Genomic DNA, 574,328 nt, shown 5'->3' on the forward strand with positions numbered 1-574,328 from the left:
GCGTGGTGGACCAATGCATATGAAAGACGGGGACAAGGGTGGCCGTGCCATATTGAGGACGGTGCTTACTTTGTCCGGTTATTAGGATTCTTCACCTTCTTCGAGTTAGTGACTTGCTGTGGCGCACTTTGAGGCAGCACACAGATGTGGGAGGGGAAGCAGTCCTGGGGTAGGATACGAGGCTCAGACCCAAGTGCTGGAAAACAAGCGCGAGCCTTCACACATTAGAGAAGAGCTGAATGGTGCCCACGCTTCAGCGGGCAAAGACCAATCCAGATGGAGAAAATCGCACCCACTAAGGACAGCAGGGTGTGCTGCAAAACAGGTGGACCACAGCTGACTTAGAATGGTAAATTAGGAATAATCACATAAGTGCACACACGTGAATGTACAAGGCTGTGATCCTGGTGTGGCTGAAAATAAGGGAGCATTGGAAGCACAAGTGTCCACAAGCAGAGGACTGGATACATATATATTCTATAACCCCTAAAAGGTATGATGCTCATAGCTGTTTATTGACTTTGAAAGCTGTCCACGACCTAGTGGCAAAGAAAGCACATTCAGGGGCTGGCGCTGTGGCATAGTGGGCTAAGCCTCCGCCGATGGCACTGGCATCCTATATGGGCGCTGATGCTCCACTTCCAATCCAGCTCTCTACTATGGCCTCGGAGAGCAGTAGAAGACGGCCCAAGTGCTTGGGCCCCTGCACCTGCATGGGAGAGAGGGAAGAAGCTCCTGGCTCCCGGCTTCAGATCAGCCCAGCTCCGGCTGTTGCAGCCATTTGGGGAGTGAACTGGCAGATAGAAGACTTCTCTCTCTCTCTGCCTCTGCCTCTCTGTAACTCTGCCTTTCAAATAAGTAAATCTTTATAAAAAAAAAAAACGTAGGCACATTCAAAATGTATATATGGATTAAAACACACAACATAAATGTCCATGAGTCAATACTGATATAAGTAAAGGATTAAGTGAGTAAATGAGGATGGGTGAACAGACAATTTTTTAAAGGATATATTTTTTTTGTTTGGACAGCAGAGTGACAGAGAGCAAGAGAGGGGTTTTCCATCTGCTGGTTCACTCCCCAAATTGCAGCAACGGTGGGAGCTGTGCCAGGCCAAAGCCAGGAGCCAGCTTTTTCTGGGTCTTCCACATGGGTGCAGAGGCCCAAGCACTTGGGCCATCCTTTGCTGCTTTCCCAACCACATTAGTGGAGAGCTGGATTGGAAGTAGAGTAGCTGGGACTTGAACCAGCACACATATGGGATGCTGGCATTGCAGGCAGTGACTTAACCCATTGGTCCACAATGCTGGCCCCAGCAATAATTTTGTAGACACTCTACCCTCACTCAGGTAAGATACAACATGTCACTTCTCAAGTCTGAGGCATGTGTGCTGACTTCCTCCCAAAGAGCGGGGGGGGGGGGGGTCGGATAACTCCGGAGTGCAAGAAGTTACAAACTCCCCACCAGCCTGCTGATCAGGCTGTGTGTCCCTGGCATGATGTGATCAAAACGGCATTTTATCCCTGTGGTCTTTTCCCATAACCTACAATCCCAACTAACCATCAGAACATTAGACGGTTCTAACTGAGGGACTAAGAACTCTGAGAAACTGTCAACAGGCGCCTCAGGAGACATGACAACTGCAATGCCGTATTCTGGGTGGGATGACAGTAATAATAATAATAATACTGTATTGATGTTCGTTCACTAACAGTAATAAATGTGGTATATTAACCTAAGAAGTTAACATTGAGAGAAACCAGAAGAAGGAATACGGGTCCTATTTTTGTAATTTTTCTAAAAATTGAAAACTTCTAAAAAATAATTTTTATTTTTATTTTTTAAAGATTTATGTATTTTTATTTGAAAGTCAGAGTTACACAGAGATAGATGGAGAGGCAAAGAGAGAAAGGTCTTCCATCCACTCGTTCACTCTCCAACTGGCCGCAACAGCCAGGGCTGTGCTGATCCAAAGCCAGGAGCCAGGAGCTTCCTCCAGGTCTCTGACATGGATGCAGGGGCCCAAGGACTTGTGCCATCTTCTACTGCTTTCCTTGGCCATAGCAGAGAGCTGGATTGAAAGTGGAGCAGCCGGGACTCGAACAGGTGCCCATATGGGATGCTGGCACTGCAGGCGGTGGTTTTTCCAGCTATACCACAGCACCAGCCCCAATGTTTATTTTTAAAAAGAGTATGAATATCATGATCCCATTCTTGTAAAAATGTTTATGTATATAACTATGTGTTAAACATTATATAATTTATTTTTAAAACTTCACTTTATGGGGCCTGCACTGTGGCATAGTGGGTAAAGCTGCTGCCTGCAGTGCTGGCATCCCATATGGGCACTGGTTTGAGTCCCAGCTGCTCCACTTCCCATCCAGCTCTCTGCTATGGCCTGGGAGAGCAGTAGAAGATGGTCCAAGTCCTTGGGTTCCTGAACCCACATGGGATGCCCAGAAGAAGCTCCCGGCTCCTGGCTTCGAATCAGTGCAGCTCCAGCCACTGCAGCCATTTCGGGACTGAACCAGTGCATAGAAGACCTCTCTCTGTCTCTTTCTCTCTCTCTCTCTCTCTCTCTCTCTCTCTGCCTCTGCCTCTGCCTCTCTGTAACTCTGCCTTTCAAATAAACAAATAAATCTTTAAAAAACCTTCATTTTATATATAGTTATATATTTGTACATTGAGATTATGAAAAATTATTTTTAAATATACAGCTCATTCTCAAATGTCTTTCCTGTTTCCATGCCAACATTATTTTTTTCCCAAGACTTATTTATTTATTTATTTGAAAGGTAGAATGAGAGAGTGAGAGAGATCTTCCATCCATTGGTTCACTCTCCAAATATCTACAACAGTCAAGGCTGGGCTAGGCTGAAGCCAAGAACTCCATCTGGGTCTCACACATGGGGTGCAGGGGCCCAAGCACTTGGGCCATCTTCTGCTGCTTTCCCAGGCACATTAGCAGGGAGCAGGGTGGGAAGTGGAGCAGCTGGGACTCCAACTGGTGCTCACATGGGATGCTAGCGCTGCAGGCAGCAGCTTTACCTGCTGTACAACAATGACAGCTCCAATGTCAATGTTATTTCTAAACATTATGCAATGCACCCTATTTCCAGATTAAAGTTTGACACTTCTCGAAGGCACTGATTTAGCAGCAGCTCTGACTTAAGGGATTAACAGGTTAATGTCCACCAGGCAGTTAGCACAGTCCCTGGTATGCTGCAAGCTCTTGGGGAATGTGGGCATTTTGTATCATTATTATCACTACTGATGACATCCATGTTTCTTTCCTATTGACTCCACAACCTCAAACACCATCCTTTTACTGGCCTCAAAATAATTTCCATTCTTATAAATACAGCCTTTACTTAATCACAAAATCTCAGGTCAGGATATTAAACTATAAAACACTTAAATATAGGAATTTAAACATCTTTATCCTCAATTATTATATTATTTGTTCCTCAAGATAATTTTTTAAAATTTTCCAACAGTCATTCTTTCCCCAACTCACAAAAGGCACGTATCAAAGTCTGCGTACACAAAGAGGGTATACACAAGTTTAACCAACGGTGAACGTTATGGCACAGCGGGTTAAGGGATGCTTACAATGCCAGCCTCCCCTAGCAGAGTGCCAATTCCAGTCCTGGCTGCTCTGCTTCTGACACAGCTCCCTGCTAATGTGCTTGGGAGGCAGCAGAGGATGGCCCAAGTGCCTGGAGCTCTGCTACCCACATGGGAGACCCAGATGGCGTTCCAGGCTCCTGGCTTCAGCCTGGCCCAGCTCTGACCGTTGGGCCATTTGGGGAGTGAATCAGCAGACAGAAGCTCTCTCTTGCATGCTCGCTGTCTGTCAGTTCAGTCCCCCAACAAGCCGCAATGGCCAGGGCTGAGCCAGGCTAAAGCCAGGAGCCTGGAATTCCCACGTGGCTACAGAGGCCCAACTCAGCCACCTTCCACTGCTTTCCCAGGCACATTAGCAGAGAGCTGTATCAGAAGTGCAGCAGCCGGAACCCAAATTAGTGCCCATGTGGGATGCCAGAGTCACAGACAGTGGCTTAACTTGCTGAGCCAGAATACCTGCCACCTAACGTTTTACTGATACAACCTGAAGTTTCCAGGCAGTTTACTCTAGGGACTGGCTTTGCTTTCATCTCCACTGCTTTCCTTCACTATTCTCAAACTTCCATTTTTACTGGAAGAAAAGATGTCATAATGTGAATTAAAAGAATAGAATAAAAGCATTTTTGAAAACTATAAAATGACTTGAACATTAAAGTATCAATGGGGAAGGCATTTGGCCTACAGTTAGATGCCTGTATCCCACATCAGAGTACCCCGGTTCCCTTCCCAGTTCCAGCTCCTGCTAATGTGGACCCCAGCAAGCAACAGAGTCAGTTCAACTAGTGGATTCCTGCCACCCGGGTGGGATACCTGAGTTTTACTCCCAGCTCTCATCTTTAGCTTGGCCCAACCCAGTTCTTATGGGCATTTGAAAAGTGAATCAGCCAATGGGACTGAGCTCACACTCTCTTCTTCCATCTCTCCCTCTCTTTCCCTCCCTCCTTCCCTCTCAAATGTAAAGTTAATAAATAAATAGGGCCAGCACTGTGGCATAGCGGGTAAAGCCGCCACCTGCAGTGCCAGCAACCCATATGAGTGCCAGTTTGAGTCCCAGCTGCTCGTCTTCCAATCCAGCTCTCTGCTACAGCCTGGGAAAGCAGTGGAAGATGGCCCAAGTCCTTGGGCCCCTGAACCCACATGGAAGACCTGGAAGAAGCTCCTGGCTCCCGACTTTGAATCAGCCCAGTTCCAGCCATTGCGGCCATTTGGGGAGTGAACCAGTGAATGGAAGATCTCTCTCTCTTTCTCTCCCTCTCCCTCTCCCTCTCTGCCTTCCCTCTCTGTAACTCTGACTTTCAAGTAGATAAATAAATCAAAACAAAACCCGAAGGTACTAATTTAGGTTTCTATGCTCCATAAAAAACACTCATTCTGGACCCTCAGATTATATTTGGCTTCCACTTGGGGTGCCTGCATTCCATCCTGCAGGGCCTGGGTTCAAGTCCCAGTTCTAGTCCTGATTCCAGCTTCCTATTAATGTGTATCTTGGAAGGGAGAAGGTGATAGCTCAAGTAATTGAGGCCATGCCACCTAGTGGGAGACTTGAATTAAATTCTCAGCTTCTGCTTCCGCCTGGCCTAGCCCCAGTCATTATGGGGAGTGAATCAACAGATGAGAGCTGTCTCTCATCTCCTCTTTCTCTCTCTCTCTCTCTCTCTCTCTCTCTCTATATATATATATATATATATGCCTTTGGGGATCAAACCAACTGATGAGAGCTCTCTATATCTCTACATGTATCTCTGTATCTTGGCCTTTCAAATAAATAAACAAATTTTTAAAAACATAGTGCCTCAAGGGCTGGCACTGTGGCTTAGCAGGTAGAGCTGCTGCCTGCAGCACCAGCACCCCTTATGGGCACCGATTCGAGTCCCAGCTGCTCCACTTCTGATCCAGCTCCCTGCTAATGCGCCTGGCAAAGCAGTGGAAGATGGCCTAAGTGCTTAGGCCCTTGCCACCCACATGGGAGACCCAGATGAAGCTTCTGGCTCCTGGCTTCACATTGGCTCAGCTTCAACTGTTGGCAGCCATTTGGGGAGTGAACCAGCGGATGGAAGATGTCTCTCCCTCTCTTTCTCTCTGCAACTCTGACTTTTCTTCTGTGTAACTCTGACTTTCAGATAAAAATAAATAAATCTTTTAAAACACATACACACGCACAGAGATTCTTCAACATTGGCTTGCACAAATGATAAATGAAAAATTTGGTGCAAATTATCTGTACTCTAGAAATGAAACTTTCAGAGGCTAGGGCTGTGGTATAGCAGGTAAACCCACCACCTCTAGCATCCAAAATGGGCACTGGTTGCTGTCCTAGCTGTGCCACTTCTGATCCAGCTACCTGCTGATGGCCTGGGAAAGCAGTGGAAGATGGCCCAAGTCCTTGTGTCCCTGCACCTGCATGGGAGACCCGGAGGAAACTCCTGGCTCCTGGCATCATATCGGTGCAGCTCTGGCCATTGCAGCCAGTTGGGGAATGGACCAGCAGATGGAAGATCTCTCTCTCTCTCTCTCTTTCTCTCTCTTTCTCTCTCTTTCTCTCTCTTTCTCCCTCTCTCTCTGCCTGTCTTTCTCTCTGTGTGTAACTCTGACTTTCAGATAAGTAGATGAGTCTTTTTAAAAAATGAAGAATGAATCTGTTTGTTATACATTACCTAGTCTTGGGTATTTCTGTTATTGCAGCACAAAATGGAATAGGACATCTCCTTCCCCCTTTTCTGAATGATGAACTCCTACTCATTCTTCAAGGCTGTACTCTAAAATGGAACTCATTTCTCTGAGCCATTACTAATTCTTCCTCTAGGCTACTGTATTTTATTTACAGCAGCTTCCACTGTCAGTAGAGTGGTGTTCAGTCTCCTTAACCAGAATAAGAATTTCCAGATAGGTCAGATAGCATCTTAGAGATCTTAGAAACCACAGGATCAAGTACAGTGTAGCTGTTTAACACTTGTTGAGTCAAAGTCAATGGAATTAAAAAATAATTTAAAGAACCACACAGTATGAAATTGAGAACATCCTGTATTTTCATATGGAAAATTTTCAATATTTTTAAAGCAGCATGTGTTTCTTTTCTAGTTATCAAAGTAATTGTACTCATCTATTTTCTGTTACTGTAACAAACCTGAGGCTAGCTACTTTAAAGAAAAGAGGTTTATCTAGCTCACAGTTCTGGAGGTTCCAGGGCAAGGCAGCAACACTGGCTTGCACTGGCGGATGGCCACACAGTGGTGGGAGCACGTGTGAGAGAGAGTGTATGATGAGACAAGAAGCCACAGCCTAACTCAGGTAAGACACAGGCCTTTTTTTTTTTTTAATTTATTTGACAGGTAGAGTTATAGACAGTGAGAGAGAGAGAGACAGAGAAAGGTTTTCCTTCCGTTGGTTCATTCCCCAAATGGCCGCTATGGCTGGTGCTGCGCCGATCCGAAGCCAGGAGCCAGGTACTTCCTCCTGGTCTCCCATGCGGGTGCAGGGCCCAAGGACCTGGGCCATCCTCCACTGCCTTGCTGGGCCACAGCAGAGAGAGCTGGACTGTAAGAGGAGCAACTGGGACAGAATCTGGCGCCCCAACGGGGACTAGAACCCAGAGCCCATATGGGATGCCAGAGCCGCAGGTGGAGGAGTAATCAAGTGAACCATGGCGCCGGCCCCCAGACACAGGCTTTTATAATGGCTCACTCTCATGAGAAATAACTCAGGGGCCCCAAGAGAATGACCTCCCGCTTGTACCCACCAACTTGCAGGTCCCACCACCTCTTAGCATGGCCACACTGGGGACCAACTGCCAATTACATGAACCTTTGGGGGATGCACTTAAACTATATCCAGACCATGGCAATAAGACATCCTCACAACAGAAAATAACACAGACCTGGCATTGTGGCCACAACCTGCAGTGCCAGCATTCCCAGTTGGTGCCAATTCAAGTCCTGGCTGCTCTACTTCCGATCCAGCTCCCTGCCAATGTGCCTGGGAAAGTGGAAGAAAATGGCCCAAGTGCTTGGGCCCCTGCACCTACATGGGAGACCTGGAGGAATCTCCTGGTTCCTGGCTGCGGTCTGGCCCAGCCCTAGCCATTTCGGCTGTTTGGAGAGTGAACCAGTCAATGGAGGATAGCTCTCTCTGTCTCGCCCTCTCTCTCTGTAACTCTGCCTTTCAAATAAATAAAATGAATCTTTAAATACCCCCCCACACACACATACACACACACACACACACACAATAAAGGAGAAAATGCTTTTGTAGAGCCACTCAAATAACTCCTCATAACTTTTGTTGTTAACATATTCATGACAGCTACAGCATCAGTTTCATAAATACCTTTGTAGTATATTTCCTCTATAAAATATGCTATACTATCACCCAAAAATGTAAGTAACTTTTTTTGAAGATTTATTTTATGTATTTGAAAGGCAGAGTTAGAGAGTGGGAGAGACAGAGAGATTTTTCCATCTGCTGGTTCACTCAGATGGCCACAATGGCCCTGGGCAGGGCCAGGCTGAAGCCAGGACGACTATATCCTTGTCTCCCAAATGGATGGCAGGGGCCCAAGTGCTTGTATCACTTTCTGTTGTGGTCTCAAATGCGTTATCTGGCAGCTGGATCAGAAGTGGAACAGCTGTGACTTGAACCTAGTGCCCACAGGGGATGCCAGCATCAAAGGCAGTGGCTTAAACCCCTCTGCCACCATGCTGGCCTTGAAGTGACTGTTTTGCTTTCTCAGCTAAAATTGCTGCATCCAAGATGATACGTGAAATACAAAGGAGCCTGATAAGAATGCCTGGGCAACAGCTGGAGCCACTAACCAGGGGCTCTGCTGCAGGCCATCTCCAAATGTCCCTGTAACTCACATCTGTACCTAGGCCAGCTTGCCTGCTAATTACAACTTATGAATCTCCAGGGTGACTCACAAAGCCAGGGACCTACTGTGTTTCCTTCCAGTCTTTTTCCCTTGTACCTCTTAAAACAAAATCAGAAACAGTGTTTCAGGGACTTGTGTCCAGCCCACCAGAATTCCCGTGCTGCAGGAATGCCACTGTCAATGACTGTATTTGTCAATGACTCACCAAGCCAGGGACCTACTGTGTTTCCTTCCAGTCTTTTTCTCCTGTACCTTTTAAAACAAAAATCAGAAACAGTGTTTCAGGGACTTGTGTCCAGCCCACCAGAATTCCCGAGCTGTAGGAGTGCCACTATCAATGACTGTATTTGGAAGGCAGGGCCTTCAATGGGGCAATAAAGTGAATGAGGTCGTTAGGGTGAGCCCTATGAGCCTGTGCACATAAGAGGAGAGTGAAATATACGAAAAGAGATAAGAGAAAGGCCACACGAGGACACAGGAGGTAGGAGGCCGCCTCTCAGCCAAGGAGGAGGACCTCAGGAGAGACCAGGCTTGCTTTTAACACCTTGCTATTGGACTTCCAGCCTCCAGGGCTGTCAAGAAAACGGATTTCTGTTATTTGAGTCACTCAGACAGGCATTTTGTTATAACAGCCCTACGAAACTGAGGCACACAGCTAAGCACAGCCTCATACCCTGCGTTTGTAAAACTTATCAACATTTCCCATGTAACTAAATATGCTCCAACATGTGATGCTGATAGCTATAAAGCATTTCACTATAGGGATGGGCCACAGTTTACTTGATCATGTCTCTGTCACTGCACATACACCTGGAAGTCATTTCAGATTTGTTGTTAATAATACTGCAATAGGGGCTGGTGCCATGGCTCATTTGGTTAATCCTCCGCCTGCGGCGCAGGCGTCCCATATGGGTACCAGGTTCTAGTCCCGGTTGCTCCTCTTCCAGTCCAGCTCTCTGCTGTGGCCCAGGAAGGCAGTGGAGGATGACCCAAGTGCTTGGGCCCCTGCACCCGCATGGGAGACCAAGAAGAAGCACCTGGCTCCTGGCTTCGGATAAGCGCAGCGCCTGCTGTAGCGGCCATTTGGGAGGTGAACCAACAGAAGGAAGACCTTTCTCTCTGTCTCTCTCTCTCTCACTGTCTACAACTCTACTTGTTAAATAAATAAATAAATAAATAAAATACTGCAATAAACATGCTATGCACAGATCTCTTTCTGTAACTGGTAATTTCTTAGAATAGACTTCTAGATGTGGGATTATTGGGGAAAACCGTTTGACTACTTCTAGGGCCTAATGCATTGTTAGATTATAAAGTGACTATCGATTTATGGCTCTCACCAGTGCAGTATAAGAATGCCCATATTCATGCAATCCAGTGAGGACTGAATAACACAATTATTTCAAAATATTTGTCAATTTAAGATTAAGATGAAATTTCATTGTTTGTTTGTTTTGCAAATCTTTAGTTCTCAATGAGAAAGGTCATATTTATTGTCTCTCTATGTTCTTTTTTGTAAATTGCCTTTTGTTGGACATTCTCCACACTTTGCAGCAGGAAACTGAACTTTTCAGTGATATTTATTGTGATTTCTCCATGTAGGTCCCATGCATTTCGTGTTAGAATTATCCTCCGGCATTTTGTTTTCTTGTTGCTCTTCTTCTAACCAATGCTGTTGTTGTTAATGCTTTTATGAATGCATTTTTTCCAAGAGAAAGTCTAACTGGTTACTGCTAATGCTGGTAATAAGTTCTAATATTATTTCTGATCTTACCACTGTAGTGCATTATATTTTTGAAAAACATTAAATATATTGCTTTACTTCAAAACTTATAGTATATTGCTTCAATTATGATTAAATAAATCTTTTTTTAAAAGACTCAGTTATTTATTTGAAAGGCGGAGTGACATAGCAAGAAGGAGAGACACAGAGATTTTCCATCCATTGGCTCACTCCTTAAGTGGCCACAACAGCCAGGGCTGAGCCAGGCCAAACTCAGGAGCCAGGAGCTCCATCCTGGTTTCCTACATGGGTGGCAGGGGCCCAGGTACTTTAGCCATCTTCTGCTGCCTTCCCATGCACATTAGCAAGAAGCTGCATCAGAAGTAGAGCAGCTGGGATGCAGATTGGCCCTCTGATACTGGCAGCTACCACTGTATCACTTTGATCTGACTTGGAGAGTAAAGACTGCTCTGCTAGATTAAGACATCAATATAAACCTGAAAACAAAACTTTAGCCATTTTACAGTTTGCATTAGATCCAAATTCCACATCTTAAATGGATACATTTTAACTGTATGTACATATTTACCCATTTTACATTTCTAATGGAAAGTAACTTCAACATTTCTTTTCTTTTTTTTAAAAAAAGTTATTTATTTACTTCAGAGGCAGAGTTTTAGAGACAGAGGGAGAGATACAGATAAAGATCTTCCATTCACTGGTTCACTCCCCAAATGGCTGCAAGGGCTGGAGTTGGGCTGATCCACAGCCAAGGAGCCAGGAGCTTCTTCCAGGTCTCCCATGCAAGCAACAGTTCGAGTCCTGGCTGCTCCACTTCCGATCCAGCTCTCTGCTATGGCCTAGGAAAGTAGTAGAAGATGGCCCAAGTCCTTGGGCCCCTGCACCTGTGTGGGAGACCTGGAAGAAACTCCTGGCTCCTGGCTTTGGATCATCGCAGTTCCGGCCATTGCAGCCAATTGAGGAGTGAACCAGTGGATGGAAGACATCTCTCTCTCTCTCTCTCTCTCTCTCTCTCTGCCTCTCCTTCTCTCTGAGTGTAACTCTTTTTTTTAGAAAACTTTTATTTAATAAATATAAATTTCGAAAGTACAACTTTTGGATTATAGTGGTTTTTCCCCCCATAACCACCCTCCGAACCACAAACCATCCCACCTTCTACCCCTCTCCCATCCCATTCTTCATTAAGATTCATTTTTAGTTATCTTTATATACAGAAGATCAACTTAGTGTATACTAAGTAAAGATTTCAACAGTTTGCACCCACACAGACACACAAAGTATAAAGTACTGTGTGAAGACTAGTTTTATCATTAATTCTCATAGTACAACACATTAAGAACAGAGATCCTACATGGGGAGTAAGTGCACAGTGACTCCTGTTGTTGATTTAACAATTGACACTCTTGTTTATGGTGTCAGTAATCACCCTAGGCTCTTGTCATGAGCTGTCAAGGCTATGGAAGGCTCTTGAGTTCTCTGTGTAACTCTTTCAAATAAATAAATAAGTCTTAAAATAATAATAATAATAAAGAGACTGTCTTTAAAAGCAAAATGTTTTGTATCCCTTTTTATGTTTTGTGTTTGTTATTAAGATTTTCATTTATTTATTTAAGAGGCAGAGTTACAGACAGAGAGAAGGAGAGACAGAAAGGTCTTCCATCCGCTACTCCCCAAATGGCCACAAGGGCCAGAGCTGAGCTGATCCAAAGCCAGGAACCAGGAGCTTCTTCCAGGTCTCCCAAGCTCTTAGGCCATCCTCCACTGCCTTCCCAGGCCATAGCAGAGAGCTCAATTGGAAGAGGAGTAGCCAGGACACAAACTGCTACCCATATGGGATGCCGGCACTGCAGGCAGAGGCTTAACTTACTACTCTGCGATGCCGGCCCTGGGTTTTTATTATTTTTTTAATTTTGTCTTTTTATTTTAAAATATTTCAAATAATACAGAAAATTACAAAAAAGAGCTCAATAAACTCATGTAGATATAACAGTTTTTTTTTTTTTTTTTTTTTTTTTTTTTTTACAGGCAGAGTGAACAGTGAGAGAGAGAGAGAGACAGAGAGAAAGGTCTTCCTTCCTTTGCCGTTGGTTCACCCTCCAATGGCCGCCATGGCCAGCGAGCTGCAGCCGGTGCACCGCGCTGATCCAATGGCAGGAGCCAGGTACATATCCTGGTCTCCCATGGGGTGCAGGGCCCAAGCACTTGGGCCACCCTCCACTGCACTCCTGGGCCATAGCAGAGAGCTGGCCTGGAAGAGGGGCAACCGGGACAGAATCCGGCGCCCCGACAGGGACTAGAACCTGGTGTGCCAGCGCCGCAGGTGGAGGATTAGCCTATTGAGCCATGGCGCCGGCCAGATATAACAGTTTTTAACATTTTGACATTCCCTTCCTATGTGAACACCATATATATATATATATATATATGCACACACACATGCTATTTTTTTGAGAGCAGCCTGGGTATATTAATATGGCATCATGTGAAATTCATCATAAAGATCATTAAAAGAGGAGAAAGGGCATATAATCTAAGGTGTGGTTCAGAGAAGACCACATTTATAAATCTCCATGTGCCAAATAATAGGGCATCCACTTTAATTTTTACTGTGTACGTGTGCACACATACACTTCCATGTATGAGAGAAAACACACATGGCATTCATTTGTCTTTCTGCGTTTGGCTTATTCCACGCATCTGATGTTGGATTCTCCATCACACTCTGGGGCCCTGACCTGTGGGGTTCCTGCAGCGCCCTGGATACTACCCGGCTAGAGGCTGGGCTCCACCTCTCCTGGGGGTGTGACGTGTGCCTACAGTCTGGTTTCCAGCTCTTTGTGTTCCAGAACCCAATTATCTCTCCTTTCCAGGGCCATTTGGCCTCTAGGGAGTGATTTAGTCCATACAAATTCACAATAAAACTAATTGAGAACCTGCAATGGAGTTTTTAAATGTAATTTCATGTCTCGTCAGACCAAGTTCAAAATTATTATGGGTTGCACACTGCCTTATTTTCCCAGGGGGAAAAAGCTGTGTGACAAAACCTATTACTATCAAATGGTTCTTAGAGAATCCTAAACCAGGTTAAGAGGATTGAATGGTTTTATGAGCAAATGTCTCCAGGCTATGGTGCCCTGTTTCCCCTGTGCTACTACAGAAGACAGACACAGGCTGTAGCGGCCACAGCACTTGAGCTTAGAAAACCAGCTCCTCTCACCTCCCATCCGTGTGAGCACGGCCCAGTCACTCACTTTCAAGAGCCCATCTGCAGGTCAGGGCTGGGGAACAAAGCAAACCCCCAGGGCCTAGCCTCAGAGTATCCGCACCAAACTCCATCATGGCCCTTTGACCATCTCATGTCAGTGGTCCTACAGTTTATCTTGGGATATTTCAACACCATTCATGAGGTCTGAGGAAGCCCCTTTTTTTCACCTTTAGTTTTTATTTGTTTGAATTCTTTCATTTTATTTTATTTTCATTTTATTTGAAATGCAGATAAAGAGAGAGAGAGAATCTTCCATCTGCTGCTGCTTTCCTCTGAAATGCCCACAACAGCCAGAGCCAGGCCAGGCTGAAGCCAGGAGCCAGGAAATCAATCCAGGTCCCCTGTGTGGGTGGCAGAATCCCAGTCACTTGAGCCAACACCTCTTCCCTCCCAGGGGCCTGCCCCAGCAGGAAGCAGGGTTTAGGAGCAGAGCATCTTAACTGCTAGGACAACCACCCACCCCAGAAGACCCAGTCTTTGGTCAGGATTGCCTCTGAAAAGATTCTGAAATGACCACTGTGGCTTACTACATAATCGTCTTATCTGCATAATGTAGCATGGTCCATCCCATCTCAAATGTTAGGAGTGTGCGCTGTCGGCAGCCCAGGGCTCTCCACACACTGTCCATCTGCACCAAATGGACCAAAGCACAGCCACTCAACCAAGACCTGTCGAGTGCAGTGCCTCACTTTCAGCACCAGCCCTCCCTGCCAGCGACTGCCCAAGTGGACTGTGGGATAGAATCACATCTACTGTTAGGAGGACTAACACATCTTTGATCATTTGCATTTGGTGACAACAATCCCTTTCCATGTGGAATAACGCAATTTCAGGGGATCCTGGAGGAAGGAGATTTGAAGTCAGGTCCTGACTCGATCCCCACGCAAGGTGCTGACCTGGGCTGAGGAAGTGAAGGAGGACAGCGACCCTCAGCCCTCTGTGCCCCGTGCCTGGCTGCAGAGGTGCTGACGTCACTGGTGTTGCTGGATGCATCAACAGTTATAAGCAGTGCTGGAAACTTCTTACTCACAGAGTCCTACAACACCACCCCTACAGAAAGGAGTGCAGCGTCGTGTCCAGCCTCCTGCTTCATGCAAGAATCTCTTCTAAAGTGTCTGGAGCACGTGGGAAGCTGTGTGAGGGTCTCTAAGAGTCCAGGAGGAGCCGAGGGGTTGGCAGTGCTGAACATGGCCCCCAGGTCCCCCACAGCTCCTCCTCAGCTCACTCTCTGAGGGGCTCTGCCCATCACAAGCTCATCGCAAACAAAGACCACCAGCTTGGGGAGAGAGTGTACAGTAGTGTCATGGAAACATGTTTTCCCAAGTCACAGAGGAGGTGAATCCTTAAGGGAGCCTACTGCAGGCACACGGAAGCCCGACACACCAGGTGCAAGGAACCTTGGGAAACACACAGTCCTGTGTTTTTATTTTTTTTTTAATTTTTATTTATTTTTTTTTGACAGGCAGAGTGGATAGTGAGAGAGAGAGACAGAGAGAAAGGTCTTCCTTTTGCCATTGGTTCACCCTCCAATGGCCGCCACGGCTGGCGCGCTGTGGCCGGCACACCGCGCTGATCCGATGGCAGGAGCCAGGTGCTTCTCCTGGTCTCCCATGGGGTGCAGGGCCCAAGCACTTGGGCCATCCTCCACTGCACTCCCTGGCCACAGCAGAGAGCTGGCCTGGAAGAGGGGCAACCGGGACAGAATCCGGCGCCCCAACCGGGACTAGAACCCGGTGTGCCAGCGCCGCTAGGTGGAGGATTAGCCTATTGAGCCACGGTGCCGGCCACAGTCCTGTGTTTTTAAAAACAGAGTCCTGTTGTCACTGTGACTTATAGTTAGCAACTCACTTGATGTCATAATCCAGTACACACACACACACACACACACAACTTGGAACAACAGTCTAACAAACAACTTTTACATGACCAAATACAAGGCTGTACATTTTGATCCATTGGGGTGTTTCATTAAACAAAGAAACTCCTGTTGGTAAAAATTCTGCTGATAGATTTGAGTTTGAAAAGCATGGATCCAGGCCACAGATGAAGAAGGTGAGACCAGGAATGATGAAACAACTGTCATGTGACTACTCCCTGAACACACACACACACACACACACACACACAGGGCCTAGGCCCCGGGCTCCCTGACCCTCACCATGGCCTTCCTACAGCACCTCCTGTAGCTTCTCCTACCTCCATGTGTACAGAGCAATGTTTCTAATCTCTCTTTTAGGGCAAGATAGCAAACCTTCATCTGGGAGGCCGCTACATGGGCCTCCCATCCTATCACCTGGCAACCTCCTCATCACTTCATCTGTACAGTTTGGGGGCCCTGCGGGCTTCTCCCCCAAGGGCTCCACATGTTAGTCACCCCAGAAAACAGCACCCTATGGGGGATATATAAACGTCCTTTCTCCTTGTGTTTGTGAGGTTTTCTTCTCACAAGGAGTTAGCCAATCCCTGAGAGGGATCACCTGCAGCTTGGCCTTGGATGAAGAGTAAGAATGGCCCTTCTCTACAGGGAGGAGCAGAATTCGGGGAGATCCTGCAAGGAACTGGCCTCTGGGCAGAGCCCATCTGGTTCGAGTCCCGGCTGTTCCACTTCCAATCCAGCTCCCCCGCTAATGTGCCTAGGAAAGCAGAGGAAGATGGCCCAAGTGTTTGGGTCCCTGCCACCCATGTGGGAGACCTAGGTGGATTTCCTGGCTCCTGGCTTCAGCCTGGCCCAGCCCTGTCCATTGTGGCCATCTGAGAAGTGAACCAGCAGACAAAAGATCTCTCTCTCTCTCTCTCTCTCCTTCCATGTCTCTGTCTCTCCTTCTCTATAACTCTTGCCATTTATTTATTTATTTTTAAGATTAATTTATTTGAAAGTCAGTTACAGAGAGAGAGAAACAGAGACATATGTTCCCTCCACTGGTTCACTCCTCTAGATGGCTACAATGACCAGGGGGCTGAGCCAGGCTGAAGTCAGGAGCCAGGAGCTTCCTCTGGGTCTCCTACAAGGGAAACAAGGGCCCAAGTACTTCGGCCATCTTCTGCTGCTTTTCCTAGGCCATTAGTAGGGAGCTGGATCTGAAATGGAGTAGCCGGAACTGGAACTGGCAACCATTTGGTAGGCACACCAATATGCTCACAGAACAAGTAAGTGTGATGTATGTAATGGAAAAGCAAGAAGAGGCCTATAGCAAATCAACCTGGTCTCTGGATTTCAGACTCAGTGTTAGAACCAGGAGACCAGGAAGTACAATAAGGAGACAGAACGGGCTAGACTCAAGTACATGGATATACACAGATACCAGGGTACTTCAAAAGATAAGGTTAAGAAACAGATGTTTGGCCAAGAGGTTAAGACATTGCTTGGGACACAAGCATCCCACATCCAAGGACACATGCTGTATTTCCAGCTCCACTCCTGACTCTCACTTCCTGATCATGGGAACCTCGGGAGGCAGCAGGTGTGGACTCAAGTACCTGGGTCTCCGTCACCCACGTGGGACACCTGGATTCAGTTCCCAGGCTTGGCCCAGTGCTGGCTGGTGTGGGCATTTGGGGGAGTGAATCAGCAAAAAGAAGCCTGTTCTCTTTCTCTGCCATTCAAATAAATAAATGATAAGTAAAATTTTTTAAAATATGGGTGCAACAATTTTTTAAATCCTTGTAGTTTTTTCATAATACACATTCTTGTGAACTTTTGAAGACCACATGATTTCAAGGTTTTTTGCACCAAAATACATTTACCTTTTAATTTCATTTTCTCACATGAACTTTGTGAAGAAGCCTCATATATGTAGATATACACATACACACACACATACACACACACACACAGCCCCAAGTCAGAATAAAGAGCAGTAGTAAATGTCCTTTCCCTGATCGATACCAAATGGACTTCTTCCATCCTTAGCCAGGCATATTTATATAACAAGTGACAATGGTTTGTCAGTAAAGAACTAAGGGTTTTCACAGAAATAAGCCCCAAATTGGCCTACAGTCACTCCAAAACAGAGCAAAACTTGATGACATTATTAGAGTACAACATCTAGAATTCTACTGCCCAAGGTGATAGCCACTGGCCACACATCGCTATTTAAAGTCTTTGGCTCATGGGTTAAAATGCCACTTGGGATGCCCACCGTCCCACAGCAGAGGCCTGGGTCTGAGTCCCATCTCCTCCACTTCCCATCCAGCTTCCTGCTAATGCACACCATGAGAGGCAGCAGGTGACGGCTCAGGTACTTGGGTCCCTGCCACCCAGGTGGGAGACTTTAACTGGGGTCTGGGCTCCTCATTTTGGTCTGGCCCAGCCTTGTCTATAGTAGGCATTTAAGGAATAAATTACCAGATGGAGATCTGTCTCTGTCTCTCTGCCTTTCAAATTAAAAAACAAGTAAAAAACTAAAGATAAAATAATGCAAGCTAACAGACATCATCTGAAGTATTGTTCAAAAGACCAGAACAGTTAGTCTTGAGAAGAAGAAAACTCAGTAGGGATGTGTATCACTTTTAAATATTGAAAGACTATCCTGTGGCTAAGGAATGAGAATTGCTATGTGTGACTTAAGGGTCAGAGTTAGAAGGAAAAATGTTTCTGTCTCAGCAAAGGAAGAATTCTTTCTCTATCGGGGCTGTTCAAAGGCAGAACAGGCTGCATCATAAAGAAACCAGCTCTCCATCCTGGGAGAGTCAGCTTAGTTCTTGGGTAAAATAGTGACTTCTGTACTCAATGGGTTAAGTAGAGAGCTTGAACATTAATAGTCAGAAAGCAATCCAATAAATGCTTATGAGGACTGAGCACAGGAAATAAGGAACTCAAGTTCTCTGACCTTGAGCAATCCCATACAAATAGAAGCAACATACAGAACACGCTTTGATTTTGAAATTTGTAAAATAAGTATCAGCTGCCACCTCCTCTCCTTTCTGGGTGTTGCTTTTTCTAGTATAGGAATATGAAAAAGAAGTTTTGATCTTATATTCTATTTTTCCCATTACAAATAGGATAATCTCACTTTTTAATTTTAGAAAGTATGTGTATGGCTTTTCCTCATAGGAATCTGGTTTTGAGCATTTTTTTCTGAATTTTCAGTACTGATCATTTGTGTATCATATCAGGACATACATTGAAATGCTCCAGTGAAAAATGGGTGCTTGCCACTTGTGATCAACGATTCCTCGAAGTCATCGTTCTGTTGGAAAACTTAAAGGTGTTAATCACGGTCTGTGATAGTAGCATGACTGTGCTACCTGATGGCTCTGAGTAATCAAGCATAAATCACTTGTGAGATCTTAAGATTAAATTTTGACTTCTGACTCATTCTAGCACTGAAAGAAGACTGTTAAACCCTTTTGCGCTGTGGTTTCTGGCCACGTTTCAGCCTGGGATTTCTTTCCAGTCTTGGCACAAATTAAGAATGGGCTTTGATAGCCAGACTTTGAAACCTTTCTATTTATTTTATAAGTGTGTGTGTGTGTGTGTTTGTAAAAACTGTTGTCACCATTTATGATTTAAAAACTTGAGGGAGTCAACTTGGCACCATGATTTTTAAGTCTCTTGAAACTAGTGAGTCTCAAAACTAACAAGCTAATTAACTTCCAAATTGGATATTAAATCGTCGTTGTAGGTTCCCAAAGGTCAACAGCGGAGAGACAGAAGCTAACGTAAGCACCAGCGTAAGGTTATAATTTAACTAGCGGTTTCATTGGAGATGACCACATGCCTACACAGAAAAGGAAATGGTTGTGCAACTGTTTCATCTGTTTTCTTCTTTGGGATTTGAAGAGATTTACAATGTGAGAAGAGTCATGAATTATTCAAACTCCAGCTACTTTCTTCAACTTTAGGATGGAGCCCACTGCGCGAATTTTATATATAAATAACACCATATATCAAAGGATAGCTGATATATGGTTATGATCTTTTACTCAGCAACAGCTAGGTTAAGTCACCCAAGGTCACATGGTTACGAGAAGAGCAAGGCCTAGAACGTGAAGTCCTCGACTCTGGAATAATCAAGGAGATTTGTTTACGCATATGCATGGATTTCAAAATTCTTTGCACCCAAATCTTCCTGTTTTCTAATTCCATTTTCCCGTGAGTGCTTTGACTTCCCTCACAGTGGTTTACTGAATCACACAGAGCCCTCCTGTAGTTTTCAGTCCCAACAGCCTCCAGTTCTCATGTTACAGTTTGATGTCGTGGTGCCAATGCCTTCCTACTCCCTATTCATTCAACAGCCATTTTTGAGCACCTGTTCCATGCCAGTCATCAAGTGTTGGAAGAATAACTAACACATTGTAGCACTGAGCCATTTACAAGTCTCTTTCACAAACATCTTATCATTTGCCCACATCATAAGCTATTCAAAGTAAAGATGAGCCAGCGCTGTGACGTAGTGGGTAAAGCTGCCACCTGCAGTGCCGGCATCCCATATGGGCGCCAGTTCAAGTCCCGGCTGCTCCACTTCCGATCTAGCACTCAGCTATGGCCTGGGAAAGCAGTAGAAGATGGCCCAAGTCCTTGGGCCCCTGCACCAGTGTGAGAGACCCGGAAGAAGCTCCTGGCTCTTGGTTTCAGATTGGTGCAGTTCCAGCTGCTGAGGCCAATCAGGGAGTGAACCAGCAGATAAAAGACTCCTCTCTCTCTCTGCCTCTGCCTCTCCTTCTCTCTCTAACTCCAACTTTCAAGTAAATAAATTTTTTTAAAAAAAGGTTTATTTATTTATTTAAAAAAAAAAAAACAAAGTCAAAGTCAAGAATGCAGGGGCTGGAGCTGTGGCTCTGCAGGTTAAGCTGGCAACCCATGTGGATGCTGGTTCGAGTCCCGGCTGCTCCACTTCCGACACAGCTAATGTGCCTAGGAAAGTAGTGGGAGAGGACCCAAGTGCTTGGGTCTCTGCACCCAGGTGGGAGACCCGGGAGAATCTCCTGGCTCCTGGTTTTGGCCTGGGCCCAGCCCTGGCTGCTGCAGCCACTTGGGGAAGTGAACCAGTGGATGGAAGTTTCTCTCTCTCTCTTTCTCTCTCTCCTCCTCCTCCTCCTCCTCTCTCTGTAACTCTGCCTTTCAGATAAAAAAAATAAATAAATATTTTGGAAAAAAAAGTCAAAAATGGAGATTGATTCATGCTTGCATCATCTAGGATTTAGTCTGGTGCCTGCCCAATACATGTTTGTGGAATGGATGAAAACATGAGACTGAGTGGCTACATAGAGCCTCAGAGCCCTGGTCTCTGCTGTCTTCAGTTGTCATAGGATTGTCAAACACGTGCTTTTCTCCTGAACTCTTTATCACCTTGGAAGAGCTCTGATGTTCCCATTCCTTTCCTTCTTCCCTAAAGAGCAATACCTCCTAAGAACACCCAGGGGCAACACCCTCATTCCTCAGAAGTCCCCAGACCTGCAGCCCCTGTTCCTCTCCCGGGACTGCTTTGGCCGCCAATGTCCTCTGGGTGAGGGACACAGAAGGTCAGCCCTGCTGTGGCCCATTTCTTTAATCAACCAACTCACAAGGAAGAGTTTGGCAGCTTGACCGTTATACCAACGTGATCGCTCCTACTGCAACTGCCTCAAAGGAGAGCTACGTGCCTGGGCTTTCTTGGTGAGATGAGGAGCCAGGAAAGCAACAAGCCAGGAAACCTAGAACATAACAGTGGAAACCATAAGCTAATCTGATGAGCATTTAGCTCCCAGGGCGAGATCAACACCCAGGAAATGGGTGGTGTCCAGAGGGTGGCAAAACCATTTTAAGCAATTCTCGGGCAGGCAGCCTCACAAACATGCCTGCTTGTTTCCCCTTTTCTCTTTGCTTTGAAAGGATAATCTGTACCTTTCAGAGCCACCTCCAAGTTTTAAAAGCTTTCAGAGCACCTTGCAAACAGCTGAGAAACAGCTGGAGTGAGGACAGCTAAGACTCCAAAGAAACAAGGCCCTCCTTTCCCGCCCACAGTGGCCAGGGTCCACTCCTTAACGAGTATTCACCGAGCATCTACTGGCCAGGCACTCTGGGCAACATGGTGGTAGGCACCAGGGACCACTGGGTGGTGAGAGAGGCAGGTAGTGTGTGAGCTGAGCCCTGAAGGATAGAGCAGCACGTGCAGAGATCCTGGGGTGAACGATGCAGCTGCTGCCTCAGCCCAGAGACCAGAGGCTGTGGGCACAGAAGACGGGATGAGAATGGAGGCCGGAACCAAGGCTGAGGTTTATGATTATTTTTTAAAGTTTTGTGTATTTGAGATGGAGAGACAAGTAGAGGAGGAGGAGGAAAAGGAGGGGTAAGAGAGAGAGAGAGAGAGAGAGAGAGAGAGAGAGGCCTGCGCTGTGGTATAGTGGATAAAGCTGCTGCCTGCAGTGCCAGCATCCCATATGGGCACCGGTTCAAGTCCCGGCTGCTCTGCTTCCTATCCAGCTCTCTGCTATGGCCTGGGAAAGCAGTAGAAGATGGCCCAAGTGCTTGGACCCCTGCACCTGCGTGGGAGACCCAGAAGAAGCTCCTGCTCCTGGCTTCAGATTGGCGCAGCTCCAGCCATTGCAGCCATCTGGGGAGTGAACCAGCAGATGGAAGAGCTCTCTCTCTCTCTCTTTCTCTCTGCCTGGGCCTCTCTGTAACTCTGCCTTTCAAATAAATAAATAAATCTTTAGAGAGAGAGATAAAGGAGTGATAGGAAAAAAAAAAAAACCATTCCCATTTGCTGGCAGGGGCTGGGCCACACTGAAGCTGAGACCAGGAACTCAACCCAGGTCTCCCATGTGTGTGATAGTAATGCAATTTCCTGAGCCATCACCATTACATCCCAGCATCTATATTGGCAGGAAGCTGGAGTCAGGAGCTGGACTTGAACCTAGGCACCCTTAACCAGTGGCTTAGCCACTAGGCCAAATACTCATCCCCTGGATTTTTTTCTGAGTCACAGGAAAAGGTCAAATGGTCTCCTAAGTGACACTGAAGTTTTACTGGCCACTCCCTTTTGCCTCTTTTTTTTTTTTTTTTTTTTTTTTTTTTGACAGGCAGAGTTAGACAGTGAGAGAGAGAGAGACAGAGAGAAAGGTCTTCCCTCCGTTGGTTCACCCCTTAAATGGCCGCTACAGCCAGCGCACTGCGCCAATCCGAAGCCAGGAGCCAGGTGCCTCCTCCGGGTCTCCCATGCAGGTGTAGAGCCCAAGCACTTGGGCCATCTTCCACTGTCTTTCCAGGCCACAGCAGAGAGCTGGACTGGAAGAGGGACAACTGGACAGAATCCGGCGCCTCAACCAGGACTAGAACCCAGAGTGCCGGCGCCACGGGCAGAGGATTAGCCTAGTGAGCCGTGGCGCCGACCTGCCTCATTTATTTGCCAACTTAGTGGATGAGGTAAACCAATACTGTCATCCCTCAATGTCTGAGGGGGCTTGGTTCCAGGACCACCCGTAGATAACAAAATCTGAGGATGCTCAAGTCCCTTACATAAGATGGTATAGTATTTGCCTATAATCTATGCACATCTCCTTCTTCAAAACTGTGGGCTAAACAAGCCCCCAATTTGCCTTAATGAATTCACCAGCATCAGGTATTCTGATATACCAAAAGAAAATGGACTAGTACAGGCAGACAAAGAACGGTCCTGCAAAGCCACAAAGAAAGGGGAACTCCAGATTCAAATGCCTTCTCCCACATCTGCAAGCCACAGTGAGGGAGGTCAGAAGAATACTGGCACTAGTAGGAGAGTCCTCTCCCCTTAATTTCTTTTTTTTTTTAAGATTTATTTATTTTACTTGAAAGTCAGAGTTACACAGAGAGAATAGAGGCAGAGAGACAGAGAGAGGAGTCTTCCATCCGCTGGTTCACTCCCCAGTTGGCCACAACGGCCAGAGCTGGGCTGATCCGAAGCCAGGAGCTCCTTCTGGGTCTCCCACATGGGTGCAGGGGCCCAAGGACTTGGGCCATCTTCTCCACTGCTTTCCCAGGCCACAGTAGAGAGCTGGATCAGAAGTGGAGCAGCCGGTCTTGAACCAGCACCCAAATGGGATGCCGACGCTTCAGGCCATAGCGCCAGCTCCTCCCCTTCCCTTTCATGGCTGAATTATCCCAGCTGTTGCTCTGATCAGGGAGAGGGGGGAGAGCCGGGAAAATGGGGTCATTCATTTGTTCTATGAAGATGCTCTCTTAGCCCTTGGGGTTCACTTCATTCGTCCACCTGCGTGGAGGAAAAACAGACATCTCACCTGGTCCAGGAGAGCAGGTGTGGCCCAGAGAACCAGCTCAGACTATGGCACAAATATTTATAGAACATCTACCATGTGTAAGGTCAGAGCCCTCTCCTGGGGCTGGTGCTGTGGCACAGCAGGTTAACGTCCTGCCCTGAAGCGCCGGTATCCATATGGGAGCCAGTTCAAGACCCGGCTGCTCCACTTCCAATCCAGCTCTCTGTTATGGCCTGGGAAAGCAATGGAAGATGGTCCAAGTCCTTGGGCCCCAGCACCCATGTGGGAGACCCACAAGAAGCTCCTGGCTCCTGGCTTTGGATTAGCACAGCTTCAGCCATTGTGGCCAATTGGGGAGTGAAGCAGCAGATAGAAGACCTCTCTCTGCCTCCCCTCTCTCTGTGTAACTCTGCCTTTCAAATAAATAAATAAATGTCAAAAAAAAAAAAATAAATAAAAAAGCCCTCTCTTCCACCTGCTACAAATCTGGCGCAGAAGAAAGGACGATGCCCAAACTAGACAGGTGCCTTGAGAGGACACACAGGGCATTGGGATTTAGGGGAGGGAGGAGTGAGTGCGTCCCACTGCGGGATCTGGATCTGGGGAGCTCCGGGAAGCCTGAGCTGGTGAGGGCAGGGACATGAAGGGAGGTGCCCCAGGGCCTTGCCCACCCCTGGAGGCTGAGGGGCTAGGCAGAGGTGGTTGAAGGCGCGAGCCCCGGGTGCTGTGACGGCCGGGCTGGCGGGGGTCACCCTCACAGAGGAGCAGCTCGGCCTGTGAGGTGGGTCAGGAGACCAGGTGAGCTGTGAATACAGGTGGAGAGGAAGGGGGGCAGCTTGCTCGGGTCCTTGAAGCTTCGTAGGTGCTCGGTTGTCTCCGCACACTGGGGCATCAGTGCCCCGGAGACTATGGTGAGGGGCTGGGCCAGGGCTTGGGAGAGCCGTGAGCCTTTGCCAGCTCCACATGGAGGACCTCTGATGGGCTGACCACCACCTCTGTAGACAGATTGTGCCGTGGACCAGGCCCTGGAAGGAGCGTGGTTTCCTTTGGCTAACCGCAGAAGCCAAGGGGTCTGGCGTGGAGTCAGCACCTGGAAGCGGGCGAAGGGGCGGAGCTTCAGGTCTCCGCCCAGTGGCCAGCGGCCAGCGCGGGGTCCCAGGCCAGACCTGGGTGGCCTGACGTGGTTGGGAAGCAGGAGGTGGAAGAGCCCAGGGACCGGAAGCAGCGGAGGGAACGAGTGAGAAGCAAGACTGTTACTGCTGGGAGATTTTGGGGACTACTTCAGCTTCGGGTTGAAGAGTGTCCCCAAAAGCTCAACCCCACGCAAGATCTCAGACCTCCCACAAGACCCATTTGGGAAAATGGTCTTTCTAGACATAATTATTTAAGCCGAGGTCACACCGCATTAGAGTGGGCCCGAAATCCAGTTACTGGGGGGCTTAAAGGAAAACGGAGAGGAGGAAGGCGTTCTGAGGCAGCAACACAAGCCTCCCCTTGGGAGGCCTGCATCTCATATGGGAGTGTCTGGGGTCCAGCCCCGCCTCTGCCTCTGATCGGCTTCCTGCTAATGCACCTAGCAGTGGATGCTGCGTGGGTCTCTGCCACCCACGTGGGAGATCTGGAGGGAGTTGTAGGCTCCAGGTTTCAGCCTCGCCCAACCTTGGTTGTTGCAGGCATTTGGGGAGTGAACCAGAGAGTGGAAGAGCTCTGTCCCTCTGCCTTTTGAGTAAAGTGAAAATAAATAATTTTTAAAAAAGAAAAGGATCAGACATTCACACACACTCCGAGAATATTGTGTAGATACAGTCAGAGACTGGAGTACTTATCTATGAACCAAGGAGCACCAAGGAAGCTCGCTCCCAGAAGCCAGGAGAGGCACGGGGGTCCCACCCCAGGGCCACCTTGATTCTGGACTGGAAGCCTCCAGAATGCTGGGATGGAGGACAGTCATGTTCTCCCTCCCACTTTTGAGCTCCTTCAGGCAGGAAAGATGAATGTCTTGGAAGAAGCTATGGAGAGCCTGGACTCCCTGTGACCTGGGCTCTACTGGGGCTGGTGGGCAGGGGACATGTGCCAAAGAGCAAAGGTCACTTGAAGGTCCCTCCCTGCCTCCCCTCAGCCCCACTACTGGGAGGCCACATCCCTCCTGATGGCTTTTGTGCCTGGCAAGGCCATTCTCCCCAGAACAAATCTTGAGAGAAGATTCGGGAGTCTGGCTGTCTCCCCAGGGAAGGCGTGAGGAGGGAGCTGGTGGGGAGGAAATGGAGGTGCTGGGGTGAAGCGTTCAGAAGTTCAGGAGTGTAGGAGAGGAGCTTGGTCTTGGCCATGCTAGAGGGGGGTGTGTTCTTTGGATGGCTGTGTGGGTTTGACTGCTAAAGGTCTGTCTTGGGCTCAAAAATAAAGGAGTCAGCATTGTGGTGCAGGGAGTTACACTGGTGTCCCTTGTCAGAGCACTAGTTTGAGTCGCGGCTGCTCTGCTTCGATCCAGCTCGTGACTAAGCACCTGGGAAGGTGTGCAAGATGGCCCAAGTGCTTGGGCCCCTGTCATCATGTGGGAGGAGACCTGGATGAAGTCCCAGGCTCCTGGCTTCAGCCTGGCTCAGCCCCAGCTATTGTGGTCATTTGGGGAGGGAAGCAAAGGATAGATCTCTTTCTTCATGTCTGTCTCTCTCTCGGTACTCTGCCTTTTAAATAAATAAAATAAATCCTGAAAAAAAGTTTTTTCTCTCCCACCCCCTTATTTTAAATCAAACCACGTCTCTACATCTTATTTCTGGCTATCACCACCTTCCACCTGAGTCTGCTGCAAACCATGAAACAGAGTGGGAAGAGAGCTCAAAGGCAGGAACACATTCTGCTGACCAGAGGTGTGTGTGCATGTGTGTGTGTGTGTACAGTAGTGACGTGAATAGAAATATGTGTGCGTGTGTGTGTGTGTACAGTAGTGATGTGAATAGAAATATGTGTGCGTGTGTGTGTGTGTGTGTGTGTGTGTGGCATGATGGGAGTGCTTAGCACCTGGGCCTCTCATCCCAACAATACCCTTTGGGGGGCCGGTGCTGTGGCATAGTGGGTAAAGTTACCGCCTGCAGTGCTGTCATCCCATATGGGCACCGGTTGGAGTCCTGGCTGCTCCACTTCAGATCCAGTTCCCTGCTATGGCCTGGGAAAGCAGTAGAAGATGGCCCAAGTGCATGGATCCCTGCACCAGCGTGGGAGACCTGGAGGAAGCTTCTGGCTCCTGGCTTCGGATCAGTTCAGCTCCAGCAGCTATTTGGGGAGTGAGCCACTGAATGGAAATCTCTCTCTCTCTCTCTCTCTCTCTCTCTGCCTCTGCCTCTCTATAACTCTTTCAAATAAAATAAATAAATTTTAAAAAATAACTTTTGGGGGGCCAGCGCTGTGGCACAGTAGGTTAATCCTTTGCCTGCGGCACCAGCATCCTATAAGGGCGCCAGTTCTAGCCCCGGCTGCTCCTCTTCCAATCCAGCTCTCTGCTGTGGCCTGGGAAAGCAGTGGAAGATTGGGCCCCTGCATCCACATGGGTGACTAGGAGAAGGCGCCTGGCTCCTGGCTTTGGATTGGCGCAGCTCTGACCATTGCGACCATTGGGGAGTGAACCAATGGATGGAAGACCTTTCTCTGTCTCTCCCTCTCTGTCTGTAACTCTACCTCTCAAATAAATAAATAAATAAATCTTTTTAAAAAAATACCCTTTGGTCCACTTGTTGACTTCCCCAATCTCCCGTGCCTCAGCCTGCAAGGAGATCATCCTCGTAGGTGGCAGTAATCACTGTTGCCTTCAGGAAGTCCTGGGCGGGGTCACCTCTGGTCAGGAGGGGCTGAGCGTCCAGGGAAGCCGGTGAACTGCAGCCAGGGGCACCTCCTCTCCTGGCTCTGGGTCCCAGCCACAGCTGGCCCTGCTTCTTGTCCCTGCTGCAGGAGCACCCACCTCCTGGAGGTGTGCTGTCTGCCATTATTCCTGTTGTCTCTGAGTGTGACCCCTTGGCCCGCATTCCCACCCAGAACCGCGGAGCTGATTAACAGATAATACCTTGTTCTCCTGGAACCCTAAGGATCAAAGCCAGAGGATCAGGGCAGGCAACTCACTTCCAGGAGCCTAAAAGGCACATTCCTTCCAACACAAGTTTGACATCCCCCCCACTGCGTTCAGATGAGTCTTAGCTGTAATAGAATCTCTCGCTCCAGTGGCAGCCTAATGCAAGAGAGAATTCATGGCCTTGTATGAAGCCTTTACAAGAAAGACAGCTGAACTGGATGAAAATGCAAAGCAGGATCACATCAAAGGCTTAGGTGCCTTACGGTGCAGCCCAGCCTCCACCCAGCCTGGGTCTGCAGGGAGGGAGCCGAGGAGGAGCGGCTGCACAGGCAGGACCAGGGGAACTGGTGGAAGGGAAATTCTCTTTGCTGAAAGCTCCACTCGTCCTCAACACTGCTGTTTGCCCAGCAACAAGACAACCCCGGGGGACAGCACAGCGCAGGAAGACCACAGAAGAAATGCAAACTGGTATTCATTCAGTGCATTCAGTATCCGTTGTATGCTAGGCACTGTATAAGGAAGGTTTTAGGATGGAAAGGAGAAAACATGGGGTCAGTGTTGTGGCGTCATGGGTAAAGCTGCTGCCTGCAATGCCAGCATCCCATATGTGTGCTGGTTCCAGTCCCACCTGCTCCACTTTAAAAAAAAAAAAAAAAGATTTATTCATTTATTTGAAAGTCAGTGTTACACAGAGAGAATGAGAGGCAGCAAGAGAGAGAGAGAGAGGTCTTCCATCCAATGGCTCACTCCCCAGTTGGCTGCAATGGCCAGAGCTGCGCCAATCTGAAACCAAGAGCCAGGAGCTTCTTCCTGGTCTCCCACGTGGGTGCAGGGGCCCAAGGACTTGCACCATCTTCTACTGCTTTCCCAGCCATAGCAGAGAGCTGGATCAGAAGTGGAGCAGCTGGGACTTGAACCGCGCCCATATGGGATGCCGGCACTGCAGGCGGAGGCTTTACCTGCTATGCCACAGCGCCAGCCCTGCTACTCCACTTCTGATCCAGCTCCCTGCTAATATACCGGGTAAAGCAGCAGAGGGTACCCAAAATACTTGGGCCCCTGCACCCAAGTGGGAGACCTGAAAGAAGCTCCTGGCTCATCTCTGGGCATTTGGGGAGTAAACCAACGGATGGAAGATCTCTCTCTCTCTCTCTCTCTCTCTCTCTTCTTGGCTCTCCCTCTCTCTAACTCTGCACTTCAAATAAATAAATAAATCTTTAAAAAAAAATAAGAAGATACAACCCCTGCCCTTGTATAGTGGGATTAAAGCTTGCACAAAACACAGAGGCCAGAGGTGCAGACAACACTTGTGGGAAGTCAGGAAGGCTTCAGGGAGGCGGTGATAAATCAGACCACCCTGGAAAGAGGAATAGGAGATCACTAGCTATAAACAGCATGGAGGAAAATACAGAGCTGTAAAGAACATATTTTGTTCAGGGGCCATTAAGAAGCTAGCCTGGTGTCACTTGGGTGGTGGTGGAGAGGCGGCTGGGCGGAGATTGTGACAACAGTTTTCGAGCACACGAGAGATTTGGACAGCAGGAGTTGTTAAGTGGGAGAGCTGCCACATCAGATTTTTACTGGTAAGTGACAGACTGGACTGAGGGCTGAGAGACTGGGGGGTTAAGGGCGGCAGGCAGGGCGTGTGGAGAGAACAGAGGGAAAGGGCCGACGTGTGGGTGGGCGGGTGGCACTGCTGCTAACAGACACGAGCGGTACACAGTGGGCAGCAGGGTTGGCGTGGGAAGCGTGGGTTCACTTCAGACCTGTTTGTGTGCCTGGGTGCTCTCCAGGAGACACAGGCTGGCAGAAGCTGGGGACATTTAGCAGAGGTGGGGACGCACCTGCAGGTGGAGAATCTAAACAGACACCACAGGGCAGGCGTGGTGGAGCAGTGGACTAAGCTGCTGATTGGGACACCAGCAGCCAATATTGGAGCACAAGTTCAAGTCTCAGCTCCTTCACTAGCTGGATCAGGAAGGCAACAACTGATGGCCCAAGTACTTGGGGTGTTCTTGCCACCTGCATAGGAGAGCCAGATGGAGTTCCTGGCTCCTGGATTTGACCTGGCCTAATCCTAATCCTGGCTGTTGCAGGCATTTAGTCAGGAAAGCAGAAGATAGAAGACTTTGCTCGCTCGCTCTCTCTCTCTCTCTCTCACTTCCAAGTAAATAAATGTTTTTAAAAATCGACACTAGCAGATGGTATAGGAGTCAAGTGTGTGATTATGAGCTTCCAACTAGGAAGAAGCCAGAAGAGCAGGTGTTCACAGGGGTGGGCAGGTGATCCCGGAGGAGAGGAAGGGCTGTGAGGAGTAGCTATATCCAGCTAGGAACTGCGGGCCCTGCCGTGTTAGACAGACACCCATGGTGCAGGGGAAGAAGATCCTTCCTTTAAAAAAATCGCTTGCACCAACATAAGCTTATCTTTCACTTGCATTTTCCACAAACTTCTTTCAGTCCATGTGCACATGCAATTATGCATTTACAAGCAAACATTCTTCCCTCTTCTCCGCCTCCTGGCAGCAGGCTACACATCCCATCTGCGCCTCGTTTTCTTCACTTGGAGCCTGTTCCTGGTTGCTAAATTAAAGCTGCTTTGCTCTTTTTATTGAAAAAGCAACTTCCATGGCGGGTAACAAATGGTGCCTGTTTCAGCCGGGGCAGCTAAAGCGACAGGAAGCCAGAGGCCGGCCGGCCAGCCTGCCTGCCTGCCTGCCTGCCAGGGGTGCCCATGCGAGCCAGGAATGTGAACCGGGAGATTTCCATCTCCCACTCCTGGGGGCGGCATACGCAGAAGCCCAGGAGGCAGGAATGTCCCTTGTTAATAAATGGCGGTAGTGCGGCCAGAGAAAACAACACTGGAATACTGAACTTTGCTCCAGAAACTAGGTTGTTCTCTGCCTCTTGTTCACTGGCTTCTGTGAGTCCACGGCTTCTCAGAACTTCCCAAGGTGCCCACGACCCTGGCCCGGGCCTCCCGCCTCTGCAATGGCGGTGACACTGCAATGCGAGTCAAGGATGATGAGACAAGGTGGAGAGGCCACCCGGCCCGGGATCCTCTCCCTGGCCTCTCCTGCCATGGACCCGCGCCTGGTTTTCTTGACATTTCCTAGTTGGAGAAACAGCCTCTGCCCTGGTTCAATCTTGCTGGCATTTTTTTTTTTTTTTTGCTCTGTAAATTTCTATTTATTTTATTCATTTGAAAAGCAGATGGATGGTCAAAGACAGAGACAGAGAGAGACCTTCCATCCGTTGGTTCATTCCTCAAGTGTCCCAAGAACTGGAGCTGGGTCAGGCCGAAGTCAGAAGCCAGGAACTGCACCTGGGTCTCCCATGTGGCTAGCAGGAGGCAATCGCTTAAGCCATCATCCGCTGCCACCCAGGGAGCACATTAGCAGGGCGCTGGAGTGGAGAGTGGAGCCTGGACTCAAGCCTAGGCACTTGGATCCGGGCTGTGAGTGCCCCAAGCGGTGGCTTAACCACTGCGCCAAATGCTGGCCCCAAGAATCTTTTTGTAAACAGAACAGAAAATACTAACGCATGTGGCACATGTTTTGATCATTGTTTTATGAACCTTTTACAAAATCCCATATCAAGCTGCATGTGTTATTTATCACTAGGGATGGTAGACGCCGAGTTTGAAAACAACGGCGACCACAGGAAGCGATGATCACTGTGAATGTGCAGGGGGAAAGGCCCCCAGAAGTACAGGACCCAGCACAGAACAGGTGCTCCAAAAATACAGGCTGAGGGCGCGTGCCCCACAGGGCTCTAGGAGACGGTCTGTGAAAGCAAGGGAGACTCAGCGGCCCTGGAGAAGGGAGGGGAAGTTCTTGGTATCCTTGTGTGACTGGTCAGGCGATGTATCCAGCATCTGTCCACTTTGCTCCAAGCACCCTGCCAGAACTCTAACCCCGGGGTCCTTAGCATCTCTGGTCTGGACCACCGCAGAGGCCCCCACACTGCTGTTACCTCTCCTGCACCAGTCAGGCATGTGCTGGACTGTAAGAGGAACCCCTTCTGCAGTGGTGGAAACCACAGGAGATCTACTTTCCTCAGGTAAACATGAGTGTGGAGTGTGTATCCACTAGAGTGGATACAGCAACTCTGTCTTCCTGTTCTATAGCCTTGGCATGAAACAGTCATCTTCACGGTTACAATATGGATGCTGCACCTCCAGCCATCATATCCTTTTCCCAGGTAACAAAAAGGAGAAAGGGTACAGGGCAAAGGCACATATCACTTCATCCATAAAAATGGACTTGAGGGGCCAGCATTATGGCATAGCAAGTTAAGCTGCAGCCTGGGCACCAGCATCCCTTATGGGTGCCAGTTTGTGTCCCAGCTGTTCCACTTTTGGTCTAACTACCTGCTGGTGGACCTGGGAAAGCAGGAGAGGATGGCCCAAGTACCCGAGGCCCTGCATCCACATGGGAGACCCGAGAGGCTCCCAGCTCCTGGGTTCAGTTTGGTGCAGCCTTAACTGTTGTGGCCATTTGGGGAGTGAACTAGCAAGTGGAAGATTTCTCCCTCTCCTCCCTCTCCCTCTCCTTCTCCTTCTCCCTGTAAGCCTTTCAAATAAAAATAAATACATAATTTCTAAAAAATATTTTACAAAATAAAATTTCTCCTCTTTAAAAAAAACAGACTTGAAGTCCACTCAGTCAATTCTGAATTAGACCTCAGCCACTTGTCCTATCACTTGGCCAACCCCCATACCAAAGAAACCCAGTCAACATGCATTTTTGGATAAGCATATTGATGCCTTGACAAAAATCACAGTTTTGTTACTAAAGAAATCAGATCCATGGGGCTGGCATTGTGGGGAACAGGCAAAGTCACCTCCTGTACGAGTGCTATTTCAAGTCCCGGCTGCTCCACTTCCAATCTAGCTCTCTGCTGATGCACCTGGGAAGGCAGCAGAAGATGACATGAGTATTTGGGCCCCTGCCATCCATGTGGGAGACCCAGATGAAGTTCCAGGCTCCTGGCTTTGGCCTGGTCCAGCCTCAGCCACTGCAGCCCTTTAGGGAATGAATCAGCAGATGGAAGATCTCTCTCTCTCTCTCTGTAACTCTGCCTTTAAAATAAATAAATTAATAAATCTTTTGTAAGAAATGTTATCTAGAGTGTCTGCCACATCACTTGCAGTGTGGCTCCTGAGATGGACGTGGTGGTGCAGAGGGTTCAGTCCTCACTTGAGACGCCTGCATCCCATATCAGAGCGCAAGGTTTAAGTCCTGGCTACTCTGCTTCTGATCCAGCTTCTTGCTAATGTGCCTGGGAGGCAACAGATGATGGCCCAAGTATTTGAGTTCCTGCCACCCACATAGAAGACCTGGATGGAGTGCTGGCCCCTGCCTTTAGTCTGGCCCAGCCCTGGATGCTGCAGGCATTTGGGGAGTGAACTAGTATATGGAAGATCTGTGTGTGTGTATGTGTGTGTGTGTCTGTCTGTCCTGTGTCTCTTTGAAACTCTTTCAAATAAATAAATGAATGCATCTCTCAAAACAAAAATCACAACAAAACCCCCCAAAACATAGCTCCTGCTAAAACCCTCCAGTGGTTTCCACCCCTCTTTTGTTAAAAAAAAAAAAAAAAAAAAAAAAAAAAGATTTATTTAGGCCGGCGCCACAGCTCAATAGGCTAATCCTCCACCTGCGGCGTCGGCACCCCAGGTTCCAGTCCCGGTAGAGGCGCCAGATTCTGTCCCGGTTGCCCCTCTTCCAGGCCAGCTCTCTGCTGTGGTCCGGGAGTGCAGTGGAGGATGGCCCAAGTGCTTGGGCCCTGCACCCGCATGGGACACCAGGAGAAGCACCTGGCTCCTGGCTTCAGATCAGCGCTGTGCGCCAGCCGCAGTGGCCATTAAGGGGTGAACCAACAGAAAAAGAAGACCTTTCTCTCTGTCTCTCTCTCTCACTGTCTAACTCTGCCTGTCAAAAAAATAAAATAAATAAAAAAAGATTTATTTATTTATTTGAAAGTCAGAGTTACACACAGAGAGAAGGAGAAGCAAAGAGGCAGAGAGAGAGGTCTTCCATCCACTGGTTCCCTCTCCGATTGGTCTCAATGGCTGGAGCTGTGCTGATCCAAACCCAGGAGCCAGGAGCTACTTCCGGGTCTCTCACACGGGTGCAGGGGCCCAAGAACTTGGGCTATCTTCCACTGCTTTCCCAGGCCATAGCAAGGAGCTGGATCGGAAGTGGAGCAGCTGGGACTTGAACTGGCGCCTATACGGGATGCCGGCACTTTACCCACCACGGTGGCTTTACCCACTACAGCATAGCAACGGCCCCTCCACCCCTCTTAAGAGTAAATGTGAGGACCGGTGCTGTGGTGCAGCAGGTAAAGCCATGGCCTGTATGCCAGCATCCCATGTGGCCACTTAGTTCAAGTCCCAGATGCTCCACTTCCAATCCAGCTCCCTGCTGATATGCCTGGGAAAGCAGTGGAAGATGGCCCAAGTCCTTGGACCCGGCACCCTTGTGGAAGGTGTGGAAGAAGCTCCTGGCTTCGACCTGGCCTAGCCCCAGCCATTGCAGCCATTTGGGTGGATGTTGTGATACAGAGGGTTAAGCCATCATTCAAGATGCCTGCATCCCGTATCAAAGTACAAGGTTCGTGAACCAACGGAAGGAAGACCTTTCTCTCTGTCTCTCTCTCTCTAACTCTGCCTGTAAAAAAAAAAAAAAAATACAATGTTCACCATAGTGCATCCTCTTTTTTTTAAGCTTTATTTTATTTATTTGAAAGGCAGAGTTACAGAGAGAGAGAGAGAGAGAGATCTTCTTCTATCACTCTTCAAATGGCCACAATGGCTGGGGTTGGGCCAGGCCGAAGTCAGGAGCCAGAAGCTTCTTTTGGGTCTCCCATGTGGGTGCAGGGGCCCAAGCACTTGGGTCATCCTCCACTGCCAACCCAGGTGCATTAGCAGGGAGCTGGATCAGAAGTGGAGCAGCCAGGACTAGAACCCATATGGGTGCCCATATGGGATGCTGGCTTCACAGGTAGTGGTTTAACCTGCTATGCCACAGCGCCAGCCCTGCATCCTCTTCTAACTCCAGTCCAGACTCCACTCAGTTCAAACAATGAAGATATCCAAATGCACTCCAGCCCTGTGTATTCCCCATGTAATAATTCAACAACAAAAAAATAAAATGCATGGGGCTGGCATTGTGGCAATTGCCTGCAATGCTGCTATCTTAAATGAGTGCTGATTCAAGTCCAAGTTGCTCCATTTCCAATCCAGTTCCTGCTAATGTGTCTGAGAAAGCAGCAGAAGATGGCCCAAGGGCTTGTGCACCTGCACCTATGTGGGAGACCTGGATGGAGTTCCTGGCTCCTGGCTTTGGTCTGGCTCAGACCTGACCATTGCAGCCATCTGGAGATGGAGGATCTCTGATCCTCTGTCTCTCCCTCTCTCTGTCACTTGCTCTTCAAATAAATAAAAAATAAACTTTTTTTAAAAAGTAAAATACATAAAGCAAGTTATTTAGCAAATGGCACGGCAGGCTTCTGGCACTTGTAGCCTCAGATAATCACGGTGAACTTTAGAATCCCTGTGTCCCTATGGCCCCTTCTGAGAGGTCTGCTCTAGCTACTGCCCCGGCCCTTCCAGGTGGGGCTGCCACGCCACCTGCTCACATCCGAGGCAGAACCTGGTACCTCAGAGACTGAGGGATGAGGAAGTCCAAAGTGTACTCATCAAGACGACAGGCTTGAACTTGGAGAAGACTGTTAAGGCAGCTACACAAGAACTGAAGCCGCCAACCTGTAAGTTAATGCAGAGGCACAGCTGGAAGAGGCTACAGGACAGGCAGCTAAAGTACAACTGAAAATGCCACCGGCTCTAGAAGAACGAGTGCCAATAAATGATGTGTCAGCTGAAGAAGAGATTCTGGAAGGAACAGAAACAGCCAAATACGCGTTTACTGACACATCATATAGCACACCACCCCGGGAATGCTTTACTGTTGTTAGAGAACCAAGCGGCGAAGGCTCTTGGGAAAAACGGGACCAGATGATACGAGTTTATTTCCCAGGAGAAGGCTGTAGAGTTCTGCCTGCAGTAATTTTCAGGGAAGAAAACTTTACGACCCTGCAGAGCCAGGACCGGCATGCTGAGGTCTTCGGATTCCCAGATTCCACTGAGCATATAGAGGTTCATCAGCAGACCTAAGAAGATACAGATCAACGTGCAAAGAATGGTCTTTCATCCTAGCAAGCCACTCTGGTGGAACGGCTTGGTATTCCGTAAATAAGAAAAGGGTCGATGGCTTGCTGACAGAGCAGATTTAATCAACGATGCCGCCAGCTTGGTCCAGCTGCATCACAGGTTTCACCCTGATGGCCAGGCAGCCCAAGAGGCCAAAGGGCAGGCGGCCGAGAGAGGAAACTGAATCAAGGTCTTTGCAAAAACAGAAGTAGGCTGGCACTGTGGCTCACTAGGCTAATCCTCTGCCTTGCGGCGCTGGCACACCAGGTTCTAGTCCCGGTCGGGACGCCGGATTCTGTCCCGGTTGCCCCTCTTCCAGGCTAGCTCTCTGCTGTGGCCCGGGAGTGCAGTGGAGGATGGCCCAAGTGCTTGGGCCCTGCACCCACATGGGAGACCAGGATAAGCACCTGGCTCCTGCCTTTGGATCAGTGCAGTGCGCCGGCCGCGGCAGCCATTGGAGGGTGAACCAACGGCAAATGAAGACCTTTCTGTCTCTCTCTCTCTCTCTCACTGTCCACTCTGCCTGTTTAAAAAAAAAAAAAAAAAAAAAAAAAAAAAACAGAAGCACAGAAGGAGGCAGTTACAGAATTAACTGCAAGCTTACCGAGAAGCAGTCATTAGCCATCCCGCAGCTTCCTGAAAGTAATTTTAAAATACATTCCATTTTACTCAATACTACCTTTCTCTTTGTTAATATTGGATTGAGCGTTTAAAAATGCCAAGATTAAATAAGGTATATTTCTAGTTTTCTAAAGAAAGAGGGACCGCCGCTGTGGTGTAGCAGGTAAGGTCGCTGCCTGCAATGCCGGCATCCCATATGGGCACTGGTTTGAGTCCGGGCTGCTCCACTTCCAATCCAGCTCTCTGCTGTGGCCTGGGAAAGCAGTGAAAGAAGGCCCAAGTCCTTGGGCCCCTGCACCCGCATGGGAGACCTGGAAGAAGCACCTGGCTCCTGGCTTCAGATCAGCGCAGCTCTGGCCATTGTGGCCAATTGGAGAATGAACCAGCAGACGGCAGACCTCTCTCTCTCTTTCTCTCTCTCTGCCTCTCCTTCCCTCTGCGTGTAACTCTGCTTTTCAAATAAAGTAAATAAATCTTAAAAAAAAATATAAAGAGAGAGAGGGAGGGAGGAAGGAGGGGAGGAGAAAGGAGGGAAGGAGAGAAGAAAGAAAAGACAAGACAGACAATTATGTGGAGGGGAAGGTTAGTCCAACCAACATGTATCACAAAGGCGGACGGCTCAGCAAAGCACGGCCATATGGAAGTAGAATTTGCTCCAAGTTCTCAACATCGAGGCAGGAGCAGAGGAGTCCACCAGGCGCTCCGCATCCAGTGTGGACCCGGAGATTCAGGGCAGAGATCGTCCTGCCCCTGCTGGCCCTGGGCATCTCCTCTAAGAAGCCACGTCCGCAGGGTTGTGGGAACAGCGCCACATTATGTCAAAACAGCTAAGTGTGTGAAAAGGCAGACAGGCCACTCGAAACTAACGGTGTAACAAGAATATTAATGCTGTAATAAAATCTCCTTTAGAAGTCATCTGTGGCCTCTGTTCCCAAGGTTTCTGAGCCTCTCTCAGCATCTTTTGGGAGAGCACAAATATTATGTCTGTATGCTTCTGATGAATCGATAAAATGTAGACCTAAGTCAGGGCTTCTGCCTCTGAATGAAATCTAAATATTTATTTACATATTAAAGTGTAACTTACTATTTTTTTTAAGTTTTATTTATTTCCAATTTTTTTGGATCTTCCACATGCTGGTTTGTTCCTCAAATGGAAGAAACAGCCAGAACTGGGCCGAGTCAAAGCCAGAAACCAGGAACTCCAGGTCTCCCAACTGAATGCAGGGACCCAAGTGCTTGAGCCACCATCTGCTGCCTGCCTGTGAGCACCAGGAGGAAGCTGGATTGCAACAGGGCTGCCAGGACTAGAACCAGGCAGTCTGACATCCAATGTGGTGAATCGGCCGCTGCACCAAACGCCTGCCCCAGCATGGCTTATTTTAAAAGACCAGCACAGGGCCAGCATTGTGGCCTAACAGGTAAAGCTGCCACCTGGGATGCCAGCATCCCATATGGCTGCTTCACTTCCAGTCCAGCTCCCTGCTAATGCACCTGGGAAAAGCAGAGGAAGATGACCCAAGTGCTTGGGCCCCTGCCACCTATGTGGGAGATCCAGATGAAGCCCCAGGCTCCTGCCTTCAGCCTGGCCCAGGTGGAGCCATTGCAGTCATTTGGGGAGTCAACCAGTAGATGGAAGCGCTCTCTCTCTCTCTCTCTCCATCTCTCACTGTAACTGTGCTTTCAAGTAAATAAGTAAATATTTAAAAAACAGGAATTTAAAAAAAATCATGTTCCTCAAAGGTTTTTGGAAAGGGTGTCATCTAATGTCTGGAAGATGCCAACTATGTTGGGGCTCTCTGTACTGTATTTTTTTGGCATTATGAATAGATATGCTCCTAATGCAAACATTTGCTATGTATTTGTAAAATCAGAATTTAGAAGCTCAGGATTGCTCATCATTCTTAAAATAGTAAATAGCTGGCAAAATTAAAAATACGCAGGGCATTCGAGCCGCGGTGGAAACGCCTTAACCTCTGCTGACCGAATGGCGCTGGTGCAGGAAGCACCGCGTGGCCAGCGGTGAAGGTCCTTTTCCCCTTCAGCTTCCCCCCACCCCACCTCCCCTCCCCACTGCTACTCAGCAGATCCCCAAATGTCAGCCAGATAAGGCTGCTGCAGGCGCCCTTCCTGGCCTGGCTATCCCCCTCTACCCCCCTCTTTTCCCTCTTTGCAAACTCCCATATTTCCACCAGGTGGCCTTTCCTAATTACCACACTGGGTGTTTGGGAAAAAGAAAAAAAAAAAAAAAAATAGGTACCTGAGGAATTAGCTCACACTGATGGTAATTTTCCACGACATTACCATCCTGAGCACTTCATTTCCAAAAAGGTCAGCAGGAGGCAGCAGCGTTTTTTTGTTTGTTTGTTTGTTTGACAGGCAGAGTTAGACAGTGAGAGAGAGGCAGAGAGAAAGGTCTTCCTTCCGTTGGATCACCCCCCAGATGGTCGCTACGGCTGGCACGCTGTACCAATCTGAAGCCAGGAGCCAGGTGCTTCTCCTGGTCTCCCATGGGGTGCAGGGCCCAAGCACTTGGGCCATGCTCCACTGCCCTCCCGGGCCACAGCAGAGAGCTGGATTGGAAGAGGAGCAACTGGGACAGAACCGGCACCCCAGCCGGGACTAGAACCCGGGATGCCGGCGCAACAGGCGGAGGATTAGCCTAGTGAGCCGTGGCACTGGCCAGCAGCAGCGTTTTAAAGGAACCCTTGCTTAGTGAATGGATTCGGAAGACGACTTCTGTCTCATATGCACTAATCTCTGCCAAAAAAAATACAGCCAAAAGAACAAAGAGAAAAAGCAGAAGCAAGTAGAAGGAAGAAAACTATAAGGGTTGGAGCAGAGATTAACAACAGAAGAGAATAGAAAAACAATAGATAGGGCATAGCAGGTAAAGCTGCAGCCTGCAGTGCCCACATCCCATATGGGTGCTGGTTCGAGTCCCAGCTGCTCCACTTCTGATCCAGCTCTCTGCTATGGCTGGGAAAGCAGTGGAAGATGGCCCAAGTCCTTGGGCCCCTGCACCAGTGTGGAAGACCCGGAAGAAGCTCCTGGCTCCTGGCTTCACATTGGCCCAGCTCTGGCCATTGAGGCCATTTGGGGAATGAAACAGCGGATGGAAGACCTTTTTTTCTGTCTCTCCCTCTCTGTCTATAACTCCGCCTCTCAAATTGTAGAGGAAATACGTGGAAAACCCAGAAGAAGCTCCAAGTTCCAGGCTTCAGACTGGCCCAGCTCTGGTTGTTCCGGCCATTTGGGAAGTGAACCAATGGATGAAGACCTCTTTCTCTTTCATTCCCCACCTCCTTTTTCTTTGCCTCTGCCTCTCTGTAACTCTGCCTTTCAAATAAATAAATAAATCTTAAAAAAAAAAAAAAAGATAAAATCAATGAACTCAAAAGTTGATTCTTGGGGTAGGTATTTGACCTTGTAGTTAAGACACCCATAGCCCACGTTCGAGTGCCTGGGTTCAGTACCCAGCTCTGACTCCTGCTAATGCACAGCCTGGGAGGCAACAGCAATGGCAGCAGGGAGTGCTTGAGTTCCTGCCACCCAGGTGGGCGACTAGGCCTGCGTTCAGCCTCGTCCAAGGGGTGTTGCAGGCATCTGGGGAGGGACTCAGCAGTGGCCAGCTCCCTCTCTCTGCTCTGAGCTTCTTGTCTCTCTGCCTCTCAGAGCTATTTTTGAAAGTTGATTCTTTAAAAATAACAACAAAATTGACAGAACTTTAGCGAAACTGACCAAGTAAAAAAACAGAGAACAGTTGATTACTAAAATCAGGAACAAAAGAAAAGTCATTTCTACTGACCTTACAGAAGCAAACAGAATTGCAATAGAGTACTATGAACAACTGAGAACCAACAAATTAGATAACTTCAATGTAATGGACACATTCCTGGAAAGACACAAACTATCAAATCTGACTCAGGAAAAAGAAAAATAGAAAGGAAACAAAAAAAAAAAAAAGGAAAATCTGAGTATATAACAAGTAAAAAGACTGAATTAACAGTTAAAACAAAACTACCCATAAAGAAAAGTCCAGGCTTCGAGACCGGAGCTGTGGCACAGTGGGTTACCACCCTCACCTGAAGCGCCAGCATCCCATATGGGCACAGGTTCTAGTCCCAGCTGCTCCTCTTCCGATCCTACTCTCTGCTATGGCCTGGGAAAGCAGTAGAAGATGGCTCAGGTCCTTGGGCCCCTGCACCCACGTGGGAGACCCGGAGGAAGCTCCTGGCTCCTGGCTTCAGATCGGCGCAGCTCCGGCCATTGCAGCCATCTGGGGAGTGAACCAGCAGATGGAAGACCTCTCTCTCTGTCTCTACCTCTCTCTGTAACTCTGTCTTTCAAATAAATAAAAATAAATCTTTAAAAAAAAAAAAGGTCAGGCTTCACTGGCGAATTCTACCAAGCATTTAAACAAGAAAGAATACCATGATGGTTATTATTTTATCATGATATTAATCAAAAAATCAACAGAATTATCATAAAATCTAGAAATTCCACTTCCGGATATATATCCAATTAAACTGAGAGTGTGCTCTCAAAGATCTACTTCATGTCCACGGCTGCCTAATGCCCAACAGCCAAAAGGTGACAGCACCTTCCGTTAGTCTGCTCAGTGCCACTATAACAGAACACCCGAGACCGGGTGGTTTATGAAGCACAGAGGTATTATTTCTCACAGCTATGCAGGCTGAAGAGCCCAAGATCGAGGGGACAGAATCTGATGAGGGCCTTCTCGCTGTGTCTACCCATGGTGGAAGGCAAAAAGGCAAGAGAATGAACTTGTGATAAGGAACCCACTCCTGCAGTAACATTACTTCATTGGCAAGGACGGAGCCCTCGTGACCTGATCACCGCTCAGACGTCCCACTTCTCAACACTGGGGATTCGGTTTCCAATGCACGGTCTGTGGAGCACACGCTAACACTACAGCACGACCCAAGCATCCATCAAAGGGTGAGCGGATAAAGGAAAAGTGACGACCACATAGGGTGGAGTGTCACTCAGCCTCAGGAAGGGAGGAAGTGCTGTTGCAGGCTCTAACATGCATGATCTTTGAGGCCACTACGCTAATGTGAAATAAAGTCACAGAAAGACAAATACTGCATGATTCACTTGCATGAGGTCATTAGAGCAGTCAAAATCATAAAAACAAAAAACAGAGCAGTGGTTTCCAGGGGCTGGGGGCGGGGGATTCGGGGAGTTGCTTCATGGACGTGGAGTTTCTGTTTTGCAAGATGAACTATTTTGGAGATTGGTTGCAAAACAATGTGAATATACTTACAAGTGAATTGTGTATATATGTATGTATGTATATGTATAAAAGATTTATTTATTTGACAAGCAAAGTGAAAAAGAGGGTTGGGGCGGAAAGAACGGGAGAGAGAGACCTTCTGTCTGCCAGCTCGCTTCCCAAATGTCTGCAACAGCCAGGTCTGGGCCAGGCCCAAGCCAGGAGCCTGGAATTCCTCCTGAAAAGGTGACAGGGACACAACTACTTGAGCCATTCTCAACTGCCTTCCCATGGAGCTGGCATTGTGGCATGGTGGGTAAAGCCGCAACCTGCGACACTGGCATCCCATATGGGCACCAGTTCAAGCCCCAGCTGCTCCACTTCTGATCCAGCTCCCTGGTAGTGTACCTGGGAAAGCAGTGGAAGATGTCTCAAGTGCTTGGGTCCCTGCACCCACACAGGGAGACCCAGATGAAGGTCCTGGCTCCTGATTTCAGACCAGCCTAGCATCTCTGGCCATTTCATGAGCCAGCACATGGTAGAGTTCTCTCTCCCTCTCTGCTTCTCCTTCTTTCTCTCTGTAAACTCTGCCTTTCAAATAAATAAATCTTAAAAAGAAATGCCTTCTTATTCACATTAGTAGGAAGTTAGATTGGAAGCAGAGTAGCCAGGACTCAAATCAGCACTCCAATGTGGGGTGGCAGGCTTCCCAAGTTAAGTATAACTTGCTGTGCCACAGTGCTTGCCCTTGAACTGAATATTTAAAATAGTTAAGAAGGAAAGGGCATTTGGTATAATGGTTAAGATGTTGCTTGGGACACTTACATGCCATATCAGAATGCATGAGTTTGAGTCCCAGATCCACTCTTTTTTTTTTTAAAGATTTATTTTATTTATTTGAAAGACAGTGATAGGGAGAAGTAGAGACAGAGAGAGAGAGAGAGAGTGGTCTTCCATCCACTGGTTCACTCCCCAAATGGTTGTAGCGACTGGGGCTGAGCCAATCTGAAGCCAGGTACCAGGAGCTTCGTCCAGGTCTCCCATGTGGGAGCAGGGGCCCAAGGACTTGGGCCATCCTCTAGTGCTTTCCCAGGCACAAAAGCAGAGGGCTGGATCGGAAGTGGAGCAGCGGGGGAGTCAAACTGGCGCCCATATAATGCCAGTGCTGCAGGTCGGGGCTTTAATCCACTGCACCACAGCACTGGCCCCCAGATCCACTCTTAATTCCAGCTTCCTACTAATGTACACCCTGGGAGATAGCAGAGGGTTCAAGTTATTGAATCCCTAACAGCCACATAGGAGACCCAGGCAGGGTTCACTCTCAGATATTGACGGCAGTGAGAGAGTGAACCAGCAAATGAGAGATCTCTCTCCTTTTCCAAAAAAATAAAAATTTTAAAAATAGTTAAGATAGAAATGTTTAAGCGTTATGTGTATTTAACCACAATTAAAAATAAAAAAGAAGAGCGCCGCGGCTCACTAGACTAATCCTCTGCCTTGCGGTGCCAGCACACCGGGTTCTAGTCCCGGTCAGGGCACCGGATTCTGTCCCAATTGCCCCCCTTCCAGGCCAGCTCTCTGCTGTGGCCAGGGAGTGCAGTGGAGGATGGCCCAAGTGCTTGGGCCCTGCACCCACAAGGGAGACCAGGAAAAGCACCTGGCTCCTGGCTCCTGGCTCCTGCCATCGGATCAGCGCGGTGCGCCGGCCGCAGCGCACCAGCCGTGGCGGCCATTGGAGGGTGAACCAACGGCAAAGGAAGATCTTTCTCTCTGTCTCTCTCTCTCACTGTCCACTCTGCCTGTCAAAAAATAAATAAATAAATAAATATAAAAAAATAAAAAAGAAGAGAATGAAACATTTCTCAATTCATTCTAGGAGGATACCAAAACCAAAGAGATCACAAGACAACTGCAGATTAATACCTTTCATACATAAGATGCACAAATCCTCAACAGAGTGTGAGCAAATAGAAATTTAGCAATATGTAAAAACAATTACACACCATGACCAAGTGGAATTCAATTGATAAAATATAGACATTAATAAAATGACAGGCAAAGCCACAGAATCATCTCATTAGATACAGAAAAAGCATTTGACAAAGTTCAACATCTTTTCATGATTTAAAAAAAAAAGAAAAGAAAAAGAAAAACACTCAAAAAACTCGTAGTAAAAAGTAATTTCCTGGGCCAGAGTTGTACATAACAGGTTAAGCCGCTGCCTGCAGTGCTGGCCTCCCATAGGGCCGCCAGTTTGTGTCCCAGCTCCTCACTTTTGATCCAGCTCCCTGCTTAGTGCCTGGGAGAGCAGTGGAAGATGGCCCAGTCCTTGGGTCCCTACACCCATGTGGGAGACCTGGAAGAATCTCCTGGCTCCTGGCTTCAGCCTGGCCCATCCCCAGCTATTGTGGCCATTTGGTGAGTGAATCAGCAGATAGAAGATATCTCTCTCTCTCTTTCTTTCTGTAACTCTTTCAAATAAATAAATATTTATTTGGAGGAGGAGTTAATTTTCTCAACCTAATAGGCAGCATCTACAAAAACCTCAAAGTTGACATCACATTTAATGGGGAAAGACTGGATGATTTCCCCCTAAGATGAGGAACAAGACAGGATATTTGTCTTCCTCATTTCTGGTCAACATTGAGAAGGATGTTCTAGCCTGGGTAATTAAGCAAGAATTAGAAATAATTAGACTCCCAGGTTGGAAAGGAAGAAGTAAAACCACCCTGTCAGTCGATGGTATGATCTTGCATTTAGGAAAATGCTAAGGAATTCACTAAAAAACCCGTTAGAACTAATAAACATGTTCGGGAAGATTGGAGATTACATGATCAGTATATACCATAAACTGGTTTCTTTACAGGAGTGATGAGCAAACCAAAAAGGAAATGAAGCGAGCAACCGCGCCGTGGGAGTGCAGGTGCAGCCCAAGGCTCCCGTGGCTCTCTACACCTGGACGCCCGAAGATGGAAAGAAAGCAGAAGCAAGCTGACGCTGGGCAAGCAGGAGGCGATCGGAGGCTGGGGAGAAGGGGGTGCCCGGATGAGTGTGGGTCGGAGAGCCAAACTGGCCATCTCCCCGGACCGTGCCCAGTGCCACCGGCTTTGGCGGAGCTTCTAAGACCGGAGCGTCTGGGACGACCCCGTCCCCTCCCTCAGCTCAGGTTCTTGGGTCTGCCGCGGAGGCGCGTGGCGCTCCCACCGCGCGCGCACGGGTCCCTCGGTGCGTTTCCTGCGGCTGCACTCCGCCCTCACACAAACTGACTGAAGGCGCCCTGCCACTCGGCTTTGCTTCTCACGGCCCCACTTCCTCTTCCCCTCCTCCCCGCGCGCTCACCCGAACCACACGCTATAGACCCCAAGGGGCTTGCTTTGGGGCTAAAATGCCGTTTCAAGTCTTGGGCCTAGGTTTCCAGGGAAGATGTGGCAGGGAATTAACAGCACAAGCCCTGGATTCCTGCGGCAGAAATCTGTGTGTTATTTTTCTTTTGTGAGATGTGCACCTCTTGTGTATCGAGCCCTGCTGAGGGCTGAGTGAGTGTCCGGCGGTGGTGAACAGCCCTGCCCAGCTGAGGGGTCGCGAGAGCCTTTGCCGCCACAGCCCCAGCCCAGCCTGCCCCAAGCCCTCTGCCTCTGACAGCAGATCACCTGTCCCTGCGCTGCTGGCCACTGCAGGTGCCGGTCCCTGGGCCAGCAGGGACCACTGCCGCCTCCTTCTTCGCGACCTGGCCTGCTCCTCCCCCACCCGCCCCCCCGCCATCCTGATTTTCCTAGTGGATTTTCAGGACTTTGACAACCTCCTAACTACCCAGACCCCGCTACTTGCGAAATTTTAAGAAACTACCGGAAAGTTTAAATTGAAGGTGCTATCTGTGGCCCTCACGACACTTCCTTGTGCGTGCTCTTGACAAAGCGATGCTGCTCATCGCGGCTTCAGCCTGCAGCGGCGTTTGATGCTTGTCTGTCTCCACTGATCTCAGCCTTTCCCGCGCTCCTGGGTGGTGATTTGGTGAGACAAACTGTTGCTGCCTCCACCACCACCACTCTGGCACCACATATGAGTTTCGAGTTTTATTACTGCAATAAAGTGCTTTATGCTGGTTTTTCTCAAAAAAAAAAAAAAAGACAACTCCATTTACAATTGCATCAGAAAGAATAAATACTTAGGAATAACTAACAAAGGAAGGGTAAGACATGTACATAGAAAACTACAAAATATCAAAGAAATTAAAAGGAGACCTGAAGAAATGGAAAGACATCCTATGTTCATGGATCAGGAAGCATGGTTAAAATGGAAATATTCCTCAAATTGATCTATAGATTCAACACAATCCTAATTAAAATCCCAGCTGACTTTGCAGAAATTGGCAGACTAATCCTAAAATTCACATAGAAATTTAAGAAACCCAGAATAGTCAAAAGAGATTTTTTAAAAAATATTTATTTATTTATTTATTTATAGACAGACACATAGAGCTCTCATCTACTGGTTTACTCACCAAATGCCTGCAGTGGCCCTGAGCCAGGGTCAAAGCCAGGAGGCAGGAATTCAATCCAGTCTGCCACACGGTGGCAGGAGTCCAATTACTTAAGGTATCACCTTTACATCCCAGTATTTTCCAATTTCAAAAATCACTACAAAGATACAGTAATCAAGACAATGTGGTGCTGGCAGAGGGACAAGACATAGATCACTGGGGTAGAATTCAGAGTCCACAAATAAGTGCTCAAATGTATTGTCTGTTGATTTGTTTTTAATTTTTAAAAAGTACTTAATTTATTTGACAGGGAGAAAGGAAGAGAGGGAGAGAAACAGATATACAAATAGCGATCTCTCATCTGCTGGTTCACTCCTCAAATGCCCACAATGCTTGGGGCTAGTCTGAGGCCAAAGCTGGGGACTGGGAATTTTTTTTTTTTTTTTTTTTTTTTTTACAGGCAGAGTGGACAGTGAGAGAGAGACAGAGAGAAAGGTCTTCCTTTGCTGTTGGTTCACCCTCCAATGGCCGCCGCGGCCGGCGCGCTGCGGCCGGCACACTGCGCTGATCCGATGGCAGGAGCCAGGTACTTATCCTGGTCGCCCATGGGGTGCAGGGCCCAAGGACTTGGGCCATCCTCCACTGCACTCCCTGGCCACAGCAGAGAGCTGGCCTGGAAGGGGGGCAACCTGGACAGAATCTGGCGCCCCGACCGGGAATAAAACCCAGTGTGCCGGCACCGCAAGGCGGAGGATTAGCCTAGTGAGCCATGGCGCCGGCAGGGACTGGGAATTTAGTCAGTGTCTCGTACAAGGGTGACAGGCACCCAATTACTTGAGCCATCACCACTGACTCCCAGGGTCTGCAATAGCAGGAAGCTGGAGTCAGGAACTGGGGCCAGGAATCAAATCCGGGTACTCAGATGTGAGATGTGAGTGTCTTAACTGCTAGGCTAAACCCTGTCTCCCATCAGCTGATTTTTGACAAAGTCCAAGGGCTTTTGAGGGGAAAAGAACAGCCTTCTCAAAAAGGGCTGCTGAGAAACTGGATATTAATTATGCAAAAATACGTAAATAACCTTCTAACTCAAAATTGATCACAGACTTGAATATGGGGCAGTATTTGGCCCAGCAATTCAAACTGCCAGTTAGGACACCAGCACCTCATGTAAGAGTACCTTGGTTTGACTCCCAGCTCTAGCTCCTGACCCACGCTCCCTGCCAAGGCAGACTTAGCAGTCACTAGGTGATGGTTCAAGTAGTTGGGTGCCTGCTCTCCACAGGAGACCTGGGTTGAATTTCCTGCTCCTGGCATTGGCTTGGCCCAGCCCTGTCTGTTGTGGGCATGTGTGGAGTGAACCAGTGAATGGGAGTTTGCTGTCTCTTTGCCTCTCAAATAATAAATAAATAAATACTGATCTTAAAAAAAATAAAGACTCAAATATAAGACCTAGGGGCCAGTGCTGTGCCATAGTGGGTAAAGCCACTGCCTGCAGTGCCAGCATCCCATATGGGCGCTGGTTCTAGTCCCTGCTGCTCCACTTCCGATCCAGCTCTCTACTATGGTCTGAAAAAGCAGTAGAAGATGGTCCAAGTCCTTGGGCCCCTGCACCTGCGTGGGAAGACCCAGAGGAAACTCCTGGCTCTTGGCTTCAGATGGGCGCAGCTCTGGCTGTTGCGGCCAATTGGGGAGTGAACCAGTGGATGGGAACACCTTTCTCTCTCTGCTTCTCATTCTCTCTCTGTGTAACTCTGACTTTCAAACAAATAAGTAAATCTTTAAAAAATATATAAGACCTAATCACTTTAAAAAATTTAAAGAGTAACCTAGGACTGAGCAATAGCTTCTTAGATATGACACCAAAGCACAAGCAAGAAAACAAACAAAAAAAAATGCATCAACTGAACTTCATCAAAGGACATCATCAAGAAAGTGAAAGGACAACCCAAATAATGGAAGAAAATATTTGCAAGCCAAATATCTGATAAGGGATTTATACCTGGAATAGATAAAGAATTCTTAAACTCAATAATGAGAATACAAATAACCCCATTTGAGAAATAATCAAAGGACCTGAATAGACATTTCTCCAGGCACAGGTAATTTAACTCTAAGGTTCGACTCAACTGAAACCTTTTTCCATCTAACTTTCATTCACTAGTCACAAGTATGACTTTGAAGTTTAATAGAATGGGAGCAGGTATTTGGCACAGCAGTAAGACTGTGCTTGGCAGCCTGGCATCCCCTATCAAAGTCCCTAGATTTGAGATTTGAGTTCTGGCTCCACTTCTGGTTCTGCGAATGTGGACCCTGGCAGGCAGCAGATGGTGGCTCAAGTATTCGGATCCCTGCCACCCATGTCAAGTTCCTGACTTTGGCCTCTGCTGTTGCAGGCATTAGGGGAATGGAAAGGGGGATGGAAGATATATCTGCCTGTCTTCTCCCCCCACCCCCAGTTCTGCCTTTCAAGTCATTTTTTAATTTGAAAAAGAAAAAAAAGAAATCTCTTGGAATAAGCATAATTTCTTTTCCACTTGATTGTCCTGATATCTGCAGAGAATTCCTTTTTTTTTTTTTTTTTTTTTTTTTTTGGACAGGCAGAGTTAGAGAGAGAGAGAGACAGAGAGAAAGGTCTTCCTTCCGTTGGTTCACCCCCCAGGTGGTCACTACGGTACGGATCTGAAGCCAGGAGGCAGGTGCTTATCCTGGTCTCCCATGGGGTGCAGGGCCCAAGCACCTGGGCCATCCTCCACTGCACTCCCTGGCCACAGCAGAGAGCTGGCCTGGAAGAGGGGCAACTGGGACAGAATCCGGCGCCCCAACCGGGACTAGAACCCGGGGTGCCGGCGCTGCAAGCGGAGGATTAGCCTAGTGAGCCGCGGCGCCGGCCGACAGTTACTTAAGAAGTTGTGAAGCTGACTTCCTTTCTCCGTGACCCGGCACAGCACCTCCCAGTTCCCAGGATGTGCTCCTCCAGATCTTCACACGGCCTCATGTGCGGCCTCTACAGAGGGGTCCCCCTTGCTACTCAGTCACTCTCCAGCTAGCCATCTCATTGGCTAGCACCTTCTCTATTTATTCTATCTGTTTACATGCTTAACCACCCCTCTCCCTCCTCCAGAATCCGAGTCCCTGGGGACTGGGAACCTGTCTCTCTTGTTTGTTCAGCTCCTAGTGGAACTGAGCAGTCAATGTGACCCAGATATTCTACTCCTAGGCACTACCCGAAAGAAAGGAAAATACTTCCTAACAAAAAGACATGCAGCACCCATGTACATAGCATCTTCTCTTTACATAATGGCAACAAACTGGAAACAATCAAAGTGTCCATAAACAGATGAATGGATAAATAAAATGCGATCCATCCATATGATAGAACACTACCAGCAAAATGAACTCCTGGCTGACACTGTGGCTCACTAGAAAACAGGTCAGTGGTCACTCAGGGTTTGGGGGGGGGGGGAGCTGCAGTGATAAAGAATCATTTGCATCTTTATGGATTTATTTATTTACTTATTTATTTGAGAGGCACAGTGACAGAGAGAGAGACAGAAGGAGAGATAGAGAGAGAGGTCTTCCATCTGCTGGTTCCCTCGCCAAATGGTCAGAGCTGGGTAGGAAGTGGAGTAGCCAGAACACAAACCAACCTAGAAGGTCCATTTGCATTCTTTTTCCCATATGGGAAATGTCAGAAATGAAGTATTCAATAAGACAATTAAAAAATACAGTGGAAAGCCTAAACAACAGACTTGGTGAGGCAGAAGAAAGCATATCCAATCTAGAAGATAGGCCTTTTAAAAAGTCTCAATCAGCCAAGAAAGACCAAAGACAGAGTTCGGGATCTATGGGATACCATCAAACAACCAAATATATGAGTCTTGGGAGTTCCTGAAGATATGGGGAAAAGAGGATGGCTTAGAAAATCTATGCAGTGCAGGGCTGGCACTGTAGCATAGCAGGTAGAGCTGCTGGCGGCAGTGCCAGCATCCCATATGGGCGCCAGTTCGGGCATTGGCTGCTCCACTTCTGATCCAGCTTTCTGCTATGGCCTGGAAGGGCAGTGGAGGATGGCTCAGGTCCTTGGACCCCTACACCCAGGTGGGGGACCCGGAAGAAGTTCCTGGCTCCTGGCTTCGGATTGGGCATAGCTCCAGCCATTGTGGCCAACTTGAGGGTGAACCAGGAGATGGAAGACCTCTCTCTCTCTCTCTCTCTCTCTCTGCCTGTCCTTCTCTCTCTGTGTAACTCTGACTTTCAAGTAAATAAATAAATCTTTTTAAAAAAAAAAGAAAGCAATAGAACTGGTAAGATAATTTGGTAGAGATGCAGGATAAAAAATCAACACACAAAAATCAACAGCATTCTCATACAACGACAACAATGTGGCTGAGAAACAACTTATATTTTAAAAAAAGAAAGAAAGAAAATCTATCCAGTGAAATAATAGCTGAAAATTCCTCCAGTGTGGAGAAAGATATGGACATTCAAATAGAAGAAGCACATAGAACACCAAGTAGGCATGAACAGGAAGTCCTCACCATGACATATTACAGTCAAACTTCCAAACTACAACATAAAAAAATACTAATTTTACAAGAGAAATGCCACATCACTTTATTAGAAAGTACTTTTACTTATTTTTTTAAAGTCAGAGTTGCAGAGAAAGAGGGAGAGACAGAGAGAAAGATTTTTTTTTCTTTTTTTTTTTTGACAGGCAGAGTGGACAGTGAGAGAGAGAGACACAGAGAGAAAGGTCTTCCTTTGCCGTTGGTTCACCCTCCAATGGCCGCCGCGGCTGGCGCGATGCGGCCGACGCACCACGCTGATCCGATGGCAGGAGCCAGGTATTTATCCTGGCCTCCCATGGGGTGCAGGGCCCAAGGACTTGGGCCATCCTCCACTGCACTCTCTGGCCACAGCAGAGAGCTGGCCTGGAAGAGGGGCAACCAGGACAGAATCCGGTGCCCAGACCGGGACTAGAACCTGCTGTGCCGGCGCCACAAGGCGGAGGATTAGCCTATTGAGCCACGGCGCCGGCCCGAGAAAGATCTTTCATCCACTGGTTCACTCCCCAAATGGTTGCAACGGCCAGGGCTGGGCCAGGTTGAAACCAGGAGCCAGGAGCTTCTTCTGCATCTCCCATGTGGGTGCAGTGTCCCAAGGACTTGGGCCATCTTTCGCAGCTTTCCCAGGTGCTTTAGCAGGGAGCTGGATCAGAAGTGGAGCAGCCAGGACACGAAATGCCACCCATATGGGATTCTGACACTGCAGGTAGCAGCTTTACCCACTGCACCACAATGCTGGAGCCTATGACCATCTTTAAAGGAAATTCCATCAGAGTGACAGAAGATTTCTCAATAGAAACCCTGCAGGCCAGGGAAGAATACAGAGATAGTCCAAGTCCTAAAAGAAAAACTGCCAACCCAGAATATTTTACCCAATGAAGCTCTCCATAAATGAAGGTGAAATAAAGAACTTAGCTGTGGCTCAGTAGGTTAATCCTCCGCCTGCGGCGCCAGCATTCGTTATAAGCACCGGTTCTAGTCTGGGCTGCTCCACTTCCCATCCAACTCTCTGCTATGGCCTGGGAAAGCAGTAGAAGATGGCCCAAGTCCTTGGGCCCCTGCACCCACGTGGGAGACCGGAAGAAGTTCCTGGCTTCGGATCAGCACAGCTCCAGCTGTTGCAGCCAATTGGAGAGTGAACCAATGGATGGAAGACCTCTCTCTCTCTCTCTTTCTCTCTCCCTCTCTCTCTCTGCCTCTCCTCTCTCTGTGTAACTGACTTTCAAATAAATAAATAAATCTTTAAAAAAAAAAAAAAAGACATCTCTCTCTCTAGCACTCTAGCTCTCCCTCTCTCTCTCTCTGTAACTCTGCCTTTCAAATAAATAAATAAATCTTTAAAAAAAAAAAAAAACTCCCAAGACAAACAAAAATTGAAAGAATCTGTTGTCATCTGGCCAGCCTTACAAATGATACTTAGGAATGTACTACACACAGAAACAAAGACAATCAGCACCATGAAAGAATGTGAAGGCAGAAAATCTCCTCACGAAAGAACAAAGCACTGTTTTAGACCCTATGAGCTTAATCTGCTTGTTAGATTCTTTTTTTTTTTTTTTTTTTTTTTTTTTTTGACAGGCAGAGTGGACAGTGAGAGAGAGAGACAGAGAGAAAGGTCTTCCTTTTACTGTTGGTTCACCCTCCAATGGCCGCCACAGCCGGCACGCTGCGGCCGGCGCACCGCGCTGATCCGATGGCAGGAGCCAGGAGCCAGGTACTTCTCCTGGTCTCCCATGGGGTGCAGGGCCCAAGCACCTGGGCCATCCTCCACTGCACTCCCTGGCCACAGCAGAGAGCTGGCCTGGAAGAGGGACAACCGGGACAGAATCCGGCGCCCCGACCGGGACTAGAACCCGGTGTGCTGGCGCCGCTAGGCGGAGGATTAGCCTAGTGAGCCACGGCGCCGGCCTAGATTCATTTTCTCCAGACTCGAAACAGTGAAATGCTAGATGGCCATGCACATGAAACCTCGGATGGAAGCAGTTTCTACAAGCTGGCACTGCGTCCCCCTGGAGAGGCCACCTCCTGCTGGAACCCTGTCTCGACTGCTGTTCCCTACTCCATCCCTACTCAGCTTGTAGGAACCAGAGCAGTCATCATCCTTTACCCCCTAGCAGAAGTTAGGGTCCATTCTTCTGGGGGAGGGAATGTGAGGAGTCAGACGGATCAAAAGGCAGTCAGATTGGTCCCAGTGGAAATCAAGGGTGCAAAATGCTTTCTTCACCCAAAAGTTACCTTTAGCAAGTCAAAAGCACCTGCCCCACTCCTTGGGAGCTTCCAATCTTATCATGATAGCAAGGGAATGGTGACTCCACCCTTCCGAGCTCCCAGTTTACTGCAATACAAATTAGGTCGGCGCCTTTCTCTCTGTGTCTCTCTCTCTCACTGTCCACTCTGCCTATCAAAAATTAAAAAAAAAAAAAAAAAAAATGAAAAAAAAGAGCCGGCGCCGTGGCTCACTAGGCTAATCCTCCACCTTGCGGCGCCGGCACACCGGGTTCTAGTCCCGGTTGGGGCGCCGGATTCTGTCCCGGTTGCCCCTCTTCCAGGCCAGCTCTCTGCTATGGCCAGGGAGTGCAGTGGAGGATGGCCCAGGTGCTTGGGCCCTGCACCCCATGGGAGACCAGGAAAAGCACCTGGATCCTGGCTCCTGCCATCGGATCAGCGCGGTGCGCTGGCTGCAGCGGCGGCCATTGGAGGGTGAACCAACGGCAAAGGAAGACCTTTCTCTCTGTGTCTCTCTCTCTCACTGTCCACTCTGCCTATCAAAAATTAAAAAAAAAAAAAAAAAGAAACAAATTAGGTCGGCGTTGGTGCTGTGGCGTAGCAGGTAAAGCTGCTTGCTGCCTGTGGTGCCAGTTTGAGTCTATTGCGGCCATCTAGGGAGTGAACCAGTGGATGGACGATCTCTTTCTCTGTCTCTCCCTCTCTATAACATTTCCAATTAAATAAATAAATAAATCTTTTTTTTTTTTTTTTTTTTTTTTGGATAGGCAGAGTGGATAGTGAGAGAGACAGAGAGAAAGGTCTTCCTTTTTGCCGTTGGTTCACCCTCCAATGGCCGCCACGGCCGGCGCACTGCGGCCGGCGCACTGCGCTGATCCGAAGGCAGGAGCCAGGTGCTTCTCCTGGTCTCCCATGGGGTGCAGGGCCCAAACACCTGGGCCATCCTCCACTGCACTCCCTGGCCACAGCAGAGAGCTGGCCTGGAAGAGGGACAACCGGGACAGAATCCGGCGCCCCGACCGGGACTAGAACCCGGTGTGCCGGCGCCGCTAGGCGGAGGATTAGCCTAGTGAGCCGCGGCGCCGGCGAGCACCCAGTTTTATAAAACAAATGTTAAAAGGTCTAAAGGGAGACGTAAAACCCAATACGATAATTACTGGTGACTTCAGCACCTCACTTTCATCAACAGTTAGATCAACCAGAAAAAAAAAAAAAAAAACATCAACAAAGAAACAACAGAACTAACCTACACTACAGACCCAATGGACCTAGTAGGTATCTACAGAACAGTCCATCCCACAGCTGAAGAATACACATTCTTTCCATCAGTGTATGGAACATCCTCTAGAATAGATCATACACTAGGACATGAAACAAGTCTCTACAAATTCAAAAAAACTGAAATCATACCATGTATCTTTTCTGACCACAATGGAATGAATCTGGAAATTAGCAACAAAAGGAACTCTAGAAAATATACAAACACATGAATACTGAACATGCTCCTGAATGAACAGTGGGTCATAGAAGAAATAAAAAATAAAATCAAAACATTATTTGAAGTGAAGGAAAATGAAACATAGCATATCAAAACTTATAGGATACACCAAAAGCAGTGTTAGGAGGAAAATTCATAGCAATAAGTGCCTATATCAAAAAATTGGAAATGTACCAAAAAAAGATCCAATAATGCATTTCAAGGACCTGGAGAAACAAGAACAAACCAAACCCCAAACCAGTAGGAGGAAAGAAATCATAAATAGAGAAAAAATAAACAAAATAGAAATTAAAATCTATACAACAGATCATTAAAATGAAGAGCTGGTTTTATGAAAAAATAAAATTGAAAAACCACTGGTCCACAAAGACAGAAAAATAGACCAACAACCAAGACTGAGATTAAACCAACAATAAACAGCCAGGCTGGCGCTGTGGTGCAGTAGGTTAATCCTCCACCTGCGGGACTGGCATCCCATACGAGCGCCAGTTAGAATCCTGGCTGCCCCTCTTCCGATCCAGTTCTTTTATGGCCTGGGAAAGCAGTGGAAGATGGCCCAAGTTCTTGGGCCCCTAAACACCACATGAGAGAGAGACCCGGAAGAAACTCCTGGCTTTGGATTGGCACAGCTCCAGCCATTGTGGCCATTTGGGGAGTGAACCAGCAGATGGAAGACCTCTCACTCTCTCTACCTCTCCTTCTCTCTCTGTGTACTCTGCCTTTCAAATAAATAAATAAATATTTTTCTTCAAAAAAAAAAAAAAAAAAAAAAAACAAGGTGAAATACAAATGGCCAACAGACACACGAAAAAAATGCTCAGGATCACTAGCCATCAGGGAAATGCAAATAAAAACTATAATGAGGTTATCACCTCACTCCAATTAGAATGTCTGTCACCCAAAAATCAAAAAATAACAAATGCTGCCAAGGTTACGGAGAAAAAGGTACCCTAATACACTGTTGATATTGACACAAACTTGTACAACCATTTTGGAAAACAGTATGAACCTCAAAAAACTATTAGTTGATCTACCATATGACCCAGCTATCCCACTCCTGGGAATGAAATCAGTGTATGAAAGAGACCCGCAGTCCCATATTTACAGAAATGGAATCAACCTAGATGACTGGATAAAGAAAATGTGGGATATATACATATGATGGAATATTAGCCATAAAAGAGAATGAAATGCTGTTTTTTGCAACAAAATGGATGCGGCTGGAGATCATTATGCTAAGTGAAATAAGCCAGACCCAGAAAGACAAACATCATGTTTTCTCTGATTTGTGGAAGTTAATACAGAGTATGAAAATTGTGTTGATGTCATATAATTTGGTAGTTATAAATATTGCTCCACTGACTCATACCATGTAAATGACACTATACCCTTCCTTACCATGGTTAAAAAAAAAAAAAAAAAAAAAAAAAAAGTAATAAAGAAACAGAGAGAGTAGAACAGCAAGGACTCATGGGGTACTAGTAATGTTTTGCTCTTAATATGATGTTGGTTATGAGTGTGCTGACAGGACAGAAACTACTTTATTTGAACACTATTTACATTTCTTGATACATACACTGTATTTCAATAAATTTTTTAAAGTGGAAAAGAAGACATGAGTTCTAGGTCCAGCTTTCTCTTGGCTGCATAACTTCAGACAAGTCACTTGATATCTGAGCCTGTTTCTTCAACTGGAAATCATACATAGTATCACCTGCCCAATACAAAACAGTATTTTACTATCAAATGAAATAATCGTGTGAACATGGTTCCCCAAATGTTGTGCCAAGATATTCACACTATTTGTAATAATGCCAAAAGGAAATGACATTAATACCCAACAGAATGAGTAAAATAAAACATATTTGTATAAAAATTATATGGTCATCAAACTCATGTTTTCAAAAACATAACTAATGACACAGGAAAATGATTGTAACAATGATTTTAAAGAGAGGCCAAAGCCAGGAGCCAGGAGCTTCATCCAGATCTCCCATGTGTGTGGCAGGGCCCCATGCACTTGGGCCATCCTCTGCCGATTTTCCCAGGCACATTAGCAGGGAGTTGGATCAGAAGTGGAGCAGCTCGGAAATGAACCAGCACCCAATTGGAACTCCAGCGTCAAAGGTGGCAGATTTACCTGCTACACAAAGCTGGCCCAAATATTGCAATTTCTTAATCTCAGTAATGACAAAACAAGTGTGTTCATCTGGTAAAAATTCATGCTTCGCTCATATGAGTACTTTCTTGTACATGGGTTTTAGCTCAAGAAAAATATACTTTATTTATTTTATTTATTTGACAGATAGAGTTAGAGAGAGAGAGAGAGAGAGAGAGAGAGAGAAAGGTCTTCCTTCCGTTGGTTCACTCCCCAAAATGGCCGCCACGGCCGGAGCTGCGCTGATCCGAAGCCAGGAGCCAGATGCTTCTTCCTGGTCTCCCATGCGGGTGCAGGAACCCAAGCACTTGGGCCATCCTCCACTGCCTTCCCGGGCCACAGCAGAGAGCTGGACTGGAAGAGGAGCAACTGGGACTAGAACCTGGCGCCCATATGGAATGCTGGCACCGCGGGTGGAGGATTAACCAAGTGAGCCACGGCGCCGGCCCCAGAAAAACGTACTTTAATAAAAGCACAATTCTAGGGCCGGTGCTGTGGTGTAGCAGGTTAAGCTGCACCCGTGACACCACCATCCTATACTAGAGTACTGGTTCAATACCTGGCTGCTCCACTTCTACTCTAATTGCCCGCTAATGTGCCTGTGGAAGAGATGATGTCCCAAGTCCTTGGGCCTCTGCCATTCACAGGGGAGACCCAGATGGAGCTCCTGGGTCCTGGCTTCAGCCTGAACCAGCCCCATTGGCTGTGCCCATTTGGGGAGTGAACCAGCAGATGGAAGACCTCTGTCTCTGTCATTCCCTCTCTCTCTGTATTTCTGCCTTTAAAATAAATATTTTTTTAAAAAAAGCAGAATTCCAAATAATATACTAAGGTCATATTTTATTAAAAAAAATTTTTTTTTTGACAGAGTGGACAGTGAGAGAGAGACAGAGAGAAAGGTCTTCCTTTGCCGTTGGTTCACCCTCCAATGGCCGCCACGGCCGGCGCGCTGCGGCCAGCGCACCACGCTGATCCGATGGCAGGAGGCAGGTACTTATCCTGGTCTCCCATAGGGTGCAGGGCCCAAGCACTTGGGCCATCCTCTACTGCACTCCCTGGCCACAGCAGAGAGCTGGCCTGGAAGAGGGGCAACCAGGCCAGAATCCGGCGCCCCAACTGGGACTAGAACCTGGTGTGCCAGCGCCGCAAGGCGGAGGATTAGCCTAGTGAGCCGCGGCGCCGGCCCAAAAATTTATATTTTCAAAGAGGTAAGAAATACATCTTTGAGAGGTAAAATCATAGTTGACTTTTAATTACAACTTTCTCTTTAATAATAAGAAAAATGGTTTTTTATATTCAGGAAAAAAATCCTTAAAGAAAATGCATTCTAAATGATAAGCAATGCCATATAATTCTATCACAGTGCCTAAAACACTATTGCCCTATCACCCAGGCAAGCACAGTCCTCCTTTTAAAAGAGGAAATGCTCTCAGTTGACAACTCTTAGCTCCCAGGGAACCCATGGTGGCTCCTCCAACTCTGAGAACTCCTAACACATGTTAAATAACATGGCCAGGGTCAAAACTAGAAGGTATCCACTTGTCACCAGTCCCCTGCCTCATTCTAGTTCCCACGCTTCTTTCAGGATTAAGTGATTGCGCCTCTCCAGGAACGAGACTTGGAGTCTCATTCCATCGGCCATGTGCTTTCCATCCCACGTCTCACCTGCCTTGAGGTTAAGGTCAGTACTTTCTGCCGGGAAGCTAAGAACAGAAATAAGAATTGTATTGCACCTGCTTTATCAGATCCCCTTCTGAAACCCTTCACCACACTACTAACTGCTACCATAAAAACAAAGCTTCACTTACTGCATTTCTGGAAAAGACTTTTTTTAAAAACACTTCTCCTGGGGATCCATGCCAATGACTGGTGCTGCCCATGACCTGGGGTCTCTGTCCTTTAAAGCTTCAGCTGGGCTCTCAGAGAGCATCAGGAGTAGGGGTTCCTTTAAGTGCCCAGTCACCCAGATCCCAACACCACGGTGCCCGCTGGCTGTGACCCCCACATCCTCCTCTGTGTTGTGAATCTGCAGCCGCCAGAAGTCAGTTTTTAGGAAGTTCCTGTGCTACTAGGCCTTTACTAATTGATTTTCCAAGCTTCTGGCTAATCTTTCGCCTAAATAGAGGGAGATGATGAGGATAAAATTCAAGACATATTTGTGGCATACAGTGGCTTTGAACAAGCCCCATGGATGGAAACGGAAATTTGCATGCTCTCTTCCCAGGGTCAGACACTCCAGGCACTCTGCAAGGCAGAGCCAGAGGTGGTGCTGGAGGTTGTGTCTCCTAAAGCAGTCTCAACCAAGTCACCACGGCACCTGCTTTGTCAGGTAAGTGACTCAGAGAAGCAGCTCAGGGACTGGGAAAATAAACTGCTCAGGCTGATGAACAGGCATCTTCAAAGTCTGTCTCAAACACAGCAGTTAGAGGTTGTGCTTTGCCTTCCAGAACCCTGAGCTCCTCTGTGGAGTCTGATGGACAGAGAGAGTTGGCCGAGCCCACGCCTCAGCCCCAGCCCCAGCCTCAGCCTGGCTCTAACACTGGCTACAGGTGCCTTCCTCAACTCAGAAGCTTGTGTCTGCACCCTCAGAAACCCGGTTTTGAGCTTGGGGAATCAACCCCAGTCCACAGAAGCGCCTAATGGTCTGGGGCTTTGATCTTTGCTGGGCAGAAGCCTCAACTGCTGAATTCCAGATGCTTCACCATTCCCGCCTGTATTAGCTTTGCACAGAATTCCTAGGGGAAGCCACCTTCATACAGAAAAGGTTTATTTTGCCTCTCAGTCCTGGAGGTTCACAACCCAAGACTGGGTGCCCCACCAGCCGGGCATGTGGTGAGGCCATTCTTGCTGGCAGCGTCCCTAGGTGTCACAGTGCATGACTTGGCAAGGGAGCCGATTTACGTCCCTCCTTGTAAAGCCCCCATGATTCGATCACCTGAACAACCCAACCCAATCACTTCACAAAAGTCCCCCTTGCACCCTCGAAATGAGAGCAGTTTCCACTCTCAGTGCCATCCAGATTGTGGAGGCCACGCGTTTAACACATGGACCTCTGGGGGGCACCCAAACTAACATCCAGCCCTGTTCAGTAGCGGGGCCAAAACCAGACAGTGCTCCCTGTGCTTGGAAGCTACTTTTTGATTCCTGGGGAATGGGGGTGAGGGCAAGACTGGCTGGAGACAGATGGGTAGAAATGGTTTAAAGGAAGCAGAACAAGAACAGAATTAAAATGCATTTACATCATATTTTAAGACTTTTCCCAAAGGGTTCTGAAATTGAAAAGGTATGTAAAATAGCACCAATTCAACCAAAACATGTTCAAAATCTTTCACGTGGCCTAAGCAGCATCCTCTACATGCTATAGGAAATACATCGTTGTGACATCGTTGGTATTTTTAAACTGGAATGATTCAAGCTGTTGCTATGAGGAAAACAATTAACACTGGAGAGCAAATTGACTTTCTTCTCCCAGTTAATACACACCTCAAGCTAGCATGCTCATTTTATCTTTTCTTAGTCACTTACTTCAATGAATGTGAAATTCTATTCAATACACTTTCATAAATGGGTAATTTGGTTATGTTTAAAAAAAAAAAAAAAAGCTGTTCTAGAGATTTATTTATTTATTTCAAAGTCAGAGTTACAGAGAGACAGAGAGCAAGAGATCTTCTATCCGCTGGCTGACTCCCCACATGGCTGCAATGGCCAGGGTTGGGCCAGGCCGAAGCCAGGGGCTTCATTTGGGTCTCCCGCCTTGGTCATCTGCTGCTGCTTTCCCCGGTACATCAGCAGGGAGCTGGATCAGAAGTAGAGCAAAGACCTGAACCAGCACCGGCTTAACCCACTACCCGAAAATGACAGCCCTAACACATTTGCTTTGATGCAGTTATGGGATGCATTAAGAACATAATAAAGACACTTTATTTTTTTTCACTCTGAACTTTGATAGGCAAATTTTCTAAAAACTTTTTAACAATAACAAAACTTCCTTTGTTGGCCCAACTTCAGCAGTGATTTTAGTGGTTTTTACCTTCTTTGTTTTGTTTCACTCTTTCATGGCCCACCTTCTAAGGGGACCTGAAGTAGCTAAACACGGAAAGGGGAAAGCAGAAGTCATCGGATTCTGACAGGATCAAAGCCTACATGGGTACATTTTGCTCCATCCCTTCTTTTCTTGAATGGAGTATTAACATCCATACTATGGGTTATGTTCAATGCCAAGAAAACAAACATCAGTATTTCAGCTTTTAAAAAGGGAAAATTTTATGAAATCATAAAGAGCTTGGTACTAACACTGCAGAAAACATGAGAGTTAGGTATACAAAGTTAACCATGGATTGGCTATCCAAAGTTAAGCAGAACTTCAAGACAGGCAAGTCACCGCCTCCACTGGAACTAACACACAGTCTCCAATTTATATATGGTGTGTCCCAAGTTCAAGGTCAGGAAGAAATTAGAATGTACCTTCCATAGTAGGTCACACAAACAGTGGAGCAAGGGTTCCAAGATGTTTCAACAATTTTGAGAAAAAGACTTTTCAACAAAAAAAGTCTGCTAGATTTCAATAATACTATATAAGTCTTCGCTGAGCAAAGAGGACCCACTTCAACTTACCAGACACTAACACACAGGAAACAGATGGATGTGGTAGCAAATTTCAAACAGAAAGGTTACTTACTAAAACAAACACAAACCCACCCATAAGACAATACCCCCCACACAGAGAAGATGGCCATCTTCAGTTAACATTGGCTCACAACAGCAGCGAGTGCTGGCAGAGGTCTTCCTGACAGAGCAAGCGAGGCAGGGAGGGGGTCCCATAAGCACCCAGTGAGTAGGGCCCATTACTTCGCCTCATGAATCAGGATCTGCATGGGCATTAGCTGGACCAGTCAGGGGCCAGGCACTGGGGGAGGACGGTGCATCCACTGTTTCTGACTCCCTTTTCCTTCAGGAAAACAATTATTTTACTCATTTCCGCTCATTCAGACATTAGATGCGAATATCTGGTTCAGACACAAGACTTTGTGGCTTTTGGCTAAATGCATAATCAAGCACCAAGTATAAATGAGTGATGTCAGCTCCCACAATTTTTTTAAAGATTTATTTGGAAGAGTTATGGGGAAAGGGGTGACAGGGAGAGAGAAAGAGAGAGAGAGAGATCTTCCATCCACTGGTTCACCTTCAGATGGCCACAATGGCTGAGGCTGGACCAGGTAGAAGCCAGGAGCTTCTTCTGGGTCTCCCATATGGGTGCAGGGGCCCAAGCACTTAGGCCATCTTCTGCTGCTTTCCCAGGTGCATTTGCAGGGAGCTGGATGGAAAGTAGAGCAGCTGGGACTTGAACCAGCACCCATGTAGGATGGTGGCATTGCAGGCAGTGGCTTAAACCACTATGCCAGCACTGACCCCAGCTCCCTCATTTGTGGAACAGGCAGAGGGAAGGAATGGGTTCCCACGAGAAGGGAAATGCAAAGTCAAACTGAGACTCTAGCGTTTGCTTGCTGTCAGCCCCACCTGTACATGAATGTATGCACACACAAGCACTGGGGAGCTCTCTGACATGGAATTAAAAACAAAAACGCTCCTATATTGTGAAACAAATTACAGTTTATGTATGTTTGTGTTTTTACAACAGAACTGGCTTGTACTTGTAGAAACAAGTGTATCTGCCAGAGAATCAAGGAACTTAAATTCTCCATTCTGGGGAAGCAAGTATGCAAAACCAGCAAGATTCTTCCTGTTTTCCTCAGCACAGGGCTGGGCTTCAAGAACCTGTGAAATAAGCAGGCAGGCTCTGGCTGACTTCTACTCTGCCTGTGAGCACCTTCACATCACCTGCAGCTGTCCAGGAATAACCAGCTCCCTGAAGCACCCTGTGACCTAAAACTCATTTGTTCCTTTTACCTCCTTTCTAAGAGGGACTCCACCTAATGGCAGAATCAACTGAAATAATCAACAGTAAGGGAAGGTGCCAACATCACGTAGTGGACAACCCTCTCAGACATTTATATTTTAAGACACAAAGCTTAAAATCTCAAATCAATCTCTTAACTGGTAGGATTTCAGGCAGAATAATAGAAAAGTAAAAAATAAAAATCAGGTCATAGAAATATATTGGGAAATGGGGCTAGGTTTTTATCTTAAATGTTTATACAGCTCCTTTGGGTTCTTTCTGCTTTCCAAGGCTATCTCTGTTTTTCTAAAATGTCCCATCCAGAACTTTTTTAAAAACTCCAATGGTTGTGAAGATCCCTCCTCTCTCCCTCTTTCAATGAAGAGAGAAGAGTTTTAAGAAAGCAGATGTCATATCATAGAGAGAAAACAGCATATCAGGTGTAACATCAGAGGGAGGAGGCTCAAACTTAACACCAGTACATTACTGTCCACAATAATATAGAGTAAGTTATTATGTTATAAAAATATACAATAAAATCTTATAAGAAACTCTGAACTGACTGAAGCTTGACAATTCTCTTAAGTAAACAGACTAAAATAAAACCATAGCTGTTGGCTAAATTCCATCAATTTTTTTTAATTCTCTTTGATTTTTCCTCCTGGTTTTCTATTATCCTTTCTGCAGGTCGCTTCTTCAACCCCTTCATCTTCCTGGTTTGTAGTTTGCTTAGGTCTTGCTTCTGCATATGAATCCTTCCGTAAGTTGTACCAAAAGTATCATGGGAGATATTTTTCTTCTTCTTTGGCTATGAAACAAGAATACACATACTTGTATATGTGCATGTGTATATACATTTAACGGCCTTCTACTACCATGAACTAGTACGAATCTAGTCTATAACAACAATTCCCATTAGTAAGCACCCCTCAATGTCAAATAATGTTATGAAGGTGCTTCAAAAAGTTCAACGAAAATGGAATTTTGCCTTGCCAAGAACCTTCTGAACTACCCTCATACAGGCCCATGTACCTTCTTCTCAAGCATAAGTGTGCATACAAATCACTTGAGGATTTTGTTAAAACGTAAATTCTAAGTGAGCAGGTTCGGGGTAGATAAGCTCTAGGGAAACTGCCAGGCACACTGAGAAGAGACTAGAGACCACACTTCTTCCACTGTCATACGTGGAGAGAATTTCCTGCGTTTGCCTTAAGAAATTGCGACAATCATTTCAATCTCTACTGGCATTCTAGACAAACTATTTCCACTTGTTTTTAAAAACCACTTAAAAATCAAAACATACTTTACGCACATATTATACACCCTGTGCTCTAAGCCCTAAGCTGCACAACTGCCCAAAAAGTTTTTATTTTTTTCTGAAAATGGCAGTCCTGGCTACCAGAAAGCTCTCAGCCAAACTTGATGCCTGGTTTCTGCACTTCTTCTTGTCTGGTTTATTTGGTTTTTTCTTTTTTTCTTCATTCTGAGAGTCAAGTTTTATGTATTTTACTGATCTCTTTATGTATATCCTTCAATATAACACACAATTCTTTTTTCAGAAAAAAGAGCAAAATATACAAATAAATATGGCTGCAATCTGCGGCTCAGGTACCTTGAGAGCTTTGGGCATTTTCATGGATAATTTATAAAGGTCATCGGATGCTAAGTGCGTCCTCCTCAGAACCAGATCCAATGAGGGTCCCATCTCTTCTAATTCAATCCGAGGCGTTCTGCAACCAGATTTCTTCAAGAGCAACCTTTATGAAATAAGGGGAAAAGAAATGCTACTTTGACTCAAGAAAATCTTCTTCCCAAATATTTTTTATTCCAGGGAACTTCAGTTCAAGAAAATGACATAAAAATGCTTAGAAAGTTAAGCTTCTTTCTAGTCCTGGCTGTTCCACTTCTGATCCAGCTTCCTGCTCATGCGCCTGGAGAAAGCAGCAGAGGATGGCCCAAGTGCTTGGGACCCTGTACCCACAAGGGAAACCCAGAGGAAGCTCCTGGCTTTGGCCTGGCCCAGTCCTGGCCATTGTGACCATCTGGGGAGTGAATCAGATGGGAGACCTCTCTCTGTCTCTCCCTCTCTAACTCTCCTAATTAAATAAATAATTTTTAAAAAAAAAAACCAGAAATAAAATTATAAAATATTGTTGAGAAGCTTCAAGTGAAAGAGAAAATTCGTTTAAGAAATAGGATCTTTTGATGTGATTTTGTCACTTCACTTATAAAATTTGCATATACATAAAAATAATTTAATGGATGAGTGTGTGGCGCAGCAAGATAAGCTGCTGCCTGCAACACCCACATCCCATACTGGAGCACTGGTTCATGTCTGCTTCTGATCCAACTTCCTGCTGACGCACCTGGAAAGGCAGCAGAAGATGGCTCAAGTGTGTGGTCCCCTGCCACCCATGTGAGAGACCTGGGTAGAATTCCTGGCACCTGGCTTCAGCCTGTCCTAGCCTAAGTTATTATGGCCATTTGGCAAGTGAACTAGAAGACAAATGATATCTATCATCTGTCACCAAATGAATGAAGAAACCTGGTCCTTGAAACAGTATGCTTCCATGATGAACAATGACCTTAGACTACTGAATCCTTTCAGAATGAACCTACAGAATCCATTAAACAAGTTCATTCAGAAAGAACCTTTCCCTACAGCACAGATAATTTCCTGATTCCCTGAAAACTGAAGTGAATTTTTTAAAGATTTATTTTTATTTATTTATTTGAAACAGAGTTACACAGAGAGGTAGAGATAGAGAGAGAAAAATCTTCCACCCACTGGTTTACTCCTCAAATGGACTAACGGCCAGAACTGAGCAGATCTGAAGCCAGGAGCCAGAGGCTTTTTCCAGGTCTCTCACATGGGTGCAGGGGCCCAATGACTTGGGGGGCCATCTTCCACTGCTTTCCCAGGCGCATTAGCAGGGAGCTGAATTGGAAGCAGAGCAGCCAGGACTCAAACTGGTGCCCAAATGGGGCTGCAGGCCAGGGCTTTAACCTGCTGTACTTCAGCACCGGTTCCTGAAGTGAATCTAAAACTCCTAACCAAACTACAACCTTCCAGTATGTGGAGTGTGCAGATGGAAAGACATGCACTTTCTTTTGTGAAGGATGTCATGAGAACATGTCAAAGAACTGAAGATGACACTGTTTTAGCAGCCAGGTTTCCACAGGGAGAAAAAGGGCTGACTCAATGACAATGTTTATAGATTAGCCATTTCACACAAACGCTGCAGAGTGAGAAGCAACAGGTAATACGAGAAAAGACAAACAGAAGAGGGAAGCAAATGCAGGAAAAGAGAGAGTGAGCAGCAAGCACCAGGAAGCAAAACTGAGTACACAAACGCTTAGTAATAGCTCTCTGGGCCCCACACGTCTCACATGCTGACATGCAACCAAGATGGTTCACTATGGGAAGCCCATTTGCCGGTTACAGGGAGAGCTAAGCCAACAGATACTCTACTGGACATTTACTTATGCTTAACTGGACAAGGCAAAGCAAACAGGCTAGGATCTAGAAAGAGCATAAGTGTCAAACAAAAAAAAAGCTATCCTAACATTACACTATAAAACAGGGGGCAGCTGTTGTGGCACAGTGGAAAGAGCTGCTGTTTGCGATGCCCTCATCTCACACTGGAGGACCTGGGCTTTCTTTCCAGTTTCCTGCTAATGGAAACGCTGGGAAGCAACAGCTGACGGCTCAAGTACCCGAGTCCCTGCCACCCATGTAGGAGAACTGCATGGAATTCCTAGCTCCTGCATCTAGCCTGACACAGCCCAAGCTGTTGCAGGCATTTGGGGATAAATCAGTGAATGAAAGATCTTTCTATATGATGAAGCTGGCTGGTATGATGGCATCTTTCCTAAGAGCCAATTCATAGCATAAGGGGGCAGAAACCACTGGACTCTGCTCTATCACTCCTGCATTCATATGCACATTTTTAGTACTTCCAAATAAATAATAGGCAAAATATTGAACCAATAAAGGTCATCCATCTATCAGGGAAAGCTGTGCTCAGGGCACTGTGAAATGAACCAGGAAGTCACATACAAAACTTCAAATTTTCAACCAAAATATTTTCTGCTACTTAGTTTTTATTTTTTTTCCTTTTTACTGGAAATAGAGAGGGAGGGAGGGAGGGAGGCAGGTAGAGAGAGAGACAGAGATATCTTCCATTTGTTGGATCATTCCCAAAATGTCTCCAACAAGTTACAGTTGGGCAAACTGAATCCAGAAGCCTACAACTAGTCTGGGTCTCCCATAGATGGAGACGGATGGTAGGGACCCAAGTCCTTGGGTCACCATCTGCTGCCTCCCAGGGTGCACGTTAGCAGGTAACTGGACAGGAAACAAAGCAGCCAGAACTCGAACCAGGCACTGTAATGTGGGATGCAGGTGTCCCAAGAAAGAGGCAACCTAACCACTACCCAAATGCCCACCCAAAGTGCTAATTTTCAGCTAAATGAAAAACAATCCCCAACAGCTAATGGCATGTCTTTGTTGCCAAAATTTCTCTAATGTCTCTTTTTATTTATAAAAAATGTCTTCCTAACAAAGTAGTTTTCTGAGTGGTACCTATAATTAAGATCATTTCCAAACAACTAAGCATAACCACACATGTTGCAATTTCGCTGGGGAATTCAGTTACAGCGCCGCACCCTGTACTGATCGCATCCTCACTTCACTGAGCATGTTTACTGGCAGACGAAATGGACACAAGAAGGCCCCGCTCGCTGGCTCGCCTGTTTCCAGCTCTCTGCAGGAGCTCTTTGCTGACAGTCCATCATCCTCCCCCTTTGTTAAACTTTGACCAGTGAAGTCTAAAAGCCCAGGTATCATCATTTCTCTTACAGGTCTAAAATTACTTAGCAGAAAACAAATAAACACTGACTTATCAATGTTTAATCATATAATGGAGTCCTTATTTCTCCCCACATCCCTTCCTTCATATATTACCTACACACCAAGAGGCTCAGCATCTGAATACAGGAGTTTCCTTTTATAAACTTAATACTACATTCTTTAAAAAAAAAAATCTATTTATTTATTTATTTGAAAGAGTTAAAGAGGTTATAGAGAGAGAGATCTTCCACCTGCTGGTTCACTCCCCATATGACCACAACGTCCGGAACTGGACCAGGACTCCCACATGGGTGGCAGGAGCCCAAGCACTTGGGCAATCTTCCACTGCCCTCCCAGGCCATCAGCAGGGAGCTGGATCGGAAGTGGAGCAGCCAGGACACGAATCATCCCATATGAGATACTGACATCACAGGCAGCAATTTTATTACAACACCAGCCCTAATACTACATTCTTCACACTACTGAGTTTTTCTTTAATGATAAATGAAAGTTATCAATTCTTAGCCCTTTAAAAACAACCTGCTCCTTTTCCAATCCAGCTCTCTGCTATGGCCTGCAAAAGCAGTAGAAGATGGTACAAGTGTTTTGGCCCCTACACCTACATGGGAGACCAAGAAGAAGCTCCTGGCTCTTGGCTTCAGATCAGCACAGCTCCAGCCATTGTGGCCATTTTGGGTGTGAACCAGTGGATGGGAGACCTCTTTCTGTGTCTCTCCTTCTCTCTGCAACTTTATCTCTCAAATAAATAAATAAAATCTTAAAAAAACAAACAAAACAAAACAAACAATCTGTTTACAGGTGGGTGTTACAGCACAGCTGGGTTAAGGTTAAGCTGCTCTTGAAACACCAGCATCCCAGACTGGAGTGCTGATTCAGATCCCAGCTGATCCACTTCTGATCTGCTCCCTGCTACAGTGCCTGGAAGCAGTGGGCTCCTGCCACCCACATGGGAGACTTGGATGGACTTCCAGCCTTCTAGCATTGGCCTGGACTGGACCCAGCTGTTGCAGCCACCTGAGGAGTAAACCAGCAGAGGAATGATCTCCTTCTCTCTTTTTGTCTCTTCTCTCACTCTGTCATTCTGCTTTTCAAATAATAACCTATTTTTCTCATAGAGCAAATGTATTTATAGAGAATTTATAAATGATTTTCACAATCTTACTAAGCAAAATGAAGATACTAAACTAAATACTGAGTTGTAAGAAAGTAACCAAAACCAAAAATACCTCCTCCACCCTTACCTGTCAGACGTACACTGAGTTTTCCTCCTAGAAACAGATATTTCCTTTCCAGGTTTCCGTGTCTCCAGAAAAACATCTACTGTCTCAAATGTTTTTCCCATGCCCAATAACTGATCTCAGATCCTAACTTGCTGTCTTCCCCTACATCAGATCTAAGTCAAATCAACACAGGGGGCCAGCGCTGTGGCGTAGAGGGTAAAGCTGCTACCTGCAGTGCCAGCATCCTATAAGGCACTAGTTCGTGTCCTTCACTTCCAATCAAGCTCCCTGCTAATCCGCCTGGGAAAGCAATGGAAGATGGCTCAAGTCTTTGGACCCCTGCACTCACATTGGGAAATCCGGAAGAAGCTCCCGGCCTCAGATCAGATCAGCCCAGCTACAGCTACAGCGGCCATCTAGGGAGGGAACTGGAGGATGGAAGATTCTCTCTCTCTCTCTCTCTCTCTCTCTCACTCTCATTCTCTGCTTCTGTCTTTCAAACAGATAAATAAATCTTAAAAAAAAAGAAAAAAAATAAACACTCAGTTCCACAAGGCTGTATGGGATAAAATGTCAAAGACACAGAACAGACAAACCCCACTTCCTATCCTCTGGGAGGTGGAGGGGTGGGGAGGGGGTGTGCTCACATTGGTAGATTGCTCACTGGCAATTTCCATACATTTTAAAATATTCTTCATCAATTTCTTGGGGGAAGAATGACCTTATAACACTTGTTCAGAAATGCCCTGATTCTTCTCCCTCCATACACCTGTCTGACCCTCTATGTTTTCAGCAGGTAAACTCCTTTACCAGAATGGTGGGTTTGCTTTTTCAGGTATGCTAACATTTCCTGTTTTGCCTATTTCTCTCCATAACACCTAACCAACGCCATGGCAGAGGCGTAGGTGGCAGGTTACTAAAGATTTTCTGTTTCATATTAATGGCCCTAACCAGTGAAGAAAACTCTCCAAGGAAAACAAGCAGTCACTCACATATGAGGAATTAATTATTACAGGATGCACAGGAAGAGGTTACCAGCACTATGATTTATTCCCCCCAAAGGGCATGTCAAAGGTCCCATTAATTTATAATTTCACATTCAGAGCTCCTTTCATCCAAGAAGCCCGGAACTACTTTATAAGCTTATTAATCTTCACAAATAACGTGTGTGAATATTAACTACCACCCTCTGCACAGCACTCGAGGGCTAATTTGCAGAGAGAGGGCAAGGACGCCTTGGTGCAGCCATGAGATGCCTGAGGAGCCAAGGTAAGTGAAACTCACTTTTCTGGCACATTCCCACCTACACCTGCGCCCCTCTGCCTTCGTAAAGGCGCTGCCTCGACCTTGGCAGGACATCAGGCATCTAAATGGTACTCCACTCGGCAGAGGAGGAAACGCAGGCCCTGAGAAGGGACCTGCCCGTGTCATGTGGGTGAGTGCGGCCTGCAGGCAGTCACTGGGCTCAGAGCAATGCTCATCCTGGGATAATACTCCCTCCCATCTTGCAGGGGGGCACAGCGCCAGGGGGCTAAGCTGACCCCTCCCAGCAGCAGCTCCCTCCACATCATACTGCTCATTTTCTACTTTGAATCCACAGCTATCAGGCATTATTGGGCACATACAGAATGTCTGTTGATCTAAATTTCTTGCCAGGGTCTCTGATTCAAAAACATCTTTTCCCATTATGAAAGACACCCAGCCATCCTAAGGGTGATTTCAGGGATCACATTCATCAGCAGAAAAATGTAGTCACTGCTGGGTTACTCTGAACTCTGACCCAACTGTTCTCTGTAGTTGTGTTTGATTTCCCCTGCATGTCGTTCGTTACACTAAATACAAATTCCAATAAATACATCTGCAACTCTTCATCATGAAAGAGGTTTTTTGTTTTTTTTTTTTTTAAGATTTTATTTACTTATTTGACAGGTAGAGTTACAGACAGAGAGAGACAGAGAGAAAGGTCTTCCTCCTACTGGTTCACTCCCCAAATGGCTGCAATGGCCAATCCGAAGCCAGGAGCCAGGTGCTTCTTCCTGGTCTCCCATGCAGGTGCAGGGGCCCAAGGACTTGGGCCATTCTCTACTGCTATCCCAGGCCATAGCAGAGAGCGGGATCAGAAGAGGAGCAGCCAGGACTAGAACCAGCACCCATACAGCTTGCCAGCGCTGCAGGCAGAGGATTAACCCAGTGCGCCATGGCGCTGGCCCCCTTGAAAGAGTTTACATTATTGTTATTATTCATTTCTTACTTTCCTTTGTATCCCCAGGGTCTCCAATGTTTTAAAAAAGAATTTTTTGTTATTGATTTTTCATCTTTTTTTTCTCCTTCTCTAAATAGCAGTCATATACTTAAGATTTTAACATATTCTTAAAAAATCAGGGGTGGGCGTTCGGCTGGAAGTTAAAGATTCAAATCTTGGCTCCCTTTTCCTTTTCTTTCTTTCTTTTTTTTTTTTTTTTTAAGATTTATTTATTTGAAAGAGTTACACAGAGAGAGAAGGAGAGGCAGAAAGAGAAAGAGAGAGAGAGGTCTTCCATTCGCTGGTTCACTCCCCAGATGGCTGCAATGGCTGGAGCTGCACCTATCCGAAACCAGGAGCCAGGAGCTTCTTCAGGGTCTCCCACATGGGTGCAGGGGCCCAAGGACTTGGGCCATCTTCTACTGCTTTCCCAGGCTACAGCAGAAAGCTGGATCGTGGAAGAGGAGCAGCCCAGGCTGGAGTCCCAGTGCCCATATGGGTTGCCAGGGTTTTAACCCTCTGCGCCCCTTGGCTCCCTTTCTGATTCAACTTCTTGATAATGCGTATACTAGAGGCACCAGATGACCCCTCAAGTGCTTGGGTCCTTCCACCCAGTAGGAGACCTAATTCGAGTTCCAGGCTTCTGGCTTCAGCCTGGCCCAGCCCTGGCTGTTGCAGATATTTGGGAAGTGAGCCAGCAGATGGAAGGATCGCTGTCTCTGTATCTCTGTTCTTAAATAAATTAAAAATCAATTGTTTTAAGGAGCTGGTGTTGTGGCACAGTGGATTAAGTTGCCGTCTGTAATGCCAGCATCCCGTATAGGTGCCATATCAAGTCCCAGTTGTTCTACTTCCAATTCAGCTCCCTGTCAATGCACCAGAGAAAGCAACAGAGTGGTCCAAGTACTTCAGCCTCTGCTACCCATGCAGGTGACCCAAATGAAGCTCCAGGCTCCTGGCTTTGCCCTAGTCATTGCAGTCAATGGGGAATGAACCAGTTGGTCAAAGATCTCTCTCTTTTTTGCTGCCTCTCCCTCTCTCTGTAACTTTCAAACACATAAATAAATTAAAAAAAAAAATTTGAAATAGGGGCTGGCATCATGCTGTAGGAGATTAAACCACTGCCTGTGATGCCAGCATCCCATATGGGTACCAGTTTGAGTCCCAGCTACTCCAGTTCCAATGCAGCTCCCTGCTAATGGCCTAGGAAAGCAGTGAAGATGGCCTAAGGCTTAGGCCCCTGCATCCACGTGAGAAACCTGGAAGAAACTCTGGGCTCCTGGCTTTAGCCTCGCCAAGCCTCAGCGGTTGCAGCCATCTGGGGAGTGAACCAGCAGATGGGAGACCTGTATCTCCCTCTTTGTAACTCTCTTTCAAATAAATAAAAAATAAATATTAAAAAAGGCTTTAAAGGAGCCAGTACTGTGGTGTTGCGGGTTTAAACCTGGCCTGAAGTGCCAGCCTCCCACAAGTGGCTGCTCCACTTCCAATCCAGCTCTCTGCTATGGCCTGGAAAAGGAATAGAAGATGGCCCAAGTCATTGGGGCCCTGCACCTTCGTGGGAGACCCAGAAGAAGCTCCTGATTCAGATTGGCGCAACTCCAGCCAGTGTGGCCAATTGGAGAGTGAACTAGCAGATAGAAACTGTGTGTGTGTGTGTGTGTGTGTGTGTTTTGTGTCTGTGTGTATGTTAACTCTATCAAGTAAATAAATAAATCTTAAAAAAAGGCTTTAAAATATAATGAAGTCATTAATTACATCTTATAATATATTTTGTCTTTTTATTTTTAATGAGAGAAAAATAGAAGTGGGCAGAGGCAGCTACTTGGAATACCTACATCCTAAGTTTGGGCTCCAGCTGATCCACTTCTGATCCAGCTTCCTGCTAACACACAGAAGGCTCATATAGTTGAGTTCACTTGAGCACCTGCCACTCTTTTTTTTTTAAAAAAAGATTTATTTTATTTATTTGAAAGACAGAGTTAGAGAGAGAGGTAGAGCCAGAGAGAAAGACAGACAGACAGAGGTCTTCCATCTGCTGAGTCACTCCCCAGATGACTGCAACAGTCAGAGCTGCGCTGATCTGAAGCCAGGAGCCAGGAGTCTCTTCTGTGTCTCCCACATGGGTGCAGGGACCCAAGGACTTGGGCCATCTTCCACTGCTTTCCCAGGCCATAGCAGAGAGCTGGATTGGAAGTGGAGCAGCCAGGAATCAAATCAGTGCCCATATGGGATACCGGCACTGCAGGCTGGAGCTTTAACCCACTGTGCCATAGCGCCCGGGCCCCCACCCCCGCCACTCCTGTAATAGACTCAGATGAAGTTCCTGGCTCCTGGCTTCAGCCCATCCAAGTAAATCAAAGATCTCTCTCTCTCTGTTGCTCTGTCATTCAAATCATTAACAAAGAGAGAAATCTTAAAACAACACAGAAGTGGTGGTACTAATCATCTGATGAAAAGAACTAAGTATTCTTTACTCAGTACACTTGGGACCAAGATGGAAATCATCAACCAACCAAAGAGGTGAACAATTAGTTTCATTTGGACATTCATTAGACATAAGCTGGCCAGCCACATATCTCATTGTGAAGAAACAAAATTAAAAGCCACATAAGAAACGCTGGGCATGACAGGTTGTGCAAACAGCACTACTGCACGGAAGACAATGTCAACACTGCATGGCCATATCACAGCTCAAACCTGACGTCAAAGCCTGAACTCAATGGACAAACAAAGTCAGCGTGTGGGAGTCAAGGTATTTTCTAGAAAGCACGGCTCTATCAGCCAGTGCCAACACTATTTTAAAAATGAAAAAAAAAAAAAAAAAACAAAACTCAAAAGACACAGCTATAGCATGTCATTAAGCTCCTTTATAAGCACAGAATCTACTTGTCAGGATTTATATTTATTTTGTGGAAGGGTAGGGGCAGAAGGCCTAGGTTATAAAGACAGTAAAATGGTAAAATGAAATCAAGCCAATGATTCTTTTTACATTTAGAGTCCATATTTTAAATGCAGGGCTTTCAGATTTGTGTTGGCCAGCCCAACTTGTGGCCTGCTACACTAAACCCAGTCAAGAGCAGTAAGATGATACGAGTTAAGTATTCCTTATCCAAAATGTGTAGGACCAGAAGTGTTTCAGGTTGCAGTTTTCCGATTTTAGAATATTTGCCTGGATTTTACTGGGTGAACACTGCTGTAAACCTGAAACAAAATGTTTTGAAATACTCCAAAAACCAAAATTTTTTGAATGTCACTTCAGCACATAAAAAGGTATGTGGGTTGGAGCATCTAGGATTATGGATGTTTGGGTTAGAGATGTTCAGCTTGTACTGTACCAACCAGGGAGGCTCCTTATTGAGTGAGCGCAGAGGGAGCAGTGGGAGATGCTCTGGGCCCTGGGAAAGTAGGCTTCAGTGGCAGAGGCTAGCACGCAAGTGACACACTGAAGGTGGGCAGAGCTGCTGTCCCTGCTGTTCTGCCAACTCTCCAAACTTCTGGCCAGACACTAGTTCTAAGTCTGAGCTCTATAAAACAGTCACACCACAATGCCAACCTTGAGGATGAAGGCGGCACGCAAGGAAAAGCACTTACTTATAGCTTCGAAAGTAAATCTTCCCGTTCAGTGCAGTGAAGTGCAGAACGTACTCCAATCCAGCCAGGCGAATATTTGGTACTGTGGGGCCTCTGAAGAAATCTAAAAGCATGTAACATATTAAAAAAGAAAAACAAAAAATAACCAACACAGCTTCTAGAAAGGTAAGACACAGTACAAAAAATGATCCCTTGGGGCTGCCGCCGTGGCTCACTTGGTTAATCCTCCGCCTGCAGTGCCGGCATCCCATATGGGCGCCAGGTTCTAGTCCCGGTTGCTCCTCTTCCAGTCCAACTCTCTGCTGTGGCCTGGGAGGGCAGTGGAGGATGGCCCGAGTGCTTGGGCCCTGCACCTGCATGGGAGACCAGGAGGAAGCACCTGGCTCCTGGCTTCGGATCAGCACAGCGCACCAGCCGTAGCGGCCATTTGGGGAGTGAACCAACGTAAGGAAGATCTTTTTCTCTCTTTCTCTCTCACTGTCTATAACTCTGTCAAATTAAAAAAAAAAAAAATCCCTGAAGAATGTTTGTTTCAACCATTTACTCTTGTCAATTTATTTATTTATTTAAGTTTTTAAGATTTATTTTATTTGAAAGGAAGAGACAGATAGACACACGGATGGAGGGAAAGAGAGAATCTTTTATCCATTGATTCATTCTCCAAATACCCACAACAGCCAGGGTTAGGCAGGCCAAAACCAGGAGCCAGGAACTCCATCTGGTTCTTCTAATATGGGTGGCAGGAACTCAATACTTGAGCCACTGTCTGCTGGCTTCCAGGCATATGAGCAGGAAGCTGGAATAAAAGCATGGAGCAGCCAAGACTGAAAACCAGGCACTCTGATTTGGGATGTGGGGGTTCTGAGCAATGGCTCAATCCACCGTACAACAACGCCCACCCTATGACTTCCTATTTGTTTAGCTCACTGTCATGTTTGTATCTTTGAAGTTCTCCCACTAAGCCAATGTTCAGCATAGGAGTATTATATTTACAATACATACTAACATTTTAAAAATTTAATCAAAGCATAACATTAAAAAAACTTTTTTTGAGGCAGAGAGAGAGAAACAGTATGCACTCATCCACTACTTCTCTTTCCAAATGTCTGCATCCAGGAGCTGGGATCTCAATCTAGGCCTCCCGCTTTGGTGGCAGTAAACCAATCACTCGAGCCATCACTACTGCCTCCCAGAGTCCATGTTAGCAAGGAGCTGGAGGCAGGGACTGGAGCTGGAGGCAGGGACCAGAGCTGGGAATCAAACACAGGTACTCTGATATGGGAAGATGTGGGCATCTTAACTGCTAGGCTAAACAACTAACCCAAGGCATAAAATCTTAACCTTCAAGATAGGTACGTGAATATGGCACAATTCTATAAACTCTAAACAGGAAGTCTCATTTAGCCTTTTTTAATCCCTTTTCCTGTCAGCCCAGATGATGGGAATTATTTCCATGTTTGCAAGAATGCAGAGCTTTTCTGTGTGCCCCTCCTCTCTCCTGGTTACCTAAAAGAACCCCACAGTGATGCTATATAAAACAGGCACAAGTATGCATACATACTCCCCATCTCTACCCCCCACAGCAAAAATCCTCAGGGACGTTTTAGAAAACATGGCTGTGCTTTTTTCAAGATATTTTGATCTAAATGTCATCATTAATCAATAGCCTTTCCAAAATTTTGTCCAAACCTGACTCTCCTTCAGTGGCCCACTCACGCTGTGGCAGCGTCACTGAAGTCAGAATGCAGAACACATGCATTCCAGGGAGCTCTGACACAGCCTTCCTAATGAGCAATTCCAGGCATCGGTACTGCCCCATATGCTTTAAAGAGGAAATAAAGGGAGAAAATTTTAAGAACAAAATAAACATATGGAAAACTATTCTTTATCAGTTCAAAATGTCTAAGATTGTGAATATAAAAGAGCTTGGAATGCGTATCCAATAGTACTATATAGCTATCCTCTTCTTCCAACACTGTACCTTAACCACCAAACTAAAATTCCACTCACGTTTGCAACGCATCAGATCCCAAGCACACATATTGAGAAGGCCTGGGAGGTAGGAGTGGAGACTACCCAACCTCACGGGCATAAATGGCAGCACTTAGCAACCCCAAAGCAAACATCAAGTAGCACGGTACCTTCTGGTTAGAAAGGAACACAGCATTGCTTACACATGAATACCACTGGCAAGAATCCATTCCCTTAACAGATGATGCACCAGGGCACCTATTATGTACAAAGTACTGTTCTGGGTGTGATGATGATAAAAAGGTACAACACGCAGCCTCTTTCTACTGAGGGCCCTGTATTCTAGACAGATACAAATGCGAGCAACTATAATTTAAGGCAGCACTTTAAAGGAAGAACAAAATAAAGTGTTCTGGAAATTCTCAGTAGATACAGATCAGTTTTAGTTGGGGAAGATTTCATAGAAATGGCATTTGTGGGGCCAGTGCTGTGGAGTAGCAGGTTAAGCATCCACCTGCAGCACCAGTATCTCATATGGGCTCCGGTTTGAGTCCCGGCTGTTCCACTTCCAATCCAGCTCCCTGCTGATGGCCTGGGAAAGCAGTAAGAAGATGGCCCAAGTGTCTGGGCTCCGCACCCACGTAGAAGACCCAGACAAAGCTCCTGGCTCCAGATTGGCCCAGCTCCAGCCTTTGCAGCCATTTGGAGAGTAAACCAGTGGATGGAGGACCTTTCTCTTTAACTCTGTCTCTCAAGTAAAGGAATGAACAAGGAAGGAAGGAAAGAAGGAGGGAGGGAGAAAATAAATGGTATTTTAGGCCAAGGCAGACAAGAATTAAATAAGACTTTGCAGAAATAGGGAATGGGATAGAAAAACAGATGTGAACATTGGGAAAGGTGTCAAGTTCTACTGTGTTCACACTTTCATGAAGTCACAAAGGAATATTCAAGAAAGACTTTCCAGCAGGCACTGAGGTTTAGATCCAGAGTGCTGCTAAAAGATGTCTGGATTAGGAGTCATCACAGATGGTTAAAACAGTGGCTGAGAAGGTAGGCTATGCAAAGAAAGACTGGCAAAATAAGAGTACCAAATGTAAAGCAAAACACTGGAAACAAACCAACTGTCCATTAGTAGCAACCTGGTTGATAAACTAGGAACACTTATACAATTAAGGACATTATGGGGATGGCACTGAGGCATAGTGGGTAAAAGCTGCCACCTACAGTGGTGGCATCCCCAATGGGCGCTGGTTTGAGTCCCACTTCCAATCCAACTCTCTGCTATGGCCTGAAAAAGCAGTAGAGGATGGTCCAAGTCCTTGGGCCCCTGCACCCACGTGGGAGACCCAGAAGAAGCTCCTGGCTCCTGGGTTCGGATAGGTCCAGCTCTAGCCATTGCCGCCATTTGGGGAGTGAACCAGCAGATGGAAGACCTCCGGCTGTCTCTGTCTCTGTTTATTTGAAAGTCAGAGTTACACAGAGAGAGAAGGAGAAGCAGAGAAAGAGAGAGAGGTCTTCCATCTGCTGGTTCACTCCCCAGTTGGCCGCAATGGCTGGAGCTGCGCCAATCTGAAGCCAGGAACCAAGAGCTTCTTCCAGGTCTTCCCTTGCAGGTGCAGGGGCCCAATGACTTGGGCCATCTTCTACTGGTTTCCCAGGCCATAGCAGAGACTGGATCGGAAGTGGAGCAGCCCAGACATGAACCGGCATCCATATGGGATGCCGGCACTGCAGGCAGCGGCTTTACTGTGGCTATGCCACAGTGCTGGTCCCGGACATTTTATCTTTAAAAATAGACAATATCTCCAAACAGGACTAGCAAGTGATCTAAAGGACTTATTTGCTTGGGGGTGGGGGAGGGTGCACAAAAAAGTATGTATATGTATCCATCCAGATTCTGGTTGGCAAAACTCTTTCACAGTATAAAAATATTGGTGAGGATGTGGCAAACAGAAATCCTAGTGTATTGCCATTGAGACTAGAGCTGGCCACAGCATTCTGGAAAGAAAACTGGTTGTACCTGGGGGAGTATCTCCACGGACCCAGCTAACTCTATTTCAGAAAACCCAGAGGAATTCCTAATGTCCAAATGTGAAGAGCTGCAGAAGATTTGTGGTGTGAGGAACTACAAGGTATTCAGGTGTCCACACATGGGACTGGCTCAGAAAAGAGACAGTGGATACAGGCTATGAATCAAAGATTTGAATCACATGCATTATATCAAAACACTCATTGAAGGCTGGCGCCGCGGCTCACTAGGCTAATCCTCCGCCTTGCGGCGCCGACACACCAGGTTCTAGTCCCAGTTGGGGCACCGGATTCTGTCCCGGTTGCCCCTCTTCCAGGCCAGCTCTCTGCTGTGGCCAGGGAGTGCAGTGGAGGATGGCCCAAGTGCTTGGGCCCTGCACCCCATGGGAGACCAGGATAAGTACCTGGCTCCTGCCATCGGATCAGCACGGTGCGCTGGCCGCAGCGCGCCAGCCGCGGCAGCCATTGGAGGGTGAACCAACGGCAAAAGGAAGACCTTTCTCTCTCTCTCTCACTGTCCACTCTGCCTGTCAAAAAAAAAAAAAAAAAAAAACACACACAACAACAACAACAAAACACTCATTGCAAGAAGCAATTAAAGCTACGGCACCACAATAACCTGCAGAAATGCAAGACGAACACAAAACTCTCAGATTATGTGGGTGTTTCAGCTGGATGGTTAAGATGCTGGTACCCCTGCTATAGCATCTGGGTGAGGTTCCTGACTCAGGCTTGACTCCCGCTTCCTGGGAAGCAGTAGTGGTGGCTCAAGTAATCAGGTTCCCGTTCCTACATGGGAGATCAGGACTGCACTCTTGGCTCTGGCCTCAGTCCAGCCACAGGCACTGCAGGCATTTAGGGAATGAACCATCAGATGGGAGCTGTCTGTCTCTGCTTTTCAAACAACTTTTTTTTTTTTTTTTTTTTTTTTTTTTAAGAAAAAGAAGAGTGAATCAAGGATAAGTCTGAGGTTTTTGAGGTGGGCTGAGGGGAGGATGATTATCATTGAGAACAAGAAAATCAACCCCTGATAAATTTCTCTTTCCCTACTGACCTTCGGTATTTCATTTGAACACACAAGATAAACCAAGCATCAGCTGTCTTACTTCACATGAGGGGGCTTTTAAAAGGCTGTGGAACAGTGGAATTAGAAGACGACATGTATATGCTATGAACTTTCTAAAGCCCACTCATGTTTATCCTGAAAACTCAACTTCCTCCGGTGCTCTATCGTCTCACTCCATTCCTGTTCCACCTCTCTGCTTCTGTCTGCAAACTCCTGTTTGGTTTTCATTCCCTTCCCTTCCTCCCAGCATTGTGTGACCATGCCTGCCACCTAGTGGTAGCATGGAGTGAAGAGCGTGGGCCTTATAAAAACCATTTAGAGAAGACAAACAAAAGCACTCTCTATTATGACAAATTACAAATACTTCCCTCACTGATGATAATTATACAGAGAGCTAAGGGAGAAATGGCAGGAAATCTGGGCCAAACCAGTAATATGAACTTTGGCTAAAAATCTGACTGAAAAAATACCCTTGATACTTTGTGGTACGTAATACCGAAAGAAAACAATCGTCACTGCCTCTCACGGATGAATTTTAGTTCATGGAAAACATCTGTGAGGGAATAAGTTCACCACAGGCAACATGAACAAGACACAGAAGAGCTCAGACTTCGACTTTCAATTCTGCCTCATCCAAAAAGCTGTCATTTAACCTCTCGAAGCCCTGTCTGCTACTTATAAAATGTTCCCAAACTGAAGCACTTTTGTAAAGATTAAACAGCTAATAGTGGAAATCAGTTTAAAATTTTAAAAGTAGAGGGAAGTGGTGTCGCTCAGTGGGTTAACCTGCCCCTTGGGACGCCCACATCCTAGCACACAGTGCTTGCCTTGTGTCCCACCTCCACTTCTGATGTAGCTTCTTGCTAGTGCACACCCTGGTAGGCGGCAGTGTTGGCTCAACTAGTTAGGCCCCTGCCACCCTTGTGAAAGACCTGGATTGAGCCCCCAGCTTAAGCCTTGCCAAATCCTGGCTATGGAGGGTGTGAGGAGAGTGAGCCTGGGGATGGCAGCTCTATCTGCCTTGCAAATAAATAAAGATAAATAAACTTTAAAAACAAAAAACCTGCAGAAGTTATTAAGAGTTGTCTGGAACAGAAACTTGAAAGAACGGTGGAAACTGGACAAATACGAATGACACTAGAAGAGACAATAGCAATATTCCTGGCCTGGAGTTGAAGGATGCCCAGGTCAGAGCCATAGATCTTGCTGGCACGAAGCTGAAAAGCCCTTCACTCGGCTCAGCTTCCAAAGTAGGGTCAGTAACATTGCAGGCAGAAGATGCCACCTGCCTTTACCTGGCCGGCTCTCCTCCCAGGCCAGCGAGGTAATGGAAGTCAACAGGGTGCCTTCCCCAAGGAGGTTCATACCCCATGTGAAGAGATGGACAGGTCTGGGCCTCACAACTGACAAGGCCTTAAAGCTCACCAGATCATTATTAGGCCTCTTCTATCAGGTTCTATGCCTCTCAATTGGAAAACTTACTTGTGTTTAGATAGCAGCTCTCTTAGTTTCTCCAATAATGACTCCGTCCTTTGTTCTAGACCTTATCTAGACCACTTGGGGCCTCATTCCTTTGTAATCATAGCCCCCACTCTAACATCAATGGCTCTACTACCAATCTGTGTGTATTGATGGCCCTCTCTCCCACTTAATGCTGTATGATTGTTCAGAATTTCTCTATAGATAAACCCCTCTACCCACAAAAGATGAGTGGCCTTTCTCCCAGTCTTGGTTGGGATCAACTTTAAACCATGTCCATCAAAAAGTCTTCACAAGGATCCAGATACCCCGCCCCCCTCCCATTTCTTCTCCTCTATGAAATCCTCTCATTACTTGGTTAATGCCTCTCTTGGGATCATTGGTTGCTATTCTCACCCTTTTAGACTACTGTGTCTGTTTAAGTGTTTACAGGGATTGATAATGGAATAAACCAACTACTGTTACAAAGATATACTTGGCTCCCCATCCAGGAGACAGCGGCTTGAGTCATCACCCCATGCCAGCAGAGAGTACTTCGTCACCCCATGTCAGCAAGAAGTAGCTCTAAACATAGATCATCATCCCTCTAGCTCTCCTGGACTTTTGGGGCTTGCTTTATAAAAAAAAAAGCGGGGAATGTTAGTAAAATGTCACAATCTTATCTATGGCACAATCTACACCCTGGCTATCATCCTAGGCTCTAGCTCCCACCACCACTGCTGGAAGCCAGGTGGCCACATGGCCCAACCACCAGTGTCAGCTCTACCCCCATCCTATTGGGATTCGCTGCTCCTACTTCCCTGCCCGAGCCCCAGCAAAGGTTTAACAAGACCTGCTCCTGAACATGTGGCTCTCAATCTCTTTCTCTCTTGATCTCTCTAACGCTCTTCTTCTCTCTTTTCCTTCTTCGCCCCTTCCCTCTGATCTGTCAGGTTTCCCCACCAATAAACCCTTTCCCTTGGGAAAAAAAAAAAAAGGAACATTCATAGCATATTTTCATTAAGTAACCTTTTGATGGAAAAGGGAGCAACACTGAAGTTATACTGTGAATCTCCTCGTACATCAAACTAAGAAAAATTAACAGAGGATTCTGCATTGGAAGTGGATGATATATAGCAATCTTGAAATTTTAACTTGAGTTTTCTAAATTTAAAGTTTTTTAAGAATATTATTTACTGGGGTCAGCATTGTGGCATAGTAGGTTAAACCTCAGCCTGTGATGCCAGCATCCCACATGGGCATCGGTTCGAGACTCAGCTGCTCCACTTCCGATCCTGCTCTCTGCTATGGCCTGGGAAAGCAGTAGAGGATGGCCCAAGTCCTTGGGTCCCTGTACCCACGTGGGATACCCCGAAGAAGCTCCTGGTTCCTGACTTTGGATCGACGGCAGCTCTGGCCATTGCAGCCAACTGGAGAGTGAACCATCGAATGGAAGACCTCTCTCTCTCTCTCTCTCTTTCTCTCTCTCTCTGCCTCTTCTCTCTCTGTGTAACTCTGACTTTCAAATAAATAAATAAATCTTAAAAAAAAAAAAAAAATCAAAAAGGAAAAGGAGAAAGCAAAATTGTACACTTAGAATGAAGTGACAAAAGGGCTACCAATGACAGTCTTAGATTCCCTGAGATGCCTTGAATATAATAAACATTAAAATACTTACCAATAAGAAGACTTTTTAGTCTTCTATAGTCTTCTGTTGCATCAAAATCATCACCAGCAAATATCAACATGGGTTTCGTGCCCTCAGGACATTTACTATTCTATAAAATAAAAAAAATCACTTAATTATCAAAGTCTAAACTGTTTTATATGCTGCCTTTAAAGCAATCCGGGGACAAGTATCTGGTGCAGAGGTTAAAGTATTTCTTGGGATGCCTGCATCCCATATCAAAATGCCTGGAATGGAGTCCTGGCTCCACGCCCAATTCCAGCTTCCTGGGAGGCAGCAGGTGATGGCTCAAGTACTTGGGTCCCTACCACCTATGAGGGAGACCTTGTTTGAGTTTCCAGCTGTTCTGAATTTGGCTTGGCCCAACCCTGGTTTCTGTAGGCATTCAGGAAGTAAACCAACAGATGGGAGATCTGTCTCTCTGCTTTTCAAATAATAATAATAATAATAAAAATACGATAGAGATCATGGCATAGCAGGTTAAACAGCCATTTAGGATGTCAGCATCCAATGTCAGATTGTAGAACAGAGTCCCAGCTTCTCTGCTTCTGATCCAGTTTCCTGCTAACGTACACTTTAAGAAGCAGCAAGTGAGGCTCAAGTACTTTGGTACCTGGTACCCATGTGGAAGTAACAAATGGAGTTCCTGGTTCCTAGCTTCAGGTTGGCCCAGCCTAGGATGTTCTGAGTATTTGGGGAGTGAATCAATAGATGGAAAATCTCTCTGCCTCTCCCTCCCAATCACACTGCCTTTCAAATAAATAAATAAATCCTAAAAAAAAAAGTTAAAAAGCACATTTTATTAACTTTCTTAAAACTATGTCTGCAAATACTGACTTCAGATTTTAAAAGAGATGGGATTTGGGGCTGGCGCTGCAGCTCAGTGGGTTAAAGTCCCAGCCTGCATCACAGGCATCCCATGTGGATGCTGGTTCGAGTCCCAGCTACTCCTCTTCTGATCCAACTCTCTGCTATGGCGTGGGAAAGCAGTAGAAGATGGCAAAAGTGCTTAGGTCCCTGCACCCACGTGGGAGACCTGGAAGAAGCTCCTGGTTCCTGGCTCAGCTCTGGCTGTTGAGGAGTGAACCAGCGGAATGGAAGATCTCTCTTTCTCTCTCTGCCTCTCCTCCTCTCTCTGTATAACTCTGACTTTCAAATAAATAAAATAATTTAAAAAAAAAAGATGGGATTTTTTAACCATATAGATTGATTATATTGAAAAATAATAATCTGTTCTATTCACCTTCATTACTGTAGGATGTCTGCATCCTTATGGCAGTGCCTAGGTTCAAGTTCCAGATCCACTCCCAATTCCAGCTCCCTGCTAACACACACTCTGGTGGACAGCAGGTGATGGCTACCCACCCACATAGGAGTGGGTCCCTCTCACCCGTATAGGAGACCGGGAGTGAATTCCTGGCTCCTGGCCCAGTCCAGGCTATTGTGGGCAACTGGGAAAGGAATCAGCGGACCGACATCTATGTCACCATCTCTCTTGGCCTCTCAAATAAAAATAAATAAAAAAGCTACACTTGCAAAAAGCCACAAAACAAACCCAAACATACAAATGAAAACAACTGAAAATAGCCTGCCTCCCAGTACTAAAACAAATTAATTTGCAGGAAAAAATTTGATTTATAGCACTGTGCCTTTACTGTCATATCACATCAAGCTTTTTTTTTTTTTTTTTTTTCTGAGAGGTAGAAAGAGAAAGATTGCTGATTTATTCCCTAAGAGTATTTGTAAATGACAGCTAACTAAACTATCAACTAGTCATTTACATGGGAAGCAACATAACTGTATACAAGCTATAGAAATACGGGCAAATCCTTAGCTGGCAGGAGTGAAACTTTTTATAAATGTATTCTGGGGGCCGGCGCTGTGGTTCAGTGGGTTAAATTCCCAACTGCAGTGCCAGCATCCCAAATGGGCAGCAGTTTGAGTCCCGGCTGCTCTACTTCCAATCCAGCTCCCTGCTAATGTGCCTGGGAAAGCAGTGGAAGACGACCCAAGTTTTTTCAGTTCCTGCACCCACATGGGAGATCTGGAGGAAGCTCCTGGTAGTATGGACATTTCAATATTAATCTTCCAATCCACGAACATGGAAAATTTTTCCATTTTTTTGTGTCTTAATTTCTTTAATATTTTATAATTTTCATAATAGAGATTTTTTTACTTCCTTGGTTAGGTTTGTTACAAAGTATTAAATTTTTTTTGTAGCTATTGTGAATGAGATTGATCTTAGAAGTTCTTTCTCAGCCATGGCATTGTTTGTGTATACAAAGACTACTGATTTTTGTGTGTTAATTTCATATCCTGTCATTTTACCAAACTCTTTAATGAGTTTCAACAGTCTCTTAGTGGAGTCCTTTGGATCCCATATATATATATATGGGATATATATATATATATATATATAATCATCATCTCATCTGCAAATAGGGATAATCTGACTTCCTCCTTTCTCATTTGTATCCCTTTGATTTCTTTTTCTTGCCTAATGGCTCTGGTTAAAACTTCCAGGACTATATTGAATAGCAATGGTAACAGTGGGCATCCTTGTCTGGTTCTGGATCTTAATGGGGATGCTTCCAACTTTTCCCCATTCAATAAGATGCTGGCTGTGGGTTTGTCATAAATTGCCTTGATTGTGTTGAGAAATGTTCCTTTGATGCCCAATTTGCTTAAGGCTTTCATCATGAAAGGATGTTGATTTTATCAAATGCTTTTCTGCATCTACTAGAATAATCATAAGGTTTTTATTCTTCAGTTTGCTAATGTGATGTATCATATTTATTGATTTACAAATGGTGCACCATCCCTGTGTAGCAAGGATAAATCCCACTTAGTCCCAGTGAATGATCTTTCTGATGTGTTGTTGGATTAAATTAGCCAGTATTTATTAAGGAGTTTTGCATCTATGTTCATCAGGGATATTGGTCCTTAGTTCTCTTTCTCAATTGTATCTTTTTCAAGTTTAGGAATTAAGGTGATGCTGACTTCACAGGAGGATTCCCTCCCTTTCAATTGTATTTCACCACCTTGGAAGTGGAAGAGAAGGGGCAGAGGGCTTGAGGGTGTACCTACAGCCAGTGCTCAGGCCCACCCAGCTGGAGGCTAAACTAGCAACAGTGGCAAAGATGAAATGGAGATCTGTATACAACACCAGAGGAAAACAGTAATATGATGGTGTCCATCATAAGCACCACAGTTTAAGCTTTCTAGTATGTTCTCATCACTGATAAGCATATTCACCTATGTTACCTCATCTGATGTTGTTATATATTTTATGCTTCACTACAAAAGGTCATGGAAGTCATCAGCTAATCAGGTCACAAATGTCACCTAAAAGGCCAAGCCAGGCCTCCTCCCCAAGTATTCTGCTTCTACATCCAATCCTGCGGCACTGTTCTGCCCTATACCTGGGGAAGATGGGCTGAATGACTAAATGGGATATGGTAAAGGCCTTTTTCAAACCTATAGGATAAGAATATTTAAGAATTCTAATAAACCTGGAGGTATCTCCCATTTTTAGAAGATAGCTGGGGAAAGGACTGATAATATATTTGCTACAATTTATTTTTAACTATACCATGAGCCTGAAAAACCCATAAATGGGGCCAAACACCTAGAATGGCAGATGAAAGGCCCACATCCCATATCAGAGTGTGTGTTCAAGTCCTGGCTCCACACTCAGTTTCAGCCTCCTGCTGATGCCTAACCCAGGTAGGCAACAGGTGATGACACAAGTCACCAGCTTAGGTCCTTGCCACCCACATGAAAGACCTGGACTGAATTCTTGGCTCCTGGGCATTTGAGGGGTGAACCAGCTGATGGGAATTCTAAAAATAAAATAAAATAATTTCTAAAAGCCCATAAACTGACAATAGTTACACATTTTCCATTCTAACAGTTTCCTTTCTCTCAAATCCCTTGAGTCCTAATCTTGGTTATACTAACTACGTGTGACTCTAGGTCACCAATGAAACCTCTCTGAGCCTCAATCTCCAAATCTAAGCTGCAGGACAAATTACTTCAGCCTCACCCAGCATGGCTATGAGTCCAAGTCAAATATATTTGCTGGGACAGACGGAGCCAGAAGCAGAGTTCTGAGGGAGCAGTTGTTTAATTTGTAACCAAAAGCTGAATTAGGACACTCTTCCTGCTATTTTTACTACTACTTACTACTTTCTATTCCATAATCCCTTTCAAACAAGGCAGATACAAGCCCCAAGGAGAGCTGAGCTACCCAATCATTTGCTAATGGCCAAAATATTGTCAGACCATCTTGGATTGAAAATAGGGCTCAAACTGAAAATTCTGGTATTTGTGAGATTCCTTAAAATAGATGCTGTGATAATGCAGATGGAGGGGATAGCACTTTCAGCCCTGGGGCTAGATAAGATTTAGGAAGCCGTCTGAAGTCCACCTGCCAAAAGACTCACATGTATTATATGCTACATATAAACTCCTCTTTCAGAGTTACAGTAAAGGGCCAGGTATCTGGTGCAGCAGTTAAACGCCACTTGGGATGCCTGCATTCCATACTGGAGCGCCTGGTTCAAGTCCCACTCTGCTGTCCATTTCAGCCTCCTGCTAACACGCAACCTAGGAGGCAGCGGATGATGGCTCAGGATGCTGGGTCCCTGCCACCCTGAGGGAGGCCCAGATTCAGTTCCCAGTGCTTGCTTTCAGCCTGCACCAGCTCCGGCTATTACAGGCATTTGGGGAATGAGCCTGTGGATCTTCCTGGCTCATTCACTCTCTGTCTCTCTGCTTTTCAAATAAATGAAAATTTTCTAAAAAGATAAAGGTTAAAATAAAGTTGTATTTTTATCTTAGAGCATGCCAGAATAAAAAAACAAAGTCCTTTATACACAAAATACTATTAGTATTCTTTATTGCAAGAAGTCACCAATGGCCAAAAGCAACACTGCAAAGTGTTTTTTGTTTTTTATCATCAGTATCTTACCTTAATATCTTTTAGAGAGACAAACTTCTCAATTCCTAATTCAATCATATCCAGCACGTGGTAGTCATACATACGACCTAGAAGAAAAATACATTTTAAGCATGTTTTTTCCCAGTTGCCTACATGAACCTACTTACCTGCACATTCACAATGACCTAATAACTTTGCTCTTTGCTTTCTTGCTATACAAGATAGCAGTTTAGATAGAGTTTTCAACTCTATCTAAAATGCTGTTAGGACAGCAGTCACAGAAGTGATTTTAGCGATCATTCAGTATGACTCCTTATTTTATAGAATAACTGAAAGGCACGGCTGTTAGGGCTTGCCTGTGCCAGATCCAATCTCAACAGACACAGAAAAGGATTTTTTTTTTTTTTTAAGGTCTTCCTTCCATTGGTTCACCCCACAAATAGCCGCTATGGCCAGAGCTACGCCGATCCAAAGCCAGGAGCCAGGTGCTTCCTCTTGGTCTCCCACACGGGTGCAGGCGCCCAAGCACCTGGCCATCCTCCACTGCCTTCCTGGGCCACAGCAGAGAGCTGGACTAGAAGAGGAACCACCAGGACTAGAACTCGGTGCCCATATGGGATGCCAGCACCGCAGGCGGAGGATCAACCAAGTGAGCCCCCGGCAAGGATTCTTTTACGAGTTTATTTATTCAACAGATATTGACTAAGGAAGGATTAATTCATGTTGGGGAGAGGTTATTTTATTTTCCCTTAACTCTACACACACACACAGACACACACATATGCAAGAGTACTTTAGAATCAAGGGAAATATGAGACTAAAGTATTTATTTTGGTCCCCCAAAAATCAAATCCATACAGTTTTTTCAGAATATGCATCTCCTACGTACTTTCTGAAGACCTCTTGTATGTGTCAGACATGTACATACACCCACATGTACTAACGCATGTCTATCGCCTATCAGAAAACTATCTAGGGGCTGGCGTCGGGCACAGTGGGTTAAACTGCAAGCTGCACTACTGGCAGCCCATATGAACACCCGTTTGGTTTCTGCCTGCTCCACTTCCAATGCAGCTCCTTGCTCATGTGCCTGGAGAGCAGCTGACGATGTCCCAAGTCCTTGGGCCCCTGCCACCAACAGGGAATTCCCAGATGGAATTCCAGGCTCCTGGCTTCAGCCTGGTCCAGCCCTGGCCATTGTAGTCATTTGGGGAGTGAACCAGATGACAGAAGATCTCCATCTCCATCTCGCCCTTCTTGTTCTGTAACTCTGCTTTTCAAATAAATAAATAGTTTATATTTTATATCTTTTTAAATATTTATTTACTTACACTTACTTGAAAGGCAAAATTACAGAGTGGTAGAGGCTGAGTGAGGTCTTCCATCCACTGATTCACTCCCCAAATGGCCATAATGGTTGGAGCTGAGCTGATCTAAAGCCAGGAACCAGAAGCTTCCTCCGGGTCTCCCATGCAGGGAGACCCAAGCACCTGGGCCATCTCCACTGCTTTCCCAGGTACATCAGCAGAGAGCTAAATAGAAGTGGAGCAGCTGGGACTCGAACTGGCACACACAAGGGATGCCAGCACTGCAGGTGGCGGCTTTACCTACTACGCAACAGCACCAGCCCCATAAATAAATCTTTTGGAGCAGCTGGGACTCGAACTGGCACACACAAGGGATGCCAGCACTGCAGGCGGCGGCTTTACCTACTACGCAACAGCACCAGCCCCATAAATAAATCTTTAAAAAGAAAAAAAATATACATATAGGGGGCAACTGTATGGCACAGCAGGTTATACTACTACTTGTGAGACTGGAATCCATGTGTGTTGGTTCAAGTCTCATCTGTTCTGCTTCTGATCCAAGTTGCTGCTAATGCACCTGGGAAGGCAGAAGATGGCATAAGCACTTGGGACCCTGCCACCCACATGAGAGACTCAGATGGTGTTCTAAGCTCCTGGCTTTGGCCTGGGTCAGCCCTTGCCATTAAAACTATCTGAGGAGTGAGACAGAAGATGTAAGATCTTTCTCTGTCTCTGTCCCTCCTTCTCTGTCATTCTTACAAATAAATCTTTAAAAATTCAGGCTGGTGTTGTGGCATAGCTGGTAAAGCCACTACTTGTAATGCCAGCATCTCATATGGGCACTGGTTTGTGTTCTGGATGCTCCACTTACAATCCAGTTCCCTGCTAATGTAGTGGGACTTGGGAAAGAAGTGGAAGATAGCCCAAGTGTTTGGGTCCCTGCCACCCAAGTGGAGAGATCAAGATGAAGCTCCTGGCTTCTGGCCCAGTGCTGGCTGGGGAGTGAACCAGCAAATGGAAGATCTCTCTCTCTCTCCTTCTCTCTGTAATTCTTTTTTTTTTTTTTTTTTTTTTAAGATTAATTCATTTATTTGAAAGGCAGAGTTGCAGAGGCAGAGGCAGAGAGAGATGTCTTTCACCCCCTGGTTCACTCCCTAAATGGCTACATCAGCTGGAGTTGGGCCAATTTGAAGCTAAGAGCAAATTGGATTGGAAATGGAGCAGCCAAAACTCGAACTGGCACCCATGAGATGCTGGCACTTCATCTGGCTGCTTTACCTGCTATGTCACAGCACCTGCCCCTGTAACTTTGACTTTCTAAATAAGCAAATAATTTTTTTTTTTTTTTTTTTTTTTTTTTTTTTTTTTTTTTGGACAGGTAGAGATATAGACAGTGAGAGAGAAAGAGAGAAAGGTCTTCCTTCTGCTGGTTCACTCCCCAAATGGCCGCTAAGGCCGGTGCTGTGCCGATCCGAAGCCAGGAGCCAGGCGCTTCTTCCTGGTCTCCCATGCAGGTGCAGGGGCCCAAGCACCTGGGCCATCCTCCACTGCCTTCCCGGGCCACAGCAGAGAGCTGAACTGGAAGAGGAGCAACCGGGATTAGAACCCGGCACCTATATGGGATGCCGGCGCCGCAGGTGGAGGATTAACCAAGTGAGCCACGGCACCGGCCCCTAAGCAAATAAACCTTTAAAAATAAATATACAATAAAATAAAACGGGGCCAGTGTTGTGGTACAGGAGGTTAACCAATTCTTGCAATGCTGGCACCCCATTTAGGAGTGTCAGTTTGTGTCTAAGCTACTCTGCTTCCCATCCAGCTCCCTGCTAATGTGCCTGGGAAAGCAGCAGAGCATAGCTCAAGTATCTGGGATCCTGTCAGTCAAGTGGGAAATCTGGACGGAGTTCCAGGCTCCTGGAATCCATCTGGACCAACCCAGCCATTTCAGCCATTTGGGGAATGAACCATCATGAAAGCTGGCGTCTTTCTCTCTGCCTATGAATTAAATCTGAAAAAAACATATCTATGACTTGAAGTAAGGTAATTTGCCCCCAATCTCAGTGGACACACGACATGTGGGAACTTAGTGAGACTCAGCATAAGCTGCACGTACAACTGAGTAAATGGGTGGAGGTGAGAGCACCAAGAGGCCACACTCTACTTAAACCACAACTTGCTTCCAACAGAGACACAAGGCAGACAACCAAGGAAAGGAACTCTTTCAAATTCCTTCTTACTGGCGCTCTTTCCTTGAATTGGTGAATTATATGTATATGCCTCACTCTTCACCTGGAGACAGGTAGATTAATAAGTAACTTTATTCAAGGCCAGAAGGTAAAATAAAGAAAGCAAAAATCCATGGGGCCAGCGCTGCGTTGTAGTGGGTAAAGCCGCCACCTGAAGTGCTAGCATCCCATATGGGCACTGGTTTGAGTCCTGGCTGCTCCACTTCCGATCCAGCTCTCTGCTGTGGCCTGGGAAAGCAGTAGAAGATGGCCCAAGTCCTTGGGCCCCTGCACCCGCGTGGGAGACCCGGAAAAAGCTCGTTGTGGCCATCTGGGGAGAGAACCAGTGGATAGAAGACCTCTCTCTCTCTCTCTCTCTCTACCTATCTCTCTGTAACTCTTTCAAATAAATAAATAAAAATAAAGAAAGAAAGAAATGACACTTACCCAGAACTAGATTATTAGGTCGCTTCTTATTATGAGAACCAAACATGAATAAAGAACAATCTGACTTCTTTGAAAAGAATTCCTATAAAATCAATGAAATCCCATTTAGTCAATGCATAAATATAGGAATCTTAAGAATCTTGCCTCTAAACCTGAAAAAATATATCAGGTTTGTTTATCAGTAGTTTACGAAGACTTAATATAACTAAATAGAAATACAGAGAGGAAAATTACTAGCCTCAATGGCACAGCTTAGCATACATTTAAAGTATACATGGATACATAGGGGCAGGCATTTGATACAACAGTTAATATACTGCTTGGGCTGCTTGTATCACATATCCGAGTGCCTGGGTTTGAGTCCCAGCTACTCCACTTCCAATTCCAGCTTCTTGCTAATGCATACCTTGGAGGCAGCAGGTGATGGCTCAAGTACCTGGGTTCCTGCCACTCACTTGGGAGACCTTAACTGAGATCAAAGTTCCGAGCTTCAGTTTGGGCCAGTCCTGGCTACTGTAGACACTTGAATAATCAATCAGTCAGTCTCTGCCTTTCAGTCACAGAAATGATATTAGAAATGAGAGTAAATTGGCCTGCGCCGCGGCTCAATAAGCTAATCTTCTGCCTGTGGCGCCGGCACACCGGGCTCTAGTCCCGGTCGGGGTGCCGGATTCTGTCCCGGTTGCCCCTCTTCCAGGCCAGCTCTCTGCTATGGCCCGGGAGTGCAGTGGAGGAAGGCCCAAGTGCTTGGGCCCTGCACCCGCATGGCAGACCAGGAGAAGCACCTGGCTCCTGGCTTCGGATCAGTGCAGTGCACCAGCCGCAGCACACGAGCCGCAGTGGCCACTGGGGGTTGAACCAACAGAAAAAAGGAAGACCTTTCTCTCTGTCTCTCTCTCTCACTGTTCACTCTGCCTGTCAAAAAAAAGAAAAAAGAAAAAAAAAAAAAAAGAAGAAAAGAAAAGAAATGAGAGTAAATTAAAAAGGAAAGGAAGTAAAGAAATTATAAAAAATTAAAAATCAAGAACACATAAATATATATAACGGGCCTACATGAATTTATCAATATGATATTTTCAGATATCTGTATCACATTCAGGAGTTTGTAACACTTACAGCTACTTTTCACGGCTACCTGCATCCAAACAGGAGTCCTGACCTAGCACTTCCACACCACCCCAGCTGTGAGTAGACCCACAGCAGGTCGGTTGACTGGCAGGTCTGTGATACTCCAGCTCCCATTCAACTCTCAGAAGTACTGACTTCAATTACAGATTGAAGAGGAGCATATGTGTAAGTTTAGGGTTCCAATTCTAGACAGTTCCTTTTATGCTACACTCTCTACATCCCATACTTTCATTCGATTTATTGAGATCAATTTTAGTGCCATGTGTTCTAGTACAAAAACCAGCTGGAAAGCTTCAATTAATGACAAAAAACTTAAAAAAGAGATGGAACAGCTAGAAACCTCAGCTTTTCTCCCTGGGTACAAGACATTCAGAAGGGCAGGCCCCTGGACTTTGGCTACCATTCACCCCCGTGTCCAAGCAGAAGAACTCCCAGCTAAGGCGATAAGGTCAGAGTCCAGAATTCCATTTGCTGTGGCCTCTGGACAAATTAGCCTTCCTGAGAATTAATTTTATCATCAGGGACAAAAACCTACAAGGACTACATGAATGTCATATGTGACTGTACCTTATATATGTCAGGTACAAACTAAGTGTTCAAAAATATTTACTATCTACATCAATGGAAATGTTTTCTTAAAATTTTTTAACATTCTCATGCTATGATTAGCACCCCAAAGCTTCCATAAAACGTCCTTCAGTTTTTCTCCACAAAGTCTGCTTATTTGTTAAAATCCTAGAGCAGAGTAGTCAAAAATTATCTGTAAAATGCCAGACAGAGGCCGGCGCCACAGCTCAATAGGTTAATCCTCCACCTAGCGGTGCCGGCACACCGGGTTCTAGTCCCATTCAGGGCGCCAGATTCTGTCCCGGTTGCCCCTCTTCCAGGCCAGCTCTCTGCTATGGCCCGGGAAGGCAGTGGAGGATGGCCCAAGTGCTTGGGCCCTGCACCCCATGGGCGGCCAGGAGAAGCACCTGGCTCCTGCCATCGGAGCAGCGCGGTGCACCAGCCGCAGCGCGCTGGCCACGGCGGCCATTGGAGGGTGAACCAACGACAAAGGAAGACCTTTCTCTCTGTCTCTCTCTCTCACTGTCCACTCTGCCTGTAAGTAAGTAAGTAAGTAAGTAAGTAAGCAAGCAAGCAAGCAAGAACGAACGAACGAACGAACGAACGAACGAACGATTTTGATTTCATGGGCCTCATACAAACAGGGTTTTCGTCCAAAGACAGTTTGCTTCTACCAACTCCTGTTCTAATACACCAAAGCACATTTTCAAGACTGTGGTTAAAGAAATGTGTGATGAGGAAGATCAGAAGGAAGTGAATCACGTTTACAACACAACCACTCTACCCATGGCCACTGTGAGCTCTGGAGGTCTGAGACTTATTATTGTCAATGAAATATACTCTGTATTTCTGCATCTGGAAGGTAGAAGTTCAGAGAGGGCATGTCATGTTAACACTGGACTGGAATAGTAGTACTGCAGGAAGAGAGTGCTGCAGATTTCACAACGCAATACTGCTACAAAGTGGTACTTCACCACAGCATTATGATGGCATGAAACAAAATAAGCCCTTGATTAAGTGGTATATGGAGGAGAGAGAAGTCTGGGATATTTATATTTTCATGACTCTACAGCAAATGACTATGAAAAACCATGACATTAAAATGAAAGTGTTTTTTTAAAAAAATGAATAAAATTTATTTTTCTAATATTTGTCAATATAATTTTCTTTTTTAAAAAATGTTTATTTATTTTTATTTATCTGAAAGGCAGAGAGACAAAAGAAACAAAGAGCTTCTTCCATCTGCTGGTTTATGCCCCAAATGGCCAACAATAGCATGGGCCAGGCCAGGCTGAAGCCAGGTGGCAGAAACTCCATTCGGGTCTCCCCTGGGCAGTGGATGATGATCCAAGTACTTGGGCCAGTGCCATCCAAGCAGAACATGATGGAGTTCCTGGCTCCTGGCCCTGGCCTTGTTCAAAGCCAGCTGTTGCAGTCATTTGATCAGTAGATGGAACAGTGCCTTCCCTGTCTCTCCCTCTTCCCCTCTGTCATTCTGTCTTTCAAGTAAATAAACAGGGGCCAGCTCTGTGGCGCAGTAGGTTAATTCTCCGCCTGCAGCGCCGGCATCCCATATGGGCGCTGGTTCTAGTCCTGGCTACTCCTCTTTCAAACCAGCTCTCTGCTGTGGCCTGGGAAAGCAGTAGCCAAGTCCTTGGGCCCCTTCACCAGTGTGGGAGACCGGGAGGAAGCACCTGGCTCCTGGCTTCGGATCGGCGCAGCTCCGGCTGTTGTGGCCATCTGGGGAGTGAACCAATGGAAGGAAGACCTTTCTGTCTCCTTCTCACTGTCTGTAACTTTACCTCTCAAATAAATAAAAAATAAATAAATAAATCCTTAATGAAAAAGAAAACACAACAAATCAAGGCATACTGCCAGGTATTATGTAACCATAAAAGGAAAAATAAAATTTCTATAATAATCTTCCTTTTGATAATTCATTAATTATGCAGCACTTAAAATGGAACTCAGTTTTTAAAAATTCAATAAATATGATTGCAGGCATTAAATAATACACTTACTAACCATAGTGAAATGAGCTATGGTATATTTTTGAAAGTATAAAGGTTTTATTTTTCCTATATTTCACATCAAAATTCTTTCATACAGGATGATTATTTCTAATGCAAAAAATCTCAAATTAGGAGTACAATAGGAATTAGTCTAAATAATCACTTTCATGTGCCTTTTTTTTTTTTTTTTTTTTTGACAGGCAGAGTGGACAGTGAGAGAGACAGCGAGAAAGGTCTTCCTTTTTGCCATTGGTTCACCCTCCAATGGCTGCCATGGCAAGCGCGCTGCAGCCGGCGCACCGCACTGATCCGAAGCCAGGAGCCAGGTGCTTCCTCCTGGTCTCCTATGCGGGTGCAGGGCTCAAGCACTTGGGCCATCCTCCACTGCCTTCCCGGGCCATAGCAGAGAGCTGGCCTGGAAGAGGGGCAACTGGGACAGAATCCAGCACCCCGACCGGGACTAGAACCCAGTGTGCAGGAGCCGCAGGCAGAGGATTAGCCTATTGAGCCACAGCGCTGGCCCATGCGCCCTTAAATCAGATTCTTATACTTACCAGTGATGTCTGATCTTCAAATGGTCTTGTAATATTTTTCCTAAGAATATTAAAAAAGTGACAATTTAAAAAATCTTAATAAGTAAACATAATTAATGTATTAAATAAAAGATAATTTTATATTCAGATTAATACATTTAAAAACTGGAAGAATATTCATTCATTCAAATACTTATTTAGTGCCCATTATATGCCAGACACACTTACAGAAGCTAGAGATATTATGTTAAATAAGATACTTGCTTTCCTGGAGCTTATATTTTAGTGGAAAAATAAATAATTCCAAAAAGTAATAACTGGGGTGGGCATTTAACCTAGCATTAAAAGAAGCCTGTTAAGACTTCCAGACCCTGGACAGGCAGGGCCTCCACTAAGCCCCTAATACGCAGGAAGCAGCTACAGAAGAGATGACTCTACATCCATCAACATCCCTTAGGATTAAGGGAATGGAGTCTCTGAGGGAAGAATGTTGTAAGTAAGCATACAGAATAAAATTGATCAGGTTTGTGAACTGGATTACCCTGCCTTCAGCACGCCCCTGTGTGACCTCATGCCCCTACCTGGCCACACCTGTGCCCCCACCAGCCAATCAGGTTAATTAACCACTCCCCTTTGGAAGTGAATTAAAAGCCTGGGACAGGATGTGCCCAGCCCTTTTTTCCTCTTTGGCTTCTTGCCATTGTGGACTGGCACAGCCCCTGCACCTCCAGGGTGTGTGGCCTTTGGGCCACCTGCCCCATGCTTCCTGGCCTAGATGCTCCTCCATGTTGCTGGCTCCTGGTACTCGGTATAAATCAGATTTACCTCTCTCCTATAGATAGAGCCCTCACTTTCTTATGCATTTTTCCTCACTGAATAAAAGCTTAAAAATGAAAAAAATAAAAAATAAAAGAAAGGAAGCATGTTAAGACACATGCTGTGGGACAGGAATTGTGGTGCAACAGATTAAGCCACGGCTTGGGATGCCCACATTCCACATTATAACACTAGTTCAAGTCCTGGCTACTCAGCTTCCAACCCAGCTCCCTGTTAATGAGCCTTGGAAGCAACAGATGATGATGATGACTCAAGTACTTGAGTTCCTGCCATCCACCTGAAGATCCAGAGGGAGTTCCTGGTCCTGACTTCAACCTGGCTCAGCCCAGCTATTGTAGGCATTTGGGGAGTCAATCAGTGGATGGAAGATCTCTCTGTGTGTGTATGCATGTTTGTCTTCAGTCTGCCTTTCAAACAAATACATCTTTAAGGAAAAATAAGATGTTTGCTGTCCCTCATCAGAGCACCTGGGTTTGGTTCCCAGCTCTGGCTCCTAACTCCACTTTCATGCTGATGTGGACTCTGGGAGGCAGCAGGTAATGGTAGTGGAGCAAGTAATTAGTAATTACATGGGAATCCTGGATTGGGTTCCCAGCTCCTGAATCTGGCCTGGTCCAGCCAAAGGTCCTGCAGGCATCTGGGAAGTGAACCAGTGAATGGGGGTTCACTCTTTCTCTCTGAAATACTTGTTGTTATTGTTGTTAAAAAAAAAAAGAAGCAAAGTAGGGGCTGGCATTGTAGCACAGCAAGTTAAGATGCTGCTGGCGACATTAGCATCCCATATGGGCTTCAGTTTGAGTCCCAGCTGCTCCACTTCTGGTCCGCCTCCCTGCTAATGACCTGGGAAGGCAGCAGAAGATGGTCCAAGTATCTGGGCTCCTGCACCTACATGGGAAACTCGGATAGAGTTCCAAACTCCTGGCATCAACCTGGCCCAGGGCTGGCTGTGTGCATCTGGGGAGTGAACCAGTTTTTCACCCTTTTTTTGGGGGGTGGGGGGCGGAGGGGTGAGGGTAAGTGGAAACCAGTCCCGATCAACTAACTTACTCTAATTGTGGCTGACAGTTCTGGAGAAGTTGGAAAGAGTTGGATTTTTTTTTTGTCCCCTCTCCCCTCAACGGGGCAGACAAGTGCCACTAGGTACTTTATAAACACATGATTTGGGGGTTCAAGCAAGAACTCAGAGATAGTCAAGGCAGAGACAGAAGCCGAGAGCGAAAGGAATATGTCTCTCCTCTCTATGTAACTTTGCCTTTCAAAGAAATAATGTCTAAAAATAAATTTAAATAGTAATAGTTGTAATAAAAATATGGTAGTAAGTCAGTGTGCAGAGTGATAAATTACTATTTGAACTGAGACTTGATTATTCAGTTAGCCATTAAAAATTATGAGGTTAAGATTATTCTAAGAAGAGGAAAAAGAATTCAAAGGTTCTAAACAGATAGGCAGCAGTGTCACTGGAGTTCAGGGAGCAAAGGGTATGGTGGGGGTTATGACTTCAGATACAGACCAAGCGCAGACTCTCTAGGGTCTAAGGGATATAGATTAGATATTAGAAGAGTAACAGGAACATTGGTCAAATGTAGGCAGGAGAGTCATAGGATCAAACATAAGCTCTCCTTTTAAAGGATCACTTTGTCTGCTAAATGAAAATGGACTACAGCAAGACAGAACAATTTAAACAATAAAATAAATAATACCACTGAATTATAACTCAGAAAAACACAATAAATATGAGTTCAAACTCATGTAAGTAATTAAACAGATGGAGATGGGACAGATTTTCCTTCAGAATTGCAGTTTCTATAAAAAGAAGGAATAAGGGAAACAGAAGACCACCCTAAGAGCACCACAATAACAATTGTTGGAGACAAGGACTACCAACAGATGCTAAAATTAATGAGCGAGGGGCTGGCGCTGTGGCATAGCGGGTAAAGCCGCAGCCTGTGACACTAGCATCCCATATGGGCACTGGTTTGAGTCCCGGCTGCTCCACATCATATTCAGTTCCCTACTAATGGTCTGGTAAAAGCAGCAGGAGATGGCAAAGTGCTTGAGTCACTGCCACCTACATGGGAGACCCAGATGAAGCTCCTGGCTCTGGCCTGGCCCAACCCCAGCTGTGAAAGCCATCTGGGGAGTGAGCCAGTAAACTGAAGATTGATCTCTCGCTCTCCCTCTCCTTGTAATTCTTTCAAATTAATAAATAAATCTTCTTTAAAAATTGAATTAAATTAATGAGCAAAGGTTTGAGGAAAAAGGATGTAGTTGGCCCTCCACCTTTACAGGTTCCACATTAGCAGATTCAACTAACCACAGATTAAAAAATGTATTTTAGGGGGGACATTTGGCGCACCAGTTAAAACACTGCTTGAGACAACTATATCCCAACTGGGAGTGCCTGAGTTTGAGCCCCAGCTCTGCTTCCAATTCTAGCTTCCCGCTAATATGCAACTGGGGATACAACAGGTGACAGCTAAAGTCCTTGGGTCCCTGCCACTCATGTTGGGAGAACGAGACTTACTTCCAGGCTCCTGGCTTCAGTCTGGCCCAGCTCCAGCTACTGTGGGCATTGGATGAGTGAAAAAATAGGTGGAAGATCTCTGCCTTTCAAACAAGAATTTTTTTTAAAAACTTCAGGAGCAGGCATTGTGGTAGAGCAGGTTAGGCAGCTACTTGGGACGCCTGCTTCAAGTCCCAGCTCATCCATTTCTGATCTAGCTTCTTTCTAATACACCTAGGAGGCAACAGATGATGGCCCAACTACTTGGGTTCCTGCCACCATGTGGGAATCCCAGATGGAGTACCTGGCTCTTGGCTGCAGCCTGGCCGTAGTACTGATTGTTGTAGGTATGAACCACAGTACAATAGGGAGTGAACCAGTAGAGACAAGGTATCTCTGTTTCTGTTATCTCCCTCTTTGTATTACTCTGCCTTTCAAATCAATAAATTTTTTTAAGATTTTTATTATTACTTATTTGAAAGTCAGAGTTACACAGAGAGAGAAGACAGGCAGAGAGAGAGAGGTGTTCCATCTGACGGATCACTCTCCAATTGGCTGCAACGGCCGGAGCTGTGCCAATCCGAACCCAGGAGCCAGGAGCTTCCTCCAGGTGTCCCATGTGGGTGCAGGGGCCCAAGGACCCAGGCCATCTTCTACTGCTTTCCCAGGACACAGCAGAGAGCTGGATGGGAAGTAGAGTAGCCAGGTCTTGAACCGGCACCCATATGGGATGCCGGCACTTCAGGCCAGGGTGTTAACCCGTTGCGCCACAGCACCGGCCCCACAAATCAATAAAATTTTTTAAAATGTTTTCAGGGGGCCGGCACTCTGGCGCAGCGGGTTAACACCCTGGCCTGAAGTGCTGGCATCCCATATGAGAAAGAGGTTCAAGACCCGGCTGCTCCACTTTCTATCCAGCTCTCTCCTACAGCCTGGGAAAGCAGCAGAAGATGGCCCAAGTCCTTGGGCCCCTGCACCTGCATGGGAGCCTGGAAGAAGCTCCTGGCTCCTGGCTTTGGATCAGTGCAACTCTGGCTGTTGAGCCAATTGGGGAGTGAACCATTGGATGGAAGACCTCTCTCTCTCTCTCTCTGCCTCTCCTCTCTTTCTCCCTCTGCCTCTCCTCCCTCTGTGCAATCCTTTCAAATAAACAAATAAATCTTTTTAAAAAGTTTTCAGATTACTTATTTATTTGAAAATCAGAGTTACAGAGACACAGGGAGAAGAAGGGAGATCTTCCATCTGTTGGTTCACTCCCCACATGGCTGCAACAGTCAGGACTGGGCCAATGCCAAGTGCCAGGAGCTTCTTCTAGGCCTCCCACGTGGGTGGCAGGGACTCAACCACCTGGGCCATGTTTCGAAGCTTTCCCAGGCCGTTAGCAGGCAGCTGATTCAGAAGAAGAGCAGCTGGGACACAAACAGCAACTGTATGGGATGCTGGCACTGCAGGTGTTGGCTTTACCTGCTATGCCACAACACCAGCCCCATAAATAAAATCATAAAAAAAATTTTTTTAAATTCCATCTGACTTGAATTTGTAGACTTTTTTTTTTTTTTTTTTTTTCAAAAGACCATTTATGGGGCCGCCACCCGCAGTGCCCGCATGTAGTGCCGGTTCAGGTCCTGGCTGCTACTCTTCCAATCCAGCTCTCTGCTATGGCCTGGGATAGCAGTAGAAGATGGCCCAAGACCTTGGGTCCCTGCATCTGCCTGGGAGACCTGGAGGAAGCTCCTGGCTCCTGGCTTTGGATCAGCCTAGCTCTGGCTGTTGCAGTCATTTGGGGAGAGATAGCGAGTAGAAGACCTCTCTTTGCCTCTGCCTCTCTGTGACTCTCAAATAAATAGGTAAGTTAAAAAAAAAAAAAAGATCATTTATTTCTTTATTGGAAAGACTGAGCAACAAAGAAAAGGAGAGATCTTCCAACCACTGACTCACTCTCAAAATGTCTGCAACAGCTAGAGCTGGGCCAGGCTGAAGCCAGGAGTCCAGAACTCCATCTGGGTCTCCCATATGGGTGGCAGGGACCCACGTACTGGGCCACCATCCACTGCCTTCTCAGGTACCTTAGCTGGAAGCTGGATGGGAAGTGGAATAGACAGGACTTGAATCAGCACTCCAACAAGGGAGTGCTCCAATAAGCATCACAAAGGACAGATTAATCCACTGTGCCACAGTGCCTTCCCCGACATTTTTCTTGTCTTTATTCCCTAAATAATAAGCACAGCAATTATTTACAGATCATTTGCTTGTACTGGGTATTAAAAGTAATCTAGAAAGTATTAAAGCATGTTGGAAGGATGCAGACAAGTTACAGGCAATACTACACCATTTTATATATGTAACTTGAGCATCCTGATTTTGGGATCTGTAGGTGTCTTGAAAACAATCCCCCACAGATACCAACTGAGAGCCTACAAGTACCTCGTCCATATACTTACTAACTACAAAGGGGAAAACGGTTACTGTAGTGGAGAAATCCAGCCGACATTTTTTTTTAAGGTTAACACCATGAGTAGAAGACATACTGACATCCTAGGTAGTCTCCGGTAATATTTCCCAGGAGAAGCACAACAGTTTCGTGACATTCTTAGCAAAAATGCATAACTCAACCTATTCATGAGAAAACTTTAGACAAACCCAAACTGAGGAATAATTTACTGACAGATACAACATCAAAAGTATCAAGGTCGTGGAAGTCAGAGACAGAGCAACTGTTACAAACTGGGGAAATGGGGGAGACAGGGAAACCAAATGCAATGTGGGATCCTGGGACAGGAAAAGGGTGTCAGAAAACTAATGAAATCTAAATTTAGTTAAATCTAATTTAGTTAACATTATGGCACCAATGTTAACTTCTTAATTATGATCATTGCATTACAGTTATCCAAGATATAACAAGAGAAGATGATAAGCAAAGGATATATAGGAGCTCTACTTTTTGGAACTTTTCTGTACACACAAAATTTTTTCAGAATAAAAAATATCTAAGCATTCTGGAACATTCACAACAAATGAAAACAAAGCAGCTTTATGTAAGGAATTATTATAATGTCTTTCTATAACAAAATTTCTCTAAAATTCTAGACAAGTGGTTACTACTTTCATAATGGAACAAAATAATTTAGAATCAAGTAAAGGAAATCATGACTTACTTTTTATACAGTATACCATATGGTTTTTTCAGTGCGTACTGTAAAACACAAAATAACATATTTCAAAACAAAACATTCTGAAAAGCAGAGGTAAACATAAAGTATCCTAATAAATATTCCACGAGCTTACCCTGGTTCCTAAATTCTGATGTCTTCTGCTTAGCTCCCTTTTGATGAACTAAAATACCTTGTAATGTGAGTTAACATTTTAAGTTAAAGGTTTCTAAGCCCTTTCAACAGTCTGTCCAACTTAAATGATTCATTTCTTTAAATTCCACCTAGTCCATTCTCTCCAGGCAAACAACTGGACAGTAGAAAGAAAAGAGGGGTGGTGCTGTGGCATAATGGGTTAGGTCTCCGCCTGTGGCACTGGCATCCCATATGGGCACCAGTTTGAGTCCCGGCTGCTCCACTTCCGATCCAGCTCCCTGCTGATGTGCCTGGGAAAGCAGTGAAGGATGGCCCAAGTGCTTAGGCCCCTGCCACTCACGTGGGAAACCCAGAGGAAGCTCTTGGCTCTTAATCAGCCCAGTTCTAGCCACTGTGAGTGGAAGGTACCCAACCACCTGAACTTTCAATACTGGGCCCCCAGGGTCTCCATTAGCAGGAAGCTCAGATCAGGACTGGAGCTGGGTCTCTAACCTAGGTACTCCAATAGAGAATATGAGCATCCCAACCCATGTCCTAACCACTGGGTCAAACACCTACTCCTATTTTTCCATACTTTTTTCAGCCCATCCACTGATAATCAGTTATTAGTTATGTGGCCAATACTGCCCTACCACAGGGAATATCAAAGATCTATGGCAGGGGTCACAATTGTGGCACAGCAAGATAAGCTGCCGCCTGCAATGTCAGCATCCCATGTGAGTGCTGGTTCTAGGCCCAGCTGCTCCACTTCTGATCAAACTACCTGCTAATTCACCTGGGAAACCAGCAGAACTGACACGAGTGCCTGGGCCTCTGCCACCCAGAGGGGACACCCGGATGGAGTGTCCTGGCTTCCTCCTGGCCCAGCCCCAGCTGTTGCACCACTTTCTCTGTAACTCTGTCTTTCAAGTAAACAAAATGCATAAAATGGTATTCTGAGTGGCTGGTGTTGTGGCACAGCAGGTTAAGCTACCACTTGTGATGCCAGTAGCCCATACAAGCACCAGTTTGAGTCCCAGCTCTCTGCTAATGTGCCTGGGAAGGCACCAGAGGATGGCACTTGGGCCCTTGCTACCCACATGGGAGACCCAGATGGTGTTCCAGGCTCCATGCTTTGGCCTGGCCCAGCTCTGGCTGTTTTCTTTGTCTCTCCCTCTCTAACTCTGATTTCAAATAAATACATAAATCTTTAAAATAAATAAATAATTTTAAAAAAAGAAAGCTCTATCGCAATGTCTTGCATTGGAGAAAAGAGTAAATGAGGAAACAACAAATATGGTGCAATCTTTTTTAAAAAAGATTTTTATTTATCTATCTGACAAGTAGAGTTACAGACAGTGAGAGGGAGAGACAGAGGGAAAGGTCTTCCTTCCCTTGGTTCACTTCCCAGATGGCCACAACGGATGGAGGTGCACTGATCCCAAGACAGGAGCCAGGTGCATTTTCCCAGTCTCCCATGCGGGTGCAGGGGCCCAAGGACTTGGGCCATCTTCTACTGCTTTCCCAGGCCATAGCAGAGAGCTTGGTTGGAAGAGGGGCAGCCAGAACTAGAACCAGCACCCATATGGGATGCCGGCACCAAAGGTGGAGGATTAACCTACTGCGCCACGGAGCTGGCCCCATAGTACAATCTTAATTCATCAACTATCAGAGCTGTGAACAAAGGAAATTCACCAGGAAGTTTTACCTTTAAAACTGTCTTAGGGGGGCCGGTGCTGTAGCATATAGGCTAAGCCTCTGCCTGCGGTGCTGGCACCCCATATGGGTGCTGGTTCATGTCCTGGCTGCTTCTCTTCTGATCCAGCTCTCTACTAACAGCCTGGGAAAGTCGTGGAAGATGGCCCAGGTGCTTGGGTCCTGAACCCACATGGGAAAGCCAGAAGAAGCTACTGGTTCCTGGATTTGGATTGGCCCAGCTCCAGCCACTGAAGCCATTTGGGGAGTGAACCAGGGGATCGAAGACCTTTCTCTGTCTCTCCATCTTTCTGGCTATATATAACTCTGCCTCTCAAGTAAATAAATAAAATCTTTTTAAAAAAAAAAATCTGTCTTATGGGGCCGGCACTGTGGCATAGCTGGTAAAATCTCTACCTGCAGTGTCGGCATCCATATGAGCCCCAATTTGAGACCTGGACACTCCACTTCTGATCCAGCTCCCTGCTAGAGCACCTGGAAAAGCAGTGGAGGACACCTCAAGTGCTTGGGCCCATGCACCTGCATAAGGGACCTAGAAGAAGCTCCTGGCTTTGGATCGGCTCAGTTCCAACTGTTGTGGCCATTTGGGGAGTGAACCAGTGAGACAAGGAAGACCTCTCTGTCTCTACCTCTCTCTGTAACTCTGACTCTCAAGAGTTACTTATTAGCTGGCGCGGTGGCTCAATAGGCTAATCCTCTGCCTTGCAGCGCCAGCACCCCAGGTTCTAGTCCCGGTTGGGGCGCCGGATTCTGTCCCAGTTGCCCCTCTTCCAGGCCAGCTCTCTGCTATGGCCTGGGAGTGCAGTGGAGGATGGCCCAAGTCCTTGGGCCCTGCACCCACATGGCAGACCAGGAGAAGCACCTGGCTTCTGGCTTTGGATCAGCCCGATGCGCCAGCCGCAGCGCGCCGGCCGCAGCGGCCATTGGAGGGTGAACCAATGGCAAAGGAAAGCCTTTCTCTCTCTCTCTCTCACTGTCCACTCTGCTTGTTAAAAATAAAAAAAAATAAAAAATAAAAAAGATTTACTTATTTATTTCAAAGGCAGAGTTACAGAGAGAGATCCTCCATCCACTGGTTCACTCCCCAAAGGGCTACAATGGCTGGAGCTGGGCCAATTTGAAGCAAGGAGTCTCTTCCAGGTCTCCCATGCGGGTACAGGGGCCCAAGCACTTGGGCCATCTTCCATTGCCTTCCCAGGCCATAACAGAGAGCTGGATTGGAAGTGGAGCAGCCAGGTCTCAAACAGGTACCCATATGGGATGCCGGCACTGTAGGCAGCAGCTTCACCAGCCATGCCACAGTGCCGGTCCAGGAAGTCATCCTTTTCACTAACGCCAAGCTCTCCTACTTCCAACATCTGTTGTCTCTGACCAGCTCATCACTTTCATTGCCAACACCAAACTCCAGATGTGCTTTACCTGGCTGACTGCAACAGCTTCCATTTCTTACTTTGCTCTCAGTCGTCTCTAATCAAGGCAATTAAAAGAACTGCTCAGATGGCTCAACTCCAATCTTTCGGTCACTCCACAGTTTTTCTGTTACTGTGGGACTGCTGCCTCCTCCTTTAGCTTCAACAGGCCAGCTTCCCTTCGGCCAGTCCGGAGAGCTGTCCTCCACATGCTTACGCCCCTCACACCTGCCCTGGCACAAGCTCCTTCCTCAGTTTAAAAGCCCCTCTCATCCACTTCCACTTCTTGCTCCAACTCCTTCCAAATGAAGGTTAAGTGTGATGGCTGGGAGGCCCGCCTTGTGTGTGGGACCCCTGCAGTGCGCCTTTAACTGTCCGATTCTACCATATGCATGCCTCCAGCACAGCACTTAATTTACAACATGTCCAATTTTTTTTTTCCACATTAAAAACTGCCTTATTGGGGCCAGCACTGTGGCGCAGCAAGTTAAGCCACTGCCTATGACTATGGTATCCCATATTAGAGCATCAGTCCGAATACTGGCTGCTTCGCTTCTGATCCAGCTCCCTGCTAATACGCCTGATGAAGCAGTGGAAGATGGCCCAAGTACTTGAGTCCCTGTCACCCATAAGGAAGACACAGATGGAGCTCCTGGCTCCTAGCTTTGGCCTGGCCCAGTCCTGGCCGTTGCAGCCATTTGGGGAATGAACCAGCAGATGGAAGATCTCTGTCTCTCCATTCTCTCTCTCTCTTTCTCTGCCTCCCCCTTTTGGTAAGCAGCAGATTCTACAGTTCCTTGGCTCAGTTACTGCCCACCAACCATGACAATTCCACAACACCACAATCCTGCCCCTGTCTAACTAAGCTCACTAAAGAGAGGGACTGTGTCTTTTTTTTTTTTAATTTATTCATTTATTTGAAAGTCAGAGTTACACAGAGAGAGAAGGAGGAGAGAGAGAGAGAGAGAGAGAGAGAGAGAGAGAAGGAGGGAGGGAGGGAGGGAGGGGTCTACCATCCACTGGTTCACACTTCAATTGGCTGCAATGGCCAGAGTTGCACTGATCTGAAGTCAGGAGCTTCTTCTGGGTCTCCCATGGGGGGTGGGGTATTCTACTGCTTTCCCAGGCCATAGCAGAGAGCTGGATCAGAACTGGAGCAGCTGGGACTTGAACCAGCGCCCATATGGGATGCCAGCACTGCAGGCAGCGGCTTTTATACCAGAGCATTGGTCCCAGACTGTGTCTTACCTAATTTATAATTCCCAGCACCTAGTACAGTAACTGGTATTGTAGAACATATAAATTATACAATAACATGCGATTATTTCACTTTATATAAAATAGATATCTTCCTAAAATGTGGGTAAACCAAATTCCAGAACTGAAAACCAGTTTAAGTTTACTAAGGGAACCAGCTGCTTTAAGGCAAACCAGTAGTCAGGGCCTTGGGGAGGGCAAATAATCTCCAACTTCAGCTCTTCTCTAAGGCCAGTAGGTTCAGGAAGGAAACATGTACCAACATTCTCCTCCAGCAGCAATCTAATTTCCTGAAAGTTTCTAAGACAATTCAATACCACTTAAATGTAAGCATAGGGTGCACGTTCAGTCTAACAGTGAAGATACGGCTGAGATATCCGTTTCCCACACCAGAGTACCTGGGTCAACACCAAGCCCCAGCTCCTGACCCCAGCTCTCAGCTACTGCAGACCCGGGAAGACACGGCGATGGTTCAGGCACAGGGTTCCTGCCACCTACATGGGACACCAGGACTGAGTTTCCAGCCCCTGGCTTCAGCCTGATCACACAGGCATTTAAGAAGTAAGACAGGGCGCTAGCTCCACCTCTCTCTCTCACTCTGCCTCTCAAATAAACACAAAAATTAAAAAAGAATATAAGTAAACAATAAGTACACATACATACCACATCTCTAAGCACTTGTGTTACTGTTGCATTTGCGTTGCCCCCTTTAATCAGCATGGCATTTTTAATATTTTCATTCAGCTTCGGTTCTCTCTTCTCAAGGAATCTCTTGGCCCGTTTTGTTTTGGGCTTTCTGTTCAGAAAATAATGCACAACAGTTTAAACATTTTCTTCACACTGCAAAAGCATGGCTTGACTAATGTGCAAATTCTTAAAACTCAACAGACATTATCCTAATATATTGTCGGGTTAGGTTTCCAGCACTAAACAAAACTCACTTTTTAGGGAGCTAGTAATAAATACACGTATTTAATACTGCTAAATATGTGTTCCACAACCCACCCTCACAGCTCTACGATGGACTGTCATGAAAGCTCTTTTTACAGAATAAACTGAACTTTACAAGATTTACGTTAACACCCAAGTGCTCAAACTCTGGATACACCCGCAGCGTCGCCCAGATCTGTCAGGCTCCGAGGTCTGTGCTTTTAACCGCTCGGGAAGCCAGCGGATTTTTAAATGCTAGCACAAAAGCGGCCAACGCCTGAGTCCCAGCGCCCATCCCGCGGGTCCCCTGGTGGGCTTCCCTGCTACGTCTCCGACAGGTGGCACGGGAGAGGGTGATCTGCCGCCACCAGGAACGACTGGGAAGCGGCGTCGGGCAGGAGCGACAGCCAGGAAGAGAAGGAAGCAGAAGGGTACCACGCCCGTCACCAGAGCCCCTGTCCTCGACTTCCCCGGGACGAGGACTCAGCGCACGTACACTATCCGATCCAAAGGGTCCATTGCTACCGCGGCCAAGCCAAGAAAACACACGTGCACCTCGCGGTAACCGGAGACAGCCGCGAGCGTCGCTCCAGGCGGAACCGGAAACTGCGCGTGACGCCACTTCCTGGGACGACCCCCGCCGCGGAGCTGGCGCCCATTTTTGATAGGCTCACGGTCTGTTGCCTTGGTTACGGGTTTTCGCCTTGGCTCGTCCCCGGAAATTACGGGTGCTAAGCAACGCTTTTAGTAACGCAGCCTCTCGCCACTGACGTCCAGGACTGTATGTATTACCTCAAGTCGGGTATTCAGAAGCCAGGGATTATTCTTCTGGAATAGAAATGGGTGCTGGCGCCGCGGCTCATTAGGCTAATCCTCCGCCTAGCGGCGCCGGCACACCGGGTTCTAGTCCCGGTTGGGGCGCCGGATTCTGTCCCGGTTGCCCCTCTTCCAGGCCAGCTCTCTGCTGTGGCCCGGGAGTGCAGTGGAGGATGGCCCAAGTGCTTGGGCCCTGCACCCCATGGGAGACCAGGAGAAGCACCTGGCTCCTGCCATCGGATCAGCGCGGTGCGCCGGCCGCGGCGGCCATTGGAGGGTGAACCAATGGCAAAGGAAGACCTTTCTCTGTCTCTCACTGTCCACTCTGCCTGTCAAAAAGTAAAAAAAATAAAAATAATAATAATAAAAAAAAGAAATGGGTGCTGATGGGGTCGGTGCTGTGACATAGCGGGTAAAGCCGCCGCCTGCAGCGCCGGCATCCCAAACGGACTCTGGTTCCAGTCCCTGCTGCTCCACTTCCTGTCTGGCTCCCTGCTAATGCGCCAGGAAAAGCAGCGGAAAATGGCCCAAGTGCCTGGGCCCCAGCACCCCCACTGAGAGCCCTGGAAGAAACTCCTGACTCCCGGCTTCCAAACTCTTCCTTTCAAATAAATAAATATTAAAAGGAAAGAGAGACCAGCGCCGCGGCGCAGTGGGTTAACGCCCTGGCCTAAAGCGCCGGCATCCCGTATGGGCTCCGGTTCAAGACCCGGCTGCTCCTCTTCTGATCCAGCGCTCCGCTAAGGCCTGGGAAAGCAGTAGAAGATGGCCCAAGTCCTTGGGTAGCTGCACCCACGTGGGTGACCCGGAAGAAGCTCTTGGCTCCTGGCTTCTGTTTGGTGCAGCTCCAGTCGTTGCAGCGGTTGCGGTCAATTGGGGAGTGAATCATTGGATGGAAGACCTTGCTCTGTCTGCCTTTCCTCTCTGTGTAACTCTGACTTTAAAATAAATAAATAAATCTTAAAAAAAAAAAAAAAAGAAGCCAATAGAGGGATTTCTATACAAAAATAAACTTCTAAAAGAAAGAAAGAAATGGGTGCTGGAAAGGATGATAGCATGGTGGGTACTCGTAGTCATTAAAAGTATGACTGTAAAATGGGTGCTATTTACTAAACCATGAGATTAATAAGTCAGAGTTTATGACACTGCAGTTACCTAGCATATAAAACACATGCCGAAAATAATGTTCCTGATTGTGATTTTTTGCAATTTTTTACTGCCATATAATTCACATACCATAAAATTCATTTCCTTTACAGTTCAGTGTTTTTTGGTATATTCTCAAAAATGTGCCACCACCATCATCATCATCTAATTCCAGAAAAATTTGTCACCCACTGACAATCACTCCCAATTTTTCCTTCCTACCAAGCCTTAAAAACCACTGGTTTTTTTTTTAAAGATTTATTTATTTATTCAAAAGGAGGAGTGAGAGAGGGAGAGGGAGAGGGAGAAGGAGAGAGAGAGAGAGAGAGAGAGAGCGAGAGAGAGCGCTTCCATCTGCTGGCTCACTCCCCAGATGGCTGCAACAGCCAGAGCTAGGCCAGGCCTATCCGAAGCCAGGAGCCAGGAGCTTCCTCTGGGTCAACCATGCAGGTGCAAGAGCCCAAAGACTTGGGCCATCTTCTACTGCTTTCCCAGGCCACAGCAGAGCGCTGGATCGGAAGTGGAGCAGCTGGGACTCGAACCAGCGCCCATATGGGATGCTGGCACTGCAGACGGCAGCTTTACCTGCTATGCCACCATAAGGGCTCAATAAACCCTTTTATTTCAGGCATCTCTTGGTCTCTGCAATGTTGGCTTCACATCACCCTGAACACTTGTGTACACGTTTCTGTGTAATATGTTTGGAGCAGAGTGGCTAGATCAAAGGTAACCCTAAGTTTAACATTTTGAGGAACTGCTAAGCTGTTTTGCAGAGCACCTGCATGATTTCTCACTCCTATTGGCAGTGTATTAGAGTTTGGGATTAGTTTTCTGTTTCTGTTGTAACAAATTTACTGGCTTATAGTAACACATATCTGTTATTTTGTGGTTCTGGAACTCAGAAGTCTGAAATTAGCAGGTGTAAAATTTAATGGGTCTGGGGCCGGGGCTATGGCGCAGCAGGTTAACGCAGGTTAACGCATCCCATATGGGCATTGGTTCAAGACCTGGCTGCTCCACTTCCGATCCAGCTCTCTGCTATGGCCTGGGAAAGCAGTAGAAGATGGCCCAAGTCCTTGGGCCCCTGTACCCGTGTGGGAGACCTGGAAGAAGCTCCTGGCTCCTGGCTTCAGATCGGTGCAGCTCCAGCCGTTGCGGCCAGTTGGGGAGTGAACCATCAGATGGAAGAACTCTGTCTGTCTCTCTCTGTCTCTGTCTCTCTCTCTCTCTGCCTCTCCTGTCTCTGCCTCTCCTCTGTGTAACTCTGGCTTTCAAATAAATAAATAAATCTTTAATAGGTTTAAATTAAAATGTCAATAGGACATTCCTGGAAGCTCCAAGGAAGAATCTGTTTCTTGGCCTGCGCCGCGGCTCAACAGGCTAATCCTCCGCCTAGCGGCGCCGGCACACCGGGTTCTAGTCCCGGTCGGGGCGCCAGATTCTGTCCCGGTTGCCCCTCTTCCAGGCCAGCTCTCTGCTGTGGCCAGGGAGTGCAGTGGAGGATGGCCCAGGTCCTTGGGCCCTGCACCCCATGGGAGACCAGGAGAAGCACCTGGCTCCTGCCTTCGGATCAGCGTGGTGCGCCGGCCGGCCACAGCGGCCATTGGAGGGTGAACCAACGACAAAAGGAAGACCTTTCTGTCTCTCTCTCTCTCTCTCTCTTTCTCTCACTGTCCACTCTGCCTGTCAAAAAAAAAAAAAAAATCTGTTTCTTTTCTTTTTCAAGCTTCTGGAGACTGTACGTGTTCTTTGGAATTTTCGAAGGATACTGAACTTCTACTTACATTGTCACATTTTCTTTTTCTCTGATAGTCTGACACTCCTGACTCCCTCTTACAAGACCACTGTGGTTACGTGGGCCTCACCTGGATAGTCCAGAATGTTTTCTCCATCTTCATATCCTTAATTATACCTCAAGTTCTTTCTCTCTGGCCACAAGATAACAAACCCCTGGGATTAAGGCATGGATACCTTTGAGCTTGGGGGTAGAAACGGATATGATTTTATCTACTATAACTTTTCATTCCTCCCACTCCTGATTTTTTTTTCTAATTCCAGAAAAATTTATCACCCACTGACAATCACTCCCAATTTTTTTTTTTTTTTTTTTTTGGACAGGCAGAGTGGACAGTGAGAGAGAGACAGAGAGAAAGGTCTTCCTTTGCCATTGGTTCACCCTCCAATGGCCGCCATGGCCGGCGCACTGCAGCCAGCGCACCGCGCTGATCCGAAGCCAGGAGCCAGGTACTTATCCTGGTCTCCCATGGGGTGCAGGGCCCAAGCACTTGGGCCATCCTCCACTGCACTCCCTGGCCACAGCAGAGAGCTGGCCTGGAAGAGGGGCAACTGGGACAGAATCCGGCACCCCAACCGGGACTAGAACCCAGTGTGCCAGCGCCGCAAGGCAGAGGATTAGCCTAGTGAGTGGCGGCGCTGGCCAATCACACCCAATTTTTCCAATTTTTGACCAATACTTACTGTTGTCCATCTTTTTTATTAAGCCATCCTAGTGGGGATGAAGTGGTATTTCATTGTGGTTTTCACTATTTTCCCTGATGATAAATAATGATCTTTGCATATTCTGACTACCCACCTGTGCAGCTTCTCTCTCTAGCAGAAGAGGAGGAGGACAGGAACATGCCTGTTCAAATATTTTCCCCATATTTGGGGCAGGTGTTTGGTACAGTGGTTAAGACACCATTTGGGATGACCATATCTCATACTGGTGTGCCTGAGTTCAAGTTCAAGTCCTGGCTCCACTCTCCATTCCAACTTTCTGCTGACGTGCACTGTATTAGTCCACTTTTTGTTACTTTACCTAAAATGCGAGAGGAGTTTCTTGGGAAACAAAAACTTTGTTTCGTCCCACAGTTTGACTTTACAGGATTGGGCGGTCCTATAGTCCAGCATGTGGTGGATGCTGGTTATGGCAGGTGCACCAGCCATGATCACATCATGAACCAGGAAGAGAGCAAGCCTAGCTCAAACTTGAACTGAAATACTCAAACCTTTAACATGAACCACCCTCCTAGGTTCTGCCTCCAATGACCCAAAGACCTCCAATCAGCTCCACCTCTGAGATGCCATTGTTAGATCAGGTCTCCACCCTTACTCCATCAACAGTAAGACATCAGAGTTTAAACAGCCAAAAGAATTTTGGGGAAACAAATCCTGCTCAACTCATAAAAGGCACTCTAGGAGGTAGCAAATGATGACCCAACTATTTAGATCCCTGCCACCCATATGGGAGACCTCAGTAAGTTCCTGGCTCTGGCTTCAGCCTGGCCCAGCCCTACCTCTTAGGGACGTTTTAGGAGTGAACCAGTGGATAGAACACCTCTCTGTAACTCTGCCTTTCAAATGAATTGAAAAAACAAGATGAGTTTGGTGCTTTGGAAAATATGAAAGTGGCTATGAACTCTGTTCTCCTCCATCAGAAGTAACTGAAATTAATGAAGCCCTTGCAGAGAATCCAGGAGTCATCAACAAATCTTGTTATGAAGATCAAGATGACACTGAGTAACCCTTCAGAACTAGATGGACTAATGAGTGAAGAAGCCTAAGAAATATGTAAAACCTATTGGGAATGAAAGTAGAACCCCTACATGAACTTATGTGCAATAATTTAATCTAGCACAGTTGTCTTAAATTAGTGACAAACAGAAGACTTAAAATAGCAACTTTTAGCATTATTGATGGGAAAAACCACTTTCAACTCTGCTACTGGAAAAAATATATCACCTTTGTCATGATTGCAGATAAGCACAATACCAATCTTGTTCACAGGTCAGTCTAAAACTTTAGAAAGTTTGTTGATCTTTTTAAAGTACCAACTTTTGATTTATTTTCTCTATTGTTTTCCCATCTTCCATTTCATTCATTTCTAGTCTAATCTTTGTTATTTCCTTCCTCACGCTGCTCTGGGGAAAATCTGATTTCCGCTGTTACCATTTTAAATGGCTAGGGGGCATGGGAGCAGACAGCAAATAAGATGGCGCTTGGGACACCTCCCTCCCATACTGGAGTGCCTGGGTTCAAGTCCTGGCTCTGCTTCCAATTCCAGATTCCTGCCAACCTGCACCCTGGGAGGCAGCACATGTGTGTGGGTCCCTGCCATACACATGGCAAACCCCAGCCTCAGCTGTTGCAGGCATTTGGAGTGTACCAGCAAACGGAAGGTCTTACTGTTTTCCTCAAATTAATAAAAGGTCGGTTTTCAATCAAAAGTTACAGGACACACAAGCAAGAAAATGTCAGGATTTTGTGGAGGGTCTAGGGAAGCTGGGACAAATTCTAGATTGGTTACCATTTCTTAGGTGGGGTTACAAGCAGGGCTAACTTGGGTTTGTATATATTAAGGCAAGAGTGGCTTTGCAACTGGATATCTTCAGGAACTGATGGGTAAAGCGAGTAGGCTGAATATTCTTGGTCTCTGCCTGTTTCCTACCACACAACTCCTAAAGCCCTGGGAGTCTCTGAAGGATAAGTATCTTTGTATTCCAAGATAAGTGATGTCTGGAGGCTCCTGGATAACAGAATGGGCTGGTTGCCAGGGCCCCTGGTCTCCAGGCATGGGAGAGGGACCAGAGGCTGACCTAATCACCCTTGATCCAGGATCTAACTAGCCGTGCCTATTAATGAAGCCTCCATAAAAACCTCATAAGGTTTGGAAAGCTTCTGGGTTGGTGAACTTGTGGAGGTGCTGGGAGAGTGGCTTGGAGGCGTGGAGGTTCTGCACTCCTCTTCTATCTTGCTGTTCCCGAGTTGTATCCTTTTACAACAAACCGTAATCTGGTAAGCAAGCCTTCCTGAATTCTGTGAATGGTTCTAGCAAAGGATTGAACCTGAAGATGGTGTTATGGGACCGTGCAGTGTGTAGACAAGCCAGACAGCTATAGATACCTAAGGACCCACCACTTGGGACTGGCATATAAGGTGGTGGGGAGCAGTCATGTGGAACTGAGTCCTTTACTTACGGGATGTGACAGTAACCCCAGATAGGCAATGTCAGAAATGAGTAACAAGACACCCAACGTGTCCACCAGCAAAGTGAGCTGAATAAGTTTGAGAAAACCACACTTCTGAGAGCAACAGTGCAATAGTGGTGCTCGATTCAGCAGCATATATACTAAAATTAGAACAATACAGAGATTAACATGGCCCCTAAAAAAAAAAAAAAAAAAAAAAAAAAATAGTGCACTAGTAAAAGAAACAGTTTTTCTTTCAATGACAATTGATTTTTTTTAAAGATCTATGTATTTATTTATTTGAAAGGAGAGTTAGAGAGAGGCAGAGGCAGAGAGAGAGATTTCCATCCACTGGTTCACTCCCCAAAATGGCCACAATAGCTGGAGCTGGGCTGATCCAAAAGCTTCAAATAACTTCATACATATAAGATTAACCCTACACCAAGCAGAGTTCAACAGATAGTAAGGGAACAAAAAAGAAAAAAAAAAAAAAAACTGCTCAGAGGGTCACTTTTGACCATAAACATTACCGCCTACCATCATAGCTAATACTCCATTATTACCTTGTTTGGTTATTTCCAGACTTACTGAAAGGTCAACCCAAGGTCACCTTACCAAGGAGAAAGAGAAAAGGTTTTGTTAACCCTTTATTTGTAGCCGTCCAGGTCAGCATCACAATATCAGGACCAAAACTTCTATCTTCTTGCTCTGCCACTCATGGCTTCTATTTCCAAGGTTATTTTAAAACCCAAGAATTCTGAGCCAACGTTGTGGCTTAATGGGTTAAGCTTCTGCCTGCACATTGGCATTCATATGGGCACCAGTTCAAGCCCAGCTACTCCACTTTTTTTTTTTTATTAAAACAAGGGACGAAGCTGGCGCTATGGTGTAGTGGGCTAAGCTTCCACCTGTGGCACCAGCATCCCATATGGGCACTGGTTTGTGTCCTGACTGTTCCTCTTCTGATCCAGTTATCTACTTTGGCCTGGGAAAGCAGCGGAAGATGGCCCAAGTCCTTGGGCCCCTGCACCCACGTTGGGGACCCAGAAGAGGCTCCTGGCTCCTGGCTTTGGATCTGCCCTGCTCCAGTCTTTGCAGCCATCTAGGGAATGAACCAGCAGATGGAGGATGTTTCTGTCTCTCCTTCTCTCTGTCTGTAATTCTACCTCTCAAATAAATGAAATCTTAAAAATAAGGGGGGGACTCTTTTTTTAAGATTTTATTTATTTGTGTATTTGAGGTAGAGTTACAGAGACAGAGGAGAGACAGAGAGAAAGGGCTTCTATCTGCTGGTTCCCTCCCCAAATAGCTGCAATGGCTGGAACTGGACTGATATGAAGCCAGGAGCTTCCTCCAGTCTCCCACACGAGTGCAAGGACCCAAGCACTTGAGCCATCTTCTACTGCTTTCCCAGGCCATAAGCAGAGAGCTGGATCGGAAGAGGAGCAGCCAAGAGTGGAACCGGCGCCCATATGGATGCTGGCGCTACAGGCAGATACCTTGCCTACTATCCCACAGGGCACCCCTACTCCACTTCCTCCCCAGCTCCCTGCTAATGCTCCTGTGAAAGCAGTGAGAGATGGCCCAAGTCCTTGGGATCTTGCACCAGAGTGGAAACCAGGAATAAACTCCTGGCTCCTGCTTCGGACCAGCCCCACTCTAGCTGTTACAGCCATTTGGGGAGTGAACAAGTGGATGGAAGATATTCTCTCTCTCTCTCCCTCCCCCCCATCTCTGTTAACTCTGCCTTTCAAATAAATAAATAATTTAAAAATAAATAAATAAAACTAGAGCAGAACTAGTCACCATAAAATGAATATTACAGTTGAATTCTAATAATCTTTCTCAACTGGAAAAACAGTGAACTTACAGCTGGAATATCAGAAATTAAACCTTTATTCTTTTTTATTTGACAGAGTTAAGACAATGAGAGAGACAGAAAGAAAAGGTCTTCCTTCTGTTGGTTCACTCCCCAAATGGCTGCTATGGCCGGCGCTGTGCCAGTCCAAAGCCAGGAGCCAGGTGTTTCCTCCCTGTCTCCCATGCGGGTGCAGGGGCCCAAGCACTTGGGCCATCCTCCACTGCCCTCTGGGGCCATAGCAGAGAGCTGGATTGGAAGAGGAGCAACTGGGACTAGAACCAGGCGCCCATATGGGATGCTGGCGCTGCAGGCAGAGGATTAACCAAGTGAGCCACGGCACCAGCCCCTTAGTCTTAAATACTTCAAAATTTTCTCTTCCTAGATACTAAGTATGGTAGACTGAAAAATGGCCTCCCAAAGACTTCCATGCCCTAATCCTGCATACAATAAATCACACAGCAAAAGGGATTCTGCAAATGGAATTAAGGTAACAGGCCTTAAAAAAAAGGGAGTTTATCCAGGCTGGCCCAATGTAATCAAATGGAACTTCACTTACTTTTAATTTTAAAAGTCTTGCTGCCGCCTGCAGTGCCAGTTCCCACATGGGTGCTAGTTTGAATCCCAGGTGCTCCACTTCCAATCCAGCTCTCTGCTATGGCCTGGGAAAACAGTAGAAGATGGCCCAAGTCCTTGAGCCACTGCACATGCATGGGAGACGGAAGAAGCTCCTGGCTTCATTCAGATCAGCCCTGCTCTGGCCACTGCAGCCATTTGGGGAGTAAACCAACAAATGGAAGACCTCTCTCTCTGCCTCTCAAATAAATAAATATATATATTTATATATATTTAGGCAGTTAGACAGGAAGTGAGGCAGAGAATCTTCCATCCACTGGTTCACTTCCCAGATGGCTACAATGGCTGGGGTTGGGCCAGGCTGAAGCTAGGAACCCAGATTCTTCTGGGTCTCCCACATGGGTAGAGAGCATAAGCACTTCAAGCACTTGGGCCACCTTCTGCTGTTTTCCTAGGCATGTTAGCAGGAAGACTGATTAGAGGCAGAGCAGCCAAGTCTCAAATCAGCACCCATATGGGATGTCTCATACAGAGGCTTAACCTACTACGCCACAATGCAGGCCCCTCAATTGGAACTTTCAAAGTCAAAGTTGAGGGGCTGGCAATGTGGCATAGCAGGCTAAACCACCATATAACGATGCTGGAGTACCAGTTGGGAGTTCTCCACTCCAATCCAGGTCCCTACTGATGTGCCTGGGAAAGCAGAAGATGGCTCAAGTGCTTGGGGCCCTGCCACCCATGTGAGAGAAACCTGGATGGAGTTCCTGGCTCCTGGCTTTGGCCTTGCCCAGCCCTGATCATTGGAGTCACTTGGGGAGTGAAGCAGCAGATGGAAGATTCTCTGTCATTTTGCCTTTCAAATAAATAAAATAAACTTAAAAAAAAAAAAAAAGTGGAAGGCAGAGGGATAAGTTACTGAGTTAGGATGAAGTAAGAAGTAACAGGAGAGATTCAAAATGGGAGATGGACCTGATACCACCCACCCCTTCCCCATTTCTGGCTTTGAAAAGGAAGAGGCCATGAGCCATGGAATGCCGACAACCTCTAAAAGCTAAAAATGGTCCTGACCTGACAGACAACAAGGAAATGGGACCTCACTCCTTCAACTGCAAAGACTTGAATTCTGTCAACAACTCAAAGAGCAAGGAAACAGATTTGTCTCTAGAAAAGAATACAATCCTGTCAACACCTAGATTGGTAACCCAGGGCAGAGCAGTGTCAGACTTCCAAACTAAAAGACTATAGGCAATACGCCTGTGTTGTGTTAAGCCCCTGAGTTTGTGGTTATTTGTGACACCTGCAATAAAAATTTGTACTTACCTTAGTAAAAAGCACTCAAAGTACTCTTCAGAGATGGATCTCTAATGTCATTTAAATCATAGCTTAAAAAAATTTAATTTGGGGCTGGCACTGTGGCATAGCAAGTAAAGCTGCCACCTACAGTGCCGGCATCCCATATGGGGGCTGGTTCGAGTCCCACCTGCTCCACTTCTGATCCAGCTCTGCTATGGCCTGGGAAGGCAGTAGAGGATGGCCTAAGTCCTTGGGCCCCTGCACCCATGTGGGAGACCCAGAGGAAGCTCCTGGCTTCAGATCGGCGCAGCCCCGGCCATTGCAGCCACTGGGGAGTGAACCAGCGGATGGAAGACCTCTCTCTCTGCCTCTCCTTCTCTCTCTGTGTAACTCTGACTTGCAAATAAATAAACAAATATTTAAAAAAAAAATTTAATCCATGTCCAGTTCTGAATGATTCTGGTACATAAAGCCATGCTTTGGCAGGAAATATGTACACAGCCAACACAAACAATACAGTAGTGAACAAATGAAAGGTGCACAACCAATTATTTTACACTTAGAAAGTTCATGACTAGTTATAAGAAACAATTCATCTAGGGGTGGTTTCTAAGGCAGCGTCTTGAGTTCCCAAGGAAACTTGGGAACTTTCTTTCTCAGAAGAGGTATCAGCAGGAGGACCAGAATTCCCTATCTCCAAGTGCTGTGGTTTCTCCTGTTCATAACTCAGGTTTGAAGTGTCTTTCATTTGGATCTCTTGCTCTTCCAACTCCAGAGGTTTCTCTGGGGCTGGAGCTGCGACTTCCTCATCTTCGTTCTCATGCAGAAAGCTACAGATCATGTTGGGTCTATAGGAGAAATCATTATCCTTGATTTGCAGCCATTCCACTCCACCTAATTCAAGGGAGGGGATAAAGCAAGAAACATGAAAAAGGAATTTTGGTTAAGTATATTTTTCTTTAAATGTTCATCCTAGGTATACATGTCAAAATAAAACAATAAATAAAATAATAAGTCAAGCAGCATAGCGCCTGGAACTACTTATGAAACAAATCATATAATTTCCATCTTCCCTGGAAACTGTGGAATGCCTATCAGGTATGCACAAACAAAATCATTAAAATAATTAACTTCAATTACCATTTGCCACTCCATGCCCTCTCCCTGCCCTAGTTCAATTCTCAGCTCATCCTGAGACATCATCTGAGCTCTCACAATTAATTCATGTCTTAAAGGAAACTTTGTCACTTCCTTACAATTCTCCCCTTCCTATTCAATTTTCATAATAAAATGGAGCATTGCACTCTGTCACGTTCCAAGTCAGGACTCAGCTCATTTTCTAATAGTGAAAGAAGACAGCTCTCAAACAAACCCAAACAACAAGCACCTTGAAAAAATTTTTGTTCCTTCCCTTACTCAGTAAAAGTAAAAAGTAAAAAAAGATCTAATCTCCCAAGGAACTCCCACAATCAAGAATTGGTCCAACAGTGCTAGTCAAATTTTTTTTTTTTTTTTTTTTTTTTGCTAATTACCTTTTCAACCAAATATTTTCACTGGATCCTCACAAATTTTTATAGCCAGCTCAAGCTAGCTATTCTCATCTTCAAAATCCCATCAGATATCTCTAAAATAAATCAATGATCCTGTCACCTTATTCACTCCTCCATCTATTCCTATTCCCTGCCATAAACAACCCCTCCTTAGCTGCTTGTGGCAATTTCCTTACTGGTAATCCCAAGTCTTTTCATATATTATTCCTGTAAAATAGCCCTCTAATCAAAAAGTGACTGGTCAGTCACTGTGTTGTGGCACAGTGGGTTAATGCCCTGGCCTGAAGCGCTGGCATCCCATATGGGCTCAGGTTCTAGTTCCAGCTGCTCCTCTTTCAATCCAGCTCCCTGCTATGGCCTGGGAAAGCAGTAGAAGATGGCTCAAGCCCTTGGGCCCCTGCACCCATGTGGGAGATCCGGAAGAAGCTCCTGGCTACTAGTGGCTTTGGATAGGCGCAGCTCCTCCCATTGCGGCCATCTGGGGAAGCAGTTGGAGGACCTCTCTCTCTCTCTACTTCTCTCTGTAACTCTGTCTTTCAAATAAATAATATAAATCTTCAAAAAAAACCAGTGACTAGTCCTTTTCATGCAATTCACCTTCAACTACTGACTGTAATGTTCTGACTGCGACATCATTCTCCCAGTCAAGCTCAAAACCTTGAAACCATCCTTTACTCTGTCACTTAGCATAATAATTGGAACGTAATAGATTCATAAACAGAACGAACTGGGTGTTAAGTCACATTTATTCATGTGTGTTTTAATGTGACTTACTTTAGAATCCAAGTTCCTAGAAGCTAAGGGTCACAACTCCTATCTATTTTGCTCTGCTGCCAGTATAACGCCATTGTATCAGGAAAGCCAGCCTCCAAGACGGTCCCCAGCGATCTTCACCTGACCCATGCCCTGCGCAGTCCCTTCCCACACTGAAGAGAGGCTACTGCAGAAATGACCGAGTACAACTTCTAGGGCCAGTTCTCAGAAGACACTGGGGCTTCCACCTTGTTCTCATGGATTACTGGGTCTGAGAGAAGTCAGCTGCCACGTGGGGAGGACGTTCAAACAGTTCTGAATGGCAGGTCCACATGGCAGGGAACTGAGGCCACCTGCTGTCGGCCAGCGCAAACTCCCCAGCCATGTGCACAAGCTATCGCATAATCAGATCTTCCGGCAGCAGGCCAGCCTTCAGATGAGAGACCGCAAGCCAAAGCCAACTAGGTCAGCTACTCCCAGATACCGTGTAAAACAATGGCTTTTTGTTATTGTTTCAAGCCACATGTGAGGAATGTTCAGCTCACAAAATCATTTGGTCTGGCCATACAAGGCAACCAAAGGTGGAACTTGAAATTCAATAAATCTACACTGATTTTTAAGTTGATAATTGTGTATGCCCCATGAATGATATTATAAATATCCAAATGGCCCTTGGCAGAAAAAGGTTCCCACACTTATTTTTGACTTAGCAAATAAGACCCTTTTGGGATCCATATATCTTTTTTTTTTTTTTTTGACAGGCAGAGTGATAGTGAGAGAGAGAGACAGAGAGAAAGGTCTTCCTTTGCCGTTGGTTCACCCTCCAATGGCCGCTGCGGCCTGCGCACCGCACTGATCCAATGGCAGGAGCCAGGTGCTTCTCCTGGTCTCCCATGGGGTGCAGGGCCCAAGCACTTGGGCCATCCTCCACTGCACTCCCTGGCCACAGCAGAGAGCTGGCCTGGAAGAGGGGCAACCGGGACAGAATCTGGCGCCCCCACCGGGACTAGAACCCAGTGTGCCGGTGCCGCAAGGTGGAGGATTAGCCTATTGAGCCATGGCACCGGCCTGCCACACTTATTTTAAGCCATTAAGTTTAGAGGTAATTTGTTATGAACAACAGATAGCTACTACAATCTGAATAGTTGGTTGCTAACTTATTTGACTAAACAAAACACCCAAGTCCTCCCAAAGATCTATCAGATAATTAAACACCAGAAGATATTAGATAACTTCTTTTAATAAGAGCATCTAAATGATAGCCAAGCTTAGGGTATTTAACTGCCTTTCAAGTTCATTCTAGAAGCCAGTATCTCTTTCTTCCTACATTTTTACAGGGTGCCTAAAAGGGAATAGTGAATAGTTTTGTAACATGTATGATTAAGAACAAGGATTATAGTCATGTATTGCTCGTATAATCAATTTCGGTATGATCAGTGAACTTTTAAATGTTTATTCCTTGCTTAAAATATAATAAATCTAGTAAGCCACAAACACTCATCACTAGAATCTTATCTACTAGAACTTCAAAGATGTCACTGAGCAATGAACTCTTATTTATTTGAAAGACAGAGGGGGAGAGAGCAGACATACAGACAGACAAGAGGAAACTTCCCAGTGCTTGCAATGGCCAGGGCTGGGCTGAGGCCAGCCAGGAGCCAGGAGCTCCATCCAGGTCTCTCACGTGAGCAGTAAGAACCCAGTTACTGGGGCCATCACCAGTGCCTCCCAGGGTCTCTATTGGTGGGAAGCTGCAATCAGGAGCCAGTTAGGAACCGAATTCAAGCACTCCTCTATGAGATAGAGGCATCTAACCACTAGGCTAACTGCCCACGTTCTCTGAGCAATGAACTTTTAAGCCATCAAGAGATTACTGCCCAGCTCCACAAACACGTGACTGGTATAGGTGCAGCAAACATTGCTCTGAAAGTCTCCAGTCTATGATGACCAAGAGCTGGAGAAGACTGGACACTAATCAAGAATTAGGAATTAGCTTCCTGCTAATGTGCACCTTTGGGGGCAGCAAGTGATAGCTCAAGAGTACTTCGGTCCCTGCCACGCACATGGGAGACTGGGAATGAGATGCTGACTGCTGGCTTTGGCCTGGCACAGCCCCAGCTGTTGTTGGCATTTGGGAAGTGAACCAGCAGATGGGAGATCTCTGTCTGTGTGCCTGTGTGTCTTTCTCTCGAACTTTCTCTGTCTTTTAAATAAGTAAAATAAAGACAAAGTCAGGACTCACTACTGTGGTCCTAGCGTCTCCCCCACATAGAAGTCAGCTTCTTCCAACTGTGGGCACATTAGGAAGGCTGCAGCTGACAAGTTTCCAGAGGGTCCCCAGGGTTACAACTTGGGAGTTCACTACATCCACTCCACTTATAAGGAAGCTTGTATTAAAGAGAGAGGGATATGGAATGGGAAAGACTGCTGAATTCCCTAGGACAGGGAAATCATATTAGATTTCTTGGCAAACTCCTCAAAGTCTTTTCCAATACAAAGTGCATTTTTTACATGTCCACAGTGTCTGTGACTATATGAGAATTCAGTTGAATTTTAAATATGTTCTTGGGGAAGGAGGCATCCAGCCTAGTGGTTAGGACCCAGCATCCCCTATCAGAGTGCCTGGGTTTGCTTCCCACCAATGCAGATCCTGGGAGTCAGTGGTAATGACTCAGGTAATTGGGTTCCTGCCACCCACATGGGAGACCTGGATTGATACCAGCTCCCTGCTTCAGCTTCAGCCCTGCCCTGGCCACTATGGACATCTGGGTAGTGAACCAGCAGATAGGAGCTCTGTCTGTCTCTCAAATACAGCCCCAACTGTAATGTACTAACTATATCACATATGGTCATGACCACGAAGTACAGGCCTGTCTGGGCAGCCAAGCGTCACTGTCAAAGCCAATCCTGGATCACCCATCTTCAGAGAAGCAAGTGAACAAACCTATGTTTTCTTCCCCTTCCTTCTTTTCGGTCAGCAGAGTTCTTGTCATGCTGAGCTTCTTCATGGTGTGGCATTTGTATTTCAGCACTGTTCTGTTACTGCCATCTGCATCCACTAGAACACGCAGTGAACACAATTATTACACTGTGTTAGCCCATCAAGTAAAATGGTGACCGTAAGTCTCAACTGTTCTAAAATCAGGAATTATACTAAACTAATTCCGATCAAGACAGTGTCGTTAATTCCCACAGCACCTCATCCTCCCTGCTCCAAGCACAGGCAAGTGACAGATAAAATACATACCACTCCAAGGCCTGACTAAATTCAAAAACAACATCTCTAGAGGGCAAAATCACAAAGCTCAGCATGAGATGACAGCCAGGCTCCAGACCTGAAGTAGAAACTGCAGTTGGGGGGCCAGCAGCATTGTGGTGCAGCAGGTTACGCTTTGACCTGCAGTGCCAGCATCCCATATGGGTGCCAGTTCAAGTGCCAGCTGCTCCACTTCCAATCCAGCTTCCTGTTAATGCACCTGGGAAAGAGGATGGCCCAAGCCCTTGGGAACCAGCACCCATGGGGGAGACCAGGAAGATGCTCCTGGCTTCGGTCTAGCCCAGCTCCAGCTGTTGTGGCCATTTGGGGAGTGAACCAGTGGATGAAAGATCTCTCTCTCTCTTACTCTCTAACTCTGCCTTTCAAACAAATAAAAAAGAAATCTTAAAAAACACACACACACACACACACACAAAAGGAGGGGGGGTGCCCAATGCTGTGCCGTAGTGGGTAAAGCCACCACCTGCAGTGCTGGCATCCCATATGGGTGCCAACTCGAGTCTCAGCTGCTCTACTTCCAATCCAGCTCCCTGCTAATGGTCTGGGAAAGCAGTAGAAGACTGCCCAACTGCTTGGGCCCCAGAAGAAGCTCCTGGCTCCTGGCTTCAGATCAGCGCAGCTTGGCCATTGTGGCCATCTGGGCAGTGAACCAGCAGACGAAGACCTCTCTTCTCTCTCTCTGCCTCTCTTCTCTCTGTGTAACTCTGACTTTCAATAATTAAGTAAATCTTTAAAAAAAAAAAAAGCCAATGAGAATAAACTGTGGTAAGGGCTCAAAATGAAGTACTACTGAGGCCATAAACAAGAGTGTCAATTTGTTAAGTCAACAACAGGAGTCACTGTGCACTTACTCCTCATGTAGGATCTCTGTCCTTAGTGTGCTGTACATTGTGATTTAATGCTATAACTAGTACTCAAACAGTATTTTTCACTTTATGTTTCTGTGTGGGAGCAAACTGTTGAAATCTTTACTTAATGTATGCTAAACTGATCTTCTGTATATAAAGAGAATCGAAAATGAATCTTGATGTGAATGGAAGGGGAGAGGGAGTGGGAAAGGGGAGGGTTGTGGGTGGGAGGGACGTTATGGGGGGGAAGCCATTGTAATCCATAAGCTGTACTTTGAAAATTTATATTCATTAAATAAAAGTTAAAAAAAAATGAAGTACTAAAGAGCAGGGAGCAAAAATGAACTAGAGCTGTCTCTCTTTTTTTAATGTTTATTTGAAAGGCAGAGTGAAAGAGAGAGGAGGAGAGAAAAATCTTCCACCCACTGGTTCATTCCCAAATTAGCTATAACAGCCACGTCTGAAACAGGCCAGAGCCAGAAGCCTTAACTCCATCTGAGCCTCTGATAGGGGTGGCCAGGGCCATCATCTGCTGCTTTCCCAGGAACATTAGCAGGAAGCTGGATAAGCAGAGGAGTAGCGGGAGTAGCAGTGACACAAACTAGCATTCCCATATGGGATGACAGCGTCACAGCAAAGCCTTAACAGGCTCTGGCACAACTCTAGCCTCTACAGCTATATACCTCAGCATGTACACATCTCAGAACAGAAGTGAAAAAAGATACAGAATGATATCTATAGTATACTATAATTTATATAGTTTGGAAATAAATAAAACATGATTAATATCTGTGAATAGATACGTCCACTATGTAACATAAAATCCAGTACAGGAAAGATAAACACCAAATTCAGGAGAGTAATTACCTCTGAAGCCAGAGGGAAGGGAACACATTTGGAAGGGGTTATAGAGAGCTTCTGGAATTATTTTTAAACTATAATCTGAGTCAAGTTTGGCAAATGGTAGAATCTGTTACAGCCAGACAAAAGGTACATGAAAAGTCTAATTTTAATTATACAGGCTTATGTGTGAGAACCAGTTCATAGTCAACAGAGTTGGGCTAGCATAACAATCACATACCGTTTTCCACATTTTCTTCAAATATAACACAGGTCCCAAGAGTGTCTGCAGAAACAACGTGAAGGTAACTTGTTGAGAGCTACAGAGGTACCGTCTCGGAAAGGCATATTAAAAAAGGAATTCCATGTAACTGCCATCCTCCTAACCTTCATACTCCCCAGCAAAGACATAGCGGTCCACTTGCAGAATGGGCCTCTCTGAATCAATTCCCTGCAACAGAATAAAAGATCATTAAAAAAAAAATCATCAGGGAAAAACTTCCACCATGTAACCCTGCTACCAAGGATACACTTCCCAAAGGGCGGCACCTCAGGAGCATCTTGTTCTAGCAAGTTCAAAATCAACCACAACTGCTCCTCCAAGCAGCCGCTACACATTCAGCACCACTTGACTCCTACCCAAGCAGCAAAGTCTGTTTCAGTCAGCATCCTCTTCCAGCTTAGGGCAAGCTCAGAGGCCATTCCAGCAGCAGCAGCCTAATGGTTTTAAAGGAAAGGGATGAGGCCGGCACTGGGGCTCACTAGGCTAATCCTCCGCCTGCGGCACCAGTACTCCGGGTTCTAGTCCCGGTTGGGGCGCCGGATTCTATCCCAGTTGCTCCTCTTGCATTCTAGCTCTCTGCTGTGGCCCAGGAAGGCAGTGGAGGATGGTCCAAGGGCTTGGGCCCTGCACCCACATAGGAGACCAAGAGGGAGCTCCTGGCTCCTGGCTTCTGACTGGCGCAGCTTGCCGGCCGTAGTGGCCATTTGGGGGGTGAGCCAATGGAATGAAGACCTTTTCTCTGTCTCTCTGCCTGTCAAAAAAAAAAAAAAAAAAAAAAAAAGGAAAGGGATGAAGCAGATGGTAATTTACGAGGCTGACACTCCAGCCAACAGCAGGTGTGATGTCCATGAAATCTCTCACAGGCATCTTCTCCCCCTATCCACGGGTTAGCCTCTGTGTGCACCTGATCAGTGTTTCTTCCCTACTGCTCTTAAGTTTCAAAAAGCAATGCATTGGGGCCAGCGCTGTGGCGGAGCGGGTAACACTGCTGCCTGCAATGCTGGCATCCTATATGGGTGCCGGTTTGAGTCCCAGCTACTCCACTTCCAATCCAGCTCTCTGCTGTGGCCTGGGAAAGCAGTAGAGGATGCCCAAGTCCTTGGGCCCCTGCACCTGCACGGGCAACCCAGAAGAAACTCCTGGCTCCTGGCTTTGGATCGGTGCAGCTCTGGCTGTTGCAACCAATTGTGGAGCGAACCATCGGATGGAAGACCTCTCTCTCTCTCCCTCTCTGCATCTCCTTTTTGTATGTAACTCTTTCAAATAAATACATCTTAAAAAAAAAAAAAGGCAATGCATTTTTTCAACACATCATATTATTCCACATCAAAATGTTACCTGCTCCACACCTTAACCTGTCTCTGCAGCCACACTCTGGCACTCATGCAAACACACGGATCACTCCCCCGGAAATCGACTGCTACAGTCCCGCCTGTGCACCCTTTGGGACCCTAGTGGGTCCCCCCTTTGTAAGGTGCAAGCCACACATCGGTCTTTGGCCCTTCTGTCAATGTAAGAAAAGCCACACAACTGTCCAATTCCATTAGACTCACCAAAATCTTGCATTTATTTTCACACTTGGAGAGAAAGTCTGAATCCATAATTCCCGACAATTCCACCAGCACCAACTGCTCCTGGTGGAGGAAAGAGGGGCAAACATGCCAGCGTGGCGGGAGGAGGCAAGGAACCAAACAAGTCCCAAACTGTGAACCCGGGCCCCGTGTTCAGCCAGGACGCAAGCGACGGCGGCTACCGAAGGCGCCTTCCCCACATTCGAGCCCGCCTGGCGGAGGCGGCTCGCGCTCAGGGCAGGACGCCGGCGAGGCGCCGCGGGGCCTCCCTCGCGCCGGACGGGTCCCGGACTCCCTTCCCACACGCAGCCTGCGCCGCCATCCCCGCCCCTGGCGAGCGCCGGGGTTTCCCGGCCGCAGCGCTTACGGCCTCTTCTTCCTCGCCCGTGTCCTCCCGCCGCCGCCGCCCGGCCGCCGCCATGGTCGCGCTCCTCCTCGCGCCCGCGTCAGTCGTCCCGCCCGCCGGCGCCGCCATCTTGAGTCCGGGCAGCAGCTCCGCCGGCTCCTGCGGCTCCGCTCCTGCCAGGACGCGAGATGGCGTCGGCCGGGGGTCCCGGCCCAGGGCGCCACGCACGGGCGTGAGCTTGGGGCGGGGCTTCGCCGGGCTCCGCGGACGACCCTCAGGAGAGGGGCGCTGCCCCCCGCCCCGGGAGCCGCTGGGCTGCGGGCTCAGAGGATCCCTGGTGTGGGAGGAGAGGGACCCAGCGGCCTTGTGTTGACCCCAGCGTAGATTTCTTGGAAAGAAATTGTTTTCTTTTTTAAAGATTCAATCATCCACTCATATATAAGGCAGAGTTACTGAGAGAGGGAGAGATCTTCCATCCGCTGGTTCACTCCCCAGATGCCCAGCATTCCAGGAGGCTGAACTCCCTCCGGGTCCCCAACGTGGGTTCAGGGACCCGAGCGCTTGAGCGGACTTCCACTGCCTCCCCAGCCTATTAGCAAGGGGCTGGATTGGAACAGCTGGGACTAGAACTGGCACTGTTATGGGACACCGGCCTGGCCCCACCCCGCCTCTCTCTGGCCCCACATCCCCTCCGCCACAGAAATTCTTACAGGATTAAATGAAGTAATACACATAAAACAGAATTAGCCCAATATTTGACACATAGTAAGCAGTTAATGTCTCTCTATTGCTTCTCAGCCTTTTGGCTAAGATCAAGTGTAGTATCAGTTAATGTGTCTCTAATCCATTACTAGTAGTAATATAGAGAATTTTTTGTTTGGCAATAGTTTTAAAAGGTTAATAGAAAAAAAGGAAGTAAAAGATAAATTTATTTTGGTGCAAAGTTTTTTTTGAAATCCAGAGGAAGGATTTTTTTTTCTAATTTACTTGACAGAGTTATAGATAGTGAGAGAAAGGTCTTCCTTCCATTGGTTCACCCCCCAAATGGCCGCTATGGTTGGCGCTGTGCTGATCCAAAGCCAGGAGCCAGGTGCTTGAACCAGGTGCTTCTTCTGGGTCTCCCATGCGGGTGCAGGGCCCAAGCACCTGGGCCATCCTTCACTGCCCTCCTGGGCCACAGCAGAGAGCTGGACTGGAAGAGGAGCAACCGGGACTAGAACCCGGCACCCATATGGCATGCTGGCGCCGCAGGCGGAGGATTAAGCAAGTGAGCCACAGTGCCAGCCCCCAGAGGAAGGATTTTTAAAACAGTCCATGAGAAATGCATATGATGATAAAACTATGCATAGTTTACTCCCCCACAGCTGGGGCTGGGCCAGGCAGAAGCCAGGAGATCGGAACTCAATCCAGGTCTCCCATGTGGCTGTCAGGGACCCACACACTTTAGTCAACAACTGCTGCTTCCCAGGGTACACATCAGCATGAAGCATAATCAGAAGCAGAGCCAGACACCAGGTACTCTGATATGGGATGTAAGGGTCCCAAGTGATGTCTTTGTAATATTTATCATAAATTTGGAGGGCGGAGAAAGATTACATCCCCTGGTTCACTCACAAAATAGCCATAACGGCCAGGACTAGGTCAAGCTGAAGCCAGGAGCTTCATTCAGGTCTCCCACATGGGTGGCAGGAACCCAAACATTTGGGCCATCAACCACTGCCTTCCAAGGTAAGTTAGCAGGGAACTGGATAGGAAGCAGAGCGGTTGGGCTGGAACCAGCACTCTCTTATGGATTGCTGGCATCGCAAGTGATTTTGTTTTAAGATTTATTTATTTGAAAGGCTAAACTAGAGAGAGAGAGAGAGAAAGAGAGAGAAGAGAGATCTTCCATACACTGGTTTGCTCCTTAAATGGCAGCGATGAAGCCAAGAGCCTGAAACTCCATCTGGGTCTTCTATGTGGGTGGCAGGGGCCCAAGCACTTGAGACATCATCTGCTGCTTTCCCAGGCAAACTAGTAGGGAACTAGATCGGAAGTGGAGTAGCTGGGCCTTGAATCAATGCTCATATGGGACGGTGGTGGCTTTACCCATTGCACCACAATGTTGGCCCCTACAGTTGAAATATTTTTTAAAAAAAGATTTACTGGGGCTGATGCTGTGGCATAGTGGGTAAAGCCACCACCTGCAGTGCCGGCATCCCATATGGGTGCCGGTTTGAGTCCCAGCTGCTCCACTACTTATCCAGCTCTCTGCTGTGGCCTGGGAAAGCAGTGGAAGATGGCCAAAGTCCTTGGGTCCCTGCACCCGCATGGGAAGACCCAGAGGAAGCTCCTGGCTCCTGGCTTCAGATTGGCACAGCTCCGGCTGTCATGGACAATTGGGGAGTGAACCAGCAGATGGAAGACCTCTCTCTCTTTTTTTCTCTCTGCCTCTCCTTCTCTCTCTGTGTAACTCTGACTTTCAAATAAATAAATAAATATTTAAAAGAAAAAGATTTATCTATTTATTTGAAAGAGAGAAATCAATCTTTCATCTGCTGGTTCCCTCCCCAGATGGCCACAATGGCTGGGGCTGGCCCAGGCTGAAGCCAGGAGCCAGAAGCTTCATCAGGTATCCCACACATTGGTGGCAGAGACCCAAACACTTGGGCCATCCTCTACTGCTTTCCCAGGCCATTAGTAGGGAGCTGGATCGGAAGTGGAGCAGCCACAATGTGAACCGGCACCTATATGGGATGCTGGCACTGCAGGTGTTGGCTTTACCGACTATAACACAAGGCCAGCCTCCACAAGTGCCAACTTAACTCCAGCAGACAAGCACTTTTGGACAGATGTCCTCGTGGAAGAGTTTTCTGTAAGGATGCAGTTCTAGCTCAGTCGGGTGATAGTGAGGCAGGAAGCAGATAAGGGCTAATTGGGGAAGCTGAGGGGGGGAAAATTTCCAAAAATATTTCCTTAGAGGCTATTTGTATAAATAAGATAACAGCTAAACAAATCCCAAAAGCTTTCAAAGCCTAACTCCTTGTTTGATACATGACTTGTCAAGAACTTGCCTGTCTAAAAAGCCTTCCCTTGGAAGCTACATGTATAGACATGATAACAGCCAGATGGCCGGCACACCAGGTGACTTCAACACCACACCTGGGCCCCTCACCCAGGAACCAGCTCCCATAAAATCACAGCACCAGTTATCTGCGGGGCCTCGGGTCTCAGCCTCATCTCTGATCCATTGGTCCACTCCTACTCTATGAAAGACTCTGCTTGCTTTTCCTGTAATAAAACTTTTCTGTTACTGTCGGTGTGAGCCTCATTCAATTCACCATCTGAGATTTAAAAGAACCTGGTCCCGGCCGCGGTTCAATAGGCTAATCCTCCGCCTGTGGTGCCGGCACACCGGGTTCTAGTCCCGGTAGGGGTGCGGGTTCTGTCCCGGTTGCCCCTCTTCCAGGCCAGCCCTCTGCTGTGGCCAGGGAGTGCAGTGGAGGATGGCCCAAGTGCTTGGGCCCTGCACCCCATGGGAGACCAGGAGAAGCACCTGGCTCCTGCCTTCGGATCAGCGTGATGCACAGGCTGCAGCACGCCGGCTGCAGCAGCCATTGGAGGGTGAACCAACAGCAAAAGGAAGACCTTTCTCTCTGTCTCTCTGTCTCTCACTGTCCACTCTGCCTGTCAAAAAATTAAAAAAAAAAAAAAAAAAAAAAAAGAACCTGGTCCCTGACTTTCTATCTAGGACTCCAACAACAATAGCGTTTGTTCTCAGGGACTATGTGCACGAGAGCCTCTCCTTCATAACCTCCTGGTTTAATTTCTTCTTGTTGTTGTTTAACAACATTGATACCTGAAAATAAAAGCAATATCCAAAATGCAGTAAGTCAATGGCATCTCTGCCCCAAAAAGGAATGTGATACATATACATGCTACACATGGAGGAACTTGAGAACATTATGCCAGTGAAATACTTGAGTCATCCTCCACTGCTTGCCCAGGCCATTAGTTGGGACCTGGATCAGAAGTGGAACAGGGGCCAGCGCTGTGGTGCAGCAGGTTAAAGCCCTGGCCTGAAGCGCCGGCATTCCATACGGGCGCTGGTTTGAGTCCCAACTGCTCCTCTTCTGATCCAACTCTCTGCTGTGGCCTGGGAAAGCAGTAGAAGATGGCCCAAGTCCTTGGGCCCCTGCACCCATGTGGGAGACCAGAAGAAGCTCCTGACTCTTGCCTTCGGATTGGCTCAGCTCCGGCCATTGCGGCCATCTGGGGAGTGAACCAGTGGATGGAAGACCTCTCTCTCTGTCTCTACCTCTCTTTCAAATAAATAAAAATAAGTCTTAAAAAAAGAAGAAGAAGAAGAAGAAGAAGAAGAAGAAGAAGAAGAAGAAGAAGAAGAAGAAGAAGAAGAAGAAGAAGAAGTAGTGGTGGAATAGCCACAACATGAACTGGCACTCATATAGGATGTTGGTGCCACAGATAGTGTCTTTACCCTCTCCACCACAGTGCTATCCCCTAGAGCGGCTAGTTGTTGGTTTTTTTTTTTTTTAATATTTTATTTATTTATTTGAGAGGCAGAGTTACAGACAGTGAGAGGGAGGGACAGAGAGAAAGGTCCTTATCCACTGGTTCACTCCCCAAATAGCCGTAACAGCTGAAGCCAAGACCCAGGAGCTTCTTCCAGTCTCCCACGTGGGTGCAGGGGCCAAAGACCTCAGGCCATTTTCTACTGGTTTCCTAGGCCATAACAGAGAGCTGGATCAGAAGAGGAGCAGCCTGGACCAGAACTGGCACCCATACGGGATGCTGGTGCCACAGGCGGAGGATTAACCTATTGTGCCACAGCGCCGGCCCCAGTGGCTAGTTTTGAACAGAACAGGGAATAGAAAATTGCTTGGGCTGACCCAGGAAAAGGCTTAGATACCATGGTAGCTGCAAAGCAGGAGTATAATTTGCTTCTGCTCCAAAAAGAAAAGATGGTCTAAGGACCCATGTCTGAGAGGGGTAAGCGTTGGTAAAGGTCAAGGGTTGCAGCCTGCTTGCCTGAACCCACTTTAAGCCTCACAGCACCTTGGAAGATCATTATTAACAAGAATGATGTTTGAATTATTCAGTGACTGACTGGGAGCTCACAGCCACTCAGCCACAGTGGAATAGGGCTCTAGAACTGCTGAAGTTGAGAGGCCTGGAGTGAGTTTGATACAGTTGCATTTTACTGACTGATATGGAAGAATTTTAATAATTTAACAACAGAGACCAGTGTTGTGGCGCAGTAGGCTAAGCCTCTGCCTGCCGCACCAGCATCCCAGGTGGGCTCCAGTTTATGTCCTGGCTGCTCCACTTCTGATCCAGCTCTCTGCTATGGCCTGAGAAAGCAGTGAAAGATGGCCTAATTTCTTGGGACCATGCACTCACGTAGGAGACCTGGAAGAAGCTCCTGGCTCCTGGCTTCAGATGGGCCCAGCTCCAGCCTTTGCAACCATTTGAGAAGTGAACCAGTAGATGAAAGACCTTTCTCTCTGTCTCTCCCTCTCTCTGTAACTCTACCTCTCAAATAAATATTTTATAAAAATAATTTAACAGCAGGTATAGTTTTTACCAGTGCATAGAAGCGAAATATTGGCCTTCATTGTACTAATTTCCAGTTCTCACATTAGGAAACAGACCTGGGAGAGTAGGAAAGTTACTTTCTGGCTTATTAGGAAAGTAGGAAGACCTTACTGTCTTGTTGGAGATGTCAAGCCCGCATCAGGCTGGTGAGGGTCAGAGGAGTGAGATCAAGCATCCAACCCGAGAATTCAAGCAGAGACCAAAAACTGGGGAGTTCAGCCCTTCACAAGGCCAGGTCAGCCACATCATTCTAGGGCAAGACTTGCATGACTTTGGGGTCAGTAACCTCTGTTCTGTGAACTTTTGCTCCTTGCCAAGTTCTGCATCTGTTTTTGCTTTGTTCTTTCCTAGTGTGTGAATTGCAGCCACAAGCTTGGATATTTGAGTATAAGAAAAACCATGTTTCTTTATTCATTTTTATTTATTTAAAAGGCAGAACAGCAGAGAAAAAGAGACAGAGAGATGTTCCATCCCCTGGTTCATTCCCCAAATGCCTGCAACAAGCAAGGCTAACTAGGCTGAAGCCAGGAGCCAGGAATTCCATTTGAGTCTCTCATGTGAGTAGCAGGAACTCAAGTCCTTGAGCCATCATATGCTGCCTCCCAGGAGCATTAGCAGGAATCTGGATCAGAAAAGGAAAAGCCAGGATGCAAACCAGACATTTCTATAAGCCTTGCGGGCATCCCAGGCAGAGGCTTAACCCACTGCAAGGCAACATCCACCTCCTAAAGCATCTTTATTTCCATTAAATCAAATTAAACTTGACTCTGATTGATTAATGATGTGAGTGAAAAATAGCTCAAGAAAGTTTTTAAAGGCCTCAACTCTGAACTCTTCCATATCGGGCTGGTAGGACAATTTAATCTCTGGCAGTTTGCTCACTGTTAACTCCCAGATCACGCATGGCATTTGAAGAAGCTGCTCGTGTCTTCAGCCTACATGGGCAGTGCTGAGATGCATGTGGTTGAAGTCACACAGATCCCTGAAGAGCAAGGACTCAGTTTCAGTAGAGCTTGGGAATGCCTGCTCTGTTTGGGAACTCTGGGGTACACTACGTCCTGGTTCAGCCCCAAGGCACTGCTAGGAGAATGAGGACACACCAGTCAACCTTCTTTCCAAGCCCAGGAAATCTCCATTTTTTTCCCTACAGCTTTTGTTTCTCAATGTTTTTAAACTTACTTTCATTTTATATCATATTCATTTTTCAGATCTTCCATCCACTGACTTATTCCCCAAATGCCCATAACAGCCAGGGCTGGGCCAGGCTGAAGGCAAGAGTCCAGAATTCCATCTGGGTCTCCCATGTGAGTGGCAGCGACCCAAGTATGTCAGCCACTGCGGGCTGCCTCCCAGGATATGCATTAGCAGGGAGCTGGACTGGAAGTGAAGAAGCCGTGCACTCCGATACGGGATGCAAGTGTCCCAGATGGTGACTTAAGCCCCTGTACCAAATACTTGGTCCTCTCCTACAGTTTTTCTTTTAAAGATTTATTTAATTTATTTGAAAGACAGAGTTAGAGAGAGGCCTTCCATCTGCTGGTTCACTCCCCCAGATGGCCGCAATGGCTGGAGCTGAGCCGATCTGGAACCAGGAGCCAGGAGCTTCTTCCGGGTCTCCCACGTGGGTGCATCTTCCTTTCCCAGGCGCATTAGCATCTCCCACAGTTTTTAATAAAGGCGGGTCTCCTCTTTTCCCTCCAGACATCTAGCATCATTTCTTTAACAATAAACAAAGAAAAGCACGGTCTTCAAGTAGCTTCAACTTTTCTTTTTAAACTCCCAGTTATATAAATGGCCCAGCTGCCTGTTTGCGGAGGGCCATAGGTGAATTATTGTGCCACATCAGTAAGATCCTTGAAGAAATTCAAACCTTTGTATGCTGGTTTTAAGAGTCAAAGGCGGCCGGCACCGCAGCTCACTAGGCTAATCCTCCGCCTTGCGGCGCCGGCACACCGGGTTCTAGTCCCGGTTGGGGCGCCGGATTCTGTCCCGGTTGCCCCTCTTCCAGGCCAGCTCTCTGCTGTGGCCAGGGAGTGCAGTGGAGGATGGCCCAAGTGCTTGGGCCCTGCACCCCATGGGAGACCAGGAGAAGCACCTGGCTCCTGCCATCGGATCAGCGCGGTGCGCCGGCCGCAGCGCGCCGGCCGCGGCGGCCATTGGAGGGTGAACCAATGGCAAAGGAAGACCTTTCTCTGTGTGTCTCTCTCTCACTGTCCACTCTGCCTGACAAAAAAAAAAAAAAAAAAAAAAAAAGAAGTCAAAGGCATTTTTTTTAAAAGATTTTATTTATTTATTTGAGAGGTAGAGTTACAGACAGTGAGAGAGAGAGAGACAGAGAGAAAGGTCTTCCTTTCATTGGTCCACTCCCCAAATGGCTGCAACGGCCAGAGGTGGGCCGATCTGAAGCCAGGAGCCAGGTGTTTCCTCCTGGTCTCCCATGCAGGTGCATGGGCCATCTTCTACTGCTTTCCCAGGCGACAGCAGAGAGCGGGATTGGAAGAGGAGCAGACGGGACTAGATTCCAGTGCCCATATGAGATGCTGGCGCCACAGGCGGAGGGTTAACCTAGTGTGCCACGGCGCTGACCCCAGAGTCAAAGGCATTTGTTCACACACTAGGTCAGGATAATTTGGAAGTTCAAGGGCTGGAAACAGCCTGTGAAAGAAGGTCTGGTGAGCTTCAGCTATCCCTGTACCCTGGAGATCCTATGTGGCTCCTGGGGCTTTGCAGCATAGGCAGTGGTAGTGAGAGGACTAATGCACAGACACCTGGATGTGGCTGAAATCCTGTAAGGGAAGACAGCTCATTGCAATGTGTTCTGAGTAGTGAATTTCAACTGCTAAGCAGTTACGGTTGTGGGGTGGGCAGTTATGCTGCTTGTCAAATTAATTAATTAATTAATTAAGCTAGCAGTTATGCTGTTTGTCAAAGACGCCTATATCCCATATCAGAGTGCTTGGCTACATTCCTGACTCTGGCTCCTAACTCCAGCTTCCCACCATTGCAGACCCTGGAAGGCAGCAGTGATGGTTCAAGTCATTCACTGTGTTCCTGACACTTACATGGGAAACTTGGATTGAGTTCCTGGTTTCCTGGCTTTGACCTGGCCCAGTCTCTGCCATTGCATTTAGGGAGTGAAACAATAGATGGGAACTGTCTGTCTCTCTATCACTCAAATGCAAAAAGGAAGAAAAGTTATGAGTAACAACATGAGGGAGCATTTACAAGTCAGACTAAAAAGAGACGTGATGGTGCTGGCACTGTGACATAGAGGAGTAAACCACTGCCTGCACCACTGGTATCACATGTAAGCCATTGTTTTCAGTTCTGGCTGCTCTGCTTCACATGCAGTTCCCTGTAATGGACCTGGGAAAGCATCTGAAGATGGCCCAAGTGCTTAAGCCCCTGCTATCTACGTGGGAGACCTGGATGGAGACCTGAGCTCCTTGCTTTAGCCTGGCCCTGCCCTGGCTGTTGTGGTTATTTGGGGAGTGAATTCGTGGATGGAAGATCTTTCTCTCTCTTTAACTCTGCCTTTCAAATAAATTAATAAATATTTTTTGAAATATTTTATTTATTTATTTGAGAGATAGAGCTACAGAGAGAGAGAAGGAGAGACAGAGAGAGGTCTTCCATCCTCTGGTTCACTCCCCAGATGCCACAATGGCTGGAGCTGAGCTGATCCAAAGCCAGGAGCCAGGAGCTTCTTCAGTTTCTCATGCAGGTGCAGGGGCCCAAGCACTTGAACCATCTTCTACTGCTTTCCCAGACCATTAGCAGGGAGCTGGATTGGAAGAGGGAAAACCAGGACATAAACCCGCACCCATTGGGATGGTGGCGTAGCAGAGGCTTAGCCTACTATGCCACAGCACTGGCCCCAAATTAATAAATCTTTAAGAAAAAAAAAAAAAAAAAGTCATGAGGCCAGTGTTGTGGTACAGCAGGTTAAGCTGCTGCCTGCAATGCTGGCATCCCATATGAGCACCAGTTGGAGTCCTGGCTGCTCCACTTCTGATCCACTCCCTGCTAAAGTGCCTGGGAAAGCAGTGGAAGATGGTCCAAGTGCTTGGGCCCCCTCCACCCATATGAGAGACCCGATGGAGTTCCAGGCTTCTGGCTTTGGCCTGGCACAGAGCTCTGGCTGTTGCAGCCATTTGAGGAGTGAATCAGTAGGTAGAAGATCTCTGCCTCTCCTTTCTCTGTAGCTCTGCCTTTCAAATGAATAAATATTTTTAAAAACTATATTATTTATCATTTAAAAATTCATGCTAGAGGCAAATTACATAGTTTTCAGCAGATACATTTGGCATTATTAGAGAAAAATCTATATTTGTAATTTGGAAGGGAGGGTTAGTTTAATTTAATTGCAGTTAATAAGAGAAATCATGAAAAAATTCTCACATATAATTTCTGTAGAAATCTAAGTGGGGTGTTGGGCTCAATATTTAAACACCTGCCACTAGGAGGAGACAAATGAATTAAAAATGGTTTACTCTGCTCTTCTTTCTTTCCTAAATTAAGAAAAAGCTACATGAAAAACATATTTAATAACAGAATTCTAGTAAAAGAGCATTTGATATTAACATTTCTGATTTAAAAGATGAACACTTTATGCTTACATAATAGTTTATATTCCATTCAAAAACAGTGAAAACTTTTTTATCCCTATCTTACACTTTTTTTTTTTTTTTTTGACAGGCAGAGTGGACAGTGAGAGAGAGAGAGACAGAGAGAAAGGTCTTCCTTTTGCCGTTGGTTCACCCTCTAATGGCCACCGCGGCCGGCGCGCTGTGACCGGCGCACCGCGCTGATCCGATGGCAGGAGCCAGGAGCCAGGTGCTTTTCCTGGTCTTCCATGGGGTGCAGGGCCCAAGCACCTGGGCCATCCTCCACTGCACTCCCTGGCCACAGCAGAGAGCTGGCCTGGAAGAGGGGCAGCTGGGACAGAATCCGGCACCCCAACCGGGACTAGAACCCGGTGTGCCGGCGCCGCAAGGCGGAGGATTAGCCTAGTGAGCCGCGGCGCCGGCCCCCTATCTTACACTTTTTTAAAAAAATTATTTATTTGAAAGGCAGAGTTACAGAGAAAGAGAGGGAGAGGGAGAGACAGAGTCTTCCACCTGCTGGTTCACTCCCCAAATGGCCCCAGTGGCTAGGGCTAGGCCAGGCTGAAGCCAGGAACCAGGGGTTCTATCCAGGTCTCCCACACGGGCGGCAGGGACCAAGCACTTGGGTCTGCTGCTTTCCCAGGTGCATTAGCAGGGAGCTGGATAGGAAGTGGAGCTGCCAGGACTGGAACCGGCACCCATATGGGATCCTGGTGTGGCAGGAGGCAGCTGAATGCCCTGCACCACAATGCTCGTCCCTTACTCCTTTAGACCAGAAAACAAAAACTAGAGTCATGAGTCTCAAGTTACAGCTGCTTGAAGCAGCAGAAGGGCATTGTTTAAATGCAGGTTGTGGGGGCCAGCGCTGTGGTGCAACAGGTTAAAGCCCTGGCCTGAAGCGCTGGCCTCCCAGATGGCTTCTCCTCCTCCAATCCAGCTCTCTGCTATGGCCTGGGATAGGAGTAGAAGATGACCCAAGTCCTTGGGCCCCTGCACCAGTATGGGAGACCTGGAAGAAGCTCCTGGCTTTGGATCAGCCCAGTTCCAGCAGTTGCCGCCATCTGTGGAGTGAACCAGTAGATGGAGGACCTCTCTCTCTGTCTCTACCTCTCTCTGTAATTGTCTTTCAAATAAGTAAAATAAATCTTTAAAAAAAAATGCAGGTTGCCTGGGGGGCCAGCATTGCAGCAGAGCTGGTTAAGCTGACTGCACTAGCATCCCATGAGTCCTAGCTACTCTGCTTCTGATCCAGCTCCCAGTGAATGCGCTTGGAGAAGCAGTGGAAGATGGCCAGAGTGCTTGATCGCTTTCTTGCTCTATTTCTCCCTCTCTTTTGCTCAATCTCTCTCTGTGACTCTGCTTTTCAAATAAATAATTTTTTAAAAAATGCAGATTTTAAAAAATGCAGATCACTTAAGCCCCAAACCTAGAGTTTCTGGTACAGAAACTCTGGACAACATCCCCCACCCCCACCCCGTTTAAATCCATTTTATTTTTTGACAGCCGAAATGGCAATGGTTTTTCCTTCTAACAGCTGCTGCTGTTGCTCTGGTCTGAGGAACACACTTTGAGAACCACTGTGCTAGCCATTGAGAAACAGTTCATTTCAAATGCGTGAAATTCAGCACAAACAGATCATCTAAAACTTAGTGGAATTTTTATTGCCTGCCCCAAAAGCTTTTACAAGCTCCTCACCTGGGACATTCCAAACTGCTAAGACAATGCTTTGCAAATAAGTGGCTTCAGTCAACAAGCCCCAGTGGGCCTTTCCCAGGCCTACCTTATCAGGGTCCATGTGGCCTTCTGCATGTCCACATGCCCCCTCCCAACAAGTAGCTTAAAAAAGACAAGCACTGTGTGGACGCCAGTTCAGGTCCTGGCTGCTCCACTTCCGATCCAGCTCTCTGCTATGGCCTGGGAAAGCAATGGAAGATGGCCCAAGTCCTTGGGTCCCTGCACCCGTGTGGGGGACCCAGAAGAGGCTCTTGGTGCCTGGCTTTGTTTCGGCCATCTGGGGAGTGAACCAGAGGATGGAAGACCTCTCTCTCTCTCTCTCTCTTTCTCTTTCTCTCTGCCTCTGCCTTTCTGTAACTCTGCCTTTCCAATAAATAAATAAATCTTGAAGAAGGAAGGAGGGAAGGAAGGAAGGAAGGAAGGAAAGGAAGGAAGGAAGGAAGGAAGGAAGCAGGGAGGGAGGGAGGGAAGAAATACCAGTGTGAAGAAAACCAAATATTCAAATATTTAAATAATATTGACTATTTATGCAAGAGAAGTTTTGAGGCGTCCCACACATTAATGTGATAACCACAGGGAGCCGGAGAAAGTTCTGGAGAGACAACTAAGCATTTGTGGGCTAGCAGTGGGAAAGGCAATTTGGCAGCTGTGTGTGAGTGTGTGTGTGTGTGTGTGTGTGTGTGTGTGGTGGCTTAGAATAGGAAGCTTTTCTGGAGATTCTAAGATAGGGGGAACTGAAACCCCGGATGAAGGCAGTGACCGAGGAACTTAAAAAAGGAGAGGTCACAGACAGTCAGCTGAAGAAGTAGAACGACATGGGTGTCTGCCTAAAGGAGGAGTCCAGGAAGGGCAGAAGTGGGAGCCATGTCTCCAATTATGAGCCTGAGAGTCAGAGCAGAAGAATGGCCCTGGCAATGAGAGGTAGCTTGCCCTGGTCATGCTGCCTAAACAGATACAACGACAATTAACCAGGCTGGTTCTCTTGTTCTCTTTTCCATTTTCTCCTTAATGTTTGTTTATTTGAAAGGCAGACAGACACAAACACACAGATAAAGAGAGAGACAGGGCCACGCCCGGGTCTCACTAGGCTAATCCTCTGCCTGCGGCACCGGCACACCAGATTCTAGTCCTGGTCAGGGCGCCAGATTCTGTCCCGGTTGCTCCTCTTCCAGGCCAGCTCTCTGCTGTGGCCCGGGAAGGCAGTGGAGGATGGCCCAAGTGCTTGGGCCCTGCACCCGCATGCACCTGCCTCCTGGCTTCGGATCAGTGCAGCGCGCCGGCCACAATGCACCAGCCATGGCGGGCACTTGAGGGGGTGGACCAATGGAAGGAAGACCTTTCTCTCTGTCTCCTGTCTCTCTCTCTCTCTCACTGTCTAACTCTACCTGTCAAAAAAAAAAAAAATTAAAAAAAAAAAAAAGAGAGAGAGAGAGAGACAGAGAGAGAGATCTTCCATCTGCTGTTTTACTCCCCAAATGCCCACAACAGCCAGGGTTGGGCCATGCCAAAGTCAGGAGCCCAGATGCCATCTGGGTCTCCCACGTGGGTGGCAGGGACCCGAGTATTTTAGCCACTATCTGGTACCTCCCCAGGTGCACAGTAGCAGGAAGCTGGAATTGAGAGTGCAGCTAGGGCTCAAACCCAGACACTCAATGTCGGATTCAGGCATCCCAAGCAGCATCTTAACCACTGTGCCAAGTGCCCATGCCATGGCAGTGGTTCTCCGGTGTGATGGCCAGCCCGTGGCAGGTAGCATCACCTGGTTTGTTAAGAGTGCAAATCAAGGTTTTGTTAAAAATGTAGATTCTTAGGCCTTACCCCAAACGCTGGGAAGCGGCCCACCAGGTTGTGGTTTAAGCTCTCCAGGTGATATTGCTGTACATTCAAGTTTGAAACACAGTTAAGCCAGTTGGAATTTTTTTTCTCCTTACAACAATTTGAACTGGGATCACAAAGAGAACCAGCCTGTTACTTGTGGAGAGAGAAGCCCAAGTTGATTCTAGAGAGATTATGAGTAAGCTGGAATTCTGAGTAAGCAGAGCTGTGACTAACACACACCCTCACGGTCACGTCCTGCATTCCTGCTGCAGCCCCAGGGGTCGCTTGTTCCCAGCTTCGAGATGTGCACGGGATCTGCCCAGGTTCAGTTCATTTTCAAGCCCAGCTGTTCTGAGTTTCCTGTGCTATTCTTATCTCCACTGTTGTCCTGAGTATCCTTTATCCCGTGACTTGAGGCGGCCTGAGTGAGTTCCTGTTCCTAAAACATGGCGAGCTGCTGTAGCTCCAGAGCAGACTGGGCAGATGTTTGAATTCACACCAAAAAATGACTTTAAAAAATTGGAGGCACTTTAAAAATTCTCCTTACAAATAAAACTGGTTACCTTAATCAGTTTTTTAAAGATTTATTTATTTGAAAGGGAGAGTGACAGAGAGAGAGCAAGAGAGACAATGATCTTCTATTTGCTGGTTCACTTCGCTAATGGCCACAACAGCTCGGTGTGGGTCAGGCGGAAGCCAGGAACCTAGAATTCCATTTGAGTTCTCACCGGGGTAGCAGGGACCCAAGCACTTGGGCCATCTTCTGCTGCCTTCTCAGACACATTAGCAGAGAGCTGGACTGGGAGTAGAGCAGCCAGGATTTGAACTGGTGAACTGATGTGGGATGTGGGTATAGCAAGCGGCAATGTAGGCTGCTGAGCCAAATACGCACTCCATCTAGAGAATGACTTTCACATTCTTGTCAAGTACTTTCTTCAAAGTCCTCTGAGTTAAACCGGTTCTGCGTTAATTAATTAATCCATCCATTCATTCAATAACTTTAATGGACACACAGCATTATAGAAAAGAGCCCCCAAAAGTTAACCCACGGCACTTAGAATCAAGTTGAGAAAAAAATACACACACACAGACCAACCAAGACAATGCCGAATCCAAGGGATACTTCTATGATTTAAGACTTCATGCTGAAAGTCCTAGGAAAGCGAGGGAGGGCCTGGCAGTGCTCACGGAATGAGGACTTATTGAACCCCTGTTAGAGTAGAGTGAGTTGGGAGGAGTAACACACGGGGCTGAAGACCAAAGGCCAGCCTGGTGGGGCAAACGCCCTTAGCAAAAGCCCGGTGGCAGAAAGCAAGCAAGGCAGGATGTGGCTTTTCAACAGATCAGCTTGGCTGGAATGAAAGGGACAGCAGCGAATGAGAAGGAAGAGTGTGAGGGGTGATAAGGGGTGGTGAGCCCTGAGCCTCGGTGCATAACACACGAAACCGTTTACGACATCCTGCGGACAACAGTTTCCTTCTTAGAACTTGTACTTCTCTTTTGAAAAGAGGATTGATTTCTTTATTTGCAAGAGCAACAGAGAGACACAGTAAGAGATCTTCTATCCTCTGATTCACCCCCCAGCTGAATGGCTGCAACAGCCAGGGCTGGGCTGGCCCAAAGCCAGCTAAGAACTTTGGACAGGTTTCCCATGTGGGTGGCAGGGACTCCAGTACTTGGGTCATCCATCACCTGCTGTCTCCAAGGTGCATTAGCAGGAAGCTGGATGGGAAGCAGAAGCCGGAACTGCTCCCGTATGGGATGCTGGCATTGCAAACAGCAGCTTAATACGCTTTGAGACACAACAGTCAACCCCTTGGATGCTTTCTTAAGCCTGAGCACTGTTGCCCGAAGCTAGCACTAATAAATCATGAAAATAGTCACTAATAAATCATGAAGCAGTAAAGAGCACAGAGCCTGGGGGCCCGCTTCTCGGGCCCACCAGACTCCACCACTTCCTAAATGCATGCTCTAGGCATGCTGTTTTGCCTTCCTGGGCCTCAGTCTTCCCGTCTACAAAGTGGCTAGAACAGTATGCTTACCACATGAGGTAGCTGGGAGTCAATGTATTGAAGCCGTGGGAACAGAGCGTGACACCGTGGAAGCGTTATGAGCGTGTCAGCCATTATTAGAATTTCAAGTATCCTCTTTGCAACAACGTAGGAGCCTTCTGTAGAAAGCCTGCCTTCCTGTGGAGCATTCAAACAGTACAGTTAGGCAGGCTTTCCCTCTTTTCTCCTGCTCTGTATAGAAAGATACACTTCACCCCAGGATGTCGCCTTACTGCAGGGTCAAACTGCCCAGAGAAAGCGAAGACCGCGGGGAAGCCGCCGAGCCCGAGGATCAGGGCTCCATCTGTTGCAGCGTTTCCCCATCACTACAATCACATACAAAGAGCAGGGATTCAAATGAGTCTAACGCGTTTTCTCGCTTAGCAGAAAATGTTTGGGTAGCTACAAGGGATAACAAAACACAAGGCCTATTGTAGTAGCAACACTGCTCCGGCCAAGGCATGGGCTGTTCCGCGTCTCTATGGCGACGGTGTTGCCTCCTCGGCCTCTTCTTCCTACCCACTCCTGTCTCCGGGCGATGTGCTGTCTTACGAGAGACGGAAAACATGCCCAAGACCTAGCCAGAGGGTTTACAGCTCCGGATCCCGGGCTTCTTGGAGAGTGAGGTGAGCTTTGGCCACAAATCCCTACGAGACTGATCCTTGACAAGCAGATGTACTCTGAAAGTTTGAGAGACTTTTTCTACAATGGGCTCCTTGTGGGTGTGCGAATCCAGACTCTTAAAATTAAGCTTTCCTCTTAGCATCTCACTTCTGGAGCCTCACTTAAGATTAGAATTTCCCTATTTGAGAAAAGGAAAATAGAAGGTTTGTGCTGGGAGGAACTTCTAAGAAAATTTAATATAATTCCTTAATTGTATAGAGAGTTAGATTCAGAGAGGATGAAGGACTTATTCAAGGTCAAAGAGCTTGCATGTGGTTGGGCCAGGAATGCAACTTGAGGAATTTAGTTAATCTTGCTATTCACAAGAGACTAAAGTCACTACAATTTCTGTTTGAAGATCAAAAAGTTAAATTCCACTGGTATTTTGCATTTTTGATATTAATTATTTTTCTGACCATCCAGCTAGTGAATGAAAATATAAGATATTACTTCCTAGCATTTTATATTTAATGAGAATCTAGTGGAAACTTTGTTGTTAAACATAAGATAAGAATTAGGGGCCTGTACTGTGGCGTTTTGAGTAGGGCTACACATCCCATAGGGGACTGATTCGAGTCCCAGCTGCTCCACTTCCAATCCAGCTCCCTGCTAATGAGCCTGGGAAAGCACCAGAAGATGGCCCAAGTGCTTGGGCCCCTGTGCCTGTGTGGGAGACCCGGAGGAAGCTCCTGGCTCCTTGCTCCAGTATGGCCCAAGACCTGGTTGTTTGTGGCCATTTGGGGAGTGAACCAGCAAATGAAAGATCTCACTTTCTGTAACTGTGCCTTTCAAATAAATAAAATAAACCTTAGAAAAGAATTAAAGTGAAAACACATGCTTTTCCTAATGATTTTGGATCTAACAATTTTAATTGATGTTTTAGTGAATCTTGATTCATGTTTTTATTTTTTTTTGGTTTTGTTTTGTTTTTAATACATTAAAAAGCAACATAGTACAAATGTAGTGGCATTAAAAAGGATCCAAATTTTTAAAGGAATTTTTATAAACAATTCTGTAATAAAAGGGCAACTACATTTTGATACATAAAAGTTTTGTCAAACAAGATTTAAAAAATTTAAAATCAGCAAAGTGTTTAAATTCTTTCCAATGTTCAAGAAAGAAAAAAAAAAAAAGCAAACTGTACAATCTCCGTAACACAATGTGTCCTTATATGCACATCCTGGATACTCTGAAAATGTTAAAATTTTTAAAGTTTGGGGCCGGCGCCGTGGCTCAATAGGCTAATCCTCCACCTTGCGGCGCCGGCACACCGGGTTCTAGTCCCGGTTGGGGCGCCGGATTCTGTCCCGGTTGCCCCTCTTCCAGGCCAGCTCTCTGCTATGGCCAGGGAGTGCAGTGGAGGATGGCCCAGGTGCTTGAGCCCTGCACCCCATGGGAGACCAGGAAAAGCACCTGGATCCTGGCTCCTGCCATCGGATCAGCGCGGTGCGCCGGCTGCAGCGGCGGCCATTGGAGGGTGAACCAACGGCAAAAGGAAGACCTTTCTCTCTCTGTCTCTCTCTCTCACTGTCCACTCTGCCTGTCAAAAATAAAATAAAAAAAAATAAAAAAAAAAAAAAAAGAGGACATAGGTTTCCTTAAAAAAAAAAAAATTTTTAAAGTTTGAAATATGAGGCAGCACTTCAACTCTTCATGGATGCTTCCTCCAGTAAGTATACTTTCAAACACTTTACTATTTTATCTGACTATGCATTGACATGTTTTTCTTCCTGAAAAAATGGATCTATATTAACACTGTTACCTTTCAATGTAAAAATATATGAGATATTCAACTTCCTGAGTGACTTCAGCCATATATCAAACATGATTTATTGAATAAATTCCAAACTTCAGAATTGATTCATGTTTTTAAAAAGATTTATTTGGGGCTGTTGTCGTGGCATAGTGGGTTGAGCCTTCTCCTGCAACACTGGCAATCCCATATGGCCACAAGTTGGAGTCCTGGCTACTCCACTTTTGATCCGGCCCCCTGCTAATGTGCCTGGGAAGGCAGCAGGGGATGGTCCAAGTCCTTGGGCCCCTGCATCCATCTGGGGGATACGGAGGAAGATCCGTGTTCCTGGCTTTGGCCTGGCCCAGCTCCAAAAGTTGCAGCCATTTAGGGAGTGAACCAGCCGATGAAGATCTCCCTCTCTCTCTCTCTCTCTCTCTCTCTCTCTAACTCTGCCTTTCAAATAGATTAAAAAAAAAAAGAAGAAGAAGAAGAAGAAAAGAAAGAATCTTGGGGCCAGCACTATGGCGTAGTGGGTAAAGCTGCCGCCTGCAGTGCCGGCATCGCATATGGGTGCGCTGGTTCAAGTCCCGGCTGCTATAATTCCGATCCAGCTCTCTGCTATGGCCTGGGAAAACAGTAGAAGATGGCCCAAGTCCTTGGGCCCCTGTACCCGCATGGGAGACCTGGAGGAAGCTCCTGGTTACTGGCTTTAGATTAGCGCAGCTCTGGCTGTTGCAGCCATCTGGGGAGTGAACTGGTGGATGGATGATTTCTCTCTCTCTCTGCCTCTGCCTCTCTGTAACTCTGCCTTTCGAATAAATAAATAAATATTTTAAAAATCTTTATTAAAAATAATAAAAATGAAAAGATTTCTTTATTAAAAGGCAGAGTGATAGAGAAGGAGAGACAGAGAGGGAGAGATCTTCCATCTGTTAGTTCACTTGCCAAATGGCCGCAACATCTGGTGCTGGACCAGGCCAGCTAGGAGCCAGGAACACCATCTGGGTCTCCCATGTGGGTGGCAGGGACACAGCACCTGGGCCTTTCCAGGTGATCAGCAGGAAGCTGGATTGGAGGTGGAAGAGCTGGGATTCTAACTGAAAACTGATGAGCCACGGGAGTCCCAAGTGGTGGCTTAACCTGCTGCATCATGACACCAGCCCTTGTTATTTTTTTAAGTAATGTCTGCAGTGGCCTGCATTGTGGTGTAGTGGGTTAAATGCTACCTGCGAAGCTGGCATCCCATGTAGGTGTCGTGCCCAGAAGCTCCTGGCTGCTGGCTTCAACCTTGCCCAGCCACAGCCATTGTGGCCATCTACAATCTCTCTCTCTCTCTCTCTCTCTCCTCTCTCTCTCTCTCTCTCTGTCTCTCCCTCTGTGTAACTCTTTCAAATACATAAATAAATATTTTAAAATAATAAAATAATGATTATATATGTGCATGTATGTTTTTTAAAATAAGAAATAAATAAAAAGATTGACTTGGGACTGGTGGTGTGGTGTAGCAGGTAAAGCTGTGGCCTGCAGTGCTGGTATTCCAAATAGGTACTGGTTCAAGTCCCAGCTGCTCCACTTCCAGTCCAGCTCCCTGCTATGGCCTGAGAAAGCAACTGAAGATGGCCCAAGTCCTTGGGCCCCTGCATCTGCATAGGAGACCCGGAAGAAGTTCCTGACTCCTGGCTTCAGATTGGCCCAGCTCTGTCCATTGCAGCCATTTGGAGAGTGAACCAGCAGATAGAAGACTTCTGTCGGGCCAGCACCTCTGCTCACTAGGTAATTCTCCACCTGTGGCGCCGGCATCCTGGGTTCTAGTCCCGGTCGGGGCACTGGATTCTGTCCCAGTTGCCCCTCTTCCAGGCCAGCTCTCTTCTGTGGCCTGGGAAGGCAGTGGAAGATGGCCCAAGTGCTTGGGTCCTACGCCCGCATGGGAGACCAGGAGGAAGCACCTGGCTCCAGGCTTTGGATCGGCACAGCACGCTGGCCATAGCGGCCATTTGTGGGGTAAACCAGTGGAAGGAAGACCTTTCTCTCTGTCTCTCTCTCACTGTCTAACTCTGCCTGTCAAAAAAAAAAAAAAAAAAAAAAGAAGAAGAAGAAGACTTCTGTCTCTGCTCCTGCCTCTGCCTCTCTGTAACTCTGCCTTTCAAATAAATAAATATTAATAATAATTATGAATTCATTGTAGTGCATTAACAATAACTCAGTTGAAATAATTCTAATGTCCTATCACTATAAAAATTATATTTCACTTACAGAAACCTTAATTCCACCTATATATGCTTTAATATAATTTCAGATTTGAAATATAATTTAAAAATGTAAATTTAAAATTAAAAATATAATTTGAAACAGAAAAGTTGCAAGGATAGTACAAAGAATTCCCAGATTGTCTGCACATTATAACACTATATCTTGATAGCTTTACATGTTTATGTATGCACTTTTTTCCCTTGAGCCGTCTGAAAGTAGGTTGCAGACATGCCCTTCCAAGCTTAATTCTTACCTGGAAGAAATCTGCTGCACCCACCAACTGTGGAGTAATCGAGTATCGGTCTTTTCAGCAACACCCACTCAGACAGATAATCATCATTGTCGATAGCATCATTTTCAAATTGTAGCATCTTCTGACTTGAACAATGGTAGATAAAAATCTAGCTGTAAGAACAATGACTATGGTCTTTTTGCTCGTTGATCTTCACTGAAGAACATACCTACGCCCTAGCAGATGGAAGAATACGTGTCCATATTTTGCTCACTTGAGAGCTGCTAAGCTCAACAAAAATGTCTTCCCCTCTTTCTTTTCCCTCCTACATCACAGCGTTTTCTTTCATAGTAAGAAGAATGAAACTAAAATTGTGGGGTCGTCGGGGTGAAGACACTGCTTGGGATGCCAACATCCCTCCCCGAAGCGCCTGGCTGTGAGTCAGTTTTGCCGCCGACTCCAGCTTCCTGCTAGTGTGCACCCTGCGAGGCGGCAGGCGAGCCCTCTAGTACTTGGGTCCTTGCTGCCCATTTGTGATACTCAGACTGAGTCGCCAGCTTCCGGCTGTGGCCTGTCCTGGCCCTAAACAATGAATGGGAGATTTCTGTCTGTGTGTCCCTCTGTGTTCAGAACAAAAAACCAAAAACCATTGAAACTGCATTCGCTTGTAGATCAAAGGATGAATTCAGGGAACTCAAATGACCACTTCTGAATTCTCTTAAAAATTCAGTGTTGTCTTTTACAGCTTCGTTATTGTGTCACTCTGTTATTTCTTTTTTCCTTGAAGTTGTAGCGAAGCTGGAGGGTGCCAAATAGGTATTGAACTAAGTAGAAATTTCTCTTTCTTCCAAGGACTGCCCTGCATTGTCGTCCATTGTGTCAGTGTTCATCACCATTGATTCTGTTCAATCAGAGCTTGCAGAGCTAAGGATGGCCTTTGACCTGTCATGTTGGGTACGTTCTGTTCAGATCTCCCCGTGAATCCTGATTCTCCGGACTTCAGTAACCATAGGTTTTGGGAGATCATATTAAGGTGCAGTGGACAATTAGCACAGTTGTCCTTTTATAAAAAGCACCATGGCGGGCCGGCGCCGTGGCTCAATAGGCTAATCCTCCACCTTGCGGCGCCGGCACACCGGGTTCTAGTCCCGGTCGGGGCGCCGGATTCTGTCCCGGTTGCCCCTCTTCCAGGCCAGCTCTCTGCTATGGCCAGGGAGTGCAGTGGAGGATGGCCCAGGTGCTTGGGCCCTGCACCCCATGGGAGACCAGGAAAAGCACCTGGCTCCTGGCTCCTGCCATCGGATCAGCGCGGCGGCCATTGGAGGGTGAACCAACGGCAAAGGAAGACCTTTCTCTCTCTGTCTCTCTCTCTCACTGTCCACTCTGCCTGTCAAAAATAAAAAAAAAATAAAAATAAAAAAAAATAAAAAATAAAAATAAAAAAGCACCATGGCGCCGGTTCAAGTCCTGGATGCTCCACTTCTGATCCAGCTCTCTGCTATGGCCTGGGAAAGCAATAGAAGATGGCGCAAGACCTTGGGCCCCTGCACCCGCGTGGGAAACCCGAAAGAAGCTCCTGGCTTCGAATCAGCTCGGTTCTGGTCATTTGGGCCAACTGGGGAGTGAACCAGCGGATGGAAGACCTCTCTCTCTGGCTCTACCTCTTTCTGTAACTCTGTCTTTCAAATAAATAAAATAAATCTAAAAAAAAAGAAAAAAGAAAGGAAAAGGACCATGGGAGCTCTGAACAGCATAGGAAGGAGGTTCGATGATAATTCTTGACATTTACTCTGCCTGTGGGACACAGCACCCTGGAGGAGGAAGTGAGTTAGCGTCACTACACAGATCAGTATCATGTGATCAGGGCAGAAACTGCAGCTGTAAGCCAAGCTTGTTTCTATGAGCAATTTGATGGCAACAATTTCTTTTCTTTTCTTTTTTTTTTTTTTTTTTTGAAAGGCAGAGTGGACAGTGAGAGAGAGAGAGACAGAGAGACAGGTCTTCCTTTGCCGTTGGTTCACCCTCCAATGGCCGCCGCGGCAGGCGTACCACGCTGATCCGATAGCAGGAGCCAGGTACTTATCCTGGTCTCCCATGGGGTGCAGGGCCCAAGGACTTGGGCCATCCTCCACTGCACTCCCTGGCCACAGCAGAGAGCTGGTCTGGAAGAGGGGCAACCGGGACAGAATCCGGCGCCCCAACCGGGACTAGAACCCGGTGTGCCGGCGCCGCAAGGCGGAGGATTAGCCTAGTGAGCCACGGCGCCGGCCCAACAATTTCTTTTTTATAGATGTACTTATTTATTTGAGAGGCAGAGTTACAGAGAGTGGCTGCAATGACTGGAGCTGGGACAGACCAAAGCCAGGAGCCAGGAACCTCTTCCAGGTCTCCCACATTGGTGTAAGGGCCCAAGCACTTGGGCCATCTTCCACTGCTTTCCCAGGCCACAGCAGAGAGCTGGATAGGAAGAGAAGCAGCCGGGACACGAACTGGTGCCCATATAGCACAGTGCCAGCCCCGATGGTGACAGTTTAATAGCAACAGTTAGGCTCTTATTCCTGGTTCTAAGCACAAACCTTTGGAACACACCTATTTCTCATCTGAAAGAAGACAAATTTGTGAACACACCTAAACCTTAGCTACGAACTTCATCATTCTGTGCTCCCCAGTATGGAACTGGCTTCTCACTCAGACAACAGAACACAACCTACTGTTGTAGTAGTGTCTAATTGTGAGGTTCCTACCATTTTCTGGTGCCAATGTTGCTTTGGTTAATCTCTGAAGAAAAATATTTTACTATATGAACACAAGTAAAACCCACTTTATTGCGTTGAGAACTAATGGTGAAAAAGTCCGAGCTAACCTGTTGCCAGCTGTAGGAATGTAGCTTCATTAAATATTTATTGAGTACCTCTGGTGCATATTCTTTTCTGTATTCATGAATGTAGGAAGAAATCAAACAGTGGAGATGCAATCTGATGAGATGCATTATTTATGAGGCTGTGATTTGTCCATCAAGATGTTTCTTTTCACGCTTTGATTGAGGCAGGATGGCAACTACTTAAGGATGAGAACACTAAACAGTAAACAGATTACCAATATTAGGAAGACTTTAAGTCATTTTCATTGTATCTTCCTCTTGCTATGTTTCACCTTCTTCATCTTTTTTTTAAAGATTTTTTATTTATTTATTTGACAGGTAGCATTTCAGAGAGAGAGAAAGAGAGAGAGAGAGAGAGAGAGAGAGGTCTTCCATCTGCTAGTTCACCCCCCAAATGGCCGCTATGGCCAGCGCTGTGCCAATCCGAAGCCAGGAGCCAGGTGCTTCTTCCTGGTCTCCCATGCAGGTGCAGGGCCCAAGGACTTGGGCCATCCTCCACTGCCCTCCTGGGCCACAGCAGAGAGCTGGACTGGAAGAGGAGCAACCAGGACTAGAACCTGGCGCCCATATGGGATGCCGGCGCGGCAGGCGGAGGATTAACCAAGTGAGCCACAGCACCGGGCCCTCACCTTCTTCATTTTAAAAAATAACATCATGACTAATATGCAATAAATACAATAGGCATCATCTTAACTGGATTCTCTCATGTTCCATTTTTTAGTTTATATTTATTTTTTCAGGTATTACATACCTGTTTTCTTTTCTTTAAAATAGGCAGGGAGAGAGAGACAAAGATCTCCCAGTTCCCTGGTTTATCCCCAAGTGCCCCCAATAGCCAGGGATGGGCCAAAGTCAGCAACTCAGTTCTGGTCTCCCACATAGGTGGCAGGGGCCCACCCACTTGAGGGTGCCTCCCAGGGTGTGCATTAGCAGAAATCTTCAATTGGAAGTGGAGCAGGGACTTGAACCCAGGCACTCCAATGCAGGATGCTGGCTTCCCAAACACATCTCAGCCTCTATGCCAAATACCCACCCCTGTTTTCTTTGTTTTTAAAGGAGAGAAACTTACCTCAATGCTAGCATTCCCATACTAATTCATCATGTAATTGTCTTTTTGGAAGTCACTGTGTTAACTGGGAAGCACCAGTGGGCATCTCGGTTTCTCATTAGGCCCTGATACCCTTAGACACACTTCAGGAAAAGGAAAAAATATTCACGTGCATTGTGCTATGTTAACAGGATCCATTTGTCTTTCATGGAACTTGTGTTTCATGGAGTACTGCTCATGATCTGATAAGCAGTAAGAGAACAGAAGACTATGTCTTGCTCCTGTGTGTTTTGGTGTCAAGAAAGAAATAGAACATACTGTAGAGGCTTGACATATATTTAATGAGTTGGAGCAAAATCTACTCTGCAGACAAAAATTCAGCACAGAGCGGCAAAGAGGCATTGACTTGGGGGAGAAAACCCTCAGTTCTTCTAATGTTTCTCACATCACAGATACACACACACACACACGTGTGTGTGTGCCTGGGACCCTGCCACCACTGTGGAAGGCCTGGATGCAGTTCTTAAAAAAAATTTACACTCCTCACAGGGGTGTGGGCATGGACAGTAGGAAGTTTAAGACATCCTAAAAAGACTAAGTATAATAGAAAGCAGAAAGATCATGTCCCTCATTCATAGGAAAGAAAAAGCCTATGACCTCTGATAAGTTCGTCAACAGACCTCAGCCGCCTCATTTAAAAAATGAGAAACTTGGATTGTGTGCCACTAGGGTTGCGGCATCATGCTTTCTCAGGAACAAACATCTCGTGGCTAAGACAGGAGCTGGCAAAAACCAGCATGATTTGAAGGATGACAGAATAAAATGTGGTGGCATTCATTCAGTAAGGCAAGTCACAGGCACCCTTTTATCCACCTGATGTCATCCACAGTTACGACATTTTGCCAGAATTTTCCATTGAAGGGTTTTCTGTGTTCCTGACGGTGTGGCAGTTGGGAAAGTTTGTGCCAGTCTCGGTTGCAGCTGCTTCATTACGCAAGGTGTTGGTAGTCTCTCTGTCCTGTGATCCCTGGGAGAGCAGGTGTCACACCCTGTCACATCCATATCCCTTTCCAATGTGCGTCATGCTTTGCTGATAATGGGTATTCAGTAAGCGTCTTTGATGGTCTCTTTGTCTAGAAGTTCATCGCGAAAGCCAGTTTTTAAATGGCCTTTTCATCAAATCAAAAAAGATCCATATAGTGTCCTTCACCTAAAATATTTGGTTTTCTTTATCTCGTTACATGAATCACTGCCCACGATCTAATGATCAGTAAGAGAACACAAGGGCCGCCGTTGTGGCTCACTAGGCTAATCCTCCGCCTGCGGCGCCAGCACCCCGGGTTCTAGTCCCAGTTGGGGCACCGGTTCTGTTGTGGTTGCTCCTCTTCCAGCTCTCTGTTGTGGCCAGGGAGTGCAGTGGAAGATGGTCCAATACCTGGGCCCTGCACCTGCATGGGAGACCAGGAGAAGCACCTGGCTCCTGGCTTCGGATCAGCGCTGCACGCCGGCCGCAGCGGCCATTTAGGGGTGAACCAACGGAAGGAAGACCTTTCTCTCTCTCTCTCTCTCTCTCACTGTCTAACTCTGCCTGTAAAAAAAAAAAAAAAAAAAAAAAAGAGAGAGAGAGGACACAAGACCACATCTTACTCCTGTGTCTTTTGGTGTCAAGCAAGAAATAGAACATACTGTAGAGGGCTTGTTCTCTCCTTCCTGCAGAAGTTGGAGTGATATCGTCTAACTATAAGCCAAGATTAACATCTCGAGCTCTTCTCTCAAGCTTAGTGAAGCATGCTAAACTTAGACAAGACAGGCAACGTGGTAAAATTCGGAATTTATTTGGGGAAGTGAGAGAAATACACTGGAACGTGAGGGCTTTATTTAAGGGAGCAAGTGGTCAGAAAGATGAACCAGGAGTTCCATACCAGGCAGAGAGCAGACCAAGGGCCACGTGTGGGAGTCCACAAGCTAGATACGTGCTGGCAGAACCAGCTGCAAAATACGACAGTGAACAAGGGTGAACAGGGACAACCAGGGGACAGGCCAGGGGCCCTCCACGCCTTTTATTCACTTCCAAAAGGGTGTGGTTACCTAGTCTGATTGGCAGGTAGGCATATACAGATGAGATCAGGTTGGCGCGTGGTCTCCAGCTCAGGAATTTAATCAAACGACTCCTATCTGCATTAGGGGGGGCACAATCAGGTTCATCCTTCTCTACCAAGCACTGAGCAACAGCTACAGCCCTCAGTGCTGGCAGCCTCTTATCTATGGTGCCTTTCAAGTGGCTTAGCACACTAGGGAGGGTCTATATTGCTACTTTTGATTTCTAGTTCAGCACAGAGAGGAAGCACTGAATGCCTGCTTGAATCCTGTAAACATGGCGCCCTTTCCAGAAAGGTGCGGAATATTTATTTGATGATGACCACATCAAATTTATTTGATGATGACCTTACTGTTAAAGGTTCATATCAATTGCCTATCTCAACCACCAACATACTTTAACTGCATGTCCTCTGCAGTGAAAGTGCTGCGCCAGTGACAGCTTCCCTCCCAGGCTTCTGCAACCTACCTCAGGTCATAGCCAAGGAGTCTAGGGAAATTAGAATATTCTTCTGGTGGCAGGACTTTTGGAGCTGCACAGAAGATGCTCGTTGGGATCCCCTCTTGGGGACTCAAGCCAGGGTTCAAGTCCCTACTCTGCTGTTGACTCAGCTTCCTGCTGAAGCTCACCCTGGGAGGCAGCAGGTAATGGCTCAAGTCCTTCAGTCCTTCCACTCCAGGGGAGATCTAGATGGAGCTCCTGGCTCCTGGCTTTGACCTGGTCTAGCCCTGGCTGTTGTGGACACTTGGAGAGTGAACCAGTAGATGGAAGCTCTCTCTCTTGCTCACCCACCCTCCCTCCGTCTCTGTTCTCTCTCTCTCTCTCTCTCTTTTGACAGGCAGAGAGGACAGTGAGAGAGAGAGACAGAGGGAAAGGTCTTCCTTTTTCCATTGGTTCACCCCCCCCCCCAAGGCCGCTGCATCGGCATGCTGGCTGGCACACCGTGCTGATCCGAAGCCAGCAGCCAGGTGCTTCTTCTAGTTTCCCATGCCGGTACAGGGTCCAAGGACCTGGGCCATCCTCCACTGCCCTCCCGGGCCACAGCAGAAAGCTGGACTGGAAGAGGGGCAACCGGGACAGAATCCAGCACCCCGACCGGGACTAGAACCCGGTGTGCCGTCGCCGCAGGCGGAGGATTAGCCTATTGAGCCACAGAGCCTGCCTTCTCTGTTCTCTCATTGACTTTCAAATAAATAAATATATATTTTATAATTTTTTTCTGTGAGTTAACTGTGAACATAATGCACAAAAGGTTAACAAAAGAATAGAAAAACAGCTTTAAAAAATGATTTTAGGGGCTGGTGCTGTGACACAGCGGGTTAACATCTTGGGCCTGTGTGGGGAGCAACTCGGATTAGACTGTTACTGGAATTAAGACTTATTCTATGCATCTGCTCTCCCACAATATGGCACTGGGAGAGGAGGAAACAGCTTCTACACAGCTGCCTCCAGTTCAACCAATAAACTGTAGGACCTGCTCCTGATTGGAGGAGAGCAGCGTACTCGGCGTGTGGGTAGCAGAGTTGGGATTGGTGGAAGAGGACTATAAAGGAGGAGAGAGACAACATGCACCAGGAACAGCTATCTGAAGGAACACCTGTGCAGCCCCCGAGAGAGCCGGCCGGTGGTGTGCCGCTCCCCCGCGGAAGTGGGGAAAGTGGCAGGGGGAACCGCCCTTCCACGGAGGTGGAAGGGTCGGTAGCCAACCCGGGAAGAACCAGCAGCAAACCCGGGGAGGGCCGAGCAGACGAAAGAACAACACAGGGTTTAGTGTCGTTCCTCCATGAAGAGGGGGAGCGACATAATGGTGCCGTGACTCGGATAGGAAACCTAGGCAGGGTCCTGTGTCGTTCCTCCATGAAGAGGGGGAGCGACATAATGGTGCCGTGACTCGGATATGAAGCCTAGGCAGGGTTTAGTGTCGTTCCTCCGCGAAGAGGGGGAGCGACAGCCTGAAGTGCCAGCATCCCATATGGCACTGGTTCAAGACTCGGCTGCTCCATTTCCAATCCAGTTCTCTGCTGTGGCCTGGGAAAGCAGTAGAAGATGGCCCAAGTCCTTGGGCCCCTGCACCCACATGGGAGACCCGGAGGAAGCTCCTAGCTCCTGGCTTCAGATCGGCACAGCTCCGGCCATTGTGGCCAATTGGGGAGTGAACCAGTGGATGGAAGACCTCTCACTGTCTGCCTCTCCCTGTCTGTAACTCTGCCTTTCAAATAAATAAATAAATCTTTAAAAAAAAGACAAATAACATATATTTTCTCTGATTTGTGGTAACTAAGAATACAAAAAAGGTGTAATGTATATGAGCAACATTGGCATTTTGAGATTTGATTATTGTTTGCAGCCCTTGTTCATACTCTTGAGGAACAGTGGTTTTTCCACTCGCCATTTGTTGACTTCTGTGTTGCATCTGGTGAACCCGCAGTGGAGGGTTAAACTTGCAATTTAGAAAGTAAACTGAAGTATGTTGTGGTGCACTTTAAAAGAACAATCAGAAAGGAAGGAGGAGAGAGTGTGGGCAGGAGGGAGGGCAGGCTGGCAAGTATTGTAAATCTGTATCTATGAAGTTCATGAAAACTGTTCCCCTTAGACAAAGCAAAAGGACAAACGGTAAAAATGTGTGTGACACAGAAAAACATAATGCACCAAATGTAGAAAATTGGATCTCTAGACTCGGAGCCAGTACTGCACAAAGGAGACAGAGTCAGGAAGAGGAGAGAGGAAGGCAGCAGCAGAGGTTAGGAGGAGGTGGTGGTGGGGTGACAGGAAGTGCCTCCCCCCCCAGGTGAGGCGCAGAGTCACTCGAGTGAGGCTGGCTCCTCAGCAGGCTAAGAAACTGGGTAGGTAAGAAGAAGGAGAGAACTAATTGTTAAGGGACCTGAAGGCTCCAGGTAAACAATTTACAAGGAGCAAGGAGTGGCTAAAATCCTGCAAAGGTTGAGGATGAAGGACTTAGGTGTGTTGGAAGGGTGATGGAGGGAGATGAGACTTCTCTCTGACCGAGCAGAAGTCAAAAGGCACATGGTCCTTACACTCTGAGCGTGGCCCCCTAGGAGAGGATAAAGCTTAGCCAGATGTGGGTGATATGTTTGAAATGAAGATGAGGGCTGGCGCTGCGGCTCACTAGGCTAATCCTCCGCCTGCGGTGCCGGCACCCTGGTTCTAGTCCCGGTCGGGGTGCCAGATTCTATCCTGGTTGCTCTTCTTCCAGGCCAGCTCTCTGCTGTGGCCAGGGAGTGCAGTGGAGGATGGCCCAAGTGCTTGGGCCCTGCATCCATGGCGGCCATTTGGGGGGTGAACCAACGGAAAAGGAAGACCTTTCTCTCTGTCTCTCTCACTCACTGTCTAACTCTGCCTGTCAAAAAAAAAAAAAAGATATTTTTCTTGGAGTAACATATTATAGCACCCTTGTCTCAGGAATCTCTCTCATCTTCATTTCTTTCTTTTTTTCTTTTTTTGACAGGCAGAGTTAGTGAGAGAGAGAGACAGAGAGAAAGGTCTTCCTTCCATTGGTTCACCCCCAAAATGGCCACCACAGCTGGCACACAGCACTGATCCGAAGGCAGGAGCCAGGTGCTTCCTCCTGGTCTCCCATGCAGATGCAGGTCCCAAGCACTTGGGCCACAGCAGAGAGCTGGACTGGAGAGGAGCAACTGGGACAGAACCCAGGGTGCCAGCGCCGCAGGCAGAGGATTAACCAAGTGAGCCGCGGCGCCGGCCAAAAAATCTCTCTTGACCACCTACCTTGTGTCAGGAATAGGGTGAGGTGGAGAAACAGTGAACCAGACAGAGCACAATCGTGTTGTTAGAAAATAAGCGCTATCTGCACAGACAGCATCTGCATTGGAAACCAACTGTGAGCGCTGGCTGCGGAGACCAAGGTGGAAGCAGGACAGGGGCCGAAGAAGTCCCACTCAACTGTAACACATGCATGTGTTAACTTGAACGCTTTATACTTTGGGGGCTAGTGTTGTGGGACAACAGGTTAAGCCCCCACCTACAAAGCTGGCATCCCACATGAGCACTGGTCGATGCCCAGCTGCTGCACTTCCAATCCAGCTCCCTGCGAACAGCCTGCAGCCTGGGAAAAGCAGTGGAAGATGGCCCAGGGACTTGGGCCCCTACACTCATGTGGGAGACCTGAATGGAGTTCCTGGCTCCTGGCCCCCGGCCATTGTGGGCATCTGGGGAGTGAACAAGTAGATGAAAGAGTCTCTCTCGGCAGCTGCTGAGACCAAGATGGCCGGGAGGCTCGCCACCTTTCTCAGGAACGCCTGGGCCAAGGAGCCGGTGCTGGTCGTGTCTTTCACCATTGCCGGCCTCGCTATAGTTCTGCCCTCGCTCAGCCCCTACACCAAGTACTCCGCCATGATCAATCAGGTCACGCCCTACAACTACCCAGTGCCCCTCCGGGATGACGGGAACATGCCGGACGTGCCCAGTCACCCCCAGGACCCCCAGGGCCCCAGCCTGGAGTGGCTGAAGAAGCTGTGAGCCCCTGCATGGATGGGCAGAGGCCCCAATAAACGTGCGCGCACCAAAAAAAAAAAAAAAAAGAGTCTCCAAGTCCACTGCCCTCTTCTCTCTTTGTAATAAATAAATAAATAAATAAATAAATAAATAAATCTTTAAAAAATAGGTTCTAAGGTATACTCACACACAGGTATGCAAACACTTTTGCCTGTGTATGCTCTGGAAATTCATACTGTTAGGTAGGAAGTCAGAAATGAGCTTCTGTGTGTGTGACAAAGGCCTAAGGAGTTGACATCTAGGTCCAGCATCCGAATCTCAAAGTCATCCCAAAGTCATCCCGATGACCTTCCAGGTGCAGCGCAGCATCTGCACTTCAAACGCCCTGCCAGATCCTGATGACCTTCCAGGAGCTCCTGCCCCTTCTACCCGATAACCATCCTTCCTCTAAGGGAGGGCTACGCCAGCCAGGCTTCCCCTGTCTGGTAACTTCAGGGGGAAAACTCAGAAAGGAATTTTTCATATTTACATCCAACAAGTCCTTTGTTTGGGAGGAGAAGGCGAGGGAGAGGCAAGACCCATCCCCTTAAATGCCCCAGCCTAAATGTAAACTGTGCACTTTCTCAGGTCCTGTCTAGAGAGGTGCACATCCGGTCTTACAGATGTCCCTACCCTAATACACCTTGCTATGTTGCTTTCCCCTGCTCTCTGTCTCACACCTGAATTCTTTCTTGTGCGAAGACAAGAACCCTTTGCTTCTCCGGTGACAATACCAGCAACTAACAAAACCTCAGGGGCTTCAGGTATTGTGTAGGTGGGGAATAGAGGTAGGAGAAGGAGTGACTATTCACTCTCTACCATTTTTGGTACCATTTGCATTTTTGTGAACTCAATGATTGAAAAACCAAGGTACAAGTATTACTCAATAAAAAAAGTGAGTTTTTTAAATAGTAAGCAGAAACCTAGGAATGAATCATAGTTTCACGGAGACAGTGAATCCCACACGTTTTGAACATGTTTTCTCCAGGAGTGTGCTTTCCCTAAGTTGTAACTTTTCCCAAAATTAACATTCAAGGGGAAACAGGGTGTGTGCACAGGGCAGGGGAACCACAACAACTTTGGGATTTGCCAACAGCAGGGAATCAGAATATTTTGGCCTTTGGCTAATGTGGGAACACCTCCTCAGCTATCAAAATGCTGTAGATAAGGTTTCAGGACTGCCTGGGGCAGTTTCGCTCCAGACAATAGACACTGTGTGGAAACAGGTTCTGTGGGGACCAGCCTCTCCACCCAAGGCTGCAGGGATTTGGTGCTTTCTTGTCGAACTCACCTTGACAGCTTGTACTGTGTTCTCCGTCTACACGGACTCATGGACCCGCGCCATCCCAGACTAAATGCGGACGATGAAACCCAGCATTCTAGCCTGCATCAGGGATGGCTGAGTTGGTGAAAGCATTGACTAGCAAACTTGCTTCATTGGAGGGGGGAAGTGACACTCAGGAAATGAGACACGCTAACATGTTTACAACTTGGCACATTTTGGGGGGGTCTACAACTATTGCCACTTTGGAGGTAATGGACCCATTTCCCCCCACACCCTCACCCCTGTGTTATGATCCCTTCCTGCTGCCCCTCCAGGCTCCTCTTCTCTCTAAGCCATCACTGATCTTTGTGTCACCATAGATAGGTTTGCATTTTCTGTTTTGTATAAATGGAATCCTACTGTATGTATTTTTTTGGTCTGCTTCTTTCACTCAGCATAATTTAAGAATATTTCCTCCCATTTGATTTGAAAGCCTGAGAGACAGAGATCTTTCATCTGCTGGTTCATCCCCAAATACCTAGAGTAGCCAATCTGGGCCAAATCAAAGCCAGGAGCCCAGAACTCAGTCTGGGTCTCCCACATGTAGGGCAGGGACCCAAATACTTGCACCTGTATTTCACTGCTGCTTCTCAGGATGCGTTAGCGGGAAGCTGGATCAGAAGCAGGCCCTTGGGGGTGGCACTGTGGTGTGGTGGGAAAAGCCACTGCCTATGACACTGGCATCCCATACGGGTGCCAGTTTTCGTGTCCCGGCCACTCCACTTCTGATCTGGCTCCCTGTTACTATGACTGGGAAGGCAGTGGAAGATGGCCCAAGTGCTTGCACACCTGCCAGCCACGTGGGAGACCTGGATGAAGCTCCTGGCTGCAGCCTGGCCCAGAGCTGGCCGTTGCTACCCGGGGAGTAAACCAGTGGATGGAAGATCCCTCTCTCTGTCTCTTTCTTTCTCTGTGTAATTCTGACTTTAAAAATAGATAAATCTTTAAAAAATGTATTACATAAAAAAAGAAGCAGGCCCTTGAACCAGTACTCTGATGTGGATGCAGGTGTCCCAAGGAGTGACTTCAACGCCGCACCACATGCTCACCCTCATTCAGCATGAATATTTTGAGATTCACCTCTGTGGTGTATACTAAGATTTTGTTTCTTATTAAAAATTTTTATTTTCAGTTCCCATTCCATTGTAAAAAAAGTAATGCTGAGAGCTTTCCCATTTACTCAGGCCCCTTTAAAACTTTGCTGGAGGGTGGGCAGGGAAGCAGGAGCAGCAAATCCCATTAGGATGGGGGGTGGAGCTTGACACCGGTGGTTGGGCCATGTGGCCACCTGGCTTCCAGCAATGGTGGCGGGGGCTAGAGCCTAGGATGGTGTCAGGGTGTAGATCGCACCATAGAGAAGACTGCGCCATTTTCCTAATACAACGTCTTGCAAAACTATGTAATAGGTATAATAGCACATTCAGGATGTTGGCACTGACAGTCTATCGATCTTATACCCTTGAGTGCATTTAGCTCTGTACAGTTATATCACAGATTCGTGTATCTTTAAGATACCAAGTGGCTTTATCATCTCAAGGATTTCATGCTTCCCTCTTATAACCACACCCGTCTCTCCACCACATCCCTCTCCCAAGTCTATCCCTTGTTCTTGCTGAGTACTAATCCAGTGTACGTGGTAGGTTTGGAATAGCTCGGGGTTCTGGCCTTTTGTACCCCCAGAAAAGAGAGACGGAAAAAGGAAATGGAGACCGGCCTCAACAGAGACAGGTTGCTTTATTGAAGCAAAGAGGTTAGTGCCAGTCTCAGGAGAAGATGGCATGCAAAGCACAATTTGGGCTGTGGTTTTATCTGGTGATGGAGGGAGTTTGCTGCTGTTGCTGTGGGGGAGGGAGAAGACTTTGCAGCTGGCGGAAAGTGGGGAATAGGGGCCTCTTTGAAGCCTCTGGGAGCTTTTCCCCTTATCTGTTTCACAAGCTGCCCTGTGCAGCTCATCTGCTTTGCTAGTTGTTTTGCAAGGAGTCTTGGGGAGGTTGCGCCTGGTTCCGCACCATGGGTCTCCATCAGAAGGGAGGAAATGTGGGGGGAGGGGCAACCTGCTGTTTAGTACGTACATACCATGATGTTTATTAATTTACCTACCAAAGGATATTTGGGCTGCTCCCTGCTTCTGACTCTTAAAAAATGTCGCTATAAATATTCACGTGCAAGTCTTTGAACACATCTATTTCTCTTGGGTAAATACCGAGGAGTGAAATTGGTCAGTAATTCCTAGAGAATTGTTCGGTGTAGGCTCAGCAGCCCACTCCTTGCTTTCTTTGGCGCTTCCCAGTCTTTGTTGCGGGTAAGAGACGCTGTGGGATGGTCCCAGCTCTTCCTTGTCACCTCTCTCAGGCCTCCTCTCACACAGCAGCTGATGAGCTTTCTTACACAGCTCCTCCATCGCGTCCGGAGTCACGCTGTCCTTTATGTATTGAGGTAACTGTTCCTTGTAAGCATCTTCATCTTCCCTTAGGGAACGCGTACCATCTGCAGCGTTCTGCCCCGTGATGTGCTTCCACGCTCAACCCTTTGCTTTCAGAATCATAACCAGGGAAGCGTTTAGTGCTGTGAGGGGTAACACGAGCCTCCGTGCACATTCCCCTTCAGGGCTCCAGAAACCTCATGGCGGGAGTAGTCCTGGCAAGGCCTGCACCCAACTGCAGGTGAAGGCACCAGGTTGGCCTTGAATGCTGTGCACACTGTGCTCATCTCTGTTCACTTCCCTGTGGCCTTCATAGATTTTGTCCACGCCAAATCTACCGAGAAGCCCGTGAGCCAGCAGCAGGCCAGCGCCACATGCTGCAGAGTGATCTATCGGGCCAATCTTCCCACTGTATTTTGCTCATTCGTGTGCATAAGCCTTGCAGACTATCGTAGTCCCTCCAGGGCGGGCATAAGCAAGGGCAGATAGATTTTTAACTTTTTAAGAAACTGACAAGCATTCTCAAAGTGGCTATTCCCAGTAGTAGTGTATGAGGGTTCTCCCAGTCTCCACCTTTTTTTTTTTTTTAAAAAAAAAACTATGTTGTGAGAGAGGGGTCTTCAAAAAGTACCCAGAAAATATATGTTATGAAGAAAACTATGCATGGGTCTCAAAATATTTTTTTTGCATACACAAAACAAACTCATACTAATTTGCTACAACACTTCTGCACAGGATTTGAGAAGGCTTAGCAATCAGTTTGAACAAAGCTGCTATCAGAAGAACACAGGTTCTAAGATTGAAACAGGGACAAACTTTATACAATATTTATACCAAAGGTTGGGGGGGGGAAGAACGGTTAAATCATGGATGCCTTTTGAAAAATTCATGCAGACAATGCTTTACAGAGATCAGCAGTTTACAGCTGAGTGTTTGGTTTGCAGGAGGGACCTTGACTTCAAGGTTGAAGACAGAGCCTGCAGCGGCAGCCCATCCACATCAATTTGATGATTAACAGCAGAACCAACAGCCAACGCCACAGACATCTCAGCTGGTTGAGTTTACACACTGACTGGAAAGTGAAAGTGCAGCCAACTTTCTGCTCACCAGACGCCAAAACTGGTGCACCTCGAGCAGACAAGAGCAGAGCTTTCGCTGGGATTTTTCTTTTCTTTTTTTAATACGATTTATTTGGGATGCAGAATGAGAGACAGAGAGATGGAGAAAGAGATCTATCTGCTGATTCATTCACTCAGGCTGCTCCAGGCTGAAGGCAGCAGACAGAAATTGCATCTGTGTCTCATATGGGTGGTAGAAACCCAAGTATTTAAGACTGCTGCTCTCTGCTGTGGCCCGGAGTGCAGTGGAGGATGGCCCAAGTGCTTGGGCCCTGCACCCCATGGGAGACCAGAAGCACCTGGCTCCTGGCTTCGGATCAGCGCAGTGCACTGGCCACGGCGGCCATTGGAGGGTGAACCAACGGCAAAGGAAGACCTTTCTCTGTTTCTCTCTCTCTGTCTACTCTGTCAAAAAAAAAAAATAAAAAAAATTAAGACATCTGCTGCTGCTTTCCAGCACATCAGCAGGAAGCTTGATCTGAAGCAGAGTGGCTGGGACTGTAGCCAGGAAATCTATGAGATGCAGGTGTCTCAAGCAGTGGCTTACCCCACTGTGCTGTGACACCCCCACCTCCCAACTGGAGATTTTCACCAAGTGGGACAAGATGTCTCTTCAGAGAATTGTATCATGAGATGAAACAGCTTTACCAGTATGATCACGAAGGCCCGGCACAACCCAAGCAAAAGCCTACTAGTCAAGAGCAAAGGTCATGGCAATGGTGTTTTGGGGATGCTCACAGCATTTTGCTTGCTGACTTTCTGGAAGGCCCGAGAATGATCCACAAGCAGCAACAGACCAGTCCACATTACAAGAGTGTTCTGAGAAAGTCAGCCAAAGCTTTAGCGGAAAAATGCCCCGAAAGCTTCCCTAGACTATATTTCTCCAAAAAGACAATGCTGCTGCTCATTCCTCTCATCAAGCCAGGAGCAATTTTGAAGTTTTGATGGGAAATCACGGGAAGTATGTGGGAATCATTAGGAAGTCACGGAAGCTGGCCTTTACACTTGGGAACTATCAATAAACCAAACAGATGTAAATCCCTGTCCCCATAAAATATACATTCTCATAGAGGGAGCAAGACAATCCTAATAAACACCATACATCAGGTGGTCAGGTTAGATCTCATTGAGATTTTCAGCAAAGTCTGAGGTTGGTGAGGGAGCTATGCAGATATCTAAAGGAAAGACGATTCCAGAGGAATTTCAGCACACAGATCCTGAGACAGTCATATGAGGTGTGTTCTAGAAAGTTCTGGAGGACTGAGCAAGGGGGAAGTAGATGATCAGGGATGGGAGGAGACAGATCTCGTAGGGTCTAGTAGAACGTTGTATAGGAGAAATGGGGACGTACTGTCAGATTTTGAGCAAAAGGTTTTACAATATACCTTTTTCATTCCTTCTATGTCTTATCATTCAGTAAATATCTGTGGATTATTTCAAAGGAAACCCTATGTGAAAGTGCTACAACTCAAGAGAGTTACATACTAATAGTGACAACTATTGGTGGCCTGAGAGCAGCCAGAGGGAAGGCTCCGAGGCAGGCAAAACATGGGACCTTCAGACTACATGACAGTTAAAAACAACTAAGACACACTATTAAGATCATTCACAAAGTATACTGGAAAAAGGGGAAGTGGTAATTTGTTCGACACCAACTTTCACAGCTGTGATTCCTCACAAGTTGCCTGGGGATACTTCAAAATAGAGGTCTTTAGTCCCACCATTGTACTTGTTCTTTTGTTCACAGGTAACACGTCAGAGCCGTTTACATTATGATCACAGTCAGTAGCACATTGCAGTTTATGTAAAAGCAGTCACAATGTCAACATCTGATACTGTGGGAAGAAAACTCACCTTTCCTTGAGACAGCGTAGAACTCTTGGTTACTACATTAGCACTTCAAATCTAACTGATGAAAGATCAGACTGTAGGCCGGTGAGCCGTGGCTCACTTGGTTAATCCTCCACCTGCAGTGCCAGCATCCCATATGGGCCCCGGGTTCTAGTCCCCGTTGCTCCTCTTCCAGTCCAGCTCTCTGCTGTGGCCTGGGAGGGCAGTGGAGGATGGCCCAAGTGCTTGGGCCCCTGCACCCCATGGGAGACCAGGAGGAAGCACCTGGCTCCTGGCTTCGGATTGGCACAGCGCCGGCTGTAGCAGCCACTTGGGGGGTGAACCAACAGCTCCCTGCAAATGCACCTGAGAAAGCCGCATTAGATGGCCCAAAGTACCAGTACTTGGGCTTCTGCTACCTACATGGAGTTCCAGGCTCCTGGCCTTGACCTGCCCCAACTGTGGCCATTGAGGCCATCTGGAGAGTGAATTGGCAGATGGAAGCTCTCTCTCTGGCTGCTCTGCTTTTCGAATAAACCTTAAGAAATTTTTTTCTTGAACTTGTTTTAATTTTTTCTTTTTTGAAAGTGAGTGCACTTCTATCCACTGGTTCACTCCCTGAATGCCAGCAGCCAGGGCTGTCCCAAGCCAAAGCTGGGAGTCAGGAATTCAGTTCATGTCAGTTCAGGGACCCAAGTACTTGAGTCATCATAGGCTGCCTCTCAAAGTGTGCATTAGCAGAAAGCTGACTCAGAGGTGAGTAGCCAGGACTCAAATATGGAATGTGGGCATCCTAAGTGGTTAACTTTAACTGCTATGTCACATACCCGCCTCATGGGTATTTTAAGTGGGATGATTTTCCTCTCGAGGACGTGGGTGTTGCTTTACTTCACATCCATTTTGTAATGTCTAATAAATAAAAACTTCTAAAAATTATCCAGAACCATTCTGCCTTATTACGGTTTATCTTCTTCAGACAGACAGCGCTAACAATTTTCTTTGAACTTGGAGCTGCGTAAGGGGTTAACATCTGGCTTGGTAAGATATTCCATTTCCTGTTTTAATCAGGGTAGCATGACTTGCACAGAGGCAGAAAAACGACCTGGTCTCCCGCTCTCCCACTTCCCAGCTTCTACGTTTGTGCATGCAGCTCTAGCACAGTGCTGCTAGTGTGCTCTGTTGACTGGTGCCAGTCCCAGAATGTTAGCAGTTTGCAAAAATGATAAGCAGCACGCTTATATTTGCTCGTTCAGCATTTTCTCTGAATACATTTTAAAAATGTTATATTTTACATATTTTAATAATTCATTTTAATAGCAATTAACTTTTAAAGATTTTTTTTGAGACAGAGTGAGGTCTTCCATCTATTGGTTCACTTACCAGATGCCCTGCAATGGCTAAGGCTGGACCTGGCTGAGGTCAGGAGTCAGTAACTCCACCCAGGTCTCTGATGTAAGTGGCAGGAACCCAAGGACTTGGGCCATCATCACTGGCTCCTTCCAAGTCCATTCAGCAGGAAGCCGGGTCCTGTAGTCTGGACTTGAACCAGGCATTTCAGTATGTGACATGAGCATCCCAAGTGGTGGCTTACCCACTGTACCACAGCACCCATCCAAGCAATGACTTAAAGCAGTTTACAAAAGCACCAGTCTGACCGACTGACAGCATCCCATATGGACACCACTTCCAACCCCGGCTGCTCCACTCCTGACCAGCTAGCTCTCTGCTATGGCCTGGGAAAGCAGTGGAAGATGGCCCAAGTCCTTCGGCCCCTGCACCCATGTGGGAGCCCTGGAAGAAGCTCCTGGTTCCTGGCTTCCTATCAGCTCAGCTCTGGCCATTGCAGTCATTTGGGGAGTGAACCAGTGAATGGAAGACTTCTCTCTCTGTAACTTTCAAATAAATAAATCTTAAAAAAAACAAAAACAAACTTGAAAGGCAGTTAGAGAGGTATCTTCCATCCACTGATTCACTCCCCCAAAGGCCACAACAGCTAGGGCTGGGCCAGGCTGAAGCCAGGAGCTTCTAAGTCTCCCATGAGTGCAGGGGCCCAAGTACTTGGACCATCCTCTGCTACTCTCTCTCCCAGGTGCTGGATTGGAAGTAGAGCAGCAGGGATACTGGTGCTGCCGGTAGTATCTTATCCTGCTATTCCACAGTGCCACCCCCACCTTTTAAAAATTACTTGAAAGTAGAGCTACAGAAATCTTCCACTTCTGGTTCACTCTCTGAATGGCTTAAAAGTTAAGAGTTTGGTCCAGGTCAAAGCCAGGAGCCAGGAACTCCATTTGCATCTTCCATAGGGGTGGCAGGTACCTGAGTACTTGACCCATCTGCTGCTGCTTCCCAGGGGGCATTAGCAGGCAGCTGAATCGGAAGCAGGGTAGAAGACTTCCACTGTCACTACCCTACAGGATGCTGGTATGACAAGAGGCGGATTAACCTGCTGTGCCATACCTGAATGAGGAAAAGTAGAGGGAAGTAGTCAGGGAAGAAAACCTATGAAGGCAGGAAGAATGGAACACAAAAGATCAGACAGGACACAAAAAGCGGATGAGTACGCAGTCTGTAGGTGGGCAGCCTGGAATTGGTGACAATTCACTGTCCGTGAGAATAAAAGCAATCAAGTTCACCACCTATGTGCCCGGCATCGAAACACATGAATTCCTTTAACACTCTGACCCCCAAATTCACTACCTATTTCCTGCAAGTGAACCTTGTAAGCAGGTACTGCATACACGTGTAACATTCTTTAACAGAAATTATAGGAAATATTTTCTAATATAAGTGCATTCTGAGATAAGAACTTGTGCTTTCCTAAGATTATCTTCAAGTTTTACATATGAGACTGTAGATCTGAAATTTTACAAAACATGGAAAATGATCAGGGTATACCTATCTGCATGGAAAAACGATCGAGCTTTTAATTTGTTCTGATCTAACAGAAACATGGGGGTGTTTAGCCTAGTGGTTGTGACATACATGTTCTACTTCAGAGTCCCTGAGTTTTTTTTTTTTTTGACAGGCAGAGTGGACAGTGAGAGAGACAGAAAGGTCTTCCTTTTGCTGTTGGTTCACCCTCCAATGGCCGCCGCGCTGCGGCCGGCACACCGCGCTGATCCGATGGCAGGAGCCAGGAGCCAGGTGCTTTTCCTGGTCTCCCATGGGGTGCAGGGCCCAAGCACTTGGGCCATCCTCCACTGCACTCCCTGGCCACAGCAGAGAGCTGGCCTGGAAGAGGGGCAACCGGGACAGAATCCGGCGCCCCAACCGGGACTAGAACCTGGTGTGCCGGCGCCGCTAGGCGGAGGATTAGCCTAGTGAGCTGCGGCGCCGGCCTGAGTCCCTGAGTTCTAAATATGGCTCTGCTACTGACTCTAACTTCCCAGTAATGAAGACCCTGCGAGGGAGTGAAGAAGACTGGGTTCCTACCACCTCAGGGGGTGACCTGGATTGAATTCCTGGATTCCTAGGTGGGTCCAGTCCTGGCTGTCTGAGGCATTTGGGGAGTGAACCAGCAAACTGGAGCTCATCTGTCTCTCTGCCAATCAAAACATACTTAAAACAAGAAAAATGACTATTGGTCAATGGGCTCAGTTTGGACAACCCCCAATCCCACAGTCTAAAGACCTAATTGGTAACATAAAAGCTGGAATTTCTACCTTCAAACTTTTGATTTTTACTCCAATCTCACAAATGTACACCTTTATACTGTTTTTAAATCTCGAATGTACAGCATTTGTTCAAGCAGACTATTCAAAAAAACAGATCAACAGAAAACTTTCTAAATGTCACTACATAATTCATCAAGCAAATTTTTATTGAAGCTTAAATTGTGGTACAGAAATACATTTCAACTGATTTAAGTCCAACACCAATGAAGGGAAAAATTATGGCACCAAACTTTTCCTCCTCTGTCATACTAATTTTAGATTACTAGTCAATCTACACTTTTCATTTTTGTAGGCTTTGTTCCACACAAATTTGTGCAAATTTTCCACATTAGAATTATTAGGGAAATCATTAGAAGTCTATTAGGGGAAAAAAAAAAATCAGACCTCAAGCCAACAATTATCAAACTACTAGGATACTGTTCAAGAACAAAATCTACTTCCAGTATTGGTCCTCAAAACAGCAACTCAAAATAGTAGGTGCTGTGCTCATTACAAAATCAAGGTTTCACCTCCCAAGGAACCTTTCAATCAACCACACGCTTAACCTAAGTGAAAACAGTGTTCCAACCACTTGATTTCAAACCAAGATGATTTTATGTTTAGAAACACTTAAAAAAGGTGCTTCATTTATAAATATGGCAGGAACAAAACATCACTGTATCAATCCAGAAATTATTTTAACAAATGTTGTGAGGACAAGAAATAAAAATGTTACTCCATATTACTGTTCTGTCAGTTGCTTAGATCCCACAGTCATTGCAAATATAGCTAACAGATGCCAACTCTTAAAAGTCTGTACTTCTAGTCATTTCCTACTGACTATTTGGGAATTTTACATCATATTTTGTTCATTTGTATATTGTTTGGTCATATATCTAAACAACCTGCACAATTCTCATTCTGAGCAGTCATTCATCTCATCCAGTGAATGGCACGGTGAATGGAACACCATAGTTAGAGGCACATGTGAAGTCAGAACACTCACATCCATTACAAAGTCACACAAGACAGAAAAGACACCGACTCTGCTCTGAACCAAACTTTACACTATGGTAATAAAAATTAAGGTCAATAATCCAAGCTGACTTACTGAATCCAGTACAACCTCTGCTAATTCTCCCTGCTAATCAACTGACAAAAATCCCTTTATACTATGACTTAGGAAGATAGTCAAAGGCATGGCACTCAATAAAAGCCAATTTCATTTACTGTGGAGCACAGAATAGCTCAGGTTTTCCACACAGGTGAGCCAGGACACCCTAGTCTCTACAACTCTCTATGGGTCTTCCTTGCTAATTAAACTGGGTAAGTTTACTTTCACTATCTTCCAAAAGAGTTCATGCCAATTCAAATGGCTCATGTTCTTATAAGACAATTAAGCACAGGGACCACCCCCCTGCTTCCCCATGTGGGGTATTAGAGTCACTTATAAACCCACAGTGTGACAGTGTATTGCTTTATTTGGGGGGTTTGGGGCAGACACCATGGTGAGGGAAGAAATCAAAGTACAAATGCAAGGAGCAATAATGTTAAAATAGAAACACACAAAATGAGTAACTGCAATCATTTTTTAAGAGGAATCAACTCATGAAGAAAAACTTTAATTGCTGTTGCAAAAAACATCTGTATGAAGTAGAAATTGGTTTCCATAACATTAGTAGAGAATATGTTCTAGAAAGTGGAGGTAACTGGACATAAAATCCTGGCAGCAATAGAACAGTCCCAGATGGTTAGGCTGAGGCCAACACCTAATGAGGACGAAAGCCTTGTCTGTGGGGAATTTTGGACGATACCTGCAGAAATATTACACTGCGCATAAACCAAATTGAATTGTTTTCACAAGTGTTGTAAAGTTTCATATAGTAAAAGTTTTTTTCTACATGCACTTCAATTTCACAGCAAGAGTGGCATAGAATACCTAAACACAGAAGAGAGCATTCATGCAAGATATCTAACTCCTTGATATAATAATGCATACAATTCAAAATGATTCCACTATCATTACATCTAGGGCTCTGTGCAACTACAAAGTGGTGGTTACGGAAAGCATGGCCCCCAGTGTCAACATCTAGAAAGCGGCCACCACCTTCTATGTGTGTTCTCTTTTTGCGTTTTTTCTTCATGTTTCTTAATCAACTCTGCTGTTGTTGCTGCTTCTTAGCAAAACTGGTAAAAACAAAATTGTAATCGTTGAACATAGCACTCTGGCAATCAAGACGTTTAAAGCCTTCAATCTTCTGGGGCGAAGAAAGCACTGTGCGACATTTAGAACTCTGGGAACAAATTCAACAATTATTAGTACATCCAGTGAAAGTTATGCAATAAACACACCTCTCTCTTATTGAAATGCTGGCATGGGAGTTACTTCAGCTGCCATCTTACAGACTGCAGTGGGGCATCTTATGTTCCCCTACCAGGTCTGTCAACAGGACAAGAAGAGCTCACGAGAGGGCAAGATGGAAAACAAGGATGGGCAGAAGTCCCACAAAGCACACACAACTTCTCATCCACCAGTAGCAACCTCCCAAGGAGTACCTCTGGTGACCATCGGCGTGACTAGTTAAGTGCTCTGTTTTAGAACATGCCTTTATGACAGGCCTTACTAGCCTTACTCCTTCCCTTTAAGATTTTATTGTCAATTAAGATATCAAATTACCTGATTAACAAACAAGGTGGTCACAAATTTTCCTGGCTTGAAGACTTCCACAACTTTCCTGATCAGGTCATCATAGGAGGTCTGACTTAAGTTTGTTTCAAAGCTAACATAAGAAAATTCTGGTTCCGGAGTGATGTGAATAGTCCAATAAGTTCCCTTAGAGAAACAGCTTTGTGTTAATAATGCAAAGGATATATTAAAGTATTTAAATAGTTATTGAAGCAAGATATTATTACTTACATCCGATTTCATTCCATTCATTGAATACCCACAAGGATTGAATAGTGTGGCATCAATGACAGAACCTGGTATCAGGTCACGAATTCCACTCTCCTGGGGGAAAAAAAAAACCAAGATCAAATTAAACACAATTTTGAATTAATAAAAAAAAACAAAACAAAACAAAACTGAGTGCTCATGCAGAAGAATCTAGCAGTGATTTTTATAGGAAATGCTTACACGAGTGACATCCTTTGCAGTAACACCATCTTTCATGTAGAACTGGTCCATGACTGCTGGGTCAAGCTCACTCATCAGAATCTCCAGGGTTTGATCTGGCTGGCTGATTACCCGACTCTCTGGAAAATCCAGAGTATACAGGTACCTACACAATAAAAAAAAAGTTTCTAAAAATGCTAATTGGTGGTTTAAAGTAAATCCTACATGGAGTGCACAAAAACTCCACAGAATTTCAAACATACCAACAGTCAGAATTCATACGTCCCATACAATATGCTGCTCCATCTGTTGAGGAAAGAGAATGTAAAATAAATATAATATCCACTGAACAGGATGGCTTATTAGCAACCTTCTAACAGGCAACATGATAGTATCTATCATCAATCAGACACATCAGCAGTGAAGGGAAACTAAGCGGGTGAATCTGAGACAAGCAGGATCCCTCCTTGCACTAAGACATTGTCTGGCCATCACTGGGAGGCTGATATTTCAGCTAGTAGGTCTGTCTAAATGGAGATGATAAACAGCTTACCCTCCCTGCTAAACTCCTTTAGGAAATGGAGTCTGGTTACCCATTTATCTACTCTCCCAATTAAATACAAAGTTATTTATACAATACTTCCGATACTGTTTCAAGGTCTCAACACAAACACTTGGCAAGCATTTGTTCTGATAATCAACACTCTGATGTAGCTTAGTATGGTTTTGTGTCGGATCATGTAAGTCACTTTGTGCAAAGTTATTAAATTATGCTAGGATTTTGGTCTCATCCAAGAAGTAAGGGTGTTATATCAGTGATCATTTGTAAGCCAGTTCAAAAAATTCTGGGTCAGAGTTCAATAATCTGGAAGGGCTCATAGCTCTTCCTTTATATTGTCAAAGGATACAGGAGGATATAGGAGGTCACTCAAAAAAGTTCATGGAAGGGGCCAGTGTTTGAGCTAGTGCTTATGACACCAGTTCTCACATTGCATATCAGAGTCTGGGTGTGGTGCCTCCCCTACAATTCCTGACTCCAGCTTACCCCTACAATGGACCACGGGAGGTAGTGGTGATGCTTCAGGTTACTTGGGTTCCTGCCAGCCAATGTGTGGAAGACATGAACTGAGTCTCTGGGTCCAGCCTTTGGCCTCCACCCAGCCCCACTGGGGAGTAAACAAATGGACAGGAGATCTCTCATTCTGCTTCTTAAAATAAATAAAATGCAACTGAGTTCATTTTTGTGCAGAAATAATGTTTTTATACTCTGTAAATTCTGTTTTATCGTATAAAGTTTACTATTGTACTGATAAAACATCCAGGTAAGTTTAAAAAGCAAAATATTAGAGGGATAGGCATTGTGGCATAGCAGATAAAGCTGCTGCCTGTAATGCCCGCACCCCACATGGGTGCTGGTTCCAGTCCCAGCTGCAACATGTCCAATTCAACTCCCTCCCAACGGCCTGGGAAAAGCAGCCTTCAAAAGATGGCCCAAGTATTTGGGCCCCTGCCGCTCATGTGGGAAACCCAGAAGCAGCTCCTGGCTCCTGGGTTCAGCCTGGCCTAGTCCTGGGAGATGCAACCACCTGGACAGTAAACCAGCAGATTGAAGATTTCTCTCCCTCTGTGACTCTGACTTTCAAGTAAGTAAACACATCTTAAAATAAAATACATAGTGTGCTGTATTTGCATATATACGCATTCTCACACAGAGATATATGAAACATTAAATCCTTTAAGAAGGCAGATTTAAATTCATTTAAACTTACTTGGGAAAATCGCATTAAGAAACTCTATTTCTTCCTGGAAATTCCGGTGTGGGTACCCTTGGTGAGAAGGCTTCATGAAATTCTTACGAGAATAAAAGAAGCTCTTAAGAAGAAGAAGAAAGAAAGGTAACTTTAAGACACAGAATCCTGTACCATTTTTTTCTAAAGCAAAACTATTTTCTGCACATAGAAATTCAGCAAAATCAAAATTTTAGTATTTTCCCCAACGTTATAAAGTATACAATTAGCTTCCTGGACTGATTCTGCTGTAGTCTCAGTGTGTGCATTTATAGAATACTGCAATGATCTGTTTCTGAGATCAGTATACCCAGTCTATATAGATGATGGGTCAAAACTGTATAGACAAGGCCTATGTCATGGAGAAGTTAAAGCCACTGCTGCTGACACCCAAGCCACCATCCCATATCAGAGTGCTGGTTCGAGTCCTGGCTACTCTGCTTCTATCCAGTTCTCTGCTGATGTGCCTTTGGAAGGCAGGAAAGGATGGCCCCAAACTAGGTCATCTCAGTCATGAAATTTTCCTTCTTATCTTGCAGTTTCTCATACCAACAGTTATTGTTTGACTACTTTTTTCTCCCATTCGAATTTCATCCCAACAGGCTCAACAGTTTATAGTTCTCTTTCTCCTACAGTGTGGATCATCTCACCACATACTCTTATGCACTATAACTGCACAGTTAATACAGATTTATTTACGAGGCACATCACAGGCTAAGCATCTGTGTTTCTGCTTACTTACTTGAATTGAGTCAAACCCACTGTAGTCCCTAGCAAGCTTCAGCAGGGGAACCAGCGCTTTCAGCAAGAGGGTGGTACCACATGTCTTCAAAATGAAACGTCTCTTGGAGACAAACATGCTACTCTCACTGGGGATGAAAAAAGTCACATCATCACAATATTTCTGTACTACTCAGGATCCAACTGACCTATTATTAAGTTATAACTTTTGGCTAGTATTTTTAGCTAGTATCTCAAGAAAGCAAATAAGTAACATTATTCTTCTCTATTATCCAAAAGTTAGTTTAAGCTTCTGGAGCCTCACAGAAACAGGCCTCATTACACACGTTCTCTCTTACACTCTGGGTCAGAGTTCAATAATCTGGAAGGGCTCATAGCCCTTCCTCATCTTGCACCACTACTCAGCCTCACAAGTTATTTCTGTAACCATCTCATTATTTCTTCAACTAGATACTAAGCTCCATGAGGAGGGAATGTTTGCTTTTACTCACCACTATACCCCCAGGGCTTGGCACAGAGTAATCATTTTGATAAACATCTGTATGTGCCAAACAAAGGCTTAATAAGAAGTAGGAACTTTCTGCATCTTGTCTAATCCAATAGCCCTGAGGACCATCACTACATAACATAAGCATTCAAAGTATATATTGAATAACTTTGCACCTACATAAAAGATGGGAGGCTCTTTTATATGCCAATACAGAACCCATATTTTTTTAATATGGTGAAGCTAATTTTCACTTCGCCTGAAGTTCTGACACCAAGGTCCTCTGAGAAAAGGACCTGCATCTGGAGTGCTGGGGTAGCATGACATGGAGGTGTGGAGACAGTCAATCCTCCTTTGACAAGTTCTTGCTGCTGGTTATCACAACCAGCATGGAACACTATTAGGTAAGGTTCCAAAACTAATGGTTACAAACACTCAAGTCATTAACATTTATTTTATTTTATACCACACTGGCAAAAATGAGGTAAATATGATTCTAGAACTAAGACTGAGGGGGGACAACTCAATGTTTCACATGAAGTCACGAGTGAGTCGGGAGCTAGCTGGCTCGCACTTGCTCGCAGGACTTACCTGAGTACATAAGCTTCCTGCTTGTCAGTTTTTGTCACACTTATGATTGAACATTGCACATCCTTCAAAAGTATGTCCCACTCAGATCTATTATTTAATGAAAAAAAAAATACAATTAATAACAGTCCTTACCTACTCTCAAGTTTAAACTCTCATACAAGTTCCCCAAGACCACATTTTCTCTACTGCTCCAGCTTCTCTTAGGAAACCAACATTGATATGTACAGATAAGAGTCCATTTTGCCTTCCATGAAAACAGGAAATTTATACCATTTATTTATAACTTATTGAAACAAAAATAGACAAAAAACACGAATAAGCCATTTAGAGAGGAAATTCAAAAGCCCACAAACCAAGGGAAACTTTTTTAAAAAAGCATCATTTTACCAACTAAACTGACAGATTTAAAAGGCTGCCTGATGGAGTAATCTGTTACTAATACTGTTTAGATATCAAACTGGCAGGTGATCTGATCTATTTAACAGTCAGTCTAATACAGCGAGAGAGCAAAATGGAACTAGCCTTATTTTCATGGAAGCAAGTGCTTCTTGAAGATCTCTTTTTTCTTCCTCTCTATGTAACTCTGCCTTTCAAAAAAAAAAAATCTTAACAACAACAAAAGAATTCCTAGAGATATCTTCAGATTACCAGATTAAGGGCTACAAATCTTAAAGCCCTTGCATGCCAGTCTTCTCTACCCATGAAAAGGGCTCTATCATTTCTTAGCAGATGGAAAACCTCTTTGCCTCTCTGTAACTCTGCCTTTTAAACAAATAAATCTTAAACAAAAAAAAACAAGCACAAGCAGCCCTATTAGAATTTTGTGCCTGTTTCATCACTTTGCTAAAAGAAACTGTTACCAGCGACCAGCCATCTAAGTATGGACAACCATCTGAAAATCTTTAAAAGTTACTGAATTATGCTTGGTAATGATTACAGAACTGAGCTGTTCTATTTGACCGTAACTTTATTAAGCAATTTTCAAAACGTTTTCAAAAAAATTTTAAGGTTTATTTTTTGAATAAAAAGTTGTACTGTTTAGACCAAAAAAGCTACAATTAAGATAGTTCTGAGCATCACAAAAATTTTTAGAAAATCCCGTTAAAATAGCCGGCGCCGCGGCTCAATAGGCTAATCCTCCACCTAGTGGCGCTGGCACACCCGGTTCTAGTCCCGGTCGGGGCGCCGGATTCTATCCCAGTTGCCCATCTTCCAGGCCAGCTCTCTGCTATGGCCAGGGAGTGCAGTGGAGGATGGCCCAAGTGCTTGGGCCCTGCACCCCATGGGAGACCAGGAGAAGCACCTGGCTCCTGCCTTCGGATCAGCGCGGTGCGCCGGCTGTGGCGGCCATTGGAGTGCTGGCGCCGCAGGCGGAGGATTAGCCTAGTGAGCTGTGGCGCTGGCCGGGGTATATGAATTGATTAAGATAACCTGAAGGTCCTGGCAGGTGTGTGTATGAGAGATATTGTAGCACAGTGAGTTGGGCTGCTGCCTGGAACTTTGGCATTTCTACCCCTACTAAAGTGCCTAGGATTAACTTTCACCTCTGCTTGCAATTCAGCTTCTTGATTAATATGCCTAGGAGGCAGATGATGGCCCAGGTATTTGGGTTCCTGGTACCCACATGGTAGACCCAGAAAGAGGTGCTGGCTCCTGGCTTTGGCCTGGCCTGGCCCCAGCTGTTGTGAGCATCTGGGGAGTGAACCAGCAAAAAAAGGGGCCGGTGCTGTGGTGTAGTGGGTGGTGCCAGTTTTTCCTGCTACTCCACTTCTGATCCAGCTCTCTGCTGATGCATCTGGGAAATCAGCAGAAGATGGCCCAAGTGCTTGTGCCCCTGCACCCACATGGGAGACTAGGAAGAAGATTGGCCCACTTCCTGCCACTGAGGCCATAGGGGGAGTGAACCAGAAGATTTGTCTTTCCACTCGCTCTCTGTGTTAACTCTGCCTTTCAAATAAATTTTTTTAAAAATTTTATTTATTTGACAGAGTTATAGACAGTGAGTGAGAGAAAGACAGAGAAAGGTCTTCCTACCATTGGTTCACTCCCCAACTGGAAGCTAGGGCTGACACTGCGCCATTCCCCAAATGGCCGCTACAGTCGGTGCGCTGTGCTGATCCGAAGCCAGGAGCCAGGAGCTTCCTCCTGGTCTCCCATGTGGGTGCAGGGGACCAAGCACTTGGGCCATCCTCCACTGCCCTCCCGGGCCACAGCAGAGAGCTGGACTGGAAGAGGAACAACTGGGTCTAGAACCCTGAGCCTACATGTGATGCCGGTGCCATAGGCGGAGGATTAACCAAGTGAGTCACAGTGCCAGCCCCATCAAATAAATCTTAAAAAACAAAAAACAAAACAAAACAACAGAAACAAAAACCCAAAACCAAAAAACAACTCTGTACTCTCCACATTTTGAATAAATGCCTGGAGTATTTATTACAAATGTCACTATTTTTTCCTCTAAACTTTATTGCATAGCAACTATTTTAACATAGCACTTAGACTGAATGAGGTAATATAAGTAGGTGAATCTCCTGGTTCTGGCCTGGCCCAGCCCAGGGCCTTGGTGGCTACCTGGGAAGTAAATCAGCAGACGGAATACCTGTCTTTCCCTCTTCTCTTTCAAATAAATATATCTTTTTTTTTTTTTTTGACAGGCAGAGTGGACACAGAGAGAGAGAGAGACAGAGAGAAAGGTCTTCCTTTGCCATTGGTTCACCCACCCTCCAATGTCCCCGCGGCCGGCGTGCTGTGGCCAGCGCACCGCTCTGATCCGATGGCAGGAGCCAGGTACTTATCCTGGTCTCCCATGGGGTGCAGGGCCCAAGCACTTGGGCCATCCTCCACTTCACCCCCGGGCCACAGCAGAGAGCTGGCCTGGAAGAGGGGCAACCGGGACAGAATCCAGCGCCCAGACCGGGACTAGAACCTGGTGTGCCAGCGCCGCAAGGCAGAGGATTAGCCTAGTGAGCCACGGCGCCGGCCCAAATAAATAAATCTTTAAAAAAAGTTTCTCAATCAGCACTCCTGACAATTTGATCCAGATAGTTCCGTGTTGCAGGTGACTAACCTATGGGTTGCACAATGTATAATGTGTAGCAGCACACCCTGTCCTTCCATCCTCCCATGGAGGACAAGGAACTTTAAAAAAAAAAAAAAGATTTATTTTATTTGAAAGGCAGTTGCCAGCGCCGTGGCTCAATAGGCTAATCCTCTGCCTGCGGTGCCGGCACACCGGGTTCTAGTCCCGGTCGGGGCGCTGGATTCTGTCCCGGTTGCCCCTCTTCCAGGCCAGCTCTCTGCTGTGGCCAGGGAGTGCAGTGGAGGATGGCCCAAGTCCTTGGGCCCTGCACCCGCATGGGAGACCAGGGTAAGTACCTGGCTCCTGCCTTCGGATCAGCGCGGTGCGCCGGCCGGCAGCCATTGGAGGGTGAACCAATGGCAAAAGGAAAACCTTTCTCTCTGTCTCTCACTGTCCACTCCGCCTGCCAAATAAATAAATAAATAAATAAAATAAAAAAAGAAGAAAGGCAGTTACAGAGAAAGGGAAAGGCAGAGATCTTCCATCTGCTGGTTAACTTCCCCAAATGGCCACAATGGCTGGAACTGGGCCAGACTGAAGTCAGAAGCCAGTAGCTTCTTCTGGGTCTCCCACATGGGTGCAGGGGCCCAAGGATTTGGGACATTTTCCACTGCTTTCCCAGGCACATTAGCAGGAAGCTAGATTGGAAGTGGAGCAGCTGGGAATTGCACTGGTACCCATATGGGATGCCAGTGCTGCAGGTGCCAGCTAGACCAGCTGAGCCACTAAGCCAGAACTAGGATGAGGCATTTAAGATCAGAAAAAGTTATCTCAAGGCCAGCACCGTGGCTCAGTAGGCTAATCCTCCGCCTGCGGCGCTGGCACACCAGGTTCTAGTCCTGGTCAGGGTGCTGGATTCTGTCCCAGTTGCCCCTCTTCCAGGCCAGCTCTCTGCTGTGGCCAGGGAGTGCAGTGGAGGATGGCCCAAGTACTTGGGCCCTGCACCCGCATGGGAGACCAGGAGAAGCACCTGGCTTCGGATCAGCGGTGGCCATTGGAGGGTGAACCAATAGCAAAAAGAAGACCTTTCTCTCTCAGTGTCCACTCTGCCTGTCCAAAAAAAAAAAAAAAAAAAGTTATCTCAAGTCAATAACTACGTAAACCAACATTGCAATCCTATGCTATAAATACATCCCAAAGCCACATCTTAGTTCATCTTTAGTTAGTTAGATTTATTGAACTTTGTGTTTGAGGAGTTTCATAGTACAACGATCACCACAGAGCCCAACTTCATAGTTTACAACATAGACCAGGGATTCTCAGTCTCAGCTGGTGTGCTGTGTTTGGGACAAAGCACAGACAACTTCCGTCATCATTACTGTCCCTGATGTGACACCCTAACTTAATATTATGTAAATTTAACACTGAATTCATAGATACATAATTTACAAAGAACCTTGACCAACTGTCTAAAATTCTTTTGTCCTTCTCATCATTAATTTGGATAGAAAGCAGAGCACTGAAAAACTACAGAGTAATATTGTAAAGCAGGCAGTCTGTGTTGCAACTACTCAGCTCTGCCTTTACAAGGAGAAAATGCTCATACATATCATAAATGAGTGGATATGTCAGATTCCGATAAAGCTTATATTCGAGTTCTTGTAATGGACTAGGCTAGGCTGTGAGGATAGAAACAATGGTGAGTTTTTTCTTTCTAAATATTTATTTCATCTACTTGAAAAGCAGAGAGAGAGCGAGCATGCGCATGGTGCAACAGCAACTTTCAAATGCTCCCAATAGCTAGGGTTCTGCAAAGCTGAAGTCAGAAGCTTGGAATTCCAACCAAGTCTCTCTCTCTCTTTTTTTTTTTGACAGGCAGAGTGGACAGTGAGAGAGAGACAGAGAGAAAGGTCTTCCTTTGCTGTTGGTTCACCCTCCAATGGCCGCCGTGGCCGGTGCACCGTGCCTATCCAAAGGCAGAAGCCAGGTGCTTTTCCTGGTCTCCCATGGGGTGCAGGGCCCAAGCACCTGGGCCATCCTCCACTGCACTCCCTGGCCACAGCAGAGAGCTGGCCTGGAAGAGGGGCAACCGGGACAGAATCCAGCGCCCCGACTGGGACTAGAACCTGGTGTGCCGGCGCCGCAGGCAGAGGATTAGCCTAGTGAGCCGCAGCACCGGCCCCAACCAAGTCTCTTACGTGTGTGGCAGGAGCCCAAGCACTTGCACCATCATCCGCGACCTTCCAAGATGCGTCAGCAAGGAGCTGGATTAGAAGTGGAGTAGCTGAGATTTAACTAGCTGCACAAGGCTCATCCCTCCTAGAATTTGTTTTTCACTTGGTTGGTTCAATCCACAGATGGGGAACACAAGGTCATAGAGGGTCAATCAACTGTAATTTAAAACGTAAGTGAGGTCAAATAACAAGTGTGCCAAGACAACACAATGGGAAGGAAAGAGTCTCTTCAACAAACAGTGCTGGGACAAGTAATTGTCCACACAATAAAATGAACTGGGGCCTTTACATTACTTATATAAAAATTAATCCAAAATGGACCAGAAATCTAAACATAAGAGGGAAAACTACAGAACGCCTTGAATACATATGGTAAAAGCATCAGCAAAGCAGATTTGACGAATTTTTTTTGACTCAACACCAAAAGCACAGGCAACAAAAGTCAAAGACAAATGAGACTACAAACTTAAAACCTTCAATGTATCAAAGGAAACAATCAACAGAGTGAAAGACAACTTTACACAATTATAAAAAAACAGATGATTTTCCAAAAATATACAAATGGCCAACAACCTAGAGAAATGCACAGAAAACCACAAAATATCACCTCATCCACACTAGGGTGGTCACTATCAAAAGAACAGACAATAAAAACTGCTGGAGAGCTGGGGCCAGTGTTGTGTGTAATGGCTTAGCAGGAAAAGCCACCGCCTGCAGGGCCGGCACCCCCTATTGGTGACAGTTCAAGCCCTGGCTGCCCCACTTCCGATCCAGCTCTCTGCTATGGCCTAGGGAAGCAGTAAAAGATGGCCCAAGTCCTTGGGCTCCTGCACCCACGTGGGAGGCCAAGAGGAAGCTCCTGGTTCCTGGCTTCGGATTGGCGCAGCTCCAGCCATTCCGGCCACCTGGGGAGTGAACCAGCAGATAGAAGACCTCTCTCTTTCTCTGCCTCTCCTCTCTGTGTAACTCTGATTTTCAAACGAAAAATAAACAAATCTTTACACAGTATGGTGGTCCCTCAAAAATTTGAACATATTTCTACTGTATTTAACCAAAAGAATTGAAAACAGGGGGTGGGGGGAAGAGGAGTGCGTTTTAGCCTAGGGGTTAAGATGCTTTCATCCCTTTTTAGAGTTCTTGGTTCCCAGCTTCCTGCTGATGCAGACCCTGGGAGGCAGCAGTGACAGCTAAAGTAGTCCAGTACCTGCGGCCCACAAGGGAGACCGGATTGAGTTTCCAGACATTGCAGGCATTTGGAGAGTAAACAAGAGGATAGGAGCTCGCACTGTCTTTATCTGCCTCTCTATGGCTCTCAAATAAATTTAAAAAGAAAGCTGTGTCTACAAGAGATATTTGTACTCCCAGGTTCATAGCAGCTTAATTCACAATAGCTAAAAAGTGAAAGCAACCTGAATGTCCAAAAGTGGATGGATTATGCAACCTTAAAAAAGGAAATCCTGTCACATGCTACAAAGTAGATAAATGAACCAATTATTATGTTAATGTAAGTCAGTCACAAAAGGACAATTGTATTATTTCAATGACATAAAAAGTGTTTAGCAGTGGGCTCTGCATCCATAGGTCAACTTCTGCAGATTCTACCAACTGTGGATTGAAATTATCTGGAAAAGAAAACTGCCTTCTGAGTTGTACACACTGTCCCCTTGTTCAGTACAGTGTAACAACTATGTAGCACTTACAGTGTATTAGTTATTGTAAGTAATCTAGAGACATTTCAAATATGTGGACAGCATGTGCTTAGCAGTACAAGCAAACACTGCCATTTAAAAGGGACTTGAGCATCTGTGGAGGGTCACGGAACTAATCTCCCATGAATACTAAGGGATGACTGTATCCAGTTTTAGTTTTACAAGAAAAACAATACTAGCAATCTGCTACACAACAATGAATATAATTAGCACCATAAAATTGTACCCTTAAAATGGTTAAGATGGTAAGTTTTGTTTTGTTTTTTTAAAGTTGCAATGCTAAAAAACTGAAATGGTAGAAAACAATGCTGCTGGCAGATTTGGTAAAGTAGATTCATGGGTCCTGCCCTGAAATTGAATCGCGTTTTTTTAAAAATGCTTCTGGGGGCTGGTTTGAACCCTGGCTGTTCCACTTCCAATACAGCTCTCTGCTGAGGCCTGGGAAAGCAGTGGAAGATGGCCCAAGTCCTTCCATCCCTGAACCCATGAGGGAGACAGGGTAGAAACTCCTGGCTTCAGATTGGCCCATCTCTGGCAGTTGAGGCCATCTGGGGAGTGAACTAGCAGATGGAAGACCTCTCTCTCTCTCTGCCTCTCTAATAAAATAAATCTTTTTAAAAAAAGATGCAGGCTCCTGGATTCAGATCAGTGCAGCTCTGGCCGTTGCGGCCGATTGAGGAGTGAACCAGCGGATGGAAGACCCCCCCCCCCCCCGTAACTATGTGTAACTTTCAAATAAATAAGTAAATCTTAAAAAAAAAAAAAAAAGCTTCTAGGGGGAGGGGATAGTGTGGCACATCAATAAGCCACCACTTGCAATACAAACAATCCCTATTTGAGTGCCCAAGGTTCAGGTTCTGGCTCTGCTCCGGATCCTAGCCTCCTGCTAATGTGCACCCTGGGAGACAACAGATGATGGCAAGCACCTGGGTCCCTCTTACCCACCTGGGAGATTCAAATTGAGTTCCTGGATTTAGCCAGGCTCAGCCCCTCTTGCTGAGGGCATGTGGAAAGTGAACCAGCAAATAGAAGATCTCCCTCTGTTACTCTGCCTTTTAAATAAATACATCTTTTTAAAAAAGAAAATAAATTTTAAAGAGCTTCTAGGTGTCAAGATTACTTACTACTTCCTAAAGATGGCTGGTTTCAAAGTAATTTATTCAACCACATTAAGTTGCTTCCAACCATTAGTACTATCCTGTCTTTGGGTCAAAAGCATCCTTAAATGGGAGATTACCCTTGAGCAAGAAAACCTAAACTGACCAGAACCTGGACTCTGAGGATGCTTTCTTAGGACAGTTAATTCAGAGATCCCTACAATTAAGCACCCCTCCTTTGTTCAAAGAAACCAACCTGGAATGCAGTAACACTACTAAATATCAACATAGAACTTACATTGTTTCTCTATCTCAAATTGTTATTCCTAATTAATTTTTTCTTTTTGTGTTGGGGGGGGAGGGAGGGGTGTTGAGATGTGACAGGTAGGAAAATTAAGAGATAACAGACTCATTTATGCTTTTATTCATACTTATATAGGAAATATTAAATCCTGACTTGATAATTTTTATCTATAATCTTATTTTGATTTTTTTTAAAGATTTATATATTTATTTGAGAGGCAGAGTTAGAGAGTGGGAAAGACAGAGAGAGAAGGAGGAGATTAAGAGAGGGATGTCATAAATGCAGTTTTATTAAAAAAAAAAAAAAAGAGAGGGATGTCTTCCACCCACTGGCTCACTTCCAGGCCAAAGTCAGAAGCCAAGAGATTCTTCTAGGTCTCCCACATGGATGGCAGGGACTCAGGAACTTGGGCCATCTTCCACTGCTTTCTCAGGTGCATTAAGCAGGGAGTGGATCAGAAGTGGAGCAACCAGGACTCGAGAAAAAAAAAAAATCTTAAAACAAAAACCCAAAAAACTGCTGACCACTAAAGGGAAACTATTAATAAAATATGCTTCCTTTAAATTTTAGACTTACGATGATGGTACCATTAGAAAATGAAAAGGAAAGCCACATAGATTCTGTAATGTAATCTGACAAATTGCACAGAAATTCAACAAAAAAGGAGGCAAAACACCAAGTATCTCCTAAACCCAAATGGCCAATTAAGATAATAAAAAAGATGTCCAATTCTATTAGTCAGAAATGCACTCCTTAATGAATGGTCCCTCATCTCCCTTTGTAATCCACAACTTCCTTCACCCCAGCCTCAGGCAATCTCTGGCATATTTGTTTGCATTTTCTAAGAGTTTTATAGAATCGGGGCCAGCTTTGTGGCTTAGCAGGTAAAGCTGCCATCCGATAGGAGCACTGGTTCTGGCTTCTCCACTTCCGATCCAGCTCTCTGACATGGCCTGGGAAAGCAGTGGAAGATGGCCCAAGTCCTTCCATCCCTGAATCCATGAGGGAGACAAGGTAGAAGCTCCTGGCCCCTGGCTTCAGATTGGCCCATCTCCGGCAGTTGCGGCCATCTGGGGAGTGAACTAGCAGATGGAAGACCTCTCTCTCTCTCTCTGCCTCTGTCTAATAAATCTTAAAAAAAAAAAAAAAAAAAAAAAAAAAGTTTTATAGAAATCTCAAGTCTTTTTTTGGGGGGTGGTGGTGGCTTCTTTCACTCAGTATCACTACTTATTACTCAAGTTTTTGCATATCTTTTTTTTTTTTAGGGCTTTGAAGTATGCTATAGGATAAACACATTACAATCTGTTCATTCACTTGCCTGTTAATATTTGTTTCCAGCTTCTGGGCTTTTACAGACAAAGCTACTATGATCAATCACATCTTTGTATAAAGAACTATTTCCTCTTCTCTTGGGTAAATAAAAATGAATGGTCTGAATCCTGACAGATGTTTCACTTTTTAAGAAATTGCCAAACCATTTTCCGAAGTGGTTGTATCCTTTCACATCCCATCGGGAGTTTGTGAGTCCCAATTCCTTTACATTTGGTCAGGTTATTATTTTTCTTTTAAGATCTATTTATTTATTTATTTGAAAGGCAGAGTGAGAAGGAGAGAGTGAGAGAAAAGAACTCCCACCTGCTGGTTCATTCCCAAGGGCCTGGTTTAGGCCAGGTTGAAGTCAGGAGTCAGGAGTTTCATCCAGGTTTCCACGTGGATTCTGGGGTCTAAGGACTTGGGCCATCTTCCGCAGCTTTCCCAGGTGCATTAGCTAGATCAGATGCCAGCATTGCAGGTGGCTTAAACCGTTATGCCACAATGCCCGCACCTTTGGTTAGGTTTTTATATCAAAATTATACTAACTGCAAAATGAGCCTGGAAGAGTGGTCCTTCTATTTCTTGGAGGAGTATGGAGAGAAGATAGGAACAATGCAGCAGTCTTTTATTAATGTAACTGTTGACTATTTTAGGATTTCTATTTCTTCTTGAATTCATTTTTCCCACAATATCCTATTTTTAATGTCTCTAACATCCAGAGAAATGGTCTCTGTAGACAACTGAGGCTTCTCTCTTAATTCTATATCTTCATGTTTAATATGTCTAACACTTATTTACTTGTTTATTTTAATACGGTCTGTTAGTATCTTGTAACCACAACTTTTATTCACATTTTAACGGAATACTAAAAGTGGGATAACATGCAAGGACTTTTTGAATTTCAAATTTTTATTAAATAAAAAGAAAACTAGTAGGTTATTCTGTTCAAGGATCAATGTAGTCAAACAGTCTGATATTCTCTGGTGACCCTATTACCTCTCCTCAAATAAAGCAACTTATTGCATGCCAAACTGTCAGGGCAACTGTTAATGTACAGCCTTTGGGATGTAAATCTGAATTTAAGCTTTCTTCTACAGCCCCGGTTGCTTAAAAAAAGGGGGGGAGCAAAGGACTTGGTGCAATGCAACAACTGTCACAGGATGCCTGCAGCAGAGAGCAGGTTCACATCCCAGCTCCTCCTACTCATATCCAGCATCCTGTTAATGTGTACCCTGAGAGGCAGCAGGTGATGGTTAAGTACTTAGGTCCCTTGCCACACACATGGGATACTCAGATGGAGTTCCCCAGCTATTGTAGGTATTTAGGGAGTGAACCAGGGGGACAGAACTCTGCCTTCCAAATAAAATTAAAAATTATAAAAATGTTTTTAAAAAGGGAAAAAATTTTGCCCCTAAAGAATCAAAGGTAAAGATAACACCTAAGTATGTTTGTTAACCTGTTTAATCCTCATAACGACCATGAGGTAAGCACCAAAAACTGCCTCCATTTTAGAGTTCACAGGACTATAAAGTGTTTGAATTCGACCTTATTATTCCAGAAGCCGTGTACTTCAGCATGGATCTGAACCTCACCTCCTCAAAGACCTCCTTCAACCATCCCTTCTTGCGAGGCCACTCATTTTATATTATTTACCTAGCATATTTTTAAGGTTTTTACCCTGTAGTAAATAACCAGTGCATCTGTTCTTCACTAGTCACTACAAATGTTCCTCAGGAGATTTCCAATGGGCTTCTTAGTAAACCCAATATTGTAGAAAACCTTGCAATTACTTGGCTTAACTTGCTTTACCTACACAACATGTGTGATATGATGGTAGGCTGCCATCAGTGGCTTAATGAATGTTGAATGTTCACAAAATGTATGGCACTAAATCATGAACTCTACAAAGAACAGAATGTTCAGTACTTCGAGACTTTTTTTTTTGCCATCATTTTATGAACAACCATTAAGCAGGAAAACGATTTTAGCTGATGAATGTACAAAGTGAAAGTGGTTCTTAAACATTTTTAATAAGCAAGCTGTCTTTTAAAAAGCCTTTCTTCCCCTCCTTGACTCAGCAAACGTACCAGCCAAAAACTTAAATTCTGGCATTTTGGCCTTTATTAAAAGGGGGGGGGGTACTTACATACTTACAAAGTATTAAGACTTCAAACATGTAAGAAACCAGAGCAACACAATTTTAGTTATTTATTTTCTAAGGCTGTTCTTATTCAGCTCTTCCTTGCCAAGATTTTCTAGGTGATAATTCTAATCGCAATCGTTTTTTCCGAACGCCCATCACAAACACCAGCTTTTCCATCTGTGAAATGGAGGCAACAGTAAGCTCCCCCACGTTTATTTCGAGAAAAGCCACCACTTCCTACTATATACATGTTAAAGCATTCAGAAACGAGCCTGGCACACAGTGAGCGCTACATAAGCCACTGTAAGCGTCACACAAAGCTTGAGAATCAGACCTGTGACATTTAGCTACGACTGCTTCTTTCTACAACGAAATCGTGCAAGACAGCTACTAGAAGCTGGGCTTCCCAAGTGTGCCTTAAAGTCTCGGCAGCACGTGTCCGCCGGGATCTTCCTCCAGTTGCTTTTTGTCGGGGGACGGCTGCGAGCGCAGCCAACATTCCTAAAACGCCCATTGGCCCACACCCTGAGGCCAGGCTCTCGGCCGGGCTCCGGCGCTCATTGGTCGCCGCCTCTCAATGAAGCGGGCCACGCCGGTTCCTCCGCCACACCGCCACCCTCGCCCGCACTTGTGCGCCGAGGGGCCGGGGGAGCGGCGAGCGGCCTAGGAAGGCCCGGGGCTGCTCGTCGTGCGCCTGCCGCCGGGAACACCGCCCAGGCATCCTCAATGTCGCCTGAGCTCGCCTTTGCGCTGGGATTCCCAGGGCGAGACCCCGAAAACCGCTGAGGCCAGCTCGCGCGCGCATGGCTGCTCACAGTGGCAGTGGGGGCGCCGGTCTTTTGCCCCAGCTTAAGGCATTAAAGGTATTATGTCCCAGGTCAATCGGGCATGGATCCCGTAAACGCAGGCCAACCACCTCACCTCGGCCCGCGCCCCTAGCCCACCCAGCCCCGCTCCCCCGGATCCCGCCGACTCCCTAACAGGTTACACAACCCAAGGTCAAGAGGCTCGGAAGCAACCCTCGGCGGCTCCGCGGCCGGCCCCCGGGCCGCCCCAAAGGCTTTGGTGCAGAGCGCGTTAGGGCGGCGGTGGGGCCCAGCCACTGCGACACGACGGCTCCCGCCCAATCCCCGCCGCCCAAGCGACACATGCTGCCCGCCCGCTCGCGGGGACCGCGCGGGCTCGAGGCCTGCTCGCCAGTCCCCCCCGGCCCAGACCGGGAACGCCCCCGGCCAGCACGAGCCCCGCTCCAGCCCAGCTCCCTCCCTCCTCCATTCCCGAGGCGGGCACGCCCGAATTAGCGCCTGACTAAGCCCGCCGGGCCACACCTGCCCGGCGCGGACCGCGCGGGGTCCCCCACCCCCAAGCCCCTCGCCCGGGGGCCGCCGACTACCCTGGGAGGGCCCGGGAGGCGCCGGCTGCAAGACCACCCGAGCGGCGGCGCCACCCGCCGCCCCGCACGCCGGGCCGGGGACGTTACCTGAGCACGCGGCCGGCGCCTCCCCTCCCCCAGGCAGCGCCGGGCCCGGCAACGGCGGCGGCAGAAGCCGGCTCTGGCCCCGCGTGGACGCGGTCGCTCGCCCCGGAGCCTGGCGCCCTCCGCGGCCGCCCAGGCGACTCTCGCCCCACCTGAAGGCTGCGGGGACCCGGTGCCCGCCCGCGCCCGTCGCCTCCCCAGCGGCGAGAGCCCTCAGGCCCGGATCTGTGGGCGAGCCCCGGGCACCCACCTCGGGATAGTACGAAGATCCCCAGATCCTTGGTTTGCGTCGGGTTGCTGCCGGGAGAACCAAACCTCCAGCAGCTTCTCGGTCCCTTCGAAAAAATGTGCAGCTTCCATCACCGTGAGACTAGCGAACAACCAACAACCACAGAAAATCAACTAAATTAAATCTCTTCTCCCGCCGCTGCCGCCGCCGCTGCGGATTGTTCCAGCTGTGTTAGTAAAGTTCAGGTTCCTTTTTTTTTTTTTTTTTGCTATATTTTATATTAACTTTTTTTAAAAAAAGGATTAATAAAATTTTCCCGGCTTTTTTTTTTTTTATGAGCGAAAGTTGAACGTGAGTCTGTTGGAAAAAAGAGGCAGATACAGTTCAGTCTCTTGTAGTCCGCTGCTTCCCCGTTAGAGAGAGTTGAGCGAGCGCTAGCTAATGTCGCCGGCCATACTGTGTAAGCGAGGGCGCTGCGTGAGCGCCGACCTTATATACCTCATCTACCCCCCCGAAAGGCCCGGAAGTGACGCATGGTCCCGCCCCCCGAGGCTCATTAGCTGCCGCCGCCTGTCAATCGCTCTCCTGCCGAGCGGCGGCTGGTTGGCGGCGGGCGCCTGAGGAACGCTGCCCCGCAGATCTGGCTCTGGCTGTGGGCCGAGTGGGGGACCGCGCCGCGTTGTCCGGCTTGAGGACTGGGAACGTGGGGTCGAACGCAGAGATGGTGGGGCGAGGGGGAACGGAGTGAAGAAGGGCTGTGCGGCGCCGCGCAAAACTGGGTAGCAGAGAACGTAGGTGGGTCCTTCGGGGTGCTGGCGGGGTTCGGCACGGGCGGTGGCCAGCGCAGGGTCGGCATGGTGGCTCTCCTCGAGTGCAGTTCCCCGCCCCTGCTGAGGGACTTGGCCGGTTGCAAAAGTGTTTCCCCGAGGCGAACGCCGCCTAGGCAATCAAACAACCTCTGCCCGTAACGCACACCTTGTCAGGGGTCGAATTAGAAGGCGCAGTGGATTCCGCTCACGCCTTGGCCGATGTGCGGGCGAACGCAGACCTCGGCCCGTTTACACAATAGCCAGGAGCGGCGTCTCCCTGTTTGAAGAGGGAACAGCAACGTGGCGCCCAACCTTGGAGGGCTCCAGCTCTACCTACCTCCCGTCGTGGGAGCCTCGGAGTCGGCAGAGCGCAGCCGCCGCGGGGAAGCCCCGGCAGCGCCGTGCTCCCTCGGGGTCGACGGGTGGGAATCCAGCCTGCAACAACTCTTCCAAGAAATAGCGTCGGAAACTGTTTGGTGATATTTTCCTTGGAGTTTTGTGCCGCTGATGAGCTGATTGCCTTCAACTCGTGTTTAAGAGGGATTCACATGGAAATTCATGGAATGGGGGAAAATTCCATAGCTATCACTAGTGATAATTTAAAGAACCATCGATCGAATAGGTCACTGAATTTACTAATCGTATATCCTAAAATATAAAATAGTTGTCAAGTTGGAGTCAGTTTAACCGGAGGTGGCAAAATGGAGGTAACAAAGTTAACACTTGGAAATAGGGGAGGGGGAAATGCAGCCTGATCTAAAAATTACCATTGTTACAAGAAAAAAAGACTTTTTCTATGATCCTTAGACAAAAACATTCCTGAAAGTGAAATAAGATAATGTCAGCATGAAAAATCCCCTGAAAAAGATGTGGTTTGAGTTTGCAGCTTAGATACCCTGCAGGGTATACTTGTCTTAAAAGAGCATGCCTCCATGAAACCTGTTCAAAGAAGCTGCACTTGCCATGTTTTTTTAAAAGCATCCAACTCGAACTGGGGATTGGGACAAAAGATAATACATTATTTTATGATTTTAATAATTGAAAGAATGTGGTTGTTATACTTGGAATAAAGATAAAAGGCGTTTTTCCGTGTTTTACAAGCTTTTCAACTATTTGATGATTGCTTATTGAAAGGAAGACGGTGCCCACTAAACCACCTCAAACACTAATTGTGGTATAAACATAATTTGCCTTATAATTGCTTATAATTAGTTGCCTTTCAATTACTATTATGCCCCCCCCCATGCAATTTAAGTTAATATGAAAGTGCCGAGAATCTTGGCACGGTAAATCTCTGTTAACTTGGTATAGAATAATGTCTGTGAACCAGATGGGTCCTTTGTAAAATATATTAGTTTTTAAGCATCATTATTATCTTGAAGCTTGTACTAATAAGTAGGTCAGTTCATCTTTTCTTGAAGGTGTAACTGAGCTCAGTATATATAAAACATACTTATCATCCCTAAATGTTTCTCATCAATCAGCCCCCTTCATCACAGTGACAATTTTTTCTTGCCTTGCCAGTTTTTGAAAAGATGCTTCTTCTTCTTCTTCTTCTTCTTCTTTTTTTTTTTTTTTTTTTTTTTTGCAGAGTTAGAGAGAGAGAGACAGAAAGGTCTTCCTTCCATTGGTTCACCCCCCAAATGGCTGCTACGGCCAGTGCGCTGCACCAATCCGAAGCCAGGAGCTAGGTGCTTCCTCCTGGTCTCCCATATGGGTGCAGGGCCCAAGGACTTGGGCCATCCTCCACTGCCTTCCCAGGCCACAGCAGAGAGCTGGACTGGAAGAGGAGCGACTGGGGAAAAGATGCTTACTGAGCATAGCATTTGCACATAAAAGGTTGCTTTGTGGACTCCCCATCTCCTAGGCCTTCCTAGGGTGCCTCTTAGTACAGCTGTCGTCCCTGATTCTTTTTATTAATCATTGCTATTGGGATCTTACCCAAATTTCTAAAAGTCCTTACTTGACCCCACTTCTGCCTTCAGCTATCACCCATTTATCTGCTCCTCTTAACGGCAAAACTCGCTCAAACACATGTCTGTAGTAGTGGTCTCTACCTCCTCTACTTTTTTTTTTTCCCCAAATATTTTATTTATTTATTTGAGAGGTAGAGTTACAGAGAGAGGGAGAGACAGAGAGAAAGGTCTTCCATCCACTGGTTCATTCCCCAGATGGCTGCATCAGCTGGAGTTGAGCTGATTAGGAGCCAGGAGCTTCCAAATCTCCGTGGGTGCAGGGGTCCAAGTGCTTGGGCCATCTTCCATTGCTTTCCCAGGCCGTAGCTTAGAGCTGGATTGGAAGAGGTGCAGCTGGGACTTGAACCAGAGCCCATGTGGGATGCTGGCCCTCTCCTCCTCATTTTTTTTTTAAGACATATTTATTTGAAATACAGAAATAGGGGGAGAGATCTTTCATTCACAGGTTCACTCCCCAGATAGCTGCAACAAGAGCCAGCAGATTGATCTGGGTCTTCGTACTGGTGCAGAGACCTGGGGACTTGTACCAGCTTCCATTGCTTTTCCCAGGCACGTTAGCAAGGAACTGGATTGGAAGTGGAGCAGCTCAGCTGGGATGTGAACCAGTGCCCATATGGAATGCCGGCATCACAGGGATGCCTTTACCCAATATACCACAAAGCCAGCCCCACCTCATCTTTCCTTCAGATCCTCTGTATGAGTATTTATCCCTACCCTTGGGCTGAAATGGCACTTCTCGGCTAAAACCCGCAGTTCAGTGGATAGTCTCAGTTCTCATTTCAGTGAACAGCTTGTGATGCAGTTAATTACACCTTCCTTCTTGAGACAATGCTGCAGGCTCTTATGACAACTGTGTTTTAGTTTTCCTTCTACATCTGAGTTTTCTTCCAGGTGCTGCTGTTCCAGACCTTGGGGATACTTGCCTACATGACTATTTGAATGTCTTATAAGCACGTAGAAGGTAGCATGATTAAAATAGAGCTCTTGTCACAAGTCTTCACTCTTTCTATAAAAACAAAAACAAATGCAATGCAAACCCAGTTCTCCTCATCCCAGGCTCTCTTCTTCCATTCTTTCATCCTGGTGGGCCAATCTACCCAACAGTCATCTCATTAAATAGAAGTTGCACAAACCCCAAGTTATTTTTTTTTAATATTTATTTGTTATTTGAAAAGTAGAGTTACAGAGAGTGGGAGACAGAGATCTTCCATCCGCTGGTTTACTCCCCAAATGGCCACAATAGTCAGAGTTGGGCTGGTCCGAAGCCAGGAGCTGCTCCTGGGTCTCCCACGTGGTTGCAAGGTCCCAAGCACTTGGGCCACCCTCTGCTGCTTTCCCAAGCCTATCAACTGGGAGCTGGATTGGAATTGGAACATCTGGGACTCAAACAGGAGTCCATATAGGATGCCAGTGCTGCAGGTGGGCAGCTTAACTTGCTATGCTACAGCACCAGACCCCCAAAGTCATTCTTGAGTCTCCTCTTTCCCATGTCCGAGTCTCCTCTTTTCCATATCCAACTCACCTTTAGCCATGGTGATACTTCTGAAACACTTTAAGAGATTGTGCTCTCTTCTATCACCACCCTAGTTCAGAGCACTAAAATTAGTTCTGCTGTACCATTGTGGTAGCTTCCTAAGTAATCTCTTTGCCTTTGCTTTGCCACCTTACTTGATTGACCACAGAGCAGCCAGAGTGATGTTTCAAAAAGATAAGCCTAATTATGATACTTACTAAAACTTTCCAGTTGTTTCCCATCATACCTAAAGGTTCTTACCCTAGAGTCAGGTATTTAGTGGTTAACATGCTGCATAAGACCCCCGTGTTCCATAACAGGGCACCTGAGTTCAACGCTTGGCTGCAGCTCTTGACTCCAGCTTCTGCTACTGCAGACCCTGGGAGGCAGTGGTCGATGGCTCAGCTAATTTGGTTCCCTCAGCCACCTGCCTGGAAAACCTGATTGAGTTTGCTTTTCCTGGCTTGGGCTCTATGCAACCCCAGCTATTGGAAGCATTTGGGGAGTGAACTAGCAGATGGGAACCCACCTGGCTCTTTCACTTGCTGTCTCTCTGCCTCTCAAATAAATTTTGAAATTTCTTACCCAGCCTTCAAACTCCTATATGATCTGATCCTAGTTTAATTCTCTTCCATCTTCATCTCTACCATTCATTCCCTGTGTGACAGCCCTACCCGTCTTTCTCCCTTTAGATCATTTACCTGAACTGCCCCCCCCCTTTTTTTCCTCTTTTGGTGATGGTTTATGCCTCTTCTGAGACATTATGTATGGTAGATCAGATGCTAAACTAATATAATAAAGAGGTCCCCAAATACAGTAATTCAAAAAAGATCAAAGTTTGTCCCCCACATAACAGTCCAGAGTATGTACATGGTCCAGGATGAGTGAGAAGCTCTGCTCCATAAGATCATTCAGGAAGCAGGTTCCATCTAACTCATTCTATCATACCATGCAATCTTCATTATCATGATTTGAGCTGGCTCACATCTGTCCATAATCTAGCCTAGAAGAAGAAAAAGAAAAAATAGAGAAAAACCAATTTCCTTACAGAAAACAAGATCTGGAAACTATAATATCGCTTCTCCTCATGCTATGGCTTGAATGTGTTCCTCCAAAATTAAAACACTGCCAATGTGATATTAAGAAGCGTGGCTTTTAAGAGATGATTAGTTTATGAGGGCTCTCCTGAATGGGATTAGGTACTTGACTGGGGAAGTTGGTTTTCTCTTGCCCTTCTGCCTTCTGATATGTGATAAGAAAGCCCTGTAAAAGGTTTCTGGGAAGAAAAAAGGAAAGAAAGCAAGCTCTCACCAGATGTTAGTGCCTTGATCCTGGATAGACCTGTGAGAAATAGATTTCTGTCCTTTATAAACTACCTAACTTCAGCTATTCTGTTATAGCAGCACAAACTGGATGAAGACAATGCACTTAGTTACATGTTTATACCTAGTTGCAAGGGAGGCTGGGAAATGTTACTTGCTAGCTGGATAGTTAGGTGCTTAGCCAAAACTTGGAGGCTTCTATCACTAAAGGGCACAAGGGAGAGAATGGATGTGGGAGACACTTTTGGGTCTGCATTCTTTTCCTTACTTCATAATCTATGGTAGTCCACTAGTCACTCACTAGCATATCACTCTCTTGATTGTTTGCATACATCCTATTGCTTTCTTGTATTTACTTATTTATCAGTTTCTTTGCACCCTCAATTTGATCTTAGGCTACCTAAAAGCTTTGTGTTTGCTCAATGGCATAGAGCATCACTCAATAAAATATTTGGTATAAGGTTAGCATTCAGAATTAGTAGAATACATGAATAGTGAATTTTTAAAAAGTATTTATTTGAATCTACTTAATAGCAGAACAACAGAGAAGGAGAGATCTTCCATCTACTGATTCACTTCCCAAATGGCCAATAGTCAGAGCCGGGAAAAGCTAAAGCCAGGAGCTCCATCCAGGTCTCCCATGTGGATGGCAGGGGCCCAGGTATTTGAGATATCATCTGCTGCTTCCCAGGATACATTAGAAGGAAGTTGGATTGGAAGCAGAGTAGATGAGACTGGAACCAGGCACTCCAGTACGGAATGCAGGCATCCCAAGTCCCCTCACCCCCAGTAGAGGATGGCCCAAATACTCCCATGTGGGAGATCAGCGCAGCTCCGGCTGTTGCAGCCATTTGGGAAGTGAACCAGAGGACAGAAGACTTTCTCTCTCTCTCTCTCTCTCTCTCTCTCTCTCAGGCAGAGTGGACAGTGAGAGAGACAGAGAGAAAGGTCTTCCTTTGCTGTTGGTTCACCCTCCAATGGCTGCTGCGGCCGGCGCACCGCGCTGATCCGATGGCAGGAGCCAGGTGCTTCTCCTGGTCTCCCATGGGGTGCAGGGTCCAAGCACTTGGGCCATCCTCCACTGCACTCCCGGGCCACAGCAGAGAGCTGGCCTGGAAGAGGGGCAACCGGGACAGAATCCGGAACCCCGACCGGGACTAGAACCCCGTGTGCCGGCGCCACAGGCAGAGGATTAGCCTATTGAGCCACGGCGCTGGCCCCTCTGCCTCTCTTTAACTCTGCCTTTCAAATAAATAAATAAATCTTTTAAAAACATATTAAGATAAAATATGGTATCATTACTGTAAAATATAGAATGAATGGAAGAAAAATTGATGACACCAGACACACACTATAACATCAATGTTTTCCATTAAATTGTGCAAAAAAAAGTGCTGATATAATCTGTCCCCAAAACTGCTTGACGTATATGGTGTGATTAATGTGGATGCCAAAAGTGAAAATGCAGTTCTATTTGGAATACTCTTCTTAATGTTCCATATTGTATTTCCATTTATCAGACATTGATGAAATGTAAGTAACAGAAGAAATTGAAACTAATAAGAGTAAGAAGCTCAGGATATAACAATTTTAGTGATGGTGTTTCCTAGGATTAATGAAACATTTAACAGTAAATATAAGGTTAAAAAATTAAAAAAGAATGAACTTGATGGAAATGAGTGAGGCTGTTTATAATCAATGTAGTTGACCCTCTTCTTGGTAAAACATATGGACACGATTTTCTTTTTTTTTTTTTTTAAGATTTATTTCTTTATTTGAAAGTCAGAGTTACACAGGGAGAAGAGAGGCAGAGAGAGAGAGAGAGAGAGAGAGAGAGAGGTCTTCCATCTGCTGGTTCACTCCCCAGTTGACCATAACGGCCGGAGCTGCGCCGAACCAAAGCCAGGAACCAGGAGCTTCCTCTTGGCCTCCCACGTGGGTGCAGGAGCCCAAGGACTTGGGCCATCTTCTGCTGCTTTCCCAGGCCATAACAGAGAGCTGGATTGGAAGTGGAGAAGCCGGGTCTTGAACTGGCTCCCATATGGGATGCCAATGCTTCAGGCCAGGGTGTCAACCCACTGCGCCACAGCGCCGGCCCCACAATTTTCTTTTCTAAGATTTATTTATTTGAAAGACAGAGGCCAACAGAGAGAGAGGTTTTCTACCTGCTGGTTCATTCCCCAGATGGCTGCAATGGCCAGAGCTTTGCCGATCCAAAGCTAGGATCCAAAACAGTGGCCATACGGAATGCCGGCACTGCAGGCTTTGGCTTTACCTACTATGCCACAGCGCTGGCCCCAGGACAAAATTTTATTACTCATTTTACTCACTAATTAAATATTCACTTAACAAATAATTTGTAATGTGCTGTTTGAAAATGTTGATTTAGGTATACTTCATTGTTTCAGCTTTTAAAAATTAAGCAGATAGACTTGCAAAGTTTTTAACATCTTTTTTCTGTTTTTTTGTTTGTTTTTTACTATTTTTGAGCCTACTTTTGTATTTTCTTTTTTTTTAAGATTTATTTTATTTATTTGGAAGGTAGAGTTACAGAGAGGCAGAGAGAGAGTGGTTTTCCATTTACTGGTCTACTCCCCAAATCGCTGAGAGAGAGAGAGAGAGAGAGAGAAATATATATAGAGAGAGGTCTTCCATCCGCGGGTTTACTCCCAAAATCGCTGAATGGCCAGAGCTGGGCCAATCCAAAGCCAGGAGACAGGAGCTTCCTCCAGGTTTCCCACGTGGGTGCAGGGGCCCAAGTACTTGGACCATCATCTACTGCTTTCCCAGGAACATTAACAGGGAGCTGGATCTGAAGTAGAGCAGCCAGGACTCGAATGGGCACCCATATGGAATGCTGGCATTGCAGGCTGGAGCTTTAAACCGCTGCGCCACAGTGCTGACCCACAGAGCTGACCCCTGTATTTTCTTCTTATCATGATCTCAACTTGTATTTATTCTATTATCTAAAGGATTAAGAAGGTGATTGCTTTGGAAATGTATAAAATATGAATGAAAGTAAATATAAATACATTTACATTTTATAGTACGTTTCCATTATTTTATGTAAAAATTACAATTTAAAATTCATTTCAGGTATTTATCTCAAAAAGCTATTTTTCCTCTAAACTTTATAATTATCTATTAAATTAAAAATGCCATGTGAGCTATAATAAATCAGAACACTGTTTCAAAAAGGCTAAAATTTTTAACTTAAATTTTTGAAAATTTAATGAAAACTTATTAGATAGATTTAAAAAAATTAAATAATCTGCAATTCTAATATTCCATATCCATTTTGTTAATAAAATAAAGGATCACATTTCTCCTATAGATCTACAAGTACACAAATCTAATAAAATATAGATATTTAATATTGCAGAATGTTTCTTAAGCTTTTGAAATTTCACCCTAATTTGTATCTCTGGTGTGCTAAGAAAAGCGAGAAAATGGATTCTTGACATGAGGAAGAGGTAGTTCATTAGGTCAAAAGTAACTACATGCACAGAGAATTTAGCAAATTAATTATTTTGTCTTTTTTATTATCCACTTCAGCTATTCAAAATCCCACATTCCAAAGCAACCTCTTTCCCCTATTTCAACAGCACCATAAATTATAAGTTTTTATCACATTTGTGTTCCATTGCTTCTTTGCAATGGAGATTTCCAGAAGTGTTTCCTTGGATTGTAATTGGTGTGATTTCAAGGAGTGGATGTTTACATTTACAAGTCAAGCTATACTGGCAATGTGTACTGGATTCCAAGTGACAGAGGTGCCTGTGTGTTTTGTCAAGGATACATTTTGGGGTGTATTTGTTACATGCAGACTTAAGGGCAGGGTCCCTCTTGTTAGGGCTAAGGGTGGTGGTACTAGTTACAGAGTTTACAGAATTGTTTCTTTTTCGCTAAGTGTTGTATTGTATGCTTTTGTTAGTGTATTTGAAATAATTACCCTAGGGGGCCGGTGCTGTGGCACAACGGGATAAAGCCCTGGCCTGAAGTGCCGGCATTGCCATATGGGCACCAGTTCAAGTCCTGGGAGTCCCGGTTGCTCCTTTTCCGATCCAGCTCTCTGCTATGGCCTGGGATAGCAGTAGAAGATGGCCCAAGTCCTTGGGCCCCTGCGCCCATGTAGGAGACCCTGAAGAAGCCCCTGGCTCCTGGCTTCGGATCGGCGCAGCTCCGGCTGTTGCAGCCAACTTGGGGGTGAACCAGTGGATGGAGGACCTCTCTCTCTGTCTCTACCTCTCTGTAATTCTGTCTTTCAAATAAATAAAATAAGTCTCTTTTTTGACAGGCAGAGTGGACAGTGAGAGAGAGAGACAGAGAGAAAGGTCTTCCTTTGCCATTGGTTCACCCTCCAATGTCCCCACAGCTGGCGTGCTGTGGCCAGCGCACTGCGCTGATCCGATGGCAGGAGCCAGGTACTTATCCTGGTCTCCCATGGGGTGCAGGGCCCAAGCACTTGGGCCATCCTCCACTGCACTCCCTGGCCACAGCAGAGAGCTGGCCTGGAAGAGGGGCAACCGGGACAGAATCTGGCACCCTGACTGGGACTAGAACCCAGTGTGCCAGCGCCGCAAGGCGGAGGATTAGCCTAGTGAGCCGTGGCGCCAGCCAAAATAAGTCTTTTTTTAAAAAAGAAAGAATTAGCCTTGTGAAACAGGAATTCGTGAAACTTCCAAGAGGCATATGTTAGACTGACAAAAGTAGATTTGTGTATGTGTGTGTCTATACAGATACATACACATACAATTTTATTTATTTCTTTTTTTAAAGATTTATTTTATTTGAAAGTCAGTGTTACAAAGAAAGAGAAGGAAAGGCAGAGAGAGAAAGAGGTCTTCCATCCACTGGTTCACTCCCCCAGTTGGCCACAATGGCCAGAGCTGCGCCGATCTGAAGCCAGGAGCCAGGAGCTTCTTCTGGGTCTCCCACGTGGGTGCAGGGGCCCAAAGACTTGGGCCATCTTCCATTGCTTTCCTAGGTGCATTGGCATAAAGTTGGGTAGGAAGTGGAGCATCTGGGACTCGAACCAACGCCTGTATACTGTATACTGGCATTGCAGGTGGCGGCTTAAGCCACTGACCCATGACAGCAGCCCCCATGTAGTAAGTTTTAAGTCAAGTATTATGGTAAGTTCTTCAGAAATTTATAAATTTTTAGGAATTAATTTATAAATTATTAGGAATAATCAGGCCCATTCACTCCACCTCCCCAAAGCTTAGTGCCTAATTTCAGAAAGCAGAATCCGATTTATATCTCCCAGAACTGGGAAGTTTCTACTCCATGGAAACTGAATAACTCCAAGTGAAAGCACCTGTTTATATTTGATGCTCATTGCAAAGGAAGGAACCCAACTTGGTATTTCTTTGGTGAGGAGCACATATCTAGAAGCCAAGGTATACTGTCAGCTTTGTAATACTTCAAGCATTAGATAAGTGAAGAAAGCTTTCACCTTGAAAGACAAATTAGAGCTAGTAGGAAACAAAAGGAAACCAGAGGCAACAGAAATAATGCAAGTAGAAGCAAACTTCCAAGCTAAACAGACCAGAAACAGACACAGGGCTGACAGAAAACACTCTGTCAAAACAAAACAAATACAGAATAACCTAATGAAGAAACAACCTGAAACAAAAAAGTGGTTATATTTTTCACAAGGATTGGGGTATAGGGCATTAGGCCTTGAGGCTGAGATACCAATTAGGATGCCAGTGTCCCACAACACAGTGCCAGGGCTTAACTCTTGGCTCAGGCTCCTGATTCCAGCTTCCTGCTAATGTAGACCCTGGCACACAGCAGTGATGGCTCAACTAGTTGGGCCTCTGCCACTCATGTGGGAGACCTGGACTGTGTTCCTGCTTCCTGCCTTTGGCCCCTGCCCAGCCCCAGCCTCTTCTTTTTTTTTTTTTTTTTTTTTTTTTTTTTTTTAGCAGCATCTGAAGAGTAAATCAGTGAATGGAAGCTCTCTGTCTCTCTACCCATATCCCTGCCTGTCAAATAATTACATAAAAATGAAAAGAAAAAAATAGAAGTACATTTTGGTGCAAACTGTCTGAAATCCATGCATACAAGGGAGTCTCAAAGATTCACTGGGAGCAAGTGTTTGGCACACAGCAGTTAGGATGCTGCCCTCATCCCATACTGGGTGCAGTGTTTGGGTTTTTTGAGTCCTGCCTCTGCTTCTGATTCCAGCTCCTGTTAACGTGCATCCTGGGAAGCCACACAAATACTTGGGTCCCTGTCACCCATGTGAGAAACCTGGATTGGGTTCTGGGCTCCTGGCTTTGGCCAAGCCCAGCCCTGGCTGTTGTGGGAATTTGGGAAGTGAACCAGCAGATGGAAGTTCTGACTGTCTCTGTCTCTTTCTCTCTGCCTTTAAAATACATTTAAAAATTGTAAAAACTTCATGGGATATGTGTACTATGAGAAACACTATGCATGGATTTCAAAATTTTTTGTACCATAAATGTATATTTTAAATTTGTTTTATTTATTTTGAAGGGCGGAGACACAGGAAGGGTAAGAGGCAGAGAGAGAGAGAGAGAGAGAGAGAGAGAGGATCTCCTATCTACGGATTCATTCTCCAAATGTCCTCAGTAGCTGGGTAGGGCCATGTTGAAGCCAGGAACATGGACTCAGTCTGGGTCTCCTACATGAGTGGCAGGCACTCAACTAGCCAAGCCATCACTGCTGCCTCCCAGAGCGCTCATCAGCAAGGAAGCTAGAATTGAATGCTGAGCTAGGACTCTAACCCAGGCACTCTGACAGGAGGTGGAGCATCCCAAGAGGCAGCTTAATCTGCTGTGCCACAATGCACACTCCCACGCTGACCTTTCAGTCCTCATTTCCACAAACTTTCTCAAGTGCCCTCCTGCATAACAATTTTATAAGTATGTAATGTTTATGTGAAATGTTTGTGGAAGTAAATTGTTACAACTTATTAACAATTAGGACACGTGACCACTACAAATTTTAAAAATCAGAAATAAGATGTGATTGTTCTGGATTTTTTTCCATATATAGACTAGTATTATGATTAAGGCAATAAAACCGAGTGTTAAGTGTAATTAATTAGGTATTAGCTATATTAAGTATAATTAACAAAGTATTAAGAATTATTTAAGTTCTGTTCATGACTGTCTACTGTACTCTTCTTGCTTGAGCAATCAAACAACTGGACTAATTGGAACAATAAACTATTACTGTCACTATATTATTTCTCAAGGCCTGTACTGTGGTGTAGTGGGTAAAGCTGCCAACTGCAGCACTGGCATCCCATATAGGTGCTGATTCAAGTCCTGGCTGCTCCACTTCCGATCTCGCTCCCTGCTAATGGCTTGGGAAAGCAGCGGAAGATGGCCCAAATATTTGGGCTCCCGCACCACCATGGGAAACTTGGAAGAAACTCCTGGCTATTGGCTTTGGCCTGGCCCAGCCCTGGCCATTGTAGTCATTTGGGAGATAAACCAGCAGATGGAAGACCTCTCTCTCTGACTCTTTCTCTCTCTGTAATTCTTTCTTTCAGATAAAAGAATAAATTTTAAATATATATATTTATATTATTTCTCTTAGGGTATTCACATGTGGGGCTGAAGAAAAAAAGCTATTCTAAACTCTAACAACTGATTTTAATTTTTTAAATTTGTTACACAGATAGAGAGGAAGGACCAACGCTGTGGCGCAGCAGGTTAAAGCCATGGCCTGAAACACCAGCATCCCATGTGGGCATCAGTTTGAGTCCTGGCTGCTCCACTTTGGATCCAGCTCCCTGGTAATATGCCTGGGAAAGCAGTGGAGGATGACCTGCACCCACATGAGAGACACAGAGGAGGCTCCTGGCTCCTGGCTTAAGCCTGGCCTAGCTCAGTCGTTGTGGCCTTTTGGGGAGTGAACCAGCAAATGGAAGATCTCTGTCTTTCATTCTCTCTCTCTGTAACTCAGCTTTTCAAATAAATAAAAAAATTAAAAAATAAATAAATATTTAAAGGAGAAAAAAGATAACAAAGAAGGAGGGAAAGGGCACTCACATCTGTTGATTCAGTCTCCAAATGCCCACAATAATAACTGGGAATGGGACAGACTGACACCAGGAGGTAGGAACACATGTGGATGGCAGGAACTCAACCTCTTGAACTATCAACTGAAGATCATTTTAATTGGCCCTTCAAAACTTCCGCGTATTCTGGAAGCTAAAGAGGTATTGGGAACCCAGAACCCCTAACATTTTAATTTAAAAAAATATTTATTTTATTTGAAAGGCAGTTATAGAGAGAAGGAGTCAGAGAGCTCTTCCATTTGCTGGTTCACCCCTAAAATGGCCACAATGGCCAGAGGCGGGACAGAAAGGAGTCAGGAGCTTCTTCCCGGTCTCCCACATGGGTGCAGGGGCACAAGTACTTGGGGCATCCTTTGCTGGTTTCTCAGGCCATTAGCATGGAGCTGGATCAGAAGTGGAGCAGCTGGGAATGGAATCAGTCCCAAATGGGATGCCGGTGTCTCAGACAGCGGCTTAACCCGCTGTGCCACAGCGCGGGCTCCAGCACTTCAATTTGTAACAGACTGAGCTCTAGAGCTGGGGCTGTGGCGTAGTGGGTAAAGCTGCCACGTGAAGTGCTGGCATCCCATATGGGCACTAGTTCGAGTTCTGGCTGCTCCACTTCTGATCCAGCTCTCTGCTATGGACTGCGAAAGCAGCAGCAGATGGTCCAGGTCCTTGGGCCCCTGCACCCAAATAGGAGACCCACAAGAAGCTCCTGGCTTTGGGTTGGCCCAGCTCTGGACATTGTGGCCATTTGGGTAGTGAACCAGCAGATGAAAGACCTCTGTCTCTCTGCCTCTGCTTCTCTATAAGTCTGCTTTTCAAATAAATGAATTAAAAAAAAAAAGTACTGAGCTATGCCTGTCACACACAAAAATCCTGCTTTACTTTGAAACAGGGAGAATATAAACGGATAGGAGTTTATTCTTTGTCCAAAGCCTCAACCTCCAGCTTGACGAATGGAAACTGACAAAGTCCAAGTTAACCTATCTGGTGTCTGGGAATGTGAGAACCTAACCACTTTATTCCCACCTGCATTCCATTCCCGAAGAATCTGCCCCTGCCAGGACTGCTTGGAAAGGACAAGACCTTGTCTCCGTAGACACGGCTGAATGAATGGGGACAGAACACCCACTCTGATCAGACTGCTTTGCTCATTGATGCTTTGAACTCAGAGAATGGGGCTTGGGGTCAGTAACTCAGTGGAGGCCGCCAGAGCTGCCAGGTTAAGTACAGTCAGGAGCGGTAGTTGTCATTTGCTATGAAAGTGCTAGTAGGTGCCCTGAGAAATCCAGGCACCAGAGCTGTCACAGCCTGGAGGTGCCGAAGGAAACAGAAACCCTGTCACACTAGGCAAAGATGGAGACGGCAGTGGTCTGATAACTTTGTCTTTATACTTGCTACTGAGACCCCTGAGATTCTCTTCTGGACATTGGATCATCTCCTTTTCACTTGAGTTACTTTGGATAGCTTTCTTTTACTTGTAACCCAAGAAACCTTGACTCAACAGTTTTCAAAAGTTCATTTTTATTACCCTATCTTTTTTTTTTTTTTTTTTTTTTTTTTTGAGAGGCAGAGTGGACAGTGAGAGAGAGAGACGGAAAGAAAGGTCTTCCTTTTCTACTGGTTCACCCCCCAATAGCCGCTGCAGCTGGCACACCGCGCTGATCTGAAGGCAGGAGCCAGGTACTTCTCCTGGTCTCCCATGGGGTGCAGGGCCCAAGCACTTGGGCCATCCTCCACTGCACTTCCAGGCCACAGCAGAGAGCTGGCCTGGAAGAGGGGCAACCGGGACAGAATCCGGCGCCCCAACCGGGACTAGAACCCGGTGTGCCAGCGCCGCAGGCGGAGGATTAGCCTATCGAGCCGCGGTGCCGGCCTACCCTATCTTTTCAAACCTCTCTCTCACCATTTGGATCTTTCAGATCCGCAGTATTCTGTTGCAAATTCATTGGGAAATAGCAGGGAGAAGACATTTCCTTGCAATAACTTAGAAAAAAGATTACCTGAATCTTCTAGTTATGGGAATTCAGGGTTCTTCAAGCCTCAGCCTGCTCTTTAGCAGTTCTGGTAGCTGTTGGGAGAAACTGGGTGATCAGCCACCTGGTGAATAATCTATGTAATTTTTGCCACCTATTAAGTTATAGTTGTATCAAACTGTCCTTTGTGAGCAAACATTTTAAAAATTTAAATTTCGTATGGCTTCCGTATTGTTTCAGTACACTTTATAAAACAAAGCTGTTAACTTATAGTTTTAGGTTTCTAACCATAAAGGGTTTTTTTGTTTTTTATTTTTTTAAAGAATTTTTTTTATTTTATTTTTTTTATTTTATTTTATTTTTATTTTTATTTTTATTTTTATTTATTTATTTTTTTTTTTGACAGGCAGAGTGGACAGTGAGAGAGAGAGACAGAGAGAAAGGTCTTCCTTTGCAATTGGTTCACCCTCCAATGGCCGCCGCGGCCGGCGTGCCGTGGCTGGCACACCGCGCTGATCCGAAGGCAGGAGCCAGGTGCTTCTCCTGGTCTCCCATGCAGGTGCAGGGCCCAAGCACTTTTGGGCCATCCTCCACTGCATTCCCGGGCCACAGCAGAGAGCTGGCCTGGAAGAGGGGCAACCGGGACAGAATCCGGCACCCCGACCGGGACTAGAACCCAGTGTGCTGGCACCACTAGGTGGAGGATTAGCCTGTTGAGCCACGGTGCCGGCCATTTTTTTTAAAAGATTTAAAATATATAGGTACAGTGTTTTAAGCATTTATGGGGAACCGTTGTTGTGGTGTAAAGGGTTAAGCAACCGCTTGCTAATATCGGCATCCAGCCATCCAGCTGCTCCACTTAGTATCCAGCTCCCTGCTAATGGGCCTGGGAAAGCAGCGGAAGGTGGCCCAAGTGCTTGGGTCCCTGCCATTCCTGTGGGGAATGTCTGAGCGTTCCAAGCTCCTGGCTTCTGCCTGGCACAGCCCTGGCCATTATGGCCTTGTGGGGAATAAACCATCAGATGGAAGATTGATCTCTCTCTGTAACTGTACCTTTCAAATAAATAAATCTTTAAGAAAAAGACGACGGGGCTGGTGCTGTGGCATAGTAGGCTAAACCTCCACCTGCAGCACAGGCATCCCATTTGGACACTAGTTCATGTCCCGGATGCTCCTCTTCCGATCCAGCTCTCTGTTATGGCCTAGGAAAGCAGTGGAAGATGGCCCAAGTCCTTGGGCCCCTGCACCCATGTGGGAGACCAGGAAGAAGCCCCTGGCTCCTGGCTTTGGATCAGTTCAGCTCTGGCCATTGTGGCCATTTGGGGAGTGAACCAGCAGCTGGAAGACCTCTCTCTTTCTGCCTCTGCCTCTCTGTAACTCTGCCTTTCAAATAAAAGAAATCTTAAAAAAATACCCTAATCTTGTTTATTTTATTTCACTTTAAGATTTGTTTGAAAGGCAGAGTTACAGAGAGAGGGACAGAGAGAGCATGCTTCTGTCCATTGGTTCATTACCCAAACTGCTGCAATGGCCAGGTCTGCACCAAGCAGAAGCCAGGAGCCTGGAACTTCACCGGTCTCCCACATAGGTGGCAAAGGCCCAAGCACTTGGGCCATCTTCCATGGAGCATTAGGAGGGTTCTGGATTGGAAATGGAGCTTCTGGGACTCTTGGGACAATGGCCTTGCAGCTGGTGGTTTAATCCACTATGCCACAACACTGGCCACCTCTTGTTTTGTTTTGTTTTCTTTTAAGATTTATTTATTTGAAAGGCAGAGTGACAGTGACACACACACACACACACACACAGAGAGAGAGAGAACATGAGCATTTCCATTTGGTGGTTCACTCCTCTAACAGACTGGGTTGGGACAAGCTGAAGCCAGGAGCCAGGAATTTCATCCAGGTTTCCCATGGGGTCTCAGGAACCCAAGCACTTGGGCCATCACTGCTGTCTCCCAGGTGCACCAGCAGGAAGCCAGATGGGAAATGGAGAAGCCAGGACTCAAATCAGGGTCTCTGAAATGGTATGTAGGCATCCCAAGTAACATCTTAACTCCGTGCCACAAATCCTGCCCCACCTTCTCATTTTATAAAGTTTAGTATTACTTACTCAAAATCCACAACCAGAGTTTGTACCTTAGCAAAATATTGCTGTGTTTACCACATATTAGTACTACATAATATGAAAAGCACATCAGGACTTTTTGAGGGATCACACATAAAATGTATGAAACTGGGAATTTACACATTTCAATGTAACCCAACTAATGAATTTTATTCTATAGAATGTAAGAATTACACAATAAAGAAGAGATGAACATTTTTATCTGTGGTAAAGTAAGTATTTTTAAAAAAGATTTATTTATTTATCTGAAAGTCAGAGTTACAAAGAGAGAAGGAGAGGCAGAGAGAGAGAGAGACAGAGAGAGAGAGAGAATTTTAACATTTCGAGTAAACATTCTATCGCTGATTCACTCCCTCAATTGGCCACAATGGCCAGAGCTGTGCCTATCAGAAGCCAGGAGCCAGGAGCTTCTTCCGGGTCTTCCCACACAGGTACAGGGACCCGAGAACTTGTGCCATCTTCTACTGCTTTCCAAGGCCATAGCAAAGAGCTGGGTCGAAAGTAGAGCAGCCAAGACTTGAACTGGTGCCCATATGGGATGCCAGTACTGCAGGCGGCAGCTTTACCCACTATGTCACAGCACTGGCCCCAAAGAAGGTATTATTTTTATGGAGGCACATCATATAATTATGGTACCCTAGTATCTGGTCATATCAAAATATGTATACATTTAAAGTAGCTTCTTTTTTTTTTTTTTAGTTATATTTATTTATTTGAAAGGCAGAGTGACACAGAGAGAAGGGGTGAGGGGGAGAGAGAGAGAGACATATCTTTCATCCTGGTTCATTCCCAAATGGTTGCAACAGCTGGAGATGGATCAGGCTGATATCAGGAGCAAGAAACTATCTGGGCCTCCCACATGGGTGACAGGCTACTGGGCCATCATCCACTGCTTCCTCTGGTGCACTAGCAGGAAGCTGGGTCAGAAGCAGAGCAGCCGGACTTGAACTGGCCCTCTGATGTGGGCTGCTGGTGTTGCAAGCTTAACCGTCTGTGTCACAACATCAGCTGCAGAATTTCAACATTTCGAGTCAGGCATTTGGCACAGCAGTTGAGCCACTACTTGAGACACCTGCATCCCTTTTGGAATGTCTGGGTTCAATCCAGGCAACATTCTTGATTCCTGCTTCCTGCTAATGCTCACTCTGGGAGGCAGCAGGTGATGGATCAAGTACTTTCCATATGGGAGATCTGGATTGAGTTCCTGGCTCCTGGCTCTGCCCTGCCCCAGTCCTGGCTGTTGTGGCATTTGGAGAGTAAGTTGGTGGGTGAGAGATCTCTGCCTCTCCCTGTCTCTCTCTCTCTCTGCCTTTCAAATAAAGAAAATTTATAATAAGCTTTAAAAAGTAGAATATTTTGTGAGTTTAACTATGTATGAATATTTAATTTTTACCTGTTTTGAATGCTGAAGTCACCATATTGTGCCAGGCCAAAGCCAGGAGCTTCATCTGTCTCCTATGTCAGTGCAGGGGCCTGAGCACTTGGGCCATCCTCTGCTGCTTTCCCAGGTCATTAGCAGGGAGCTAGACTGGAAGTAGTGCACCTAGAACTTGAACTGGCACCCACACGGGATTCTGGCATTGAAGGCAGTGGCTTTACCCACTATGCTACAGTGCCAGTCCCTGTTTACAGTTTCACACCCAAAGTAAAATGTGAAAACTTTTCCATTCTCTTTGATATTTCTTCTACCTATTTCATATTTGACATGTCACTTAGCCTTAAAAGGAATATAAGCTTTTCCTAAGAAAAACAATTAAAAAAAGATTTATTTATTTGAAAGGCAGAGATGAGAGAGAGAGAGAGATATCATTCCCCAAATGGCCACAATGACCAGGGCTGGGCCAGATAGAAGGCAGGAGTCTGGAACTCCATCTGGATCTCCTGTGTTAGTGGTAGGGGCACAAGCCCTTGAATAATCTTCCAGTGCATTACCATGCCATTAGCAGAGAGCTAGATCAGAAGTAGTGCAGCTGGGACTTGAACCCGTGCTCATGTGGGCTGCTGGCACTGCAGGTGATGGCTTAACCCTGCACCACAGTGCCACCCCCAGAATATTCAAAGGAGGTAATCGCTTCAATTTATCTAATGACAAGTTGAATTATTTAGCAAATGGATATTTAAAGGTTAATTTAAAAAAGAAAGCAGGGGCTAGCATTGTGCACAGTGTGTTAAGCCACTGCCTGTGATGCCAGCATCCCATGTTGGAGCATCAGTCTCAGTCCTGGATATTCCACTTCCTACCCAGCTTCCTGCTGATGAGCCTGGGAGAGCAGAAGAGGATGGCCCAAGTACTTGGGCCCCTGCCACCTATATGGGAGATCTGGATAGAGTTTGAGGCTCCTGGCTTCAGCCTAGACCAGCTCCAGCTGTTGTGGCTGTTTCAGGAGCAAACCAGCCAATGGAAAATCTCTGTCTCTCTGCCTTTTAAATAAATAAAATAAATCTTAAAAAAAAAAAAAAGAAAGCCGATGCCGCGGCTCACTAGGCTGATCCTCCGCCTTGCGGCACCAGCACACTGGGTTCTAGTCCCGGTCGGGGCGCCGGATTCTGTCCCGGTTGCCCCTCTTCCAGTCCAGCTCTCTGCTGTGGCCAGGGAGTGCAGTGGAGGATGGCCCAAGTGCTTGGGCCCTGCACCCCATGGGAGACCAGGATAAGTACCTGGCTCCTGCCATAGGATCAGCGCGGTGCGCCGGCCACAGCGCACCAGCCGTGGCGGCCATTGGAGGGTGAACCAATGGCAAAAAGGAAGTCCTTTCTCTCTCTCTCTCACTGTCCACTCTGCCTGTCAAAAAAAAAAAAAAAAAAAAAAAAAAAAAAAAAGCAATTACATGAACAAGAAGTTGCAGTAACTTCAGCTTAGCGTGGTTCATCTAGGCTGGTATTGATGTACTTCATCCACTCAGATTTGCATTATACCCAAAGTTATAGAGAAAGAGGTGATTCTTTTCTCCTTTGAATTCATTTAATTTCCTTTTCATGCACCTTGCTGACCTACACGAAAGCTAGCTGTAACTCATTTAGATTCAGGTCTCCACTATGAAGTAGTGCATTGCTTAACTCTGCAGAGCTGTAACCCCAAGTGCGAGCTGGGGAGTGTCGGTGTTTCCTAAGAGCAAGGTCTTTAGCAATAAGGTGTGACATCACTGTGGCTGAAGGATACTATTCCAGTCAAACATGTTTCTGTTCTGCATCTCCCATTGTGTAGTAAGCTCTCTAACATACAAGTGCTAATCCTTAAATAAAGAAAAGAGCAAGAAAGAAAAACAAAATGCCCTGTACAAAACCAAAAGTCTTTTACAGCCTCTGAAAATTCCTGGACATCAAGTATCAGTCACTGGATTTTCCTTCAGCTGTGCCAAGTTCCTCAGCTTTGTAGTGAGCTTCCCAACAGGAGCTGGGCAAGCAGCACAAGGAAATGTCACTAAGTGACACAGGGTACAAGTGTGTGGGGGCGTCTACTGCATGGCACTTGACATTGAGCCCTGTCCTGATTCACAGTCATTGCAAGATGCAAAGAGCTGCAATATTATGTAGATAACACAAGTTTGTGCAGGAGACTATAACAAATTCAGAATGGCTAAAGCACAATTGCTAGTTCCTAAAGATAAAGAAGTTTTTAGAATGATATAGTTACTGGCCGGCGCCACGGCTCACTAGGCTAATCCTCCACCTGCGGCGCCGGCACACCGGGTTCTAGTCCCAGTCGGGGCGCCGGATTCTGTCCCGGTTGCCCCTCTTCCAGGCCAGCTCTCTGCTGTGGCCAGGGAGTGCAGTGGAGGGTGGCCCAAGTGCTTGGGCCCTGCACCCCATGGGAGACCAGGATAAGTACCTGGCTCCTGCCATCGGATCAGCGCGGTGCGCCGGCCGCGGTGGCCATTGGAGGGTGAACCAACGGCAAAGGAAGACCTTTCTCTCTGTCTCTCTCTCTCTCACTGTCCACTCTGCCTGTCAAAAAAAAAAAAAAAAAAAAAAAAAAAAAAAAAAAAAAAAAAAGAATGATATAGTTACTGATATTCCTCTGAATTTTTCTTGTCAGTCTCCTCTTCATTTCTAATATTCTTAAGTTAGATATGTTCTTCATTCATTCATTCATTTGTTAACTCTTTTTAAAAAAAAGTTTATTTTTTTAATTTGAAAGGCAGAGTTACAGAAAGGCAGAGGCAGAGAGAGAGAGAGAGAGAGAGAGAGAGAATGAGCGAGCTCTTCCATCTGCTGGTTCACTCCCAAGATGACCACAATGGCTGGGGCTGCACCAATCCAAAGCCAGGAGCCAGGAGCTTCTTCCAGGTCTCCCACATGGGTGCAGGGGTCCAAGGACTTGGGCCAACTTCTACTGCTTTCCCAGACTACAGCAGAGAGCTGGATCAGAAGTGGAGCAGCCGGAACTTGAACCGGCGCCCATATGGGATGCTGGCACTGCAGGTGGTGGCTTTACCTGCTATGTCACAGTGCTGGCCCCCATTCATTAACTCTTGATAATTAGTTCATTAGTTAGAAATTATTTGATCATTCATTCCACGAATATTCACTGAGTACCTATATGGCATTGTGTTAGGTTATAAATATTAAAATCAATAATTTTATATTGACATTGTGACATTTCCAGAAATTTGTTATAAAAAATGAAAAAGTAGGGGCTGGTGCTGTGATGTAGTAGGTAAAACTGCCGCCTGCAGTGCCAGCATCCCATAATGGGATGCTCCACTTCCTATCCTCCTCTCTGCTGTGGCCTGGAAAAGCAGTAGAAGATGGCCCAAATCCTTGGGCCCTTGCACCAGTGTGGGAGACATGGAAGAAGCTCCTGGCTCCTGGCTCCTGGCTTTGGACTGGTGCAGCTCCGGCCATTGTGGCCAATTGGGGAATGAACCAGTGGATGGAACACATCTCTTTCTCTCTTTCTCTCTCTCTCTCTCTCTCTCTCTCTCTCCTTCTCTCTCTCTCTGTAACTCTGATTTTCAAATAAATAAATAAATCTTAAAAAAACAAAAAGCAGCAGCAGCCTAGAACTCCATATGGGTTTCCCGTGTGGGTGGCAAGGGCCCAAGTATTGAATCATCATCCGCTGTCTCCAAGGAGCATTATCAGGAAGCTGGATAGGAAGCAGAGTAGTACTTCCACATGCAATGCTGGCATTTCAAGCAGCAGCTTAACTTGCTGTGCTCCAGCTGCTTGGTTTTATTTAAATAGTCCAATTTATATTCATTAGAAAAATGATTGTCTAAATTGAGCTGCACTTGTTATTTGTTTTTGCATATGCATCCACTCTTCTGCATTTAGGATAATCTTTCTTTTTCTCCTGGTAAATTGAATGTGTCTAAGATTTATGAACCATGCCAGCATTTATTGAGTGCTTAATTTATAAAAGTTGTAGTGATGTTTAATACTTTGAGTTTTTTTTTTTTTTTTTTCTTACTTAAGCTCATTATCTCCAGTCTACAGATAGTGAACTGAGGTTAAGTAGCCAGGCCAAGGTCATGCAGAACTACATCTGGGCAGTCTGTCTCCACAACCCTCTCTCATTAGTCACCATTCTGTGTGAAACTTCTTCTTTTTTTTTAAGATGTATTTATTTAAAAGGCAGAGTTACAGAGATAGAAGAAGAGACAGAAAGAGAAAAATCTTCCATTTGCTGGTTCACTCCCCAGATGGCTGCTATCGCCAGGGCTGGGCCAGGCTGAAGCCAGGAGCCAGGAGCTTCTTCCAGGTCTCCCATAGGGGTGCAGGGATCCAAGCACTTGGGCCATTTTCTGTTTTCCCTAGGCCATTAGCAGGTAGCTGGATTGGAATGGGAGCTGCTAGTACTCAAACTGGGATGCTGGCAATGTAGGTAGTGGCTATACCAGCTTTACCACAGCACTGGCCCCATAAATATACTTTATAAAACAAAACCAAAAATCCTGGAAAATATGGAAGCAGCTTTGGAATTAGGTAATATGAAGGAATTTCAAAATATCCATGGAAAATGGAATAAAGTTTATTTTGGTGCTTAAAGATAGACTTTTTTTTTTTTTTTTTTTTTTTTTTAAGATTCATTTGTTTGAAAGGCAAGGTGACAGACAAAGAGGGAGACATTGACAGAGACTGATCTTCCATCCACTGTTTCAATCCCTAAACAGCCAAAATGGCTGTTGCAGGGCCAGGATGAAGCCAGGAGCCAGGTACTTTATCTGGGTCTCCCACTTGGGTGCAGGGGCTCAAGAACTTGGACCATCCTCCACTGCCTTCCCAGGCGCACAAGCAGGGAGCTGGATGAAATGAAGCAGCTGGGACTTGAACTGCTTCATCACCATGCTGGCCCTAAGATAGAGACTTACTGATTGTATCCCCTGTCATGCTGTCAGCCAGAATAGCTTGGTTTTCTAATACCTGGTAAAAATTTCAACCTCAAGTGTGGGGAGCAGGGTCCGTCTCCCGCAACATGGCGGGGCACCCGGGAGACAAATAAGTACTGAGACTGTGAACTGAAACTAACTCTACGTGTCTGATCTCCCACCATATGGCGCTGAGAGGGAGTAAACAAATCTTACACAGCTGTTTCGTCAATTAGCTGATTCCTGATCCAATCTCTGATTGGAAGAAAGCGGCGTGCTCAGCACGCGGGCAGCGGAGCACCGATTGGTGGGAGAGGACTATAAAAGGGAGAGAGAGATAACATGCGGAGCCCCCTGAGAGAGCGGAGAGCTCGTTGGTGCTGCTCCTCCGTGAAAGCGGGGGAGCGGCAGCAAATCCGGGAAGGACCGGTGTCGTTCCTCTGCGAGTAGGGGAGCGACACTCAAGGATCATAATTTTTTCTGGAGGGGCAGATCCCTTTGGCATTTAATTCACTGACAAACCAAATGAGGCAAAGATAATTAATCAGGTTATTGCAAAGCACACACAAAGGCAGAATAAACAAAATATATGGAAAGTTTAGGAGAAAAATAAATGAAATTACTTGAACTTAGAGTACAAGTAGCAGACCAAACATTGTGCAGCCATGGAGAAAATGTTCTGAATGGTCCTGGAAGACACACACGTTCAAGGTGTCGCTGGACAATTCTGCATGCTGTCAAACTGTCAGCAGCAAAGGAAAGAACTTTTCACTCCAGCAAAGCCCCTGTTGGCTGATCCCCTTTTAAAAAAAAGATTTATTTATTTATTTGCAAGTCAGAGTTACACAGAGAGAGAAGAGAGAAGGGGGGGGGGGTCTTCCATCCGATGGTTCACTCCCCAGTTGGCCGCAATGGCTGGAGCTGCACCAATCCGAAGCCAGGAGCCAGGAGCTTCTTCCGGGTCTCCCACATGGGAGCAGGGGCCCAAGGATTTGGGCCATCTTCTACTGCTTTCCCAGGCCATAACAGAGAGCAGGATCGGAAATGGAGCAGCTGAGTCTCGAACGGATGCCCATGTGGGATGCTGGTGCTTCAGGCCAGGGCGTTAACCTGCTGCCCCACAGTGCCAGTGCCCCCCCCCCCCCACCATTTTTGAAAGGCAGAGAGAGAGAGAGAGACAAACACGAAGATAAAGAGGGAGAGAGAGGGAGAGAGAGATCTTCTATCTGCTGGGTCATACCCCAAATGACTACAATTGCCAGGGTTGGGCCAGGCTGAATCCAAGAGTCTGGAACTCCATCCAGGTCTCCCACATGGCTGGCAGGGGTCCAGGTACCTGAGCCATCTTCTGGTGCCTTCCCAGGCATGGTAGCAGAAAGCTGGATTCAAAGTGGAGCAGCCAGACTTGGACTGGCACTTATATAGGATGCCAGTGTCACAGGCAGCAGCTTAATGTGCTATGTTGCAACACTTTCCAACGTTTTCAGTTTTTTTTTTTTTTTTTTAGTAAATAAGCTGGTGAAGTTTAATGAAGAGAAGACCCCTCGCTGGTCAGACAGGTAGCTCAGCAAAGAACGAAGGGTGCAGTCGGCATTCAAACTGGAGTTTTTATGGCTATTGGCAGAAATCCTTTTAGACTAAATTCGTGCAGGGAAATGGAGTCACAGTAAGATGTATCTCAATGGGTGATTTTAAGGCACTAGCATTTATTGTCCCAGAAGGTGTATTATCTTAGCTCCCAGATATCTAATGTTGCAGAGAAAAGTCCTGGACTCAAATCATCTCATTTGCACATGGGCTCACAGTTGTGGGTGTGGCTATCAGACAGGGTGAAGTAACAAGCTCCCTTGCTATCAACAACAGTCGGCTCAGTTATAGCTTGTGTTAGAAGAAAAAGCACAAAATGGAGTCAGTGCTGTGAAAGCCGAGTCATATTACTCATAATTAAAATATCAATTGACTTGGATTCACAAGAATTATGACATAGTCAAGCACACATCACAACACCCTTGTGAGTAAGAGGCTGGAGTTTGGAGAAGCAGGTCAGGGAAAGCCTAGACTATACTGAAGGTGAGGGCTCAGAAGAAAAGATCTAAAGTGAAAGTCTGAAACTTCTTAGATATCACTTAAGCAGCTGTTACAGAAATACTGGGGCTGGTGCTGTGTGTAGCAGGTAAAGCTGCCACCTGCAGCGCCGGCATCCCATATGGGCACCGGTCTGAATCCCAGCTGTTCCATTTCTGATCCAGCTCTCTGCTATGGCCTGGGAAAGCAGTAGAAGATGGCCCAAATCCTTGGGCTCCTGCACCAATGTGAGAGACTGGGAAGAAGCTCCTGGCTTCGGATTGGCCCAGCTCTGGCCATTGTGGCCATCTAGGGAGTGAACCAGCAGATGGAAGAGTGCTCGCTCTCTCTCTCTGCCTCTCTGTAACTCTGCCTTTCAAATAAATAAATAATTTTAAAAAAGAATGTTACATAAATATGGTCAGTAAAGGCAATTCTAATGAAGTTTTAGATAGAAATGAGAAACCACAGAAATAACTAGAATAAAGGCCATCTTTGTTACAAGCAGGCAAGGACCTTGGCTGATTATGTCCTTGCCAGAAGGGTTTATGGAAACTATAGTTTAAGATTCAATGATCTAGGATATCTGGTGGAAGAACTTCTAAGCAAAACATTGGAGGAGCTGCATGGTTTCTTTTAACTGCACGTAGTAAAATGGGTGGGAATGGAATGATCATTTGGCTCAGTAGTTGAGACATCACTTGGGACATCCTGACCGGACTCCTTACTACTCTCCTTCCATTCCAGCGTCCTGTTAATATGCATTTGGGGAGGCATCAAGTAATGGCTCAAGTCATTAGGTCTCTGACACCCACATTGGAGACTTGGAATGAGTTCAGGCTCCTGGCTCCGACCTTGCCCAGCCCTGGTTGTTGCAGGCATTTGGGACATTGTTAGGAAAAGAGTTGTTAGGAAAAGAAGTGCTAACAGACATGAACCAGAGAAGGGAAGAGCTCCTTTTCTCTGTCTCTATCACACTGCTTTTCAAATAAACACATTTTTTAAAAAAAACTTAGAGGGGCCAGTGCTGTGGTGCACTGGGTTAACGCCCTGGCCTGAAGAGTCGGCATCCCGTATGAGCGCCGGTTTGAGACCTGGCTGCTCCACTTCCAATCCAGCTCGCTGCTATGGCCTGGGAAAGCAGCAGAAGATGGTCCAAGTCCTTGGGCCCCTGCACCGGCATGGAAGACCCAGAGGAAGCTCCTGGCTTTGGATCGGCGCAGCTCTGGCTATTGAGGCCAATTGGGGAGTGAACCAATGGAAGGAAGACCTTTCTCTCTGTCTCTGACTCTCCTCTCTCTGTGTAACTCTTTCAAATAAAAATAAATAAATCTTTAAACAAGACTTAGAGGAAAGATTATTATTATTAAACCTCAGTTCTCAGTGTTATGCTCCCTTTTGGGTTTTGGACATACTTGGAACCTATTACTTCTTTTTTCTTTTCTGTTTCTCCTTTTGGGAATGAGAATGTCCATCCTATGCCTGTCCCACCACTGGGATTTGGAAGTAGATAACTTGTTTAGCTTCAAGGGCTCACAGTTGGAGGGGACTCTGCTTTGGGATGAACAAACCTTCAATGTCACCTGTCTCTGACTGAGCTGAAACTCTGGACTTTGGAGTTGGTTCTTTGAATGTTTGGGATGCAGTGAATGTATTTTGCTTGTGAGAACTTTCAGGGCCTGGGGCATAATGCTATGGCATGAATGTGTCAGTTCAATTATCTACACATCTTATCCTAAAAGCAAAAACATGCCAATTTTTTTTTTAAATCAACAAACTATGCTTTTCTTCTCACACAATACATTGAAAGTAAATTAAACAGGATGTGTCTCTTGTGAAAAGGAAAACATGCCCTTTTCTGTGGAGGAAAGTTAGCTCTCTTATGGATCCCAACTCCCCTCTGCTGTGCCTCCCAGCAAAGGCAAGGAATCGGATTAATGAGTGTGGGGGTCAGGAGAGGGTTTGTGCACCCCACTCACTTCTCTGCTCCTGAGAACTGGCAGCCTCGAGGAGTGTCTGAGCTCTGCCTTCTGAGAGAAGGGCCTGTCCCTTCTAGGTTTTCCAGTCTATGACGAGACACACGGATATGCCTGCCTTCTTAAAAAAATTTGATGATTTATTTGAAAGGCAGAGATAGACGCAGAGAGAGTTTCCATCTAATGGTTCAATCCCCAAATGCCCACAACCGGCTCTGACCAGGACCAAAGTCAGGAGCCAGGAACTCAGTCTAGATATGCATGATGAGTGGCAGAAACACAATTACTTGACTCATCACTGCTGCCTCCCAAGGTCTGCATTAGCAGGAAGCTGGAGTTAGGAGCTGAGTATAGAACTAGGGGTCGACACTGTGGCATAGCAGGTAGCGCTGCCACCTGCAGTGCTGGCATCCCATATGGGCGCTGGTTTGAGTCCCGGCTGCTCCACTTCTGATCCAGCTCTCTCTGCTATGGCCTGGGAAAGCAGAGGAAGATGACCCAAGTCCTTGGGCCCCTGCACCCACGTGGGAGACCTGGAAGAAGCTTCAGGCTCCTGGCTTTGGATTGGCTCAGCTCCGGCACCTGTGGCCAATTGGAGAGTGAACCTCTCTCCCTCTTCCTCTCCCCCTCACAGCTTCTTCACATAAAGCCTGGTAGACACTCCAACTTTCATAATCCTATCAACTTTTCATTTTTATTTTCTAGTTCCAAGAACTCCTCCTTTCTACCCTAGACCTTTTGGTGCTCTGTTGTGCAAAAGGTTTTGTGTCCCAAGCATGGGGCAGTGGGTTGAGACAAGGGACCCTGGCCCTTTTGTGAATCTTTGTCTTGATTAATCATCCTTACTGTTGTCCTGGGCAATTTCAGATCAGATTTCTTGTAATTTCTGCCTTCTGATTTTTAAAAAAGATTTATTTATTATTATTATTTATTTGAAAGTCAGAGTTACACAGAGGAGAGGCAGAGAGAGAGAGAGAGAGAGAGAGAGAAAGTACTTCCATCTGATGGTTCACTCCCCATGTGGCCGCAACAGCCGGAGCTGCCAGGAGCTTCTTCCGGGTCTCCCATGTGGGCGCAGGGGCCCAAGGACTTGGGCCATCCTCTACTGCTTTCCCAGGCCATAGCAGAGAGCTGGATTGGAAGAGGGGCAGCCAGGACTAGAACCGGCGCCCATATGGGATGTGGGCGCTTCAGGCCAGGGCATTAACCCACTGCGCCACAGCTCCACTCCCCCCCCCCCCCTTTTTAAAGGCTTATTTATTTGGGAGGCAGAGTTACAGAGAGAGAAGTCTTCCATCCATTGGTTCACCCCTCAAATAGCGGCAATGGCAATGGCCAGAGGTGAGCTGGTCCAAAGCTGGAAGCCAAGAGCCAGTAGCCAGGAGCTTCTTCCTGGTCTCCCACGTGGGTGCAAGGGCCCAAGCACTTGTGCCATCTTTCACTGCTTTCCCAGGCCATAGCAGAGAGCTGGATGGGAAGAGGAGCATCTGGGACTAGAACTGGTGCCCATATGGGATGTTGGCCCACTATACCACAGTGCCGGCCCCCAAACAGTTGATTTTAAAGTAAAAAAGAGGGCATCCATTGATGACCCATCCTTTAGTTGAATGGCCTTAAGAGCAAAATGGAAGTTTCCCTGAGGAAGAAATTCCACCTATGGACAGGAGTTTCCAGTCTGGGGGCCTGCCCTTGGATTTCAGACTTGCCCAGTCAGTTCCCACAGTAGAGTAAGGTAGCAATGCCTCAATATTTATATTTTGCAAGAATATATATATATATGTATTTCACGTTTCATATATAAATGGATGTCCTTGGTTTACAATGGGGTTCCCTCCCAGTAAAGCCATCTTAAGTTGGAAGCACATTTAATATTGTCCACCTAACTGACTGAGCACTGTAGCTTGGCAACATCGTATTCTGTAGAGAGTCAGTTGTTTATCCTCATGGTTGTGTGGCTCACCGGATGCTGTGCCTCACTGCTGTTGCCCGGCATCAAGACAGAGTACCCTGCCCAGGAAAACTTTGGTTGGATACAAAGCTGCTACTGAGTACATATTGCTTTTGTACCACTATGAAAGAAAAAAAATCATACATCAAACCGTCATAAGTTAGGGACCATCTTACACTCACACCAGAGAGACAGTAAAGCTTACTGGTCTGTTTCCTTGGCAAGAACCCTGACTGATAAAGATGCCTTGGATTCAGAGCTAGCTGCATAATTTGCATTGCCAGTGCAAAATGAAAATGTGGGAACCTTGTTTAAAAAGCAAGAAAAGGAGTGGATAGTTGGCCTAGTAATTGAGATACCTGAATCCCAGACCTGGATTACCATCCTGGCTTCTGGCTTTGGACCAACCCAACCCTGACTGTTGAAGACTTTCGAAAAGTAAATTGGGGCTGGTGTTGTGGTGTAGTGTTGTAGTAGCTGCTGCCTGTGGTGCCGGAATCCCAAATGGGCGCTGTTTTGAGTCCTGGGTGCTCCATTTTCAATCCAGCTCTCTATTAAGTGCTTGGGCCCCTGCACTGCGTGGGAGACCAGGAAGAAGCTACTGGCTCCTGGCTTCAGATCAGCTCAGCTCCCTCCGTTGAGGCCTCTTGGGGAGTGAACCAGCAGATGGAAGACCTCTCTCTCTCTCTCTCTGTCTCTCTTCCTCTCCGTAAGTCTGCCTCTCAAACAATAAATAAATAAATAAATATTAAAAAAAAAAAAAGTAAATCAGCAGTGGCAGGTCTGTCTCTCTGTCTCTCTCTCTACCTCTCTAATAAACATTTTCTTTTAAAGACAGATACTTGAGCCATCACATACACATGAGCAGGAAGCTTGAATCAGTAGCCACAGCAGGGACTTGAAGCCAGGCACTCCAATATGGGATGTGGGATTCTCTGGTGGTAGGTTAACAGTTAGGCCAAATGACTGCCCCAACTTTTTCTTTTTTTCTTTTTTCTTTCTTTCTTTCTTTTTTTTTTTTTTTTGACAGGCAGAGTGGACAGTGAGAGAGAGAGACAGAGAGAAAGGTCTTCCTTTGCCGTTGGTTCACCCTCCAATGGCCGCCGCAGCCGGCGCGCTGCGGCCGGCGCACCACGCTGATCCGATGGCAGGAGCCAGGAGCCAGGTGCTTTTCCTGGTCTCCCATGGGGTGCAGGGCCCAAGCACCTGGGCCATCCTCCACTGCACTCCCTGGCCACAGCAGAGAGCTGGCCTGGAAGAGGGGCAACCGGGACAGAATCTGGCGCCCCGACCGGGACTAGAACCCGGTGTGCCGGCGCCGCTAGGCGGAGGATTAGCCTAGTAAGCCGCGGCGCCGGCCCCAACTTTTTCTTTTACAAATATTTTATTATTTATTAAACATAGCATGTGTAATAGTGATAAGTGAGGACAATATAAACTTACTCATTGCAAAAATATTTTTGGTAACATAATTTTTTTTTTTTTGACAGGCAGAGTGGATAGTGAGAGAGAGAGACAGAGAGAAAGGTCTTCCTTTGCCGTTGGTTCACCCTCCAATGGCTGCCGCGGCCGGCGCGCTGCGGCCCGCGCACCGCGCTGATCCGATGGCAGGAGCCAGGAGCCAGGTGCTTTTCCTGGTCTCCCATGGGGTGCAGGGCCCAAGCACCTGGGCCATCCTCCACTGCACTCCCGGGCCACAGCAGAGGGTTGGCCTGGAAGAGGGGCAACCGGGACAGAATCTGGCGCCCCGACCGGGACTAGAACCCGGTGTGCCGGCGCCGCTAGGCGGAGGATTAGCCTAGTGAGCCGCGGCGCCGGCCTTGGTAACATAATTTTATATACTACAACAAATAATACTTTATGTGATGTCTTGATTATCATAAGATTTTTCTGGCTTCCTTTTCTGCAAATTCATTCATTAGGTCATCAAAATTTATACTTTCAACAATTTTATTTTATTTATTTTTTTATAAAGTTTTTTTTTTTTTTTTTTTTTTGACAGGTAGAGTCATAGACAGTGAAAGAGAGAGACAGAGAGAAAGGTCTTCCTTCCATTGGTTCACTCTCCAAATGGCCGCTATGGGCGGAGCTATGCCGATCCGAAGTCAGGAGCCAAGTGCTTCCTCCTGGTCTCCCATGCGGGTGCAGGGGCCCAAGCACTTGGGCCATCCTCCACTGCCCTCCTGGGCCACAGCAGAGAGCTGGACTGGAAGAGGAGCAACTGGGACTAGAACCTAGCACTCATATGGGATGCCGGTGCTGCAGGCGAAGGATTAACCAAGTGAGCCACAGTGCTGGCCCAGTTTTATTTTCAATCACATTGAAAACAACTTCAATTCCTGGCAAATGCAACAGTACAAATAATTTTTGATGATTTTTAATTAGATTAAAGATATTTCTGCTGATGTGATTGTTCCTGGAACTAAGAAACATAAATTTCTGATGTTATTTTTGAAATATATATTTTAATTAATGGGATGATTTTTCTAAAAAGATTTAACTGTACATCAGTTTCATGTAAGTCTAAATTGTAAATGTAAATTTATACAATGGCATTTAACGTTTCCTGGAACATTTCTTGTCACTTGTTAAAGTCACTCAGGAAAACAAAAGTGGCCTCATTATTTGCATATAATTTAAGACATAATTTTACACATTCATTTCTGTATTCGATTAGAAAGAAATAATTATAGAATCTTTCTCAATAATTCACCTGAAATTTCATGTGAACATGGTATTCTTTTCTGTTAGATGCGACAATCTTTTAAATTCAATTTTGCTTTGTAACCCTGTGAAATATTTGCCTTCGGTTCTGTAGCAGTTTTCAGAACTGTAAACCTAAACCTAGTGTAGAATGTTTATGAACTCTCTGATATGCTTTCTGACAATTTCCATGCACATGCTTCTACTTTCTAGTGAGCTGGTGAGTGTTTATTGGCAGAGTGCTGGCAGTTCCTGTCCAGGTGCTCAAGCCAGAGACTTAGTATTTGCACAAATCCCGCTGGGATGAGTTCTGTGGATGGATGAGCAAAACTGTTTCCCTCCACAGATCCAGTGTCGCTCCAAAGCAGAGCCTCCACACCTTCTACTCGTGCTCCTCCCTTCACAAATACCAATCTGGACCCCAACCCTGGCCTGGGACTGGGTATATATGCTGGGATGCCAAGCCAATTGCTCAGCCCCCTGTGACCTGTGGTGCCCAAGAGACTGAACTAGTGACCACACGCAGGGCCTCCTTCTGATGTATCTCACACTTTGTTGTCCTATCAGACTTCACTTACAAAACATAAGTTCAACGATGAAATTATCACAAATTTCAAGCTGCAACAGCAGAGCGTTAAAACTAAGTCTGAGACCCTTCCGGGAGGGAGGCCTGCAGGCCCACGAAAGCAGACCTGGCTGGATTACTAGTACACAGCATGTTGATGCCATGCTATGGAAACAGCCTACCTCCCCAACTCCCTTTTGAGAATCTGTTTACCATATTAGGACAGAAGGTCAATGTCTGTGAATATTGCATCTTCTAGGAAGCAGCTGTCAAGGAGTTAGGTGTCCTGTGGATTTCTTGCAGACAGTGTCCTTGAAACACAAAGACAGGGGAGTAGGCGCTGACAGGGAAAGCCTTCGGAGGCTGTGATTCCCTACGAAATGAGGTAGTTTGAGTCTAGATGCTAAAAAACATTAAACTTATTTTGAAAAATAACTTAAAGAAAATCAAACTAAGATTGCTAATTTATTTTTATTTCAAAAGAACTTTGAGGGGGCCCATGTCAAGGCACAGTGAGTTAAGCTGCCACCTTTGAAGCAGGTGTCTCATCAGAGCCCCTGCTTCAGTCATAGTTGCTCCACTTCCGATCCAACTTCTTACTAATGTGCCTTGGAAAGCAGAGTATGATGGCCCACTGCCACTTATGTACTAGGCCCCTGCCACTTATGTGGGAGACCTGGATGGAGCTGCAGGCTCCTGGCTTCAACCTGGCCCAGTCCCAGCCATTGTGGCTATTTGAAAAGTGAACCAGAAAATGGAAGATCTCTCCCTCTGACTCTCTCTCTCTGCAACCCTGCCTTTCAAATAAATAAAATAAACCTTTCTCTCTCTTTTTTAAAAGAACTCTCAGACATAAACTGTCACATTTCATTTCAAAGTAAACTTATGAAACACAATGTCAAGGTTTCTCATAAAACTTTTAGAAACATTTTCAGTTTTGATAGCAAAACAAATGAATAACATGGATTCAAAAAGGCTTCTTTGTGTTTTGGAGAGCTATAGTCACAAGACAATGACAATAATAGACAATTCTTCTGCTATTCAAATGCCAAGTGAATGGAAAGGCTTAATAGGTGCAGTTCGTTTTAGTTACATCTATTTTAATAATCCATCAAGCTTTGCTCACTCTCTCCCTCCCTTTTCTCCTCCTTCCCACCTCCCTCCCTGTCTCCCTTACCGTGGTTAAAAATAGTGAATTCTCCAGCTCTCTGCTGTGGCCCAAGAGGGCAGTGGAGGATGGCCCAAGTGATTGGGCCCTGCACCCCCATGGGGGGCTGGGGGTGGGGTTGGGGGAGGCACCTGGCTCCTGGCTTCGGATTGGCGTAGCTCTGGCCGTTGTGGCCATTTGGGGAGTGAGCCACCGGAAGGAAGACCTTTCTCTCTGTCTCTTTCTCTCACTGTCTGTAACTCTACCTGTCAAATAAAAAAAAAAAAAAAAAAAAAAGTGAATTCTTACTAAGTGCCTGACACTCGCTGGTCTCCTTGGCAATTATGAATGTACATTATAGTTGATTTATATGTTTCCCTAGCAAAATTTTCTTACATTCCCATTAAGTACCAGGCAAAGTACTGGCTACCAGGAATTCAGTAGTGAATAATGTATGCTCCTCCCTATTCCTCAAAGCAATTGTGAACCAGTGGGAGACACACACACTGCCTCTTCAGCTCTTCCACCCAGAATGAGACAAGAAGAGCAAACCTGAGCCCAACCAGCAGCTTAAAGCTAGCTTCAGTTGGAGTCTGGAGCAAGAGAAACTGACCCACAGTGGGCCTGCAGACCAAAAAGCATGTGACTAAGTGCTGTTGCAAGCCTCTGAGTTTTCAGCATGATTTATTATGCACTGTATTGTATTAAAAGCCTGGCTAATGCATCTTCTGCATTTTCTTTGTTGACCTTTCCTTTTTGCATCTCACATCTATTTGTATTTCCTCTATATTTAAAAGTCTTATTTATTTGAAAGTCAGAAAGAAAGAGAGATCTGTCTCCAGATGCCTGCTACAGCCAGGGGTAGGCCAAGCTGAAGCCAAGAGCCAGGAACTCCATCTGGGTCTCCCTCATGGGTGGCAGGGACCCAAGGAGTTGGGATATCATCTACTGCCTTCTCAGGTGTGTTAGCATGAAGCTGGATCAGAAGTGGAGTAGCAAGGACTCGAACTGGCATGCCAATATGGGATGCAGCCACTGTGCCACAATGTCTGCCCACCTCCAATTTGTATTTTCTTTTAGTCTAATGTTTGCACTTTAGAATATTCTGAGAATCTTTGGGTGGTAAATTCTCTGAATTTATATTCAATTGGAAAATTATTTATCCCTTGTTCTTAAAACACAACTTGTGGGTAAATAAGTGTGGATTTGATCTTATTTTCTTTTCAGCAGAATGAAGGTAATATGCTTCTATCTTCTGACTTTATAAAACTCTTCATTTATTTGAGAGAGAGAAAGAGAGAGGGAGAGAGGGAGAGAGGGAGAGAGGGAGAGAGGGAGAGAGGGAGAGAGGGAGAGAGGGAGAGAGAGAGAGAAAGAGAGAGGGAAAGAGAGAGAGAGAATCTCCTATCTACTGGTTCACTCCTCAAATGCCAAAAATGGCCAGGGCTGGGCCAGGTTGAAGGTGGTAGTTGGGAACTGGGAACACAATTTCGGTCTCCCACAATTTAGGCTGTTTCCATAGGAACCCAGCCACTGAAGCCATCACCCACTGCCTCCATGGCATGTACCACCTGAAGCCAGAATAAGGAGAGGAGCTGCAACTCAAACATGGGCACTCAGATATAGGATATGGGTGTCCCAAACACTGTCTTGATCACTAGGCCAAAAACCTGCCCCTTCCAGAGGTTTTTATTGGGTACCTTTGCAAAGCTGACTGGTAATTTAAATAAATAAATAAAATAAAAATTATTTGAGAAGCAGAGAGTTTCAGAGGGAGGGACAAAGAAAGACAGATAGAAACAGAGAGTACCCACCTGCTGGTTCACTCCCCAGATGCCCACAAGCCGGGAACTGGGAACTCAACCTAGATCTCCACGTGGGCAGCAGGAATGTAATCTCTTGAGCCATTACTGATGCTTCCTCGGGTTTGCATTAGCAGGAAGCTACAGTAAGGAGCCGGAGCCAGGAATTGAACCTATGAACTCTGATATGGGATGCAGACATCTTAACTGATAGGCTAAACACCTACTCCTGACTGGTCATTTTTTAATAGGTTCTTATTCCTTCCTCAAATTTTACCTTTTATTTCTATAAAAACATCAAAGAGATTTCTATTCTATATCTAATAATTACAGTGTCTAACATTTTTGTGACACTGCTCTAACTCAAGGTACCTTATTTTCTTGTGTATTTTATGATTTCAACTATAAGTTCATGGTTCTTTGGTAGAGGTCTGGGTTAAAGGGTGCACTTCCAGAGGGGATTTTCATTTCCTTATACTCTCTAGGGGGCACTACCACACAGGACTGACTTAAAATAAATTTTCAACATTAGGTGTCTGGGACCACACAGACATTAAGAAATTTGAAGGGTCTTTTTTTTTTTTTTTAACCCTACCATAGTAAGTCCACTACAGTGGCATGGTACTCTTATATCAGAGACTAAAGACAGTTGATTACTCAAAGCAATAGCAGTGGTCAGACTTTCAGCATTCTTGCTGGTTTCCAACTCCCAGTTCACAAGGGCAATGCCCAAAGACAACCGTGTGAATGGAGTCTATGGTCACAGAAGGCTTCCATAGCCTTGGCAGCCCATGGCAAGAGCCTCGGGTGATTACTGACATCATAAATAAGAGTGTCAATTGTTAAAGGAACAACAGAAATCACTGTGCACTTACTCCCCATATAGGACCTCTGTCCCTAATGAGTTGTACTATGAGGATTGACTGCAAATTTTGTTCCCAAACTGTACTCTATGTTGTGTGCACACATGGGTGCAAAATGTTGGTTCTCTGTATATAGTCAAACTAAAAATGAACCATAATGAAGAAGGAGATGGGAGATGGAGAGGGAGGTGGGATGGGAGTTGGGGGGGGAGGGTGGGAATGGGGGGAAAGAACTACTGTATTCTGAAAGTTGTATCTATGAAAAATGCATTCATTAAACTTTAAAAAAATAAGACAATCATGTGATATCTCTGCACACAGTGGGCTTCATTATAAGAAAGGCATCCAAGCTTTAGGGGACATGGATTTTTTTTTTTTTTTTTTATAATGGACAGAGGTAGTCATTATCACTGTCTTCCAAGGTTGTAAGCAAACCTGCCCTCCTGTCTGGAGAGTGACACCACCTTTATCTTCCAAGAATGCTTGGTACACAAACCAGTGTGGCACAATGGGTTAAGGTACCACTTGCAACACTGGCATCTTATATCATAGTGTTGGTTTGATTCCCGATTGCTTTGCTTTGGACCCAGCTTCCTGCTAATACACCTGGGAAGGCAACAGAGATGGCCCAAGTGCTGGACCCCTGCCACCCATGTAGGAGACCTGGATGGAGTTTCTGGTTCTTAACTTTGGCCTGGCCCAGACCCAACTGTGGCAGCCACGTGGGAAGTGATAGAAGATTTCTCTATGTTTCTCCCTCTATTTAAGTCATTTTGCTTTTCAAAGAAGTAAATATTGAAAAAAAAGAAAAAAGTATGCATATTCTAGTATTTAACGAGACTGTTTTTTTGTTGTTGTTGTTGTTGGTTTTTTTTTTTTTTTTTTTGACAGGCAAAGTTAGACAGTGAGAGAGAGAGAGAGAGAGAGAGACAGAGAGAAAGGTCTTCCTTTTTCCGTTGGTAACCCCCCAAGTGGCTGCTACAGCCAGCGCTGCGCCTATCCTAAGCCAGGAGCCAGGTGCTTCTCCTGGTCTCCCATGTGGGTGCAGGGCCCAAGGACCTGGGCCATCCTCCACTGCACTCCCGGGCCACAGCAGAGAGCTGGCCTGGAAGAAGAGCAACCAGGACAAAATCCGGTGCCCCGACCGGGATTAGGACCCAGTGTGCCGGCGCCGCAGTCGGAGGATTAGCCTAGTGAGCCACGGCGCTGGCCATAACGATACTGTTAATCTGTAGTTGTCTATTAGTCTACATGCTATATATATTATCTCTATACTAATAGTCTATATACTAATGTGTAGTATTTCTTAAATAATTTCAGTTTATCTCACTGAATAAATATTTTACAAATATGTTCCAAATTAAGTGGCTTACAAAAATAAATAAAACAAAATAAAATTTAATATGATTCAATGGTGACAAATCAAAGAGAGCATGAGTGTTAAATTGTAAAATGATATATGGTTTTTTTTTAAAAAAGATTTATTTATTTATGTGAAAGTCTGAGTTACACAGAGAGAGGAGAGAATGAGAGAGGTCTTCCATCTGCTGGTTCACTCCCCAGTTGGCCATAATGGCTGCAGCTGTGCCCATCTGAAGCTAGGAGCCAGGAGCTTCTTCTGGGTCTTCCATGTGGGTGCAGGGGCCCAAAGGCTTGGGTCATCTACTGCTCTCCCAGGCCACAGCAGAGAGCTGGATCGGAAGTGGAGCAGCCGGGTCTCAAACTGGTGCCCATATGGGATGCCGGCACTGTGTCAAATGTCTGCCTGGTTCACACTCTGAGTTTGAGAGGGTAGTATTTTATTTTTTAAACCCCACAACATAAATTTACACATTTTCCTGTCAATATAAACTAGATCTACGACACTCTTTTAAATGAGTTCAATGTAGTGTACTGAAAGTTATATTATTCACTTAAAATATTTAAATTGTAATTAAATTTTTAAAATTTATTTTCATTGTATTTGAAGGGGGGAGGAGAGATTTTCCATCCACTGGCTCACTCCCTACAATGCCCATAATAGCCAGGGTTGGGCCAGGATGAAGTGAGAAGCCTGGAATTCCATCCAGGTCTCCCTCATGAGTGGCAGGAAACCAAGGACTTGAGCTGTCACCTGCTGTCTCCCAGGATGCACATTAGCAGGAAGCTGGATTGGAAGTGGAGCTGGGACTTTCAGATGGGATGCAGGCATCCCAAGTTTGGTCTTAACAGCTATGCCAAAAACCTGCCTAGTTTTTTAAATTATAAAAAGTCATGTCTATCCTTTTACATGTATTTTTTTTTCTTTTTAAAAATGTATTTGAGAAGGAGGGAGGGAGAACGAGTGAGCGAGTGAAAGTGAGCCCATCTGTGAATCTTTCCTCAAAATGTCCAAAATGACTGGGACTGAGTTGAGGCTGAATCCAGGAGCTGGGAACTCAACACAGGTTGGGGGGCATAAACCCAATTATATGAGTCATAACTGCTGCCTTTCTGTGTGCAGCACCACAGCTGGAGTCAGGATTGGAGCTGGGAATTGAACCCAGACACTGGGATGTGTGAGTGCAGACATCTTAACAGGCATCCTGATCACTAGGCAGAATGCCTACCCTTGATTACTTTCTTAATAGTTCTCAGAAGTGGAACTGGTAGTTCCAAGATGATATACTTAACAACTTTTAATTCGTATTGTCAGACTGCCTTCAAGAAAGATTATATTAATTTACTTTCCCACTGAAAATGTGTAACACTGTCCCAATTTTTTAATCTTTAGTGAAAACCAATGACCAATCATTTAAATATTTGCCAATCAGAGGAGTGAGCAATGATTTAGTTACTATTTTAGGTTGTGCTCCCAAAAGTAAGGGAGTGAGGGAAGCAGCACAGGTAGAGGTAGATAAGTCTAGCTGTGGTCTTGGTTGAAGGCTGGCTGGCAGAGCTACAGAGCAAGGGAGAGACAGAGAGAGACATCTTCCATCTGCTGGTTTACTCCCCAAATGGCTGCAACAGCCAGGGCTGGGCCAGACGAAAGCCAGGGCCACAGCAAAGCCAGGAGCCTGGAACTCCTTCCAGGTCTCCTATGCATGTGGTAGGGGCCCAAGTAGATGAGCTATCTTCACTGCTTTCCTAGTGCATTAGCAGGGAACTGGATGGGAAGTGGAGCAGCTGGGACTCCAACCAGCAATCATATGGGATGCCAGCATTGTACCCAGCATCTTAACCCTCCATGCCACAATGCCAGCCCCAAAAGCACACCCCCTCTTTATTTTTTTTTTAAGATTTATTTATTTATTTGAAAGTCAGAATTACAGAGAGCACACGGGAGACTGCACTAGGTTCCATCTGCTGGTTCACTTTCCAAATGGCCACAATGGCTGGGGCAGGGGCAGGCCAAAGTCAGGAGCCAGGAGCTTCTTTCTTCCAGGTCTCCCATGAGGGTGCAGGGTCCCAAGTACTTGAGCCATCCTCTGCTGCTTTCCCAGGCATAACAGCAGGGAGCTGGATTGGAAATTGAACAGATGGGACACGAACTGGTGCCCATATGGGATACCAGCGTTGCAGGCAGCGGCTTAACTAGGTATGCCACAACACTGGCCCCCCAGAAGCCCATGTTGAGGCAAGTATTTAGCCTAGTGGTTCGGATGCCAGCTAAGATGCCTGCGTCCCACATCAGAGTGTCTGTGTTCAATTTCTTTCTCTGATTCTTGACGTAAAGGTAAAACAGGATTCTTCTCTAGGGCCTTCTGAGGGAGCATGACTTTATGGACTCCTTGACTTTGGGCATCTATGCTCTGGAACTATCATTCAATAAATTTCTATTGTTTAAAACCAACAAGGACATGATACGATGTTACAGCAGCCCTAGGAAATGAATACAAGGGGGCACCAGCAGCTACTACAACAGTTCTCAAAATATGGTCCATGGACTCCTGAGTACTTGTAGCAACTTCCCTCATGGTCTATAGGATTATAGCTTATTTTTCATAGTAATATTGTTTGCCTTTTTAACTGCAGTGACATTTGCACTAAAGGTGCAAAAGCGATTCATGGGGTATAAAACTGCTGACATTGCAACAGGCACTGTAATAGTGCACCCAACTGTGTAAGTAACCATATTCTTCACTGCCACATACACAATAAAGTGCCAGTGTCACACAGAATGGCCTCGACGAAGCAAAAAAGTATTGACTTTATTAAATCATGACCCTGGAGTATATAGATCTTTAATATTTTGTGTGATAAAATGAGAAGTAAGCATAACCCATTTCTGCTGCATACAACGGTTGTTTCAAGGAAAAGCACTCTATGATACTTGGAATTGTGAGCTGAACTAGTCAGTTTTTCATAGGCAATCACTTTTAATTAAAAGACTGAAAAATCATGATTGTTCAGATTTGGGTATCTGATGTGTGACTTAAAGGTATTGACAATGATAATTGAGCTTTCAAAAAAAAATTTAGTATTCTGAAAAAAACCTTTTATCTGACATCATGCTTTTCATGTCTTCTCAATGCTTAAAGATTTTCCTGATGAGATCAGTGGTGATATTAAAATATATGGGGGAATTTTTTGATAATAGAATATGTCAGCATCTGGAAGAACTTCCTAACACAGTGAGGCAATATTTTCCAAATGACTCATGTATGATGCTACAAATTAATGTGTGAGAAAAAGATCCATTTAAATATGATAGGCCAATGAATTTTAAGGTTACAGAATATGAAAACTTCACTGCTATGATTTCAGATTCCACATTGTAACTAACTTTTAATAGAGTTACTACTCATTGAGTTTTGATGTATCATCATAAAATAATATGCACCAAAAGGCTATTAAAATACTCCTCCCTTTTCTAACCACCTAATTTTTTCATGACTTAACCAAACCCATATATTTCAATAGAAGGAATGAAAATATGCCAATAGAATGAATGCAAAAAGACACGGTGATCTACCTATATTATATTAATCCAGATATTATAGAAACTTACAAACATGTGAAACAATGACACTCTTTCACTAATTTTATTTCTGATCTGGAAGGCATAGTTATTTTCACATAGACATGCTAGCATATTTGTTATTGTTATTTTTGAATAATTAACAAGTACTTAAATTATTGACTGCTATTTTGAATACACTAAATATAACCCACATAAAAAAAGGTTTTTAGGGTCCTCAATTTTTAGGAGCAGAAAAGTGCAATATCTAAAGTTTGAGAACAGTTCATCTACTGTTAAGGTGCCCACATCTTGCATTGAAGTACCTGGATTCAAGTCCCAGCTCTGGCTCTTGACTCCAGTTTTCTGCTAATTCAGACCCTGAGAGGTAGCAATGATGGCTCAAGTAGTTGGGTCCTTGCTACCCACATGGGAGACCTGGACCGAGAAGCTCCCAGCTTCAATCTTGGCTTGGGGAGGGGAGCAATGAGGGATTTGAGGGGGTGAACCAGCAGATGGGAGTATGCTTTCAAATAAATACAAATAAAAACCCCTTAATTAATCAAATTAATCTTTATAAAAGTACAAAGGTATATAGACTAAGAACTACTTATTGATCCACAATGATAAAGTCAGTATGAGGATATTAAATTAAGCTATTCCTATTAAACTGTCATGTTGCCATTTTTTCTCCAGATTGACCTGACAGTGGCTCGCTCCCATTTTCAATTCCAGATTGTTTTTTTTTAATATTTATTTATTTATTTGAAAGGCAGAGTTAGAGAGAGGCAGAGGCAAATGGCCTCAATGGCTGGAGCTTTGCCAAACCGAAGCCAGGAGCCAGGAGCTTCTTCCGGGTCTCCCACATGGATGCAGGGGTCCAAGGCCTTGGGCCATCTTCTACTGCTTTCCCAGGCCATAGCAGAGAGCTGGATGGGAAGTGGAGCATCCGGGAGGCAGTGGCTTTAACTACTATGCCACAGCACCAACCCCTAATTGAAATTAGGCTACCCTGAGTTTTTCCCCTGTCCCCAGAATATAAAATAATTTCACTAGAAATATTTGCATTGTCAGAGCTAGTGGTATATTCCAATTCCACTGCCATATTCTCTTGGCTAGTGTAGATTATATTTGTCATCAAAAATTTTATTTGAAAAGCATAGCAACAGAGAAAGTGAGAACATACACACACATGCATGAGATTGTCCATCTGCTGGTTCACTCCCCAAATGCCAGCAAACAGCCAGGGTTGGCCAGGCCAAAGTCATGAGTCAGGAACTCTGAGTATCCCACTTGAGTGGCTGGGACCCAAACACTTAAGCCACCATCTGCTGACACCAGCGTGTATATTAGCAGCATGCTAGATGGCAAGCAGAGGCAGACTCAGAAACTCAGGCACTCACATATGGGATGCAGGGGTCTCAAGTGTCATCTTAATCTGCTGTGCCACAGTGCCCACCTCTGCAGATTCCCTTAATTCTCAAGTTATCAAGTGCCTTTGAAGTACTGTACCTTGATAGTCACTGGGTATTTATTGGTAAATAAAATAGACACATCCTTTGCCCTTGAATGGTTGATTTTTGGTTTTGGTCAAATAAAAGTGGACAGAACACATGTTTTCTGCTCCTCCTAAGACACAGTGGAAATAAAGATTCAGAAGTACAAAGAGGGATAAATTAACAGGGAAGAGATTTGGGAATGAGCTTTTAAAACATTTCTCTAAGACGGTGCTGACAGATGTAATAGAGGAGAAGCAGCTGCAGGTCTCATCTATGGAGCTGCGGACGTGCAGGAGTCCTGCTACAAGCTCCTGAGAAGTTCTGGGGCTGCAGAGTTGGCACACGAGGGAATGTGACTTCAGAACTGGGACAGTGTTTGAAGAAATGCAAAGGAAAACACTTGATCTTCCCTTTTCCACTCTGCTGCCCCTCTGGCAAAGTGCTGTCAAAACATCAGACATTGAGATCAAGATAAAGCCAGGAGGGCTGCTCTCTGGGACTGGAAATGCTAAGGCCCCTAATGTAAGTGTTCGCCCCTCAGAGGACTGAAACTAGAGAAAAATAAAAGAGAGCTGAGAAGAGGCATTGAGGATCAACCTAAGAGGTCCCCATCTGCCTAATCCGAATCCTCCAAAGAGTTACAAAATGGAGTGAAGAGATGATAGCAGAGAGGAGAACATACCAGAGAAAATAATAGAACAAAGCAGATTTAAAGTACCCATATACATATTCTTGTAATAGATTAAATCTCCAAGATTAGACAAACGATCCTAAACATTTCTATGGAACAAGCAGGACACTTAAAAAGGTATGAGACAGAGGCAGGAGTTTGGCACAGTGGTTAAAACCCTGCTTGGAGTGCCTGTATCCCCTACCATATTGCCTGAGTTAGGGTCCCTGGTCATTTCCAGCTTTCTGCTAATGCATACCGATGGAAGACAGCAGGTGATGTCGCAAGTAGTTGGGTCCCTGCTACCCATGTGGGAAATCTGGATTGAGTTTCAGGCTCCTGAGTTCAGCCTGGCTCAGCCCTGTCGCAGACATGTGAGGAGTGAACAGGAGGATGGAAGACCTCTGCTTGACTATCTCTGTCTTTCTGCCATTCAAAGAAATAAAAATACATAATTTAAAAAGTTAAAAAAGACATAAAACAGATTTATATCTGAATTGCTGTATTTATGAAATAGTGGAATAACACCTTCAGTGTTCTGAGGAAAACTCATTTTTAAGTTAGAATTATATTTCCAGCACCTACTCACCCCCCCAAAAAATTAAAATTAAACTCAAGTGTAAAAACTTGGAAAACAATCAGTTTAATCTTTGCTCCCTAAAGAGTTCAAAGCCTGACTGAGGAAAAACATACAAACACGATGGGCAGAAGATAAAGAAAGTACAAAGGGGTCTGCATGGGTGTTAATAGCACAGAAAGCTGAGGAGGCAAGAGACTTCCTGAGGAGGTGATTCTGAGCTGAGCCTTAAACAATAAGCAAACAATTAGGTAATCTCGGTAATAATTTTCCCTGACCTAGATTAGACTGTGGCAAGAGAAATTCTATCTCCATATTCAAAATCTGACTTCCACATAGCTCATAAACTGCTCATGACTAAGGGCTTGAGCATTAAAAAATAGCTCTAATTTTGCTTACCACGTCCATCGCGTACGGAGGGAACCTGACCTGCAAGATTTACAGCTCCATTCTTCTCATGACTAATCCACGGTTGAAACCATCACTTTTTTCTTTCATTACAAGTTCCCTACCTGTGCCAAGTGAACTCAACTTCTTCATGTTTAGACCAATCTTCTCAAATTCCTTGCTAGCATGTGATTATGCCTTATTAGTTACTTGCAGGGCTATCATTTAGTTACTTTGTTTTGTTTGCTTGTTTGTTTAAAGTACAGGGAAGGCTGCACTTCAGTGTCAGGGAACAGTTCTTGCTGTATTTGAGCTAAAAATTTTAGAATTGGGAATAAAATGTTTAGAATGTAAGGATGACTGGCAATATGGTATTTGTGGGCTTTTTTCTTGGTTTTCCTGAAAACATATTAAATTGAAAAGACAAATCTCCTATGTAGTCTTGCTACTAGTTCAAACTTTCTTTTTCGAATGATTAAAAAGAGTCTCACAGCTTTCTGAAATAAGCATCAGCCTGATAGTAGGACTGATCAACTTACTTTATTGTTGTTTCATTTTATCTGAAAGGCAGAGAGACAGAGACAGAGAGATCTTTCATTCACTGGCTCATTCCCCAAATGTCCACAACAGCCAGGGCTGGTCAGGCAGGAGCCAAGAACCCAGGATTCAGTCTGGGTCTCCCACATGGGGGACAGGGATCCAAGCACTTGAATCATGACTTGCCTCATACCAAGGTGCTCAGCAGCAGGAAGCTGGATTGGAAGCAGAGGAGCTGAGACTTGAACCAGGAACTCTGATATGGAACGTGGGTGTTCCAAGCAGCACCTTAAATGCTTAGCCAAATGCTAACCTTTCATTGCTGTCTTATAGCACACTATATTTATTATATATTTGAAAACCTTCTATGCTTTCCCATACATAATCTACTAAAACATGACAACAGGGGCTGGGGTCTATGGCTTAGTAGGCTAAGCCTTTGCCTGTGGTGCTGGCACCCCATATTGGTGCCACTTTGTGTCCTGGCTGCTCCTCTTCTGATCCAGCTCTCTGCCTATGGCCTGGGAAAACAGTGGAAGATGGCCCAAGTGCTTGAGCCCCTGCACCTACATGGGAGACCCGGAAGAAGCTCCTGTCTCCCACTCCTCAAATGAGTAAATTAAAAAAATCTTTTAAAAAATGACAATAAAAAGAATGAAAAGGTCTTATCTGTACATAAAGTACTAGGCTAATTTTTTTGAGAATTAGATTTTCCCAATACTAGGTTTTTTTGGTCATAAAATTAGAGTAATACCACTAAAAGAGGATGAGGGCATGTTTTTATTTTTTTTAACTTTTATTTAATAAATATAAATTCCCAAAGTACAGCTTTGGATTACAGTGGATTTTTCCTCCCCCATAACTTCCCTCCCACCTGCAACCCTCCCATCTCCTGTTCCCTCTCCCACCCCATTCACATGAAGATTCATTTTCAATTCTCTTTACATACAGAAAATCAATTTAGTATATATTAAGTAAAGATTTCAACAGTTTGCACCCATACAGAAACACAAAGTGTAAAGTACTGTTTGAGTACTAGTTATAGCATTAATTCACAATGAACAACACATTAAGGATAGAGATCCTACATGAGGAGTAAGTGCACAGTGACTCCTGTTGTTGATTTAACAATTGACACTCATTTATGGCATCAGTAATTTCTCTAGGCTCTTGTCATGAGTTGCCAAGGCTATGGAAGTCTTTTGAATTCGCCAACTCTGATCTTATTTAGACAAGGTCATAGTCAAAGTGGAAGTTCTCTCCTCCCTTCAGAGAAAGGTACCTCCTTCTTTAATGGCCCGTTCTTTCCACTGGGATCTCACTCACAGAGATTTTTCATTTAGGTCTTTTTTTTTTTCTTTCAGAGTGTCTTGGTTTTCCATGCCTGAAAATACTCTCATGGGCTTTTTAGCCAGATCAGAATGCCTTAAGGGCTGATTCTGAGGCCAGAGTGCTGTTTAGGACATCTGCCATCCTAGGAGTCTGCTGTGTATCCCGCTTCCCATGTTGGATTGTTCTCTCCTTTTTAATTCTATCAGTTAGTATTAGCAGACACTAGTCTTGTTTATGTGATCCCTATGACTCTTAATCCTATCATTATGATCAATTATGAACTGAAACTGATCACTTTGACTACTGAGATGGCATTGATACATGCCACCTTGATGGGATTGAATTGGAATTCCCTGGCATGTTTCTAACTCTACCATTTGGGGCAAGTCCTATTGAGCATGTCCCAAACTGTACACCTCCTCCCTCTCTTATTCCCACTCATATTTAACAGGGATCACTTTTCAGTTAAATTTAAACACCTAAGAGTAATTGTGTGTTAATTACAGAGTTCAACCAATAGTATTAAGTAGCACAAAAAAATACTAAAAGGGATAAAGTATTAAGTTGTTCATCAACAGTCAGGGCAAGGGCTCATCAAGTCACCATTTCTCATAGTGTCCATTTCACTTCAACAGCTTTCCTTTTAGGTGCTCAGTTGTCACCAATCAGGGAGAACATATGATATTTGTCCCTTTGGGACTGGCTTATTTCATTCAGCATGATGCTTTCCAGATTCCTCCATTTTGTTGCAAATGACCAGATTTCATTTTTTTTTTACTGCTGTATAGTATTCTATAGAGTACATGCCCCATAATTTCTTTATCCAGTCTACTGTTGATGGGCATTTAGGTTGATTCCAGGTCTTAGCTATTGTGAATTGAGCTGCAATAAACATTAACGTGCAGATAGCTCTTTTATTTACCAATTTAATTTCCTTTGGGTAAATTCCAAGGAGTGGGATGGCTGGGTTGCATGGTAGGGCTATACTCAGGTTTCTGAGGAATCTTTAAACTGACTTCCATAGTGGCTTTACCAGTTTGCATTTCCACCAACAGCGGGTTAATGTCCCTTTTTCCCCACATCCTTGCCAGCATCTGTTGTTGGTAGATTTCTGTATGTGAGCCATTCTAACCAGGGTGAGGTGAAACCTCATTGTGGTTTTGATTTGCATTTCCCTGATTGCTAGTGATCCTGAACATTGTTTCATGTGTCTGTTGGCCATTTGGATTTCCTTTTTTGAAAAATGTCTATTGATGGGGCCGGCGCTGTGGTGCAGCGGGTTAAAGCCCCAACTTGTAGCGCCGGCATTCCATATGGGCGCTGGTTCTAGCCCCGGCTGCTCCTCTTCCGATCCAGCTCTCTGCTATGTCCTGGGAAAGCAGTAGAAGATGGCCCAAGTCCTTGGGCCCCTGCACCCATGTGCTGGCTTCAGATCGGCACAGCTCTGGCCATTGCGGCCATCTGGGGAGTGAACCAGCAGATGGAAGACCTCTATCTGTCTCTACCTCTCTCTGTAACTCTGTCTTTCAAATGAATAAAATAAATCTTTAAAAAAAAAGAAAAAGAAAAAGAAAAATGTCTATTGAGGTCCTTGGCCCATCTCTTAAGTGTTTTTTTTTTTTTTTTTTTTTTTTTTTTTTTTTTTTTTTTTTTTTACAGGCAGAGTGGACAGTGAGAGAGAGAGAGAGACAGAGAGAAAGGTCTTCCTTTGCCATTGGCTCACCCTCCAATGGCCGCCACGGCTGGTGCGCTGTGGCTGGCGCACCGCGCTGATCCGAATGCAGGAGCCAGGTACTTATCCTGGTCTCCCATGGGGTGTAGGGCCCAAGGACTTGGGCCATCCTCCACTGCACTCCCTGGCCACAGCAGAGAGCTGGCCTGGAAGAGGGGCAACTGGGACAGAATCCAGCGCCCCAACCGGGACTAGAACCCGGTGTGCCGGCGCCGCAAAATGGAGGATTAGCCTAGTGAGCCGCAGCGCCAGCCCTGTTGTTTGTTTTGATGCTGTGGAGTTTCTTGATCTCTTTGTAGATTCTGGTTATTAATCCTTTTTGTATAGCATAGTTTGCAAATATTTTTTCCCATTCTGTTGGTTGTCTCTTCACTTTCCTGACTGTTTCTTTTGCAGTACAGAAACTTCTCAATTTGAATAATCCCAATTGTAAATTTTGGCTTTGACTTCCTGTGCCTCCTGGGTCTTTTCCAAGAAGTCTTTGCCTGTGCCTATATCTTGTAGGGTTTCTCCAATGTTCTCTAATAATTTGATGGTGTCGGGTCATAGATTTAGATCTTTAATCCATGTTGAGTGGATTTTTGTGTAAGGTGTAAGGTAGGGGTCTTGCTTCATGCTTCTGCATGTGGAAATCCAGCTTTCCCAGCACCATTTGTTGAGCAGACTGTCCTTGCTCCAGGAACTTTTTTTAGAGCCTTGATCAAATATAAGTTGGCTGTAGATGTTTGGATTGATTTCTGGTGTTTCTATTCTGTTCCATTGGTCTATCCATCTGTTTCTGTACCAGTACCATGCTGTTTTGATTATAACTGGAGGACATGTTTTAATAACATTCTTTAAAAAAAAAGATTTATTTGAAAGTCAGAGTTACACAGAGAGAGGAGAGGCAGAGAGAGAGAGAAGTCTTCCGTCCGATGGGTCACTCCCCAGATGGCCGCAATGGCCAGAGCCATGCTGATCCGAAGCCAAGAACCAGGAGCTTCTTCTGGGTCTCCCACGTGGGTGCAGGGGCCCAAGGACTTGGGCCATCTTCTACTGCTTTCCCGGGCCATAACAGAGAGCTGGATTGGAAGAGGGGCAGCTAGGCCGGGACCACGGCTCACTAGGCTAATCCTCTGCCTGTGGTGCTGGCACTCCCGGTTCTAGTCCGGGTCAGGGAGCCGGATTCTGTTCCGGTTGCTCCTCTTCCAGTCCAGCTCTCTGCTGTGGCCCGGGAGTGCAGTGGAGGATGGCCCAACTGCTTGGGCCCTGTACCCACATGGGAGACCAGGAGGAAGCACCGGCCATAGTGGCCATTTGCAAGGTGAACCAACGGCAAAGGAAGACCTTTCTTTCTTTCTTTCTCTCTCTCTCTCTCTCACTGTCTAACTCTGTCAAAAAAATAAAAATTAAAAAAAAGAGGGAAAAAAAAAGAGAAAAACAAAGGAAGAGGGGCAGCCAGGACTAGAACCAGTGCCCATATGGGATGCTGGGGCTTCAGGCCAGGGTGCATTCCTTTTTTTTTTTTTTTTAATTTATTATTATTTTTTTTTGACAGGCAGAGTGGACAGTGAGAGAGAGAGAGACAGAGAGAAAGGTCTTCCTTTGCCGTTGGCTCACCCTCCAATGGCCGCCGTGGCCAGCGTGCTGCGGCCAGTGCACTGCGCTGATCCGATGGCAGGAGCCAGGTGCTTCTCCTGGTCTCCCATGGGGTGCAGGGCCCAAGGACTTGGGCCATCCTCCACTGCCCTCCTGGGCCACAGCAGAGAGCTGGACTGGAAGAGGGGCAACCGGGACAGAATCCGGAGCCCCGACCGGGACTAGAACCCGGTGTGCCGGCGCCGCAAGGCGGAGGATTAGCCTACTGAGCCACAGCGCCGGCCCAGGGTGCATTCTTAAACTTAAATTCTCCTTTACAGAAAGAAAAAACGAACAAGAAAGTCAAGTTTAGGGGTTCTAAGGATTCCCTTCTACTCTCACTGACAGCAAAGCTTGGGCAGGGGCCAGTGCTGTGGTGTAGCAGGTAACGCCACCGCCTGCAGTGCCAAGCATCCCATATGGGCACTGGTTTGAGACCCGGCTGCTCCACTTCTGATCCAACTCTCTGTTATGGCCTGGTAAAGCACTGGAAGATGACCCAAGCCCTTGGGCCTTTGCACCTGCATGGGAGACCCGGAGGAGGCTCCTGGCTCCTGGCTCCGGATCAGCACAGCTCTGGCCGTTGTGGCCAACTTGGGAATGAACCAACAGATGGAAGACCTTTCTCTATCTTCCTTTCTTTCTCTCTCTGTGTAACTCTGATTTTCGAAGCAAAATAAATAAGTCTTTAAAAAGAAAAGAAAAAAAAAAAAAAGCTTGGGCATGATGCTGGGTTGTATGTCTGCTCAAAAGGTATATTTACCTTAAACCTGTGAAAGTGACCTGATTTGGAAACAGGATCTCTGCAGAAGTAGTCAAGTTAAAATGAGATCATATGGAATGAGGGTGGGCCCTAAATGCAATATGAACTGGTATGCTTGTGAGAAGAGGGAAATTTGGATGTGGACACAGAGGGAAGCCAGCTATGTGACAATAGGGGCAGAGATTGGAGCTGCTATAAAGGAGGGAATGTCAAGGATTGTAGGCAACCAACAGAAAAAGGGAAAATGCAAGGAGGGATTCTCCCCTAGGGCTTCTGGGACAGCATGGATTTCACATAACTTGACACCACAACTGTGGGATAATAAATTCTGATGGTTTAAGAGACTCAGTTTGTGAAAATTTGTCACAGTATTGGTCCACTTCTTTCTGTGCCTTACCAGCAGCAGGCAAGCAAACCTCCCTCATTTGCTCTTGTCTATGGTTCAAATGAGAGTTGGCTCCTGAATTCATGCAAATAATTCAACCCCAAAGTCACATTAATGGTACAAAGAGGGAGGAAATTTATTCCAGCTGTGGTGTTTAGGAGGTGGCCCTGTGGGAGCCCTCAGTTCCTTGAGGCAGCACCCTCAGAAGGTAATTTTATTAAGAGGGTTGATTATAAAACCTCAGTTAGGCCTGGCTACACTCTCCCTGCTCCCTGGCTTGCCAAAGGATCTTTCCTTCATACAAGCTTTGCCACTTCCATTGGCCACCCTCACCAGATGGCTGAACCAATGGGACACACCTGATCGTGGATTTGACTCTCCAAAACCAGGAGCCAACATAAACTTCTTTCCTTCCTAAGAAACTTGTTTCATCGGCTGGTGCTGCGGCTCTCACTAGGCTAATCCTCCACCTGCGGCGCCGGCACACTGGGTTCTAGTCCCGGTCGGGGCACTGGATTCTGTCCCAGTTGCCCCTCTTCCAGTCCAGCTCTCTGCTGTGGCCAGGGAGTGCAGTGGAGGATGGCCCAAGTGCTTGGGCCCTGCGCCCGCATGGGAGACCAGGAGAAGCACCTGGCTCCTGGCTTCGGATCATCGCGGTGCGCCGGCCGCAGTGCGCCAGCCATTGGAGGGTGAACCAACAGCAAAGGAAGACCTTTCTGTCTCTCTCTCTCACTGTCCACTCTGCCTGTCAAAAAAAAAAAAAAAAAAAAAAAGAGAGAGAGAGAGAGAGAGACTTGTTTCAGGTATTTAGTTACAGTGATAGAATAGGCTTACATACTTATGTAACAGAAAGAGGTATTATTCTTATTTTTTAAAAAAGATTTATTTTGGGTCCATTACTGTGGCATAGCAGTTAATGTCCCAGCCTGCAGCACTGGCATCCCATATGGGCACTGGTTTGATTCCTGGATGCTCCATTTCTAATCCAGCTCCCTGCTAATGTGCCTGGGAAAGCAGATGAAGATGGCTCAAGTCCTTGGGCCCCTGAACCCATGTGGAAGACTTGGAAGAAGCTCCTACCTCCGGATTGGCTCACTTCTGGCCACTGTGGCCATTTGGGGAGTGAACCAGTGGATTGAAGACCTCTCTTTCTTTCTGTCTCTACCTCTCTCAGTAACTCTGCCTTTCAAATAAATTAAATAAATCTTAAAAAAAGAAAACCTCTGCTTCTTGCAAATTGATCTTTTAAAAAATTTTAAATTTTTTAAAAAAGATTTAATTTGAAAGGCAGAGTTAGAGAGAGGAAGAGACAGAGAGATAAAGATCTTCCATCACTCCCCAATTGGCTGCAACCGCTAGGGCTGGGGCAGGCTGAAGCCAGGAGCTTCTCCTGTGTCTCCAAAATAGATGGCAGGGGCCCAAACACTCGGGTCATCTGCTGCTTTCCCAGACACATTAGCAAGAAGCTGAATCAAAAGTAGAGTAGCCAGGATTCAATCCAGCAACCACACAGGATGCTGGTGTCACAGGTGGTGGCTTTATCCACTATGCCACAACTCCAGCCCCAAGAAGTCTTATTCTTTTTTTTCCCCTCATATGCCCTTTATCCAGCCTCCCCAAAGTTAATATATTATATAATCACAGTACTATTAACAAAGCCTGGAAACAAACATAGATATAAAGCTATTAATTCACCAACAGACCTTATTAAAGATGCTCCAGTTGTCTCCATAATGTTTTTTTTTTTTTTTTTTTTTTGCTCTAGGGTCCAGTCCAGGATAGTGTTATATGCATGTAATTATCATTTCGTCGTCGTCTTCTTTTTTTTTTTTTTAAAGATTTATTCATTTATTTGAAAGTCAGAGTTACACAGAGAGAGGAGAGGCAGATAGAGAGAGGTCTTCCATCCACTGGTTTACTCCCCAATTGGCTGCAACGGCTGGAGCTGTGTTGATCCAAAGCCAGGAGCCAGGAGCCTCTTCCGGGTCTCCCACGTGGGTGCAGGGGCCCATGAGCCTGGGCCACCTTCCACTGCTTTCACAGGGCACAGTTGGATCGAAGTGGAGCAGCCGGAACTAGAACCGGTGCCCATGTGGGATGCTGGCGCTTCAGGCCACAGCATTAACCCCCTGTGCCACAGTGCTGGTCCCCTATTGTGTTTTCTTAGTTTCCCTCAATTTAGAAAAGTTCTGCAGTTCTTTTCTGTTATGAACATGATGACAAGTCTTATTTTAATCCCATTGCCCAGTATTCCTTCTTCTCAATGGCCCCTGATGTCAACTCTGTATTAAAGGACACCAGAATCTGTTTCTTCAATAGCCTTCAAGCTCAGACTCTCCTTATTAAAAGCATTTTTCTCAGACTTTTCCCCTCAAGCATTAAAATTTTTTATGTATTTTAGAGAGAGAGAGTGAGGTCCCATCTGCTAGTTAATTCTCCAAATGCCTTTGATGACTGGGACCAGCACTGGGACTCGGTTGGGCTGAAGCAGGGAACCAGGAACTCAATCCACATCTTCTATGTGAGTGTCAGGGACCCAAGGACTAGAGGGTCTGCATTAGCAGGAAGCTGGAGTCAGAACCAGAGCCAGGAATTTTATCCAGGCACTCTGACATGGGATGTAGGTGTCCTAACCGTTAGGCAAAATGCCTATTCCTACTCTTAGATTTTTAATCAATGTTTAGCAGCATGAACATGCCTCCCAGTGAGCAGGAAGTACTATTTTTTTTTTTTTAGGATTTATTTTATTTGAAATGCAGAGCCAGAGAGAGAGGGAAATACAGAGATAGAGATATATTTTTTTAAGATCTACTTATGTATTTGAAAGCCAGAGTTACCAAGAGGCAGAGGCGGAGGGCAGAGAGACAGAGACAGACAGAGAGACAGAGAGAGAGAGAGAGAGAAGAGAAGAGAATCTTCCATCCTCTGGTTCACTCCCCAAATGGCTGCAATGGCCAGAGCTGGACCAGGCTGAAGCCAGGAGCCAGGAGCTTCCTCCGGGTCTCCCATGTGGATGCAGGGGCCCAAGGATTTGGGCCATCTTCTGATGCTTTCCCAGGCACATAAGCAAGGAGCTGTATTGGAAGTGGAGCATCCAGGACTCGAACTGGTGCCCACATTTGATGCTGGCATGGTAGACAGCGGTGGAACCGTGAGTATCAAGTATTTACATGCAACTAATGTTCAGAACTCTGATTGGCTAGAGAGGTGTTGCTAGTAGAGCAGAAAGAACAAAGGCAAGTGAGACCTCATATCCTTCCTGAGACAATGAATATCTCCTTGGCAATGGCAACACTTCTCTGTAGTTCATAGATGCTGTGACTCTTGTAAATGCCAAGAAGGGAAAAATAATGACTGATAAACCAAATACGAAGGAAAACAAGCCAGAAGTAGTCATTTTAACATATATAATGTAAGATTTAAGACAAAGAGGATGGAGTATTTCAGAGGGATCATCACTTGATCTTGCTAAATGGAAAATCCACTACTGGGCATTGTAGCCTGAGAGACCTGGAGTTAAATCCTAACACTGACTAACTGCAACACTACATAAATCATGCTCCTGGAGGCCCGGTTTCGTCATTGGTAAAATAAAGATAGTACTCACCTTCTTCACAGGGTGCCCTATGAGGTTCACATTAGATAGCTTATGACCAGGATTCAGTGAATGTTAGCACTCATCCCCCCTCTGCTTCCTTTCTAAGACCAACACCATCACTCTTTATTCAAGCTTCTTGCTCTTACCTCTGCTCTATCTTCTTCATTTGATCAGGCTTCCCACTACATACGAAAAAACTTGTTATTTTAAATTTTACGAGTTCAAAATCTCCCAGCTGGTCAATTCTCTTTTCTTTTTTCAAAGATTCATTTTATTTATTTGAAAGTCAGAGTGCCAGAGAAAGAGAGAGAGTCTTCCATATGCTGGTTCATTCCCTAAATGGCCACAACAGCTGGGGCTGGGCCAGGAAGCAGTCCCACCTGCTGTGCCACATCACCAGCCCCTACATTTGAAATTTTCAAAGATGTTACCAAAATAAACATACAATGTATATATTGCCATAGATATTTTGTGAATAAACACTTTCACTGGGAATGTAGGAGAATCTGCTTCCCCATACATTTGGTAAAACAATGTCAAACTTTTAAATATTTTTACTAAGCTTTTATACTCTATATATACATTTTTGAGGGGTACAGACAGAGAGAAGGCTCTTATCTTTCTAGTTTACTACTCAAATGCCTGGAATGGTGGTCAGCGCTGTGGTGCAGCGGGTTAATGCCCTGGCCTGAAGCGCCGGCATCCCATATGGGCGCCAGTTCTAGTTCCAGCTGCTCCTCTTCTGATCCAGCTCTCTGCTGTGGCCTGGGAAAGCAGTGGAGAATGGCCCAAGTCCTTGGGTCCTTGCACCCACATGGTAGATCCAGAAGAAGCTCCTGGCTTCGGATTGGCACAGCTCCGGCTATTGTGGCCAACTGGAGAGTGAACCAGTGGGTGGAAGACCTCTCTCTCTGCCTCTACCTCTCTCTGTAACGCTGTCTTTTAAATAAATAAAATAATCTGTTAGGATCTTTCAAAACAGAAAGCCTGGGTTTGATACCTGGTTCTGGCTCCCAATCCCAGCTTCTTTCTAATGTGGACCCTGGAAGGCAGCAGGTAATGGCTTAAGTAGTTGGGTCCCTTCCCTGCCATGCACACGACAGACCTGAATTGAGTCCCTGGCTTAAGGCTTTGTTTGGGTCCAGTCCCAGCTGTTCTGAGTATTTGGCGAGTGAACCAGTGCATGAAAGTTCTGTCTCTTTCAAATTGAAAAAAAAAAAAAATCTGAAAAATTGAATTAAAATATAAATTTATTTTGGTGAAAAATATTTTCTTGAAATCTATGTATAGCTTTTTCTTCCTTCCTTCCTTTTTAAAAATATTTATTTACTTGAAAGAGTTACAGAGAGAGGGAGAGGCAGAGAGAGAGAGAGAGAGAGATCTTCCATCCACTCACTAAATGGCGCTGAAGCCAGGAGCCAGAATCTCCTTCCAGGTCTCCCACATGGGTGCAGGGGCCGTCTTTCTCTGTTTTTCCCAGGCCATTGGCAGGCAGCTGGATAGGAAGTGGAGCAGCCAGGACACGCACTGTTGCCCATATGGGATGCCAGCACTGCAGGAGGTGGCTTAACTGGCTGTGTCACAGTGCTGGCCACTATGTATAGTTTTTTCCTAATACACAATTTCCATGAACTTTTTGAAGAACCTTACATGTTATTTAGAAAATATTTCCTGCTGAAATAAACATATATTTTAAAAAGATTTATTTATTTCATTTGAAAGTTACAGTGACAGAGAAATAGAGGGAGAGACAGAGATCTTCTATCCACCGGTTCACTCTCCAAATGGTCACAATGGCCAGGGTTGGGCTAGGCTGAAGCCCAGGAGACAGGAACTCCATCTGGGTAGCCCATGTGAGTGACAGTGACTCAAGTACTTGGGCCATTAATTGCTGCTTTCCTAGGTGCATTAAGCAGGTAGTTGTACTGGAAGCTGAGCAGCTGGAACTCAAACTGGCACTCTAATGTGGGATGCAGGTGTCCCAAGTGGCAGCTTAAGCTGCTGAGCCACAGTGCCCATTCCCATACACTTCTCTCTTAATTCCATTTTCCACAATTGTGAAGTACCTTTGCTCAAGACTGATTCTATTTCTCCTTAAGTCTATTTCTCAGAAGTCTTTAATGGCTTTCTTTTGCCTAAATAATAATGTAGTCTTGCATTAACTTCTGCTTGACATACACAGCTCTTTATGACCTCTGCTTATCTGTTTAGTCTCTTCTTATCTATTCCCTTTCCTTGCCTTAATCTGTCCTTATCTAATCTAGTTGCAGTTCTCAAAATAAATCATGTTCTCATGATATGGGTATATGCTGGCCTGCCTGGCTACTCCATTCGCCCTTCAAGTAAGAACCTACTAATATTCTCTCTCTCTCCATGTTTTTCAGAGTTAAACAGAGTGAGCAAGAGAGCGTGCATTTGAACAACTTGCTGGTTTACTCCCCAGTGCCCTCCAAGGCCTGGAACATACTCCCTTCCAGGCTCTGTAAGAGCAGGAGGTTGGAGCCAGGAGTGGGGACCCGGCAACTGAACCCGTGTACTCTGTTAGGTTAAATGCTGGTTCTTTTTCTCATTCTTTAGAATTTCGCTTAAATCTACCCCAGTCATGAAGCCTATCCTAACTCACCCAGAACTCTGTCTATTCAACCATTGCTCTTTGTACCCACACAGTTTATTTTTAATTTGCTTGCATGTTTGTTTATTCACTAAGTGCAGTTCCCTAAACGGAAAAAGACCAATTTTATTCTGGTATTTCCGGCACTCATCATAGTGCCTGGCAGCAAGGGCAAGTCGTATTCCTCTTGCCTGAAGATACCGTCAAGACCTAAGGAAGTTTCCTAGGACGAGGGGGAGTGTGCTCAGTAAATAAACAATCCTCCCCTTTCCTTCTAATTTTCCAAGCTTCTTTCAAAACCCAGCAGTTTACTATTAACTGTCCCTATTTCTTAAGGTAGTATCGACCATTCCCTCCTTGGTGCTCCTTCTAAAGGTGCAATTTAAGTCCTATCCTAGCTGGATATACTAGCTGGATCAGGTTGTATTCCTTGGGACAGTAGGCAGCCATTTGTAGGTTAGGGGAAATGGCTGCCCTCTGCTTTTCTTCGGCTGGTGGATGAATGAAATGAACACAAACCAGATTAACAGGAGAAAAACAATGTTAATAATATTGTTAATAACAGGAGTTCCAAAGATACAGGTCTTAATGAAGGACCAGGTGATTGAAGCTTCCTGATTGACAATAAGGGACTGGGCTCTGGAGCATCTGGTGGGGTGCTGGAGACAAACTGAGGGCGGGTGAGAGGAGGAACTATAAGGTGAATAATGGCTGGCGTTTTACGCAGATAAAAGTTATCCAGGAATAGTTCTTTTCCTCATACTGAAGCCTGGACTAATCAAAATTTCCTTAATCGACGTAAATTCCTCTTTACAAAAAGGAGAATTTTATACTTTATTTTCGGTGTGTGTGTGGGGGGGAGGGGGTGAAAGGGGGGAGGAGATGAAGAGCTTTTCTTGAATTGACCGGTTCTGAATTTCTCTTCTTAGTTCAGAGGTATCAGTATGCCAGAAAGGCAGGTTTCGGGGTGGGCACAGTCAGGAGGGTGGCGCCGCCTGAGCCCCAACACTTCAATGAAATAATGACTCAACCTTCAGCCGGATTAAAGGCACATATCCGTTCCTAGGAGTGCCCCACCGAAAAAAAAATTAAAAAAAAAAAAGGCCTTAAAAAGGCAAGCCAAACGATTGCTTTTAAAACGCTGCATCTTCCGGGCACTTTAATTGTCCTTAGACAGATGGCCCAAGCTCGGCTGCGGGCGCCGCACATGCTCGGAGGGAACCGACTCGAGCGCCAAGAAGAGGCTGATTGGCTGCTAGGGCTCAGAAGTTACTCGTCCTCCTTATCGTAAGGCAAGAACTAGGAAACCGCTGACTCTACAGGTTTTGAAATACGGTTTCTGCATCGTAAAGAAAAACGATTAACCTATCAGGAAGAACCAAGCCTATGCAATTACCAATCCAGAGCGGGAAAGCAGCCAGAGCCCGGGGACACCACGCACCACGGCGGACGTCATTCTCCAGCCTCCGCCAATGAGCGACGGGACGGGGGCGGGCCGCTCGCCGCGGAAAACAAACAACAACCTGCGTTACAACTGTCCTGACCAGTCCTCCCTCTCGAGCCCTCGGAGCGCGCTGCTGCGCGAGGCGCCCTGCGTGTGACACAATTCCCACGCCCCTTCTGGCCCGGAGTACCTCATCCTAGCAGAGCAAGGGCCGCCGACACACCCACGCCCACAGTCTCTCACGAAGCACCCTCCAACTTTGCGCCTTCTACCTTCACAGGAACTGGTAGCCCAGCGCTACCTGAGGGGGAGGGGCGGCCCCAGTGCGCACGCGTGCGTGCTATGCGGGGGCGAGGCTGTGGAGGCCCGAGGTAGTCTGGGAGCTGTATTTCTCGCGCGGGCCGAACGTCCACGGCCCCTGGGGCCTGAGGAACTACATTTCCCAGGAGCCTTCGCAGCTTTGGGGCGGGCGGGCTGGCTCGTTAATGAGCTCGAGGAAGCCGCGGCGCGGCCCACCAGGTTCCAAAACAAGGAAATGAAGGGGGGAGGCGGGACCGGGGGTGCCTGCGGGAGCTGCCGCCGCCGCCGCCGCCGCGGAGGAGGAGTAGGAGGAGGAGGAGGAGGTGGAGGGGGTGGCTGCCGCGGCCGCCGAGGAGTCCCTTGCTGAAGGCGGACCGCGGAGCGGCGGGCGGCGCGCGCGCGCCCGAGAGGCGGCTGTTGGAGAAGTGGAGCGGCGGTCGCGGGGGGAGGAGGCAGAGGAGGAGGAGGAGGAGGAGGGACTGAGCGGCGGCGGCCCCCGCGTCCCGGTGCCTCTATGGGGGAAGCAGACAATGGATTATGATTTCAAGGCGAAGCTGGCGGCGGAGCGGGAGCGGGTGGAGGATTTGTTTGAGTACGAAGGGTGCAAAGTGGGACGCGGCACCTACGGGCACGTCTACAAGGCGAGGCGGAAAGATGGGTAAGAGCAGGGGCGGGGGAGTGAGCTCGCTCCGATCCTCGCCCTGCCCGCGACCCCGCGGGATGGGTGGGTCGGAGCTCGGGCGCGCCGTGCCCCAGGGGCGAGGCGGAGGTGGGCGCGGGGCCGCGTCCCGGGGCGGACTCTTGAGGGACGCCCGCTCTGACCGCTCCCCGCGCGGCCCCTTCGCGCCCCTCGAACTCCCGCGGCGCAGCCCCGTCGGGGGGCCGGTCCCGTTTGGTGGGCGCCCTCCGCGTGCCTGGAGCCGGCGGCGGGACTCCAGCTGGGACCTCGGCTGGAGGTGGAGTTGGTGGGGTCTGTCTCGTGGGGGAGACGCGGAGGGCTGGAAGAGCCCCCGTCGCGGAGTTGGCGCTCCGGCCCTGGGCTGCTGACGGTCGCTGAGGAACTTCCAATCGGCTGAGCGCCTCTCGGGGGCGGCGGTTTGAAACCTGGCGGGGGAAGCCAGGCGGGCGGACGGGCCGGCTGGGCGCCGCCACTCTCAGCCGCGACCTCTGCCTCGCGGGCCCGTCAGCCCGGTGGCCCCTCAGCGCTGTCGCTCCGGTCCCAGTCGACCCTTCCTCCCGTGCCCCTCCGGTTTTGGGGTCTCACTTTCTGAATCGCACACCTTCTCCTTGGAAGGTGGGACCACCGCTTCCTTGACAGGAACCGCGTTTTGCCGGCGGTAACTTCAGAGTTCTTTCAGTTCCGTGTAGCACTGCCCGGGGGTCTCGGGCATTCTTGCGCCCTGCACCCCGGGCGCTGGCCGTGGACTGCGCGCTGGGGCTCTCGGAGCATCCAGGTTACTCCGAGCGGAATACGGAGTGACGGGGCAGGGCCCGAACCTCTGTTGTCCTGGGAGTTGAGGGAGACCCGTGGGAACCCCTTGGGAAGCTGGATAGTGGGCAGCGGAGCTCGCACAGCGGGACAGGTGGAACCAGCTCCCTGCCTTCGAGCGGTGGCTTGCAGCGGGTCGTCACCTCTCGTCCCATCCCCCTCGCCCCGGAACTCCCCTCCCCCGGTGTCAGGGCGCCACGGAAAGTCTGCCTGTCCTGCCTAGACCCCACAGACGGTCCAAGTAACCGGAACAGAGTTTTCAGAATTGTAACGGAGTGTTCTGAGTAAAGTGTTGAGCAGCCACACGACGTAAGACTCAAAGTGCTGCACGCTCTTGTAATCTGATGTGGTTGGTTTATGAATTCTAGAGCCAAGTAGGTAGATTGTGTGTGCTAATTTCGTAAGAGGAACAACAAAGCACAGTTTTATAAAGTATTTTATCATAAAGCATCGTGAAATTGTTCAAAGTCCTATCCCAAGTTTACAGGATTGTTACTGCAGGTAGCTTTTTTCTTTAATAACTGAACAGGTTCTTTAGTACGCAGTTTCTCAGTTCTTTTAGTTAATTACTAGGTATCCTTGCATGCACATCATGGAATCTGAGGTACTGTAATTAAGTTGTATCTTGTTTTCGGAATGTCCACTCGACCTGTTTTACTTGTGCTTCTGTGGATATATTTGGGGAATGCACACGAAGTTTTCCGGATTGGACATTGATGTAAAATAAATATGAGGTGCGTTTTTTTCCATACTCCTCACGCAGACTTTGTAATATACTTCAGAATTTTAAAAATGTATTTTTTTTTGGATAAAATAGCATTCTTTTAGCAGACTACTTTTGAGAAGTTAAACAAATGTGCTTCTGAATTGTATTTGAACAGGACAGGCTTGCAAGAAGAAGTAATTTAATTCCTGCTCTTTGTTCTTTTTGAATATTTGTCCTTTTAATAAAGTTCTTGATTGGAATACACTCCTTTCTTGAGTGAAATTTATTAATTAGAATTCATAAACTTTCATTACTAGAGTAAGGTCAGTTTGTGCATTTTCAGTATATTTGTTGTGTAGGATCTGAAAGCATTAAAGAACTATTTTACATATATGAAAAATCATAATGAACTTTTTTTTTCTTGGACTGAAATTTTAGTTTAGATTTGCAACTTTCTGATAAACACCTTCGGTAATGGGGTCAGTTAGGTTCATATCAGTGATTTGACAGAATACAAAGTTTTTGCTGATAGTCCCTAAACTCTGATGCAGATTTACATTGTAAAGGATTTTTATATTATGATCATAGTAAATACATTAGCTCTGTTTATAAAAAATTTTAAAGATATTTTAGGGAGCAAGAGATAGATTACATGGGTGCATTAAAGAGAAATTATTCTGGGGATGGGTGTTTGGCGTAGTGGTTAAGATATGACTTGTGGGGCCGGCGCTGTGGCTCACTTGGGCACCAGCATCCGATATGGGCGCTGGGTTCTAGTCCCAGCTGCTCCTCTTCCAGTCCACCTCTCTGCTGTGGCCCGGGAAGGCAGTGGAGGATGGCCCAGGTGCTCGGGCCCCTGCACCCGCATGGGAGACCGGGAGGAAGCACCTGGCTCCTGGCTTCAGATGGGCGCAGCTCGCCAGCTGTAGCATCCATTTGTGGGGTGAACCAGTAGAAGGAAGACCTTTCTCTCTGTCTCTCTCACTGTCCAATTCTGCCTGTCAAATAAAAAAAAAAAATAATAATAAAAAGATATGATTTGGGACATCCATGCCCTCTATCAGAGTGCCTGGTTTGAAGGTCTGGTTCCACTCTCCATTCCAGCTTGCTGCTGGTGTGCACCCTTACAGGCAGCAGGTGATAGCTTGAGAAGACGGACCCCTCTCATGTCTGGGACCTTGATTGAGTTCAAAACTCCTGCTTTTGGTCAGCCCCAGCCCCAGCTGCTGCAGGCATTTGGGGAGTGGACCAGTAGGTTGGAGATCTGTCTCTTTGCCTTTCAAATAAATAGAAAAATAATTTCAGGTTTATATCTTGTACGTATAACCCCAAAATTGTTGAAGTCTTTAGTGTATACATTGGGAAAGTTAATATACACAGTCATTAGAAAAGCCTCTGCTGGGGCCTGCGCCGTGGCTCACTTGGTTAATCCTCCACCTGCAGCACCGGCATCCCATATGGGCGCCAGGTTCTAGTCCCGGTTGCTCCTCTTCTAGTCCAGCTCTCTGCTGTGGCCCAGGAGGGCAGTGGAGGATGGCCCAAGTACTTGGGCCCCTGCACCCGCATGGGAGACCAGGAGAAGCACCTGGCTCCTGCCATTGGATCAGCGCGGTGCGCCAGCCACAGTGCACTGGCCGTGGCGGCCATTGGAGGGTGAACCAACGGCAAAGGAAGACCTTTCTCTCTGTCTCTCTCTCTCACTGTCCACTCTGCCTGTCAAAAAAAAAAAAAATTTCTTCATTAGTGAAGAAATACGTAATTTATGATTAAAAATCTTTAGACTGTATTTCTTTAGTTGGAAATAGCTTAATTTGGATTGTTAGAGGAATGTTAAAATGTTCTTTTGTCAATAAGAGTTTGAGACAAATATGATTGCGTTGCGTAGTACAAATATATCTGAACACTGCCGTACTCAGAAGTACTATTCAGCTTTGTAAACTATTCATTTATCCTCTTGAATCACTTCAGTGAGAGAATGCTGCTTTTTGGGAGTGTGTTTATGAGAAATACTTAGTAACTGAGTGAAATGACTAAGAGACATCTTAAAAGTTTCAGTTTTGTCAGGGTGTCAGATAAGTAGTTGTTGATGACATATCTTAGTGTGTGTCATGAAATTGTTCACAAATAGTATATTTATAATAGTAGATTTGGCTAAGTAAATGCAGGTGTACAGTATTTGCCTGTTTTGACTTTATAGTTAAAATACATTATCATATAAGGGTAGTTCAAAAAGATCATGGAAATTTTCATTAATTCTATTTTTCCATGAAGTTTTTGAAATATCTTACATCTGCTTTTTGTTGGAAACTACCAAATGATTAAAAAGTTTTTTAAAAGTTACATTTTTTTTATTAAACTGAGAAGTAGGGAAACAGTAAGAACTTCTATACACTGATTCACTCCTGAAATGCCTAGAGTGGCTGGCCAAAGCCAGGAGCCAGAAACTCAATCCAGGTCTAACATGGGTGTGAGGAACCCAGTTACTTAATTTGTCATATGGCTGCCTGCCATCTGCATTGGTGGGAAGCTAAGATCTGGAGCACAGTAGTGTGCAGGTATCTTAACCACTAGGCCAAATGCCAGAACCTTCTCTTTTTTTAGACATCTGTTTATTTGAAGGGCAGAGTTACAGAGAGACAGAAGCAGAGAGAGGGAGAAAGAAAGACAGGGAGAGGTCTTCCATCCATTGGTTCACTCCCCAGTTGGTTGCAACAGCTGGAGCTGCGCTGATCCAGAGCCAGGTGCTTCTTCCAGGTCTTCAATGCGGGTACAGGGGCCCAAGGACCTGGACCATCTTTCACTGCCTTCCTAGGCCATAGCAGAGAGTGAGATCAGAAGTGGAGCAGCTGGGACTCGAACTGGTGCCCATATAAGATACTGGCACCTCAGGTGACGGCTTTACCCCCTATACCACAGCACTGGTCCCCAGAATTTTCAAGAGTCTGAGAACTTCTATTTGAACTTGCTCTTAAAAAGGAGAAACCCAGAGCTCTGAGAGGTTAATTTTGGCTCAGAGTTTCACAGCAAAGATGAAGCCTGTAATCTAGGTCTAACCCTGGTTCTTTCATTTTCTAGTATGTTTTGTGTTCCTATTTAAAAAAATTTTTTTGGGGCTGGCATTGTGGTGCAGTGTGTTTAAGCTGCTGCTTGGGAACCCACATCTGATATTGGAGCACCTATTTGAGTCTTGGCTGCTCTGCTTCCATTCCAGCTCCCTGCCAGTGCACCTGGGAAGGCAGCAGATGATGGCCCCAGTAATTGGGCCCCTGTCGTACACATGGGAGATCCAGATGGAGTTCCAGCTCTTGGTTTCAGCTGGGCCAACCCCTGGATATTGTGGTCATCTGAAGAGTGAACCAGTGAATAGAAGATTGTCTCTCTCTCTCTCACTCTGCCTTTCAAATAAATTGAAATTATTTGAAAGTGACATCTTTAATCTGCTGGCACTCTGGCATTATAGGTGGCAACTTAACCTGTTGGGTCACAGTTCTGGCTCTCTGTATGTAGGTAGCACTGTAGGTAAGAGTAACGTGTCACAAACTATTACCTGCAAAAGGGTCAGCATTATATTTTCAGTGTCTTGTACAGGGTTAGACATTATAATACACAGTTAGAAACCATATTGAATTTTAAAATATGCTCCAGATTGGCAAACATGTTTCATTGATCTTAAATCAGAACACTTTTTTAGAAAGCCAGCATTGTGGTGTAGCTGGTTAAGCCTCTGCCTGTGATACCAGCATCCCACATGGGCACTGAATCAAGTACCAGCTGCTCCACTTCCGATCCAGCTTCCTGCTAATGTGCCTGGGAAAGCAGCAGAGGATGGCCCAAATGTTTGGGCTCCTGCCACCCACGTGGGAGACCAGGAAGAAGCTCCTGGTTTCGATCTGGCCCAACCTTGGCTGTTGAGGCTGTTTGGGGAGTGAACCAGCTGATGGAAGAGCTCTCTCTCTAACTCTGCCTTTCAAATAAATCTTAAAAAAAAAAATTCCTTTTTAAAAATAAGTTTCTTTTCTTGAAAATCCCTGTTTTTAGTATTTGTTTTAAAAGCCTGTGAACATGACCTCAGTGGTTAGATATAAGTATTGATATAGGGCTAACTAGGTCTGGTGTATTTTTTCTTAGGAATTGTGCTGGTTTTTAAGATAGTTGATGACAGTTTTTTAATAGATAATAAAAATAGGCTATTTTTTGGAAATATTAAGCATCTTTTAGGCCAGCTCTTTTATAGTTGCTAGGTTGTAGTAATATGTTTTCTGTGCTTTTTGTTTTATTGAAAGTTCTAAAATATTTATGTGGCACAGCGGGTTAAGCTGCTACTTGCAGTGCCTCTGGCATCCCATGTGGATGCTAGTTGGAGTCTTGGCTACTCCATGTCTGATCCACCTTCCTGCTAATGGGCCTGGTAAAGCAGCAGAAGATGGCCCAAGTACTTGGGCTCTTGCCACCCACAAAGGAGACCTAAATGGATGGAATTCGAGACTCCTGGTCTGGCCCCTGGCCACTGTAGCCATCTGGGGGAGTGAACTAGTGAATGGAACAGATCTCTCTCTCTCTCTCTATCAATTGTTCTGCCTCTGCCTTTCAAATAAATAATAAATACTTTTTTATTTATTTGAAAGTGTTACAGAGAAGGAGGGAGGGAGGGAGAGAGAGGGATATCTTCCATCTGTTGCTTCATTCCCCAAATGGCCGCAACAACCAGGGCTAGGCCAAACTGAAGCCAGGAGCCACAAGTTTCTTCTGGGTCTCCCAGATGGTTGGGGGGCCCAAGCACTTAGGCCATCTTCCACTGCTTTCCCAGGCACATTACTAGGGAGCTGGATCAGAAGTGGAGCTGGGACTCGAACCAGCTCTGATATAGGATGCCAGGATTGCAGGCAGCTGTTTTACCCACTATGCCACAATGCCAGTCCCAATAAATAAATCTTTAAAAATGTTATTTACTTGATGGGGGGAGGGTGGTGGGACTGAATGAAACTGAAAATGCTCCCGTACACTGGTTCACTTCCCAAATGCCCACAGTGGCCAGGACTGATCTGAGGCTGATGTTAGGAGCTGGGAGCGCAATCCAGGTGTCCCACGTCGGTGGCAGGAACCCAGTCTCTTCAGCCACCTGTGCTAGCTAGAAGCTGGAATCAGGAGCAGAGGTGGGTGTGGAATCCAGGACTCCATCTGTGATGCAAGCATCTTACCTGCTAGGCCAAATGTCCTCCCCGCATCTGTGCCGCACCCCCCCACCCCCGCTTTAGAAATTATTTTATTTGAAAGAGTTAGAGGGGAGAGACACATCTTCAGCCACTGGTTCACTCCCCAGGTGATTGCAACAGGCAGGGCTGTACCATATGTTGCAGAGAGCAGTGATGTCCAATAGAACTTTATGCAGAAACTATTCGACATCTGTACTGTCTAGTATGGCAACCCAAAGCTGCAGAAAGCCATTGATCACCTGAAATGTGGCTAGTGTGACTGAGAAGCTAGTTAGTAGCTGTCACTTTGGAGTGCGTTAAGTTTAGAGGTTTTGAAATGAGTGACTTAGAACTACACTTTCAGAATTCTCTGATCTGTGAAGTGACCTTTTGATAAAAATATATAAATGAATATGTAGACACATGAAATAGGGAAAGTCTAGTCTCTTTCAAATTATAGGAGAAATTTTGAGGCTGGAATAACTTTATTTTCTTTATTTACTTGGAAGGCAGAGATAATTGGAGATTTCCATCTACTGATTCACTCCCCAAATGCCTGCAATAGTCAGGACTGAGCCAGGTCTGTCAGGAGCCCCGAACTCAATCTGGGGTCTCACGTTGGTGTTGGTGGCAGGTACCCAATCACTTGAACCATCACCTGTTGCCTCCCAGGGATTATTAGCAGGAAGCTGTGTGGGTAGCAGAGGCAAAACTTGATACCAGGTACTCCTGTGTAGGAGGATGTCATTCTCCCAACCTTTGGCCTAACCTGTTGCACCTTGACACCAGAACTCTTTAGTTCACCTATCAATCTGTGAAGAACTCAGGGGTACTTGATGACTTTTTCTTTATTTTCTTAACTTTTTGAAAGGATTTAGAGAGGGATAGAGAGATACTGATCTTCTACGCGATGGTTCACTCCCCAGATGACCACAGGTAGAATTCGGGTCTCCTATGTGGATAGCTTGGGCCATCTTTGCTTTCCCAGGCACATTAAGCAGGGAGCCTGGATCAGAAGTGGTACAGCCAGACTCAAGACTGGTGCTCATAAGGGAGGCTGTGCAGCTTCACTCTCTGTGTTCCACAGCGCTGGTCTCTTGATAACTTTTTTTTAAAAAAAATTTTGTTAAAAGTGTGTTAAGTAGTAAGAGCATGTGCATGAAAAGATGGACAGCATCCTTTTTCCTTTCTTGAGGCAACCATTTTTTGTTGTCTTTTAAAAGATTTTCTTCTGGGTGTGTTTTAAATGTGACAATAATTATGATAAATGGCTAATGCACTGAACACTTCTATTTTTAACCTTAAATATAATTTGAAGATTATTTTGTGTTTAATGTATAGAGATGCCTTGTTCCTTTTGGTAGTTTGAGTGTTTTTTATATGTGTATGTTTTTAAAGTTTTTTAAAAAATTTTTTTGTATTTGAAAGGCAGAGTTACAGAGAGAGGGAGAGGGAGAGAAAGAGAGAGTGAGATCTTTGCTGGTTCACTTCTCAAATGGCTGCAATGATTGGGGCTGGGCCAAGTAGAAGTCAGGAGCCAGGAATTTCATCTGTGTCTCCCATGTGGGTGGGCAGGATCCAGGTACGTGGGTCATCTTCCACTGCTTTCCCAACCATGCTAGCAAGGAACTGGATTGAAAGTGAAGCATCTAGGACTTAAACTGGCGCCGCAGGCAATGGCTTAACCTGTTATTGTCCAACACTGGTCCTGTTATGTAGATTATGTACTTAGATTGATTTAACCATCCTGCATTATGAATGTTGAGTATCTTTTCAGTCTTGTTAGTACTAACACTGCGATAGATTTCTTAGGATGTATGATATTTTGTTAATACATTTATAAATTCCTAGACGCTTTTACCTTTGGAAGTAACGACTTGAAGTGAATTGCTAATGAGGTGATGTGGAAGATAAAAATATTTAAAAATTAGAGATGGGGGATAGCTAAGAATTAAATTGTTAAGGCTTAAAAATAATGAGTTATAAGTCATGTGTTTGCTGTAGGAAGTACAAGTTACTTAACCATGCTGTTTTAGCAGCATGGGGCAAGCATGTAAGTTTTGGGGAAACAGAAAGTACCTGAAAAGATTTCTGAAACAATGTTAATGAGTTAAGTATTTTTCCTTTTTACTTTTGAATACTCTGTTTTGGAACTAGTGTGCTAGACAAGTAAGTTAATATGTGTAGTAAATTGTAATTTGTTTTGAAAAATCCCCTTGTGCAGCAGTGAGGGTTGGGCATTAGATAGAAGATTTTAAGGCAATATACTGTAGTTTGAAATTTTGATGGTAAACTATTAGATTAAGGGTAGTTGGAACATAGTTTTTAAAGATCAGCTTGTTTATTACTGTGTAGTGCTGTGACTATGTAATGTCAGTACTACTTTTGGATTCCAAAATAAAGGCATAAGAAATTGCTTTTTGCACACATTTTAATAGCTAACATGGCCGTTTCTTTAAGAGCAGATGGTGTTTTAGGTCCAGAACCGTAAAGAGATAGCCAACAAAGCTATTTAAAGATTTTTGTCCATTTATAAATAGCTGATAGTCCAACACTTCCTGTAATAGCTGTTCTAAGCGTGCACTGTGCAGGATAAAAGAGAGTCTCAAGAGAGACGACAGGATGTAATTTAGGATACAAGTGTGCAGCAGTAGTTTTTTATTGAGGGTTTGCATTCTTGTCCAGAAGTAAATGATGGATCAAAGAGAAATAAAAATCTATAAAGTCCTTAACTAATTAATGCCCTTAGAAAATATTTTTAATTTCAAATACAGTGTCTTGCTAAAGGAAAAAAGACACCCTCCTTCTGGAGGCTTTAAGCCTGCTGGGTATATTCTATTTTAAAAACATTATTTCAATAGGCTTTGTGGTGGATGATCTCAGTTACTAAGCTGAATGTGAATAGCGATTGGATTTAATTACCGCGTAGGGTGGCTGACTTTGTTCTGTGACCATATACTGAAACCCAATGTGGTAAATGTTTTGCAGATATTTGTAGATATTTACATTTAGACGGAAAGGTAAATCCATGGTTGCTGGAAAACTAAGGGTCTTCCCAGTGCATGAGTTATGTTTTTCCTTAGGAAAGGTATTTTTGTTAAAATTGTTAAAGGTGCCAAGCAATTTGAGCCACAAGGTGTAGCTTTTCCCGAAAGTTAGTTTCCTTGTCTCGTTCTCCTTTTGCAATGTAATTCTTATAGCTATATTTTAAGAGTGACTTAGATCCTGAGTAACTCATATTATTTTAGAATTAAGTACAAATTGAAGAAAATTGTCTTTCTTTTGAAATCTCTCAAGTACAGTTATACGTTACTTAACGATGGGGAAATGCATCAATAGGCAATTACCTCCTTGTGAGAGCGTCATAGAGTGCACTTACACAACCCAGATTGCTGAAGGTCAGCCACTTGATGTGGCCTCTTGATGCAATTGGGAGACAGAGTAAACAGACATATGAGGCTGCTGCTGGTATATCCAGGCGTACTGTCAACTTAGAAGGAGTGTACTCTAACAAAGAGCAAAAAATATAGTATAGAAATACATAAACCAGTAACTGTCGTTTTCTTTTTATTTAAAAGACAGAGTTACAGAGAGAGAGAGATTGAGATTGAGATCTCCCATGTGCTGGTTCACTCCCCGGATTGCCACAAGGGCTAGAGCTGGGCCATTCTGAAGCCAGGAGCTTCATTCATGTCTCCCATATAGGTACACTTGGGGCATCCTCTGCTGCTTTTCCAGTCACATTAGCAGGGACCCAAATTGGAAGTGGAGCAGCTGAGACTTGAGCCAGTGCCCTTAGGGCATGCTAGTGCTGCAGCCAGTGGCTTAACTCGCTATAGGGGGTGCACTGGGCCTTACAGTCATTTTATTATTGTTATCAGATATTGTGTACTGAACATGATTGTCTTGCTGTACTTTTATATGACTAGTAGGGCAGTAAGTAAGCACAGTAAAAAATATACCAGCATTTCCACATTGCTGCGACATCACCCAGGCAATAGGCATTTTCGGCTCCATTACCATTTTATGAGACCACCTTCATATATATAATCCATTGTTGACTATGATTTAGTTGTGTGTGGTCAAACAAACTTATGAACAGTCGCACATAAAATGAAAAGTAAAAAGTAAAAGCCTTCCTTCTTGCTGCCCATTTCCAATAACCCTTTACTTTTCAGAGATAGCAGTTGTACCATTACACCCTAAATAATATCTTTATAATTCTGTGTCTTGATTTATCGGCTTTCGGCAGTTTCTTTTGACTTTCCATTAGAAAAGCTGAGCAATTTGGTGAAGTCCCTTCCTGGTTTTCTTTCCCCATCTTAACCTTCAAACCTGTTATATTTGTCATTTAAAAGTTTTAAAAAAGATTTATTTATTTGAAAGGCAGTGTGATAGAAACAGTGTGATTGATTGTCAATCTGCTGTTTCACTTCCTAAGTGGCCATCACAGCCTGGGTAGGACCAGGCTGAAGCCAGGAGCCATGAACTCCATCTACATCTCCTATGTGGGTGACAGGGACCAAAGTACCTGAGTTACCATCTGCTGCTTCCCAGGCACATTAGCAGGAAGCTAGATTTGAAGCAGAGTAGCTGGGACTCAATTTATGTGCCAACATAGGATTCTGGCAGCTTAGCCTACTGGGCCACAATACCTGCCCCTGTTTTAAATTGTTTTTGTGAGCCGGCGCCGTGGCTCAATAGGCTAATCCTCCACCTTGCGGCGCCGGCACACCGGGTTCTAGTCCCGGTTGGGGCGCCGGATTCTGTCCCGGTTGCCCCTCTTCCAGGCCAGCTCTCTGCTATGGCCAGGGAGTGCAGTGGAGGATGGCCCAGGTGCTTGGGCCCTGCACCCCATGGGAGACCAGGAAAAGCACCTGGATCCTGGCTCCTGCCATCGGATCAGCACGGTGCGCCGGCTGCAGCGGCGGCCATTGGAGGGTGAACCAACGGCAAAGGAAGACCTTTCTCTCTCTGTCTCTCTCTCTCACTGTCCACTCTGCCTGTCAAAAATATAAAAAAAAAAAAAAAAAAAAAAAAAAAAAATTGTTTTTGTGGCAAATATTGTTATGACTTTAAATTACAAACTTAAATTTCCTTCATTTATCGATCTAGATATTATCTTTGTTCTTTCTGATATGAATGTTAAAGTAATATAACTTTCCAATTATTTTTCTCCATTCCCCCAGTTTTTAAAGTATGATTTTTTTTTTTATTTTTTTTTAATTTTTGACAGGCAGAGTGGACAGTGAGAGAGAGAGACAGAGAGAGAAAGGTCTTCCTTTGCCGTTGGTTCACCCTCCAATGGCCGCCGCTGCAGCCGGCGCACCGCGCTGATCCGATGGCAGGAGCCAGGAGCCAGGTGCTTTTCCTGGTCTCCCATGGGGTGCAGGGCCCAAGCACCTGGGCCATCCTCCACTGCACTCCCTGGCCATAGCAGAGAGCTGGCCTGGAAGAGGGGCAACCGGGACAGAATCCGGCGCCCCGACCGGGACTAGAACCCGGTGTGCCGGCGCCGCAAGGTGGAGGATTAGCCTATTGAGCCACGGCGCCGGCCTAAAGTATGATTTTTATAATATCTTATATTTAAGGCTTTTTTTGCCCAGGGATTTAGAATTGTCTAAAAAGTGAGTCTTGGAAACCATTTATGATTAAGAAATTATTCACGGGCTGGCACTGTGGCGTAGTAGGCTAAGCCTCCACCTGGGGTACCAGCATCCCGTATGGGCACCAGTTCATGTCCTGGCTGTTCCTCTTCTGATCCAGCTGTTTTCTTTGGTTCTTATTTATTTATTTTTGGTTTGCTGAAGATTTTTTTAAAAAATATTTATTATTTGAATGAGTTAGAGATAGAGACATAGAAAGAGAGAGGTCTTCCATCTGCTGCTTCATTTCCCCATTGGCCACCTTGGCTGGAGCTGCGCTGATCTGAAGCCAGGAGCCAGGAGCTTTCTCTGGGTCTTTCCACGCAGGTGCAGGGGCCCAAGGACTTGGCCATCCTTTACTGCTTTCCCGGGCCATATCAGGCATCCCAAGCCGTGGCTTAAACTGCTGCACTACAACTGTATTGTGTTTTAATTTTTTAAAAAATTTATTTGATTATTTCCTCTGTTGCCTTAATGTTCTGTTTTTCAAGTGTGTTTATTTACAAATGTTAACCTTTTAGATGCTATCTTCCATTTCTCTTAAATTCATTCTCAGTATTTTCAACTCTTTCTCCTTTCCATTGTGGGAAATTTCCCTTATTTAATCTTATAGGTTACTAATTTGATGTTTAGTGGGGGCTGCCATTTTTTATTCCACATGCTCTGAATTCAGGAATCTGAGTTTATAAAATAAATAACTCCCCTATTAATATTTTGGTTGTTTATAGTGTTTCACTATTATAAAATTCTAATGTAAATTTTTTTGTATTTATCATGTGATTTCTTTTGCTTTTCCTTAATATTTTTCTTATAATCTGTGTGCTGGGTCAAGACAATGGAAATAGTTTTGTATTTCGTACTTATGAAGACAGTACATTTGTTTAACTTATCAATACATGGGTTTTATCATCAGTATTGCAGTTTATTCTGCTTTTGTCCAGCACTGTGCTAGCTGTTAATTTGAGACCTCTGTATTTATATCTAGTTAAAAGAATTAAGATATAATCTCTGGTTTGTCTAAGTGAAAAGTGATATATTTCTGTCTAATTATATTTGTTTTATTTTTCTTACCCAAATGATTACCAAGAAGGGGACAACCGAGTTTGCTTATGCTTGGTGTTAATACGATAGCTGAAGTGGACTGTTAGAAATATCAGTTAGCAAACACAAGCAACTTTAAGTCACCTAACAGTCATTTTTTCATTAATGTCCGTTGATCCACATACTCATCTGTTCGTTCATCTGCTCCTCTGTCTAAATTTCCATCTGTCAATCTGTTTATCCTCTCTCTATCTTCTATGATACAACATTTTCTTTCCTCTCTCTCCAGTTCCTCTAGATGTCCATTCATTTAATCTGTACTCTCCTATTTATTATTTGATCTCTTTCTGTAAGCCATTTATTGTATCACAAATAATGACTGTACAAGTGCAGATGAGGTATAATCTCTGCAGAAAGTAAAACTGGAAGTGTTCCCAGCACACTCCCAACAGTGATTGTCTATAGGAAGGAAACCGACTTTTAAAAAACTGGGTACTCTTGAGTATTATTTGGCAAAATATATTTCACTGCATGTATATTACTACTTTAAGAAAAAGAAGATATTAAAAAAGTTAACTGTATTATAACATTACTGGAAAAAGTCGTCTGTTTTTAAAAATAGAAGTTTTTTACTTTCATCTTATAAATCAATATATAAGGAAAACCCAATATTCATTAACGAAAGCAGGAATTATAGAAACATCAAGAAGAAAATATAAATCAGTTGGAACAAGACCACTCAGAGATGAGCATTGATTATTGATCTGATTTTGGTGTGTTTTTCTCCTTTTTTTTTTTAAAGTGGATTATTCATACATTTTTATTAGGTTAACATTTGCATCACATAAAACTCACCATATTAAAGTGTACCACTTAGTAAGTTTTGGTACATTCATAGCATTCTGCAACTATTTCTGCTAACTGGTCCCAGAATAGGTTCCCCCTGCCTCCCAGGGTTTGTGTTCGCAGGAAGCTGGAGCCAGGAGCTGGAGGTGGACATGGAACCCAGGCAAACCAAAATGGGATTGTGTGTCCCAGTTATCAACTCACCTGTTGGACCAGATGCCCCTCCCCATTTTTATTTTTATTTTTGTAAAATTTGAGAGGCAGAGATAGAGGTCCTGTCTATTGGTTTCCTCCCCAAAACTTCCCCAATGGCTGGGGCTTGATCAGGCCCAATCTGGGAGCCAGAAACTCAATCAGAGTCTCCCCATGGGTGGCAGGTACTCAACTATTTGACCCATCACCTAATGCCTCCCAGGGTCTGCATTAGCAAGAAGCCAGAATTGAGAGCAGAACTGGGACTTGAACCCAGGTACTGTGATATGGGGTGTGGGTTTCTTAACTGCCAAGCCAAATGTCTGCCCCTAGCTCTCCTTTGAAACCTGAAAAGAACACACCCTAAATTATTATTATTATTTTAAAGATTTGTTTATTTGAAAGGCAGAGTTACAGAGAGGCAGAGGCAGAGGCAGAGAGAGAGAGAGAGAGAGAGATCTTCTATCTGCTGGTTCACTACCCAAATGGCTGCAATGGCTGGAGCTGAGCTGATCTGAAGCTAGGAGCCAGGAGCTTCTTCCAGGTCTCACACATGGGTGCAGGGGCCCAAAGCCTTGGGCCATCCTCCACTGCTTTCCCAGGTGCAGTAGCAGGGAGCTGGATCGGAAGTGGAGCAGTTGGGACTCAAATCGGCACCCATATGGGATGCCGGTGCTGCAGGCTGGGGTTTAACCCGCTGCACCACAGTACTGTGGCCCCTTCTTTTCTTAACAAAAAATTCAGAGATGGAGTGTGGCTTGTCTGTTGAGGCTATTCAAGGATATTAAATATCTATATCTTTCCCCCTGTCCTGGCGTTTTTAATACAGACAGTCCCAGATAATTGTTGTATCTCCATGTATTACTTCAGAATGGGAGGAGGCAAAAGCTGAAAGGAAAAAGGGACTGTGCCAACCAAATGGTAGGCAAGGGAGAAGCAGATTGCAAATGGCGTTGGGAAGCCAGTCCATAAAACTCTGCCGCTGTGTGGGACAAAGGCTTCAGTTGAGGTGGGAAAGGGGAAAGAAAGCTGTGAACTGTCACCAGCTCCCAACATTGCTGACTGACACACCATATAAATGTTCACATTTCACAAGGATTAAGCAACACCTAATGACACTAACAGAGTCCTTACCCTTTTGCACACATGATCAGAAAACACAGCCTAGAAATTTTGGTATTTATGATAGGGAACAGAACTTGGTTGAATTTTATGTGTGACCTTTGTTCAGGACAGAATCACTAAGGTTCTTTGTTTAGTTTTCTTGTTACAAAGACATTGTCTATCCCAGCATTTGAATCAACAAAGTACTTTTGGGTCTAAATGACTTAAATTTATTCCTCATTAAAGAACTACTTGTATTTTCCTTTCTCAGAGAAAGGTTTTTGTTTCTGAGCCAGTAAATGCATACAAATGAAAAGCAAACTGTGGTGTAAGGAAGCATTGGAAACCCTCATTTCAAATCTGGGCTAACAAATACTATGTAGCTATGGGGTTTTGGTAGTGAAGTAATCTCTGTGCCTCAGTTTCCCCATCTGTAGAATTTATATGATGATAAATTACTATCTCATGATTGCAGTGAGGAGTAATTACATCATAATGTATGAAACTCCCCAGTAAAGTATTGCCTTACGTATTCTCCAAATATGTCAAGGGAGGTTTCCATGACTTTAAGTTCCTTGAACATTGTTAGCAAATAAAAATAGTTTTGAGTGAAAATTATAGAGTAACCTTAATTTACTTTTGTAAAAAAGATTTATTTATTTATTTGAAAGGCAGAGTTACAGAGAGGCAGAGAGAGAGAGAAAGAGAGATATCTTCCATCCATTAGTTCACTTCCCAAATGGCCGCAATGGCTGGAATTGGGCTGATCTGAAACCAAGAACCAGGAGCTTCTTCTGGGTCTCTCATGTGGCTTCAGGCCCAAGGACTTGAGCCATCATCCATGTTTCCCAGGTGCATTAGCAGGGAGCTGGATCTGAAGCAGAGCAGCTGCTTCAGATGCCAGCATTGCAAGTGGGGGCTTAACCTGCTGTGCAACAACACTGGCCTCAGTAATGAAGAGAGACTGATAAAGGCAATTTAATTATCATCAGTTGTGAGGATGTACGTTTCTATAAACTTCTCGGATTTGATTCATTGATAAGTTAGTAGATTTTCCAGTGGTCAAATATTTAGGTCCTTCTAGGTAGGGCTTGCTTTTTTTTTTTATTGACAATTCAGTGGTTTTAGTAATTACACTGCCATTATCTCATATTAGAACATTTTATCACCCCCAAAACAGCAATGTGTGCTATGGCAGTCATTGTGCATTTCCTTTCCCCTAGCTCCTACCATTGACTGATCTCCTTTCTTTGTTTTTGTCTACGCTGGATGTTTCATATTCATGGAATCATACTATATGTGGTGTTGTAGTCTGGCTTCTTAGCATAATATTTTCAAAGTTCATATTTGTGGCAGGTATGAATATATTATTCTAAATGACTACATGGTTATAACACATTTTGTTTATCCATTTATCAGTTGATGGGTATTTGGGTGGTTTCCATTTTTTGGCTTTTATGAATAATAGTGCCTATGAACATTTGTGTAGAAGTTTTTGTTTGGCCATATGTTTTCAGTTCTCTTGGGTATATACTTAGGAGTGATCATATGTTAGCTCTTACGGTGTTTAACCTTTGAGGAACTCTCAAATATAGATATTTAATATCCTTGAATAGCCTCAACAGACCAGACTGTTTTCCAAAGAGGCTGTACCATTTTATATTCCCATCTGCAAAGAACATCTTTGCCAATAGTAGGTAGTATTTGTCTTTTAAAAATCATTAACAAATTTTAATTGAGTGGCAGAGTAGGGAGAGGGAGGGAGCAAGGGAAGGAGGGAGGGAGGGAGAGAGAGCCAGTGAGTGCAAGCGAGTGAGAGCGAGCGAGCTCCCATTTATCAGTTCACTCCCCTAACGTCCACAGCAAGTAGGACTGAGCCAGGCTGAAGCCAGCATTTGGGAATTCAGTTCAGGTCTCTCATGTGGGTGGCAGGGACATAACTGTTACCCACTGCCTCCCTGAGCAGGAAGCTGGAATCAAGAATGGAATCAGGACTCAAAGCTGGGTACCTCTGATAAGGGTTGCAGGCTTCCCAACTGGTGCTTTAACCACTAGGCCAAATGTCTGCTCCTAAATTGTTCTATAAGAGTAATCTACTCATAAATAATGAGTAGGTTACTGCAAATAAAGAAGTGATTTTTGAACTGTAAGAAGCAAATATTTGATATTAACTGGTTTTAAAATTATTTTATTTTATTTTATTTGAGAGAGTTACAGACAGAGAGAGAGACAGAGAGAAACTTCTTCATTCCATTGGTTCACTCTCCAATTGGCCATAACGGCTAGAGCTGCGCCAATCCAAAGCCAGGAGCCAGGTGCTTCTCCCTGGCTTCTTCCAATGCTCATATGGGATGCCAGCGCCGCAGGTGGAGGATTAACCTACTGCACTACGGCGCCAGCCCCTGGTTTTTAAAATTATTAAGGTGGTATAATCCATAGAAATAATTAGATAATAAGGGACAATTTAAGGAAGAAACTAAGAAACACTCAAAATCCTATCCTCCAGAGATAATTACTTAATATTTTGGGGCTTTTTTTTAAAAGATTTATATTATTTATTTAAAAAGCAGAGTTAGAGAGGGAGAGACAGAGATCTTCCATTATCTGCTGGTTCACTCCCCAGTGGTTCCAACGGCCAGAGCTGGGCCAATCCAAAGCCAGGAGCCAGGAGTTTCATCCAGGTCTCCCACTTGGGTGCAGGTTCCCAAGAACTTGGGCCATCTGCTGCTGCTTTCCCAGGTGCAGGGAGCTGGATCAGAAATGGAGCCAGCTGAAACTGGTGCCTGTATGGGATGCTGGTGTTGCAGGTGGCGGCTTAATTTGCTGTGCCACAATGCTGGCCCCATCAGCAACTTTATTTATTTGAAAGGCACACATAACATAGAAATTGCATTTGCTGTTGTACTCTGCAAATGCTCATGGCAGGCAAAAGCCAGGAACCAAGAACTCAGTCCAAGTGTCCCATATGGGTGACAGTGACCCATGACCTACTGCATTCCAGTGTGCATTAGCAGGAAGTTGGAATTGGAAGCAAATTCGAGACTTGAATGAAGGCTCTCATGTGGGATATGCACATCCAAGCAGCATCTTAACTGCTTTGCCAAACACCTTCCCCAGACCTATTCTTTTTAAAATTAAGTACTGTATTGTGGTTATCTTTCTGTGTTAACATAGACCTTTATAGTAAATTTTTTTACAGATTTATTTATTTGAACGTCAGAGTTATACAGAGAGAGAAGGAGAGACAGAGAGAAAGGGAGAGGGGGAGAGAGAGAGAGGTCTTCCATCTGTTGGTTCACTCCCCAGTTGTCCACAACGGCAGGAGCTGGGCCGATCCGAAGCCAGAAGCCAGGGCTTCTTCGGGTCTCCCATGCTGGTGCAGGGGTCCAAGGCCTTGGGCCATCTTCTACTGCATTCCCAGGCCATAGAGGAGAGCTGGATTAGAAGTGGAGCAGCCAGGTCTCAAACCGGTGCCCATATGGGATGCCGGCGCTTCAGGCCAGGGCGTTATCCCACTGCTCCGCAGCACTTGACCCTTTAAAGTAAATTTTTAAAAATCATGTGTGAGACAGAAACAGAAGGGAGTGGGGTGGGGAGAGAGAGACAGTGGGTGCTTGCGTGCCAGGTGTTTGTTGGTTATTCACCAAATTCTCATTATTATTGTGGCTGGGCTGGGGCTGGGAGCCCATGAATGTAATGCAGGTCTCCCAATTACTTGATGTGTCATCATTGCCTCCCAAGGTCTGTGTTGGCCAGGAGCTATAATCAGGAGCTGGAGCCAGGAATTGAACCCAGGTATTCCCACGTGAAATGCAGGCATCTTACTCCCAGATCTGTGTAATTATAAACTTCTTTGTGGTATTGTTGTCTTGCTGCATTTTACTGTATTACAACTGTTTAGTTGTTTATAGTTTTTTTTTTTGCTTTAGTAAGTAATGCTTTGTTTGCCTAATACTTGATTATTTCTTTAGAATAAATTTTTTGAAGTGAAATGGTTGGATCATGTGGTTTATCCATATTTAATTTAGGGTCATGTCACCGCATTCTTTGACCAAGAAAGTTGAGCAAATTTTTCTTAAAATGACACTAATGTCTTTTTTCCTCACCCTTGCCCACACTGCTTTTTTTTTTTTTTTTTTTTTTTTTTTTTACTTTTGTCAACCTTCAGGAAGGTTGAATGTCTTCATTTGAGTATTTGCTGTTCGGCTATTTCTCACTCATTTACTTTTTTTTTTTCCCCTGACAGACAGTGTTCTATGGTGGTTAAGGCTGTACTTTGAGATTGTGTTATCTAGATTTATAATCCCAGCTATCACACTTAGTTATGTGACTCGAGCAAACTAACTCCATGCCTTAGTTTCCTTATCTGTAAAATGGGATAATAGTAGTATCTACCCTGTGAATTAGAAATTTTTGAGGGGCTGGCCCTGTGGTGCAGTAGATTAATCTGCTTGCGGTGCCGGCATGCCATATGGATGCCAGTTCTAGTCCTGGCTGTCCCTCTTCCAATCCAGCTCTCTGCTGTGGCCTGGGAATGCAGTAGAAGATGGCCCAAGTCCTTGGGCCCCTGCACCCGCATGGGAGACCAGGAAGAAGCTCCTGGCTCCTGGCTTCAGATTGGCACAGCTCCGGCCGTTGCAGCCATCTAGGGAGTGAACCAACGAAAGGAAGACTTTCTCTTTGTCTCGCCCTCTCACTGTCTGTAACTCTACCTCTCAAATAAATAAATAAAATCTTAAAAACAGAAAAAAAGAAATTGTTGAGATTTCTCATTTAAAATTGTTTTCTCATTTTTATTTGAAAGCCAGAGACAGAGATCTTCCATCTGACAATTCACTCCCCACATGCCCGCAGCAGCCAATGCTGGGTCAGGCACAAGCCAAGAGCCTGAAATGCCATTTGGGAAGTGCTTGGGCCCTTGCACCCATGTGGGAGACCCTGAAGAAGTTCTAGACTCCTGGCTTCAACATGGCCCAGCCTTGGCCGTTTGGGCCAGCTGGGGAGTAAATGGAAGATCCTTTCTCTTTCTCTCCCTTTCTCTGATTACAGAGAAATAAGGCATAATTATGCCTTTCAACTAAATAATAAATAAACTGTAAAATAAAAAAAAAAGGCAATGGGGGTGCCAGAACTTGAGTCAGGCTCTGCAAAATGAGATGTGAGCATGCCACATAGTGACAACTTGCTGTGAAGTGCCCACCCCTTCTGTGGAGTTTTTGTGAGGATAACCTGAGATAACAAATATGATGTGGTTGGAATAGTGTCTCAAAGATAATGTACACTGCTAGTGTTACTAATCTTTTCACACTTGTATATTCCTATAGGATAAATTCTCATAAAAGCAGGAGTGTTTAAAAATAGATATCACTAAATTGTTGTTTAAAAATGTTGTTCCTTTGACAATAAAAGCTACATAATAACTCTGTTTAGAATCTTCATAGGGCCATAATTATGTCCAAACTCTCTTGTATTATTCAGAAATCAAGAGATTCCTTTATAAAATTTTATTTATCACTGCTTTTTTTTTTTTTTTTAGATTTATATACTTTATTTGAAAGGCAGAGTTAGAGAGAGGGAGAGGCAGAGAGACAGAGATCTTCCATCTGCTGGTTCATTTCCTATATGGCCACAATGGCTGGAGCTGGACCAGACCAAAGCCAGGAGCCAGGAGCTTCTTCCGAGTCTCCCCTGTGGGTGTAGGAGCCCAAGTACGTGGGCCATTCTCTGCTGCTTTCCCAGGTGCGTTAGCAAGGACCTGGATCGGATGTAGAGCAGCTGGAAATTGAACTTATGTCTACATGGGATGCTGGCGCTGCAGATGGCTACTTAACCTGCTATGTCCTCTATCACTGCCTTTTTTTTTTTTTTTTTTTAAGATTTATTTATTTATTTGAAAAGCAGAGAGGCAGAGAGAGAGACAGAGAGGTCTTCATCTGTTGGTTCACTCCCTGGATGGCCGCAATAGCTGGAGCTGTGCCTACTGAATCCAGGAGCCAGGAGCTTCTTCTGGGTCTCCCACATGGGTGTAGCGGCCCAAAGACTTGGGCCATCCTCTACTACTTTCTCAGACCATAGCAGAGAGTTGGGCTGGGAATGGAGCAGTTGGAACTCGAACCAGCACCCATATAGGATACTGGTACAGTAGGCAGCGACCTTACCTGCTACACCACAGTGCCGGCCCCTAATCACTGCCTTTTGATAATTTCAAACATCCAGACATGTTTAGAGACCTAGATCTATAATCCTCTTGTTTCTGGTGTGTAGATCCACTGGTCTGGACAAGTCCGTGTCCCCCCACCTCCCCCTGTGATCAGTCAGATATTTTCTGTATGTCTAGTAACGGTCAGTGAGCATTTTTGGCTTTGGAAGCCATATAGTCTCTGTCACAGCTACTGAATCTGCAATTGTGAGAAAGCAGCCCTAGGCAGTAGGTTAATGAGTAGGAATGGCGGTGTATTTACAGGAGCAGACACTGCGTTTAGCCTGGGCTGTATCCTGCTACCTCTTGATCCAGATGAAACAGCAGGCTGCTATATTTACTTTCTCTGTAAAAGTGTTTGTATGTACGTAAGATATTTTTCTGAACCACTGGAAAATAAGTTGTAATTATCATGGCACTATACCCTTCAGTATCTCAGCATGTATCTCCTAAAAATAAACACATTCTCCTGCAGAACCATGATTCTATTATTACAGCTAAGAACATTATAATTTTGTTCTTTTTAATAGACCAAGATTATATAATACCAAAAAAAAAAAAATCCTTGGATATGCTTCTTAACTATTAACCTATTGAATTGTTTCTATTCCTGTCTGTCTTGTTTCCGTTTCCTGATTTGTTTCTGTAGGTAGAAATCTGCATTGGATAAATTCAATTGCCAGTTTCATTTGACCCATTTTCACGATCACATGGAAGTAATATCTTCATTTTTTATGTGTTTCATTTGTATTTTTAAAAACTTGGATTTTGTTTCTTTGTTTTATGATTTCAAAAGAGAAGTCTTTTTTTTTTTAAAGATTTATTTGTTTATTTGAGATATAGAGTTATAGACAGACACACAGATCTTCCATCTGCTGGTTCTCTTCCCAGATGGCTACAGTGGCCAGAGCTGGGCAGATTCAAAGCCAGGAGCTTCATCTGGGTCTCTCACCCAGGTGTAGGGCCCCAAGAACTTGGGCCATGTTTCCCTGCTTTCCTAGGCCATCAGCAGGGAGCTGAATCGGAAGAGGAGCAGCTGGGACTTGAGCTGGCGCCTATATGGGATGCTGGCACTACAGGCGGATCCTTAACCTACTATGCCACAGCGCTGGCCCTGCAAAGTAATTTATAGTCAAAAGACAATAACTCATAAGTTATATACAGTGTCTGTAGTTTCTACTTGATTGTATTTGATTGTTAAGTAGTTGAAAAAACTGAAGTTAGAGAGGCCAGCGCTGTGGCGCAGTAGGTTAATCCTCCGCCTGCAGCGTCGGCATCCATTATGGGTGCCGGTTCTAGTCACAGCTACTCCTCTTCCAATCCAGCTCTCTGCTGTGGCCTGGGAAAGCAGTGGAAGATGGCCCAAGTCCTTGGGCCCCTGTACCCATGTGGGGGACCGGGAAGAAGCACCTGACTCCTGGCTTCAGATTGGTGCAGTTCAACCGTGAACCAGTGGACAGAAGACCTTTCTCTCTGTTTCTCCCTCTCACTGTCTGTAACTCTACCTCTCAAATAAATAAAAATCTTAAAAAAAAACAAAAACAACTGAAGTTGAATACAACCAGTTCTTCCCCCAAATGGCTGCAATGACTGGTGCTGGGCCAAGCCAAAGCAGGAGCTAAGAACTTCATCCAGTTCCCCTATGTTGGTGACAGTACTTGGCCATCTTCTGCTGCCTTTCCAGGCACTTTAACAAGGAGCTGGATTGGAAGCAGAGCAGCCAAGACTGTAAACAAAGGCTGTGATTCCAGATGTGGTATTGCAGGCAGTGATAACATGCTATGCCACAGTGTTGGCTCCCTGTTAAATGACCAGCTTTGTTTTAAATATTTATTTATTTATTTGAGAGTCAAAAGAGAGACATAGAATTCCCATCTGCTTGTTCACTCTTCAAGTGCCCATAATGGGTGAGCAGAGCACTGTGGGGTTGAAACTAGGAGCCCCAAACTCAATCCAGGTCTCCCATGTGGGTGGCATCACTGCTGCCTCCTAGTGTCCATGGCAGGATGAGGAGTCAGGAGCTGAAAGTGGGTATCCAACCCAGGTACTCCGACAGGGGACCTGGGCATCTTAGCTGCTAGGCCAAATGCCCATCCCTGAAAAATGGCCAACTTTGTTAAGGCAAAGGGTGGTGGGTATTCAGCATACTGTTAAGTTACCATATGAGATGCCCATATCCCATATTGGAATTTCTGAGTTCAAAATCTGGCTCTGCTTCTGGTTCAACTTTGTGCTAATGTGCACCCTGGGTGGCAGCAGGTGATGGCTCAAGTACTTTGGACTCCATCACCCATATGGGATACCCAGATTGAGTTCTGGGTTCCAGGCTTTTGCCTGGGCCAGTTCCGGCTCTTGTGGGCATTTGGGGAGTGAACCAGCAGATAGGTTTCTCTTTGCCTTTCAAGTTAGTAAAATAAACTTAAAAAAATTGAGAGAGTCTGAGAAGTACTAACGATATCTCTGCTGTTTTCAAATTCAATTATTGTGCTTTTACTTGACTCAAAATTTTGCAACACTTCAAGATATTCCACTGTGAAAAAGTTGTGCTTCAAATCTAAGGCAAGAGTCTGGACCCTGTTTTTCTGTATTCTTCAATATTCTTTCTGTATTTTTCCTGCTCTCCCCTCTCCCACTCCTCCCACCTAGAAATTTAGCAGTCTATATTCTGTCCCCTCCTCCCCTACCATCTCTTAGGCTATGGCTTAACAGTGTCATCTTACTTTATCCTTTATGAAATATCAGTTGCCCTGATTAGAAGGAAGAGCTCAGTGTGTTGGTGTAATAGTGAGGCATAGGCTACAGTTAGGAGTAGTGTGCTGTGGGATGAGAAAAAGAAGAGCCGATTCTTCTTAGGGTGATGAATCACTGCATGTGTCGATGGGAGGTAGATTGCTTATTAGGAACAGACTCAAATTATTGTTATGTCTTTGTAGCATACACAGTGGAAGCAAAAGGTCTAATATTATGCAGGAAAGAAACAACAGCAAGTCCTTGCGGATGGCTCGAGTCAGTGCTGAAGGTGGAGGCTGGAAGTGGTTTGGGAGGGAACGGCAGAGCGTGACCATGTGTGCCAGGCTAAGGAATTTGGCCTTTAACCTGGCGGAGAAAAGCAGTAATAGATTCCAAATGGAATATATTCTAGTAGTTAGCAAAAAGAAATAGTGAATTTATTTTTTTTCTGGTTATAAAAGGAATCTCTGGTTATTGTAAAATGAAAACCAATAATTAAAAAATGTAATGAAAAATCCCTTCTAATCCCACTCAGAGAGAACCACTGCTTTGCAGTTTATTGTCTATATTCTCTGTCTCCCCTTCTGTAACTTTGCCTTACAAATAAAATAAAAAAATCTTTGGGGCTGGCATTGTGGTGTAGCGAGTTAAGCCACCGCCTGCAATGCCGGCATCCCATATGGGATTTCTTCTATGTCTCTCTCTCTAACTCTACCTTTCAAATAAATAAATGAATTTTTTTTCTTTTAAACCAGTTTACTGTATAGATTCATGTAGTGGAATTTCATGGTCAGTTTTGCAGCAGCATGGGTGGCGTAGAGGATGAAGGGGTGAGAGGTGGGCAGGAGGCTGCTGCAGAGGTCTTTCGTGGCAGCTGTGGAGTAAGGAAGGGGCAGGGCTGAGGAAAAGTTCAAGGAATTCACAGGAGGTAGGCGTCACTGGTAGGACGGCTACATGGGATGTAGGATAGACAAATGGCCAGATCAGTAGTTAAGTGGATTTCCCAGCACCTGGGGAAAATTTGTGGCATCATTTGTGAACACACAAAGGGGAACCAATAGTGTGATCCCAGGGTGGAAATCTCTGCTTTTGTTCTACTTTTCCCCCTGTGTTTCCAGGCTTATTTAGAAGGGAAGATGAAAGTAAGAATTCAGTTCTGTTTTGACAAGTAAGAGCCATTATATCAAGCATTTTTCTCTCACTAACTATGTTTCTCCCTTGTATTAGTTATGGATAGCAGTTGCTTCTGCTTAGGTGTGTAAACAGTTCCATTAGCTTTTACACTTCACAAAGTTCATGTTGGAGTCTGTAAACTTTTATTGTCAGTACTTGGCATCCGGGTGGAGGGAGGGAGCCACTTGGGTAAGTTATTGACAGAAGATCTTTAATTTTTAATTTATTTTCAAGGCACAGAGACAGTGAACTTCCATCTGCTGGTTCATTCCCTGGATGCCTGCAGTAGTCAGGGCTGCGTCAGTCTGGAGCCTGGAGCATGGAACTCAATCCAGGTCTCTCAAATGGGTGGCAGAGACCTAAGTACCTAAGCTATCACCTGCTAAATTTTATGGTGCATTTTAGAAGGAAGTTGGAGTTGGAAGCAGACCTGAAACTCAGACCAACCACTCAGATATGGGATGTGAGGTGTACTGGGTGGCGTCTTAGCTGTTGTGCCAAATGCTGGCCCTGGCAGAGATGTTTTGACTGTATTTAGAGTTGATGAAATCTTCAAGTAGAATTTTGGCTTTCACCAGGTTCTTCTATATATCTCTCCAATGGGAATGGGGCTGTAGAATTTACTTCCTAAAGTGCTTGCTGTATTGTCTTCTTCATCATGCAGTCTTGGCATATACTCTGAGTCTGGGACAGTAAGGGTCCTTAGTATCAGCTAACTGAAAGGTGATGGCTGGGTAATTGTAATGGTTGGGGATTACAGGACTAAGGCATTCATTCCCGGGTGAGAAAGGCTTAGGTCACTAATGTCAGCCTCTTGCTTTATTTATTTATTTATTTTAAGATTTATTCATTTATTTGAAAGGCAGAGAGAGAGAGAGAGGTCTTCCAACTCCTGGTTCACTCCCCAAATGGGCACAAAGGCCGGAGCTGCACTGATTTGAAGCCAGGAGCCTGGAGCTTCTTCTGGGTCTCCCACATGGGTGCAGGGGCCCAAGGACTTGGGCTGTCTTCTACTGCTTTCCCAGGCTATAGCAGAGAGCTGGATTGGAAGTGGAACAGCCGGGACTCAAACTGGTGACCTTATGGGATGCTGGCACTACATGCAGTGGCTTTACCTACTGCCACAGCGCTGGCCCCAGCTTCTTGCTTTAAGATAGGCTTAAACATAAACTTTCAAACATATAAAAATTTCTGAATTTAAAAACATTCCCACAGAAGGGAATTTCCCACTGTTTTGGTTTATCTTCGCATTGCACAATCCTTACAGTTGGACTTTTTTTTTTTTTTTTTTAATTCTATCTAATTGAAATGCCTCGTGTTTCTATTTCAGGTCTTTTTTTTTTGCACTTTTAAGTTATGTCCTTTCATGAACCTCTTAGAAAGAGTTATATTAAATTAGCTTTTTTTTTTCCCTAAAAAAATAGCTTTTTCCTTAGGTCACAGTCTTTTTAGCTTCTTCATTGTTACTATTTTTACCTGCCTTGCCTCTTAATGGACATTACTACTTATCTGAGGTGTTATTTTAAATATTATGTAGTGACAAATTGGCTTTTCCTAGGCTCACTAATTGGAATTAGAATTATATAAGCAGATAACAGAATTTAAAGAGAGTGACCCCTGCAAAGCTGTATACTTTTTATTATTATTATTTTTATCTTTATTTTTTATTTTTTTTGACAGGCAGAGTGGACAGAGAGAGAGACAGAGAGAAAGGTCTTCCTTTGCTGTTGGTTCACCCCTCAATGGCCGCTGCGGCTGGCACACGGCGCTGATCCAAAGCCAGGAGCCAGGTGCTTCTCCTGGTCTCCCATGCAGGTGCAGGGCCCAAGCACTTGGGCCATCCTCCACTGCACTCCCTGGCCACAGCAGAGAGCTGGCCTGGAAGAGGGGCAACCGGGACAGAATCCGGCGCCCTGACCGGGACTAGAACCCGGTGTGCTGACGCTGTAGGCGGAGGATTAGCCTGTTGAGCCGTGGCGCTGGCATTATTATTATTTTTTAATTCGAGAGGCAGAGAGAGCTGATGTTTTCTGGCTCACTACCCAGATTATGGCAATGGCTAATTCTGGATTGGGCTGGAGCTAAGAACCAGGAACTCAGTCCAGGTTTTCCATGTGGAGCAGGAACCCATTTACTTAAGCCATGACTGCCGCCACCCAGAAGGAAACAGAAGTCAGATGCCAGAGGCAGTAGTATAAGCCAGGTGTGCCAATATGGGATACGGGCATCCTAGGTACTAGGCCAAAATCCTCCTTCTTTTCTCCTGCTTCTACTGGAGAGAATTAAAGAAAAGATCATGAGAAACATTTTACTGCTAGTTTTTATTTATTTTTTAACATTTTATTTCAGAAAACTTGAGTTTCCATTCCATCAGTTTCTAGTCTTTAAAGTCAAGTTTGCCCCCCTTCTTGTGTTTTTTTTTTTTTTAATTAAAAATTTTTTTTAATTTTTTGACAGGCAGAGTGGACAGTGAGAGAGAAAGACAGAGAGAGAGAAAGGTCTTCCTTTGCTGTTGGTTCACCCTCCATTGGCCGCTGCGGCCGGCACACCGCGCTGATCTGAAGGCAGGAGCCAGGTGCTTCTCCTGGTCTCCCATGGGGTGCAGGGCCCAAGCACTTGGGCCATCCTCCACTGACTCCCGGGCCACAGCAGAGAGCTGGCCTGGAAGAGGGGCAACTGGGACAGAATCCGGCGCCCCGACCGGGACTAGAACCCCGTGTGCCGGCGCCGCAAGGCGGAGGACTAGCCTAGTAAGCCGCGGCGCCGGCCCCCCCCTTCTTATTAATTTTTGAGTTTTTATTTTTTGAAAGATTTATTTTAAAGACAGAGTGATAGTGGAAGAGAGCTTCCCTCCGGTGATTCATTCCCTGTTGCCTGCAACATCTAGGGCTTGGCCAGGCCAAAGCCAGGAGCCAGGAACTCCATCCACATCTGCCCCGTGGGTGGCATGAACCCAAGTACTTGGGCCATCTCCTGCTGCCTCCCAGGCATATTAGCAGGAGGTAAGATTGCAAACAGAACCAGACCTCAACCCTAGGCACTTCCATATGGGATGTGGGTGTCCCAAGTGGTGGCTTAAACTATTGCATCACGACATCTGCCCCATTCCTCACTGTTTAAAAGGCAGCTTTCTTGGACCAGCCAAAAATACGTAAATAGTGATGAAGCACATCCTCTGCTTACTGGTGAGGTTTTTTTTTTTTTCTTTTCTTTTTTTGATTTATTTATTTGAGAGGTTACAGAGAGAGAGGGAGGGAGAGAGGGAGAGGTCTTCCATCTGCTGGTTTACTCCCCACATGGCTGCAACAGCTGGCCAATCTGAAGCCAAGAGCCAGGAGCCTCCTCTGGATCTCCCATGTGGGTACAGAGACACAATCACTTGGGCTATCTTCTGGTGCTTTCCCAGGCACATTAGCAGGGAGCTGGATCAGAAGTGGAGCAGCCAGGCTGCTGCTGGCGCCACAGGTGAGGCTTAACCTACTATGCCACAGTGCTTAGCTCCCTGGTGAGTTTTAATGGATAACTGTCTCTGGGTCTCTGTAGTTTACAGAATGGAAGAGTTAATATGTAATGGACAGTGGTTGTGAGATTCAGGCATTTCCCAGCACGGAACCTCCGTGTATAACTTCCACAAATTTTGTACTTCTTTATCTTTACAATGAGGGTGATAGCTCTAAATCAAGGTAATATACATAAAGAACCTAGGGCAGTGCTTCACAGTGGGCATTAGATAACACTGGCTCTTTTTACTTGCCTAAAAAACTTCAGGTCATAAAAAGTAGGAAGTAACAACTTCTCCTTTTCTTGAAGTGTTCATTTTTCCTTTAAATATATTTAGAGAATAAATTCCATCCCCTCTAAGTTTTCTCAGCTTCTGAAGGTGGGAGTAGGCACTCTTCCCCTGCACTCACAGTAGCGTGGGCCCTGCCCTTTCCAGCAGCTCATCATTCTGTGTTTTGGAAGTTGAATACAATTCCTGGTACACAGTGGATCCTCAGTAATCATCTGTCTTAGAGTTGTCTTGAAAGGAGATAAAGTGTTCTTTTTTGCCTTCTTGATCACCTGAAAAACTGTAGTAGAGAAAAAAACGACTTTATTTATTTACTCAGGGAACTTGGTTTGCTTTTGAAGAATAGCTGATATTTTATGGATAAGGAATTTAGGTATTAGCAACTGGCTTAACATCTTAATGCCTTTTAGTTTGTTCCTTGATGTTAAAATTTTTTGAATTTTTAAAAAGATTTATTATTTGAAAGGCAGAGTTACAGAGCAGCAGAGAGAGAGAAGTGTTTTCCATCTGCTGGTTCACTCCCCAAATGGCCACAACAGTTGGAGCTGGGGCAATCTGAAGCAAGGAGCCTGGTGCTTCTTCCGGTCTCTTGGGGGCATGTGGGGCCTAAGGACTTGGGCCGTCTTCTACTGCATTCCAGGCCATAGCAGAGAGCTGGATTGGAATTGGAGCAGCCAGGACTGGAACCAGTGCTCATATGGGATGCCGGCACTGCAGATAGCAGCTTTACCTGCTATGGCAATTGAAATGAAGGCAATGGTATGCTTTTTAGTCCTTGAAAATATGAGATTTTAGCGCTTAAGAATGACTATGTCTCTGAACTTCATTCATTCTTCCAACAACTACTGAGTTCTGTGTGCCCTAGACCTTGTGCTGGGCTGTGGAAAGCCAAAGAATTACAGTTGATCCCAGTCCTCAGACGCTTTCATTTTAGTGATAAAGACAAAGCCAAAATTACACTGTAGCTGCATAGGCAAGGTAAACACTTAGAAAGATCATGCATTTGTATTTGCTGCATATGTATGTGTTCTGTATCTGTGTATGTCCCAAGTATGGCAGCAGAACTTTTTGGAGGATCTGATACTTAAAGGACACACAGAAGAGGTTTCAGGGAAGCGGCGTGTGAAGACATGTGTCTCCCAGGTGCAGGGACCGGGTGGTATGAGAAGCCTATAACAAGTTCTGTTGGTGGGAAGGCTGCAGAAATCAGAGACCACAGATGTCCTGAAAGGACCTGTGTGCAGGAGAAAGATTTTGATGATTCTGATTTGTAGTTTAGAAAGATCACTGATAGTAATGTAGAGGTGAGTGTATGAGGGTACTTAAAAGCATTCAGAGAAATGGAATTAAAAGGTAAGTTTATTTTATAGTAAAAAAATTTTGAGAACCATTCATAGCTTTTTCCTAATGTGCATTTCCATGAACTTTTTTTTTTTTTTTTTTAAATTTTTTGACAGGTTGAATGGACAGTGAGAGAGAGAGAGAAAGGTCTTCCTTTGCCGTTGGTTCACACTCCAATGGCCGCCGCAGCTGGCGCGCTGCGGCCGGCGCACTGCACTGATCCGATGGCAGGAGCCAGGTGCTTCTCCTGGTCTCCCATGGGGTGCAGGACCCAAGCACCTGGGCCATCGTCCACTGGCTTCCCAGGCCACAGCAGAGAGCTGGCCTGGAAGAGGGGCAACCGGGACAGAATCCGGCACCCCGACCGGGACTAGAACCCGGTGTGCCGGCGCCGCAAGGCGGAGGATTGGCCTAGTGAGCCTCGGCGCCGGCCATCCATGAACTTTTTGAAGATCCCTCATGGGCATGTATATATTTCAGATTTTTTTACACCAAAATAAACTTGTCTTTTTTTTTTTTTTTAAGATCTGTTTATTTGAGAGGCAGAGTTACAGATAGAGGGAGGTACAGAGAGAGAGAAATCTTCCATCCACTGGTTCACTCCCCAGATGGCCGTAATGGTTGAAGCTGGGCTGATCCGAAGTCAGGAGCCAGGAGCTTCTTACAGGTCTTCAACGTGGGTGCAGGGGCCCAAGCACTTGGGCCATCTTCCACTGCTTTCCTAGGCCATTTTCAGGGAGCTGGATTGGAAGTGGAGCAGCCAGGACTTGAACTGGAGCCCATGTGGGATGCCAGCATCACAGACAGAGGCTTAACCTATTATACCACAGTGCTGGCCCCAGTGAACTTACCTTTTAATTGCATTTTCCATGGACTTTTTGAAGTATGCTAGTGTTAGATTTAGGTTCATCTTTTCTACAGACTTGGTCTCAGCAAAAACAGAGGTTTAGTTATTTGTTACACTCCAGTACAGTTTGATATGATGACGACTCTGGGAAAATCAAAGATGTTACTTAGTCTCTTCTACTTGCTCTACTGTTCTGTACATCGCTTCCATTACTTTATGGTTCAGAATGACAGCTGGAGTATCATCTGCGTTGTCCGTCCAAGTTATAGGCACACTCCCAGCTATCTCCAACCCCTGTTAAGTAGCTTTACTTGAAGTCCCATCCAGTGACTTCTGTTTCCAGCTTGGGACCAATTCTAGTAGCAAGTAAGATTGGAAAGTGCACTTTTCCCCAGGTGCATGTCCCGCAGAATACAACTGAGGTCTGTTCCTAAGGGGAGAAAGAATATAGTCTGGGCAGCTGGTAGTGTCTGGTAGAAAGAGGGGAAAGGATGTAGGGAGACCAATTTAGTATATCACCTGAGTAGTAATGCATATAATTCCTTATGCCAAAGAGATTTGGTTGAGATGCAATAGTATAACATCAGAGCTGTTCTGCTGGGGAAGTAGAGGACTAAAGCTGTTATTTTGACACCATAGCTGTTTAAGTTTGTGAAGCCAAAATCACGCTTAATTCTTTTAACCTTTGAGTTTACAAAAGCTTCCCAGGATGCTGTTAGTATAATTAAGTGGTTTAGTACCAAAGACTTGACATTTGTAAGAAAGGCATTGATAGGATTCACTTTTTAAAGTAAAGTTATCTTTATTTTATTTTATTTTATTTTATTTTATTTTATTTTATTTTATTTTATTTTATTTTATTTTATGTGTGTGTGTGTTTGTGTGTTTGAGAGGCAGAGTTAGGGAGAGAGAGAAGGAGAGACAGAGAGTGAGAGACTTTCCATCTGCTGGTTCACTCCCCAATGGCTGCAACTGCTGGGGCTGAGCTGATCCAGAACCAGAAGCTAGGAGCATCTTCTGGGTCTCCCACATTGGTACAGGGGCCTGAGCACTTGGGCCATCTTTTGCTGCTTTCCCAGGCACATAGCAGGGAGCTGGAATGGGAAATGGAGCAGCCAGGATACAAATTGGCACCCATTTAGGATGCTGGCATTGCAGGTGGCGGTTTAACCCATTCTGCCCAGCGCAGGTCCCAAAGGATTCACTTTGTGTGTGTGTGTGTTTTTTTTTTTTTTTTTTTTGAAAGGCAGAGTGGACAGTGAGAGAGAGAGAGAGAGAGAAAGGTCTTCCTTTGCCATTGGTTCACCCTCCAATGGCCGCCGTGGCTGGTGCACTGCGGCCGGTGTACCGCGCTGATCCGATGGCAGGAGCCAGGTACTTATCCTGGTCTCCTATGGGGTGCAGGGCCCAAGCACCTGGGCCATCCTCCACTGCACTCCTGGGCCACAGCAGAGAGCTGGCCTGGAAGAGGGGCAACTGGGACAGAATCCGCCACCCCGACAGGGACTAGAACCCGGTGTGCCGGTGCCGCAAGGCAGAGGATTAGCCTAGTGAGCCACGGCGCCGGCCGATTCACTTTGTTTTTTAAAGATTTATTTTATTTTATTTGAAAGACAGAGTTACAGAGAGAGACAGAGACAGAGAGGTTTTCCCTCCGCTGATTCACTCCCCAGATGGCCGCAAGTGCTTGAGCTGCGCCAATCTGAAGCCAGGAGCCAGGAGCTTCTTCTGGGTCTCCCATGCGGGTTGCAGGGGCCCAAGGACTTGGGCCATCTTCTACTGCTATCCTAGGCCATAGCAGACAGCTGGATTGGAAGTGGAGCAGCCAGGATTACAACCGCGCCCATATGGGATGCCGGTGCTTCATGCCAGGGCGTTAACCCGCTGTGCCACAGTGCCGGCCCCAGGATTCACTTTCTAAAAAAACTATATAGAATGATGTTTTTAATGACGTGACAGTATACATTCCACTTTCATATTATCCCAGTACTTATAATGTCCCTTGCCAAGTCTTTAAAGATTTATTTTTATTATTTATTTGAAAGAGTTAGAGAAAGAGGGAGGGAGGGAGAGACAGATCTCTCCACTGGTTCACTCCCCAAATGGCCACAATGACTAGGGCTGGGCCAGGTCAGAGCCAGGAGCTTCTTCAAGGTCTCCCATGTAGGTGGGCCATTTTCCACTGCTTTCCCAGGCTCATTAGCAGAAGGCTGGATCAGCAGTGGCAGCTGGGACTCGAACTGGAACCCACATGAAATGCCAGTGTAGCAGACCGTGGCTTAATCCACTCTGACACAGTATTGGCCCCTTAGCCATGTCTTAACCACTAGCCAGATGCCTGCCACTCCCACTCACCAGTGTTACTGGACTGTTATTTGGATGTATGTTCTTTAATTTTCAGAACTTTATTTCGTTTATAAAATGAAAATATTTCTTTTAGTTTTGTATTATAAACATTCCCCATTTTGTTAGATATTTTGTTCAACAGTCACCTTGCTTTTAATTTTCCAAGAAAACATTGCAAGTGATGACAGCAGGGATGAGGAGCCTCTTCTGTTAAGAGCCATTTGGATGTTTATAACATCATTTCAGGCCATGCAAAATGATTAACTTAAAGATTAGCCTGCATAGATGTATTGAATTTGGAGTCCCACCTGCAGCTGCCTGGCAAGACCAGACCAAATGATTTTGTGGGTCTTATATGTCCTGTGGGCTGGATGTTCTGAACCCCCTGCATGTTCAGATACTTGAGAACATTTAAAATGTTGGCTTCTTACATGAAGATAGACATCTGGTTGGTGTGATTTTAATCCCACAGGCTGAATGATGCAGCGACTAAGAGCATGGCTCTGGTAGTGGTGTGGGTGTGAATTGCCACTTCTGGAAGGGTAGTAATAGTACCTGTCTCCTGGTTGTGAGGCCAAGTGAGTTAATGCCTGTAGAGCCCCCTCTTAGACTTGTGAATGGCACATGAGAAATAATACACATATTTTAGTTTTATTGGATGTGATTTTTCCTTTTGGTTTTTAGAATTACATGCAATATGCAAGTAGTTGTCATGTCTCAAATATAGTATGTCACAAGCACTAGCGTAGAGGAGGGGGTTGTCCAGAAGTTTTTTGGGAATTAAGAGGAGGTCTCTCTGAGGCAGGTTGTGCTGGGCAAATTGCCCAGTTCATTCTGTGGTATAGTCAGCAACTGAGGGACTGTGGCCTTATGCCTCTCATTTAGCCTTGACAACTATACCAGGCTCCTTTGGCCAGCTCAGCCTTTTTGCTTTGCTTTGTTGGATTTTCTCACACGGTTTCCCACCCCTGCCGCCACCCCCAACTTCCTTTGCTGAGCATTCCCTCTATTTAATAATTTTTATTAAGTTGCTAATTTAAGTCAAGTGCACTGGCTTAGATTTTTGCAGAACACATAGTTCTGATATTTAAAGCATTTTTGCTATCTTATTTTGTTTGATATTTAGTATAAATCTGAGGGAGCATGAAGGTGTCTTCATTGAATAACTGATTGTAGTGAAAGAGTAAGTGTCTGTATCATAAGACAATTAAGTTTTCTCACTTGATCTTGAACTCAAGTCACCTGACTTCGGGACCAACGTTTTATACTGTTTATTCCTTCACATACTGTTGTGTTTTAAGACAATGCTTTGTTCCTTCTTTTTAATTATTTGATGATACTTTTAAAGATTTATAAATATTGCCTGAAGATAGCATGTCATCCTTTTTACATTTAGTAACTAATAAAATTTACCTTATTCCTTTTTCTCATAACCCGCTATATCTTGTAGTCTTTTATCCCTACCACCAGAAAAGACTGAAACAAAATCTGAGGCCTAAATATTTTACTTGAGTACGTTCTTAATTTTTTACGTGGATGTTTTCTGGAAAGCCTTTCATGTTTCATGCTTATTTTTATTTTCTAATATTGGAGCAAGGTAAACTTTCTCCATGCTGCCTAGTGTTTATAGAGCACCTTGCTCATTTCAACATTACTGTCAGAATTGGATTATGTCTTCCCCATTGGGATAGCTTTACAGTGCTCCTTTTCCCTTTCTTCCTCTGCCTTTGTCCTCTTCTGGGGCTGTTTTTTAATTGTTTATTTTCTCTATTCCCAACAATTGCTGGTCCTAAGAAAATTATGTATCTTGAGCTGTAAGGCCCACTACACCCCATTTTGTGAAGTTTATTTTTCTTTAATTAATTTATTTTATATTCTCTTTGTATTTCTTGGTGTTCTCACATATTTTTAAAAACAGAATTGCTGGCTGGCGTCGCGGCTCAATAGGCTAATCCTCCACCTAGCGGCACCGGCACACCAGATTCTAGTACCGGTTGGGGCGCTGGATTCTGTCCCGGTTGCTCCTCTTCCAGTCCAGCTCTCTGCTGTGGCCCGGGAGTGCAGTGGAGGATGGCCCAAGTGCTTGGGCCCTGCACCCCATGGGAGACCAGGAGAAGCACCTGGCTCCTGCCTTCGGATCAGCGCAGTGCGCTGGCCGCAGCACGCCAGCCGTGGTGGCCACTGGAGTGTGAACCAACCGCAAAAGGAAGACCTTTCTCTCTCTCTGTCTTTCTCTTTCACTATCCACTCTGCCTGTCAAAAAAAAAAACAAACAAAAAAAAAACAAAAAAAAAACCAGAATTGCTACTTTCAATATATTCATACTTTGTTGTTTTAACTTTTTCCGGTAGTGTAATTCACTCTTTTGGTAAGCATATAAATTAGTTAAGGTTCAGCCTTGAATCTTTTCATAAAATTGGCTGCATAAGATATAATGAACTATGAATATTACCAATATATTATTGATTTGCTCATTGTCAAATCTAAAATTTGACTTCCTTGGCAGATATGTAGACTTGTAATAGGCATTTGGCATTTTATGTTTTGGGCAGTGCAACTGTAAATCTACATAAACTTCTCTGCCTTTTGCCTCTGCTGTGTTCATAGATTCCAGGAGGGCTTCGTGTATGGACCTCAAGCGTTGGAGGTAGCAGACTTTTCAGCAGAAGGTAAAGCAGAGTGTTGCCTTCTGGTGTCATTGTGTGTGTGTGCTGGGATGGGTATATGATAGGCGAGACTTTTTTATAGGTGTCATCGCAATATAATTTATAATGATGGACTAAATGAGTCACTTTCACAAAACTTAAAACCTAGTTAAAAACCTGTACAATTCTTTTCAGTATTACTAAACTGCATAAAAATAGGAAGCTTTAGGTAGGATTAAAGAGTATAAATTTCACTTTCTCTGCCATTTAATAAAGAGTAGGAGTGATAAAGAAAAGAGAGCATTAATGTAATGTATAATATGTACTGTGCAATTTTCTCAGACCTAGCTTCACTATGATCTCTTCCTGGGAACTTGTCCAAGTCATTATTCATATGTGTATCCTTCACTACTGCTGCTTTTACTGAGAGATTGCTTCACAATAGAGAGGCTGTGGATCCACAGACTCATGGCTGGAGGGTAGGCATTCCTGCTGCAGGCTCCATGGGCTAGAAATGTTGGCTTCCAATATGCTAATTACCTTTCTCTTCAGAACTCATTAATATGCTTTACTCTCAAGTTAGTTCTTGCTTCAGTAGAGAAACAAATACAACCCACGTACTTATAAAATATATTTTTATAGAGACCTTCTTATGAGTTACTTTTAAAGAAAATAATGTGATTAGAGATCAGGAATTTGGACATACTTTCATTGGGTAATTCTTTGATTTTTTTTAAAATGGAAATATTTTGCCATTTATGTTTCAGATATGGAAGATACTGCTTTCTGTGAATTTTTGCAAGCAACCATGAACTTTCTTCAGATAGTATTTGAGTAGAGATTTTTTTTTAAGATCTAAGGCAGCTAAACAGTACTGTACTCTTAGATGTAAATTTAATAATGTATCTAATGTTTAGATATATTCTGACTGAGAGCTAGAGGAGTGATTTTCTTATGAATTCTGGCAATTACATTTGTTTAACTAGGAAGTAGATACACAATACATCCAGGATGTGTATCTTATGTGAGGTTGGGTAGCAGCTATTCATTAAATCTCTGACCATGTGTCCAACACAGGATCATTCTATTTTAGTCAGCCAAGTTTCACTGTTTTGTTTTGTTTTTTTTTTTTTTTTTTTTCACTTCCTCCTCTTCAGAGAAGCTGAAGAGAGCTAAGCTTCAGGCTGTTTCTTGAGGTAAGCTACAATTTTACCTCCTAAGCCCTTTTGCCTTTCTTTTACTCTTTTCATCAGCCTTGTTGAGCCATGTTTTCTGTTTACTAGTGACAGATTGCAAGCTTTCGGGCCAGTTGGCTGTTTTCATCACAGTAGAATGACACTCTTTTTTAAAGATTTTTAAGTTTCTTTTTTTAAAGATTTATTTTATTTATTTGAGAGGCAGAGTCACAGACAGAGGGGGAGACCAGAGGAAGGTCTTCCATCTGCTGGGTTACTTCCCAAATGATTGCAACTGGCTGATCCGAAGCCAGCAGCTTCCTCTGGGTCTCCCATGTGGGTGCGAGGGTCTAAACCCTTTGGCCATCTTTCACTGCTTTCCCAAGCCGCAAGCAGGGAGCTGGATTGGAAGAACAGCTGGGACTTAAACCAGCACCCATTTGGGATACTGGCGTCGTAGACAGAAGCTTAACCTATTAAGCCACAGTGTGGAATTACGAACTCTTAACATTGCTTTAGATAATATGACTGTGGTTTGTTTTGTTATCTCTTTAGAATTTCAATAGATTATCCATAGGAAGACTCCCCATACAGTCTCTCCCCTTAGTTTCTATGAGAAAGATGGGATGTTATGGATGATTATTAAAACATTTTGCTAATTTATTTGAGAGATGGAGCGACTCAGCCTGAGACTGGAGCTAGGAAGCAGGAACTCAGTTCAGGTCTTCCATATGAATGACAGGGACCCAACTATTTGAGCCATAACCTGTTGCCTCCCAAGGTCTGCATTAACAGAAAACTGGAATTGGAAGCTGGAATGGGTATCAAATCTAGGTACGCTCATATGGGATGTGGGTGTTTTAACCATTGCCTTAATGTCTGTCCCTATAAAAATTTATTTATTTAAAATTTTTAATTGGGAGAGAGGTTTCCTGTCCACATTTCACTCCCCAAATGGCTGCAACAGCTTTGACTGGGCCAGGCTTAAGCAGGAACCTGGTACTCCATCCAGATCCTCCCTTTGAATGGTAGAGACCCAAGTCTTTGAGCCATCATCTGTTGCCTCATAGGGTACACGCTAATAGAGTGGAGCTGGGGATTAAACCCAGATACTTCAGGATGGGATGCTGGCATTCCAAACAGAGTTGTAACTGCTGTGCCAAATGTTCTCCCCAAAAAATATTTTTTTAAAAACTAATTTTTTTTAGAACAGCTTTAAGTTTGCAGAAAAATTGAATAGAAAGAATAGTTTCCATAACACCTCTCCCTAACTCCCTCCGCTCTTGTAGTATTAACATCTTGCTTTATTGTGATAGTTTGCTGTAATTGCTGAGCCAATAGTGATATATTATTTTTAACTATGTCTGTAGTTTGCATTATTCTTTTTTATATATTATATGGGTTTTGACAAATGCAAAATGACAAGTATATCATTACCGTATCATACAGAAGTTGTATGCTGTTGCTCTAAACAGCAGCTGTGTTCACACCTGTTCATCTAAGGTTTCCTCTTCTAGGGGCTTGACAACCACAGATTTTTTTTTCTGTTTTTATAGTTTTGCCTTTCTAGAATGTCATAGAGTTGGACTCATACAGTGTATAGCCTTTTCTATAAACAGATTGGCTTCTCTCACTTAGTGATAAGCATTTGTTATTCCTCTGTGTCTTTCCATGACTTGATAGTTCATTTCTTTTTAGTGCTGAATAATATTCCATTGTCTGGCTAAGGAAATTTATCCATTCAACTCCTGAAGGATATCTTGTTTGCTTCAGATTTTTAGCAGTCATGAATAAAGTTGCTGTAACACTGCTCTGCAGGTTTTTGTGTGGACATAAGTTTTCATCCTTTTCCAGCATATACCGATTGCTGGATCATATGGCAAGAGCACACTTAGTTGTGAAAAGAAAAAACAAAAACGCCAAATTGTCTTTCAAAGTAGTTATATCATCTTGCATTCCCACTAAGCACTGAATGAGGATTCTTGCTTCCTTGACTATATTTGGTGTTGCCAGTATTTTGGGTTTTAGCCATTCTAATAAGTGTGTAGTGATGTCTCATTGATATCTTAATTTGCAACCCTCTGATGACATATGATGTTGAGCATCTTTTCATATGCTTATTTCCCATCTGCCTGTCTTTGAAGAAGTGTCTGTTCAGGCCTTTGGCTAATTTTTAGATTGGATTGTCTATTGTTGTGGAATTTTAAGAGTTTTGGATACCAGTGTTTATCAGATGTTTGTTTGCAAATATTTTCTCCCAATGTATGCCTTGTCTTTATTTTCTTAATTGCTTATTTTCTGTGACTTTCATAGAGCGGAAATTTTTAGTTTTATCCAAGTCTGACTTTCCCGATTGAAAAACCAAAGAATTGTGTTTAAGTATTGTATTCAAAAGTCATTGCCAAATCCAAGGTTATCTAGGTTTTCTCCTTTGTTATCTTCTAGGGGTTTTATATTTGTGCATCAGTGAATCATTTTTAATTAATATTTGTTAAAGTATAGGCTCTGTGTATAGCTTCATTTTTTGCTTTTGTGTGTCCAAGTGTTTGGCACCATTTGTTGAAAAGACTGACGCTGGTGCCAGCATTGTTGCACCGTGGGTTAAGTTGCCACTTGTAATGCCAACATCCCGTATCAGAATGCTGATTTGAGGCCTGGCTGTTCTGCTTCTGATCTAGTTCTCTGCTCATGTACCTGGGAAAGCAGTAGAGGATAGCCCACATAGTTGGGCCCCTGCCAGCCACATGGAAGACCCAAATGTAATGCTTGGCTCCTGCCAGCCACATGGGAAACTGAGATGAAATTCATGGCTCCTGGTTTTAGCCTGGCCTTCACCTGGCTGTTCTAGCCATTTGGGGAGTGAACCAGCAGATGGATGATTTCCTTCTTTCTCTGTCTTCCTCTGTCTCTGTCAGTCTGCCTTTCAAATAAATCTATAAACAAGAAAAAGAGAAGATGACTGACCTTGTTCTAAGAATATCCTTTGTTCCTTTGTCAAGGATCAGGAGAATATATTTGTTTGGGTCTATTTCTGGGCTCTCTTGTTTTGTTTCATTGATCCTGTTTTTTCTTTCACCAATATCACACCATTTTGATTATTGAAGCTTTGTAATACATTTTGAAGTAGAGAAGTGTCAGTCAACTTTGTTCTTTTCTTCAGTATTATGTTGAATATTCTGGTCTTTTGCCTCTCTGTAGAAGCTTTAGAATCAGTCTGCCAGATCCACAAAATAACTGGCAGGGATTTTTTAAAAAGATTTATTTGAAAAGGTTACAGAGAGAGGTAGAGACAGAGAGAAAGAGGTCTTCCATCTGCTGGTTCACTTCCCAAATGGCCTCAATAGCCAGAGCTGAGCCGATCCAAAGCCAGGAGCCAGGAGCTTCTTCTGGGTCTCTCTCTTCTGGGGCCATCCTCCACTGCTTTCCCAGGTACATTAACAGGGAGCTGGATCAGAAGTGGAGCAGCTGGGACTCGGAACTGGTGCCCATATGGGATGCTGGTGCTGCAGACTGGGGCTTTAACCCACTGTGCCATAGCACTGGCCCCAGGGATTTTTTTTTTTTTAAATAAAGATTGATTTAAAAGTCAGAATGACACAGAGAGAGGGCAAGAGAGAGATCTTTCATCTGCCAGTTCACTCCCCAAATGCCTGCAACAGCCAGGGCTGGGCCATGCTGGGGCTAGGACCTCCATCTGGGTCTCCTATGTGGTGGCAGGAGCCCAAGTACTTCAGCCATCATTTCTTGCCTTTTCAGACACATTAACAGAGAGCTAGATTGGAAGTGGAGGAGCCAGAACTCAAATTGGGAATCTCACAGGGGATTCAGACATCCCTAGCATTGGCTTAACCAGCTGTGCCACAGTGCCCACCCCTGTGGCAGACTTTTTTTTTCTTGAATTTTAATTTGTATTTATTCTATCAGATCTATTGGCAGTATTATTATTTTTGAAAGCTTTTATTTAATAAATACAAATTTCATAGGTGCAGGCTTTTGGAATATAGCAATTCTTCCCCCAATACCCGCCATCCCATCCCTACTCCCATCCCACCTCCTACTCCCTCTCCCATCTCATGCGTCATTAAGATTCATTTTTAATTATCTATCTATCTATCTATCTATGAAGCTCAACTCTATACTAAGTAAAGATTTCAATTGTTTGCACCCACACAGACACACAAAGTATAAAATACAGTTTGAAGACTAGTTTTACTGTTAATTCTCATAGTACAACACATTAAGGACAGAGGTCCTGTGGGGAGCAACTCGGACTAGACTGTTACTGGAATTAAGACTTATTCTATGCATCTGCTCTCCCACAATATGACGCTGAGAAGGGAGTAACAACTTCTACGCAGCTGCCTCTCGCCAGCTTGAGTGATGACCTGCAGGAGCTGATCCTGCTCCTGATTGGAGGAGAGCAGCGTACTTGGCGTGTGGGTAGCAGAGTTGGGATTGGTGGAAGAGGACTATAAAGGAGGAGAGAGACAACATGCACCAGGAACATCTATCTGAAGGAACACCTGAGCATGCCGCTCCCCCGCAGAAGTGGGGAAAGTGGCAGGGGGAACCGCCCTTCCACGGAGGTGGAAGGGACGGTAGCCAACCCGGGAAGAACCAGCAGCAAACCCGGGAAGGGCTGAGCAGACAAAAGAACAGCGCAGGGTTTAGTGTCGTTCCTCCACGAAGAGGGGGAGCGACAAGGTCCTACATGGGGAATAAGTGCACAGTGACTCCTGTTGTTGATTTAACAATTGACACTCTTATTTATGACGTCAGTGATCACCCAAGGCTCTTGTCATGGCTGCCAAGGCTATGGAAGCGTCTTGAGTCCACAAACTCTGACATTATTTAGACAGGGCCATAATCAAAGTGGCCCTGTCTCTTCCCTTCAGAGAAAGGTACCTCCTTTGATGGTCCTGTCTTTCCACTGGGATCTCATCACAGAGATCTTTCATGTAGGCCTTTTTTGCCACAGTTTCTTGGCTCTCCATGCCTGAAATGCTCTCATGGGCTTTTTAGCCAGATCCGAATGCCTTAAGGGCTGAATCTGAAGCCAGAGTGCTGTTTAGGGCATTTGTCATTCTATGAGGGCACACATTTTAATTGGAATTATATTGAATCTTAAGTGATTTTTGTTTGGTGTTATTGTAAATGGTATTGTGCTTTTGATTCCCAATTCAATTTTTTCAATTGACTTTATGTTAACCTTATATTCTGCTACCTTGCTGTAATTGTTTATTAGTTCTAATGTGGATAATGAGTATATTCATTTTTTTAAATTTTTTTTAAAATTTTTTTGACAGGCAGAGTGGACAGTGAGAGAGAGAGACAGAGAGAAAGGTCTTCCTTTGCCGTTGGTTCACCCTCCAGTGGCCGCCGCGGGCGGCGCGCTGTGGCTGGCGCACCGTGCTGATCCTATGGCGGGAGCCAGGTACTTATCCTGGTCTCCCATGGGGTGCAGGGCCCAAGTACTTGGGCCATCCTCCACTGCCCTCCTGGGCCACAGCAGAGAGCTGGCCTGGAAGAGGGGCAACTGGGACAGAATCCGGCGCCCCGACCGGGACTAGAACCCGGTGTGCTGGCGCCGCAAGGTGGAGGATTAGCCTAGTGAGCCGCGGCGCCGGCAAGTATATTCATTTTTAATACAGATTGTTCCCGGTCGGGGTGCCGGATTCTGTCCCGGTTGCCCCTCTTCCAGGCCAGCTCTCTGCTGTGGCCAGGGAGTGCAGTGGAGGATGGCCCAAGTGCTTGGGCCCTGCACCCCATGGGAGACCAGGAAAAGCACCTGGCTCCTGGCTCCTGCCATCGGATCAGCGCGGTGCGCCGGCCGCGGCGGCCATTGGAGGGTGAACCAACGGCAAAGGAAGACCTTTCTCTCTGTCTCTCTCTCTCACTGTCCACTCTGCCTGTCAAAAAAAAAAAAAAAATACAGATTGTTGTCTCCCACAGAGATAGAAATACTAAGCAGAGACTGGTGTCGTATGCAAATAGGAACAGTTTATTTGGCAATGAGAGGATAAACATACATTCGTGTGTGAGTGTGGGGCACCCCACACAGAGAAATACCCAACGTGAGTGGGCTGAAGGATTGCCCATAAGCTAGAGAGAAAGGAAAATGAAAATAGTATCTATTACTGAGAAGGTCCTAGAGTGGCCCGAGGTAGAAAGCGAAAACGGGAGCAGTACCTCTAAGCGAAGCCATGGTGGAAAGAGACCTCTTTCCCACCTTCTACCTCTTTTTATAATGAAGAGGGTGGTACCCCAATTGGATATGCAAATGGGAGGGGGTCTTAGCCTGTGCCTTAGCCCCAGAGGCAACAAATGCATCGTAGGAAGGTGGGTATATTAAATCTACAGTTAGAGACAGCATTGTTTTCTAGGGATTTCAGCTTGCATAAAGTAACTTCCTGCCTACTTATCCCACATCAGTTCCAGGAGTTCAGTGATTCTTCAGCGTTTTCTCCATGGAGATGACCATGTCATCTGCACAGTTGTATTTCTTTTTCCCTAATCTATACCTTTTATTTCCTTTTCTCATGCATAAGTGGGGACTTTTAGTCTGATGTTCATTAGCAGTGGTGAGTCTGGACAGCCTTGCCTTGGTGCTTAGTTTCTCTCTGTGGAGTGTGATAATCTCGAGTATCTGATTCAGTAGTATAAACAATGGAATACACTGCTCGGAGCAGATCACAGGACTCCAGCCCTCCCTTCCCTTTGCCTCAACTACTATGGGAAAGACAGGATTAAATGGATGATTATAAAAGTATTTCACATGATGGGATTCAGGCAGTTTTTCATATAGTACCTTATACGTAATGACTGTGCACATTACTGTTTCTCTACTCTTTTGTGATATCCTACAGGCCAATGATTATACCTTAAAACATTTTTACAAACCTTTTAGTATCTAGTATGCACTTCAGTACACATAACTGTCATGTAACGGAAACTTAATTCTAGACTCTTCCTGTAAATCTCCGTCTTGTTACAAGAGGCAGAGAGCCAATCATGTTGGTCGTCTAATCCGTTAACTAGTTCGTTAGGTAATTAGCTTTTAGCTGCAAAGTATTGTGTGGGCTACAAAGACATATAATGATACCTTCTTTCGGGAAATGGATTCTCTGTCGCAATGTTAATTTCAAATACTGTATCCCATTTTTACTGATATATATTTGTCAAAAACTTGTATTAATGTGTCTCTTCCTGGGCATTCTAATTGAAATGTGTAATTGTAGACTGCTTTTATACTCTATGAAAGTTTACAGTTTTGATGCAGGAACTGACTTTTTTTTTGAAAGGCTGTGGTGAGGATCAGATATGTTAGTGTGTTTTTTAAAAAGATTTATTTATTTAGCCGGCGCCGTGGCTCAATAGGCTAATCCTCCACCTTGCGGCGCCGGCACACCGGGTTCTAGTCCCGGTCGGGGCGCCGGATTCTGTCCCGGTTGACCCTCTTCCAGGCCAGCTCTCTGCTATGGCCAGGGAGTGCAGTGGAGGATGGCCCAGGTGCTTGGGCCCTGCACCCCATGGGAGACCAGGAAAAGCACCTGGCTCCTGGCTCCTGCCATCGGATCAGCGCGGTGCGCCGGCTGCAGCGGCGGCCATTGGAGGGTGAACCAACGGCAAAGGAAGACCTTTCTCTCTGTCTCTCTCTCTCACTGTCCACTCTGCCTGTCAAAAAAAAAAAAAAAAAAAAAAAAAAAAAAAAAAAAAAAAAGATTTATTTATTTGAAAGGCAGAGAGAGAGAGAGAACTCTTCTTCCACTGGTTCATTCCTCAAATGGCCACAGTGGCCTAGGCTGGGCCAGGCTCAACACAAGAGCCAGGAGCTCAATGTGAGTCTCCTACTTGGATGGCAGGGATTTGGGTCACCCTCTGCTGCCTTCCCAGGCACATTAGCGGGAAGCTGGATAGGAAGCAGAGTAGCTGGATCTCCAACTGGCACTGCAGTATGGTATGCAAGTGTCATAAATGGCAGCTTAACCCACGGTGCCACAGTGCTGGTCCCAGAACTGACATTTATTGAGCCTATAGTAGAAGGTGCTAGATACTGTGCTTGGTGCTTTACATGTGTGATCTCATTTATCTTCAGATGAATTTTACAAGGTAAACATGCAAAAACTGATTGTATGAGGGTGTAAGTAATTTATTGGCCATTGACTTAATATAGTAGGTAAAGTATATGGTTTCATAGCTCAAGCCCTTATCTCCCACACTATAGCGAGGTTACCATACAAAGTGGTGCATGATGTGTGCCATGTGTAGAGAGCAGAGATGCACTTGGTGACTGCTGAGAAGAAAGCTTTGTACTCAGGTGAGTGTCTTCACACATAATTTCTGGGAACTGTGGCCTTGTGTGATGGATAGCAAGAATAAAGTTTAGTCAGTGTAGAGAAGACGGAGGACCCAAAACTGTATTTTCTGATTGATACTATAAAAAATTTCTACTGTAGTAATGAAATGCACTATAACAAGTTTTTCTTTTTTTCTTTTTTAAAGATTTATTTGGAAAGTCAGAGAGAGAGGGAGAGACCGAGAGAGAGAAAGATCTTCCATCTTCTGGCTCACTCCCCAGATGGCCATAACTGCAGTGCTGGGCTGAAGCTGGGTACTAGGAGCTGTTTCTGGGTCTCCCATGTGGGTGGCAGGGGCCCACTTAGGTCATCCTAAGTACTAAGGTCATCTTCTGCTGCTTTTCCCCAACCACCAGCAGGGAGCTGAATTGGAAGTGGAACAACTGGGACCCAAACAGGCACCCATATTGGTGGCGTTGCAGGCAGTGGCTTCACCTCCAATGCCATAACACTGACCCCCAAATTTTGTCTTTTTTTTTTTTTGTTGTTGTTGTTTTAGATTTACTTATTTGAAAGGATTTACTTATCTGAAAGACAGAGTTACAGAGAAGCAAAGGGAGAGGGAGGGAGAGAGAGCTTACTTTTTTTAAAATATATTTATTTATTTGAGATGTAGAGTTACAGAGAAAGGGAGAGATAGAAAGGTCTTCCATCTGCTGGTTCAGTCCCCAGATGGCTGGAGGGGGTGGGGAGGAGGAGAGAGAAAGAGAGGGAGGGAGGGAGGGAGGAGAAGGGGGAGGAAGAGGGAGACGGAGAGAAAAGAAAAAAGAAGTCTTCTGGTTTTGTTTTGTTTTGAGGTAGATATCTTTTGTCTGCTAGTTCACTCCCCAAATGGCTGCAATGGCTAGGGCTGGACCAGGCTGAAGCCAGGAGCCAGAAGCTTTATCTGTTTCTCCCACACAGGTGCATGGGCTCATACACTTGGCCTGTCTTGCATTACTTTCTCAGGAGCCTTAACGTGGGGCTGCACTGGAAATGGAGTAGCTGGGACTCCAACCAGCTCCAATATGGGATGCTGACGCTGCAGGCAATGACTTTATCCACTGTGCCACCGTGCTGGCCCCCATCTTGTTTATTTTTAAATAAGGACCCCTCTCCTCCGTTTTTCTCTTAATCCAGATAATTTCTCCTTAACTTGCATATGTCATATTGAGCATGGAAGAGTAGATCATAGGACCATTGTATAACTCCCATGTTACCAATCCCCAGTCTCTGTGCACTGGGTTTGCACAGTCAGTGCAGCAGAAACTGAGCTTATGGGGGAAAATGGGAGATCCCAGCATCCTGAGAAAAACATCTTTCTAAGATCAAGTATATTTCATTAATTACTTCCCATATCTCACTTGGCTAAGTACCCCACAATTACTCATTAACATGCTGAAAAATATGGTGTCACAAAGGCTTCTAGGTGGTGCCATGTTTTTGGTGAACTTAATATTTAGATGAGAGGAGAAATTAGTATCTAGGGACTCAATTTGAGTTTCCCAAATGGGTAGCAGGGACTCAACTGTGTAAGCCATCACCTGCTTCATAGTCTACTTGGGAAATAGTATGTCCAAAATGAATTTTTTCTGTGCCTGCAAACTGGCTCATTGGTAGTATATTTTCTCCCTCTCCACCCTTCCCTTTACTTCTCTTTTTCCCTCTCTCTCTTTCTGGTAAATGGCTGCAATTTCACTGAGACAACATTATGGCTAGAAATCTCAGTCGTCTTCAGCACTTTGGCTGTCTGCTACAGGAGTATATAAATGTATACACATTTATTCATCAAACATTTCTTGAATGCCTACAATGTGTCTGAATATATTTGGCCACAATAAATAATTCCCTCTCTGGAATATCTCTTAATCCATTCTTTGCATTCCTACTGTGTTTACTGTAACTTTGATCTACATCTACACTCCCCAGACATCTGCAGTGGTCTCTGTCCCTACAGCTGTAAAGTCTCTGATCTTTGAAATGTAGCTTCTGTTTAACTAGAATACCTGTTTATTCCTCTTGCTGGATAAACTCTGCTGGCTTCCCATTTTACCCAGGAAAAAATGCATTTTCCAGTATACTATTCAAAACTGTGCCCATCCTATCTTCTTTGCTTTCTTTATGTATTACTTCCTCTGTTGTATTCTCACCATACTTGTCTTCTGCCTGTTTATTGATGATAACATGGATTTTAATGTTCAGACTTTGTCCATACATTTCTGGTGTCTGTAAGGCCCTGCCATCTGCTTAATGGAATCTCACTCATCTCTTGAGGCTTTCTGAATGTTGCCTTTGAATGTTAATTACTGATAGGCTCCCTAACTCCCTGTTCCACCAGAACCAAGCCTTCTTCCCATTCTTTGTCTGTTAACACTTTGTAAGTGCATTTGTTTTTATTATTATTTTAAAGATTTATTTATTTGAAAGAGTTACAGAGAGGTAGAGGTAAGAGAGAAAGAGAGGTCTTCCAACTGCTGGCCCACTCTCCAGATGGCCTTAATGGCCGGAGCTGAGCTGATCCGAAGCCAGGAGCCAGGAGCTTCTTCCAGGTCTCCCATGCGGGCGCAGGGGCCCTAGGACTTGGGCCATCTTCTACTGCTCTCCCAGGCCATAGCAGAGAGCTGCATTGGAAGCGGAGAACCAGGACTCAAACTGGTGCCCATATGGGACTGCAGGTGGCACTGCTGGTGGTGGCTTTACTCCATAAGCCACAGTGCCGGCTCCTTGCAGGTATATTTGTTAAAGCACTTACCATAAGGTATCCTTCCTAGCTTGTGTGTCTGTCTGTAAAGATTAACAGGGGAAAGGATTGTCTTGCTCTTTCTTCTGTTCCACTGTTCACAGTGCTTGGCACAAAGCATACTTAGTAAAATATTTCTGAAATAAATGTCTGGTATCACTGTATTAGTTGCATTTAAAAATTATTTTTAGTGTGTATTTTAAAAATATTGGGTTCCAGGGGAGATAGAACACATTCCCAAGTCCTGCCTCACTCCCCATTGACTGTAATGGCTGGGATCAGAGTCTGGGGCCAAGACCAAAATCTAGATCTCTTGTCAGAGGTGGGAACCCATTTACTTCAGTCACCATTACAGCCTCACAGGATTCATTGTCAGGAGGCTGGAGTCAGGTGCTAGAGCCAGGAATTGAACCCAGGGACTCTGAGATGGAATGTGGGCACCTTACCTCTAGACTAAATACCTGTTCCCTATGTTACGTTCTGTAGCAAGTAAATTTGAATTGACATTCATATATCAAAAAACATGATTTACACTAAATATTCACTAGGGAGTGCATTTTATACAACTCCCTTAATTATTTGTTTTAAGCTTAGCTCTTTTTAAATAAGATTTATTTTGAAAGAGAGAGGGACACACTCACACACACACACACACACGCGCGTGCATGCACACACACATCTTCCATCCGCTGGTTCACTCTTCAGATGGCCACAACTGCAAGTAGTGCTGATCCAGACAGGAGCCAGGAGCTTCTTCTGGGTCTTTCACATGGGTGGCAGGGTCCCAAACACTTGGGAAATCTGCTGTTTTTCACAGGCTATTAGCAAGGAGATGGATTGGAAGTGGAGCAGTGGGGGCAGGACCCGGCATATGGGATTCTGGCACTGCAGGCAGTGGCCAACAATGCTGGCCCCAAGCTTAGCACATTTTATGTCTGAACTCTTAAGTTTTTACTGCAGATAAATTTATTTTAATTCATTCATTGATAATAAGAATTTGCCAGTTTTAGAAACAAACATTAAATATTGCTAACTTTTGATAATATATTTATCAGTGCTACATTAAATCTGGTATTTTTGAAGTGCATTTACATGAAAATAGTTGTTAACTGGAGCAGATGTTTTGTCACTATAGTTAAGCCACCATTTAAGACATTCCAAATCCATATCGGAGTGCCTGGGTTTGTGTCTCACCTCTACTTCTTTTTTTCTTTTTTAAAGATTTATTTATTTAAAAGTCAGTGAGAGAGATATCGAGATAGATATCTTCTTACTGCTGGGTTACTTCCCAAATTGCTGCCATGGGATAGGGCTGGGTCAGCCCAGAGCCAGAAATACCATCTGGGTCACCCACATGGTAACAGGGACCCAAGTGCTTGGACCATCATCCATTGCTTTCCCAGGTGCATTAGTAGGGAGCTGGATTGGAAGCAGAGCAGCTGGGACTCAAACTGCTACTTTAATATGGGATGCCAGTGTTGCAGATGGTGGCTTAACCTGCTGTGCCATGATGCTGGACCCTCACCTTCATTTCTTTCTTTCTTTCTTTCTTTTTTTTTTTTTTTTAAAGATTTTATTTATTTATTTGAGAGGTAGAGGTACAGACAGTGAGAGGGAGAGACAGAAAGTCTTCCGTCTGTTGTTTCACTCCCCAAATGGCCGCAATGGCTGGGGCTGTGCTGATCGGAAGCCAGGAGCGAGGTGCTTCCTCCTGGTCTTCCACACGGATGCAGGAGCCTAAGGATTGGGCCATCTTCCACTGATTTCCCAGGCCATAGCAGAGAGCGGGACTGGAAGAGGAGCAGCCGGGACCAGAACCGGCGCCCGTATGGGATGCTGGTGCCACAGGTGGAGGATTAACCTACTGCGCCATGGCGCTGGCCTCTCACCTTCATTTCTGATCCAACTTCCTGCTAATGCACTCCCTGAGAGGTAGCAAGTGATCGCTGAAGTGCTTACATTCCTGCTGTCCCCATTGGAGACCTAGATGGAGTTAGCTTCAGCATGACTCAGCTCTGGCTGTTTGCAGGCGTTTGGGAAGTAAACCTGCAGATATGTGCCTTTCAAATAAATAAATAACTCTTTGTTCCTTTAAAATAAATAAAAATAAAATTTAAAACAGTTACTGACTAGAAAGTTTGAGGAAATATCAATATATTAATAAGACTTGAAGTGTTAGAGAAACACTGATGAACTTTGTTTATAAGTGAATTCAGTTCAGTGAATTTTTTATAATTTTAAAGGCTTTAAAATAGTAAATGTTTATCTGAATTGGAATTCTGAATAAAGAAAATGTAAGATTAAGATTTATTTTTTAAAGATTTATTTATTTATGTGAAAGTAAGAGTCAGAGAGAGAGAGAGAGAGAGAGGGAGAAATCTTCCATCTGCTGGTTCACTCTCCAAATGGCTGCAAAGCCAGGATCCAGGAGCTTCTGGTCTTCCCATGTGGGTGACAGGGGCTGAAGCACTTCAGCCATTTTCAGCTGCTTCTCCTAGATCATTAGCAAGGAGCTGGATCAGAAGTGGAACAGCTGGAACTTTAACCAGCATCCATATGGGATGCCAGCATTGCAGGCAGCAGCTTTATCTGCTATACCACAACTCTGGCCTTGAAATTTTTTTTTTTTTTTTTGAGAAGTAGATATATTAGTGAATCAATTTGTGGAAAAAAAAAAAGAGGTTAACTAAATAAAGAAATGAAAGCAAAACCACAACTAAACTGTTATCAGATTTATGTATTGCAAGGGAACTCTGACCTTAAAGAATATATTTTGGTGAGGGTAAGAGATTGAGTTGCTGAAATATTTTGTAGAATTGAGGGCTCCTAGAAGGGGCATTTACCTGGAGTGAGAAGAACAGGGCTTTCCTGCCCCGTGTACCCAGTCATTGAAGTATCTCTGGACATTGTGGTAAAGAGCATGTCATCAGCCTTCATATAAAAGTATTGGCATCCACTCAAGGGTTGACATTGACACTGACTCCCGGTGCCTGGGAGTCCCAGACACCCTCTGGGACCTTACCCCTTCTTCATGTGGTGACTCTCCCAGGTGCCACATCATCACTCGCCCCCTGACAGGTAGTGTACAAAAGAGAAATGGAAATGACATATGTATTCTCTTTAATTTTCAACTTAAAAGCTGCAAGAAATCTTAAAATTGAAGATTTCTGAGTTTTTTATTAATGCAACAGATGGAAGTTATATTTAAATCTATTAAGTGAAATAATTACTGGGTTTGTTCCATGTTCCTGTTCATGTAATTCAGAGTAAGAGGCTTGGTTCTATTCTGCTCAAGCTTTCAAATTCCTTTCACAGCCTGGATGTGAAATTCAAAAGCCATTAATGTGATGTGTTAATTTTGCACTTTTTGACTTGCTGCAAAAAAAAAAAACAAAAAAAAAAACAAAAAAAACCCTTAAGTTTCCATAGCAACGAGAATCCATCCAGATTGTGTAATATTCTATATAGTATTAAAAATAAAACTATGCAATTATATGAGATTCTGGAGCACTTCATTTAGGGGAATTGGTGTTTGAAATACTACTGTTGAAAAAGAATTGTGGTTGCATGCGAAAAGTTTGTCAGAAAGCTTTTGTAATTTTGTTTCAAAAATTTACTAGGCCTAACTGTTCAGTAATTGATAGCTGGTGGTTAACTGTTGAGTGTATAAAATATGCACCGTAAGCATTGTGGCGGAGCCCCTTAGGCATGAGTCCTCTTGCACGCCTTCCCAAACCTGCCTGGAAGGCAGAGTGAGGGCCTGTGCTTCCACACGTCCAGCTTCTCAGTGGCTCCTGAGAGGTCTGAAAATGTCTAGTTTCATGTTTGGGAGAAAACAGATGGAAAAAGAGGGGGAAAATGATCTCTTAAGCTTCCCTAATTTCTGACTTTGCTCTTTAAAATATGTTTCAGCTGTCACTGTGAAAATACTAAAGATTCTTTCAGTAAGTAGATAGTTCCAAATTACTTAATTGTTTTTTCCCTTTTCCCTCCTAATCCTAATTTAAAAGGCACTATAATACTGGCATTAAAGTCAATTAATATAACTTCCTGCATCTCAACACAGCTGTTTATGGTTTTTTTTGTGTGTGAGTTTCAACAGATATATGGCTGTATGTGTTTTTTATATAGTATAATTTGCATATTTTCTTAGTATTAAACATTTTCCATATTTTTAATGACCACCATGGCCATCTTCTTAATAATTACAGCACCCTCTATCTTGGTGCTATCTTTGGTGTGTTTTCTGTTTATCAAAATGCTGGCTGTTTATTTCGTGAATGCTGTTTATTAGAAGAGAAGTGGATATAATTTTTAAACAATTATGGGAAAAGGTGACCATAATTATTTGTTCAAACCATAGATGATTGTGAAAAATCTTCAAAAGACACATAAAGTGATGTTTTAGTAAATGCATTATGGGGGCTGGTGTTGTGGCACTGAGATAAAGCTGCTGCCTCTGATGCACTGGACAAAACCATGACATGGAAATACCTCACTGAGGTAGACTGGGAGGCCATGGATCATGACTGTGTTTCCAGATCCTTCACTCTGAAACCCATTAGAGTGTTTATCTGGGGTGTTTGGTTGTCCTGGGTCACGACCCTGAGGATGCTTACTGTGATGTTCTCGCTACTCATCTGATTGTATTTTTATGCCACATATCTCCACTGTTGAGCTGCTGTCTTCCATGGTTAATCACTCAGGAAAACACCGATGTTCTCCAGAATTTCTAAGCCTATCTTCTCGTGTTTGGAAAATTTATTGTAATTGCTGGATTTCTTCTAGGGTTGCTGAGAACAATTTTTTTTAAGGGGTTCTAAAAGGTTTTAAAGGCTTTGGTTGAAGTGTTAGGGCTTTTGAGTGTCCTGTATGCTAGATGAGAGCCAGTGTATTCCAATGGCTTCTTTCTCTTACAAATGATTCTCATACGATGAAATCACTTTAAATGGATCCAGGGGTTTATTTCTGCCAGTTATTTTGGTAGCGAGTGTTTATAGCAGAATGCTTTCATAGACTCCAGATAATTAAGACAGGAGTGGAATTATCTTGCAATATGTTTGAGTTTATATTTATGCTTGTTTACTCTTTGAAACTAGTGCTGTGTTTAGTATCCTGTTTCAATTTTGAATTTTGTGTTTTGGCTCTGTCTGGTGTTTTCATTGTGTCATGAATTTCTTTTGGTATTTCATATTTCCGTAATTGAGATATTATAAAAAATAATAAAAAGTGCATGGCATAGGGTATTTGCATATTACTGAAAGAATAAGTGCATTCTAGTTGTTTTGGCAGTTATAATTTTGAATCTGAAGGTAATATATGGAAAAGTAAAAAAAATTTTTTTGTTGTTCATGTGCAGAAAAGATGAAAAGGAGTATGCACTGAAGCAGATTGAAGGCACAGGAATATCCATGTCGGCTTGTAGAGAGATTGCAGTAAGTACAAATACAATCATCTATTTTATTGTTGGTATTGGTGATGGTTTAATATGAAAAAGTTTCATTGACATATACAATGCATGGTATTTCGCAGATGTCAATTAGTGTATGGATACTTTAGGATGAGAAAATTTGTATAAACTTAATTACTTGGGGTTCACTCCCCAAGTGACTGTAACAGCCAGATTTGAGCCAGGCTGAAGCCAAAAGCCAGGAACTCCATCCTGGTCTTCACATGGGTACAAGAGTGGTTCTCTGCTGGCTTCTCCAGATGTGTTAGCAGGGAGCTGGATGGGAAGCAGAATGGCCAGGACCTGAACTGGCACTCCTTTATGGGAGGCTGGCATTACAAGTAGTGGCTTAATCTGCAGCATCACATCACCACTCCTGATCTTACACATTTTAAACACCTTTTCTGAAGTATATAATTTAGTGATAAATTTTACTGGTCACCAGAAAAGTAAGATCATAATTATTGGATAATCCCTTAAAGATAGATTCTTCTCCCAACTCTCTTTTATATGGCACACTGGTACATCTAAGAAATGATTGGCTATAAGAATACCTAACATTTACTCAGGGTTTACTAGGTAGCAGAAGTACTAAGTATTTTACGTGTTCATTTAATTTTCACAATAATCTTGTGAAACAAATAGTTACATGCCCATTTTATACATCAGAAAACAGGGAAAACCATAATTATGGCTTCGAAAGCTTATTATTATATTATTACCTTCTTTAATAAAGGTTGCTAATTAGGGCTTTATCATGATATTGTATCTGTTAGGGATTTCTGTCTGTTATTAAATATTTAAGTGTAATTTTTAAATTCTTAAATAATTGTTTATGTTGTCCACTAAAGATTTCTGCTCTAATTTAAAAACTATTATATGAATAACCCCACAGTTCTGTGTTTTTGCTTCACTCCCATGGAAGTATTCCTTTGTCACTTCCATGCATAGGGAAAAAATGTGGTGCAAGGAAATCCATAGACGTAGAAATCTATCTGCCTTGTGGCTAAGTTAGTGCTGAGTCTAAATTTCCTGATCTGTGAAATTAGGAATCGTGAGGTCCCTTCTAGTGATAAATTTTTTTGGTTTTAGAATGGAGCCTTTCTCTGTACTGTGTGTGCCTCAAGGAGCAGAGACTTTGTTTTCTCATCCCTAGTTCCAAGCATAGTGCACAGTACCTAGCAGGTGCCCCATCGATGTTTCTTGAATAGATGCACAGTTGAACAGGATGAAAAACATTCCATTAGTGGTCCATGAGTCTGAGATTGCTTTGAAATATAGGTTCAGTGTTTGAAAAATTTCAATGTGGTGTTTTTCCCACTAATTATTAAGTGGTGTTTGTAGTGGCCTTCCTGAATAAGCATTTTATAAGTGATTTGTGGCACCTTCAATTTCTTTCACATTATGTCAACCATTATGAATATCATAGATGTGTTATTTTGCTGTGTTTGAGTATCACAATTTAGATTAGAACTTTTCAGCCTTCCCTTCTATAAGTTAATTGGGTAAATTTACAAAATTTTAAGGTGTTTATTAATAAGAAAGGGAAGTCCAATTGTAGATGTCTTTTTGAAATAGGAGCTAATGTGTGTGGAGGAATCTACAAGTGCTGGTGTCTTTATGTAAATTTGGAATATGATGGAGAAAAAAATTGCTCAGAGACTTCATATTTTTATTGACAATTTGCCTAATAAAACTTTAGAAAGTTTGCAGATTTTCTGGAATAAATAGTATTTTTTTTGACAGATAGAGTTAGACAGAGAGACAGAGAGAAATGTCTTCTTTCCGTTGGTTCACTCCCCAAATGGCCGCTACAGCTGGCGCTGTGCCGATCCGAAGCCAGGAGCCAGGTGCTTCCTCCTTGTCTCCCATGTGGGTGCAGGGGCCCAAGCACTTGGGCTAGCCTCCACTGACCTCCCGAGCCACAGCAGAGAGCTGAACTGGAAGAGGAGCAACTAGGACTAGAACCCGGTGCCCATATCGGATGCCAGTGTCGCAGGCGGAGAATTAACCAAGTGAGCCACGGCGCCAGCCCCAAATAGTATTTTTTTTTTTTTTTGAAGATTCAGTTATTTATTTGAAAGGCAGGGTTACAGAGAGACAGGGGCAGAAAAAGAGAGAAGTCTTCCATCTTCTGGTTGACTCCACAAATGGCTGCAACAGCTGGAGCTGGGCTGTTCTGAAGCCAGGAGCCAGGAGATTGTTCCAGGTCTCTCACTTAGGTGCAGGGGCCCAAGAACTTGGGCCATCCTCTGCTGCTTTCCCAAGGCATAGCAGAGAGCTAGATCAGAAGTGGAACAGCCGGATTTCGAACCGTTGCCCGTATGGGATGCCAGCACTGCAGGTGGAGGCTTTACCCACTAGGCCACAGCGCTGGGCTGGGCCCAATTAAATATCATTTTATGACTATGCTAACATGCCTTCCCAGGAGCATTAGCAGGGAGCTTGTTTTTTTTTTTTTCTTTTAAATATTTACTTATTTATTTGGAAGGCAGAATTACAGAGAATCAGAGGCAGAGAGAGAGAGAGAGAGAGACAGAGTCTTCCATCAGCTGGTTCACTCCCCGGATGGGTACAATGGCAGGAGCTGTTCTGATCCAAAGCCAGGAGCCAGAAGGAGTTTCCTCTGGGTCTTCCACATGAGTGCAGGGGTCCAAGCACTTGTGCCATCTTCCACGGCTTTCCCAGGCCATAGTGGAGCAGCTGGGATTTGAACCTATACCCACATGGGATGCTGGCACTGTAGGCAGCAGCTTTAGCTGCTGTGCCACAACGCTGGCCTCATGGGAGTTGGATCTTAAGTGGAGCATTGGGTACTCTAATTGTTGCTCCATATGGCATACCAGTGTCACAAGTGGCAATGTAACCCACTTGTACCCTCACCACTGGCCCTGAGGGGTGGGATTTCAACATATGTATCTGGGGAGAGGGTCATAAACATTCAGCTCATTGCTGGAGAGAAGAGAAATAGATCAAGCCTGACTTCTTGTTAGACTGTTGCTTCCTTCAGTTCTGTCTTGCATTGCTGAGAAGCTCTACTCCATCATTCATCTTTGCTCAGCTCTTTTTTTTTTTTTTAAATTTTTGACAGGCAGAGTGGACAGTGAGAGAGAGAGAGAGAAAGGTCTTCCTTTTGCCGTTGGTTCACCCTCCAATGGCCGCCGTGGCCGGCGCGCTGCGGCCGGCGCACCGCGCTGATCCGATGGCAGGAGCCAGGAGCCAGGTGCTTTTCCTGGTCTCCCATGGGGTGCAGGGCCCAAGCACCTGGGCCATCCTCCACTGCACTCCCTGGCCACAGCAGAGAGCTGGCCTGGAAGAGGGGCAACTGGGACAGAATCCGGCACCCCGACCGGGACTAGAACCCGGTGGGCCGGCGCTGCTAGGCGGAGGATTAGCCTAGTGAGCCGCGGCGCTGGCTGCTCAGCTTTTTAAAATATCATTTATTTATTTAGAAGGCAGAGAGGTAGAGAGGAATCTCACACCCACAGTTTACTCCTGAAATGCCTGTAATGACTGGGGAGGGGCCAGGCTGAAATCAGGAGCTCAGAACTCAGTTCAGATCTTCCATGTGTATGGCAGATACCCAACTACTGGAGCCATCATCACTGTTTCTGAGGGTGTGTATTAGCAGGAAGCTGGAATTGATAGCATAGTCAGGACTCAAACCCAGGTACTCCAACATGGAGTTCAGGAGTTCCAAGCTGCATCTTAACCACTGTGCCAAATGCCCATCCCTCTGGTTGGTTCTAAGTGTATGTATGTATCTACCAGCACCCCAGCGCTGGAGCTCCTGTGCTGAGAGGCAGGATCAGCTTAACGGCCTGTCACCTGTAGTTCTTCCACACAGCATGCAGCAGGCAGCGTAGAGTGGCGTGGTAGGCGTCGTCGTCTATGGTTCTTTTCCTCTGTTGCCTCCGCAGTGGTAGAGGAGGCTGCTATGGAAACTTCAGTGGAATGCTTGGAGCTTCCCTTTTTGCATAAAGGGAAAGCTTTGCCTTTTAAACTTATGGAATGTGATGGATAGAATGTACGTTTGCTGAGAAATATTTAAAATGTCTATGAGCAAGGCTCCAATTCTCACTCACTGTTTCTGTCAGCCTTACCACTATTTTGTTGAATTTTGTGTTGAAAGTTGAGACACATCTGTTTAGTCTCATTAAGGTTATTAAATTGTATCATCCCAGTTCTTCTCTGGTTTTCTCTCAAAGCAAGTTTCTTAAAATTGTGTTCAACTTTATGAAAGTACAGATTTGTAGAAAAAAATGTGTCATTCAGTTAGTGTTTTTTTTTTTACCTTTTCATTGAAAGTGAAAAAATCAGATATAGGTGAGATTTTTGTGAAAAATACTAAAAATAACTAAAGTTTTTCTTTTTTTCAGTACACTTCTATTATTTTCATAATTATTATTTTCATAAAAAGCTTCATATGCTTTTTAGGAGAATAGTTCTTATATTGTTTTTCCCCCTTGACTATATGGTGCCAGCTAATTTTTTTCAAGTATATATTTAGTGTTATTGGAAAAATAAATAATATCCCTGGTAACCCTTATAACTACAAATAAAATCTTGAGAGATTTTGGGGGTGGAGTTCTGGGAATTTGAAACAGAGTTAGTGCAAAGGGAGGAACCACACTGTGGCATTTTCTTTTCCTTGTAAAAGCTGAAAACGTGTGAGGATCCCAACAGAACTCTGGTTCGTAGGGTAGCCCTGACTGTCTTGCACTGTATGTTAGGTCATGTGTCTCTGAGGGTGATGAATGTGTGTGTGTTTGTGTGTGTGTGTGTATGTGTACATGTACATGCGTGCGTGTATACCTTTTGGAGTGTGTATTTCAACCTACTTTATGTTTCCCATAAGACGACTAAGTGATAAGTCTTTGATGTAACACCTGTTGTTGCTTGTAGTAGAAAAGATGTGGACCATGTGGCTTTCTGAGGTTTTGTATGAAGGTGACCAGTAAGGAGGAACAGTTGTGCTTACCAGTTTCTTGTGTGTGTGTGTGTGTGTGTGTGTGTGAGCTGTGTGGGAAGAGGGGATGGTGTGATAACCTGATGACAGGTGTAGTCCAAGCTTGTCAACTTCCACCCTGCATGGACATAGACTATGGGCAGCTCCTAGGAGCTGCTGCTGCTTTTCCTTCTTTTTTTCTTAGAGATTTATTTATTCATTTATTTGAGAGGTAGAGTTATAGACAGAGAGATAGAGATCTTCCATCTGCTGGTTCACTCCCCAGATTGCTGCAATGGCTGGAGCTGGGCCGACCCACAGCCAGGAGCCAGGAACTTCTTCCAGGTCTGCGATGTGGGTGCAGGGGCCCAAGTACTTGGGCCATCTTCCGCTGCTTTCCCAACCCCATTAGCAGAGAGCTGGATTGGAAGTGGAGTAGCTGGGACTCAAACCGGTGCCCATATGGTATACTGATGCTGCAGGAAGAGGTTTAACTTAGTATACCACAGCACCAGCCCTTCTGTGAAGAACGGGTGGCTTGTGATGGAAGAATTTGCTTTACTCTAGGTAATGTTTATAATTTGAGTTAGTCTGTTTCTCTTGAAAATGTAAAAATTACCAACTTCATATTCTTGCTGCAAGCAGTTGGATTTAATTCCCTATTTTTAGTGTTATTTTTCTTTTGAATAATACTGAAGCAAAATTGTGCCAGAGATAAAGGCAAAAGTAAAGGACTAAAAAGAAATCTGATACGTATTAGTGTGAAGAGTTTGGCTCTGAGCGTGAACAAAAATGTGCAGTAAGTGGTGGTTAGTATTATTGATAACTCTAATTAGATACATACACAAGCATGCACACATGCACAAGGAATTTCAGAATTTCTCCAAAAGGTATCGGGAAATCATTTATTACGTATTTGTGTATATGTCTAAATATACAAATATTCAAGGGTACTTCAAAAGTTTCATGGAAAAATGGAATTAAAAAATAAATTTATTGTGGTGCAGATATTTTTTTAAATCCATGCCTAGTTTCTTCAGAATGTGCATTTTCATGAACTTTTTGAAGCCCCCTTGTGCATAGATGCATGCTCCTGTCTATATCAGTAATTTTGAAGGCTTTAGTTTTCCTTTAAAGCAAAAATTAATAATCCATAGTAGGCTTATAGAATTGAGATTCCCATTGATGTCGGTTTTTTTTGGGGGGGGAGGGGTGAGAATTCCAGATTAGAATATTTTAAGAGTGTTTGTGGTGTGCATTCACTCTGCCTTCATAACATTTAGTTGAGAGATTGGATCTGACATATTCACTCCTTTTTTTTTTTTTTTTTTTTTTTTTTTGACAGGCAGAGTGGACAGTGAGAGAGAGAGACAGAGAGAAAGGTCTTCCTTTGCCGTTGGTTCACCCTCCAATGGCCGCCGCGGCCGGCGCGCTGCGGCCGGCACACTGCGCTGATCCGATGGCAGGAGCCAGGAGCCAGGTGCTTTTCCTGGTCTCCCATGGGGTGCAGGGCCCAAGCACCTGGGCCATCCTCCACTGCACTCCCTGGCCACAGCAGAGGGCTGGCCTGGAAGAGGGGCAACCGGGACAGAATCCGGCGCCCCGACCGGGACTAGAACCCGGTGTGCCGGCACCGCTAGGCGGAGGATTAGCCTAGTGAGCCGCGGCGCCGGCCCTGATATATTCACTCTTGAATCCTTGGGTTCTGCCTAGAAAAAAGTGAGCTCTTAATAAATTGTTGAATTACTGCAACAGTTTATTTGAAATTGTTATCTTAATACCATTAGGCTATAATGTTCTGATAAAGTTTTTTGAGTATTAGAGGTAGAGGATTTTAAACTTTCTACTTAGGAATGTTCTTATTTGAAATATAAAATCGAAATTAATGGAGTATTTGCTTTCATGATTTAAAAGTTTTTATCTATTTTGATTCTCCTCATAATCATGTATGAGTTAATTAATACATGGTAGAAAATCATCTTTTGAATAGCTATACAAAGAATTTAATTTTTCATTGAATATCTGAGTATCTGCTATAATCCAGACATTATGCTAAATGCTGAGGATGTGGTGGTGAACAAAATTTTTCCTTTTCCCTGAAAAAGTTTATAGCTTTGGGGGAGACAGATAAGCAAACCGTTTTCAATACGATGTTATCAACACCATGGCAGTGAAGCACAGTGCTGCAGGAGTGTCTCTTCTGTACGTGGCCATCTGGAAAGACCCTCTGGGGTTTCTCTGGCCACGTGAATCAGAAAGACAAATAGGTTCTCCCTGAGTGAAGAAAGGAGAGTGTGAAATTTGGCAGAGGAAACAACATGGAGGCAGGCCCAGAAGGTGAGCGACAGCACACTGTTCTCTCAGTTTTAGGATAACTATGCAGTCAGTGTACTGCTTTCATTCCCTTCAGGCCTACCAAATGAAGTAGTTATTATTAGCAGAAGTATGCAATTTTTTTTTATATTGTGTGAAGCAGTGGCAGTTGTGGGGATTATTTGCTGCCACAAGTTAGGTTACACTCACTGATATATGGCGACTGGAGATACCTTTAAAGTTGATGAAACAAATTTGTATTAAGAATGACTTAAACTTAAGCAGTAGGTGAACTAAAGATGATCAGAAGAAGGAGAGGAGAGACAGAGATGGGAAGTGAGCTGTGATTTCATCTGTTATATCAGAAAAGCAGTAATACCTAAAAGTTGAAAAGGCATGGAGAGTGGCATAAATCCTTAGAGATAAGAAATAATCAGAAGTACTAAATACAAAAAGTTAAAAATAGTTGCATATGGGGAAGGAGAAGGATGAATCAGGATTTTTTTTAAGATTTTATTAATTTAATTGAGAGGTAGTGTTATAGACAGTGAGAGGGAGAGACAGAGAGAAAGGTCTTCCATTTGCTGGTTCACTCCCCAAATGGCCACAGTGGCGGGAACTGGACCTATCTGAAGCCAGGAGCTTATATTCTGGGTCTCCCACATTGGTGCAGGGGCCCTAGCGCTTGGGCCATTTTCTAATGCTTTCCCAGGCCATAGCAGAGAGCTGGATCAGAAGAGGAGCAACTAGAACTAGAACCAGCACCCATATGGGATGCTGGTGCCACAGGTGGAGGATTAACCTACTATGCCACAGAGCCAGCCCCAGATCAGGATTATTCGATAATAATTTCTTGCTACGTTATTTTTTTTAAAGCAACATATACATACATACATACATACATATATGAAACATATAAATGATAAGAATCTAAACTAGATTTACAAAATACTGTACATCCATAGCTAAAATTACCTAGACTGATTCTATCATGACTGGTGAGTTTATGTAGTAAGTGGTGCTTGTGGAGGCATAAAATGGGACAGCTGCTTTGGTAAGTTTGGTGTGAATTTATACATACATCTATTGTATGATCTGTAATTCCATTTCTAGGTTTATATATTGAAGAGATATGAATGCAAATGACCTCAAGAAACTTGTACCAGAATGTCTTAGCCTCAAATAGGCAACAATCCAAATGTCCATCAATAAGAGAATGGATAAGCTATTATGGTATATCCCTAGGCTGTATTACTAATTAACACAAAGCAAAAAGCCATGTGGGTGCAGGGGCCCAAGGACTTGGGCCATCTTCTACTGCTTTCCCAGGCCATAGCAGAGAGCTGGATCAGAAGTGGAGCAGGTGGGTCTTGAACCTGCGCCTATATGGGATGCCAGCACTTCAGGCCAGGGCGTTAACCCGCTGTGTCAAAGCGCCTGCCCCTGGAGTTTTCTAAGCAATAGAGCAGGGATAGGTGGGATGGGGAGAGTTAGGTAAAGATGGTGAGCTGATTGCTCAGTTTCTGGAAAGACTTAGAAGGTCATATAGTAGTAATATAATAATTAGAAATAAAAGGATGCTGTAAAATGTCATTCACAGTGTACACAAAATGCAACTATTGAACATTGGATCATGTATACTAATAGGAAAGAAAACATCTGTGGCTCTCCTGAAGAGAATGGCCTTCAGTATAACTTTCCATGTTCAATTTGAATAGCTTACCACATGTTAGACTCCTTCCAGGGAAGAACTGCAAAGGGCCTGGTACTATGATATTCTTTTCTAAAGATTGAGATGTAATTCACCAGTCATAAAGTTAATCCTTTAAAATTTTTGACTACTTTATTTGAGAGGCAGAGAGAGAGTGTTCCCATCTGCTGGTTGACTCCTCAAAATGCCCCAAATGGTCAGTGTTAAGCCAGGGCCAAAGTCAGGAGCTGGGAATGCAATCCAGCTCTTCCAGATGGGTGACAGGAACCAATTACATGAGCTGTGGCCATTGTCTCCCAAGGGTCTCATTTGCTGGAAACAGGAGCTGGAGTCAAGAATTGAGCACAGGTATCTGAGGCAGAATATGGTTATTACTACTTTTTTTTTTTTTTTTTTAAACATGCAGAGTGGACAGTGAGAGAGAGACAGAGAGAAAGGTCTTCCTTTTGCCGTTGATTCCCTTCCAATGGCCGCCGCGGCCGGTGCACCACGCTGATCCGAAGGCAGGGGCCAGGTGCTTCTCCTGGTCTCCCGTGGGGTGCAGGGCCCAAGCACTTGGGCCATCCTCCACTGCACTCCTGGGCCATAGCACAGAGCTGGCCTGGAAGAGGGGCAACCGGGACAGAATCCGGCGCCCCGACCAAGACTAGAACCTGGTGTGCCAGCACCGCTAGGCGGAGGATTAGCCTAGTGAGCTGCGGTGCCGGCTGGGTTATTACTACTTTTAAAGATTTATTTTATTTATTTGACAGACATAGTGAAAGAGATCTTCTATCTGCTGCTTCATTTCCCAAGTGGCCACAGTGGCCAGAGGTGGGCCACTCTGAAGCCAGGAGCCTGGAACTCCAACTGGGTCTTCCACATGGGTGGCAGGGGTCCAAGCACTTGGGCCATCTTCTGCTGCCTTCCCAGGTGCATTAGCCACTAGGCTAAATGCCTGCTCCCAGTTAATCCTTTTAAGGAATATACTTCCTTGATTTTTAGTTTATTCACGTAGTTTTGTAACTATTGCCACTACCTAATTTCAGAACATTTTCAGCATCCCACAAAGAAACCTTGTCCGCAATAATACCCAGTAGTTGTTGTTTCCATTCCCCCTTACCTATCCTCTGGCAACCACTAATCCACTTTCCCTCTCCATGGATTTGCCTGTGTTCTCTTTATGTTAGCATGTTTCCCGTGTTACCACAGCTAACGACCCTACTGCTAGTCTGTGAAGGTCATTTCTCTATGAATCTTTGTATCATCCAGGAGTTCAGATTCTATGGGGCTGGGAATCTTGTGAAGTATAGGTTCTCATTCAGTAGATCTGGCAAAGAGCCTGATACTCTGAACTTCTAACAAGCTTTCAAGTGCTGCTGGTACCAAGCTGACACTTTGAATATTGAGGTTCAAAGGCACCTCAGAATCTGAAGAAACTTAACTATAAACAAATGATTGAATATGAGTCTAGGGAAAATTATTACAATTTATCAAGTTTACTTAGTAGTGTTTCTTTGTTAATTACCTTCCAAGTGATCATTTCTGCTTCACATCTTGACATTCTACATTTTATAGGACAACTTATTCAGGGCTTCTGAATACCCATAATTAGGTTAGTGAAATCAAATGATTAAGGAAACTGAATTAGAACTTGTTCTACAAGGATGCCTTTTTGTTGTTTAAACGTCTTCTGATATTAAGCTTGAATTATTTTTTACAGAAGCTCTCCTAGGGGACAGGCATTGTGGCCCGACAGGTTGGGCCACCCCTTAGTTTGAGTCCACTTCCAGTCCAGCCTCCTGCATCCTGGGAGGCAGCAGAAGATGGCAGCAGTGCTTGGGTCTCTGATGAAGGTCTGGGCTCCTGGCTCAGCCTGGTTTAGCCCTGGCTGCTGTGGGTATTTGGTGAGTGGGCCAGCAGATGGAAAATCTCTGCCTGCCTGCCTGCCTGTCTCTTTCAAGTAGATGAAAACAAGCATTAAAAAAATAGCCTGGTTAAACAGTGCAGAAAAATCGTTAAGATTTCTCCCCTCCCTCCCCACTTAGTTTGGGTATGATAAATCTTTTTTTTTTTTTAAAGATTTATTTATTTTAAAGACAGAGAGGGAGGGAGGGAGAGGGAGAGAGGAAGATGAAACACTCTACTATGGTGGGGTCACAAGGGAGATCACCTAGCCTTAAGGCATCAAGTAAGATTTTCCCAGAGAAGTAACACTGGCGCAGAGGGAAGGACCAACAGGAGCTAACTAGGAAAAGAATAGCAGGAACACTGTATGGAAGCATGAGGTAGCCTGCAGGGCACATCTGAGGGCACAGAGGTTGCAGGGGTGCTGCGAGTGATGAGTGAGGATGGGAGTAGCTGGAGAGAGACAGAGCCTGCAGCAGGGCCCATTGGTGCTGCTGATCTTGGGATTTAGTAAGGGGAATGGTCAGATGTAATTCCGTTTTTAAATTTCCACTCTGATTGTGGTGTCAATAGATGAGGATTGAGATGGAGGAGAAGATATTGGGAGAATCATTAGAAAACCATTACAAAACTCCAGGCTAGGAAAAATAGAAGTGGAAAAACTTTAGGGATTTCTAAAGTCGTTCTGTTACAAACTGTTGAATTGGAGTAGGGTAGTAAGAAGAAAGAGGAGGCAAAAATTTCTAGTTTTTTTTGTCAGTTAATTGAATACATAACAGTTGGCTCTTTTTGAGAGAAGAACCTGAGATGGGAAATAGTTTGGAGGGAGGAGAGACGTTTGTTTTGTGTTTTATTTTAAGACTTGTTGAGTTTTGGATTCCATTGAGACATTTAATAGGGGGAGGAGACGATAATGATCTGGGTGATGGTAATTACTCAAGAGCAATATGTGACTTGGTTGTTTTCCTCATGAAGCTTAAATGCTGGTCGGGAAGATCAGGCACGTTTCAGAAAAAGTTATGATATGAAAGGCAGATAAGCAGAGAGTTCAGAAAAAGTTAAAATATGAAAGGCAGAGAAGGAGAGAGACAGAGACAGAGAGACAGATACAGAGAGAGAGGGAGAGATAGAGAGAAAGGTCTCCCATTAGTTGATTCACCCCTCAAACGTTCACAACAGATGCGGCTAGGTGAAAGCCAGGAGCCAGGAACTCAATCTGGGTCTCCAGTGGGGGTTGCAGAAGCCCACTTGAACCATCACCTACTGTTACCAACTGCAGGTTCTTTGGCTCACTGCAGATAGAAATTGCTGGGACAGAGTGCAACACAGATTTATTGGGGGCTTATGCACAGTGGAAAGAGGTTCCACTGATTGGCTCAATGAAGGGAGTTGGGCAGGGGATTTCATTGGATTTGGAGACATAGTGGTACCTCTGTAGCACAGGGCACTTTGATCTACACTTGGCCTGGAGTTTGGCTTGTCAGCCTCAGCACACCACACTTTGGTTTGCACCTGGCCTGGTGTTCAGCACAAGCATAGTTCTTTCATTTGCATACAGCATGCTCAAAATGGCCACGTTGCTCAGTTCCGCCACTCCAGAAAGCCGTATATCAGTCATGTTGGGTTATTCTGTGCGTGTGTGCCGGCCAGGTACATCTCAAACAGGGCAGTAGCGTGTCTTCTGTGGTTAGGGTGTAGATGCTCTTTGCTCTCGATGGGTTTGGAGTAGAAACTTGAATTTTGAGTTCTATTTCTATCCTGTCTCATTGTTGCCTCCCAGAGTGTGCATTCCCAGGAAGCTGGAATTGGAAGTGGAGCTGGGACTTAAACCCAGGCACTACAATGCACGATGCCAACATCTCTAGCAGCATATTAACCTCTATATCAAATGCCCACCCTGAGACACATTCTTGAGTATAATTAATACTATAAGGCTATAGGTGAGCACATTCTGAGAGAATAGAATTCTAAGTGGAGTGAGGCCACTTTGGACTTGGTGATCTCAAAGTTTCCTAGATAAGGAGCTATTTAAATTGGGCTGTAAAGGGTGAGTAGTGCAGGAAGGAGGGAGAAACATTCTAATAGTAAAGTGGAAAAATAATGAAAGAGGGTGGCCTGGTTGGTCAGTGACATTGAATAATTTAGTATTCATCACGCCTCACCCAAGAATCTTTTGTACTTATTAAATTGCTTGTTATAAGGTTGTGATACCTCTCATGAGATATTCTTACATATTTTTTTTTTAAGATTTATTTATTTGAGAGAGGGAGAGACAGAGAGAAAGGTCTTCCATCCACTGGTTCACTCCTCAAATGGTTGCAACGGCCAGAGCTGGACTAATCCAAAGCCAGGAACTTCTTTCACATCTTCCACGCAGTTGCAGGGACCCAAGCACTTGGATCACCTTCCCCAGAGAAGGAGAGAGCTGGATTGGAAGTGGAGCAGCCAGGACTTGAACCGGTACCCATATGGGATGCTGGCACTGCAAATAGAGGCTTAACATACTGTGCCACAGTGCAGGCCCCACATAAAATAATTCGAACCCATGTTTCTACCTTTCCTTCTTATTGAAAAGTTTTTATCATTTAAACCCATTATTGACCTATAATATGTTTATTGATATTGTTTTCTGGCATTGTTACTGACATGCCACCAAATGATAGTTATCCTTTCCAGCTTGGTATCTTAGCCAGGGGTGGAGGGGAGGCATATGCAGTTTAAGGTATGTGGAAGTATTTTATAGACTTACAGGTTTATTATGAAAATGCAAAATACTGTTGCTAACTCTTCCGTGTATTCCATGTTCCTCTTTAGATCTGGAAGTGAATGTTCTTTGCTCTGTAGAAAAATGTAGTGGATTGTTTTCCTCCCAAGAGTCTGTCTGACTCTGGATTCTGAACAGCCTGGTTCTCTCTAGGCATGATTTCTTTGGTTTGGTGATCGTTGTTTCCTACTCAATTATGGGCTTGTTGCTATAAACAGAAATACAGTTCTTTTCAACACAGATAAAGTAAACTTAAACCCAGTAATTCAGAATTATCCAATTAATATTTAAGACACCCCCAAGCCTCGTAGGTGTTTATAATTAGGCATGGAACATTTCCAGGCTTACCTGTTGGCAGTTCTGACTCTGTGCCCTTGCTCGGTTTCTCCAGGTGTGAGCTGAACAAGCACCTGGGGGTGCACCCGGACTCCAGGGGTTTTCCAGGGCTCTGAAGGGGACATTGCTTCAGTCCTTTGCCTTTTTTTTTTTTTTAAATCTCTTGGGATAAGGCCCTGATAGTATCTGTTTATTCTTAATCAAAACAACTGCTGTTAATTTGCCTCTGCTAATCCTCTCTTATTATCTCCTAAACTATTTCCTAATACTTTCCCTCCCAAATACAGAAAAAAAAGTATGTGAAGGATGGTATTGTGATTACAACAGTAGCATCTGAAATACTGAGATTATCTATTTTTTCCTAATCAGATGGGAGTAGGTTACCTCATTGTTCTTTGAAGCTACTGATGTTTTAAAATGATATTAAAATATTGTTCCCATAGCAACACCCTACTAGTTTCTTATGGCAGACATTGCATCTTTTATGAGTTGGATTGCAAAAAAGAAAAGCTTTCTGAAAGAGTTTATTTATAAAATTGAGCCAACAGAACACAACTGTTTATTTTTTTTAAAGTGCATTGCTAAGCATAATGTAGCAGAGTTTTACATGTCAATATGAAGTGAGCCTTCTTAGTGTTTCTTGCTTATGTAAAAATTAGCTTTGAATTAGTGTTGGTTGAGCCTGCAATCTCAGGGTGGGCATTGTGGTACAGCAGAGCCAACCACTGCTGGAGACTTAGCATCCCTTTTTGGAATGGTAGTTCCAGTTCACTTCAAATCCGGCTTCTTGCTGATGTGCCTGGGAGGCAGTGGAGATCCTGCTGCCCATGTGGGAGATCTGGAGTTCCCAGCTCCAGGCTTTGGCCTGGCCCAGCCCTGGCTGTTGAGGGCAAATACATTTGTGCGTACATAAATTTTATCTACCCCAGTCAAACAACTAAACAAACCAGTATTTTCCCCTCATAATTAGATTTGAATGGCTTAAATAACAGATGTAAGTCTTGCTGAACATCAGTTAAATAATTTAAAGTTTCTGTTTAAAGGTGATTGTACTTGCGCGCAGAGATGCTCATGAAACTGTTAGGGAAATCTGATGATACTTTTTTGTTTGTTTGTTTAAAAATTTAATGTACTTATTTGAGAGGTAGAGTTAGAGAGGGAGAGACAGAGAGAAAGGTCTTCCATCCGCTGGTTTACTCCTCAGATGGCTACAACGGCTGGAACTGAGCCGATCTGAAGCCAGGAGCTTATTCTTGGTCTCCCACTTGGGTGCAGGGGCCCAAGCACTTGAGCCATCTTCAGCTGCTTTCCCAGGACATAGCAAAGAGCTGGATCAGAAGAGGAGCAGCTAGGACTAGAACCAGCACCCATAGGGGATTCTGGCATTGCAGACAGAGGCTTAGCCTGCTATGCCACAGTGTCAGCCATGATGATACTCTTGTAATGATTCTTCAACCCTCTAGGTTGAATGATGGATTTTGTTCAGGATTCATTTCTCTGAGTTTTTTTTTTCCTTTTTTTTAACCTACCAATTTTATAAAATCAATATTAAGATTTTTAGAGCTTTTTACACTTAAATCATATAAATTCTTACCTATTTTTTTTACCTATTTTATTCTTCCTTACTATTTTTCTTTAATAATATTCAGTTTCATCTCTGATATGTTACTTTTCTAAGAGGTATTAGGAAGACATTATATTTATAATTAAAATTATTCGTGTGATTTTTCCTCTCCTGTTTATTTTAGTTCTCTCTAAATTTGGTTTAATTTGTATTAACTCAGATTTTTGAGATTTTTTTTTTTCAAAATTCCAAACACATGGACAAATGCTATATGTTATAGATGGGCTATTATTCTCTCCTTTGTTGCTGTGATTTTTGAAAGCAGCAGAAACTAACATATATGTTTTACAGAGATTGTGTGATGCACTTTAATTATTGGCCCATTCAGCTAATTCCATGTGCTGGAGATATAACTGTGGAAAACACAGAATTATATAATTCTGTCCTACTGGAGCTTACAGAGTGGATGTCAGTTGGAAACCCCTTTGATTATGTTTCCTTGGCTCCGCTCATCTCTGTATTTACAGAGCTGTTTTGGAAGGCTCCCTGGTGCCCTTCCCATGGCTGTATCATTTAAGTGTTCTGGATGACTTTGTATACTTCATTTCCCGTTAGGTCTTTATATGAGAGTGCTCCCTGATACTGCACTTAGTTTAGATGCAGATCCTACCTAGCTAATACCTCTTTTAAACATTATAGGCAGTATCTTTTATGTAATAGTTCTAGATTTTCCCTATTTGATTACTAAGTCTTGGTTTTTCTTATAAAAAACTTTTCAACTTAAATTTTTCCATTTTCACTTTCACTGCCTTTTTTCGGAGCCCTTATTATGTCTTTGTGCCTAAGCTTTAGCAGTGGTGTTCTGTTCTCTCCTGCCTGCCAAGCTATCCTAAATATAGCCATTGGATTTATCTTCCCAAACTAGATAGTGACACAATTGTGTCAGTCTTCTGCTCTAGGACCTTGCCAGGTAGACCCGGGACCATCAAGGAAGATTTGAGGGGACTGGGCTGGGATAAAGTTGGCAGCTTACCATGGTGGGTCATAAGGATCAGCTGGGCAGTATGGTCAGTCAGGCTTTCACACCCCTTGCCCCATTTCATACTTGTTTCATTTGGAGGGCATTTTTCTTTGTCTTTTTCTTTCCAGATACTGGAATAGATAAAAGGACTGTGTCTGAACAGTAGTGGTAGAGGTCATTTCAGCACCAATTTCTATTTCCTTGAGTTAGTGATTACAGTTTAGGAAGGTTTCCTGTACTTTGTTGCATTTATAATGGCTAAGTTTTGATGATTCCCTTTTAAACTAGTTTTCTTAGAATATATGTTTTACAGTCTCTTAACTTGTTCAATAACTGACTTCTATCAATTGTAGACTGCATATAAAAGATGTATTAAGTGTTATTGGACTTTGTTAACCATTCTTTCTAAATAATAGAAAATACTCTAATAACCAGCAGGGCAAAAAGCATCACAATTTATATAAGCAATTTAGCTAGCTAGTACTTGAGCCTGTGGCCATGGTTTTGTTCACATAATTTCTGTGAGATTTAAGAGTTGAAGTATAAAAAGGCCTTTAATGATTATGAAAATCAGGAGCAGTTAGTATAAGTTTTATTTATTTAGAACGTTTGCTGGTAGACACAAGAGGAAGTTTATACATAAGTTTAACATTTTTTTTTTTAAAGATTTATTTACTTATTTGAAAGGCAGAGCTACAGAGAGGCAGAGGCAGAGAGGGAGAGAGAGATCTTCCACCTGCTGGTTCATTCCCCAAGTGGCCACAATGGCTGGAGCTGGGCCAATTTGAAGCCAGGAGCCTGGAGCTTCCTCCAGGTCTTCCATGTGGGTGCTGGGACCCCAAAACTTAGGCCATCTTCCACTGCTTTCCCAGGTATACTATCAGGGAGCTGGATCAGAAGTGGAGCAGTCTGAACTTGAACTGGTGTCCATATGGGATGTGGGCACTGCAGGTGGTGGCTTTATCCATCATACCACAGGGCTGGCCCTTGTCATTGTTCTGTAGGTCAGGAGTTTAGCATTGTTTAAACTTAAAAAATATCTAATATCAGAACTGAGATTAATTTTTCCCTGGTTTTTAAAATTTTAAAATGTATTTTATTTCTTTATTTTAAAGGTAGAGAGACAAACAAATGTCCAGTCCATTGGTATACTCCCCAAATGCCTGCTGCAGTACAGTACAGTAGTCTGTACCTGGCCACTCCCAGGTGGGTAGCAGGGACCCAAGTACTTGAGCCATTATCTTCTGCCTCCCGGAGTGTGCATTAGCAGGAAGCTGATTTGGAAATAGGAAGTGGGCTGGATCTAAGGGACTCAGATGTAGGATGTGGATATTCTAAGCAAGAGTCTTTTTTTTTTAATAGAAAGCTTTTATTTCATAAATATAAATTTCATAAGTACAACTTTTGGATTATAGTGGTTCTTCTCTCCATACCCACCCTCCCACCCCCTCACCCCCAAACCATCCCACCTCCTACTCCCTCTCCCATCCCATTCTTCATTAAGATTCATTTTTCATTATCTTTATATACAGAAGATCAGCTCTATATTAAGTAAAGGTTTCAACAGTTTGCACCCACACATACACACAAAGTATAAAGTACTGTTTGAAGACTAGTTTTTTTTTTTTAAGATTTATTTATTCATTTATTTGAAGGTCAGAGTTACACATAGAGAGGAGAGGCGGGGGCGGGGGGTGGGTGGGGAAGAGCTATCTTCCATCCACTGGTTCACTGCACTCCCCAGTTGGCTGCAACGGCTGGAGCTGAGCCTATCCGAAGCCAGGAGCTTCTTCCGGGTCAACCATGAGGGTGCAGGGGCCCAAGAACTTGGGCTATCCTCTGCTGATCTTCCAAGCCATAGCACAAAGCTGGATCAGAAAGTGGAGCAGCTGGGACTTGAACCAGTGCCCATATGGGATGCCAGCACTGCAGGCAGTAGCTTTACCTGCTACGCCACAGTGCTGGCCCCTGAAGACTAGTTTTACCGTTAATTCTTATAGTAAACACATTAAGGACAGAGGTCCTACATGGGGAGCAAGTGCACAGTAACTCCTGTTGTTAACAATTGACACTCTTATTTATGACATGAGTGATCACCCGAGGCTCTTGCCATGAGCTGTGAAGGCTATGGAAGCGTCTTGAGTCCACAAACTCTGACATCATTTAGACAAGGCCATAATCAAAGCGAAAGTTTTCTCCTCCCTTCACAGAAAGGTGCCTCCCATTTTAAGGACCCCTTCTTTCCACTGGGATCTCATTCACAGAGATCTTTCATGTAGGTCATTTTTTGCCACAGTTTTTCTTGGCTCTCCATGCCTGAAATGCTCTCATGGGCTTTTTAGTCAGATCTGAATGCCTTAAGGACTGATTCTGAGGCCAGAGTGCTGTTTAGGGCATTTTCATTCTATGAGACTGCTGTTTGGCCTGTTTCCCATGTTGGATTATTCTCTCCTTTTTAATTATATCAATTATTATTAGCAGACACTTGGTCTTATTTATGTGATCCCTTTGACACTTAATCCTTTTTATGATCAGTTATGAACCTAAGCTGATCACTTTAACTAGTAAGATGGCATTTGTACCTGCCAACTTAATGGGATTTGGAGTCCCATAGCAAGTTTTTAGCTTTACCCTTAGGGGTAAGTCCAACGAAACATGTGCCGAATTGTACATCTCCTCCCACTCTTATTTTTTTCTTAATTTTTAAAAATTTTTATTTATTTTTTAATTTTTTAAAATTTATTTTACAGGTAGAGTTATAGACAGTGAGAGAGAGAGAGACAGAGAGAAAGGTCTTCCTTCTGTTGGTTCACTCCCCAAATGGCCACTATGGCTGGTGCTGTGCCAATCCAAAGCCAGGAGCCAGGCACTTCTTCCTGGTCTCCCATGCAGGTGCAGGGCCCAAGCACTTGGGTCATCCTCCACTGCCTTCCAGGGCCACAGCAGAGAGCTGGACTGGAAGAGGAGCAACTGGGACTAGAACCCAGTGCCCATATGGGATTCTGGTACCACAGGCGGAGGATTAACTAAGTGAGCCATAGCGCTGCCCCCCCCCCCCCCTTATTTTTAACAAAGATCAATTTTCAATTGGATTTAAACACCTAAGAGGGCCGGCGCCACGGCTCAATAGGCTAATCCTCCGCCTGCAGCGCCGGCACCCTGGGTTCTAGTCCTGGTTGGGGCGCCGGATTCTGTCCCATCCAGCTCTCTGCTGTGGCCTGGGAGTGCAGTGGAGGATGGCCCAGGTCCTTGGGCCCTGCACCCCATGGGAGACCAGGAGAAGCACCTGGCTCCTGGCTTCGGATCAGCGCGGTGCGCCGGCTGGCTGCAGCGTGCCGGCCACGGCGGCCATTGGAGGGTGAACCAACGGTAAAGGAAGACCTTTCTCTCTCTCTCTCTCTCTCTCTCTCTCACTATCCACTCTGCCTGTCAAAACAACAACAACAACAACAACAACAACAACAACCTAAGAATAATTCTGTTAAGAGTTCAACCAATGGTATTAAGTAGAAAAAGAAAAAACTAGAAAGAATAAAATAGCTGTTCCTCAACTGTCAAGACTAGGGCTGATCAAGTCATTGCTTCTCATAGTGTCTGTTTCACTTCCATAGGTTTCCTTTTAGGTGCTGTAAATTATCACAGACCAGGGAGAACATATGGTATTTGTCCCTTTGGGACTGGCTTATTTCACTCAGCATGATGTTTTCTATATTCCTCCATTTTGTTGCAAATGACTGGATTTCATTTTTTTTTACTGCTGTATAATATTCTGTAGAGTACATATCCCATAATTTCTTTATCCAGTCTTCTGTTGATGGGCATTTAGGTTGATTCCATTTCTTAGCTATTGTGAATTGAGCTGCAGTAAACATTGAGGTGCAGATAACTCTGTTATTTGCCAATTTAATTTCCCTTGGGTAAATGTGATGGTTGGGTCCTGTGGCAGGGTTATATTCAGATTCTTGAGGTATTTCCAAACTGTCTTTCATAGTGGTTTTATCAGTTCAAACAAGAGTCTTAATCAGTAATATATCCTCCCTTCTTCCCAATATTGTTATTCCAAATAGAATTGCTGCTGAACAACCTTTTCAAAGGTGTTTGAGATGAAACACTCTTTTTATGAAAATAAATTCTGCAAGTTGCAAACTTAGGACGTAGAAGGGATGGCTTTTCTCAGCTCTGTGATGACTAGAATCTCCCATGAGAAGACCTGAAGGTTGACATCAACTCACTTAATTGCTGGAGGCTGTAATAACTGGATGGTTTGTTCACCAGTATGTCTTCTTTTTCTTTTTATTTCACTTTTTTTAAAATTTTTTTTTGACAGGCAGAGTGGACAGTGAGAGAGAGAGACAAGAGAGAAAGGTTTTCCTTTTGCCGTTGGTTCACCCTCCAATGGCTGCCGCGGCCAGCGTGCTGCGGCTGGCGCACAGCGCTGATCCGATGGCAGGAGCCAGGTACTTATCCTGGTCTCCCATGTGGGTGCAGAGCCCAAGTACTTGGGCCATCCTCCACTGTACTCCCTGGGCACAGCAGAGAGCTGGCCTGGAAGAGGGGCAACCGGGACAGAATCCGGCGCCCCGACTGGGACTAGAACCCGGTGTGCCGGCGCCGCAAGGCGGAGGATTAGCCTAGTGAGCTGTGGCGCTGGCCTTTACCAGTATGTCTTCTACACGGGCTAGGAGAACTGTTGGCCAGAGTGCCTGCATGTGGTCTTTTTTTTTTTTTTTTTTTTTTAAGATTTATTTATTTATTTGAAAGTCAGAGTTACACAGAGAGAGAGAGAAGCAGAGAGAGAGAGAGGTCTTCCATCTGCTGTTTCACTCCCCAGTTGGCCACAACGGCTGGAGCTGTGGCGATCCGAGGCCAGGAACCTCCTCCGGGTCTCCCATGTGGCTGCAGGGGCCCAAGGACTTGGGCCATCTTCTGCTGATTTCGCAGGCCATAGCAGAGAGCTGGACTGGAAGTGGAGCAGCTGGGACTCAATCAGCGCGCATATGGGATGGCAGCACTGCAGGCGGTGGCTTTACCCGCAACTCCACAGAGCTGGCCCCTGCATGTCGTCTTAATCTTGCACAATACAGTGGCTTTATCGTAGTGAAAACAAGTTCATGCGTTACAGTGAGCAAGGGAGAGAAAAGAATGGCATGATTGCTTTTTTCTTTTTGGACAAAGCCTCTTAAGCTATGCATCAGCACTTTGACTAGTTTTGTTGGTTACAAGTCAGTCACCTGCGTACCAGATGGGTAGGGGAAGTAGACTTCACCTCTTGGCAGGGTTATTTATTTATTTTTGACGGGCAGAGTGGACAGTGAGAGAGAGAGGGAGAGAGAGAGAGAGAGAGAAAGGTCTTCCTTTACCATTGGTTCACCCTCCAATGGCCGCCGCGGACGGCGCACTGCGGCCGGCACACCGCGGCCGGCACACCGTGCTGATCCGATGGCAGGAGCCAGGTACTTATCCTGGTCTCCCATGGGGTGCAGAGCCCAAGGACTTGGGCCATCCTCCACTGCACTCCCTGGCCACAGCAGAGAGCTGGCCTGGAAGAGGGGCAACCGGGACAGAATCCGGTGCCCCGACTGGGATTAGAACCCGGTGTGCCAGCGCCACAAGGCAGAGGATTAGCCTAGTGAGCCGCGGCGCCGGCTTCTTGGCAGGGTTATAAAAGAGTGTGTGAGGCCGGCGCCGCGGCTCACTAGGCTAATCCTCCACCTGCGGCGCAGGCACCCCAGGTTCTAGTCCCGTTTGGGGTGCCGGATTCTGTCCCGGTTGCTTCTCTTCCAGTCCAGCTCTCTGCTGTGGCCCGGGAGTGCAGTGGAGGATGGCCCAAGTCTTTGGGCCCTGCACCTGCATGGGAGACCAGGAAAGGCACCTGGTTCCTGGCTTTGGATCAGCACGGTACACCAGCCGCAGTGCGCCGCCCACAGTGGCCATTGCGGGGTGAACCAACGGAAAAGGAAGACCTTTCTCTCTGTCTCTCTCTCACTATCCACTCTGCCTGTCAAAATAAATAAATAAATAAATAAATAAATAAATAAAAGAGTGTGTGAGAGATACTATGTGGGACAATTGTTACTATCTTTAGAAAATATATTCTCTCATAGTAGTAAACTCTGATACTTGCCACTGCTATTTGTTTTGAATCTGTTTTTTTTTTATTTTAAAGATTTATTTATTTATTTCAAAGTCAGAGTTACACACACACACACACACACAGAAGAGAGGGGGAGACAGAGAGAGAGAGAGAGAGAGAGAGAGAGGTCTTCCATCTGCTGTTTCACTCCCCAATTGGATGCAACAGCCGGAGCTGTGTCCATCCGAAGCCAGGAGCTTCTTCACAGTCTCCCATATGTGTGTGGTGGCCCAAGGACTTGGACTATCTTCTGCTGCTTTCCCAGGCCACAGCAGAGAGCTGGATCCGAAGTGGAGTAGCCAGGTCTCGAACCAGTGCCCATATGGGATGCCAGCACTTCAAGCCAGGGCATTAACCCGCTGCACCACAGCGCCGGCCCCTTGAATCTGTATTTTGTGTTAGAGATAAAGGATCGGCCGGCGCCGCAGCTCACTAGGCTAATCCTCTGCCTTGCGGTGCCAGCACACCGGGTTCTAGTCCCGGTCGGGGCGCCGGATTCTGTCCTGGTTGCCCCTCTTCCAGGCCAGCTCTCTGCTGTGGCCCAGGAAGGCAGTGGAGGATGGCCCAAGTACTTGGGCCCTGCACCCCATGGGAGACCAGGAGAAGCACCTGGCTCCTGCCTTCAGATCAGCGCTGTGCTCCGGCCACAGCGCGCTAGCCGTGGCGGCCATTGGAGGGTGAACCAACAGCAAAAGGAAGACCTTTTTCTCTGTCTCTCTCTCTCACTGTCCACTCTGCCTGTCAAAAACAAACAAACAAACAAACAAACAAAAAAAAAACAAAACAAAACAAGAAAACAAAAAAAACACACACCAGAGATAAAGGATCAAGTTCGGCGCCGCAGCCCACTAGGCTAATCCTCTGCCTGCGGCGCCGGCACACGGGTTCTAGTCCCTGTCGGGGCACTGGATTCTGTCCTGGTTGCTCCTCTTCCAGTCCAGCTCTCTGCTGTTGCCCGTGAGTGCATTGGAGGATGGCCCAGGTCCTTGGGCCCTGCGCCCGCATGGGAGACCAGGAGGAAGAACCTGGCTCCTGGCTTGCAGTGCACTGGCCATTGGAGGGTGAACCAATGGAAAAAGCAAAACCTCTCTCTCTCTCTCTCTCTCTCTCTCTCACTGTCTAACTCTGCCTGTCAAAAAAAAAAAAAAAAAAAAAAGGATCAGAAATTCTTTACTTGGCTGTGAATGGAGGTCAGTACTTTAGTAAGGGTCTGTGAACTGAAAGTTGAAAACCTTTTAAAAAATATGTTTTGTATATCTTTATATTTTGAAAATTGGTTTAAAAGATTTTGGGGGCCGTTGTGGTTTAGCGGGTAAAGCCACCATCTGCAATACTTGTATCTCATATGGGCACTGGTTCAAGTCCCAGCTGCTCCACTTCTGATCCAGCTCCCTACCAATGGCCTGGGAAAAGTAACAGAAGATGATCCAAGTGCTTGGGCCCTTGCTGCCCTCATGGGAGATTTGGAAGAAGCTCCTAGCTTTGGCCTGGCCCAGTGCTGGCTGTTGCAACAACCTGGTGAGTGAACCAGCAGATGGAAGATCTCTGTCTCTCTCTGTAAGCTGTCTTTCAATAAATAAATAATTTTTTTTTAAAAAAGATTGAATGTAGGGAGACACAAAAGTCACATTTTTTCCCCTTGTCTGTCAAGGTTTTTGTCAATGGAAGCAGGAAGCCAACAGAGCTTAAGAAATCCTTTATATGTCAGTTCAAGTCCTGGCTGCTCTGCTTCCAATCTAGCCTCCTGCCTGGGAAGGCAGCAGAGGATGGGCCCCTGTACCCATGTGGGAGACCTGGATGAAGCTCCCAGTCCCTGGCTTCAGCCTGGCCTAGCACTGGTTATTGTGGCCATCTGGGGTGAACAGCAGATGGACGATCTCTCTCTTCTCTCTCTCAGTCCCCCTGCCCCGCCATTGTTCTGACTTTCAAATAACTAAGTCTTAAAAAAAAAAAAAAAAGCCCACAACCCTTTATACTCATATGCTTTCAGTTTTTGCACCAAAATACACTTTTTGATTCAATTTTTCTGTGATATTTTTGAAGTGCCCTCATGTGTGTCCAGCCAGAAAACATGTTGGCTAATGTAGATATTTTTTTTGGTAAGAAATGGCTTAATTTTAAAAGGCTGGTTTATTAGCTTTTCATTACTTTAAAATACTTGAGAGGAACTTCTTAGGAAGGAAAAAGTGGCTTGCAGATAGGTACATTTGCAACCCGAGAGAGGGTAACCTCATCAGCTTAGGCATCTGATGAGGCTGCAGAATGGTGGAGGGACAATCTCATGATGAGCCAGGAAGGAGAGCAAGAGAACCGCCTTCCGAGGGCAAGCCCACAGTGACCTAGCGACCTCCCGTGGGGCCAACCTCCAGATGCCACATTTACATCAAATCTCCACCCATAATGCATTAACCATTAACATCAGACTCTGGAACCACATCACCAGTATATAGGTCTTTGGAGGACACCCAAACTATTATCCAAGCCATAACAGCTGAGAACTTTAAATTTGAATTTACTGCAACATAAAAGGTTATTTTCTATTGCAAACCTTTTCTATCGCAAAATATGAGGTTATTTTCTGTTGCATGCCAAAGAAGTGATATGCTGGGGAGGCCTTGCTAAAGCTCTATCTGCTGGTTTGCGCCTGCGTGTGGGAGAACAGTGCAGGCATTATTCCTCTGGATCTGATCCTTCCTCAACCCACGCCCTGCCCCGCCCCGCCCCAGCAGTTTGTTAGAATCAAGATTTTGAAGGAATTGGCAGGTAGGTCATTTCCTTTCAGCATGTAACTAAATGAAACTCTGATGTTGCTTAATGAAGCCAGCTTTTCTTTTTTTGTCATTGAAGAGCACACTGATGCTTTCAAAGAATACTTGTTTTGGGCATTTTGGACACTGGAAGGACCACTGAGATACAAAGCAGTGAAAAGTGGCTTGCCAGCCTAACGGCCTGAGTGCCTGTTCACACATCTGGTTTTGCTGCTTTGGTGAAGGAAGAAGCTCTGTGGGTCACTGTGAATCATTGCTTTTATACTGGCATCAAAGACTGTGCCAGACGTCGTGAAAGAAGTCTTGTCCAGGGTCTTGAAAGTTACACTTTATCCTCGTCAAGGCCTTGAATCACTGCCTTGTCGAGAGCTTAGTGAAATATGAGGTTATTTTCTATTGCAGAGACATTCACTGATTCTACTAAGAACGAGTCCCAGAGCACTGGGAATTTGGATTTCCTTGGCTGCCACATAATATGAACTGGGGGTTCTAGAACACTGGTGGCAGGCTTTTGGGTTGTTAAAATCATTGTCATGTTAAAAATCATAGCTTACTCTTCTAGTTCTTCATTCAAGAAAAACAGCAGCTTTCTAAAGGACACAATTTTTGTGGAATTTATTTTTTATTTTCTTTTAAATTTATTATCTTTTCTAAGTCTAAGCATCTGTTACTTTTTTTAAAAAATTTTTAATTTGTGAGGCAGAGAGAGAGTTCCTATTCACTGGTTCACTCTCCAGTAGCCAGGGCTGGGTTAGGGCTGAAACTGGGAGCTGGGACTTAATGTAGGTCTCCCATCTGGGTGGCAGCAACAGATCTTTGAGCCTGACCTGCTCTCTCCCAGGGTCTTTGTTAGCAGGAAGCTGGAGTCGGGATTTAGAACCAGGCGTCAAACCCAGGTAGTCCAGTATGGGATGTGGACATCCTAACCAACATCTTAACCACTAGGCTAAGTGCCTTACCCTAAATAATTTTCTTAAGCTGTGAGAGATTAATCTGTTTATACAGATGTATTTATGAAGGTATAATGTGTTTATACTTGTATTTAGATTTATTTCTGCTATCTTCTGGTGTTTTCTCCATCTCATGCCTTGTTCCCCCCACCTTCATTTCTGACTTCCTGTAATATTGATTGAGTTTTCCTTATTTCCTTCCCCTATACCTTTTGATTTGAACATAACTTCGTTCTTTTTTTTTAATACTTTTTTTTTAAAAGATTTTATTTATTTATTTGAGAGGTAGAGTTACAGACAGTGAGAGAGAGAGACAGAGAGAAAGGTCTTCCTTCTGTTGGTTCACTCCCCAAATGGCCACTATGGCTGGTGCTGTGCCAATCCAAAGCCAGGAGCCAGGCACTTCTTCCTGGTCTCCCATGCAGGTGCAGGGCCCAAGCACTTGGGTCATCCTCCACTGCCTTCTAGGGCCACAGCAGAGAGCTGGATTGGAAGAGGAGCAGCTGGGACTAGAACCATTGCCCATATGGGATTCTGGTGCCACAGGTGGAGGATTAACCTACTGCGCCAAGGAGCCGGCCCCAACTTCCGTTCTTTTTAATTTAATAATTGCTCTTACATTTCTACATGTGTATTTGACTTAAATTAGTAGTATAAGGACTGTAATACTGTTTACTGTAGTTCTCTACCTCCTGTTACCTTTCTGTATTTTATTTTATTTTATTTTTTTTATTTACTTGAGAGAGAGAGCAAACATGCACAAGCCTGATTGCATCCATTTTCTGATTCACTCTCCAAATACCTGCAATCCCTGGGACTGGGCCAGGCCAAAGCCGGGAGCCTGGAACTCATTCCAGGTCTTCTGTGGTATGGCAGGAACCCAATTACTTAAGTGTCACCTGCTACCTCCCAGGGGTTGCATTAGCAGAAGCTGGAGTCAGGAGCCAGAATCAGGAATCCCTCCCAAGAACTCCAGTGTGGGATTGCAGGCATCTTAACCACCAGGCTGCATGCCCGCCCCCTAGAGTTCTCTTCTGATATGTTCCTAGACCTTGTGGAGTGATACACTTTGACCATGTGTCATGTTCAGCTTGAGGAATCTATCAAAGCCTGAGGCCATCCTAGGCCTGCCCAGATAACGTTTGACTAACTGTTCGAGAAAGATTATTTAGTATTTCTTTAAACTGATCTCTCTGTATAAAGACTTTTTTTTGTTGTGATCAAAGGCTGTGCTTTTCAGATATGGCTCCTGAGTCTTCTGCAGCAGTGGTACCTGGGATCATCCAGTGCATGCTGCTCCCGGTCATTCTTTAGATGTTCTTCTTTGTCATGAGGTTGAAATTGAAATCTCATAAAGTGTCTGAACTCGCAGGTGGCCCAGTGACTGATGCTTTTTATAAACAGGAGGCATGAGTTTTGTGGCTGGCATTATCTTTATGTACAGGAGCGCTCATCCTGCAGCACAGCATCTTAGTAAGTCCTCTGACAGAAATGATAGTTGTGTTTGCATACTTCTCATTTGCTTATATTTGTGCATCTTTTATTTTAAAAATTGACACACAATTATACATGTTTATGGGGTATAAGAGCATCTTTTATTTTTAAGAGAGTGTTCTTTAGTTATATGTTACATGTAGAACTAAGGAGATGTTTTATATCTTTAATTTTTTTAAAAGATTGATTAATTTATTTGAAAGGCAGACTTACAGAGAGAGAGAAAGAGAGAGAGAGAGAATTTGTTCTTCCATCCACTGGTTCACTCCCCAGATGGCCCAATGGCAGGAGCTGGGCTGATCCGAAGCCGGGAGACAGGAGCCAAAATTTTGATAAAACAGGTCTATAAACTTGAAGAATTGGAGCAAAAATGGTTGCCTAATGGATTTAAAAATAAATAGTCACAAAAGAGTAACCTAATTAACAAATGGGCAAAGGATGTAAGTTGACATTTATCTAAAGAACAATTGTAGATGGCCATTAAACAGCATGAAATGCTCAGTATTGGTAGTTGTTAGGGCAAAGCAAATGAAAACCACAAGATACCACTTCACACCCAGCAGAATGGTAATAATTAGAATAACAACAATAATGAAAATAACAACTGTTGTCAAGGATGTGGAGAAATTGGAACCTTCATATGTTGCTGGTGGGAATGTAAAATAGTATAGCGCCTTGGAGAACATTTTGGTGGTTTCTTACAGTTAAACAGAATTATCCCTGGACTGAGCAGTTCTACTCCTACTTGTGTACCTAGGAGAACTAAAACAGGTGTTCAAACAAAAACTTGTATATAAGTGTTCATGGCAGCACTATTCTCAGTAGCCAAAAAGTGAAAACAACTCATGTCTCTCAGCCGATAACTGGATAAACAAAATATGTATATCCACATGATAGACTATTATTTAGCCATAAAAAGGATTGAAGTACTGATACTTACTACAACATAGGTGAACCTTGATAACATTATATGAAGTAAAAGAAGCCAGGTACAAAAAACCACTTATTATATGCTCCCATTTATATTCAGTGTCCAGGATAGACAAACCAACAGACTGCCAGGGGTTGGCATGGGTGGCTCCGTAATGGGTAGGGAGTTTCTTCTTGGGGTGTTAAGAATGTTCTGGAATACTTAATGATGAAATTACACAGCATTGGGAATGTACTGGAGGTCACTGAATTGTATACTTTAAAATGGTGAAGTTTGTGTTAGGTGAATTTTACCTCCATTAAAAGAGGAATACTCATTAAGATTGTTGTTCCTGGTAGAATGTTATCAAAGTAAAATACATTTTTTAAAGTTTTTGTTTATTTGAGAGGCAGAAAGAGAGAGAGAGAGAGAAGGAGAGGGGAGAAAAGAGAGAAGAGAAGCAGAGCTCTCATCTACTGATTGTCTTTCCAGATGCCTGCATTGCCGGGGCTGGGCCAAGTTCAGGGCCAGGAGCTGTGGGAGTGCAAGGCGGGTCTCACGTGGCATGGCAGGAACCCAGTTACCAATGTAAAAATTTTAATATCAAAGGAAACCATATTGTAACTTTGGGCATAGAAAAATATAAAATGCTGGTGAAAATACATAGAGAGAGGTCAAACAAACATTCTTTAGAGCAGATTTCAACAAAAGACGTCTGTTTTGGGCATCATTGAAAGGAGTCTTACAAGTAGCAAAACCGTCTTGGAATTCGTCACAAGGCAGTCTCACGCCGCTCATTGTGCCTAGTGTGTTGCTTTTTAACCAGCTGGCGCTCTTTTCAGTCATGCCCAGTGTTTCTCAATCTTTTACACATTCCTTGCCAACTTTTCTGCATCTGTTTCACTTCTTACTATTGTTAGCTTCACACATGCCTTTCTGACTTAACTCTATTCTGCTCTATTAACATTAATCTTTGATTCCCTTTAAGCTACTCCTTTCATGCCAGTTTGCAGCCACTGCTTCTGCTGCTTCTGAATACTCCTGTTCTGTTACCTAGATCTTTCAAGTTTTAACCATCTATGTTTCCTTTGCCTTACCAAGGAAATCTGGACAGCAAGGACCCCAAAGCCAGGAACAAAAGGTCACAGACTGGGGGAATGCCAACTGCTATGGCACTCGCCCTGTCCTCCTTTGTGAAATCTGTTAGAGAAGAAATTGTTCACAGAAGTTAGTATTATAATCCACATAAGCCTGCTATTTCTAAAGGTCAAGCATTATTTAATTTTTTTATTATTTTATAGCTTTTTCTAGTAAATACATGTTTCTGTTCAATACAGTCATGTAGGCTATCTTTTTAAAAATTTTTAAAATTTATTTACTTTCATTTGATTTGAAAGGCAGAGAGAGAGAGAGAGAGAGAGAGAGAGAGAGAGAGAGAATATCTCCCTTCTGCTGATTTGCTGCTCAAATACCCTACAAGAGGCACAGGCTGGCCAGGCTGAAGCTGGGAGCCGAGAACTACATGTGAGTCTCCAGATGGCAGGGACCCAGGTACTTGAGTCATCATCTGCTGCCTCCCAAGATATGCATTAGTAGGAATCTGATTCAGAAATGGAGTTCCTGGCACTCAAGCCAGGCACTCCCGCATGGGATGTAGATGTTCTAAGTGGTGACCTAAGTTGCTGTGCCAAGCACCTGTCCCGTGTGGCTATTTTAAAAATAGTGTTTCTTTCCCAAACTATGTTCCACAGAATCTAGTATTAGGAAATGTTAATAGAAGCACTGCTTTGGACAAAGAAGGGAGAATATATTTAGGAAAAGTTGCTTACTCCTTTTTGGTGCCCATAATGTACCTTAGGCTGTTAAAGGCTGTGAGGTATACTAAGTCAAGAAGTCTATCAGTGCATCCCAACTTATTTGAGCCTAGAATTTTTGTTACTGGGGAGGGGCAACATAGCTATTAATACCCTATGTAATATCAGGTGGGGAGACACTGTCCTAGAGCATTGTATAGTTGTGCAACTTCAGTGAGAAAAGGAAACTATTAACTGGTCTCCAAAGCTACCTGATCATATATGATCTATTTATATATATATACACATATATAATATATTGTTAGCCTAGAAATCAAGGTAGAACTCATTTTTCTTTTACTTACAAATGTCAGATTGTATTTCAGTGATTTTTTTTTTTGGTTATATAAAAATATTTTTGAAGGATGAAGAAAACAGTGGGTTATTTCTAGTTAGAATTGATAAGTAAATTTATTCTTTTAGAGCTATAATACATAGAAGTAAGACATATAATTCAAATACCCCCTTGACATCCAGATCACATTTTTCATGTACTATAAATTTTTGTCAAGGTAAGCTCTTCCTTGGAAAAGCATAGCCATGTGTCACTTTATGATGGAAATAGGTTTTGAGAAACATGTTGTTAGGCTTGTTAGTCCTTCACACATTATGGAGTGTCCTTACAGACACATAGGTTGTATACCTGGGCTGTGTAGTAAATAAAGATATATGGCGTTGTAGCCTATCGCTCCTGGGGCCATGTTGGAAAAAAAAAAAAAAAACCAAAAACCAAAGAACACAAGATTAAACCTTTTAAAGTAGAAGGAGTACATTCCAAACTAGTGATACAAAGAAGAATACAGTAAATACCTAAGTCACTAACATAGTCTTTTATTACCAAGTATTATATACTCTGTGTAATTGTATGCCCTAAACTTGTGTATGACTGGCAGGCAGTACGTTTGTTCACACCATCTGGCTAATGCCTTGTGCTACAGGGTTGGGATGGCTGTGACTTCACTAGGTGATAGGAATTTTTCAGCTTCATTACAGTTATGTGGGACCACCTTTGTATATGCAGTTCAGTGTTGACTGAAACGTCAGTATGTAGCACATGACTATAAATTAGCCTTGAAAGGTGAAAGTGTAATTAATAAGCATTCATTACTTTGTTAATTCTTTTTTTTTTAAATTTTTTATTATTTTTTTGACAGGCAGAGTGGACAGTGAGAGAGAGAGACAGAGAGAAAGGTCTTCCTTTGCCGTTGGTTCACCCTCCAATGGCCGCCGCGCTGATCCGATGGCAGGAGCCAGGAGCCAGGTGCTTTTCCTGGTCTCCCATGGGGTGCAGGGCCCAAGCACTTGGGCCATCCTCCACTGCACTCCCTGGCCACAGCAGAGGGCTGGCCTGGAAGAGGGGCAACCGGGAGAGAATCCGGCGCCCCAACCGGGACTAGAACCTGGTGTGCCGGCGCCGCTAGGCGGAGGATTAGCCTAGTGAGCCGCAGCGCCGGCCTTTGTTAATTCTTAAAATACTTTATTCAATTTTATCCATTATTAACATATAAATATGTAGACACTAATATTGTATATCACAATAGATTTTTTAAAAAGGTTTATTTATTTATTTGAAAGGCAGAGTTAAGAGAGAGAGGGAAGGAGGGAGGGGAGAGAGAGGGAGAGAGAAGGAGATCTTCATCTGCTGGTTCACTATTCAAATGGCCACAATGGCTGGAGCTGGGCCATTCCAAAGCCAGGAGCCAGGAGCTTCCTCTGGGCACAAGTATTTGGGCCATCTGCTGCTGCTGTCCTAGGTGCATTAGCAGGGAGCTGGATCAGAAGTGGTGCTGCGGCTCAATAGGCTAATCCTCTAACTGTGGCGCCGGCACACTGGGTTCTAGTCCCGGTTGCTCTTCTTCCAGTCCAGCTCTCTGCTGTTGCCTGGGAGGGCAGTGGAGGATGGCAGTGGTTCCTGGCTTTGGATCAGCGTGGTGCGCTGACCGCAGCGGCCATTGGGGGTGAACCAACAGAAAAAGAAAGACCTTTTTCTCTGTCTCTCTCTCTCATTGTCCACTCTGCCTGTCCAAAAAAAAGAAGTGGAGCAGCTGGGACTTGAACAAGTGCCCATATGGGATGCCAGCTCTGCAGGCGGAGGTTTAATCTATGCCATAGTGCTGGCCCTCACAATACATTTCTAAGGACCTTGTTATAGATGTCATTTCTCTTTTCATTAGGCTTAATTTTTATAGGATTTTTTTCTTATATTTCTATAAAAGCTCTTTTTATTTTTTAAAGACCTGTCTTTCTTTAAAAAATAAATTTTATTTTATCCTTTTAAAGATGTATTTATTATTTATTTGAAAGGTAGAGTTACAGAAAGAGAGAGAGTGAGTGAGAGAAGTCTTCCAACTGCTGATTCACTCCCCAATAGCTGCAGTGGCTGAGGCTGGGCCAGGCCAAAGCCAGGAGCCAGGAACTTGGGCTGTCATCTGCTGCCTTCCCAGGCATATTAGCAGGGAGCTGGATTGGAAGCAGAACAGCCGGGACCAGTGCTCATATGGGATGCCAGTGTCGCAGGCAGAAACTTAACCTGCTTCCCCACAGTGCCATCCCTGGTAAGTTTGACTTTTTTAAAAAAATTTTTGAAAGGCAGAGAGAGAGAGAGAGATCGCTCTCCCATCTTACAGTCACTTCCCAAATGCCTGCAATATTTGGGACCGAGTCAGGCCAAAGCCAGGAACTGGGAACTCAGACCTAGTCTCCCAGGTATGAGGAACCTAAGTACTTGAGCCGTCATCACCTCCTGCTGCACAGAATATGCATTATCAGGAAGCTGGAATCAGAAGTGGAGCTTGAACTCAAACCCAGGCAATCCAGTACAGGACATGGGCATCTCAAGCGGCACCTTAACCACTGTTGCTGCTTGAATCTGATGGGAAAACCAAGTCTGTAGCATTGCAGACAGTGTTTCTCTTTGGTATTTTATGGGTGCTGTGGTTTGAATGTATCTTCTCCAAATTCATAAGGTGAATTCCCAACCTTCAAGGTGATGGACAGTCGGAGGGCCTTCATGAATGGGTTAGTGTCCTTGTAGAAGAAACCCCAGAGAGATCCCCCATCTTCCTGCCATGTGAAGTTGTGAGAGAGTGGCCCAGTGGTAGACCCTGGATCTGTCGGCACCTTGGTGTTGACTTCACAGCCTCCAAAACTGTGAGAAATAAGTTCCTTTTTTGTTGTTGTTTAAAGATTTATTTATTTATTATTTGAAAGGCAGAGACATAGAGAGAGGTCTTCCATCCTATGGTTCACTCCCCAAATGGCCACAACAGCTGTCGCTGGACCTGGCTGAAGCCAGGAGCCAGGAGCTTTTTCTGGGTCTCCCATGTAGGTACAAGGGCCTAAGTACTTGGGTCATCTTCAGCTGCCTTCCCAGGTGCATTAGTAGGGAGCTGGATCAGAAGAGGAGCAGTGGGCCTCAAATCGGTGCCCTTATGGGATGCCAACATTGCAGACAGAGGTTTAACCTTCTACACCATAGCACTGACCCTAGTTTTGTTAAGTTGGCTGATTTATGGTAATTTATTACTCAGCTGGCATGAACGGATTTAAGGGGTATATTATATTTCAGTTTTGATTTGTTCTGTCTTTTGACTAATGACCTAGGGTTTTGTCCAGAGTTGTTTCTGCGTGCTTGGCTCCTGACGCTGTGGACAGGTGAGCTGGGTCTGGCAGTGATGGAACACAGTGCTCTCAGGTCAGAGCTCCTCCCAGATGGGACAAAAGTGACTCCCCTGTGAGTTACTGAAGAGCCAGAACAGATCTCTCACAAGACAGTCTTGGCACTTGGCACTGAAGTAGAGGCTCATGTAACAAAACAGCTTGGTGGAGTTGGCTTCAAGACTGATTTTTGCTTGTTAGTTTAGAACTTACTGTTTTTGCTTTTTCTACTAACAATCATTCTTTCTTCTCAAGTGGTGGCTAATACTTTGCGTCATTATGTGCGATCCACTGGTTGAATATTATAGTATTTTCAGCTAGTGTTCTGTTGACTGAATTAAAAGAGTTTGAGTATGAAATTAGAATTGATACTATAATCTTTTTTGTGATGATGATAAAGTCCTGTTTATCTGCCTGCAAAATAGCACATAATGATTATATACTAATAGCAATTAATTTATGTGCTAAAGTTTTATCTTTCATACTGTTTTTGCTCAAATTATACGCTTTTGTATATATTTTGATGGTATGTTAAACTGTTGAGAATACTGCAGCATTTTAAAATAAGTTTTCTAGCATAGTTGTGAATTAAATTAGAATGGAATTCCTATTCCTTAGCATTTACCTCTTGATTCTGTAATTACAAGTGGACTGTTATTTATTTCCTTGTGTAGGTAATTGAAAAATGTTTCTTTTTACCTCCAAGGAATTGCATTTTAATGAATAAGGGTCTTATGTTAAATCAACTTGCTCTTTACGTAATAAATTTTTAAGAGTCTGCTATATTTTTTTATTTTTAGTTAAAAATGTTTATTTATATGAAAGAGCAAGCAAGAGAGTGAACACTTCCATTCTTTGATTCACTTCCCAGATGCTGCAGTGGCTGGGACTAGGCCAGGCCAAAGTCAGGCGTCAGGAACTCAATCCAGGTTTCCTTTGTGGACAGCAGGGACCCAATTACATGAGTCATTGCTGCTATCTCCCAAGGTCTGTGTTACTAGGAAGCTGGAATCAGGAGCTAGAGCTAGGTGTTGAACCCAGATACTTGGACATGGGACATGGGTATCTTAACTTGCATATTACATTCTTTTTTTATTTTTTAAATTTTTTTGACAGGCAGAGTGGACAGTGAGAGAGAGAGACAGAGAGAAAGGTCTTCCTTTTTCCATTGGTTCAACCCCCAATGGCCACCGCGGCAGGCGTGCTGTGGCCTGCGCACCACGCTGATCCGAAGCCAGGAGCCAGGTGCTTCTCCTGGTCTCCCATGGGGTGCAGGGTCCAAGCACTTGGGCCATCCTCCACTGCACTCCCGGGCCCCAGCAGAGAGCTGGACAAGAAGAGGAGCGACCGGGATTAGAATGGGGAGTGCAGGTGCCGCAGGCGGAGGATTAGCTTATTGAGCTGTGGCGCTGGCCTTTTTTTTTTTTTTTTTAAGATTTGTTTGAAAGGCAGAGGCACAGAGAGAGGGAGGCACAGAGAGAGAATTTAAAATCTGCTGATTCACTCCCCAAATGGCCGCAATGGCCAGGACTGGGCCAAATCTAAGCCAGAAGCCAAGAACTCCATCTGAGTCTCTTATGTGGATGACAGGGGCCCAAGCACTTGGGCCATCTTCTGCTGCTTTCCCAACAGCATTAATAGGAGGCTGGACCAGAAGTAGAGCAGCCAGGACTTGAACCAGAACTCATATAGGATGCCAGTGTCACAGGCTACAGCTTAACCTGCTGTAACACAACACTAGCCCTGCATATTACATTCTTACTCTTAACTAAGGCAGACACTCTGGAGGGTGCTTATTTCTTAAGTAGATTTCAAATGGAAAGGTAAAGAGAGCCAGACGATTTACGACCATTTAAAACATCTGTAAACTTTAAATGCTTTATAAAAGTTTAAAGCTTCTAAATTCAAGGTGATGATTCAACTTTTACCTTCTTATCAGTATTTTTGCTGAAACAACCCAAAGAGTAGAATGTGAAAAATTTGTATCACCTTTGCAGAATTAAACAAAAGGTCTCAAGTTTGCCATCAGGTTTGGCTTTGGTAGGAAACAGCTGAGATAAGAGGAGGAAAAGGCTGTCCATCAGTCTGCAATTGCCAGCCAGCACTTTTAAGAAAAAGTTGCTTAGAAGGTTGTCAGAGAGCCTGCTCCTTCATCAAAACCTAGGAAACTGCTCAGTCTGGGAGCTGGAACTGAAGATGAGAGTAAGAGCAGTAGTGTCAGTAAATGGAATAGCTCCTGGCCTTGGTAGAGCTAGAGGAGGAGGAGTCAACTCCAGTGACATCCTAGGGCTAGCAGAAGTCACCATGGAGGATGGCAGTCAGGAAGAGGTAGTTGGGGAGGGGCTTCTTAGCCCAAGCCACTTTGGCTAAAGGGGATGCTGTACCCTATCAGGAACTCGACAGTGATTTGCCTGATCTACAACTGTCTAGTCCAGCACTGTCCTATGGAACTCAACAGTAATCTGCATAATCTGCAACCGTCTAGACCAGCGCTGTCCTGTGAAGCTCCCTGCAATAAGGAAAATGTCTGCTGTCCAATATGGCAGCCACTAGTCACATGGGCTTTTGAGCACTTGAAATGTAACTAGGAACTGAGTAGAAGAAGCCTAAAAAAAGGCTTTCCTCTTTGGGTTACTTTTTATTTGAGGAAAGTAGACAAATGTACAAAGCTGTTCATCATAGTGTTGTTTATAATATTTAAAAAACCATATATAATATTGGAGTAACATATGTATTCTACTTAAAGCGGCCTCTTTGATATCCAGGCAGTGAAATACCAAGCTGTTAAAACTGCTAGATGTCTATATAGACATAAATGTTGTTTATAGTATGTTAAATGAAAAAGTCTCATTATAAAGCCATGTGGTCGGGACAGGTCTTAGGTGCTGCTTGGGATACCCACATTCCATAATGGAGTGCCTAGTTTGTGTTCTGATTACTGTGCTGTCAGTCCAGCTTCTGGCTAATGTGTCCTAGGAGGCAGCAAATGATGGCTCAAGTACTTGCATTTCTGTCACCAACATGGGAAGCCCAGCTGGGGTTCCTGGCTCCCAGTTTTGGCCTGGCCCATGAGTGGGCCAGTGAGTAGAAGATCTCTCTCCCTCTTTGTGTCTCTCTGTCACTCTTTCAAGTAGATGAAAATACACATTTAAAAAAAGTTGAGAGGGCCAGCACTGTGCATAGTGGGCTAAGCCTCCACCTGTGGCGCCAGCATCCCATACGGGCACTGGTTCATGTCCTAGCTGCTCGTCTTCTGATCCAGCTCTCTGCTTATGGCTGGAAAAGCAGTGGAGGGTCTCCTAGGTGCTTGGGCCCCTGCACCCATGTGGGAGACCCTGAAGAAGCTCCTGGCTTCTGGCTTCAGATTGGCCCAGCCCTGGCCATTGCTGCCATTTGGGGAGTGAACCATCTGATGGAAGACCTTTCCCTCTGTCTCATCCTCTCTTTCAGTAACTATACCTCTCTAATAATATAAAAAAGTGTTACAAAAAGGTTGACTAAATCTCTAAAAAACAGAAGCCAAAACCCCATGTGGTTAGTTCCCATTTTTTTGGAGAAAGTATTGTAAAATATTATGTTTGTGTTGTCTACACATAGGCATATACAGATAGATAGATATGAACTGGAACTAAGGCATCACATTATTTCTTTTAGTCCCTGTCCAGCCATTTTTTAGCCATGTTACTTTGTGTAAGTTACTTAACCTCTCAGCCTCCTTAGTTTTTCCACTATAAAATAAAAATATAAAAATAATATCTTCTGGGGAGCAACTGTTTGGCCCACTGGTTAAGACTCTGCTTGGGATGCCTTTGTTCCCATATCGGAGTACCTGGGTTCAAGTCCCAGTTCTGCTCTTGACTCCAACTTCCTGCTAATGCAAATCCTAGAAGGCAGCAGGTGATGATTTACTTTATTGGATCCTTACCACCTATATGAGAGAGCTGGGTTAAGTAATCTTGACTCCTGGCTTCAGTTGACCCAGCCCTGGATGTTGTAGGCATTTGGAGAAAGAGCCAAAGGATGGGGGGGAGCATTTGACTCTGTCAAATTTATATATATATATATATATATAGAAAGTATAGCCGGCGCCGCGGCTCACTAGGCTAATCCTCCGCCTAGCGACGTCGGCACACCAGGTTCTAGTCCCGGTCGGGGCACCGGATTCTGTCCCGGTTGCCCCTCTTCCAGGCCAGCTCTCTGCTGTGGCCAGGGAGTGCAGTGGAGGATGGCCCAAGTCCTTGGGCCCTGCGCCCCATGGGAAACCAGGATAAGTACCTGGCTCCTGCCTTCGGATCAGCGTGGTGCGCCGGCCGCAGCAGCCATTGGAGGGTAAACCAATGGTAAAGGAAGACCTTTCTCTCTGTCTCTCTCACTGTCCACTCTGCCTGTCCCAAAAAAAAAAAAAAAAGTATATATATATATATATATAAATTATCTATATATATATAAATACCTTACAAATACTACATATAAATTTATAAATATATACTTATATAATATTATATATATAAAATTTTAAATAGTCCCTCCGGCTGGGACTGCCATCATCCAGTAATTTCCCTTAGTAACGAACACAGAGGGAAATAGGAGAGACACGTGCTGTATGTTCTCTATGCCTTTTAGAAAACATGGAATTGTTCCTTTGGCCAAATGCTTATGAATCTAGAAGAAAGGTGATATTACAGACATCAAAGAAATGGGTGCTGTTCAAAAAGGAGTGCCTCATAAGTGTTACCATGGAAAACTGGAAGAGTGTTGCCCAGCATGCTGCTGGCATTGTTGTAAACAAGTCAAGGGCAAGATTCTTGCCAGGAGAATTAATGTGCATTGAGCATATTAGGCACTCTTGAGAGCCAAGAGAACTTCCTGAAATGCATGAATAAAATGATCAGAAATAGAAGGAAGCCAAAAAGAAAGGTCCCTGGGTTCAGCTGAAATGTAGTCTGACCCACTGAGAGAAGCCCACTTTATGAGAACTGGTGGGAAGGAGCCTAACCTGCTGGAGCCCATGCCCTGTGAATTCTTGGCATAGTTGGTGTAAAAATAATAAAGGCCTGGGACGGTATTTTTAGTAAGTGGTACTTCATTGGGTTGTTTTGAATATTGAAATAATATGTCAGTGTTGCTTAGCATGGTTGCTTGCATTACCCAGTGATGAAAGCATAATAAATAACCGATTTTTTGTGTGTGATCATAATGATTGTTATTTTCCTATGTATACAAGTATGTGTGTTGGAAGAAGTTTAGGAGATACATATCAAAATATTAAGATTTTCTTTGGTTGGGTTATAGGTGATTTATATTTTCTTGTTGGTGCTTTTCTGAGTTTCTGATTCTGGTCTTTTATTGGAACATATATCATTTTTATAAGTTATTAATGCTTAAACCTCTCTTTGTGTCTAGGTCATTAACATTAGATATATCAGTTAAGCAAAAAATGACTCATGGTAACTGGATGAAAGATTTAGGATGTCTAATAAATTTCATCAGTCTACTGGAGTTGCACAATGCAATTATGTGGCTGTAGGAAATCTGTAAAACTAAGGCTGATAGGAATAAAACCTATATTGCTATATGTACAATTGCAGTTTTAATCTCATTTACATCTGGGAGAACAACATGGGATATACTGAGTTATGCTTTAGCTTACATTATTCATAATGTGGACAGAAACATTACATTTCTGCCAGTATGAAATCCTGAAGAATTTCTGCTACCATACCTTGTCAGATAGGTTCTCAATATATATTTGAGGAGGCTGAGTGAATTTACAGCTGTCATATTACCTTTAAAGAAAAAAAGTCCTGCTTCTTTGGGGACAGAAAAGACAATACAATTTTGCAATTGGGAAATGGTTCTGATTTGTGCTTCTGTGGTTCAAATTCAGTAGCTGTAATGGTGACATAGACTATTGACAAAGCTGTGGACACCTAGTTAAAGTAATTGCTTTGGTGCATGGTTTTGAGTTTTGTATTTCTAAAAATTTTTTGACAGCAGTCTTTTGCATTTTTCCTGTTATGTGTCAAGTTGTTTTCTAAGCTCTGGAGCGTAAGATGATTGAGAAAAGTCTCGGGCCAGCGCTGTGATGTAGCAGGTTAAGCTGCTATCTATACCAGTTCAAGTCCTGGCTGCCCCACTTCCCATCCAGCTCCCTGCTAATGGCTTGAGAAAGAAGCAAAAGACCTAAGGACTTGAACTGGCATGGAAGACCCAAAAGAAGCTCCTGGCACTTGGCTTTGGCCTGGCTTAGCTTCAGTCATCGCAGCCATCTGGGAAATGAACCAGTGGATGGAAGGATCCCCCCCCCCCCCCCGCCCCCCCGTAACTTTGTCTTTCAAGGAAATAAATAAATCTTTAAAAAAAGAAAAAAGGTCCCAGCCCTCAGAGGGCAGTGAGTCAGGGAGACAAGCAGACCACTGGAACCACTGGACGTTACAAATGTGTGATAGGAGTCAGTGCACACAGTGGGTCCCACTGAAGTTGTGTTTTAAGAGAGCATGGTGGTGGGCAGGGGCCATCAGCAAAAGGCTTCACAGAGGACCAGATGTAAAGGTAGAGGTCTTCCTGGCAGCAAAGCAGCAATGGTTATGAGGCAGGGGGTGGTGTCCCTGCGGCTGGGTGCAAGCCAGAGCCAGGCCTGGGAGAGTGCTGGAGAATCAGGTCAAGGAGTTTTAGTGTTGATACTTTGAGAAATATTTTTAGGATAAGAGAAACTGCTGACACAATTCTATTTTGTTTGATCATATCTTTAAAGAAGTGCTCATATTAGTAAGATTCTGTAGATTCAGAAATGAGGTGTTCTGGACCATGGGAGTTTGTTTCTTTTTAAAAATTTAAAAAATGTTTATTTATTTTTCATCTACTTGAAAGGCAGAGTGTGACACACAAACGTGCAGGGTGGAGGGAGAGACAGAGAGGATGTGATCTTCCTTCTGTTGGTTCACGTCCCAAATGCCCACAACAGCCAGGAACTCCATCTGGGTCTCCCGTGTGGGTGGTGGGGGTCCAAGTACTTGAGCTATCATCTGCTGTCTACCAGGAGCATTAGCAGGAAGCTGGATCAGAAGTGGAGGTGTCAGGACTCGAACCCAGGCACTCCAACAGGAGATAAATAGGTGTCCCAAGCGGCAGCTTAACCTGTGGACCACTACACCTGCCCAATTGTTTATTTTCTTTAATGAGGTGGATCTTACCATCTCCCCATGCTGACAACTGAAACTATGCTGTAGCCTCTGATTTAGGAAATGCCTTCCTGAAAGACCCTTTACTGCTGCTGCTGCTTCCCCCGCATTCCCTTCCTTTGTCCACTTCTGACTTCCACAGTCTTTTTGCCACTGCTGTAGGCACATCTTTAAAGAATCTGAGAGTATAATGAAAGGGAAGGAGGAAGCAGGGAAAAGACACAGTAGTTTGGTAGCTGTTTTACCATACTCACTTGCTTATAAGGAGGTCATTCTGTTCTGTGTCCTAGTCCTGTATTGCTTGGTTTTTTTTCCTTAGTCATTTTGAAAAAATTTCCTATTTTCAACCAGTTAGATATTCATTTGGGCTAAAATTAGCAAATAATTCTGGGAAGGGTTGTATGTGAAATCTGAGCAGATGTTTACTTTCTCTTTTTTTTTCCATGGATTCTTCTGATTCCGTATTTTTGACATGTTGGATTTCTGTTGTTAAAATAAAGCAAAACAAAACAATACAGTCCATTCATAGCCAGTTAGTTTCTCTTCACCATCAACCATCAAGGGCAGCCCAGCTTTTGTTGCAATCTGCCTTTACTTCTTCTTTTAGTTTAGTTCAAAAACTGTTAAGTTCCCACACGTGCTGGCCTCGTTCTTGCAATAAATAACAATGAACAAGACAGGCATGGTATCTGTCTTTGTGGAACTTACAGCTTCTTCTTTTAAGACTTTGTTTTTTGAAAGAGAGGGCAAATCCAGTGGCTCATTGGTCTCTGTTTTCCATTGGGAGAGGAAGGAAGCTTTTCCTGGTTTTCATGGCAGTCTCCTCTCCTGAGAGGAGGGGGCTTCTGCATCACTGAGCGTATATTTTGAATCTGTGTGATATGGTTTCTCTTAAATGTTCTTTTTCAGGTGCTTCCATGTTTATATTTCCCCAAAGAGCTCTAGTAATTGCCCTTCTTATCCTCTCGTGTAAAATGCCCCATGGGCCGATGACTCCCAAGTTCTGTACCTCCAGTTGTGCTTCAGATCCAGATGACCAAGACCACCATCTCTGTGCCCCCACGAGCATCTCAAACTCATCCTATCTGATGCTAAAACAACATTCCTTCCCACCGCAAACCTGCAGTGCTTTGCCTCATCTCTGAATCTTTCTTTCTTACCTTGTCAGTTGCAAACTCCTGTTGATTCTGTCCTACCCTCTCTTCATCCGCGCTCTCCCTTCTGTCCTTATTGCCATGTCCATGTCAGTACTATCTTCTCTCCCTCTCTTCCAATACTGTCTCTTTCTCCCTCCTATATATAAATCTTTATTTTTTCTTTTAAGATTTATTTATTCATTTGAAAGACAGAGTTGCAGAGAGAGAAGGAAAGAAAGAAATCTTCCATTCACTGATTGATTCCCCAAATGGCCTCCACAACTGGGGCTGGGCCAGGCCAAAGCCAGGAGCCAGGAGCTTTATCTGGGTCTCCCATGTGGGTGTGAGGGTTCAAGGACTTGGGGGCCATCCTCTGCTGCTTTCCCAGGCACATTGGCAGGGAACTGAATTGAAAATGGAACAGCTGGGACACTGTAAGCTGTGGCTTAACCCACTGTACCACAGCGCAGGCCCTTCTCTCTCCCTCTTACTCTTTCTTAGATGTATTATCCATTCTTCTATAATTAGCCTTAGCCCCAGGTCTCACGTTCCTGAGACACATGTTGATTACTTGAATGTATTTAGTTGGAATCCACTTGCTGAACAATTTTTGACTTCCGTGATATATGGAAGCACAAAAAGATAATTAAAACAATTTGTTGGTACTGGCTGCATTTGTGATATGGAATGACCATACATCAAATGTATATATAAAACAATAAGATGTGTGTAAAACAATACTAGATCTGGATGAATGGTATAAATAGTCACCATAGGAATTGGAAGAGCTAGAGGTCTTAAGGGTAAAGGCCTTAATATATGGCAAAGAACAAAAGAAGTAAAAAGCCAGCAAGAGCTGGTGGAGGGGAGAGGAGGAGAATTGGATAAAAGAGACAAAAAGTAGTGAGGACACATGAAAATGGAGTTAGTAAAATGTTTAAAAAAAAAAAGACTAACAAGCTTTCTGTGGATGCTCTGACTGTGTGGTGTGTACATGATTTGGTTGCCACGTTAATAAAAACTAATTCTTTTTATTTCGTTCACCTGTATTCCTTTAATTTTAATTTATTGTCTGAACTATGTTCCTAATCCTGGCTGGTAGTCTTAGATTTATTTATCTTCCCTGATCAAACAGGTGATTGGGCAATAGGCTTTGTTTGTAACCAGAACAAATGTGTACTTGTATACTCCCCTCTCAAAATACTCCTAAAACCCCAAACCCCAAAACCCTAACTTAAAATATATGCCAGGATTAGCTGGTGTGTGCGTGTTTGAGGGTGTGGACTTAGGCCAATCAATATTCTGGAATTTTCAGATAGCGCATTTTAAAAAATCTGTTATCTCAGTAACCCAGTGACCTCTTAATAGATTAATACTTCTACACTCCTTTAATTTCAATCTTATCAATTCCAAAGACACTAGTGTAATTTACAGTGTGAGGGTTTTCCAAGTCTGTGTGTAGGTTCATCTTTTAGAATTCATTCAAGTCTTAATATATGTTGTATAGCTGTCTTTTTAGAGTTTCTCCCTCCCAATTTTCAGAAGTGGTATTTTCTCCGTTACCATGTCAGTTAGTAGTGTGTTTTCAAGTTGTTCATACTAAGAATTGACAGGAGGCTAGTGCCATGGTACAGTGGGTTAAACCACCACCTACTATGCCAGCATCCCATATGGGCACGAGTTTTTGTTGCAGCTGTTCCGCTTCTGATCCGTTTCCCTGCTAATACACCTGGGAAAGCAGTGGAGGATGTCCCAAGTTCCTGAGCCCCTGACACCCATGTGGGAGAGCCAGAAGAAGCTCTTGGCATCTGACTTTGGCTTGGCTCAGCCCTGGCTGTTGCAACCATTTGGGAAGTGAACAAAGTGGATGGAAGATATCTCCATCTCTTTCTCCCTCTCTCTAACTCTACCTTTCAAATAAATAAATTTTTTATAAAAAAAGAATTGACATATAAAACCCCATTTCACATAAAGTGGTTCTTGGTTTTGAAGTGGAAATTATAACATTATTAAGGTTTTTCCCAAGTATCCTATTTAAAATTCTGTCTCAGAGCAGTTGTTTTCAAGCTTTTGCGTCTGTTTGTCCACCGCTGCTCTGACACTGTCACTCACGACCTTTGATGTGTGCTGGTGTTTCAGTTATTTTCTATTCTAGTCCAGGTGAGGTGATTTCAGTTGGGGGAAAGATGCTGGTTGCAAGTCCTATAAAATTTCATAATCCACTAATGGGTCGTAAGGTGCAGTTTGAAAAACAAAATCTTAGAGTTTTACAGAATTGTTTTTAAAATGCAGAACAGTATAAGGTTGCAAACCAGATTTACTCACGATTTATTCCTCCAGGTAGCTCCTGTTGCCATTTCAGAAATATAAAAGAAATGTATGTACAATAAGAACTGAAAAGAATTTAACAGTTGCTATATTGTTATATTCAAGCAATACCAAAAGAGGTGAGCTGAAAAATTGCCATATCTGGCCCTCCTGCACAATAGCTACTCATATAAATGGACTCTTACGGCCTCAGGAAAGTTTTTAATGTATGTACCATGATAAATGTATCATTTTTTAAAGTTATTTAAAAAAATACTTATTTGAGAGACAAAGCTACAGAAAGGGACAGAGAGAAAGGTCTTCCATCTGCTGCTTTGCTTCTCCAAATGGCCTCAATGGCTGGAGCTGGGCCGATCTAAAGTCAGGAGCCAGGAGCCTTGCCCCATCCTCCCGCGCAGGGGCCCAAGCATTTGGCCATCTTGTACTGCTTTCCCAGGCTACCAGTAGGAAGCCATATTAGAAGTGGAGCAGCTGGGGCCAGCGCCACGGTGGCTCACTTGGCTAATCCTCCGCCTGCAGCGCTGGCACACCGGGTTCTAGTCTGGGTCAGGGCGCCGGATTCTGTCCCGATTGCTCCTCTTCCAGGCCAGCTCTCTGCTGTGGCCCAGGAAGGCAGTAGAGGATGGCCCAAGTGCTTGGGCTCTGCACCTGCATGGGAGACCAGGAGAAGCACCTGGCTCCTGGCTTTGGATCGGCGCAGCGCGCTGGCCGCAGCAGCCATTTGAGGGGTGAACCAATGGAAAAGGAAGACCTTTCTCTCTCTCTCTCTCTCTCTCTCTCTCTCTCTCTCTCTCTCTGTCTCTCTCTCTCTCACTGTCTAACTCTGCCTGTCAAAAATAATAATAATAATAATAATAAAAATAAAGAAAGAAGTGGAGCAGCTGGGACTCTTAACTGGTGCCCATATGGAATGTCAGTGTCCCAAGCACTAGCCCCTATATATGTATCTTTAATAAATATCAGAGATGTACTATATATTCTGTTCCATTTTTTATCACTTCATTTTGCTTATTACTTGTCTTTCCATATTAACAGTACAGTTCTTTTTTTTTTTTTAAAGATTTATTTATTTGAAAGGCAGAAAAGGAGAGACACAGAGAGAGATCTACTGTTTCACTTCCCAAATGGCTCCAAACCCAGGAGCCAGGAGCTTCATCTGGGTCTCCCATGTGGGTGCAGGGGCCCAAGCACTTGGGCCATCTTCCACTGCTTTCCCAGGTATGTTAGCAGGGAGCTGGATCAGAAGTGGAGTAGCTGGGACTTGAACTAGTGCCCATATGAGATGCTGGCATTGTAGGCAGCAGCTTAAATTACCCTACAGCGCTGGCCACAGGTCTATCCTATTCTTATAGCATTCATTTTAATGGTTATATTATATTCCATTATGAGGCTGGACCTTAATTTTCTCAACCAGTTCCTTATTGTTGCTACTTGGATACTATTGAGTTTGTTTTTTTTTTTTTTTTTTTTTTTTTTGACAGGCAGAGTGGACAGTGAGAGAGAGAGAGACAGAGAGAAAGGTCTTCCTTTGCTGTTGGTTCACCCGGCATGCTGCGGCCGGTGCACCGCGCTGATCCGATGGCAGGAGCCAGGTGCTTCTCCTGGTCTCCCATGGGGTGCAGGGCCCAAGCACTTGGGCCATCCTCCACTGCCCTCCCTGGCCATAGCACAGAGCTGGCCTGGAAGAGGGGCAACTGGGACAGAATCCAGTGCCCCAACCGGGACTAGAACCCGGTGTGCCGGCGCCGCAGGCGGAGGATTAGCCTATTGAGCTGCGGTGCTGGCCTATACTACTGAGTTTTTAAAAATTTCCCAAAATTTTACCCAAAAATATGAAAAAACATCTTTGTTGCTTTTATCTGCAATTTTTAATTAAATAGTCATATTATCACAGAGTTTTTGGCTGTTTTATATTTATTTTCATGCAATGCTTGTTCATATTCTCTTCCTATTGTACCATTGAATATTTTCATATTAATTTTTTTTTGACAGGCAGAGTTAGAGAGAGACAGAGAGAAAGGTCTTCCTTCTGTTGGTTCACCCCCCAAATGGCTGCTATAGCTGGCGCACTGCGCCGATCCAAAGCCAGGAGCCAGGTGCTTCCTCCTGGTCTCCCATGTGGGTGCAGGGCCCAAGCACTTGGGCCATCCTCCACTGCCTTCCTGGGCCACAGCAGAGAGCTGGCGTGGAAGAGGAGCAACCGGGACAGAATCCAGCGCCCCCACCAGGACTAGAACCCGGTGCGGGCGCTGCAGGTGGAGGATTAGCCAAGTGAGCTGCGGTGCTGGCACATATTAATTTTTATAAGCTTTATAAATCAAGCAAACTTGCCCTTGGCTGTCTTGTGATTAGATCATGTTCCCAAGTTTGTCATTGGCCTTTTGAATTTGAGATTTTCTGTACAAGATATTTCTTTCTTTTTTTTTTTTTTTTTTGTACCTACTTTAAGTTTTTTAGCACCTACCTTTTGAGTTTCCTCAAGGAAATTCCCTTTGACTATCAGTTTGTTGAGTGCTTATATCCTAAAAAAATGTTGTACAAGATATTTCTGTATTCAGATTTATCAACTTTTACCCTGTGTATTTTATTTAAAATTGTTTTTTATTTATTTGAAAGGCAGAGTTATAGAGAGGCAGAGGCAGAGATAGAGAGGTCATCCATCCACTGGTTCACTCCCCAAATGGCCTTAATGGCCAGAGCTTTGTCCATCCAAAGCCAGGAGCCTGGAGCTTCTTTCGGGTCTCTCATGTGTGTACAGGGGCCCAATGACTTGGGCTATCTTCTGCTGCTTTCCCAGTCCATAGCAGGGAGCTGGATCCGAAGTGGAGCAGCCAGGACTTGAACCGATGCCCATTTGGGATGCTGGCACTTCAGGTGGTGGCTTTTACCCACTACACCACAGTGCCAGCCCCTGTATTTTATTTTAAAGGAGCTCCCCCATACTGGATGTGTGTTGTTTGAAATGTACTGATGGGGGCTAGTGCTGTGGTGTAGCTTGTAAAACTGCCGCCTGCAATACCGGCATCCTATATGGGTGCGGTTTTGAGTCCCTGCTGCTCCGTGTCCGTTCTCGCTTCCTGCTAATGTGCCTGGGAAACCAGCGGCAGATGGCCCAAGTGCTTGGGCACCTGCACCCACTTGGGAGACCTGATTGAAGCTCCTGGCTCCTAGCTTTGGCCTGGCTCAGCCTAGGCCATTGCAGCCATTTGGGGAGTGAAACAGCAGATGGAAGATTCCAGCCCTCCCACCCCCTGGCTTCTCTCACTTTCCCTCTTCCCTTCCCCCCAACTCTGCCCTTCAAATAAATAAAATAAATCTTAAAAAAAGAAAAAGAAATGTACCAAGTATTGTAAATAGAACTTACGTTGGAAAAAAGCATGTCAAAGAGGAGAGTCTAGTGAAATTTAACATTTATGTGTATGTAGTTTTTTCAAGCAGCTTTGAATATCAAAGCTTAAAAAAAAAATCACCCAGAGAAGGCTTACTTTAATATTATTTTTACATGTATACACTGCCAAATGCAAACGTACCAAAAGCTGGGGCCTGCACTGGGGCACAGCGGGTTAAAGTCCCAGCCTGTGGCACCAGCATCCCATATGGGCACTAGTTCTAGTCCTGGCTGCTCCTCTTCTAATCCAGCTCTCTACTATGGCCTGGGAAAGCAGTGGAAGATGGCCTAAGTGTTTGGGCCCCTGCAGTTGCTTGAGAGACCCGAAAGAAGCTCCTGGCTTTGCATCTACCCCAGTTCTGACCGTTGTGGCCATTTGGGGAATGAAACAGTGGATGGAAGACCTCTCTCTCTGTCTCTACCTCTCTCTGTAACGCTTTCAAATAAATAAAATTATTCTTAAAAAAAGAAAGTACTGAAAGCTGTAGTGTAATGAATTATTTTTCAGTATTATGATTTAGTGATTTCTAGGTTCATTTTTAAATTAAAGTAACACTTAGTGGAATTTTATTTATTTATTTTTTTTAGAATTTATTGATTAAATCTAGCAAATGCTTAGGATGAACAAAATCTTTTCTTTCAGTTTGGAAATTCAACCCTCTCTGTGTTTTCTCACAATCCATACAAAGCTTTCTAAGCAGAGTAAGAAGGAGGCAGATTTTTGTTTGATGGAGACAATACAGTACACATTTCCTGGATAGTATTTGGGTCAAATTGTTCAGTTGCTTTCCTTATAACTACTGTTAAAATTCCTGCAAGGCCTTAAGGAATAATAAATGATTAATTTGTCTGAGTCATGAATTAACTGTGTTTATCTTCTTACAAGCAAAGTGGCCTGAAATACATGAACTCTTTAGTACTAGTAATTTATCCATTAATTAATAGTTAATCAAACCCCTTAAGTATGATTTATATGTGTTAGTACAGTTTTCTTGTGTGTCGGGGCTGGTATGACAAGTGAACATCCAGCATGTATGAGCTAAGTCTCATAGTGAGCTGCAGCTCCTTCTCCCCCTGCAGATCTTAGACCCTTGAGAAATCTTATTTGATTTTGTTTGGAAATTTCTTGCAGATGAAAGATAATAATAACAGTTTTAAAAATAGTATTTTCTTACTGTGGAATAAGTCTAACCAACATATTTGAAAACCAATTCGTGTACTATCACTTTCATCTACTCATTCAGCAAAACTTGTTGAGTTTATGATTTGTACCAGGTCATTTTATGAATATTTATTTGTCTGGAAAAAAAAGAGACGGGCCCTATCACACAGTGATGTAGATCTGCCATAACAAATTTGAGGAAAGTAGGCCTTTTGTTTTCATGTTTGCTCCCAGAAGGCGAAGAGTGGAGGTGTTCTTGGGATCTGTGAATGGATGACACGATGAGAATACCCGCTAGTACCTGGTTTTGCAGGTTGATGCTCTGTAGTTCTGTTTCTTCTTTCCAACAAGGCACGCTTCATTAGAACACCTCTGACATTCTAGTTTATATTAGGTTTCCTGTGTGCACATTGTGTGTTTTTTCCTGATGACATCATCATAGCTATAATTTAAAAATTACTTATGATCTATGTTCAGTATCTGTCTCCTCTTCAGTCCCTATTAACCTGTAAATGCTCTGAGACTCTGTGTGTCTCAAATGTGCTGGGTACTCAAATGTTGACTAATGAATTTACCCTTTTATTTAATTTAAAATATTTATTTGTAAGTCAGAGTTAGAAAGAGGGAGAGACAGAGAGAGAGAGAGAGCGAGCTCTTCCATTTGCTCGTTCACTCTCCAGATGACTGCATTGCCAGGGATAGGCCAGGCCGAAGGCAGGAGCTTCATTCCGGTCTCCCATGTCAGTGATAGGGACCCAAGCCCTTGGGCCATTTTTGCTGCTTTTCCTAGGCATTGACAGGGAGCTGGATCAGAATGGAGGAGCTGGGACTTGAACTGGTGCCCAGAGCGGTGGTGGCTTTTACCCATTATACTGCAATGCTGGCCCCAAATTTAGACTTTTTAAAAAATCATTATTGGGGCTGGCACTGTGGCGCAGTAGGTTAATCCTCTGCCTGCTGCGCCAGCATCCTGTATAAGCGCCAATTCTAGTCCCAGCTGCTCCTCTTCCAATTCAGCTCTGTGGTGTGGCCTGGGAAAGCAGTAGAGGATGGCCCAGGTGCTTGGGCCCTTGCACCCATGTGGGAGACCAGGAGGAAGCACCTGGCTCCTGGCTTCGGATTGACATCGGCGCAGCTCTGGCCGTTGCGACCATTTGGGGAGTGAACCAATGGAAAGAAGACCTTTCTCTCTGTCTCTTCCTCTCACTGTCTGTAACTCTACCTCTCAAATAAATAAAAATCTAAAAAAAAAAAATCATTATTGTCTGATGGGTATTTTCCATCAAGCTTCTGCCTCATCCTCAAGTCCCAGGGCAAGGATCTGTGGGAGGTGCAGGGGAGAGTGTGGGAGCATTTGTGATGATTGCACGGGGAGTACCCTGAAGGTGACATTCATGCACCTTTAGCAGGGCCCACTAGTTATAAATTTGGATTTTATCCACTTGCCTTATTTTTGGTTAAAATCTCAAGTCTCACACCCTCTAAAATAATAAATTATTTGTAGGTAAAAGTAGTTTTAACCTTTGGGGTCGATAGTTTTGAATGTTCTATTTAGGACTTATAACTTGGAAGCCATTTAAGATTTTAGAGTGGGAGAGTTAACACTAGCACTTAGATTTTAGAGGGATATTTTGATATCAATACGTAGGATATAATAAGAGACAGGCCATGCTCATCATTTGTTTAGCCAACATTTTTTTGAACACCTACCATGTGTATAGCTGTGACAAGATAATACAATGTAGAGATGAAGGACATGATCCCTGCACTGTGTGACTTCAGAGCTTAGGAGGAGGTAGATAAATATACTGTGACTTAGTCTGCAGTGTTAAGGGGAAAGCAGTATGGATGGCAACACAAGAGAGAGGTACCTACTTCCAACCAGAGGTTGTGGGGAGCAACTCGGACTAGACTAAGTTACTGGAATTAAGACTTATTCTATGCATCTGCTCTCCCACAATATGGCGCTGAGAAGGGAGAAACAGCTTCTACACAGCTGCCTCCAGTTCAACCAATAAACAGCAGGACCTGCTCCTGATTGGAGGAGAGCAGCGTACTCGGCGTGTGGGCAGCCGAGTTGGGATTGGCGGAGGAGGACTATAAAGGAGGAGAGAGACAACATGCACCAGGAACATCTATCTGAAGGAACACCTGTGCAGCCCCCGAGAGAGAGAGAGCCGGCCGGCGGTGTGCCGCTCCCCCGCAGAAGTGGGGAAAGTGGCTAGGGGGAACCGCCCTTCCACAGAGGTGGAAGGGACGGTAGCCAGCCCGGGAAGAACCAGCAGCAAACCCGGGAAGGGCCGAGCAGACAAAAGAACAGCACAGGGTCCTGTGTCGTTCCTCCACGAAGAGGGGGAGCGACAGAGGTTTCAGGAAAGGCTTCTTAGAAGTGATAAATGAGTCCTTTCCAAGAAGCAAGTGGGCATTCATCAGAGAGGTTAAGGAAGATCTTTAAAGGCAGCGAGACAAGCACTTGTGTGAACACTAGCAAAGGGTTTAATTATCCAGGTGACAATTTGTAATATTTCAGAGGCAGAATATATAGCTCTTGGTGATTGAACAGTGATTAAGTATGAGGTTTTGAGCCTGCCTTGATGATCGGGAAAGACTGGTGTCATCGCAGGAGTAGTGAACGAGCCAAGGAGGTGCAGGTGGTCAAGTGGCCTTCAGTTTAGGATCTATGGATTTTGAGGAACAATGGGATTTTCACGTGGTTGTGTATGCACATAGTTGGAAGTTGATGGCCGTTTAGGAGTGAGGTTAGAGCTGGAGATTGGGATTCTCCACTGAAGCAGTAACTACAGTGTAGGTGCATGGATAGGATGTTAAGAAAAACTGCAGAATAGAGCAGGAAAAGATGACTCAGGGCAGAATGTTGGAGAATAAAACAGTATTTTTTTCCTTTTTAATCTGGGATCCAAATCAGGAACTTTAAGTTAGCTTTTCTCCCTTTCTCATTCTACTTCAAGGAAAGAAAAGGCGGAGTGAGAGGGAAATAAGCATTTCTTAGTTTATTTGTTGAAACCCAAGGTATTAAGTGAATGCCCAGAGTCAAAGATGAATTTGGTTGGGTTTAATTGTGAAGGTAAGATGCTTTTCAGCAGAGAGTTGGAAGAAAACATTTTTGAATTACCCCTCAGTGGATCAGAAAATGAGTTAGAACACCCCTGAGAATTCCAAGCAGTTAGATTTTACTTTGCATTTATGTGTGTGTATATATATGTGTGTATTTTTAAAATGTATTTATTTATTTGAAAGAGTTACACAGAGAGAGGAAGAGACAGAGATCCTCCATCTGCTGGTTCACTCTCCAAATGGCCACAACTGCTAGGGCTGGCCAGACCATAGCCAGGAGTCAGGAGCTTCTTCCAGATCTCCTACATGGGTGAAAGAGCCAAGCACTTGGGTCATCATCTGCTGCTCCCCCAGGCATGTTAGGGGAGAGCTAGATCAGAAGTGGAGTAGCTGGGTCTTGAACCTTTGCCCACATGGGATGGTGGTGTTGCAGGCGGTGGTTTTACCTGCTTTGCCACAATGCTGGACCCAGATTTTACTTGGTAAATTCCTTATTTTGATTTGCATCCGTTTCATTTTGTCATATTTAAACTTGGTATATTCAGAGTGCCATTGATTTATAAAAAATGTTTTCAGTTTTCTCGTACGGAATATAGTACATAAAATGTTAAATGTTCTTATTTTTAAAAAGAACATATATACCAATACAGTGAAGAACATGTGAATTTCTTTTTTAAAAAGAAATTAATTAGTTAATTAATGTAAAGTGCAGAGAGAGAAGAGGGAGAGATCTTTCTTTTTTTTTTTTTAAATTTATTTGACAGATAGAGTTAGACAGTGAGACAGAGACAGAGAAAGGTCTTCCTTCCATTGGTTCACCCCTCAAATGGCCACTACGGCTGGAGCTATGCCAATCCATAGCCAGGAGCCAGGTGCTTCTTCCTGGTCTCCCACGTGGGTGTAGGTGCCCAAGCACTTGGGCCATCCTCCACTGCCTTCCCGGGCCATAGCAGGGAGCTGGACTGGAAGAGGAGCAACTGGGACTAGAACCTGGCTCTGCAGGTGGAGGATTAACCAAGTGAGCCCTGGCGCCAGCCCCGAGGGAGAGATCTTTCATCTGCTCGTTCACTCTCCAAATGCCTGCATCAGCCAGGGCTCAGCCAAGCTGAAGCCAATCTTGGAACTCAATCCAGGCCTTCCATATAGGTGACAGGGGCTCATCAACTAGAACCATCATCTGTGGCCTCCCAGGGTACATATTAGCAGTAAGGTGAATCAGAGTGGAGCTGGGGTTCGAACCTAGGCATGCAGGTATGGGGTACAGTTGTCCCAATTGGCGACTTAATTGCTGCACCAGATGCTCACATCATCAACCTTAGTTGCTTTCAGATGTTGCTCCCAGTCTAAGTACTAGAACTTGAAGTCAGAGAAAAAAACCACAGTGCTTATTGTAAAATGGAAGGAGAAAATAACTTCCATGTAAAGGGGTGTTTCAAAGCACTTTGCAGAATGCTTCATTATTTCCCATGCAGCCTATTTCTCACTGGGAAGTCCCTCAGACTGCCAGTATCTCTGAGCAGTTAGCTGTTTTCACTTACAACAACAGCAACAGCTACTGGTTATCCAGAGCTTATTGTATGCTAAGCATTCTACATGGATTATTTCATTTAGTCCTGGTACCAAATGGTGCTTATAGTAAGAGTAATAACTGTAATGTGTTAAAAGCTTATGTTTAATATGTTTGAAGCATTCTAGCATGATACTTAATCTCCTTATTTTCATTCATTCATTATAGAAATTACATTTTATGAGTAGATATCTTTGTTCATCTGTAAGGCACATGAGGGTTAAGCAACTTGCTTTATGTCATACTGCTAGTAAGCCAATTCTCAAACTTATATGTGATTCTAAAAGTTGCCCCACTCCTTTTTTTTTTGCATTGTATCTGTTGGCTCATCATCATTTCTCCAGGGTAGCAATGAGGAACATTATCATCCTTAGAGTGTCTGACTTTAACCTAAACAGTGTCAGTAAAGGAAAATAAAACAATAAACTAAAAAATGTGAATGGAAGGGCACTTTCTGAACCAGGGCTGGGTTACAGGTTTCATGGACCCCTCTTCAGACTGTGAGTGCCACCTGCTGGAAGGTTACAGTGCATCTGCTACACCAGCTTCCAAAAGTCATGGATGGGTAAGAAAGTGTCGCTTCCAAACTGCTGATTCTTACATTACAGTTTTAGGCAATATGTAGGGGAATTTTGGAATTATGTACATCCTCTAATTTGCCATAAAATATACTGCTTCATTAGCCAGTTCTTTGGGAGGGCAGAGGAAGTACCCTACATTTTAAAAAATGATAGATGCAGTGCTTTCTAAAATAAAGTCATTGACACTGTTCTTACGAAGGGGGAAGATTGATGGTCAAATGAATCATACTGTTACTTTAAAGAGATAAAAAACGAATAGAAGATTGGGTTTACTTTGAGATAAATGACTTATTGAAGTGATTGAAGAGGATCTTTCCATTCAGAAGAGTCTTAAAGGAAACCTGGGACCCATGGGGGCATCAGAGCCTTGGAGAATAGAGGTAGAGAATGAAAAGAGAAGATAGATGTGTGGATAAAAATACAAATGGATTCTGGAATTTTTAGTCTAGCACAAGATTCCCCAAATTGAGTTAGGATTCTAAATAAGGCTTTAGAGAAAAGCATTTAGTATTCTAACTTCAGATTATTATGTTCGGGACAGTGAAAAGTGAATACCTTTTATGGTTCCTTAAATACCTTTGAGGGGGGCTAGTTAAAATGCTAGTATGTCATTGAATTTTTTTTTTTAAATACTTATTTAAAAGGCTGAGAGGTGGAAAGAGAGGGAGAGTCAGAGAACTTCCATCTGCTGATTTACTCTCCAAATGGCCACAACAGCCAGGGGTTGGCTAGTCTGAGCCAGGAACCAGGAACCAGGAACCAGGAACTCCACCCTGGTCTCCCACGTGGATGACAGGGGTCCAAGTACTTGGGTCATCCTCTGCTGCCTTCTGAGGCGTATTAGCAGGGTCCTGGGTCTGAAGCAGAGGCATCAGGACTTGAACCAGCACTCTGATGTAGGATGACAGCATTGCAAGCGGTGGCCTAACCTGCTGCACCCCAACTCTGGCCCCCAGTGAACATTCTTAGGTTCCATTTGGATCATGTTCCCAGTCTGTGAGTTCCCAGTCTGTGAGAGAAGAAATTATCATATAGTGTGGGTCACAGGAAAATGGTAGTCTGCTTACCTGCTGTTTAAACATGATTACAGCATATTTGTAGTTGTATGATGTCGTGTTGGACAAATATTTGTGAGAACAAGAGTTTAAAGTCCATTGGTAAAATCTGGTTTTCCAAGACTTAGGGACAGTAAAAACATGACTATCTCTTGTCATTGTGATCTTTCTCAGGCAATCACATAAGAGTCTGAGATAGAATGAAAGTATCCTATTTTAGCAGGTGGATTTCTGGAGAGAAAGAACTGTCTTTTGGGATATGTGTGTCTGAGTGTGTGTGTGTAAGAGTAATGTGCATCGTAGAAAATTTGTAAAACAACAAAAAGAAAGAAGCAGCCGGCACCGCGGCTCACTAGGCTAATCCTCCACCTTGCGGCGCCGGCACACCGGGTTCTAGTCCCGGTTGGGGCACCGGATTCTGTCCCGGCTGCCCCTCTTCCAGGCCAGCTCTCTGCTGTGGCCAGGGAGTGCAGTGGAGGATGGCCCAAGTGCTTGGGCCCTGCACCCCATGGGAGACCAGGAGAAGCACCTGGCTCCTGCCATCGGATCAGCGCGGTGCGCCGGCCGCGGTGGCCATTGGAGGGTGAACCAACGGCAAAGGAAGACCTTTCTCTCTGTGTCTCTCTCTCTCTCTCTGTCTCTCTCTCTCACTGTCCACTCTGCCTGTCAAAAAAAAAAAAAAAAAAAGAAAAAGAAAAAGAAAAAAAAAGAAAGAAGCAAAAATCACATAGTCTTACACCCAGAAAATTTACTATTAGTTGTTTTGGTACAGTTCAGGTACCATTTTGTATTTTATAGTCTTTTTATCTTACATTATAGTGTAACTTTTTCCTCATGTAATTAAAAACTTTATGCGTTTGAGGCTACAGAGTTTACTTACCGGTGTACATTCGTATTTGCATTTGCCAGTTTATTTAAAGAGCATCACGAGGGTACAGAAGGAAAGATGCCTGGGGCATGAGGTATGGGAGCAGAGTCTCCCGGGACTGCAGCAACCTCCACAGGTTGAGCCACCAGAAGCCTTCTGAATTCTGCCCTTCTGAGTTTTTACAGAGGCTTTCCTGCACAGGAGCCTTTGCCGATAGCCTCAGGGAAGCCCAGCAAGGCCTGTCTGTTTTGATTGTTCCTGGCCTCTCCTGCAGCATTTCTTCCTCCCAGGATTGAAGCTTGTCCCCTGTGAAATGAGAAGGGCCTTATGACCTCCTGACTGAGTTTCACACTGTGGTGGAGCGGGTAAAGCTGCTGCCTGCAACACTGGCACCCCATATGGGTGAACATTTGGGTCCTGGCTGCTCCGCTTCCTATCCAGCTCCCTGCTAATGGCCAGGAAAAGCAGCAGAAGATGCAGCCACATGGGAGACCCAGAAGACACTCCTGGCTCTTGGCTTCAGCCTGCCAAGTCCTGGCCATTGGGGCCATTTGGGGAGGGAACCAGCAGATTCTGTCCCTCCCTCTCTCTTTCTAATTCTGCCTTTCAAATAAATAAATAAAATATTTTTAAGAAAAGAAAAGCAGGGCGGCAGGGTGCAGGTTGGGAGTGGTCTTCATCCTTTCAGGCATCTGCTATTGATTGAGCTGAGAGTCTTTTTTTTTTTTTTTTAAGATTTATTTATTTATTTGAGAGGAGAGTTAGAGGCAGAGACAGAGACAGAGACAGAGAGAGAGAGGTCTTCCATCTACTGGTTTATTTCCCAAATGGCCATAGTGGCCGGAGCTGTGCTGATCTCAAGCCAGGAGCGTGGGTGCAAGTGCCCAAGCACTTGGGCCATCTTCTACTGCTTTCCCAGGTGCATTAGCAGGGAGCTGTATCGGAAGTGGAACAGCCGGGACTTGAACCAGTGCCCATATGGGATGCCAGCACTGCAGGTGGTGGCTTTACTTGCCATGGCACAGCGCGGGCCCCAGGATGAGAGTCTTTACCACCAGGTTAGAGAGCTGCATTCTCTGTTAATCCCAATTTTGCCTGATGGGCCTTTGGGAGTTCTGACATGGGTTTAAATATATAGTTACAGTTCTCACTTGGCAGTCCCAGCACTTGGAGCTGCAGCCCAAGTATGGGAACGGGGCTGCAGCTGAAAATACACTCATTGCTCCACTTGTGCACACACTCATGAGGGTGTGTGAGCCAGACCTACCCCTCAGTTATAGAAAACCTGTGCCTCTCATCTGTCAGACTGAGGAGGATCCCTCTGGCTGTTGTTGGATGCTCTGGGCTGTACAGCATCCCTGCTCTGAAGAAATCTACAGAAGTGGTGATCGGCTGTCCCAGTCTGTGTAACATCACCTCTTCTGGATTTCAGCAGCACTGAGTATGTGCCTCTTCTAAGGGTCAGCACAGCCCAGTCCACAGGCAAGGTCTATTGCTGTCCGAGACCCATTTGTGGCAGCCCTGCAGGGCTTTGGCACCAGCCTGCTCTGCTCAGGGCCTTCTCTGTCAGACTTCATTAGCATCTTAAAAAAACTTGTGTTTCATTTTATTTGAAAGGCAGTCCCCCCCCCCCCCCCCATCTGCTGGTTCACTCCCTGAATAACCACAACAGCCAGGACTCCTGGGTGGTAACCACTGGGTCAGGCAGAAGAGCAATGGAGACCAGGGCCTTTGTGGGGCATAGTCTTAGTGGGGAGCTTGAGGGTTACCCTGAGTAGAGGTTTGGAAGGTTACCGGAGTTGACAAGCAAATACCTGTGTGCTCACCTAAGGTGGCCACCTGGGTCAGTGAAACAAGTGGATATGGGGGATCTGTAGCAATGCAGAGACAGGCTGAGTCAGAATGTGTTCCTTGTATGCCCTCTGAGGCATAAAATGCCAATGAAGGGGTGGACGTTTGGTGCAGCAGTTATCACCACTTGGGATGCCCCTGTCCCTTACTGAGGGCCAGAGCCCTGCTCTACTGCTCTGAATCCACTAATAATGCATCCTGAGTGGCAGCAGATGGTGACTCTTGTACTTAGGTCCCTGCCTCCCACATCGGAGAGTTCTAGGCTTCTGGCTTCCACCTGGCCCAACGCTGGCTGTTATGGACATTTGGGAAGTGAACCAGTGGACAGAAGATTCATATTCATTCGTATTTCTCTCTTTCTCTCTCTCTCTCTCTCTCTCTCTCTCTCACAGACACACACACAACACACACACACACACACACACTTTCAAATAAAATTTAAAATGAAACTATACCTGGGTTTTAAAAACTTTTTACAGCAAAATAAATATTCAATTCCATTTTCTATGAACTTTTTGAAGTACTCTTGTATGAACCATTTAAATTTTCTAGTCAAAGTCCCAGAAGTCTCTGGAGGAAGGTGCTTACAAAGCTCTTGCCCTAGCCCCAGCCTAGGATGCGCATAGGGCTGTCCCACAGAATCTGTCCAGACCTGTGCTCTGTGGCTTGGGAGTCTTACTGGTCCTATTTAGCATGTCCATTAAAAATTGCTTGAAGGCTGGATTTGCATGCCTTCTGTTTTACAGTACTAGATAGGGGAAAGTTCCCCAGTCAGATCCAGTATCCATTCTTAGAGTAACAGCTTCTTCACCCAAAGCCTGGTAGACACTCCAACGTTCGTAATCCTATCAACCTTTCATTTTTACCTTCTAGTCCCAAGAACTGCTCCTTTCTACCCCAGACCTTTAGGCCCTCTGTTGTGCAAAAGGTTTTGTGTCCCAAGCAGTGGGGCAGTGGGTTGTGACAGGGGACCCTGGCCCTTTTGTGAATCTTTGTTTTGATTAATCAGCCTGACTGTTGCCCCAGGCAATTTCAGATCAGATTTCTCTTTGTATTCTCTGCCTTCTGACTTCTAACATTCTCCAAATTGGGGGAAATACAGCGTACTTCTTTGGCGCCTTTTAATGTTGGGGTCCATCCTGCAGAGGTTCCCTGTGGCCCACTCAACCTTCGAGAGTGTAACTGGGCAGAATACCTGAGGGTTCTTGTCTAGTGTGTATGCCAATGGTTGGAGCTGTAAACAGAAAGGAATTTAACAAATTGTGTAAGCCAGGAATGAAGTAGTCTGAATATCCAGTGCCAGGTTCCCTAAGTAACAAAGAGTTATAAGTTTATATAGAGTTCACTTTTTTTTTTTTTTTTTAAGATTCACTTATTTGAAAGGCAGAGTCAGAGAGCTTTGCCATCTGATGATTCACTCTGCAAATGGCCACACTCCCCAAATGGCCACAGTGGTCAGACTGGTCCAAGCTGAAGCCAGGAACCAGGAGCTTCATCTGGGAGGCAGGAGTCCAAACACTTGGGCCGTCTTCTGCCTGCCCCGGCACATTAGCAGGGGCCTGGATCAGAAGTGGAGCAGCTGGAACTCGAATAGGCACTCATATGGGATGCCTGCATTGCAGGCAGTGGTGGCTCACCCTCTGCCCCCCAATGCTGGCCTCTAGAGTTCACTTTTAGTGAAGTCGTATGTACTCAATAATTTGGAGCAAGTTCCAGGAAGGGTTATGCATATTTAAAAGCCAATGGACATGTATGTCCACTGAATTATCATGTTTGTTACATGCATTCCATGTTCAGTATTTAGCATTATATATATTATATTATTATATATATAATAATATATAATATAATATATATATATAGTGAGGATTTTTTAATCCTTCCATGTTTGAAAAGTGAAGTTGGGACTCAGCTGCTGCTTATATGCAGCATGTGGATTACATGAGGTACCGATGCAAAGGAACCGCCCCACCCACAGCGTCTACCATGACCTGGGTAACAAGCACGGTTAGCAGGTGAATATCCTGGTCACCCTAAAGGCAGTTCCACATGACTTATGATGAGTAAGTGAATCAGCTGCTTCATCTGAAGTATTCCACTTGGCCTTTACAGGTGAGTTGGATAATCTCAGGGTCAACAGATCTGGATCATGGATTTATCCAGTCTGCCAGTCTGGCTATTCCCTTCGGACTAAACTTCTCTCTCTCTGTGTGTGTGTGTGTGTGTGTGCATCACCTGTAGGCATCTGTGATTGTTGCATGGTGAGCCGTGGGTCCTGCATCAGTCCAAACATACCGTTTCACTCTGCAGCGTTCAAACTGAAAATAGTGCTCCTAAATTAGTTATTCCCGCCAGAGAGCCCACCATCCTAATATGTGAGGTGAAGCAGTCCCTTCACCTGATACCCCTGGGTGTCAACAGTTTTTTGGTTTTGCCCATCACCTATATCACCTACCTTCTTGGGGATCAAAAGTCTTGGAGAAACTTTTTGTTGCCCTGTCCCTCCAGGAGCAGGGACCAGTTTTGGGGCTGGTGGCCTGAGCTTAAACAGACATCTGAACGTGGTCCAGACCCAAGACCTGACCCAATATTCACGTTTGCTTTCGTTTTGGCTATGACAGATAGTTGTAACCCAAGGAGTGTACTGTATACTCCTTTTTAACTTTCTTACAAGCTTGCATTTCTTTTGTATCCAATGAACCAGCTGCTGAGGGTTGGCTTCATCTCTACATTGCACTGGTAACTTCTGTTCCCTTCAGTAACTGATCACAGCACAGCTTCGGTTCCATATCCTGGGTGATCACCTAGGACACACAAGATCTTCATCTCCAACCCTGTTATCCTTTCTTCCCAAATTACATGTGTCTGTGAGCCAGGGTTGTTCTGTCAAATCCCAGTTCACTGACGCCAAGTCTGTGGGTACAGAAAGAAAAACCAGCTCAAACCCAGATTCCTACTATGTGCTCACAACACATCGCTTCTGTGACCTCTATTCAGTTCTACTGCTGTTCACCTGGAGGTAGTGTCAGATCCCCAGGACTGCCTTCTGCACCCCACCCAACTCTCTAGAGATTTTTTTTAAAGTTTATTATTTTTTATTTGAAAAGCAGAGAGACAGAGATGTATATATCTTCCATCCACCGGTTCACGCTAAATGCCTGGAACTCCAGCCAGATATCCGATCTGGGTCTCAGGGACCCAAGTACCAGAGCCTACACTGCTGCCTCCAAGGCACTGCGGTAAGGGATGTGGGTGTCCCAAGTGGCAGCAGCCTAACCTGCAGTGCCACAACACCTGCCCCCCCTTTTAGATGTCAGTTGCAAGCCCCAGGGTTTGTTGTTGTTGTTGTTGCTTTGGTTTTTCCTCTTGTTTTTGAGCAACCAGTTGTAAATCAGGGTTTGCACTGTCCCCTCCTTGGGTTCTGTTCATTTGCTTGATCGGCTCACAGAACTCAGGGAGGCATGTTTGCTGGCTTATTGTGACGGATGTTACAAAGGATACAGATGAAAAGATGCCTACGGGGAGGCATGGGAGAAGGATGTGGAGGTCCATGCCTTCTCCAGACACCTCCTCTGGGAATCTCTGCTCAGCTGACCAGAAGCTCTTCCATTTTCTTCTTACTGAACAGTTAGGTTGCTTATTGTTGTTATTCATTTGTTCCTTTTAGTGCAGAGAGACAGCAGAGTTTACATTGCTTATTTCCATAAATAGGGATGGTGAATACTATGGTCTTGTGTGATACTTACCTAGGTCCTAGCATTTGTCAGTAGCCTAGGCTTTTGTTGTGAGATTGAATTCATCAGCTGTGTCCCACTTTGTTCTCAGTTCCTATGCATCATTTCTTTAGGATTTTGTAAAATTTTATTGCATTCACAGCTCTTTCAGGAAACTCCCCCACCACACTCCTTTGTTTTTCAAGTTACGCACCAGGCTAAATACCACCCTGAGATATTCAGGGCTGCTTCTGCTTCTTACATTCAGCCAGCACACTTACATTTCTAGTAGAGTGGGTGCTGACTGAGGCTTGCAAAGGGTTTAGTATCGTTGAATAACGGTTTCAGGTGTAGTCTACTCTGTTAAAAGCAAAGTTGTTCAAAATACCTTTTTAAAGGGGATAATTTAAGAGAGGGTAGCAGATTTTTATAATGTTATCATCCATTTACTGGTTTATTTTGTAAGTGAGAACCAGGTAAACTCAGTAGATCTAATTCACTTGACAAGTTTTTGTTGCTTGTTTATTATGTGTTAGGTACTGTTATGAACACTAGGGATATAAAATCAAGAAAACTCTGCCTTCATGGAGCTTACCTGTTGAGAGAGGCAAACCATAAATAGCGGATAAACAGCTTCATGTTAGTTAAAGTGGAATTTAAAGAAAATTTTTATTTGAAAGGCAGCGAGAGAGAGAAAAATCGATCTCTCATCTGCTGATTCACTCCCTAAATGTCTGCAACAGCTGGGGTTGGGCTAGGTGGAAGTCAGGAACTGGGAACACAATCCAGGTCTCCTACTTGGGTGGCAGTGACCCAACTGAGGCAACACTTGCTGCTTTCCAGGGTGCACGGTAGCATGAAGCTAGGATTGGGAGCACAGCTGGGACTTGAACCTAAGCAATCTGATAGGGGATGCAGGTGGCACAAGGGGTGTCTTAACTGCTGTGCCATCCTAAAGTGGGATATTTATGTATAATGAGAATTAATGATAGTTTTCAGGTAAAATTATGACTATAATACATATATAAAATAAACCATTTTCTATATTTTCTTATTAAATGAAGGAACCAAGCTAACAGCATAACCCACTCAAAAGAGAATCTTTAGAATGGACACACTTGTAGGTCAGGAATATTGAAATGAATTGAGGTGAAACTAGTTTACTATATGATAGGGAAACCTCTGTTGGACAACAGAGAACCTGTGTGCCGGTAGCCAAGAGTTACTCTGAAGTGCTGTCAGTTATGTGTAATGTTCAGTGCTGGGTTGGGTTATGGTATAGCAGATAAATCACTGCTCTGGACACCAACGGCCCGTATTGGAGTGCTGGATTTGAGTCCTGGCTACAGTTCCAGTTTCAGCTTCCTGCTAATGTACTCCCTGGGAGGCAGCGATGATGGCTCAGTTGGGTTCCTGCTATCCATGAGAAACCTGGATTGAGTTCTGGGCTCCTGACTTCAGTTTGGCTCAGTCTTCAGTTGTTTTGGGCATTTGGAGAGTGAACCAATGGATCTCTCTGTTTCTTCCTTTATATGTGTGTGTGTGTGTGTGTGTGTGTGTGTGTGTGTGTGATGGATCTCTCTGTCTCTTCCTTTATATGTGTGTATGTGTGTATGTATGTGTATATATATGTGTGTATATAATTATATATTTATATATGTACACACATGTATATATGTGTATATGTATATACATAATGTATAGTATTGAAAATATCTCCCATAGAATCAGAATAAGATAACTGAAAGGATGTATCTTTGACAATGCATTTTCCCCATCAGAGTATGTCTTTTTCCTACATGAGTTACTAGAAAGCTTTGATTATCTGAGCTCTTTAGAATTTTAGGTAAGGGAGACAGAGCTGTAGTATGTTTGATAGTGACAGTACTTGCAAAAAAAAAATAAAGGTGCAGTAAGCTTTATGTTATATATAGTTTACCACAATAAAAGGATGACCTAGAAATTCCAAGTAGCTATAAAAAAGGGCAAGAAAAATTTCTATATATTATACTATGCTGACATTACAAAATTTTCAAGATAAAGTGTGAGAAGAAAACAAAAAAGTTGCAGTGCAGTCTGTAAATTATGCTGTGTTTTGGATAAATAAGGGAGGACAAAAGCATTCATAATTGCTTATATTTATATAAAGAATGGAAAGATTAATAAGCAGCTAATAAAAGCTGTCACCTCCAGGAGGCAAGAGGAGTGGTGATGGAACATCTCAATATGTATTCCTGGGTGTACTTTTGGCTTTTGAACCATGTAAACATATTCACTTTCAAAATAATTTTTTAACATAGGATTTAAAATGTATTTACTGTAGAGAGATCAATAATTTATAGTCACAGAGCATATGATTTTAAGGTGTTGATTAAAGATTGCTCCATGTGACTGACATCCCCTCTCCTAGACAAGGGAGGCCCAGGTCTCAGGGGTCTGTCCTAGTGTTTGGTGCTTCAGTAGCTGGGTTTAGATGCAGAAGCGGAGTTTCTCTCAGTTATATCAGGTGGCAAAGAGAACATATTTCTGGTAGAGACTTAGTAAAGGCAAACTCTTTAAGGTCATTAATCCCAAGGAGTGAGATAGAGAGAAACGAGTCACTGTGTCTGGGGTTGAAGCCTCCGAGCCTCTGAGCAGCTGCTTCTGGCTGCCCATGGCAGTGAGATCATTGAAAGCAATGCAGCACTGGAGGCCAGCGCTGTGGCATAGTGGGTTAAGCTGCTGCCTGCAGTGCCAGCAACCCATATGGACGCTGGTGGCTGCTCCACTTCTTCTTCTTCTTCTTCTTTTTTTTTTTTTTTTTTTTGGCAGGCAGAGTGGACAGTGAGAGAGAGAGACAGAGAGAAAGGTCTTCCTTTGCCGTTCACCCTCCAATGGCCGCTGAGGCCAGCACGCTGTGGCCGGCGCACCGCACTGATCCGAAGGCAGGAGCCAGGTGCTTATTCTGGTCTCCCATGGGGTGCAGGGCTCAAGCTCTTAGGCCATCCTCCACTGTACTCCCTGGCCACAGCAGAGAGCTGGCCTGGAAGAGGGGCAACCGGGACAGAATCCGGCGCCCTGACCGGGACTAGAACCTGGTATGCTGGCGCCGCAAATCCATAGCTGGAGTTCAGGTGGCTGTTCCTTGATTCCAGCACAGGCACTCAAAGTACACTTGACTCATTTAAAGTGAACAGAACGTGCAGGCAATTTGCTTTTCTCTCTCCAGTGGTCCATTTATGTGTCTGTCTTCCTAACTGTTGTGGGAACCCACGACAAGGACTTCAGCTGTAGTGGAAGAAGTGTGGGCTTCGGAATTAGGTGAATGTGTTTAAGCCCAGAACTTCTCTTTCTGGCTGTTTGACATTGGCCAAGTTATCTTTATCACACTGAACCTCAGGGTCTGTGTACACACATCATAGAGTGACACCAGGGTCAAATGGGAGAAAAATATTTGTCTAGAATCATCTCGCATGTAGAAAATTTTCAGCAGAAGTTCTCTTTTTGTATCTTCCATAGATCTTCACATTTAAAAGACGTAATACACAAAATATTTGTCAAATTGAGTATGCTTCTCTTTACCTGGTAAATCTGTACCCTGACTAAGGATGCCTGAGGCAGACATATTTATAAAGCTTTTTCCTTGAGCAGTTAATGTCGTTGTTGCTAAATATTTTATCAAGTAGCTGTCCATTCTGTGCCAAGTGCTAAGTTTTCACTTGCTGATCTTCTGGATCTTTCTTCCTCCTCGTCAGAGTCTAGCCCAACAAGCTTGTTCTTTGTGAAGGCCCATTCTTTTCTTCTGAGGACCTCTGCTTTACTCTTAATGGTTGTCAGCAGCTTTAAAAAGCCTCAACCAGATGGATAAATGCAGGGATTGTTAAATATCCCCTCTTCATTTTAAAAAGTATTTATTTTCATTTTATTTGAAAGACCTTCCATCTGATGGTTTGTTCCCCAAATGCTCACAACAGTTAAGAGCTGAGCCAGGCCAAAGCCAGGAACCAGAACTGCATCTGGGTCTCCTAAGTGGGTGGCAGGTACCTAAGTACTTGGGGCTTCATTTGCTGCCTTCCAGGCATCAGTGCTGGATTAGTAGAAAGCTGAATTGTAAACAGGGTAGCTGGAACTGTAACTGGCACTCTGATATCAGATGCGGGTGTCTCAAGGTGTGGGTTAACCCACTGTACCACATTGGCCACCCCATGATCCCATTTTTAAAACACACACAAAAATATATCCACAGTGGAGTATTATTCAACCATAAAAATGAACAAAGTTCTGTCACTGTAGCTGCATAGATGGAGCTGGAGAAATTACATTAAATGAAATAAATCAGGAGAGCAAGACAAAACTGCTTGTTGTCACTTACATTTAGAAGCTAAAAAGTTGATCTCGAAGAAGTAGAGAATAGATTAGTGGCTACTGGAGCCCAGAAGGGTATGGGGGGGAGGGGGAATAGAGAGAGGGTGTTAATGAGTCCGGGGTGCAGCTGCTTGGGAGGAATAGCTTCCAATGTTCTCTAGCACAGCAGGATAACTATGACAGCAGTTAATTATATATTGTAAAATAGCTAACAGAGGATTTTGAATGTTCCCAACACAAAGAAATGATGTATGTCTGGGAGGATAGTTATGTGAGTTACCTTGATGTGATCAGTATACACTATATACATGGATTGAAATACCCCGTAAATAGGTACATTTACCATGTGTCAATTAAAAAATAAATATATTACAAAATGAAAGCATAGACACGAGAAAATGATCAGTAGATACGCACCTTGCTGTTGTGAGAGCTTATCTCTGTGTAGTCGTATGTTGGGTGGTATTGGTGTCTTTCATTTTGCCTATCTGGATTTTTCTGAATTTTCAAAAATTTGATTTTGAAGTTGTAAGAAATTCATCATTCCCCTTCTCTTTCTCCTGCGATTCAGCTTCTGCGGGAACTGAAGCACCCCAATGTGATCGCACTGCAGAAGGTGTTCCTTTCCCACAGTGACAGGAAGGTGTGGCTGCTTTTTGATTATGCAGAGCATGACTTGTGGGTAAGTCTACACACTGTTCTTATTTGGATAATTTTTTATAGGTACAGAACCTGTTTGTATCTGATCCATATTGCTAATGAGTAGAAAGGAAAGTTCTGTTAACCGTGTACAAAAGACAATAAACCTGAATTTTGATTGTAAGGGATTTGAGCGTAAACTAATGAATCATGGAGAAGGTGGTATTTGCAGTAATCAGACATGTCATTTCAGAAAACTTATAATAGAGTAAGAGATTATAATTTTGTGCAGATAATTAGTGGAAGTCTACTAGTGTGTATAGTGACAGTTACTTTCTCTTTTGATACAGTAGTCCATGTTTAAGCAGGTTTCTACTTGTGACCAGTTCTAAGTGTTAGATCATTTTGCCACCTAAAATTGGCTGTATCGAATAGAAATAAATGCTTGGTTTTACACATCTTAAGGATGTTTTATCAGTATATGAAAGGAGGAAAAAGTTAGAATTCCAAGCTTTTAAAATTAGAAATCATGGCATTTAAACATTTTGTTTGAGAAGTAAAAGTACTTAAATTTGGCAGGAAGTTAAAATTATGGATTGCAGTTTTGATTTGAAATATGTGGTTTATCTTCTATATAAATTATAAGTCCATTTAGGAATAGTTTTAACAAGCTCATAGGTCTTGAAGGAACTTTGAGGGTTCATGCTATTATAGCCAATGTTGACAAGAACCTCTCAACTATATGTATAATTATATGTGCCCAAGTCTTCTATATTCTCCTGTATTTCTGGCAAGGCTTCATTGATAATGTGTGCCTTTCCCTTTGCACGTCAGGGATGTGAAGGAAGATGCTGGGCACAGGACCAGTCAGATCCTGTAGAACTGTACTGTCTAATAGGATGCACACATTAATTTTACCTGTTTCCTCTTAAAAATGTTGCTGTTGAAAGTTATGTGTGGGAGTGAGTCTCCCATTGTATTTCCATTGCAAATCACTACCATGGTTTAAATTCTAGTTTTCTATTTCTTAAAACCAAGTGAATGTTATTGAGCAGTTTAGACAATAAGAAAGATGTATAAATAGCTTAATAATTTTACACGCCATCTGGTCATTTATAAAGTTAGTGGAGCACTGTTGACAACTTCATTGGTTTTTGAATAGAGTTTTATTTTTCATTTTTTTAAAAAATATTTTTGACAGGCAGAGTGGACAGTGAGAGAGAGAGACAGAGAGAAAGGTCTTCCTTTTGCTGTTGGTTCACCCTCCAATGGCCGCCGCAGCCGGTGTGCTGCGGCCGGCGCACCGCGCTGATCCGAAGGCAGGAGCCAGGTACTTATCCTGGTCTCCCATGGGGTGCAGGGCCCAAGGACTTGGGCCATCCTCCACTGCACTCCCTGGCCACAGCAGAGAGCTGGCCTGGAAGAGGGGCAACCGGGACAGAATCCGGCACCCCGACTGGGACTAGAACCTGGTGTGCCGGCGCCGCAAGGTAGAGGATTAGCCTATTGAGCTGGGCACCGGCCTTTTTTCATTTTATAAAATTTATATTTGCTTGAGAGGCAGAGAGACAGAAGCAGAGAAAGCTCCTGTCTGTTGGCTCACTCCCCAAATGTCCACAAAGGCTGGAGTTGGGCAGAGACCAAAAACAGGAGCTGGAAACTCAGTCTGTGTCTTCCTCATAGGTAGGAGAAAATAATTATTTGAGCCGTCATTGCTATCCCCCACGGTATGTATTAAGAGGAAGTTCTGGCCCGCGCCGCGGCTCACTAGGCTAATCCTCTGCCTAGCGGCGCCGGCACACCGGGTTCTAGTCCCGGTTGGGGCGCCGGATTCTGTCCCGGCTGCCCCTCTTCCAGGCCAGCTCTCTGCTGTGGCCAGGGAGTGCAGCTGAGGATGGCCCAGGTGCTTGGGCCCTGCACCCCATGGGAGACCAGGAAAAGCACCTGGCTCCTGGCTCCTGCCATCGGATCAGCGCGGTGCGCCAGCCGCGGCGGCCATTGGAGGGTGAACCAACGGCAAAAGGAAGACCTTTCTCTCTGTCTCTCTCTCTCACTGTCCACTCTGCCTATCAAAAAAATAAATAAATAAATAAAAATAAATAAATAAATAAATAAATAAATAAAAAGGGGGAAGTTCGAGTCAGGAGTTGGAGCCCGGTGTTAAACCCAGTCACTCTGGTACAGGATATGGGCATCTCAACCACTTGGCCAAATACTCACCTCTTAATAGGGTTTTAAATGATTCTCAGCATCATTTTGGCATGTTTTAGAGAGGGTGGGTTGGAGTGGGGTAGGGAAAGAGGTGGAGGTAGAGAGTTAGCAGGAGGCTGGTAGGATTTCTTCCATTTCAGTGTTTGTTTTTTTTTTAATAACCCACAATATAACATATGGATATAAGTATTTAAATATGGTGATCCTGTTGTATTTATTTCAGTGGAATGTAGTTCTCTATTTGTCTCTCTTTTCTCCCTTTCTAGTGATTTCCTACTTGGCATTAACTCCCAGGAATATATCCTGGTTTATTTTGTGCCAAAACAAGGTGGAAATTACCTGTAATTCAAGTATAGACAGAGTGATCTTACAAAAAGGCACTAAGTGCTGATTTTTTTTTTATAGAGCAGTGGAGATTTACAGTTTTTTTCTTTTTAAAAATCTTTCATTTTTTCCATAAAGAATAACACTAAGACTATTCTTAGGCAGCTATTTAAGTATCGACCATTTTTACCTTTTGCTTCTATTGGGTGAAAATCTTACTGATTTCAGTAAATTTAATCATTATAACCCCAGATTAATATGGTCACATCCACCATCAAAATAGATTCAGTTTGGTTGATGTTATTTTTCAGATTATTATTCTTTTGCATCATTTTTGGTCTTTATTAAGTGATTTAAAGATAATAGAGTATTTTGGAGCAGGAATTTGATGTAGTGATTAAGATACCCTTGTCCTACAGTGTAGTATCTGAGTTCCATACCCAGCTACTGACTCCAACATCTTACCAATACATACCTTAAGAGGAGCAGTAATGGCTTAAGTAATTGAGTTCCTGCCATCCATATGGGAGACGTGGATTGAGTTCCCAGCACAGTCCCAGCCATTGCTGACACTGAGGGGATGAATCAGCAGGTGGGAGCTCTGTCTTTCTGCCTCTCCAAATGTAGATAAATAAATATGTAAATGTAGTGTATTTATTACAGCCTTGGTTGTGTTTTATTGGCATAGGTATTTGCAAAAACTGTATTTATTGTACTTTTTTTAATTTTTAGCATATTATTAAGTTTCACCGTGCATCAAAAGCAAATAAAAAGCCCATGCAGTTGCCAAGATCCATGGTTAAATCATTACTTTATCAGATTCTTGATGGTATCCATTACCTCCATGCAAACTGGGTGCTTCACAGAGACTTGGTAAGTATGTTTCTTGTAAATTCATCAGTATGTTTTTTTTTTTCCTTCTTCTTTAAAAAAGCATCTTTTCTTTTTGGTACAGTTAAACAAGTAATTGATCAGTGTGTCATGTTGATGTGATAGTCATATGTGAAGCAAATATGCACCAGTCCAGTTTGTTCTTTGTGCTGTTGCTCATCATTAGTAAAAACATTAATAAGTAAAGACTTAGTTCTCATTTTTTCCATTTGGACCTAAATTGAAGTAATGATTTTGTGTCTGGTGAGAATGTCATTATTCATTCTAATCCATAAATGAATAAATAAATCTAATACTCTTAGGCAATTTAGCCACAATTCAGATGTTTGGTTTTACTTTTTTATTTGGTATCCATATAATGAACATTCATTAATGTTATATTATGTGCTAGACATTCATCTTACTGTCATTTGAAGTTTATGTTGGTGAGATTTTTTTCATTTTAATAGATATGGTTTCTGAATAGTAATAACCCTCATGAGCTTATCTTTGGTTGTTCTGCCCCTTTCTCTGAAAGTGACTTCATGATCATTTATTTCTAGACTTTTGAGAATTCCAGGGATATGGTGGGGATAAGTCTAGGGAGAGTCTAGCTTTGCTCATTGAGAAGTGTTTATTATAGAAAGGGAATGAATGCCTAGAAGGATCCAGTTAGTGTTCCTTGGTACCTCTTAGTCAGGCCCCATCATCTATCTCAGCCACCTCTTGTGGCGTTATAATTGAACTGGGGCCACATGATCGTGATCTCAAAAGGTTCATTTACCATTCTAACAAAAGTGTTTCTCCTTAGGATTTTTTTTTTTTATTTGACAGGTAGAGATATAGGTAGTGAGAGAGAGAGGCAGAGAGAAAGGTCTTCCTTCCGTTGTTCACCCCCCAAATGGCCACTACGGCCGGCGCTGCACCAATCCGAAGCCAGGAGCCAGGCACTTCTTCCTGGTCTCCCATGCGGGTGCAGGGCCCAAGCACCTGGGCCATCCTCCACTGCCTTCCCGGGCCACAGCAGAGAGCTGGACTGGAAGAGGAGCAACCAGGACTAGAACCCGGCGCCCATATGGGATGCTGGCACCGCAGGTGGAGGATTAACCAAGTGAGCCACGGCACTGGCCCCCTTAATATTTTTAACAGTAAGTTTCTGTCAGACTTCCACCCATTCATGTACTGCTAATCACTATGTTTTAAAATGCTTCTAGATTAGATAAGATGGTTCCAGACCATGACAAGACCCCTTCTAGAATGGGCTTTCAGATTTTAATTTGCTGGGTACTTGATGTAACCCATGTGAGTTATGGTTTCTAGGTTACCGTCATATCTGAATCATTGGTCAAATCTTTCATTGAGAATTAATTAATGTGAGCTCTTATCTTATTTCACAAAGCTGAGTGTTTTATTCTGCATGGCAGTGGAATGCATCTTACTTGTGATATTGTCACCTTTATGTCCCCCAATGAAATTCAGCACTCAGTTTCCTCCCTGGATCCGGACTGGCTGCTGCTTTGGTGTTCTCCATCTTGGTCATGGCACCACCCTCCTCCTAGCCCAGATACTCTTTGACCTCTTTGCAGACGCTTCTTTGCATTTGACATCCAGAACTTGCCAAGTCCTTTCAGTGTCACTTCTGAACCATCCCTTCCGTTCAGCCATTCCCATCTTTGGTGCTCTGTCTCCAGTTTGGGTCTTTAATGCCCGTTTCTTGTGTACTGGTACCAGTCCCTTGTCTGCTTGTCCACAATCTTTTCCACTGTAGTCTGCTTTAGTGCTTCTGACTATTTCTCAGCCCCCCTCTCAGGAACTTTGAAACAGTTCCCCATCACTTACAGACTAAAGCTGTAGTTCCTTGTTTGGCTGTCAGAGTCTCACTGACCACCTTTGAAAGGTTTCTCTGTCCCCGTCGTCTTCCAGGTACACTGTTGATTATTCCCCGTATCCTCCCAAGATGTCCTGCTCCAACGGCTGCCTTTCCCGTCTCACACCCTTCACTCCTGCCTCTACAGGGCCCAGCACCTGTGTTAGAACTCACCCTTGTATCCGTCTCTACTTAGAGATTTTCCATCCTTTTTATCAACCCCTATTGCATTTGTCTTTACTTCTCATGGGGCATTGATTTATTAGGATTATAGTAGCTTACATGAGTGTCCTTCTCATCTCCTACACTGCAACTTTCTTGGGAGAGCAGGGTTTGTGAGTCTTTTCGTGCACCACTACCCCTGTACACCACAGGTACTGAGGAGATATTTCCATAGTGAGGATGCTGATTGTCCCAGTGGTTCTATTTATTTATTTTTGGGTCTGTTTTTGAATAGACTGTCCTTAGGGAATGTTTATTGCTTTCTTGTATGTGTAAAGTAGGAAGAAACTGCATCAGAGACCTTCGTGATATGATCACAGACGATCATACTGGAAACTGATGAGAGAGAATGTGGCTGTGGCTGTGGCTGTGGCTGCGTGAGGGGCAGAGGCTCAGTGCTGTGCCAGGCCACAAGCGATGCCACCTGGGGCTGGGGGGAGCTTCAGAGAATGCACGGCCTTTGCGCTGGATGATGAGTAGAATGTAAATAGGGACTTAGGGGGCATTCTAAGGGAGTGTTGGGTGTAAAACTTCCAGGGTACGAGAGCACTTTAGTTATTTCTGCAAATGTGTGTCATTCTGCCTGGCTCAACTATGGTATGGATAAGACGAACCGAGGCGATGTGAAGGAAGACTAGAAAGATACTGGTCGGAGCCTGTTTGAGGCAGGCCCTTTCAGGCCAGGGAGTTTGGGCGGTGGGAAGGGAGGTCGTTTTGTTTGTTTGTTTTTAAATACTGAGAGTTTTTTAGTAATATAATGAAAATTTTTCTCCCTGTTAAAGAAGCCACCCCTGATGATTATTATTATTACTTTGTCTACTGCATGAACACAGTGTTGGATGTGTTCTGAATGCGGCTCTGACCTAGTACAGCACTTGTCTCTGTTTTACTCACACATTTACTGGATACTTCTGGTGCTCAGGTAGGTAACTCTAATTCAAGGTTTAAAGCTTTGAATTGACTGGAGTCTGGTCTGTCACAGGGTCTTCAGTTCCCTTTCTTGTTCATGATTCCTAGTATCTGGGCCATACTGTCATGGCTTTTCCAAAGTATCTTCAGGGGCAGAAGATTTAAACTGTGTATTTTGTAGTACATAGAAAAATATAAATCATATACAATATGAATATGGCCTTAAAAAGAGCATGGAGACATTTAAAAATTATCTTTTGTTTGTGAGTTTAAGGGTAGAGTTGTTGTTTAGTGAGTGCTTTCTTTTTTGATACTTAATTTCCTACTGCTATAAGAAATCTGCCCTGGGGCCAGCTTTGTGGTGCAATGGGTTAAGTTGATGGGTACATCCCATATCAGAGTACTGATTCCAGTCCTGGCTGCTCCACTTCCAATCTACCTTCCTGCTAATGCACCTAGGAAGGCAGTGGAAGATGGCCCAAGTGCTTGGGCTCCTGCTGCTAGTCCTGGCCACTGCCGCCATTTGGGGACTGAACCAGTGGATGGAGCATCTCTGTCCCCCTCTCTCTCTCTCTGTTACTCTGCTATTCAAATAAATTTAAAAAGAAAAATCTTAAATTAAAAAACAAAAAGAAATCTGCCCTTATGCTGTTTGTTAGTCTTTGTTTGATGGGAGAAAACTGGATAATCCATTTGATCAAAGGTGTTAGGGTAATGATCCAGCTCCCTGCTGTTTGTAGAGTAATGATGTAAGGAAAAAAATTAAAAATAAATGCAATGCAAGCATCCCATATGGGTGCTGGTTTGTGTCTTGGCTGCTCCACTTCTGAGCCAGCTCTCTGCTATGGCCTGGGAAAGCAATAGAAGATGGCCCAAGTCCTTGGGCCCCTGCACCCACATGGGAGACCTGGAGGAGGCTCCTGGCTCCTGGCTTCGGATTGGCACAGCTCCGACCGTTGCGGCCAACTGGGGAGTGAGCCAGTGGATGGAAGATTCCCCCCCACCTCTGCCTCTCTGTAATGCTGCTTTCAAATAAATAAATAAATCTTTTTTAAAAAAAGTAAATACAGCTAGTGTTTGGGACTTCACACACACACACAAAAGCATTATTTCATCAAGAAGATTTATGTTTTTCATTATGATTGATTTCATATCTAGAATAGTGTTTGGATTCTGTCATTTAGATCCTAGAATTCAATACAGAAATAGAGAATTTAAATAAAGTCTCCAAAAAGATGACTGATGTTGAGGAATTGCTTTAAAAGGAAAGGAGAAAGAGAGCTAAATATATTCATCTTGGCTGAGAGACAGTGAAGTAAAGACATAAGTCTATAAATATTTGAAACTTGTAAACACCATGGGAGAAAAGATGTATCTTAATTTTACAACAGGATATAGCTAAGAGTAAGAAGATGAAATATAGGATGACTCATTTTTATGGGATTACTATTCTGGTAGACTGGAGGATTGCCAGATAGAGTTTATCTCTTGTGAAATGAGGAGCTTCTTGAGAGCAAGGTTCATGGCTCACTAACGTTCATAGTCTAGTGTTGGCCTCTTGTTTGTGCTTGTAAGGCACTTGAATTGAGTTTCAGCAAAACACCTGGCAATTTCACATGATTCTTTAGAAAAGATAGAGAAATGCCGGTGAATGATAGTAGTATTAAGTGGATTTATGGCTTCTTAGTTTCTTAGTTTCCTCCCTCCCTCCCTCCCTCCCTCCCTCCCTCCCTCCCTCCCTCCCTCCCTTCCTTCCTTCCTTCCTTATTTGAAAGGCAAAATTACAGAGAGAGAGAGAGAGAGGGGAGAGAGACATCTTCCATCCCCTGGTTACTCCCCAAATGGCTGCAACAACCAGGGCTAGGCCAGGCTGAAGCCAGGAGTTTCATCTGGGTCTCCAATATGGGTGCAGGGGCCCAAGCACTTGGGCCATCCTGTGCTGCTCTCCCAGGTGCATTAGCAGGGAGCTGGATCAGAAATGGAGCAGCCAGGACTCGAACCACTGCCCATATGGGATGCTGGTGCTGCAGGTCATGGCTTTACTCTGCTGTGCCACAGCACGGGCCCCCTTAGTTTCTTACTATTGCTACTATATCAGTGATGTGAACTCAGTTATCAATAAGACAATTTCTTTTTCTACTTCCATGCCCCAGGATCAGCACATGATGAGCACTATGTCTTTACTGAATGAAGGGTATAAATGAATGACTTAGCTCTGTCTTTTCAAAAATATTTGTAGACATCTCATCCCAAATTTCAACTTAGACTTTGAATAATAATTATTTTTCACATTAGTGGAAACACTTGCAATCTTTTGATGTCTGTAGACACAAATAACTATAAGGTCTGCAAATATGATAAATGGAAATTTTGTGAACTCCAATAGAAGGAGGAAATAATTTCATGTCCAGGAATATTTGGGATTTTTTTTGTTAATTAATATTTACTAACACTTTCGAATTATCAAAAAGTCATTTCTGTCATAGACCTAAAGACTTATTTATCCTGTTAGAGGTCTGCCATATTAGGAGTAACAGCAACAAGAACCCAAGAAACTGGCCATTATTTCAGTTGATTAAAGAAAATTATGCAATAGACCTTCTAGCTCCAGAGGAAAGTATATTACATGACTCTGGATATTTGACCATCCAAATTGACAGTAAACTAGCGTTTTGATTGGTTGATTCCCCACCCCCATCTGTCCGCCACTTCCTTATGATACCTGCTTGTTCAGGTAGAATACTTACTGGGTTTTCAACACCATTCTGGGTTGTTTATGGCTATGTATATTTTTACTCTGTGTTGGTTATCTAAGAGGTACTTTAAAAAGTTTGTGGAAAATGGAATTAATTGATAAATTTAAGGGCCAGTGTTGTGGTGCAGTAGGTAAGCTGTTGCTTGTGATGCCAGCATCCCATATGAGAGCTGATGTTCCTGCTTATGTGCCCAGGAAAGCATCAGAAGATGACCCAAGTGCTTGGGCACCTGCTACCCATTTGGGAGATCCAGATGGAGTTCCAGGTTCCTGTTCGGCCTGGACTAGCCCTGGTCATTACAGTCATTTAGGAAGTGAACCAGTGCATGGAAGATCTTTGTCTTTCCTTCCCCCTCTGTAACTCTGTCTTTCAAATAAATCTTTTTTTAAAAAAAAAGATAAATTTGTCTTGATGTAAAAAATTTTTTAAATCTATGCACAATTTTTTTATAATATAGATTTCCATGAACTTTTTGAAGACCACTCAAACTGTTGTGTGAAAAACTAACTCAAGGTGCTGGCATTGTGGTGTAGTGGGTTAAGCTGGCTCCTGACTTCAGCCTGGCCCAGCTCTGGCTGTTGCAGCCATTTGGGGAGTGAACCAGTGGATGGAAGATCTCTTTTTATTTATTTATTTTTAAAAGATTTTATTTGTTTGTTTGAGAGGCAGAGTTACAGACAGAGAGGGAGAGACATCCCGTTACTTTTGCACTATTTACAGAACAGAGTAGCTCACTCAGTACTGTGCATAACAGGAGGTGGGGAGGTTTGGAAATCATGCTCAAAACTGCCTATGACAGGGGCTAAGAGTCTTTTAAGTTGTCCTTATTTAGTAGAAAAACAGCAAAGACAGTGTAAATATCTCTTTCATTTATTTTTAAAATATTTATTTATTTGAAAGAGTTACAGAGAGAAAGAGAGAGAGAGAGAGATCTTCACCTGCTACTTTGCTCCCCAAATGGCTGCAATAACCAGGAGTAGGCCAGGCTGAAGCCAGAAGCCAGGAACTTCTTCTAGGTCTCCCATGTGGGTGCAGGGGCCCAAACACTTGGGCCATCCTCCATGCTGCTTTCCCAGGTGCATCAGCAGGAATACTGAATCAGAAGTGGAGCAGCCATGTCTTGAACCATCACCCATATGGGATATGGTGGCTTAACCCACTGCATCACAATGCCAACCAACCCCCCACCCCCAGATACTTTTGAAGATTTATTTGAAAGTCGGAGTTAGAAGGAGAGACACAGAGAATCTTCCCCATCCACTGTTTCTACTCCCCAAGTAGCTGCAAATACCAGGGCTGAGCCAGGCTGAAGCCATTAGCCAGGAGCTTCTTGTGTCTCTCCCATGTGGATGCAGGGGCCCAAGCCCTTGGGCCATCCTCTGTTACTTTCCCAGATGCATTGGCAAGGAGCTAGATCAGAAGTGGATCAGTGGGGCTTGAACTAGAGCACATTTGGAATGCCGGAGCTGCAACTGGTGGCTCAACCCATTGTGCCACAGTGCTGGCCCCACAGTTCTGGTTCTAAAGAACTTAACAAAACAAAACAAAAACCCTGTAATTTACCAACCATCCCTTCCATTTTAGAAACACCGCTCAGCAATTTATTTCTAGGAATCAGTTTATGTACTTTAATACCCCCCACCCCTCAGTCCTCTCCTTGCTGTTGAACCATAGGTTTAATCTACTTCAAATCAGAGGGTGTGTTCAACTGAGATCGGAGGCTTTTGGCTTTGAACATAGCTAGAGATTTCCTTCTTTGTTGTACCGTCTGAGGCCTATGCTTATCACTCCTGTTAGTGCTTTGATATTTTTATAGTTCTCACCTTTGTACAGAGCATAGGCAAATATGCAGAGGAAAAATTTAAGCAGTGGCACATACGTTGTTTTCCAAGGTCAGTAATTCTGCCAAGCTGTCCCAGCTAGCTGACAGGCAGTGAAAGGCACCATGTGGAATCATGAAATACTCTAGTCCTTTAGCTAAAGATAACATTTAAAAACATCATTGTATGGAAGTCCAATACATGAACTTCAGAGACTGCTTCTGTGTTCAGCCAGCTAGAACACAGGTGCTGCACTGTTCACGTTTGTGGGGATCTGGTTAACATGAGTGCTCCATGGTCACTGTGCAGCTCAGCTTCTCCTCCCACCCGTCTCACAAGGAGGTACATCAAATCTTTAATTGTCTCTGTTGAACAGGGCCTGATGAGGCCATTTTAGCCTCAGAAAAGTCCTGAAATCTTTGGTAACCATCATCCCAGCAATTTGTATGCCTTTTATTATTGTTTTAGAGTTTTAGCCTTGCTTTAGTTCTTAGTTTTTACATAGCTTTGAGATCCTGTACTTTAATAAGTTTTGCTTTCTGAGATGGCTAATCTTGATGCATAAACCTCAGTTTACTCATCTGCCAAATGGGGATAGTGATTGGCAATTTATATGGTGGTTGACTCCTCCATCTTAGCGCCAGGATTCCCGGATTTCTTCCTCACTTTCCTTCTGTAGATGCTTTTGTACAATCTTTTCTTGGTTCTGTCAAAAATCTGAAGATGTCCTTTCTTTGAACATGACTTTTGCGTCCCCAGAATTCCTGTAGCTGAATGCTTTTCTTGCCTTTTTCTGCTCTACAAAGCAGAGACCTAGTACAGATATGTGAAATGTGCCTCTTGGTGTTAAAAAAAAAAAAGTAAACTAACTGTGTTTCATTATGTTTATATTTAAATATTGCCAAGCCTTCATATTTAAAAATTGAAATCTTATACATTTTTGTTTTCTCTTTTTTCCTCCTTTTTGTTTTTTATTTATTACTATTATTTAGTAAGTACTTTAAATGACTTTTTATTCTTGAATAAGGCTTTTAAAATATTTTTATTTTCACTTTTAAAGAATTTATTGGGGCCGGCACCGCCATAGCTCAATAGGCTAATCCTCTGCCTGCGGCTCCGGCACACTGGGTTCTAGTCCTAGTCGGGGTGCCGGATTCTGTCCCGGTTGCTCCTCTTCCAGTCCAGCTCTCTGCTACGGCCCAGGAGTGCAGTAGAGGATGGCCCAAGTGCTTGGATCCTGCATCTGTATGGGAGACCAGGAGAGGCACCTGGCTCCTGGCTTCGGATCAGCGCGGTGCGCCGGCCGCAGCGGCCATTGGGGGGGTGAACCAACGGAAAAGGAAGACCTTTCTCTCTGTCTCTCTCTCTCTCACTGTCCGCTCTGCCTGTCAAAAAAAAAAAAAAAAAAAAAAAGAATTTATTGGAGGCTGGCGCTGTGGCGCAACAGGTTAACGCCCTGGCCTGAAACGCCAGCATCGCATATGGGTGCTGGTTTGAGACCTAGCTGCTCCACTTCCGATCCAACTATCTGCTATGGCCTGGGAAAGCAGTAGTGGATGGCCCACGTCGTTGGGCCCCTGCACCCATGTGGGAGACCCGGAAGAAGCTCCTGGCTCCTGGCTTCAGATCAGCGTAGCTCCGGCCGTTGTGGACAATTGGAGAGTGAACCATCGGATGGAAGACCTCCCTCCCTCCCCTCTCTCTGTGTAAATCTGACTTTCAAATAAATAAATACTTCTTTAAAAATTATCTATTTATGGAGCTGGCAGTTTTAAGCCTCTGCCTGTGGTGCCAGCATCCCATATGGGTGCTGATTTGTGCCCTGGCTGCTTTTCTTCCGATCCAGCTCTCTGCTATGGGCTAGAAAAGCAGCAGAAGATGGCCCAAGTGCTTGGGGCCCTGCACCCATGTGGGAGACCCTGGCTTTACATTGGCCCAGCTCCAGCCATTGCGGCCATTTGGGGAGTGAACTAGCAGGTGGAAAATCTTTCTCTCTTTTTCTCTGTCTGTAACTCTACTTATCAAGTAAATAAATAAAATTTTAAAAAGAAGTATTAAAAATTTACTTATTTATTTGAAGGAGGTACAAAGACAGAGATTTTTCTACCCGCTGGTTTACTCCCCAGATGACTGCAGTGGCCAGGGCTGGGCCAGACCAAAGCCAGTAGCCAAAAGCTTTGTTTGGATTTCCCTCATGGATGGCAGGGACCCAAACACTTAGGCCATCTTCTGTTGCTTTTCCCAAGCCATTAGCAGAGAGCTGGATTGAAAATGAATCAGCCAGGACTTGAACCGGTGTCGATATGGGATGCCAGCATCGCAGGCGGCAGCTTTACTCACTATACCACAATGCTGGTCTCTATTTTCAGTTATTTGGAAGATACAGAGACAGAGAGATCTTCCACCTGCTGATTCACTCCCCAAATGCCTACAACAGCCCGGGCTGGGCCAGGGTGAAGCCAGGAACCCTGAACTTAATCTGTGTCACTCACAGGACCCGAGTACTTGAGCTGTCATCACCTGCTGCCTTCCAGGGCCTTGGTGGCTGGATGCTGCAATCAGGAGCCACATCCAGGAACTGAACCCAGAGACTAAGCTGTGGGATATGAGCATCTTAGCCAGCAACTTAGCTGCTAGGCCAAATGTCCACTCCTGAACTGAATTTTTAAAAGTAAGGGAGGAGCCAGGAGAAGCTGAGAACTCAGTCTGGTGCACCCATGTGGATAGCAGGGACCCAAGCACTCCAGCCAACGCCTGCTGCCTCTTAGGGTATACATTGGCAGGAAGCTGAAGTCAGAAGTTGAGCTGGGACTGGAACCCAGGCACTTGGATATGGAATGCTGGCAGCTCAAGTGTCTTAACTGCTGTGCCAATACCTGTCCCTGAAAGAGATAATACTAAGTCAAGTCTTTGGAGCTGACTGTTCCATGCTAGTCCTATGACTTCCTACTTGTGTGTTTTCAATTTGATTTCTTACCAGTCTGCTCAGAAGAGAGACAGAAAAAGCATTTATTTTAATATGGTTTAATCTTTGTGATTTGTTTTAGAATTCAGAGCTTAGCATTAAAAAGCAAAGTGTGTCTTCAGAGTCTGGGAACCTGCAATTTCAAGTGATTTTTGGACAGTTATAAATCTCATCCTGCTGAAGATGACAGATCTTGCCAGTGACCTTTGGTTGCTAACTAGTTCCTTAGAGCAGGACCCTGGTGGTGTCTCAGCTGTTCACGACTGCAGCTGGAGACCTGGCCTTCGTTGGCAGTGATGCCATCCACACGCACAGGGGACTCCTGCTCCTCTGCCTCTACGGGAGGCCTGGTGGAGGTCAGAGCAGACACTTCCTACAGTGCTCTGCACACTGTGGCACACGCCTTATGTATATAAGAAGGCATTGTGGTGTTTTCTAGACCACAAGCTGTGGGGTTTTTTTTTGCTTGACAGTTCTTCCATCATCTACACTCAGAGCCCAGTAACTGGAGCTTTGCACAGAGTGCTGTGCATCTGTCAGTTTGAGTTAGAGCACAGTGCTCTGCCATCTGTTCCACAGGCAGAGAATACACACTCAGAATCACACTTCCAGGAGGGCCAGCTTTATAGGGGACATGGTTTGACTCACAGTGACATATGACGCCTCTTAGGTTTAGCTCAGGAACAGGGTTCATTTGATGATCCCTGACTTTAATATTTGACAAACACATGTGTTTAGAAGGAAGGCCATTTGCCAAAGTAACTTCAAGGTCACTATCTTAGTCTTTTTTTTTTTTTTCTGTAACAGACCACTACAGATTGGGTAATTTATAAACAATAAAAGTTTATTCGGCTCACAGTTCTGGAGCCTGGGAAATCCAAGATTGAGAGGTCACATCTGGTGAAGGCCTCGGGCTGCATCTTCCTGGGGCAGAGTGGAGGGCAGAGAGGGTGAGAAAGAGCGAGGGATCAAACTTAGCCCTAAGCCCATGGATAATCAGCATCATCATCTCAGCCTGATCATCTCCCAGAGGGGTCCCACCTTTTAACCCTGTTGCTTTGGGAGTTTCCAACACATGCTTTTGGGGGGACACATTGAAACTACAGCAGTCACCAAGAGGACTGATAATCAGGATATATCCCACAGGGGGCTGGTGCTCTGGTTCAGTGGGCTAAACCTCTGCCTGTAGTGCTGGTATCCCATATGGGCACTGGTTCGTGTCTTGGCTGTTCCTCTTCCAATCCAGATCACTGCTATGACCTCGGAAAGCAGTGGAGGATGGTCTAAGTGCTTGGGCCCCTGTACCCATGTGGGAGATCTGGAAGAAGCAGCTCCTGGCTCCTGGCTTTGGATGGGCTCAGCTCTGGCTGTTGCAGCCATTTGGGGAGTGAAGCAGTGGATGGAAGACCTCTCTGTGTCTCCCCTTCTCTGTCTGTAACCCTGCCTTTCAAATAAATAAATAATCTTAAAAAGAAAAATCAAGATATCCCACAGTGACAGCAATGGCATGCACTGGTTAGGAACCCACTCAGGAGCCCAGTATGTTGAGACCTGTGGCTAAAACTGAAGAATCAATTCAGGCATGCTGTTTTGTGAGATTAATTTTGAGAATTTAATTTAATTGAGAATTTATAAGTGAGTGTACATCAAGAAGTTCATGGAGTGAGCCAGTGTTGTGGTGCTGCAGGTTAAGCCACTACCTGTGACGAGTGCCCCATATGAGCACTGGTTCCAGTCCCAGCTGCTTCACTTCCAACCCAGCTCCCTGCTAGTGCTCCAGGGAAGGCAGCAGAAGATGGCTCAGATATTTGGGCCCTGACATCCACATGGGAGACCTGAATGAAGCTCCTGGCTTCTGCTTGGCCCAGCCACAGCCATGTGGCCATTTGGGGAGTGCACTTAAGAATGGAAGATCTCTCTCTGTCTCTACCTCTCTCTGTACCTCTGCCTTTCAAATAAATAAATGTATCTTTTTTAAAAGTTCATGAAAAAATAGAATTAAACTATAATGCACATTTTCCCCACATACAATAACATGCATCCATTTTTAAAACAATTTTTTTTTTTTTTGAGGACAGAGAGAGTGAGCAAGTGAGCTCTCATGCAGTATTTCATTCCCAGTTGCTTGCCATGGCCAGGGGAACGGAACTGAAGCCAGGAGCCAAGAACTCAGTCCAGGTCTCCCATATGGGTGGCAGGAACTCTCTGCTTGAGTCATCACTCCTGCCTCCCAGGGTCTCCATTCACAGGAAGCTGGAATCAGGAGCAGGAGGTGGGAGTCGAACCCAAGCACTCTGATGCAGGGTGCCATTAATGGGTATCTTACCCACTAGACCAAATACCCACCACAAGATGCACCCACTTTAATACAGATTGATGAGTTTTGATCGCTGTTTGTCCTGGCAAGCTACTGCAGACATCCCATTTCAGTAGCAATATATATCCTTTATTGAGAGTGAGGAGTCCTTGCATTCAGAGAGTTACCAGATTACATGTGGTGGCTATTTCATGGATCATAGTCTCAACTAAGTGCACTTGTGGGTAGGTGCCTTCTGAGGGTGAAGGCTTTGGGTCAGTTGACTATCATGCGTTCTCCCATCTGCTTTTTCACTGTCAGCCCTGGCCTGGAGTGTATCTCTGGGAGACTGGTTCTAACCTAGGTCTCTCACTGTCCATGGAGAGTGAACTTGTTGATATTCTGGATCTTTCTTCTCTCTGGGACTGTGTTTCTTCATCAACAAAATAAGAGGGCTCAGTCTGATCATTTCTTTCTCTGATTCTTCTCATTTCTCATGAGAACAAAACCAAATTATTTGAGTACAGATGTCACAAATGTAAATAGAAAATGACTTCCCACCAGTGTTGCTTTGTGGAGGGTGGATTGTACTCTTTAATGAACTGTATAGAATCCGAATACCTTTGTATCATTGATGTCAATGTGGAGTATATCCTGATTATACTCTCTTAGTGACCTTAAGTTAGGAAAATAGCCTCCCAGACACATGTATTTGTCTTGCATTGAGCTTTTTATAATGGTTGCTTTTAATTGGTTCTTGTCAGAGAAAAGAAAGCCTTATCTCTGCCGTACAGGCTTGTAACTGCTTCTAAAAGGCAGACAAAGAAGTGCATTGTTAGCTGTTGGCAGTGCTGGGTCAGCTGGCGTTGTTTACCATGAACACTGAAGTTTGGTTCGCACAGGTGTTGTATTACAGACACTGCTAGACTGGTTTAAGGTGAAATGAAATTATCACAGCATTCAATATTATAAGCTGCTCTTGATTTACAGATAGCCTGCATTTTAGCTGTAAACATGTCATTTCCATCTGGGAAGGCATCTTCATTGAGAAACAGCATTTTCACAGTGGTTAGGATCTCTGTGGACAAAGGTCTGTTTAACCCACAATTTACCTAAAGTATGACACTAATAGGATCATAGACCCTAACTCTTGTTTTTAATTGGTTTTTAATTATAATTGGATTTTCTATGGTTAGAAATGCTGGTTTACAGACTTAGAATATTTGGTTTACAAAGATATTTTGATTTCTTGCTATGTACCAGACATTGTGCTGGGTGGCCTTGCAAATGTAGGGTTTAATAACATGCAGTCCAGAGGCCAGCACTGTGGCCTAGCTGGTAAAGCTGCCACCATCCCACATCCCAGCTGCTGCACTTCTAATCCAGCTCCCTGCTTATGTGCCTGGGAAAGCAGTGGAAGATGGCCCAAGTGCTTGGGCCCTTGCACCCACAAAGGAGACCTGAATGAAACTCCTGGCTACAGCCTTCTGCCTGGGCCAGCCCTGGCCATTGTGGCCATTTGGGGAGTGAACCAGCAGATGGAAGATTTCTCTATTTCTCTCCCCCTGCCCATAATTCTGGCTTTCCAGATAAATAAATAAATCTTTTAAAATATAGATATAAATAAATAAATAAATCACAATCCTTTCCCTCAGCGTAGACATGGTGGGGAAGAGCCAATGACTGGAAAAATCCTAAAGTGACAGTTTGAAAAAGAAACAGGGTACATTCAAAGAACAGTGAAGTCTGAGGTACTGAGAATGTAGGAGGAGAACTCCTAACCACTTGCTAAGGGGCCTCTCTTGGGGCTGACTCCCCAGCTAGATGAGGCAAAAGAAGAGGCAGAGAGAGAGGTAGTGACCAGGTGAGGGTGGATCTTCACTGTCCTGCTGGGAAGTGTGGATTGCTGGTGAGGCTGGTTTCCTGAGATGGACAATGAAGACAGGTTGTGGAGATTTGGTCTGAGGAAACAGGGATAGGAATTTTATCAGGTTATTGTAGTCAGCTGATTTAAGTCAATGAAAACCTGAGCTAGGGCGGAGGTGACCGGAATAGAGAGGAGAGAGATAAACGTTTGGGACTGAAGGTACTCAGATCTGAGGAATGATTATATTTGAGATATACAGGAGAGAGAAGTGTTTAGACTTCTGCTTTTGTTGACTGGCTGAGGAGAAAATACCAGAAAAAAGATGCAGTTTTGGCAGGGAAAGGTAAAACTTCTGTTTGGACAAGTTGAGTTTGTGGTGTTTGTGGACATGATCAACATACAGTTGACACCTCTCTCTCTCTCTCTCTCTAAAGATTTATTTATTGTTTTGAAAAGCAGAGAGGAGCCGGCGCTGTGGCGTAGTGATTAAGACCACCCACCGCCTGCAGTGCGAGCATCCCATATGGATGCTGGTTCAAGTCCTGGTTGCTCCACTTCCAATCCAGCTCTCTGCTATGGCCTGGGAAAGCAGTAGAAGATGGCCCAAGCCCTTGGGTCCCTGCACCCGCGTGGGAGACCCAGAAGAAGCTCCTGGCTGTTGAGGCCAATTGGGGAGTGAATGAGTGGATGGAAGAGCTCTCTCTCTCTCTGTGCCTCTCCTTCTCTCTCTGTGTAACTCTTGACTTTCAAGTAAAATAAGTAAATCTTAAAAAAAAAAAAGCATATATATACGGGGGGAGGGGGGTGGGGAGAGAGAGAGAGAGATCCAGAGATGGAGATCTTCCATCCTCTGGTTACTCCCCAAATGCCGCCCCCCACATTCAGGGCTGGGCCAGGCTAAAGCCAGGAGCTTCTTTGGGGGTCTCCCACATGGGTGCAGGGGCCCAAGGACTTGGGCCATCTTCCACTACTTTCCTAGGCGCATTAGCAGGGAGTTGGACTGGAAGTAGAGTATCCGGGACTTGAACTGGTGCCCGTATGGGATGCCAGCACTTCAGGTGGCAGCTTAACCTTCGACGCCACAGAGCTAGCGCCAACAAATCTCTTGAGTTATCTGGAAGGCTAAAGAACCTGAAAGGGTTTAGATTTGGGAATCATTAATATGTGGGTTACTTTTGAAACTCTGGAATAAACTAGAATCAGAATTTTAAAAACCTGTATTCAGAAATGAGCTTGGCATATTTCAGGATAAGCGCTCACCCTGCTTTCCTGCAACCTCTTAAAATTGTGAACTTGTCTATCAAAGGATGCTCATGCCCTGCCCCATTATTGCTGGATACATCGTGAGTGCTAACCATTGGCGGTATAGTTTATTTGTTGATTTGTTTACTCATTAAACAGATAATTGTCTATCACTTATTACATGCCCAGACTTCAGCAAATACATGAAGTCGTGACAGAATCATCTTCCCTGTCCCACAGGAAGTTGTAGTCACAGTTATCAGAGTCTCTATACTTTTCAGTCCTCTACTATCTGATCAGTGAGGTGTTTTAAAAGGGCAGGCAGTTTGATGATAGAGTAATATCATTAGCAAATGGCCTTTGTGTTTGCTTTAAGAAAAAAAAATGCGTGAGTCTTACTGTTAGATTGTTTTTGCCCTATTTGTTAAAACACACAGCATCTTACATGTTCAGAGTGAACTGAGAACAGTGTAAAGAAAGCAACGGGAACTGAGGCTTTTCTGGTAGGAACCCACTTTTGTGTCAAAGGTGGGGTAAGTTGTGCCACCCCTGTGTTTCAGTGAAGGATAGTTGTAGCCATGAGCACCAGGACTGCACTGTTCATTGTTTCAGAAACTAGTCTGACTGATACTCTGATTGTTTTTGTTCCTATTGTTCAAGATTGTAGACAATTGTGTTTGGGTTTTCTGTCTTCTTTATTGGTGCTGATAAGAGCCATATTGTGAGTTCCATATTTTTGTTAAACATCCTGAGGTGGAGTGTGCTAAGCAAATGTGGTGGAAAGATTGTGTATCTTCAGGCTGTTCTATTTGTGATGTGCAAGTTAACTGAAACAAATTTAACCCTGTGGAAAAAAAATTGATTCTATAAAAGGAAACAGCAAATCCGGAGTACATTAAGGCATCATGAATATAAATTCAAGAATTAACTAAATTCCACGAAGATAGAGATACTTCTGGAAGAGCTTCAGAGTAATCATATTAATCACATTATTTTCCCAACTTTGCCTTTAAAATACAATTGAACCAAAGTGAACCCTGAAGCACTGATTTGTGTATCTGATTTTATTGCTGATAACTTCAATGTGAGGCATCCAACTCCTGCCATTTCTGCTGTTTCTATGGCAACCAAAGTGTGCAAACCCAGCAGTATCACTTTCGTTCACAGCTGGCATTTTGTGTTCTCAGTAAGAAGACGAGTTTTGGTAAAGCGTAGTCGGTGTTAATTGGGATGTAACTGGGTCAGAACAATTTTGGGAGCCTTTTTTCCTCCTCTCAGGCTCCTGTGTGGACACGAGTGTGTGTGTGTGTGTGTGTGTGTGTGTGTGTGTGTGCTGACTGCACTTTCCCTTCTTCTCTCAAGCTTGTCCTTTTCCTGAAATTAATCACCATTGAGGTAGTCTTGGAAATTGGGCCTATCTTCTAAAAACATGCTTCATTGTGGAATCTGGAGGACTGGATGCAGTTCCTGAGCCTCACCCACAGCCCTGTGCAGATCCTTGAAAATTTCCATTAAAAAAAATTAGGGGCCAGTTTGTAATGGGAACGCCAGCATCCCATATGGGCACCGATTAGAGTCCTGACTGCCCCACTTCTGATCCAGCTCCCTGCTAATGTGGCTGGGCAAGCAGTGGAGGATGCCCCAAGTGCTTGGGCCTTTGCACCCACATGGGAAGACCCGAATGTGGCTCCTGGCTTCTGGCTTTGGCCTGGCCCTTGCGGCTGTCTGGGGAGTGAACCAGCAGATGAAGATCTTTTTCTCTCTCTCACTCACTCACTCTTTCTCTGCCTCTCCCTCTCTGTAACTGTGCCTTTCAAACAAATAAATAAATCTTTAAACAAAAAATGAAATGATTGATGTGAAAATGCTTTGAAAAATTAAATACATTTTAATGTTGATGACATCGTTTGTTTTGTTGTTATTTTGTGTGGGGAGCAGCCCGGACTGGACTGAGTTACTGGAATTAAGGATTTTTACGTCCATGATAGTAAGGATATATCCCTAAACCAGTGCCTAAAATATAGTCACCTAGAACATAGTAGGTGCTCAGCAAATAGTTATCCAATAAAAGAATGAATTAATATGTGTGGGGAGCAACTCAGACTAGACTGTTACTGGAATTAAGACTTATTCTATGCATCTGCTCTCCCACAATATGGCGCTGGGAGAGAAGTAAACAGCTTCCGCACAGCTGCTTCCAGTTCAACCAATAAACTGTAGGACTTGCTACTGATTGGAGGAGAGCAGCGTACTCGGCGTGTGGGCAGCCGAGTTGGGATTGGCGGAGGAAGACTATAAAGGAGGAGAGAGACGGCATGCATCAGTAACATCTAAGGGGAACCTCTAGCTGAAGGAACACCTGTGCAGCCCCCGAGAAGAGCCGGCCGGCGGTGTGCCGCTCCCCTGCGGAAGTGGGGAATGTGGCCAGGGGGAACTGCCCTTCCACGGAGGTGGAAGGGATAGTAGCCAACCCGGGAAGAACCAGCAGCAAACCCGGGGAGGGCCGAGCAGACGAAAGAACAGCGCAGGGTCCTGTGTCGTTCCTCCATGAAGAGGGGGAGCGACATAATGGTGCCGTGACTCGGATATGAAGCCTAGGCAGGGTTTAGTGTCGTTCCTCCATGAAGAGGGGGAGCGACATAATGGTGCCGTGACTCGGATAGGAAACCTAGGACGGATATGAAACTTAGGAGGGAAGAAACGGGAAGAAGCAGGAAAATACCGGAGAGAGAGACTAGCGAAGAGCCTAGGGAAAAGCCGGACGAAAAAGGTGCCGGAAGAAGCTATTGAAAGCCTAGGCATATTCAGATACGGACTACAAGGGGAAGCTGGGAGAAATCTCTAAGGTTGAAAGCGAAAGTGAAAGCTAGAACAAACAGACTCGGATGCGGACTGTGGGGAGAGGCCAGGAGAAATGAGGGAGGAGTATTGTTGGAGGAAAGCTTGGGGAAACATACCGGGTAGAGAAAAATGTTAGGGAAATTGAAGCCGCGGTGGGCAGGCCAAGGCGGAGACGAAAGCCACTTTGGGATTCTCAAGTTAGCCCGGGAATAGGGGGCGAAAAGTTGAAACCAGAAGCTGAAACGTAAGCCAGATTGGGATCCGTCTGATTAGCCCGGGGAGCAAAGGACGGGAAGCCAAACCGTGGGGCGGAGACGTAAGCTGGGTTGAATTCGCCAGGCTAGCCCGGGGAACTTAGATTGAATGCTAGTGGCGGACAAATAGCTACGCTGTGTGACTCGCGGAGGCTGCCGCGCGCAGACAGAGCGTGCGGGGCTCAAGTACATAGGGAACGCGGGGCTAGTGAGAGACCGTGGAGTGTGCGCGCAAAGCCGAGCCGCGCAGAGCCGAGCCGCGCAGATGAGAGAGGCGCGGGCTGAAGCGGCTCAGAGCCGGCGAGGCGCCGAGAAGCAGCCTCGGGGCGGAGCCCGCTGGCGGGGCGAGGCGCCGGGAAGCTGCGCGGAGCCGTGAAGCTGCCGGCAGGGCGAGGCGCCGGGAAGCTGCAGGGATAAGAGAAACAGAAGTTTAGAAGTAAAATGAGAGAAATGGGAATGTTGGCAGACAGAAGTAAAATGGGAGAAATAGGAATGCCCGGAGATAGAGAAGTAGAGAAATAGAAAGGCCTCCCCTCAACATGGCAATGAGAAAGCTTGGATTCGGTCTGCCTGATTAAGTGAGGCGATGAGCACCTGCGGGCGGCTAGCAGCTTATGCGCCGCAGGTCACCGAAGACAGGCACGAATTAACATCAGTAAGGCCTCCCCACAATACCGAATTAACATCAGTAAGGCCTCCCCACAATACAACAATTAGGAGGCTTGGATTCGGTCTGCCTGATTAAGGCGATAAGCACCAGCAAGCAGCTCGACCAGAGTATGAGCTGCAGGTCACCGAAGATAGGCACGAACCAACACTAATAAGTCTCCCCCACAATACGGCAATGAGAAGGCTTGGATTCGGTTTGCCTGATTGTTAGGGCTTGTAAGCCCCTGCAGGCAGAGCGGAGCATGCGCTGCAGGGCACCGAATACAGGCACACATCAGCACCTAAAAACCTCCTCACAACATGGCGAAGAGAGGACCCGGATTCGGTTTGCCTGATTGATAGGACTTGTAAGAACCTGTGGCAACTCTAGCAAGTAGAGCAGAGTGTGTGCCGCGGGACACCGAAGACAGGCGCGTATCAACGCCAAAAAATAAAAAGAAAGGGGGATCTGTGGGGAGCAGCCCGGACTGGACTGAGTTACTGGAATTAAGACTTATTCTATGCATCTGCTCTCCCACAATATGGCGCTGGGAGAGAAGTAAACAGCTTCCGCACAGCTGCTTCCAGTTCAACCAATAAACTGTAGGACTTGCTACTGATTGGAGGAGAGCAGCGTACTCGGCGTGTGGGCAGCCGAGTTGGGATTGGCGGAGGAGGACTATAAAGGAGGAGAGAGACGGCATGCATCAGTAACATCTAAGGGGAACCTCTAGCTGAAGGAACACCTGTGCAGCCCCCGAGAAGAGCCGGCCGGCGGTGTGCCGCTCCCCTGCGGAAGTGGGGAATGTGGCCAGGGGGAACTGCCCTTCCACGGAGGTGGAAGGGATAGTAGCCAACCCGGGAAGAACCAGCAGCAAACCCGGGGAGGGCCGAGCAGACGAAAGAACAGCGCAGGGTCCTGTGTCGTTCCTCCATGAAGAGGGGGAGCGACATTTTGAAATCAACTTATCTTGTGTCCTTAACATTTATTTACTTGTTCTAAAAGGGACAGGAAACCCAGTAGATTGCTGCACCTTCAAAAGTGACCCCTGTCTGGGATTCTAGGTCTGAACTTAGCTTTAGGAGCCTTCCACTGTGGATACTGCCCAGGATGTCAGTTCCCTTCTCAGACTATACAGAAGAGCTCATAGGCCACTGCTCCCCTGAGCCGTGTCACCGCCGCTGCACTCATCCCTGACTGTACACAGGCACCCCACACCTGAGCTTCTAGTATGTTATGCCAGAGGTATCCCCACTAGCTGCAGAACTAGCTAGAGCCTCTGTTCTCATATTCCATTTTGGTGCTCATGTTTTCTGTTTCAACATAGAATGACTTTAAAAAGAGTTAGCTAAGTGATCTAACTAAAAGCAGCTTGTATTTCTCACATTCAGCAACTCATAATTCATTTTCATTTCTTATATGAAGCAATTTTTGCTCTCAAATCTCATACTTTGTCTCTCTTCTTTGTGTAGCTCTTTCAAATAAATTAATTTAAAAAAGTATGAGCTGTACTGTTATGAACGTTCTCCAGTATATCTAAAAATGGAATTACTGAATCAAAGTGTGTGCAGTTCAATTTTTCTTTTTAAAGAAAGGCCTTGTACAGAGAGAGAAGGAGAGACAGAGACAGAGATCTTTTGTCTGCGGGTTCATTCCCAAATGGCCTCAACAGCCAGAGCTGAGCCAGGCCAAAGCCAGGAGCCAGGAACCCTATCCTGGTCTTCCCTCTGGGTGACAGAGGTCCTGGTACTTGGGCCATCTTCCTCTGCTTTGTCAGGCACATTAGCAGGGAGCTGGGTCTGAAGTGGAGCAACCAGGACTTGGACTGGTACTCTGATACAGGATACTGGTTTGGAAACAGTAACTTAATCTAAAATGCTGGCCCCAGTTCAGTTTTTCAAGATGATGCCAAATTGTTTTTCAGACAAATTATACTAATTTATTCTCACACCAGCAATGTATCAGAGTTTCCACTGACTTACCTCTTATTCAACAATTTTTTTTAAATTTTGTTTTATTTGAAAGAGAGAGATCTTCCATACTCCAATGGTTTGCTATAATGACCAGAGCTGGGCCAAGCCAAAGCTAGGATCTTTGAGCTCCATCCAAATTTCCCATGTGAGTGGCTAGGGATCCAACAACTTGAGCTATTATCTGCTTCATCCCAGGGTACTCATTAGCAGGAAGCTGACATTGGAAGTGGAGCCAGGACTTGAACCCAGGCACTACCCCATGGGATGCAGGTATTCCAGGCAGCATCACAGAACCACTGTGCTAAATGCCTGCCCCAACAAGTTTAACCAATCTAGTAGGTGTAGAGCTATTTGGTAGCTCACTGTGAGGTTGAACATCTTTTCATATGCATCTTGGTTAAATATGTTTCTGCTTTAGTTAAATGTGAGTTGGACAGTTTTCTACTTGATTGTTTTTCATGTTGACTTAGAGGATTTTTTTTTTTTTTTAAGATTTTGTTTGAAAGGCAGAGTAAGAGAGGGGGAGAAACGGAGAAAAAGGTCTTCCAGTAGTTCACTTACCAAATGCCCACAACAGCAGGCTGAAGCCATGAGCCAGGAACTCCATGGGGTTTTCCACATAGGTAGCAGGGACACAAGTACTTTAGCCATCATCTGCTGCTTTCTCGGGTGTATTAGGAGGAAGTTGGGTTAGAAGCAGAGTAGCTGGGACTCTAACTAGAAACTGTGATAGGGAAGGCTTGTGTCCTGAGTGGTGGGCTTAACCTGCTGTGCTACAACACCTGCCCCTCATAGGAATTCTTCTCTTTTCTCTCCTCTCCTCTCCTCTCCTCTCCTCTCCTCTCCTCTCTCCTCTCTCCTCTCTCCTCTCTCCTCTCTCCTCTCTCCTCTCTCCTCTCTCCTCTCTCCTCTCTCCTCTCTCCTCTCCTCTCTCCTCTCTCTCTCTCTCTCTCTCTCTCTCTTTTTTTTTTTTTTTTTTTAAGATTTATTTATTTGAGAGGCAGAGGGAGAGGTCTTCCATCCTCTGGTTCACTCTCCAAATGGCCAAAGCTGGGGTAATCCGAGGCCAGGGGCCGGGTCTCCCATGTGGGTACAGGAGCCCAAGGATTTGGGCCATCTTCTACTGCTTTCCCAGGCCATTAGCAGGGAGCTGGACTGGAACTGAAACAGCCAGAACTCCAACCGGCACCTATTCGGGGTGCCCAGTGCTGCAGGCAGAGGCTTAACCTATGTCACAGTGCTGGCCCCAGGAATTCTTTACTGAATACAAAATTTAAATTCGATGTTTATATGTGTTGCAAATATTTCTTTTTTTCTTTTTTTTTTTTTTTTTTTTTGGACAGGCAGAGTGGACAGTGAGAGAGAGAGAGACAGAGAGAAAGGTCTTCCTTTGCTGTTGGTTCACCCTCCAATGGCCACCGCGGCCGGCGTGCTGCGGCCGGCGCACCGCGCTGATCCGATGGCAAGAGCCAGGTACTTCTCCTGGTCTCCCATGGGGTGCAGGGCCCAAGCACTTGGGCCATCCTCCACTGCACTCCCTGTGCCACAGCAGAGAGCTGGCCTGGAAGAGGAGCAACCGGGACAGAATCCGGCGTCCCGACTGGGACTAGAACCCGGTGTGCCGGTGCCGCAAGGTGGAGGATTAGTCTAGTGAGCCGTGGCGCCAGCCGCAAATATTTCTTCCAGTTTGTGCTTTAAAAAAATAATCTTCAGATGATTTGGATATTTATTTAATATAGCCAGATTGATTAGTCTTTTATGATCTGTATTTTTTATGTCTTAAGAAATTCTTCCCTACTTCAGGATGAAGACACTATTCTCTTACATTTTTTTCCAAAAATTCTGAAGTTTTGCTTTTCACAGTTTAAGGCTTCAGTCCACCTGAGATTGGTGTATGTGTGGTGTGAGGTGAGGATTCATTTTACTTCGTTTTCCTGGTTTGGATTACTTGGTGTGCCGGCACCATTTATTGAATAGTTTCTCCCTTCTTTACTAATCTTAAGCCCTTTTTCTCTTTGTAGCATGGATCCATGTTGGTTCTGTGTTCTGTGCTCTTGATCAGTGTGTCTCTCGGTGTACCAGTACCGCACTGTCTTAAATACCATCACTTTAAGCCTTAATATCTTGTTTTGATATCTTGTTTTGTTTTATATTTCTATTCACACTCCTTACCTCCAAGATATTCTAATTCATGATAATTTTGGTGATTCTTAGTTCTTTGTTTTTTGAGCTTTTGCAAGTTCCATACACACACACACACACAAAACCGTGATGAGATTTTGATCTAATTTATGTTGAACTTACAGGTAAGTATGAGGAAAATTGATATCTTCACTATATTGCATCATCTTTATCTCTAAACCTGGGATCCTAATTTACTTAGGACTTCTTAATGTCATCTGTGAAAACGTTTCATGCTCTGTATATATACCTTATGCATCCTTTGATGTATTTGTTCTAGGTACTGTAAGGTTTTAGTTGTTATAGAAGTGTTGCCGGCCGGCGCCGCGGCTCACTAGGCTAATCCTCCGCCTAGCGGCGCCGGCACACCGGGTTCTAGTCCCGGTCGGGGCGCCGGATTCTGTCCCGGTTGCCCCTCTTCCAGGCCAGCCCTCTGCTGTGGCTAGGGAGTGCAGTGGAGGATGGCCCAAGTCCTTGGGCCCTGCACCCCATGGGAGACCAGGAAAAGCACCTGGCTCCTGGCTCCTGCCATCGGATCAGCGCGGTGCGCCGGCCGCAGCGCACCGGCCGCAGCGGCCATTGGAGGGTGAACCAACGGCAAAAGGAAGACCTTTCTCTCTGTCTCTCTCTCTCACTGTCCACTCTGCCTGTCAAAAATTAAAAAAAAAAAAAAAAAAAAAAAGTGTTGCCCTTAAAATTTTTTGTTTTCTCGCTCACATATAGAAGTACACTGACTTTTTCATATTATTCAATTATCCAGACATCTTGCTAAAACTTTCACTATTAATAATTTGTAAATACTTCATATTTTGTGTATATGATCACATCATCTGTGTAGGTGATTACATCAGATAGCAGTGGTTTTGTTTCTTCCTTTTCAATCTATATGCCTTTATTATTATTTTATACCATTGATTTACTTTTAATTTACAAGATTGATTTTAGAACTGGTGATAGTGGGCATCCTTACATTATTTCTGATTTTAAAGGAATGCTTCCTTTAATTGGACTACTTCCAATGTTTCCTAGTTTTTGTTAAATACTCACTATGAAGTTAAAGTTTTTTCTATTGTAACCTATTGAGAATTTTTGTTATGAATAGGTTAAATTTTTGTTAAAGATTTATTTTATGTATTTGAGAGGCAGAGTTACAGATAAAAGGAGAAACAGAGAGAGGTCTTCCATCTGCTGGTTCACTCCCCCAAATAGCCACAACGGCCGGAGCAAGGCCAATCCAAAGCCAAGAGCCAGGAGCTTCTTCCCGGTCTCCCATTTGGGTGCAGGGTCCCAAGCACTTGGGCCATTCTTTACTGCCTTCCCAGGGAAGCAGAGAGCTGGATTGAAAGAGGAACAGCCAGACATGAACCATAGCTGATATGGGATGCCAGTGCCACAGGCAGAGGCCTAATGTACTACGTCACAGTGCCGGCCCTAGGTATTAAATTTTATCAACTAGTTTTTCAGCTTCTATCAAGATGATAGAATCATTTTTTCTCTTTAGTTTATCGATATGCTGATGGACATGTATAAATTTTCTCATGCTAAGCCATTTTAACATTCCTGTTCCTGGGTTTGGTTCAACCACATTTTGTTTAATATTTTTGCATCTGTCATCATCAATGAGGGGGTTCTGAAAGTTTTGTTTTCCATGTTTTGTCTGGTTTGCTATCAAGATTATACTGTCCTTGTAGAAAATGTTTGGAACATTCCTTTTTTGTTTTTTCTGTTTTCTCAATGTTTGAATAATATTGAAACAATCTGTTCATTGAAAATTTGGAGAACTTGCAACTAAAATCATCTGGGGTTGGTGTTTCCTCCGTAGGAAGATTTTCAGCTTATTTAGTACCCCTTGATTTCTTCATGTTTTCTAATTCATTTTGAGTCAATTTGTAGGTTACATTTTCTTCTCTCTCTCTCTCTCTTTTTTTTTTTTTTTTTTTTTTAAGATCTATTTCTTTGAAAGAGTTACACAGAGAGAGAAGGAAAGGCAGGGGAGGGGGGAGGGAGAGAGCAGTCTTCCATCCACTGGTTCACTCCCCAATTGGCCGCAACAGGCGGAGCTTCTTCTGGACCCATTTGGGTGCAGGAGCCCAAGCACTTCAGCCTTCTTCCACTGCTTTCCCAGGCCATAGCAGGGAGCTAGATCAGAAGTGGAGCAGCCAGGACTCGAACTGCAGGTGGCGGCTTTACCCGCTACACCACAGCACCGGCCCCACATGTTCTTGACTTTGTCTTTTGTATACATTTTCACTTAATAAATGTCTTCATAGGATTCTTTGATCTTTCTGTCCTGTGCTGGTTTTGTATTTATATTCCTTTTGTCATTTGTAATGTTGCAGTTTTCCAGAGGCTTCAGGGATCATCTGTGGTTCTTTGATTTCTGTCCTTACCTTTATCTTTCTCCTTCTAGTTTCTGTGGTTTTATTCTGTTGAGCTTTTTCCTCTTCATCCTCCCCCCGCCCCCACTTCCCTCCTTCTTTCTCTCTTGAAACTTCTTAATGAGGGCACATGATGCATTATTTTCAGCCCTTCTTCCATCCTACCTTAAATATTCAGGGCTGAACATTTCCCTTATAAGTACTGCATTAGCTGCATTCCATGGTTTTTGATAAGGAATATCATTACTGTAGCATTGAATATTTTAAATTTCTTTATGGTTTCTCCTTTCATCACTGAGTAATTTTAGAAGTATTTTTAAATTCCCAAATGTAAGAAGCTTGAGGTTTATACATATGTGTGATTTACTTTTTTTTTTAAGATGTATTTATTTGTTTGAAAGAATTAGAGAGAGAGAGAGAGAGCGAGCTTCCATCCACTGGTTCACTCCACAGATGGCTGCCACAGCCAGAGCTGTACCAATCCGAAGCCAGGAGCCAGGAGCTTCTTCTGGGTCTCCCACGTGGGTGCAAGGGCCCAAAGACTTGGGCCATCTTCTACTGCTTTCCCAGGAATGTTAGCAGGGAACTGGATCTGAAGTAGAGTAGCAGGTACTTGAACCAGTGCCCATATGGGATGCTGGAATGACACAGTGCTGACCCCTGTCATTGACTTTTTTTTTTTTTTTTTTGACAGGCAGAGTGGACAGTGAGAGAGAGAGAGACAGAGAGAAAGGTCTTCCTTTGCCGTTGGTTCACCCTCCAGTGGCCACTGCGGCCGGCGCATCGCGCTGATCCGAAGGCAGGAGCCAGGTGCTTATCCTGGTCTCCCATGGGGTGCAGGGCCCAAGTACTTGGGCCATCCTCCACTGCACTCCCGGGCCATAGCACAGAGCTGGCCTGGAAGAGGGGCAACCGGGACAGAATCCGGCGTCCCGACCGGGACTAGAACCTAGTGTGCCGGCGCCGCAAGGCGGAGGATTAGCCTATTGAGCCGCGGCGCCGGCATTGTCGTTGACTTTTAACTCACTTGTGTCATGGTCATAGGACAGGGTCTGTTTGATAACATTTTCTTGAAATTACTGAGATTTATTAGTATTCAGTTAATATCTGTCAATGTTCTCTGTGTGCTTAAGAAATATTTATATCCTCTAATTGTGGGGTTAAAAATGTGTGTGTCCACTAGATTATCCTTGTTGTTGTGTCTTTTGAGGAGTCTATGATTTACTAATCTTTTATCTGCTTGATGTGACTACAATTAGTACAGTTAGAAAAATTATGTTATCATTGGTCTCTTTCCTTCCTGAAGTTAGGTCAGATGTGTGTATGTGTGAGTCAAGTTTAGGATTGTGCCTCTTCCTGAATTGAACATTGTCTCATTATATAGTGACCACTTGATAATGCTTTGTCCATAAGCTTTTTTGTCTGATGTTACTGTGTTTAACTCAGCTTTCTTTCAGCAGTTTGCTTTATTCGTTTTTGAACAGCCTTTTCCTTTCAACTTTTATAGTCCTTATGTTTACATAAGTAGACCTCTTGACAGTAACATGAATAGATTGTGTTTTTAATCCAATATGGAAATGCTGTCCTTTAGCTGGAAAATGTTTTTTTTATTCCTCAGGCCCAAGTTGGGAAAGGGTTTGCTTTTGTTTCTACTGGAAGCATCTAGCCCCTTCTAGGGTCTCAGTGTTTGTGGGGTGGCAGACTCAGCCTCCTCATCGTGCAGGTGGCCCAGGGTTCAGCGTCCCCCTCGAAGTGCATTGTTGGCATCTTCCCTCAGGCTCACGTGGCCTTTCCTTCACTGTCCAGCCACAGGGGCACATCATTTGGAGGACAAGTGAAGATTGCTGTTGCTGTCCCTTGTGAGGTCAGCAATGCTTCAAGGAATGTTTCTTCTGCAGCCTGGGATTGTTCTGTGAGGGCAGGGTCCCCCAGACCATGTTGCCAGCATTATCCCAATTGTGCTATTCTTTTGTATTCTGCTTTGTTTTTTCCACAGTACTTACTGACATGCAGCATACAGCATACTTCCCACCAGAATGTAAGTTCCATGAGGATAGGGATTTTTCCCATTTTTGTTTTCTGCTGTATCTCTAGCATCTAAACCACAGCCTGTCCTTAGCATATGCTCAGTCAATAGTTGTTGAAGGAATCAAGGAGAAGATGGTTCACAGAAGTGATGCCAAGTCTCGGACTTTCATAAAAGCTCTGTGCCCCTTGTCATAGGTCAGGGTGCCCACATCCTGCTGGTCCCTCCACCTCTACTTTGGGGTCTCTCCATCCTTTCTAGTCCATCCTTCACATTGCTACCGAGTGTTTTTCAAAAACAGATCTGATGATCTCATTGCCCTGTCTTGGCTTTGCCTATAGAATAAATTCTGGTCTCTTTAATGGGGGGCATTTGATTCTCAGTTTTATTTATACATTGGGCATTTTATGCTGTAGTCACCTCAAAACACTTATAGGTTCTCATCATGCCAAGTTGGTGTTTCTGTGTGAATGTGCCTGCAGTGTTCCATGAGCCTGAAAATGCATTCTTTCGTTTAGTCCTATCTATCAAAGTCCTAGTCAGTCTTACTTAAGACTATCCTGATGTTTATAAAAGAATCATTCCTTCCCAACATTCCCCACCCACCCACCCATTTTGGTATTTTTCACAACCTGCTTGTATTCTAAAAGGCTGTTTGTCTTTTCCTGCTAGATTCAAGCTCCCCGAAGTCAAAGTCTTCTTGTTTTGTTTTTCTTTGTTTCCTGAAAGTCTGCAGCACAACATTTTTTACATAATGGGTCTTTGATAAGTAATCATCAGACTTGAATTTTGAAAGTTTAGTTTTTGCCTGATGCTGTTTTTCTCCTTTTGCTGTGGTAACTAATCTTGGCTCCTGTTTTCAGTCATCATCCTCTTGTGAAAATAAGTTTCAAATCCAAAGCTCCTGTCCCCACTTTCCTGGCTAATGTGACTGAAACTTAGGATGTCATCTCCTGCTCTGTGCTGCTCCACAGCCCAAACCAACACCGCTCCTAACTTCTGCTTCCACAGACTGCGTCTCCCTTCCAGTCACATGAACTCAAAACCTTGATGAAATCTTCATCACTCTCTATCGTTTGACTTTAGCCAGCCACAGAGTCCTATAAATTTTCTCCTCTAAATGGTTTCTCAGCTCTATAGCACCCTCTCTATTGTAGCTGACAAAGCCCTCATCACCTCCTACCCAGTTCTGTTACTTCTCCCTGCCCTGTTATCTCTCTGTGGTCAGTATCATGGTCACATTACTTCACCGGGCACTGACAACTAGCCAGAGGCTGTGTTCGCTCTCCCAACCCCACCAGGAGCACTCGGATTTCTGTCAAGGCAGACTTTTAACTGTGTCCAAGCTTACCTGTTCTAGCCCTTTCATCTCCTGCAGTGCCCTTGTCCTTCCTCCACTCCGCCCTGCTATTTCCTGTCTGTTTTTCAGGATCTGGCTAATGGACACTGCCCTGACCCCAAGCCCCAGTGAACCCTTCCCTTAACAATGAAATCTCTCCTGAATCATGTCCTCCTTTGAACTGTGTATTATTTTCACTGAAACTTAAAAAAAAAAGAAAAAAAAGACAGGACATTGGAAGGGGTCTCTAAGCTAGACCTTGATACAGAGCCTCTGGTCGTTCCTTCTGCTGATAATGGTGAGCACCTGCAGGTCAGGAGCCTGGTTTCCTGTGCCTTTGTTTTCCCCCTTGATGCTTAGCATGGTTTTCTGTTCCTAAAAGACAACACTAAAAATAAAGTCCCTGATTGAGTACTTGAATCTAGTAAGATAAAAATGTAAATTTTCTCTCCAAAGAGTTTACAAAGGAGGCTTACTCCGCTTCCCTCCCCCAAAGCCTGTCTCCACAATTTCTGTTTCCATGTCTACAGATGAGGATGACTTAAAAGATGGTGGATCCATTTGCAGCCTGCTCTTTTCTTTATATATCTCTGCATTAGCCTTCATTTTTTATTTTCCTACATCTTGAAATTATATTTGGAATTTCTCACTTTTGCACATACTATAGCTGACTATGAATTTTAATGGAGTCTGTTGAATGTTAATCATGTTTTTCTCTGGTAGTTTAGAAATATTTGGCAAGGACTATTCTGCTTGATATACTTAAGTGAAATAAATTTTGTTGTGGTTTGTAATTTCATATAAAAATTTTCAACCACATTAACTGTTGTGGGCAGTAAACAGTTAATCATTTGTGCAGGTTTTTAAATTATTTTTTTTCTGTGAGGTAAATAGAAATGGTAGCTTTGATTAATTTGCAGTTATTCGTATGATTTTGAAAATAAGGAGTGTTTAAATAGCAAGGATGTTTTTATAAAGTTAATGTTAACTTAAAGGATATCAAATGCTTTAACTATGTAGAGGGTGCTTATTATTTGGTTATAATTTTGATGAAAATACAGAAATGATAATTTCCTATTATAAAAAAGTTCTGTTTTAGAGCATGTCAAAAGAATAAAAACAGTAATTTGAATGCTCTATTTTTATTTCTAGAAACCAGCAAATATCCTAGTAATGGGAGAAGGTCCTGAGAGGGGGAGAGTCAAAATAGGTAGGTAATTATTCCAAAAATAATTAAGAAACTGAAGTGATGGCAAAAATGGTTTCCCTTTTTAACATTCATATTTAATTTTTTTGTGTGTGAAATTGCTTCCTCATAGTAGTTTTAGAAAAGATGCTGAAACCATAGATAGGCTATGAAATGCAAAGGTGTTTTCCACAGTAAGATCCTAGCCGACTTGTGGCAGCACTGAGAACAGACCAGCAAGCCCAGAAGAGCAGTCATTTCCGCATGCATCAGTAGCACTGTCTTGCACAGTCACCCTACACATAATCCCCCAATCTTACTCTCATGTCAGCCTGGCTGAGTGTTCTCTCCCCGAACACACACCCACCCCTGCCTGCTGCTTACAGATCCTCTGCAGGCCTCCCTACTCTGCCACACTGTGTGTCCTTGCTTGGCACCGGCAGATCTGCCCTGAATCAGTGTGGATGTTTACGGCCTCTCTTACCTGCCTTGCTAGATTGAGGCACTGGCAGGAGTCTTGTCTGTGTGTTCAGATTGCCTTTGGAACCCCAAAGGTGCCAAAAGAAATCAGCTTCATTTATACCCATGACATACCTAGAACAAAAATGAGCTAACAAATGCTTTATTCTGGTTTCTCTCACTATAAATTATATTTAATGGGTACTCAGAGCTTTTCAGGAGGGTTTTAATGCATCTTGTTTCATCAGCGTGCTTCCTCTGCCTTTGGAGTGTGCCTTGCTGGAGGTGGTACAAACTTGTGCAAAGTCGACCTTCTGTGTGTTCATGCTGCCCTCCTTCGTCTGAGATGTCCTGCTGCTTGGCTTTTTTTCTTTCTTTTCTTTTCTTTTTATTGAGAGAGAGAGAGAGAAGCAAGATTTATATGTCAGAGACCTCCAGCCAGAGTGGCCTGGAGGGGCCTCCAGGAGAGGACATTCCCAAAGGAGCTGGTGGTAGTAGGGTTTTTAAGCACAATTTTGAGGGTAAAACTGTCAGTCAGTACAAGGTGGGGACAAACCCATCTCAAAAGTCCTGATTTGTGATCTTATTTACCCTGTCTGGCTTGCTCAAGATAAAATGAAGTGCCATCAAAAGGGTGGTGGGATTTGTAACTTGTTTTACAGTAAACTGGGAGCCCATAAGAGTGGAGTCGCCATTGCCTGCTTGCTTTTCTGTTTCTCTGATTAGTTCCCTAACCCAGTTCCTGAAGAAGCTGCTCTAAACTACCTTCCCTTTCTTAAAACTTCCACTTTGAGTTGACTGAGATTCGGATTCACTCACAGAGTACTGATATTAGTTAAATCTTGGTAACTGCTTTCCTCTCTTCCCTCTGTGGCCCCTCTCCACTACTCCTCACTGTTTCTGTTTTTATTTAACCCTCTTTCGTTTTAGACATGATTGAGTACCTATTTTTTTTCCAGAAACAGGTGAAAAGGTGGGGAGGATGATCTCTCCCTGGGAGAGACTGTGAATGATGTAGTGATAGGTATTTTCATTCCCTACCTCATTCGTTTCATACAGCTACCCTCAAAAGGTAGACGTCCTACATAAGGAAAGCTGGATGGTGAGAGGCTGCAGCTTGCCCAGCCTTTCAAAGCTAGGACTTGAATTCCGAGTCCTGAGACTCCTATCCTGGAGCCCTCTGGGGTGGCCCCTGCTGGCCTCCTGTTTTGTCAGCACAGCTATGCCTCTGAAACAGCCTCAGGGGAAGAGGGATCCTTCCTTCCTTCCTAAGTCCTACTGCTAGTGCCCTTCCCAGCTTCTGGATGTCTTTCCACCATAATTCAGTTCCACAGATTGCAGCATTGCTGTCTTCCTTTTTTTCAGGTTTCTGTTTCACACCTTTAAACATTCATAGTCCTCTTTGCAATTTTAAAATAACCCCTACATCCATCTGGCTATAGCATTTGTTCTATTTTTTCCCCCTCTTGTTCCTTTACCTTTGAAACCATAATATTCACCCTTTGGTTCCACTTACCCTAATTTGTTCTGTAATCTTGCCTCAAATTCTACCCCTCTAAGAAAACTGCTCCCAAAAAGGACACCTGTGACCTGTGACCTGTGACCAAGGGGCCTGTCTTAGTCACTGGTCTCCTTAACTGCACAAACCATTTGTTCTGATCAGTCTGGCCTCAAGGCAGTCTTTTCCTTTGGTCTGTGTGACATCATATAATGTTGGTTTTCGACCCACCACTTTTGCTGTTCTGCATTTTAGTCACTGTTGCCTCTTACTCCTGTTAACCTATTTCAGGATAAGTTGAGCACTGGGTTGGAACATGACCTCCCTCTACAGTGACTTCTTTGGAGAACTAAGTTGTAGCCTCAAAATTTTGGATTCTTTAAAAATGATTCTGAAATCTGAGTCTCCAATGCCATTCTCTCACCCAAGTTGAAGTATTTCTCTCCATTTGGATGTCCTGCTTGCAACCTGTACTCCCTTTCCCCCAGCCTAATTCATTGTCCTCTTCCTGTTTGCACCATTCATCACATTTGTTCCAGTCACCCACGTCTGATGTCCTCCCCTAACTAACTAGTGCTCCACAGAGGATTCTGTACACTGCCTGGGCCAGTTACTTACCTTGCTGTTAGGAGTTTTAGAATGGTAATTCTACCCAAGATTAGGGATAAAACCAAGGCTGAAAGTAAATAATGATTAATAATTAAGGTCTAGCGAGCAATCAAGTTGATTGAATTGCTTTTTAAATTTTACTTTGGTGGTACATTATTTTTTAAAATTAATAATGCCGATGTCTGTGCTTAACACTTTAATACAATTCTGTTTTGATTTGAAAGAAAAGTGTAGCTGAATGGGAAACACCCTGGATACTTTGCTGTAACTGGACCTTTCCCTGCCCTGCGACCTGTAGACTTCCCAGGCCTTCTCTAAAATGCTTAAGGGCTTCCTCTTTTATTTCAGTATGGTTCACCCTTCAGCCTCCAGCTCGTGTTCAACTTTCAGATTGGTCCATTTCTACAAGTGTGTATTAAACATTGTTCCAGATAATACCAGAAGGAGACACAGACTCTCCCTGCAAGGGCCTTAACACCTGGTAGACTCCAGGGGCAGCTTCCTGTATTCTCACAGAGCTTACCCTTTGTTACGTCCATCTCCTCTGTATCTTGCCATGTGTGCTCCTTGCTGTGGCCGCCTTTCTGTCACTTGAGTCTGCCTAATTAGCACCCAGGCCAGGATTTTACTACTGTACATCAAATGGTGCAGTTTCATCCATATTAAATTTTAGGAACACAAAGTGTTCAATAATGTTTAGGCTAGTTCCCTTTTGTCTAAATTAATAATTATTGGAAACTCCTTTAAAAATCCCCCAATAGACAGGAATTGTTTTTAAGACTATTCATTGTTTCCTTCTGCCTTAATTCCATCTGACAGTAAAAAAATGAGTGTTAGGGGACCGGCGCCATGGTGTAGTGGGCTGGGCCTCTGCCTGCGGCGCCAGCATCCTATATGGGCGCTGGTTCTGGTCCTGGCTGCTCTTCTTCCAGTCCAGCTCTCTGCTGTGCTCTGGGAAAGCTGTAGAGGATGGCCCATGTGCTTGGACCCCTGCACCTGCGTGGGAGGCCCGGAAGAAATTCCTGGCTCCTGGCTTGGATTGGCTCAGCTCTGGCAGTTGTGGCCATTTGAAGAGTGAACTAACGGATGGAAGACTCACATTCACTCTCTCTCTCTCTCTCTCCCTCCCTCTCTCTCCCCTTCTCTCCCCTTCTCTCTCCCTTTCTCTCCCTCTCTCTGCCTCTACCTCTGCCTCTCTGTAACTCTGCCTTTCAAATAAATAAGTAAACCTTTAAAAAAAAAAAAAAGATGAGGCTTAGAAAAAACTAAGGAAGTAAGGAATAGGAGAGGAATACTGGCATTAGCCTTTCCTGTGAAATGGTTTTCAATGAACACAACAGCATCCCATCACACTTTGCCTTCCACAGTCAACATCTGATTGTTTAATTGGATTAATCATACAAGGTCATTTGTATCTGTTTGATGGCATACTTGCAGTCAACATCTAATAAACAAAGCAGTGCTTTGAATATTGTGCAGTGTTGTAAGACAGTAAGTGTGCTGTTGACAGTGATTTTGAATATTTTTGGTTGCCAAGGGAAAATTTAGTTTAAAAGAAATAGGCATCAGCGCAGGCTTTCTTGGATAGCTTTGTTTTTTCAGACTGAGATACTCCAAAGCATTTTCAGAAAGTATTGTACATTACTTAAACTCTAAAGAAATGAAATCACTGTAAATCAGAGTTTTACTCTATGCTATATAAAAAGCATATTAGTAAGCCGGCGCCGTGGCTCAATAGGCTAATCCTCCACCTTGCGGCGCCGGCACACCGGGTTCTAGTCCCGGTTGGGGCGCCGGATTCTGTCCCGGTTGCCCCTCTTCCAGGCCAGCTCTGTGCTATGGCCCGGGAGTGCAGTGGAGGATGGCCCAGGTGCTTGGGCCCTGCACCCCATGGGAGACCAGGAAAAGCACCTGGATCCTGGCTCCTGCCATCGGATCAGCGCGGTGCGCCAGCTGCAGCGGCGGCCATTGGAGGGTGAACCAACGGCAAAAAGGAAGACCTTTCTCTCTCTGTCTCTCTCTCTCACTGTCCACTCTGCCTGTCAAAAATAAAATAAAAAAATAAAAAAATAAAAAAAAAAAAGCATATTAGTTTTAGATTAAGTGGTACTCTGTAGTTATAACTTCTGAGCATTTTTGCATCTTTTGTTCTTTGCAGCCCCTTTATACAATCAAAATGTAGTGTGTAGTTTTTAAAGATTTATGTTATTTAGTTGAAAGAGTTAGAGATCTTCCATCCACTGGTTCATTCCCCACAATGGCCAAAGCTGAGCTAGGTTGGAATCAGGAGCCAGGAGCTTCTTCTGGGTTTCCTACGTGAGTGCAGGAACCCAAGCACTTGGGCCAACTTCTGCTGCTGTCCTAGGCACATTAGCAGGGAGCTAGATCAGAAGTGGAGCAGCCAAGACTTGAACTGGTGCTCATATGGGATGCTGGCATCATAGGTGGCAGCTTTACCTGCTACCCCTCAGCGCTGGCCCCCATACTGTGTATTTCAAATTGTAGAGCTTTATAATTCTCTCTCTTTTTTAAAGATTTATTTATTTATTTGAAAGTCAGAGTTACACACACAGAGAGAAAGAGAGGTCTTCCATCCGCTGGTTCACTCTCCAATTGGCTGCAACAGCTGGAGCTTGGGCCATCTTCTACTGCTTTCCCAGGCCATAGCAGAGAGCTGGATCAGAAGTGGAGCAGCCAGGACTTGAGCTGGCACCCATGTGGGATGCCGGCACTGCAGGTGACAGCTTTACCCGCTACAGCACAGCGCCAGCCCCAAGCTTTATAATTCTTACGCCTCTGCCTTTGTGACTTATATGTATCATATGTTTAATTCATTGGCTGTCAGATCAATGATTAAAAATGTAACTCCTAAATTCTAACATGGTTTTGGTTTGAATACTGGCATCTTCACTTACTATACCTGTGACCATGGAACATCATTTAACTTCTGTTAGATTCTTCATCTCAGAATAAGGAGCAAAATGCTTATTTAATAAAGAGATGTATTTATTTCAAAGGCAGAGTGATAGACACGCACACACACACACACACACACACACACACAGCTTCCATCCTCTGGTTCACTATCCAAATGGCCACAACAGCTGGGATTGAGCCAGGCTAAAGCCAGGAGCCAGGAATTCCATCTGGGTCTCCTATATGGATGGCAGGAACTCAACTGCTTGAGCCATCTTCTGCTTCTTTCCAGGCTCATTAGCAGGGAACTGGATAGGCCGCAGAGTAGCTAGTAGTCGAACCAGCACTCCTGCATGGATGCAGGAGACCCAAGTAGCAGTGTAACCTGCTGTGCCACAGTGCTTGCCTCCAAAATCCTAACTAAACTAGTGTTCTGATGAGGATTAAGTGAGGTGATATATGAAATATGTGAATGTCATGTGTAAACTGTAACAAGCTGTATAGATAAAAGGTAATTATTTATAAAATATAAGAAAATAGTTTCTATGACTTTACTATAGTGATAAATATTCTTTTTTACAAATTTTATACACCCTTAATATTTAAATTGGTTAGTTTTGGTTTAGGCCTTAAGTATTAAATTATTATAACAAATGGTTTCTATATGTCCTTTGTGTTCTCAGAAACATGCGTGTGCTGTGCTGATTATTGTTCAGTAGCTATCTGTCTTGGGGGTTCTAATTCCGTGCTAAGCCAAGGTCAAATCACTAACCTACTGCCACTGAACATAGAGTTAGGAAGAGATGTGTACAAAGTAGCTCTTCATAGTTTGTAGGAGCTATAAAATATGTCAGTTTTTAAATGTATAAGCATACAGAAGTCATAATTAATGGATAAAGACTTTTGGACTATGTTAGATTTTTACAAACATTTAAGAATGCTATTGTAGAGTCTAAGAACCAGGAAATCTGAAGTCAGAAGCCAATTCTAATTCTAACTCTATACTTACTACCTCTTTGATCTTAGACAAGTCAGAATATATTTAAGGCTCAGTTTCATCAGTACAACAGGAAAAATGGGGGCATACATTTGGTTCAGCAGTTCAGACAGCGCTCTCATCCCATATGAGAGTGTCTAGGTTCAAGAGCCCTCTGTGCTTATGGTTCTAGCTGCCTGCTAATGCACACCCTGGGCAGCAGCAGATGACAGCTACAAGTATTTGGGTCCTTGTCACCCATGTAGGAGACCTGGATGGAGATCTTGACTCCTGGCTCTGTCCTGGCCCAGAACTGGCTGTTACAGGCATTTGGGAGCAGATGGAAGATATTCTCTCTCTCTCTCTCAAGTGAATAAAAATATATAAATGAGAAACAATTTTTAAAGTTAAGAAAACAGGTACCACAGTAGTATCTATGATACTAAAGTTAAATGAAGTAATTTGTATCCAGTGCTGATGTGGAGCTTTGATTAAAAAGTAAGAAAAAGACTAAAAAGTTAGTGGCTGTTGTCAACCTTGCATGGTACTAATTGCATGTCAAACTGAGTTTCATATTCATGTACTTTATTTTTCAGCTGATATGGGTTTTGCCAGATTATTCAATTCTCCACTAAAGCCACTAGCAGATTTGGATCCTGTGGTTGTGACATTTTGGTATCGTGCTCCAGAACTTTTGCTTGGTGCAAGGCATTATACAAAAGCCATAGGTAAGTTAGTCTAAAATGATTTACTTTCTTGGCATTGAAGTTTCATAAATACCAAATGCTATAATAATGAAGCTACTTGGTAAACACCACTTTATATGTCTTTGTAAAGGAACTATTGTCTTCTATGTTCATGTATTTTACATTCTAGCAGATTTGAAGTTAGAAGCCTATAGGAGGCCGGCGCCGTGGCTCAATAGGCTAATCCTCCACCTAGTGGCGCCGGCACGCCGGGTTCTAGTCCCGGTTGGGGCGCCGGATTCTTTCCCTGTTGCCCCTCTTCCAGGCCAGCTCTCTGCTGTGGCCCGGGAGTGCAGTGGAGGATGGCCCAAGTGCTTGGGCCCTGCACCCGCATGGGAGACCAGGAGAAGCACCTGGCTCCTGGCTTTGGATCAGCACGGTGCGCTGGCTGCAGTGCGCCAGCCGCGGTGGCCATTGGAGGGTGAACCAACGGCAAAAGGAAGACCTTTCTCTCTCTCTCTCTCTCACTGTCCACTCTGCCTGTCCAAAAAAAAAAAAAAAAAAAAAAAAAAAAGCCTATAGGAAAATATAACTTTTAAAAGAAAAAAAAACATTTTCTTTGGGAGAATAAGAGACATCTAGCTTATCCTGTTGAATTGCTATGGAAACAATAACATGCAAATCTCATGTTTTTGCTTGCCTAGCTATTAATCGGAAGAATTGGAAAGAGTTTTAGAATTTCTTTCTGTAAAGGAAAACAGAAAAAGAGTAGTACAGTATTAGAGAAGACTCCTTCTATTTGGGCAAAAGTTAGTCACACCCTTTCCCAAGCAAGAAACAGTACGACTAATCTTTCTCTCACTGTTTCAGTTCCTGGAATGGCAGTTTATCCATCAAGGTAGGAAACAGAGTCTGGGGTGGTTAGCGATGCTCTTCAGTCAGAAAGCATGTGATACACCCCTTCTCTGTGGGACCTCGGGTCTGCTATAGAACAGATCTGAGATTTTACTGCCTGGTCACAACTGTGAATTGAGGGAGTCAGCAGGATAGCACTCTCCTCAAGTCTCGGATTTCTCTAACAGGAATAAAAAGAAAGTGTAGGGAGAGTAAATAGTAGTTGCTAGAATAAGGCTGGTTCTATAAGGTACGTGAATTTCCCAAGCACATTTCTTTAAATTTTCCTTTTGTTGAATACTTTATTTACTCAGTTAATAATACTTTTTTCTATGTTTAACTGCTTTTGTTGAATTCTATTTAATAAAACCACCAAGAGTGTAAAATCACTAAAAACAAACAAGTATGGAGCTGGCATTGTGGCTCAACAGGTTAAGATGCTGTTTGGGATGCCCATACTCATACCCAGAGTGTTAGTTGAAGTCCTGGCTGCTGTGCTTTTGAGCCAGCTTCCTACTCATGCATCCTGGGAGATGATGACCCATGTGCTCCTGGCTTCCACCTGACCCACCCATAGCTATTGCAGGCACTTAGATAGTGATAGTGAACCAGTGGTTAGCAGATCCCCCCCCACCCCGCCCCCTTAAATCTGTTAAATAGTTTAGGAAACACCAGGTGGTACTCATAGAACTACAAAGGAAGTGCTCACATTTGGAAAGATTAGATGGAACAGTAGTCTGTTCTTGGATTTAAAAAAAAAAAGCAAACAAAAATATAGTAACGTCCTCATTTATCAGGAGGTCTGATTTCTACAGAACATTTGTAGCTTTCTCCAGGGACTGAGATTCTAGCACAGTGCTGCAGCATTGTAAATATTTCATAAATACTGCTGGATGGTTTTGTTAAATTAGTGGGAAAGCTCTGGCAGTCTCAGGACTGTGTGGAACACCAGTATGTGTTGGGTGGTAAACGTGAGACTGACATCAAACCCTCACCCAGGCAGCTGAGCCCGTAGCAAAGCTTGGAGACTGCCAAGGCCATGCTGTTGGCAGTGACTCTGGACAGCTCCCCATGAAGGGTGTAGAAAGGAGAACCACAGACAAATGAAAAGCAGCCCCATGAATGAGGCGCCAACATCAGAGCCTAACTGTGTTGATATCCCAACAAGTGAACTCACAGTAGGCATGTATTTTTGAGACTTTTATAACTAAGTTTGCTTTTTCTGTTATTTGGGTGTCCCTACCCACAGTTGAGAACAGTCTGGTCCCTGAGATGATCTCAGAAGGCACCAGAGGATAGGAAGAGAGTGACAGTAAGCCAGGGGATGAAGGAATGTCTGGCAGATCACAGGTGGGGCTTTAGAACAGGTTTGATGGTGGAGAACTCGGGGCACATGGGCAGAAGGAGAAGCCGCATTATCAATAGAAACTCACATGCCTGGGAGTGGATGTTTAGTGTAGTGGTTAAGGCAGCCACTTCTCACATCAAGGGACCTAGGTTCAATTCCTGGCACTGGCTTCGGACTCCAGCATTCCTGCTAATGCAGACCCCACAAGGCAGCAGTGATGGCTCAAGATTGTGCTCCTGCCACCCGTGTCAGAGACCTGGATTGTGTCCCTGGCTCCCAGCTTTGGCCTAGACAAGCCCTAGCTGTTGTGGGCATTTGGGGAGTGAACCAGAAGATGGGGAAGTATGTTTTTTCTCTGTTTCTCAAATAAATAAAGATTTGTGAAAAATGGAATTAAAAAATAAGTTAAAAATATTCATATGCCTGGGACTGTCACCAACCACTAGTACAGTCTGTGATCCACAAGGGCTATTTCCACAAAGAAAAGGCCTTCTGCTGAATGAAATGACTCCCCACAAAAGCCTGTCATGTCCTCAGGGATCTTTGCAGCAGGTCCATGATAACGTACACCTGTAAGGATTCTGTTGTATGTGACCCTCACATCTGAGAAGAGTTCTGTGAATATTTTCTGATGAACTTTTCTGCTGTTCGAATGAAAATAGATGAGCTGTTTGGGAAGTAATGCTTATTGGGTATGAATTAAAAACCAACTATATTTTTTATTTCCTCAGGGGAAGGAGAGCTGCAATTGAATTTTAACCAACTTGCAACTTACTTGCTCAGTAAATGAGTGTTACCATGTAAAGATAAAAACATACTCATGGATTTTAAATTTTAGACAAGTCCCAATTATCTGTTCTGAATGGAAGTTAGAAGAAAGGATAAGAGAGAGGAAAAAGAATAATATCAACTCATCCTCACCTTCGTGCATACCTGGCCTGTGTTAGAATGAGTATTTCCTTTTTTTCTTTCTTTTTTAAGATGCATTTATTTATTTTAAAGGCAGAATCACAGAGAGGGGGAGAGATCTTCCATCTGCTAGTTCACTCCCCAGATGGCTACAACCAAGGCTGGGCCAGATCAAAGCCAGAAGCTTCTTCCAGGTCTCCCATGTAGGTGCAGGGCCCCAAACACTTGGACCATCTTCTGCTACTTTCCCAGGAGCATTAACAGGGAGCTGGATTGAAAGTGGAGCAGCCAGGACTCAAGCCGGCACCCATATGGGATGTTAGTGATGCAGGCGGCAGCTTAACTTGCTGTGTATGCCACAGCGCCTGCTCCAGGAGATGAGTGTTTGTATTCAGAGCATAGAAGAATGGAGAGTTTGATGATCTGATATCACTGGAGGTTTATAACATTTGGGGAGTAGGGGGGAGTGGGAGTGGTGGCACCAGTAGGGTTGGGATGTCTGTGTCAGGAGAACAAGTTGTGGTAGAGGAAAGAGACCTGGAAGGTACACACAAGTGGCTAGGGGTGGGTATTTGGGTATATGCCCACATCCCATATTGGAGTGCCTAGGTTTGAGTCCTTCCTCCACTTCTAGTCCAGCTTCCTGCCAGTGTGCATCTTGTGAGGCAGCAGGTGATGGCTCAAGTACCTGAGTCCTGCCACCCATGTGGGAGACCCAGATAAAGTTCTGGGCTCCTGGCTTTGACCTGACTGAGCCCTTGATGTTGCAGGCATTGAGGGAGTAAACTAGCAGAAGGAAGATCTGTCTGTCTCTTTCTCTCTGTGTGTGTGTGTGCTGCCATGCCTTTCATATAAAAATAAATAGTTTAAACTTGAAAGTTACAGGCTAGTATCAGGCAGGACATCTTAGAATGTAAGCTACTTGCTACTCTGAGGTTCTTTATTTTAGCAATTCACAGACAGATCTAGATCCTGGCTCTTGTTCTTTGAACATAGAACATTTGAGGAACTTGCATGAGCAGCAGCAGAAATTAGAAGCCTCAGTTGATTGTACTGTGGAGGCATCCAGGGTGAGAGAGATGGGACCATGAGAGAGGTAGCTAGGTGAGTGAGGGGCAAGAGCAAAAGTCAACTTGATGTGTAAGAAAGAAAAGAGGGCGGCGCCACAGCTCAATAGGCTAATCCTCCGCCTTGTGGCGCCGGCACACCGGGTTCTAGTCCCGGTCAGGGCACCGGATTCTGTCCTGGTTGCCCCTCTTCCAGGCCATTGGAGGGTGAACCAACAGCAAAAGGAAGACCTTCTCTCTGTCTCTCTCTCTCTCACTATCCACTCTGCCTGTCCAAAAAAAAAAAAGAGAGAGTCAAAAAGTAGGCACGGAATATTATGACTACTCTGTTGTGATGAATGGTCATGATGATGATGACTTTGCTGTGTCATTAAGGAAGATTAAGTTACATTTCATGGCATCTGGTGATGGCAGGTCACAGTGTAATATAATATGGCTTTTTAAAGCCTATGTTCCCATTATCTTGAAGCCAGTTTATATGAAAGGAAACCATTCCTGGATGGGATCACAAAAGTGAGACATTACTGTCTGATTTTTTTTCTCTTTAGCAGTGTGTTTTATGAAATGGCATACTGATGCTTACTGTAGCTAATGGATATGATAAACTTTTTTCCTATTTAGTTTATCTACTTCATTTGATGGGCTATTAAACACTAGATTTTATATATATATATATATGTATGTATGTGTGTGTGTATATATATATATATTTAAGATTACACCATAGTCCTTGCATTATTGTTTTTTCTTTTTAAGAAAATACTTGGAGGCTGGCACAGTAGGCTCAGCTTCCACCTGCGGCACCAGCATCCCATATGGGCACTGGTTCTAATCCTGGCTGCTCCTCTTCCAATCCAGCTCCCTGCTTATGGCCTGAGAAAGCAGTGGAAGATGGCCATACCTCTAAAATAAATAAATAAAATCTTAAAAAAAGAAAAAAGAAATAAAATACCTGGGCTTGATGTCGTAGCGTAATGGTAAAGCTGCCGCCTGCAATACCAGCATCCTGGTTGCTCCACTTCCAATCCAGCTCACTGCTAATGGCCTGGGAAAGAAGCAGAAGGTGGCCCAAGTGCTTGGGCCCCTGCACCTATGTGGGAGACCCAGTTGAAGCTCCAGGTTCCTGGCTTCAGCTTGGCCACCCCTGGCTGTTGTGGCCATTTGGGGAATGAACCAAGGGATAGAAGATCTTTCTCTCTACCTCCCCCCACCCTGTAGTTCTGTCTTTCAGAGCAATAAAGAAATATTTTTAAAAAATTACTTACTAAATAACATTTGGGTGGGCAAGCATAATATATTCATCTGTCTCACAAAAGTTAATTCATTCGTGAGTCCACTGTCGTGGCATAGCAAGGTTAAGCCTCCACCTCTGCCACTGACATCACATAAGGACACTGGTTCAAGACCTGGCTGTTCCACTTCCTATCCAGCTCCCTGCTAATGTGCCTGGGAAAAGCAGTGGAGAATGGCCTAATTGCTTGGGCCCCTGCACCCACATGGGAGACTCAGATGAAGCTCCTGGCTCCAGTCTGGCCTAGTCCCGGCCATTGCAGCCATTTTGGGAATGAACCATCAGATGGAAGATCTTACTCTATCTCTTTCTGACTCTGACTCTGCCTTTCAAATAAATAAAAAATAAATCTTAAATAAGTTAATACATTCATACACTCAGCAAAGCATTGTAAATATATTATTGTGTTCTTAGCATCTATGTTGCTGTCTTTTGGTTTGTAAAATCCAATGGAATAATCTATAACTGATGATTTTCAAGAATTCATGAAGTATTTAAAGGTGCCTGACTTCATGCAGGGTTTGGGAGTGAGGGGCAGGCAGCAGCTAGTGGACATGGTTTGGGTGAGCATTGTGTGTACTGCTTTCTCGCCATGCTTGTGTGTACTGTGTTGTTCATCGGCTTCTAGACCTTGCAGTTTGTTGAAGGAACTGTTGAATGTGGTAGTCTTTAAGGCAAAAGATGACTTTTGCCAAATCCTTTTTTGTGGTCTGCACTAACTGGGTCGAAACTTAGAAATTCTGCTCTATGATTGCTCTAAAGGAAATTATATGACTGTATCTGAAGATGTTATTTGAGTCTACTTGAGCTGAGTGTTACACTGTGTATTAGACCAAAACATTGAACACTTCAGTGATGGAATTTAAAGTAAATGTTTTTTATTTGCCTTTCAGCCTGTTGCATGATGATACAGCTATTTCAAATCACATACGCTATTTCTGTTCTCTTAATGTATGTATTGTACTTTGTATATTGCTTTACTGAAAATTATCTTCATATGTAGGTTGAGATTACACCTTGGAATTATAATCAAGGAAATACAGAAATGTAGACAAAAATCTGTTTTTCTTCCTTTATAGACATATGGGCGATAGGTTGCATATTTGCTGAATTGTTGACTTCAGAACCTATTTTTCACTGTCGCCAGGAAGATATTAAAACAAGCAATCCCTTTCATCACGATCAACTAGATCGGATATTTAGTGTCATGGGATTTCCTGCAGGTAATTTATTTTCCTTTTCAAAATCACGTTTTGAGTCATATTTCAAAAACATCCTAAGTATATTTTAAAACTAAAATAATTAGTTTCCTCTAACAATATTCAATTTTTTTTTGTAAGATAAAGACTGGGAAGATATTAGGAAGATGCCAGAATACCCTACACTTCAAAAAGACTTTAGAAGAACAACGTAAGTAATTCCACATTGTCTTAGTCTCTTTGGGCTGCCATAAAAATAACATTAGACTGGGTAATTTATAAATAGCTGAAATCATTTCTCACAGTTCTGGAGGCTGGTAAGCGGGGGGCTCAAGGCTCCAGCAGCTTCAGTGTCTGGTGAGGGCTGCTGTCTGCTTCCAAGTTGACACCTTGTTCCTAAACTTCCCTGCTGCAGGCAGAAGGGCAAAAGCAACAGATACTGTGTGCAGCCTCTCCTGTTTTTTTGTTTTGTTTTGTTGTTGTTATTGTTGTTTTGACAGGCAGAGTTAGAGAGAGAGAAAGGTCTTCCTTCTTGGTTCACCTCTCAAATGGCCGCTACGGCCGGCGCTCTGCGCTGACCTGAAGCCAGGAGCCAGGTGCTTCCTCCTGGTCTCCCATGCTGGTGCAGAGCCCAAGCGGAGAGCTGGACTGGAAGAGGAGCAACCAGGACAGAACCAGCGCCCCAACCGGGACTAGAACCCAGGGTGCCGGTGCCGCAGGCGGAGGATTAGCCTAGTAAGCCACAGTACCGGCCTGCCTCTCCTGTTTAAAACAAAGAGAAACCAGCCAATCCCATTCCCGAGTGACCTGATCACCTACCTGAGCTCTGCCTTCTAATAGTATTGCATTGCATGTTAAGTTTCACTTTGGCTTTTGGAAGGGACACAAACAACCCATAGTATGTGTTAATTATAGGTAGTAACCTCCATGGGAATATCTACATCTTTTTAAAATCCAAATGTAGGGGTGGGCAATTGACTTGGCACTTCAGACACTGGTTATGATGTGCACCGCTAGATCAGTTCAGTTGCTGGTTCTGGCTCCTGACTCCAGCTTTCTGCCAATACGGATGCTGGGAAGCAACAGGTGATGGTTCAAGTAGTTGGGTCCATACCACCCATGTGGGAGACCTGGTTTGAGCTTTGTCCTGGTCATGCTCTGACTTTTGTAGACATTGAATGAACCAGCAGCAAGTGTCTCTTTCTCTCAAATAAATTTTTAAAAAGGAGATGTAGATTATGATTTAAACCAGAAATTAGATTCTAGTGGTATCTTAGTTATGCCTAGGATTTCAAGATTCCAGCTACTGTTAACATATATGCCAGGTTTAGGCTATAGTATTTAAAAAGTTTTAAGAATTTGATAGCAAATAGGTAGTTTAAATCCGTATTTTGTTTTAGCATGATAAGGGTTCAAGGTCACACCTATGGTTTATCTTTGAGTAAAGATAAACTGGTGACAGAAAGGCTGAACTGGGAAACCAGAAGGGATGGCAGAAGGTAGCACCCATGACTTGAGGTCTGAGGAGGAGATGCTGGAGGAGTTGTGGGCACCAAGAGAAATGAGAGGAGCTCATTGTAAACAGGCACACCTAGATGGGGAACTGGAGGAGGTTTTCTGGGCCAGCCTGCCAACAAGATGTCAGGACAGGATGGCTTGTGGGAACAAAAGCAGACCTGGTACCAAGACGTCAGGACTGGCACTGATCCTTCTGGTCCCTCATTCCGCCAGTCCAGGGTGAGGGCCTTTGCTTCTGTTCATCTTTTTTTTTTTTTTTTAAGATTTATTTATTTATTTGAAAGTCAAGAGTTACACAGAGAGAGAAGAAGAGGCAGAGAGAGAGAGAGGTCTTCCATCCGCTGGCTCACTCCCCAAATAGCCACAATGACAAGAGCTGTGCCAATCTGAAGCCAGGAGCCAGGAGCTTCTTCCAAGTCTCCCACGTGGGTACAGGGTCCCAAGCACTTGGGTCATCTTCTACTGCTTTCCCAGGCCATAGCAGAGAGCTGGATTGGAAGTGGAGCAGCCGGGACTTGAACCAGCGCTCATGTGGGATGCCGGCACTGCAGGCAGCAGCTTTACCCACTAAGCCACAGCACCTGTGCCTCTGTGCCTCTGTCCATCATTAAACTCAGCACTGATAGCAGGATTCTGTCCTGTGCTCTCTTCTTGCTCTAGATAATTTTTCCAGGCAGACTGCATGATTTTGATGGCCACAGAATCGGATACTTCCCAATTTATATATCCCATTTATCTAATTGCTGTATAGAATGCCAACTTGAATATTCTGTAAGTGCTTGAAATTAAAACTGAACTGGAGTCTGTCCTCCAAGACCTCTCTTCCCGCTGGCTTTCCGGTCTTGGGAAATGACTCTGACTCACTTTGTTGCTGGAGCCAAAGCCTGAGCTGTCCTCCTCTTCAGTGTCTCCCTGTACCTTCAGCATCCAGACAGTGAGCCAATCTCATCAGTACTCTTTTTCTGAATGTCCTTTGAATCAGTAAATCAATCTTCCTTTCTTTCAGTTTTCTCTCTTAAGATTTCTTTCTTAAGATTTATTTATCTGAAGGGCAGAGTTACAGAGAGGCAAAGAGAAAAAGAGAGCTTCCATCTGCTGGTTCACTCCCCAAATGGCTGCAACAGCCAGAGCTGTGCTGATACGAAGTCAGGAGTCTGGACAGGAGCTTCTTCTGGGTCTCCCATGCCGGTGCAAGGGCCCAAGGACTTGGGCCATCTTCCACTGTTTTCCCTGGCCATAGCAGAGTTGGATCATAAATGGAGCATCCAAGACTCTAACCGGCGTCCCTATGGGATGCCGGCACTGTAGGTGGTGGCTTTATCCACTAAGACACAGCGCCAGCCCCTAATCTTTCTACTTCTGTCCAGTTGCAGTCCACACCACCACTGTCATCTGCCCCAGAATCCTGCCATGGCCTCCTGGGTGCTGTTTCTTCCTTCAGTCTCCACTCCAGCTAACTGCAGAGCAGTCATTGTCAGAAGCGTATTTGATCACGTCACTTTCCTAGTTGCTGTTCATCTGCCGTTGCTCTGAGCTTCTTCTTATGACTCACAACATTGGTCCGTCTCCTAAAAACTCTCTAGCTGCTGGAGCCTTGATGTTGTGGATTTCTTCTTTGAATTTATTTTGTAAAGATGTATTTATTTGAAAGGCAGAGTGTCAGAGAGATCAGTCTTCTATCTACTATGTTCACTTCCCAAATGCCTGCAACAGCTAGGGCTGGGCCAGGCTGTAGCCAGGAGCCTGGAACTCAGTTCAGGTCTCCCATCTGTACTTGAGCCATCACCTGCTGCCTCCCAGGGTGCACATTAACCGGAAGCTGGATTGGAAGCTGAACGGGGACTCAACAGTATGGCATGCAGGCATACCACCCCAACCGTTGGCCTAGCCACTGTGCCAGACACTCGTCCTGTGCATTTCTGCAAGTGCTTCAGACACCCTAAGCTTCCTTTGGCCTCTGCATTTTTACACATGCTGTTCCTCCAGCAGCACCCGTCCTCCCACTCCTTTCTGCTTACCTCTGGGTCTTGTTTCCCCTGACCTTCCAGGTTGAGGTAGGTGCACCCCCTGCACTCCTGCTGCATCCTGCTTCTCTGGGTACTGATCACCACACTGCAGTTGGAGTTTGAATTCTGTCTGACTTTCCCTCTCGATAGGATGGATCATCTTTACCCACCAATATACGTTTCCTTGGGTCCTAGCTCATAGTATGTGTTCATTAATTACTTGTCAAATAGATACTGAAGGAAAATGGCTCAATAATAGAGAAGACAGTCTAATAATATAAAAAGTGGAAAAATTAATGAAGGTACTTAACATTTAACTTAGTAAAGACCAAGTGAGAGATTTTACATGCAACAGGAGTGTTTACAATAACCAAAATAAAATGTAGTTTAGTTAGGAGAGTAGTAAGAAAATTCCAGAGATAAAAGCTCATCCTTTTTTTTTTTTAATAAAGATTTATTTATTTATTTGAAAGGCAGAGTTGATCAGGAGAGAGAGAGAGAGAGAGAGATATCTTAACATCTACTGGCTCACTGCTCAAATGGCCACATGGCCAGGGTCGGACTAGACTGAAGCCAGGAGCCAAAAGCTTATTCCAAGTCTCCCACATGGGTACAAGGGCCCGAGCACCTGGGCCATCTTCCGCTGCTTTCCCAGGCACATTAGCAGAGAGCTGAATTAGAAGTGGAGCGTCTAGGACTTGAACTGGCACCCATGTGGGTGCCATGGCACCCATGGCTTTATCTGAGCCAGCCCCTTAGCTCATCCTTCCTAAGCAAACAGAAGTCTACCCACATAGAAGCAGGCTGCTAATACACAGAACAAGGGGAAGGAGGGGTTCATTAAAAATTAGCTAAATCTAGTGTAGTACTTAAAGGCCACTCAAGTGAAATATGTGAAGAAAAATATTCTAGTGAGTGTTTTTCAAGTGATAAAAAGTAAAAGAAAAATAATTAGTTTTTATTATCTCAGGTTAACAAAAACAATAAAATTTTTCTCCAAATGAATTGGAAACTCTTTCCATCTGCATCTGTCCCTCTCTATGTAACTCAGCCTTTTAAGTAAATAAATAAATCTTTAAAAAGGAGAGAGGAGTGGGCATTGTGGCGCAGTGGATTAAGCCGCCACCTGTGATGCTGGCATCTTATGTGAGTGCCAGTTCGAGTCCTGGCTGCTCCACTTCTTTTTTTTTTTTTTTTTTTTCTCTCTCTCTTTTTTTTTTTTTTTTTTTTTTTTTTTTTTTGACAGGCAGAGTGGACAGTGAGAGAGAGAGACAGAGAGAAAGGTCTTCCTTTTGCCGTTGGTTCACCCTCCAATGGCCGCCGCGGCCGGCGCACCGCACCGATCCGATGGCAGGAGCCAGGAGCCAGGTGCTTTTCCTGGTCTCCCATGGGGTGCAAGGCCCAAGCACCTGGGCCATCCTCCACTGCACTCCCGGGCCACAGCAGAGGGCTGGCCTGGAAGAGGGGCAACCGGGACAGAATCCGGCGCCCCGACCGGGACTAGAACCTGGTGTGCCGGCGCCGCTAGGCGGAGGATTAGCCTAGTGAGCCGCGGCGCCGGCCCCTGGCTGCTCCACTTCTGATCCAGCTTTCTGCCTATGCATCTGGGAAAGCAGCAGAAGATGGCCAAAGTGCTTGGGCCCTTATACCCATGTGGGAGACCCATGGAGTTCTTGGCTCCTGGCTTTTATCGCAGCCATTCTGGAAGTGAACCAGTAGACGGAAAGTTGTTGTTGTTGTTGTTGTTTTAAGATTTATGTATTTATTTGAAAGAGAGAGAGAGAGAGAGAGAGCTCTTCCATCTGCTGGTTCGTTCCACAGATGACTGCAGTGGCCAGGGTTGGGCCAGGCTGAATCCAGGAGCTTCTTCACTTGGGCCATCCTCTGCTGCTTTTCCCAGGTGCATTTAGCAGGGAGCTGGATCAGAAGTGGAGCAGCTGGGGCTCAAACCAGTGCCTGTATGGGATGCCACATTACAGGTGGCAGCTTTACCTGCTGTACCACAACACCAGCCCCAAGGATGATCTCTTTGTCTTTCTCTCCCTCTCTCTTTAACTCTACCTTTCAAATAAGTAAATAAATCTTAAAACAAACAAAACTTGGGGCCGGCACCATGGCTCACTTGGCTAATCCTCTGCCTGTGGCGCCGGCACCCCAGGTTCTAGTCCTGGTTTGGGGGCCGGGTTCTTGTCCGGGTTGCTCCTCTTCCAGTCCAGCTATCTGCTGAGGCCTGGGAAGGTAGTGGAGGATGGCCCAAGTGCTTGGGCCCTGCACCCGCATGGGAGACCAGGAGGAAGCACCTGGTTCCTGGCTTCAGATCAGCGCAGCGTGCTGGCCGTAGCAGCCATTTGGGGGGTGAACCAAAGGAAAGGAAGACCTTTCTCTCTGTCCTCTCTCACTGTCTATAACTCTACCTGTCAAATAAAAAACAAAAACAAAAACAAGACTGAATTGGGAAGAATGACATTAGAAGTTTCTGTAATGTGGGGGCCAGCAATGTGGTGTAGTAGGCTAAGCCTCCACCTGCAGCAGTTCGGCATCCCATACAGGCACCAGTTCTCGTACCAGCTGCTCCTCATCCCATCTGCCTCTCTGCTAACGGCCTGGGAAAGCAGTGAAAGATGGCCCAGCTGCTCGGGCCCCTGCACCCACGGGGGAGACCTGAAAGAGGCACCTGGCTTTGGATGGGCCCAGCTCCGGCCGTTGCAGCCACTTGTTGAGTAAACCAGCAGATGTAAGACCTTTCTTTCTGTCTCTTCCTCTCTCTGTCTGTAACTCTACCTCTCAAATAAATAAATAAAATAAAAAAATTTCTGTAATATTTCTTAAGTGTCACCTCTAATTAGCTCATTTGAAAGCAAGGTGAAGGCCAGCGCTGCGGCTCACTTGGATAATCCTCCGCCTGCGGTGCCGGCACCCTGAGTTCTAGTCTGGTTGGGGCGCCGGGTACTAGTCCTGGTTGCTCCTCTTGCAGTCCAGCTCTCTGCTGTGGCCTGGGAGGGCAGCGGAGGATGGTCCAAGTGCTTGGGTCCCTGCACCCACATGGGAGACTGGGAGGAAGTACCCAGCTCCTGGCTTCGGATTGGTGCAGCACTGGCCGTAGTGGCCATTTGGGGAGTGAACCAATGGAAGGAAGACCTTTCTCTCTCTCTCTCTCTCTCACTGTCTAACTCTGCCTAGCAAAAAAAAAAAAAAAAAAAAGGTGAAAATAGATTTATAAATCATTTAGTTGACTTTATAAAATTGGATGTTCAAATAAACATATACTGATAAAATGTTTACGAAGTATATAAAGAGGATGAATTTGAAATTTGTACAGCTCCTAAACTGTAGCAAACCTGGAAGAGGATAATTCAGAAATGACAGACATTGAGCTTAACTTTAATACTGGGAAAGCGAAAAAGAAACCATAGTGAAAACTGGGCAGTAGGACGTGGCAAATTCAAGACCTTTTATGGCAGAAGCAAGTGGCCAGCATGTGGCATTAACCCAGGTCAACAGTGAATTCAACATGACAACCAAGGGTTAGTGTTGCTGGTGCAGCATGTTAAGCTGCCACTTGGGAAGCCTGCACCCCCCCCATTGGATTGTTGGTTCAAGCCCCAGCTACTCTGCTTCCAGTTCAGCTCCCTGCTAATATGCCTGGGAAGCAGCAGAAGGTGGCTCAAGTACTTGAGTTCCTGTCACCACGTGGGAGACCCAAATAGAGTTCCTGGCTCCTAGCTTTGGCCTGGCCCAGCCTGACTGTTTGCATTTGGGAAGTGAACCCAATGGATGGAAGATCTCTCTCTCCCTCTGTCATTCTTCTGCCTTTCAGATAAATAAATCTAAAAACAAAAACATAAAGACCAAAGACATGTAGACAGACTCCTTTTCTACATAAACTTTTTTTTTTTTTTTGACAAGCAGAGTTAGACAGTGAAAGAGAGAGACAGAGAGAAAGGTCTTCCTTCCATTGGTTCACCCCCAAAATGGTTGCTACGGCCGGCGCGCTGCGCCGATCTGAAGCCAGGAGCCAGGTGCTTCCTCCTGGTCTCCCATGCGGGTGCAGGGCCCAGGCACTTGGGCCATCCTCCACTACCTTCCCATGCCACAGCAGATAGCTGGACTGGAAGAGGAGCAACCGGGACAGAAAATGGTGCTCCAACCGGGACTAGAACTCGTGGTGCTGGCGCCACAGGCGGAGGATTAGTCAAGTGAGCCGCGGTGCCAGCCCATTTCTACATAAACTTTAAGGTTTCTTCCCATTATCTAACCCAGTGGCTACCTTGCCCTTAAAAAAATTCTGACATTGGAGGATTTAAAATAAATATGTGTGTGTGTATACATACAAAAATGTATATATTTTAAATTATATTTAATATAAATATTGTATATATTTTTGAATGAAAATATGTAGCTGGCAAGGGTGTGCTAAAAGGGGCAGTCATACTTGTATGCTGCTGGAGAAAAAGGGAGCTTCATCCTCAGACTTTGCTGTACCTACATATCACCCTGACGCTTAGCAAAAATGTGGATTCTGGAGTGGGCATTTGGTACAGTAGTTAGCATGCTGTGTCACATATCAGAGTGCCTGGGTTCTAGTCCTGGCTCTGTGTCCTATTCCAGCTTCCTGCTAATGTGTACTCTGGGAGGTAGCAGGTGATGACCCGAGTACCTGGGTTCCTGCCACCCAGATGGGAGACCTTGGGGAGTTCCAGGCTCCTGGCTTCAGTCTGCTTTAGCCCTAGGTGTTGTGGGCATTTAGGGAGTAAATCAGCAGGTAGAAGACTGTGTGTGTGTGTGTGTGTGTGTGTGTGTGTGTGTGTGTCTTGTTTTTCTCTCTACCTTTTAAATAAATTCTAAAATAAATAAAATAGTTTAAAATTGGGATTTCTGAGTCAGGAGCTAGAGTGGGGCCTGAGAATCTGCACTTTTGATGCAGGGTCTCAGGTAATTCTCATGCTACTACCTAGGAGGGCCTTGTTTGTGTATTGAAATTCAAGAACACAAAAATATGGCTTAGAAATGTACATGACCTTTGACTTGATCATCCTAGGAATTTATCCTGTGGAAATTAACCAGAGCTGCCACAAATGGCTGAATACTATATGCCAAGATGTTGTTAAGCCCTTTACCCACATTTTCTCCTGTCATCTTCATAGTAAACCAGTAGAGTAGATGAGGAAGCAGAGGATTTCATAGGGGTTAACTAACTTATCCAAGGTCACACAGCTGTGAATGACCAGGCCAGAGTCCAGAGTGGGTCTCTGATTCTCACCTGCAGCACAGCACTTTCTGCCTACCACGTGCTCCAGATTTCCCTGCAGGGACGTACATTTCACCACTGTTGTGAAGCAGCGATGTCCGCGCCAGGGGAGGCATGCAGCCATTCAAAACACCAAGTTTTAGGAGCATTTCCAAGGGAAAATGGTGGTGAAACAATATTAAGTGAAAAAAGTTATGACTGTAATTGTAGGGTTCTAGTTTTATAAAAGCAAAGAATCCAGCTGTTTATATGTGTGACTGTGTAGAAAAAATGCCAAAGGGTGGTTATTACTGAATAGTTTAATTTAATGTGTGATTTTAATTTTCTTCATGATTTTTCTGTATTCTATAATTTTTTACTATAACCAAATTATTTATTTTAGATCTTTTAAATTTGAAATTCACATATAGAAACAATAAAAGTGATGAAAGTATGATATATAGTATATTTGGAATAATAAACGAGTACCCCTCAGCTTACCTTTCAACCTAACAAGTAGTGTATTTACTAAGATTACCAGAGTACTTTGTGTGCCCTCCCTCCCTGTTTATAGCTGTTCCACAGGGTAGGCTCGGACTTTTCCGCATTCGTGTTTATCTTCCACCTTTTCCATTATAGTTTTATTCCATATGTGAGTATCTGTAAATATGATTGTTCAGTTTTCTTTGTATTGGTACTTTGTCTAAGTGTTTTCTTCTGCAGCTTTCCTTTTCCCCTCTCAACTTCGTGTATTTATTTTTTAAGATTTATTTATTTGAAAGTCACAGTTATGGACAGAGAGGGAGAAACAGAGAAAGAGAGAGATCTTACATCTGGTGGTTCACTCCTCAGATGGCCACAATGACCAGTGCTGGGCCAGGCCAAAGCCAGGATCCAGGAGCTTCATCTGGGTCTAAATCTGCTGCTTTCTCAGGTGCATTAGCAGGACGCTGGATTGGAAGTGGATCAGCCCAGAATCGTACCAGCACCCATATGGAATGCCAGTGTCATTGTGGCAGCTTTACCTGTTGTACCACAGCACCAGCCTCACATGTATTCATTCTTAACCATGACGTTCCATGCTGTGAATATATTATGATTTACTCATTTTTCAGCTGATAAACATCTGCGTTGTTTATAATTTTTCCATTATAAGACTATTGCTGAAAACTTTATCATATATCTTGATATACATGTACTAAAACATCTCTTAGACTGGAGTTTAACACACAATTATTATCCAAAGTAATTATAACAATATAAACTCTCAGATGTAATGTGTAACAATTCCTGTTGCTTTGCACATTTGCTAGTATCTGGTAATATATTCCTTTTTAATCAGAGCAAACAATGGCTTAAACATATGCCTTATTGGAAAACCAGCCTTGGAACTTTTCATTAGCAAATAGACATTGCGTGAGTATTCACAGTGACATGGGATTGTCTGTGTTCTTACAGGTACGCCAACAGCAGCCTCATCAAGTACATGGAGAAACACAAGGTCAAGCCAGACAGCAAAGTGTTCCTGTTGGTGGGTGCTCCTCTCCTGTGCCGAAGCCTGGTCCTGCCAATGAGAGGAATTGAGGGGATGCTGGGACAAAATTATTTTTCTGTTGAGATGTCACCCTTGACTTCTAGTCTGATTTTTTTTCACAATGACTTATTGTAGGAGAAAAAAATCTTAAAAGAGCTTTAGTGCTGATGGTTTCTACCAATTTCAAATAAATTCGGAGACCTTAAAGTTCATGGAAAATGCTATTATGAGAAAACTCTGCATGAATTTTAATTTTTTGCACCAAGATTAACTTACCTTCTAGTCCATTTCCATGAACTTCTTGAAGTTTCTGCACATGTATACTAATTATGCAGTGGGCTATCAAAATGTATTTGATATTAACGCTCTTAGGCATTAATATTAAGATACTTCAAAACTTGTGGGAAAATAGAGTTTAAAAGCATGAGCTGATTTTGGTGAAGACAATGTTTTTCACAGTATGTAGAAAAATACATATTATGAAAAAACTATATGATTTTCAAAATTTTTTTTTCACCAAAGTCAACTCAGTTTTTTAATCCCGTTTTCCATAAACATTTTCAAGTGCCCACCTGCAGAAGTCAAATCGCTGCCTTGTGAATAAGCATTTCATGTGCTGTATCGATGTCTTCTGTGTTCCTGCAGCTTCAGAAACTGCTTACCATGGACCCAACCAAGAGAATTACCTCCGAGCAGGCGCTGCAGGACCCCTACTTTCAGGAGGACCCATTGCCAACACTAGAGTACGTGGCCACCCCTGCGGCCCTGGCTCGGGTTGAGGGTGGCAGATGGCGGCTGAGAGCAAGGGAAGCGCTTGCTGCAGAAGCTTCAACTTTCTCCATTAATTGGAGCCCAGAGAAAAACTGCTGAAGAGAAAGTTCTGGAATTTTGAGACAGGCAAAGCTATAGAAAGGTGTAAATGAAAACTGAAGTTTTAGGGATGATCATTAATCTGTTACGGCTGATGGATCAGCTGAGAGCAGCTGAGCAGGGAACTGAGCAGTTGCGGTTTCGTGTCCCACAGCACGTCCACTGCCTGCGGCCTCATTCTGCACAGCTGTGTGCTTTGTGCTTGCGTTTATATGAGGTGCGGTTTTTGTTGAGAAAAACAATTTTTTTTCTTGTTGAAGCAGATATAAACTCAGGCTTTTTCTTTTGGTGGAGAAGAAGGTAGTGTGGGGGAACTTCCATGTCATAACATGTCAGCCGTTTAGCTGCAGTGCAGATTTGAAAGTGAAAGCGGCAGTGAGAGCAAACTCTTTTTTTTTTTTTTTTTTTTTTTTTGACAGAGTTAGACAGTGAGAAAGAGACAGAGAGAGAGAAAGGTCTTCCTTCTGTTGGTTCCCTCCCCAAATGGTCGCTACGGCCGGCATGCTGCACCAATCCGAAGCCAGGAGCCAGGTGCTTCCTCCCATGCGGATGCAGGGCCCAAGCACTTGGGCCATCCTCCACTGCCTTCCCAGGCCACAGCAGAGAGCTGGACTGGAAGAGGAGCAACCGGGACTAGAACCGGCACCCATATGGGGTGCCAGCGCCGCAGGCAGAGGATTAACCTAGTGAGCCACGGTGCTGGCCCCAGACAGCAAACTTTCAAACAACTCATGTTCTTGTTTCAGCAAGTGGTGTGGGAAGCATAGGCATTCGCAAACACCATGAACAGACAGAGAGTAGGGAATAAGTTAAGGAAGAAAACATGGAATTGTAGATGAGCAAAGCAATGAGATTGTACATTTTAGGTCATGGCATATCACGTGTCTTTTGTTTGTTTACGCTGTAGTGTGTTTGCTGGCTGCCAGATTCCATACCCCAAACGGGAATTCCTTAATGAAGATGAACCAGAAGAGAAAGGTGACAAGGTAGGAACAGTGTGGCTTGTTTTCAGTCTAGAGTCAATGAGGTAAAATGATAATTTAGGGAAGTATAACTTAATAATTCCTGTATATTTAACTGCCTTTTACTAAACTAAGGATAGGTTTCTGGTATTTTCTGTAGAAGCTTGTAGGTGTGAAGATTGTACATGTACCCTGAAGGTACAAATACAGTCTTCCAGATAAATGAACCTGCTGGTTTTTCCAGGGCCTGCTCTGTTCCCTGATTCCCCAGTTCTTGCTTGTTGTTTGTTCGCTGTCGTTAACATGGTGTTATGCAGGTTGGCTTTTGCAGATATCACTGTTTTCTTGCATTAACTGGATTTATTCTCCACCACCTCGCACTCCCCTGCTTATGCAAAATCATGATCAAAGAGACTTCTTACGGCTGTTCTAATGAGTGCATGACTGTTTCCTGTGTACCTCACAGCCTTCAGTGAACTCTGAGCTGATTTGGTGGCTGATTGTGCAATCCAGAGGGTGCGTCCTGTTTGGAGCCCCAGGTTGCTGGCCTTTGGGAGTGCTGTACCCTGTGGCTGCTCCCCTCTGCAGTCACACTGATTTCTTTAGTGCCAGCAATCACGTGTGCCTGTCTGGTAAGGAAAGATATATGTTAATTTGGTCTCATACCAGACTTGCTTTTCTTCCTTTAAAGAACCAGCAACAGCAGCAGAACCAGCATCAGCAGCCCACAGCCCCTCCCCAGCAGGCAGCCGCCCCTCCACAGGTGCCCCCACCACAGCAGAACAGCACCCAGACCAATGGGACTGCAGGAGGGGCTGCGGCCGGGGTCGGCGGTGCTGGAGCAGGGCTGCAGCACAGCCAGGACTCCAGCCTGAGCCAGGTGCCTCCAAGCAAGAAGCCCAGGCTGGGGCCTTCAGGCGCCAACTCTGGTGGGCCTGGCCTGCCCGCGGATTATCAGGTACTCCCCTGAGTTTTGCCCTTGTGAGTGCTCTTGTGAAATGGGAAATCGATTTAAATCAGGTCCTTTTAGAGCGAGCAGTTTTCCACTTTGCCATATGACTGTGTCAGCTGTTTCATCCTGTGTCTCAGGTGCTATAGAAAGGTGAAATTTGTCCTGAAATCTCATTTCATGTCATTGCAAGTGAGTTTGTCTCTTGACTTCTTCATCCCGCGCACCTACCTTGAGGAGGGAAGGTAGGAGGCAGATACCCTGCTCCTGCCCCCTTAAAGAAACATTTCTTATTTTACCCTTACAGCTGTGTGTCAGCCTTGGATCAGAACAGGACACCTAGATGAGCACTGGAAAGGGAGGGGGTGGTCGCTAACTGCACAAAGTTAGACGCATTCCTAGGATTCTTCAGAAAGATGGGCTCCCACTGGAAGAAAATAACCAGTTAAGTAGTCACAGAGATACAGAAGAGAAAGGGATTAAGTCTGAGACCTCTCAAATAACTGTACACACTCACTACAAAAAGTCTGTTTGGAGAGAGAAAAAATATCCCCTGTAATAACCTTCGAGAATCTTGCAGACATTTTCAAGTAATGACAAGTAACAAGTTAAGAAAAGACCAAGTAGAAAGGAAAACTTGAAGGGTTTAAAAAAACAAAAGTTTAAAACTGTGTTTCCCTTGTGGGGCCTCCCAGCAGAGGAGCATTTAGACGGAAAGGATAGAAAACATAGCCACTGGCATGAGAGCCATAAACTCGCTGATAAGGAACTGGAATAAAGAGAATCGGCAACAAATTGCCTACCCTGGCTCTGCATTGTGAATATCTCCGCGAACTAATGAGTTTTCACAAAAACCACTTTCCTGAAAGTGATTTCTTTTCCAAGATTCCCCACAAGCAGAGGAGAATATAATACTTCCATTTGGTTCCAACTGAACTCATCAAGGCCTCACTGTCATCTGCTAAAGACTGAAGGCTATTTGGGTAGTGGTCATGAGCACATTTGAGTTTTGGTATGAATTCAGTTCTCCCCCAGACATAGGAGTTTTATTTCTACTAAGTGATCAGCATGTCTTTGTGTTGATCTTAGTGCACACTGATTTGTCTTTGTGTCCCTGATTGAATTACATTAGCCTGTGTTAAAGCAGGGGCCGACATTGTGGCGTGGCCTGTAAAGCCAGTGCCAGCATCCCATATAGCTGGAGTCCTGGCTGCTCTACTTCTGATCCAGCTCCCTGTTAATGAGCCTGGAAAGCAGTAGAAGATGGCCCAAGTGCTTGGGCCCCTGCACCCACGTGGGAGACCCGGAGGAAGCTCTTGACTTCAGACCGGCCCAGCTCTGGCCATTGTGGCCATTTTTGGGGAGTGAACCAGTGGATGGAAAAAATCTCTCTCTCTCTCTCTCTCTCTCTCTGCCTTTCAAATAAATAAATCTTAAAAAAAAAAAAAGCTGGTTTACATAAAGCCATGTGCAAAATGATAAGGCATACTGCACTGGGGGTAGGGGGCTGGTGATAGATACAGAGACCACTGGGACAGTGTCTCCCAGAGCGGGAGAGGCCAGACCCCACCACAGTGCCAGCAAGAACTGGTGGAAATTTATAACCAAGGAGCAGGATGTGGTTCGTGGGTGGAAAATTACTAAGAAGAAGCATCAAAGGGAAAGAGTTTCTGGCTAAATTGATAAGACTATTGCTGAAGGCAGGCCAGGGGGATAAAATATCAAGGGTAGGAGAGGTTTGCTAAATAACTTGTTCTAAGGGAAGGGAACAAGGACAGAGAGGGAAGGCCAAGGGCAATCTGAGGACCAGGAGGAGCAGTAGTGGTCAAGGGACAGAGCCTGTGTCATCTGATTCTGATTAAGTAGAGAGAGATGACCGTATTTAGTCCCCTGCTTATCAGATCCAGAAATGGTTCAGAATGCTCTTCTGTGTCCATATTGTTCTGTCTACTTAAAAATAAGCCTTACCTCATGTATCTATGAAATGAATAGCTCTCTCAGCTGTGGAGTTGGAGAGACTAGCATGAGGTCGAGCCAGGGAGCCCCACAGCCTGTAATTTGCAACTCTTACATAACATGTTTGTTCTTTCTTTAGTACCCAGGAGCTACTGTGCTGAGTCTCATCTGCTAGTTTGAGAGTAGTCGGAGCTGGCCCAGCCATGTCAGCTCTGCCCTGGGGATTGCCTGCCTCTTTTCCTTACACTTTCCCATCCTAGGACTTCTCAGGAATAACCCATCTTTGTACTTAGAGTTCACTTTCATCATGAACACCTTTTAAAATGAAAAATTAATAGCCATCTCCCAGAATGCCTAAGAAAGACCAATTGGAGATTTTATTGTATTGTATTCAGTTCTCTCTGAGTTGCTTTTATCTCAGTTTTTTTCAAGGCCAGGCTTAACTTTTCTGTTAAGGAGAACTTTTAAGCTGTTTTTCACTAGCTTATATTACCAGGACTGTAAGGTTTTAGGGCTGCTTCATCAATATTTTACAAGTAAGTATGATTAGCACTTTAAGATGGACATGGGGGATTAGCCTATCCTAAAAAGAAAAACAAAAACTTGCCATTTAAAAATGATGCAGCAGATTAGATGCTTGTAGGTGTACACTAATTTTACCAAGTTGCTGTTACCGACCCAAAGTGGAAATCAAAACTTTACCCAGAAGTAGTTGTCACACATAATAATTTTTATTTGCAACAAATAAGAAGGCTACAGGGAATCTTTTCCAAAGCTGTGGCTTCCTGAGCAAGGAAAAGCAAGTGTTTCTTATTTGGGGAGGGGATTGAATATTCCAAAGGGGACGTTTTGTCAGGAGCTCACACAGGCTTTTTGGAAATGTGCTGTCACGTACACTGCATGTTATGGTAACGAAACTTCAGCTCCTCCTAGGGCTGAGATCTCAGCATTGAAATTAAGCAAAGCGTGACCTTTGGACACTTCTTGGCCCATCTGTGAAGACCTGGCTCTCACTGGAGGGTCTGGGCCAGTTCAGAGTGGTTGGAGATTGTAATTCCTCCTGGAAGAAAACTGAGAAATGACTGAAAATCACAGTGCTGGGCCTGCATTGCGGCATAGTGGGTAAAGCCACTGCCTGTGAAGCTGGCCTTCCCTGTGGGCGCTAACTTGTGCTCCACTTCCCATCCAGCTCCCTGCTAATGGCCTGGGGAAGTAGTGGAGGATGGCCAAGGTGCTTTGGTCCCTGCCACCCACATGGGAGACCCAGATGAAGTTCCTGGCTCCTGGCTTTGGCCTGGCCTAGCCCTGGTTGTTGTCTCCAAATGGGGAGTGATGCAACAGATGGAAGATCCATCTTTCTCTGTCTCTCCCTCTCTCTGTATCTCTGACTTTCAAATAAATAAGTAAATCTCTAAAACAAACAAAAAAACCAAGGTTCTTTCTAAGCCTTGAGTAGCTAACAAATGGGTCAGAATAAAGGCTTTTGGGCGGCTTAGGGGCATTAGCTAATGACATTGCCGCTAGTGACTTGTGAGTGGAAAGACATTTTTTCATAATAAACTTCAAAATAAAACATGTAGTTAGAATTGGAATTTTTGAAGACTTCTTTCATTAACACAACCCATCAGTTATACAACTTAGAAAGGAGCGAAGTTGAGCTTTCTTACTGTGTTGCTGTTTCAGGACCACAGGCTATGGTGCTCGGCGGCCTTTGTACACTGAGCACAGGGGATCTTGCTAGTTTGTCCTTTCTTAAACCCCCAGTACCACTTCAGAGTTACTTACATTTCATTTATGTTATTTCTTCACTTTATTTGAAAGGCAGAGACAAAGACAAAGAATTTCATTTGCGGATTCTCTCAGGAGCCCATAACAGCCAGGGCTTGGTCAGGCCAAAGCCAGGGGCCTGGAACTCAATGCAGGTTTCCTAGGTGGGTGTCAGGGACTCAGTTACTTGCTTCATCTTGATGGTGGGGCCACGGATGACCAAAGCTTCCACCTCTGAAAATGTTTTGAACTAAAATAATGGTTTCTTAATCACAGCATAGAGAAAATTAGCACCATGTCAGTATCTGTGATGAATCACTGATTTCAATATGCCAAATTGATCATTCTTGCCAATCCCAGTTACGCAGAGTTCAGCTGTACCCCAGGATCAGTCAGTGCAGAGAGCAGTGGGGCAGTATAAGTTTTCTCTTTGCCCGTCTTTGCCAGTGGTGTTTGTCTCCCAAAGAAAGACAACTAAGGGGCTGGCGCTGAGGCGCAGTAGGCTAACACCCTGGCCTGAAGTGCCGGCATCTCATATGGGCACCAGTTTGAGACCCAGCTGCTCCTCTTCCAATCCAGCTCTCTGCTGTGGCCTGGGAAAGCAGTAGAAGATGGCCCAGGTCCTGGGCCCCTGCACCCAGGTGGGAGACATAGAAGAAGCTCCTGGCTTTGGATCAGCGCATCTCCAGCTGTTGCGGCCATTTGGGGAGTGAACCATCGGATGAAAGACCTCTCTCTCTCTCTCTCTGCCTCTCTTCTCTCTATGTGTAACTCTGACTTTCAAATAAATAAATCTTTTAAAAAAAAAAAAAAAGAAAGCCAAAATTTGTGCCTCCCCAGAACATGTGGATACATAAGGTGGTTTCAGATAAGCAAAAGGTGTTTTTTTTTTTTTAAAGATTTATTTATTTATTTTAAAGTGAGAGTTACAAAGAAGCAGAGGCAGAGAGAGAGAAAGAGGTCTTCCATCTGCTGGTTCATTCCCCAAATGGCCATAATAGCCGGAGCTGGGCTGATCTGAAGCCGGAGCCAGGAGCTTTTTCCAGGTCTCCCACATGGGCACAGGGGCCCAAGGACTTGAGCTATCTTCTGTAGCTTTCCCAGGCACATTAACAGAGAGCTGGATTGGAAGCAGAGCAGCCAGGACTCAAACCTGTGCCCATATGGGATGCCGGCGCTATAGGTGGTGCTTTACCCGCTACGCCACAGCAATGGCCCTGAAAAAGGTATTAACAAGGGAAGTAGGCAATCCGCTACTGTGGATTTGAGTAGGCGTCTGATGATGAAAATGGCCTGTATCTTTGAGCATCGTGAGCCATTCTCTCCTTCCATCAGTAATTCCCTTTTTCTGTCTCTTTCTCTCAGCACTCCAGCTCTCGCCTGAATTACCAAAGCAACGTTCAGGGATCCTCCCAGGCCCAGAGCACACTAGGCTACTCCTCATCGTCTCAGCAGAGCGCACAGTACCACCCCTCGCACCAGGCCCACCGGTACTGACCAGCCTGAGCACAGGTCCCAGCAATACTACGTTTGCATTGAAAAGAACCCCAAATGCCAACTCCGATGCCAGTTGAAACTCACACTCTTGGGAAGAAAACTTTGTATTCTGAGCGTGTTGCCAGACTGACAGCTCCCCTTTACCGCTGTGAAGTCTCCCCAGCACCCTCGCCCGCATGCGATCCATTGTGACTTCTCCGATGAAGTGGCTGATGGGCTCCCAGCACTTCTGTACCCTTCGGCCCTGTTTTGAAGGATTTCCTGGTGCACCTTTCTCATGCTATAGCAATCACTATGATTTGTCTTTCAGAGCTCTTTTAATAGGATTTTAATGTTTCAGGAACAAGAGTCCAGCGGTGTATAGTTTTGTACTTGGTGAACTGGCTTAGCAACACAGGTGGGAAAGCACCTGTGAAACGCCACGTTGTTTTCACAGACTCTTAAGTGTTTTGCTCATGGAAGTCTTAAGCAGAAGCTGTTACTGTCCCAAAGTACTGTCCTATGGTATTCTTATTTATCTAGTTTCAGGGAAGGTCTGAGAAAGACAAGTGGTGGGACAGAAGGACCTGCAGCCCAAACCAGCCTGGGTCTGTGCAGTGACTGTGTTTTGTGCTATGAAGAACTGAAGGATGTGGTAATTTTTATATAATCACTCATCTGGAACTAAGTTCCCAGAATTTCCTTTATTTTGAATAATATTCAGCAATGAAGAATTATAATTTTTAACCTTCATGTAGCCAAGTCTACTTTAAAAAGGGTTTCAAGAGCTTTGATGAAATCCAGTCTGCTGGTGACCCCCACCGGAAGCCTGCCTGAGAGAACCTTGGCTGCACTAGGGTTTCCCTCTCTGAGGAGTAATGTTGATGAGAGGACGCGTTCCTCCCCTGGAAGGAAGTCTTTCAGCGCGTGTTGTACAGAGTCGGCTTCTCTAAGGAACCGTGGGTGTCTTCACATCTGGGTCTGCGTAACTCTCGCACATAATCAAGGCGACTCAGCTAGAAGCCTGCAAATGAACCTGCTTTTAAAATAAAGAACAGCGTTCTCCATTCGTACTTGCATTAGACACAGAGTGACTATATTTTAAAGCATGTTAAAATTTTAGGTTTTATCCATGTTTAAGGACGTATCATATATGCATCATTTTGCTGTTGTTACTGCAACTTAATCCTATCAAGAATCTTTCCATTGCACTGAATGCTTTTGTTTGCCCCTAGGAGAAAACCTAATAATTGTGCCTAAAAACTATGGGCAGATACTATAAGACTATCCTATAAGACTATACTAGATAAGGTGACTATTTGCATTTCCATTATCTATGAATTACAGGCTGAGTTGTTTCTTAGGGGAAATGAGAAGACTTAGGGCTCCCATCATAATGTAAGGGGCAAGACATTGTTGTTCCTCTCAATGCTCCTAGCAGCACCAGCCTTGTTGTACGTGTCCTCTTGAGCTAGAAGAAATAGCTGATTGTGGTATATGCAAGCTATATGCATTTTTTAAACTATTCTTTGTGAACTTATCTACCTGGTTATGATACTCTGGGTCCATATACAAGTAAAATAAGATTTTAGACAGAAGCCAGTATACATTTTGCACTATTGATGTGATGCCGTAGCCAGCCAGGACCTTACTGATCTCAGCATAATATTGCTTATTACCAATAATAAAGACTATAAAGGCACTCATGAAGACTGAAGGCAAAACAGGTGACGTGCTCCATTGGAAGGAATTTCTGATCATCTCCAGGGTCTTTGTACCCCTTCTACTTTTCAAAATAGGAGGTGAACAGCCCACTGCCTAGTGTCGCTCCCTGTGGAAGCCCTGCCCAGTGCACGGAGACCTCACTCTCCTGAGCAGCCGGCCGTCAGGTGCTCACTGCACCCCCACCACGTGCCCACACAGAGGGCAGGACCCAGTTCCCGTCTGTGAGGTGCCTAGGGTGGATTCCACCACCGTGAGCTCTCCTGGAATGTCTATGCCAAGTGATCAATAGACTGTGAGGGTCCTTTTGTTTACTCCTTAAACCCACTTGGACAGTAATTATTCCAAATTCTGTTCTGCAGTCAGCAGTGTGGGAGAAGGGTTTCCATGTCTGTCTCGAGAAAGTGGTTAAATATCACAAGAGGCACCTCTGTCTATTTATAATGTTCACGGCAGCCACAGTCTGTGGGCCTTCTGGCGGAAACCGCTCTACTGAGTGGCTCTGGGAAAATATAGCGAGAACAGAAACTCTGTTCCTGCCCTTAAGGAGAGCATGCATTTAATAAAGGAAGCCCAACGCAAGTCTGTACATAAACCAAAACGCCATGCCCGCTAGTACTTTATAAGCCACTTTGATATCTTGCTCTTTTACCCCGTGCTTGTGCAGCCACGGGACCGCCCTGCTCCCCTCGTGTGTAATGAACTGTACCGGCAGAACTAATGCGAATTCTTGGTGCGACGTCAGCAGTTGCTGTCAGTGCCAGGACCTAGGCAGAACCCCCATTCCACACACGAACGGGGGTCTTATCACTGCGCTGCACTGGCCCTCTTCCTTTTCTTGCCTCAGGGTTGGAGATGCCCACTGATGCCCACTGGCCTCTGAAATAATCGTGTTTCATAATTTCCCTGCTCCATAATGGGAAGCAAAGCCCTTAGCACACGTAAGGGCCCTAAAACCGCAGGACCTCTAAGGGGACCCGCGAAGCTTTTTGAGGGGGAACATTCACTTTTTTGTGGGTCCCTCTTTGAAGACGTGTCAGATCCTGTGTAGTCCCCAAGGGCTGCAGGAGGACATCCCTCACTTAGCCTGTGGGGGCAGCAAAACCAGGGGAGGTTACTGAAAGGAAGGGGCGGTCCCAAGGGCAGCCGTTCCGCTCTGTGTTAGAGGTGGCTTGCCGGTGAGGCATGTGTGCGGGAGAAATCAAGGGTTTCTGGACAGATGAGCCCACGACGAGGTAGCTTGGGGACAGGGCTGACCCTGTGAGGCAGAAACAATCCTTGTAGTGAAGTAGATCGTGTAGTGACATGCAGAAACCAAGGACATGTATATTTTTATATCTGTGGTTTTTGGACTTTAGTACTTAGAATTTCGGCCTTCTGCACTACTCTTTTGCTCTTACAGACAGGATTTACACTTGAGAATGGAAAGGGACAGCAGTTACCTAGCCGTTCACTGCCCCCTTCCTAGTGAAGCAACTGCTCCTCGTTCTCCATGCCTCTGGAACAAAGCCGTTTCCTCTGCTAGAGGTCAAGGACAAGTAGTTGGCATGTAGGACGCGCAACTCCACCTGCCTGGGAGTACACTGATGTAGCAGAAACTACGATGAAGGAAGAATTCTATGTAAGTTGCAAATCCCAAGCGCCCCGGTGGTGTCTTCCTGGGTTACGGGACAAGGCAGTGGAACGGTAGTCAGACTAGCTGAGGTTTGAAAGATTCAACTACAAGTAATATTTTATATAAAACCTAGCAATTTAGGTTCCCCTAATCATGAAGAATACTCATAAGTATCTCAAATAATTTCCTTGTTTTAGGACTTTAAAAAAAAGTGTTGTACCTAAGGCCATACTTACTCTTCTATGCTAATCCCTGTGAAGGAGTGCTATGTATTATATGAAAAAAAAATCCTTAATGCACTGTTATCTCCTAAATATTTAGTAAATTAATACTATTTAATTTTTTTAAAGATTTGTCTGTGTAGACACTAAAAGTATTACACAAAATCTGGACCGAAGATGTCCTTTTTAACAACAATTTAAAGTACTTTTTATATATGTTACGTAGTGTATCCTTTCTAAATGGCCTGGTTTGTATTTTCTATAATTCCTGTTTGTGAAGTGTACTCGTCCTTGTCTTTCTTCAGTCATTTTCTGCACGCCTCCCTCTTTACATGATTATAGAGAAGACCGTAGCTCTTCCCACTTGGCTGCAATCCGTGTGCTTGGAGCTGCCTGCACCCCAGTGAGGCCCACTCCGTGGGGTGCAGGACAAGCTGCCACTTGGAGCTGAGTGTTTCCCACCTTTGAGTTGTCCTGACTTCCTTCTTGAAATGACTGTTAAAACTAAAATAAATTACATTGCATTTATTTTATATTCTTGGTTGAAATAAAATTTAATTGACTTTGTTTCTCTGTGGAGGTTTGTTTATTTATTTATTTTATTTATTTGAGAGGCAGAGGTCTTCCATACACCCCGCAAAAGCCTGCCAACAGCCAGAGATGGGTAGGCCAAAGCCAGGAGCCAGAACTCAGTCCGGGTTGGGTGATGGAAAACCCAAGGACTTGAGCTGTTGCGGTGGATTCGTTCTGAGAGGAGGAGCGTGATGGGGGCAAGAGGTACGGAGTCGCCACACAGACCCTGGGAGCTGGGTGGAAGCGGGCCAGAGGCGAGCAGCCCGCAGACTCATTTAATTCAGTTGGTACAGCAGCTTAAATAGCCAAGGCAGCCAGTCTGGTCAAGGGGCGATTTATGCCCTAACCAATCACAGCCTGTTGCCAGGCAGTATCCAAAGCCATCCAATCACAGCCTGTTGCCAGGCAGGCTCTGTTGCCAGGTGGGTTTTGAAGCCATTCCTGAGTAACTGAGGCTCGCTTGCCAGTGGCCATCTTGGCATGGCCTTCTCATTCCACCACATTGAACCATCACCTGCTGCCTCCCAGTGTACACATCAGCAGGAAACTGGAATCGAGAGTGGGGTCAGGACTTAAACCCCAGGCACAGAGATGAGATAGGGACCATCCCAAGCAGGATCTGTACCACTAGACCGAACACCTGCCCTTGTATGTGTTTTTTGAAGTGTAGAGAAGCTATAGTAATCGGTTTTAGTGTTGACATTTGTCTGTAGGCCTCGGAGCCTTTATGATCCTACTGGTCCCGCAGAGCTGCTCTCCCTGTGAATCACAAGATGTTATTTTGTTCAGGATGCTTATCATGCCACAAAACCACAGGAGCAAGCAAGGCCTGCACAAACCTCAGAAGTAAAAATTCTTTAAACATCGCTAGGAGAAACATGATTTTTAAATAAAAATCCGGATGATGTTTTAGAAAAAAGGAAGTAGCATTTTGTGTACAGGGCTGGGTTGGGATTTTCTCCTGGTATAAGAGCATTCTGTAATACCCAAGGTGCCTTCTATGACTACCCCACTACTTAAGGCTTCAGGGAGTAGAGAATGCCGAAGTGACAGAAATAAAAAACACTGTCCAGCTGGGGTGAGGCTCTGGTTGGTGTGGGTTTATCTACTCAGTGCTTCTCTCAGAAAACTGTTCTTTGACACAGCTGCTTTTCTAGCCAGCTGGCAGGTAAGACAAAGTGGACTGGACAAACCCACTCCTGGGCAAACAGGTGAAGGATGTGTCCATCTCCGCAGCAGACTGGAAGCTCTTTGCGGACAAGGCTGGGTTTTATTCCCTCTCTGCTCTGAAGAGTTGGCATAACATACAGCCCAGAGCAGTCGGTGAACATGGGAGGCAGTGAGCATCGCTGATGCACGCTTGCACGACGTTGCTAGATCGTATGCCACATTTGTATATGGACCAGGATGAACATAATTTTGTTCCATAAATACTGAAACTGCTAGAAATAGGCATCAGTGTTAAAAACCAGGTTTGTTTATTATGTTTTGACTGCTAATTCAATATTACCCCAAAGGGACAAACAATTCCACTTGGCATTTGAATTAATATCAGCTGCACTTGGCAAAGCCATTTTTCCCCCAAAGATTTTTTTTGTTATTTATTTGAAAAGTGATTACTGTGGGGAGCAACTCGGACTATACTGTTACTGGAATTAAGACTTATTCTATGCATCTGCTCTCCCACAATATGGCGCTGGGAGAGAAGAAAACAGCTTCTGCACAGCTGCCTCCAGTTCAGCCAATAAACTGTAGGACTTGCTCCTGATTGGAGGAGAGCAGCGTACTCGGCGTGTGGGCAGCCGAGTTAGGATTGGCGGAGGAGGACTATAAAGGAGGAGAGAGACGGCATGCACCAGGAACATCTAAGGGGAACATCTAAGGGGAACACCTGTGCAGCCCCCTAGAGAGCCGGCCGGCGGTGTGCCGCTCCCCTGCGGAAGTGGGGAATGTGGCCAGGGGGAACTGCCCTTCCACGGAGGTGGAAGGGACAGTAGCCAACCCAGGAAGAACCAGCAGCAAACCCGGGGAGGGCCGAGCAGACGAAAGAACAGCGCAGGGTCCTGTGTCGTTCCTCCACGAAGAGGGGGAGCGACATAATGGTGCCGTGACTCGGATATGAAGCCTAGGCAGGGCTTAGTGTCGTTCCTCCACGAAGAGGGGGAGTGACAATTACAGAGAAGGAGGTACACAGAGAGATCTTTCGTATGTTGGTTCACTCCCGAGGTCCACAGCAGCCAGGGGTTAGGCCGAGCTGAAGCCAGAAGGAGCCCAGAACTTCATCCGGGTCCCCGACCTGGGTGGCAGAAGCCCAAGCACATAAGCCATTTTCTGCTGCTTTTCCAGGTGCATTGGCAGGGGAGCTCAATCAGAAACAGAGCAGCCAGGACTCAAACAGGCACCCATAAGGGATGCTGGGGCCACAGGCCGTGTCCTCACCGCTGTGCGACAGTGCCCTGCCATCTTTGTTCTGAGCACCTACTGGTAGGTGTTTGAAATCCTTGCAGAGTCTTGTTTAGTAGGCAGTAGGGTAAGTAACAGAAACCTGAAAGAAAATTTTGTTCTTTTTATCTAAATGAGAGAACATAAAATGGGAAAATAAAGCAAATGCTGACTTAAAACATCACAGTGTGTTTCCTCAGCACATCCCTTTTTCACTGCTCAAACTTCCAAACGGCACTGCTGAGCGATTGGCTGAATGTTCAGATGTGCAAGTCCTAACCCCGAGGTGGCTGCATCTGGAGATAGGGCCTTTACAGAAGCACAGAAGGTTGGGTGAGGGTATGAGGTACAGCCCTGATCCGTACGACTGGTGCCCTTAGGAGAACAGGTACCAGAGAGCCTGCTCCCTGCTCCCACTCCGAGCCAGGACACAGCAAGAAGGCAGGCATCCATCTACAAGCCAGGAAGAGGCCTCACCAGATGCTCAAATTGCCAGACCTTGATCTTGGAGTTCCTAGCCTCCAGAACTCTTACAAAAATAGATTTCTGATGTATGAGGCCCTTGTGTGTGGTGTTCTGCTATGCCCTGGGATAGCAGTAAAAGATGGCCCAAGTCCTTGGGCCCCTGTACCTACATGGGAGTCCCAGAAGCAGCTTCTGGCTCCTGGCTTCAGATAGGCATAGCTCCAGCTGTTGCGGCCATCTGGGGAGTGAACCAGTGGATGGAAGACCTCTCTCTCTGTCTCTACCTCTCTGTAACTCTGTCTTTCAAACAAATAAAATAAATATTAAAAAAAAAAAGAAAATGGTGAATGTTAGGTGAATTTCACCTGGATTAAAAAAAAGAAAAAAATTTTTAAAAGATGTATTTATTTATTTGAATGGCAGAGAGTTACAGAGAGGCAGAGAGAGAGGTCCTCCATCCGCTGGTTCACTCCCCAGGTGGGTGCAACGACCAGAGCTGTGCTGATACAAAGCCAGGAGCCAGGAGCTTCTTCCCAGTCTCCCACATGGGTGCAGGGGCCCAAGGACTAGGGCTATCTTCTACTGTCTTCCCAGGCCATAGCAGAGAGCTGGATTGGAAGTGGAGCAGCCTGTACTTGAACCAGTGCCCATATGGGATGCCAACACTGCAGGTGGCAGCTTTACCCGCTATGTCACAGCGCCAGCCCCTAAATTTTTTTTTTATTTTTAAATTTGTGGTTTTTATTTTATTTTATTTTTTATTTTGAAAGGCAGATTTACAGAGAGAGAGAGGTCTTCCACCCACTGGTTCACTCCCCAGATGGCCACAATGTCCAGGCTGGTCCAGGCCAAAACCAAGGGTCTTCTTTGTGGAAGCAGGGGTCCAAACACTTGGGCCATCTTCTGCCTTCCCAGGCACATTAGCATGGGGCTGGATGGCGCAGCTGGGAGTTAAACAGGCACTCATATGAGAAACCAGTATCGCAGGCTGTTGCTCAACCCTCTACACCCTACTGCTGGCACCTAGAGTTCACTTTCTATTTGGTCTGTTTATTTGATAGGCAGAGAGAGAAAGAGAGTTTCCATCTGATGATTTAGTCCCCAAATGCCTGTAATGGCCCTGTGCTAGGGCTGAAACCAGGAGCCAGGGCTCAATCCAGGTCTCCCAGGTAGGTGGCTGTCACTGCTGCCTCCCAGGGTCTACATTAGCAGGGAGCTGGAAGCAAGAGTACAGCAGAAAGCAGGCACTTTGATATGGGCTATGGACTTCTCCACTGCTGGGCTTAATACTGCCCCCACAGCTTTGTGCATATTTCAAGATTATTTTGACTACTATAGAGTCTGAACATTCCCATGTAAATTTTAAAATTAAGTTGTCAATTTATATCAAAAACTTCTGCTGAATTTTGTTTGGAATTTTCTTGAATCTGTAAATCAATTTGGAGAGAGTTATCTCAATAATATTGAGTTTCCTGGTCTATAAATATAATATAGCTCTTCATTTTGGGTTTTCTTTAATATTTCTCAGTAATGTTTTGCAAATTTCAGTGTAAAAAACTGTAGATCTTTTATTACATGTATTCCTAAGTGTTGATATTACTATACATGACACTTTAAAAATATCAATTTCTACTTATTTATTGCCAATATATAGAAATATATATTGATTTTTATATATTGCCTTTATATCTTATAGCCTTGGTAAATTTGCTATTCTAGTAGCTGTTGTGTGTACGTATGAGGGAGGATTCCTTTATTTATTTTTTTTTTGTTTTTAAGAGAAATTTATTGGCCGGTGCCACAGCTCACTTGGCTAATCCTCCACCTGTGGCACCAGCACCCCGGGTTCTAGTCCCGGTTGGGGCACCGGATTCTGTCCCGGTTGCTCCTTTTGCAATCCAGCTCTCTGCTGTGGCCCGGGAGGGCAGTAGAGGATGGCCCAAGTGCTTGGGCCCTGCACCTGCATGGGAGGCCAGGAGGAAGTACCTGGCTCTTGGTTTTGGATTGTAGCGGCCATTTTGGGGGTGAACCAACAGAAGGAAGACCTTTCTTTCAGTCTCTCTCACTGTCTAACTCTGCCTGGCAAAAAAAAAAAAGAGAGAGAGAGAGAGATTTATTTATTTGAAAGAGTTACAAAGAGAAAGGTCTTCCATATCTGGCCTCTCTGGTTCACTCCCCAGATAGCTGCAATAGCCAGGGCTAGGCCAATCTGAAGCCAGGAGTTTCATTTGGGTCCCTCTCATGGGTACCAGGGCCCAAGTATTTGGGCCGTCCTCTGCTGCTTTTGTGCAGGGAGCAGGATTGGAAGAGGAGCAGCCTGGACTCCAATCAGCACCCATATGGGATGCCGCAGGCTGTAGCTTAACCTGCTTCACCACAACTCTGGCCCCTCCTTTATGTTTTCTATATACACAGTCATGTCATCAATGAAAAAAGACTGTGTATTCCTTCCTTTCTAGTCTGTATCACTTTTCTTTTTTCTTGCCTAAATGCATGGGTTAGCACTTCTAATGCAATGTCAAATAGAACCGGTGTGGTGAGCACCCGGCAATATGCTCAGCCCTAGAGGGAAAGTGATCCATAATTACTTCTAAACATGGTGTCAGATAAGGTTGTTTTTTCGTAAGATTTATTTGAAAAGCAGAGTTACAGAGACAGGGAGAGACAGAGAGAGTGAGAGAGCTTCCTTCCAGTGGTTCACTCCCCAAATGACCACAATGGCCAGAGCTGGGCCAGTCTGAACCCAAGATCCAGGAGCTTCTTCCAGGTCTCCCATGTGGGTGCAGGGGCCCAGGGACTTGGATCATCTTCCGATGCTTTCCGAGGCGCATTAATGGGGAGCTGGAGCAGAAGTGGAGCAGCCGGGACTTGAACTGGCACCCATATATGGTGCTGGCGTTGCAGGCGGCTACTACCTGCCACGCCACAGCACAGCCCCCAGATAAGGTTTTTAGATACTGCTTATCAAATTGAGGAGCTTCCTTCCATTCTTATTTTGACAATAGCTTTCATCATGAACAGATGCTGATTTTTATTAAATGCCTTTTCTGAATATGAGATGATAATAGGGTTTTTCTCCTTTATGCTGATAACACAATGGATTATACTGATGATTATACTGATGAATGCTAAAACAAACTTGTATTAATGGGATAAACACAAAGAAGGCAATGGTGTGATGGAGGCAGGGATGGGATTGATGTGGCCGCAAGCCAAGGAATGCCAGCAGCCCCCAGAGGTTGGAAGAGGCCAGAAACAGCTTCTCCCTTAGAGCATCCAGTGGAGTGTTCTCCTGTAATACCTGTATTTCAGGCTTCAGGCCCACAGAACTATGAGAGAATGAACTTCCGTTGTTTTTGGGCTACCAAGTTTGTTGTCATTTGTTACAGCAATCGTAGAAAACTAGCACAAATTTGGTCATAAAATATCATTTTTCTAATTTGCTGAATTTGATCGGCTAGTAATTTTTTTTTAAGATTTACTTACTTTATTTGAAAGGCAGAGTTACAGAGAGGCAGAGGCAGAGAGAGAGAGAGAGTGAGCTGAGCCGATCTGAAGCCAGGAACCAGGAGCTTCTTCTGGGTCTCCAACATGGCTGCAGGGGCCCAAGGCCCCAAGGCGTTGTGGTGTAGTGGCTAAGGCTGCTGCCTGCAGTGCCAGCATCCCATATGGGCGCCAGTTCAAGTCTTGGCTGCTCTACTTTCGATCCAGCTCTCTGCTATAGCCTGATAAAGCAGTGGAAGATGGCCCAAGTCCTTGGGCCCCTGTGCCCACATGGGAGTCCTGGAAGAACCTCTGGCTCCTGGCTTCAGATCAGCCCAGCTCCTGCCATTGAGGCCATTTGGGGAGTGAAGACTCTCTCTGCCTCTGCCTCTGTAACTCTGTCTTTCAAATAAATAAATAAATCTTTTGAAAAAAGTTCTTGTACTTTTTGTAACATGTTCTTAGTTTCTAGCAAGAACTAGATAGGAGAAAATAAATTTTTAAGCAGAAATTCAGAGTATAGGGGCCAGTGCTGTGGTGCAGCAGGTTAGCTTGCAATGCTGGCACCCATATTGGAGTGCACTGTTTCAGGCTGGCTGCTCTACTTCTGATACAGCACCCTACTAGAGTGCCTGGAAAAGCAGCGAAAGATGACCCAAGTACTTGGGCTCCTGCTACCCATGTGGGGGCCTCAGGTGGAGTTCCTAGCTCCTAGGTTTTGCCTGGCCCAGCCCCAGATGTTGTAGCCATTTGGGGAATGAGCCAGGCAGATGGAAGATGTGTGTGTGTGTGTGTGTATGTCATTCTGTCTCTCTCAAACTCTGCCTTTCAAATAAATAATATTTAAAAAAAAAAATTCAGTGTGTATCTCACACAGTCTTAATGTTACTTGGTGACTTATGAAATTGTTTGGCTGTTGTAATAACATTTAGGCTTGTGTCTTAACACTGTCTCAACAGTGCACTTGATAGAACAGGGACCATATTTCTGTTTGTATTCACCTTTGGCTCTCCCCAGGGCCTTGTGCATACGGTAAATGTTCTGTTACATTGGTTAAGCGAGCTGTGAAAGAATGGCAGATGGAAGAACTTCCTACACTGACATTTTCTGGTTTCTGAGCTAAGCAAGGCCTCCTTACCTCACTGTTGAGATCCACTAACCATCAGGTTACACTGGGAGTGGCTCACACACCACGGGGCTTTGGTAGGTCTCTGGATTGTTTCTGCCCCTGTGTGGTCTGGAAAAACAAAACAATGGAAAGGCTACACATCCTATTTGGAACTCAGCAGCCCGACAGAATGAGCTTTTGTTTGCTTAAAGGCTAAGGAATAAAGGCGATGCATCTAGAATCTGGATCTTTGCACAAAGCCAGTTTCTACCCTACTGTGGCTACCACACTCTGTCTAATTCAGAGACACAGCACATGAACTCTGCATCACTTTGGATGCTTGAAAAATTAGCAAAACATTTCAAGTGAAAACTATCTAAAATTCTCCTTATACACGTATCTGCACATAACATTTACTTATACTTTTTAAACCATTAAGCAAAGCCAAGCAAATCTTCAATGCCCAATCCTGTATCTCACAAGCAGCTGTTTCAGGAAACACTGTGTCTACTGAACTGCTCATAGATTGTCACAAACCAATGTTTATGCAGGGGCTAGTGTCATAGTGCAGCCAGTTAAGCTGCTGCCTGAGATGCCAGCATCTCATATGAGCGTTGGTTTGAGTCCCGGCTGCCCCGCTTCCAATCCAGCTCCCTGTTAACGTGTCTGGGAAGCAGCGGATAATGGTTCAAGTACTTGGGCCCCTGCCACCCAAGTGGAAGACCTGGATGGGATGGTAGGCTCCTGGCTTTGGCCTGGCCCAGCTCTGGCCATCGCAGGCATTTGGGGAGTGAACCAGCTGATAGATCTTTCTATCACTCTGCCTTTCAAATAGATGAATGCATCTTTAAAAAAAAAAAAAAAACAACTTTGCACAGTCATATACATCTGGAAAATTCTGGGTTAAACACAAAGTACAGGACTCACCAGAGCCTTTAATATGCTGACAACGTTGTGAATTTCCAGAAAGCTGACAGAGTGCACCTTGCCTAAGCTTATTTGACCAAAACCTCCTTTTTTCTGCAGCTTCAAAGAATGCTCAATGGACACAATTTGGAAATTTCTGGTTGCAATGGACACTATTGTTCACCCTCCACAGCCATCGCTTGCTTTGTTCCCTCTGCCTACGGGGCCATGTCTTTCTCAGTTCCTGAGGATGGATAGTGGTTGGACCAAACCAAATACATTAGTCTCATTCTCCTTACTAAGCTATTGACTGAATAGCTTGGGTGTGCAATGTGGCTCTGGCCAACAAAGTCAGAAAAATCTGGCAGTTTTTCTAGGAGGATTTGTTTCAAGCTTTAGAAGACAACCAAAAGGGTGGGCCGTTGGTGCAGTGGTTAAGATGGCCCGGGGCTCCTGCATCCCATATTCCAGCGCTAGGGGTGAAGTCCCAGCTCTGCTTCCAGCTCCAGCTGCCCACTGATGCGCGTCCTGGGGGCAGCCGGTGTCAGCTCAGGTCCTTGGGTCCCTGCCAGCCACACGGAGACCCAGACTGAGTTCTGGCTCCTGACTGAGCCTGAGCTACTGCAGGCATTTAGGGAGTGAATCAGAGGATGGAAGATCTTTCTCTCTCTGCCCGTGCCTGTCTCTTCCTGTGTTTGCCTTTCAAATAAATACAAATAAATAAATAAAAATAAAAAAATGCACCAGGACACCAACATTCCCTTGTCTACCTCGGGACTCTGGATCTGTGCAGGGAACTGCAGCAGCCACGGCAGGATCCTGCAGGGAGCAGCTGACAGGCTGTGAGAGGGTGCGAGGAGCCCAGTCCTTGAAGAACAGCAGAGAGCAAGCGATTTCACCAGTCCTGGAGCTGCCCCACCTCCAGATTCCTTCTCTGGGAAATTATGAACTATAAATTATAAATTCTTTTAAACACCAACTACTATTATTTTCAGAAAATCCCCTTTGGGTTTTTCTGATATCAGCTATCAAAACGTCCAGCTCAGGGGGCCTAACCAAGCCTTCCTAATGCTGTGGGCACCACGTTCAAAGCACGGCTTAGAGATGTTTATTGTTAAAGGCAGCGGCTGATTACAAATCCAGGATCTGCAATCTATACTGAAATGAATGGCTCTAGTATTACCATTTTTAGTGTCTCTAAATTAGAAAATTCAACATGTATCCCTTAGCAATGACAGGCCCCACAGCTAACCACCCAAGGCCCTGCGAGGTGGAGCACGCACAGCAGCCCTGGGCTTCTCCATGTGCTCTGCACGCTGGCGCCCCCTATCTGCACCAAGGCTGTTCTCCCCTTGGCAGTCACCAAATTTGCATTGAGTCTTCCTGGGTGCAAGGCACTAGAAAGGGTTCCCCTCCTCCGGGTCCCAGCCCTGAGCCTCCCAAATCCTGCCTAAGCCCCGGCTCAGCCCCCACAAGCAACCTTTTTGAAGAATCTGTTGCGTTCATCCAGGCTGAAGCAGCCAAGCATACGCTTTTCATCACAGACACTGCAGTGTTCTGTTCCCCTGCCCGTGTTTATCTGGACACCCAAGGGAGTGACAGTAGTGGAGAGAAGATGGATGTGATAACAGTACTGTCAAAGTCAGCCTCAGCACTAGGTGTGATACTGAAATTAAATTTGGACCCTTTGGGGGCCGGTGCTGTGGCGTAGCAGGTAAAACCGCCGCCTGCAGTGCCAGCATCCCATATGGGCAGTTCAAGTCCTGGCTGCTCCACTTCTGATCCAGCTCTCTGCTATGGCCTGGGAAAGCAGCAGAAGATGGCCCAAGCCCTTGGGCCCCTGCACCCACGTGGGAGACCCAGAAGAAGCTCCTGGCTCCTGGCTTCGGATCGGTACAGCTCCAGCCAAGCGGCCAATTAGGGAGTGAACCAGCAGATGGAAGACTTTCTCTCTCTCTCTCTCTCTCTAATTGTAACTCTGCCTTTCAAATAAATAAATAAATAAAATCTTTAAATTTGGATTCTTCGTCACACCCGTCATATTTGAAGGACTTGAGAGCCCCGTTTGGCTAGTGGCTGCGACTTTAGACAGCACAGATGTGAAGTTTCCTGTGGAGGTTCACCCCAGGGCACTGGGTGAGTCCTAAAGCTAAAGGTGATAAAGCCTCCCCAGCTCTGCCCAGAAATGCAAATCACCTACCTGGGAAAACCTGTTGGGTCATGGGAAGAAAAACTCACCCTCACTGGGAAGATACTGCAGTTACAAGCATACCTCTTAGAACACAGTCCACATTACATAGCTTGTGGCAGTGGTGGTCAGCTTCTAGTTGTTCTGCCTACCACACTGCTCCCTTGCTCATTCTCTGTGACTTCCATGGTAAATTCTTTTGCCACCTGCTACTCCAATCACAATCCGTGTTAGATGTTTCAGTGCTACATATTCTATTAGCCGAGGGATAAGTTTCCCTGAGTGACTGTGTCCTCTGTACTCTGTGGGGTTTGTGGGATGGAAGGGTACATGGAGTTGCCCGGAGATGCTCTCTGTAGCCTGACCAGCTGACCGGCTACGCGTTCCCCTCTTCTGTCCCAGGGAGGTCGAGTCACATCAGAGGTTTCCATCTATTTTATCTGCAAGGTTCTCTGCGATTGTTACTTTGTTCTCTGGGACCCACACCCATGTTTTAAATGAACTGCTTTATTAGGTAATAATTGGCTGACCCTCCCAACTGTTGTTAATCAGGGCTATTTATAACTACCAACAAAACCCTCTGGTGGCACAAGACAATCAGAATTGTCGTATGGAGTGGAAGTAATCCAGGCCGATCTTAGAAAAAGGACCTCGTGGTTAAGCAGCCTCACCTCTGTTAGTCGTGTGAATTTCCGGCTCCCCGGTTAGGAGACTTCTGACTGCAGGATCGTTAGCGCTTTCTGCAGGCTTTCAAAGGGATCCTGGGTCAAAGCAGGGAACGCTTTTGACAAAAACTTAGCAGAGTTTATTTGAGCCAAGAGATTCAGGAGAAGCAGAAAGTTCCAAAGACTCAGCTCTGCAAGGTGGGCAGGGATAGTCATGAAGAGGAAACAGTTGGAGAGAGCAAGGAACAGAACGCAAAAGCCAAGGACAAAGGGCCGATGGGTTGTCTCAAAGTGATTGTCCTTGTCAGGGTTAAAGTAGCGAGGCCATGTTGCCTGGGTTGAGGTAGCTGGGTGGACAGCAGCGTGTGTGTGTGTGTGTGTGTGTGTGTGAGGGGCAGAAGAAGAATGGGGATTTCTGTGCGATGGAACAGGAAGGAAGCCTGGGAAGCAAAGCAGCATTTGCAGACCAAGGGTCTTGCCACTGTTTAGTAACCTGGCTGGGCCAGCGCTGCAGCTCACTAGGCTAATCCTCCACCTTGCGGCGCCGGCACACCGGGTTCTAGTCCCTGTCGGGGCGCCGGATTCTGTCCCGGTTGCCCCTCTTCCAGGCCAGCTCTCTGCTGTGGCCAGGGAGTGCAGTGGAGGATGGCCCAAGTGCTTGGGCCCTGCACCCCACGGGAGACCAGGAGAAGTACCTGGCTCCTGCCATCAGATCACCCATTGGAGGGTGAACCAATGGCAAAGGAGGACCTTTCTCTCTGTCTCTCTCACTGTCCACTCTGCCTGTCAATAAATAAATAAATAAATAAATAACCTGGCTGGGTGCGGGCAGCCTGGGTGCATCTCCTCTACCCTCCACCCAGGGAGAAGTTCTGGGAGGGATCCCACACCCAGGAAGCCCTCCACCCAGCAATATTCCGGAAAGGGTGTAGGAGGAAGAGAAAGAGGGCCCACACCCAACATCCATGAAAACTGCGGTCTGAACGCAGACTGGGCTCTCGGCCCTTTACCGGGACACCGCCTTCTCTGCTAGGTGCACTCTCCTCGTTGTTTCTCGCTGTTTAGCTTTGCTGGCATGCTCACTGCACTCTGACTCACGCCTGCATCCTTTCTTGTATGAATACAAGAACCCCAGGAACCGACCCTGGTCACTGCTAGAACTGGTCAGTTAGCTCTCTCTCTTGATGGTTTGGAAGGTCAGACACACAACTTAGTTCCACCTGGCGATATGGAACTTGAGCGTAAACGACTCCGTTTTGGTTTGGTTTCTTGGGTCCTACTGTGGGAGCTCAGTCCAAATAGCCTCCTATAAATTTTATTGAACAGGAGATAATAATCCTGAGTCCAGTTTAGAAAGTTAACTAAAGGAAGCCAGGTTATCAAATGCATAAGTCAAATAAAATCTAGATTATTTCAACTTCCCAGTTTAGAAGATGGGATGTGCAGCATGATTGCTCTCCAAAAATTATTTATTTATTTGTTTGAGAGGCATGGACATGCACACACACACACACACATACACACACAAAGAGGGAGAGGTGTCAAATACCAGCAACTGTGGGTCCAGAGAGGCCAAAGCGAGAAGCCTGGAACTCTGGGTCTCTCACATGGGTGGCAGGGGCCCAAGTACTTGAGCCATCACCTGCTGCCTTCCAGGGTGCACATGAGCCGGCAGAGCTGGGACTCGAACCCAGACACTCCAATATGGGATGTTGGTGTCTTAACTCCTGGGTCAAATGCCCTTCCCTGATTGCATTTCTGAAAGACATAACAGGGTGCAACTCCTGGCTGTGGTAGGGTGAAGTTCTCATTGGGAAGTTCTCATTGCCCGCAATCAAATATACAATGGGGCAAAACTGTCAACATAAACTTCGAGACCTTGGAGGTCAACCAAAAGGACACAAACTGAGAAGCATTTAGGCAGAAGAGGCTGCTCAGACTTTCATCGTCTGTGGCCCTTATGCCTAGAGCTGGCCCCTTGCCTGTGGCCTGAGTATGTTCAGCCTCTGCCCAGGGCAGCCCTGGCTGTGGAAAGCAGCAAGCAGTTTGCTGTCAGGGCTCAGGGCACGAGGCTTGACGTGCAGTGGAAGGTGCAACGCACGCCCCGTCGTGCTGTCAGCAAAAGCAGAGAACTCAGCAAGGACCCGAGAAGGAACATTCGCAGCTCTGCTACTGCAAGTACAGTCTTGGTGGGAAGGGGCGGGCTGAAGCCAGGAGCCAGGAGCTTCATCCAGGTATCGCACAGGGATGCAGAGGCCCAAACACTTGGGCCATCTTCCGCTGCCTTCCCAGGCGCATTAGCAGGGAGCCAAATTGGAAGTGGAACAGCCAGGACTCGAACCAGTGCCCAGGATGTCAGCATTGCGAGTGGTGGCTTAGAATGGCCAATCCCCCATTCTAAGATTCTTGCTACAGAGAAAGAAGCTGCTCGTCACTGCTCACCACCTTTCAGTCCACGGCTTTGTCTTAGAGGGATGACCTCAGAATATTTACTGAAAGGATAATTGGACAAAAAGGGCAAAGCCAAAACCAGAGTCATCCTCCTAGTCATGCATCTTGCAAAAACATCTGGCTTGCTTTCATGACAGGGCGGTGAGGGCGTGTCCCTCGGGTGTGTTGCCACAGCCCGGATCACGGACTTGAGGCAGCCGGGCTGGGGGTCACCCTTCCCTGCCTTGGGGAGGCATGTAAGAAACAGTAGGGGCGGGCTGGAGCCCTAGATTTGCAGTTAGAATCAAGAACCAGCTCAACAGCTCACAGAATTCACCCTCCAGATCGTCCTTGTTAGAAATGGTAGACTAGGGTCAGCGCTGTGGCGCAGTAGGTTAATCCTCCACCTGCGGTGCCCGCATCCCATATGGGTGCTGGTTCTAGTCCCTGCTGCTCCTCTTCGGATCCAGCTCTCTGCTATGGCCTGGGAAAACAGTGGAAGATGGCCCAAGTCCTTGGGCCCCTGGCCCCGCGTGGGAGACCTGGAAGAAGCTCCTGGCTATTTGGAGAGTGAACCAGCGGATGGAAAACACCTCTCTCTGGCTCTCCCTCTCACTGTCCATAACTCTACTTCTCCAATAAATAAATAAAAAGAAATGATGGACTCGTGGTGCGAGAGGGTCCATGACTCCTGCGTGCGCTCAGGGTGACAATAAGGCAAACGTATTTTCAGGATAGATATTTTCAGAGACCCTCCGGGAAGATGTGGCAGCAGCAGTGCGGGGTGGCAGGACAGCCTCAGCCGCCACGCTCCCTGCCTTCGCGCTGTAGCTCCGCCCCCGCCTGTTCTTGGTGAGTGCTGGGGTTTTCTTAGTAGCTTAATGTTTCAAAAAGAACTCGCCACCTATTTTTTCCTCTCTGTTCTCACACAAGCTTGAAATGGAATCATTTTTTTAAAAGAAAGATTTATTTTATTTATTTGAAAGAGTTACAGAGGGATGTAGAGACACACAGAGAGAGGTCTTCCATCTGCTGGTTTACTCCCCAGATGGCCACAATGGTGCGCCGATCCAAAGCCAGGAGCAAGGAGCTTCCTCTGGGTCCCCCACGTGGGTGCAGGGGCCCAAGGACTTGGGCCATCTTCCACTGCTTTCCTAGGCCATAGCAGAGAGCTGGATCGGAAGAGGAGCAAACGGATCTCGAACTGGCGTCCATATGGGATGCTGGCGCTTCAGGCCAGGGCTTTAACCCACTGCGCCACGGCACTGGCCCCTGGAATCATTTTCTGGTTTGCTTTTTGTCCTTCTCTGCTGGGCAGCGATGTTCCCTGGGCGTGGCAGAACAGACATTAGCACGCATTTCTGTTCACCAGGGCTGGTGGGGCGGGCACGTGAGTGCATGGTTGGGATCACATGGTATCCCTTAAGTGTCACTAGGGGAGTCAGAGAAAGAAGACAGAACAGAAATGGCTCGCAGCCTGTCACTGTCGCTGGGCCAGCACCACCCCGCCTCCTCTCTCCTTGTTTGGAGCAGCGTTTCTTCCTCTAGGGTCTCTGGGTCGGCTCTGGCGAAGGGGAATTCTGTCAGCAGAGCCCCTGTCATCAGACCCCCAGCCCCTTACTCGTCCTCACCCCGGCCTCTGCTCCACTCCCCCGTACGCACAATAGCTGTGGTCTAGGCTTCCACATCGCTGGGATTGGGATGCTCAATCTCTCTGAGGCTGTCTCCTTGCTTGTGAGATGCAGGCTCTGCGAGTCCCGTCCTCGCGAGACTGCTGGGAGCACTGAACGAGAGACTGTGTGTGGAGGGCCTCAAACATGGTAAGAATTCAATGTTAATTCTTTCTAATTTTCTTTAGGGACATGTATTTATTTGAAAGGCAAAGTTACAGAGAGAGAGAGAGAGAGACAGAAAGAGAGAGAGAGATCTTCCACCCACTGGCTCATTCCCCAGATAGCCACAAAGGCCAGTTCTGGGCCAGGCTGAAGCCAGGAGCCAGGAGCTTCTTCTAGGTCTCCTACGTGGGATGCAGGGGCCCAAGCACTTGAGCCATCCTCTGCTGCTTTCCCAGGCGCATTAGCAGGGAGCTGGATCAGAACTGAAGCAGCCAGGACTTGAACCAGTTCCTATATGGGATGCTGGCATTATAAGCAGCAGGTTTACCCATTACGCTACAATGCCAATCCCTATTTAAAAAAAAAAAAAAAAGATTTATTTATTTTATCTATTTGAAATACAGAATGAGAGAGAAAGATCTTCCATCTATTCTCCAGTGGCCATAATGGCTGGGGCTGGGTCAGGTTGAAGCCAGCAGCCTGGAGCTCCACCCGGGGCTTCTCGTGTGGGTGGCAGGTGCCCAAGCACCTGGGCCATCATCTGCTGCCTTTGGAGGAGATTAGCAGGGAGCTGGATCAGAATCAAAGCAGCCGGGACTCGAACTGGCACTCCAACACAGGATGTCCAGGGTGGCAAGCAGGCAGCTTAGCGCGCTGCGCCAAAACACAGGCCCTGACAATAATTCTTGCCAGCAGCATGCTCACGGCCCCATAGATGTTCTTAGACACTGTGGTACTGGGGGCCAGCGGAGTCCCCTCAGCACAGGCAGTAGGTGTTCAGACTGTGCGGGACACTGCGGACCAGTGATGGTTTGGACTGCAGTGTTGGGGGGGGGTGCCGCTTTCATGAGGCCCCGTTTGCCATGCCCCTGCCCACAGAAGACAGATCCTTCCAGCCCCACTCCCCCCTGCTCCCTCTTCATCCAAACTGAAGGCTTTTCCTAGGGCTTGAGATAAAAATATCCCTAAAGGCACCACTCCCTGCTGTGGGGTCAGCGTCAGGCGCACTGAGAACACCCAGGAAGTTTGTCTTCAAGATCAGACTGGGGCGCCGGCTTAGTGGTGCCGCAGGTAAAGGGACAGCAGATCCCATAGGGGCGACGGGTGGAGTCCCGGCTGCTCTTTCCCATCCAGCTACCTGCTAATACGCCGGGAAAAGCAGCGGAAGATGCTCCCATGTGGGAGACCTGGAGGAAGCTTCTGGCTCCTGGCTTCTGTCTGGCCCAGCCCAGACTGGTGCAGCCATTTGGGAAGTGAACCAGCAAGTGGAAGATCTCTCTCTCTGTGTCTCTCCTTCTCTCTAACTCTGGCCTTCAAAATAATGTGAGGAGCAACTGGGAGCAACTCGGACTAGACTAAGTTACTGGAATTAAGACTTATTCTATGCATCTGCTCTCCCACAATATGGCGCTGGGAGAGGAGAAAACAGCTTCTACACAGCTGCCTCCAGTTCAACCAATAAACTGTAGGACCTGCTCCTGATTGGAGGAGAGCAGCGTACTCGGCGTGTGGGTAGCAGAGTTGGGATTGGTGGAAGAGGACTATAAAGGAGGAGAGAGACACCATGCACCAGGAACATCTATCTGAAGGAACACCTGAGGAACATCTGAGCAGCCCCCGAGAGAGCCGGCCGGCGGTGTGCCGCTCCCCCGCGAAAGTGGGGAAAGTGGCAGGGGGAACCGCCCTTCCACGGAGGTGGAAGGGACGGTAGCCAACCTGGGAAGAACCAGCAGCAAACCCGGGGAGGGCCGAGCAGACAAAAGAACAGCGCAGGGTCCTGTGTCGTTCCTCCATGAAGAGGGGGAGCGACAAATAAACAAATCTTTAAAAAACAAAAGCAGGATTTTTAGCTCAGTGCAAAGTCTATTTAGCTATGGGAGACTTCCTGATGACCCAATTTCACGTCCCTACTCCTTTATTGTTGTGAAAGTTCTCCCCTTTCAGACTCTGTTTAATTCAGCTCTCTCTGAATGTGTCCAAGTCCCTAAAAGAGTTAGAATAATCACCACAGTACGTGCAACAGGTTGCTTTTTATGTACATGTTGTGTGTTTCCCCAGGTGGCCTGCCCCCAGCCCCCACCTGCTCCCTCTGCCCCGGGGAGCCCGGCCCAGCCCTGGCCACCCATGGACTGCCTCAGTGCAGGCAAGGCAGACCAAGGAGCCAGCAAGGGCTCAGAGCCCTGTCTGAGCGCTGAACGGAGGTGCGTTCGCGAGTAACCCCAAGCACTGTCCACTGGTTTGTGCACTCAGCACGAAGCCGAGTTCCGGTCCTTTGTGCTGTCCTGGAGCTGCGGCCAGCCCTTAGGTCACGTTGCAGGGAGCTGTGAGGCCCTGCAGTGAAAGGCCCTATTGTAATGGGCGGTCAACAAGGCGTCCACATGGACGCCAGCAGCCTCCTGCCTCTTTACGTGCTGAGCTGTGCCTGCCCTGCATTGTATCAGTGTTAAGTGGGGAGAGGGAGTTCCTGCAAAAATAGCCCAAACAAAGAGAAATGGACACTTATCTGCCGCCCGGCCCCAGCCGGGGGCTTTTACAATGGCTTGAGAAATGTGCCTTCATTGTTTCCTTCTTCTTCCTCCTCCTCGCTGACATTTGTCCTTTCTCCCGAAAACTTCCTTTTGCAATGACCCCAGGCTCCTCCTCGTGGGAGTTCTCACCCCTTGTGTGGATAAACAAGCGAGGCAGAAAGTATTCGGATCACATGGACAAGACCAGGGCCAGCCTCTATCCCGAGCCCCCTGCTGCACGGGCACAGCTCTTGCAAGCTGATGGATTCAACAGAATGGATGTTCAGAACGCAGGTGGCTAAGGGCTGCCTGCTTAGGGACAGCAGAGCTGGACCTCGGCGTGCAAATCCAAGACCTCAGCCCAGCCGGGGGCGCCAGTGAGCCGGCCAGGGCGGCAGGGACCTGGTGTGTAGGATGACCTGAGCACTCTGCTGGACTCCAGGCTCTCTTGGGAGGACCTGGGGCTTCAGCCGAAACACAGCTCTGCCATGGCCTCCTTCCCAGTGCTGCCCAGAAGACCACAGAGGAGAGGGAGCCGGGAGAGTCCCCACACTGTCAGTACACACAGCGAGGCAGGGGGTCCCACGTCCCCGAAGGAGACACGAGAGGCAGCCCGTGTCAAGCAGGCAGACAGTGAGATCCAAGCAACGGCTGACCCTGCTGATGTCCGCAAGCTCCTCCTTTTCTCCCAGGAGCTCCCTGGTTTCAGAGCAGCTTCCGTCCAAAGGGTGGAGACCTGGCCCCCTTCAGGGTCTGCCACAAAGCCAGGCCAACTCCCTTCTGCTTCCGGGTCTTCCCTGGCAGGTGGGACGGATGCCCTCAGTGGGTCTCTAAAGCCTTTCCCTATATCCGAGATTCCACACTCAGACCAGGACTCCGGAATCAGAAGACAAAATATCCAATCCCACAATGGTCGGATATCCGTCCACAGGCAGTAGGGGACAGTGGCTCCCAAGGGAGTGGCCATGGGTGGCGTGAGTCTTATGCTGGTCCCCAGCTTAACGCCTGTGGAGTTTTCAAGCCACGGCACAGGGAAGTGGGTTCCAGTGGAGCACAGCACCGTGTCTAAGCAGAGGAGATGGGGCTGGGGTCCAATGCACTTAGGGTTCACAGGGCAGAGGACTGAAGGTGCAAGTGTTGCTCAGAGCGTCATCCTCAACGGTTCAGCTGGGCGTGGGGCAGCCCGCACATGCTGGGGGCGCGTCAAGGCTGGGGAAGGCACCATCCCCTGCCCTGGGATGGGAGGGAGCAGTCCCCAGAACGCACACAGGACAGGGACAGTCCCTGTTCCCACCAGGCAGAGCAGGAAGCTGGGTGACTCCCTGGGCACCGAGTAGAGAGCTCGCAAGGGTGCCTGGCTCAGTGCTGGAGCCCAGTGAGCCTCTGGCTCCAGCTGCTCGGGCCCCTTCCTACCTGGCACCAGCACCACTTGCAAGGACCAAAGTGTTTCCAAGTAACTCACCCAGATCCCAGAACAACACTTGAGAAGATTTTAAAAATATGAGTAAAACTGACGCAAAGCGAAACATGCAGGAAGTGATAACAAGGTGCCTCGCGATCCAACTGTTGTTGGAAACCAGTGGTGAAGAGAGGCGCTTGTCCTTTCCCAGGGGAAAACAAGTTATGTCACGAGTGGAGGCACAAGGGTCAGGCTGGCGGCCGAGGTGTCGTGAGAGACAAACCAGAGGCACGAGAATCCTTCCAGTGCTGGGAGAGACATGCAGGGGGAGCGTCTCTCCTCCAAATCCCTCGAGACCAGAAACAGCACAGATTTGGGATTTTTTTTTCGAATGTTTGCATATACCTAAATGATATAACCTGAGGACACGCCCTAGTTTCCTATGTACCTAATGCACATAGCCTGAAGTGCCATGCAATATGCACAGTGCACCTGTGTTTTGACCTTGACCCGTCACAGAGGTCAGGTGTGGAATTCTCCACTTAGTGGCATCAGATCGGTGCTCCACAAATTTCCAATTTTGGACCATTTCGGGGTTTGGATTTTCAGATGAGGGCTGCTCGACCTGGATTGTCAATATGTGACTCTAAGATTAAAAAAAAAAAATCTGTCAAAGCTAAATGCAAAAGAATGGCTTATAAAAGACACGGAAACACCGAAACATCAGTCCCCCGCAGAGCCGTCCCGTAAGGTATGGTAAAAAGGAGGCAGGAGAAAGATGATGCCGAACACACGTCTGGCTCTACTGTAGGAATGAAGAGCTCTAGAAACAGGGCTGGAGGTACTGTAAACGTGTGCAGGCTCGGGTGTGGGGTGCTTTCTGTTGCTCTGGACTTGGCTATCAGACTGCTGAGTCAGCGGCCACAGGAGCTGGAGGAGCAAGGAGGTGACACATGTGGCCCTGTCTCCACCCTCCCTTCCCAAGTCAGCAGTCAGCCGGGGAAGGAGCAAGAGAGGCAAGATGAGGGGTCCCTGGGGAGCAGGGCAGGGGTGTCTGTGTGTGTGTGTGTGCGTGTGGGTGGGTGGGTGGCTGGGTTTTCTCCTTAGTGAGGGGGTTCCAAAAAAAAACCATTAATTCCCAGCTGGACATCCGATTAGGAAAAGGATCAGCTGGTTTGCTAGAACATCGTTAGCACCGGAGGAGGGGCTTGGAGCAAGTCCGGTTGCAGGGGCATCTGAACTCACCCCTTCGCCAGCGCCGGGAAGTGCATCCCTGGTAGTTCAGGTCGTTGGGCTTGTTCCATCCCCATGCAGTGATGGTTCTCGCCCGGGTTTCTCAAGGAGCTTGAGCTCCAAGGATCTGGAGGATGCATGCAGTGATGGCAGCTGGCGGGGCGCGTGGATGGCGCTGACCCTGAGTCCCCTAAAGCACTGCTCATTAACCCACACTCAGAACCTGCGAGGGTAAAGCAGGACTTTATCTGAAGTCTTAGCAGTTGCAATTAGGAGACGCAGGTTCAGATAGCTGGGGGTCAGTTGGGGGCTTACGTGTTGAGAGGGAACAGGGCAGCCTGCATGCCCGATAGATGATCACAGGAAGCATGTATAACCAGAATAGAAACGGCCATAGAACAAAAATGCCCTGACCTCTCCATGTGTGTCCAGAGCAGCTGGACACGACGTAATTGTACGGCTGTTCCAGGGTCAGAGGGTGGAGGTGGCCACGCCCATGTCCAGGCAGGGGTTACAATCGTGCATAAACCCTGTTTCCCAGGGGCCTTCTGAGCTCCGACATGTATCCCCCGGTGCAAGCCAGCCTCTGGGTGCCTTTCTCCCACACAGCCAGCCCACGTTGGCCACCGCTTCAGAGAAGGTGACAGCAGTGGCCAGTTAATGAACACCCTCTGCCCTTCCCTGCCCTATTTCACAATACACAAAGTGGGGGCAGCACATGCCCCAGAACCAGATGTCCAGTCAGTCACGGCCCAGGTCCTAGCCCGCATGGGGCCGTGTCCCTTCTCAGTGGGCAGTGTCTCTGAACCCACCCTCAGGTCTGGGGCCATCCACAGGGGTCCTCTGGTGCTTCTCAGAGGGTGAAACCCCGGGGGGGGGGGTGGTCAGCAGCAGCTGAGCTCTGCCCAGTTGAGGCCTTGGCCCTTGGTCATTTTATTTCCTTTTTTTTAACCCTGTAATACAAAACTCTGGATTTTTTTTTGTAGAATAAATTAGAACATACAAGTAAGCAAATAAATACATTAATGATTTTACCACCACACAGCCACTATTCATGTTTGCGTATTTCCATTTCAGATGTAAACAAAACGAGTTAACATCGCATACACATTCTATGGCACATTTATCTCGCTTACAACTTTGGGTTATCATAAATCAGGTGCAATGAACGCTCTGGCATTCTTTGTGCATGTTCTTTATACTTAGTGTCAAATAAGTTCCCCCAAGGAGCTTCCCCGGGGAAGATGCCCGGGTTGTGGGTCTCACAGCTGAATTTCTAGCTGGTGGTCATGGGGGAGAACTTGGGGGCAGAGCAGGGCCAGAGAAGGAGCTGGCCTCACAGAAGGCTCCAGCTTCTTCTTCTTCTTCTTCTTCTTCTTTTTTTTTAAGATTTATTTATTTATTTGAAAGGCAGAGTTATAGAGAGGCAGATGCAGGGAGGGGGGTCTTCTATCTACTGTTTCACTTCCCAGATGGCCGCAACGGCCGGAGCTGTGCCCATCTGATTCCAGGAGCCTCTTCCAGCCTCCCACGTGGATGTAGGGGCCCAAAGCACTTGAACTATCTTCCACTGCTTTCCCAGGCCATAGCAGAGAGCTGGATTGGAAGTGGAGCAGCTGGGACTCGAACTGGCGCCCATATGGAATGCCGGCACTGCAGGCAGTGGCTTTACCTGCTATGCCAGCGCCGGCCCCAGAAGTTTCTTTTCCTTTGCCTCCTTTGGTTTACCTGTTTAATCCATCCTTTCCTGCTCAGGCTCCCTGCTTCTCTTTCTCCTCTCTCACCCTCTAATTCCTTTAGGAAAAAAAGATTTATTTATTTATTTGAAAGGCAGAGTTAGAGAGAGAGAGAGAGATAAAACGCTTCCATCTGCTGGTTCATTCCCAAAATGACCGCAATGGCTGGAGCTAGGCCTATCCAAAGCCAGGAGCCAGGAGCTTCTTCCAGGTCTCCCACTTGGGTGGCAGGGACCCAAGGACTTTGGCTATCATCTGCTGCTTTCCCAAGAGCATTAGCAAGGAGCTGGATTGGAAGCGGTGCAGCTGGGAGTTGAACCAGAGTCCATATGGGATGCCGGCATCACAGGCGGCAGCTTTACTCGCTGCGCCACTGCGCCGGCCCCATCTCGCCCTCTAATTTCTTCATCAGCTTCCCCCTTTGCCCTAGTAACTGGGGATGTTTTTCCTCCTGTGCTCAGATGCCCTGTGTTTTGGGGTCTAAAGCCCCCCTCCATTGCCTGGGCTGCCTGACTTTGTGCCAGCCTCCTGGTTGGGACTCTGTGCTGACAACGTGGCTACTGCAGCACCAGCTTCAGCCCCTCTCAGATTCGTGTACCTTGGGAAAGAGTGGCTGTCTTTTCTGGTGGCTCCCACAATTCCCTAGGGGCTCTCTGGATTAGCGTTTGTCATGTGCTTATCTTCAAACCAATGATTGTGACCTGAGAATACAATGCTCTGATTGGCCTTATCTGCCGCACTTGCTGGAGGCATGGAGTGAGGGGCAAAGCCTCACCCAGCCATGGGAACTGAGAGTGGAGGTTGTTAGGTGGATCCTTAGCTGGGAGTCTCTGTGCTGGGACTAGTGGGAATACCCTAGGTCCCTTTGTCTCAGGTGGGTAGGGAGACACTTGCTGCTTGTGGTGGGGTAGAACATGACAGATACACTATGTAATGAATTTGCTTTTTTTTTTTTTTTTTACAGGCAGAGTTAGACAGTGAGAGAGAGGGACAGAGAGAAGGATCTTCTTTCCATGGGTTTACCCCCAAAATGGCTGCTATGGCCAGTGCTGCGCCGATCTGAAGCCAGGAGCCAGGTACTTATCCTGGTCTCCCACGGGGTGCAGGGCCCAAGCACCTGGGCCATCCTCCACTGCACTCCCTGGCCACAGCAGAGAGCTGGACTGGAAGAGGAGCAACCGGGACAGAATCAGCACCCCAACTGGGACTAGAACCTGGGGTGCCGGCGCCGCAGTTGGAGGATTAGCCAAGTAAGCTGCGGTGCCAGCCTGAATTTGCTCTTAAACGTCATAGTTGTCAGATATACCAAAGGAGTGGCCGGAAAGAATAATACAGAAAATGTATTCCAAATGTGTGTCCCCGGGACAAGAATCTGAGAGCATGCATTAACTGATCTAATGCTATAGGGTTTTGGTTTTCTTCTTTAAAGAAAAATCCCTCATGTATCTTATAAACACAGGAAGCTTTTTTTTTTATTAAAGATTTATTTATTTGAAAGGCAGAGTTATGCACAGAGAAAAGGAGAGGCAGAGAGAGAGAGAGAGAGAGAGAGAGAGGTCTTTCACCCACTGGTTCACTCCCCAATTGGCCGCAACAACTGGAGCTGTGCTGATCTGAAGCCAGGAGCCAGGAGCTTCCTCCAGGTCTCCCCACATGGGTGCAGGGGCCCAAGGACTTGGGCCATCCTCTACTGCTTTCCCAGGCCATAGCAGAGAGCTGGATTGGAAGTAGAGCAGGCGAGTCTCGAACCGGCACCCATATGGGATGCTGGCACTGCAGGTGGTGGCTTTACCTGCTACGCCACAGCACTGGGCCCCAGAAAGATTCTCAATGAAGGACAAAGTAGTCTTCCTTTTCACCCACAAAATATGGTGTTGTGGGGCGTCAGTGTTGTGGTGCAGTAGGTTGAGCCATCATCTACGATGCTAGCATCTCACATCAGAACCGCGGTTCAAGTCCCAGCCTCTCTGCTTCTGACCCGGCTCTGCCTAATGCTCCATGGAAAGCAGTGGAAGGTGGTTCAAGTGCTTGGGTCCCTGTCACGCATGTGGTAGATCCAGATGAAGCTCCTGGCTCCCGGCTTTGGCCTGGCTTAGCCCCGGCTGTTGCAGCCTTTTGGGGAGTGAACAAGCAGATGAAAGACACCTTTCTCTCTCTCTCTCTGCCTTTTAAATAAGTAAAGTAAATCTTAAAAAAATTTTTTTTACTATTAACTGGGAATCTTTTCAGTGCCAGGTCCTGTGCCAAGCTCTTTGTGTGCTGTTTTTATTTATTTATTTATTTTTAATCCTCACAGCAATTCTGCAAGTAACGAGCACCCTTATTTCTCAGGTGAAGAGATAGCGGCTGAGAGGGGTTACAGACCATTCCCGGAGGGGCAGGCCTGGTGGCTCCCGCCAGGAGGTCAGGGCCGGGCGGCACAGCCCGGAGTGTCTTCGCCTGCTAAGGAAAACCTCAAACCTGCTGCACTTACACTGGGTCCACTTTCTGAGGGTGTTTCGTGCTCAAGGCACCCTGGCTGCTTTGGAAGCTGCAGCTTCGACTGCTCGAGGACATCTCCATGGCTCTGGAGTGAAGGAGCAAGGACCCGAGAGAAGCGTCTGAGGCTGCCGCTGCTGCACGGACACAGCCAGTACTTGGGACTTGGGACTGCTCAGCCGACTTAGGGGATGGCCTTGCCCATGCGTCCCAGCAGGCTTCCTCCCTTCTGGTGCGGCTGGGCTGCTGAGGGCCGGGGCTTCTCAAAACCCTTCTGATGCCACCTCCTGGCAAGGCCATTGGCTCAGGTGCTGAGCTGCTGAGAAAGAAACAGACTCGCAGCAGCGAAGCTCGGCGGAGCCCGCCCACTCTGTGCCTCGCCTTTGCTCTGCGGGCGGGGGCTGCCTGCCTGCTCTTCGGGTCACACCTTCCGTGCTGTCCGACTTCCTGGCAATCTGCCTCCCAAGACTTCAAGTGGGGAGGGATCGCGTGAACAGGGGCCTCTTCTGTTGCAGCAGCGAGGCGGGGAAAGTTGATGCTTGTCCCGCAGGTGAGTCACCTGGACAGAGCTGAGTCTTCCAGGGGGGATGGTTCCCCTCCAGGCGGGTGAATTCCCTGGGCAGACAAAGCCGGGCTTATAGCCCCCGCAGATAAGAATCATCGGGGCATGTTACAGGAAATCAGAGGTGGGTGACTCTGGGGTATGGAATTTGGCCTTCTTCTTTTTGGTTTGTAACTCTCAGCTGGTTATGCATGTTGCAGCAGAAAAGCCAGAGGCCCTTGAAGAAGACGGTGAGACCCATTTTTTTTGAGTGGGGTTGGGTGAGGAGGGAAGCATGGGATGTGTGTCCTTAGGAGAGACAGAAGACAGAGGAGGAGGAGGAGGCCGTCCACGGATAAAGGCAGAGACTGGGCTGCTGCTGCGGCCAGCCAAGCAATGCCTGGTGGAGGCCCAGTGTCTCAGGCCTCCCAGCCCTCCATACCCACCCTACGCCAGGCTGTAGCCAGGGAGCCAGGGTGGCCGCAGGGATTTCTGGGGGAACTCTTCCCTGGGCGCTACACCTCCCTGCTCTGGCAGACGGGCCTGGTGACAAGGGGGCCTGCGACGGAGCTGGACCTCAGGTTGCAAGGGGGAGGGCTCAGGGAGGCCAGGGGAAGGGGCTCCCGGGGGGCAGCAGCTGCGTGGGAGCTGCAGCATCCAGAGGCAGAGACCAGGGTGGCGACGGCCTGCTTTTCCTCTGAAGGCCGGCAGGTGTCGCTTCCAGAGCCCAGGGACGCAGGACTCACCAGGACGTCTCGGACGAGGCTCCCCCTGGTCTTTTCAGCCTGATGCTGCTGGACGGCCTGCTCCGTGGGCAGCTCCCACCCCCACCTCCACACCTCCCCCTCCCCAGGCCAAAGCTGGGGTTCTGTGTGAGGAATGAAGGAGGTGTAGGGGTAGGCCGACAGGGTTTCCCTCCCACCTGCTGGGTTGCCGAAGTCCCCTGTGGCCAGGGAGGCCCTGCGGAGTGTAATTTCCCAGCCCCGCCCCCTCTCAGGAGGCGCCACGTGCCTGCTGCTTCTGCACTTCCTGCCCCTCCGCTGTCTCTTCCAGGCCCGTTACTGCGGGCGTCCCTAGCTGGAGCCCTGTTTTTTGTCCCTTCTATGTCCCAGTGCCCGTCCATCGCACGCAAGGTGCATCCGAGATGCCTCGGCCACCCCGCAGTGTCCTTTGTGGCCTGGCCCCCTGGCCCCTCTGACCTCTGCACACACCTCCCTCTGCCACGTCGGGCAGGTGGTTCCTGCCTCCAGAGCCTTGCCCTGCAGCTCCTTCGCCCACTTGCCAGTGGGCCGCAGGCCCTGGGCGCCCAGCCCTCCTGCTGTCTCCATGAAGCCTTTCCACCTATCCCGGGCCGCAGAGTCCTCGCCATGACAGTTTCCTGGACCGCAGTGCTGTCACTGGTGCCTACTCACCCTTTGCCCGAGTGAGCCTGCCGGCCAGGAGTCTTCCAGAGGTCTGTGCCTTGTGTGTATTATGAAAAAAACTATGGATAGATTTCAATTTTTTTTGCACCAAAAATAACATATTTTCTTTTTAAAGATTTATTTTATTTATTTGAAAAACGGATTTACAAAGAGAAGTAGAGACACAGAGAGAGGTCTTCCCATCTGCCGGTTCACTCCCCAATGGCTGCAACGGCCGGAGCTGCGCCGATCCGAAGCCAGGAGCCAGGAGCTTCTTCTGGGTCTCCCACGTGGGTGCAGGGGCCCAAGGACTTGGGCCATCTTCTACTGCTTTCCCAGGCCATAGCAGAGAGCTGGATCGGAAGTGGAGCAGCCAGGACTCAAACTGGCTCCCACATGGGATGCCGGGGCTTCAGGCCAGGGCTTTAACCTGCTGTACCACAGCACCAGCCCCAATAACTTATCTTTTAATTCCATTTTCCACACACTTTTTGAAATACCCTGTATGCACTCATTCTTCTTCCCCTCTCCTCCGCCCCCTTTTTCCTCTTCCCTTCCCCTTCTCCCTCCCTCCTTTCTTCCTCTCTCTCTGTCTCTCCTTTCCAGAAAAAGCACCTTTGTACCTATTTATACACCAGTCCTCAGAATATAAAAAGGAATACAACCTAGTTCTTGCCTTCTAGAAGCTTCCAGGTTTCTTGTGTGTGTGTGTGTGTGTGTGTGTGTGTGCCACCTGCAGCTCTTCCAGATCGCTCTCTGCCCTGTGTGGGCCCTGAGGGGCTGACCTACCTGGTGCCAACCGCAGGCCCCTTGCCCTCTGGCTCCTGATGGCAGGAGAGTCTTGGTCAGCAGCTGCAGGGCGTGGATTCCTGGGCCCCAGGCCAGCTGCATCATGGGACCTTGTTCTCTGGATCTGGTGACTGTTCGTCCCCTTCGCCGTCAGGCTAGGGTGCTAACTGTGCGCAGGGCTACGGGCAGTTCTGCGGCTTCCCTACAGTGCGCCCACACCTTTGCACACACAAGCCCTGCACTGAATTCCATGTGTTCGCATGTGCCATCTGCTCCCTGCCCAGCACCCCGCTACAGGCAGGGGACAGCCTCCCCCAGGGAGAGGCCTGAGGACAGAGTGACACAGCACTTGGGGCAGGAGAGATGGGCACACCCTTTATAGCTTCCATACACGGAGCCAGTCCTATGCACACAGCCCAATGACTGATTCTGCTTTTATTTCTATAAAAGAAATGTCACTTTATTTATTTATTTATTTTTAAGATGTTATTTATTTATTTGACAGGCAGAGTTATAGAGAGTTGGAGAGACAGAGAGGCCTTCCATCTGCTGGTTCACTCCCCAAATGGCCACGATGGTCGGATCTGTGCCGATCTGAAACCAGGAGTCAGGAGCTTCTTCTGGGTTTCCCACGTGGGTGCAGGGGCCCAAGCACTTGGGCCATCTTCCACTGCTTTCCCAGGCTATCATCAGGGAGCTAGATTGGAAGAGGAACAGCTGGAACATGAACCGCTGCCCAGATGGGATGCCAGCGCCCAAGCAGAGGCTTAACATACTACCCTATCATGCTGGCTTCAGAAATACCACTCTTAAAAAACTGCACCCATAGCCCACCTCACTTCCCACGTGCATTTCATCACTGCAAGCTTCCCAAAGTAGTTAAAATGCTTTTAAGAGTCTGCTGTCCTGAAGAGCTTGTGACAGAGACCACTAACTGCATCCTGTGGGGTTCCAGGGCGGGTCCCCAGTGGGTGGTGTAGGGTGGCAGCCACCCCAGGAGGGGCTCATTTGTTGCATGGGGAGTGAGGGCTGCTGTCATGAAGCAGCCATCCGCGCGAAATAGATACAACCCAACCTGACTCTGAGACACCCTGTTCTAGCCACGGCTAAGCTCTCTCCTCTTAAGAGGTGTGCAGGATACATTCCTACAGACTTACTTCTAAGGGTACAGTTAAAAACTTGCCATGGGACACCAAATCCCATCAAACTGGTTGGTAAAAATGCCATCTTAAGTATTAAAGTGATCATCTTAAGTGTTAAAGTGAACATATAGATAGGATTAAGTGTTAAAGGGGTCATATAAACAAGATCAAGTGTCTGATAGTAATAGATAGATAGAATTAAAAAGGGGAGAATGTTCCAACATGGGCAGCAGTCTACACAGCAGACTCAGAATGACAATCTATTTAAATAGCACTCAGACCTCAGAATCAGCCCTTAAGGCATTCTGGTCTGGCTGAAAAGCCCACGGGAGCATTTCAGGGATGTAAAGCCAGGGCACTGTAGCAAAAAAATGTCCTATATGAAGGATCTCTGTGAGTGAGACCCCAGCAGAAAGAAGTGACCATCAAAGAAGGAGGTACTTTGCTCTGAAGGGAGGAGAGAACTTCCACTTTGCTTATGGCCTTGTCTAAATATGGATGGATTTTGTGGATTCAAAAGGCTTCCATAGCCTAGACAGCTCATGTCAAGAGCCTTGGGTAGTCACTGATGTCATACATAAGAGTGTTAATTGTTAAATTAATAACAGAAGTCACTGTGCACTAACTCCCCTCTGTCCTCAAAGAGTTGTATTATGAAAATTAACTGTAAAACTTGTTCTCAGTTTGTGTATGTGTGCAAGTTGTTGAAATCTTTACTTAGTATAGAGTTGTTCTTCTGTGTATAAAGTTAATTGAAAATGAATCTTAGTGGGGAATAGGACTGGGAATGGGGAAGGGAGGAGGAGGTGGATTGGGAGTGGGGGTGGGAGGGTGGGTATGGTGGGAAGAATCTCTATATTCCTAAAGTTGTACTTATGAAATTTATACTTCTTAAATAAAAGGTCTCTCTGGGGAAAAAAAAAAAAGATGTACAGGAGAAGGCTGTTAGTCGGAGTCGGAGGGAGAGATCTTGCTTGGGGCAGGATGGAGCCCAGGTCAGTCTAGAGGGTTCTACAGATTCGCCTTGCCCAACCCTACCCCCATGCTAGCTGTTCCATGGCAGAATTCAGCATGCAGAGGGTTGCCTTGGACGAGGGGCCATGAGCCTGGGGGGTCCTGGGCATGCTTCTTGGGGGTAGCACAGGGTTGAGTGGTCTGTGGATGCTTTATTGCCCCATTGAGCAGCGACTAAAGTTTGCTCAGCTGGAGTGGACATGTCCGAGAGGCAGATCTTTCTCAGCCCCCATTAACATACAGCCTCGCTCCACAACTGGCTTTAATTACTGCGTGGAGAGAAAGGCATTTTCTCATAAAGCCGCGCTGTTTCCGTGCCTGGCTCGGCCGCGACAAAGACCAGCCTGTGCGTTGTGTTGGGTTGTTTTCTTTCCCAGGCGTCCCCTGGCACTGCCAGGCCTTGAGCTGCTGGGATCAGTTATGCGGGGGTTGGGGCCTGGGGGCTGGGGGAGGGTTTGGCTGTTTGGTCCAGCCTTGATGACGGTGGGGTGCACGGCTCGATCCCGTGGCTGTGCCCGGCCCAGGTGCCCCTGAGGAGCTGGCAGTCCGCACTCCTGCCGGATTATCACACTGCTAACGCGAGACATTGAAATCACGATATTGTGTTTATTTAGCTACTTACATGTGTGCAGCCTTGTTAACTGAAAGAGGTGTTTATCTCTGGTCCACCCTGTCGTGGGCCGATGTGGCGTGTGCTGGCGAGGACCAGAAAGACATGGGTCCCAAGGCAGGAGAGAAGCGCTTGCCTGTCGCTCACCAGCTCAGGCTTCCTGTGGGAGCTCGATTCCTTGGTGGGGAGTCTGGGGCGCTCGGCCCAGCGTGGACGTGTGTATGCCCACGCTCAGGCCACTGTGGCAGCCCTGGGTTGGTGCCCTCTCCGTTCCAGATTTGCCTGTGTCGTGATTCACTCTGCCATGGTGGGCTGGAGCCTTCCAGGAGTTTCTTCTTGGCCAGCTGGGGCAGGCTAAGGCTTGTTGGTAGAGGGTCCTGGAGGGTCCCTGGCAGGGGAAGAGGCTCCTCTTCTTCCTCGTTCCCGTGGGCTTTTTGCTTCAGCTGGCTCCTGCAGTATGTCTAGCCGCGGGCAGCGTCCGGCGGTCAGCAGCATGTGGTGCCTTCCTGCAGGCAGCTGCCCTGGCACGCCCCTAAGAATGACCCCTGCTACACCCGCAGGAAGCTCTGCTGAGGAATGCCCAAAGCCGGCACCTCCCCGGGCATCCCCTGGCATGACTTAGTGATGAAGGGCTTTCTCAGCGCTTGAGAGAGCAGTGTCACCTGTGGGGGGCGCTCGCTGAGCTCTCCCGAGAGCCCCTGCCTACACCTGCGGCCACCAGGTCTGCTCTCAGCCCGGGGAAGAAGGAGGTGGCTTCATCTCTGAATGTCCTGCTCAGCCCTGGGGCCCGCCGCCCTCTACACCCGTGATTCCTGCATTCTCTAGAGCTCCCTTCACCACTTCTAGCCAATCCCCTGCTCGTTCTTTACGGCTAACTTCCCCATGGGAATTGCTGCTGGCTCTGTCTCCTGTTCAGATTCAAGTATGGTCAGCATTGAAAAAATTCTATTTTAGATTTAAAAAAAAAATTATTTGAAAGACAGATTTACAAAGAGAGGTAGAGACACAGAGAGAGATCTTCCACCTGCTGGTTCACTCCCCAGAGGGCCACAATGGCCAGAGCTGGGCTGATCCAAAGCCAGGAGCCAGGAGCTTCCTCTGGATCTCCTATGCAGGCACAGGGGCCAAGCACTTGGGCCATATTCTACTGCTTTCCCAGGCCACAGCAGAGAGCTGGATCAGAAGAGGAGCGGCCAGGACTAGAACCAGCGCCCATATGGGATGCCGGCACTGCAGGCAGCGGCTTTATCTGCTACACCACAGTGCCGGCCCTCTTTCACACTTCTTAGCTTCATATCTGCACGATTGTCACAAAGCTGTGATCCTGTGCGTGAGTCTCTGCTCTGTGTTTGTGAGTTGGCATTTACATCAGCAGTTCAATAGCCTTCTAACCAACAGGGAGCTGCTGCACGCAGTCCTTGCGCTTATCATCTGTCATGGAAAGGTAGTAGCCAATTTCCCGCATTGGCTAACATGGGCTAAGCTGGGCTCGGTTCGTGCTTGTCCATGGCACAAAAGGCACAGCTTTAAATATCCGTTTCAGCTGCATCGACCTCACCTAATCGTCCCTCTTGCCTCTCCCTTTCTCACTTCTCTGACAGCTGGGCTCACACACGTTCCTGCTGACAGACAAGAGATGGCAGGAAAACGGGTAAGAAGTCCCAGGGAGTCTGCAGAAGACAGAGGGTGGGGATTTTTACTGAGCCAAAGGCTTCCGGAAGCAGCAAGTCCGGGAGATGAGGCTGGGAGCTCCTGCCAGGAACAGAACCCGTGTTGGAGACGGAAGGCAACGGGGAGAATTGGTGGGCGCAGAGCAGGCGTGAGCTGGGGAGCCAGGTCCCGCCAGGCAGCAAGACTGTCGTTCCCCGGCCGCTCACGTTGTAGCCTCTGACTAATGCCTTAGTCACACGGAGCACGTGGAAGCTGCACAATATATCCTAGAAAACAGTGGCGTTCTCAAGAAGAGCCTCAAAGGCAGACAATGCTTGAAGTAATCGAGAGTGGGAAGCACACTGTGATGACTGCTCTCTGGCATTTGAAACCAGCAATAACTCAGTTGTTTCCTGAATTCCCAGGGTCAGAGGGTGCGAAAAGAGCTCTTTGTTGCGCCACTCACCGGAGGTTAAGCTCGCATTCAAGTCTGGTTTTCTGATAAGATGCCCGGGAAGAAGCTCAAGCATAGCTCCCTGCATAGTGTTCGCTCTCTCGTCCAGACCGAAGTGCTCTCCTGGGAATCTTCTGTTTCTTTGCTCATTCTTCCAGGAAGACTGGCAGCACGCGCAGAGACACCATTCCACGCTACCTGGGCCACGTCGCTGCACAGTCGGCGTCATGGTCCTCGAGTGCATCTTTTCTCCCACTTGTTGCCTTTAAGAGCTGTTTGTGTTTAGCCATCTGCAGTTCATTACAAGGCGTCTGGGTGTAGGTTTTTAATAACCTCCATCCTCCATGCATGTGTTGTGCTTTCTTTTCTTTTTTTTTTAATAACAATTTATTTCATTTATTTGAAAGAGTTACAGAGAGGGAGACACACGCACATGCATACACACACACACACACATAGACCTTCCATGTGCTGGTGCACTTCCCAAATGGCCACAACAGCTGGAGCTGGGCCAGGTTGAAGCCAGGAGCCGGGAGCTTCTTCCAGATCTCTCATGTGGGTGCATGGACCCAAACACTTGGACAAGCTTCTACTGCCATCTCAGGCACATTAGCAGGGAGCTGAATTAGAAGTGGAGTAGCCAGGACTTGAACCGGCATCCATGTGGGATCCTGGCATCACAGGTGGCAGCTTTATCTGCTATGCCACAGCGCCAGCCCCATGTGATGTGCTTTCTATGTCTTGGGACTCATCTCTCTAATCAGTTCATTTTGTTTTTTGAACCCCACCTTTTCACCTATTTACTCCTTTCTGGGGCTACCATCCTAGGTGTATCAACCCTTTCCTGCGTGTCTCGACTCTTTCATATGTATTTTCTATCATCCTGCCTCTCTGTGCTGTATTCTGGGTAATTTCTTCTCTTTTCAACTCTCTCATTTACTAATTCCACTGCTGGGTCTTTCATTTCAACAGTATATTTTTCATTTCTGAATGCTTTGCTTGGCTCTTTTCCAAGTCTGCTTCATTCCATAGTCTACCGGTACTGCCACACACTTGTGATTCCATCTTTTTTTTTTTTTTTTGCAGCTGATAATTCCAGCCTGAGAATCCTGGGAGGATCGTTCCTGGTTCGTTGTCCTGCTCTCTGCTTCTTCTCTTGCTGCTTGGTGATCTCTGATTCCTAAGTCATTTTGCTTGTTCTGGGGGAGTCCTGCAGGCCTGAACCGAAGGTGCTTACTCCAGAGATTTTTTACTTGCTTCTTCCAGGAGCCGGAGGGTTGCTATAGTCCTTTTCAAGGGCCAGGGTGCAAAGCGGGAGACTTGACTTTGGCTTCTACACTTCACAGGGGCCCGGGGCTTTGTGGCGGGTTTGTGCAGCACTTACCTCCTCAAACTTGGGTTTCAAATCACTGCTCTTGTTTTCTTTCTAAAAACTTTAATTATGTGAGGCAGACACAAACAGACTGACAGACCAACAGAGCTCCTATCCTCTGATTCACTCCCCAGATGTCTGCAACAGCCAGGGCTGGGCCAAGATGGAGCCAGGAACTGGGGACTCCATCTGGGTCTCAGAGAGTCAGCCATCACCTACTGCCTCCCGGGGGACACATTAGCAGGAAGCTGGAATTACGGGCAGAGCCGGGCCTGGGCCCCAGGCACTGTGATATGGGATGCAGGCGTCCCGAGTGGCATCTTAGCATGAGGCCGAAGGCCTGCCTGCTTTTGTTTCCCTGGTTGGACTCTGGAGGGTTCCTTGGGAACCATGCTGCCTCTGAGAGCTGGTAGGATTCTAGCAGGACAACGTCCAGAGCACAGGCAGTGACGTCACGAGTTCATGGTGTCTGAGGCAGAAGGAGCTGTAGCCTGCTCTTCAATACTTGAAGAAAGACAAAGCCATGGTGCAGGAAACAAGAGATCATGTCTTTTCTTTTTTTTTTTCTTTCTTTTTTTATTTGACAGGCAGAGTTAGACAGTGAGAGAGAGAGAGACAGAGAGAAAGGTCTTCCCTCTGTTGGTTCACCCTCGAAGTGACCGCTGCGGCCGGCACTGTGCTGATTTGAAGCCAGGAGCCAGGTGCTTCCTCCTGGTCTCCCACATGAGTGCAGGCACTCCACTGCCTTCCCAGGCCACAGCAGAGAGCTGGACTGGAAGAGGAGCAACCGGGACAGAATCCGGCGCCCCGACCGGGACTAGAACCCGGTGTGCCTGCGCCCAGGTGGAGGATTAGCCTAGTGAGCTGCGGCGCCGGCCTTCAAGAGATCTTTTCAACGCTCTTCCTGTGTGTCTGTCTCCCTAACTATACCTATAGATCTATATCTTCATATATAATTAAAAAGTTAGAGAGGCGAAGAGCTAGATGGGTGTAAGATTTCCTTTAAGGGGCTGGAGCTGGTACTCAGAGTGGAGGAGGCAGCAGCAGCAGCAGGATCACTGGGAGAGGATGAGCAAGGCTCATTCCCGAGTCTGTTTACAGAAGGGGCCTCGCCTCGCTGTGTCTTCCCCGCTGCTGGCTTCATAATTGCTGGACGTAGCTAGTAATTTCTCATCTGAACATCCATCTTGAAAGGCCCCTATAATTTCCTTATTTCCAAGATGGGCAGTCAAGGAGTCCGCTTGGTCTTATCATCTGGTGGCTTTTCGGAGTGGACAATGCGTGGACCGTGTGACTCGATCTTGTGCAGATCCCTGTAGCTAAGGGGCTGGAGTCAGACAACCAGATCTCGGAGACACGTCTCCGGCTTCTGCGGGCCAAGCCATGGTTTTGTCCCTTCCATGTCCACTCACTGGGGGTAGGGATGGTGTTGAGGGCGCCGACTTCTGTTTCCAAGTCTGAGGTCCCTGCTCACGCATGAGCACCTCTGCCTGGTGTGGGGGCGTCTGCCCGGCCCAGCCCCTCTGCGGCCTTGCACTGCTCCGCAGGGCTTTGCAGCCCACTCAGTTCTCCGGCGGAAAACTGCCCAACGCCAGGCTGAATTCTGGGGGTGGAAATTAGTTGTTGAACCAAATCTGGGCTCCCAAGAAAAACCACGTTTTACAGAGCACGTTTTTTCTTTTATTGGTTTTTGCTCTAAAAAGCAAAGGCCCGAGAACAGCTGCTGGCTGTTTATACAGTCTTTTTGGCTGAAGTGTTAGACCATAGGTGTTTTCTTCTCCACTTAGAATGGCACGTATTCCTACCCAGGCAGCATAAGCCCTCCGCCCACATGGTCACCAGTACTAGTGTGCGCCTCTTCCCTCTTCTTAGGTCTCTGCGGGAGATCGAAGTGTTGTTTTGCTTTTTCTATTCTTTCTTTCTTTTTCAATCCCTAAATATCCCCAACAACCAGGGCTGGGCCAGGCCACAGCAAGGAGCCTAGAATTCCACTGGGTCTCCCACGTGGGTGGTAGGGACCCAAGTCCTGAGGCCATCATCTGCTGCCTCCCAGGGTGCCCAGTAGCAGGAGACTGGAATTGGGCGGAGGTGGGACTTGAACCCGGCACTCTGATAGGGGATGTGACATGTTAACTGCTGTGCCAAACGCCCACTCGCAGTTTCTGACTGGTGGTCTTGAACTCAGGCTTTGGTCTCTGAAAGTAGATGGCTAGGATGGGTCAGCATGCTGCTGCTCACCTCTGGGGCCGCCTCGGCGTGGGTATTCACATGAGACGTTCCAGTGGAAGCTTCCGGAGGTGCCAGTGTGGTCTGTCCGTCTGGATCGCAGGAGGGAAAGTGGCTATGGGCTGGCGTGTTCCCTGCTCTGATGCTGATCTGGAATTCGGAAGCTCGTTCCTGCCGCACCTCACCTCCACGGACATGCTCTGAGCACATCACCATTCATCACCACCCTCAAGGTCAGGTTCAGACTGTCTCTTCTGAATCTCTCGTAACCTGTGACTCATGTGTTAGTCATCCAAGCACGTGCAAACTCCACCATAGAGGCTAGGAAAACACTGCAGTCTGCGGCAAGATCAGCAGGGCTTAGGCAAGCCTTGGAGACGGCGGAAACCCACTGCCTCGCCTGCGCCAGGAAGCAGCCCAAATGCTTCCCACACCCGCGGACTGTGTGTTACCATAGCAATTCCTACCCCATGAGACAATGGTGACAACACCGCGCTACATGTTATTTCAGGTTTTCCTGGGAGTTTATTTGCCTTCAAAATGGCTCCCTTTCATCGAAAGTTTATCTTCTTTTAGGTCATCAGCTTGTCTTGATTTCTAGGTGGGGGAATGGTCTGGCCTTTAATTTTGGAAAGGGCAGCTCCTTGTACCTCATTAGAAGAGACAGCTGCTGGCTGCATCTCCCTGATTCTTCAGACATGCAAATCCTGCCCAAGGAATAGCAGGTTCCTTCATTCGTCACCCCAAGGGCCAGGACACCTCTAAGTCAGTCTCCAGAACGTGGGGATTCTTGCAAGGTGACGCCAGAGAAGCACTGTGGGCTTGCTCAAAGCAAGATAAGCCTCGGTGGCCGATAACCTGTGTAGTCACCCCTGTGAAGTGACATCACCACCTGTCATAGTCACGGTGTCACCTCTGATCCCCCAAGCTCCCAGAGGTCCTCCCCAATCTTAGTCTTTTGTCATGTGTCATTGAACAAATTTTGGTTGAACTTAGTAAAAGAACATGATTTTTTTTTTCTTTTAAAATAACGGATCCAAATTAGATGATTAGAAAAAGTTCCTTCCCATGTGTGAACACAAGACAGTACGTTGTATGACACTATTTGCAAAGTACATTTTTGTGGTAAAATAATATCTTCCTTTGGGAGATAAGGGTTTGGGCCCACTCAAGATTCCAAGAAGTCATGCAGCAAAGGAATTTCACGCAACTCTGTTCTCACAGGGTTTCTCTTCGCCTCTCTGCATCCGGCCAGTGGGAAAAACTGGTCTGGAAACCTGTGTTGAGGTTTGTCAATCACCATTTCCAGGCTTGGTCCTTTTGAGATCCCGGGCCCAGGAACCACTGGAGATCCCATCCCACTGCGGCCATCTCTGTCCTGGTCCTCGTGTCAGGAGCCACTGCCCACTGGCCCTCATGCCTTCTGTCTCCTCTCCACGACCCCCTCACCCGCCCCTCTGCCTGCAGGGGCAGCTTCTGTGTGGTGGTTCACTTCCTATTTCGTGATGAACACATGTGTGTTCCAGTGGGGGGCTGGTAGGCGTGGGCAGAGCCATATGGTGTGAAGGATATGTGGCAGGACGGCCCCCCTTACGGGGGGTAGCTGTTGCCCAAACGTAAGGGGCAGGACATTTGCCTGAACCTGCATTAAGGCTGGTGTGGAACGTGGGACACATATGACTTTGTTAAGGGAGACTGGGGGACAGTGACCTGGACAAGTGCATTGCATCACAAAAGCACGGCACATGCATCTGAACCCAGTGATTGGCAGCCTGGTCCTCCCCGTGTCTCACCCTTTAGGTACCTGGGGTGGGGTGGCAGGCTTGTCTTGAGCAGGGGCTGCATATCCTTGCCAGTAGGTCTTCTCAAAGGACAGCGGGTTGGTTCTGGCTGCTGTAACAGAACACCAGAGACCGGGCAGCACATAAACAGAAATGTCCTCCCCAGCGTAGGCGTTTGGCACAGCAGCTGACGTGCTGCTTGGGATGCTGCATCAGAGTACCCGAGTTCAAGACCCAGCTCCACTCCCAATTCCAGCTTCCTGCTAGCTTCCAGCCTGGGGAGTGCTGGCTCAGGTACTTGGGTTCCTGCTACCCACATGGGAGACCAGGACTGAGTTCCAGTTCCAGGCTTCAGCTTGCCACAGCACGGGCTGTTGTTTGCATTTGGGGAGTGAACCAGCAGATGGGAGATATTGCTGTCTCCCTCCAATAAATAACTAGAAATAATTAAATAAAAAGAAATGTATTTCTCATGGTTCCGGATCCTGGGCAGTCTGTGAGCAAGGTGCCCGCAGTTTCAATGTCTGGTGAGGGCCCTCTGCGTGGGAGACAGCCAGCTTTTCTGTGCCAACTCACATGGCATGAGGGGGTCTCCCTGAAGCCTCTTTGATGAGGGCACAGATCCCATTCATGAGGGATCTGCCCTGGTGATCCACTCTCCAAAGTCCCTGCCTCCTAATGCGACATCACCTTGGGGGTTAGGATTTCAATACATGACCTTGGAGGCTGGAGGGGCACAGACATTCAGACCATAGATGGGGTGATTCGTTTGTCAATGAGATCAGACTGGATGTCTCACCGTTGGCACACACGCTGTGGATTACGCTGGCACCGGGCACCAGGTTTATTTGGCCAAATGCATGCTCCCAGACGCTAGCCATGTGCACACTTTGCGAGGAGACAGACAAAAGCTAGAAACTGCTTGCCCAACAATCATTAGTTTTATAGCTGAGTAAGTTATGAATAATCATGCTTCCAGCGATTTCATTACCAATCTGCCCCCAGCAGCAAGATGAAGCTGATAACATGTTTATGGGCTAGTAAAGTTTTTTTCTACTAATTTGCAAGGCTATAATAAAACCCATGAACTTGATGGCCTGCAGGAAACATAGCGAGAACTAGGAATGCAGAGTAATTTGGAGCTTGAGGGCGTCTTCAGGCCGTGCAGGAAATGACTCCCAGAGAGCAGATGAATCACAGGATTTTAAACAGAAAATAATGATGCTCACTTTAAACTTAACCAGCTATAGCCTGAGGGAAAATGTTTAAATTGTGGCGATTTCCTGCTTTCAATTATTCTTGATTTATGGGATAAAATTATTTCAAGTATGTAAAAACAATATACAAATAAAAAACAACCACTGGAACACAGTGCATTCTGTAATGTATTGTTAACTTTATTTTTTAAAGATTTATTTATTTTACTTGAAAGGCAGAGCTACAGAGGAGAGGGGAGGGAGGGAGGAAGAGAGAGAGAGAGAGATCTTCCACCTGCTGGCTCACTCCCCCAATGGGCCAGGCCAGAATCAGGAGCCAGAAGCTTCTTCCAGGTCTCCCACGTGGGTGTAGGGGTCCAAGCACGTGGGCCAACCTCTGCTGCTTTCTGGGCCGTTAGCAGGGAGCTGGATCGGAAGTGGAGCAGCCGGGACTCAAACCTGTGCCCATATGGGATACTGGCACTGCAGGCGGTGGCTTTACCTGCTATGTTACAGCGTAGGCCCAGATATTAACTTTTATTTGTTACACAGTGTTCATCCACAGTCACATTGTGCCCTCTGGTGGCAGAAGTGTTATTACACTTAGAAGACACGCCCTGGTGTATTTTATTTAGACATCAATCAGCTTTGTTTTGGGAGAGTTTGTTCAAGTGGAAAGATGGTGTGCAGAGGGGAGTTGGTGAAAATTATTGCCAAGGTACCTTAAAGGATGCAATCTTGGGGGAGGGCTATCCTGAAATGGGAACAAACACCGAAAGGAGTCCTGATGTTTTAAAAAGACGCAAAGAGAAAGCAGCCAGGGTTACAGAGAGGCAGAGGGAAAGAGAGAGAGAGAGAGAGAGAGAGAGAGAGAGAGAGAGAGAGATCTTCTATGCACTGGTTCAGTCCCAAAATGGCTGCAATGGCTGGAGCTGCACTGATTCGAACCCAGGAGCCGGGAGCTTCTTGTGGGCATCCCATGTGGGTTCAGGAACCCAAGGACTTGGACCATCTTCTACTGCTCTCCCAGGCCATAGCAGAGAGCTGGATTGGAAGTGGAGCAGCTGGGACTCAAACCGGTGCCTATATGGGACCGGCACTGCAGGCAGCAGCTTTACCTACTATGCCACAGTGCAAGCCCCATAAAGTGAAGTTTTAAAAATAAATTATATAATGTTTAATACATAGTTATATACATAAACATTTTTACAAGAATGGGATCGTGATATTCATACTCTTTTTAAAAATAAACATTGGGACTGGTGCTGTGGTATAGCTGGAAAAACCACCGCCTGCAGCGCCAGCATCCCATATGGGCACCAGTTCGAGTCCCAGCTGCTCCACTTCTGATCCAGCTTTCTGCTATGGCCTAGGAAAGCAGTAGAAGATGGCCAGGTCCTTGGGCCTCTGCACCCACATTGGGAGACCTGGAGAAAGCTCCTGGCCCCTGGCTTCGGATCGGCGCAGCTCTAGCCATTGTGGCCATTTGGGGAGTGAACCAGCGGATGGAAGACCTCTCTCTCCCTCTCTCTGCCTCTGCCTCTCTGTAACTCTGCTTTTCAAACAAATAAATAAATCTTAAAAAAAAAAAAGAGTTAAAGAAGCTCCCAATGATGGGGCCGGAACAGCCAAGAGAAGGAAGAGAACAAGAACCAAGGTGGCCGACACCGGAGGGTGAGCAGCTCCGGGGAGGTCAGTGCTGTGGGATCTGTCTGGGGCCATGCCAAGACGGAGTGTCCGTCAGACCTCCTGGTGAGACACCAAGAATTTGGAGTTGAGAGAAAAGCTCCGTGCTGGAGACACCAATTTGGGCGTCAGTGGTTGGAGGGTTGTATTTCAAGCTCATGAGAAAATGGAGAGACGAGGTGCCCTTTCTCTGCGTGCACTGCACCACGCACAGCGCAGGGCGATCCAGCAGAGAGACACTGAGAAGGCGCAGCCAGCGAGACAGAGGGAAACCAGCGGAGTGTGGAGTCCTGGTTGCCAGGGAAAGGAAGTGAGCTGGTTTGCTAAATGCTGCGGATGGGTCAGAGACAGACTTCCATAGGACTGAGGAACAGGCAAAGGGAGCTCACGGGCACGAGCCCCAGTGGAGCGGTCTTGAGAGAGAAGGGGAGAAGGAGTAGAGACAGTGATTACAATTACAACTCGTTTGGGGGGTTTTGCTTCCAAAGCGAGTGGGAAAAAAATGGATGGTGGCTTGAAGGGATACGGGATGAAGCGAGGGCACTAAGATATCATCGTGTCCTTGTATGCTGCTGGGGATCCAAGCAGGACTTGTTGGGGGGCGGGTGGGTGAAGCGCAGGAGAAAGGCGCATGACTGCTGGCTGGTGTCCCCGGCAGGTGAGAGGAGAGGGGGACCCCGTGTGCAGGCTGCAGGGCTGGCCTCAGCTCGGGGCACAGTCTGCCCCCCCAGCAGTGGGAATGCAGGGTGGGAGCAGAACTGCAGGAGTGTGGCCAGGGGGCGCTGGGAGCCTGGGGGCCTTCTCTACTAAGTGTGTTCCCCATGCAACCAGAAGGGTTGGCGAGACTCAGCTGCTGGCTGATTGCAGGCCATGCCTGGCCCGTGAAGAGGATGGCCAGGTAAAGTTGTGCCATCAAAAATAACTGATTGAGCCGGCGCCGTGGCTCAATAGGCTAATCCTCCACCTTGCGGCGCCGGCACACCGGGTTCTAGTCCCGGTCGGGGCACCGGATTCTGTCCCGGTTGCCCCTCTTCCAGGCCAGCTCTCTGCTGTGGCCTGGGAGTGCAGTGGAGGATGGTCCAAGTCCTTGGGCCCTGCACCCCATGGGAGACCAGGAAAAAAGCACCTGGATCCTGGCTCCTGCCATCGGATCAGCGTGGTGCGCCGGCTGCAGTGGCGGCCATTGGAGGGTGAACCAACGGCAAAGGAAGACCTTTCTCTCTCTGTCTCTCTCTCACTGTCCACTCTGCCTATCAAAAAAAAAAAAAAAAAAAAAAAAATAACTGATCGGGTGGGGCCGGCACTAAGGCGCCGCAGGTAAAGCCGCTGCCTGCAAAGCTGACATCTCATATGGCGCAGGTTGGAGTCCTGGCTGCTCCATTTCCGATCCAGCTCCCTGCTGGTGTTCCTGGGAAGGCAGCAGAAGATGGCCCGAGTATTTGAACTCCTACCACCCGCGTGGGAGATCTGGATGAAGCTCCTGGCTCCTAGCTCTGGCCTGGTCCAGCCCTGGCTGTTGTGGCCATTTGGGAAGTGAACCAACAGATGGAGGATCTCTCTCTCTCTCTCTCTCTCTTCTTTCTCTCTCTGTTGTTCTGCCTTTCAAATAAATAAATCTTTACAAGCGTGAGCGATTCTGCGTGTCTGGTGAGACAGGCTGAGGGAAGGGAAGACAGGATTTGCATGGGGATGGAGGCATAATTTCTACAACTTAGAACAGACGCAAAGATTCCTCTTTCGGCTCTGTTCCTTTTTACGTGAGTTGTGCAGAGCCTGCTGCTACACACTGTGCTGCCTAGAGCTGTGCAAGTCTAGCTGTGCAAGTCCCTTCGTGTGCAAAATGCCCCGTGGACGAGGTGCTCTCTGGATCCCCACCCCTCGGGTCACAGTTCTGCCGTGTGAGCAAGAACTGCAGGAGTTGATTTTTCAAATTCCTCTGGGGAAAATCTCTCAGTCACCGGGCCCCTGTCCTCTGCAATGGTTCCAGCGAGGTCACCAGCAAATCCAGCACAATTCTGAGAGCCAGGCTGGATCTTAGCAGGCTCGCAGCCTCTCCTTGTTAGCTGGCAACCCCCGAAGAATGCATCCCAGCAGGGATTCATTCCAAATCATTTTGTGCAATTATTGTTCGGGCTCCTTTCTTTCATTATTGCAAACAGAGCCCCAGGGAGCTCACCCACTTTCAGAGAGCGCTGTAGAGCGTTTGCAAAGGGCTGTTGTCCTTTCTCCAAGGCGTTCCCTGACGCTTGGTGCGAGTTTCGACGTCCATCTGCTGCTTTTAAATGTCCTTACCTAATGGAGTTTTAGAAAAAGACAATTTTAGCCCGATGAATTTTTTTCTCCCCTTTTTTTCATCTTTACATATTTTTTTAAATCCATTGGAAACAAAGCAGAACTTGGCAATAATTAATTGCTGGCAGCCACATCAAAGGAGCCGTATAACCATTCTCCATTGAGGGTAAACTGCTAAATACTGGGTAAAGACAATAACGATGTTTGCGGTTTATTCTCTGGCTTTATAAACGTTCTTGTTTTCCCACGTAGCCTTGTGTGGTTCAATTACACACAAGTGCTAAAAACGAAGTGATTCTACGTTGCTTCTGCTGGTGGAAGAAATTACCATGTAACTGCACGGTTTTTGTGAGCTGAGATAAATCCTGAAGTGCTTTTCTTTATGACTGGGCCATCTATCTTTAAAGTGTATTACAAGTTTACTGTGCATCTTTGCTGTGTAGGAATTAGGATCATGTGTTGTGAATAGCTTAAGTGGCTTAAGTAATGAAGCAAACATTGGCGTTTATAACAGAAAAATGTGGAAGTAGTTGGCTTTGAGTAAGGGTTGATCCACCAGACAATGTCACATGGAAGAAGAAAATTATAGAAAATATCTGAACATTCCTTAAGAAAAATATTAGGTTAGGTTTTGAGATTTTTTGTGATGATTTGTTGTATGTATTAATCTTTTTTTTTTTTCCTTTGGTGGGGTGGCCATGTGGCCACAATTGTGCATCTGTTTACAGGTTCCGTGTGTGCCTCTGTTTTTATTTCTTTTTTGGAAAAGATTTATTGGGGCTGGCATTGTGGCATAACGAGTTAAGCTACCATTGCAACACTGGCATCCCATAAGGGTGCCGGTTCGGGTCCTGACTGCTTCACTTCCTATCCAGCTCCCTGCTAATGCATCTGGGGAAGCAGAGGAGGATGGCCCAAGTGCTTGGACCTCTGCACCTATGAGGGAGACCTGGAAGAAGCTCGTGGATCCTGACCTCAGTCTGGCCCAGCTCTGGCTGTTACGGCCATCTGTAGAGTGAACCAGCATACGGAAGCTATCACTGTCTTTCTGTATCTTTCTCTTTCTGTAACTCTTTCAAATAAATAAATACATCTTTAAAAAGTTTGTCTTATTTATTTGAAACAGAGACAGAGAGAGAGAGAGAGAGCGAGCGAGAGAAAGAGAATCATCCTTATGTTAGTTCTGCAGGGGCTGAGCCAGGCCAAAGCCAGGAGTCTGGAACTTCAGCTGGGGCTGGGTCTCTCATGTGGGTGGCAGGGGTCCAAGTACTTGGGCCACCGTCCATTGTTTCCCAGGGGAATTAGTTGGGAGCTGGTCAGAAGCGATGCAACCAGGACTCCAGCCAGCACACATATGGGAAACTGGTGTCACAGGAGGCAGCTGATCCTATTGTTGTGTTGTTGTGGCTCCTGTTGTTTTTTTTTAAAGTTTGTATATTATAATTTATTTAAATTAACACATAATAATTATATATCTATCATATACAACACATCGTTTTGAAAAACATATTATGGAGGCCAGCGCTGTGACACAGTAGGTTAATCCTCCGCCTGTGGCACCGGCATCCCGTATGGACGCTGGTTCTAGTCTTGGCTGCTCTTCTAATCCAGCTCTCTGCTGCGGCCTAGGAAAGCAGTGGAGGATGGCCCAAGTGCTTGGGCCCCTGCACCCACATGGGAGACCAGGAGGAGGTACCTGGCTCCTGGCTTCTGATCGGCACAGCTCCAGCCTTTGCGGCCACCTGGGCAGTGAACCAGAGGACGGAAGACCTTTCTCTCTGTCTCTCCCTCTCAGTGTCTGTAAATCTATCTCTCAAATAAATAAATAAAATCTTTTTTTAAAAAAGAGAAAAACATATTATGGAATGGCTACATTAAGCTAGTTAATGTACATATCACTTTACCCATGTGCTTATTTATCATATTTTTAAAGTTTGTCATGGGGTTGGCATTGCAGGGCAAGTGGGTAAAGCTGCTGTCTACGACACTAACATCCCATGTGTGCACGGTTCATGTCTTGGCTGCTCTGCGTCCGATCCAGCTCCCTGCTACTGGCCTGGGAAAAGCAGTGGAAGACAGCCCAAGGCCCTGGGCCTCTGCCACCCAGAAGAAACTCTTGGCTTCTGGCTGAGGCCTGACTTGCAGAGGAGTGAACTAACAGATGGAAGATATCTCTCCCTCCCTCCCTCCCTCCCTCCCTCCCTCTCTCTCTCTCTCTTATTCAGACTTTGAAAATAAATACATAAATATTAAAAGAAGTTTGCAATATATGCTGATTTATTATTCTAAATAGCTTTACACTTGTACTTTTGTGTCTCGTAAAGTGGTTTCCTCCAACTGCATACACTTCAAGTCTCACAGGGGCTGAATCTGTCCTTGAGAGAAGAGGGTGACACAGTGGCTGTCAGAGGAAAATATTTTACGGAACTGAGAGTAAAAGGCCCTCTAGTGGCCAAAGCAGGCGTGACCAGTGGGGCTTTACACCTGCACTGAGCTGTCTTGGCTTTGAGTTCAGCCCTTGGGAGTCTGATTGACTGGTTTTCACTGGCAGTGACGTCATTTAAAGGTTGTGTTCCAGAGATCAACAGAGTTACCTGTAGAGAAAGACATACGGATTCACTGATTCCAAAATGATCACACTGCTTTTTACTTGGACCACATGAAAATTTCATGGCGGAGTCCAGAATCCACGGAGACGTTACACCATCGACTCAAAGGGCCCTACAGAGAAATGCCATCATGACAGTAGCAAACCACATTTCTAGAAGAAAACAGTGACCCTTTAAGCCTCGGCCACTGACTTCAAACAACCAACCTTGGGCCACGTCCCTAGTATTTGTGGAAACAGAACTTCAATTACAGTGAGATCTTGTCTGACCTAAGGTTGATATTAATATAAACATTATTACATGCACGTCACTGGTTTCCAGCAATTTTAAAGAGTGTATGCTTGTCTTAAAGGTTCGTCTAGAAAATGTGCTTTCGGGGGCCAGGGTTGTGGTACAGCAGGTTAAAGCCCTGGCCTGCAGTGCCAACATCCCATAGGGTCCCCGGTTCGATTCCTGGCTGCTCCACTTTCAATCCCATCTCTCTGCTATGGCCTGGGAAAGCAGTGGAAGATGGCCCAAGTCCTTGGGCCCCTGCACCCATGTGGGAGACTCGGAAGAAGCTCCTGGCTTCAGTTCAGCTCAGCTCTGGCCATTGCAGCCATTTGGGGAGTAAATCAGTGGATGGAAAACCTTTCTCTCTTTCTGTAACTGTCTTTCAAATAAATAAAATAAATCTTAAAAAAAAAGAAAAGAAAATGTGGTTTTGGAAAGAGTTAATTGGGAGGGAAACCTTCAGGTTAGACTTAGACATGCTGGCCTTTCCAGGAAGGCTTGGGTTTCACGTCGCGTCTTCTCATGAATTGAAATTAATTCTCAGTGAGTTCCCAGCTTCAGGAGCTCGGATGCTCTCAGACGCTCGCTGATAAGGCTTGATTAACATTGGGTGTAGTTCTCCAAAAGTCAGGAATCCTTTTCGGCTCATCTTCCCTAAGTTTGGCCTGAGGCGGCCACCACACATTTAACCTTGGGCGGAAGGTTTCCCCTACTTAGGGAGCAGAGCTGAGCGAGCTTCCGGGTTGGTGAACACTGGGCTGTGCTGGCATCGCAGCACTTCCCAACGCCAGGCGACAGTAGCACCTGCTCTTGGAACCCGTTGGGACATTGTCCCATGCTGCTCTTCATCTAGCTGTTTATTTGTAATCTCACAATAAGCCGGCGAACGTAAGTCAAGTGTGTTTCTGAGTTCTGTGAGCCAATAGCAAATTACTAAACCCAGGGAGGGCTTTGTGGGACCCAGCAGCTGACAGCCAGTTAGTGAGCAGTGTGGGTGGCTGGGACCAGCGCTGTGGCAGAGCCGGCTAAGCTGCAGCTTGCAAGGCTGGTGTCCCACCTCAGAGCGCCGATTCAAGTCCTGGCTCCCCCGCCTCTGAGCCAGCTCCCTGCTAATGTGCCTGGGAAGGCAGCAGACGATGGCCCGAGTACTTGGGTCCCTGCCACCCGAGACCTGGATGGAATTTCTGGCTCCTGGTTTCAGCCTGACCCAGACCTGACCGTTGACAACACTTGGGGAGTGAACCAGTGGATGGAAGACTCACTCACTCTGTCTCCCTGCCTTTCAAATAAATGAATAAATTAGTAAACACAAGGAAGGGTGGCTGAAGACTCGAGACGTGTGACATGGGGCATTCTTGTAGGACTGAACTCTGCTGCAGGTAGATCCTGTTGGAATGGAAGTGCTGGAAACTTAGCTGGTGTCAGAGGATTGGAGACGCACAACAAAGAAACAGGGAAAAAGCACCCTCCAGTCCTATCTCCTGCATCCTGTTTCTCTCTCTGGACGCAGTGGCAACTGCTGTGATCCATTCCTGGGTGCTACAGACTAAACTGTGTCCTCTCCTCCTGCCTCCACCACCATTCAGGTGCTGCAGCCCTAACCCACAAGGGGACGGTATTTGGAGACGGGGTTTTTGGGTGGTAATTTCGTTTAGATGAGTCCATGAGGGTAGGGCCCTTGCGATGGGATTAGTGCCCCCATAAGACATATTGGAGAATTAGTGCTTTCCTCTCTCTCTCCTTGCCAGGTGAAGATTGATGAGACAGGCCACTTCCTACTAGTAGGCAGTGGGCCCTCACCAGAACTTGACCATGCTAGCACCCACATATAAGGGAGAACATGCAGTATTTGTTTTTTGGGTCCAGCTTATCTCACTCAACATAATGTCCTTCAATTGTGTCTGTTTTGCTGCAGATGGTAGAATTTCATTTTTTTTTTATGGCAGAATAAGATCGCATTGTGCATAGATAACACAATTTCTATATCCATCCATCTGATGATGGACATCTTGCTTGCTTCCAAGTTTTGGCTGTTGTGAACAGCACTGCTATGAACATGGTGGTGCAGGTATCCCTTTAACACATGGTGTTCAAGTCTTTTGGACACATACCCAGTAGAGGGATTTATATATATACCCAGTAGTGGAATTGCTGGATCATATGGCAGGTCCGTTTCTAGTTTTTATCGAAATCTCCACACTGTTTTCCACAGTGGCTGCATTAATTAACATTCCAACCAGCAGTGTGTAAATGTTCCTCTTTGTCCACATCCGCACCCCATTTGTCACTCTCTGTGTTTTGGATTTTAGCCATTCTAACAGGGGTGAGGTGGTTTTGATTTGCATTCCCTTGATGGCTAGTGACATTGAGCACTTTTTCATGTGTTTATTGGCCATTTGTATTTCTTCTTTTGAGAACTGTCTATTAAAATCTGCCAATTTTTCAACTGGATTTTGTTGTTGTTGTTGTCATCATTGAGTTCTTTAAGCTGCTGATCTAATCGGGATATTAATTCTCAGGTGGTTTGAAAATATTTTTTCCCATATCTTGGATGTCTCAGCACTCTACTGACCATTTCCTTTGCTGTGCAAAAGCTTTTGTGTTTGGTTTATTCCCATTTATTTAATTTTGCTTATGTTGCCTGTAGTTTGGTGGTCTTGTCCAAGAAGTCATCCCCTACACCCTTATGTTTTCTTTCAGCATCATAGTATCAGGTCTTAAATTTAAATCTTTGATCCATCTTGAGATAATATTTGTATATGGTGAGAGGTATGGATCTAATTTCCTTCTTATACATATTTGCCAGCACCTTTTATTGAAGAGACTATTTTTACTCCACTGTATAACTTAGAAGTTCCGTCAAAAATCAGTTGAGTGTATGTATGTGGATTAATTTCTGGGCTCTCTAATCTGATACATTGATCTATGTATGCTTTTATGCCAGTTAACATGCTGTTTTAATTGCTGTAGCTTTGTAGTATGCTTTGAAGTCAGGTATTGTTATGCCTCCAGCTGGATTTTCCTTGTGATTCCATATGAATTTTAGGATAGCTTTTTCTAGTTCTGTAAAGAATATCACTGGCATTTTGATAAGGATTGCATTGAATCTGTAGGTTTCTTTTTGTAGTATAAACATTTTAATGATATTAATTGTTCCAATGCATGATCAAGGAATATCTTTCCATTTTTTGTGTCCTTGATGATTTTTTTCTTCCCAAAGTAATGGTTTATTTAATGAATACAAATTTCATAAGTACAACTTTAGGAATATAGTGATTTTTCCCATCATACCTACCCTCCCACTCCCACTCCCACTCCCACCCCACCTCCTCCTCCCTCTCCATTCCCAGTCCCAATATCAAATAAGGAAAAAGAAAAAAAAACTGTTCCTCTACATTCAAGACAAGGGCTGTTCAAGTCACTGCTCTTCAGATTTTCTTTTAGGTGCTCTATTAGTTATCACAGATCAGGGAGAACATGTGGTATTTGTCCCTTTGGGATTGGCTTATTTCACTAAGTATATTTTGCAGACTCATCAATTTTGTGCAAATGAATGGATTTCTTTTTTTTTTTACTGCTGTATAGTATTCCATAGAGTACATATCCCATAATTTCTTATCCAGTCTTCAGGTGACTGGCATTTAGGTTGATTCCATGTCTTAGCTATTGTGGATTTAGCTGCAATAAACATGAGGGTGCAGATAACTCTTTCATATGCTGATTTCATTTCCCTTGGGTAAATTCCCAGGAGTGGGATGGCTGGGTCATATGGTAGGTATATTCAGATTTCTGAGGTATCTCCAAACTGATTTTCATAGTGTTTTTCACCAGTTTGCATTCCTACCAACAGTGGATTAGGGCAGCTTTTCCCCCACATCCTTGCCAGCATTTGTTATTTGTTGATTTCTGTATGAAAGCTATTTTAACTGGAATGAAGTGAAACCTCATTGTGGTTTTGATTTGCATTTCCCTGATGGCTAGTGATCCTGAGCATTTTTTCATGTCTGTTGGCCATTTGGATTTCCTCTTTTGAAAAATATCTGTTTAAGTCCTTAGTCCATTTCTTAACTGGGTATAAGGTAGGGGTCTTGCCTCATACTTCCGCATGTGGAAATCCAGTTTTCCCAGCACCATTTGTTGAAGAGACTGACCTTGCTCCAGGTATTGGTTTTAGCTCCTTGGTCAGATAGAAGTTGGTTGTAGATGTTTGGATTGATTTCTGGCATTTCTATTCTGTTCCATTGGTCTATCCATCTATATTTCTACCAGTACCAGGCTGTTTTGATTATAACTGCCCTGTAGTATATCTTGAAATCTGGTATTGTGATGCATCTGGCTTTGCTTTTGCTGTGTAAGATTTTTTCTTTAGCTATTCGAGGTCTCCTGTGTTTCCAAATGAATTTCAGCATCATTTTTTTAAAATCTGAGAAGAATGCCTTTGGTATTTTGACTGGTATCACATTGAATCTGTAGATTGTTTTTGGAAGAATGGATGATATTGATTCTTCCAATCCATAAACATGGAAGATTTTTTCATTTTTTGGTTTCTTCTTCTATTTCTTTCTTTAATGTTTTGTAATTCTCATCATAGAGATCTTTGACATCCTTGGTTAAATTTATTCCATGGTATTTGATTTTTTTGTAGCTATTGTGAATTAGATTGATCTTAGAAGTTCTTTCTTAGCTGTGGCATTGCCTGTATATACAAAGGCTGTTGATTTTTGTGCATTGATTTTATATCCTGCTACTTTACCAAACTCTTCCATGAGTTCCAATAGTCTCTTAGTAGAGTTCTTTGGATCTCCTAAATAAAGAATCATATCATTTGCAAAGAGGGATAGTTTGACATCTTCCTTCCCAATTTGTATCACTTTTATTTACTTTTCTTGTCTAATGGCTCTGGCTAAAACTTCCAGGACTATATTGCATAACAATGGTAAGAGTGGGCATCCTTCTCTGGTTCCAGATCTCTGTGGGAATTCTTCCAATTTTTCCCTATTCAATAGGATACTGGCTGTGGGTTTGTCATAAATTGCCTTGATTGTGTTGAAGAATGTTCCTTCTATACCCAATTTGCTTAAGGTTTTCATCATGAAAGGATATTGTATTTTCGAATGCTTTCTCTGCATCTGTTGAGATAATCATAGGGTTTTTGTTCTTCAGTTTGTTAATGTGATGTATCACATTAATTGATTTGCGAATGTTGAACCATCCTTGCATACCAGAGGTAAATCCCACTTCGTCCAGTTGAATGATCTTCCTGATGTGTTGTTGTATTTGGTTGGCCAGAATTTTGTTTAGGATTTTTGCGTCTATGATCATCAGGGAAACTGGTCTGTAGTTCTCTTTCTCTGTTGTAGTATCTTTTTCAGGTTTAGGAATTAAGGTGATGCTGGCTTCATAGAAAGAATTTGGGAGGATTCCCCCTCTTTCAGTTGTTTTGAATAACTTGAGAATAAATCGAGTTAGTTCTTTTTTAGAAACCATCTGGTCCTGGGCTTTTCTTTGTTGGGAGGGCCTTTGTTACTGTTTAAATTTCCGTGTTGGTTGTGAGTCTGTTTAGCTTTTCTATGTCTTCATGGCTCAATTTAGGTAGGTTGCATGTGTCCAAGAATCTATCCATTTCTTCTAAGCTTTCCAGTATGTTGGCATACAGCTCTTCACAGTAATTTCTGATGACTCTATTTCTGTGGTGTCTGTTGTAACATTTTCTTTTTCTTCACTAATTTTATTGATTTGGTTCTTCTCTCTCCTTTTTTGGTTAATTCAGCAAGTGATGTGTTAATTTTGTTTATTTTTTTCAAAAAACCAGTTCTTTGTTTTGCTGATCTTTTGTATTTTTTTGATTTCTTCTCTATTTTTAATTAATTCTTTTTATTACTAGTTTTGAGTTTGGTTTGCTGTTGTTTTTCTAGGTCCTTGAGATATATTGATAGCTTATTTATTTGGGGCCTTTCCAATTTCTTGATTGGTAGGCACCAATTGCTATAAACTTTCCTCTTAACACTGCTGTATCCCATGTTTTGATATGTTGTAATGTCTTCACTTGTTTCCAGAATTTTTTTTTTTTTTTGATTTCTCTTTTGATTTATTCTATGGCCCACTGTTCATTCAGGAGCATGTTGTTCAGTCTCCATGTGTTTGCATATGTCCTAGAGACTCCTGAGTTGTTGATTTCCAGCTTCATGCATTGTGTTCTGAGAAGACGCATGGTATGATTTTGATTTTTTTTTAAATTTGCTGAGATTTGTTTTATGGCCTAGCATGTGGTCAATCCTAGAAAAGGTTCCATGCACAGGTGAAAAGAGTGTGTATTCTGCAACTGTAAGATGAAAAGTTCTACAGATACCTGTTAGGTCCATTTGGTCTATAGTGTCAGTTAACTCTGCTGTTTCCTTGCTGATTTATCTGTCCATTGCTGAAAGTGGGGTTTTGAAGTCTCCCATTACTATTGTATTTGAGTCTGTGTCTCCCTTTAGATTCCTTAACATTTCTTTTAAATAGCCAGTTGCCCTGTATTTAGGTGTATATATGTTTATAATAGTCACATTTTTCCTGTTGAATTTATCCCTTAGTCATTACATAGTGTTCTTTTTTCTCTTTTAACTGTTTTTGTGTTAAGGTCTATTTTTTCTGATATTAGGATGGTTATAGCAGGTCTTTTTAGGTTTCTGCTAGCACGGAATCTCCTTTTCAATCCTTTTGCTTTCAGTCTGTGTGCATCCTGTTGGTGAGATGTGTTTCTTGTAGGCAGAACATAGATGGGTTTTGTTTTTTAATCCATTCAGCCAGTCTGTATGTTTTAACTGGAGAGTTAAAGCCATTTGCATTCAGGGTGACTATAAGTACCAACTTTGCTCTGTCATTTTCCATAATATTCCTATTGTTTACTTTGGATTTCCTTTGTACTTTTACTTGGAACTTTCCTTCCTTTACCTTCCTCCATAGTGATGACCATGTTTCTGTGTTTCTGTGTGCAGCACATCCTTAAGCATCTTCTGCAGGGCTGGCCAGGTGGTGATAAATTCTTTCAATTTCTATTTGTTATGGAAGATCTTTATTTCACCTTCATTCATAAATGAGAACTTTGCAGGGTATAATATTCTGGGTTGACAGTGTTTTTTCTCTTAAGACTTGGAATATATCTTGCTATTTTCTCCTAGCCTGTAGAGTTTCTGATGAGAAGTCAGCTGTGAGTTTAATTGGAGATCCTCTGGAAGTAATCTGGCTTTTCTCTTCTGCACATTTTAGAATCTTTTCTTTATGTTTTACTGTGGAGAGTTTGATTACAATGTTTCATGATGAAGATCTTTTCTGGTCATGTCTATTAGGAGTTCTATGTACTTCCTGTACTGAGATACCCTTTTCTATCTCCAAATTGGGAATTTTTTTGTTATTATTCCACTAAAAGGTCTTCTAATCCTTTCTCTCTTTCCACGACTTCAGGAACTCTTAGAACCCATATGTTAGATTGTTTGATAGTATCCTGTACATTCTCAACAGTGCTTTTTTGTTTTCTAATTTCTTCTTCTTATGTTGGTCTGACTGTATAATTTCTGGTGCTTTGTCTTCTAAGTTGGATATTCTTTCTTCTGCTTCACCAATTCTGTGGTTAAGGCTCTCCACTATATTTTTTTTATTTCTTTTACTGAATCTTCATTTCCAAGATTTCATTTTGATTTCTCTTTAAAATCTCAATTTTGGGCTGGTGCCGTGGCTCACTAGGCTAATCCTTTGCCTTGCGGCGCCGGCACACTGGGTTTTAGTCCCGGTCGGGGCACCAGATTCTGTCCCGGTTGCCCCTCTTCCAGGCCAGCTCTCTGCTGTGGCCCGGGAGTGCAGTGGAGGATGGCCCAGGTGCTTGGGCCCTGCACCCCATGGGAGACCAGGAGAAACACCTGGCTCCTGGCTCCTGCCATCGGATCAGCGCGGTGCGCTGGCCACAGCATTGGAGGGTAAACTAACAGCAAAGGAAGACCTTTCTCTCTGTTTCTCTCTCTCGTTGTCCACTCTGCCTGACAAAAATAAAAAAAAAATTACAAAAAATCTCAATTTTGTGGGAGAAATGTTCTTTCATGTCATGTATGGATTTAATTAGTTTGTGCATTTGTTTCTGATTATTTCTAAGTAATCCTATGATCAATTTTTTGAATTTAATGTCTGGCATTTCTTCATTCTGATCATCTTCACAATCTAGTATTGAGGTATTGTATTCTTTGGGAGGTTTCATGTTGTCTTCCTTGTCTTGTTTCTTGGAGTGATGTGTTTGTTATTTGGCATTTGTGGGGTATATTTTTTTTTCTTTGATTTTTCTCTGTGGAAGCTTTTATGTTTGGACTATGTCTGATTGGATTAGTGGAGTGTCTGCTTTCAGGGAATACCTAGAGGCGTGTGGTAGGAGGGGCCAGGGAGTTCTGTTCAGTGCTTCAGGGTGAAGGGTGTGTCTGAGGCGACACATCCAGGTTTGGGGTGGTCAGTCTTTTTTTAACCAGAGCGGTGGTTTCTCCTTGTCTGTTGTAGAAATAGCTGAGCTCCTCTCCTTGAAGGAGGCCAGACTTGGCCGCTAGCCCCAGTGAGTATATTATTCATCTGCTCTGCCACAAGGACCAACAATGGATCTGTGGAGTCCTCAGTATAAGCTCAGATTCCCCAAAATGTATCTCACCAAGTAACAAGGGAGCCATGATTGTGTGGAGCCTCCCACAGTGAGTGCCAAATGTCCCAGGACACCCTGAGACCTCCCACACAGCCTCTGAGTTCTCACAGTCCCAGCAGGTAAGCCTCCTACAGTAATGAGCACTCCTGCAAACTGCCTGGTGAAACATTAGTACCTGTCAAGTTAACTCTCCTTATTTCTTCTGAGTGCAAACCACTTCCTGCTGGTTGCCTCTGTTGTTGGATACAGAAAATCTGTACACAACTGTCTAAATAATTCCAAGAGGCTACTGCAATCCATTTGTACCCCTCGCCTCCACGGATAATGCTCTATTGTTCAGATCTGCTTCTGACTCCAACTCTATACAACAGCCAGAATGAGTACTACACCCCCCCACCCAACCACTATGAGGACTTGCATAGCTGTTAGGAGACAGAGCCAAATCTTTTTTAAAACATATTAATTAATTTATTTTAATATTAGAGTTACACACAGAGAGAAGGAGAGGCAGAGAGAGAAACAGACAGGTCTTCCATCCGCTAGTTCACTCCCCAGTTGGCTGCAACAGCTGTAGCTGGAGCTGTGCACATCTGAAGCCAGGAGCCAGAAGCTTCCTCCAGGTTTCCCACACAGGTGTAGCAGCCCAAGCACTTGAGCCATCTTCTACTGCTTTCCCAGGCCATAGCAGAGAGCTGGATAGGAAGTGATGCAGGCAGGACTCAAACCATATGGGATACCAGCACTGCAGGCAGCAGCTTTACCCACTATGCCACATGGCTGGCCCAGAGCCAAATCTGCATGGTCCTGCTACTGCCTGCCCCCCCCCCCCCCAGCCACCTCAAGCATCTCACCTCCTATCTCCAGAGAGCCAGCCTTCAATTCTCCATTCATGCATCCCTCAGACTAAAACCTCCCTGACCCTACCCTCCAGACTGCTGCGGGACCCCCTCTCATGATCACCATTGTATTTAGTTGTTTTTTTTTTTTTTTTTTTTTTTTTTTTTTTTTTTGACAGGCAGAGTGGACAGTGAGAGAGAGAGAGACAGAAAGGTCTTCCTTTTGCTGTTGGTTCACCCACCAATGGCCACCGCAGCCAGCCCATTGCGCTGAACTGAAGCCAGGAGCCAGGTACTTCTCCTGGTCTCCCATGGGGTGCAGGGCCCAAGGACTTGGGCCATCCTCCACTGCCTTCCCGGGCCACAGCAGAGAGCTGGCCTGGAAGAGGGGCAACCGGGACAGAATCTGGCGCCCCGATTGTGTGCCCAGTGTGCCGGCGCTGCAAGGCGGAGGATTAGCCTAGTGAGCTGCGGCGCCGGCTACCATAGTATTTAGTTTTGAGAATGACTGATCAGCACCCTGCCTTCCACTGCACTGCAGGGAAATGGAGACTGCTGGGTCTGGTTTACTTAGCTGGGCCTAGTTTACTCTGTCGGCAGCTCCACAGCTGTGTCCAGTGAATGAATCTGCATGACCTGCCGTGCTCAGACCTGCACCACAAACACAAAGCCCATGAGAACCAAAGCAAAGAGACCCTCAAAATGATGGCCAGAGTTCACGCAGGTATTTGCAGCTGCAGCCTCATTTTCTTGGTTTCATGAACCAACGCATGGTATTTTCCAAGACTGAAACAAGTGTTTTCAGAATTATCCATTCAGTTTTCCAAGAGGACTGTCCCACTCGCTCAGCACCTGTGCCTCTGTGGAGCCACCACTCCCACGGGAAGGTCTGTCTCATCAAACAGCACTCAGGTTCCAGAGCTGTGTTCTCAGGGCAAACAGAATTCTGGTTGCCACCTTCTAGCTTAAAAACCCTTTGCATTCTTAAATATATGTATCAGTCTCTTTTCAAGGTGCAGTACCTCCCATTCTAATGTTTCTTATGCATCCTCCCAGCCCTTGGCCATGTGGATGGGTTCCAGCCATTGATGAAGCCTCCACATGGACCCCTCCCCTTGTCCCCTGGGGGGTGGGGATGCAGGGCTTTGTGCTGAGATGAGCACCCTTGGCTCCCTCGGGACTCTCGGATCATCAGTCCTGCTGCAAGGCGCTCTGCGCCTGCCCTGCTCCGCCCCAGATGGAAACTGCACTCTGCCAGGTGTGCCCAGTGAAGTCCCACCCAGCCTCACTGCTGCTGCTGTTCTGGAGTCGGGAGACCTGTCTGGGTGCCTCACAGCCTCACAGAGCGTGGACACACGAGTCCTGGCTTGCCAGGAATCCCTGCTGTCACAGCTGCCGTGGTGAGGCATGGACACCCCACGTCAGGGCAACCCTGCAGGTGTTCACCTTTCATCTGGCAGAGTCCTGACAACAACCAGGGAAACAGGCACTTTTTCCTGTGGTTAACGGATTAGACACGGAGGTTCCAAGTGGATAACGTGTTTGCTCCAGGTCGGCTAACAAGCCAACAGATGACTAAGGTGTTGTTCAAACTCCACACCCTTGCTGCCGACTCCCCTTCGCCTCTCACACGCAGGTCTCATGCACACCACACAAACGACTTTAGCCATACACCCTCAGCTGCCTGCTTGGTCCAGGGATACAGCCCCCGACTACACAAATGTAACTGCTCTGAAATAAAACAAAATGCCCTTGGAGTCCTGGGATGTGTGCCACATTCCAGGCTTGAGGCCAACACACAATTTTTGCCTGGTCAGCAACGTGTTTCCAGGTTAGTGAGTTCTACTCTAAACATAAGGCGTTAATGCTCCACAAACTGTCAACGCCTACCTCCAGCTCCTGATCCCACCTTCCTGCTAATGCAAACCCTGGGACACAGCGGCAGTGACTCAAGTTACTGGACTGCTGTCACCCATGTGGGAGACCTGGATTGGGTCCCTGGCTTGAGCCTTGGCCCAGACCCAGCTGTTGTGGGCATTTAGGGAGTGACCCAGCAGATAGGAACACATGCACTCTCTCTCTCTCAAATAAATAAAATTTGTCAAAAATAAGATGAAACACACATGAAATGCAAAGTGTTTCCTGGCCATCCCTCGGTGTCTCATGGCAGAAATTAAGAGAGACTACACCGGCTGGGCTCAACTCCCACTCCACCCCTTCTTCCCCAAATGAGCTTCCTGTGCTTCCTTTTCTTCATCAGTGAAAAAAGGTCCAGTAATGCCTACCTCACAGACTTCATTAAGTAGTTAAATGAGAGGACACACAAACTATGGCGCATAGTGCCTGGTGCATAGTGAATTGTAATAAATGGGAGTGATCATTATTTTAAAAGCATTGGCCACATTTCATTGAAATCACCTGTCAAAAATCTATCTCCTTCTTCTTAGCTCCTTAAGGATGGGACCAGATTTCACTTAGTGTCTTTGCTATATGATACACACAATTATGCATAAAATGTGTACAGGTTAGAGAACAATAAAGAAATCTCTGTAAACTACAACCCAAGAGATCATCACGGGCTGCCTTCCTGTAGCTATTTGTGATTCTCTACAAACCCTTGGACCCCTTCTAGAAGAAATCATTATCCTAACTTTAGTGCTGATTAACTTTGCCTATTTTTCCATTTTACCACCTTTATAAGGAATCCTAGACTATAATCTAAAACCAATATAGCTTATTGCTTATAAACAGCATTGTTAGCATTGCTATGTGGTTTTTAACTTTCCATACCAGAATAGCATTGTGTATGTTATTGTATGAGTTGCTTCTTTTAAAAAAAGTTATTTATTTATGAGAGGGAGAGAGGGAGAGAGAGAGAAAGAGAGAGAGAAAGAGAGAGAGAGAGATCTTCCTCTGTTGGTTCACTCCCCAAATGGTCAGGGCTGTGCCAGGCTGAAGACAGGAGCCAGGAGCTTCTTCTGGGTATCTCACAAGGTTACCGAGGGCCCAGACACTTGAGCCATCTTCTGCTGCTTTTCCTAGGCTATTAGCAGGGAGCTGGATCAGAAGTGGAGCAGCCAGGATACGATCTGACACCCATATGGAATGCTGGTACACCAGGGGGTGGCTTTACCTGCTATGCCACACTACCAGCCCCAACTTGCTTCTCTCATTCAGCATCATGTTTAGGAATTTCATCCATGTTGCTTCATTTACTTGTGGGTCTTTCATTTATGAATATTGTTGTACAATAATACACTACAATGCCTGCATCCACAGTATGGTTGAAGGACATGTGAGTGTCAGTGGAGCAAGGTTGCAAGTACAGTGCCATATCAGCATTCTTACATGTAGATACCCCTATGGACACATGCGAGACCATGTCTAGTGTGCTTGCCCTAGAAGTGTACTTATCCTGTGTACTTTTCTATATGAAACAAAATCGTTATTCAAAATTGTCCCAATTTACATTCTCTGTTTCCATTCACACCAATAGGAGGAGAGATTCCACATCTGCATATCCTCACCAATACAAATATGGTCAAAAATATGTGGTGTGATTATATATCATGGGCACCTTTTTTCATCTTTAAAAAATTTTTTTATTAATATAGGGAGAACAGATTTCATGTGTTTCATAGGTACAATTCTAAGAAGATAACCATACTTCCCTCGCTCCCTCCCTCAATCTTACTCCTTCCTTCCTTTTCTTTAATTTTTGTAAAAACATAATTTCAATCCATTATATGGTTATAGACTTAATACATCACTAACCATGATAGTCAGTGAGTACAAACTAGGAAGAGTACAGTTCAGTACAGATACAGAGAGAGACACATACACAAAAGATGAGAACTCCCATCTACTAGTTCAGTCTCCAAATTCTGGCAAATGCTAGCATCAGCTAGATCAAGCTGAAGCTGGAAGCCTGGAATCCCAGGTCTCCCAAGTGGATGGCAGGACCCCAGTCACCTGAGCTGTCACCACAGCCTCCCAGGTCTATATCAGCTGGAAGCTAGAATCAGGAAATGGAGAGGTATCAAACTCAGGTAGTTCTTGGAGATGTGATTTTTTTTTAAAGATTTATTTATTTATTTGAAAGAGTTACAAGGAGAGAAGGAAAGACACAGAGAGAGAGAGAGAGAGAGAGAGAGAGAGAGGTCTTCCAACCGCTGGTTCACTCCCCAGATGGCCACAATGGCTGGAGCTGAGCCTATCTGATGCCAGGAGCCAGGAGCATCTTCTGGGTCTTCCATGCGGGTGCAGGGGCCCAAGGACTTGGACCATCTTCCACTGCTTTCCCAGGCCATAGCAGAGAGCTGAATCAGAAGAAGAGCAGCAGGGACTAGAACCAGTACTCTTATGAGATGCTAGCATTGCAGGTGGTGGCTTTACCTGCTACGCCACAGCACCGGCCCCAATGGTGGCATCTTAACCAGTGTCTTAACTACTAGATCAAACATTCACCCCTCTACAATTCTTAGGAATAACTTGGATGGTATAGTTTCTGAGATAGTAAATTCTAAATATACTAGACTTAAAGTTCCTGCTTTTTTTTTTTTAAGGCTCTGTGGACAGAATCTATAAGACCCCAGGTGCTTAGCAAAGCTCCCTGGAAACCTACCACCAACCAGAGAGTGAAGAGTGCCATGTCCTCAGCAGAGCCAGAGACATGATGACAACCGGGAGTCCAAGTGTTGTCCGGGGTTATGTCTGGAAGGGACGTTGTTCACAGCTACCCTGTACTGAACACTCCATGTGTTGTTTCCACGGTGAGCTCTCTGGGTGGAAGGAATGGAAACTGAATCCCAGCTGTGCCTGTCAAACTTCCTACAGGAGGGAACGGTACCCATTTCACACGAACATGTTCAAGTCTGGGAGACATCCCTTCTTTTACATATTTATTCATTGTATTTGAAGGACAGAGAGAGACAGAGAAAAGGAGTGACAATAGCTAGGGCTGGGCCAGGCAGAAACTGGGAGCTGGGACTTCCATCCTGGTCTCTCAAGTGCACTGGCAGGGATCTAGATCAGAAGCTGAGCAGCCAGGACCAGCACTGTGATATGGGATGCACACTTTGCAAGCTGGGACTTAACTCCTGGTGCCACAAAGCCCACTCCCAGAAGATACGTATTTATTAAAAAAAAAAGCAGGAAAAAGTCAACTTTGGTTTATCACAACAACCTTTAAATTCATAGTGTAACTTGCAGCGTACAAATGCACGTGCTATGATAACTCAAAACAGAGTTATAAGATTAATTTGGAGCAAATGTTGAAGTTCATGGGTAATTTTTCATAGTTTTCCGTGAACTTCTTCTGGGCCCTGCATCTTTCCTTTTCCAGCGTGCAAAGACCTGCGTGTGCGAGGCAGTTGTGGCTGCCGGTGCAGTCTTTGTTCCTGGGCTCCCAAGGACTGTGCTTCCGCAGAAATACTCCAAGGTGTCCTCCTGGTCTTTCCACCGCCTCCCAGAGCACAAGCTCCTCCTGCCTACTCCTCCATCCCCACCTCTCCCCTTGCCCTGGGGCCTGCCGGGAGTTACATTGTCTGCAATTTCTTCTCTACCTCTGCAATCCCCTGGTGCTTAAGGTAGGATACCCTGTGGTCATAGGTGTTTTCTTGCCTACTTGGGTAGAGGCTGTTCTTGCTTGGTTCCTTGTGTCTTTCCGGTCTTGTGGGGGAGGATGGGACCTCCCAGGGCCTCTGAGTGGAGCTGGCTTTTTGGCCCTCTCTCCTGCCCTGGTATCCTCGGTGGAGGGAACATCTGCTCCCTAGATTCTCCTAGTCAACTCAGTTTCCTTTCTGGGGCCGATGGTCAGGATCTGAGTTCAGAACCATGGCTCCTGAGCCCAGCCATGGGTATGTCTATTCTCTCGGGATCGCAATGCTTGGGCCTCTGCATCCTTTGTTTAGAAATGAATAGATTTGGGGCCAGCACTGTGGTGCGGGCATCCCATATAGGTACCAGTTCAAGTCCTGGCTGCTCCTCCTCTGATCCAGCTCTCTGCTTATGATCTGGGAAAGGAGCCCAGGATGGCTCAAGTCCTTGGGCCCCTGCACCTGTGTGGGAGACCTGGAAGAGGCTCCCAGCTCCTGGCTTCGGATCAGCTCAGCTCCGGCTGTTGCAGCCATTTGGAAGATGGAAGACCTCTCTCTCTGTCTCTTCCTTTCTCTGTAACTCTACCTCATGAAATAGAAAACATTGAACCAGAAAGTTAATTTTCATACTGCTAGGTAATGTTTCGATGGCGATGATTTTAACAATTCTGGAAGTCTTCCAGTCTTGTATTTTTCCAGCGTGGAACCTAAAATGTCTCACCTATTGAAGGATATGTCAAAAAGTTTATGGAAAAATGGATTTAAATGTATGCACTAATTTTCTTGCCAAAAATGTAGGTGCAAAATAATTTTTGATAATATGTGGAAAATGCACATCATGAACAAACTATGCATATATTTCAAATTTTTAAAAACATTTAAATTGGCTGGCGCTGCGGCTCACTAGGCTAATCCTCTGCCTGCGCCGCTGGCACCCTGGGTTCTAGTCCCAGTCGGGGCACTGGATTCTGTCCCAGTTGCTCCTCTTCCAGTCCAGCTCTCTGCTGTGGCCCGGGAAGGCAGTGGAGGATGGCCCAAGTGCTTGGGCCCTGCACCTGCATGGGAGACCAGGCGGAAGCACCTGGCTCCAGGCTTCGGATCAGCGCAGCGCGCCAGCCGTAGCGGCCATTTGGGGGGTGAACCAATGGAAAGAAGTCCTTTCTCTCTGTCTCTCTGTCTCTCTCTCACTGTCTAACTCTGCCTGTCCAAAAACAAAAACAAAAACAAAAACAAAACATTTAAATTGATTTATTTGAGTGACTGAGAGAAATAGACACACAGAAAGAGCTCCAATCTGCTGGTTCATTCCCTCAAATGCGCACAACGACTGGGTCTGAGCTAGGGATAGAAGCCAGGAGCCTGTAACTCAATCAGTGTATTCCATGTGGGTGTCATGAACCCATTTACTTGGGCCATCACTTGCTGCCTGCCAGGGTGTGTATTAACACTGGAATTAGACACCAGAGCTGGGGATCAAACCCAAGGACTTCGCTATGGGACAGGGACATCTTATCTGCTAGATCAAACACTCACTCCTCAAATTTTTACCCAAATAAACTCATGCTTTCTATTCCATTTTCCCCTGGACTTTTTCAAGTACCGTAGTACATTCTCTTGTAATAGTCCAATATTTCTTGATCTATAGGTTGGATCAAAATGTTACACTTGGTGCTAACATACATTGCAAGGATGTTGCAGTTTTAAGTTCCTCAAAGTTGACATGGTTACAAAACCAAGAAGAACTATTATTGAGAAAGATTTTACACTTTTCATTCCTGAAGTAATTTTTTTCCCCAATTTTTCTATAGAATAGGTGCCACCTAGTGGCCAGAACAAGAAAGTCATTAAATAAGGCCCCAAAGCCAGGTGCTTAACCAACCAGGGCCTGAAGGGTCAAGAGCCTGCAGCCGGCGACCCCGCGGCCCCAGAGGGGGGACGCCCGGGCAGCCATGGGGCAGGCGCCGCCAGAGGACTGGAGAGGGCGTCCTCCCTGTGGTCGGGGCGGGGACCAGCGCGTCCGCTCGGCCTCTGCGGGCCAGCCGCGGGCCATCTTCTCGCCAGGTCACTGCCCGGGCCTTCCCGAAGGAAGGTGGGCCCTGCCCGGGCTGGCTGTGTTCGAGCCCGGGCCCACGGGGATGCGCGGCCCGGAACGCCGACGCCTGGCCCCACGCGGGCCACCGAGCTCCACGTGCCGCGGCGCGGTCTGAGGCAGGGCGGTTGGGCCGGGCGGACTCCAGGGACCACACGCACCGAGAGGCCGCGGCGGTTCCGAGAACCCTGAGGTGCGGGTGCCTGCGAAGAGCCCGTCACGCCCGAGTCGCGAGCCCTTAACGCGCGGGCCCGCAGAAGGCGGGCGCTCCGAGGCGGGTCGGCGCGACAGCACCATGAAGTACCCGGGCGTGGAGCTGATTTTCGACCACGTGGGGCACTTCGGCAGGTAGGCCTCCGGGGGGGCAGCCAGGCGGGTGTGGGCGCCGCTGGACAGCGCCGCTTTGCGTTGCAGTGCAGTTCCTGCGCCGCGCTCGGGATCCGACGACACCTCCACTCCCTCTCCTTCCCCAGCGATGCCCCGACCCGCACCCGCCCGGCCGGCCCCCCGCGGCGGGACCTTCCCGAAGCCAGCAGAGCCCAGAGGCACAGGCGAGCGGGCCCCTCGGCGCGCAGTCTGCAGGAGCCGGAGCCTGGACCTCCATGGCCAGGGCTTTGGGTAGAGCATCGCCTGCCCCTTCTGAACCGCCCCCCCGACCGTTGGTGCCATTGGTTGCTCTTTATGAAAACCTGGTGACTTCTGGGTGCTTTTGCAGTTCTTGACTTGACGCCTGACGTGGGTGAGCAAGGGAGGTGTTCGGATCCCTGTTCCAGTGGTTAGGAAACCGAGGCTGGTGGGTTCAGGACGCAGAGCTACTGCGGTGTGGAACCCAAAGGGAACCCAAGTGGATTCCCTGTGCACACCTGCTTTCAGTTGCTAACCTGATTAGGGGAAAACACGTATTGGCAGCACAGATTCCTGTCTTGTCCTCTGCCGGGCCTTGTGGGTAGGTGATAGGTTGAGGTTGGAGGGGAAGGCGGCTCTCGCGTGGAGGTGATTCTCCGTGTGGGGACAGGAAGTGTGGAGCAGAGCGCCGAGGGGGAGGCCACAGGCGCTGGTGCTGGGTGCGCTCAGTCGTCGCTGTGGCCCTGCGAGGTCGGCTGTGTGTCCCGTTTCGCAGATGAGAAGTCAGGGCTTCTCTGTCGAGGGCACAGATCCAGTCGCAGCCAGGCATTGTCAGAGCCGGTGGCTGTCCATTGGCTTGTGGGTTCTCCCATCCTGCTCTGCTGAGCACAGGGAACAAACAAGGCTGGGCCAGGCCCTGTCTGCACTGTCTCACTATGTGCTTTGGAAACAGAAGAGCTCAGGGGTTCAAGATGAGCCATGAGGCTGGATGTCTGAGCTCCTGTCTTGGCTCTGCCCCTGTTAGCTAAATGGTCATGAGCATTTTATTTACTGTAAACGAGGGGTGATGATAGTACACAGGAGTTTACAGTATGGTAGTAGAAACGTTTATTATGAGAACGCCACACACAGTCACCTACCTCACAGCTCTGGGGAGATGGTACTAATACCACACCTTGGAGACTAGCTTTGGTAGTTGTACTATTAATGTAATTTTATTAGTGGGATTGGTTTCGGGACCTCCTTGGACACTGGGATCTGTGAGTGCTCAAGTTGATCTAAAATGGCGAGTTTGCCTGTAAGCTGCCCATGCACTTTAATCGGGACTGGATTAATCATTATGCCTGAGACAGTGTCAGTGCCGTGCTGCTAGGTGTCCTGCGGTGGTGCTTAGGGAATAATGACAAGACAAAAAGTCTGCACATACTCAGTCCAGACACAATTTGGGAGGGGGTATATTTTCGATCTTTGAATGCACAGATATAGAACTCATAAGCATGGATGTCTGTGTGTGTGTGTGTGTGTGTGTGAGAGAGAGAGAGAGAGAGAGAGAGAGAGAGAGAGAGAGATTGCTCACATTGCTATAGAAGCCACGTGTCCCATGATCAATGGTTTGCAAGGTTGAGAGCCAGGAGTGCCAGTGGTGTGGTCCAGTCCAAAGACCAGGGGCTGAGAACAGGCGGGCTCATGGTACAAACCTGACGTAGGAGTGCTGGTGCCTGGGAAGATGATGTCTTAGCTTCAGCAGGGCGAGCAGGTTTGCCCTTCCTCAGTCTTTTTGTTCTGTTGTGGCTCTCAGGGATGGGCTGATGCCCACTCCCACGGGAGAGGATGATCTGCCCTACTCAGTCTGCTGATTGAAGCGCTGAGCTTCTGGCCTCCCTTAACCTGCTCACATGGACACATAAATTTAGCCATCATTGTACGGCTTCATGTATTTATGTTATACTTTTGGGGACTGTGTGGGTAATACTATGCTATTTACATTGTTGCTCAAATTAGTTTGGCTTTGGCATTTGGGGGCTGTTGGAGGCTGGCTCCTGTGTCCTTTGCCACACTTTCATCCTTTTGTTTTTCGGACACTTCCTTACTTTCTGCTACTATTAGATTCGGCAGTCTTCTCTTACATTCTCCCTGTCCTCTTAAAATGAGCCATTTTCTTCTGGCTCCTTTTGGTGGAGATTGGTACTTAGAAACCAAGTTATGGGCAAGGGTTGTGCTTTTTACTGTTGGGATGTCACTGCCTCTCAGTCCTGACAGTAGATGCAGCTATGTGGTTCATGCATGTACCGGAAGTTACAAACATATTTATGATTATTTCTGTGTTTGCCCATCTGTTTATATATGCTAGGGCAAACACATGGGGACCCTTGGTATTTGCTTATGTTCTTTTTTTTAGCCTATAATACAGGTAGAATAACCAGCTTTTCTTCTCTTTGCAGGTTCCAGGTGTTCATCTATTTTATATGTGCCTTCCAGAACATGTCTTGTGGTATCCATTACATGGGTTCCATGATTTTGGTAGTTGCTCCCGAGCATGCCTGCAAGCCCCCAGGCAACGTGAGTAAGTTTGTTGTCCACAATACCTCTGTCGCGAAGCTGGAGGATGTGTGGGCCCTGATGTCCCCGGACCATAAAGAGCACATCACAGCAGAGCTGCAGAACGGTGAGGTCTGGGACCTCTCCCGGTGCGGTAGAGTGCGCAGGGACAGCCCATTACATGCAGCAAACAGCGGCAGTGAGCCTCACTTTCCTTGCTCGGACGGCTACGTATATGACCAAAGGCAATGGAAAAGCACCGTGGTGACCAAATGGAATCTGATCTGTGACCAGAAATTGTTTGCAAAGCTGATCCAGCCCATTTTTATGTTTGGAGTCCTGCTGGGGGCGATCATCTTTGGCTACTTTTCTGACAAGTAAGATGAAATATTTGGGATTCTTCCATTAGTGTGTAGGGGTCATTTTCCTATCCAGTTTACTTAGCAGGCAGGAAGTGACATCCAGAACTCAGTCATTTCTGTGCCTCCCATAAATACCTACCTATTTGTTGACCCAATACTTAGGGCGGGCCCTGAAAATAGTCTGCCTGGGTTCAAATCCTGGTTCTGCCACTTATTAGCTGTGGAAATCCCCTAACTTGTCTGTGTTTCAGGCTCTTTAGTTAGAAGCTGGTAATGGAAGTAGTATCATCACTGTAAGTGTCGCTTAGGAAGAAATTGTCCTGTGCCTGTAACTATTCAGTAGATACTGCTTTTGACTCTGAATTCTTTTTTCCCCTTAAATAGACTGCCTGTTTAAGAGGGGTGACCTGGTCCTAAGCAGTCATTACGAAATTGTGGATTTAATCTGCCACCTGTCTTGTGCTTCTAAAACAACACCACACACTGGGCGATGTACAAACACTAGAAATTCCTTTCTCCAAGTTCTGGAGGCTGAGCAGTCCAAGATCAAGGTTGCAGAAGGAGTGGAGGCTGCTGAGGGCTGCTCTCTGTTCCAAGGTGGTGTCTTGTTTTTGTGTCCCTGGGAGGGGGGTGCCTGCAGCGTCCTCCTGTGGGAGTTGGGGTGGAAGGCGGCAGAGCAGTCTCTGCAACCCTGAGCCCTTTCACAAGGGTGCTAATTCCACCCTTGACTTCATGGCCCCCGAAGACCTCACCTCTCAAGACTTGCACTGGGGATTCCATTTCAGCAGTAAGTTGGTGAGAACACCATCAGCGAAACAGACCAGGGGCAGGTGTTGCGGTGCAGTGGAGTAAGCCACCATGTGGGACTCCTGCATCCCATATCGGAGTGTGTGGGATTGAATCCCAACACCACTTCAGAGAAATGTAAATCAAAACCGCAATGAGGTTTTACCTTATCTCTGTTAGAATCGCTATCATCCAAAAGTCAAAAAACAATAAATGCTGGCAATGATGTGGGGACACTCACACACCCTTCCACCATACTGTAGATGTATGAGTCGTCGTGTATTCTTGCAGTAGAATGTGTGCCCGTGAAAATAATGAGCTGCAGGACAACATGGGTGAATTTCCTAAACATGATGTTGAGTGAAAGCAGCAGGTGGGGCCTGGCATTGTGGCAGAGCAGGTAAAGTCATTGCCTGTGACGACAGCATCCCATATGGTTGGCAATTCCTGTCCCGCCTGCTCCACTTCCAATACAGTTCCCTGCTAATGGCCCAGGATAGTAGTGGAAAATGGCCCAAGTGTTTGGGCCCCTGCTACCCATGTGGAAGATCTGGAAGAAGCTCTTGGCTCCTGGCTTCGGCCTGGCTGTTGCCGTCACTGGGGGAGTGAACCAGTAGATGGAAGGTAGTGGTCTCTCTCTCTTTTTTGCTTCCTTTCTCTGTAACTCTGCCTTTCAAATAAATAAATAAATAAATCTTTTAAAAGAGTAGTGAATCATAGAGTAACACAATTCTGTTCTGGTGTTGAAAGTTTAAAATCATATAGCAGAGCTAACTTAATGTTTATAAGCAATAAGGTATATTACTTATCTTTTGTAGTCTAGGATTGCTTATAAAAGTGGTAAAATGGGGGAAAAAAAGCAAGTAATTGATTATCGCTAAAGTTAGGATAATGATTCCTTCTAGAATGGGGTCAAGGGTTTGTAATGACAAAGGGAGCTGCAAATACCAGCAAGGAGGTGGCGCGCGGTGATCTCTTGGGCTGTGATTTACAGAGGTTTATTTATTGTTCTCTAACCTGTACACATTTTATGCATAATTGTGTGTATGCTATAGTATTTTATTTTATAAATAAAATCTGGCCCCATTCTTAAGCTAAGATGGAGGATATAGATTTTTGAACAGGTAATTTCAATGAAATGTGGCCAATGCTTTTAAAATAATGATCACTCCCATTTATTCACAATTCACTATGCACCAGGCACTATGTGCCATAGTTTGTGTGTCCTCTCATTTAACTACTTAATGAAGTCTGTGAGGTAGGCATTACTGGGCCTTTTTGTACTGATGAAGAAAAGGAAGCATAGGAAGCTCACTTGGGGAGGAAGGGGTGGAGTGGGAGTTGAGCCCAGCCGGTGTAGTCTCTCTTTAATTTCTGCCATGAGACACCGAGGGATGGCCAGGAAACATTTTGCATTTGATCTGAGTTTCATCTTATTTTTGACAAATTTTATTTATTTGAGAGAGAGAGAGTGCATGTGTTCCTATCTGCTGGGTCACTCCCTAAATGCCCACAACAGCTGGGTCTGGGCCAAGGCTCAAGCCGGGGACCCAATCCAGGTCTCCCACATGGGTGACAGCATTCCAGTAACTTGAGTCACTGCCGCTGTGTCCCAGGGTTTGCATTAGCAGGAAGGTGGGATCAGGAGCTGGAGGTGGGCGTTGACCCCAGGGACACTGATAGAGGACACGGATGTCTACCCCTAGGCCCCACGCCTGTGCGCTAACCTGGCTGCAAAGGCTCATTAGAAGCTGTCAGCTGGAGAAGCCTTCACAAGGGGAGGGAGCAGCTCTTTGTGCTGTGAGAGAACTTGGCACGAGCAGGGAACTGTGGGAAGTCAGTGCAGCAGGAGAGTAGGATGGAAGGAGGAACTGGCTGGAGGCTGCTTTCTTCCTAGGGAGTGTGGGAGCCGTGTGGGTGTGAGCTTAGGAAGATGAGTGTGAAGAATGTAAGAAATGGTGAAGGACTGAATAAGAGGTTGAAAAGCGGGGTGCGGCTGGAGACATTTGGGAGGCATTTCCAAACTAATGGAACCGGGTGATGGACATGCGGAGGGAGGGCGTCTGCAGGGGGACTGTGTTAACACTTGGGAGCCTGCATGCCAGTTGCTGTTGTGATCCAATTCAGGAAATACTAGGGAGAGAGCATCTTTAGAACAGAGAAGCGTATTTGAATATTTTCAGTTTGTACTGTCCTTGGATTCAGGACAAAAAAGAGAAAATATATTCCAAATTAATCCCAGCAACACAGCAGCAATGAAAAATGGCAGCTCTGTAAGACATTGAAGTGGGGAGGAACAGCTAAGGCCAGAAGGTGAGTGGGGCGTTAGTGACCCAGCCTGGGGAACTGCAGCAGGAACTGGCTCCTGATGAGCCTTTAAAATTCAGCTTCCTGCACAGGCATCTGCCTGCTGGTTGTGATATCACGTTCCACTTTGAAGTATGTGGGTTCAGTAGCCACGGTCAGCTTCCGATTCCCTCTTCCTGGTGATGCAGACCCTGGGGGATGGTGCTGATCACTCAGTTATTGGACTCTTGCCTGCACTGAGTCCCCCGCTTGGCTCTGGGAGCCAGATGCCATGAGCAGGGTGGCGTGTGCCGTGGAGGATGCTGGGAGAGGCCAGCATCAAGGCAGCCATGAGCAGAACCAGGAGAAGGTGACGTTCTGCAAGCGTAGGGCAGCTTGAGAGCCCCTTGGTGACTGCAGAGCGATCTTAGAAGAGTTGCTTGCACCCGGCTGAGGCAGTGAGCCGGGAGGGAGGAAGTGGATGTTCCCTTTGATTGGTCTGTCATGGGAGGAAACGCAGGGCAGCCAGAGGAGCCACGGGGTCAAGAGAAGGTTCTTTTCTCTGGTGGGGGAAGACTTCAACTGAAAGGAAGGAATCAGAGCGGAGGGAAAGAAAAAGCGTTGGGTAGATCCAGACCACAGAGAACACACAGAGAGGCACGATCCAAGGTGAAGGTCACAAAAGGGCGTTTGCAGAGGAAGAGGCTGGGGTCTGCAGAGAGGTGGAGGGGAAGAGAAGGCTGAACGCAGCAGAGCAGGGAGCTGTCTCTGTCGGTCTCTGTTCTTGGCACGAGAAGGCGCTCACTGGCCAAGAGTGAAGCCGCCATGGCAGGGAGACGATCGTGAGTGACAGGGAGAAATCACTTTAGATGGCCCAGATGAGGTGGGGAACAGCCACCGGGACAGGCAACAATCCCTACCCGCGTATGTGGGTGTGAAGAAGATGCGTTTCCTCCGCTTGCACGTGCTCTGCTCCACAAGTACCTCTGTTGTTGGGCTCCAGTCTGTTCTTTTTGCCTTCAAACTAATCAGAGATGAACAGCATGGAGAAAAATATTTGTAAGTCACACATCTGGTGAGAGTCTACCATCCAGAATATGTAAACAACTCCTAAAACTCAATGTTAAGAAAACCAAATAGACTAATATAAAAGTGGACAAAGGACAGGGACAGATATTTCACTAAAGAATAAATAGAAATGCGTAATACACACGTGAAATTATGCCCAGTATCCTTAGTTATCAGAAAAACGGAAGTCAGATCCACAGTGAGAGACCTCTTCACAGCCCAAGAGGATGGTCATGTCAACAAGGCAGACGCCGAGGTGGGTGCTGTGGTGCAGCAGGTTAAGCAGCCACTAGGGACACCTGTATCCCATATCAGAGTGCTTAGGACTGAGTCCTGCTCCTGCTTCCAGTCCAGCTTCCTGCCAATGCTCCTGGGAGGCAGGAGGAAATGGCTCAAGTACTTGAGTTCTTGCCACCCATGTGAGAGGCCTAGATAGAGTTTCTAGCTCCTGCCCTCAGCCTGGTTTGGCCCTGGCTGTTGAAGACAACTGGGGAGTGAACCAGCATATGGAAGACATCAGTTCTCTGTGTCTCTCCTCTCTCTCTCTCTCTCTCTTTCTCTCTCTCCCTCTGCCTTTCAGATGAATGAATAAATCTGTAAGAAGTCAGCCACACATTGTTTGATTCCATTTGAATACACTGTGCAGAACAGGCACATCTGTAGAGACAAAGTAGGTTGATGGTTAACGGGGACTGGAGGGAGCAGAGAACAGGGAGTGATGGCCCCAGGTTCAGCATTCCTTTTCCGGTGATGACTGTGTCCTGCAATTAGAGTGAAGATGGTTGCCCGATTTTCTGATACTCGAAAAGCCACCAAATTGAATACCTCAAAAGCTGGGATCTTGTATCCAATAATATGATCGATCCAATATCATTGAATAATATGACAGTTTTCTAAATCTGTCAGGATTATTGTTTGTATTTAGACAAAGAAATGCCTCTCTCAGTGATGAAAATGTAGAGCAAGTATGCACCTGATATAGGAGCAGAAGGTAGCTCCCCGGGGTTTAGAAGGACGTAGCAGAGCTGTGGGAACCTTGGTGGACAGAGAGCCAGCCTGGCGGGGAAGACGACCCAGCGGGTCAGAGCGCCCATGCCCTGGAGGGAAAGGATGCCGTCTCCCTGCTGTGCCCTGCATCCCAGCCAACCGATGAGGGTGACCCGGGTGGTCACGTCTGTGTACCAGCAGCTTAGCTCAGAGCCTCTCCAGGAAAGGCTGGTCTCTGAAAGAAGTTGTGTCCACTCATGATTTGCCCAAAAGCAGTGAATGAGTAACAGCAGTCGTATGCACTGGCTATTAAAAATGTCGGCAACATTTCCCCTCTCAGGAACAAGAACTACCGTGGCAACAGTTTCAAGCAAACCTTCTCCTGTGCTGTGTGATTCTTGTTTTTCAGGAAGGGAAGACAAGTGGTCTTGTGGTTCACAAGCACCGGCATCTTTCTGTTTGGAATCCTGTCCACATTTACCTTTGACTACTACATCTTCATGATTGCACGCTTTTTTCTGGCCATGGTGAGTTCTGCCTTTCCCTCTGCGATTGTGCTGCGGTATTTCCAAAGCTTGTTAGAATCTAGTGAGGGCGATCGAGGACAAGTCTTTGCTCACGGCGCAGCAGAAGTCAGTTTGTGGAGATTTAACGCCTTATGTTTAGAGAAGAACTCACTAACCTGGAAACACGTTGCTGACCAGGCAAAAACTGTGTGTTGGCCTCAAGCCTGGAATGTGACACACATCCCAGGAAGGACTCCAGGGCATTTTTTTTTTTTTTTAAATTTCAGAGCAATTACATTGGTGTAGTTGGGGGCTGTATCCCTGAACCAAGCAGACAGCTGAGGTGTATGGCTACAGTCTTTTTTTTTTTTTTTTTTTTTTTACAGGCAGAGTTAGAGAGAGAGACAGAGAGAAAGGTCTTCCTTCCATTGGTTCACCCCCCAAATGGCCACTACAGCTGGCGTTGCACTGATCCGAAGCCAGGAGCCAGGTGCCTCTTTCTGGTCTCCCATGTGGGTGCAGGGCCCAAGCACTTGGGCCATCCTCCACTGCCTTCCCGGGCCACAGCAGAGAGCTGGACTGGAAGAGGAGCAACCGGGACAGAATCCATCGCCCCAAGTGGGACTAGAACCCGGGGTGCCGGTGCTGCAGGTGGAGGATTAGACTAGTGAGCCACGGCGCCAGTTGGTTAAAGTCTTTTGTGAGGTGTGTGTGAGACCTCTGCCTGAGAGGAGCAGGGGAGTCGGCAGTAAGGGTGTGGAGTTTGAACAACACCTTAGTCATCTGTTGGCTTGTTAGCCGACCTGGAGCAAACACGTTATCCACTTGGAGCCTCCATGTCTAATCCGTTAACCACAGAAAAAAGTGCCTGTTTCCCTGGTTGTTGTCAGGACTCTGCCAGATGAAAGGTGAACACCTGCAGGGTTGCCCTGGCTTAGGGTGTCTGTGCCTCACCACGGCAGCTGTGACAGCAGGGATTCCTGGCAAGCCAGGACTCGTGTGTCCACGCTCTGTGAGGCTGTGAGGCATGCAGACAGGTCTCCCGACTCCAGAGCAGCAGCAGCAGTGAGGCTGGGTGGGACTTCACTGGGCACACCTGGCAGAGTGCAGTTTCCATCTGGGGCGGAGCAGGGCAGGCCCAGAGCGCCTTGCAGCAGGACTGATGATCCGAGAGTCCCGAGGGAGCCAAGGGTGCTCATCTCAGCACAAAGCCCTGCATCCCCACCCCCCAGGGGACAAGGGGAGGGGTCCATGTGGAGGCTTCACCAATGGCTGGAACCCATCCACATAGCCAAGGGCTGGGAGGATGCATAAGAAACCTTAGAATGGGAGCTACTGCACCTTGAAAAGAGACTGATAACATATATTTAAGAATGCAAAGGGTTTTTAAGCTAGAAGGTGGCAACCAGAAGTTCTGTTTGCCCTGAGAACACACCTCTGGAACCTGAGTGCTGTTTGATGAGACAGACCTTCTCGTGGGAGTGGTGGCTCCACAGAGGCACAGGTGCTGAGGGAGTGGGACAGTCCTCTTGGAAAACTGAATGGATAATTCTGAAAACACTTGTTTCAGTCTTGCAAAATACCATGCGTTGGTTCATGAAACCAAGAAAATGAGGCTGCACCTGCAAATACACCCGTGAACTCTGGCCGTCATTTTGAGGGTCTCTTTGCTTTGGTTCTCATGGGCTTTGTGTTTGTGGTGCAGGTCTGAGCACGGCAGGTCATGCAGATTCATTCACTGGACACAGCTGTGGAGCTGCCGACAGAGTAAACTAGGCCCAGCCAAGTAAACCAGACCCAGCAGTCTCCATTTCCCTGCAGTGCAGTGGAAGGCAGGGTGCTGATCAGCCATTCTCAAAACTAAATACAATGGTGATGATGAGAGGGGGTCCCGCTGCAGTCTGGAGGGTAGGGTCAGGGACGTGTTAGTCTGAGGGATGTGTGAGAACAGGACATTCCAGCAGTGGTAGCAGCAGGTGAGAATGCCCTGAGAGGAGAATTGAAGGCTGGAGAATAGACAGGGGTGAGGTTCTTGAGGAGGCTGGGGTGGGGTGGGGGGGATGGTGTGAGGCAGGCAGTAGCAGGACCTTGCAGGATGGTAAAGATTTGGCTCTGGGCCAGCCATGTGGCATAGTAGGTAAAGCTGCTGCCTGCAGTGCTGGTATCCCATATGGGTGCTGGTTCAAGTCCTGGCTGCTCCACTTCCGATCCAGCTCTCTGCTATGGCCTGGGAAAGCAGTAGAAGATGGCCCAAGTCCTTGGGCCCCTGCACCCAAGTGGGAGACCTGGAGGAAGCTTCTGGCTCCTGGCTTCAGATCAGCGCTGTTCCAGCTCTGGCTGTTGTGGCCAACTGGGGACTGAACCAACAGATGGAAGACCTCTCTGACTCTTCTCTCTCTGTGAAACTCTGACTTTCAAATAAATAAATAAATCTTAAAAAAAAAAAAAAAGATTTGGCTCTTTCTCCTACAGGCTATGCAAGGCCTCGAAGGGGTTCGGGAGGAGGGTTGGGTGTGCAGTACTCATTCTGGCTGCTGTGTGGAGTTGGAGTCGGAAGCAGATGTGAGCAATAGAGCGTTATCCATGGAGGTGATGCATGTAAGTGGATTGCAGGAGCCTCTGGAATTGCTCAGGCAGTTGTGTACAGATTGTCTGAATCCGATGACAGCGGCAGCCAGCAGGAAGTGGGTTGCATTCGGGAGAAATAAGGAGAGTTGAACAACTTGACAGGGACTAATGTTACAGCTCCGTTTCACCAGGCAATTTGTAGGAGTGGAAGGTTTTCACACTCTCGCTTGTGTGCTCTAATAGCCGCTAATGCTTGCCAAGGGCCTTCTTGGGTGGAGGGCTCCTGTCGGTCGGGGTTCAATGTCATTCCTAGGCTGCCATGTTTCTTTTAAACCATATTTCCAGTAGATGGGCCCTGAATAATTTTAGAGGTAAGTGACAGGCATATTTGGGGAAAGAGCTATGCAGGGATTGTTCTCTCGTGTGAACAGGATCTAGCTTGTGCTTGAGTAGGCTCATGCACAAGGATCAAGCTTGTGCGTGTGGCCTGTCCGTTTTCCTTGCTGTGTTGAGATTGGTGTGTAAGGGGAGGGGAGAGCTGCAATGAGTATGCTGGCTTGTGATAGGGCAATGATGAAGCTGGATTGTGAGAATGATGATAGACCTCGACTAATTCTCCAATGAAGTGTCTGTTTTGTAGGCTGAGGTAGTTAAGTTTGCTAGAGCTCATGCTGCTTTAGGGGTAACGCTGCTGTGGGTCACGGGCCGGTGCTGCAGTTTGGCTGTGAATTGGCTCGTTGTTTTGAGTTTGCGAGGCAGAATAAATCTGATGACGTTAGCCCATGGGTGATTATTGGAGTCATAGCTCCTCTAAATTGCCCTGGTGTTTGAATGAAAAAATCTTCAATTCCCAGAGCTCAGTGGCTGTTGTCACAAAGATATGAATCTGACCACCAGTCCAGCAGCCCATGTCCAGCACCTCCCCGCCTGCTGCTGGAGTCAGTCCTCGGCCGTGGAGGGAGTGTCCCTCTGTCCAGCATCATGGTGATTCTCCCATGCAAGGTGGAATTGGAGATCTTACACAGGAGGGGGACTACAACATCTCCTTAAAGTAGTGAGTCCTGCCTGCCTGAAGCCTCCCCAGAGCCCTCCACCTCGTGGGCTCTGGCAGAGGTGGACCAGTGAACTTTTCAACGAAATTAACGTCAGTGGGGCTGGTGCCTGGCAGATAAAGCCACAGCCTGGGACTCCGGCATCCCATGTGGGACCGGATGGTGTCCTGGCTGCTCCACCTCTGATCCAGCTCCCTGCTAATGGCCTGAGAAAGCAGCAGAACATGACCCAAGAGCTTGGGCCCCTGCCCCCACGTAGAAGACTTGGATGAAACTCCTGGCTCCTGGCTTCAGCCTGGCCCTGTCCTGGCCATTGTGACCATCTGGGGAAGGATCCAGCAGATGGAAGATCTTTCTCTCTATCTCTCCTCTCTATAACTCTGCCATTCAAATAAATAAATAAATCTTTTTAACATTAACAGCGTGAGGACAGTGATGTGATGAAGCTTCAAAGGAGAGCGATGAGTGTCAGAGGATGAAGAAAGGCCCCGGGGAGATGAGTGGTGCTCCAGATTAACTTTATAAAATTAACTTTATGATTTATCTTATGAAAGGCAAATATGAAATATTTTTGTAGGACACATTCCAATACTTCACATCCCCTCCCGCAAAGTTCATCATTTGATTCATTCTTTGTTCCAAGAATCACATTATTATAAACCAAATTTTTTTAAAGATAAGCAAATTTTCAAAACAAAGTTCTTTCCTAGCTTTTTTTTTTTTTTTTTCCCCTCTGGTAAAACACATGTAACATAAAACGTGCCATTGCCGTCTGTAGGGGCAGTCAATGATACTGAGTGCATTGGTGTTGTATAACCCTGGACCCCCAAGCATCTCCAGAACTCCTTTTATCTTGCAAAGCTGAACGTGTGTCCACTAACAGTAACTCCCCTCTCACCCCTCTCACCCCTCCCCGCGTGCCTCCAGCCCTGGCAGCCCCCTTCTGCTTCGTAACTCTGAGTCCGACTACCCTACGAACCTAGTTTAAGTTGAATCCTACAGTATTTGTCTTTTTGTGACTGATTTCACTGAGCCTGCTGTTCGCAAGGCTCCTGCAAAATGCGCTTCCTTCTCAAGGCTGAGCGAGACCCCGTTGTTTGCAGTTACCACCTTTTCCTCCTGTGTTCATCCGCCGGCTCACTCTGGGTTCCTGATGTGTTGTGGCTGTTGGGAAGAACACGGCGGTGCACGCTCCTCTGGGAGACCTCGCTGTCAGTTCTCTGGGGTGTACCCAGAAGTGGAATCACTGCGTCGTGTGGTAACCCTCTTTGTCAATTTTTTGAGGGCTTGTCATCTCGTTTTCCACAGAGGTTGCCCCGTTGTGCACCCCGGCAGCAGTGCACAGGGTTCCAGTCTCTCTCCGTCCTTACCAGCAGTCCTCACTGCTGCGGTTCTGAACAGCAGCCATCCTCCTGGCTAGGAGGTGACAGCTCACCGCGGCTCTGATTTGCATTTCCCTAGGTTAATGATGCTGCACATCTGTGTTTTGTGCTTATTGGCTGGTTGTGTGTCTTATTTAGGGAAATCAAGTCCATTGCCCATTTTTGAATTGGTTTGCTTAGGTTTTTTTTTGTTGTTATTGAATTGTGGTAGTTTCTGTAGGATCCCTGACCAAAAATATGATTTACAAATATTTTCTGGAGGTTGTCTTTTCCCTCAAATTTTGATGCACAGAAGTTTTAATTTTCATGAAGTCCTCTGAGTCATTTTTAAAAAATTTCTGCCTCCACAAAGCAAGTTTTAATCAAATCTGTTTTTCTTTTTTTCCTTATAGTTACTATACATTTTTGGCCTCCATTTATTTTTATTTCTTTAAGTTTCCTGTAGGTTATATATGGTGGGGGTCTTTTTTTTTTTTTAATATAAACAGCCACTTTAAGTCTTTTGGCTGAGGAATGTAATACATTTGTTTTCAAGGTTAGTATTGATAGATGAGAAGTAACACCTGTCATTTTGATGATTGCTTACTGATTATCCCTGCTCTGTTGGTGAATTTGATAGTGTCATGTGTTTGCGTGTTTATTTCTGATGTAGGGCTCCCTTCAGAATTCCTTGTAAGGCTTGTTTTGTGTTAGTGTGTGTTCTCTTGGCTTTTGCTTATCCAGGAAATACCTTATTTCTCCTTCACTTCTAAAGGATAGCTTTATCATCTATAATGTTTATGGTTGGAAGGTTTTTTGCTTTTAAGACCTTGAATATATCATCCTACTACATTCTGCCCTGTAAGGTTTCTCTGAAAAGTCTGATGTTAGTGTACCAGGTTTTCATTTATATATAACATGATGCTTTTCTGTTACAGTCTTTAGGCATCTCTCCTTATCCTTAACTTTTGACAATTTGGATACAAGATGCCTTAGAGAAAATATTTTTGTGAGTGAGTCGGCTTCGGGTCCTTTGAGCTTCTTGTATCTGGATGTCTATATTTCTTTCAAGACTTGGGAAGTAGAGAGTCACCCTGTGAGGCCGGACCATTGGGGAGAGTAGGGCGATGGAGTTCTTCCACAAGAAGCACCGGGGACAGGCTTTGGTGAACATGTCCATCTATATTCACAACCATGTACACATTTAAAGGGCAGGCAGAAGTGCCGTAACTAATTCAGGGAACACTAACTCTATAGGACAGAACTGACACTGGCGCCAAAATGCCTCTCCAATCAGCTTGAAGGTCATGTAGCTAGTGTAGCTTTCCAGGTGGGCCTGGGCCACACCTGGGAGCAGTTTACCTGATTGGCAGAAGGCGGGACTTGGGGGAAGTGTCCCCAGGGCTCCCGCCACCTGCCAGCAGCCAGGCTTCAGGGTCCCTCCCAGGAGGCGTGGCGCACCATGCACTCTCAACCTCCTGCAAGGGCAAGGCAGGCAGCCTCACGGGGTCACCCACAGGGAAGCCTTCAACTCTTACTGCATTTAGTAGGTTCTCAGTGCTTTTTCTTTTTCTTCTTCAGGAATCCCTGTGATATGAATATTTGGTTTCTTCTTTTTTTTTTTTTTTTTTTTTTTTTTTGACAGGCAGAGTGGACAGTGAGAGAGACCGAGAGAAAGGTCTTCCTTTTGCCATTGGTTCAGCCTCCAATGGCTGCCATGGCTGGCGCTCTGTGGCCGGCGTATCACGCTGATCCAAAGCCAGGAGCCAGGTACTCATCCTGGTCTCCCATGGGGTGCAGGGCCCAAGCACTTGGGCCATCCTCCACTGCACTCCCTGGCCACAGCAGAGAGCTGGCCTGGAAGAGGGGCAACCAGGACAGAATCCGGCACCCCAACCGGGACTAGAACCCAGTGTGCCAGTGCCACAAAGCGGAGGATTAGCCTATTGAGCCACGGCGCCGGCCAATATTTGGTTTCTTAATGGTGTCCCAGATTTCATATAGATTTTATTTTTTTTTAATTAATTTATTTTTTTGACAGGCAGAGTGGACAGTGAGAGAGAGAGAAAGAGAGAAAGGTCTTCCTTTGCCTGTGGTTCACCCTCCATTGGCCGCCGCGGCTGGTGCGCTGCGGCCGGCGCACCGCGCTGATCTGATGGCAGGAGCCAGGTACTTATCCTGGTCTCCCATGGGGTGCAGGGTCCAAGCACTTGGGCCATCTTCCACTGCACTCCCTGGCCACAGCAGAGAGCTGGCCTGGAAGAGGGGCAACCAGGACAGAATCCGGCGCCCCGACAGGGACTAGAACCCGGTGTGCTGGTGCCGCAAGGTGGAGGATTAGCCTATTGAGCCATGGCACCGGCCAATATAGATTTTCTTCAGTCTTTTTAATTCTTTTCTTTTTGTCTGATTGGGGTATTTCAAAAATTTTGTGCTCTATATATCAGAAATTCTTTCCTTGACTTGATCTATTCTATTTTCCTTGATTTGATCTATTCTATTTTCCTTGACTTGATCTATTTCCTTGACTTGATCTATTCAGGTGAAGCTCTCAATCACATTTTTATTGATTGAAGTTTTCATCTCCAAAATTTCTGTTTTTTTTTTTTTTTTTTTTTTCTGAGTGAAGGGCTAAAACTTAAAATTACAAGCCTAAGCCAAAACTATGTGTTCCAGGTGCAGCCGTGCAGATAAGGAACCGAAACTACGTGACCTATGTCTTGACCTGCTACTTGTGTAAAACTAAATAAATGAACTCCCCTTGTGATAAACTCTCCTAGCAACAGCCAATTAACAGATAACAGAGAGATACCTAGAGTTCCTGGTGTCTTCTCAGGGCAGATAAGGTGATTGATAGCTACCTGAGACCCTGCAGTTCAGCACGTACACCCCATCAGTTTGGACCCTATGCTTCAGCCAATCAATTCAAAAGGCATCAACCCCAAAGCCATCCACCCACCTTTACTAGGTCCGTTCCCGCCATTGGATGCACTAATCAATTCTAGGAGATGTCCTTTGAATTTCCCACTGGATGAGATGATTTGCTAAATGGTACCATGATGTATAGAATGTCTCTGAAAACTCTATAAAAACCCTGACCCTCAACTCCTCGGGGCTGCTCTGTCCCTGTGCGTTCAGAGAGCCCCAGCATGCTGGTCTGAATAAACCCTTTGATGATTGCATGAGAGTGTCTCTTGGAGTCGTTCCTTCAGCGGCGGACACTGCTCAACCCCAACAGGAGATTTATGTATTTATTTGAAAGGCAGAATTAGAGAGAGAGGGAAAGAGGGAGAGAGAGAGGAATATATGGAGATCATCCACCCACTGGTTTACTACCCAAATGGCCATAATGGTTGGAACTGTCCCAGGTCAACACCAGGAGCCCAGAACTCCATCTGGGTTTCTCATTGAAGATACAGGGACCCAGACACTTGGGCCACTTTCTGCTGTTTTCCTAGGCACATTAGTAGGGAGCTGGATGGGAATTGGAGCAGCTGAGACTCAAACCATTGCCCATATGGGATATTAGCATTGCAGGAGACAGCTTAACCTGTTTTGCCACAACACTGACCCCTGTTTGATTCTTAATGATTTCTGTCACCTTAGTGGATTTTTCACTCATGTCACCCACTAATCTCCTCATTTCTATAAGCTTTAGTCTCTTGCATCATACTGAGTTTTCTTACAATCATTACTTTGGTTGTGTTTCTGGCATTTCATAGATTTTCATCAGATCAGGATCAAGTTCTGGAGAACTCTTATGCTCTTTGGGAGGTGTCATGCTACCTTGCCTCTTCACATTTCCTATGTCCTTACAGAGACGTCTGCACATCTGGTGTAATAATAGTCCCTTCTTTATGGAGTCAGTTGTAATGAAAAAGAGCTTATGGTTTAGGTGGAATTCAAGGTGTCCCCTGGCTTGTTGCTTTGACATTGGTTCTAGGTGAGCCAAGAAGTGTAACCGCTGAGTGATTTCTTTTGAAAGACTTTAATCAATGTCAGCTGTGTCTATAGGTGATGCTGTGGTCCAGTCTTCAGCAGTTTGTAGGGGCAGAATGTGAATGTGGGCTGCCTAAAGTGTGTCCCTTCAGTCCCCAAAGTGTTTGATGTCAGTTACACTGGGGATTCTGACAGCCTGGGTCTCATTCCAGGTGCTGAGAGACACAAAGGGGGCCGTCTCCTTGTCCCACCAGCAAGCCTGAGTGATGCTGGGGCATCCATAGCTGTGGCTCTCAGATGTAGATCTGTGATGTAGATCGGCCCTTCCCCAGGTCCTGCTGGGAGAGTCCACCTGGTCTTGTGGCTTATAACACCAAAAGCCCTAGTCCCAAGATAGGGGGATATGAGCTTAACCCTGCTGCAGTCCTACAGCGTGACTACAAGGTATACAGGAGATTTTGCCCCAGCAGGTATGATTCTGGAGAGGTGGAATACCTGTAGGTAATTCCCTAGGTCCTACCAGTTAGATTCCAGTGGATTTGAGGAGATTAGTACTGATCCTTACAGTCCTGGTTTTACTGGATACAGTGGGGTCAGATTTCCCAGGGTGGGGATGGTGGTAACCACCTTCCTGCAGCAGAGTGATGCAGATACTTTTGAGTGAATGCAAATTACTCCAAAGATTGCATTGCCAACATCAGCAGACCTGGTTCTGCAAGGCAGAGATGGAATTGCCCCCAGGTCTCATGTGGCATGCAAGAGCTCCCAGGACCATGAGCTGGGTGGTGTCAAGGGAACTTTTTCCAGTTGGGTACAGATATTTTAATGGGCTGCTATGGTGCTAGCATCAAGAAGCTGAGGGGAACCTCCCTAAATCACACAGCGTGAGTGAATGCAGCTCTGGGATTTAAGCCAAAACTGCACAGCTGCAGGATGCAGGGGGTCTGCCCTCTGACCTCTAAGTTGCCTGTCTCTGGTCGCTTCTGTTAGCAGTGGAAGAGAGATCAGCTGTGCCCTCTGCACAGCCAGTTGAGACTGGTGCTTTGGGAGCCAAGTAGTTGCTCAGACCCCAGGCAGCTCCCCAGGCCAGAGCTGAAGTCAGTGGGGGCCTGTGGATCTCTCCCTCAGTTAAAGCTGCCGGTGGCAGGGCAGGCAGCACCATCTTCCTACCTTGACTTGGGAAGATGGCGACCCTCAACTGACAGCCAGCTGCGTAGATGCAGGGTGCGGCTGGCAGACAAAGGCAGTGTGTCTGTCCTCTTTCCTTGCTGTCCCGCCTGGGCTCTGTTCTGTCACTTCTCCACTGAAAGTTTCCGTCTGCCGTCCCTCTTTGTTTTTCTGATCTTTCTGTAGCTGAGGTCAGTGTGGCTTCTCAGTATTCAGGCGTCTTGGGTCTTCTTTGGTCCCCATTTAATCATTGGGATTTCATAATAAGACCTCTTTTATGCAGATACCTTGATATTTGCATTCACAAGGACCTGAGAAATACATCCACATTATAATGGAACATTTAAATGACACATTTACATATCTGTTGCCATTTGGGGTGGGGAGGGTGCAGGAAGATAAAAGGACCCATGGGGTGGAGTGCCCTTTGGTAAATAAGACTTGGGCTTCAGAGAGCAGTCTTTGGCCAGCTCTCTCTGGCCTGTGTGTGAATTGCAGAGCGCAGACCCCTCGGTTGTCATCCATGTGACTGTAACCGCGAACCCTCCCCTCCTTGTCTTTCAGGTTACAAGTGGCTATCTTGTGGTGGGGTTTGTCTACGTGACGGAATTCGTTGGCAGAAAATCTCGGACGTGGACATCCATGAACATGAACAGCTTTTTTGTGTTTGGCCTGATAGTGGTGGCTTTTACAGGCTACTTTGTCAAGACCTGGTGGCTTTATCAAGTTATCCTCTCTTCAGTGACTTTTCCCTTTATCCTGTACTGCTGGGTGCTCCCAGAGTCGCCTTTCTGGCTCATCTCCGAGGGGAGATACAAAGAAGCGCAGCAGCTCATTGACGTGATGGCCCACTGGAACGGCACCAGCCGCTGTGACCTGTGTGAAGTTCTCTCACTGGATCTGAGTGCGCCCGTTGGTAGTAAATCCGCTGCCACTAAGAAGCCCAACATATTAGATCTGTTCTATAGCTGGAAAGTTACATCAGGAACACTGACTATTTGGCTTGTTTGGTTTACAGTGAGTTTTGGATTCTATTCTTTGTCCATGAAGCCTATTCATTCAGGAGACAGTGTGTACATCAACCTCTTCCTTGTGGGTAAGTAGTTGCAATCTAGTTAAATGTGACAATGAAGTGAAATTTCTATATGTTTTTATACTTAGTTTTGGTGCTGAGATGCATTGTCTTTCTAATATTAACTACTATTAACCATATTATTATGATAACTTTTAGCTTTACCAAATATATATATATATTTAAAGATTTATTTTATTTATTTGAAAGAGTTACAGAGAGAGGTAGAGACAGAGAGAGAGGTCTTCCATCCGCTGCTTCACTCCCCAGATGGCTGCAATGGCCAGAGCTGCACCGATCCGAAGGCAGGAGCCAGGAGCCAGGAGCTTCCTCTAGGTCTCCCACGTGGTTGCAGGGGCCCAAGGACTTGGGCCATCTTCCATTGCTTTCCCAGGCCATAGTAGAGCTGGATTGGAGGAGGAGCAGCCGGGACTAGAAAACGGCACCCATATGGGATGCTGGCGATTCAGGCCAGGGCTTTAACCCACTATGCCATAACGCCAGCCCCAGCTTTACCAAATATATTTTAACTCATGTATATATCTTATTTTTGAAAAAAAAAAATGCATACAGTCAAAATAATTTAGTCTCTCCCCACCTTCCTGTCTCTGGGGCTCTGCTCCTTGCTTCCACCCATCTTCACCCTGGAATTGTGCCCTCAGGTAACTTCTGTACTGTTTGGCTTGTACCCTTTCACTTTTTTTTCTATGCATTTCCATATCCTTGTGCATATAAATGTCTCGCACTTTAACACAAATGAAATCATTCACTACCTATGATTCCTTTGTAAGTTGCTTTCCTTTTAAAATTTAATATGTTTTGGGAATCTGGCATCTTCCTGTCTTCAAATGTCCTTGATTTAGAAATTTGATTAATAAAGTCAACTGCAACATATACTTTTATGCTTCTCTCATTGTAGCAGCAGGCTGAAATGGCTTTGGCTGGCTTGAGATGTGACTCCTTTGCGTAATCCAAGTTTGAATTGAACTCGAGAGAAATACTAGAAATATGCCTTTATCTACCCAGTGCTAACTCCTGGTTATTTCTGGATAGACTGCCTGTATTTAAAGTAGGAAAATCTTACTTTATAATGTTTATCCGTAGACCCCATCTGTGCTCATTCTAAAGCCCCAGTGGCCATCTAGGTTTGTTTATTATACTGCAGTAGGAATTGTAAGTCGTTTAAGAAAACGTCTTCACTCCTTTTTTGGGCAAGCTGATAAATAAGTTTGTTCATCCTGCACGTCATTTTGAGGAACAGTGTGGTGTGTCCAGAACAGAGCCACAAGTGGCAGGGGCATCAGTGGGGTACAGGAAGCACGGAGTAGGGAGCGAGGGAAAGCTGGGGCTTCAGATCTTTGTGATGTGATTTCTTAGTTTTGGTGCATTTTCAAGAAACTGGGCAATCCCATAACTATGAAAATGTTTCCAGAGACAAATACACATGGTTGGATGGGATGCGCAATTCTGTCCGTGTCATGTGATTCCCTCCCCAATAGTGTCCTTGCTGACAGGTGCTTCTCCTCAGCGCTCCTCTTGTGGGAATTTTTGAACAACCTTTCAACTCTTCAGGCGGTTGGGACTGGTAGGAATTTCAGCCTGGTTTTGTATCATTTGTAGCCCAGTAGCTTCAAGATACACGAAGGGGCTATGGGATGAGGGTGGTGGGATGGGGTTCAGGTGACAAGGAAGCTGACATGTGACTAAATGAGGAAAGTGATGACACATTGTCCTAATGCCGAGGGAGCTGAGCCTCCTTGCTTGCAGCATTGAAAGCCTAGCCATGGTCAAGCTAAGACACTGATTTTTTTTTTTTTTAAAGATTTATGTTATTTATTTGAAAGAGTTACAGAGAGAGGTACAGCAAGAGAGAGAGAGGTCTTCTATCCACTGGTTCACTCCCCAAATGACTGCAACTGCCAGAGACAAGATGATCCAAAGCCAGGAGGCAGGAGCTAAGAGCTTCTTCTAGGTCTCCCACGCAGGTGCAGGGGCCCAAAGACTTGGCGCAACTTCTGCTGCTTTCCCAGGCAATATCAGAAAACTGGATTAGAAGTGGAGCAGCCAGGACTCGAACTGGCACTCATATGGGATGCTGGTGCTACAGGCCAGGGCTTTAACCATCTGTGCCACAGTGCTAGCCCCTGGGTATCTTTTCAGTGCCCTGGAACACCAACTCAGGAAACAGCAGCGTCGCACACTTTGTTTATTTTTGAAAAGTTTATTCATTTATTTACTTGAAAGGCAGAATGACATAGAGGGAGAGAGACAGAGATCTTCTGTCCACTGTTTCACTCTCCAGAGGCCTACAGCAGCCAGGGCTGGGCCAAGCCAGAGCCAAGAGCCAGGAGAACTCCATGCAGGTCTCCCATGTGGATGGCAGGAACCCAAGCACTTTGACTATGATCCACTGCCTCTCAGGTGCATTGGGAGAAGCTGGATCAGCAGCGGAGGCGAAGTTGATCCCAGGCTCCGTGATATGGGATATGAGTATTCCAAGTGGCAGCCTCACCTGCCATACCACGACGCCCGCCCAGCGTAGCACACTTGACATTTCTCTTCAACTGTGTCCAATCCCTGCCCCACCTTATAGGATGGTGGTTGTGGCTCAGCACCCAGTCATGTATGGGGAGAAGCCCTGAGCCAGCCCTGGAGAGCGGGGATCGGGATCGGGAGGCTGCTGCAAGGGGCTCTGGCTTCCTGAAGACCTCACTCCAGTGCCAGAGTGGTTGTTTGCTCATTCGCTCAAATCATGTAGTGGAGGGTGTGAGATGGGGATAACAGCCCAGGCCTACTCACAGGCGGCTCTGTTGGCAGTCATTGCCTTGTTTGGTACAGAAAAGCACTCGACGAACTCTTGAAAAAGCAAGAGAAGGAAGTGATCCTTAGAAACTTTCTCCCACCACAAGTCCAGGCTGACGGTGGGCCTGTCGCTCCAGAGCTGTTCAGTTTTCAGTCAAGAAGGGTGAGGGGCTTTCCTCCCACGGGGCTCCCAACGCCAGCGTTTGCCTGTTCCGGAGCCAGCCCTTTTTCCTGAGCACCTGCGACTGAGGTTCCTTTCTGATGTCCTAACGGTGTGCACTCGAAAGATGCACAGCTCCCCCTGCTGTTAGCCAGAGGCTGCGTGAGACAGAGACCCAGCCCTGCACCTCTGGAGGCTGCTTCAGGCCACAGCTGACGGGACAAAGGCACCTGACTCCTACAAGGCAGGTGTGGCCATGTCCTTGCGGCTGGGCAAATGCCAGAGGGCAGAGAGTTCCCAAAAGGGAATCGAGCAAGGCACAGGCTGGGGGACAGTGAGTGCCCCCTGCCCCTCACGGCTGGTGCTGCCTAGTTTGCAGGAGAGCCTTGTGATTTGCCTGGCTCACAGTGATAAGGCTTCTTGTCTTGTCTTCTGGATCTCAGGTTCAGTCCCGGGTTCTCTAGGAGAAAGACTTTTAATTCAATAGATTCATCAATTTATGGACTCAGTTCTTTTTTTTTTTTTTTTCTCACTGTGGTGAGACAGGAGGAGGTCCAAGACAAAGGCCCAGTTCTGCAGGGGATTTGCGTTATAATATAAAATGTATTCCTTCTAGAGATCCAAGATGGCTGAATAGGGCGTAGCCACACTAACTTAAGCTGCTCTGGGATGTGAAAACTACAAAAGAAGACTACAGTTCCAGGGATCTGATGGAAGTTTTCAGTGAAGAAGTGGGGGGAAAAAAAAAAAGCAATGAAGACTCCATGAGACAGGGGGAGAGAAAACAGCAATACCACTGCAGTCAGCCATGTGGCACTGCCAGCTGCCTGCCGTATGACCTCATCAAGACAGGAGGAAATCGCCGGGTGCCCTGCCACTCGCAGCGCTAGCTGAGAATTCCACAGTCACCTGCTGACTCTGCTTCAGCCTGGAGAGCTGACTGGGGCCTGAGCAACTGCCAGGCTTGGAGCGGGGAAGCTGTGTTGCTTTCCTCCTCTCCCCAACCCGCACAGAGCACCACGCCTGGCAGCGAAAAGTCACACAGCACACCTCTGTTCTGCTCCTACCAACATCTTAGAGTCAACCCAACATACGGGGCAAAGGACGGATCCCCTGCATGTGACAACTGGGAGTTTTGGGGCATTAGTCCCAGAGCTATGCTGATGCGGTCTATGTGAGCCCGGGGGATTTACCTTAGCTTCTTGGGGCTAACACCAAAAGCAGTCCATAAAAAAAAATCCACTCCTGTTGCAGTTGATTTCTCAACTGGATTCATTTCTGAGAGGAGGAGTGTGGTGGGAGCAAGAGGTGCAGAGTCACCACACAGACCCCAGGAGTTGGGTGAAAGCGGACTTGAGGCAAGTAGCCCACAGACTCATTTATTTCAGTTGGTACAACATCTTATATAGCCAAGACCAGCCAATCTGGTCAAGGGGCAGTCTATGCCCCAACCAATCACAGCCTGTTGCCAGGCAGTTTCCAAAGCCATCCAATCACAGCCTGTTGCCAGGCAGGCTCCATTGCCAGGTGGGATTCAAAGCTATCCAATCACAGCCTGTTGCCAGGCAGGCTCCATTGCCAGGTGGGTTTCAAATCCATTCAATCACAGCCTGTTGCCAGGCAGGCTCCATTGCCAGGTGGGTTTCAAAGCCATTCCTGAGTAACTGACGCTTGCTTGCCAGCGGCCACTTTGGCATGGCTTTCTCATTCCACCACACACTCCCACCCTGGGAGATCTGGTAATGACCCCACTATACCCTGCAACACCAGAACTGTAGCAATTCATTCTGGATTTCTCGGTGTCACTGGGATCCACCTAGTGGACATAGGGAAGAACCTACCTGCATTCCACTTCTCTGGACTCATATCTTCCACAGTAAAATCTCTATATCTTGTAGTCCCCCTGTAGGACTGGAAGGGTTTCATTTCACATGCTGTAGTCCCAGGACTAGGGCTGTTGGTATTATAAACCACAGTACCAACTGAACTCTCCTAGCAGGACCTGAGGAAGGGTCCATCTGTATCACATAGTCCTATAGCCATAGAAATTGGTGCCACAAACCCCAGCAACACTCAGGCTTCCAGTAGAACAAGGGGGCAGTCATGTTTGTCTCCCTCAGCACCTCAAGAACAAGACCCTGGCTATCACATTCACCATGGAGACTGATACTGAACTCACTGTGGGCCCAAGATACACATCCAAGGAAGCACTTATTCATCTCAAAGCCATACTTGTATTCCTGCAAACTGCAGCAGACTAGACCACTGTGTCACTTACAGACACAACTGACATAGATTAAGACAAGAGAAATCACTCAGAGACTACACTCCTGGGCTCACTCCGAACTAAAGCCAAAGCAATAAACCAAGTGATACTCTGCATTCCAGCTAAACCATAGATTCTTTTCCGATAAAACCTACTCCAATAAGAAGAAGGGATGAGTATACCAGACAGGCAGACATCAATGTAGAGACAGAGGAGACATGAAGAAGCAAGGTAGCATGACACTACCAAAAAAAAAAATCCCCTCCAGAATTAGATCCTGAACGAAGGAAATTTATGAAATGACAGATACAGAATTCAGAATAATGACTGTAAGGAAACTCAACAAGATTCAAGAGAATACACACAGAAAAGAAATGAGGAAATCAACGAGTGACATGAATGAAAATATTACTAAGGACAGCAATTCATTAAGAACTAAACAGAAATTTTGGAGATGAAATCTTCAATCAGTGAAATAAAAATACAATTGAGAGCTTTAACAGCAGAATAGACCAAATAGAAGAAAGAATTTCTGACCTTGAGGACAAGAAGTAACCAAAATCAAACAAAAGTAAAGAGAAGGAATTAAAAAGAATGAAGAAAGTCTGAACAGAATATGGGATACCATTAAACAAATATTTGTATTATAGATATTATTGAAGAAGAAAAGGCAAAAGGGATTGAAAATCTACTAAATGAAATAATATTTGAAAAATTTTCAGGTCTTGAGACATAGACATCCAGATATAAGCAGAGAACCCCAAGCAGACTCAACCAAAAAATGTCTTCCCCAAGCATATTGTCATCAAATTGTCAAAAGTTAAAGACTAAGAAAGAATCCTAAAGACAGAGAAAAACAACAAGGTACATATGAAGGAAAACCAATTAGATTAAAGAGAATTCACCACCACCAGACCAGCCTTACAAGAAATTCTGAAGGGTGTCCTGCATTAGAAGTAACATGAAACACGTGTCACCACCAAATTCACCGACAGAGCAGGTAGAATCATTATCCAATCAACAAAATGACAGGTCTTAGTTGTTACCTGTTTGTACTAACCTTGAATGTAAGTGGATTAAACTCACCAACCAAAAGACTTAGGTGGGCTGAATGGATTAAAAAAAAAAAACATGACCCCACTATATACTGCCTACAAGAAACTCACAAATATACACAGAGACTTAAAGGGAAGGGTTGGAAAATGATATACCAGGCCAATGGAAACCACAAATGAGCAGGCATAGCTATCCTGATAGCAGATAAAACAGGGTTCAAATCAAAAACTATACAAAGAGATAAAGATATGTTTTTATAAAAAGTTCTATTCAGCAAGAAGACATAACAATCATAAATATGTATGTGCCTAATGCAAGACCACCCAGATGTGTACAAAAAATACTATTAGACCTAAAGAGAAAAATAGATCCCAAAACAATATTGTGGGTGACTTCAGTGCCCCACTCTCATCAATGGGCAGGTCATCCAGAAAATCATAGAGTAACAACTGCTGGCAAAATTGTGGACAAAGGGGGACACTTAGACATAGTTGGTGGGAATATAAATTAGTGCAGCCACTGTGGAAATTTTTTTTTTCTTAAAGATTTATTTATGTATATGAGAGGCAGAGTTGCAGACAGAGGGAATCAGAGAGAGAGAGAGAGAGAGAGAGATCTTCCATCTGCTGGTTCACTCCTCAAATGGCCACAACGACTGGAGCTGGGCCACTCCAAAGCCAGATCCAGGAACTTCCTCCAGGTCTCTCACATGGGCGCAGGGGCCCAAGCAGTTGAACCATCTTCCACTGTTTCCTGGGCACATTAACAGGGAGCTGGATTGGAAGTGGAGTAGCTGGGACTCGAACCAGCACCCATAAAAGATGCTGGTGCCACAGATGGATGCTTAACCTACTGTGCCATAGTGCCTATTCTGTATTTCTTCTTTTGAGAACTGTCTATTAAATTCCTTTGCCAATTTCTCAACTGGATCGTTTTTGTTGTTGTTGTTGTTGTTGTTGTCGCACTTTTTTAAGTTGTTGATATATTCAGGATATTAATCCTTTGTCAGGTGGTTTGCAAGTATTTTTTCTCATTCTGTTGGATGTCTCTTCACTCTAGTTATTATTTCCTTTGCTGTGCAAAAGGTTCTGAGTTTGATATAGTTCCATTTGTTTAGTTTTGTTTTTGTTGCCTGTGCCTTGTGGATTTTGTCCTGGAAGCCCTCCACTACACCAATGCCTGGGAGTATTTTCCCTATGTTTTCTTCCAGCACCTCCAGAGTCTCAGGTCTTACATTTAAGTCTTTGGTCCATCTAGAGTTGACTCTTTAAAAAAGATTTATTTCATTTATTTGGAAGACAGAGATACAGACAGAGTTAGAGACAGAGAGGCCTTCCTTCTTAGTGCAGCCATTGTGGAAAACAGTGTAGAGATTTCTTTAAGATCTAGAAATAGACTTGCCATATGATCCAGCAATCCCACTACTGGGTGAATACCCAAAATACTTGAGATACCTGCACCACAATGTTCATAGCAGCGCTGTTCACAATAGCCAACATTTGGAATCAACTAAGGTGTTCATCATCAGGTAAATGGATAAAGAAAATGTGATACTTATGCAAAATGGAATATTATTCAGCTATAAAAAAAGAATGGAATTCTACCATTTGCAGCAAAATGGACACAATTGCAGGACATCATGTTGATTGAAATAAGCTGGACCCAGAAAGACAAATACTGCATGTTCTTCCTTATATGTGGGTGCTAAAATTTAAAAAACAAACATAAAAAAGAAGAAAGAACAAAGAAAGAAATGTTTGTGTGTATCCATATTGTTACAAAAAATAATCTTCTAAAATTTTGTTTCACACCTTGTGAAACCAATGGTTAAGAATGTTATACTACTGTAGATTTAATGATCCATGATTACTATAAAACTCTATTTGACCCAAAATGGTCATTTTTCCATTCAATTATTGTTTGTAGCCATTGTGTATATTCCCACTAAACTAGGGTCTTTTTGCTTTTTCTTGTTAAACTTCTTATTTTATGAGTATTAGCCTTTTTACTGTAATGTAAATTTGTAATGTTATCTCAGAAAGTAATGTAAATTTAAAATGTGTTATATCAGAAAGTAAAAAACAAGAAAAAAGAGAAGGAAGGAGGGTGGGAGGGAGAGAGGAGGCAGGAGGGGGTGAGAGAAGAAGGGGATTTTTTTTAGAACTGCATCTACAAAGCATATTGAATCTGCTAAAAACTAATTTAAAATTAAAATTTAAAAACTTCCTTTTAGATTTCAAATCTATTAGGTGTTGTTATTGGTTTGTGTACTTAGCCAATAACAAACTTGCTGCTTTAGCTTTGTCAAATAATAAAATCGGAGTGGTGTTGTGTCATAGCGTGTTAAGCTAGGAGTCCGGCTGCTCCACTTCTGACTGAGCTTCCTGCTAATGCTCCTGGGAAAGCAGTGGATGATGGCCCAAATGCTTGGGCCCCTGCCACCCACATGGGAGGCCCAGCTGGAGTTCCAGGCTCATGACTGCAGCCTGGCCAAGCCCTGGCTGTTGTAGCTATTTGGGGAGTCAAACAGTAGATGGAAGATCTCTCACTCTCTCCCACTGTCTCTTCCTCTCTCTGTCACTCTGCCTTTCAAATAAAAAAAGATATTCATCTTTAAAAAAATAAAATCAGATCAAAAGTTTGTTGTGCGTCCAGAAGAACAGTTCTTGAATGGGAGACCTTAAGCTAAGTGATGAAAAGCTCGCCTGAGAGCATTTGCAAGCCTGTTTATAAAGCAGAATGGAGGACGGATTTTGCCATTTTCTGGATTGGTTGTGATATTATTCACATTCTTTTCAGGACACATAGACCTGTTGAAGCTGGTTTGTGTGTAGCCCAGTGGCTAAGTGTCACAGAATCGTGCTGACCAGGTCACGGAGCTTCTGTTGTGTGTTTAATTTAGGATTGGAGGTACATCAGGGAAAACAGGCTGACTTAAGCTTTCCTTTTGTGGTTATGGGCTGTTGGCCTTAGGATCTGTCTAAATCATGACCTCCACTTTTATTTTTCTTGAGCAGTTCTTAAGTTTGAAGCTATTGATTGGAAAGCATTCCCCTAGTTCTGACAAGCAGAGAAACTAAAATGAGAAATAATCAATGTTGTCTATTAATTTGCTCATTTATTCACTCAACAGGCTGTCCTCCAGGCACCATGCTGTGACCTGGGCAGCTTGCAGCCTAGTGTGAGATAAGGCCCCTAGAATGGAGGCAAGTGCTAGGTGGATAACGTGAGCATTACTGCATTTCACAGGACATGCTCGTCCTCTCACTGAGTTTACATGACAGGGCTCGCTGCCTTTGAGACAGCCCTCCGAGGGTTCTCAAAGGCCCTGGAAGCAGGGAGAAGGTTGCTCCTGCCCTGAGGAGTAGAAGGTGGGTCCCTTGTGCAGTCAAGTGCCCAGCCTTAGAGATGACCCATTCATTCAATGACAGCCGTGCTGGAAATTCCTGGCTACATCTTCACAAGTGTCCTGATCAACAAGGTTGGGAGGAGAATTGGTCAGGCCTTCTGCCTCTTCTGCATTGCTCTGTTCTGCACCATCATCATCGCCATACCCCAGGTGAGTTGGGTTGTATTTCTTGTTGAGAACAATGAGTTATACTCTGACAGGTTTTTGGAAGGATTGTTAGCACATGATACTAAATCTGAGTGTCAGTTCAGACACATGGACAGTATATAATACTTAAAAGCATATTTTCTGAGAATTCCAATATGGCAGAATAGAGAAGGAGCTTACTGCTCTAGTCTAGGGGAAGACAGTTAAAAAAAAATGGAGGGAGTGCAATCTCAGGGAAGAGTTGGGGAGAAAGCGGCAAAGGAAACTCCACACAAATTACAGGGATGCTGTGGACCTATGTGGAGGGTGCGGACAACTCAGGATTCCAGCAGCCAAGACCTTTAGCACCAGCTGTGGAGAGTGAGGTGAGACTAGACTGAAGCAACCCAAGCCATGGGCAGTAAAGCTGTGGGAAGAGCCTGGTGTAGGTCTGGCTTGGAGCCCTGTGGGGGACAGTATACCTGCCAACCTAGAGGACAAAGAAAAGGGGGTATGTTTCTCTCTCCCAGACCACCTGGCGATGGTGTCCTGTAACTAGCTGAGAGAGGATGAGTGCCATTTTGGACATATGTAACAGTTGCACCAGCTCATGTCCATGATCCCAGCAACCAGCTGAGAGGAGACACCTGAGTATGGTTGGGAAAATTGACAGGGGACTGGGTGCTCGTAACTGTGGGAGTCTTGTGTGTTGGAACTGTGGAAACGCTGTGGCTGCATGTGAGGGTGCAGGATTTGGCTGGGTCTTTGGGCAGTCACTGTGAACAGCTCCACATGTTTGGGGCTCCCTGATTCCCTGGTGAGTTTCATCGCTGCAGGATCTGTATTCACACCAAGGACTGCATGGATCCTTTGTGTGGTTCTTGTGGCAGCACAGATGAATATTGTACTCACTGTATCTAGCAACCAGGCACTGGTGTCCTTGGAGGAGAGAAGGCAAGCATGAGATTATACCACAGAGCAGATTAAACCTCCCCTCTGGGGCCAGAAGGTTAATCCTCTGCCCATGGCGCTGGCATCCTTATGGGCACTGATTCTTGTTCTGGCTGCTCCTCTTCTGATCTGCTATGGCCTGGGAAAGCAGTAGAATATGGCCCAAGTGTTTGGGCCCCTGCACTGACATGGGAGACCTGGAAGAAGCTCCTGGGTCCTTTGTCTCTCCCTCTCACTGTCTGTAACTCTACTTCTCAAATAAATAAATAAAATCTTAAAAATAAACTCCCCTCTGATTAAAGAAAAAGAGATTTACCATGCCTAACTTGGGTGTCACCTTGGACACTTTCCTCACCCTGGAGCACTGAATAGAGCTTTCTGGCCACACCCAGCACACACTTCTGGGTATTCAGAAAGAACAGGCATTCCACTAAACCTCAGAGGCATAGTCCAGGAGATAAAAATCATCACAGGGGAAAAAAATATCTCCACAAATGCCTAAAAATAAGCACAACAATTCAAGAAACAAAAATAAGGAAGAAAACATGATGGCCTAAAGGAACACAACAACAATGCAATACTCGATAGTAAAGATAAAGTGATTGAAGAAAATGCCAGAAATGGAGAAGTTATTAAAAGCAAATCCATGAATTAAATTCATATATGAAAGAAACTTTTTCCCATGAAATTCAGATTTTAAAGAGAAATCAAAATATCAGAGATGATAATGCAATAGATTAAATAAAGATTGTGGTGGAAAGACTTAACAACAGACTCAGTGAGGCCAAAGAAAGAATATCTGAATTAGAAGATAAATCTCTGGAAATTTTACAGTCAAACCAAAAAAAAAAAAAAATGAAGAAGAGGAAGAAGAAGAAAACTAAAAAACAGTGTTGAAGATTTATGGGATACTATCAAATGACCCAACATATGGAGTCTTAGGAGTTCCTAAAAGTACAGAAATAGAGAATGGATTAGAATGCCTTTAGTGAAATAACTACAGAAAATTTCCCTAATTTGGAGAAAGAAAGGGACATCCAAGTACAGGAAGCACATAGAACTCCTGATAGACATGACCAGAAAAGATCTTCACCACATCACATTGTAATCAAACTCTCCACAGGAAAACATAAAGAAGAGATTCTAAAATGTGCATGAGAGAAACACCAGATTACTTTCAGAGGATCTCCAATTAGACTCACAGCTGACTTCCCATCAGAAACCCTCCATACTAGGAGAGATTGGCTAGATATATTCCAAGTCTTAAGAGAAAAGCATCTGTCAATCCAGAATATAGTACCTTGCTAAGCTCTCATTTATGAATAAAATTGAAATGAAGACCTTCCATAACAAACAAATTGAAAGAATTCATCACTATTTGTCCAGCCTTACAGAAGATGCTTAAGGATTGCTACACACAGAAACACAGAAAGATGGAACCTTAGAAGCTGAACCTATCGCTTTTGTTTAGTATCAGAGCTACCCTCAAAATAGTTTGGAATCACTTTGCTGGCAAACAGATACTTAGTAAGCAGAATATAAGATGTTACTTCCTACTCTTTAGAACCTAAAAACTATTTCCTCACTATGAAAGAAGGTGTAGGCAGAAAATCTTCCAGTAAGAGTACAAAGGAAATCCAAAGTAAACAATAGGACTATTTATGGAAAAGTAACAGGTCCAATTTGAAACTTAACAATAGTCACCTTGAATGTAAATGGCCTCAACTTGCCAGTTAAAAGATACAGACTGGCTGAATGAAAAAACAAACAAACAAACAAACAAAAAAAAAACCCTCAAACCCATCTTTTGTTGCCTCCAAGAAACACATCTCACCAAGAAGATACACCCAAAAGTAAAAGGATGGAAATAGATATTCCATGGTAACAGAAACCAAAAAAGAGCTGGTGTAGCCATCCTAATATCAGATAAAATAAACTTTAACAAAAAACTGTTGAAAGAGACAAAGAAGGGCACTACGCAATGATTAAGGTATCAATTCAACACAAAGATGTAACTATAACAAGTGTATATGCACCTAATTACAGGTCACCTGGCTATTTAAAAGCTATGTTTATGAATCTAAAGGCAGACATAGACTCCCACACAATAGTAATGGGGGACTTCAGTACCCCCACTTTGAGCAATGGACAGATCAACCAGAAAGAAACTCAGCAAGGAAACAGCAAAGTTAATTGACACTGTAGACCAAATGGACCTAATGGATATCTACAGAACTTTTTATCCTACAGTTGCAGAGTACACATTTTTCTCACCAGTACATGGAACTTTTTATAGGATTGACCACATTCTAGACCATAAAGCAAGTCTCAGCAAATTCAAAAAAATTGAAATCATACCATGCATCTTCTCTGACCACAATGGAATGAAGCTGGAAATCAACAACTCAAGAATCTCCAGAACATATACAAACACATGGAGACTGAACAAAATACTCTTGAATGAACAGTGGGTTATAGAAGAAATCAAAAGAGAAATAAAAATATTTCTGGAAATGAATGAAGACAATACAACCTATCAAAACTTATGGGATACAGCAAAAGCAGTGTTAAGAGGAAAGTTTATAGCAATTAATGCCTACATCAAGAAATTCGAAAGGCACCAAATAAATGGGCTATCAATGCATCTCAAGGACCTAAACAAACGACAGAAAACCAAACCCAAAATTAGTAGAAGAAACAAAATAATTAAAATTAGAGAAGAAATTAACAAAATTGAAATAAAAAAATTACAAAAGATCAGCAAAATGAAGAGCGGTTTTTTTTTTTTTTTCAAAAAATAAACACAATTCACACATCGTTGTCCCAACTAAACAAAAAAAGGTGGGGGAGAAGACCCAAATCAATAATATTAGAGATGATAAAGGAAATGTAACAACAAATACCACAGAAATAAAAACAATCATCAGGAACTACTACAAAGAGCTGTATGCCAGCAAATTGGGAAACCTAGAAGAAATGGATAGGTTCCTGGACACATACAACTTACCTAAATTGAGCTATGAGGACACAGAAAGCCTAAACAAACCAATAACCAAAACAGAAATTAAATCATTAATAAAGACCCTCCTAACAAAAAAAAGCCTGGGATAGGATGGCTTCACTGCTGAACTCTACCAGGCATTTAAAGAACTAACTGCAATTCTTCTCAAGCTGTTCAAAATAATTGAAAGGGAGGGAATCCTCCCAAACTCCTTCTATGAAGCCTGTATCATCTTGATTCTTAAACCTGAAAAAGATGCAACAGAGAAAGAGAACTACAGACCAATGTCTCCTATGAACATAGATTCAAAAGTCCTGAACCATATACTAGCTTATTGAATCCAACAACACATCAGAAAGATCATTTACCTGGACCAAGTGGGATTTATCCCTGGTATGCAGGAATGGTTCAACATTCACAAATCAATCATTGTGATGTATCACATTAACTAACTGTAAACAAAAATCATATAGTTATCTTAATAAATGCAGTGAAAGCATTTGATAAAATACAACATCTTTTCATGTTGAAAACCTTAAGCAAATTGGGTATAGATGGAACATTCTTCAACACAATCAAGGCAATTTATGACAGACCCATGGCCAGCGTCCTTTTGAATGGAGAAACAGAAGTATTCTCACTGAGATCTGGAACCAGATAAGGATGCCAGCTCTCACCATTGCTATTCAAAATAGTCCTAGAAGTTTTAGCCAGAGCCATTAGGCAAGAAAAATAAATCAAAGGGATAGAAATTGGGAAGGAGGAAGTCAAACTATCCTTATTTGCAGAAGAAATGATTCTATATATAAGGGATACAAAAGACTGCAGTAGAAGACTATTAGAACTCATAGAAGAGTTTGGCAAAGTGGTAGGATATAAAATCAACACACAAAAACCAATAGCTTTTGTATACACAGAAAATGCCATGGCTGAGAAAGAATTCCTGAGATCAATCCCATTCATAATAGCTAGAAGAAAATCAAATACCTTGGAATAAATTTAATGAAGGACATCAAAGATATCTTTGATGAGAATTACAAAATGTTAAAGAAATAAAAGATGACACAGAAAAATGGAAAAATCTTCCATATTCATGGTTTGGAAGAATCAATATCATCAAAATGTGCATGCTACCATAAGCAATCTACAGATTCAATGTGATACCAAGCAAAATACCAAGCACATTCTTCTCAGATATAGAAAAATGATGCTGAAATTCATATAGAAACACAGGCAGGGGCCAGCGCCATGGCATAGCAGATAAAACTGCCATCTGCAGTGCTGCCATCCCTTATGGATATGGGTTCAAGTCTCAGCTGCTCCACTTCTGATCCAGATCTCTGCTATGGTCTGGGAAGGTGGTAGAAGATGGCCTAGGACTTTGGGCCCCTGCACCTGCGAGTGAGACCTGGAAGAAGCTCCTGCCTCCTGGCTTTGGATCAGTGCAGCTCTGGCCATTGTGGTCATCTGGGGAGTGAATCAACAGATGGAAGACCTCTTTCTCTATCTCTGTGCCTCTGCCTCCCTGTAACTCTGCCTTTCAAATAAATAAATTTATTAAAAACAAAAGAAACACAGGAGACCCCAAATAGCTAAAGCAATCTTATGCAGCAAAATGAAGCCAGAGTCATCACAATACCAGATTTCAAGACATCCTACAGGGCAGTTATAACCAAAGCAGCCTTAGGCTGGCAAAACAACAGCAACAACAACAAACAAAAAAACACTGATGGATAGACTGATGAAACAGAATAGAAACACCAAAAATCAACCCATGCATCTGCAACCAACTTCATCTTTGACAAAGGAGTTAAAAATCAATCCCATGAGCAAGGACAGGATCTTCAACAAATAGTGCTAGGAGAACTGGATTTCCACATGCAGAAGTATGAAGCGAGACCCCCATCTTACACTTTACACAAAACGTACTCAAAATGGATCAAAGACCTAAATCTATGACCCAATACTCTCAAATTCTTAGAGATCATTGGAGAAACCCTGCAAGACATTGACATTGGCAAAGACTTCTTAGAAAAGAGTCCAGAGGCACAGGTAATTGAAACCAAAATTGACAAATGTGATTACATCATTTTGAGAAGCTTCTGCACCAGAAAAGAAACACTCAGCAAAGTGCAACAACCAACAGAATGGGAGAAACTATTTGCAAACTTTCAACGGATACAGGATTAATAACCAGAATATATAAAGTGATCAAGAAACTCCACACAACAAAACAAACAACCCAGTTAAGATTGAGGAAAGGACTTCAACAGGCATTTTTCAAAATAGGAAATCTAAATGGCCAAACAGATACATGAAAAAATGCTCAGGATCACTAGCCATCAGGGAAATGCAAATCAAAACCACAATGAGGTTTTGCCTCACATTCATTAGAATGGCTTTCATACAGAAATCAACAAACAAAAAATGCTTGGATGTGGGGAAAAAGGTACCCTAATCCACTGTTGGTGGGAATGTAAACTGGTAAAGCCACTGTGGAAGACCGTATGGAGATACCTGAATAATCTGAATATAGACCTGCCATATGACCCAGCCATCCCACTCCTGGAAATTTACCCAAGGGAAATGAAATCAGCTTATGGAAGAGTTATCTGTACTCCCATATTTATTGCAGCTTAATTCACAATAGCTGAGATGTGGAATCAACCTAAATGTCTGTCAACTGAAGACTGGATAAAGAAATTATGGGACATGAACACCATGGGAACACTATACAGCCGTCAAAAAGAATTTTTTTTTTTAAATGGATGGAACTGGAAAACATCACACTTAGTCGAATAAGCCAGTCCCAAGAGGACAAATACCATACCCTCATCTGAGGTAACTAGTAGAGCACCTAAAAGGTAATCTACAGAAGTGATACTGACACTTTGAGATGAGATGACTTGGAACAGCCCTTGTCTCTACTGTTGAGGAACAGCTTTGTTTTTCATGCAATTTATTGAACTCTTTATTTAGTATAGAGTTAGTCTTATGTGTATAAAATTTATTGAAAATAGAACTTGGGAAAAATAAGAATGGGAATAAGAGAAGGAGGAAGAAGAAGGGTGGGGGTGTGGGAGGGAGGGCAGGTGGTGTGGGAAGAATCACCATGTTCCTGAAGTTGTATTCATGAAATACATGAAGTCTGTATACCTTAAATAAAAGGTTTCTGAGGGAAAATGTATTTTCTTTGAAATTTGATTCTTTCTCTGTTATATAAGTAATATATGTTCACTGTGTAAAGACTGAAGGGAAAAAATAAATATTTGTTTAAGAGCTCATAATTTTACTTTCCAGAGATGGCCTGTGTGTATTTTGTGAACCTCACGTTCTCTTTTTGAATCAGCATGTTATAATATTTATTCTTGGGGCAGGTGTTGTGGTGCAGTGAGTTAATCCTCCACTTGGGACCCTGCAATCCCATATCAGCATGCCTGTTCGATCCTGGCTAATGCACACCTCTGATCCAGCTTCTTCCTAATGTACTGTGGAGGCAGAAAATGGTGCCTGGATGAAGTTGCTGGCTCCTGGCTTCTGGCTGGCCCAGGGCTTGCTATTGCAGGCATTTGGGAACTGAACTGGTAGACAGAAGCTCTCTTTCCTTTTATCTCTGCTCTCTTTCACTCTGACTTTCAAATGAATAAGTAAATCATTTTGTAAAAAGTATCCCATATATAAGAAAAATATTTTTATCTTGGAGTCAAAAAGAGAGCTCCAATTCACCAATTCATTTCCCAAATGCCCACAACAGCCAGGGCTGAGCCAGTTCTGAGCCAAGATCCCAGAACTCACTTTGGGTCTCCCATGTGGGTGGCAGGGATCCAAGCAGTTAGGCCATCACCTGCTGCCTCCCAGGGTACACATTAGCAGAAAGCTGGAATTGAGTGTGGAGCTGGGAGTCAAACCAGGCACCCCGATTTTACACCCAAAAATGTAGTGTGAGGACAGCATCACAGCATCCAGTGATCCTTGTTCTACTGAACTTTCACTTACTGACTCAGTCAATTGAGATTTAGCCGGCATCTGTTATGGGCCAGGTGCTGGGGACACCTGTAATGTCATAATGACATTGTAATGTCATTCTGTAAATGTATTGAAGGAAAACAAAACAGGATGAAGGTGGGGAAGGGGTGTGTGTGTGTGTTGTGTGTGCATGCGAGGTGGAGGGTTTTGTCTGGCATGTCGAGGATGAGGTGCCCCTCAGAGGCAGTGGCCCGTGATGGCATGGAGACCTCCGAGGGCTCTGCAGAGCCAGACAGCCAAGGGGTCCCAACTGCTGCACTCCCGTCTTCCCGTGCGGAGACCGGGAGCTTCCAGCTGCTGCTGCCCTGAGTCCCCCGGGGAGCCTGCTCTTGGTGTGCAGTGTCTTGCTGGGAGCAGCAGTCTGTCACTCGCCTCCACTGTGGGCACGTTCACCCCAGGACAGCCCTCCAGGCCTCCAGGAGGTCGCGAAGGGCCCCAGGCTGGCAGGGGCATTGCCTCCTGAGCACAGGGCCCCAGGGTGGCCCTGCGTCCTGACAGCCGGCTGCCCCGGGTGTGGAGAGCGGAGGCTTTGGAAGGGGCCAGTCTACAACCAGGAAGCTGCGGGGGCGCCTCTGCCTGTTGGGGAGACAGACAGCTTCTGCACGCCTGGCTGGAGATCCAAATAAGCTCCAACAGAAAAGCGAAACTCTTCGTTGTTCTAAAGAACGCTGAAGGAATCAGACATTTTCAGCAACTGTTGTAACGATTTTTACATTTTCCTTTCAAAAATATTACTTGTGACGGTCTACTTTGCTAATTTTTTTTTCAGAGATACTACTTTGGGGTGATTGCAGCAACTATATTTGCAAGATTTTTCATAGGATCAACATTTGGCCTTGTTTACCTTTATACTGCTGAGCTGTATCCAACCGTTGTAAGGTGAGGGTGGCCTGTTTCTGTCTTCCACTTGTGTGTCATTTATTGCACCTGCCCTCGGGAGATGAGTGATCTCTTTCCCCAGGGAAATGCCATGCTGGAGCTGAGGCTCCGTCTGGACCCCATAAGCAAGGGCATTTGATAGATGACTTTGAAATCACACTCTTACATTAACACCGTTTTCAACCTCCAAGACCATCACCTGCCACAGATGGTCCTGTGCATCTTGTGACGCTGATGTCATTTGCATGAGTTAGCTCAGGTTGCCCCAGTGAGCTGCTGCAGACTGAGTGGCCATCGCCGCTGCTTCCCAGGGTGACCATTAGCAGGACGCTGGCATGGGGAGCAGAACCAGGACTTGAACCCAGGTGCTCCAACATGAAATGCGGGCATCTCAATCAGTGTCTTAACCTACAACCAACACCTGCCCCGGAAGGTCACCCTTTTATCGGTTACTTATCACTGGGTGTGACCCAGGAAAGCTGATGCTTCACTGGCCGAGAGAGGAACTTGTCCACGTGAGCAGCACTGTCTTCCCCTCCTAGCAGACCTTGTGTCTGTTTTCCTGAAATATCTTTGAAGGGAAGCGTGCTCCATGTTTTTGCTTGGCTTTAAACCACTGAAATGGAATAGTCCTCACATACACACATCCTGTGTGTTCTGTCCCAAACAAATGCCTGCAGTAGAAGACCCCACAGGCCCATCAGCCCCCAGGGCCTCCATCCACACACCTGCTGCAGGAGGCTGTGGGCCGGGAATGGCTGGGAATTCTCCATGTGCTCGTCCCCACCCTGCATGGTGGACATGCGGAGACCTCACCGGGGATTCCTGACCAATTCAAGCCAAATGACTTCTGAGCTTAGGCTGGGTGATCTGCCCTGGCACTGGGAGGGTGGGGCGGGACCCATGCCGGTGTGCTCTGTGGGTGCACCTTATCCTTGCTGCCGTCCTAACCGCCTCGTGTTTTCAGGTCACTGGCCATGGGCACCAGCAACATGGTGTGCCGCGTGGGGAGCATCTTGGCCCCGGTCGCCCTGTACCTCAGCAGCACCTGGATCTTCATGCCCCAGGTGCTGATCAGCTTACGGAACTGGCTTGCTGGCAGAGAGGCAGAGTGGCGGGTGGCCTCCCCTGTTTTTAACTGAGTAGAAGCCCCTGCTTTGTCACTTGATGCTGGGGTTTGTGGGAACAGGAGGTGTGGGGGCCTGAGGTTTTCAGCTTAGCAGAATCTGCAGGGCTCATGAAGGCCTGATGAGGCCCAGGCTGCCCTGCTGGGTCCCCAGGTGGCTCTGGGGTGGGAGCAGGCAGGCTCATCTCCCACAGGGGCTGCCCTGGGTCTGCTATAGCCTTGCAGGGAACATGGGAGCAGGGAGGGTGGAAGGGGTGTGGTCCTGTGCTGCCTGCCTCCTTTCAAGGTGCCTGCGGGAGCCCTCCACCTGCTGGCCTCCCCTCCTCCTGCAGACTCCCCTCCTGAGTTTCTCCCTCTGGGTCTCAGTGCCCCTCCTTCTCCTCTCTGAATGCTCTCTCAATGGATTCCTTCTCTGAATCCCAGCCTGAGCCTGCCGTGCTGCGGGGGCCTCTCCTGAGCACTGGCCTTTCTCACCAAGGGAGAAAAACAAGTGCTAGGTCACAGTGGATTCTGTCCGGTCGGGTTCCAGTTCTGGGGACAGAGTGAAGGGCCCACGGGCGTGGAGCTGGGTGGCTCAGCATCATTTTGCATCCCTTCCAGCTGAGCCTGGGGATTCTCTCCTTCCTGGGTGGAGTGTTCTCGATGACCCTGCCGGAAACCAACAGGAAGCCGCTGGCGACGACTTGGGAGGAGATGGCGCTTCTGGAGTCAGAACACCAAAGCACTTCCAGCAAAGCCGTCCCCACCGCCAATGAGCCGGGCGTGGAAAACACGGAAGTGGTTAAGCTCGAGGATTCTGGCCTGGGCGAATGAATGTGGGGCCAGCGCCTGCACCTGCACCCTGTTCATCAATGCCCAGGCGAGAGGAGAGTTACTCCCACCCCCACCTGCTGAGTAGGAGAATGTTTCGCACGTTTTGTAAGAAAGTTTTAACAATTGTTTTGTAAAAGTAGAAGAAATAAAACGAGACTTGGATGTTGTTTTAAACTGCTTTCTTTTCTTTTTTTTTCTTTATAAAAATTTATGTGAGAGGCAAAGACACAGAAGAAAAGAGACAGATACAGAGAAGGGGAGAGCGAGATCTGCCATCCACTGGGTCACTCCTCCAATGTCCAGGAACGGGCCAGGCTGAAGCCAGGATCCCAGAACTCGGCCTGGGCCTCCCGTGGAGGGGGCAGGGCCGTGGAGTGTGCGGTGATGGGACGTGGACACGGCCCCAGAGCCGGGACTCAACCCAGGAGTGTAGGCATCCTGGGTGGAGTCTCAGCCACCGCACCAATGCCTGCCCTACGCTGCTTCCTTGCTGCTGCCAAGCGTTTGCCCGCGTTTGGCCCATGTCATTGATTCACGCGTGCACACTGTCATGTGGGCCCGAGGGTCCACACCCTCCCATGGGTTCCAGGCCTCTGCAACGATGTCCTGCTTTCTAGCACCTGGAGCCAAGAAGGCGAGAAGGTGCAGACCCCCGTGCTTGTGCTTGGTTCTGGTAAGGGGCGTGCACCTGCCCAGTGGAGGGTGCTACTCTAGTCTGATATTAGTTCCAAGATTCTTAGCAGAGGCTGGCGTTGTGGCACAGAGGGTAAACTCTCCTCTTAAGATGCCAGCATCCCACACTGGTGCTGGTTCCCGTCCTCGCTGCTACCACTTTTGATCCGGGTCCCTGCTAATGGCCTTGGAGAGCAGCAGAAGATGGCTTGGGCCCCTATATGCACATGGGAAACCCAGATGAAGCTCCTGGTTCCTGGTTTTGGTCTGGCCCAGTCCTGGCCATTGCAGCCATTTGGGGAATGAACCAGTGGATGGAGGATCTCTCTCTCTCTGTGTGTATCTCTCCCTCTCTCTGTAGTGCTGCCTTTCAAATAAATAAAACTCTAAAAAAGAATTTTTTACCAAATTCTCTCCATAAGTCTCCTTCACAGTGGAGAGAAGCTGTGATATTTTAGTGCATTGCAGATTTTTTTTCAGTTTGCACATCATCCAGGAAACCTGCCTTAAGTTCCCTCTGAATCTGATGCCAATGCATAAAATTCTGCAAGTGTGCTTGCCTTTAAAAGAAATGTTACACTGAGATTTTAATTTTTTTTACTAAATTTTGCTTCCCCAACTTTCCTTAAAGGCATCATCTTTCAAAAGTAGTTTAATATCCTGTACATTATATATAATATATAATATATATAATATTCTGGACAGGTAAAGATAATATATAATATAATATCCTGGACAGGTAAATATTCCATCATCACTTGTCCTTTGGCAGGATGGACTTCAGATTTATGTGTCCAGTAAGCGTCCACGGGTGCTGGGTTCCCCTGACTTTGGCCTCATCTGGACTTCGCGGTTGTTCTCCTTTGCTCTGGAAGTTTTGCCGTTAGACATGTCTTATGTCCAGTGCAATAGAATCAATACAAGAAAGCAATTATAAAGATGATGTGAGTTTAAAAATTGTTGCTAAGGGGGAAACAGGAGGCATTTGAGCTGCATCATTTAGACTTTTTATATTAATCCAATTCCCTGGGCCATATTTTAGTTCTTCACTTGGCTTTCCCACTCATAAAATAAAAAAGGAAACCAGCTCCTTTTCTCGCTTTGCAAAAGAAAACCAAAGAGGAGGCTGTGAGAAGCAGGGAGGAAGCCGCCTCCTTAGCCTTTCTCTCCTCCTGTACTCTTCCCTGTCTTTCTTCTTCCTCAGCCTGTTTTTCTCCTGTTCCCAACATTTTCCCTTAGTTACTATTTGATACTTTCTGGACTTTCTCTTTGTATCCTATAGCAGTTTGCTAGGGCTGTCTCGCAGCCTGGGTGGCTTAAACCATAGACCTTTGTCTCCTGGAGGTTGAGAAGCCCACAATGAAGGTGCGGGAAGGAAAGTCCCACTCTGAGGCCCCTGCCTTACTGTGACTGCCTCTCTGTGCACCTGCTGCTCTGGCAAGCTCTCCGGTGTCTCTCAGGAGAAGGGCACTAATCCCCGCTGGGGATCCATCCTCACAGCCTCACAGAGGCCCTGCCTTGTCTGCTGACACCATCACTCTGGGGGCCAGGGCTTCCTCAGACGAATCCGGGGGACACATTCAGACTACAGCACCCATGTGGGCACAGCTCAGTCAGTGCTCTGGCCGCAGAACAGACGTCATCGGAGAGATTTCCAGCAGGGAGGCACTGGATGCAGACATTAGTTCCCAAGGTGTCGGCTGGGCTGGAGGAAAGGGGGAAGGAGGCGTTGCCTGGAGGTCAGGGAGCTGCTGCCACGGCTGTGGCGGGGCCCGCAAGCCTGCACCTGGTGCTGGTCACTGCTGACCGCAATGCCAGGAGCCCACACCACGCCAATGCCACTGAACCTGCAGTCCTGCCCTCCGCTCGAGTTGCATGACGTTTTAGAGGAATGTAGGGCACATCTGTGCCTTTCTCTGGTATCGACTTGTATCTGTCCTCATGACTCATCTGTCCATTTACCCAGCTCGTTGAATATCTCTCAACGAAGCCATCTCTCCCTGGAGGTCATGCACATTTTTGGTTGTATTTATTTCTAGATATAAGGCTTTGTTACCATTAGAAGTACTAAGCTTTTAATAATTTTACCTTCTAGCTGCATATTACTGGCAAAAAGGAATGTGAATTTTGTACATAGATTTTTTTTAAGATGCATTTATTTATTTGAAAGTCAGAGTTACACAGAGAGAGGAGAGGGAGAGGGAGAGAGAGAGAGAGAGTGAGTGAGGGGGAGAGAGAGAGAGAGGTCTTCCATCCCATGGTTCACTCCCCAATTGGCTGCAATGGCCAGAGCTGCACTGATCTGAAGCCAGGAGCCAAGAGCTTCTTCCAGGTCTCCCACGTCGGTGCAGGGGCCCAAGTACTTGGGCCATCTTCTGCTTTCCCAGGCTATAGAAGAAAGCTGGATCGGAAGAAGAGCAACGGGGACTCGAACTGGCGCCCATATGGGATGCCGGCGCTTCAGGCCAGGGCATTAATCCGCTGCACCACAGCACCAGCCCTGAATATTCTTTTCTTTTTTTTTTTTTAATTTATCTGACAGGTAGAGTTATAGACAGTGTGAGAGAGACGTAGAGAGAAAGGTCTTCCTTCCGTTGGTTCACTCCCCAAACGGCCGCTACCGCTGGAGCTGCGCCGATCCGAAGCCAGGAGCCAGGTGCTTCCTCCCGGTCTCCCATGCGGGTGCAGGGCCCAAGCACTTGGGCCATCCTCCACTGCCCTCCTGGGCTACAGCAGAGAGCGGGACTGGAAGAGGAGCAACTGGGAATAGAACTGGCGCCCATATGGGATGCCGGCACCGCAGGCGGAGGATTAACCTAGTGAGCCATGGCTCCGGCCAGAATATTATTTTCTTAATACTTGTTTTCACTGAATTCTCTGTAGATCTCTCATCAGTCTTGCAGTCTTATTTTACCAGGAGGAAGGGGTCAGCTGTAGACTCTGCCCTGCTTCTGCTTCTGGAATCCAGGCTGCCAGCCCAGAGGTCAGAGGCCTGGGCCCCTGCACCTGCTCATCTCTGCTTCCCAGCCCTGTGCAGACAGCAGTCCCTGGCCCCACTGAGCCTTGCTTCTTCAACAACCTTGTGAAGAAGGCCAAGTTCATATGAGGGGTCTTCAAAAAGTTCATGGAAAATGCATATGATGAAAAAACTGTGTAAGAGTTTCAATAGTCTTGGTACCAAAATAAACTTTTCTTTTAATTCCACTTTCCCAGGAAGTTTTGAAGTACCTCGTATTCTGAGCCCAGGCTGTGTTGTTATTTATTTATTTTTTTGACAGGCAGAGTTAGACAGTGAGAGAGAGACAGAGAGACAGAGAGAAAGGTCTTCCTTTTTCCGTTGGTTCACCCCCCAAGTGGCCGCTACGGCCGGCGCTTTGCAGTCGGCGCGCTGCGCCGATCCCAAGGCAGGAGCCAGGTGCTTCCTCCTGGTCTCCCATGCGGGTGCAGGGCCCAAGCAATTGGGCCATCCTCCACTTCACTCCCGGGCCACAGCAGAGAGCTGGACTGGAAGAGGGGCAACCAGGACAGAATCCGGCAACCCGACCGGGACTAGAACCCGGGGTGCCGGTGCCGCAGGCGGAAGATTAGCCTAGTGAGCTGCAGCACCGGCCGGCTGTGTTGGTTATTAGAAGACTCTTTTTTTTTTTTAAATTTTTAAAAATTTTTTGGGCAGGCAGAGTGGACAGTGAGAGACAGAGAGACAGAGATAAAGGTCTTCCTTTTGCCGTTGGTTCAACCTCCAATGGCCGCCGCGGCCGGCGCACCGCGCTGATCCAATGGCAGGAGCCAGGTGCTTCTCCTGGTCTCCCATGGGGTGCAGGGCCCAAGTACTTGGGCCATCCTCCACTGCACTCCCTGGCCACAGCAGAGAGCTGGCCTGGAAGAGGGGCAACCAGGACAGAATCTGGCGCCCCGACTGGGACTAGAACCCGGTGTGCCGGCGCCGCAAGGCGGAGGATTAGCCTAGTGAGCCGCGGCGCCAGCCCTATTAGAAGACTCTTATTCTGTCGTGTGTCCTTTCGCAGGGGAAGAAAACATCATCTGAGCAGTCCTTAAATCTCTTGTAGCCTTTGCAATATCTCTTGGCCAGAGAGACAGTTCTGTAGGTGTTTGTTGATTGACTTTTTATAACAGGTGCTCCATAAAACCTGTATTCCATCTGAGATGTTGTGAAAGATGTGTTTAGTCTTCCTCCCTACTTCCCGAGACAGTGGCTAAAGCTCTTAGGTTCTCCAGAATAAGGCAGTCTTCATGCTCAGGAGATGACTGGTGGCTTCACGATGGGTATGGCCTTGGAAGAGAGCAAGGCAGGACTGGAGGATCCGGGGAGGGGGAGGGGCTTGAGGCCTGGCCAGGGGCTTCTTCGGCTGTGCCTGTGGAACAAAGCTTTTACCGCAGACCGAAAGGACAGGGTTGGCGGAGATTCCTGGGAGCTGGACACGTGGGGGTTCCTGGAGGGTGGTGCCCCAGGGGTGCATGGAAGCTCCACGCCCCTCCCACCGCCTTGCCCTGTGGAGTGCATCCGTCAGGCTGCCCCTGGGTGGCCTCTGAGACATCCTTCATGGCAACTTGGTGAGAAGCCAAGTGGGGTCCTGAGCTCTGTGAGCCACTCTGGCCAATAACTGAATTTATGGAGGACGTGGTGGGAACCTCGAGTCATAACCAGTCAGCCAGAAGCATGGGGTGCAGCCCGAGGCTTGCAACTGGTGTCTGAAGTAGGGGGCACTTAGGTGGGACTAAGCCCTGCACCTGTGGGGGTCTGATGCAGTCTCTAGGTAGACAGAGGCAGAACGGAATCAGATGGGAGGACGCCCAGCTCATGGCTGCTGTGGAATCCCCAGAATAATTGCTTGCTTGCTGTGTGGGGAATGCTCCCTCCTCATCTGGCCACAGAAATGTTCTGTGTTGAATGACTTTGTGACAGCCTTGTGCATAATAGGAGAAAAACCAGTGCTTTGTCCCTCTACCCTCAGACCATCTCACACAGAATTTAGTATACCTTCTCACCTGGGAGAGCAAAGGAAGATGGCCCAAGTGCTTGGGCCCCTGCAACCATGTGGGAGACCCGCAAGAATCTCCAGGCTCCTGTCTTTGGCCTGGCCCAGCCCCAGCTGTTGCAGCCATTTCGGGAGTGAACCAGCAGATGGAAGGTCTCTCTGCCTCTTCCTCTCTGTAACTCTGCCTTTGAAATAATAAAAACCACCTGCTTTCCAGCCTCCATTATCTCCTGAATAGTTTTTCCTGTTCTGGTCAAGTCACCATCTTCATGATCAACAGTACGCTGCCCTAACCCCCTCCTTGCCCATGCTCCCCTAGCTGACCGGCAGAGCCAGGCTCCCACAGGGCAGCTAAGTGACATAACCAGTGTTTGCGTCTGGCTGCAACTTGCTGGAAGTTGGATAGGGCATATCTACAAATCAGCCTGCGAAATGAAACCCCAGGCCGGCAGCAAGGCCAAGGGCTTGTGCACCAGAAAGGGAAGGGCCGCTGGAAGTGGACTTACTGCGGAGGGCTCAGCAGGGACCCAGCTCCACGGAGCTCACCAGAGGAGGGCACTTGCTGCCTTCTCCAGGGGAATGCACACCAGAGGCACAGGCATGTGGGCCAATGGAACCTCAGACTGGAGGTCGTGCCCTTCGTGCTTGCCCAATGGGAAGCTGTTTTGCTCTCCCTCTGTGGCTCAGGGCACCAGACCAAGCAGTCACTGAAAAACAAGCTTTGGTGCCAGAGCCTTCGGTGCGTTCCCAGGCTGCCTTTTCAGAGACAGGTACTTGAATCCTCTTGTGTCTGCCTCCAGGGGTCATTCTGTGCGTATGCTGGGGATCTGGGGGGGCTGAGTTAGTGGGATCGGGGCCAGGGATCAACAGGCTGCCGTGCCAGAAGGGGGCCCCCCCGGCTGGCTCATGCCTTGCTTCCTCCTGGCTGGTTAGTTTTAGACACAGATCACTTTGTCTTCCAACCTAATTTATTATTAGCTACTTTGATAAAGTCGCTGGATGGGGGGGGGGGGGGCTGATGTGAAGTAGTGACTGCCAGTAAGGGCACAGGTGGTTGCCTTCTACCGCCAGGGACCCTGGCAGGGCTCCACTACTCAGGGCCTTCCTCGGCTGCTCAGCGCCCAGGACCCCCTCCCCTCCCCGCCCTGGCAGGGCTGCCTTTCTCCAGCTGCCAAGCCCAGCCGATATTGCTCTCATTAGCAAACAGCTGAGGAAGTGCACAGACCGCGTAAGGATAGAAATAACTCACGCTAAACCTCATGCACGGGTTTTCAAGTCTGTAGTGCGGAAGGGGGACCTGTGGAGCTGGGGGAGCCACAGAGGTGGCTGACAGCCAAGCTCCACCTGTGCTGTGCCCAGGCCCCGTGGTGGGCAGGTGGACCTGTGTGTGGGCAGCCGTGCTTTGTACCACGTGACCCAGCGCCCTGGCCACTGCTCTTTGGACAGGGAAGGGTCCCTGTGCCAAGGCCAGATCTGCAGGCTGGCTTAATCTAGAAACAAGCTGGCTGGGTGCTGGAGCTTGGAACAACAGACGTGGTAATGACCAACTAGAACAACTGCACTTTCTCCTTCTGGAGTTTGAACCTGAGCCTTGCAGAGAGCCAGAGTAGATGTGGAAAGACAAAAAGAGCGGCAAAGGCGGGCAGGGAAGCTGGCGGTGGAGCAGGGCTGGTGGTGGGGGTGGGGGCGGGGGCGGGGAGGCTGCCGGCTCCTCTGCCACTCTGGTTCCCACACGGGGTGCCAGTCTCAGGTGGTCCAGTCCAGGTTCTGGGATGTCTGCCTCCTGTACCAGGGGTCCCTTTAGGAGACAGCTTTGGTGGTCTCTTATTTACCACCAAAGAGGGCTAATGAAGAACATCCCTGCTCTGTCTGAGCAGAGGAGCTGGGACACGAATCCATGCTGTTCCCTGGGGCGCAGGTGCAGCCTATCATGGACCAGCGGGGGGGCCCAGGCCACCTCCTGTCTGAAGCATGCTGTCCACGGGTAGCCGGCAGGGGCAGCAGCCAGGGACAGGAGGCGGGGAAGGTGGGAGGGGACAGGCGGCTTCTAGAGGGAAGAGCAGGAGAGGAGCCGATCTGCTCCTGGCCCCGATCCCACTAACTCAGATCTGGGTCACTGGGCCCTCAGTCACGAGGCTGCCAATAGAGACCAGGGTGTAGACAGACTTTGGTCAAAATTGCTCAGGGCATCTCTTCCAGGGCTGCTGCTCAGGCGGCTGCTGCAGCGGGGACCACAGCCCTGCTGGAGTCCCCGGCCCCTCACCAGCCTGCAGGGACCGTCAGTGGCCTAGAAAGGGGCGAAAAGCGAGCAGAAATCTCTTCCCAGTACACACACGATTGTGCTCACGCCTGCAAGCCCAGGGGGCCTTGCCACTCAGACCCCAGCTCTCAGCGGGGAGAGAGCAGAGTGGGGCTGGGGAGGGGGCCTGCTTCAGCGCACAGGGAACTCCGCAGGGGGCCGCACACTGAGCCAGGACCCATCCAGGCCAAAACGCCAGTGGCTAGGGAGCAGCGGAGCCTCAATCCCTCCTCAGGGCCATGGACACAGCTCGGGTGGCCGTCGTGGGCGCAGGTCTGATGGGGCTCTCCACGGCTGTGTGCATTTCCGCCCTGAGGCCCGGGTGCGCTGTCACCGTCATCTCGGACCAGCGTTCTCCTGACACCACCAGCGACGTGGCGGCCGGCATCCTCATTCCGCACGCATATCCAGGTGAGAGAGGGCTGGGGGAGCGGGGCACCGGGCGCTCCCACCCGGCGCTGGCGTCTCTGTCGGGACAGGCCTGGCTGTGCGCAGGACGTGACGGCCTCCGAGACCGGCAAACCTTGGTCCTCGCTCCGGCTCAGTCCTCATGGCAGGCGGCTCCTGGGCCAGGGCCCGTCGGCGGCCAAGGAGCGGCGCTGGTCGCCGCGCAGGGATGGGTGAGGGTCTCTCCTCTGCGGTCTAACGCTCTGGCCAGCAAAGCCACCAGCAGCGCTTTTGATGGAGCCTGGAGGTGCAGTTCTGTGGGGCTCCCGGAAGACAGCCATAGAAGTGTCCCGTGGGCAGCACCTAGGACTCCTCAGTCGGAGACCGCCAGTGACCACAGAGGCAGAAACCACGCGTGCTGGGCCACCTGACCCTGCCGCTGGAGCCCGTGGGGAGCAGGTCCTCGGGCACGCGGAGGCCTGCAGAGGTGCTGACGTGAGCACGTGCGTCCCTTTGTTACGGGCTAAGCCAAAACTATTATCTCCCTGCTGGGTCCCGTATCACCTCCAGTTCTCTCAGTGGGAACCGATAACGGGAGCAAGATGCAGCCAGCAGGGGTCATGCTCGTAGTCTCTGCTTCTTCATTTTCACTTTTTTTTTTTTTTCATTCTTAGCAAAGTTGCATGTGAGTGTAGTTTAAACAAATGGTTTACATCACTGATTACAAAAAATACTTCTTTCTGGAAATACTGTTAGGTGCAGCCTACTAGAGGGGAATTGCAATGATTTTATCTTTTCCTCGCTCCTCTCTCTGTGTCATTCCTCTTCCTCCTTTCTCTATTTCACTTTCCAGGAGACTTTTTAATCTCTCTCTCTTTAAGATTTATTTATTTGTTTGAAAGGCAGAGTTACAGAGAGGAGAGGCAGAGAGAGAGAGGTCTTGATCCGCTGGTTCACTCCCAGGATGGCCACAATGGCCAGAGCTGAGCTGATCTGAAGCCAGGAGCCGGGAGCTTCTTCCAGGTCTCCCACGCGGGTGCAGGGGCCCAAGGACTTGGGCCATCTTCTACTGCTTTCCCAGGCCATAGCAGAGAGCTGGATCAGACATGGAGCAGCTGAGACTCGAACCAGCGCCCATATGGGATGCCAGCACTGCAAGTGGAGGCTTTACCTGCTGCGCCACAGTGCAGGCCCCAAGACTTTTTAATTTCTACTACCACGTTTTTTAATATCCCAAAGCTCTTTTTGTTTTCTGAATTTTTCTGTTGTGACCTCCTCTGTGTGTTCCTCATCTTTTTTTTAACTTTTATTTAATGAATATAAATTTCCAAAGTACAGAATATGGATTACAATGGCTTCCCCCCCATAATGTCCCTCCAACCCACAACCCTCCCCTTATCCACTCCCTCTCCCCTTCCATTCACATCAAGATTCATTTTCGATTCTCTTTATATACAGAAGATCAGTTTAGCATACATTAAGTAAAGATTTCAACAGTTTGCTCCCACACAGAAACATAAAGTGAAAAATACTGTTTGAGTACTAGTTATAGCATTAAATCTCAATGTACAGCACACTAAGGGCAAAGATCCTACATGAGGAGTAAGTGCACAGTGACTCCTGTTGTTGACTTAACAAATTGACACTCTTGTTTATGGCATCAGTAATCACCCTATGTCACTCCCTCTCTTCGCGGAGGAACGACACAGGACCCTGCGCTGTTCTTTTGTCTGCTCGGCCCTCCCCGGGTTTGCTGCTGGTTCTTCCCGGGTTGGCTACTGACCCTTCCACCTCCATGGAAGGGCGGATCCCCCTGCCACTTTCCCCACTTCCGCGGGGGAGCAGCACACCGCCGGCCGGCTCTCACGGGGCCTGCTCAGGTGTTATTCGGATAGATGTTCCTCGTGCATGTTGTCTCTCTCTTCCTTTATAGTCCTCTTCCACCAATCCCAACTCTGCTGCCCACACGCCGAGTACGCTGCTCTCCTCCAATCAGGAGCAGGTCCTACAGTTTATTGGTTGAACTGGAGGCAGCTGTGTGGAAGCTGTTTCCTCCTCTCCCAGCACCATATTGTGAGAGAGCAGATGCATAGAATAAGTCTTAATTCGAGTAACTTAGTCTAGTCCGAGTTGCTCCCAGTTGCTCCCCACAGATCCCCCTTTCTTTTTATTTTTGGCGTTGATACGCGCCTGTCTTCGGTGCCCCGCGGCACACACTCTGCTCTGCTTGCTAGAGTTGCCCACAGGTGCTTACAAGCCCTACCAATCAGGCAAACCGAATCCAAGCCTTCTCATTGCCGTATTGTGGGGAGACTTATTGATGTTGATAACGTGCCTGTCTTCGGTGACCTGCAGCCACCCACAGGTGCTTATTGTCTTACTAATCAGGCAGACCGAATCCAAGCTCTTTCATTGCCATGTTGTGGGGAGGCCTTATTTTTCTCTATTTCTCTATCTCTGGGTATTCCTATTTCTCCCATTTTACTTCTATCTGCCAGCATTCCTATTTCTCTCATTTTACTTCTAAACTTCTGTTTCTCTTATCCCCGCGGCTTCCCGGCGTCCGCCCCGAGGCTGTTTCTCGGCGCCTCGCCCCACGGCGGCGTCCCGGCTCTGCGCCGCTTCAGCCCGCGCTTCTCTCATCTGCGCAGCTTCCCGGCATCGCGCACGCAGCTTACCGGCTTCGCGCGCACTCCGCGGTCTCCGCGCCCTTTGTGCCTGCACCACGGCCTTCGCACCAGCCCCGAGTTCTCTCTATTAGCGTCCCGTGTGCTCTCCCCGTTCGTGCCCCGCGCGCTCTCTCTGCGCGCAGCGGCTTCCGCGAGTCACACAGCCCAGCTCACGTTTCCGCCACCGGTATTCAATCTAAGTTCCCCGGGCTAACCTGGCGAATTCAACCTAGCTCACATCTGCGCCTTTCGGTTTGGCTTCCCGTCTTTTGCTCCCCAGGCTAATCTGACGGATTCCAACCTGGTGGCCCACGTCTCTGCCTCTGGTTCCAGATTTTCGCCTTTTGCTCCCCGGGCTGACTTGAAGAATTCCAATCTAGCTTACGTCTCCGCCTCAGCCTGCCCCCGCGGCTTCATCCTCCCTAACATATTTTTCTCTACCTGGTATGTTTCCTAACTTTTCTTCCAACAATATTCCCCTCTCATTTTTCCTGGCTTCTCCCCACAGTCCGTGTCCGAGTCTAAGTTTCTTCTAGGTTTCACTTTCGCTTTCAACCTTAGCGATTTCTCCCAGCTTCCCCCCGTAGTCCATATCCGAGTCTATGCCTAGGCTTTCGATAGCTTCTTCCGGCACCTTTTCCGTCCGGCTTTTCCCTAGGCTCTTTGCTAGTCTCTCTCTCCGGTATTTTCCCACTTCTTCCCGTTTCTTCCCTCCTAGGTTTCCTATCCGAGTCACGGCACCATTATGTCGCTCCCCCTCTTCATGGAGGAATGACACTAAACCCTGCCTAGGCTTCATATCCGAGTCACGGCTCCATTATGTCGCTCCCCCTCTTCGCGGAGGAACGACACAGGACCCTGCGCTGTTCTTTTGTCTGCTCGGCCCTCCCCGGGTTTGCTGCTGGTTCTTCCCAGGTTGGCTACCGACCCTTCCACCTCCGTGGAAGGGTGGTTCCCCCTAGCCACTTTCCCCACTTCCGCGGGGGAGCAGCACACCGCCGGCCGGCTCTCTCGGGGGCTGCTCAGGTGTTATTCGGATAGATGTTCCTCGTGCATGTTGTCTCTCTCTTCCTTTATAGTCCTCTTCCACCAATCCCAACTCGGCTGCCCACACGCCAAGTACGCTGCTCTCCTCCAATCAGGAGCAGATCCTACAGTTTATTGGTTGAACTGGAGGCAGCTGTGTGGAAGCTGTTTCCTCCTCTCCCAGCGCCATATTGTGGGAGAGCAGATGCATAGAATAAGTCTTAATTCCAGTAACTTAGTCTAGTCCGAGTTGCTCCCAGTTGCTCCCCACAACCCTAGGCTCTTGTCATGAGTTGCCAAGGCTATGGAAGCCCCCTGAGTTCACTGACTCTGATCATATTTAGACAAGGCCATGGTCAAAGTGGAAGTTCTCTCCTCCCTTCAGAGAAAGGTACCTCCTTCTTTGATGACCCATTCTTTCCACTGGGATCTCACTCGTGGAGATCTTTCATTTAGGTTTTTTTTTTTTCCCTCAGAGTGTCTTGGCTTTCCATGCCTGAAATACTCTCATGGGCATTTCAGCCGGATCCGCATGCCTTAAAAAGGGCTGATTATGAGGCCAGAGTGCTGTTTAGGACATTTGCCATTCTATGGGTCTGCTGTGTATCTCACTTCCCATGTTGGATCATTCTCTCCCTTTTTGATTCTATCAGCTAGTATTTGCAGACACTATTCTTGTTTATGTGATCCCTTTGGTTCTTAGTCCTATCATTACGATCAATTGTGAACAGAAATTGATCACTGGGACTAGTGAGATGGCATTGATACATGCCACCTCGATGGGATTGAATTCGAATCCCCTGGTATGTTTCTAACTCTACCATTTGAGCTAAGTCAGCTTGAGCATGTCCCGAATTGCACATCTCTTCCCTCTCTTATTCCCACTCTTATATTTAACAGCAATCACTTTTCAGTTAAGTTTCAGCACTTAAGAAGAATTGTGTATTGATTACAGTATTCAACCAAAAGTATTAAGTAGAAGAAACAAAAAAAAAAAGTACTAAGAGGGATAACATATTAAGCTGCTCATCAACAGTCAGGGTGAGGGCTGATCAAATCACCGTTTCTCATAGTGTTCATTTCACTTTAACAGGTTTCCTTTTTGGTGCTCAGTTAGTTGTCACCTATCAAGGAGAACAAGTGGTATTTGTCCCTTTGGGATTGGCTTATTTCACTCAACATAATGTTTTCCAAATTCCTAACAGGGATCACTTTTCAGTTAAAATTTAAACACCTAAGAATAATTGTGTGTTAATTACAGAGTTCAACCAATGGTACTAGAACAAAAAAAAAATACTAAAATGGATAAAGTATTACATTGTACATCAACCGTTGTCGCTCCCCCTCTTCATGGAGGAACGACACTAAACCCTGCCTAGGCTTCATATCCGAGTCACGGCACCATTATGTCGCTCCCCCTCTTCGCGGAGGAATGACACTAAACCCTGCCTAGGCTTCACATCCGAGTCATGGCACCATTATGTCGCTCCCCCTCTTCATGGAGGAACGACACTAAACCCTGCCTAGGCTTCATATCCGAGTCACGGCCCCATTATGTCGCTCCCCCTCTTCGCGGAGGAACGACACAGGACCCTGCGCTGTTCTTTTGTCTGCTCGGCCCTCCCCGGGTTTGCTGCTGGTTCTTCCCGGGTTGGCTACCGACCCTTCCACCTCCGTGGAAGGGTGGTTCCCCCTAGCCACTTTCCCCACTTCCGCGGGGGAGCGGCACACCGCCGGCCGGCTCTCTCGGGGGCTGCTCAGGTGTTCCCTTTAGATGTTCCTCTTAGATGTTTCTGGTGCATGTTGTCTCTCTCCTCCTTTATAGTCCTCTTCCACCAATCCCAACTCTGCTACCCACACACTGAGTACACTGCTCTCCTCCAATCAGGAGCAGGTCCTACAGTTTATTGGTTGAACTGGAGGCAGCTGTGTAGAAGCTGTTTCCTCCTCTCCCAGCGCCATATTGTGGGAGAGCAGATGCATAGAATAAGTCTTAATTCCAGTAACTTAGCCTAGTCTCAGTTGCTCCCCACAAACCGTCAGGACAAGAGCTGATCAAGTCACTGTTTCTCATAGTGTCCATTTCACTTCAACAATTTTCCCCTTTGGTGCTCAGTTAGTTGTCGCCAATCAGGGAGAACATATGATATTTGTCCCTTTGGGACTGGCTTAATTCACTCAGCATGATGTTTTCCAAATTCCTCCATCTTGTTGCAAATGACTGGGTTTCGTTGTTTTTGACTGCTGTATAGTATTCTATAGAGTACATGTCCCATAATTTCTTTATCCAGTCTACTGTTGATGGGCATTTGGGTTGGTTCCAGGTCTTAGCTATTGTGAATTGAGCTGCAATAAACATTAATGTGCAGACTGCTTTTTTGTTTGCCAATTTCATTTCCTTTGGGTAAATTCCAAGGAGTGGGATGGCTGGGTTGAATGGTAGGGTTATATTCAGGTTTCTGAGGAATCTCCAGACTGACTTCCATAGTGGCTTTACCAGTTTGCATTCCCACCAACAGTGGGTTAGTGTCCCCTTTTCCCCACCTCCTCTCCAGCATCTATTGTTGGTAGATTTCTGAATGTGAGCCATTCTAACTGGGGTGAAGTGGAACCTCATTCTGGTTTTGATTTGCATTTCCCTGATTGCTAGTGATCTTGAACATTTTTTCATATACCTGTTGGCCATTTGAATTTCCTCTTTTGAAAAATGTCTATTGAGATCCTTGGCCCATCTCTTAAGTGGGTTGTTTGTTTTGTTTTTGTGGAGTTTCTTGATCTCTTTGTAGATTCTGGTTATTAACCCTTTATCTGTTGCATAGTTTGCAAATATTTTTTCCCATTCTGTCGGTTGTCTCTTCACTGCACTGCCTCACCTTTCTGAAGATTATAATAACGGTTGTAAAAGTTTTCTCCCTGCACCATGTCTGTTGGCTCCAAGTCACATTCTTCCACGTGAAGTTCTCATCTCCCCTAGTAGAGGTTCTCCGTGGCCCTGGGGAGTCCTGATGTTTCTGGAGGAGGCCCTGAGCAGCACATGGACTTTCTGAGTGCTGGCACAGGGCTTTGCCTCAGTTGCCTTTTCTCCACCGTAACGAGACACCTGGGAGAAGCCAACTTCGTAAAGAGAAAGGTTTCTTTTGGTGCCTGGTTTTGGAGGTTGGCAGTCTGAGAGCAGGCAGCCCCACTGGTCTGGCCTCTGATGAGGGCTGTGCCGTGTGCAGAAGCAGCATCATGTGGTGAGCCAGGAATCAGAGAGCCCTGCTGAGCCCCACTCAGCCTTTAGAATGGCCCTCCCCAAGAACTGCCTTCCCAGGACAAGCCCCAAGGGACCTGAGGTCTGCTCACCAGGCCCGCCTCCCAAACACTGTGATTGAACTAAACTTCCACCCAATTTACATCATTAACTTAACATTTGGAGGCTTAACATCCAGTGTAAGGTGCCGGAGCTGTGGCGTAGCGGGTGAAACCGCTGCCTGCAATGCTGGCATCCCAAATGGGCTGCTCCACTTCCGATCCAGCTCTCTGCTATGGCCTGGGAAAGCAGGAGAAGATGGCCCAAGTCCTTGGGCCCCTGCACTCAGGTGGGAGACCCAGAAGAAGCTCCTGGCTCTTGGCTCTGGATTGGCGCAGCTTCAGCTCTGGCGGTAGCAGCCAACTGGGGAATGAACCAGCGGATAGAAGACCTCTCTCTGTCTCTGTCTCCCTCTCTGCCTCTCCTATCTCTGTGTAGCTCTGACTTTCAAGTAAATGAATAAATCTTAAAAACAAACAAATCCAGTGTGAACTTGGAAGAGAAAGCCTGCACAGCCCCCAGCAGGCTCGTTACTGTGAGCCTTGCTGGACTGAGATAGCAGAGCCGGTTCCTGGGGAGCCCTGCATGTCCTTATGCTCCAGTCTTTCTTCTTAAGGGGTCATGTTCCCCAGGGAGGGCGAGGGCCTGGAGGCCAGCATTCTAGAAGGTGCAGGGGGCAGAGGCAGGGCCTGAGCATCCGATGTTCACATTTCCCTAGCCGTCCTATGCCCAGGATGGCACTCTTGCCTTTGCTTCCCAGTTCTCTGGACTGGGAAACACCCAATCCATCTTCTACCAGGGTGGTGAGGGCAGTGGCTTCGGCACTGCAGGTCCAGGAATTTGACCACGTCACCACATCGGTTACACTGGGAGCTACCACACAGGAAGGGCACAGGAGGTGCCTGGAGGGCATTGGCCAGACACTGGTTCCCACCAGGTGTCTTTTTTTGTCCAGAGTCCTTGTGTCCTTCTTCCAGGAGACCCCTTGCTTGTGCCAGACCTGGTGTGTACTCAGAAGGCTCCGTAGTAGTCCTGGGACCGTGGTGGGAGAAGGAGGCTCCTCTGAGAGCTTACCCACGCTACCGACACTGGAGACCTCTCTTTGGCCAGGCTGGCTGGGTCTTTCTCTGGCGCTGCTGGGTAAAGACCTGGCCCTCTCTTTGGGCTTCTCTCCCAGGCACGATTCAGATGAGCCCCGGGAGTGAAATCTGTGCTCACAAATCTGATTACCACGTGGGGACGGTGCCCGCGCCAAGGGAGTGGTGCAAGGATTGAAGGAGTTCATGTATGTTAAGCACTCAGAATGGCGCCTGGTGCACAGCGAGAGCCGTGTCGACGTCTGCGGCTCTTCCTGTCCTGTTGGCTGCCATTTTGCTCCACCAGCACTTGGAAGCAAATGAGGGCTCCAGCCTCGCTCAGCCCACTGGGACCTGGTGTTGTCTGTTCTTCGGTGGTGACTTCTGCAGCCTGGGGCTCTCAGCCACTATGTGGCTCTGCAGCTTTGGGGTGGGAAGAGGGGAGATGCAGGTCAGCCCAGCCCCACCCACGGCGCCAGTTCCCGGTGTTGGTCACTACAGTCCCTCTGCAGCTTCCTGTCTCTAAACCAGCCACCCCGGTCTGCAAGTCCACAGCATGGGGCTGGCGCGGGCACAGGTTTAGCTGTGACAGCACAGAGCCATTGTTGAAGAAGCCATTGCTGGCTCTCTACAGAGGGCATTGGCTTCAAGCCCTGCAGCTGACGAGTCTCCGTGGCCGTGGGAGCTCTGCCTGGGGAGCAGGATGTCCCCAAGGGTCTTCCCATCTACTCCGTGAGTTCCAGGGCCACCTCTCCAAGTAGAACCAGTCCCACATCCTCTTTGCCCCAGTGCACCCCCATTCTCTGTGGCTCCCCCCACAGCAGCCTCTGGGATTCTGATTCCCCAGTCCCTGGCCTGACTGTGGACACTATGTCTTGCCCTTCTATAGGAATCTGGTGGCCAAAAACCCCACCCACAGTGAGGCGTGTCTGCGGCTCAAGTTGCACTTGTTCCCTGTGGCCACACTGGACTCTGTACTAATGGGAGCTTAGACACTGCCTCCTGTCTCCTTCCTGGCTGGCCAGGGATTATTCCAGAAGCTGAGCCAAGGCCCAGGCCCTGTCTTCTTTTTTTATTATTATTATTTTTAAAATTTTATTTATTTATTTATTTGACAGGCAGAGTTAGACAGTGAGAGACAGAGAGATGGGATGCCGGCGCCGCAGGCGGAGTATTAGCCAAGGGAGCCATGTGTCAGCCCCAGTCCCTTGTCTTCTAACTGTGCTCCCCGCTGGCCCCTGCTGACCTGGGAAGTGCCACTCTGAGCTGCTCCCTGCTTCCTGCGGCCCTGGCTCTCAGGCTGTGCTTCCTTCTGCCAGGAGGTGGCGCTCGCCGGGGTTGCCACTCGCATTCCTTCTCTGTCCTGGTAGACTCCGGCTGCCCAGACCACCCCTTCCACCTTCTTGATTCCTGCACCCAGGAAGAGGCCCTGAGCCTTTCTCCTGTTGCCTCAACTGTGAGGCCCACTGGGTCCCTGGGCCATGAACACATTTCCACTTGGGTTGCTCATGGGCCCCTCAAGGACATCTGAATCCGTACCGAAGACGACTCTGCAGCCAGCTCATGTGTCAGGCTCCGCCTGGCCCTGCCTGCTTCCCCGCCTCTCAGGAATCATGAAATGAGCAGGCTCTGGTGGCTGCCGGATCCCCTACCACGATGCGGTGCCTCCTCTGAAGGCCCTTCCCTGCCGCCTGTCTTCTCCCATTGCTAGGAAGGTGCTCGCCCGAGGCAGTGCCTGCCACCCTCTCCGTGTCCGCCCCACTGTGCTCTTCTCTGTGCTTCCAGACACCCCCAGCCACAAGCAGAAGCAGTGGTTCAGGGAGACCTTCGAGCACCTGTCCGCCATCGCCAACTCTGCCGAAGCCGTGGACGCCGGCGTCCACCTGGTGTCTGGGTAAGGGAGTTGTTTCAGAGTTTGGAATGGTCTGAGTGGACATGGGAATTCAGTGCAAAGCACCTGTTGGGCATTGTGCTGCAAGCGGAGCTGCCTCAGATGTGGGGATTCGAAGGAGCGCTTCAGGCTTCGCTCTGGAGAACTTAGGAAAGACAAGCTACAGAATTAGACGTTTGAACAATAGCCACCACTGCAATTTCTCATCATTTCCTTGGGGGGAAGATACAGTGACTTGAAAATATAGCCAAAAAAATCACACACATCCAAAACACCACCACCACCACCAAAACCAAGCATACAGCAGGTAAATGCTGGGCTTGGGTTACATGAGGATGGTGTGGCTGGTGCAAAGCAAACAGGTGTGACACTGGCGTGGGTACCGAGACCTCCGGTATAGGGACACCTTCTTTATTCGGTATCCTCAGATGTGACACATTCCAAAGGAGAAAATTTCATAGGCCACTAAAGTTGCCTTTTAAAGCGCTGTGTGAAAAAAAAAAAAAAAACTAGTTCTGAAATGATCAGCATAATTCTATTTGATGTTTAACATCTGATTTTAGGAGACATACACAATTAAGTCAAAGTTTGCAAGGAAATCCTATTAAACATCTAATACAAATATGTGTTAGATAACATGTGTTTAAACTGTGACAGTATCTTTCTCATTTTCTTAAGCATCATCCCGTCTCGGTGTCACTGGCCACACTCCCTGTCTGCCATCTGTGTCGTCCTGAGTGCTGACACAGCTGTGCCTCAGAACCATCTGAGAAGCATACAAGCTTTGATTTTCCTAAGTTCTCAAAACCACTGTCTCTTTCCTATCACTAGGCTTACCTTACATATTTGCTCTGTCTCCTATCTATTTATTTGACAGGCAGAGTGACAGAGAAAGCTAGATCTTCCATCTGCTGCTTCATTTCCTGATTGCCCACAACAGCTGGGGCGGGGCCAGGCCGAAACCAGGAGCTGGGAACTCAGTCAGTCCCATGGGGTGGCAAGGACCCAAGCACTTAAGCCATCATCCGCTGCCTCCAGTGTGCACCTTAGCAAGAAGCCAGATCAGAAGTGGAAAAGCTGAGGACATGAACCAGGCTCTCCCGTAAGGGATCCCAGCACCCAAGTAGTGGCTTAACCCGCTGTGCCACACCGCCCACCCTCCAACGCCCCCTTTGCTATTGGACTGTTTGCTGACATTGCTGCTGCGTCCACACCCGCATCAGGAAGATTTCTGCCCTTTCCTCTTCTAGCCTCCCCTCACTGTCACCAACACCGAGAGGACACTGGCATCGCTTACTGCCCGGAAGACCCTGCCCAGGGTGGCAGCTTTCGCTTCCCTGGCGATCTGTGGGCTGGCTGTGCCCTGTAACCATCTTCAGGGCCAGCTGATGAGCCGCAGAGCAAGGCTGTTCCCACTGATTGACAGCCACACCTCGGTGTTTGTCCCAAACTGACAAGACCTGGCCTAAATTCACAAACTTCAGGACCAGACAATTTTCAGAAACCGCAATGCCCAAAAATGACGAAGAGAAAGGCTTTCCTTGTCCTCTACAGCTCTGGCCTAAACACACTGCTTTGGCGTTCACCACCAGCAGCTCCTCTCCCAAGCATTAGGGACGCAGCAATGAGCAATTTGGTGATACAGCTCAGCGTATAGTAGATGCTTAATAAATATATGTGGAGTGAATTTTAAGAAAGGAAGGCACACTCCTGTCCTCATGTGCTTGCAGTCAGGAAAGTACTAAGCCTAAGGGGCTACAAAGGGAACGAGAGTTGTCAAAGGGATGAACACGGGTGCTACGGAGCCTCTGTGGAGAGGAAGGGGGCAGATATGGGGTGGGGGCATGCGGAGACAGCACACACGCCCCTGTGTCTGGGTCAGCAGTGGTGGGAGGGACTGAAGTCCCGGGTAATGGGAAGGCACTGAGAGATTTCACACAGTGAGGACACCAACCACACCAGCATTGCAAAGATGTTCCGTGTGTAGTGTGAATGGGGTTGTAGGGAGAGAATTGATGGGGGATATGTTAGGTGTTGACCATAGGGGAGGAGAGGAGATAATTTCAGAAATGCTTATGAGGAGATTGGATTGGATTTCGTGGTTGATGCGAGGGGCAAGGGAGGAAAGACAATCAAGGGCGATTCTGGGGTTGCAGGTAGTAGCAGTTGAGTGGCTGGGTCCCACCTTCTGAGTTGGCTAACACTGTGGGGAGAGAGAGACAGAGAGAACAGGAGACATCTAAGTAGAGTTAACCAGTGGGGTCTAGGCAACCTGGGTCAGATCCCTTGTTGGAGCTGTGGAGAGAGAGCACAGGGCTGGGGATATAGTCTTCTTCTTCTTTTTTATTTACAGGCAGGGTTAGACAGTGAGAGAGAGAGACAGAGAGAAAGGTCTTCCTTCCATTGGTTCACCCACCAAATGGCCGTAACGGCTGATGTGCTGCGCCGATCCGAAGCCAGGAGCCAGGCGCTTCCTCCTGGTCTCCCATGCGGTTGCAGGGGCCCAAGCATTTGGGCCATCCTCCACTGCCCTCTCGGGCCACAGCAGAGAGCTGGACTGGAAGAGGAGCAACCGGGACTAGAACCCGGTGCCCATATGGGATGCCGGAGCCACGGGTAGAGGATTAACCAAGCGAGCCATGGCGCAGGCCGGAATATAGTCTTCTGAGTGGCCGGCTGGTGAGTGCTGGTGGAGACATGGCAGACAGGCATCTAGTCCAGGCGTGTGCAGACTGAGAGGGCACGGGGACAGGCACAGAGCCCTGCAGAAGCAGCACTGTACCTTCACGGGGGCGGCTTGGGATGAACGACTTGGAATTGCAGTTCTGCCGCAGCCGTGGTGTCCTCGTTGGCACTCACATTTCCTGGCTATTGTGGAAGGGCGGTGATTGCAGCTGCTGATGAAAGCCACCTGAGGGATACTCGTCAGTGCAAACGTAGGTGCGGCAGCTGTCAGTCAGCTCTTCACAGGCTTCATGGTGGCCCCCGGTGTTGTACCCAGCGCATCCTGCTCGGCTGGTGGCCTGCCCGCCATGGCGCTCCTCTTCACACCTCTTGGCTTCCCTCTAGCCCTACAGCTAACACCGATTACTCATCATTCACCCCCAGCCTCCCGCCCCCCTGCCCCCCTGCCCTCCTACCCTCCTACCCCCCTGCCCTTGCTGGCTCTAACTTAGATGTCTTGTTCAGAACTGAGATTAACCTCTAGGCTTCTGCTGTTTTGTTACACTTTATGGAAAGCACTGTCCTGCCACCTGCAGTGCTGGCATCCCACAGGGGCATCGGTTTTCATCCTGCCTGCTCCACTTCCTATCCAGCTCCCTGCTAATAGCCTGGGGAAAGCAGTGGAAGATGGCTCAAGTGTTTGGGCTCCTGTATGCACGTGGGAGACCCGGATGAGGCTGTTGGCTCCTGGCTTCAACCTGGCCCAGCCCTGGCTGTCGCAGTCAATTGGGAGGGAACCAGTGGCTGGAAATTCTCTCTTTCTTCCTTGCTCTCTATAACTCTGACTTTCAAATAAATAAATAGATCTTAAAAAGAGAGAGAGAGAGAGTAAATTAAATCCAAACTTTAAAAGTTAAGTTACTTTTAAAAATGTCTTATTCTTGCCATCATGGACATTTGAAATTTAGCCGCTGGGGCTGGCGTTGTGGTACAGTGGGCTAAATCACTACTGCTACACTGGCATCCCATGTAGGAGTGCTGGTTCGAGTCCTGGCTGTTCTACTGCTGATGCAGCTTTCTGCTAATGGCCTGGCAAGGCAGGAGAATTTGGCTCAACTGCTTGGGCCCCTGCCATGTATGTGAGAGACCAGGATGGAGCTCCAAGCTCCTGGCTTTTTCCCGGCCTAGGTTCAGCCCCAGCCATTGCAACCCTCTGGTAAGCAAACCAGTGGGTTGAGATCACTCTCTTCTCTCTGTCTCTTCCCTCTCTCTTCTCTCCCCTCTCCTTGTCCCTCCCCTCTCTCTGTCCCTCCCCTCTCTCTGTCCCTCCCTTCTCTCTGTTGCTCTGCCTTTCACATAAATGAACTTAAAAAAAAATTGGCTACTAGTTATCTGAACCCTAGAGAGTGGAAGAATAAATCTTTTCTCCTTGTGTTTATAGAAATGAATTTTTAAAACGCTTTGAGAATGCCACCTGAGTTTACTAGAAATACAGGCTTACTAGAGTTCACTGGAAATACGAGTTTACTAGAACTATTTCACAGCTCTTCAGGAAATTTATCCACTGCTGCGCTTGAGTTGGCAGATATTTCGGAACATTCCTGCTGAGGAAGCGCCCTTCTGGGCTGACGTTGTCCTGGGATTTCGAAAGATGACCGAGGCCGAACTGAAGAAATTCCCCCAGCACGTGTTCGGCCAGGCGTTCACCACCCTGAAATGCGAAGGCTCTGCCTACCTCCCGTGGCTGGAGAGAAGGTTGGTGGACTTGGCTCCTGCTGCTGCTGCTTCCTTTCTCGGTCACAGACACAAATACCCTCATGGCTATTCACTGTCCCCACCCCACCCCCGGCCCCGGACTCTCTGCCTTTTGTCCTGTGGCTCACAGGTGGCTAGGGCTTTGCAAAAACAATGTGAAGACAGTGTGTGTGTCACCAGGACTCAGTCACGCCATGCACAGTGACATGGTTCACTTCCATTTTTAGTACACACCTTATCATTTGTCACCCCCTCCCGGGTAAAACCCACTTACCGAAACAGCCCCTTAGTCTTCTTGTCTCTGAAATGGAGACGTTTGGAGGAAATGCTCCCAGCTATAAAACCGTGAGATTTACTTCAGTTCTTTGCCTAAGAGAATCGTACGCTTGCTATAAATTATTTTTGTAACTTTTTTCATTTGTGGGAAAGAAAATAGCTTCACTATTTGAGTTTGTCATAAATAGGAGCAGTTTATCCAAACGGTGCAATTGCTTTAGTACTAAGTTCAGCCATCAGGCCTTGAACTTGCATGTGGGCTTGGTTTCCAGGACTTCCTGTTTCCAGCAAGCTGGGAACCACATCCACAGCATCTCTGAGACACCTCCATGAATCTGCCCTCAGTGTAGCCTGGACATGCTGGCGTACTGAGGGCTGTGAACCCAACGTCTGTGTGTGTTGACAGACGGACAGGAACCAACGAAGTTGATTGTGTAAACTCTGGCAAAAGAGCCCAAGAAACAGTGACAACAATGATCGGGTCCCCGATGTAGATTGTGGGATGAGTCACGCCATTCACAAATTCACATCCGAACTCATCTCTTGTTTCTGTGAAATCAGCAGCCTCACCTACAGTTTGAGCATTGATGGTTCTTGTCTGAACCAACCATCGGTGTGATGTGTGATGTGTCATTTTCTACCGCTTCCTACATTTAGCCTGCTTTCTACCGTGAGGAAGGGCTTCCTCTTTCCCTATATTTCTATTTACAACAGAAAGAAGAAAATATGCATACTACACACACACACACACACACACAAGTGTATAAACGTCAGGAATCCATAGACCTGTGGAGTTCTGTTTTATTCAGTGAATTCTAATCCGTTACTCTTATTTATTTAGAAGTTCAAAGTATCCAAGATTTGGGCAGTGGGAGCTCGGTCACACTGCACCTGTGTTTTTTGACACATCTATGCCATTTGCTTTTTAAAAGCAGTTTCTTACCTTTTTGGACACAAAGTATTCTAAACAGTCCAGCTCGGGGGAGAAAATGTTTTCTCTTCTCATTTCCCTCACTCCAAACCCGAGGCAATGTCAAGGTTTAGATTTGCAGATTCATCCGCTGCTGCCTCTGGTCTTTCTCGCTTCTCTTTCCTTCTGAGTGGAGCTGGGGCCACGCCCAGGATCAGCCCCGCCTTCTACCATTGGTCCCGCCTGGGACGCGAATACAGACAGAAGCTCAGGCGAGCATGTTTAACGATTTAAGCCGCTGCGTGGGCCGCTTATAACGCAGAGTGCCTGGTTTGAGTCCCAGGTCTCCAGGGCTGCAATCCACCTTCCTGCTAACACACCTGGAGGCAGATGATGGCTTCCACGTGGAAGATCTGGAGAGCGTTCTGGGTTCCTGGCTGCTGCCCGCCCAGCCCAGGCTGTTGCGAGTGTGAGCATTTGGGGAGGGAACCAATGGATGAAAGTTTTCTCTCTTTCTGTGTCTCAATCTGCCTTTCAAGCAAGTAAATGGATTGTCATACATACATAACTAAGAGAAGTTCAAGCAGTACAAGTCTGGAAACAGGCTAAGGAACTCCGCAATAAGATCTAATTCTCTGACAGCCTCGAGGCCACCACCCCCAGGAAGGCCCCCTTTGCACTGAGAACTCTTAGACCCCTAGGAGCACTGCTTCTCACCGTGGAGCAAGGGGCCCAAGGGCAGGCCGGGAGGCGCCAAGCTCCACCCATACTCTGGCCCTTGGCCACCCCTGGGGCTCCTGGCCTGGCCCTGGAAGTGGGTAGGGACCGTGGGGTTCCTGGTCCTGAGAATTTGGACAAGAAGGGAAGATACATCCTCAGCCTATGAGCAGGGGCGGCATGGGGAAGGGCCAGAGCCAGGCCCACCAAAGCAGGCGGCCCCTGGGGAGGAGGGCACAGCCGCTGATGAGCCAAGTTTTGAGTCCCTGAGCCTAGGCGGAAGAAGGTGAGGAGGAAGGTTTTGAGGGGGTGGGGGAGGGGGCATAAGGGCCCGGGGCTCCTGAAGTGGTGGCAGAAGTGGCCTCCCTGAAGGAGAGGCAGCGCGGGAAGACCTGCCTCTTGTCCAGGGCAGTCACTCTTCTGAGCCCCTCCCTTAGTCTCCCGCCCTGTTGGCCTGGTACTGCCCTGACTCCTGGGAAGCGTTCTCCCCAGGACAAGAACACACCAGCCCCAGCTCTGCAGAGCCCTCGGGGCTCCCTCCCTGCATTCGCTCTGAAATTTTTCATTTATTTATTGTTATTAATTCAAAAAGAAGGGAGGGGGGAGGGAAAGAGAAAAAGTGAGAAATCTTACATCAGCTGATTTGCTCCCCGAGTTCCCACAACAGCCAGGGCTGGGCCATGCTCAAGCCACAAGCCTGGAACTCAGTCTGGATCCTCCCGCTTGAGCCACGATCGGCTGCCTCCCAGGGTGTGCGCTAGCAGGAAGCTGGAGTCAGAAGTGGAGCTGAGACTGGAACCCAGGTGCTGTGATGTGGGATATGGCATCTGTAGCAGGGGTGTTCTCCCTCTCTGGGATAAGGTCTTGCTCAGTTGCAGGAGAGCAAAGTCACCCAGCTTCTTATACCCTCACTGTGCCACCCCAAACTTCCAGAGTAATGGCCACACAGCAGGCAGAAGGCAGCACCCAGTCCCCTAACTTCACACCCGGCCCCAGGGCAGTGTCCTCCTTTGCTATGTCACCCATGGTGACATAGGTGTCACCATGGTAACTAGGTGTCACCTGCAGTCATGATGGCAGGTGTGGACACACTCAGTGAGGCTCCTCCTGGGGTCCAAGGCCTGGGGAGGTAGGAGGCCAGGACAGACACACGGACAGGGCCTCCCTCCCCAGAGCCCCTGCACTCGGCTGCCCAGGGCATCTCTGGTTCAGGCTGGATTTTCATCAGCAGCTCGACCCACTGAGATGGAAAAGAAAGACCTTTGCTTGGACTCAATTCTTACGTAATTGTCATCACACCTCTGCGAGTTGGGCTCTCTTCTCCCTGAGTCGCAGTTGAGTAAACAAGTTCCGTGAGCTTAAGACGTTTCCTGCAATCCCAGTGCTGGTAACTTCTTTCATTTCCCCGAATGGGTAAAATAATTCTGAGTTTTACTTAGGATTGCTGGAGCACAACACATAATGTTCATACATTAGCATGTGGAATCCACCTGCTAGTGAAAAAAAAAAAGATAATGTTCAAAGAATGATCACTTACACATTTTTTGAAATTCAAATGTCATTCTCCCTTTTTTAAAGATTTATTTATTTATTTGAAAGGCAGAGTTCCAGAGGCAGAGAGAGAGGTCTTTCACCTGCTGGTTCACTCCCCAAATGGCTGCAACAGCCGGAGCTGAGCCAATCTGAAGCCAGGAGCCAGGAGCTTCTTCCAGGTCTGCCACATGGGTGCAGGGGTTCAAGGACTTGGGGCACCTTCTGCTGCTTTCCCAGGCCAGGCCATAAATAGAGAGCTGGATCCAAGAGGAGCAGGCGGGACTCGAACCAGTGCCCATATGGGATGCCAGCGCTGCAGGCGGCGGCTTTACCAATTACACCAAAGCGCCAGCCCCTCAAATGCCATTCTTAAATGGAAGTGACATACAGGTTTGCAGGGCAGGGATTGTTCACAGATGGGGTCTTGTATGTTACAGCAGCATAATAAGCCCCAAACCCTTTCATTTTTCTCACAAAAGTCTTTATTGAGCAGCTGTAGTCTGTCATGTTTTATGCTAACTTGTTCCAGATGTTGCCTCATTTCGTTTCACAGTGAACCCATGAAGTCAGTGTGATTGTCCCCGTGCTGGTGGGTGAAACTTGAGCTTTTGCAGGAATTGAGTAACTTGGCCAAAATCCCTATGAATGAGAAAGTTCCTAAATCCTTCCTATGAGCATTTTTGTGCTCAGTTTTTTTTTTTTTTATTTTTTTTTATTTTTATTTTTTTTTTTTTGTGCTCAGTTTTTTAAAGATTGTGAACACTGCAGTGTGTTGGTTAGTATCACCACAAAATTCCAGTGTATGCCTTTTTGTGCCAGTCAGTGTAGGGGGAAAGACTCTTCACAGCTATTTCACTCTTAAAATCACTCATCTGTCATTGTATGAAGAGTACACAAAAAGTTCATTGAAAATGTGCATTATGAAAAAAAAGATGACTGTATTTCAAAATTTTTTGCCCCAAAATAAACATCTCTTTTTAGAGACTGGCACTGTGGCACAGCTGGTTAATGCCTTAGCCTGAAGCATTGGCATCCCATATGGGCACTGGTTCGAGTCCCGGCTGCTCCACTTCCAATCCAGCTCTCTGCTATGGCCTGGGAAAGCAGGAGAAGATGGCTCAAGTCCTTGGGACCCTGCACCCACGTGGGAGACCTGGAAGAAGCTCCTGGCTTCGGATAGGCACAGCTCTGGCTCCTGCGGCCAACTGGGGGGGTGAACCATTGGATGGAAGACCTCTTTCTCTGCCTCTCCTCTCTCTGTGTAACTCTGACTTTCAAATAAATAAATAAATAAATATTTTAAAAAATATTTTTTAAAATATTTATTTATTTAAAAGTCAGAACTACAGAGAAAGGGGGGGGGGAGAGTGGGAAGGGGAGAGGGGGGAGAGAGAGAGAGAGATCTTCCATCTGCTGGTTCACTCCCCAAGTGGCTGCTAGGATGGGGGCTGTGCCACACTGCAGCCAGGAGCCTGGAACTCCATCCGGGTTTCCACCGTGAGCGGCAGGGGTCCGAGCACTTGGGCCATCTTTTCCAGGCATGTTGGCTGGGAGCTGGATTAGAATTGGAGGAAATGAAACCCAAACCTACACTCATGTGGGATGCTGGTGTTGCAGGCAGCAGCTTAATCCAGTGTACCTCAATGTAGAACCCTAACTTTTAATTCCATTTTTCCACAAGCCTTTTGAAGTAATCTTATATGTTTAAGTATTCTTATATGTTTGAAGTATTCTTATATGTTTAAAAAACATAATTTAAGCTCTCAAATCATTTATTTCATGAGAGAGCTGAAAACTTGTGACCATAAGATTGGTTACATTAAGTATTTTTATCTACAATCTGTTTTACTTAGGAAAAATGAGAAAGAAAACAGAACAGTAGTTCCAGCCCCATTCGCTGCCTTTTAACCACTGTTGGTTATGACACAAAGTAATGCATTGGCTTTCTAAGTTCTCTGGGGGCCCTAAAGTGTGCATGTTTGCCAGACGCGTCTTTGGTTTCCTGTGTCAGGTAAACAACATTGTGTCTTTGGTGGGTTTTCAGAATAACAAGCAAGCGTGCATGCGGTTAAAGTGCCAGCATCTGGGACGTAAGCTGTGTCATTTGGAGCACTGATGCTTGAAACAACTGCTTGTATTTCCTAATGAGTGCACAAGGGGTTCGTATAACGTCAGAGCAAGAGGCGCCTATGAGCTCTCTTAGCCTAGCACAGAGCTTGCCCAACAAGGACCTGCTGAGTCCTCTAAGTGGATCTAATCCAGAGGTTTCAAAACCTTCTTCAGGCTGCTCCGTGCAGAGAGTGCAGAGGTCTCTGCAGACAGAGGGGGCAGAGGAGGGGAAGCCCTTCCGTCAGAGGGCAGCGTTGCAACCCGACAGAAGGAAGCCAGTGCTATTTTGCAGACTGGGAACTGGACACCGGGATACAGATGAGCAGCAGCATTGGTCTCTTCCACGCCCATTAGCTGGGCCACACGTCCCGTGCCAG

General features: G+C 45.9%; 6 protein-coding genes, 5 long non-coding RNA genes and 4 pseudogenes across 41 annotated transcripts in view; 9 read left to right on the forward strand and 6 right to left on the reverse strand.

The window, feature by feature from the left end:
• Positions 1-34,328: 34,328 nt before the first annotated feature.
• On the forward strand, positions 34,329-36,594 carry LOC100350658 (small ribosomal subunit protein mS22 pseudogene; annotated as a pseudogene).
• Positions 36,595-60,976: 24,382 nt separating this feature from the next.
• On the reverse strand, positions 60,977-108,533 carry RPF2 (ribosome production factor 2 homolog). 2 transcript variants are annotated; one of them, XM_002714918.6, is made up of 10 exons: positions 108,367-108,533; positions 107,604-107,736; positions 102,430-102,467; positions 95,956-95,995; positions 91,695-91,776; positions 87,746-87,822; positions 82,765-82,864; positions 74,564-74,666; positions 64,247-64,391; positions 60,977-63,442 (listed from the first exon to the last, which is right to left on the reverse strand). In XM_002714918.6, exons 1-10 carry the CDS (start codon positions 108,387-108,389, stop codon positions 63,263-63,265), a joined length of 921 nt encoding a protein of 306 aa, XP_002714964.3. In that variant the 5' UTR covers positions 108,390-108,533; the 3' UTR covers positions 60,977-63,262. The 2 variants fall into 2 exon arrangements, with proteins under 2 accessions (XP_002714964.3, XP_089189925.1); XM_089333799.1 differs by lacking the exon at positions 91,695-91,776 and having other exon boundaries at positions 108,367-108,475.
• Positions 69,896-82,459, forward strand: LOC149126522 (uncharacterized). The gene is made up of 2 exons (XR_016234552.1): positions 69,896-69,996; positions 82,334-82,459. It is a non-coding gene; the product is annotated as an uncharacterized LOC149126522 (long non-coding RNA).
• Positions 108,534-118,944: 10,411 nt separating the features above from the next.
• GTF3C6 (general transcription factor IIIC subunit 6) lies at positions 118,945-128,236 on the reverse strand. 2 transcript variants are annotated; one of them, XM_051854406.3, is made up of 6 exons: positions 128,016-128,236; positions 127,631-127,711; positions 126,182-126,245; positions 126,036-126,080; positions 123,774-123,887; positions 118,945-119,420 (listed from the first exon to the last, which is right to left on the reverse strand). In XM_051854406.3, the coding sequence occupies exons 1-6, from the start codon at positions 128,121-128,123 to the stop codon at positions 119,119-119,121; spliced, it is 714 nt and encodes a 237-aa protein (XP_051710366.1). In that variant the 5' UTR covers positions 128,124-128,236; the 3' UTR covers positions 118,945-119,118. The 2 variants fall into 2 exon arrangements, with proteins under 2 accessions (XP_051710366.1, XP_089189927.1); XM_089333801.1 differs by lacking the exon at positions 123,774-123,887 and having other exon boundaries at positions 128,016-128,212.
• A 544-nt stretch (positions 128,237-128,780) lies between these two features.
• LOC127493284 (U2 spliceosomal RNA) lies at positions 128,781-128,886 on the forward strand (annotated as a pseudogene).
• Positions 128,887-158,910: 30,024 nt separating this feature from the next.
• Positions 158,911-159,265, forward strand: LOC149126523 (NADH dehydrogenase [ubiquinone] 1 alpha subcomplex subunit 3 pseudogene; annotated as a pseudogene). The gene has a single exon (XR_016234554.1). The product of XR_016234554.1 is annotated as an NADH dehydrogenase [ubiquinone] 1 alpha subcomplex subunit 3 pseudogene (transcript).
• Positions 159,266-161,667: 2,402 nt separating this feature from the next.
• On the forward strand, positions 161,668-167,390 carry LOC138849618 (uncharacterized). Its single transcript, XR_016234555.1, has 2 exons — positions 161,668-162,292; positions 163,909-167,390. It is a non-coding gene; the product is annotated as an uncharacterized LOC138849618 (long non-coding RNA).
• On the reverse strand, positions 162,244-163,671 carry LOC127493251 (large ribosomal subunit protein uL18 pseudogene; annotated as a pseudogene).
• Positions 167,391-169,714: 2,324 nt separating the features above from the next.
• On the reverse strand, positions 169,715-190,278 carry AMD1 (adenosylmethionine decarboxylase 1). 3 transcript variants are annotated; one of them, XM_051854416.3, is made up of 9 exons: positions 189,834-190,278; positions 176,287-176,373; positions 175,210-175,336; positions 174,450-174,552; positions 172,944-172,986; positions 172,702-172,846; positions 172,483-172,575; positions 172,243-172,398; positions 169,715-171,859 (listed from the first exon to the last, which is right to left on the reverse strand). In XM_051854416.3, the coding sequence occupies exons 1-9, from the start codon at positions 189,941-189,943 to the stop codon at positions 171,719-171,721; spliced, it is 1,005 nt and encodes a 334-aa protein (XP_051710376.1). In that variant the 5' UTR covers positions 189,944-190,278; the 3' UTR covers positions 169,715-171,718. The 3 variants fall into 3 exon arrangements, 2 of the variants coding, with proteins under 2 accessions (XP_051710376.1, XP_089189928.1); XM_089333802.1 differs by lacking the exon at positions 189,834-190,278 and adding an exon at positions 189,587-189,619; XR_016234553.1 differs by lacking the exons at positions 169,715-171,859; positions 172,243-172,398; positions 172,483-172,575 and adding an exon at positions 173,726-173,846 and having other exon boundaries at positions 172,704-172,846.
• A 6,892-nt stretch (positions 190,279-197,170) lies between these two features.
• Positions 197,171-249,423, reverse strand: LOC149126524 (uncharacterized). 2 transcript variants are annotated; one of them, XR_016234558.1, is made up of 3 exons: positions 249,219-249,423; positions 205,480-205,547; positions 197,171-197,430 (listed from the first exon to the last, which is right to left on the reverse strand). It is a non-coding gene; the product is annotated as an uncharacterized LOC149126524 (long non-coding RNA). The 2 variants fall into 2 exon arrangements; XR_016234559.1 differs by lacking the exons at positions 197,171-197,430; positions 205,480-205,547 and adding an exon at positions 247,202-248,646.
• Positions 249,424-249,546: 123 nt separating this feature from the next.
• Positions 249,547-441,929, forward strand: CDK19 (cyclin dependent kinase 19). Of its 5 annotated transcripts, none has more exons than XM_051854414.3 (15): positions 249,677-249,986; positions 286,577-286,638; positions 287,772-287,810; positions 304,225-304,300; positions 371,444-371,554; positions 374,779-374,919; positions 405,654-405,711; positions 412,742-412,873; positions 419,420-419,563; positions 419,681-419,750; positions 429,749-429,821; positions 430,470-430,567; positions 431,602-431,680; positions 432,348-432,614; positions 437,694-441,929. In XM_051854414.3, the coding sequence occupies exons 4-15, from the start codon at positions 304,277-304,279 to the stop codon at positions 437,823-437,825; spliced, it is 1,329 nt and encodes a 442-aa protein (XP_051710374.1). In that variant the 5' UTR covers positions 249,677-249,986; positions 286,577-286,638; positions 287,772-287,810; positions 304,225-304,276; the 3' UTR covers positions 437,826-441,929. The 5 variants fall into 5 exon arrangements, with proteins under 5 accessions (XP_002714960.1, XP_051710374.1, XP_008261593.1 ...); XM_051854412.3 differs by lacking the exon at positions 287,772-287,810 and adding an exon at positions 302,778-302,809 and having other exon boundaries at positions 249,846-249,986; XM_008263371.5 differs by lacking the exon at positions 287,772-287,810 and having other exon boundaries at positions 249,777-249,986.
• A 26,947-nt stretch (positions 441,930-468,876) lies between these two features.
• LOC138849619 (uncharacterized) lies at positions 468,877-470,476 on the reverse strand. The gene is made up of 2 exons (XR_011388589.2): positions 469,544-470,476; positions 468,877-469,187 (listed from the first exon to the last, which is right to left on the reverse strand). It is a non-coding gene; the product is annotated as an uncharacterized LOC138849619 (long non-coding RNA).
• A 2,976-nt stretch (positions 470,477-473,452) lies between these two features.
• LOC138849620 (uncharacterized) lies at positions 473,453-474,762 on the forward strand. Its single transcript, XR_011388590.2, has 2 exons — positions 473,453-473,960; positions 474,385-474,762. It is a non-coding gene; the product is annotated as an uncharacterized LOC138849620 (long non-coding RNA).
• Positions 474,763-504,790: 30,028 nt separating this feature from the next.
• On the forward strand, positions 504,791-545,852 carry SLC22A16 (solute carrier family 22 member 16). 13 transcript variants are annotated; one of them, XM_089333805.1, is made up of 9 exons: positions 504,791-505,374; positions 507,813-508,286; positions 513,808-513,925; positions 524,556-524,907; positions 525,010-525,087; positions 534,779-534,906; positions 543,630-543,739; positions 544,707-544,806; positions 545,466-545,852. In XM_089333805.1, exons 1-9 carry the CDS (start codon positions 505,322-505,324, stop codon positions 545,676-545,678), a joined length of 1,626 nt encoding a protein of 541 aa, XP_089189931.1. In that variant the 5' UTR covers positions 504,791-505,321; the 3' UTR covers positions 545,679-545,852. The 13 variants fall into 13 exon arrangements, 11 of the variants coding, with proteins under 11 accessions (XP_089189931.1, XP_002714959.3, XP_089189934.1 ...); XR_016234557.1 differs by lacking the exon at positions 534,779-534,906; XM_002714913.6 differs by having other exon boundaries at positions 524,556-525,087.
• Positions 545,853-551,852: 6,000 nt separating this feature from the next.
• Positions 551,853-574,328, forward strand: part of DDO (D-aspartate oxidase) — a 26,910-nt gene continuing 4,434 nt past the window's right edge. The window contains exons 1-4 of one of the 9 annotated variants that reach the window (XM_089332760.1): positions 551,853-552,117; positions 553,882-554,057; positions 563,882-563,990; positions 568,230-568,406. In XM_089332760.1, the coding sequence (XP_089188886.1) occupies positions 553,886-554,057; positions 563,882-563,990; positions 568,230-568,406 (458 nt within the window). In that variant the 5' untranslated portion in view covers positions 551,853-552,117; positions 553,882-553,885. Of the gene's footprint in view, positions 552,118-552,829; positions 552,884-553,881; positions 554,058-563,881; positions 563,991-566,611; positions 566,667-568,195; positions 568,407-574,328 lie in introns of those variants that run through there. The other 8 variants (XM_051854419.3, XM_070074623.2, XM_089332757.1 and 5 more) reach the window with 8 other exon arrangements.

The sequence above is a fragment of the Oryctolagus cuniculus genome, chromosome 5 (assembly GCF_051225735.1).
Source record: "Oryctolagus cuniculus isolate XC-2025 breed Fujian yellow rabbit chromosome 5, ASM5122573v1, whole genome shotgun sequence".
In the NCBI taxonomy this organism is placed as follows: domain Eukaryota; kingdom Metazoa; phylum Chordata; class Mammalia; order Lagomorpha; family Leporidae; genus Oryctolagus; species Oryctolagus cuniculus.

Coding starts and splice junctions, on each gene's coding strand:
- RPF2 (XM_002714918.6), bottom strand. CDS start 108,389: ATGGACCCTTTGGATCGGATAGT. Junction 107,737..108,366: donor GACCCTTTGGATCGGATAGT/GTACGTGCGCTG, acceptor TTTTCTGAACAG/AAAGCCCAAAACAAAACGGG. Junction 82,865..87,745: donor TCTCTCTAAAAGATATTAAG/GTAAGATACTGA, acceptor TTTATTTTATAG/AATAGTAAATGTCCTGAGGG.
- SLC22A16 (XM_002714913.6), top strand. CDS start 505,322: ATGAAGTACCCGGGCGTGGAGCTGATTTTCGACCACGTGGGGCACTTC. Junction 534,907..543,629: donor TCATCATCGCCATACCCCAG/GTGAGTTGGGTT, acceptor TTTTTTTTTCAG/AGATACTACTTTGGGGTGAT. Junction 543,740..544,706: donor CTGTATCCAACCGTTGTAAG/GTGAGGGTGGCC, acceptor TCGTGTTTTCAG/GTCACTGGCCATGGGCACCA.
- GTF3C6 (XM_051854406.3), bottom strand. CDS start 128,123: ATGGCGGCGCCGGCGGGCGGGACGACTGACGCGGGCGCGAGGAGGAGC. Junction 127,712..128,015: donor CGGGCGAGGAAGAAGAGGCC/GTAAGCGCTGCG, acceptor TTCCTCCACCAG/GAGCAGTTGGTGCTGGTGGA. Junction 126,246..127,630: donor AAAATAAATGCAAGATTTTG/GTGAGTCTAATG, acceptor ATTCTGTTGCAG/GGAATTGATTCAGAGAGGCC.
- AMD1 (XM_051854416.3), bottom strand. CDS start 189,943: ATGGAAGCTGCACATTTTTTCGAAGGGACCGAGAAGCTGCTGGAGGTT. Junction 176,374..189,833: donor GATCTTCGTACTATCCCGAG/GTGGGTGCCCGG, acceptor ATTAAATAATAG/ATCTGAGTGGGACATACTTT. Junction 172,987..174,449: donor TCTTAATGCGATTTTCCCAA/GTAAGTTTAAAT, acceptor TTTCCTCAACAG/ATGGAGCAGCATATTGTATG.
- CDK19 (XM_002714914.6), top strand. CDS start 249,859: ATGGATTATGATTTCAAGGCGAAGCTGGCGGCGGAGCGGGAGCGGGTG. Junction 249,987..304,224: donor AAGGCGAGGCGGAAAGATGG/GTAAGAGCAGGG, acceptor GTTCATGTGCAG/AAAAGATGAAAAGGAGTATG. Junction 374,920..405,653: donor GGGTGCTTCACAGAGACTTG/GTAAGTATGTTT, acceptor TTTTATTTCTAG/AAACCAGCAAATATCCTAGT.